General features: G+C 37.4%; 2 protein-coding genes, 1 long non-coding RNA gene and 2 other non-coding genes across 7 annotated transcripts; all 5 read right to left on the bottom strand.

The window, feature by feature from the left end:
• Nucleotides 1–9005: 9005 nt before the first annotated feature.
• On the bottom strand, nucleotides 9006–9213 carry LOC115519645. Its single transcript, XR_003970621.1, has one exon. It is a non-coding gene; the product is annotated as a small nucleolar RNA U3 (small nucleolar RNA).
• A 111890-nt stretch (nucleotides 9214–121103) lies between these two features.
• Nucleotides 121104–261516, bottom strand: MUC19 (mucin 19, oligomeric). Its single transcript, XM_032593777.1, has 86 exons — nucleotides 261449–261516; nucleotides 261090–261364; nucleotides 234853–235017; nucleotides 233561–233731; nucleotides 232357–232542; nucleotides 232055–232222; nucleotides 231452–231601; nucleotides 231239–231361; nucleotides 229942–230124; nucleotides 229793–229840; nucleotides 227901–227951; nucleotides 226552–226611; nucleotides 225706–225934; nucleotides 224631–224745; nucleotides 224120–224180; nucleotides 223797–223894; nucleotides 221603–221813; nucleotides 220747–220869; nucleotides 219951–220074; nucleotides 217982–218117; nucleotides 216646–216738; nucleotides 215596–215680; nucleotides 215292–215429; nucleotides 214181–214330; nucleotides 211178–211272; nucleotides 210426–210552; nucleotides 208651–208897; nucleotides 206892–206944; nucleotides 206694–206794; nucleotides 206296–206447; nucleotides 205439–205577; nucleotides 204314–204418; nucleotides 204025–204219; nucleotides 202791–203030; nucleotides 202564–202720; nucleotides 201504–201629; nucleotides 200043–200184; nucleotides 199383–199414; nucleotides 185799–185837; nucleotides 184934–185029; nucleotides 182852–182947; nucleotides 182311–182409; nucleotides 180954–181019; nucleotides 164882–171916; nucleotides 164606–164761; nucleotides 156797–164488; nucleotides 156174–156248; nucleotides 155617–155670; nucleotides 153963–153998; nucleotides 152850–152903; nucleotides 152066–152119; nucleotides 151867–151920; nucleotides 150927–150980; nucleotides 150181–150234; nucleotides 149742–149795; nucleotides 149085–149129; nucleotides 148769–148822; nucleotides 148596–148646; nucleotides 146769–146813; nucleotides 146490–146543; nucleotides 146298–146342; nucleotides 145540–145593; nucleotides 144438–144491; nucleotides 142905–142958; nucleotides 142458–142493; nucleotides 142160–142213; nucleotides 141349–141396; nucleotides 141050–141100; nucleotides 140416–140469; nucleotides 140274–140327; nucleotides 139225–139278; nucleotides 137121–137174; nucleotides 136618–136671; nucleotides 135928–135981; nucleotides 135260–135313; nucleotides 134196–134249; nucleotides 133523–133573; nucleotides 133302–133349; nucleotides 131058–131087; nucleotides 126986–127017; nucleotides 126737–126899; nucleotides 126354–126391; nucleotides 124168–124278; nucleotides 122891–122930; nucleotides 122137–122245; nucleotides 121104–121463 (listed from the first exon to the last, which is right to left on the bottom strand). Exons 1-86 carry the CDS (start codon nucleotides 261514–261516, stop codon nucleotides 121280–121282), a joined length of 22773 nt encoding a protein of 7590 aa, XP_032449668.1. The 3' UTR covers nucleotides 121104–121279.
• On the bottom strand, nucleotides 138036–138142 carry LOC115519529. Its single transcript, XR_003970538.1, has one exon. It is a non-coding gene; the product is annotated as a U6 spliceosomal RNA (small nuclear RNA).
• LOC116738201 lies at nucleotides 196231–197699 on the bottom strand. Its single transcript, XR_004343877.1, has 3 exons — nucleotides 197514–197699; nucleotides 196706–196738; nucleotides 196231–196303 (listed from the first exon to the last, which is right to left on the bottom strand). It is a non-coding gene; the product is annotated as an uncharacterized LOC116738201 (long non-coding RNA).
• Nucleotides 261517–269298: 7782 nt separating the features above from the next.
• LRRK2 (leucine rich repeat kinase 2) lies at nucleotides 269299–408472 on the bottom strand. Of its 3 annotated transcripts, XM_030322197.1 has the most exons (52): nucleotides 408226–408472; nucleotides 407885–407970; nucleotides 402441–402550; nucleotides 399862–399950; nucleotides 396488–396622; nucleotides 393814–393948; nucleotides 390553–390684; nucleotides 388669–388788; nucleotides 387830–387969; nucleotides 387657–387736; nucleotides 386218–386324; nucleotides 381891–382020; nucleotides 379586–379710; nucleotides 377638–377712; nucleotides 373458–373570; nucleotides 366765–366909; nucleotides 366066–366205; nucleotides 361727–361855; nucleotides 361485–361655; nucleotides 355868–356126; nucleotides 352227–352415; nucleotides 344785–344903; nucleotides 344262–344331; nucleotides 343537–343754; nucleotides 341030–341280; nucleotides 340590–340738; nucleotides 337582–337675; nucleotides 334829–335015; nucleotides 333311–333492; nucleotides 330266–330495; nucleotides 329765–329892; nucleotides 327815–328033; nucleotides 324264–324465; nucleotides 323126–323214; nucleotides 317960–318147; nucleotides 316718–316872; nucleotides 315475–315621; nucleotides 315141–315332; nucleotides 313537–313683; nucleotides 309772–309872; nucleotides 306803–306993; nucleotides 300915–301075; nucleotides 290130–290300; nucleotides 288792–288892; nucleotides 282847–283041; nucleotides 281596–281789; nucleotides 279999–280071; nucleotides 279022–279206; nucleotides 275311–275463; nucleotides 273414–273622; nucleotides 271019–271090; nucleotides 269299–270178 (listed from the first exon to the last, which is right to left on the bottom strand). In XM_030322197.1, exons 1-52 carry the CDS (start codon nucleotides 408377–408379, stop codon nucleotides 270057–270059), a joined length of 7659 nt encoding a protein of 2552 aa, XP_030178057.1. In that variant the 5' UTR covers nucleotides 408380–408472; the 3' UTR covers nucleotides 269299–270056. The 3 variants fall into 3 exon arrangements, with proteins under 3 accessions (XP_030178057.1, XP_030178059.1, XP_030178060.1); XM_030322199.1 differs by lacking the exon at nucleotides 377638–377712; XM_030322200.1 differs by lacking the exon at nucleotides 407885–407970 and having other exon boundaries at nucleotides 408226–408308.
• Nucleotides 408473–412797: the final 4325 nt, after the last annotated feature.

Genomic DNA, 412797 nt, shown 5'->3' with positions numbered 1-412797 from the left:
CTGTGTTAGGTGCCAGGGAACTAAAGAAAAATAATACATTGAACAGGAAGCACTAAAGATAGTAAAATATTGTAGTAAGGAATATGTAATTTCCTTTTTTAATATTTTTAAGTTAATTTATTTATTTTGAGGGAGACAGAGAGAGCGCGAGCAGGGAAAGGGCAGAGAGAGAGAGAGAGAGAGAGAGAGAGAGAGAGTCCCAAGCAGGCTGCACAGGGTCAAGGCAGAGACTGAAGTGGGGCTGTAACTCACCGAACTGTGAGATCTTGACCTGAGCTGAAATCAAGAGTCTAACGCTTAACCAACTGAGCCACCCAGGTGCCCCAGGCATATGTATTTTCAGCACTAACTTCTTTCAATTCCTAAACCTAAATCATTTTGAGTAGCGATGAACTCTAGCAGAACTTCCCCTAAATTTAAGCAGAGAGGAGAAGGTGAAATATCAAGGAAAGAAACTGAACATTGGGTTTAGCACAAGAGTTGAAATTGGAAGTGAAAAGAATATTAAAGATCTCTGCTATCCTCATTCTTTCATTCCTTAATTCATTCCTTTCTTCAACAAATATTGCTATCACAAATATAGTAGTGAATAAGGTAGGCAAGCTCTCATGGAGCATATTTATTTTTTAAATATACAGTGTTACTCTGTATATTTACTGATATAATTACAGCTCTCTAGGTGTGCGTATGTGTGTGTGCACACACACAATTTGGGAACAGTATTAAAATAATTAAAATTTCTATCTGGGCATCAGGCACCTCTTATATTTTCAAATAAAACAAATTATCTCCAGGTTATTGCTTGTTATCTCAGAGAGCAACACCTCCCCCTCTGTTCCCGGAATAAGTATGTTCTTACGTATATGAATATATCAAAAGTATCTGCTACAGCACATTTTACATTTTTCAGATCACTTTCAGATAAACTCCGCCCCCCCCTTTTTTTTTCTTAAGTAAGCAGAAGTATCATTATCAGTTCCACTTCACAACTCAGGAAATGAAAGTAGCCAAGGAAATGTATTCCTTTGAAAGTAAAGGTAATTAAAAAATAGTTATGTATTTAATGCTTGGTATATAGGAGATAATATATACTTACAGATGAATATATGCTTTATGAAATGTGAGAGTTTGAAGAAGTTCAGAAACTATCAATTTCCACCATTAGTCTGTGAAGGAGACAATTATTATAATTTGCTCAGGGTATTGTACCTACTCAGAAGCAAATGTGAGTCTAGAACCCAGATCTTAGGGCGACTCCTTCATTATTTTTACCAGCATAACGAACAATAACTCTGTCTGGTATATCTTCCACCAGAGTTCTTGCCCTTTTTCCTCCCCGAACCACCCATCCTTTTGAAATTTTCAAAGAATTCTGACCCAACAGTGTACCCATCTTCCAGCATCTATAAAACTATATGAAAGGATGCCACTTTAAGTGGAAATTAAGCAGGACATAATAAGTAGTTGAGACTAAGTTTGCTTGTAAGTTTGGGGTCTGCCTCAGAAGACTGGGATCAGAATAATTGGGGCTGGCGTTCAGGTACAAAGAAAGCTGATGAAAATGGGTGGCTAGCTAGGCAGATTGCCTCCAGCACATACCGTCCCTAAAGTGAGGAAAAAGAGAACCGCAGAAACATCAGTCTGAATCCCCACTGACAGCCTGGGATAGAACCTATTTGCAAATCTCTATAAGAAACAGTAGGAACATTTTGCCTGGTTCTCTGGCTGGCTCTGATTCCCTAATCACTCGCAGAGTTCCACGGCACAATTTATTGGATATTACATTGCTAAACTTCCCTTGGCCCTGTTATTGAATTCTCCTGCCATCCATCCCCTCCTTCTTCCACCCGGCATTGGCCCTCTTTCTTGAAACATTCCAATTTCCTCCAACCAGTGATTAAATCTTGGTGAGAGGAAAGGAAACTATAGCAGCAGTACAGTGTTCCACAGCATGTATTCCTTTTCTTTCTCTTCTGCTCCACCCACCATTTCCTCACTCCGAAGCTTCCCAGAACAGTTGCTAGCATAGCCTGTTGTAGCAAAGAAGGGGGAGAATGAGAAAAAAGGGGCTTTTCCAATAGAAATTTCAAACTAAACACAGCAGAAAGACAGCAGAGGCTCTGCCCACTAGTATGAAGAGAGTCATGCTAAACCCAGTATGCAGCGTCTCAAAGAAGATCACATCAGCCCACTGACCTAGCTTTCACATAGCCAATAGGGAATGATTGCAAAGCGATGCACACACACGCGCAGCCACACACACACACACACACACACACACGCACACTGTACCATGTGGCTGGCAGAAGAGGCTGAGAAGATAGTTTTCAAATACTGCATACTGGAAATACAGTCCACAGCAGCAGCTTGCTACTTAGCCCCGGGCTACTGCAGTATTTTTGGAGATTAACAGTAAGATTAGAATTCCTTTTGTTTTGTCAATGACTGCTGTGCACCAAAAGGGCAGATTTATAGAAAGCCACATGCCGATATTTGCAAGGATATCTTCACACAGATTCTGTTGTTTCACAGGAGAATCCACTGTGTCTCCTTAAAAGTGCCCCATTTGCATAATAGGAACCAATGTGTGATATAACAAAAAGGCATGTTACCCCTTAGTCAGCCAATATGTCCTCCAATTTATTTCACCTCCTGAAACTCATGGGGAAGGACGATGCTCAATTCAATTGTTAAACTGTAGCTTGGTCTCTGTTATTCACGGAGAGTAAGCAGTCAGTTATTATTAGTGAACTCCACTGTCAACCTTAATTAACATGTCCTTTCCCTTCTCTCCTAACAGCCACTAACACTGAAAATTTCATTTACTGAGTATGTCCTTGAAATGATGCATACCTTCACATCTGGAGTGGACATGGAATGAGACAACAGAAGACCTTTGTTCCACTCTGAACTAGAAAATAGCTGAGAGGGTAGGGACAGAATATTCAGTTGCTATGCTATAATGTGTCACAGCAGAGTGATGCAAAACTATTTGCTAATAATATGGTATCAGCATCTTTATAAAAGGTCATCTACCCAAATATACCTCCTATCCCCCAAAACAACCAAAAGAAGCAAGGGGAAAGATACAGAGGAAAGGATTTTCCACTTCACCAAAATTTTCAAATTTATTGGACTAAAGTTGTTCATAAAATCCTTTTTTTGTGTGTGTTTAATATATATTGGATCTGTATTTATAATCCAATTATCATTTTCTTTTTTTTTCCGATTTTCATTTTCTATGTTGATAAATTATGCGGTTTTCCCCTTGTTAGTTTTCCAGTGTTTAGAAATATTGTTAATCATTTCAAATATTAATTTTGGCTTTTTAATTTTTCTGTAATGTGTATATGTCTTCTATTTTATTGATTTCCACTCTTATCTCCATTATTTCCTTCCTCTTACTTAGTTTTGCTTTGTTCCTTGTCTCTATTCTTGAAGTGGGAATTGATGCCACTAATATTTCAGCATTTCATCTTTTTTTAATATCGCCTTTAAGGCTACACTGTTTTCTCTAAGCACTGCTTTAGTGTATCTAACAAGTTTTACTATGTCTTATCTTTATTATCAGTCAGTTTAAATAATTTCTAATCTCTGCTTTTCTTCTTTAGTCCAATGATAATTTAGAAGTACATCATTTAATTGATAGCCACTTAAGGTTTTCTACTTATCTTTCTGTTTCAAAATCTCAATTTGATTTTATCTTTGTCAGAAAAATACTCCAAAAAGATTTCAACTTTTAGTGATATGTTGAGGCTTTGTTTATAATGCCAATTTTTGCATCTTTGGTACATGTCCCCTGTACTCAGATTTTAAGCTGACTCCTAAACTATATATACACAGGATAGATTCCAAACAGTATAGATAAAGTTTAAAGAATTGTAGTAGGATGAACAATGACCCCTGACTCTCTGGAACCTGTGAATGTTACCTTATATGGCAAAGTCTCTGCAGAAGTGATTAAGGATCTTGAGATCCTGAGATTATCCTGGATTATCCAACCAGGTCCTAAATGCGATCACATGTATCCTTGTAAGAGGCAAAGAGTGATTTTACTATACACAAAGCAGATGGTGATGTGAATGAAGACAGAGCCGAGAGAGATTTGAGGATGCTGGCCTTGAAAATTAGAGTGATGCAGCCATATGCCAAGGAACCCCCGCAGCCACCAGAATCTGGAGGAAGCAAGGAATGGATTCTCCCTAGAGCCACTGGAGGGAGTGTAGCCATGCTGGGCCACCTTGATTTTGGCCCAGTGATGCTAGTTTAGATATTTTGGATTCTACAGTGGTGAGAGAATATTATTTATTGTTTTAAGGCCTTTTGTGGATTTAAGTGAGAGGATAAATGCAATTGTTTTGTTGTGGTGGTAATTGGTTACAGCAGCCACAGGAAACTAGGATGAGAATTTAGCAAAGATTTCAACTGCACAGAGGAGAGAGAATTCAGAATTGGAGGATATCCTAGCTAACTGCCTTATAAACAAACAAAGAGGGTGGCTCAGTGTGTTGAGCATCTGATTTGGCTCAGTTCATGATATCACAGTTCATGAGTTTGAGACCCTCATCAGGCTCTCTGCTGTCCCTGCAAAGCCTGCTTCAGATCTTCTGTCCCCCACGCCTCTCTGTGCCTCCCCCGCTCATGCTGCCTCTCAAAAATAAATAAAACATAAACAAAAAAATGAAACATATTTATGCTCTTCAAAAAGACACAACAGAATCCAAAAATCACTAAATGTATAATCGTGGGGCACCTGGGTAGCCCAGTTGGTTAAGTATACGACACAGGTCATGATCTCCAGGTTTCATGAGTTCAACCCCCGCGTCGTGCTCTGCACTGACAGTGTGGAGCCTACTTGGGATTCTCTCTCTCTCCCTCTCTCTCTGCCCCTCCCCCACTCGCACTGTCTCTCTCTCAAAATAAATAAATAAACATAAAAAAATTGTTTAATGTCTCATCACAATTTCCAGGATATAATCTAAAATTACTATACCTACCTGCCTCCCCCTGCCACTGCCTGCCTCTGAAAAAGAAAAACAAAACCAAAAACAAAACAAAAAAAAAAACAAAAAAAAGTGAGATTCATACTTCAGAGTAAAGGCAGATATTACAGTTAGGAGACTAGGATTTTAAAACTGCTATTATAGTTATGCTCAAGGGCAAAAAGGAAAATTTGTCCATGATGGGTATTTTCCCAAATAAATTATATACACACAAATCTTCATCCTATAATGTTTCCTGGATGACTGAACACAATTTAATAAATCATACGTGCTCATTATATAAATGTATGACAAACTAGAAGAGATAATAGTTGGAAAGAAATCTACCCAGAAATTAGCAAATTATTGTGTGATATTATTAATTTACTACTTAATTTCTGTTCTTCAATTATTCAAAATCATATCAAACTCAAAATGTCCAAAACTGAAATAATTACCTTGTTATAAGTTACAAAGGAACATTATGAAAACAGAACCTTAATATATCTGAGAGAGAAAAAGGAAATAGAGATGATATCTAGGTATATTGTTATAGGAAGAATTGTCAGTATCTAGAACTGAAGACTATGTTCCTAGTTAGAAAAAAGTGTGAAAGATATAATGTAAAATAGCAAGGCATGCTCAATAATTGAGATTTGATTATGATTAAAGCATAAACATAAAGAGGACGAAAAACAGATTGGAAACTACATTGGCCTTATTGCTATTCCTTATATGAGATACACTCTAATCATAGGGCTTTTATACTTGCTGGCCTCCCTTCCTGAAATACTCTTCCTCAATTCCAGCGTGAACTCTTTTTCAGATTTTTATTAAAATGTTATCTTCTCAATCAACCTCCCCCTGATCATCTCACTTAAAATCAATATGCCCCCACCTCAGAACTCCCATTTCCTTAACTTCCTCCATATTTCTCCATGATGCTTTTCATCAGCTACTGTGCTACATAATTTTTGTACTCATTTGATTTCTTGACTGTCTTATAGAACATGGCCACCTTATCTTCCCTTTAGAATTTAAGCTCCACTGTGGTTTAAACTGACTCTTTTGTTCACTTCTGTGTGCTTACTTATCATCACATGCCTGTCCATGGGGCATGATAGGTACTCGATAAATCTTTGTTGCCTGTGAAAAAGAACCCCCAGAAGGAGCACCCATAATGCCATGCTTTTTGCTTGACTCTGTCTTCACACTTGTTCTCTCAACCTGGGATCTATTCTTCCCTCCTCCCTACCTGCTTGCAGCCAGGTGAACTCTTGTTTATCCTCCAAAACACTGTTAGCTGGTATTTATTTTGTGAAACTCAAATTCTTCTCTTATAACAACATACAGTCACGGCCACTTCTGCACTTCTACACTTTACACATAAATTTATCATTCTATTACATTTTATTGTATGAATTTGTTGGTATATCTCTCTTCATTACAAATAAAAAGCAATGAAAAGAATATATCACTTTTTACCTTAATGGGGTATAAACTTGAAGCTTCATTATGAAGAAATATGGCAATTTGCTGATAAAAACATGGAAAATTATAAATCCATCTGGACAACTAGAGAATATGTAAAATTCAAATTTTGGGACTCTGAATTCTTGCTTGTTTCTGAAGAAAAGGGGTCAGAAATGCCATTCCATTAGTCCTGCCCTTCCTTTGGGTGTTCAGTAACAGTAGGAGGAACATGTAGCACAAACAGCACATAAGGAAAACAGAGTACAGTTTAAGAATGAAGTATTACCTACTGCCAATAAGTCTGAGCTTTCTGCTGCTATCCAATTATCAAATTGGAAGCACTACTTAAAAGAAAGTTTACTTTAACCTTTATGTGGACATAGTCATTCATTTTTCCAAAAATCTGTACCATTTGACATTGCAATAAAATTGGCTCGAAGCCTGGATTCCTCTCCAGCTGGTTGCCTACCTGAAGAAAGTTGATATATATTTTTTTAAATGTATGTCAATCATGTACACATGACTAGGAACTGCTCACCCCCCCTTTCCAGTTGACCTGAATACCTAAATATTTTCTATGCTGTTACTGCTGTTTACAACTTTATTAGTCAATCTAGGTTAACTGGGTAGTTCTTTTTTTTTTATTTTTTTAATGTTTATTTATTTTTGACAGAGAGAGACATAGCATGAGTGGGGGAGGGGCAGAGAGAGAGGGAAACACAGACTCTGAAGCAGGCTCCAGGCCCTGAGCTGTCAGCAGCACAGAGCCCAACGCTGGGCTCGAACTCACAGACCGCAAGATCATGACCTGAGCCAAAGTCGGACGCTCAATGGACTGAGCCATCCAGGCGCCCCTAAGTGGGTAGTTCTTATACTCCCAAGAAGTCCTCTGTTGAGCAGCAAATTTCTAGAATGAACTCAAAGAAATAGGACATAGGGCAGGTTGTCTACAAAAGGAAAAAGAGTGGTTCATTTAGAGTGTAGGCTTGAAAATGATAGGAAAGCCTGGAGTTTTTCATGTGTTGCACAATTCTTTGGAAAGGATGCTTGCAGAGGTCAACAGAATTGAAAGGAAAATCCAAGGTTGTGGACAGAGGATTACTCCATTCTGGGATGGCCTCTCACTCTGAGTCCCCTCCTGTCATAGTCCTTCCCACATTTAAAATTCCATAATGGCCTCGCATTGCAATTTTGAATGTCCAACTCTTTTTCCATTACAAATGGTCTGGCTCCTGCCTACCTCTCTGACTTTATCTCAAACCACTCAGCTCTTTGCTCACTATGCCCCAGTCCACATTGGCCTTGATTGACCTCGAATGCCAAACTCAGTGCTGTTCCTTTTTTCTAAAAGGTTCTTCTCTTGGTTCTTCTGTGATGAGATTTCTATGATTTTTCAAGCCTCATCTTACCTGTTACTTCTCAGAGAAGACTTGGTGATGACGTGACTGGGCATGTTACAGCAGTAGCAACTGCCCCTGGGCCATCAGCTGAATCCTGACGATTCAGGATCCTGAATCCTGACGACACGGTGAAATTCAACTGTAAATGTGAGCAGGTGCAACAGAAGAAAATGGAAACTTCCCACTGATCCCCTGTTTAGCTTTTTCTCATTCCTCCTTTCTCCTTCTGTGACCACGCTACAGTGTATCAGCAACAAATGCTGCAACATTAAATGCCAATTTGTTTAGATTCTTTTCCCAACATTCAATCAGATGATCAGTTCCAAAATGTAGAAGTCATCCTCCATTCTCCCCTTTCCCTCACTAACTGATTTAACTTATTTAATAACTTCTTTTTTAAAAAAACATTTATTTATTTTTGAGAGAATCCAAGTGGGAGAGGGGCAGAGTGAGAGGGGGACAGAGGATCCAAGGCAGGCTCTGCACTGACAGCGCATAGCCTGACACGAACTCAGGAATCATGAGATCATGACATGAGCCGAAGTTTGACACTAAACCAACTGAGCCACCAAGGTGCCCCTCATTTGATTAATATCCATTAACCATCCTCCGGATCATATTCTAATGTATCACAGTGCTGCCACTCCGACTGAAGCTACCATTCCCTTCTTCTACGACTAGTGCAGTAACCCGATCATTGGTCTCTCACCTTCCATTCCCAGCTATTTGTCAAATCATCCAGAGTAGTCATTTAAAAACAGGAATCAGGGGCGCCTGGGTGGTGCAGTCGGTTAAGCGTCCGACTTCAGCCAGGTCACGATCTCGCGGTCCGGGAGTTCGAGCCCCGCGTCGGGCTCTGGGCTGATGGCTCAGAGCCTGGAGCCTGTTTCCGATTCTGTGTCTCCCTCTCTCTCTGCCCCTCCCCCGTTCATGCTCTGTCTCTCTCTGTCCCAAAAATAAATAAACGTTGAAAAAAAAAAATTTAAAAACAGGAATCAGTTTAGATCACGTGCCCATCAGATACTTTGCAGAGACCTTGCATTAGAGTGTGAATGTCCAACTTTCCCATTATAAACGGTCTGGTTCCCCCCTATTTCTCTGGCCTCATCTCAAACCAAACTCAGTTTGTTGTTCCTTTCTTTCTTTCTTTTCCACCCAGACTGCATCCTCTCCCTCTTATTCCCACGGAGGACAACAACAATCATCAATGGCAATAGACGGTGGCAGGAACAACACCTACAGCCAACTTCACGCTCAGGAGAGAACACTGCACCCCCCCCCCCATGGTTTCAGGCACTCTACATTCAGAGAAACTTCTCTAGTAACAAACTATAGAAATGATCCCTGCTTTTTTTCTAATACTCCTCTCCTGGTTCTCCATATGATTGGCTTTCTATGGTTTTTCAAGTCTAATCTTAAGTGTCACCTCTCACAAAAGACTCCTGTAACACTCCCAACATGTATCCCCTAATTCAGATTCTCTGTCATATCACACTATTATTTTTTCCTTCATAGCACTTCACTGTGAGAAATAATATTTGGTATTTAAATGTTTGTCTGTGTATCTTCTTTCTCTCCCTGTAGAATGTAGGCTCCATGAGGACAAGAACGTTGGCTGTCTTATTCACTACTATCTTCCCAGGGCTAGCATGGTCCATGGCACATGGTATGTGCTCAACAGATATTTTCTACTAATTAATAAAAAATGTGACACGTGATTCTTTTTTTTTAATATCCATGACAGGCCATATACATTTTTTTAACTTTTGATAGACAGAGCATGAATGGGGGAGGGGCAGAAAGAGCAGGAGACACAGAATCCGAAGCAGGCTCCAGGCTCTGAGCCGTCAGCACAGAGCCCGACGTGAGGCTGGAACCCGCAAACCGCGAGATCACGATCGAAGCCGAAGTCGGACGCTCAACCGACTGGGCCACTCAGGCACCCCTATCACAAGCCATACAAAGGATCAGCGAACACTGTTGGTGAGCACTCGCAGAGTCCAGACTGACAGCACCCTCTGGATACAATGTCTTGTAGAGTTGTCCATCTGGACTCTCCGGAGCAGGCTGCCTGGTTTTACTTCTTGGGAAGTTGGTGGGCTCCTGAGAATCAGTACCCCATTGATACAGTACATCGAAGAAAATCTTTCTGACATTTTTCTATGAAACAACTCCAGTGTTTCACTTCCTAGTGGTGGTCATTTCCTAATCCCTTCAAATAATTGAAAGAGCCCCATAATTTCTGGGTATGTATCCAAACTTTCAGGCCCCTACACAGACTAAATTTCCCTAAAGTTAGAGTCAACATAAGCTTCACACCAAAGGGAAGAAAGGAAAAGCTGGAAAGCTACTCAATTAAACCATAAACAGACCAGATTTAGCAGCATGACCACAAGATTGAGTAGAGGGAGACCAACATCTAAGAAGGCCCAGCGTGCATACAACTAGAGTTTCAGAAGAAAAGAAAAGCAGTCTAACATTATTTCTGTTATCAATTTATAAAAAATATTTCTTGAGGGGCCCCTGGGTGGCTCAGTTTCTTAAGCATCCAGCTTCTGCTCAGGTCATGATCTTGCGGTTCGTGAATTCGAGCCCTGTGTCAGGCTCTCTGCTGTCAGCACAGAACCCACTTCAGATCCTCTGGCTCCCTCTTTCTCCGCCCCTCCCCCACTGGCTCTCTCTCTCCCTCTCTCTCAAAAATAAATACACATTTAAAAGAATTTTCTTGAAACATACTAACCTTTTCAGAGAAAGATGCATTCCTAGGAGAATAAAACGATATTGGCATGCTACAAAGAAATGGAAATTTTCAGAAGAATGTAAACCTGGGAGGCTTGTCTCACTAGGACAGTACATATGGAGACTTAGCTATGTATTTTCTAATATAGTTTCAATTTGGAAACACCTGTATAGGTAAAATTTCATGTATGGAGGATAACAGTGATTGCCTGAATGTCAATTTCTTCACGACTTACCCCCAAAACATCAGAGCAACAGAAAGGCGTATAAAGCCACATGTGACAATAGTATCCTTTAATAAGATTTTGATACACCGAAAGAAGTAACTTTTAATTCAGTCATCTTGTCCATTGGATGTTCAGAAATAGAGAAAAGTAAAATTTCATACATAGCTATTGAAAGAAAAAAATACAAACTGTGAATCAAAGATTTCAGTCGAGAAAATTCTCCTCAAATACACACACAGACACACACACACACACACACACACGTACACACAACTGGAGAAAACTGCAACACAACACTTGAATCTGAATTTTAAGTCCTTAAATGAGAATTTAAAGGTATTTTTTAAAAAAATAAGGATCAAAAATTTAAAAATTAAAAACAGAAATGGTTTCCCAAATAACAACAACAAAATACTCACAGAAGGAAAACAAGAGCTTAGTTAGCTCAAAAAAGGAATTTAACAAAGAGATAAACCATTTTTTTTTCTTTTTTTTTTTTGCCCATTTATTTTTTTTATATATATGAAATTTATTGACAAATTGGTTTCCATACAACACCCAGTGCTCATCCCAAAAGGTGCCCTCCTCAATACCCATCACCCACCCTCTCCTCCCTCCCACCCCCCATCAACCCTCAGTTTGTTCTCAGTTTTTAACAGTCTCTTATGCTTTGGCTCTCTCCCACTCTAACGTCCTTTTTTTTTTTTTTTTCCTTCCCCTCCCCCATGGGTTCCCGTTAAGTTTCTCAGGATCCACATAAGAGTGAAACCATATGGTATCTGTCTTTCTCTGTATGGCTTATTTCACTTAGCATCACACTCTCCAGTTCCATCCACGTTGCTACAAAAGGCCATATTTCATTTTTTCTCATTGCCACGTAGTATTCCATTGTGTATATAAACCACAATTTCTTTAACCATTCATCTGAACATTGGGGTACAAGTGCCCCTATGCATCAGTACTCCTGTATCCCTTGGGTAAATTCCTAGCAGTGCTATTGCTGGGTCATAGGGTAGGTCTATTTTTAATTTTCTGAGGAACCTCCACACTGCTTTCCAGAGCGGCAGCACCAATTTGCATTCCCACCAACAGTGCAAGAGGGTTCCCGTTTCTCCACATCCTCTCCAGCATCTATAGTCTCCTGATTTGTTCATTTTGGCCACTCTGACTGGCGTGAGGTGATACCTGAGTGTGGTTTTGATTTGTATTTCCCTGATAAGGAGCGACGCTGAACATCTTTTCATGTGCCTGTTGGCCATCTGGATGTCTTCTTTAGAGAAGTGTCTATTCATGTTTTCTGCCCATTTCTTCACTGGGTTATTTGTTTTTCGGGTGTGGAGTTTGGTGAGCTCTTTATAGATTTTGGATACTAGCCCTTTGTCCGATATGTCATTTGCAAATATCTTTTCCCATTCCGTTGGTTGCCTTTTAGTTTTGTTGGTTGTTTCCTTTGCTGTGCAGAAGCTTTTTATCTTCATAAGGTCCCAGTAATTCACTTTTGCTTTTAATTCCCTTGCCTTTGGGGATGTGTCGAGTAAGAGATTGCTACGGCTGAGGTCAGAGAGGTCTTTTCCTGCTTTCTCCTCTAAGGTTTTGATGGTTTCCTGTCTCACATTTAGGTCCTTTATCCATTTTGGGTTTATTTTTGTAAATGGTGTGAGAAAGTGGTCTAGTTTCAACCTTCTGCATGTTGCTGTCCAGTTCTCCCAGCACCATTTGTTAAAGAGGCTGTCTTTTTTCCATTGGATGTTCTTTCCTGCTTTGTCAAAGATGAGTTGGCCATACGTTTGTGGGTCTAGTTCTGGGGTTTCTATTCTATTCCATTGGTCTGTGTGTCTGTTTTTGTGCCAATACCATGCTGTCTTGATGATGACAGCTTTGTAGTAGAGGCTAAAGTCTGGGATTGTGATGCCTCCTGCTTTGGTCTTCTTCTTCAAAATTCCTTTGGCTATTCGGGGCCTTTTGTGGTTCCATATGAATTTTAGGATTGCTTGTTCTAGTTTCGAGAAGAATGCTGGTGCAATTTTGATTGGGATTGCATTGAATGTGTAGATAGCTTTGGGTAGTATTGACATTTTGACAATATTTATTTTTCCAATCCATGAGCAGGGAATGTCTTTCCATTTCTTTAAATCTTCTTCAATTACCTTCATAAGCTTTCTATAGTTTTCAGCATACAGATCCTTTACATCTTTGGTTAGATTTATTCCTAGGTATTTTATGCTTCTTGGTGCAATTGTGAATGGGATCATTTTCTTTATTTGTCTTTCTGTTGCTTCCTTGTTAGTGTATAAGAATGCAACTGATTTCTGTACATTGATTTTGTATCCTGCAACTTTGCTGAATTCATGTATCAGTTCTAGCAGACTTTTGGTGGAGTCTGTCGGATTTTCCATGTATAATATCATGTCATCTGCAAAAAGCGAAAGCTTGACTTCATCTTTGCCAATTTGGATGCCTTTGATTTCCTTTTGTTGTCTGATTGCTGATGCTAGAACTTCCAGCACTATGTTAAACAACAGCGGTGAGAGTGGGCATCCCTGTCGTGTTCCTGATCTCAGGGAAAAAGCTCTCAGTTTTTCCCCGTTGAGGATGATGTTAGCTGTGGGCTTTTCATAAATGGCTTTTATGATCTTTAAGTATGTTCCTTCTATCCCGACTTTCTCAAGGGTTTTTATTAAGAAAGGGTGCTGGATTTTGTCAAAGGCCTTTTCTGCATCGATTGACAGGATCATATGGTTCTTCTCTTTTTTTTTGTTAATGTGATGGATCACGTTGATTGATTTGCGAATGTTGAACCAGCCCTGCATCCCAGGAATGAATCCCACTTGATCATGGTGAATAATTCTTTGTATATGCTGTTGAATTCGATTTGCTAGTATCTTATTGAGAATTTTTGCATCCATATTCATCAGGGATATTGGCCTGTAGTTCTCTTTGTTTACTGGGTCTCTGTCTGGTTTAGGAATCAAAGTAATACTGGCTTCATAGAATGAGTCTGGAAGTTTTCCTTCCCTTTCTATTTCTTGGAATAGCTTGAGAAGGATAGGTATTATCTCTGCTTTAAACGTCTGGTAGAACTCCCCTGGGAAGCCATCTGGTCCTGGACTCTTATTTGTTGGGAGATTTTTGATAACCGATTCAATTTCTTCACTGGTTATGGGTCTGTTCAAGCTTTCTATTTCCTCCTGATTGAGTTTTGGAAGAGTGTGGGTGTTTAGGAATTTGTCCATTTCTTCCAGGTTGTCCAATTTGTTGGCATATAATTTTTCATAGTATTCCCTGATAATTGTTTGTATCTCTGAGGGATTGGTTGTAATAATTCCATTTTCATTCATGATTTTATCTATTTGGGTCATCTCCCTTTTCTTTTTGAGAAGCCTGGCTAGAGGTTTGTCAATTTTGTTTATTTTTTCAAAAAACCAACTCTTGGTTTCGTTGATCTGCTCTACAGTTTTTTTAGATTCTATATTGTTTATTTCTGCTCTGATCTTTATTATTTCTCTTCTTCTGCTGGGTTTAGGCTGCCTTTGCTGTTCTGCTTCTAGTTCCTTTAGGTGTGCTGTTAGATTTTGTATTTGGGATTTTTCTTGTTTCTTGAGATAGGCCTGGATTGCAATGTATTTTCCTCTCAGGACTGCCTTCGCTGCATCCCAAAGCGTTTGGATTGTTGTATTTTCATTTTCGTTTGTTTCCATATATTTTTTGATTTCTTCTCTAATTGCCTGGTTGACCCACTCATTCGTTAGTAGGGTGTTCTTTAACCTCCATGCTTTTGGGGGTTTTCCAGACTTTTTCCTGTGGTTGATTTCAAGCTTCATAGCATTGTGGTCTGAAAGTATGCATGGTATAATTTCAATTCTTGTAAACTTATGAAGGGCTGTTTTGTGACCCAGTATATGATCTATCTTGGAGAATGTTCCATGTGCACTCGAGAAGAAATTATATTCTGTTGCTTTGGGATGCAGAGTTCTAAATATATCTGTCAAGTCCATCTGATCCAATGTCTCATTCAGGGCCCTTGTTTCTTTATTGACCGTGTGTCTAGATGATCTATCCATTTCTGTAAGTGGGTGTTAAAGTCCCCTGCAATTACCACATTCTTATCAATAAGGTTGCTTCTGTTTATGAGTAATTGTTTTATATATTTGGGGGCTCCGGTATTCGGCGCATAGACATTTATAATTGTTAGCTCTTCCTGATGGATAGACCCTGTTACTATTATATAATGTCCTTCTTCATCTCTTGTTACAGCCTTTAATTTAAAGTCTAGTTTGTCTGATATAAGTATGGCTACTCCAGCTTTCTTTTGGCTTCCAGTAGCATGATAAATAGTTCTCCATCCCCTCACTCTGAATCTAAAGGTGTCCTCAGGTCTAAAATGAGTCTCTTGTAGACAGCAAATAGATGGGTCTTGTTTTTTTATCCATTCTGATACCCTATGTCTTTTGGTTGGCGCATTTAATCCGTTTACATTCAGTGTTATTATAGAAAGATACAGGTTTAGAATCATTGTGATGTCTGTATGTTTTATGCTTGTAGTGATGTCTCTGGTACTTTGTCTCACAGGGTCCCCCTTAGGATCTCTTGTAGGGCTGGTTTAGTGGTGACAAATTCCTTCAGTTTTTGTTTGTTTGGGAAGACCTTTATCTCTCCTTCTATTCTAAATGACAGACTTGCTGGATAAAGGATTCTCGGCTGCATATTTTTTCTGTCTAGCACACTGAAAATCTCGTGCCAATTCTTTCTGGCCTGCCAAGTTTCAAAAGAGAGATCAGTCACGAGTCTTATAGGTCTCCCTTTATATGTGAGGGCACGTTTACCCCTTGCTGCTTTCAGAATTTTCTCTTTATCCTTGTATTTTGCCAGTTTCACTATGATATGTCGTGCAGAAGATCGATTCAAGTTACGTCTGAAGGGAGTTCTCTGTGCCTCTTGGATTTCAATGCCTTTTTCCTTCCCCAGTTCAGGGAAGTTCTCAGCTATGATTTCTTCAAGTACCCCTTCAGCACCTTTCCCTCTCTCTTCCTCCTCTGGGATACCAATTATGCGTATATTATTTCTTTTTAGTGTATCACTTAGTTCTCTAATTTTCCCCTCATACTCCTGGATTTTTTTATCTCTCTTTTTCTCAGCTTCCTCTTTTTCCATAACTTTATCTTCTAGTTCACCTATTCTCTCCTCTGCCTCTTCCATCCGAGCCGTGGTGGTTTGCATTTTGTTTTGCATTTCATTTAAAGCGTTTTTCAGCTCCTCGTGACTGTTCCTTAGTCCCTTGATCTCTGTAGCAAGAGATTCTCTGCTGTCCTGTATGCTGTTTTCCAGCCCAGCGATTAATTTTATGACTATTATTCTAAATTCACTTTCTGTTATATTATTTAAATCCTTTTTGATCAGCTCATTAGCTGTTGTTATTTCCTGGAGATTCTTCTGAGGGGAATTCTTCCGCTTGGTCATTTTGGATAGTCCCTGGTGTGGTGAGGGCCTGCAGGGCACTTCCCCTGTGCTGTGGTGTATAACTGGAGTTGGTGGGCGGGGCCGCAGTCAGTCCTGTCTGCCCCCAGCCCACCGCTGGGGCCACAGTCAGACTGGTGTCTGCCTTCTCTTCCCCTCTCCTAGGGGCGGGATTCACTGTGGGGTGGCGTGGCCCGTCTGGGCTACTTGCACACTGCCAGGCTTGTGATGCTGGGGATCTGGCGTATTAGCTGGGGTGGGAAGGCAAGGTGCACGGCGGCAGGGGGGGCAGGCTTAGCTCGGTTCTGCTTAGGTGATCCACTTCAGGAGGGGCCCTGTGGCAGCCGGAGGGAGTCAGATCCGCTGCCGGAGGTTTGGCTCCGCAGAAGCACAGAGTTGGGTGTTTGCGCGGAGCGAGCAATTTCCCTGGCCGGAACCGGTTCCCTTTGGGATTTTGGCTGGGGGATGGGCGGGGGAGATGGCGCTGGCGAGCGCCTTTGTTCCCCGCCAAACTGAGCTCTGTCGTCCGGGGGCTCCGCAGCTCACCCTCCCTTTGTCCTCCAGCCTTCCCGCTTTCCGAGCAGAGCTGTTAACTTATGACCTCCCAGACGCTAAGTCGCGCTTGCTGTCGGAACACAGTCTGTCAGGCCCCTCCGCTTTTGCAAGCCGGACTCGGGGGCTCTGCTTGGCCGGCGAGTCGCCCCTCCACCCCGGCTCCCTCCCGCCAGTCCGTGGAGCGCGCACTGCCTCGCCGCCCTTCCTACCCTCTTCCGTGGGCCTCTTGTCTGCACTAGGGTCTGGTGACTCTGTTCTGCTAATCCTCTGGTGGTTTTCTGGGTTATTTAGGCAGGTGTAGGTGGAATCTAAGTGATCAGCAGGACGCGCGGTGAGCCCAGCGTCCTCCTACGCCGCCATCTTCCCAGAATCCCCCAAACCATTTTTTTAAAAAAAGAATAAATTACAAAGTGCTCAAGGATAATAAATTCACATGAAAATTTAATAAGGCCCATTGAAGAAAGGAAGAAAAACAATGAAGAAAATAAAATGAGGTGAAGAAATAAAAATGATTAAAGAGATGGTAAATGAAACAGAAGGCAATCTAGAAGGCCCAGCGTGCATACAACTAGAGTTTCAGAAGAAAAGAAAAGCAATCTAACAGCAGTAATATTTAAAACTGTAATCTAACAAAGCTTTCAAAACGCAACTAAATTTACATACTGAAAGGCCCCCTTGTGTACCTGGGAAAATGGACCCAGAACAATAAATTCTCAAAAGTATCTTAGTAAAACCATTAGTCTCTAAAAACAAAAACAAAATCATCAGGATTCCTGGACAAAAACATTAAATTATAAAAATAAAAAAAATACACTGGTGCCAGACTTTTCAAAAGCAAGGCTGCAGTGCAGCAGCATTTCAAAAAATCTAAAAGTGTGAGCCACAGATGTTATATCTAACCAAACACTCCTTCAAGTATCAAGCCTATAAAAAGACACAACTTTGAATCAGAAGGAACTCAAGTTACAGTGTAACCATGAGCTCTTCATGTGGCTTCTATAAGATGAGCTTACTGGAGAATAAACATGACTGGGAAGTTTCCCCAAAAGGAGAAAAGATGAGCACTTAATATACTTAAGTGCAGAACTAATGCAGGGTTCAGTGTAGGTTTAGGTACGTGAGGGAAAATAGTATGTAAACATCATCTATTCTGACAAAATAGAAGGAATGCAACTAATAAACAGAAGGAGAAACTAGAGAGGAAAAAGTGGAATAAGAGCATTGACTGGTGTAAATGTAAGAGACAGCAGGCAAAGAATACCATTTACATTTCACAAACAGCAGAGAGAAATATTAAGTAGGAAATAAGGTGATTAAAGGCATTATAAAGGGTATACATGAATGGGTATACATGAATAAAACATAAGACAAAACTCCCTCGATATCAAAAGAAATGTTAAACAAAGAAAGGAAGACTCAATAAATACAGAAAGAGGTGCAGTAAATACAATACACTAGACACAGCAATCATAAAATACTATTATAAAAGCGACATATTAATCATAACAATAAATATGAACAGGCTTCACTTATGTACTAAAGGAAAAGATTTTCCAGTTGGCTCATAGAGCAAACCCAACTCTCTGCTGTGTACAAGACGCACACTTAAAATGGTAACTGAAAAGTGTGGACCATTAAGGCCAAGGCAAAGACATACTAGGCAAATGGGAACAATAAGGAAGCAGGTTTGTGTTTCTGTTATCAAAGTAAAATTCAAACCAAAAAACATTACATGAGAACAAAAAAAAAAGGGCATTTTAAAATGCTAGAAGCCATAATTCACAATGAGGAAATAAAAGTTATAGCTATGCCCCAAATAATACAGTAAGCATTTAGTGAACACAAATCACAAAAGGCACAAGATGAAATAGAAACATTAAAACCAAGAGACTTTAACACATTATTTTTGGTTCAAGGCAAATCAAAATTTAAAACTTGGACCAGAGAAAATCTAAATAACATAATCCACAACATAGAATTTATAGGGATATATCAAACACCACACAGGAATATGTTTTCTTCTCAAATGCATGTGGAATGGAGCACCTGGATGGCTCAGTCGGTTAAGCATCCAACTTCGGCTCAGGTCATGATCTGATGGTTTGTGAGTTTAAGCCCCGCGTCGGGCTCTGTGCTGACAGTTCAGAGCCTGGAACCTGTTTCAGATTCTGTACGTGTGTCTCTCTCTGACCCTCCCCTGTTCACGCTCTGTCTCTGTCTCAAGAGTAAATAAACATTTAAAAAAAATTCAAATGCATGTGGAATATTCACAAAAATAAACCATATAAGAGATCACAAACCAAGCATCAGTAATTTCCGTATCAGAATCAATTACAACAACACTCTGATCACAATGCAAAACAACTTGAAATTAAAAGAAATTGCACATGGAAATAAAAAAAAAAAAACCTTCTCTTAAATAACTCTTGGGTGGAAGAGGAAATACAACCAAAAGTAACAAAATCTCTGAAAAAAGAAAAAACAATACATAGTAGAATCTGTGGGATATATTTAAAGTAATGATCAGGAGAAAATTCAGTCTTAAACATCTATATCACGGGTCAGAAAACTAAAGTCCCCGGGGCAGGTCTAGCTCAATGCCTGTTTTGTATGACTTGCAACAACAGCCAAGTTTATTTATTTATGCATATCTTATGGCTGCTTTTCACTACAACTACAGAGTTGGATAGTTGTGACAGAGATTATATAGCTCACAAAACCTACAATTTATAATATTTATAAGACCTTTACCAAAAAATGCTGATTCTCACTCCATAGCAATAGAAAGATAGATAAAAATTAAATAAATTAAATTCCCAACTTAAAAAAAATTCAAACAAAAATAAGGCAAAATAAGCATAATGAAGATTAATTACGTAGGGAACAGAAAAGAGTCTATTAAATTAAATCCAACTCCTACCTACTCTTAAAAAAATCAACAAAATAGACAAAATACTAGCTAAATGAATATGTTTTAAAAAGAAGAAGAAATTACATGGGAGACATAACTATTGATAGGAAGAAATGTATATTACATTATACATGTATATTATATTAACATGTATATTATATTATATATACATATGTAATATAAGATAATCAGAAACCAATTTTTCACACTTGCATAAAAATGGAAAACAGATAAAATTGATAATTAATAAATCACTAGGAAAGTAAAATTTGTCAAAATTGTCTGATAGACAATAGAATAATTTCCATAAAAGACATAGTGAAAGTTATCAAATTTAAAAAAAACAAAACAACAAATACAGAAATTTTGTGCCACACATATCAACAGGTAAAGGGATAATATAACTAGCATATAAAAAAGTATTTTTTTTAAATTTTTTTTTTCAACGTTTATTTATTTTTGGGACAGAGAGAGAGACAGAGCATGAACGGGGGAGGGCCAGAGAGAGAGGGAGACACAGAATGGGAAACAGGCTCCAGGCTCTGAGCCATCAGCCCAGAGCCTGACGCGGGGCTCGAACTCACGGACCGCAAGATCGTGACCTGGCTGAAGTCGGACGCTTAACCGACTGCGCCACCCAGGCGCCCCTAAAAAAGTATTTTTTAAGCTAGGTAAAAAAAAATTCTATAGAAAAAGTGACAAAAGACATGAATATAGATAAATTCACAAAAATCATGCAATCCTTAAACACATGGAATGGTGTCCAATTATTTATAATAAAGAGTTGTTTATAATGTTATTTATAATAAAGAGATTTATATTAGAATCTCACTAAGTTACCATTTCTCATGATAGATTGGTAAAAACTCAAAAGCTTAATAATGAACTCTGTTGGCAAAGCTAGGGGAAATAGACACTCCCATGCCTTGCTACTGGAGTGCAAGATTGTATAACTCTTCTGGAGAATTTGGCAATATCTAACAAAAATATATGCATTTATGTTCTGTACCAGAAATCCCACTTCTAGGAAGATATGTTTAAAACAGTATGAAGATATATGTCACACATTATTTGTAATGACAAAATATTGGAAACCATCTGGCATGCCTAGGTGAGTGGCTCAGTCGTTTAAACATCCAACTTCGGCTCAGGTCATTATCTCTCAGTTTCTAGGTTTGAGCCCCATGTCGGGCTGTGTGTTGACAGCTCAGAGCCTGGAGCCTGCTTCAGATTCTGTGTCTCCCTCTCTCTCTGCCCTCCCCCACTCGTGATCTGTCTCTCTTTCTATCAAAAATAAATTAAGAAAATGTTTTTAAATAAAAACAATTGCAAACCATCTAAATGCCCAGAGGGATTGGTCTACTAAAGTACATCCACATAGGGCAGACTACATGGCTGTAAAAAGGATGGGGAACACTTCTAAGAATAGATATGGGGTGATTTTTAGGATACATTAATTAAAAAAGCAAAGTGCGAATCAGTATATGATATACTCTATGTTTGCGTGTGGGCATATTGCTCACCTTTGAAAAAAGAAACAGGAAAGATGACAGAAAATGAAATTGGTTACTGGCAAGGAGTTCAGGGGAGCAGGAGCCGAGAAAGATACATGGCTGAGAGTAATATATGCCTGGTGTACATTTTGGTTTGGTAGTTTGGTTTTAGAAGCACATTAATATTCTCCACATTTAAATACTAAAATAAAAGAAAAAAAACTAAAACCTTATGTAATCAAAAACAAATGAACCCAAATGAATTATATAATCATACTGAAATGGTATGGGGAGACCTAACCAACATAACTTTTTTTTTTTATTTTTTTTCAACATTTATTTATTTTTTGGGACAGAGAGAGACAGAGCATGAACGGGGGAGGGGCAGAGAGAGAGGGAGACACAGAATCGGAAGCAGGCTCCAGGCTCTGAGCCATCAGCCCAGAGCCCGACGCGGGGCTCGAACTCACGGACCGCGAGATCGTGACCTGGCTGAAGTCGGACGCTTAACCGACTGCGCCACCCAGGCGCCCCCAACATAACTTTTAACAGAATACTTTATATATCCACAATCTGTATTTAAAAAAAGAAATAAAATCAAATATTAAAGGCATTTTAGTAAGTATATTTTTCATAACTGTATCAATTATTTTGTTTGTTAGGGTTCTGGTTTTATTGAGGTATAATTGCATCTAATATCATTTAGTTTCAGGTGCACAATATAATGACTCTATATTTATATACACTGCTAAATGATCACCACAATAAGTCTAGTTACCATCTGTCACCATATAAAATTACAAATTTTTTTTCTTGTGATGAAAACTTTTAAAATGTACTCTCTTGGCAACTTTCAAGTCTGTACTACATTATTACTGTTATAGTCACTCTACTGTACATTATATCTCCAGGACTTATTTATTTTATAATTGGACATTTGTACATCTTAACCCATTTCATCCATCCTCAAACTTCTTCTCTACTAGAAACCACTGTTCTGTTCTTTGTATTTATGAGTTTTGCTTTGTTTTATTTGTTCACTTATTTTGGTTTTTTTATTCCACAAGTTAGTGAAATCATGCAGTATTTTCTTTTTCTGATTTATTAGCATAATTCCATCAAGATCCATCCATGTTGTCAAACTGGCAAGATTTTATTTTTTTCAGGCTGAGTAGTATTCCATATTGTGTGTGTGTGTGTGTGTGTGTGTGTGTGTGTACCTCACATCTTCTTTACTCATTCATTGAGTAATGGTTATTTAAGTTGTTTCCATATCTTGGCTATTGTAAATAATGCTTTAGTGGGGGTGCATATATCTTTTCAAATTAGTGTTTTTGTTTCTCCAGATAAATATCTAGTACTGGAATTATTGGATTATAAGGCAGTTATATTTTTATTTTTTTAGGAAAGTCCATGCTGTTTTCCATAGTGGCTACACCAATTTACATTCCTACCAGCAGTGCACTAAGGTCCCCTTTACTCCATATCCTCCCCAACACTTCTCTTTTCTTTTCTTGTTTTCCTTTTATAATAGCCATTCTAATAGGTATGAAGTGGTATTGCATTGTGGTTTTCATTTGCATTCCCCTAATGATTAGTGATATTAAGCAACTTGTCTTGTGCCTGTTGGCCATCTCGATGTCTTCTTTTCAAAATGTCTGTTCAGGGGCGCCTGGGTGGCGCAGTCCGTTAAGCGTCCGACTTCAGCCAGGTCACGATCTCGCGGTCCCTGAGTTCGAGCCCCGCGTCAGGCTCTGGGCTGATGGCTGAGAGCCTGGAGCCTGCTTCGGATTCTGTGTCTCCCTCTCTCTCTGCCCCCCCCAACCCCGTTCATGCTCTGTCTCTCTCTGTCCCAAAAATAAATAAACGTTGAAAACCAAAAAAAAAAAAAAAAAAAAAAAAAAATGTGAATGTTATAAAAAAAATAAAAAAAAAAAAATAAAATGTCTATTCAGGTCCTTTGCCCATTTTTGATTGTTTGGTTTTTTGCTACTGAGTTGTATGCATCCCTTATATATTTTGGATATTAACTTTAAAAATTTTTTTAATGTTTATTTATTTTTGAGAGAGACAGAGACAGAATGTGAGTGGGTTAGGGGCAGAGAGAGCGGGAGCCACAGAATCCGAAGCAGGCTCCAGGCTCCGAGCTGTCAGCACAGAACCCAATGCGGGGCTCAAACTCACAAGCTGTGAGATCATGACCTGAGCCGAAGTCAGACGCTCAACTGACTGAGCCACCCAGGTGCCCCTATTAACATTTTATTAGGTATATAATTTATAGTATTTTCTCCCATTCAGTAGGTTGCTTTTTCATTTTGTCGATGGTTTTCTTTGCTGGACAAATGCTTTTTAGTTTGATGCAGTCTCATGTGTTTATTTTTGTTTTGTTGTCATTGTTGTTGTTGTTGCCTTTGCTTTTGTAGTTAGGTCCAAAAAATCATTGCCAAGACTGAAGTTAAGAAGTTCATTGCTTATGTTTTCTTCTAGGAGATTTATGGTTTCAAGGCATTCAAGCCTTCAATCCACTCTGAGTTAATTTTTGCGTATGTTATAAGATGATAGTCTAGTTTCATTCTTTTGTTTGTAGCTGTCCAATTTTCTCCGTACATTTATTGAAGAGCCTGTCCTTATCTTACTGTATATGCTTGCCTCCTCTGCAGTAAATGAACTGACCAAATATGTATGGGTTTGTTTCTGGGATCTCTATTCTGTTCCATTGATCAATGTGTTTTTATACTGATATTGTATGCTTTGATTACTATAGCTTTGCGGTATCATTTGAAATCAGAGGGCATAATGCCTCCAGCTTTGTTTTTCTCTCTCAATATTGCTTTGGCTATTCAGGGATTTTTGTGGTATCATACAAATTTTAAGATTGTTTGTTATATTTCTATGAGAAATACCACTGGAATTTTGGTAAGGACTGCATTGAATCTGTTATAACCATATCAATTCTGATTCTATCTCACATGTATTGTAGGATTGAGCAAATGAAAAAGTTGCTTAATATTGTTGAGAGTTAACATTGATACTGTGAAAGAAGGAAATGAAATATGGAATGGGAAAAAGGCAAAGGATGATCATGTGGTATACCATTGAAATAAAAAATGTCATTATAAATTTATGTTTTCTGTCGGTCCTAGAAGCAATGACACCTCTATGGCAACATAGAACAAGATGTAGCATATAGGAAACAAAGGATCAAACAGAAAAGAGAAATAAATATAGAGGACTTCTAGGGGTGGTGCAAAAGAAGGACAAGGAGGCCATGGAGCACCAGGGTGGTTCAGTTGGTTAATCGCCTGACTTAGGCTCAGGTCACAATAGAGCAGTTCATGAGTTCAAGCCCCACATCGGGCTCTGTGCTGACAGCTCGGAGCCTGGAGCCTGCTTCGGATTCTGTGGCTCCCTCTCTCTCTGCCCCTAATGCACTCTCACTCTGTCTCTCTCTCTCTCAAAAATAAATAAACATTAAAAAATTAAAAAAAAAAAAAAAGGACAAGGAAGCCAGCTGTGCAATAGGCTAAGGTAGAATTAAGTCCTCCTTGAAGTGGGACAACAGAGGATTCCAGATGCTCTTCCAAAAAATGTACTATATAAATATAATATAAAAATATATCATATGAATATAATATATCCATATACATGTGTCATAAATATACACAATATTTATTAATTACAGAGGGTGTGAATATATTCACCAAAGGAAATGTCATCATGGAACATAATAAGAGCTTCTACTTTGTAAAAAGTCTAGTTAAATGGTTTTACAAGAAAGGGAAGGAAAGAGTGCAGAAGGTTCAGAATGAAACATTAAGAGTGGTCAGTCTTCATCTTTAGATATTTTGAAAATGACATGTAGACAAGTCGATGTTTTGTAGAATAAACATACAACATGGTTGTGGCAATAAAGGCCAGAAAAAGTAATTACAAGAGTTAAAAATTTGGCCGTAGAAAAACAGAAATTGGGAGTAGGAAGAGTAGAGCAGGGGACATTTGCTATTTTTTGTAGTATTAATGACATTTCAAGAGTTTATATTCTTACTAGGAAATTGTTTATGAATTGGTGACATTTTTGAGGAGCTATGTTGCAGACTATCACAGAATGATCTGGTGGTCTCATTCTAGAACAATTCTCCTGGGATTATACCCTGGGTCATTTCTCTACCCTTTTCTCTGTTATGTCCCAAGACTTGCCCACCATCCTACTTGATTTGCTACCGCTTCACCACTGTGGATCAAGAAGTATACTTATAACTTTGTCCTCTCTGTTCTTGTCCTCGCTAAATAAACATACAACACTGGAAATTTCTTGGACCTATTCTGAGCAATAACTATAACAAAACAGTTGTGAGTTCAAGCCCCACGTTGGGTATGGAGGCTACCTAAAAAAAATTGCTCGTCTTAGTCTTAACCGCCATATAAATAAATGCACCTCATCCTGATGCTGAGTTTCACTGATTCTCTCTTTGCTTTCTTTCTTGGAGTCAGATCCATTTTTCTATTCCTTTTCAAGGGCAAAAGATATAAATTTTAGAAATTCAGGTCTCATAAAGTATACTACTTGTGAATCCTTATGAGGGGGAAAATACAAGATGTAAAGGTGGTCAAAAATGGATTAATACACATGAATTAAGAAAGGGAAAATCGGAGCTAAAACAAAGACTTTCAGGCAGGAGGGAGAGGTAGAGTGACTGGATACATTATCTGTTGTTTACAACCTCTGGAACTGCCTATGCTCCAAATCTGAAAGAGAAGGCAAAGAGAGACAGAAGAGGGAGGGAGGCCACTCCGGATCAGTAGGTAGCAGGTTAATAAGCAAGGGAACTTACCTGTGAGATGTGCTTTAGGCAGCCACAAGACAGATGGATCTCTGCCTCTGCCTGCTAGAATCTTAAAAGTTTATAAAGAGCCCTTGACTGGGTTAAGCCACATAATTTAGTTCAGATGGTCTCAACAACACATTGTTCTCTCGAGATTGTGTCCTTGTATAGCCAGGACACAGATGTGCAAGAGCACCTGGCTCTGGGGGTCCCAAACAGACCAGATTCAGCAACTCACCACTGACAAAATCCAAAGGCAGAGAGAACAGCGGTGTTGAAACAAGAAAGGAATTTCTTTCAGGGAGGCCAACACCGGGAAGACTGGACTAATGTCTCAAAGACTGTCTCCAAAGCGCCAAAAATTCTTCCAGGTCTATATAAAGAAACTGTAGACAAAGATCAGTGCAGATGGGAAATAAAAGTCAAGTGGATTATTGTCCTGGAATTAATCATGGGGTCTTGCTGGCTCAGGGCAGTCCTCTTTGCTTGAGAGGGTAGTTTCTCCCATCAAGGGATGCTTTGCTCACAGGGTCCCTTGCCTGAGTTAAGAGATATTTTAGGAAAAAGAACTTAAGTAGAAAGTTTGTGTTCAAAATGGTGGTAGTTGAAGTCCTTTTTCACTTGAAACTTACCCTAAAGTGGGAATGGTGGGCAGAATGTACTTTCCAAGGACAGGAAAAGGGGTAAGGAGCCTCTGATTGCCTGAGTCCAGGTTGAAGGTCAACTGGTGATCATATCCTCTTGATGACCTCCTCCACCATCACCCTAGGGACAGAACATTAGAAACTATAGAAATTGTAAGTATCAAAGTATAACTATAATCTGAAAAGACATCTTCACTTTTATAATTATTTTTATTTTTAATCATAATATTCCACCTATTTTAAAAAGCAGTTAGACATTTATGTGCCTCAAAAATATATCTGGGTAATAACTTTTTTAAAGCTGGAATAAGCTGTTATAAAATATCTGACAGTATATCTTATATACTGGCTGGCTGGGTCACTCAGTCTGGTAGGCGTCCAATTCTTGATTTTGGCTTGTGTCATGATCTCATGGTTTGTGAGGTCAAGCCCTGCGTGGGGCTCTGCACTGACAGCACAGAGCCTGCTTGAGATTCTCTTTCTCCCTCCCTCTCTGCACCTCTTCCCTGTCACATCCACACATGCTCTCTCTCTCTCTCTCAAAATAAACATTTTTTTAAAAAAAACCAATAAAGTAAAATACATGACAGTGAACAACAAAAGGTATCTAGAACAGAAACAAAAAAATAATAGGAACAAAAGTAGCAGATGTCAACAGCTTTAAACATTGATAATTAAATAAAATTGGTTGAAAGACAATTTTCAATGTACAGGCCACCACCAAAGGAGCAAAACAAGATGGGGGCTCGAGGGAGGATGGCGGCGTAGGAGGACGCTGGGCTCACCGCGCGTCCTGCTGATCACTTAGATTCCACCTACACCTGCCTAAATAACCCAGAAAACCACCAGAGGATTAGCAGAACGGAGTCTCCGGAGCCAAGCGCAGACGAGAGGCCCACGGAAGAGGGTAGGAAGGGCGGTGAGGCGGTGCAGGCTCCACGGACTGGCGGGAGGGAGCCAGGGCGGAGGGGCGGCTCGCCGGCCAAGCAGAGTCCCTGAGTCTGGCTTGCAAAAGCGGAGGGGCCTGACGGACTGTGTTCCGACAGCAAGCGCGACTTAGCGTCTGGGAGGTCATAAGTTAACAGCTCTGCTCGGAAAGCGGGAAGGCTGGAGGACAAAGGGAGGGAGAGCTGCTGAGCCCCCAACGACAGAGCTCAGTTTGGTGGGGAACAAAGGCGCTCGCCAGCGCCATCTCCCCCGCCCATCCCCCAGCCAAAATCCCAAAGGGAACCGGTTCCTGCCAGGGAAATTGCTCTCTCTGCACAAACACCCAACTCTGTGCTTCTGCAGAGCCAAACCTCCGGCAGCGGATCTGACTCCCTCCGGCTGCCACAGGGCCCCTCCTGAAGTGGATCACCCAAGGAGAAGCGAGCTAAGCCTGCCCCCCCTGCCGCCGTGCACCTTGCCTACCCACCCCGCTAATACGCCAGATCCCCAGCATCACAAGCCTGGCAGTGTGCAAGTAGCCCAGACGGGCCACGCCACCCCACAGTGAATCCCGCCCCTAGGAGAGGGGAAGAGAAGGCACACACCAGTCTGACTGTGGCCCCAGCGGTGGGCTGAGGGCAGACATCAGGTCTGACTGCGGCTCCGCCCACCAACTCCAGTTATACACCACAGCACAGGGGAAGTGCCCTGCAGGTCCTCACCACTCCAGGGACTATCCAAAATGACCAAGTGGAAGAATTCCCCTCAGAAGAATCTCCAGGAAATAACAACAGCTAATGAGCTGATCAAAAAGGATTTAAATAATATAACAGAAAGTGAATTTAGAATAATAGTCATAAAACTAATCGCTGGGCTTGAAAACAGTATACAGGACAGCAGAGAATCTCTTGCTACAGAGATCGAGGGACTAAGGAACAGTCATGAGGAGCTGAAAAACGCTTTAAATGAAATGCAAAACAAAATGGAAACCACCACGGCTCGGATTGAAGAGGCAGAGGAGAGAACAGGTGAACTAGAAAATAAAGTTATGGAAAAAGAGGAAGCTGAGAAAAAGAGAGATAAAAAAATCCAGGAGTATGAGGGGAAAATTAGAGAACTAAGTGATACACTAAAAAGAAATAATCTATGCATAATTGGTATCCCAGAGGAGGAAGAGAGAGGGAAAGGTGCTGAAGGGGTACTTGAAGAAATCATAGCTGAGAACTTCCCTGAACTGGGGAAGGAAAAAGGCATTGAAATCCAAGAGGCACAGAGAACTCCCTTCAGACGTAACTTGAATCGATCTTCTGCACGACATATCATAGTGAAACTGGCAAAATACAAGGATAAAGAGAAAATTCTGAAAGCAGCAAGGGGTAAACGTGCCCTCACATGTAAAGGGAGACCTATAAGACTCGTGACTGATCTCTCTTTTGAGACTTGGCAGGCCAGAAAGAATTGGCACGAGATTTTCAGTGTGCTAGACAGAAAAAATATGCAGCCGAGAATCCTTTATCCAGCAAGTCTGTCATTTAGAATAGAAGGAGAGATAAAGGTCTTCCCAAACAAACAAAAACTGAAGGAATTTGTCACCACTAAACCAGCCCTACAAGAGATCCTAAGGGGGATCCTGTGAGACAAAGTAACAGAGACATCACTACAAGCGTAAAACATACAGACATCACAATGACTCTAAACCCGTATCTTTCTATAATAACACTGAATGTAAACGGATTAAATGCGCCAACCAAAAGACATAGGGTATCAGAATGGATAAAAAAACAAGACCCATCTATTTGCTGTCTACAAGAGACTCATTTTAGACCTGAGGACACCTTTAGATTCAGAGTGAGGGGATGGAGAACTATTTATCATGCTACTGGAAGCCAAAAGAAAGCTGGAGTAGCCATACTTATATCAGACAAACTAGACTTTAAATTAAAGGCTGTAACAAGAGATGAAGAAGGACATTATATAATAGTAACAGGGTCTATCCATCAGGAAGAGCTAACAATTATAAATGTCTATGCGCCGAATACCGGAGCCCCCAAATATATAAAACAATTACTCATAAACAGAAGCAACCTTATTGATAAGAATGTGGTAATTGCAGGGGACTTTAACACCCACTTACAGAAATGGATAGATCATCTAGACACACGGTCAATAAAGAAACAAGGGCCCTGAATGAGACATTGGATCAGATGGACTTGACAGATATATTTAGAACTCTGCATCCCAAAGCAACAGAATATAATTTCTTCTCGAGTGCACATGGAACATTCTCCAAGATAGATCATATACTGGGTCACAAAACAGCCCTTCATAAGTTTACAAGAATTGAAATTATACCATGCATACTTTCAGACCACAATGCTATGAAGCTTGAAATCAACCACAGGAAAAAGTCTGGAAAACCCCCAAAAGCATGGAGGTTAAAGAACACCCTACTAACGAATGAGTGGGTCAACCAGGCAATTAGAGAAGAAATCAAAAAATATATGGAAACAAACGAAAATGAAAATACAACAATCCAAACGCTTTGGGATGCAGCGAAGGCAGTCCTGAGAGGAAAATACATTGCAATCCAGGCCTATCTCAAGAAACAAGAAAAATCCCAAATACAAAATCTAACAGCACACCTAAAGGAACTAGAAGCAGAACAGCAAAGGCAGCCTAAACCCAGCAGAAGAAGAGAAATAATAAAGATCAGAGCAGAAATAAACAATATAGAATCTAAAAAAACTGTAGAGCAGATCAACGAAACCAAGAGTTGGTTTTTTTGAAAAAATAAACAAAATTGACAAACCTCTAGCCAGGCTTCTCAAAAAGAAAAGGGAGATGACCCAAATAGATAAAATCATGAATGAAAATGGAATTATTACAACCAATCCCTCAGAGATACAAACAATTATCAGGGAATACTATGAAAAATTATATGCCAACAAATTGGACAACCTGGAAGAAATGGACAAATTCCTAAACACCCACACTCTTCCAAAACTCAATCAGGAGGAAATAGAAAGCTTGAACAGACCCATAACCAGTGAAGAAATTGAATCGGTTATCAAAAATCTCCCAACAAATAAGAGTCCAGGACCAGATGGCTTCCCAGGGGAGTTCTACCAGACGTTTAAAGCAGAGATAATACCTATCCTTCTCAAGCTATTCCAAGAAATAGAAAGGGAAGGAAAACTTCCAGACTCATTCTATGAAGCCAGTATTACTTTGATTCCTAAACCAGACAGAGACCCAGTAAACAAAGAGAACTACAGGCCAATATCCCTGATGAATATGGATGCAAAAATTCTCAATAAGATACTAGCAAATCGAATTCAACAGCATATACAAAGAATTATTCACCATGATCAAGTGGGATTCATTCCTGGGATGCAGGGCTGGTTCAACATTCGCAAATCAATCAACGTGATCCATCACATTAACAAAAAAAAAGAGAAGAACCATATGATCCTGTCAATCGATGCAGAAAAGGCCTTTGACAAAATCCAGCACCCTTTCTTAATAAAAACCCTTGAGAAAGTCGGGATAGAAGGAACATACTTAAAGATCATAAAAGCCATTTATGAAAAGCCCACAGCTAACATCATCCTCAACGGGGAAAAACTGAGAGCTTTTTCCCTGAGATCAGGAACACGACAGGGATGCCCACTCTCACCGCTGTTGTTTAACATAGTGCTGGAAGTTCTAGCATCAGCAATCAGACAACAAAAGGAAATCAAAGGCATCCAAATTGGCAAAGATGAAGTCAAGCTTTCGCTTTTTGCAGATGACATGATATTATACATGGAAAATCCGACAGACTCCACCAAAAGTCTGCTAGAACTGATACATGAATTCAGCAAAGTTGCAGGATACAAAATCAATGTACAGAAATCAGTTGCATTCTTATACACTAACAAGGAAGCAACAGAAAGACAAATAAAGAAAATGATCCCATTCACAATTGCACCAAGAAGCATAAAATACCTAGGAATAAATCTAACCAAAGATGTAAAGGATCTGTATGCTGAAAACTATAGAAAGCTTATGAAGGTAATTGAAGAAGATTTAAAGAAATGGAAAGACATTCCCTGCTCATGGATTGGAAAAATAAATATTGTCAAAATGTCAATACTACCCAAAGCTATCTACACATTCAATGCAATCCCAATCAAAATTGCACCAGCATTCTTCTCGAAACTAGAACAAGCAATCCTAAAATTCATATGGAACCACAAAAGGCCCCGAATAGCCAAAGGAATTTTGAAGAAGAAGACCAAAGCAGGAGGCATCACAATCCCAGACTTTAGCCTCTACTACAAAGCTGTCATCATCAAGACAGCATGGTATTGGCACAAAAACAGACACACAGACCAATGGAATAGAATAGAAACCCCAGAACTAGACCCACAAACGTATGGCCAACTCATCTTTGACAAAGCAGGAAAGAACATCCAATGGAAAAAAGACAGCCTCTTTAACAAATGGTGCTGGGAGAACTGGACAGCAACATGCAGAAGGTTGAAACTAGACCACTTTCTCACACCATTTACAAAAATAAACCCAAAATGGATAAAGGACCTAAATGTGAGACAGGAAACCATCAAAACCTTAGAGGAGAAAGCAGGAAAAGACCTCTCTGACCTCAGCCGTAGCAATCTCTTACTCGACACATCCCCAAAGGCAAGGGAATTAAAAGCAAAAGTGAATTACTGGGACCTTATGAAGATAAAAAGCTTCTGCACAGCAAAGGAAACAACCAACAAAACTAAAAGGCAACCAACGGAATGGGAAAAGATATTTGCAAATGACATATCGGACAAAGGGCTAGTATCCAAAATCTATAAAGAGCTCACCAAACTCCACACCCGAAAAACAAATAACCCAGTGAAGAAATGGGCAGAAAACATGAATAGACACTTCTCTAAAGAAGACATCCAGATGGCCAACAGGCACATGAAAAGATGTTCAGCGTCGCTCCTTATCAGGGAAATACAAATCAAAACCACACTCAGGTATCACCTCACGCCAGTCAGAGTGGCCAAAATGAACAAATCAGGAGACTATAGATGCTGGAGAGGATGTGGAGAAACGGGAACCCTCTTGCACTGTTGGTGGGAATGCAAATTGGTGCTGCCGCTCTGGAAAGCAGTGTGGAGGTTCCTCAGAAAATTAAAAATAGATCTACCCTATGACCCAGCAATAGCACTGCTAGGAATTTACCCAAGGGATACAGGAGTACTGATGCATAGGGGCACTTGTACCCCAATGTTCATAGCAGCACTCTCAACAATAGCCAAATTATGGAAAGAGCCTAAATGTCCATCAACTGATGAATGGATAAAGAAATTGTGGTTTATATACACAATGGAGTACTACGTGGCAATGAGAAAAATTAAATATGGCCTTTTGTAGCAACGTGGATGGAACTGGAGAGTGTGATGCTAAGTGAAATAAGCCATACAGAGAAAGACAGATACCATATGGTTTCACTCTTATGTGGATCCTGAGAAACTTAACAGGAACCCATGGGGGAGGGGAAGAAAAAAAAAGAGGTTAGAGTGGGAGAGAGCCAAAGCATAAGAGACTGTTAAAAACTGAGAACAAACTGAGGGTTGATGGGGGGTGGGAGGGAGGGGAGGGTGGGTGATGGGTATTGAGGAGGGCACCTTTTGGGATGAGCACTGGGTGTTGTATGGAAACCAATTTGTCAATAAATTTCATATATATAAAAAAAAACAAACAAGATGTATACTGTCTAAATCTTTAGGAGAAACTTCTAGGAAAAGAAGATAGACAAAAATAAATCTACAGCCCATTCATTAGACTTCCTTTTAACTTTGTCTTGTCTTGGAGGTACTGTGAAGCATTATTACTAAATAGTTAAGGCAAAACCTTCAGAAATAATAAAGTACAGCATAGCCAGGCAACTTGGAATAAAGGAACAACAAAGTTCTCAGATTCAACGAAGCTCCTTTTGAGTCAGGATTTCATTACAAATCTTTAAGATAGGCACCGTACCCTCATTTTTACAAATAAGGAGAGTGAAACTCAGAGAAAGCAAATAACTCATCCAAGGCCATAATTCTAATGAGCATCAGTGTTGTGATTCAAATCCAGATATTTGGACTCCAATTCCACCATCCTCTGAATTACTTCACATCACTTCACTACAACTTACTGGAGTTCAGCAGTGCTCAAGTTCAGCAAGTCAACAATCCTTTTCTCTTTCCTCTTTTGTTGTGCTGACTTTCCTGCTCTCATCATTTATGCAAAGAATCAAATCAACACAATAACATGTGCATTTTGCCTAAGTAAACAGGATGTTCCCAGTTACAAGATGGAGTAGCACAAATTTGTATTCTATCCAGCCTCAGGCATCAATCTCAACAGAAGTGAAAAGGAGGGCAACTCTAGCTGCTTCTGAATTTCCCTTACATTCTAGGAGCAGTGCCAAATGAAATCTTGCAGCTTATACTAAAAAAATCCAAAAACCCAAAAACAAACAAACAAAAAGAACCTTTGTGCATTCATTCTAGTAAGTAAGCACACACTCACAAACTCCTTTATTTGTAACAATCCCCAATGGTAGCCAAGTAATTTTCCATTTTATTCTTAAAACCCCAGTTACATAAATCTTGCATTATTTCCAAAACTATGAAAACTCAAGACAAATATTCACTCCCCTGTCAAAAGGTAAAGAAAAAAAATCTGTCAAATGGTCAGTACGTAGGGGTTTCTCCAGGTAGACTCCAAGTTTTTGTGTAGCCATTGGTTATGATGAGACAGGAAAAATGCTACTTTAATAGATTCACCACGCCCCTCCCTGCTGTCTAACCAACTAAACAACCTAAATAAAGAGCTGGGATATTGGACAAAATGGGTACCTGAAGAACTGAGGTACAGATTTTCTGTTGAGAACATGAATTCTTAACTCGAATGAGGAATTTAGACCAAAACAATTATATAGCATACACTTATTATACTGGGGAATTCGAAACCACCAAATTTACCACGAACTAACAAGGAAGGCAGACTAATGATAGTGAGGCCGTCCTGCTTTATTAATGCTTTTCCATTTGTGTGCCAAAGGTCTTACATTTTCAGAAAAATGCATGAATCTCTCATGCCATTTATTTATCCAACAAGATGGCAATGCAGATGATTCTTAAGTGTGTATGATCTAGGAAAAATAAAGACAATACTAACTAATTGAACACGTGTAAAAACCACACCTTTAAAACTTTATCTGCCTCTGTAACTTCTTTAGTGTTAAGGAGTCCTTTTTCTTTCTTTTCCTAAAAAACGGGGGCAAGAAAAGCAAACCTGTTCTCAGCTCTATTGCAGAAATGCTCACTGGTATAATGCCCTGTCCTTTTAAGTCTTCCCTCATGTTAGTAATTACCAAATCAGAGAGGCCATGAAATAATAATTTCAAAGACCAAATTCCAATTTTTATGTAGTACAAGATGTTCTCATACCAGTTAAATGTCTGATACATATATTTTAAAACACAGTGTATCCTAAATCCTAACATTTCTTACACCCCTAGTCCTAACTTCTCCTCCAGCCTGAGCTACAGTCAGTTCTGACTTGATAACTATCCCTGGCTGCCTGCCTCCCCTTGGCCATCTGCCATCGTTTCACCACTCAGCTGTAGAAAGAATGATACTTTTCCAGTGAAAATAGATCATGCCATCCCTATTCTCAAAAATCTCCTAATAGCTTTCCAGCTCCCAGAAGGAAAAACAAATTTTTTTTTCCCATGGTTTGAAAGACCTTAAGTTATCTGGCTGTGGCCTATCTCTAAGTGAATCCAAAGAGGAGGTGCACGTGACCAGACATAGGGTGCAGCTATAAAATGCTCCTAGCAAACAGGCCTATGGGAGAAATTAGGATTGTAATTTTGATAGCAAATTTGATTCTCTATAAGGAAGAAATAAGTAGTTTCCAAAAAAAGAGAAAAGAAAAAAAATAGAGTATTTCCAAGTAGAGACCAAAGCCTTTTACATACGTAAACTGAAATTAAGGCATGTTGAGTGTGTTGGTTAAAGAAAAACTGGTGGTTTTATTTGGAAATAACTACTTTGCAAAATTTCAATGTAAGCTTGCTTGGTCATACCAAGCTGAAAAAGAAAAAAAATTTCACTTTGTCATCATTGAAAGAGTTGAAGAGAGTAGTGGAATCCATTTTGCATTTACATCTTCTGTGGGTTTAATTTTTTAAAGTTTTAAATTGATTTAAAAGTTAATTATCCCTCAATAAAAAAATAAATACTTTTAACTAAAGGAGATTCCTCCAGAGAACTGTATATCAAAATATGGAAATTAAAATATTAAACAATTTCCAAATTTTTTTTTTAATTTTTTTTTTCAACGTTTATTTATTTTTGGGACAGAGAGAGACAGAGCATGAACGGGGGAGGGGCAGAGAGAGAGGGAGACACAGAATCGGAAGCAGGCTCCCGGCTCTGAGCCATCAGCCCAGAGCCCGATGCGGGGCTCGAACTCATGGACCGCGAGATCGTGACCTGGCTGAAGTCGGACGCTTAACCGACTGCGCCACCCAGGCGCCCCTCCAAATTTTTAAATATAGTTGGAATGTTGTTAAGAGTCCAATGAGCTCAACACTCAAACCTCTGCACAGTATCGGAATACTTTCTTTCAGAGCTTTGAACACATGGTTGTGTAATTTCTAGCTGAAAATTTCTAGTGATAAGGGACTTTTCATCTTAAGATTTCTTTGATCACAATTCTGATGAATGGAAAAGTTTTTACATTGTGTCAAAAGCCTCTTTATAATTTTCACTTACTGATTTTAGATTTGTCTTCTTGACTAATATAGAATAAATCTAATTTTCTATCTATGTATCGTTGCTCTATATATTTGATTACAATTGGCATTTCTTTTGCACACACTCTTCTACAGTCTAAACATTCCCAGATCTTTTAATGCTTCCTCACATTAGATGGTTTCCAGTCTTTTCACTGGATCACTTTCATTCTTTTGAAGAACCCATTGTTTCCAGATGTTTCCATTAAAATATTACATCAAGTACAGATCTTCCTCAGCTTATGATGGGGTTATGTCCCAACAAACCCACTGTAAGTTGAAAAAATTGTAAACTGAAAATGCATGTAATATGCCTAACCTACTGAATATCGTAGCTTAGCCTAGCCTACCTTAAACATGCTCAGAACACTTACATTATCTATAGTTGAGCAAAATCAGATAACACAAACTATTCTATAATAAAGTATTGAATATCTCACATAATTTGCTGAATACTGTACTGAAAGTGAAAAACAGAACAGTGGCATGGGTACAGAGTGGTTGTAAGTGTATTGGTTGTTTACTCTCACGATCACATGTCTGACCAGGAGCCATGGCTCACCCGCCCAACATCATGAATGAGTATCATACTGTCTATCCCTGGCCCAGGAAAAGATCCAAATTCAAAATTCAAAGTATAGCTCCTATTGAATGCATATTATTTTCACACCATCATAAATTCAAATAACTGTAAGCAGAACCATCTTAAGTTGGGGACCATCTGTACTAAACATCATACCCCAGATGTATCACGACCACTGAAAATGAAAATTATACTGCCTTTATTGGTGTATACAATATTAATAGTCATGAGATATTTATACCTCCAGTTTATCAAAACTCCCTTTCTTTTCCCATATAGACTTCTATGAAGCCAGGTACCCCCCACTTTATGCTTTATTTTTTAAAGTAAAAACCATTTTTTATTCAAATGCAAAACTTTAATCTTCCTTTATTATCACATTGTTAGTTGCAGTCTTTTGGACTGTTGAGTTCTTGGACAATTCTCTGGAATCTTGATTGTATTATAATCTTGATTGTATTACCTTTCTCTTCCAGTTTTGTTTAATTAACAGATTTGGCAAGATAGCTTATATCACTATGTTCTTGATACAATGTGAAATAGAAGAAGATCCCTTAAGGTATATCTTACTAGAATGAATATATTTGGAAACAATTGTTCATCTATTTTTAAAATTTTCCAATCTGTATTGTCATCCAATATACATTGTTCTGGGGATATCTGTCAACAATACCTTGAGACATTTTGTCAAAAATTTTGATGAAAGTAGTACACAGTAATATATGTAAATCTAATGACTTAGCAATCTATTTATCCCAACTCCCCCAAAAGAGTATCATTTGGGTTAATTTACATTTAGTGAAGCCATTTTCTAAGTAGATAACACTTTTCATTCTGTTATCACAAACCAATTGTTCTGAGTCCCCTGTTCATTTACTGGATGTCTTAATTAAGCCTAATTATTAGCAGAAGACTGTGTGTGTGTGTGTGTGTGTGTGTCTGTGCATAATTTTAATAATTATTAAAAATAATTATTTGAATCTATCCACACCATTTCAAACACCATGCTTTAACCCTGAAAGCTTGAATATACTTCTTGCTTTAAGAACTACTTCAGAGTCATTAATATAATTGACTCCACATTCCTGTGGGTAAAAAGATAATAAGACACCAAAAAGAGTTCTTTTTAGGTGCTTGGGCTGAATGGCTCTGTAGAGCAGTGCTGTAGCAAGTTTTTGACATCGATACAGACCACAAAGAATCATTACTAAGCAGAATCAATTTAACAAGCTTCACAGATGTATGCGTGAAATTTTTAGAAGTTTTCAAAGCAAGGTTTTAGTTTTACATGGAAAAAGTATGGTTTGAACAATAATTAAGATATTTTTAGACCTGGAAACTTCATTCTCTTATCATCTACTCCCACTTTTAGCATATAGTTTAAACAAAAGAAAAAAGACATTCTTTCTTTCCTGGTAAGTATCAGTTTGGCAATGACAGATTAGGTCAGGCTGCTTAGAAAAACATGCTTCAAAATCTTCTTAGTCATAATTGATCTGGTAATTGATTAGCATTCAGTACAAAATTGAACTCATCCGTACTGGTACCCACCATGCAGCAAGAGCAACATCCTTACCCAGAAAGAATCACATACCCTGAAAGGACCACCACTCGGCACAGGGAGAAGTCAACAGTGTTGTGAGGTAGGGGTGAGCGCTGACCTCGGGGATCCAGAAGCAGCAGCCAGAAGAGTAATGAGCCCTGCACTCAGGTGATAACCATTGGGCCATTGCCTTCCCTTCTAGCCATTATCTTGCCCCTCACCAGCATCCTTTTCACCGGACTTTGCAGGACGAGGTGAGAAAAGCCAACACAGGACCCACAGATTGGGAAGTCGATCACATAATCCTGGCTCCAGACTCCAAAGCCTAAGCCAAACACCCAGAGTACAACATCCCCAAAGCAGAGCTTTTTTGTCACCCTTTGATCCCTGCTGTGTCCCAACAGCCTAATCAGTGCCTGGCACAGAGGATGTGCTGATAAGTGTTGGTCGAATGTATCAGTTGGGATACCTTCATGCTATATTAATAAGCAAACAATAATATTCCACATTTACAATCTTCTTTATTTCCTCCTACTCTAATTTTCTTTTAGAAAATTAAATCATATTAAGTAATATTAGTAGCTAACATTTGTTGAGTGCTATGAGCCAAATATTGAAGCCCTGCACGCGAATTAAACTCTTCTACTTAAGCAAATTAAGGAGGCTTCCTGAGCTCTTTTCCACAGCATATTTCACAATCTAAATTTCATGCTCCGATGTTACTGCTCTGACCAAAAAACATCCTCCACTGGAAAGTCCTTCAACTTGCCCAACTTCGCATGTAGGGCCTAAACCAGTCACCCACAGATCTGGCAGAGCGGAGAGCTCTATCTCTAGCAAATGGCTCTCTTTATTGTATCACTATTGAGTGAGTCATATACAAATTCAGAGAAGGATCAAAGGAATGCCAACCAGAACAGATTTTGTTTGTAAGTATGTTGTTTATACATTTCAAGTTTTGAGTACATGAAATAGCCATCCAAGAGAATCACACTTGCTCAGGGTAAGTTCCAGACCTTTTAATGATTTATGCAAAGCAGACCATGATCTGGTCTCTGCCTTCTAATCAGTCTCATTCCCTGGCACTTTCCGGCACTTTCCATTCCTGCACACACCATGCTATTTCCTGTCCCCATGTCCCCTTAGCTGTTGTACTGCCAATTGCGCCCTAAGCTGGAGTTCTTGACAACCTCCCCAGACTTTAGCATGCTAATGTGTGCTTGGTACTCAGAAATTTCTATTGGATAAATAAGGGAATGGATAAAGAAGAATCAGTGCTGGAGAATGATGAACTTTTTCTTCTACTCTTGCTGGCATGAATGCTAACCACATTATTTACCAAATACGGTGTAATAAAAAAACCTCCTTCAGCTACCACATCGTTGTTTTTCATAACAAGTCTCCAGAGGCAGCTTGGAATCCCGTCTTCCTGACACTCTCTTAACTCTCCAAAGGCTAGATCAGTTAAACTGTTCAACATGAGAAGAGTTAGGAGCGAAAAGAAAGAATAGCAAATATGTTCCTAAGAACCCCATTCTCTCACACAGCCCAGATGTGGTTGGCTCTGTGTTTTCAGGGGCTCTAGACACTGCTCCGTCCAGCCACAAACCATATGTATGACACAAGAGAGGTAAAGGGCAGATTTCTCTTTCTTCCACTTCTAAGCATTTATCGCATTATTGCAATATATTTGCAAATACCAGGAAGAAACTTTAGTTTAGTAAACATTGTGAAACATCTGGAGTAGTTTTACCTTAATAACTTACATAAGCCCAGATAAACATTAAATGCAGACGCTTAAAGGTCAAACTACTTTTCCTCATGCAAAATTCATTAATAATAGCTGTATGACAAATTTCAAGAACCAGCTGTTAGTATGTCCATTTTTCCCCCAGACTCTTCATTATCTTCCTCCATTCTAACCTTAGCTTCTCCACACCAACCGATAGATTGACTTCCAAAGCACGTCACTCTCTGGTTCTAAAGCTTTTGGTAGAACACTATTATGAAATAATGTACCAGCATATCTGTGTGTTATTCAGAGGCCTCCAAGTCCAGTTCAACTTATCTTCCCAGTCTCACATTCCTCCTTTCATCCGCATGTACTGTTTTTCCAGTCAAATTATTTCCCTTGCTATTCCTAATTCTCTGCCCAGAATGGCTGTCTTCTGAACTGCCTAATCATTTCTGCCTTTCCTTATTACATGTATTATATGTTAGCATATTTAACAGTCCCTTGTGCATGCACGAGTATGTGTCTGTACACAATGTTGATAAACTGTTAAGTTTTTGAGGGCATTTCTTGTTTATATCTTCTACAATTCAGAACATTACAAATAGCATGTACTGAAAACATGCGCCTTGAAGAAAAAAGTAAATGATGGGGGCTCCTGGGTGGCTTAGTCGATTAAGTGACTGACTCTTGATTTCGGCTCAGTTCATGATCTCATGGTTTGTGAGTTCGAGGCCCGTGTTGGGCCCTGCTTGGGATTCTCTCTCTCCCTCTCTCTCTGTCTCTCTGCCCTTCCACTTCTGCTCTCTCTTTCTGTCAAAAATAAATAAATAAACTTTAAAAAGTAAATTATTACATTTCTCAGTAAAACCATCATTCAGTCTCACAGTTTCATCCACACATCAGGTGTCTTTCCACCGGTTGCTTGTTCTATACCCGTTAGTCAAAAGTTACAGAAACCTTGCTTGGCAGAAGAATCCCGTCTCTCTTGGAGAGTAGCGCCATTTTCTGCATTGCATCTTGACGGTGCTATTCTTTCAATTTAGTGTGAATACACCAACCCTCAGGAAAGGAAGCATTCTGGTCACACATTTTCATAATTATATCAACGTAGAACCATTACAAAATAATCTGACCGCTTGCAAACATAGATTCTGGCAATTCACTTTCTGCTCCACAGACTTCCAAATCATGGCAACTTTAGAAACGGCCTATAGAAAGGGTTGGAGATTCAACTGTGGCTCCTTAAATTCACAGTGATACATCTGCATATTTGAAAGTCAGGATCATTCTTAGAGAGGAACAAAGGTGTATTCATGAGAATGAGAGTACATTCCTCTCTCTTACACCCCCAGAGAGTCTTAAGTTTTATACTTTCATTTCCAAAATGCAATTTATTACCTTAAAATATATTTACTGACTTCTCCTCTTAAATAATATTTTCAGGACAAACTACTACTTTTGATATGAAAGCACAATTGATCTCTTCATGAAGATTGTATATGCGACTGAGTGTGGACTGGGAAACTCTTTGAGGAGGACTTTTAGATACGAAACTGTAAAGTCAATCCTATTCCAGAAAGGAGAATTTTTGTGTATAAAGTACTAAATGCTCTGCGTAATATCTCTTGAGTTTGTATGTCTGGACTTTGAGGTGGAAGGGCCCAGTGGAGAGGAACATGATCATGGAAAAGAAATCAGAGTGGCAACTTGCAGTGCCCTGGAAGAGGGGTATGGCACATGGATTCCAGCAACTTTTAGGTCTGCTATATGGTAGAAAAGGGAATGGTGGGATTTCCATGGGTCCCTTCCCTGGTATACATTGTAGCTTTTTCTGTTCTCAGGCCTTTGTGTAAAACTTTGTGAAACAGTAAGCTTTAAGGAATTATTGGATGGACGTGTTCTCACACTTACGAGAGCTTCAGGGTCCTGGAGGAATAATATTGACCTGGCAAGCAGTGATCTATATAGAGGCCAAGAGAAGCAGCCCGAATTGAAGACGCCAAGTGACATACAAGAAACATTTGTAGAACAAGAAAAATTCCTGAAAGTTACCAAGAAATATTGCACGGGGAGGAAACTTAATAAAAAAGACACTATTTCCTGTAAATCAAACAAGAGAGAGAAATGCAAACTTCTATTATTTGGGTACTGAAGAGAGAAGTGAGACAGAAGGCTGCAGAATTTAGGGATGTTAAATTCTTAAAAGACTCAGACATAAGCAGAATGATTCACAAAGTGTAAGAACTCCTGGTCAGTAAGACTTTATCATTAATGTTTATTTTCAGCAACTCTTCATTATTCAGAGAAATTCAGTTTGGCTCTAGAACCAAACCACATCTAATTAATGCTGCATCCGGTATATGTTTCCACTCCCCATTAGATAGAAACAGTAGTTCAAAGGAAAGCATATATGGCCAGCCAATAACCCCAAACCCCTTCTTCCGCAATATAGATATCTTTGCCTCCTACACTGGAAGAGAAACATCCCTTAATTAACTGTAAAAAGAAATATGTAAAAGTAGAAATAGTAAAAAATGTATATACTATAAATATTTGTACAAGAAATATAGAAGGTAATTCTATAATTATAATTTAAAAATTGGGCCACGGGTAAATGGTAAAATAATAGAAAAGGTCTGTATTTTATTTTCATTTTTAAGCCATAAAATATATTTTCAACAACTATACTGAAAATCCGTAATTCTGACATTTCTCTGACATCTTAAGATTAGCTAGTTTTAAACTAATATTCCATGTTGGGAGAGCATATTTTTACCTGCCAATTATGTAAAAGACAAAGAAAAGGTTATAGAGAATTCATCTTTTTTTTTTCTTTTTTAGAACGCATCCTTTACCTTTTAGTCTGATGTTATTCAATTATTGCTTTTTACTGATACATATTCTGGGGAAAAATAAATATTACAATGGCATACCGTCCCTTCTTTACTAGTATCTTTATCATCTGGTCATTCCTAGCATGTATAAAGAATTCATTTTTCTTTCCTCACATTAAAAAAATTCCCTCACATCAAATACCTGGCAGTTTTTCTGAGTTTTTATTGCCTATGTATGCAGTAGATATGTATTGTTTTTATCAATGCAGTTTTCTCTACTTTTTATTCTGTAATAGAATCCCTCATTCCTTTAGGGAACTCATTGTGGTCATGTGAATCTGGTTATTTCCCATGAATCATGGGGAAGGGAATATGATCCAGACTTGGTGAAGTCCCCCCATTTTCCTGGACATTCCGGCTGGTTCAGGAACAAGTACAAGGTTCAAGCCCATGCAAGCAGAATCTTCCCTGGAATATTTCTTCTAGAAATAAACCCATTGGGGTTGATAGGCTCCGGGTTTGCTAGGGATATGAAATGGGGCAAGCCATCTGACCTACCATGAAGCATGAATCTGTTCAAGAGATGAAGGTCAAGACAGAATACTAATATCTTCATTTAGCCCCTAGGTCTAGCTGTAACTACAACTTCAGTGCTTTCAGACTTCTTGGTACATGAACCAATATATGCCCTTTTGTGAGAAATCTATTTTTAGTTGGGTTTCTGTCATTAACACTGGAAGAACTCCTCACCAATAAACTGATTCCTGGATTGCATTCTCTGTGTCCCATCCACGTGCCAAGAATACTGTTACTTTAATACCCCCATTCCTGTGAGATTTGCTTTCCTAGACTACCTACCTATTAAATTTTGCCCCATGGCCACTTCTCTTTGTTGGACCTACACCCATTAGCTGCTCAATTTAATGGGCCATTCTTTCTCCAGAGCCAAGCCCTGGCCCACAGTAGATAATGCTAGACCATGAGCAACTCTAGCTGTGTCTGGAGATACAGTAGTATTCCTCACAGAACAGAATAACAGAGGCTAAACTCATTGAATTCTCTTGACTCCTAGATAGAACAACAACAACAGCAACAAAACCCCACAAATTTTTATTTTGTAACAATGTAAGCAAGTTACCCAGACATCTTGGATGTTTTTTTTTTCTTTTGCTTAAGTTCTTTAATATTTATAGCTTATTGTTCATTCTAAGAAAATACTTCCTCGCCAAACAAGCCAGATTAATCTTATTGTGACGTTCATTTCTTCATTCAACAATATTTATTGAAATTTACTCTAAGATGTATATTATTCTAGGCATGAGGGACTTATCAAAGAACAGGGCAATCTTCTTGCCCTCATGGGAAAGGAGACAGCTAATAACAAAAAATAAACAAAACAAATGAAGAAAGAACGGTATGATAAAGTATAGAGTGGAGGGGATACTTGTGAGGTGTGGATGCTTCTTAACACTGAGTCAGGGAGGCTTTTCTGATGGAGGCTACATGAGTGTAGGACCTAAAGAAAGTAAAAAAAGAAAAAAAAAAGGAGTCATGAAACTGGCAGCAGAAGAGCATTCCAGGTAGAAGAAAACTAGGTGCAGAACTCTTGACACTGCCTTTTACCAGAAAAGTAACAAAGCTGGTGTGGCTGAAGCAGAGTAAACAGTGAGGGAGAAGTGGCCAGAGACAAGGTAGAAAGGCTGGGTAGAGGAAGGAGGGCTTTGTAGTCACTGTAGTACTTTGTTACTCTGAATTGGGAAGTCATGGAACAGTATCGGTCAGTGTTGTAACAGGACCTGACCTTACATTTCTGAAAAGGTCATTCTAGCTGCTGTATAGTAATTAGATTGAATACTAAAACAGGTGTGGAAATAGACTAGTTAATACCTTATTACTATGATGCAAATAAGATTATGGTGGCTTGGACAGTGGTGATAATGGTAGAGTTTATAAGAAGTTGTGAGATTCCAGATATATTTTTAACGTAGATAAAGTAGGATTAACTAATACATTGAATGTCGTAGAAAGGGAATGGTGATGTTTTGTCCTAAGCAATGAAAAAATGAAATTGCTATTTACTGATATGGGGAAGCTTGCAGGGCTGGTGGGTTGGGGCAGGATATGGGAAATTAGCATTTGGTTTAGATATGTTAAGCTTGAGATGCATATTAGACATTTAAGTAGAAATGTCGAGTAGTTTGGTATATGAGTCCAGAGACACCAGACACTTGGGCTAGAGTTATAAATTTGAAATTGACAACATATTGAAAGCCATGAGATGAGATCACCTAAGAAGTGATGAAAGATGTCTGAGTACTGAGTGATGGAGCCCTCCAATTTAGAGTTATGAGAGATGAGTAGGAACCAGCAAAAGAAACTGTGAGGGTGTAGCTAATAAGGAAGAAGAGAGAGGAAATGGGGGGAGAGACAAGGGGAGAGAGATGGGGTGATGGGGGGAGACAGAGAGAGGGATTGATTGATTCTAGAAGCCACGTGAATTAAGTGAAAATGAGGAAATGTTCAACTCCATTAAATATTAGATGAGAACAGAGAATTGACCACTGTACTTGGCAACGAATAGGTCATTGGAGACCCCGAAAAGAGCTGTTTCAGTGAATTAAAAGCCTAATTGGCATGGGTTCAGAAAAAGATTAGAAGAGAGGAATAGAGACAGCAAACATAGACAACATTTTCAAAAAGTTTTACTGGAAAGGGGAATGGAAAATGGGACAGTAGCAAGAAAGTCATGGATTAGGGATATTACAGCTTATTGGTCTGATGTTGGGAAAGATCCAAAAACGGGGGGGAATTGATGATACCATGGGAAAGAGACTGGATGAATTAATGTTATTGAATTGGCATGAAAGGTTGGGATCCTGTGTCCAAATGAAGGGATTGACTTTAGATAGGATGGTGCATATGTCATCCATAGTGACAAGGGAAAAGTAAATTTACCAGTACATTTGTAGGGATGGCGTTGGGAAGATGTGAAATTTTTCCATCTGGTTTTCTCTATTTTCTGTGGAGGAAGAAAAGCCAACAGTTCAGATTGGAAAGGAGAAAGGATATACCGATGGTTGGAGGAGAGAAATGAAGGCATTAAATAGTCATATATTTCAGCAGATATATGAATATACTAAGAAAACATGGTGGAGTTGCTGGGTGATGTGGAGGGCTGTCTTGAGAATGAAGGTCAGGACAGTGGGGAAAATAGGGGGCAAGAGTATGTAAGAGAATAGTTAAGTCAATATATTCCAGCACAGTCATTAGGTACATATTGTTAACAATATCCCAGCTTTAGTGAGGCCCCCAGAGATTCAGCATAAATGCAGAAAGAAGGAAATCATATAAAATCCTGGACCTTGCTTTCAAAGAGATTGGGAGGAGGGCAGTGTGGCTCAAACCAGAAAACAAGGAGCTTAAGGTTAAAATGGAGCAAGAGGCAAATCCAGATACGTAACCAAAGTGCAATCAATAATGCAAAGATGCAAGAGACAGAGCAGGAATCAAAATGACCTTCAATAAAAGATGTGGGACAGGAAGAGGGTCTGGTTAATAACTGAGAGTGGAGCTTATGAGGGAAGACAGACCTAGAGAATGAAAGGAGAAATAGCAATATAGGAGACAATGGAAATCCTGAGGTGCAAAACCATTTCCTGGTCCAGGAATCTGGAGGTTAATTATAAAGGAGAGTCTCCACAATGATGTTCTTCCCTCTTAGTAGCTATACTATTCTCTATCTTAAAAGGGAGATCACTATTCTGACTCAGAAAACAGCAACCATCACAAAAGAATTCTCCATCCATATATTCTAATAATTTGATGGATGCCAGAGTCTCCTTGGATTGCCTGTCCTGATTCCTACATTGTGGATTCCACAGTTAAAACATACTGTACGTGGTTTGGAGCCAAAACATCGAAGTCCCTTTGGAGATTCAAGCTTTGAATGGAAAATGAGCATCTCTAGGACTTAAACCCACTTCACTGAGCAGTGATTAGTCATTTAAATGCAAGAAGATTAATCTTTATGATTTCCACAGGATGAATTATGAGAGCATGGAAAATGAATGAGCTTCACAGTAAAAATGAATTTGAATCCTAGCTTCAGTTTACTTGAATTTTTCATGGGTCTCAGTTTCTCCACATGTATAAATGGGGTAATAATATTTATCTAGAAGTTATTTTAAAGATTAGATCAGGTGATGTATATGAAAGCACCAATCATTGTGCCTAAAATAGTAAGCCCTCAGAAACCGGTTCATTTTCTTTGCTTTCTTCTTTCCTTTCCTCTTCTTCCTCCCTACCTCCTTTCCTCATTCTCAAATGGTTCTCTCCCTTTCCTCCTTTTCTCTCTTTCCTTTTTCAGGCACTAAATCCCATTACTATCAGGTGTTGACAGGGAACGTTTTATTTCAATATATTATCCTCCCGCTTCCGTGTATCAGTAGAAACTGTGATAAATTCATGCACTTATAGGAAACATAGGTCTGCTATTTGTCACAGAATCCTATTGCTTTAATTCTTATTTGTATTTGAAATTTCTTAACTACATGTATTTTATAGTATCTCTGCCCCTGAGATTTAGTATGACTTCCCAGAAAGTTCCCCATTGACCCTGTTCTTGTGAATGTTACCATGGATAGGGTGAAGTCAGAATATATTTCCTGCAATGTATCAGGCACTTTCTTTTAAAATAACAGAAACTTAGGGGGCCTGGACACTCTTAAGTGTCCGACTTCGGCTCAGGTCATGATCTCACAGTTTGGTTCATGACTTTGAGCCCTGCATCTGGCTCTCTGCTGTCGGCACAGAGCCCGCTTCCGATCCTCTATCTCCCTCTCTCTCTGCCCCTCCCTTGCTTGCACTCTCTCTCTCTCAAAAAATAAATAAACGTTAAAAAAAAAAGGGGAAAAAAAGAACAGAAACTTTCTGGAGTAATATGGTTATTACATTTTTGTATATTGTTTTATAAACCTAAGATCTTAAACATATAAAAATACCTCGTGTGGAAAAAGAAAATTCTGCCTTTAAGGAACTACTCTGAAAGTAAATTCAGCCTTCTCTTCCTCTCTACAAGACACATGTTATTTTTGCTTGAACAAAAAGTTCTTGAACTCTTAACAGCCACATCAGCTTTCTCCTCTGCCTGGCCTTCCATCATCTCAGAAACATCCCAAGGTTATGAAATTACCTCTCACAGTGGGGTGATAAATGGCTGCTGTTGTTGATTCCTGTCTAAATTGTCAATTTCTCTTCATTGATTATCTCCCAATTGTCTTTACTTAGTTTGATTCAAATAATTTCATTCAAGATTATGAACCATCTAAGACTTAGTGAAGTATTTTGTAATATTCTTTCCCATGGCTTAGGTAGATACGAAACAAAATATTCTAGGTGACTCTTGCCTTCTTCAAGGCATGAGTAAAATACAGCTTTGCAATTTCACAGATATTCCTAAGAAATTGTATTAACATTTTATCAAAATTATTATTGTAAATAATTCTTCTACAAAGAGTTGGTTTCTATAGCCATTTAGTCAAGGCATGGAAATACTGAGAATATAAAAAAACAGACATGAGAGACAGGGAAATGGGGAGCTATTGATCTATTGGGTATATAGTTTCAGTTATACAAGAGGAATCAGTTCTAGAGATCTGTCTGCTGTACAACACAGTGGCCATAGTTAACAATATGATATTGTGCACTTTAAAATTTGTTGGAAGTTAATCTCATATTAAGTGTTCTTACCCAGAACACACCCACAACCCCCCCAACACACACACACACACACACACACACACACACACAAAGGAACACAAGGAAATTTTTGGAGGTGATAGATATGTTTAGTACCTTCATTGTGCGATGGTACCATAGGTGTATGCATATGTCCAAACTCATCAAAATATATAAATTAAATATGTACAATCTTTGTACATCAATTTAAGAAAAGAAAGTAGACATTCAAAATTCAAAGGTCTGTACTGTTTTATGAGACACCATCAATTATTCAAATAAACTGTGAGGTGATATAGGAAAAAAATACAACATCAAATAGTGATAAATGAGCTTTTATAATATAGTTCTAAAAATGTATAAATAATCTAAACTATTATGGAAGAAGAAAAATTAACCTTCATTTTAGGAAATACTGTTTTAAGATCAAATCAGAATTAGCACTAGAGAGTATGAAATGCAAAGCTCCAGAATTCCAAGAGAAGGGTCTGGAGTAGGCAGAGGCCCTGCAATATTCCTAGAGGTCTCTATTAAAGGGCTCTGTCAGTGAAGAGAAGAAAAAGAAGGTGATTGGACAACAAGGGAATGAAACGCCAGAAGAAACTTTCTCCCATTTTCTTTTATGACAAAGGTGGGAATGGCTTGTGAAGCTAGTAATGGGATATCATTCTAAGAGTACAGACATGCTCATCCAGGCAAACTGCCCTCCTATAGAAGCCATATGGCTGTCTTTAGATTTTGATCATGTACAAGAAATATTAGCCCTGTCCAAGGTTTAGTCTTTGATGCCAGCCTTTCTTGGAATTTCATCCTTAGTTCTTCTCTGAAGTTTAAATTAGCCAGTCATTCTAGGAATGATTAAAATGTGTTAAAGCATGTTAAAATATGTTGTCTTCCAAAAAAACATTGATTTTCCTTTGGGAAAAGAGCAAATTAAAAAACCCCTTGTATAAATTCTAAGACCTTTACCTGCTAAGAAACATCACCATTTTCCCCAGAAACAGAAAGATCTTATATGCCATGTTGCTTCCGGTTTAAATCAACAACATTAAAAGCTGACAGCTCATGCCAATTTTTCTACCTTTAAGCATTCTGTTTAAAATAACTTTAAACAAGTAAGAATAACTGTAGGATTTTATGAAAGGTTTTGACATGCTATTCCCTAAGAAAGCAAACCTTGCCAAAAAGCCAAAGTTATTAAATTTGTGGAAGTCACATAAAATATTAGTTTTTGATGCCAACCTAGTGTGGATTTGTTTATCCAGTCAATCCATCAGGGAATTAAAATGAATCAGAAGCCTGGGGGAGGAGATGGACTGACATCAGGAAACCTGTCAGTGTTAATTCCCTGGAAGTCAGTGGAGGGAGCTTGGCAACAGGATTGCTTTCTCCATGTGTTCTTCAGTCCAGAAAGTCTCCTTGGCTCTGCAATGTTTCTCTCAGACATGGAAGAGAGAGTTAGACGTGTACATTCAGTGGTCCATCAACTTTAGGGAAATAGGTGATTTATTCTAGCTCAGATATGTGATCTTTATTGGCAAAGCATAGTAACACTTGGCCTTGTTTGAATGTTCTCTAATACCCAGGATTTAAAACTTGATTCTGCTTAAAACCTTTCCCAACCTAACCTCATTGAAAGTTCATGATTGCTTAGATATCATTACATATCTGGGATAAGCTTTATTTTTCAACCAAACATTGCAAACACCAAATAATCGCACAGTCAGCAGGTGTCATGAAGTCTGGAATTGTTAGGGCAACCAGCCATTTCTTTATACTATTTTTCTTTTGGCCTTCAAATTTATTTTAATGAAACTATGATTTAGTCCAGCATGAGTTTAAATGCCAGGATTTTAAAGTTCTTCATTGATTGTAAATTGTGTTTTATATTCTATGATAGTTCAGTTGCCAGATTTGGTTACATTTCATGGGGTAGTTCGGGTTAGGTACTGCCATTATAAAATTCATCCCTATTGTTTAGGTACTATGACTATGTCTCCCACCATCTGCTGAGGTACACATGATTTTACTCAAACAAGAGAAGCCATGGTATTTTCTCCCTATCCCCAGTACCTCAGTTTTTGCTTTTTAGAATGTTCTTATATAAATATATAAGTAAATATATTTGACTCAGTAATTACCAGTTTTTATAGTTTCAGGGACAGGAAACTCATGCTTCCAAAATGCAATGCCTGGCATGGATATCTTCTTTACTGGCCACTTAAAATTTCAGTAACTTTATTAGGTTATCAGCCCTCTATAAATACAAATGTGAAAACAGTATTTTTAACTAGCTACCTGCTAGCATAGATAACACCCTACACACTCACACACACACACACACACACACACACACACAGACATTCAGGTACACACTCCCTACATGAATAGCTGGTATCAGGTACTCTCCATTCTTGCTTTTATGTCCATGAGAAATTTGTGGGGACAAGGTTTACTCTGATAGAGAAAAGAGGATGGGGACTTAAATTAGAACATGGAAACCATGAGAGGGATAGTGAGGACTTTTTCTTTCCCCAGGCATTTGAGACTGGTTTTCAGCCCATGGAGAGTTAAAACCAAAGCTTATAGCACTTCTTAAAGATAAGTTGTGAGACTCGGAGCACAAAGAGAGCTTCTTTGGGGTCATGGGTAGAAATCATACTCAAGGCTGTGTCCGGACAACCACCGACCTCAGCTTCCACACCTGTCTCTGCAGAGAGCACTGCGCTGTTTAGATACCTGGATGCTGAAAGCTGTGGTAGTGTGCTGAGTCAGCATTCTTGGCATGGTTATTGGTGGTCTTTTGATTGACAATCCTGGCACACCGAGGCTTTTACAAAGGATTTGAGCCTGTTCATATTCTAGAGCCGAGGTTGGCAAACTTTTTCTGGAAAAGACCAGATGGTAAATATTTTTGGTTTTTATGCCACATGCTATCTCTGTCACATTGTGTCTCCTTTTCCCACCATCCTCTTTCTTGTCCTCCTTCTCCTCTTCTTCCCCCTCCCACCCTTCCTCCTCTTCCTTTTTAAGTAGACCCTTTAAAAAAAATTAAACACAGTTTTAGAGGCAGGCTGCACAAAAACAGGCCACGGTGAGATTTGATCAAGTCTGTAGTTTCCCAACCCCTCCGTGAAGGGTAGGTGCGAAGTGAACAAATGATCTTTAATGGTAGCACTTTATTTTCCAAAATACTCTAACTTCTGTTACCAACCATCTCCAAATACCATGACTTAACAAAATCAGTTACTTTTGACTCCCATCTAGGTACAATGTGGAGGTTGGTTGGGATGGAGCTAGTGGGAAGTGGATTGCCCTGTCCTGCATGGTCTTCCATGCACTCAGGTTCCTTCTGTCAAATGACCCTGTAACCTAGGCTTCCCTGTCTGGCTCACAGAGAAGGGGGGGGCAAGAGAAAGGGCACCTTGAAAGGGATTTTAGGGGTGAAGCTTATAAATGCTGTATATCACCGAACTCATCCTCATTGCCACACCTGTGAAGGGACTAGACCACGTAATGTAGCCGTGGCAGTGGGAATTAGAGGTGAATATGGATGTTAGAAACTACTAGCAATCTCTGGGAAGCAGCGACAAGTACGCTGACAGCAACAGTATCCAAGACTCTGAAAGTATGGGAGGTGGGAGTGAGGAGGGGAAGTAGGAATGGGTACAGAAAGGAGGGGAGTAAAGATAAATCACTACCTATGTAGCAATCTTAGAAGCTGAGTCTGTTTACATGCCATGTACAAGATATCACGGTGGAATTTGAAAAGATAGATACTGACATGATAGATAGTCAAATTGGATGTGTATTGAAATCAAACAGTTAGAGAGTAATATTCTCCAACTTGACAGTTTCCATCAGCAGCCTTTCCAATGCAGAATGGGAGTTGGGGTCAAGTTGAAATAAAAAATCTCTAATATTATTTCATTTTAATCAGGGCATTAATGAACGTTTAGATTTTTTTTAAAGATTTTATTTTTAAGTAATGTTTACGCCCAACATGGGGCTCACACTTACAACCCCAAGATCAGGAGTCACATACTCTTCCAACTGAGCCATAGTGCTTCTTCCATTGATCACACTCTGCATTGGCTAAGATATTTTGTTTAAGACATTTGTGTCATTACACATGAATATTTTAATTTTAGTCATCTTCTCAGTCAAGAGGAAATGACCTTTGTTTGACATTGTTTATTTTGTTGTAAATTGTACTTAAATAACTTCCATTAATACCACTGTGGGAAGTTCAGCAACTATAGCAGAAATTTACACTTATAAAACTATATTAAATTGGAATGCTCCATGTAAGCATTTGCTGGTAGTAGCAGCCATAAATCAATATAATTATCTAGAATGTTACTAGTTCCAGGTTCTTTTGAAGAAAAAAATAGTGTATTAGGCAATATTTTCACTGTGTTATGTGTATTTTCCTAAGATAGAAGTTACTGTTTTTGATTTTCAAGAGTCCAGAATATTTTTTTTTAATTTAAATGTTTTTAATGTTTATTTATTTTTGAGAGAAAGAGTGCAAGTGAGGGAGGGGTAGAGAGAGAGGGAGAGACAGAATCTGAAACAGGCTCCAGGCTCTGAGCTGTCAGCATGGAACCTGACGCAAGGCTTGAACTCACAAACTGTGAGATCAAGACCTGAGCCAAAGACTGATGTTTAACCGACTGAGCCACCCAGGCATCCCAAGAGCCCAGGATATTTTTCTAAGCTGACAAATCTCAGTGACTTCAAAAGACACTTTAAAATGAGTCCTTCTTTTCTCTAAGCCATTGTAATTATTGCGGTTACAAACTTGTCAAGAGAAGCACCATTGTTGTATTTGTAATAGTATAGATCATTTCAGTTCTCCCTAAATTGATTTATAGATCTAGTATTTGCACAATTAAATCCTCATCAGGTATGTAAAAGTTGACAAATTAATTATTTTTCTTTTGTTGCAAGTTTTTATTTAAATTCTAGTTAGTTAACATATAGTTTAATACTGGTTTCAGGAATATAACAAATTAATTCTAAAATTTACATGAAATTCCAAAGAAGTTAAAGAACACAAAACAATCTTGAAGAATATATGTAAAGAGCTTACAATTCCAGGTATCATGACTGATTGTAGAGCTACAGTAATTATGACAATGTGGTATTATACAAGGATGGTAAGTAGACACCAACGAAATAAAAGACAATCCAGAAGGAGACACATACACACAATCAATCTAATTTATGACAAAAGTGTCACTAACAATCAATAGGGAAATTATTTTTTCCTGATAAATGGTGCTGGATCCAATGGGCATGCATATGAAAAAAAAATATATTGACTTCCATGTTGCATTATGCACAATAATGAATTCACAGACTTAATTGTGAAACATAAATTTGTAAGTTTTTAGAAGAGAGCGTAGGCAAATAACTTTATGGCCTGAGGTATACGGATTTCTCTAAACAGAACATAAAACATCAGAAAAAGAAAGATTAATAAATTGTCCTTCATTAAAGTAGGAAGTTCTGTCATTAAAGGATACTGTAAGGGGCATCTGGGTGGCTCAGTCAGTTAAGCATCCAACTCTTGATTTCAGCTCAGGTCATGATCTCATGGTTCATGGGATCAAGCCCTGCATTGGGCTCCATAATGACAGTACAGAGCCAGCTTGGGATTCTCTCTCTCCCTCTCTCTCTGCCCCTCCCACACTCTGTCTCCCTCTCTCAAAATAAATAAAAATAAACATGAAAAAAAAAAAGATACTGTAGGAAAGTGAGCAGTGAGAAGAGGCAAAACTGAAGATAAACACCAGAAAACTGGTTATCTTGAGGGAGCACTCTCGCCTGTGGGGGAACATCAGAGAGCCATTGGGGGTGCTGGTAATATTCTCTATCTTGTTCTATTTGGCGGTTTCACACATGTAGACATATTAACACCAAACTAAAATTACAATTTGTGCATTTCATCGTACATAAATTCAACTTAAATAAAAAAAAATAAGAGTTCTTGGTTTTACATTTAATTTTATGACTTTATACACAGAAGTGCTTATGATTAAATCTCCATATTTGTTTTTAATTATCACCACCAAATATTGATTTTAATCCATCCTTTGTTGGGAGCACTTTCAAGTAGTTTTCCTGGCAAGAAATATGTTCTTAGCACTATATGATCTGAGACCTTGCATACTTAAGAATACCTCTCACTTAATTCACACAAATGTGAAAACAGGTCACTCAGGTCATAATCTGTTTAGCCAGTACTTACTAGTCAGGCCATGCCAGGCCAGTGCCAGCATCCCTCATGTTGGTCTGTTTCTGTGCCAGACTGATTGCTAAATGCATTATTTTGAATATACCTCTTTCCTTTTTTTTCCTTTTTTTTTTCTTTTGGCTTATAAATAACAAACTTATTTCTCACAGCTCTAGAAGTCTGTGGCCAGGGTGCCAGCGAGGTCAGGTTGTGGTGAGAGGCCTCTGCCACGTTGTAGACTGCTGACTTTCTGTTGTATCATCCCATGGCAGAAGGGATGAGAGATGAATTATCCCTCTTAAGGTTACTTTTTAAATTTTTAACCTTTTTTCTTTGGAAATGTAAATTTGGATAGGTCCTCTCTTTGTTGTTTTTGTTTCTGTTGCTGTTGCCTGGGATTTGGTGAGTACATGCAGTCCAAAACATGCAGGTTCTTCTTCAGCTCAGAAGAATTTTCTATAAAGTAATTGTTTATTATGTCCAGTTTCCTTTGGAATATTTCTTAGGTCCCACAGTGGTATTAATGGAAGTTATTTAAGTACAATTTACAACAAAATAAACAATGTCAAACAAAGGTCATTTCCTCTTGACTGAGAAGATGACTAAAATTAAAATATTCATGTGTAATGACACAAATGTCTTAAACAAAATATCTTAGCCAATGGGGAGTGTGATCAATGGAAGAAGCATTATGGCTCAGTTGGAAGAGTATGTGACTCCTGATCTTGGGGTTGTAAGTGTGAGCCCCATGTTGGGCGTAATTATTTCTGCAAATATCAAATATTTTATGTTCTCTTCTCCAATACTGATTTTTAAATTGTGATTGCTTTCGGTATTTCTATCCATACCTTTTCACTTCTGTCATTTCCTTTTATGTCCTTGCCTTTACTTCTACTCCCCAGGGGTTTTTACTATTCAATATCTGCTTCAGTCAGATGTCTTTTAACATGTTCTAGTATTCTGTTTTTCTTCTTCTTCTTCTTTTTCTTCTTCTGAGAGAGAGGTGCAAGTGAGCGAGGGGCAGAGAGAGAGGAGGGGGGAGACAGAGAGAATCCCAGGAGGGGCAGAGACAGAGAAAGATAGAATTGGGGCTTACCCGAAGCTGGGCTCATGTTTGCCTTAAGCGGGGCACGAGCTCACCCAATGTGGGATTCAAACTCATAAACCAAACCGTGAGATCATGACCTGAGCCACAGTTAGATGCTTAAGGACTGAGCCACCCAGGTGCCCTCTAATGTTCCACTTCGAATGGAAATGAATGTTCACAACTATACCTCTCAGCCATTAGTATTTTTAACTATATCTGTGAGTTATTTTCTCTTTACTACTTTGGAGAATGAGCCTAGCATCTGCTAAAAGACAAAGTAGACTATCTCTTGTACCACTTATAGCCCACTTGGCTACTCATAGCCTTCAGTACAAATGGAAAGAAAGCTTGATAATATCAACTGATGATACCTAACCATAATCCAGGCTGGTTTTGAGGAGTCTAATGTCAGCTCTTACACTTTCCTGGCAGGGATTTCAGACTAATTACCAATAGGTGCTGTTTACAGTGTTATTCCTGCTTTCTACTGAGGAAAAAAAAAATCCTTGGCAACCAAAATCCCAGAATGCACTTAGCCATTGCCCTGCTTCCCTGGTATGCTGCTCATTGCGATTTATGGTCTCTGAATGATACATAGAGATAAGCTAGGAACAGACAGCTTTCAGTTGCAGGAAACAACACACTTTAGAAACGTTTTAAGAAGACATTGGTTTAAAACATAGGAAATTGGGTGCTTACAAAAATCACTGAAGGAAAAGCAGGCTTTAGTGACTCTAAGATCAATACCATTGAACTGACCCACCAGGGAGCTACAATCTTTACCAAAAGGAGATTGGAGAGACAAGGAGAGCATCTCTGAAATTGTGATCCAAAGAATGGCTGTGACCCAGAGAATCAGAAGCCACTACCTCTGCCACTACTTCCTGGCAGCCACGAAGTGAGTGACTAGAAAACAAAATGCTGAGTTGGACCACAAATGTCCCTTGCATCTGCCTTTGTAAACCATGCTCTAAAAGGAGCTTGGCAGACTTCGGCTCCCCAGGCCAGGTTCAATCAGCAAACACAGCCAAACTCCTGTGTGTACAGTTTGTCCATGGCTTCACTCACCACAACAGCAGAGTTGAGTAGTTGCGACAGAGTTTGTGTGTGGCCTCTGGGCCCACAGAATGTAACAGATATATAGTCTGTCTCTCTAAAGAAAAAGTAATGCCAACCTCTACTCTAGAAGTCACTGGTTGGAATGCCATTTTAGAAAAACCCAACAAGTATACAATGCTGTCTGCCAGAAACAATACCCAACAAAACAGGAGAGTTCTGCCTTCCCTGCATTAGGCTGTTCCATCCAAAGGACACAACCCAATTCTTATCCTCAACCTTCAAGGGAATTTTATTTATTTACTTATTTATTTATTCATTTTTCAATGTTTATTTTATTTTTTGAGAAAGAGGGAGAGACAGGGCATGAGCAGGGGAGGGGCAGAGAGAGAAGGGAGACATCCGAAATAGGCTCCAGGCCCTGAGCTGTCAGCACAGAGCCTGACACAGGGCTCCAATTCATGAACCAGGAGATCATGACCTGAGCTGAAGTCAGAGACTTAACCAGCTGAGCCATCCAGGTGCCCCTTCAAGGGAGTTTTAAAAATGGACTTTTTATTTTCCGACTTTTGCATTGAAGGAGGCCACATCAGGAGAAAGCTGGAGGAAAATGTGTCATTTCACCATATCCACCAAATCCAACCTTTATGAAAATAATTTTTACACCCATTTCTCCTTATACTTCCAACAACAATGGCAACCTACAATACCCATTGTCATACAGATATAAATGCATTTACCCTCCCCTCAGGAAGGTAGAATCAGTCTCATCAAAGACTGTTTTCACCTCTAGATGATACTCATTCCTCTTCAATTCAACCCAAATGGCATCTTAAACATGCTGTCCCATTTTTCTTTTCATCTCTCTCTCTTCCAGGCTGAATACAGATGTGGAGGTGAGCTATATTTGACGTGATGGGTAGGGTCACCATTTAGGAATGGGACAAGAAGCAATGAAAAGAGTTCCAATCCCTGACAATGGCGCAAACTATCATCCAGCCTTAGACCACAGTCCAGACTAATATATGAGAGAGACATGACTTTTCTCTTAAGCCACCCTATTATGGATTGAGTTACCACAGTAGCAGCTTTGATTGTTCTCTTATCCATAAACCTAAAATTTTAATTAAAAATTGAACATCAATGATGTATCTTATATTAAAAAAAGTGACAGAAAGAAAAAGGAGAAAAATTAATTCGTAAGTTAAATACATACCTAACATAGACACAAAGAAATTATGTATTTCTAATAGTAGTCACAAGGCCTATGCCACATCATCTTGCTTTCATGCAACACTCGGCTGGTTACCTTTGCTTACTTTGCTTGATGGTTTATTTGTTTGGTCTGTAGGTTGATCCAAGTCCTCTCTTCTGAGATATCTGGCCTCTTCATGGTCTTGCCTGAATGACCATTTGGTCAGTATCATCTATTAAGTTTTACCACTAGATTGGCCAGTACAGGAGGCAACTCGGAGATCACTTGACCCCAACCACATTCCGCTTTGTTCTCATCGCAAGGCACTAACCCTATTTCCCTTTGGAAATTAGATAAATCACTAGAAAACAAAGTTATTCTAGCCTCACCCTGGTGGATGTTGCTTAATTTTATTTTGTTTTGCTTGTTGCAAGAAGAGTCTAAAATGCAACCATAATTCACTATGTCCCCTGTAGAAGCATTCTTCCCTTCAGTGACTTGACAAAAATATTGCCCCAAGCCTAGTATGATACCTATTTCTTAACCTCCTTCGGAGAAAAAAAAAAAAATTGGCATTTCTAATGAAATTGCTTAGGTATCATTGCATACTTGCCTAAGGAACTGTAATAAGCCTAAGATCTGTTCTGGCTACGAGCCACACTTTTCCGTAAATTGCACTAGAAAGAGATAAGCCTTTGAATTGGTCTGCTTAGGCCCCTTTCCTTGAACAACCCTGAAATAAAGTTTTGACAGGTTCACATAATTAAACTGTCAGAATAGATTTTTGTTTTTAAGTGGAAGAGGTTTTTTTGAAGGTGACATTGCTCCTGTAGGTTAGAACATCACTTTCATGCCCACTCCTTGGTTCCTCAACTCTTATATTATGGCTATGGGGGTGGGGGAGTATCCTTTACAATATTTCTTCTATTTTAAGTATTTGCATTCTGTTTGGTTCTGTTTTAGATTTTTGTGTCTCTGACATTGGCCTGCTTCTTAAAATGACTGCAAATCATAGTTTACCTGATACCGTGTTTTTCCTTCTTAACAGTACTTAAAGTAACGATGCTCCTTATAATCAAGGCCGGTTACAACATGAATCACTGCTTAAGATCATATAATGCATTCTTCTTAGCCTCACAAGGTACTATCTTCCCCAAAGTGCTAAAACTGAGGCTTCAATATGCTATTTTATTATTCTAAAAAGGCATCTCCTTTGGGGTAACAGGAAACATAGTGCAACCAGAAAATTCCTCAGGCTTCAGGACATTGTCCCACTTTTCCCACTAGAAAACAAGTCCATTGTGTGGAAACAACATTACAAGGAATCCTGAAGCTGTGAATGAGGTATTCAGTAAGACCATGGATAAGTGTCTGTTCTAGAGAGAACAAATCAATGTGACGTGGCTCAGAGTAATCAACCCGCCTGCAAATGTTTTCTGGTAACTCTGGGATAGCCAGCATATGATGTACAGCATTTAGAGGTACAAAACAGAGATTTGGGCAAGTGGGACACGTCACAGTACTATTAGCCAAATTAGCCTTGGTGAGGAGAAATCCATACATAAATGCCACCATGGCCATTTCGTCCCTGTCTGAATGCCTTGAATAAGCGCTGGACTGGCTGGGGGAGAGACTAAGAAAGATGCATAAATCTTACTCGTGGAATTATTTTTATGCTCCCACATTTGTGATTTATTGAACCAATTGACTTACAACACATTACAGATGTCACAATTATACTAAACTAATTTAGCAGTCTGTGGTTAACTGGTACAGTTTGCTGAGTATGTTCTGTAAAGGAAGGGAAATACCAAATCCCTGAGATAGTGGTTCCACTACAGTCTAGGAGACAAAGGAGATTCTGTTTCTCAGACATTTGAATCGGACTAATGAAAGAGAAAAGAACATTCTCCATCTGAATCACTGCCTCACTAGAAATACTCTAGTAAATATAAACTGCACTGTTTATAGTGTAGCTCTTAAGATAGTTCACAAATCATAACGCCCCTTTCCTGGGCTTCAAAGTTAGAGGGTTTGGTCTTTACATTTGTACATCTCCAGTATTGGGACTTTTCATCCTCAATATTTTCATTCTGAAGTTAACAATCTACTTCACCATTTCTGTATGCAATTCGAACACAGTACTTTAAGCCAGAACTTCAATACGGAGCACATACCACAAGCCCTATTGCAAACTGTTTTTGTGTTTTTGTCTTCCTCAGCAGGTTACAAAATAGCTCAGGGAGGGTTGGTTAAGGCCATGGGTGCCTCGGAGGGCGTGCAGATAAATCCTACACAATTTGTTGATACACAAAAACTTGTTTCCAGTTTAGTGACTCTGCTACTCTGTAGTCAAATGGTAATTATGACAACATTGGGATTTCTCTTACTAAGTGAGTGAAAACCTCTTTTACTAAGTTTAATTCTGTGGCAGCAAGATGCAAGTTTCTTTTATTTCTTTAATAACTAATTGCCAGGGAATTAAAATCCAACACTGTTTTTGGTAGCTTTTGGAGAAACTGAAGGGAAAAGAAGTCATGCTCTGTGTTGAAGGAATTATAAGCACTAGGAAACTGACACAAGAAGATAAGATGTCACAAAAGCTAAATCTGTATCACAGTCACAATGCTCAGGGGTGACCTTTCATGGAAGCCTTAATCCACTCCCCAGAACTATTTGTGTCTTCTTTTGACTTGATTTCTCTTGTTTTTGTGTTTGCTGCATATAATTAGCAATAAACTCTTTATCCTTTTCAGGTTGTCACTGTCCAATAAAATGAATGCATTTTGAATAAATTTCCTTTTTAAAAAACACTGCATAAAAAGTGATTTTTCACATTCTATAACTGTATCACTTAGTAACTTCCCAAACTGCTTTATAAATATGCTTCAGAACATCTATTCCATGGATTTTGTTAATAATATAAAAAACAATTTCCTATTTCGATCTCTCTAAATTTTTTTTTCATTTCATTTATTTACGTATTTATTTTTGAGAGAAAGAGAGAGAGACAGAGAGACAGACAGAGAGAGAAAGAGAGAAGACAGAAGCAGGGGACAGACAGAGAGAGAGGGAGACACAGAATCTGAAGCAGTCTCCAGGCTCCAAGTGCAGTGCAGAGCCCAATGTGGGGCTTGAACCCACGAGACGTGAGGTCATGACCTGAGCCAAAGTTAGATACTTAACTGACTGAGTCACCCAGGTACCCCTTAAATTTATTTTTCTTAACAACAACTTTATTGATGTATAATTAATGTACCATAAAATTCATTTTTAAGTATAAATTCATGATTTTTAGTGTATTCAGTATTTGTATAAGAGTAGCCACTTTACCGTCTGCAACTACGTGGATGGAACTGGAGGGTTAATTATGCTAAGTGAAATTAGTCAGAGAAAGACAAATACCATACGACTTTACTCATATGAGGACTTTAAGATACAAAACAGATGAACATAAGGGAAGGGAAACAAAAATAATATAAAAACAGGGAGGGGGACAAAACCTAAGAGACTCAAATATGGAGAACAAACAGAGGGTTACTGGAGGGGTTGTGGGAGGGGGGATGGGCTAAATGGGAAGGGGCATTAAGGAATCTACTCCTGAAATCATTGTTGCGCCATATGCTAATTTGGATTTAAATTAAAAAATAAAATAAAATAAATGATGTCTGCCAGGCTTCGCCACATCAGGTAACTCCAAAATAAAGTTACTATTTTTTCCATTTGGAATTAATGAGTATTAATTCTGTGAGGAGATATTTTAGTTCTAAATAAATATTTTATTCCTCATCAAAAACAAATAAAGTAGCCGTTTTATCCACGAAGCTTTGCTTTTAGCAAGACACTTACTTCATCCCAGATCAAAAGTAACAATTTCAAGAATGACTTTGTCACTATCTACCATGTGTTACCAGTGCCTCATTGTTTAATGGCAACGGGTCCCTCCCTACCTTTAAACCCAAATTTGATCAAATCTGCAATCCCACATTTCTATCCATGAGGGTGGATTGACCATACCACTTCCTGTATATGGTGCTTCCTGTGCTGTTATTCAGAATTCAGATGCAGGAAACAAGAATCACTCTACACTCTAGCTATCTAAAGCACAAAAAGTCAAATACCTAAAGGGAATGGGGTACTTGTAAGATCATTTGATCTCTTTTGTTGGGGTGGGAGGAGGGAGGATGAGCGTCAGAATTTTTATCTTCAATTTTGACTGTAACAATCATTTCTGTTGTGTTATGTTTATATTTTCGTTAAGAATAACCTTGATTCTTCGGTTTTCTCCTCTTCATCCTCTACATCTATCCTCCCCTAGCTTGTTATTTTAGTTCTTTGTTCTTTCCTCTGTATTCAATAAGTGCCATTCCAGTTTATCCCCAATATCAGTGGTTCTCTTTCCCAAGAGTCAATTTGGTACCTTACCTCCTTGCAAATATATTTTAAGTCATTCATTGATAGCAATTTGGGGTGTTTGTTTTGTTTATTTTGCATTTGTTTGTTTTGCAAACAGTCTTCATTTTTTTAAGCCATTGTTTTATCTCTTGGAGTTAACCTCTTTTATTGTGGCTATGTGTTCTTTTATGCTACTCAGAATGCCACAATGTTTTCTTGTAATAATTAGCGTCCTAGAATCTTTTTCTTTTTCATGTTAATGCTTGTTTTCTTAATGCTACAGCACTGGATCTTCTCAGAAATTCCATATTGACAGTATTTTTTTCCACTGAGCTTTTCAACAATAAATGTGGCCAAAGCTGTAGAGAACCATGGGGTGCCAGAAACAGAATATATAGACAAGTTTGGGTCAAGAACATAATCCATTTGGTCAAGAACTATACATCCATTGTATTGTAGTAACACATTTTCAGAAGATAAGCTCCATGCTGAATATTATATGCCTATTACATCTAAGGGGTCTTCAGAATCATAAAACTCAGATGTGCAAAAATTGAACTTTCTTTTGATTCTCCTTAATTGAACTTAAATTTAGCTCTCAAGCCTCCATTTTGTTTTTACTAAAGACAAATTGTAATCTGCCAGTTCTCTTTAAACTCAGTCTGTACTAACAGAGTTTTAATTCTGTTCATTGAAGAATATTTATTCCCTTTCCCTTCCCTTCTCCCCTGCAAGGAATAGTTGATTAGTTGATATCTATCCATTACCATTTTCTTCCCTAGTTTACCTTCACTGAGATATATAATCCATATTGTTCTAGAAAGTTTGATATTCATTCCCTCTGCTGTCAGCTGCTAATACCTGTGATACTGTCTTGTTCTCCACTTGCTAGGATAATGTACCTCACCCTACATATTCCTCATCACAGCGCCAAGGCATATGTAATGCCATCTGTACTTTCTCAGCCTTCCTCTGTATCATTTTCAACGGGACATAGAAATCATTCAGGTGCTCACGTATACTGTTCTTGGTCCTTGGAGAGAAGGAGGAAATGAGTAATAGCCTGTCATTCTATAACTGCCCTGCATCCATTCTTGTTCCATTATGACTAGGCACTCTGTGTTAATGTCCCCCCCTCCTAACAATTCTAATAAGAGGAAGAGGACAGGGCACCCCTGCTTTCCAATTGACAAACCCCTTTGAAAATATCTATCAAGACCAACCCAGACTTTGGCCTTGAGAGGGAGAAAGGCAAGATACCTTTCCTAAGTGCCCACATAGAAGAATGTTTCTTTTGCCGAATTTTAACCTTTTTCTCTCAGACCGTAAAGGACTTTTATTATCTATCTTCTGTGTCATGAAAGAGGAAGATGTATATAGTGGAAAGAACCAGAAACTGACTCATCTACTTCCTCTCCAGCCCATTACATTTTCTTCTGTTAAGTTTTACCTCGGGATTCTCAAAGCTTCTATTTTTATATTTACATATTTACTTTGGAAATTAAAATCATTTTTCTTTTTCCTGTATTTAGAGACCATTCTTCCTGGTACGTTGTTACTTAAGAAATCATTCAGAAATTTCTTTTTTTCCCTAAAATGTTTCATGTCCTCCCTTTTCAGAGGCAGTAGAAAGGCACTTAAGGCAATAAGGAGCAGTTGCTTCAATGGGTCGGTGGGTAGGTGGATGAATAAGAAATTGCATCTTTGTGAAAAATTAGAAGCTATAGCTCCAAATTTCATACCACTCCCCAAATATTCGTCTCATAGCCTTTCTTTTTTTTTTAATTTTTTAAATGTTTATTTATTTTTGAGAGACAGAGAGAGACAGAGTGTGAGTTGGGGAGGGGCAGAGAGAGAGAAAGACACAGAATCTGAAGAGGCTCCAGGCTCTGAGCTGTCAGCACAGAGCCTGATGCAGGGCTTGAACTCACAAGCCGTGAGATTATGACCTGAGCCGAAGTCGGGCACTTAACCTACTAAGCCACCCAGGTGCCCCTCATAGCCTTTCTTATGAGGTAGAAATATCCTCTTGTGTTCCCTTCCTGGTTTTCTAAGTGAATTAATGTAGTACATGCAGATAAAAATCTCCTGGATTCTTCAGGACTCCTGTCTAGCCAAACCTAAGCTGCTTCCCTTTACCTGAATGATGGGGGTGGAGAGAAAAGACCAAAAGAATAGCCTTCTGACAAAATTCAAAATAAGGATGAAACTGGCAAAGGAATGATTTTCTTTTTCTCTGGTTGATCAAGAATCTGAACTGCTAATGAAAAGATAGACCAGTGGGGAAGGATCATAGGTCTTGCAACCTTCTTTCAGATGGGTAGTTTTGCTTTCTTTCCCTTAGAGAAGAAAAGTGGGCAAATCACTCTATTTTTCTCACTCCAAATCCCATGAAATTTAAAATTAATGGAAATTGCTAAGGTTCCTGGAAGTCGATGATCTGTCATGCAATGGATTGCCTGCCGGCTTCCTCAAGATTCTACATGAGAAGTGTGGGTGTGAGGAGGCTGCATTAGAAACTGCCTGCCATTTTTAAGACTGGGAATTTTTTTTTTAATAATAATTATGCTCGGTGTAATTTGTTTATTGTTAAAGTCAAAATTCTGGAAACTACAACACAGCCAGTCTAAAATAACCTTACTGAGGTGAGCTTTTTTTTTTCTTTTCTTTCTTTCTTTCTTTCTTTCTTTCTTTCTTTCTTTGGTTTACTCTAATGGTCCTTTTTGTGCTCTCTAAATAGTAATCATCTAACCCTGTCTCTGCACCTGGAAGTAAAAGAATTCAGCATTATGTGAGGAAGAATGCTCGCCATGACCCAGTTCTATCCTTCACTGCATAACTTTCTCTCCTGAAAGCACTGATTGATTTCAAAGAGACTGCTGCAGAGAGATCGTCTGCAATGTGAAGAGAATTAGAATTGGACCCAAAGGTACAAGTGTAACTGGTGCTAAAAATAGCTCACACTTTAGAAAGTTGATTAACACCGAGAGAGAGAGAGAGAGAGAGAGAAGTTATTAAAATGTTCAATTATAATCTCTGCAGCTTGGTGATTCTATTTTTAATCTTTAAGTTATTATGTATGCAAAATGCAGAAGGGTGTGAACCCTACCAGGAACAGTAAAATAAAGAGTGGGAGCTGCAAATGCTTCCTTTAAGAAGCAGCCACAGAGTTTGATGACAGCAGGTATTATTATTACTGCAAATGTCTTGGTCCAATATATCCATCCCTATCAGGGCAAAAAAAATTCCTACAACTCATATTACTTAGGAATCCCAGGAATCCCAGAATTTCTTTTTAATATGAATTTTAGAAATTCCAAGGGCACCTGGGTGGCTCAGTCGGTTGAGCATCCCCTCTTGGTTTAGGCTCAGGTCATGATCTCACTGTTCGTGAGTTTGAGCCCCACAATGGGCTCTGTGCTGAGAGAAGCATGCTTGGGATTTTCTCTCTTTCTGTCTCTCTTTGCCCCTCCCCCACTCACTCTGTCTCTGTCTCTCTCAAAATAAATAAATAAAATTTTAAAAATTTTAGAAATTCCATATCCTAGATTTAATGTATGCTTACATTCATTCTTGACACTTACACATTCTTATACATTTATATGTATCCATTCTTATATACTTTTGACCACATTTAAAATAGAGTATCATTGTATTTCTAAATATTAATTGGTAATGTAAAAATCCATTTGCTCCTAGAATTAGCACAACCATCCGTCTATCTGATTGCTCAAACTAGAAGCTTCAAAGCCCCTCTTGATTCCTTCTCTCTCACTTCCCAAAGCCAAAAACCAGGTCCTGTCAATTTTGCCTCTTAAATAACACTCAAATCACCATACTTCTTTCCATTCCCATGGTTGTAGCTCCCATCCAATCTACTAAAATCTCTTGCCTAAACTATTATAAAAACCTCCCTACACTTTTCCAAACCTACTGTGTTCTCCTCTACCCAGTCTCTATTTTGCAATCAGAGTAATAGGTCAGAACTACATCTGGTTATTTATTCCCCTTCTTAAAAGCTTCTGATGATTTCTTCTCACTGTTGGGGAGAGTCCAGTATCCACACCAAGACTTTAGGAAAGGTTCCCAAACCAGCCCCTGCCAGCTCTCCACTTCATACATGCTCTTCTTCCCCTCACTGACTCTGTTCCAGCACAAGGGGCTTCTCATGGTTCCTCAAACTAATACATGCCATCCTCTAACTGAGGGGGTTTATGCATGCTCTTTCCTCTGCCTGGGATGCTTGTCTCTTTGGCCGGCTAACTTCTCATTCTCAGAATTATTCCCCAAAAGAACCTCTATTACATGTAAAGGCATGTTTTCCTAACGTCTTCATACCCTTCATCATACTATTAATTGTTCGTATAATGTCTCCTTACTTTGCTAGTGTGTATGACAGCAGTGACATGATGATTGTATTTCTTGGCACTCAGTGTAGTTCATGGCTTATTAAATAATTATTTCCTAGATGAATGACTAAAGTGCCATCTATAGTTATGAAATCCAGAAACTAAAAGAAGAGTGTCTTGCGGCCTGAAGGAAAATGAAAGGGAGAAAAGCTCTCAGGGGAAGTTACATTCACTACGGGGCTTGAAAAATAAGTAGGTCTTGTCAGGTAGAAAGAGCTGGTAGATTATTCCCAGAACTGGGACTAGCACAAGTGAAAGCACGGAAGTGAATGAAATGTTTAGGGCTTGGTGAGTTCTCCGTGACTAGAGTAGGTGAGGAAGAGGGAAATGATTGTAGCTACCCTAGCATTGGTAAAGCTAATTCAGGTTCAAGATGTTAAAAGCTTCTGTGCTACCCTAAGTAGTTCAGTTCTAAGAGGGGAGCAAAATGATCATAACAATTAATAAAATCACACAGGTGTTAGCATATTACTATTGACAGCATCTGATACAACACACATACCTTTTCTCATTTTCTTTGACTAAAATTGGTGTCAAGTGAATTAATTCATCTTCACATAGAAAACATTTATATCATACCAGTCATCTCATATATATTGTTATGTTTATTCTATGATTCTTAGAGAAAAAATAATTTTCTAGAAAGAGAAAACCTATCATTTTAATTCAATACATTTGCAACTGAGATTTTTTTTCTTTTCTGAAGATATTCCTTTATACAATGGAATTTTCCCATTGATTCTACAAATAAGCAGTGTTTAAAATAAAGAAATATAAATACCACATGGGTAAGTGCATTAATGCTTTAAATATATCTAGAAAACAATATTTTAATATCCTTAATGGGGGCAAAATTAATAGGTAGCCATGCAAGAAGAAACAACTCTTTGCTGCCATCTGATGGCAGCCCATTTTGCCACCGGACTGTCTCTTTTGGTCCCACTTCAAGCCCCTGTGAAGATAATAGGCCAGCTTAACCAAAAAGCAGTCTGTTGAGAACCCAAGAGAATTTGTTCCAATGGACATAAGGCTTCTCTGACTGTCATAGTTATTAAAATGTTCAGTGGTTCCATTTCTTCTTTAACAGTTAGCAGGTAAAATGTCAGTAACATTAATATAAGAGATAAAGCAGATTCCTTTGAGTTAAGGCAGGGCTAACAAGGAATCCTGGAGGAGCTCTTCTTCTTGAATGTTGTCAGCCCAGTACTCCCTGGAAACCGCCCCTAACCAGAGAAGCCTCTCTTGTTCCATCTTCTCAAATGGTTTCTTGGTACAAACAAATGAGGCTTTTGAGCATTAACCAATTCATTCATTTAAAAAGTGTTGACATACTTTGGTGAACAATGTAGACATGGAACTTACATGGTAGTAAGGATAACATGGGATAAAAGGAAATAGACAATTAACAGTGGAAAAGTATAATAACAGTTTTGAAGGAAACGAGGGTCCACTGGAATATCAGATGAGAATGCACATTAGGAAAAGCGATCAGGGATAGACCTCATAAGGATATAACAGTGAAGTTGAGACCTAAAGGAAGAAAATGAGCTAATCATGTAGAAATGTGGGATAAGTGCATTCTAGACATAGAAAATAGCACGTGTGAAAGGCAGGAGATAAGACAGAGCTTGGAACATTCAGTACGTAGAAGATGTTAGACGGGTGTGGTGGGTGGGAAGATCAATGAAAGATGAAGCTAGACCTGGACAATGCAAAGTCTTTAGGCCACTGAAAGGACTTCAGATTTTATTCTGAATTCAGTGAAAAAAACATAACATAAAGATGTTATTTGAATCCATGATAACTGAAAATACCACCAAGGGAGCATATAATACCACCATGAATCCATGAAAACTGAAAATACCACGAAGGGAGTGTGAAAGAGGACAAGACAAGGCAGGACTGGAGGAATCACATCCTGTTATGTGTCCTTCACACTAGTTTTCCTTCTCTCGATCCACTAACTGGGACTGCTATGTATCCAACCCATGCTTTTTTAAAAGTCTCCATCTCTGTAACAAACTGTAATCTCTGTCTCATCCTATAGGTTTGACCTTCAGCCTGCTTCTGTCTAAGGATTTATCAGTAGCCATTTCAGGTGAATTAGACGTTCCATCTGTGGGCCCTGGTTCCTGGTTACTTTTGCAGTCATAGCCTTGAATCTGGGTAACTGTCCACTCTGGCCTTTGGTCAGGAACTTAAGTCTACTACGATAGATTGGATGACCTAAAGATTTCTGTGAAGGAATGGTATCATGAAAAATCTTCATGAAAGGGGCACCTGGGAGGCTCAGTCAGTTAAGCATCCTACTCTTGGTTTTGCCTCAGGTCATGATCTCCAGTTCGTGAGGCCGAGCCCCACTTTGGGCACTGTGTGGACAGCACAGAGCCTGCTTGGGATTCGCTCTCTCCCCCTGTCTCTGCCTTTCCCCTGCTCGTGCTCTTTTTCTCAAAATAAATAAATAAATATTTTTAAAAATCTTCATGAAGATTTCTCAGGTTCTTTTCATAGAAGTCTATTCATTTTAGAAGTGGAAACTTGCTAGTAAAAAGAAATTACTTGGATGGAATTACTGATTTCTGCTCTTTATTTTTATTGCTCCAATTCATGCCATTTTACCATGTTGGTATATATCTATATATCTTCTCTGAAAATTAATATATCACTTACTCTGAAAGCAAATGTAATTTCATCTTAACACTAGAATGGATTTTAAAAAGGATAGAAATAAAGCTCTTTGTTCTAGAGTCCACATAGATATTTTTTTTCATGTACACAGTTTGCCACAGAAAATGACTTCTCAAATTAATGTTCTTTAAAATTCTGTAATGATTTATTTTGTGAGAGAGAGAGTGCACATGCATGAGCAGGGGAAGAGCAGAGAGAAAGGGAGAGAGAGAATTCCAAGCAGTCCCCATGAGGCAGTGCAGAACCTGATGTGGGGCTTGAACTCACATATCATGAGATCATGACCTGAACCAAAATCAAGAGTAGGACACTTAACCCACTGAGTCAGCCAGGTACCCTCAAATTATTATTCTAGGAGTTCTAAAACATTCATTTTACACTTTCAATTGAATAATTGTTATTGGAGATTGCAAAGAAATTGTCTTCCTGTTGTATTCCAATCAGCAATAAAGAGGAGAGGGTCAAATTTAAATGTCCGTTGAGTTTGCTATCCCCATGATTTTAAACAAAAGAATAATTCCTTTCTGGAACCCTTTACTCCCACGCTGGGGTGGTGGCACATCTGGTCTTAGCCTTCGTTCTCTTCTGACTGAGCCTTATCATTTGAAATGATCAAGCAATTTTAACCAGATAATAACTTTTCCTTTTAAATCACATTTGCATGCTACTTAAGTTTCTCTTCTACCCAAATGAATACTGATAAGTTGGCTTAAAACATTCTGTTTTCAAGTAGGCAAACAAATCTTTGCAATTGACGAAGAGCTGAAAGTCAGAATGACTAACATGCACTAAAAGAAAAGCCATGAAAGGATTTCAAAGACTCTCTTCTTTCCTGGCTTTAGGAAATGTTAGAGTGCAAGTACTGTGTTGTTTTGTTTTGTTTTTCAAATTCAAAGCTTGTTTATTATTTCAGGAAAAAATCCTATAAATAATAAATATAAATTTAAAAAACCCACTAACTTCTTTTGACCACAGTATAAGTGAATGACATAGAAATTGGAAGAATGACACAACAATCTGATGTTAGGGCATGGAAAGCAGGTGTGTATGGCCATGCAATCCACACAGGTTTGGAATCAAGATGCACTTCTGTGGGGCTGCACATCCTTGGGCATCCCAATTAATCTTTCTAAGCCTAGGAATACATCTGTTAAGTGGGGAAAGAAAACTTACATGTGGTTCTTGTGAGTATTGGAGATACTGAGTATAAAACATCTGGCATATAATAGACATCCCATAAATGGTGTGATACTGATGATTTCCTGGTTGGCATATGTGGGTAAAATGAGCTGAGGATCAATCCAAAGATGTGTCTCTCTACCTTACAAAGGCAGTCTTTTCATGATTGTGTTTTGTGCTGCAACATAAGAAAGATTTACTACCAATTCACTTTAAACCAGTAAGACATGACCCAATTTCCTAAAGCCAGATGGCAAAGCTACTTCCGGTGGGGCAGATGGGCCTATTGACTTTCAGTCCCATGAAAACATCAGGCTTGGAAGATACCCTGGGATCCAGTTAATGCACCAAGAAGATAGAGGAATGCCTTTGACATTGGCCTGGGTATCAGGGAAGCAAAAAACTATCAGAAAGACATGTGCGGTTTTAGACACTCACACAGTATTTGGGGCATGAAATAGAGTATTCAGAGGAAGCCAAGTTGCTTTCATTGGTACTTGGGATATTCAAGAAGCTTCATCAACTAACCCTCTTTGTATGAGATTGCGGCAATGCTTCTGAGTACCAGATGTGCTTGCCCTGAAAGGAAATGGAAAAACTGGACACATTCATATTCATTAATTAGGTAATATCAAAGCTAATTTATAAAGGCAGTTATTTGCTGGACGCACATGGGCAACAAATATCAAAGAGAAATATCACTGCAATGGGAAACATACCAGAAAATATTTGCCTTTGAAACAAACGAAAATTATATTGACAATAATAACAACCCCAAATCCAACGCCATGCATAGACAAGTATCTATTTATCATACAGTATATTGAAATTCCAAGAGATGTTCTTACCTTTTTAAGAACTTTGGCTCTAAAATAGAAGACTGATTTGAGTCAGTAAAGGAAAGAACTTTCTGATAGTCAGATATCTCTAGAAATAGAATTAATTCCTTAAGAAGTGTGAGTTTCCCACCTCTGGAACTCAAATGTGCCTAATGCAATATAGAGGGAATTAGAATAAGCTCTCTGTGGATGGCTAAAGCATATGACCTTATTGGTAAGTTCAACCCTTGATTTATCTCTCTTTATATAAATCACACTTCATAGCTGTATTGTTTTAAAGCATCACCAAAAAATAGGTATTATTTCCACTCTTTTCAGTATAAAAAATGAGATGGATGGGGATGGGATTAGAACCCAGGGCCGAATTCAATCATGCTTTTTCCACTACATGATGACCCTCTGGTCTTGTTTATACACAAATTAACATGTAACCCTCATGTATATATATACCTATTTACAAATTAATCTCTTAGGCATACTATAGCTGAGTAATCATTAAATACAAAATTCAGTATGCATTGCATCCATGCTGGATACTGCCATTTCCCTACCCAATACACATTCTTCCTTCATTTGTTAGTCACAGTCAAAACCCCAACTTTATTTAGGGTAGAAATAATTACCTCTCTGTGTTTCTTGGCAGTTAGGTAAGACCAGACAACCCCATTCAGGCCCAAGGTTATATAAATGGAAATATATTTTGTTAGGGTTTTGGGGAAAGCAACATTTCCCCCCTTTAAAATGCTTTCCATTTTATATTTGCATTATGAAAATAATGCAATGTTATAGAATAGAGATGTGGGAAAATAAGTACATCTATAGTTGACCTTATACAGATAATCATTGGTAATTCTTGATATATAATCTGTTAGTGCTTTGTACACACTTGTATAGACTCTTAAAATAATGTTATTTTTAAAGAGTACAAAGTATATACACTTCTCAGTTATTGCTTCTTTACTTAATATATTTGCTATGGTCTGAATATGTATGTTCCCCCAAATTGATATGTTGAAATCCTAACCCCAAGGTGGGGTGGGGCCCTTGGAAATGGGGCCCTTGTGAAGTGATTGGGTCATGAGGGTGTGCCCCTTGTGATTGGGATTAGTCCTCTTATAAAAGAGACCTCAGAAAACAAGCTTGTCCTTCCCTCCATGTGAGCCAGACTCTCACCGGACACTGGGTCTGCAGGCACCTGATCTTAGACTTCCCTTACTCTAAAACTATGAGAAATAAATCTCCATTGTTTATAAACTATCCAGTTTATGGCATTTTATTATAGCAAACCAAAGGGACTAAGACAATATTATAATCACCTTCTGATGCCATTAATGATTGTTATACAAGTTTATATTCATGACTCTAACATATGCCTTTGTATGACCATGGACACTCACGACCATGACAATGAGAGTCTCATGTTGAGGATGGGAAAGCAGGAAGCTAAAAGAACTTTAGCCTTGATGACTGCTTTCAGTCAGCACACCAACCATGGAACACTGACTTCTGGACTCCTTTTCACATGAGAAAAACATGCCTACCCCTAAAGTAGGATGTTATATCTGTGTGTGATTTTGAGGTCTCTCCGTAAGTTGAACAGAAAATAAGTCATTGAAGCTTACAAAGAGGAGTTATTGATCCTCTAGTGATGTGGAAGTTTGTTTATTTACAAGTTACAAACAACTCAGTAGATGTGATAAAGACAATAGAATTAGTAATGTTATTATATATATGGGATATGTATATATGTGATAGAATATAATACATTGTACATATGTGTATATATTGTATATAATACAATATAACAGAAGAAACCCTCAGTGCTCAACATATCAATTAATTTTGCTGAAAATAATGTTATACTTCTCAAGCATATTTTCTATTCCTTAAAAAGAAATAAGCCCATAGAGATCACAGATTTCAAAAAAGCACTGTTTGGTGTATATCCTATGAAGAAGTTTAGGCCAGAACAACTCATCAATATCAATAACAGAATAATTTTTAAATGTGATAATGTATTATCAATTTAAAAAGGTTATATTCAGTTTGACAGACTGTTCACAAAGTAAGGAGAGGTATAAATGAGTTTAGAGAAGTGATATTAGCAAAGCTTCAACACAACCTCCCTGTTGCCACTAGCATGCAGATTCTTGCTATAAAAGGAAGAACAAAAAAGGACAGCAAAGCATTCTAAAGAGATGCCATTCGAATGACTTTAGAGTTGTAGTGAGCTAAATTGGAAGAAAAAATGTGGGATTCAATCAAAGAGTTAATAGGTAAGTTCAATCATATTAAATGGAAACAAGGGTTGATCTATGAAAGAATTAGGCAAATGGCCACTTGAAAATGGTGGACTCATATATGAAAAGCAATATGTCTGAAGGCTGTGAACATGAACCTTCATATCAAAAAGCATAAAAAAGTCTCATTAACTCCTCTACATAACAGCTCCCATTCATATACCCTCATCTTAATTCTCAGACTGATAAGCAATGTATCAATAACTTTAGTCTTCCTGAGACTGAAAAAATGTTCAACCAAGCTGGTGGGTTCACTATCTTTTCAACTCTGGGAGGATTTACAGTTAAATTTAGAAATGATGAGATAAATAAAACCGATAAAAAGAACATTTTAAATTTGAATAAGGGAGTAACTTGAATTTTTATTAATTTTAATGATTTTAAGCAGAAAGTCATAAAGAATTTGATTTAGTTTGTAAACAGAATTTAAATCATTACAAAAACTTGATTTGATGTATTTGTAAGCTTAATTATTTTTTTAGATCTGTGAGAGTTTTTCATTTTTAAAATATTTTTCTCAGAATTTTTAATTTGTCCTACAGAATATTTGAAAATCTTAAATAGGTATCAAGTATATACTTTGTAGCATCTTTACTAAGTGTGGTAGGCAGAATAATGACCTCCAAAGATGTCTGCATCTTGGAAACTATAAATATGTTACATGGCAAAAGAGGCTTTGCAAATGTGATAAATTTAAGGATCCTGAGATGGAAAATTATCATATATTGTCTTGGTGTGCCCAATGTGATCACAAGGGTTTTTATAGATAAAATAGGAGCAGAAGTCAAAGAAGGGTTGTGACTATGGAGGCAGAAGTCAGTGATATGGGACCATGAGCCAAAGAATGTAGGCAGCCTCCAGAATCAAGCAAAGTCAAAGAAACAGGTTTTCCCCAAGAGCCTCTAGAAAGAAAGTAGCCCTATTTTCTATTATTACTATAACAATTACCACAAATTTAGTGATTTAAGGAAACAAATTTTTTATCTTAGAGTTCTAGAGGTCAGAAGTCCAAAATAGGTTTTGAAGTACTAAAATCAAGATGTTGACAGGGTTGTGTCCCTTCTGGAAGCTCGAAGGGAGAATCTGTTCCCTTGCTAGTGGTTTCTTACAGGGATAATCCCATGTCTTTCATTTCTCTAGTTTCTAAAGACTATCAGCATTCCCTGGCTCTTGGCCTTTCTCCATCTTCAAATCCAGAAACATAACATCTTCAAATCTTTCCAACTCTAACATTACTGCGTCCTCTTATAAATACTATCGTGATTACACTGGGCCCATCCAGATAATCCAGAATAATCTGCCCATTTCAAGATTGTTAACTTAATGACCTATACAAAATTCTTTTGCCATATGAGGTAACATATTCACAAACTTTGAGTATTAAGACATGGACATCTTGGGAGACCATTATTCAGCTACCAAATTTCCCGTTATACACCCCAATGCAACCATTTATCTACTTTCTATTTCTATGGATTTGCTTTTTTTTTTTTTTTTTTTTTTTTTACATTTCACGTAAGTCAATCAAACAATATGTGGTCTTCGTATGTGGCTTCTTTCACCTAACATAATGTTTGGAGGGTCATTCATGCTGTAACATCTCTCTTTTTTGTTACTGAATAGCATTCTGTTGTATGGATCCACCACATTTTGTTTACCACTCACTGGTTGATAAATATTTGGGTTGTTTCCACATATTGGCTATTATAAACAAACTGCTATGATCATTTACATAGAAGCCTTTGTGTGGGCATGTTTTCATTTTGGTTGGATAAGTACCTAGAAGTAAAATTGCTTGCAGCACCTGGGTGGCTCAGTTGGTTAAGTATCTGACTTGTGCTCAAGTCATGATCTCACATGTTGTGAGTTTGAGCCCAGCATCAGGCTGTGTGCTGACAGCTCAGAACCTGGAGCCTGCTTCAGATTCTGAGTCTTCCTCTCTCTGCCCCTCCCCCACTTGAGCTTTCTCTCTCAAAATAAATAAACTTTAAAAAAAAGATGTGGGGCACCTCGGTGGCTCAGTTGGTTAAGCGTCTGTCTTCGGCTCAGGTCACAATCTCAGGGCCCGTGAGTTCAAACCCCATGTCACCTACTGTGTGGACAGCTTAGAGCCTAGAGCCTGCTTCAGATTCTGTGTCTCCCTCTCTCTCTGCCCACCCCCGATTGCAGTCTGCCTCTCTCTCTCAAAAATAAGTAAACATTAAAAAGTGTTAAAAAAAAAGATGTAAAATAAAAAAGTTGAACTACTGGGTTACATGGTAAATTTATACTTAATTTTTTAAAGAAACTGACAAATTGTTTTCTAAAGAGACTTCACCATTTTACATTTCTACCAACAATGGACGAGGCTTCAAGTTTCTCTGTATTTCACCAATACGTGTTATTGTCTTCATGATTATCATCATTATTATGGATGTGAAGTAATATCCCAATGCAGTTTTAATTTGCATTTCCCTAATGACTAATTGTGCTAAGCATCTTTCCATGTGTTTACCCATAAATCTTTTCTGGTAAAATATCTATTCAAATCTTTTGATAATTTTTTAATTTGGGTCACTTCTCTTCTTACGATTTTGAATTACAAAAATCGTTTATGGTTTTGGATACAAGTCATTTGCTAAATACATGTTTTACAAAGATTTATTCCTTTCTGTGTCTTTTCATTTTGAAAATGGCATCTTTTTGAGCACAAAGTTTTAAATATATTGTCTTTTTTAATCACTTGTGCCTGGCATCACTCTTAAGAAATTTTGGCCTAACCCAATATTATGAAGATTTACTTTGATGTTTTCTTCTAAGAGTTTAGAGTTTTAGCTGGTGAGGTTAGGTCTGACCCATTTTGAGGTAATTTTTGTGTAGTGTATGATGATGTAAGGGTCGAAATTTATATTTTTGCATATGAAAAATCAATTTTGTCAGCATTTTCTGGTGAAAAGACTATTTTTCCCCCAATGAATTGCTTTACTACCTATATCAGAATTCAATTGGTGATATATATGAGGGTTCATTTCTGGATTCTCAACTCTCTTTCATTGATCTATTTGTCTATCTTTACCACATTGTCTTCATTACTGCGGCTTTGTAATAGTTTTTGAAATTGGGTAGTGTAAGTCTTCCAACTTTGTTCTGTTTCAGGAACTTTTTCTCTTCGTTAGAAATTTTAGACTTGGCTTGTAAATTTTAGCAGAAAGAGTCGGTTGGGATTTTTGCTAAGCTTTACTGTATTTTGCTAAACTTTACTGTCGATTATCTTGGGAAGATTTGTTATCTTCATAATGTTTAGTCTTCTGACCCATGAATATGGACTATCTCTTAATTTACTTAGATATTATTTAATGTCTTTCAGTGGTATTTTGTAGTTTCTTTCACAAAGTTTTATAGCTCAAATATGTTTTATTCATAAAAGCAGTATGAAATGCTCCAGGAAACTTAATTAATTAAATTAGTAAATGAAATTACTTGTTTAAGGGAACAAGTAATTCTGTTCAGTTTTTCAAGTATTCTGTTCAGTTTTTTTTAACTAAAGTATATTAACATGCAATGTTATATTATTTGCATAATTTTTATATAGTTTCAGGTGTATAACGTATTGATTCAACAATATCATACATTACTCAGTGCTTGCCACAATAAATGTAGTCACTATATAATGTTATTACAATATTGTTGACTGTATTCCATATGCTGTACTTTCCATCTCTCTAGCTTATTTATTTAATAACTGGAAGTTTGTACCACTTAAACTCATTTTTATATTTCACCCATCTTCCTTACCCACCTTCCTTCTGGCAGACACCAGTTTGTTCCCTGGATTTAAGAGTCTGATTTGGGGCACTTGGGTGGCTCAATCAGCTAAGTGTCTGACTCTTGATTTCAGCCCTGGCCATGATCTCACAGTTCGTGAGTTCAAGCCCCACATCAGGCTCTGCACTGAAAGTGCAGATTCTCTCTCTCTCTCTCTCTCTCTCTCTCTCTTCCCCCCTCACTGGCTGTGTGCTGTCTCTCAAAATAAATAAACTTCAAAATATCTGTTTTTTTGGTGTGTATTCTAATTTTAGTCATGCACTAATTCAAGAAAAACTGGAAGGAAATATTCTCATTTTGCTAGATCTATAAATATCATAATGAGATTTGTAAGTAGAACTTCAAGGCATATGGAAAATTATGTTATTTTATTCTAACTTTAATAAATTAAATATTGATCTAAATCCTGATAACTTTAAATAGTCCTTTCTGTGAACAAAAGCTCTGCTAACTTGTTTTTTGTTTTTTTTTAAAGAAATCACATTGATCCTATTAACCAAAACTACTTCTGAGACTTCCTTTTTGAGAGTTTAACATCTTCTTGTAATACCATCTGTTAGTATAAAAAATGAATTTAGGCAAGGCGCCTGATCTCAACTCAGGGACTCAGGTCATGATCTCACGGTTCATGAGTTCAAGCCCCACGTCAGACTCTGCACTGAGAGCATGGAGCCTTCTTGGGATTTTTCTGTCTCCCTGTCTCTCTGCACCTCCCCCCCTCATACTCTTTCTGTGTCTCAAAATAAATTGTAAAAAAAGCCCTCAGATTTTCTGATACTTAAATATTTTTAAAAAGAGAAAAACATTAACCATGGAGAGGTTCAGTGACATGCCTAATGTGTTTAGAAAACGAGTGGCAACCTTCTCTGGGAAAAAATATCCCTTTCATATCAGAGATGTTTTTGGCAAAACTAGTTTCATAAATTTAACATCTGTGGGAAATGATATTCTATCTTTGGTGTGCTTAGGATCAGACAGATGATGATCAGATATTAAGAAATGGTAATAATAATGTGCTCAAAGGGAAGCAATTATGTAAAATACAATGTGGGATTATAGAAGATTCTAAGCTATTATCTTACCCTTAGAAGTATGAATTTAGTTTGAATTTTAAAAAGAGTAGTGTGTATTAAGGGAATATGCAGATATAAAAATCTTTAATACCAGATGAAATTATTTCCCCTATAAGGGGGAAATGTAATGTACACCAGATGCTTGCACTATTTAAGACACCTGATCAAATTTATATTCCTTGTGATTAAAAGAGTGTTTTGATTGCACTGATTCTCACTGCTGCCACAATCCCTCCAGGAATCCTGGAGGTGAATTTGAGTGATGATGTTTTCCATTTCATCATTTTCCTGCTAGGCTTCCCCTACTACAACATCCACAAGCACTCTCAAAGCCCCAAATTAAAATGAATCATTTAAATTAATTATTCAGCTTCTTCATCTATTCAGCGTTTCTTTTTGGCTGATTTGTGCATCTATAGGTGAGTGATAACAAATTATAAGCTTCAGGGTAAAGCTTCACATTTGTCATAATTTGCTTAGGACAAAAAGCCAGACATGAATACTGAATAGTTAGAATTAAAGGGATAGAATACCTCACAATTTACCTTCAATAAATTTAATAAACCATAATGAGATTAATAGCTTTAATAAACTAACACACACACACACACACACACACACACACTTAATGGATCATCGTTTTAGAAAGATAGCATTTGGCAAAATTTGACCAAACACTTTGCCAACTATATCCTTGACTTTTCCAGATTCTAGTTTGGAAGTATAATTATGAATGTAATTTCAAAGCAAACATTGATTATTTTAACATAATCCATGGGAACAAAAGGCACAGCATAAGGAATATAGTCAGATATTATAATAGTGTGGCATGGTGACAGGTGTCAGCTATAATTGTAGTGAGCCTAGCATAATGTATAGAGAAACTGAATCACTATATTGTACACCTGAAACTAATGTAGTATTGTGTGCCAATTATACTCAAATAAAAATTAATCATTTGGGGGCACCTGGGTGGCTCGTTTGGTTAAGCGACCAACTCCTGATTTCAGCTCAGATCATGATCTCACAGTTCATGAGTTTAAGCCCAGCATCAGCCTCTGCACTGAGAGTGCAGAACCTGCTTGAGATTCTCTCTCTCCCTGCCCCCCCCCCCCGCCTATGCTCACTTTCACTCTCTCTCAAAAAAAAAATAATAAACATATTTAAAAATGAAAGAAAAAATAACCATTGTAACAATAGTACATTTGTTTTCCTGACTTGGAAAGCAAGGAGGCAGTGGTATGGGGCAGGGCAGTATCAGAGATAGAAATGGACTCTCTACTCTCATAAAAACAATCATGCCAGAATACAATTATTCTTTTACCTTCTTTTTCTTTCCTACTACCAATACTAGTGCATTAGTCATCTTTGAATTCCTGCCACACAGCAGAAAATTGGCATGTAGTAACCTCTCAATACCTGTAGAATGAACATAAAATGAAATTCTAGTACTTTATCATGAGAAAACTATGCAGCTTTAGGTAAATCAATTCATTTTTACCTGTAAATTACCAGGAAATTTGAGAAGATTGTTCCCTAAGTTCCCTGTAAGCTGAAGAATTCTCTAAAGGCACATTTATATGTCCTTGAATTGTGCCCTACAACAGATATTTTCATGATGTTATTATTATTTGTATTTTACAGGAATTTTAACTTTTTTATCAGATTATGCCATGGATACAGATTAAATCGGCAGTCTAGCTCTGAAACTAATTTGTTTTGTAATATCATGCAAGACCATTATATGTCTATGTGTCAGGAGCGATTGTCTGTACGATACGGTTGGTGATAGCTGCCATTTTCTTTAATGTAACATTTTGTTGAAAAGCTCTTTGAAGACCAGCAAAGAACACTATTATGGGCAACTGAAAATTAATAGTATAGAAGACTTTCCCAGGGATTTCTTTAAAATATCCATGGATGAATAATCAAAATGGTTTTGAAATAAAAAGAGGACATAAAAGAAACATAAAAACATGCTTTATTCCTTGTTTTGATATGGGTCATTTTAATGAAATTGTTGTCACTAATATACTGTTGAGCTATCCAGGGAAACCCATAATTATCCTAAAGTATACTTAATTCATAATAGAAACTCCATAACTGAACAGCAAGGTTAAAAATTTCCTGAGTTAAGTCAGATACTGCTAGTAAAAACATCCCCCAGATTTAGAGAGAAATTTGGCCTACCCAGGCTGCTTCTAATCTGTACCTTCTCCTTAATTATCCTGCCTAGAAAAAACGTGTTTCTTACATGCACTTATCTGCATGCTACTCACAAAGACCATCACATTATCCCAACTCAGCAGTAATAAATAAATAAATCAGTAACTGTGTAGAGCCCTGAAACACATTCACTGATTTGCAGACGAGCCCTGGTTGTTGAAGAAGTTAGTTATATTTTTAAGACTTACTAGAGCTAATGATCAGTTATTGAGCAAAAACTAGAGATTGCTTTCCTTAGTATTATGTACCATACTCTTTTTTAAAGATACTAATAAGTTAAACAAAAACATAGAAGTAAATAAATACTATGGAGCGTGTCAGTTAAGAGAGTAGGCTCTGAAATCAGACTAAATTTAAATCTCAGTTTGGCCAGCCTCCCATCCTAATGACCTCAAGCAAGCTACTTAATATCACTTTTCCTATTTCTCCATCTGTAAAATGGAGGTGATAAGAATGTACTACCTTGTAGAGTTGTTGTAAGGATTAGATAAGCTTCTATATATAAAATATCCTTAGGATAGTGCTTGGCTCAGAGCAAGTATTCTACATAAATAAAAGTTGATATTGTTGGCATTATTATTGATTTAAGTCCTTAAAAAGACACTGCTATGGACTGAAAGTTTGTGTCAACCCCCACCACCAAAAATTTATATGTTGAAGCCCTAAACCCCAGCGTGATGGTATTTGGAGAGGGCCTTGGGGAAGTAATTAGACTTAGATGAGATCTTGAGGATGGAGTCCCCGTGATTGGATTAGTGTCTTTGTAAGAAGACGAAGAGTCCAGGGCCTTCATTCTCTAGGCCATGTGAAGATATAGCAAAAAGGTAGATGTTTGCAAACCAGGAAGAGTGTCCTCACTCTACATAAAATCTGCTAGCAGCCTGATCTTGGACTTCCTATCCTCCAGAACTGCGACAAATAAATGTTTGTTGTTTAAGCTCCCCCCCCCCAACCAATGTATGGATATTTCCAAACTAACAGAAACATTGGAAATGAGGAACAGGAAATAATATGAAATTTCAAAATTAATGAAGTAATTAAATTAATTTGTATGTGATTTAAAAGGTTAGCATAATTTGAGCCTGGTGAAAATTGCCAATATCTTAAGAATAGTTATTTCTGCTTCTGAGACATGTGTGTAAAACAGATTTGGGGTCCTCTGCAGTAATATATCTTTTAACAAAGTAGATCAATTCTTTTTTTTTTTAATGATTATTTATTTTTGAGAGAGAGGGGAGGGGAGGGAAGGAGCAGAGACAGAGGGAGACACCGAATCCAAAGCAGGCTCAAGGCTCTGAGCTGTCAGCACAGAGCTCAAAGCAGGGCTCGAACTCACTGACTGTGAGATCATGACCCGAGCTGAATTCAGATGCTTAACCGACTGAGCCACCCAGGTGCCCCAAAGTAGATCAATTCTAATGACATTCTAATGTCTGACCTTTTGCTTCCAAGAGTAGAAATAACATCTCACCAGAGACTAGGTTAGCAAAAATTAAAGTGAAAGTTGTAGTTTTCAGAAGAAAGCATTTTTTTCCTTTCTTTATGCAATTTTTAAAACTTTGACACATGCTTAGAGCCAGTTTTTAGGATATGTTGTGTCTATTTTTTTCTAGAGAAACATAAATTTATGAGGGAAAAATATTCACATATCTGAGATGATTTTTAAGTCCTCTATTTTTAATTAAGAAAACATCAGCTCTACTATAAATAATTGCTATACCTGGAATCCAGCAGCACATTTTCAGATTCCACGACCGAAAACCCACTATCGCTCTGGGGCACCTGGGTGGCTTAGTCAGTTAGGCATCTGACTTGATTTTGGCTCTAGTCATGATCTCACGGTTAGTGAGTTCGAGCCTCCCATTGTGCTCTATGCTGACAGTGAGGAACCTGCTTTGGATCCTCTCTCTCCCCCTGTCTCTCCCCTGCTTGCTCTCTCTCTCAAAATAAATAAATAAACTTCAAACAAGCAAATAAATACATAAATAAATAAAACCAAACTATCTCTCTAAGATCAGCCAGGGTGGATAGGCCAAACCTAGTTTTATATACTCTGCTTTATAACTCCTTGAATGACTTGGAAGTAGAACTCAGGGAAGCTAATTCGGCGTCCTATGCTTGTCAAGCTGTTTTCTAGACAGTGTAGCCTTTTTCCATCAGTGAGAAGTAGCAGGTGGTGATTACCAATAAGCCATTGCACCAAAGGCTATGATGGGACACATTACGATAATTTCCAAGTTTTAAAGCAACTCATTGAACTCATTTGCTACAAAAGGAAAAATAAGAAGTATTAAAGAGGAGGATTGAAGTGTTAAAAATTTATCACGTTTAATATTCCTACCACCCTGTGTTCTCGTATATCTCTGAGGATACTTTACTCAAATTAGGTGATTTTAATAAAGCAAATGACATCTTGTCAGTAAAAGTAATATTTTTATGAATATTTATATAGTTTCCAGTGGAACCCTTTGTTCATTTTAGGAGATTTAATGGCCCTTATGACTAATTAGTTCCTTTCTTGGAAACTTCCTTCTATGAGAAAACATCAGTTTCCTCTAGTAGGCTGAAATAAAGTCATTTTTTAATTTCTTCAAGGGGATTTGACAAAATTAGACATCTTAAAAAATAATTAACCTCAAATTTTAGTATATATTTAACCTTTTAAAACTTCTTTCAGATTTTGCCATATTTTAAATGTTTGCTTCTAATAACATTTCTTTTTTTTTTTTTTTTTTAATTTTTTTTTTTTAACGTTTATTTACTTTTGAGACAGAGAGAGACAGAGCACGAACGGGGGAGGGTCAGAGAGAGGGAGACACAGAATCCGAAACAGGCTCCAGGCTCTGAGCTGTCAGCACAGAGCCCGATGCGGGGCTCGAACCCACGGACCGTGAGATCATGACCTGAGCTGAAGTTGGCTGCTTAACCGACTGAGCCACCCAGGCGCCCCCTAATAACATTTCTTTAAACCAATGCTATTAAGTCTGCTGGGAATTCCAGAGACTGAACAATGGTAAAAGAATTATAAAGAGACAACAAAAAGTCAAATGAAATTGAGATTATCCATGATTGAGTCATCTACCTTTTTGGATAATCTGAGTCAGTTTCAGACTTTTTTCACCACTATGTTCAAGTTGTTCTTTGATTACCATAACATAGTACCTGATTACCATCAATATGAGGCATGGCGGGTACATATGTAGGTATACCAAATGCCCATTACTCTGTGTCCAAGAGTAAATTCCCACACCAATCATAAGTCATTTTGGGGATATCTGTAATTTGTTATGTTTACTCCCAAGTGAGTGAGAATTATACATATTTAATATATGGTAAGTGTTCTCTTTTTTTCAATTTAGATTTATACTTTAATGGGGGTGGTTATAAGGATGATTCAGATTTATTATATGTTTTTTAGTCACTCTGTGAAAAAGGGAGATGGCTGAGTTGATGTCTCAAACTTCTTTTCATTACCACTGTTGTGTTGTTAATAACCATTGGCATAAATGTTGGTTCCTAATGTAGAAATAGAGAAATAGTGATCAAGCCACATTCTAGCAATTGGTTTAACAAAGACACTGAGGATGTATGGTCTAAAGACATATGGTAGAAACTCAGGCTTTCCTCCTCTCTCCTGAGTCACTTCATCTGGGCTCTCTTTGCTTATTGGCTTCTTTGCTTACTGGTGTGCCCCAATGATCCAAGCCAAAATTTCTCTAGCTAGACTCAGTCTGCAGGTGATCCTCTCCAGGGCCATGGTTCCAAAGATTATCTATAGTGCACAAATGACATGCATTTTCACATGCATGTCCAGTACGAACTATCCCCTGATCATCAGCCTCAGATACCCAACTCATTCTGTGGTATCTCCACTTGGTTGTTAAATAGGCATCTTAAAGTTAACATAGGCAAAATGCTTCCCCCCAAATTCTTCCTCTCTCAGTATTTCCCATCTCAGAAAATTGGTACTACCCAATTATTCAGAATCAAAACCCTAGAGTCATCCTTCTGTCTTCTCTATCTCATCCTTTCCACTCCTTATCTTCTCAGTGCTACTGCCACAGCCGCTGCCAACACCATCTTTTGCCTGAACCACTGCAAAATTCAAATGACCACTCTCCCTACTGTCTCTTTTGTAGTCCTTACACTACAATCCACACTATAAGGATTACTAGTAACCCTTTAAAATTTTTAATTTGGTCACGTCAGTCTCTTGCTCTCAAACCCCTTTTGGTTTTCCATAACACTTAGAAAAAAATCCAGTGTCCCCCCCATGGTGGTCAAAGTCCCATATGATCTGATTCTCTGTCATGTTCCTCTCATTCACTTCCCTAGACACCCTCGCCCCTTTAAAAACTATCAACCAGGGGCTCCTGGGTTGCTCAGTCAGTTGGGCGTCTGACTTTAGCTCAGGTCGTGATCTCACGGTTTGTGAGTTCAAGCCCCGTGTCAGGCTCTGTGCTGACAGCTTGGAGCCTGAAGCCTGCTTCCGGTTCTGCCTCCCTTTGTCTCTGTCCCTCCCCTGCTCGTACTCTGTCTCTCTCTATATTTAAGTAAATAAGCATTTAAAATAAACAAACAAATAAATAAATAAATAAATAATAAAAACCATCGACCATATTCCCAACTCACTATTAGAACTCGTTTTCATTGCCTAGAATATTTTTCAGCTATAAAATTTTCACCTTTATGTATTCATGAAACATGTTTTCTTATTCTCCTCATGCCTATATTCAACAATCAGTTTCTAAGAGAGCCTTCATTGAAAGCCCTATCTAAAATAGCTCCTTCCCCCTCCCTCCCAACTCTGTTCATCCTTGCTTTTTCTTTATTATCTGTCTTCTTTGTCATATCCAAAGGGAGAAGTTGACAAAGAAGACAGATCATGTACATAGCATATAGAAAGGAAGGAGAGGCACCTGGGTGACTCAGTTGGTTAAGCGTCTGACTTCGGCTCAAATCATGATCTCATGGTTGGTGAGTTCAAGCCCTGTATCAGACTCCATGCTTACAGTGTGGAGCCTGCTTGAGATTCTCTCTCTCTGCCCCTCCCCAACTCATGTGTTCTCTCTCTCTCTTAAAATAAATAAGTAAACTCAAAAAAAAAAAAAAGATGCTACTTTCCTTCCCAGCTTTACTAATTAGAAGGAAGATGACGAGGAGGAGGTGGAGGAGGAGGAAAGGAGGAACATGTACAGAAATTGGTAAGCTAAAGCAGGTACTTTTCAGAAGCAGAGGCTTGGCCAGTGGTTTCAAGTTTCACAGTTGTCCTGGCAGGAGTATTTGATGACAGGAAATACTACTTCAACACACCTCTATTCATTTGTTTTGGTACTATCTTCCCCAAGCAGTGGTTGTATTACGGTTTCTCATGAAAACTGCTTGTGCTGAGAGACAGTTAATCTCATGAAGTTTGATGATGAATGAGGGTAAGTTAATAAGTCCTATTCCACTAGCCGAAATCATAGTGCGTTTTTAGAATCTATCGCATGAAGGACCCAGCTGAGTAAAGTCTTTAAAAGGCCTTGATGAACCTAACACATGTAAATGATCACAGCATTTCCCATGAAGAATGTCATACATTCCATTGTTAAGACGTGAAACAGAAATAGGAGAAAGTCCAAATGCATAAATAAAAGATTTGCTTAGTATTAATGGTCCAACCTATTCACATCCATGGGTCTCTTCTTGTCAATAAGCTGTAACTTAAAATGCTGGACTATTGCTAGAGTTCTGAGGAGCCAAGCTGGGGCTGGAAAGGCTGAGAATGGAGATATGGAAGGTGGAAGTAAGGGTAGTCTTGACACAGGCTTCCAGGAGTAAAACTTAAATTGTATCCTTGACCTGAATCTGAAGTGGCTGTGGAAGGTACAGGGAAACAAGAAAGAAGTAAAAATCTAAACAGAAGCATTAAGAGAGGAGGCCTGGCACAGAACATGAAAATGTTTCTTCAGTCATAAGAGAGAATCTGCAAATCCCTCTTATGGGGCGCTGCACACTTTTCGCGTGAATCGTAAGACAACTTGGGGGCACTGATAGCTTCTTATACCTCTTAATAAAGATGAAATTTTTTAGACTTATAAAAATGTTTATTTATTTATTTTTAAGAGAGAGAGAGAGAGAGAGAGCATAAACTGGAGAGGGGCAGACAGAGAGGGAGACACAGAATCTGAAGCAGGCTCCAGGCTCTGAGCTGTCAGCACAGAGCCTGATGCGGGGTTTGAACTCACAAACCATGAGATCATGACCTGAGCTGAAGCTGGACGCTTAACCGACTGAGCCACCCAGGAGCCCCAAACCCATAGACTTTTGAAACCAATTTTGAATTAAGAATCATGGCATAAATCTGATCATCTTAGAAATATTTTAAGGGAGTATATACTCTACTTTTCACACAATGTTTATATAATATAATAGTTGTTGTCAGCTTTAAATATTATTTTTCTCCCCAGTTTAATAAGAAAAATCTACAAAAACCCTGTAGCTAACATCATACTTAGGGGTAGGAAACTTGAAGCTTTTCCACTAAGATTAGGGAAAAAAGCTTGGATGTTCTCCCCTCACACTCGTTTTCAACATCATACTGAAAATTCTAGCTAATGCAGTAAAACAAGAGAAGGAAATTAGCAGTATACAGATAAGGAAGGGAGAAATAAAACTGACTTTGTTTGCAGAAGACATCAATGTCTGTGTAGAAAACTTTAAAAAGTCAACAACAAAACCCCCCTTAAACTAATAAGCAATTATAGCAAGGTTGCAAGATATCATCATGCAAGTCAATAGCTTTCCTATATACCGGCATTGAACAAGTGGGATTTGAAATTAAAAACATATCATTTATGGTAGCACCCCAAATAAGAAATATTTAGGGATAAATCTAACAAAACATGTATAAGATTTATATGAGAATAACAAAATTCTGGTGAAAAAAAAATTAAGAAGATCTAAATAAATGGGAAGATATTCCATGTTTATGGATGGGAACACTCATATTGTCAAGGTGTCATTTCTTCCCAACTAGATCTATAGATTTAACACAATCTAAGTCAAAATCCCAGAAGGGTGTTGTGAATATCAATAAACTGATTCTAATGTTTATATGTACAAGCAAAAGGACACAATAGCCAACACGATATTGAAGGAAAAGAACAAAGTCAGAGGAATGTCACTACCCAACATCAAGAATTGCCATGAAGTCGGGGCGCCTGGGTGGCGCAGTCGGTTAAGCGTCCGACTTCAGCCAGGTCACGATCTCGCGGTCCGTGAGTTCGAGCCCCGCGTCGGGCTCTGGACTGATGGCTCAGAGCCTGGAGACTGTTTCCGATTCTGTGTCTCCCTCTCTCTCTGCCCCTCCCCCGTTCATGCTCTGTCTCTCTCTGTCCCAAAAATAAATAAAAAACCTTGAAAAAAAAAAAAAAAGAATTGCCATGAAGCGACAGTTATCAAGACATTGTGATATTGGTGAAAGAATAGATAGGTCAATTGGACAGAATAGAGAACCCTGAAATAGATCCACATAAATATAGTCACTGATCTTTGAGAAAGGAACAAAGGCAATACAAATGAGGAAAGATAGCCTTTTTAAACAATGCAAAGACACACAGGGAGCTTAAATGCATATTACTGAAAAAACTAGACATCCACATGCAAAAAGGACATAGAGATACAGATCTTATGCCCTTTCCAAAAATTAATTCAAAACAGATCACAGAACTAAATGTAAAATGTTACACTAAGAAATTCATACACAATAACAGAGAAGAAAAGCTAGATGACCTTGAACAAGGTGATGACTTTTTAGATAGAACACCAAGACTTTTTAGATAGAACACAATCTATGAAAGAAATAATTGATATACCAGACTCATTAAATTAAAACTTGTGGGGGTGCTTGGGTGGCTCAGTCGGTTAAGCATCCGACTTCAGCTCAGGTCATGATCTTGCAGTCCATGAGTTTGAGCCCCACGTCAGGCTCTGTGCTGACAGCTGAGTCTGGAGCCTGTTTCGGATTCTGTGTCTCCCTCTCTCTCTGACCCTCCCCCATCCATGCTATGTCTCTCTCTGTCTCAAAAATAAATAAACGTTTAAAAAATAAATTAATAAACTAAATAAATTAAAACTTGTGTTCTATGAAAGACAATGACAAGAGAATGAGAAGACAAGCCACAGACTAGAAGAAAATATTTGTGAAAGATGGAGCTAATAAAGTATTCATCTAAAATATACAAAGAACTCTTAAAAATAAAACAAACAAGCCAATTAGAAAATGAGCAAAATAGGGGCACCTGGGTGGCTCAGTTGGTTAAGCGTCCAACTTCGGCTCAGGTCATGATCTCGTGGTCTGTGAGTTGGAGCCGTGCATCGGGCTCTGTGCTGACAGATCAGAGCCTAGAGCCTGCTTCAGATTCTGTGTCTCCCTCTCTCTCTACCCACCCCCCCCCCCGGCTCGTACTCTGTTTCTCTCTCTCTCTCTCAAAAATAAACATTAAAAAAATTTTTTTTAATGAGTAAAATATTTAAAACAGACACCTCATCAAAGAAGATACACAGATGGAAAATAAGCATAAGAAAGGATGCTCCATATCACATGTCATCAGGGAAAGGCAAATTAAAAACAATGAGATACAATTACACACCTGTTAAAATGGCCAATACTGGAACACTGGCAACACCAAATGCTGACAAGGATATGGAGCAACAGGAACTCTTTCATTGTTGATTGGAACACAAAATGGTATACCCACTTTAGAAAACAGCTTGTCAGTTTCCTACAATACTCAGCATACTCATACCATACAATCCAGCGTTCATTCTTCTTGGTATTTACCCAAAGAATTGAAAATGTATGTCTATGCAAAACCTTGAATACAGATGTTCATAGCAGCTTTATTCATAATTGCCAAAACTTGGAAGCAACCATGATGCCCTTCAGTAGGTGAATGAGTAAACAAACTGTGGTACATCTAGACAATTAATAATATCAAATACTAAAAAGAAACGAGCTATCAAACAATGCAAAGACACAAAGGGAGCTTAAATGCGTATTACCAAGTGAAAGAAGTCAATCTGACAAGGCTAAACAGTGTATGATTCCAACTATATGACATTTTGGAAAAGGTGAAACTGCAGAGACAGTGTAAAAAAATTGTGATTTTAGGGGGCTAGTGGGGCGGTCCTAGTAGAGCATAGAGGATTTTTAGGGCAGTAAAACTACTCTCCAGATGCTATAATGGGGCGGGGTGTGTGGGGGGGTGTATATGTTGTTATACATTTGTCCAAGCCTATAGAATGTACAACACCAAGAGTGAACGTAATATGAACTGTGGACTTAGGGTGATAACGCTATGTCAGTATATGGTAGTTTCACAGAGGTACCACTATGCTGTAGAATGTTGATAGTGAGAGAGACTGGGGGGTGGGGAGCAGGGCAAACAGGAGGTATGGAATGCTCTTTCTGTTCAATTTTGCTAAGAACCTAAAACGCTCTAAAAAATAAAGTACATTTAAAAGGGGCACAAAGAAATGCTTTTCCCAATATTTATAAATTGCCATTTAAAACACATCCTCACTCCTAGTTAATTCCTTATTAGTCAGATGAAACCCTCTTTTCTTAGTAAGTGCATCCCATTTATGTTCTTTCTTCCATAGCAATATATAGATTCCTTCTTAGGTCCTTGAAGGTATTATTTAGTTTGGCATACCCCAATGATATTTTTTGGCTTCAGCCAAAAATTAAATTAAACGATAAATTAAGTCTTAGGTCTCAATTCTTTATCTCTCCTTATATTTATGTCTTTTTGACATAACTTTGAAATTCAACTCACAAAAGGTAAATATACTTCCTACCTCTTGAGTTCGGACATGGCCATGTAGTCTACTCTGGGCAGTGAGTTAGCCGACTTGATGCAGGTTGTGTGCTCTGGTGGCCGGGCATGCTACTGCCATGCATCTGTCTTCACCATGAGAGGAGGCTGAGAGACACAACCAGAAAAGCCACCTTCTGACAGGCAATGTGAAACTAAGTTACTTCAGCTGACCTGCAAACTTGTGAGTTAGCAACTACTTTCATTGTTGCTTGCCGCAGAAATTTTGAATTTGTGGGATGCCTGAGTGGCTCAGCTGGTTAGGCCTCTTGATTTCTGCTCAGGTCATGATCTCACAGTCTCTCAGTCTCACAGATCTCTCTCTCTCTCTCTCTGCCTTGCCCCCTACTTGTGTGCTCTCTCTCTCTCTTCAAATAAATAAATATTAAGAAAAGAAAATGAAAACTCTTTAAAAAAGAAGCTTTAAATTTGTTGTGAAGCAATATTACACTGACCAAAAACTGACTCCTCTTCTCTCTCAAGTCCTTTGCAATCCCATCTCCATCTGTTTTTATAATACATAAAATATTCAGCTCATTCATTCATTCATTCATATATCTAAAATTCTTTTTTTTTTATGAAATTTATTGACAAATTGGTTTCCATACAACACCCAGTGCTCATCCCAAAAGGTGCCCTCCTCAATACCCATCACCCACCCTCCCCTCCCTCCCACCCCCCATCAACCCTCAGTTTGTTCTCAGTTTTTAACAGTCTCTTATGCTTTGGCTCTCTCCCACTCTAACCTCTTTTTTTTTTTTCCTTCCCCTCCCCCATGGGTTTCTGTTAAGTTTCTCAGGATCCACATAAGAGTGAAACCATATGGTATCTGTCTTTCTCTGTATGGCTTATTTCACTTAGCATTACACTCTCCAGTTCCATCCACGTTGCTACAAAGGGCCATATTTCATTTTTTCTCATTGCCACGTAGTATTCCATTGTGTATATAAACCACAATTTCTTTATCCATTCATCAGTTGATGGACATTTAGGCTCTTTCCATAATTTGGCTATTGTTGAGAGTGCTGCTATGAACATTGGGGTACAAGTGCCCCTATGCATCAGTACTCCTGTATCCCTTGGATAAATTCCTAGCAGTGCTATTGCTGGGTCATAGGGTAGGTCTATTTTTAATTTTCTGAGGAACCTCCACACTGCTTTCCAGAGCGGCTGCACCAATTTGCATTCCCACCAACAGTGCAAGAGGGTTCCCGTTTCTCCACATCCTCTCCAGCATCTATAGTCTCCTGATTTGTTCATTTGGGCCACTCTGACTGGCGTGAGGTGATACCTGAGTGTGGTTTTGATTTGTATTTCCCTGATAAGGAGCGACGCTGAACATCTTTTCATGTGCCTGTTGGCCATCTGGATGTCTTCTTTAGAGAAGTGTCTATTCATGTTTTCTGCCCATTTCTTCACTGGGTTATTTGTTTTTCGGGTGTGGAGTTTGGTGAGCTCTTTATAGATTTTAGATACTAGCCCTTTGTCAGATATGTCATTTGCAAATATCTTTTCCCATTCCGTTGGTTGCCTTTTAGTTTTGTTGGTTGTTTCCTTTGCTGTGCAGAAGCTTTTTATCTTCATAAGGTCCCAGTAATTCACTTTTGCTTTTAATTCCCTTGCCTTTGGGGATGTGTCGAGGAAGAGATTGCTACGGCTGAGGTCAGAGAGGTCTTTTCCTGCTTTCTCCTCTAAGGTTTTGATGGTTTCCTGTCTCACATTTAGGTCCTTTATCCATTTTGAGTTTATTTTTGTAAATGGTGTGAGAAAGTGGTCTAGTTTCAACCTTCTGCATGTTGCTGTCCAGTTCTCCCAGCACCATTTGTTAAAGAGGCTGTCTTTTTTCCATTGGATGTTCTTTCCTGCTTTGTCAAAGATGAGTTGGCCATACGTTTGTGGGTCTAGTTCTGGGGTTTCTATTCTATTCCATTGGTCTGTGTGTCTGTTTTTGTGCCAATACCATGCTGTCTTGATGATGACAGCTTTGTAGTAGAGGCTAAAGTCTGGGATTGTGATGCCTCCTGCTTTGGTCTTCTTCTTCAAAATTCCTTTGGCTATTCGGGGCCTTTTGTGGTTCCATATGAATTTTAGGATTGCTTGTTCTAGTTTCGAGAAGAATGCTGGTGCAATTTTGATTGGGATTGCATTGAATGTGTAGATAGCTTTGGGTAGTATTGACATTTTGACAATATTTATTTTTCCAATCCATGAGCAGGGAATGTCTTTCCATTTCTTTAAGTCTTCTTCAATTACCTTCATAAGCTTTCTATAGTTTTCAGCATACAGATCCTTTACATCTTTGGTTAGATTTATTCCTAGGTATTTTATGCTTCTTGGTGCAATTGTGAATGGGATCATTTTCTTTATTTGTCTTTCTGTTGCTTCCTTATTAGTGTATAAGAATGCAACTGATTTCTGTACATTGATTTTGTATCCTGCAACTTTGCTGAATTCATGTATCAGTTCTAGCAGACTTTTGGTGGAGTCTGTCGGATTTTCCATGTATAATATCATGTCATCTGCAAAAAGCGAAAGCTTGACTTCATCTTTGCCAATTTGGATGCCTTTGATTTCCTTTTGTTGTCTGATTGCTGATGCTAGAACTTCCAGCACTATGTTAAACAACAGCGGTGAGAGTGGGCATCCCTGTCGTGTTCCTGATCTCAGGGAAAAAGCTCTCAGTTTTTCCCCGTTGAGGATGATGTTAGCTGTGGGCTTTTCATAAATGGCTTTTATGATCTTTAAGTATGTTCCTTCTATCCCGACTTTCTCAAGGGTTTTTATTAAGAAAGGGTGCTGGATTTTGTCAAAGGCCTTTTCTGCATCGATTGACAGGATCATATGGTTCTTCTCTTTTTTTTTGTTAATGTGATGTATCACGTTGATTTATTTGCGAATGTTGAACCAGCCCTGCATCCCAGGAATGAATCCCACCTGACCATGGTGAATAATTCTTTTTATATGCTGTTGAATTCGATTTGCTAGTATCTTATTGAGAATTTTTGCATCCATATTCATCAGGGATATTGGCCTGTAGTTCTCTTTTTTTACTGGGTCTCTGTCTGGTTTAGGAATCAAAGTAATACTGGCTTCATAGAATGAGTCTGGAAGTTTTCCTTCCGTTTCTATTTCTTGGAATAGCTTGAGAAAGATAGGTATTATCTCTGCTTTAAATGTCTGGTAGAACTCCCCTGGGAAGCCATCTGGTCCTGGACTCTTATTTGTTGGGAGATTTTTGATAACCGATTCAATTTCTTCGCTGGTTATGGGTCTGTTCAAGCTTTCTATTTCCTCCTGATTGAGTTTTGGAAGAGTGTGGGTGTTCAGGAATGTGTCCATTTCTTCCAGGTTGTCCAATTTGTTGGCATATAATTTTTCATAGTATTCCCTGATAATTGTTTGTATCTCTGAGGGATTGGTTGTAATAATTCCATTTTCATTCATGATTTTATCTATTTGGGTCATCTCCCTTTTCTTTTTGAGAAGCCTGGCTAGAGGTTTGTCAATTTTGTTTATTTTTTCAAAAAACCAACTCTTGGTTTCGTTGATCTGCTCTACAGTTTTTTTTAGATTCTATATTGTTTATTTCTGCTCTGATCTTTATTATTTCTCTTCTTCTGCTGGGTTTAGGCTGCCTTTGCTGTTCTGCTTCTATTTCCTTTAGGTGTGCTGTTAGATTTTGTATTTGGGATTTTTCTTGTTTCTTGAGATAGGCCTGGATTGCAATGTATTTTCCTCTCAGGACTGCCTTCGCTGCGTCCCAAAGCGTTTGGATTGTTGTATTTTCATTTTCGTTTGTTTCCATATATTTTTTGATTTCTTCTCTAATTGCCTGGTTGACCCACTCATTCGTTAGTAGGGTATTCTTTAACCTCCACGCTTTTGGAGGTTTTCCAGACTTTTTCCTGTGGTTGATTTCAAGCTTCATAGCATTGTGGTCTGAAAGTATGCATGGTATAATTTCAATTCTTGTAAACTTATGAAGGGCTGTTTTGTGACCCAGTATATGATCTATCTTGGAGAATGTTCCATGTGCACTCGAGAAGAAAGTATATTCTGTTGCTTTGGGATGCAGAGTTCTAAATATATCTGTCAAGTCCATCTGATCCAATGTCTCATTCAGGGCCCTTGTTTCTTTATTGACTGTGTGTCTAGATGATCTATCCATTTCTGTAAGTGGGGTGTTAAAGTCCCCTGCAATTACCACATTCTTATCAATAAGGTTGCTTCTGTTTATGAGTAATTGTTTTATATACTTGGGGGCTCTGGTATTCGGCGCATAGACATTTATAATTGTTACCTCTTCCTGATGGATAGACCCTGTAACTATTATATAATGTCCTTCTTCATCTCTTGTTACAGCCTTTAATTTAAAGTCTAGTTTGTCTGATATAAGTATGGCTACTCCAGCTTTCTTTTGGCTTCCAGTAGCATGATAAATAGTTCTCCATCCCCTCACTCTCAATCTAAAGGTGTCCTCAGGTCTAAAATGAGTCTCTTGTAGACAGCAAATAGATGGGTCTTGTTTTTTTATCCATTCTGATACCCTATGTCTTTTGGTTGGCGCATTTAATCCGTTTACATTCAGTGTTATTATAGAAAGATACGGGTTTAGAGTCATTGTGATGTCTGTATGTTTTATGCTTGTAGTGATGTCTCTGGTACTTTGTCTCACAGGGTCCCCCTTAGGATCTCTTGTAGGGCTGGTTTAGTGGTGACAAATTCCTTCAGTTTTTGTTTGTTTGGGAAGACCTTTATCTCTCCTTCTATTCTAAATGACAGACTTGCTGGATAAAGGATTCTCGGCTGCATATTTTTGCTGTCTAGCACACTGAAAATCTCGTGCCAATTCTTTCTGGCCTGCCAAGTTTCAAAAGAGAGATCAGTCACGAGTCTTATAGGTCTCCCTTTATATGTGAGGGCATGTTTACCCCTTGCTGCTTTCAGAATTTTCTCTTTATCCTTGTATTTTGCCAGTTTCACTATGATATGTCGTGCAGAAGATCGATTCAAGTTACATCTGAAGGGAGTTCTCTGTGCCTCTTGGATTTCAATGCCTTTTTCCTTCCCCAGTTCAGGGAAGTTCTCAGCTATGATTTCTTCAAGTACCCCTTCAGCACCTTTCCCTCTCTCTTCCTCCTCTGGAATACCAATTATGCGTATATTATTTCTTTTTAGTGTATCACTTAGTTCTCTAATTTTCCCCTCATACTCCTGGATTTTTTTATCTCTCTTTTTCTCAGCTTCCTCTTTTTCCATAACTTTATCTTCTAGTTCACCTATTCTCTCCTCTGCCTCTTCCATCCGAGCTGTGGTGGTTTCCATTTTGTTTTGCATTTCATTTAAAGCGTTTTTCAGCTCCTCGTGACTGTTCCTTAGTCCCTTGATCTCTGTAGCAAGAGATTCTCTGCTGTCCTGTATACTGTTTTCAAGCCCAGCGATTAATTTTATGACTATTATTCTAAATTCACTTTCTATTATATTATTTAAATCCTTTTTGATCAGCTCATTAGCTGTTGTTATTTCCTGGAGATTCTTCTGAGGGGAATTCTTCCGCTTGGTCATTTTGGATAGTCCCTGGTGTGGTGAGGACCTGCAGGGCACTTCCCCAGTGCTGTGGTGTATAACTGGAGTTGGTGGGCGGGGCCGCAGTCAGTCCTGATGTCTGCCCCCAGCCCACCGCTGGGGCCACAGTCAGACTGGTGTGTGCCTTCTCTTCCCCTCTCCTAGGGGCGGGATTCACTGTGGGGTGGCGTGGCCCGTCTGGGCTACTTGCACACTGCCAGGCTTGTGATGCTGGGGATCTGGCATATTAGCTGGGGTGGGAAGGCAAGGTGCACGGCGGGAGGGGGGGCAGGCTTAGCTCGCTTCTCCTTAGGTGATCCACTTCAGGAGGGGCCCTGTGGCAGCCGGAGGGAGTCAGATCCGCTGCTGGAGGTTTGGCTCCCTAGAAGCACAGAGTTGGGTGTTTGCGCGGAGCGAGCAATTTCCCTGGCCGGAACCGGTTCCCTTTGGGATTTTGGCTGGGGGATGGGCGGGGGAGATGGCGCTGGCGAGCGCCTTTGTTCCCCGCCAAACTGAGCTCTGTCGTCCGGGGGCTCCGCAGCTCACCCTCCCTTTGTCCTCCAGCCTTCCCGCTTTCCGAGCAGAGCTGTTAACTCATGACCTCCCAGACGCTAAGTCGCGCTTGCTGTCGGAACACAGTCCGTCAGGCCCCTCCGCTTTTGCAAGCCGGACTCGGGGGCTCTGCTTGGCTGGCGAGCCGCCCCTCTGCCCCGGCTCCCTCCCGCCAGTCCGTGGAGCGCGCACCGCCTCGCCGCCCTTCCTACCCTCTTCCGTGGGCCTCTCGTCGGCACTTGGGTCCGGTGACTCCGTTCTGCTAATCCTCTGGCGGTTTTCTGGGTTATTTAGGCAGGTGTAGGTGGAATCTAAGTGATCAGGAGGACGCGCGGTGAGCCCAGCGTCCTCCTATGCCGCCATCTTCCTGCGCCTCCCACCCATATATCTAAAATTCTTATTGAGTTTCTACTCTGCCAGGTATTGTATGATTCAGATATTGGTTAAAAATGCATCTAAGCGTATATATCAACTATATATATATATATATAGGTGCACATAAGTATGAATATGTGTGATGTGTGTATATACAAATTTATGGCACATACATACCATACACACATATATGTGTCCACACACATATAAACACATCTACTTGTATAATTTCATATTGTTAATATTACCACAAACAGTGCTTTAAAACAACACAAATGCATCATCCTACATTTCTGGAGCTCAAAAGTACAAGATGAGTCTCCCTGGGATGTCTTTCTTTCTAGGAGAGAATCTATTTTCTTGCTCTTTCCAGCTTCTGGTGGCTTCTTGCTTTCCTCAACTCCTAGTCCTTGTCCACCATCTTCAAAGTCAGTGATGTAGAGCTGAAAACTTCTCTCACTGCAATCTCTCTGGTTCTATCCGGACTCCATGCTTTCTCTTACAAGTAGAATCACCTGTGATTACCTTGACCCACTCAGATAATTGAAGATAAACTTTCCATATCAAGATCAGTTGATTAGCAACCTTAATCCATCTAAAACCTTAATTCTCCTTTTCCATAAAACCTGACACATCCACAGATTCTAAAGAGTAGGGTGTTGACATCTTTGGTTGGGGTGAGGGAGGATGACTTTATTTTGATTACCACATAACTCCACCATGAATCCACATGTGTTGTCATATTTCTTCTCTATATCTTCTTGGAATTCTCTGAGAGTCAGAATAAAAGTTTTAAAACATTTTTTAAAAAGGACATAAAGCCCCATATTAAATCCTTAGGATCAGATGTATTTTGGAATTCAGAATTGTTACAATTTAAAGGTAATTACAAAGATTACAAAGATTCAGTGGTATCTGAAGCATTATTCTATGTTTAAGCACATTAATCTTCAGGAAATGTATGAGTATTCACTCCAAGTGGGATAAATTAAGAGTATAAATAACCTCATGTCAGCTGAGGTCAAGTTTCATTACTAAATAAGTTCAGCTCAGGTCAGAATTTTGTTGCCATAGGACCTATGGAAAAAATTGATTTTTGTACTTTTGGTATTAGAAAAATGCAGGCAGCATGTGTATGCATAAAATGTAATAGGAAATGCAAAAATATTAATAGTTGATTTCAGCTTATTTAATATTTTCTGTGCATTCCCAAATTTCTACAGAGATTAGTTATCCTGTCTTTAATATATTTTTATTTCTATAGAATCTACAAAAACTTTTACTCCATAGAAAAATTTATAACTAAATAAATTTTTATAATATGAACACTTTGTGTAACCAGCATTCCAGATCAAGGAACAAAACATTCCTGGAAGTCCAGAAGCTCCCTTGTGCCCTCTTTTGGTCATTCCCCTAACACTACCACCTGAGGGTAACTACTCTGTTTTCATCATAGATATGTTTTACCTGTTTTTGATCTTTAAAAAAATGGAATCATAAAGTATATATTTTTTTGTATATGGTTTATTTGCTTTAATATTATTAAATATTATTTTGTGTAAAATTTAGTTGCAAGATTTTTTTTGTGTGTCTTTGCCTCGTATAATACTCCATTTTGTGACTGAATACAGTTTACTTGTTCATTTGAATGTTGATGTGTTTGAGGTGTTTCCATTTGGGGGTTATCAGATTTAGTGCTGCTATGAAAATTCTTGGTAAATATACGTGCACATTTCCATTGGGTATATAACTAGGAGTGGAATTACTGGACCCTAGGGTTGGTTGCAAATGTTCAGCTGTAGTGGATACTGCCAAGCAGCTCTCCAAAAATTTTCATATTCGTGTGTTATTTGGATAATAAGGGGGGAAAAGTAAAATTTTGAAATAAGAGAAAAAGTTCTGATTTCTCAGAAAAAGCACTTGGATTATACCATCAGGGATGTATGTGTCTTGTCTGGCTTAGTCACCAACTCTGTGACTTTGGGCAGGTCGTCTACCCTCTCAGGGTACCCCTGACTTCGGATCCTCTGTCTCCCTCTCTTTCTGTCCCTCCCCTGCTCATGCTCCCTCTCTCTCAAGAATAAATAAACATTAAAAAAAATAAAGTAGATCTGCCTCCACATCCACCAAAACAGAGAAACTCTTAAATGGGTGGAGGGAACAGTGGCAGTTGCTGAAAGTAGCATTCACAAAGTGGGAACTAAAAATGATTTGTGGTATTTGGACACTTGACGTTCATTAATTTTGGAAAAAACAGAATCAGTCTGAAATCATATTATCTGAAACTGTGAGTTCCCAAAATGCTTAAAAATACATATGTGCAGCCCCTACCTCAATCCCAGTAAATTTGAATTTTAACAGTCTTATTATTAGGCACCAAGAAAGTACCTATTTGTGCACTCACATTTGGGAAGTATCAGTATATTCTAGAACATTAAGAAGGATGAAAGGGAATGATAATAAAATAGCTTCAAGGGAATATACAGTCAAGACTTTTCATTTTATTTTACTTACTCATCCATTCAGTCTTTCATTTATTTATCCATAAATATGTAATCAGCACCCAATTATGTGGTTGGCACAGTACTTGGTGCCAGAGACATAATCTCATAAATAAATAAATAAATACATACATACATACATACATAAAAGAATCCAGCTCTAGAAGCTTGGCGTTTAATGTGGGGCAGATGGACACATAACAGTACATCCGGGAAAGGTTTCTGGAGTGTTGTAAAAGAACTTTGCACAGGATATATGAGGCATCATAAGAACATAAGAGGGCCCTTTTACCGGGAAAGGAAAGGAAACAAGAGGCGTTCTTGGAGAGAAATGGCTGTGGAGCTGGAAAGGTAGAATGGACTAAAGTAGAGAGGTAGTGTTCTAATCAAAACTTATCAATGGGTATAGGGGGTGCATGGTGGCTCAGTCGGTTTGGCATCGGACTCTGATTTCCGCTCATGTCATGGTCTCACGTCCTGGGATAGAGCCCCATGTCAGACTCTGTGCTCAATTGCAGAGCCTGCTTGGGATTCTCTCTTCCTCTCTCTCTGCCCATCCCCCAGTCATTCTCTCTCTGTCTATCTCTGTCTCTCTCTCTCTCTCTCTCTCTCTCTCAATAAATGAATAACTAAAAGAAAAAGCTAATCAGTGGGATAAAATTTCAGTTAAGCAAGATGAATAAGTTCTAGGAACCTGTTGTACAATATTGTGTCCGTAGTCAATAATATTGTGTTGTACACTTAAGATTTATGAGGGTAGATCTCATGTTTAGTGTTCTTAACACAATATTTAAAACAACAACAACTTCTGGTTAAGAAGTACAGAAACCCACTCCAATTACCTCAAGTTGAAAAGGAATTCAGGGGCACCTGGGTGGCTTAGTCAAATAAGTGTCTGACTTCAGCTCAGGCCATGGTCTCACAGTTTGTGAGTTCGAGCCCCACGTCAGGCTCTGAGCTAACAGCTCAGCGCCTAGAGCCTGCTTCAGATTCTGTGTCTCCCTCTTTCTCTGCCCCTCTGTCACTCATGCTCTGTCTCACTCTCCAAAATAAATAAACATTAAAAAATTTAAAAAAAGTAAAAGAGAAGGAATTCAGTAGAAAAGATATGGAAGGAAACCAGTTTGTCTCACTCTGCAGAAATCAACAGTGTGGCCTCTTGAAAATGGCACATTTATGTTTTTGTTCTCTCTGACACTTTCTCGAAGGCAGCAAGTTTCTCAGTTCTGCTTCTTTCCATTCTTTACACTTGTCTTCTTCAAGAATTAGTTTATCCCCCACCATTATTTCAGTTTGCATGTGGCTGTGGCTCGCTGGCATCAGTTACACCCAGTTTTGTATGATCTTTCCACTCCCTATGACCATCACTGGTTTTGTCCCTCCCAGTATCTGTTTTCGTACAAACCCTCAGTATCCCAAATCCAAATTCCTGGGGAAGAGATCCTGGGAAAGAGAATCCGATTGGCCCTGGATCTATCAGTTACCCTTCCTGATACAGTCAGCTATGCTCAGATGGAGCGGGATCTTTAGACATACAGGATTTTTCTTTTCCAGGAGTTACATATTCTCATGAGAAGCTTGTTGAACAGGCAGGCAATGCTAGACAAGTTGGTATTTATCATATGCGCAAAGTAGGAAAGAAAAAAATAAATGACAGAGAGAGGACATAGAAGGGCATAATCAAGAAAATGTCAGCACTTCACTAGATTATTTTATAACAAAGAATGCTTGAGTATTTAGGGTAACTAGGAAATAGGAAGAAAAAGACAGAGAAGGAAAGTATTGGTCTAACCCTTCACATACTGTGACTAGAGAAGAGTATCTAGCATAAAGTATCTCTTCGTGAAAGGGCAGCCACCAAAAGAAGTAAGTGAATGAATTTGCACCAAAAAGAAGAATAAAGATGTAGAAGAGAACATTGAGAGTGAAATCATTTGTATATCCTACACTAATTTTTCAGTTATTGCATGTAGTTTCTGAGAACTACCTGTGGATTTCACTCATTAAAATGCCAAATGCAAGGGCATCCGGGTGGTTCAGTCAATTGAGCGAGTGTCAGACTCTTGATTTGGACTCAGGTCATGATCCCAGGGTCGTGGGATCAAGCCCCACATTGGGCTCCACACTGAGTATGAAACCTGCTTAAGATTCTCTCTCTCTCTCTCTCTCTCTCACTCTCCTTCTGCCCCTCTCCCCCTCCTAGGCACTCTCTCTTTCACTCTCTCTCAAAAAAATTAAAGTTAAAAAAATTGTTTTTAAACATTGCTAAATGTGGTGTTCAGAAAGGTTTTATTTTTTTCTATACTACTATCATCACTTAATTTGACCCTGGATTAAAAATTACCACTGCTGTTCACTAATTTGCTATTAGTGTCTATGTTTTGTTAGTTTTTAATTAAACAAAATAGGTTTCTGGTAACAGGAAGGGAGACCTTTGCAGAAATACACATCAGATATTTTAGAAAATGTTGACAAAGTTCTGAAGGTGCAAACCACAGGGGAATTCCTTTTTCTTAGTCCTGCCATGGCAATAGACAAAGGTTTCAGTAGTACCGCATACATTAGTCGCCAGGTCAATGTGAAATAAATTAACCTGCCACATTCTTGCTCCAGAGAATTCTTTAGGCTGTCCAAGTGGTAGATAAAACAGTTTCTAAAGTCCTTCAAATGTACATTTGCTGGTCTTCTGTCCTTTTATAAAACTAAATGTTATAAAAGGAAGACCTATTTGCCTATGTTTGGTTTCCATTCCTTTAAATGTCTCTATTTGAAGATTGAAAATAATATAAATTTAAGTAAAAGCACCGGGGAGCAATTGTTGTATTATTTTTACAAATGAATTCATCCCTCTGTCATGTTTTGACTGTTTACATCACGTTTGATTACCCAGTCATTCAAGGTTTAGATCTAAGATGAGCTTGGATCCTACTTTACTTTAGACTCTAGGTTATTACTGTGTTCACTTAGTCCTTGAAATCCATTCTCCTTAGCAAAAGGTTCCTGAGTGTCGATTATTTTAATTGCCTTTATTATGCAAACATTTTCTCCCTTTCCAAGTTCATCTAAATTAGAAAATGAATTCTTGGCCCACTCTTCAGGTAAGATATTAAACAGTTTTTTAATCATGTTTTATAATTGGTCAAAGTCAGAAAATAAAATAATCCTTATAAATGCAGGACTTGGGAGATCTAAATTTTTTATTTTTACTTATAGACTTGTATAATAATCTGTCCTTGGGGAGAGGATATCAGTTTTTATGCCCCACTGCCCTTATTCCACATTTCTCCATGACACAGATCATGTCTAGTCCAGATTGGCTGTGTCTGGTTAAATTATGAACACAGCTGGATTACTGATTTAAAGATCAAAATTCTAGCTCTCTAATCACATGGTTGGTTCTTTCAGGAACCAGCCCCACTTTAGGTGTTTTCCAAAAGTCACCTCATTAAACTAACAACAGAAGCCTCTGCTGCTCTCAAGGTTTAGGAAATTCCAAGAGTTTGGGGAGCTCTGTGCCATGAATGGGGTCCAAAACCAAATATATATTTTATTATAAATCACAATATCACACAAGATCCTAGGTATGGCTTTTTAAAGACTATGGATGAGTAGGGCAGGGATCTTGACCTCCCAAATTCTAGCTTTGGCTCCTAATTGGATCTTTCCACTGTCGGACCCTTAGTGTAACCACAGTGTTCTCCGACTCCTGGTTGGGTCCTCCTGAATGGTTTACTAAAGACTTCAGGCACACAACAGTAGTTTAGGCATCTCTTCAAAAAATTCTAAAGTAATAGAGAAATAAGTTTCTCCACCAAATAGGTATAGCTTAAATATCATATGGAACTATCAGAATTAGAGTGATTTGACCATGTTGACTGACAAAACTAGTAAGTTAGTGTGATTAAAACAAAGAAAACCAATTCTTCTACATAAAGTGCCTACACTATTATTATGTTATGCCATAAGGAGATTAACTTCCAATGTATTATAAATGTTAAAAAATAGCCTACTGGCTATTCCAAAGGAAGTGTTTGAACTTCCACCTTGTCACATGTCACATTCTTCTTCAATATCGTGGTGAGGAAGGAATCAACAAGACATAAAGTAGCTTTCCTATTGAGAGTATCTACCAAATTACAGTAATGTCACCCTCGAGTGCTCAAATTGTATGCCCCAAACCCTATAAGCAGACTGTACATTTTTGTTGTATGTAAATGAGTTGGACATGCACATTATGATGGCAACGTCAGACAATGAAACTTGCAAGATGGCACTAAAAATAGGTCTCATTTTTACTAAAATATGCAAGAACTTTTGACATGTGGATGTATAAGAGAGCATGGACAGGGCTCTAAACCGCAGCAGACAGTGCTAAAGAATGATCAAGGCAATGGTGTGACAAGCTGATGTTCCACACACACTGTGAACTGTTGTCACACTGTGAGAGTAAATGTTCTGTAAATGCCATGGACTTGTTTCATGCCATTGTGTCATGTCTTTTTATCCCTTGAAGTTTGCAAAAGCAATTGTAACATTTGAAAGTATGAAATGAATAAAATATTGAGAACTCAGTATAACTTTACTATAAAAAGAAGAAACCAAAGTCTAGGTATTTCTCTGAAATATAAATACATTTTGTTTCAAGCCTTTGTGTAGTCAAAGCCCAACATTATCCCCTTTGTGCCTCATTGTCTCTAAAGAGCCCTTTTTGCCAAATTCCATCCAACATGTGACATAGGAAATACCCAGGAGTAAAACCTATTTTTAACACTGTGAAAATTTTAAAGCAAATCAGAGATGTCATATCATCCCACCAGTAAATATTCAGATATTTATATCTAACAGATAATGATTAAAAAGGAAAGTAGAAACTATCATCACAGTACCATCATAGCAACCAATGGAATTAACATCAATTCTTTCATACCATTTACTACACAATCTATGCTGTTTTCCCTGTCTCAAAATTGTCTTGTTATGATTGATTTATTCAAATCAGGACCCAAGCCATATCCATGCATTGCATCTAATTCATGTGATTCATAAGCCCTTTCTAATATAACATTTCTTCCTCCTTTATACTTCTATTTGCTGAAGAAACTGGGTCATTCTTCCTTGTTTTGACAGTATATCTTCACAGTATCGCTGAGCATGATTTCTATAATTGGTATTTAGATTTAGAGGCTTGACTGGATTCAGGTTTAATACCGTTAAAATTAAAGACAAAATGGAGGTCACACTTGAAAAATTCCCTGAGCAGACAAAACCATTTAAGCGAGGTAAACAAAACTAAATCTAGCTTATTTCATGAACATAAGTGAAACTTAGGTTATTTCCTGTAACTGACTCTGATAATCATAAAAGAAACCTAAATCATCTTTTAAAAATGGAATGAGATAATCACTTTTAACCAATTCCCTCCCATCTCGAACCCCCTGCCCCCTGTAATAACCAACCATTGTAATTTCCTCATTTGGGGCACCTGAGTGGCTCAGTAGACTTTGAGCCATCAGACTTTGGCTCAGGTCATGATCTCGTAGCTCTTGAGTTTGAGCCCTGCGTCCGACGCTGTGCTGACAGCTTAGAGCCTGGAGCCTACTTCAGATTTTGTGGCTCTCTGCCCCTCCCCTACTTGTTCTCTCTCTCTCTCTCTCTCTCTCTCTCTCTCTCTCTCTCTCAAAAATAAATAAACATTTTTAAAAGATCTTCATTTTTACTTTATAAGCCATCCTTGTAATATCATTCCCATAGCTTTTTATGAGTTTTAAATTTGAATTCTTTTAGGGGCGCCTGGGTGGCGCAGTCGGTTAAGCGTCCGACTTCAGCCAGGTCACGATCTCGCGGTCCGTGAGTTCGAGCCCCGCATCGGGCTCTGGGCTGGCGGCTCAGAGCCTGGAGCCTGTTTCGGATTCTGTGTCTCCCTCTCTCTCTGCCCCTCCCCCGTTCATGCTCTGTCTCTCTCTGTCCCAAAAATAAATAAACGTTGAAAAAAAAAAAATTTAAAATTTGAATTCTTTTAATTAAAAAATTAAATTTTAAATTTAAAGCTCCCAGTTTAAATTTGAAAGCTCCCAGTTTGTGAGTTGTTCTTATATACACAATAAACTCTTAATAAATACTATTTATTGAATTGGGGGCTTTAATCTCACTATTTCTGAATTTTTGACAGTACTTTCAGCTAGAATAGCTTATAATTAGTGCCATTTCTGTCTATTTCAGGGCCAACCATAATGTCTGACTTCTCCAAATGTTAGTGATATTACTGACAAAACATGGACCAGGAGGTTTTAGCCTTTGTAAAACAATCCTAATCTTTTACATAATGGTTTAAGCAGCCACTGATGATCATTGCCTAGATTTGCTCTGTCATTAGGAGTTACAAAATAGTTACCTTTGAAGTCCATCCTTCCTCCTACATGTATTAGTTTCTATAAAAAAGAAATTTCACTCATAATTTATTCAGTTATTTTATATAGACATACTAGAGTGGCTAGATAAATATTTGATTCTTTCCCTTTAACAATTTTTAGAAAAACCAATTGATATTTAGCAACAATGTGAAGGTGGCTAGAGAGTTCTGTTTTTTTAAATACCATTATAAACCCATGTTTTAAAAATCTGTTTAGCATGTTTCAATGCATTTGAATAATTACAGTTTTGATGCTCAAAATGATTTATCTTTAGCCAGAGTGAGCCCTTTCAAGCTGTCTTCTGTGTCTTTTTGACACAATCTCAAGAGTTTTTAGAGGAAGAGCCAAGATTGCAAAACAGCATGGAAGTTTTTTGTGTGTCTCACATCCATGAAATACAGCCAGACCAACACTAAACCATCCTACACACCTAGAAAACTGATCTGAGGATCAACACAACAATCTGCACAACCTGAACCACAGAATTCAGCAGGTATGTGGTGCAGGGGGGTGAACTGGGGGAGAGAGAAGCTGCGGAGGGCAGGGACCCACTTTTGTGGGAGGAGAGGATGGAGATGGGGGGTGGGGTGGGGGGAGAATACGGGAAAAGCACCCTCCACAAAAGCAGCTGGAGAGAAAGTGGAAAAGTGGAAACAACTGCAGGGACTGAACTAAAAAAGGGAGAAATGAGAAAGGAGAAAGGAGAGGGTTTAAATTCCATTAAGAGTATAAACAGGGGGAGTTCAGAGTCGGAAACTCCACAGCTCAATAACTGTCAGTGCTCTGGTGGAAAGGGAAAATCCCCAGGAGCATAGTGGAGTCTAGGGTTCTTCAGGCCACAAGGGGAGAGACGGTTTCTCTGCTGGGAGGACACCTGACAGAGGCTGTGTGGGTCCCCCAAAGGCAAAGCCCCAGTGGACTCGGGAGAACAACCACATTCTCTGGTGCTGGAACAAAGTTGTTAAGGGTGAAGCCTGGTGCCAGATGTGTGTTGTAATTTTCCATAATCCCTGAAACGCTGCTGCTACACTATCTTGCAAACTTTTTCTGGGGTGGGCTGGCACCTGATTGCGGTCTCTGGGCATCAGCAGCACAGTCCCACAAATGTTCCTGAGTGTGGTTGGCACCCAGCCATTGCTTGGTGAGATCCTCCAACAGAGGGTAGAATGGGTCAAAACCGCAGTCCCTCAGAAGTAAGGGGTCGGGAAAAACTGCCGGATCTCAGACAAAACTCAGGAGGAAGGTGCTGCCTGTGGCTTGGTAATGGACTGTGTAAAAGTGGGGAGTGGACAGAAACTGAAGACAGAGGATGGGTATGCAATTGCTGATCAGAGAGAACGGAGTTCCGATACTAGAGACTGGGTAGCTGGGTGATGCCATTTTCACCAGTCCCACACATGCGCATGTGCACGTAGTGCCACAACAATCTACCCCAGTAAGCTAAGCAGCACTATCTAGTGGAGAACAGAGCCGTTACACTAAGCCCCACCCAACGGGGCCAACCTCGCTCTTCAGAACACCTGCTTAGTTTATGGACTATAAAGTGCTTCATAGTTTGACTTCTAGGGGACAACAAAGTAATTTCAGTTGTATTCCAGTCTGTTTGCTGATCCATCTATTCAATGTCTTTATTTTTTCTTTTCTCTTTTTCGTTTCTTTTTTTATTGAATACAGAAAGAGAAAGCATTCATTTTTATTTTCAATTTTTATTAAAAATATTTTTCTTTAATTTTTTTCTACTATATTTTTCACTTTTGTGTAAATTTTTTCAAATTCTATTTTACTTTCATCATTTTATTTTAGTCTACTTCAGTGTATTCATTTTTTCAAATTTTCAAACTATTTCCTTTTTTTTCTTTCCCCTTTTTTCTCTAATCTATCAAGACCATTTCAACACCCAAACCAATACACACCTAGGATCTGCATCATTTATTTGATTTGTGTGTGTGTGTGTGTGTGTTTGTTTTTAATATTTTTAATTTTAACATATTTTAAATTTTAATATTTTTTAAAATTTTAATTATTTACCCCATTAATTCTTCTCCCTTCAAAATGACAAAATGAAGGAATTCACCCCCGAAGAAAGAGCAGGAAGAAATGACAGGGACTTAACTAACACAGATACAAGCAAGATGTCTGGACCAGAACTTAGAATCACAATAATAAGAATACTAGCTGGAGTCTAAAAAAGATTAGAATCTCTTTCTGCAGAGATAGAAGTAAAAGCTAATCAGGATGAAATAAAAAATGCTATAACTGAGCTGCAATCTCAAATGGATGCCATGGTGGCAAGGATGGATGAGGCAGAACAGAGAATCAGTGATATAGAGGACAAACTTATGGAGAATAATGAGCAGAAAAAAAGAGGGAGACTAAGACAAAAGAGCCTAATTTAAGAATTAAAGAAATCAGTGACATTAAAAAGGAACATCAGAAGCATAAGGGTCCCCGAAGAGGAAGAGAGAGAAATAGGCATAGAAGGTTTATGTGAGCAAATGATAGCGCAAAACTTTCCTAACCTGGGGAAAGACACAGACATCAAAATTCAGGAAGCACAGAGGACTCCCATTAGATTCAACAAAAACCGACCATCAACAAGGCATATCATAGTCAAATTCACAAAATACTCAGGAAAGAAGAGAATCATGAAAGTGGCAAGGGAAAAAAAGTCCCTAATCTACAAGCAAGACAGATTATGGTTGTAGCAGACCTATCCAGAAACTTGGCAGGTCAGAAAAGAGTGTCAGGATATATGCAATGTGCTGAATCAGAAAAAGAGGCAGCCAAGAACTCTTTATCCAGCAAGGCTGTCATTCAAAATAGAAGGAGAAATAAAAAGTTTCCAAGACAAACAAAAATTAAAGAGTTTGTGACCACTAAACCAGCGCTGCAAAAAAATTTAAGGGGGACTCTCTGAGGAGAGAAAAGATGAAAGCAAAAAACAAATAAATAAAGACCAAAATCAACAAAGACTAGAAATGACCAGAGACCACCAGAAGCATCAACTCTACATCAACATAATGGCAATAAATTCATATCTTTCAGTACTCACTCTAAATGTCAGTGGGCTAAATGCTCCAGCCAAAAGACATAGGGTAACAGAATGGATAAGAAAGCAAGATCCATCTATATGCTGTTTACAAGAGACCCACTTTAGACCTAAAGACATCTTCAGATTGAAAGTAAGGGGATAGAGAACCATCTACATGTTAATGGTCAACAAAAGAAAGCCAGAGTAGCCATACTTATATCTAGACTTTTTTTTTTAATTTTTTTTAACGTTTTATTTATTCTTGAGACAGAGAGAGACAGAGCACGAATGGGGGAGGGGCAGAGAGAGAGGGAGACACAGAATCGGAAGCAGGCTCCAGGCTCTGAGCCATCAGCCCAGAGCCCGACGCGGGGCTCGAACTCACGGACCGCGAGATCGTGACCTGGCTGAAGTCGGACGCTTAACCGACTGAGCCACCCAGGCGCCCCTAGACTTTAAAATAAAGACTGTATCAAGAGATGACAAAGGGCATTATACCAGCATTAAGGGATCTATCCACCAAAAAGACCTAACAATTGTAAATATTTATACACCAAATGTGGAACACCCGAATATATAGATCAGTCAAACACAAACATAAAGAAATTAATTTATAGTAATACCATAACAGTAGGGGACCTCAACACCCCACTCACAGCAATGGACAGATCATCTAATCAAAAATCCAACAAGGAAGCAATGGCTTTGAATGACACACTGGACCAGATGGACTTAACAGATATATTTAGAACATTTCATCCTAAAGCAGCAGAATACACATTCTTCTCCAGTGCACATGGAACATTCTCCAGAATAGACCACATACTGGGACACAAACCAGCCCTCAACAACTACAAATAGATTAAGATCATACCATGCATATTTTAAGACCACAATGCTATGAAACTCGAAATCAACCACAAGAAAAAATTTGGAAAGGTAACAAATACTTGGAGACTAAAGAACATCCTACTAAAGAATGAATGGGCTAACCAAGAAGTTAAAGAGGAAGTTAAAAAGTTCATAGAAGCCAATGAAAATGATAACACCACAACCCAAAACCTCTGGGACGCAGGAAAGGTGGTCATAAGAGGAAAGTACACAGCAATCATGGCCTTCCTTAAGAAGGAAGAAAGATCTCAGATACACAACCTAACCTTACACCTTAAAGAACTGGAAAAAGAACAACAAATAAAACCCAAAGCCAGCAGAAGACAGGAGATAATAAAGATAAGAGCAGAAATTAATGCTATCTAAAGAAAAAAATAGAACAGATCAATGAAACCAGAAGCTGGTTCTTTGAAAGAATGAACAAAATTGATAAACCACTGGCCAGTTTGATCAAAAAGAAAAAGGAAAGGACCCAAATAAATAAAATCAAGAATGAAAGAGGAGAGATCACAACCAACAGAGCAGTAATAAAAACAATAAGAGAATATTATGAGCAATTATATGCCAATAAAATGGGAAACCTGGAAGAAATGAACAAATTCCTAGAAACATATACACTATGAAAACTGAAACAGGAAGAAATAGAAAATTTGAACAGACCCTAACCAGTAAAGAAATCGAATTAGTAATCAAAAATCTTCCAAACAACAAGAGTCCAGAGCCAGATGGCTTTCCGGGGGAATTCCAGCAAACATTTAAGAGTTAACACCTATTCTCTTGAAGCTGCTCCAAAAAATAGAAATGGAAGGAAATCTTCCAAACTCTTTCTATGAAGCCAGCATTACCTTGATTCCAAAACCAGACACAGACCCCACTAAACAGGAGAACTATAGACCCATTTCCCTGATGAACATGGATGCAAAAATCCTCAACAAGATATTAGCCAACCGGATCCAACAATACATTAAAAGAATTATTCACTACAACCAAATCTACATTTAAAAATGAGGTTCCTGGGATACATGGCTGGTTCAATATCCATAAAACAATTAACATGATTCATCACATCAATAAAAGAAAGAACAAGAATCATATAATCCTCTCAATAGATGCAGAGAAAGAATTTCACAAAATACAGCATCCTTTCTTGCTAAAAACCCTCAAGAAAGTAGGGATAGAAGTATCATACCTTGAGATCATAAAAGCCATATAAGAAAGACCCAATGCTAATATCATCCTCAATGGGGAAAAACTGAGAACTTTCCTCCTAAGGTCAGGAACAAGACAGGGATGTCTACTCTTGCCACTGTTATTCAACATAGTATTAGAAGTCAGCCTCTGTAATCAGACAACACAAAGAAATAAATGGCATCCAAATCAGCCAGAAGGAGATCAAAATTTCACTTTTCGCAGATGACATGAAACTCTATATGGAAAATGCAAAAGATTCCACCAAAAAACTGCTAGAACTGATTCATGACCTCAGCAAAGTGGCAAGATATAAAATCGATGCACAGAAATCAGTTGCATTTCTATACACCAATAATGAAGCGACAGAAAGAGAAAGCAAGGAATCGATCCCAGTTACAATTGCACCAAAAACAATAAAATACCTAGGAATAAATCTAACCAAAGGGGTAAAAAAAATCTATACACTGAAAACTATAGAAAGCTTATGAAAGAAATTGAAGAGGACACAAAAAAATGGAAGATTCCATGCTCCTGGATAGGAAGAACAAATATTGTTAAAATGTTGATACTACCCAAAGCAATCTACATATTCAATGCAATCCCAATGGAAATAATACCAGCATTCTTCACAGAGCTAGAACAAACAATCCTAAAATTTGTATGGAACCAGAAAAGACCCCCAAGAGCCAAAGCAATCTTGAAAAAGAAAACCAAAGCATGAGGCATCACAATCCTGGACTTCAAGCTATACTACAAAGCTGTAATCATCAAGACAGTATGGTAGTGGCACAAAAAGAGACACTCATATCAATGGAACAGAATAGAGAACCCAGAAATGGACCCACAAACGCATGGCCAACTAATCTTTGACAAAGCAGGAAAGAATATCCAATAGAATAAAGACAGTCTCTTCAGCACGTGGTGCTGGGAAAACTGGACAGCGACATGCAGAAGAATGAACCTGGACCACTTTCTTACACCTTACACAAAAATAAACTCAAAATGGATTAAAGACCTAAATGTAATACAGGAAGCCATCAACATCCTCGAGGAGAAAGCAGGTTAAAACCTCTTTGACCTTGGCCACAGCTACTTCTTACTCAACACGTCTTTGGAGGTAAGGGAAACAAAAGCAAAAATGAACTATTGGGACCTCATCAAAATAAAAAGCTTTTGCCCAGCAAAGGAAACAATCAGCAAAACTAAAAGGCAATGGGAGATGGAATGGGAGAAGATATTTGCAAACGACATATCAGATAAAGGGTTAGTGTCCAAAATCTATAAAGAACTTATCCAACTCAACACCCAAAAAATAAATAATCCAGTGAAGAAATGGGCAAAAGACATGAATAGACACTTCTCCAAAGAAGACATCTGGATAGCTAACCAACACACGAAAAAATGCTCAACATCACTCATCATCAGGGAAATATAAATCAAAACCACAATGAGATACCACATTACACCTGTCAGAATGGCTAACATTAACAACTCAGGCAACAACAGATGTTGGCAAGGATGCAGAGAAAGAGAATCTCTTTTGCATTGCTGGTGGTAATGGAAGCTGGTGCAGCCACTCTAGAAAACAGTATGGAGGTTCCTCAAAAAATTAAAAATAGAACTACTTTATGACCCATCAATTGCACTACAAGGTATTTATCCAAGGGATACAGGGATGCTGTTTTGAAGGGACACATGCACCCCAATGTTTATAGCAGAACTGTCAACCATAGCCAAAGTATGGAAAGAGCCCAAGTGTGCATCGATGGATGAATTGATAAAGAAGGTGTGGTATATATATACAATGGAGTATTACTCGCAATCAAAAAGAATGAAATCTTGCCATTTGCAACTACGTGGATGGAACTAGAGGGTATTATGCTAAGCGAAATTAGTCAGAGAAAGACAAATATCATATGACTTCACTCATATGAGGACTTTAAGACACAGAACAGATAAACATAAGGAAGGGAAGCAAAAATAATATAAAAACGGAGGGGGACAAAACATAAGAGACTCTTAAATATGAAGAATAAACAGAGGGTTACTGGAGGGGTTGTGGGAGTGGGGGATGGGCTAAATGGTTAAAGGGCATTAAGGAATATACTCCTGAAATCATTGTTGCTCTATATGCTAACTAATTTGGATGTAAATTAAAAAAAAATAAATTAAAAAAAAGAGTTTTTGATGGTTTCCTTGATTTCAGAGATGACAAGGTATCTCAGATTCATCTTACACATTCCCGATAAGGAATCAGCCATTTTTCTAAGGGGCCCTGGTTCCTTTTAGAGGGAATTGGTGTTTGAAGATAAAAATTGTGCATTGGGGTGCTCTTTTTTTTACTAGTTAGTAATTGCCTCTAGATAGCTGGCAATTAGTGGATAATACTAAGAAACATACACATTTTTAGAATGAGAAAAATACTTTCAGGGTTTATAAAACTGATGCTTCCAATTAAAATGAAAATAATATGAGGTTTTGCCTAACTTATTTATATCATGTATCTCTTAAACTATTATCTCTTAATCTTGCCATGAGATCTAGGTTTTTCTGTAGCAACGTAATCGTGAGAGAGACCAGTTATTTCCTATATACTTAAGAATGTCGCCTCCACTCCGTTTTTCTCAATTTCTCTATTTGAAGGTTGAAATAAAATTGGGGTGCCTGGGTGGCTCAGTCAGTTAAGTGTCCGACTTCAGCTCAGGTCTGATCTCTCGGTTCATGGGTTCTGGCCCCACGTTGAGCTCTGTACTGACAGCATGGAGCAGCAAGGATCCTGGAGCCTGTTTCAGATTCTGTGCCTCCCTCTCTCTCTGCCTCTCCCCCACTTGCACTCTCTCTTTCTCTCTCTCTCAAAAATAAATAAACATTAAAAAAATTTTAAATAAGTAATATGGAAGTCAGTTCATAGAAGTATCATGGGATTGCTTTGCAGTGTTGAGGAAAGGCAGAATAATAACACTGATTGAAGACATGGTTTTGCGAGGCAATGTTGTAGCAGATGTTTATATATCACACATATTTCTCATTCCAGCCTTAAACAAACCTATGAAGTAAATATTTTTATTAGTCCCATTTTGCAAATGAGAATCCTTGGACTTAAAAAGAAGTTAAATAATCCAGTAGGATGGCTATAATAAAAAAAGATAATTAACAAGTGCTAACAAGGATGTACAGAAACATTGCTGGTGGAAGTGTAGAATGGTGCCACCACTTTGGAAAATGACAGATCCTCAAAAGGTTAACATAGAGCTACGATATGACCCAGCAATTCCAGTCTGAGATTTATACCTAAGAGAATTAAAAATATATGTCCACATAAAAACTTACACATGAAGGTTCCTAGTAGCATTGCTCATAATAAGCAAAAAACCCAAAATAACAACTCAAAATATCCATGAATGGATAAACTAAAAGTCATATAGGATAATAATAGAATATAATTCAGCCATATAAAGGAATGAAATACTGACATATGCTACAACCCAGATGAACTGGGTTCTTCTAATAAACGGAAGGCCACATATTGTTTGACTCCATTCGTACAAAATGTCCAGAACTGGCAAAGCCATAGGAACAGAATGCGGATTAGTTAGTGGTTACCAGGGGCTGGAGGAAATGGGGAGTGGCTGCTAATGGCATGGAGTTTCTTTTTGGAGTGATACAAATGTTCTGGAATTATGCAGTCATGATCATTGTACAACTTTGTGAGTATACTAAAAACTGCTGAGTTGTACAATTTAAAAGGGGGAATTTTATGGTATATGAGTTATATCTCAATAAAGCTGTTATTTAAAAATGAGGTTAGGAATTTATGTAGCATTACAAAATTGGAACAGGGTAAGCCAATACTTGAACCAAAACAATCTAGCTCTAGAACCTGCATTTTTAATGGCTCTATTTTCTATATCTCTAGTGAGAAGAAATATACTAGCTGGTTTCATTTTATTTATCATCCACTTGCCCCAAGGTAGAATTTAGTCCATGTCTAATGGCCAGACTCAAGACTTCCATGAATAGTTTTCTCAAAACAGAGATTTTGATAATAATTAATCAGTTATCATTAATTATTATCATAGGCAAGAACCTGGATGATATATATTTCATTGGAGATAGAAGCTAAATAGTGTTCATTAACTTCCTACCATTGATTCTTCTTATTCTCTCACACCCCACATCCAACCTATCACAAATCTTCGCTTTGTCTTCAGAAAATATCCAGAATCTGACCTCTTCTCACTGCTGCCACCAATGTCACCTTCATCCAGGCCACCATTATCTTTTGCCAAGACATCGCAGCAGCTTCTTAACTGGCCTTGCTGTCCCTTTGTTCCTATCTAGTATATGTACTCTGCACAGTAGCCATAATGTTATGTTAAAAATGAAGATCATCAGATTCCTCCTTTGCCTCTTCTCAAAGTCCTTTGCTCTCAGTATAAAATCCAAAAGCTTTCCTAATCCTCCAAAATCTGTTAACATCTCTGACCTCATCTACTCATGTTCTTCTTTTCTTATAGTACCCAGATATTTTAGTTTCATGTCTTAAACAATCATCTGATCGTACCTCAGTAACTTTGCACTTACTGTGCAAGGAACACATTACCTTCTAAGTAGCTGTTGCCCTAGAAATCCACATGATCCCCTCACTACATTAACATCTCCTCTCATATTCCACCTTAACAGAGAGGTCTTTCCCAAATGTCTTGCCTAAATGATATGCTCTCTAACCTCTTGCCCTGCATTGTTTTTTTAATAGCACTTATCACCACCTGACATATATTTGTTTATTGTTTTCTCCACGCACCACTCCTGAACAAGTCAGGATCTTAAAGAGATGCTTGTACTTTCATGTTCTTTGAAGCATTATCCACAATAGCCAAGATATGGAAACAACTTAAATGCTAACTGACAAAGAAATCAATAAGCACATGTGATATATACATATAATGTAATATTACTCAGCTTAAAAAAGAAAGGAGATTTTGCCATTTGTCACATGGTTGGACCTGAAGGACATTATGCTAAGTGAAATAAGCCAGACACACAAAGGCAAACAATTTATAATCTCACTTATAGGTAGAATCTAAAATAGACAAACCTATAGAAGCAGAGAGTAGAATGGTAGTTGCTAGGAACTGAAGGGAGGGGAAAAATAGGGACTAACGGCCAAACGGCATAAGGCTTCAGTTATGCAAGATAAATATATTCTGGAGACCTACTATATAGCACAGTGCCTATAGCTAACAATCATATATACTTAATATTTACTAAAAAAGTACATCTTATGTTGTATTCTTACCACAATGAATAAATAAATAAATAACAATAAAGGAGTCAGGAGGAAACTTCAGAACGTGATGGATATATTCATTACCTTCATGGTGGTGATGGTTTCATATGTGTATACTTTTCCACAAATTCATTGAGTTGCACACATTAAATATGTATAGTATTTAAACATTTTCAGCTTTGCTGAGGTATAAATAACAAATAAAATTATAAGATGTAAACATGATAATTTTGTATATGTATACATTATGAAAGGATCCTCCCTCATCAATTTAATTAACACATCCATCTGCTTCATACTTACCTTTTAGAACATTTAAGTTCTAATCCCTTAACACATTTCAATAATACAATACAGTGTTATCAATTATAGCCACTAAGCTATACACTAAATCCTCAGATCTAACTCATAACTGAAAGTTTGTACCCATTTACCAACCTCTGTCTATTTCCCCAATTACCCATTCCTGATAGTCATTTTCTACCTTGTTTCTATTAGTTCCAGATGTTTTCTGGTTTTTTTTTTAGATTCCACATAGAAGTGCGTTATATTTCTTTGTCTGGCTAATTTATCTTAGCATAATGCCCTCAAGTTTCAACCATGTTGCCACAAATGGCAGGATTTCTTCTTCTTTTTTAAGGCTGAATAATATTTTATATTTTATTGAATACATATACCACGTTTTCGTTATTCATCTGTCAAAAGACACTTTGATTGTTTCAAAATCTAGGCTATTGTGAATAATGTTGGAATGAACATGGGAGTCTTTTGGAGCAAGGCCACACCACCTTTTGGAGCAACTATTCTATTTTCAACAAGAACTAGCTTTTTACTGGCTTCTGGCAATAACAGGTAACCATGAACCAAAGCAACTCATTCTGGACTGGGGATTATCTTGTTTATACAGCCATGAAGTTAGGCATTTCCAGCAGTAATCTATTATCCATCAGAAATCATGTATACAGAGTGGAAACCCTACCCCCATTAAGACTTCAAAGGCAAAACTCCGATCCATGGATGGTTTTTTAATGTTTGCAAATATAGTTCCACCTATCTAGCTGCCACCTTTCTTTGAATTTGTGTGTTTTGCTTGAAGGGGTAACTTGAGACCAGTTGACACAAAAGAATAAAACTCAAGGCCAGATTACCAATGACCCAGTATCAGTGAAAAGTGAGCTATGTAACATTATAGTGTGTCTCAGCCATGGTCAAAGAAGACAACTGGAAAGGAAATTTCTCATTGGCCATTGTGCTTGCTAGAAGTTTGGCTTGAGGACAGTCCTTTTTTTCTTATATAACCTGTTATTGGTTTTGATTTTCCTCTCATGTCTAATAGGCCTCAGAAAGTACTGTTACCCACGGGCTTACTGAATACTTTATTTACTACCATAAAATGCTGCACAGCCCTTCTTCTAACCAAGTAATTTATTTCAAAATGAAAAACATCAGGGATTTTATACTTCCTTATTATTCATGGATAGTAGACGTTGAAAGATTGGCCTATTGAGAATTCCACCCGAACATCAGCTGAGGGACACTGCTACATAATTTGGTGTACTGATTGCAGGAGGTGATATATTGGCTGATCCATAAGTCAACATTTACATTCTCTTCCATTTGCTGAAACTCCCTCCTAGCCATTTGAGTCTTTTGTGACTCTAGAGCAGCCTTTCTAAGCAGAAAGGCTATCATCATATTGTCTCAAATGATCAATTCTGACCATCAGGAGAAAAATAGAGCTACCGCCACACGGTAAGGTCTGGAATGTAAGTGCGCTGCTGTCTCTATGTTTTATCATTCCCTGAGGTAAAAGGCATTGAGAAACTACAACTTCATGCAATTGGATTTTCAAGGACTCAAATCCCTCATAATTTTTCCGACTGACAAACTCTGCTACAGACTACAAAGAAGAACTAGCTGGAATGAGTGACAGACATGAAGGAAAGTTAAGAGCCTTGGGACTAACTATAGAAGTGACACTTGTAATATACACCTGTATTTAGCTATTGTTCATCTTTTGTTGGTAGGTACTACCAGTGATATACTAATATACCAACTTTCTTTCCCCATCATTGGGCATAGTGTTTAATGATGGTTAAATTTACCGTCAGTCCAGTTTACATAGAAAGGTGAGTAGTACATAAAAGGTTTATGATAAATTAGGTTGGGGAGGTGTTAACAACTGTACATTTTTTATTAAGGTAATTAATGTTGTGGGGCACCGGGGTGGCTCAGTTGATTAAGCCTCTGACTTTGGCTCAGGTCATGATCTCACAGTTCAAGAGTTCGAGCCGCACGTCAGGCTCTATGCTGACAGCTTGGAGCCTGGAGCCTCCTTCAGATTCTGTGTCTCCCTCTCTCTCTGTTCCTCCCCTGCTTGTGCTCTGTCTCACTCTCTCAAAAATAAACATTAAAAAAAATGATAAAAAATAATAAAAATTAATGTTGTGCAAGGCACATTTAGAAATATATGTATAGGAAGAAGGATATGTGTGTGGGCAGCAAAGTGTGTAGAATGTACTGAAGATGATAGTCATGACATTACGAAACCTCAACTTCTTCTAGCTAACTACCTCAATGGTATATAAATACAAAGACAGAAGTGGGTTAGGGGGAATGACACTTAGTTCAGTTTTAGTCTTGTCGAGTTTGTTCTATCTATAAACCATCCAGCTAGAGGTGTGGATTCAGAGCTGTATCAATGTGTCTGTAATTCAGAGAAGAGCTGAGGGCAGGAGACATAGACTGGAAATCCTCCTCTGTGTATAAACACAAGTACTTGTGTTGATGAAATCATCCAAGGGGCATGAATAGAAGAGAACAGGAACATGATGAAACTTTGGAGAATTGAAATTTGAAGGACTGGCAAAAGTGAGGGCAAGTCAAGAGCCTTGGGAGCTCCACAAATGTAGGAGCACTATTAAAACTGATGTCACAGTGGGGCACCTAGCTGGCTTAGTAGGAATAGTGTGCAACTCTTGATCTCAGCATAGTGAGTTTGAGCCCCACATTGGGTGGAGAGATGACTTAAAAATAAAATCTTTAAAAAAATGATGTCACAAAAACGAGAAAAATGTTTTAAGTGGGAAAGAGTGATGGGTGTGTGGGTAGGTCAATAGGATAAGCGTCTGACTTGGGCTCAGGTCAGGATCTCGCAGTTCATGAGTTCAAGCCCTGTCTCGGGATCTATGCTGACAGCTCAGAGCCTGGATCCTGCTTTAGATTCTGTGTCTCCTTTTCTCTTCCTCTTCCCCACTCGTGCTTTGTTTCTCACTTTATCAAAAATACATAAACATAGGGGCGCCTGGGTGGCGCAGTCGGTTAAGCGTCCGACTTCAGCCAGGTCACGATCTCGCGGTCCGTGAGTTCGAGCCCCACGTCGGGCTCTGGGCTGATGGCTCAGAGCCTGGAGCCTGTTTCCGATTCTGTGTCTCGCTCTCTCTCTGCCCCTCCCCCGTTCATGCTCTGTCTCTCTCTGTCCCAAAAATAAATAAACGTTGGAAAAAAAAAATTTAAAAAAAAAAATACATAAACATAAAAAAAAAAACTTAAAAAAAAGTGAAAATAGCATCAGACCCTACTTTTTTATTTATTTATTTTTGAGAGAGACAGAAACAAAGTGTGAGCGGGGGAGGGGCAGAGAGAGAGGGAGTCACAGAATCTAAAGCAGGCTCCAGGCTCCAAGCTGTCAGGGCTTGAACTCATGAACCGTTAGATCATGACCTGAGCCAAAGTTGGACACTTAGCTGACAGAGCCACCCAGGCGTCCCAATATCAGACCCTACTTAAAGAATTTTGAGGCTGCTGGTGTCCTAAGCAGAGAAGTTGTCATAGAATGAAAGGTGCGATGTAATTGGCATAGAAAAGTGGGGGAAGGGAACAAAAACATAGTTTCAATAAGTTTAACTGTGAAGGGAAAGGACGAAATAGGATAATGGCTTCATGAGATAAAGAGTAGAAGAAAAACATTTTGGAGAGGCATGATATGACTCAGTTTCTCATTGAGTTGTAGCATTCTTATTATTATCAATAAAAACATACGCTCATGAATTGCTTGAAAACTTGTATTTATTTTTCACATCCAGTCAACAAGAGAACAAAATGCCTCAGAATGAGAATTCACACTTTGAGTGAAATACAAATGTTTAGTTATTCTATTTTAGTGATTTTTGTGCATTTATAAAATAAATACCTGGCCTGTTATACGTGGAAAGGTGATACTGGTGTTAACTGACTGTTGGGAGTGTAGACTGTTTGCACATATCTAAGCAAGAACATGCCGTGATGTGCCTATATCTGTAAGGTATTGTACTGCCATTAGGACAGTCAAGAAAAATTTCCCGGAATTCGTACTTATCTTCTTGGCAGCAAAGACATGAATTTGCCAGCTGAAAGATATGATAATTGTACCTAAAGGAAAAGAATATTTAGCAATAAATATTTTTGGGATATCTTCTGAAACAAATTGACATCAATGCTCAAATTATAATTGTCTAAGCGATTTAGCAATCCTTCCAACCAATTTCTTCTTTACCTATACTTTGCATTTCCCTCTCACCATGAACTTCTGATGTGGATCAGTGATAAGTGGTATGTAAGACAAAAGAAATCCAAAACGGAAATTTATAATCTTATAATTAGAATGTTATGGTGAAAAAATATAAACATATTTTTAAATATACGACTTCATACCAAATTATTATTTTCTATATATTAATCTACACATGAAAGTGTTCATGAACAAAAAACAATATATATTATGTCTAAAATGCAAGTGACAGTTTAAAAACACATTTTTAAGCAAGACTATCTGCTTAAGTACTATCAGTAATTACTGTGTGAAAATAAATACATTTGCTATGAATGTATTAGTTTTGATTTATTTAGAAGGCTACTTTAAAACCATTCATTACTGTTGAAAATGTTTATTTTATTTCTAAGATCTTAATGTCTTAGATATTTGTTTCATCAGGTTTTGATCATTAGCTCTCACGTAAAAAATGTTCCATGTAATTTTTAAAACTTAATTTCCTCCACAATGTTACAAAATTAATGCACAGTACACATTCAAAGAAACACTCACCTGACAGTGTTCTTACATTCCCCTACACATCTTGCCATCTCAAGTTTTTTCTGGCAACCACGGTACTTAACAGTCACATTCACAAGTGAAGATCTACAATTAGTATTACCTAAAACAAAATGATAATAGAACCAGAAATGAGGTTTAACATTAGCAATTGCTAAGTCTCAGTTTTCTGAACCTTTAGTGGAGAATCATAACAAAAAATACTTCATAGTGTTGTTGAAGGGTTTAACTACTTCAGCACCCAGCACAAGGTACCTGGTTAGTATTCAATAATTATGTTTAATAAATGTTATCTTTTCATTAGTGCTATCATTATTATCATAGGAGAAAGAGGAGGGAGGGAACAAGGAGGAAGGGAGGAGAGAAGGGGGGAAGGGAAGATGGAGCTGAATGGATTGTTTCTGACATCCATTTCTCATTGTTGACCATTCTTATTATCTAATGTATCGGTTTACAACACAACCTGCTTATATTAGAGAGCAAACTATATTTTTTTTCATGAGAATCAAATTTCTTCCTTGTAAACACCATTGTTTTTTACTGGGAAGAATGTTTCAACCAACACGAAAAAGTATAATACATAACGTAGAGATATCAATTGTTAGTTTCTGCATAAAGGTTAGATGACCTGTTATGTTAAAAACACAGGAGACTTTCTATTCATGATCTGACATTTTGTTTTAAAGAAACACTAAATTTTTGTCAACTGTTGACACTTCCTCTACATGTGGAACCTAATGTTACTTACATGTATAGCAACATTTGTTTGAATCATAGACTCTGTCTTCCTATAGGGGTAAGAGAAATAGAAAAAAGACTTAAAAACATAAGTATTATTTTATAAATAATATAACATTACTGAACTTACTGAAATTACAAAGGGGAAAATGGAACAGATAAATATGCTGATGTCAGATCCAGGAAGCATGGATGAGAGAGCATAATAATAAAAATGAGTCTGAATATTTACACTAAAAATTTTCAACCGTAGGGAGAAAGGGAAAAAGATATCTAAAATGAAGTCTTCTTTAAAATAACATGCAAGAGGGGCGCCTGGGTGGCGCAGTCGGTTAAGCGTCCGACTTCAGCCAGGTCACGATCTCGCGGTCCGTGAGTTCGAGCCCCGCGTCAGGCTCTGGGCTGATGGCTCGGAGCCTGGAGCCTGTTTCCGATTCTGTGTCTCCCTCTCTCTCTGCCCCTCCCCCGTTCATGCTCTGTCTCTCTCTGTCCCAAAAATAAATAAACGTTGAAAAAAAAAATAAAAAAAAATAAATAAAATAAAATAACATGCAAGAAAGTAAAAAAATAATCCTCCCTTATGTTAATTGAAAAATACTTTCATACTGATATTACTACTAGACACTGTAAGTTTCTTACAGACAGGATTTTAACCTTACACGTTAAAACTCAATAAATGTTTAAATCCAACATTGGAGTACTGAAATCAAACTTTAAACTATATTATCACTTATATCTTCAGAAAGAAAAATTACTTAAGTTTGAACTGGTGAGCATTTATTATTAACTAATTTAATTAAGACTTAAGCTTAAAACTTAGCATTTACTAATACAAAATCCTCACCATATGGTGGGGGACAGTAAAAATGAAGACTGTGGCATAAAGAAAGAGCTGAAAAGTACACTTCAATGTGATTTTATGAAAACTTTGTATTTTTATAAGAAATGATTAACCCGAATCCATGAGCCTTAAAAAAAAAACAAGGTTGGTGTGTTTTGGGTTTTTTTTTTTTTTTTGGTTTGTTTAAAAGTAGCAAAATGCTTTCTAAAGTAACATACTTCTTCTAGAATAGCACTAGATTAAGCTTCACGGAGCCTGCAAATATAACTTTGATATGAAAAATATACTTGGCAATAAAAGTTGTGAAACAGATCTGGAATGGAATCCATAAGAAATTTATGTCTGTTGGCCAGACAGACTTTTCCAAATGAGAAAGAAGACAGATTGTGTTTATATTTAACATAAGAAGTGGATGTTGTTGATCATTACTTAAGAAGATAACTTACTTCTGCACACCAGGTCTGCTTTGGGCAGTCCTGGACCACTGCGATGAAACCAGTGCTATGGCAGGAGTAGGAGATGCATGGATTGCTGGGGTCATCAAATGAAGCACCAATCTGGGAGGCAGAGAGGAAGAAAGAAGAAAGGAGTTATTCATCTTGATTTCTTGTTGAGGTTGAAAATAAAAATCTGTAAAAAAAAAAATTCAGATTCAGATTGTTAAGTGAATTTCCAGAGGTACCTTCAGTCACTAATTAATATTTAAGAAAAGTGAGTTAAAAGCTGTCTACTTCGGGGGCGCCTGGGTGGCACAGTCGGTTAAGCGTCCGACTTCAGCCAGGTCACGATCTCATGGTCCGTGAGTTCGAGCCCCGCGTCGGGCTCTGGGCTGATGGCTCAGAGCCTGGAGCCTGTTTCCGATTCTGTGTCTCCCTCTCTCTGCCCCTCCCCTGTTCATGCTCTGTCTCTCTCTGTCCCAAAAATAAATAAACGTTGGAAAAAAAAAATTAAAAAAAAAAAAAAAAAAAAAAAAAAAAAAAAAAAAGCTGTCTACTTCGATGAATAAATCAATATGCCTCCTTGAGAGCACAGATTGTGAGTCAAGATTCTGAATCCTCAAGTGAAAATTCACATATTCTATTCACCTACTCAGTCACTGTATTATATTTTAAAAATATTTTCAAGAAAGGTTATATTATGATAACAGGAAATCAACCAATTGTTATGCTCTAAATTTCAGGGCAAAGAAGTAATCTAAGTAGAAAAATTGGCACAAAATAGTTTTATCAGATTACTACAAATGATAAATGATAACAAATGATATATCCCACGAGACATCCTACCTCTACTTCTGCTTGTATACTTGTAAAGTTCTCTGGATTGCTTTAAAAATAATTTATGTTTGAAATTCAAATGCCAGTTTGGGAAATTATATTTATTTCAAACTGCAAAATGAACTTTCAGATAAACTGGAATTTTATTATTTCAACTATTTTACATACAAATGGTTAGAGGTAAAACTTTTCCTTTGTTCTTTAAACATCATCATATTTTATGTTTAAAAACTTGCATAGATTCTATGGGGCACCTAGATGGCTCAGTTGGTTAAGCATCTGAATCTTGATCTCAACTCAGGTTACGATCTCATGGTTTGTGAGTTCAAGCCCTGCATTGGGCTCTGAGCTGACAGTCCGGAGCCTGTTTGTGATTCTGTCTCTCCCTCTTTCTGCCTCCCTTCCACGCCACTCTACTCACTCTCTCTCTCTCAAAATAAAAATAAAATGGGGTACCTGGGTGTCTCAGTCTGTTAAGCATCCAATCTTGATTTGGGCTCTGGTCATGATCTCATGGTTCATGAGCTCGAGCCTCATATCAGGCTCCATGCTGATGCCATAGAACCTGTTTGGTATTCTCTCTCTCTTCTTTCTCTCTGCCCCTCCCTCCTCACACTGTCTCTCTTTCAAACCAAATAAATAAACATTTAAAATAAATAAATAAACTAAGAAAAAAAACTAGAATAGATTCTCAAATCACATTACCTTTGGAAACCAAAAATTAAGAAACCAAGACAGAAATGTGAACATGATAAATAAGTTAAAACACTCATCAGCTCTGTTTTATATATTTCTTAACATACCACATAGATTTTATGCTAGACTCTTAATATTTAGTATCACCAGCTCAAAAGGCTTATCAATTTGAGAACCATGTGGGTTTTATGGCTTCCTGGTACCTTTTTTAAAAAGTTAAATTACTTTCCAAAATGCCAAATCACTTGTCAAAATCTAGCCCTGAATATACGTGTTGTTATATTCACATAACGGGGTTCCAGTCTTTTGGGGTTTTTCATTTGATCTCTGACAGGTTGGCCATCTGATATTTCTGGCTATAATTACAGTTTAACTCTGTTCATTGATTTGAATGTCACAGAGTGTGCCTTCTCCATCTGGTCAGACCCCTGGGAAATTTTATTTAGAAGTTAGGTAGTTAATGATCAAGTACATTTTCCTCCTTTGAAGCGAGCCATGCTGAGTGTTACATTTGATGCTCCTTTTGAAGTGAATATAGGGGGGGAAAATGAACAGATTCTGCTCCACCATTACCAATGATTTTTTCAAATTATAAACTGAAAAAGCCTACATTTATTCATAATTATATAAATAAAAATATTTTAAAGTAAAAACAGCCTTACCTTATACTCAGTATTGTTAAATAAGCACGTTCTTGGTTCTGAAAAATAAATATATTATTTTACCCTAAAATAAACATTATAATTCTGTTTTTATTTATAAACCAGAAATTGCATATGGAATCATATTTATCAACCAATTAAAATGTTTCTTCCCACAACACCATCATCTCCCTTTAATAAACTCATTATATTCATAATTATTAATTCTAGGTTTCCCCCACTCCAAAGATAGTGAGTTTTAAGAGATCAAGTATGATTCTATTTTATTTATCACACTCCTCTAGCATGGAGTTTAACACATATTAGAAGCTCAATGAATATCTCTTGAATATGTGAATAAGTAAACAACTATTCAATTCAAATAATGTATTGTGAATACACACCACAGTATCCAATTTCACAGCAGGAATCATCAGCTTTGAACTTTACAAGCCTCTCTCCAGTTTTGCATGTGGGTGCAGAAGGGCACTCCTTGGGTTTACAGTCTACAGCCTTTGCATCAGTACAGGTGCATTTGTGGCAATTGGCAGTCCATATATCTCCAGGCTACAGACACAAACCAAGTTCAGACTTCTATTCAGATACAGGAATGACAGCAATTGGATTAAAGTAGAGACAAAGTGTGTACTTACAGATTTCTCTTCTCCCAGCGGACCATGACAAACTGTTAACATGAGATGATAAAAGGTAATTAAATTTGGCAAAATAGAACCATCTGTTATACATAGATAACCACCAGGTGGCCAATACAGAAAAACAGAATTATGGAGAATTGTATGGTGCTTTCAGGTGGGTAAATCACATCCACCTACTTTGAGCAAACTGTCTCTAATGAGTATAGATATTTCCTACTTTACAATCCCAGCACAGGTTAATTATTAATTTCTGCTGGCAGTGGTCAATAAATCTTATGACTGTTGTTTTACTTACTGTTTTACAGTCTGACTTCTGCTTCCATACCCTGCAAGTCACCAAGACTTTGTAATTACCAGTCCCTAAGGCCCTTTATCAGTTTTTCAAGTTCCCTACAATTGCTGACATTTTTAACTCTCACCTTCTTGAAAATGTTCTCCTCCCTTCAAATTCAACACTCTGAAATTCCTTTCTTTATTAGCAACTTTTTCTCTTCCTTCTCATTGTCTCTGTCCTTTCCTGGTACTTTTCTTCTATCTCCAGTATCCACTGTAATGTCAAGTGGATGACTCTCAAACTTGTAGCTCCAGTACAGACATCTCTTCTAAACTATGGGCCCAGGTTTCCCTTGGCCTAATAAATAGCATTGCAGACCTAATAAATGGCATTATTGAGACCCTCAAACTCAATAAGCACAAAACAGATTATATCATCTTGCCCCTAAAACCAGTTTCTCATCTAAACTGACTTCTTCCTATTGAGAACCAAAGTATTCTTTCAATTATTTGAGCTTAAAACTTAGGAGTCATTTTGATTCCTTCCATTTCATCACTTGGCACCCAATTGACTGCAAAATTCTGTATCTTCATCTTTACTTCATTCCCTTCATTTCCTGGTTGTACTTGCTACAGTACTACTCCAGGATGTTGTTATCTTTAATCTAGCATATGTGGGCTTTTCCAGGGGTAACTCTGACTCAGATTTCTTCCTGATCCAATCAATTCTCTATACCACATGTAGAACAGTTTTTCTAATGCCTAGTTTTCACCTCATCTTTGCCTTGGTTAAAAACTTTGGATGGCCCCTAATAGACTTATAAAATAAATACCTAATTTCAGCATTCTAGCTTCTGAGGTCTGCCACAATGTGGCTCCAATCTATCTTCCCAACTTAGTCTATTCTCTCATTTACATGCCCTGGACTAGCCTACATGTTTCTCTCAAATTCCAATTCTGTAGTGAAATACCTAAAGATTCCTCCAAAGTATACAATATATGTAATATATACATGACAGATAATATGTGCTCTCTATATAATACATATTTCAAGTCTTTTTTTGTGAAATTTATTTTCAGCCTTATATGAAAACTGTTTTTCTTTAAAAAATATCCCTTCTTCCACTATATCCTAAGGTTAGAGAATGATTTTCTTTTTGGGGAGGGGGCGGGTAACTTCTGTCACTTTCTAAAAAGCACATCACATTGGCTGGAGAACAGTGGGGACTCAAAATCCTCTAAAATTATCGAATTTTGGTTAACTTTAATTTCCCTTACTCCTCAAAAAATCTGGAATTATCTGGTTTAAAAAAATACTATTTTTTAAACAATTTTTTGATGACAATTTTTTGATGAAGCTATCATATAATTAAATAAAACACTTTATTTAGTAAGTAAACTCTATTTTGAGTAAGTAACAAGAGGTATTTGTTTGGTTTGGCTGCATTAGTCTGTGGATGAGAAAACAGACTACCATTTGCTATGTATTTGGTGAATAAAAGCTAAATTCCTCCATTTCCAGTTTTCCTATTCTTTTTTTTTTTTTTATGAAATTTATTGACAAATTGGTTTCCATACAACACCCAGTGCTCATCCCAAAAGGTGCCCTCCTCAATACCCATCACCCACCCTCCCCTCCCTCCCACCCCCCATCAACCCTCAGTTTGTTCTCAGTTTTTAACAGTCTCTTATGCTTTGGCTCTCTCCCACTCTAACCTCTTTTTTTTTTTTTTTTCCTTCCCCTCCCCCATGAGTTCCTGTTAAGTTTCTCAGGATCCACATAAGAGTGAAACCATATGGTATCTGTCTTTCTCTGTATGGCTTATTTCACTTAGCATTACACTCTCCAGTTCCATCCACGTTGCTACAAAGGGCCATATTTCATTTTTTCTCATTGCCACATAGTATTCCATTGTGTATATAAACCACAATTTCTTTATCCATTCATCAGTTGATGGACATTTAGGCTCTTTCCATAATTTGGCTATTGTTGAGAGTGCTGCTATGAACATTGGGGTACAAGTGCCCCTATGCATCAGTACTCCTGTATCCCTTGGATAAATTCCTAGCAGTGCTATTGCTGGGTCATAGGGTAGGTCTATTTTTAATTTTCTGAGGAACCTCCACACTGCTTTCCAGAGCGGCTGCACCAATTTGCATTCCCACCAACAGTGCAAGAGGGTTCCCGTTTCTCCACATCCTCTCCAGCATCTATAGTCTCCTGATTTGTTCATTTTGGCCACTCTGACTGGCGTGAGGTGATACCTGAGTGTGGTTTTGATTTGTATTTCCCTGATAAGGAGCGACGCTGAACATCTTTTCATGTGCCTGTTGGCCATCTGGATGTCTTCTTTAGAGAAGTGTCTATTCATGTTTTCTGCCCATTTCTTCACTGGGTTATTTGTTTTTCGGGTGTGGAGTTTGGTGAGCTCTTTATAGATTTTAGATACTAGCCCTTTGTCCGATATGTCATTTGCAAATATCTTTTCCCATTCTGTTGGTTGCCTTTTAGTTTTGTTGGTTGTTTCCTTTGCTGTGCAGAAGCTTTTTATCTTCATAAGGTCCCAGTAATTCACTTTTGCTTTTAATTCCCTTGCCTTTGGGGATGTGTCGAGGAAGAGATTGCTACGGCTGAGGTCAGAGAGGTCTTTTCCTGCTTTCTCCTCTAAGGTTTTGATGGTTTCCTGTCTCACATTTAGGTCCTTTATCCATTTTGAGTTTATTTTTGTAAATGGTGTGAGAAAGTGGTCTAGTTTCAACCTTCTGCATGTTGCTGTCCAGTTCTCCCAGCACCATTTGTTAAAGAGGCTGTCTTTTTTCCATTGGATGTTCTTTCCTGCTTTGTCAAAGATGAGTTGGCCATACGTTTGTGGGTCTAGTTCTGGGGTTTCTATTCTATTCCATTGGTCTGTGTGTCTGTTTTTGTGCCAATACCATGCTGTCTTGATGATGACAGCTTTGTAGTAGAGGCTAAAGTCTGGGATTGTGATGCCTCCTGCTTTGGTCTTCTTCTTCAAAATTCCTTTGGCTATTCGGGGCCTTTTGTGGTTCCATATGAATTTTAGGATTGCTTGTTCTAATTTTGAGAAGAATGCTGGTGCAATTTTGATTGGGATTGCATTGAATGTGTAGATAGCTTTGGGTAGTATTGACATTTTGACAATATTTATTTTTCCAATCCATGAGCAGGGAATGTCTTTCCATTTCTTTAAGTCTTCTTCAATTACCTTCATAAGCTTTCTATAGTTTTCAGCATACAGATCCTTTACATCTTTGGTTAGATTTATTCCTAGGTATTTTATGCTTCTTGGTGCAATTGTGAATGGGATCATTTTCTTTATTTGTCTTTCTGTTGCTTCATTGTTAGTGTATAAGAATGCAACTGATTTCTGGACATTGATTTTGTATCCTGCAACTTTGCTGAATTCATGTATCAGTTCTAGCAGACTTTTGGTGGTCCAGTTTTCCTATTCTAAAACATTTCCACAGCTAGCAACTTTCATAGGCATGACCTCTGATATTTGATTTACAAGAAGAACCATTAATGTAGAATGGTTGATTTTCAAGTAGAAGTATTCTTGTTTTTTTAAGTTTGTTTATTTATTTTGAGAGAGAGCGAATGCATGCAGCAGAGGGGCAGAAAGAGGGAGAGAGAATCCCAAACAGGTTCCACACTGTCAGTGCAGAGCCCAATGCAGGGCTTGAACTCACGAACCATGAGATCATTGCCCAAGCTGAAGTCAGAGGCTTTACTGACTCAGCCATTCAGGTGCCCCTTGAGTGGAAGTATTCTTACCTGGAGGTGGTGGAAGTGATGCTGGACATCCTGTGTGGAAACAGGCACCTCATGTTAGCCTCTAAAGTTATTGAAATTGTTTCGGGGTAAAATAGTTATCTAATAACTGAAAATAATTGGCTACATTGCTAGTCTTACAGACTTATTTCTGTCTACCTTCCTGTGGGGAATAAGTTAGGCATTCCCTGAGCCTGCACTGATGGGTTAACAAGGCATAAAGAATTACAAAGCCATAGGATGCTCGCCCACACCCAAGTTTGGGTAAACAAGATTAGGTAAATAGGTATAGAGAGGGCAGGGCAGAGGCCCCAATATGGAACAAAGGTATATGAGGTAAACAAGATTAGGTATTCAGGGCAGAAACACCCCCCAACTTAGTACTATAGCAGAAAGCTGCTTTCACAGGAAGGAAGGAACAAAATAGGTAAACAGGTAAATAGGGCAAAGGGGAAGTTGCCCAGAGCGGAGCTAATTAACAAAAGAAAGGCTGACCCTGAGGTTGAGTGCTCTGTCTTTCTTGTCCCCTAGACCAGTTTAGTTAAACAGAGGTGGTGCCTCACCTCTGCTGTAAACAACCTTCTGCCTGACCTCCTGGCACCAGGATTTTGTTTTGTATTAACCCAAACCCCTAACCCCGCATATTTTCAAAACCCCCTTTCCCTCATGTCCATGAGTTAATGTTGACAGTTTCATTATCCCTTTGTGCATGTCCATCACCATGTTTGTAAGCCTTCCAATCCTAATGAAAATAGATCAAGGACCCTTAATTGGGGCTCTCGTCTTCTCCCGGACATTAGTCATCTCCCACATTTTAATCCTGTGTCCCATTTTCTTGCTAGACAAGAAAGAACTCAAGACCCAGAGTCTATGACACTTTCCTTTTCTGCTCCTCATGGCATTTCAAATTGCACCTTAGAGAAAAATCCCTTTGGACCTCAAATTTGAATGGGAGGGGAAAATGGGAGCCTAGAGGAGAAATGAGAAAATATCAAGGTAAACTACTCCTTGATTTTTTTTGGCAGACACCTCCTATTAAAAGGACAGTAAAATATGCATTCAAAAAGGAAAAGGATAATTCAAGTATAGGAAAATGTGTTATTAGTAATCTAGTTTTAATCCTTTAAGAACTTTTATCCTCTTTTTAACTTCCTGAAATATTTCAATCTTATTCCATCTCCACCTGCACCAGATGGCGTAAGCTGGCCATATGTTTCTTTTTAAGTCTTCACATATCACATATTTTGGTCAACCCAACAATTCACTCAAAAAGTTCAAATTGTATTTCCAAACTTCTAAAAAATCAAATTAATATTTTAATTCTACCCACCAAGCAAAAGTCCAGCCTAGAATATTTGAAAGAACTTAAAATTGTTACATGTTGAGGTAAAGGGGCCACAACAACCAATAGGGGCAGAAGAAACAGAAAGAAAATTAGTTAAAGATGTGGGAGCTTGGGGATCAAATGTCTCTTTTAACTGAGGGAGTCTAAACTAATCCCCAATTATAAATGCTTAACAGATTAGCAGAAAACGGCAACCAGAGAGAGAAATGCCCTATTAGGGATAAATACAGCAGAAAATCTTCCCTGGTCAGAATTCCAAGGGTTCATTGAAGACATTTGTAAGAGGAGCCATAAAGAACAATCTCCTAATCTCCACATTGCTGTCAGAGTCAATTCTCTAAAACATCTTTCTGATCATCTCATTCTCTTGACAAAATCCTTAAGGGGATCCCATTTAGTATATGGATAAAGTCTCATTTAAATTTAGAAATAGGTTTTTCTTGAACTTGCTTCTACTTTCCAATCTCCTTTATCCCCTGAACCTCATACATTCATGACCGATACCTGGCTGATTCCTGAACTCATTCATGATATCACATGTCTCTGTCTTCTCATGGCTGGTTGGCAGGAATTCCCTCTTCACCCCAGCCAATATTAAACTCAGTCATCTCCTTTCTGATGCCTTCACTCAACATTACCAACTAATAAGCAGAAATTAATATTCTATTCTCACTATACAACTGGGAACATAATGATTATACATGTTTGGGGGTTAGCTTTAAATATACTGTAATGATAGTATCTGTGCCCATAATAATCTACCTACAAATACACAAAAGTAATAAAACAGCAAGGACTTTATTTTATTGATATTTTTGCTATTAGCTTCTGCTACAAGTCTAACATATATAAAGAAATATTAGTTAGATAAGTAAAGAAATTGGGATTTTCCCCATACTGACCTGTTTTATTTTCAGTTTCTTGGTCTCTTGTTGTGACTAGAGTGGTTTCTAAAGAGAAATAAACTAATGGTGTTGTCATTTTATTTATTAGGATAACACGTATGCATATCAAGTCTCTCTCTCTGTGTATATGCACAAATGACAGTGCAAAGTCATGCTCAAAGGAAGCTTTGTGTGAAATAAACAAGTCATTCCAGCACAGTTGGGTCATTTCATTTTACCTGGGTAGGATACTTTGGGTCTTGTGATTTTAGTTGACATGGAGGTGGAGCCTGCAAAAGGAAATACAAAAAAATTTCAAGAATAGCACATTTCATAATCCCATTCCCAGAGATTTCAAGCTCCATAATTAAGTCTTCAGATGAGGAATTTTGGTGAAAGCCTAAACAATAAAAACAAAAACAAAAACAATCCTAGATTATATATATATATATATGTATATATACATACATGCATATACACATACATATACATATATATATACACACATATATGTGTGTGTGTGTGTGTGTGTGTGTGTGTGTATATATATATATATATATATATATATATATATATATATATATAAATGAACTTCAAAGTCATGTTCCAAAACTTTGGGAAAATCTTCCTGGCCTTTCTCTCCTGTTTCATCTAGCTTTCCTCTCCCCAAACCCAACTCCTCATATATAATCATAGGTGCACTGGTCATTGAGGAATTTGTACTGCCAGCAGTCACCTGTTTGCATTCTAGTTCCAGAGGTTTCCTTGACTCCAATGGAAGCAGTGGCTGCTAAGGGAGTTACAAAAGCAGTAAGTATAGGGGACTGGAGAAGCTAGACTTTGTCTTCAGATAAGCTGGTCTGTCTTCTGATGTGTCACCAAGAAATGTTCATTTATTATTATTTTACTTACCTGTGGTAGAATTTCCAGGAGCAGTGGTCGTTTCAAATGCTTCCCTGGAGGTACCTAAAATAAAGACAGGAAGAGCAATGCGCTTTTTCTTGTCTCAGAAGAAAATGTCCTAAGACATGTCTACATGAGACAAGAGTTTTGAGCACCTAGCATGTACCAATGCATCTACTAATGCTAGGACATCCTCCTGCAATTGAAACATAAGAGGCCCCTATCTTAGAAACTCCTTGATCACAGAAATGAATTGAATATTTTCCCATGACTCAGGTAAATTTCACACTTACAGGTCTCCTTCTCTAAATGATACAAATTTTTTTCACATCTAATTCTTTTACTTCCTATAACTTTGTTTCTTGGTTCTCTTCTATTAGTTTTTCGGACAGTGAAGTTACGAGAGTAAAAAAAAAAAAAAATGAGAAAACATCTGTGTTGCTCAAGATGGCCTAAACATTCCCCTCAGCTTGAATAAATTTATAGACGTATCTTCCTGATTAAAGGGCCCTGGACTCTCTTTTCTTAGAGCATTTACTTTAGAAAATTTGTGGCTATAAATTCTTTCTCTGTCCTCTTGAGATACAAATCTTTCCCTAGTCTCTGGACAGTTTTACAACCCAAGAATGTCTTCCCCAAAGACCTTGGAGCCACCTCTTTGAAATACAATCACTGAGAATAACAGTAACCCTATCTCTTTGTCTCTATGGGAAGTTGGAGCCTAACTTTATTCTATAAGCACCAATTAGCAAACTTAGGTGGCTTAATCGTATAGACCAGCCTCCCCTCCAGTACTTTTCCCACTAGCTCACCCCAGCCCTTAAAATATCCCCTGGATTTTATTTCAGAAAAGAGGAGGTAAAACTCACTGCTATTGCAATGGGCTTTACAATAATTACAATAATCTTAAATAAAGTCTTCATTGCCATTTAAATTCCATCTGGTGCAATTTTTCTTTTCGAATTCAAGTCTGGCATTCATTCATAGAGATAAATATTGGTTATCTGAAACACTTAGGTGTGAAAGAGAAGAATGTCAAGGATATAAACTTCATTTGAAGTCATTTCCATTACCTTGGGTGGGACTTTCTGGGACACCAGTAATTCTACTTGATGCCACACTAGTACCTACGAAGGCAAATGAAAAACATTTCATATCAGACACACCTCCTATGGCCATCCCCAAAAATTAACAGTGAGAAGAGAAAGTAAGCCGGGTGAAAGTCTGGGTCAATACTGCATCCAGCCCATAGATTCCCCTTGTGAATTACAAAACACACCCTTTTTGGGCAGATGTGGCCTCATAGATTTATGTCTTTTTAGAGGAATGTTGGCTGGATTTCAGCATCTATTCCTCCTTTTAGCATTGTGTCCTGTGTACCTACCTATACAAACTTACCTGGGTGCTCTGGTCTGAGTCCAGAAACTCAGAGCAAGAAGATAACAATGGCTGAAAAAAGTACATTCCTAATGAGATTCTGCCCCATTTCCTGGCCCTTTATTTTTACTCTCGACATTCCCCTACACGGAAGCAAAGCTTTAGGAGTCTTTAATGAGAATTCAATAGATTTGAATCACTGACTCTTACTTATTTACATTCCAACTCCAGTGGTCGCCCCTAAGAGAGGCAAACAAGAATGAGGTCAGGACTGCTCTGTTGATGTTGCAACAGTTAATTCTAGAGAAAGGATATTATTTTTTTTTAACTTAGATACTCTGCCACTTACTAAATATTTACTAACCTGTATTGGAGCTTCCAGGAATAACTGTTGTGCCAGAGGCTACCCCAGTGGTACCTGCAATAAGAAGGAAGGATGAGCCTCACAAACCCTTTCTCACCCTAAGAAAAGTGTAAAATTGGCAAGTGCTCCTATTTCTCTGAAGCAACAGAAAACAATTTAAAACAATTTTTCTTGTATCATGTGTTAAACCTGACATGTTTTCTAATGCACTTTCTCATGATTGAAATGTTCAAAGAAAATATAAGAGGAAAAGCTACAATTGTGTCAAAAATCTTATTTCTCTAGATCCAGAATCATCTAGAATCTTATTAGTAAAGGAGAGAATGTCTGTCTTATATTCACATGGTTTACTTCCAGTGACTTAACTCTTTGACTCTCCAGTGGAAGAAAACCAGTGAAAAACAACTGCATCTATACATATCTTGGCTGGTGGTGACTTTCACTAATTCTGGAGTATTGCCTGGCAAAACAAAGGGGGTAAAGTTTCTTAAAAAAAAAGGTGTGTCTAGAGAATTACATCTATGGTTATGTTTCCTAGGAAAACTCAGGGAACTAACCTAATTTGACCCTATGAGCTATTATTAAAGGAAAAGGAACCACTTCCAGTGATGTTCATTTTCATTCACAATCTGTGTATAGTGAGCTCAAATGAAAAAAACCATGGAGAATCCAAAATCCAGTAAAATTCACCTGATGAAATTCTTGCTTCCATAGTTCCAACACCTTCTTTAAAAGTTGTGGTTTCTGTAAGAGCAAAGAAGAAAAAAATTGAGAAGATTAAGAATTTGAAAATATGAGAATATACGGCAGTGTGCAATTTTGTCCATAGGCCCTTAAAGGGGAATTCCTTTTATTTCCTGATTGACCTGCTTGGAAACTTGCAGGTGATGATATATTTACAGAGCCTGTCCCAGTGGTAGCTGGGATGTGAGAGAGAAGAAAGAGACAGTAATGTGAGCACTGTCTTTCTTATTGGATGGGGATGATCATTTAGGAAAAATTCATGTGTTTCTGTGAAACAACATATTCCTTCTCTAGGACTCCTTGCTCCCAAAAGTAAAATAAACATTTTTTCTTGCTCTGTTTTATCCCCTATGGTAAACTCCATTCTTCTACGATCCCTGTTTTCTGGAATTAGTATCATGGAGATAGGTTCCTTCCCCGTTTCACCTTTTTCACTTCCCCATGCTTACCTATTTTTCTTCCAGTAGACTGGCTCCCTGGAATTAGCTTGGTGACTCCTGAAGCTTAAAAAATGAAAAGAATTAAGAATCTTGACATTTTAATTATTTCAAAAACAGTTCTCCCTTCCTATTTCAAAGTTTTATATCTATTAGGTCAGGCCCTCTGAAAAATGAATCTTACTAAAAATTACATATGTTGTCTGAAAATTCTGTTTGCTCCTGTTTGATCTGGGATTCTGAATCCCCAGATTAGAAGCAGAACAGTCTCCTGAGTCACATCCCAGGACTCCAGCACTCTGTCTTATAGACTTGACTTAATCCATACTGGCTGAGTCCAAACTATCCCCTTTTCCAGGCTCCTCTGCCTTTACAAAGCCCTTTTTTTGTAACACCTTTTAAATTTACTTTGAATATGTGTTTTTGTTTTAACTGTTTAAATTTCAGTATAGTTGACACAGTTTCATTAGTCTCACGTGTACAACAGTGATTCAACAACAAGTCTATCCATCATGCTGTGCTCACCACCAGTGTTGCTACAATCCATCACCATACAACACTGACACAATACAATTAACTATATTCCATATGCCGTCCCTTTTATCCTCATGACATATTCACTCCATAGCTGGAAGCTTGTTATCTCTCACTCCCCTTCCCGCATCTTTGCCCACCCTTTGAAGCCAGGGTATCATGTTTTAACTTCTTGGTCTTCTGACTATGTGTGTTTACCCTAAATAAACTCACCAGCATCCACCACTTAAATATCATTTGTAAGCAATCGGCTGACAAATGTGTATCTTCAATGTAGACCTCTCTTCTGTACTCTAGTTGCACTTAACACTTCTCCTGAGCATACTACTGAATACCTCAGAGCATTTTATTTTATTTTTTTAATTTTATTTACTTGTTTGTTTGTTTGTTTATTTAAATATGGAATGCATCTTGAATTTGCGTGTCATTCTTGCACAAGGGCCATGCTAATCTTCTCTGTATCGTTCCAATTTTAGTATATGTGCTGCTGACGCGAACACCTCAGAGCATTTTAAATTCAAACTGCCCAAATTTGTCCTCACTATATCTTCTATCAGTTATCAATTTTTTTTCCTCCTCCAGTATATTCCCAAATTTGGGGATGGCACTTCCATCCGTCTACCTAAGCATCCAAACTATGAGCTAGATTCACCCAAAACATCCTTCTCTCCTTCACCTCTCCATCGCATCATAATAAATGCCAACTTGCCAACATATTGCACATTCTTTGTGACCTCCATTTTCCGACATGATTGCCTCTGTAATCTGTCTGTAATCATGTCTTACCTCCAACAGTCTCAAACTGGATGACATACCTCCAACACTTGCTTTCTTACTCCCCTTTAAATCATGCCTAACTTATGCCTAGTTAATCTTCCAAAAAAGTAAATCTATGCATGAAAGTCAATCTATCCAAAAACCTTTCAATTTCTCCTTATTGTCAATGGAATCACAATTTAATTTTTTTCATAACTGAATCCTATAATATCATGGAATACAAAACTTATGGGTGATATCCTTTTTTTCTCCCTTTTCAGGACATTTCTGTCACAACTTTGACAACCAGAAATTTTGACAAACCTCCCAACATCTGCTCTTGCGATGGTTTCCCAATATCTGAGTTGTATTCCACAAGTTTAGATTATTATAATTTCCATTTTATACTCCCATGCTTTTTAATAAATGTTTCTTTCCTTGATCATTTTCATTGAGTAGACAAAAAATATTAATGTAAGATTTTTAAAAATGCCCTAAATTTATTTTAGTCATCTTAATTTACTTGGGTTGGAAACTTTTGAGTAACCTGTGATTTCACCTATGACCATAGTACCTATAAAGACAAGTAGGAAAATATTTTACCAAAAAGACTCCTGTTTTCATTAAGAAATGTACCACTAAGAAACTACATCCTAATAAATGTGCATATGATGAAGTCTGTAGTCCAGGAGATTCTAGTACATTAAGATCACAACCCCAATTATCTCATAAGTCTTCAAATTAAAAGTTTTATCATCTCCTGTCACTACCAATATCCTATGAGTAATCAGTGAAATCTCAACAATTCTGCAATGCCATGACTGACCTGTTTGAATTACATGCACAGTGGTGTCACGGCTTAGTCCCAGAGTTGTAGCCCCTGTGAATAAACAAAAATTTAAGGTGATTTTAAACAATTTTGAAATCTGGAAAAAAGTTGTATGTTACGAAAGTAGAAGACATACTCTCAAAGAAGATGGCTTTTGACTGAGATACTAATAAAGAGTATTAGTCTCTTTGTAACTTTGACTAACTCATGTTGGCATTTCCAGAAATAAGTGTGGTGAAAGACAACCCTGGCGGAATTTGAAATGGACATGAAAATGAGATTTAAAAGAATGAGAAAGATACTGTGAAATTGAGAGAGAGAGAGAGAGAGAGAGAGAGAGAGAGAGACCATAGTAATACTTTTTATGCCCTTAAAATATCATGGACAAGATAAATTCACATGTTTCTAATAAGCAATAAAGGGGTTTCGTTATGCACAGAGAAGCAAACACCATGCACTCCCACAGACTCTTTCATTTCTCCAAACCAATATATGGTAAAGTTTCATTCTGGAGCCCTTTGTTCTCTGTGGTTTAATGCTTTTTGTAATAGCGTTTTTCCTCTGCTCATTTGTTTTCCCTCCTGTGACTTGGCTTCCTGATGCTTCAGTGGGGATTCAGGTGTGTGAAGGAGCATGTAATTTTTTTTTTTTAATTTGTTGAGACCTTAGTTATGAGGAAAACCTGAGAAGAAAGGGTTTTATGTGCAAGATAAGTCTAAGACTGATGAATTAAATCCTACTAACCAGGACTAGAATTTTCTGGACCCCTGGAAACTTCAGCTGACTCTGAAGTAGTATCTGCTAAGGCAAGATGGATAAAGAATTGAGAGTAATATATCATTCTTAGCTTCATAAAATATAAAAGGCTGGTGTATAGAGAAAATCAATTTGAAGAACAAAGTCCACGTCTGATTGACCTAACATATGGTCTCTTCAAATGGAATACAAAACCCTATCTTAGCTGGTCTGCTCACTCATTCATCATCTAACACAAACTTAAACATAAAACTGTTGAGAACACAAAAGGTTGAAAGCAAACCACTCACTAGTGGCCATTCCAAATACAGTGGTAGCTTCAAATTCTGTAGAAGTTGTAGCCTCTGAGAGGAAATAGGAGAAAGCAATATGAAATGCAGAAATTTGGCTAAAGTTCATAGAAGCAGGTTTCCTCAACTTTTCACAACTTACTTGTGTTGGAACTCCCAAGTGCGATGGTTGTAACTGTGGTTATCCCAGTGGTAACTGAAAGCACAAAAGGAGATAATCGATGTATTAATTCCTTTTTACTTAAAATTAAGATTTAGTTTAGAAGACATTGATGGGTTCCTCTAATCAACTAAAAGGTTTAGATCAGGAACTTCCTTGTCTTAAGTGATATATCAATAATGGTTTCTATTATACCATTTTATTACAAGTCTACAAAATATAAGACAATTCACATGGGATAAAGAGTTAACACCGTGACAATTTGTACTCAGAGAGAGATTAAGGTAAGGTAGAATAGAATTCCCTCTAAGTTCATTACAGTCACTGTGATTGACTTTAAGACACAGAGAAAAATATTATTTGACTGCTCATACTCATTTATTTTAATTCCACCCTTGGTGTTTCCACCACCTCCAAAAGAAGTTGTGGTCCCTAAGTGAAAGGAAGAAAGGAGAAGGAAAGTAAATTCAGAAGGATCATATAAATGAGAAATGGTGGTTTCCCAGGGAATGGTAGGGAAAGTGTGTGATTGGGAGGAGATGTTGAAGCAGGAGGCAGGGGAGTGAGTTTTCCATTACTGAAGCTCGTCACATTCCCTGTTAGGTTATTGATTTACCTGTGTTGGAACTTCCAGATGCTGTTGTGCCAGTGATTACACCTGTAGTGCCTGCAGTAGAAAAGAGAAAGACAGAATCCAAATGGTGATGCATTTACCTTTCTGAGAAGAGCATGGCCAACCGGACTGTCTGTGACTGGAAAGTAGCAGATCTTTTTTGAGCTATCCTGTCAAGATGAAGTTCATTCTCTATTTTTAAATTCAGGGCCACAATAAACATGTTGGCTTACGGTCCAACTTTGATGACTAGCTTCCCTAGGATTAAATATCAGGAGTCTCCAGGCCTTTCCAAAGCTTACCTGTTTTACTTCCAGGGCTTGGTGTCTCAGATGCACCAGTGGTAGCTCCTGATGACAAGAATAGAAACAATATTTGTGTAAATGTATTTATTTGTATTCAATGAAATAACATCTGAAATCCAAAATTTGCTAGACCTAAACTTCCAGTTATTTCTGTCATCTTTGCTTCCCTAAATAGAACTACATGGACATACTGCCTCCAACTGATACTGGAGTAATATCTTCAATATCAAAAAGGGACCTTTCTGAACTCCCCTTATGGTAATAAGAATTACCATATAAGGTTTGCCCCCAGAAGAAATGAAATCATTTTCATAAATATAAACTTCCTCTAACAAATGTCCCCAAGAAAAGGCAAAGACAGAATAAATCATCAGGAACTCAAGAATTGCCAAATCCTGGGGCACCCGAGTGGTTCAGTGGGTTAAGCGTCTGGCTCTTGATTTTGGCTCAGGTTCTGATCTCAAGGTAGGGAGATTGAGCCCCGTGTCGGGCTCAGCATGGAGCATGGAGCTTGCCTGGGATTCTCTCCTCCCTCCCTTCTCTCTCTCTCTCTGACCCTCCCCCACTCATGCCCATGCTTTCTCACTCACACTCTCTCTCTGTCTCAAAATAAATAAATATATTGTTAAAAAGGAGTTACCAATTCCACTTTCACTGGTTATACTTCCTTGTAATGGAAGTTGTAGCTTCTGACAGTGAAAAGAAAGTAGTGATGGCTAATGGAAAGTCATAAAAAAGAATCACATGCTATTCCTCCAGAGCTAGTCCCAAGAAAGAAATTATAGCACATCCTTCCTTGTTGGCTTACCTGTGTTGGAAATTCTGGGTGAGATGGTACTTTCTGGGGTCACTCCAGTAGTACCTGAAAGCAAAATGGAATGATATGATCACGTGAACTTTACTCCTATAAGAAAAGCATATTATAGAAAAGGGCGGGGAAGCTACACAACTTCTTTATTATTCAAAAAAGATTATTTTTGGCAATAGCTTGTTTCAGAGTTGTTTTGTGCACTTTCTAATGTTTCATTCCCAAAATAGTGGTGGGAGAGCACAATGCGGGATAGTGGTGGAGAGTCTCAAGACAAAGGTATTTTTCCTTTATTTACCTGTTTGAATGCCAGGGACTTGGCTACTGGATCCCCCTAGAAGAAGAAACAACAGGATTGATCACCAATTAAATTTACGTTTGGGTGAAGTACTGATGTTATAGAAATTTTAATGTTCTAGAAATGTTTAGACATGTGACAAAGAAATCTAGTGATATAATGTAGTAGTAATATAGTATCATGATTAAGAGGTTAGACTTCTGAACCAGACTGCCTGAGTTGAAGCCTGTTTGTTTGCTGTATGACGTTGGGCAAGTTGATTAATATCTCTAAGCCATGTTTTCTCATCTGTGAAAATGATAGTACCTCAGTTTGGGGAAAGGTTTAAAATAATAGCAAGAAGGGTGTAGGATAATGCCTGGCACATACTTAGAGCTTGAAACTGTTAATTGTTATTGCTGCGCTTGTATGTGAAAAGTGGCAAGGTTAGGAAGCTTATGAACTCACCTGTATTAATTTCAACTCCTGTGCTTCCACTGCCTCCAGGGGGTGTTGTAGCTTCTAAGACAGAGGAAAGGTAGAAAAAATGTGAGGTGAAGAGGATTTAATGTTTTTTTTTAAATATAATTTATTGTCAAATTAGCTTACATAAAACACCCAGTGCTCATCCCAACAAGTGCCCTTCTCAATGCCCATCACCCACTTTCCCCTCTCCCCCACCCTCCATCATCCCTCAGTTCTCTGTATTTAAGAGTCTCTTATGGTTTGCCTCCCTCCCTCTCTATTTGTAACTGTTTTTTTCCCCTTCCCTTCCCCCATGGTCTTCTGTTAAGTTTCTCAAGATCCACATATGAGTGAAAACATATGTTATCTGTCTTTCTCTGACTGACTTATTTTGAGGATTTAGTGTTCTGAGGCAAGTTAATTATGTACTTTTCTGGGCCACTGTACCATGAGAGATACTTTACTACTAGAAGTTTTCCTGTGGAAGACTCTCTTCAGCTGGCTGGCTCACCTGTATTTGAACTCCCTGGTGCAAGTGTAGTGCCAGAAGATACCCTAGGGGTACCTACAACAAGAAGGGTGGCTTTTCCGCTCATGGAGTTGGGGGTGGGAATTCTGCTTATCTTGTGGGCCTTTTCAACTGGTGATAAATTATTTCTGTTCTCTTATGCATAGTTTTATTCCCAAATCAAATAAAGATAGAAATTTCTCAACAGAGAAGTCCCCTTTTCTGAGATTTAATGGCAGAAAAACAAGGGTTATTCATATTCTGCCTCTTGTTCTTCTGATCCGCTTCCCACTGGAGCCACCTAATGTGCTTCCAGTTCCTTTATTTATGGATACTTCTGTAGTAGCTCCTATGAGAATGAAAATTTTTAAAACTTAAGCATGAAGATAGATAGTTACTGGGATAACCACTGCACATTTCAGTTACTTCTATGCTCAAAGAAGAACATAATGAATAGAGATAAATTTTCTGTGTTCGTTGTGGCCTTTTGTTTACCTGAAATAAAACGCTCTGCCACCATCTTTCCATCAGCTAATATCATGGTGATACTTAAGATGACAAATAGAAAAAGAAAACTCCCTAGACAATTATCACTTTCACCCTCATATTCAGGGAGGTATATATGGAGGCTGGACCATGAAAATGAAGATATTTCAAAAATCTGCCCCAACTGATTCAAAATCAAGTAAAAAAGGAAAACACTGTTGATCTTAGATGTAAGTTCCTTAAAAGCCCCTCCTCAAGAAATTATCCTACTAAGAAACAAAAAAGTAATTTATAATCAACCAAAGTCCCCCCTGCCACACAAACACACCTACACCCACACACACTAATTTCCATCTGTTTCCTAACGGACTCTAGTAGTAGTATGGCTTCTAGAAGAAAAAAAAGAAGAAACAGATAAAAGTTGGGTATTTAGGAAGAAAAGAAAATATGGTGCGGTGCTCTTACATGAGAAGATCCATGTGAAACACATTTTTTCACCTTATTTTTAGGAAAGATGCTTTCTTCCCAGCTTGTTAACCTACCAGTATGGGAACGTCCAGGTACAACAGTTGTACTCGAGGCCACACCAATGGTACCTGAAATAAGAATGTCATGGGATCATCACAGAGAATGTTCTGCATTGAGGCAATCTGAGTATAAAGTTAAGTGTATGTTTCCAGGGCCATATCTTCAGTTATATTACACATGGACAACTCCAGGAAGGACCATTCATAGAGACTATTTTGTCCATATGGAAGCTCTGTGAGCATGCCTTTCTGCTCCTGGATTGAATCGTGTAATTTTTCCCATGTATCAATTATTTCATTCATTCAAAAATATTTATTGAGACTGTTGAACACTAGAAATTCACCAATAAATAAAATAAATGAAGACTTTTTTTTTCCCTTAAGAAGTCTATCTTCTAGTGGGCTTACTTAGCAAATATTACACTATTTTCAACTGGGAACAGAAGAGTTTTTCATCATGTTTACCTGTTTTACTTTTAGCGACTTGATTGATACTCCAGAGGTAGTTCTTAATGGTTGAAAGTAGGAAAAATATTTTGAGTATGTTATCACTTTAATCAACCTCCGAGGCAACCAGTCATTAAGCAACTTAGAGTTTAAAGTTCAAGATAAAAAGTCAAATGGGAGGCAAAAAATTTCTACTTTCATTTTAGTCATCTACTTGCCTGAGATAGAAGCTTTTGGGACAGTGTTGACTCCTGCTGATTCTGCAATAACATCAATCATGTCCAGTGGGTTAATCTTCCAGGAAATTACTACTACCACCACCCTATTCAGAAATCCACACCACATGGCCAGGCACTGGAAAAGCGTTGTCCAGAAACCAGCAGAGGAGTCTGAATCAATAGCACCATTGGCCTGGGTGTGCGATGGAGGACCTGCCCTTCCTGTATAACAATCTTTCTGATTCAGAGGCAAACTAATGATCGTAATCAATGGCAATGCTAACATCTGGCACTCCTAATTCTCATTGATTTCATCACAGGGTCTCTGATGCTTTCTAAGGAAGCTTTGGCCTCTGGAAACAAAAAATTAGGAAAGTAGAAAGTATGTTTGGGGTGACTATTTCTGCTTGATGTTAGACAAGGAATGATTGCCTCTGAATACATTCACTTACCAACACTGGATCTTCCAGATTTAATAGTTGTGCCAGAGACTACTCCACTGGTACCTAGAATCGCAAAAGGGAAGGGATTGATATGTTATTTCCTTTACATTAAAAGAAAAGCTAAGAAGAAAAATGTTACAAGCTTCTTTTAATTCATAGAAGGCTTATTCTAGGGTTCCTCATATATCTTTTCACAAGAACATTTCTTTCCAAAAGAAAAAAAAAAGCTGTTTCACATTATAATTCTCATTCTGAATATTGGTAAATATCAGGGAGATATTCACATTTTCTCATGCTTACATGTTTGAATGTCAGAGATCTGGCTACCTGGTATGGTAGTCTGGACTCCTGAGGAGGAGAAAAGAGATGGGGGTGGGGAGAGATATTCTGCCTTATATAAACTTAGGGATGATTAGGGTAAACCATTAACACACTGGAATTTGGAGGTTTAGATAAAGACTTCCATAGGTCAGAAATCATTCTGTGTTTATTTCAGCCAATTTAAATTACTAGAAGGAATTCACAAAAAAGGGAAAACTTTCTGGTGCTATTTGCAATACCAGTGGAGAAATACCATCATATCTTCAGACTTAGAGCAATGAAACTCAGTGCTGGAATTTATAGATTTTCAAAAAGATTTTTATCCCTACGATTAAACCTATTTTGACTCACTTGCAATACCCCTAAATTAAATGCAAACTCTCCAAAGGAAAGCCGAGACAGTCCTAAATCTGTTGACCCCCAAATCATGGGCTCTTCATGCTCACCTGTTTGGGCTCCAGTTCCAGTCATTTCTGTGGAAGTTGTGGCCTCTGAAGAAAGAAATAGGAGAATGATGAAATCTGGGAATTTGAAATATTGGGAAAATATATTGTGCTATTTCTTTATTATAACAGCCCTGAAAGCGAGATCATGACATCTGAGATTAAATAAGCGAAATTTCTTCCTTGTTAACCTACCTGTGTTAGAACTTCCAGATGTAATGGTTGTTCCAGACAATTCTCCAGTGGTACCTAAATTGCAAAAAGGTAAACAGAGTAGTAGAGCATTTCACACTCCCAGTTCATCTTAGAATCATTAATGTGGCCCTAAAGCACTGAAGCTCCTTCCTGAAGACTATAAATAAAATTGAAAATGAACAACTTCACAGCACTGTATTTCTCAGGTCAAACTGGGATGGATGTGTTGCTATGGATTTCCCTTTCACTATGGGAAGCAGGTCTTTATATCACCCTTACCTGCCTCACTTCCAGGAACATATCCACCTGTTGTGCCAGAGGTGCCTAAGGATGGAATTAAGCATGGTTTTAATTTTTATAAGTAGTAACCTTTGATGTAACTTGGAGCATTTTCATAATCAGTTGTCTTTATGAAGCTTTCTAGTGAAAAAGGATAGAAAATAAATAATAAGCATCATGTATACGAGAGAGATGATAGGAAGTGGCAAGCCCTGGGGAGAAGGTAAACTGGGTAAGGAGGATTAGGAGGATTGGGGGTTAGGATATATTCAATATGCACTCATACCTTTCTTCAGAAAAACAAAACAAATAAACAACAACAACAACAAACACCTCTGTGAGTCAGAACATAGAGGACAGCCTAGGCTTGTAATTCCCAAGCTGAATAACTTGAATATACTCTCATTGGTATACTACAATATTGTTAGAGGAGGTCATTGAAAGGACATGAATGTCAATTGACCTATGAGCTGGACTCTGGAAATGGGAGTATGGGATGTATGTTCTGCCTACATTTCCACAGCTGGAGCCATTTTCAAGGAAGCAACCTTGAGAGAGAAATGTGTCATTGAGATCATCTGGATGGTATAGAGTGACTGAACCCACTTAAGATTTCCACATAAGCTTTCAAGATTCTGGTGGTGGGTGCAGAGATCTACTCATCTTGTGGCCACCCAGGACAAGGCTCGGAGGTAAGTTCCCTTATTACACCTGCCACCTACCAATCCAGACTGGCCTGCTTCTTTCTTCCGTTCTCTTCACTGTTTGTGTGCAGGGCCAGGCTCAGACTTTACCTGGGAAGCTCCCTAGTTTTGCAAACCAACAAATAGGGCCACAGGGAAAATGTAGGACCCTTTCTCACACTCCCTCCCATTTTCATGCTTAACCCAAACAGAGAAATAATGAGAGACAGGCCTCCACTGAAAAGCTCACAGCCTGGCAGTACTCCTTGGGTGATCTCGCTCCTTCCTGTGAAAGTTGTGGCTTCTAACAGAAGAAAAAGGAAAAAGAAAATGTAAAGGCTAGGGACACATGGGTGGCTCAGTCGGTTAAGCATCAGATTTGGCTCCGGTCATGATATGGTTGGGAGTTCAAGCCCCACCTCAGGCTCTGTGCAGACAGCTCAGAGCCTGGAGTCTGCTTTGGATTCTGTATCTCCCTCTCTCTGCTCCTCCCACACATGACCTCCTTCCCCCTCTCTTTCTCTCTCTCTCTCTCTATCTGTCTCACACACACACACACACACACACACACAAATAAATAAATAAACATTAAAAAAAAGTAAAGACTTGGAGTGTGCACAGGACATTCAGGTATAATACGTCCTAGGTATACATCCTGTGTATAACTGTCAGGTAATGGACCCCATAATGCCCTGATGAAGGCTCCTTAGAGTACAAAGAGGAAAAATTAAAGTGTTTGAACAGAATTTATTGATGTCAAATATTGAACAACTGCTAAATTTTTCACCAGTCTGCTAAATATGGAACATCCAAAGAGTTTTGATATATATTTTCCTATTCTTTTTTTAATTTTTTTTAATGTTTATTTATGTTTTAGAGAGAGACAGAGCATAAGTGGTGGGGTGGTGGTGGTGGTGGCAGAGAGAAGGAGACACAGAATCTGAAGCCAGCTCCAGTCTCTGAGCTGTCAGCAGAGAGTCTGATGCAAGGCTCAAACTCACGAACCGTGAGATCGTGACCTGAGCCGAAGTTAGATGCTTAACCGACTGAGCTATCCAGGCACCCCAAGAGCTTTGATATATTTCAGTCAGGACCTTTTACTGAAGTTATTAGAAAGTACCATTAGTGCCTTAACAGCGCTCACCTGTGATGATCCTCATTCTTGTTCCACTTTCTCCCACAGAAGTTGTGGCTTCTGAGAGAAGAAAACAGGAGTTGAATGGAAACTATTTAAGGACCACAGAAAGGAGCATGTAGAGGAGACATCTAATTTGTGGGAGGACATGTGGAAGATTCCCTGTTGTCTTGTTGCCTCACCTGTAATAGAACTGCCAGGGGCAACAGTTGTACCAGGGGCTACCCCAGTGGTGCCTGAAACACAAAGGTCTGAAGTCATCACAGTGATTCATGTTTATCTCCTGAATACCTGTCTCTAGAGGTAAATCTGGATGCATCTCATATCAAGGGGCCCTTTCACTGCTTCTTGATGAAAGTGAGAATCATATACCTTTCCTGTGACCTGCTTTCATTAAGAAAGCAATCAAAATAATAATTTTTTCAAGTTGAGGCAACCTCCTCAAACATCCCATGATTTCAAAACCGAGAATAAGGTGGCTTTCTTCCAAGTGTTCACCTGTCACACTCCCAGTTGTTTGGCCTCCCGGTACTGCAGTGGTGCCTACCGTAAGAAGAAACAAAAAAAAAAAATGAATTTGCCAAGGAAAATTCTGAGCATCAATACTGTTTCTTTGAATAAGAAAATCTTTATATAGGACAGGCCTATTTAGGAGTTCACATCATTTTCACTTCTTCCCAGGTGTATAATACTCCTCAGCTCCCCCTGACATCTTAATGATATATAAGCCATCACAGGAGAAACCTATCATACGGTTTACATCACCAGCACATCTTTAAAAAATAGCCACTGTGAGGCTAGATGCTGGTGTTAAGAGCTCTTCCATATATTAAATATGTGAAATCTAAGAAAATGCTGAAAATAAATACAAACTACTCTGTAGGAGAGCACACCTCCCAACAGGTGACTTCAGGGAGAGCCATAATTCACACTAAACCCCCAACTGTAAGCTAATTATTCTCACTGCATCTGGATCCAGTTCCAGAAGTACCACTGCCTTCTGTTAAAGTTGTGGCCTCTGAGGGAAGAAAATGATGAACGATGAGGTCTGAGGATTTGGGGTATTAGGGAAAGAATTATGTTGATATTTTTCAGAGCAGGTCTACTCACTATATTATGAGGTTAAATATGGAGATTTATTTCTTATTAACCTACCTGTGTGGGAACTTCCAGATATAATAGTTATCCCAGAGAATTCCTCTGTAAAACCTAAAAGAAGAAAAATAAAGGGATCAACACAGCATTATCTCCCTGATCAATATGGCGTTGAACCACTGGAAGACCTTTCCTGAGGATCTTTGTTTCTGAAGGAAATGAACCATCAATTACTTCCCACAATTTCTTTTCCTGACCCACCTACTAATCCTTGTTCTACTGGAGTTGCCTTTCCATACATCCCACTGAAAGCAGAAGGAGACCTTATGTCACCCTCCCAGTTTCTCTTCCAGCCCCTGGACTCCCAGGAGTGAGAGGTGACTAAAAGAATAAAAAGGCAGATGATCAATTATTTGAGGTGTTTGGGTAGTCAGATGTTTAAAATAGCACTCCTTAACTCTAATACTCTCATATGATGAGTTTATTTAGTCCATTATACCTGGCTTGGAACTCTGTGAACTTCTACTAGCTCCAGGTGAAATCATGGTGGTACCTATTAAAGCAAATAGAGTGAAGCTTTAAAGTAAGTATACGTTTTATCATTACTCTAGTATTTATAGACATCTCTTATGTGCAATATTGTTTTTGGCCCTTGAATGTATCAGTGAGCAGGATATTCAAAGATCCCTCCCTTGATGCAGCTTATATTCTAGCAACTGGAAACCATCAGTGAACAATCAACAGGACAAATAACACAGTGTGACAGATACTAGGAAGTGGTATGGGAAAACAGCAAACTATGTAAAAGCTCTGGGGCTTTGGAAGGCAGGGGTTGACCAGCATGTTGCCTTCATCTTTGCTATCCAAAGACTAGCTCTGCAGCACTGGGCATCTGGAAATCCATATGGAGATATCTTGAGGCTATGGAATTTCTAAGCAGGCCCAGGTGTGTGACTCTTGGCATGTTATGTTTCCCAGATGAAATGCAAGGCCCTTTCCCAGGTCAGGTGTTCATTGTAGCCACACAAACAGATTTGATAAAACCCCCAAAGCCTCACACTAAAACAGCTCATTTCCTAGAAGTTCTGTTTGGGTGGTCCCACTTCCTCCTGTGGAATTTGTGGCCTCTGATAGGGAAAAGGAAGGAAGGAAGGAGTAAAGACTAGGGTGTGGGAAAGTACACACTGTGCTGTTGTCAGAATCTATCATCCAATGGCCCAATTTTGCATGTATTTTCAGACTTACCTGTGCTGTAATTTCCAGGTTCCACAGTTTTCTCACGGACTATGCCAGTAGTACCTAAAACAAAAAAGGGGCAGCACTCAGTTCAATTGCTTGTCCACTATGGGATTTAAATAGGAATCTAAAGTTTCCATATAGCAGTAAACTATAACCCCGAGACTTTGAATTCCAAGAACTAATTCATGTATACCCCGTGTAATATTTCTTTCTACAATAATTTTACTGAGAAAGTTGTCGACTATCATGTCCCTTTCTTTGGGAGGAGAAATAGGAAGTTTCCCTCCACATTACCTGTCCATCTGTCATTAGTTTGACTTCATGATGGTCTACTGAAGGTTCTTGTAAGCTCAGGAGATAAGGAGGTAATGTAATGACTGTCCTGTCCTTTTTTCTGAATTTGCTTAATATAACATATATAAATAGTGTAGATTTTTTTCAGAAGACTGTTTTTTATATCAATTCTTAGCATTTTATTTTTTTTAATATGAAATGTATTGTCAAATTGGTTTCCATACAACACCCGGTGCTCATCCCAACAGGTGCCCTCCTCAATACTCATTACCCACCCTGTCCTCCCTCCCACCCCCATCAACCCTCAGATTATTCTCAGTTTTTAAGAGTCTCTTATGGTTTGGCTCTCTCCCTCTCTAACTTTTCTTTTCCTTTCCCTACCCCATGGTCTTCTGTTAAGTTTCTCAGGATCCACATAAGAGTGAAAACATATGGTATCTGTCTTTCTCTGTATGACTTATTTCACTTAGCATAACACTCCCCAGTTCCATCCACATTGCTACAAATGGCCATATTTCATTCTTTCTCATTGCCAAGTAGTATTCCATTGTGTATATAAGCCACAATTTCTTTATTCATTCATCAGTTGGTGCTCAGAAGACTGTTTTAAGAAGTTATTATGAAGTGCAGGTATTAGATAAGCAGCACTCACCTGTGGCTATTCCAACTCTGGTTGTTTCATTTTCTCCTAGGAAAGTTGTGGCCTCTGATGGAGAGGAGGAAAGAGTTAATTGGAGAATATTTAGGGTCATGGAAAAGATAGATGGTACTCCTGCAAAGACTAATACCAGAGGAAACATCTAACTTATGGGAGGACATGTGGAAAGTTCCCTACCATCTTGTTGACTCACCTGTGTTAGAATTTCCAGGGACAACAGTTATGCCAGGGGCTACCCTAGTGGTGCCTGAAACAAAGGAACAGCAGTGCTCATGTTTCTTTCCTAAAAACATGCCTCTAAAAGTAACCCAAGTATATCTTCTTTATATCTAACTGGCTCACTCTCTGGCCCTTCTCTGATGATGAACCCTATGTATTTTCTTTTCACCATTTTATTACCAAAGCCAGAGTCACAATGTTGTCAACCTAAGATAACTTTTCCAGAATTCTATGTCTCGTCACGCTCACCTGTTTTACTCTCAGTGACTTGACTTGCTGATGCTACAGTGGTACCTGCTGTGGAGTGGCAACAGAAGGTACGAGTGTGCTCAGAACCCCAGACATTGGGAAAATATCTCACTCTTCATTGCTTTCTTGTGAAAAGCAAACATCTATCTATATAGGGCAGACATGTCTCCAGGGTCCATGTAGCTCTTCTCCATTTCTCCACAATAGAAAGTTTTCTTACCCTTCCCTCTTCAAATGCTTATAAGGTTTATAATTCCACAGGAAATAATTCTCAGAATAATTAGTACAATCATCCCATCTTCAGGGATTACAGCTAAGATGGTGGACTCTGTTATTAGTAGCTTTTCAGGAAAAAAAAAAGTTCAAAACTGAAAAAGAATTAGTTGGCCAAATGTGCAATATTAATAAGGTAAATATGGACTGCTCCCCAGAAACCCTCTCTCTCTCTAGGCTCTCCTACAAATGCCATAATCAGTGGTAACAAGAAGACAGGAACTGGTCTCTCTCACCTGTTCTTAATCCACCTCCACTGGTGCCAACACTTTCTGTGGAAGTTGTGACCTCTTGAGGGAGGAAACGGAACAGTAAGTTCTGGGTGTTTGGGTGGTTGGAAAGAGATATTTTGTATTATTTAATCACCACAATCCTACAAAAAGCTTCATGTCCAGAGTGTCCAAACAGATGGCTTTCTTATTATTTCAACTTTAACCTGTCTTGGAAATGCCTGTTTTAACAGATTTCTCTGGCAGTAGGCACTGAGTGGCTCACTGAGTGATACATGTTGAATGGTCCTTAATCAACAAAGGGAGAATCTAATGGATCAAGTGGATAAGTATTGAAATCAAACACTTCATCAGATAAGGACGACAAAGGAATTTTATATCAGTGAATGAAATAAGACAAAAATGCCTGTCTTCAAGGAGCTAACATTTGAACGTATGTACTGAAAGAATGTAAATGAGAGCAATTGAGAAAAAGTGAGATGTTCTAAAGATTAAACTTCTTTTAAAACTGTTAAGTCTAAAAAGAGATACCAGGATGCAATAAAAGCTAAAAATTTTCATGGAAAGGATAGGTGATAAATAACGCTAATAAGCTGAGAAAAAAAGCTGCCTTTTTTTAATAAGGGGCATATTTCAGAGTTATTTTCATTTATGTGATTGATTTTGCACATTTGTACACAACTGGTGTAGAATTTAACTATTATGTAAGGGAATCAATATGACTTTGTTATGATTTAAGAAGGCATAAGAATAGAAAAATCAAAAGCCCTATGCTACCAGAATCTAATTTGAAGTTCATGTTTTATTAATCTGATAAAATTGAGATTTCTATTATATTCTCTAGTCTAGTTACTGCAATACCAATTTTTTCCAAATGCACATTTATAATTTCATATTTTCTCACCTGTTACTACAAGCTATTTTGACGTCACTAAAACTTAAACTATATTTATAAATGCACATTTTTAATTTTTCATGAAAAGATTAATTTATATTAGATTATAATTTGGGAAGAATATCACAGTCTCTTATATATTTTTCAGTGTCCAAATGGAAAACATAAAAATGCTGAAGCCACATACTACAGAGCATATTTTTGTCATTTTAATGTTGACTTACCTACAATTAATACTGGTGGAATTCTCTTATCTGAGCCTAAAAAAGGAAAGATTAAATTCATGTTTCCATTAAAGAATATACTTGAATTCCATTTTAAAAAATCCCTTTGGTGCTTCAACTGCCATCATATATAATTTTTTATTAAAAAACAGAGGTATGGTATTTTCATAGAGGCTGATCTTAGAAATTGAAGTCAGAGTGCAAGATCACTTGGGAGAGAAGCTGCGAAGTACTCTGTAAGGAATCACCTATGAATTACAAATTATCAAACTGAAAGCAAAACCATTGCCTTTTTCCCAAGTAAAATATTTACACAAATATAATTCTTGTTTGCTGCCATTTAATTAAAGATTAAGGTCTTGAATTTGGAAAATGCAAAAGTACTATTGTCAATAACAATAAAGTACATACTATGTCCAATAGTCACATCCTAGTAGCCATGATATTAATTTATAATATAATTATGGTGTTCAATATATAATTTGAAACATTTCAATTTATTTACATTTACATAGCCATAGATTGAATAAAGAATAATTATAAATTTAGTCTGATTCAAATTATTGAACTATTTTCTAGTGACTAGTTTGTAAAATAAATTTATATAAGCCATCTTTGTAAAAGTAATTAGAATAAGTGTAGCATAATACTTTACAAGAAAAAAAGCATAAACAATCTTTTCCTTAAATAATGGACAATTTCATCATGAACAGCTAGGTTCGGTGAGATAACCTACAAACAGAAATAATGCCTTTCTCAAGTACTATGATATATTACTAGTCCAAAAATTTAAATACTAATGTACTATAGTCTTTAATACATTTTCATTCATTTATTGTTAAGAAAAATAATTGCCCTATAAGTTGGAATGATTGTAAAAAGAAATGAAGTGATAAAGTTTTTATTTATAAAGCAATAGTATTATAGGTTTTGCCAATGTTTTAGAATTGACAAATGCCACAGTTTGTCATTATATATAAAATTTTAAACCCCTTTTTAGTACCTGCTGCTGTAGCTTGGAAATGGAGAAAATTTAAGCTTTATAAATATTAAAAGCAAGGTCTTATTGATGGATCATCAAAGACCATTTTATATTTGCCTTACAGGAGGATGGACATTGTGGGTAGGAGCACAGTCTTTGGAGTCAGTGTAGAATGGATAAAAATATTGGCTCCAATATTTGATTTGCTGTAGAATATGAACAAATTTAGGTCGTATCTTTTTTTTTAACATTTATTTATTTTTTTATTAACATTTATTTATTTATTTATTTTTTAACAGAGAGAGACAGAGCATGAATGGGGGAGGGTCAGAGAGAGAGGGAGACACAGAATCTGAAGCAGGCTCCAGGCTCTGAGCAGTCAGCACAGAGCCCGACGCGGGGCTCAAACTCACGGACCTCGAGATCATGACCTGAGCCGAAATCCGACGCTTAACCGACTGAGCCACCCAGGCGCCCCTAGGTAGTATCCTTTCTAAGTTCCCCATGAGTAAAACGAGATAACAAAATTTATTCTAATAGTTAAATGAGAGAATATATTTAAGGACACTATAATTATGTAACTGGAATTATTACTAACTATTTTGCCATTTTTAATTAGCCAATAAGCATGAAAAGCGTAAAAAAAAAATCTGACATCCCCTGCTTACTTACCAGTAGTGGAACTTTCTGGTGCAATTGTTGAGCCAGGGGCAGCTTCTGTGAAACCTGAAATTAAAATGAAAAGTAATGGGTCGCCTGTGTAACCCAGTCAGTTAAGCAGCTGACTCTTGATTTTGGCTCAGGTCATGATCTCACGATTGGTGAGTTCAAGCTCCTAGTCTGGCTCTGAGCTGACAGCACAGCGTCTGCTTGGGATTCTTTCTCTCCCTCTCTCTGCCCCTCCCCTGCTTATGATCACCTGTGCTCTCTCTCTCTCAAAAATAAATAAACATTTTAAAAATTAAAAAAACCCAGAAAGTCATGAGCAGTGTTCTTATTTTATGGGGACACTACCTGGACATTTAACAATGTAACTACTTTGAGTTCAGGTGTTACAGTTCCAGTACCTGGTGTAAACACACCTAACAAAATATAAGGTCCTAAATGCCAGATGACTTGGATCTGATTTTCTGATTTCTACTCAAAATACACTAATATTCATCATTAGATTTATCAGGAAACCTTATTTTGTGTTACAACCTGGGCCAACACCTTCCCTTCCCACTCGCCTGATTTTCCAGGTGTGGTTAAACTGGTTATGCTTTCACCTGATTCGGTTTCTCCATATGGTTCTTCAGTTGTACCTGATTAATGAGATAATTGGAAATTATCTTTATGTGTTTCATTTTAGGAAAAACAAACCTACCACTATTTAAGTATATTTAAAATTTAGATGTTAATACTAAACCTAGAATATCTCTTAATCTTTTCTCCAAATATTTGGTGCTTGATTAATATAACAAACTCATTATCATGATGAGTCTAAGCTATACTTGCATTGGAATACCAGCAGATACCCAGGTAAGCCTTGACTGCTTGTTTCCCAGCAGTGGTGGTTATAGAGCCTGATGCTCCAGCTGTGCTTCCCCTGTCTGAACCTGTTGTAGCTCCCACTGACACTCTGGTTGCACATGGTCAAAAATAAAAGTAGGAGGGATAAAAACATAAACTTCTTAAGAAGTCTGTGGACTCACTTCAAAACAATAATGTTCTACAAAGCTCCCATTTTTAGTAAACAAGTTGAGTTCTAAATATTGTAATTCTGACAAATGTATATAGTTCAAAAGTAGAAATCTGAACAAAATTAAAATTGCTTACAATAAATGGTCTATTTTCAGTGAACTTGACTTGCCTTCAGATGTGGTAACCTCATTCCTTAACATCCCAGTGGTTATCCCAGTTGATGATCCACTTGTCCCTGATCCTTCTGGTGATGGTCCAGTTGTCCCTGAAACTTCATGTGATGGTCCAGTTGTTCCTGATGCTCCAGATGATGGTTGAGTTGTCCCTAAACCTAAAATAGCTGATCTAGTTGTCCTTGATTCTCCATTTGATGGTCCAGCTGTCACTGATCCTCCAGCTGGTGATGCAGTTGTCCTGGATCTTTCAGATGCTGGGATAGCTGTATCTGAAACTAAAACAAGTAGTCCAGTTGCTCCTGCTCCTCTAGATGATATTCCAGTTGTCCCTGGTGCTCCAGCTGATGGTCCAGTTGTCTCTGAACCTACAACAGATGGGGCAGTTGTACCTGATCCTCCAGATGATGATCCTGTGGTCACTGAACCTTCAGCTGATGGTCCAGTCCTCTGTGATGCTACAGATGGTCCAGTTATCCCTGAATTTACAACAGGTGGTCCAATTGTCTCTGCTCTTTCAGGTAATCTTACAGTTGTCCCTGATCCTTTAGTTGATGGTCTAATTGTCCTTGAATCACTGACTGATGATATAGCTGATCCTAATATTTCAATTGATTCAGTGGTCTGTAATCCTGATGATCCAGTTTTGGCTGATCCTTTGGTCGATGGCCCCATTGTTCCTGGTTCTATAGCTGGTGGTACAGTTGTCCCTAATCCTTCAGATGATTGTGGAGTTGTCCCTGAACCTAAAATAGATGGTCCTGTTGTTCCTGATCCTCCAACAGATGGCTGAGTGGTCTCTGCTGCCCCAAATCCTTGTACAGTTGTTCCTGCTTCTTCAATTAATTGTCCAGTTGTCTGTGATTCTCCTATGGATGGTCCAGTAGTCTCAGACCTTACAACAGAGGTTTCAGTTGTTTCTGATAATCTAGAAAATATTCCAGTTGTCCTTGATCCTTCAGCTGAAGGTCCACTTGTTCCTAACTCATGTAATGTTCCAGATGTCCCTGTAAATCCTGCTGATGGCAAAGATGTTCCTGATTCTACAACAGATGGTCCAGTTGTCCCAAATCCACCCATTGATTGTCCAGTTGTCTTTGATATACCTACTGATAATATAGTTGTTCCTAATAGTTCAGATGGTGGTCCAGTGATGGATATATCTCCAGATGATGATCCACTTGTCCCAATCACTCCATGTGATGGTTCAGTTGTGCCTGAACCTATAACGGATGGTCTAGTTTCCCTTGATTCTTCAGATGATGGCAGGGTTGTCCCTGAACCAAAACTTGATGATCCTGTCATTCCTGACAATCCAGTAGATGGTCTTGAGGTCTCTGATCCTAGGGCTGATTGTACAGTTGTCTTTGATTCTTCAGTTGATTGTTCAGTTGTCCATGATCCTACTATAGATGTTGCAGTAGTCTCTAACATTGCAACAGAGGTTTTGGTTGTTTCTGATACTCCAGCTAATGATACAGTTGTCCTTGATCTGCTAGCTGATAGTCCTGTGGTCCCTGATCCTCTAGCTGCTGTTTCAGTTGTCCCTGATACTAAAACTGGTGGTCCAGTTGATTCTGTCAATCCTGGTGCTGATGAAGGTATTCCTAATCCTACAACAGATGGTGCAGTTGTCCCTGATCCTCCAGTAGATGGTTGACTTGTCCTTGATATTCCAACAGAAGATCTAGTTGTTCTGAATACTTCAGTTGATGATCCAGTGGACCCAGATTCCCAGGATGACAGTCCACTTGTGACTGATCCTGTAGCAGATACTCCAGTAGAGCCCGACTTTACCAATGAAGGTCTAGTTGACCTTAATTTTTCAGAAGATGGTAAAGTCATCCCTGAACCTAAAATAGATTGTCTTGTAGTTTCTGATACTCCATGGAATAGTCCTGTAGTCCCTGACCCTCCAGATTCTAGACCTGTTGCCCCTGCTTCCTCAGCAGATTGTCCAGTTGTCTGTGTTCCTCCTATGGATGTACTCATAGTTGCTGAACTTACAACAAAGATTTCAGTTGTTTCTGATCTTCCAGAAAATGATTCAGTTGTCCCTGATCCTTTAGCTGATGGTCCAGTTGTTGCTAAACCAGCTGATGGTCCAGGTGTCCCTGTCAATCTTGACGGGAGAGATGTTCCTAATCCTACAGCAGATAGTCCAGTTGTCTCTAACCCACCAGATGATAGTCCAGTTGTCCTAGATATACCAGGTGATGATCTAGTTGTTCCTAATTCTCCAGCTGATGGTCCAATTGTCCCTTTCACTTCAGATGATGGTCCAGTTATACCTGTCACTCCAGATGATGCCCCAGTTGTCCCTGAACCTACAACAGGCAGTCTAGTTGTCCCTGAAACCAAAACAGATTGTCCTGTTGTTTCTGATCCTTCATGGAATTGTCCTGTGGTCCCTGAACCTCCAGCTATTGGTCCTGTTGTCCCAGCTTCTTCAACAGATTTTCCAGTTGTCTGGATTCCTCCTATGTAGGGACCACTAGTACCTGAACTTATAATAGAGATTGATGTTGTTTCTGATCTTCCAGAAAATGATCCAGTTGTCCCTGCTCCTTCAGCTGATGGCCCAGTTGTTCCTAACCCATGTGACGGGCTAGATGTCCCTACCAATCCTACTGATGATACAGATGCTCCTGACTCTACAACAGATGGTCCTGCTGTCATCCCAGATCCACCCATTGATAATCCAGTTGTTTCTGATATACCAGCTGATGAACTAGTTGTTACTAATTCCTCAGCTGATGGTCCAGTTATTCCTGTCATTCCAGATAATGGTCCAGTTATGCTTTCCACTCTAGATGATGGCACAGTTGTCCCTGAACCTACAAAAAATCTTCCAATTGTTCCTGACCCTCCTCGAAATGGTCCTGTTGTCCTTGCTTCTTTAGCTGACAGCCCAGTTGTCTGGATTCCTCCATTGTAGAGACCACTAGTACCTGAATTTACAGTAGAGGTTGCTGTTGTTTCTGATCTTCCAGTGAATGATCCAGTTGGCTCTGGACCAGACATCCCTGTCAATCCTATTGATGGTACAGATGTTCCTGATTCTACAAAAAATGGTCCTCTTGTCATTCTAGATCCACTTGTTGATGGTCCAGTTGTCTCTGATATACCAGCTGATGATCTGATTGTTCCTAATACTTCAGATGATGGTCCAGTGGAATCAGATACTCCAGATGACAGTCCAGTTGTGGCTGATCCAGTAGCTGATACTCCAGTTGTGCCTGTCTTTACCAACGAAGATCTAGTTGTCCTTATTTCTTTAAAAGATGGTAAGGTCATCCCTGAACCTAAAGTAGATTGTTTTGTTGTTCCTGATCGACCATGGAATGGTCCTGTGGTCCCTGATTCTCCAGCTGCTTGTTCTGTTGTCCCTCCTTCTTTGGCTGACAGTCCAGTTGTCTGTGATCCTCCTGTAAATGGACCAATAGTCACTGAACTTACAACAGAGGTGGAAGTTGTTTCTGATATTCCAGAATATACTCCAGTTATCCCTGATCCTTCAGCTGATGATCCAGTTGTTGCTAATCCAGGTGATGGACCAGAGGTCCCTGTCAATCCTACTGATGGTACAGATATGGCTGATCCTACAAAAGATGGTCTTGTTGTCACCCCAGATCCACTCATTAATGCCCCAGTGTTCTCCGATATACCGGCTAATGATATACTTGTTCCCAATTCCATAGTTGATGGTCCAGTTATTCCTGTCACTCCAGATGATGGTACAGTTGTTCCTGAACTGACAACAGATTTTCTTGTTGTTTCTGAACCTAAAACAGAATGTACTGTTGTTCCTGATAATCCATGGAGCAGTCCTGTGGTCCCTGAAGCTCCACCAGCTTGTCCTGTTATCCCAGTTTCCTCAGCAGGTAGTCCAGTTGTATGAGATCCTCTTGTGGACAGACCAGTAATCCCTGCACTAAAAACAGAGGTTTCAGTTGTTTCTGATATTCCAGCCAATGACTCAGTTGTCCTCGATACTACAGATGATTGTCCAGTTTTTGCGAATGCAGGTGATGGACCATAGGTCCCTGTCAATCCTGTTGATGGTACAGATGTTCCTGATCCAACAACAGACATTCCAGTTGTCCCTGAACCTCCAGAAAATAGACCAGTTGTACTTGATATATGAGTTGATGATCTAGTTTTACCAATTACTTCAGATGATCGTTCAGTGGACTCAGATACTCCAGATGACAGTGCAGTTGTAGCTGATCCTGTAGCCAGTACTCCAGTTGTGCTGGACTTTACCAATGAAGGTCTCGTAGTCCTTATTTCTTTAGAAGTTGGTAAGGTTGTCCCTGAACCTAAAACAGGTTGTCTTGTTGTTCCTGATCGTCCATGGAATGGTCCTGTGGTCCCTGATCTTCCAGCTGCTTGTTCTGTTGTCCCTGCTTCTTTGGCTGACAGTCCAGTTGTCTGTGATGCTCCTGTGGATGGACTGGTAGTGTCTGAACTTACAATGGAGGTCACAGTGGTTTCTGATCTTCCAGCCAATGACGCAGTTGTCCTCGATCCTACAGATGACTGTCCAGTTGTTGCAAACCCAGGTGATGGACCAGAGGTGCCTGTCAATCCTGCTGATGGGGCAGATGTTCCTGATCCTACAACAGATGGTCCAGTTTTCCCTGACCCACCAGATAATAAGCCAGCTGTACTTGATATACGAGTTGATGATCTAGTTGTTCTGAATACTTCAGATGATGGCTCAGTGGACTCAGATACACCAAGTGACTGTCCAATCGTGGCTGATCCTGTAGCTGATATTCCAGTGGTGCTGGACTTTACCAATGAAGGTCTAGTTGTCCTTATTTCTTCAGATGATGGCCCAGTCATCCATGAACTTAAAACGGATTGTCCTGTTGTTCCTGAACGTCCATGGAATGGTCCTGTGGTCCCTGATCCCCCAGCTGCTTCTTCTGTTGTCCCTGCTTCTTTGGCTGACAGTGCAGTTGTCTGTGATCCTCCTGTGGATGGACTGGTAGTGCCTGAACGTACAATGGAGGTTGCAGTGGTTTCTGGTCTTCCAGCCAATGACTCAGTTGTCCTCAATCCTACAGATGACAGTCCAGTTGTTGCAAACCCAGGTGATGGACCAGAGGTCCCTGTCAATCCTCCTGATGGGACAGATGTTCCTGGTCCTACAACAGATGGTCCAATTGTCCCTGAACCTCCAGGCAATGTTCCAGTTGTGCTTGATATACGAGTTGATGATCTAGTTGTTCTGAATGCTTCAGATGATGGTTGAGTAGACTCAGATACTCCAGATGACAGTGCAGTTGTGGCTGATCTTGAAGCCAATACTCCAGTTGTGCCTGACTTTACCAATGAAGGTCTCGTTGTCCTTATATCTTTAGAAGTTGGTAAGGTCGTCCCTGAAACTAAAACAGGTTGTCTTGTTGCTCCAGTTCGTCCATGGAATGGTCCTGTGGTTCCTGCTACCTCAGCTGCTTGTTCTGTTGTCCCTGCTTCTTTGGCTGACAGTCCAGTTGTCTGTGATCCTCCTGTGGATAGACTAGTAGTGCCTGAACTTCCAATGAAGGTTGCACTGGTTACTGGTCTTCCAGACAATGACTCAGTTGTCCTCGATCCTACAGATGATTGTCCAGTTGTTGCAAACCCAGGTGATTGACCAGAGGTCCCTGTCAATCCTGCTGATGGGACAGATGTTCCTGGTCCTACAACAGATGGTCCAGCTGTCCCTGAACCTCCAGAATACAGTCCAGTTGAACTTGATATACCAGTTGATGATCTAGTTGTTCTGAATACTTCAGATGATGGCTCAGGGGACTCAGATACTCCAGATGACTGTCCAGTTGTGGCTGATCCTGTAGCTGATATTCCAGTGGTGCTGGACTTTACCAATGAAGATCTGGTTGTCCTTATTTCTTCAGATGATGGCCCAGTCGTCCAGGAACTTAAAACAGATTGTCCTGTTGTTCCTGATCGTCCATGGAATGGTCCTGTGGTCACTGATCTTCCAGCTGCTTGTTCTGTTGTCCCTGCTTCTTTGGCTGACAGTCCAGTTGTCTGTGATCCTCCTGTGGATGGACTTGTAGTGCCTAACGTTACAATGGGGGTTGCAGTGGTTTCTGATCTTCCAGCCAATGACTCAGTTGTCCTCGATCCTACAGATGACTGTCTAGTTGTTGCAAACCCAGGTGATGGACCAGAGGTGCCTGTCAATCCTGCTGATGGGACAGATGTTCCTGGTCCTACAACAGATGGTCCAGTTGTGCCTGACCCACCAGAAAATAGGGCAGGTGTGCCTGATTTTTGAGTGGATGATCTAGTTGTTCTGAATACTTCAGATGATGGCTCAGGGGACTCAGATACTCCAGATGACTGTCCAGTTGTGGCTGATCCTGCAGCTGATATTCCAGTGGTGCTGGACTTTACCAATGAAGGTCTAGTTGTCCTTAATTCTTCAGATGATGGCCCAGTCGTCCATGAACTTAAAACAGATTGTCCTGTTGTTCCTGATCGTCCATGAAATGGTCCTGTGGTCCCTGATCCCCCAGCTGCTTGTTCTGTTGTCCCTGCTTCTTTGGCTGACAGTGCAGTTGTCTGTGATCCTCCTGTGGATGGACTGGTAGTGCCTGAACTTACAATGGAGGTCACAGTGGTTTCTGGTCCTTCAGCCAATGACTCAGTTGTCCTCGATCCTACAGATGACTGTCCAGTTGTTGCAAACCCAGGTGATGGACCAGAGGACTCTGTCAATCCTGCTGATGGGACAGATGTTCCTGGTCCTACAACAGATGGTCCAATTGTCCCTGAACCTCCAGGCAATGTTCCAGTTGTGCTTGATTTTTGAGTGGATGATCTAGTTGTTCTGAATACTTCAGATGATGGCTCAGGGGACTCAGATACTTCAAATGACTGTCCAGTTGTGGCTGATCCTGCAGCTGATATTCCAGTGGTGCTGGACTTTACCAATGAAGGTCTAGTTGTCCTTAATTCTTCAGATGATGGCCCAGTCGCCCATGAACTTAAAACAGATTGTCCTGTTGTTCCTGATCGTCCATGAAATGGTCCTGTGGTCCCTGATCCCCCAGCTGCTTGTTCTGTTGTCCCTGCTTCTTTGGCTGACAGTGCAGTTGTCTGTGATCCTCCTGTGGATGGACTGGTAGTGCCTGAACTTACAATGGAGGTCACAGTGGTTTCTGGTCCTTCAGCCAATGACTCAGTTGTCCTCGATCCTACAGATGACTGTCCAGTTGTTGCAAACCCAGGTGATGGACCAGAGGTGCCTGTCAATCCTGCTGATGGGGCAGATGTTCCTGGTCCTACAACAGATGGTCCAATTGTCCCTGAACCTCCAGGCAATGTTCCAGTTGTGCTTGATTTTCGAGTTGATGATCTAGTTGTTCTGAATACGTCAGATAATGGCTCAGTGGACTCAGATACTCCAGATGACTGTCCAGTTGTGGCTGATCCTGTGGCCAATACTCCAGTTGTGCCTGACTTTACCAACAAAGGTCTCGTTGTCCTTATTTCTTTAGAAGTTGATAAGGTTGACCCTGAATGTAAAACAGGTTTTCTTGTTGTTCCTGATCGTCCATGGAATGGTCCTGTGGTCCCTGATCTTCCAGCTGCTTGTTCTGTTGTTCCTGTTTCTTTGGCTGACAGTCCAGTTGTCTGTGATCCTCCTGTGGATGTACTTGTAGTGCCTGAAGTTACAATGGGGGTTGCAGTGGTTTCTGATCTTCCAGCCAATGACGCAGTTGTCCTCGATCCTACAGATGACTGTCCAGTTGTTGCAAACCCAGGTGATTGACCAGAGGTGCCTGTCAATCCTGCTGATGGGGCAGATGTTCCTGATCCTACAAAAGATGGTCCAGTTGTCCCTGACCCACCAGACAATAGTCCAGTTGTGCTTGATGTATGACTTGATGATCTAGTTGTTCTGGATACTTCAGATGATGGCTCAGGGGACTCAGATACTCCAGATGACTGTCCAGTTGTGGTTGATCCTGTTGATGATATTCCAGTGGTGCTGGACTTTACAAATGAAGGTCTAGTTGTCCTTAATTCTTCAGATGATGGCCCAGTCGTCCTGGAACTTAAAACGGATTGTCCTGTTGTTCCTGAACGTCCATGGAATGGTCCTGTGGTCCCTGATATTCCAGCTGCTTGTTCTGTTGTCCCTGCTTCTTTGGCTGACAGTGCAGTTGTCTGTGATCCTCCTGTGGATGGACTGGTAGTGCCTGAACGTACAATGGAGGTCGCAGTGGTTTCTGATCTTCCAGCCAATGACTCAGTTGTCCTCGATCCTACAGATGACTGTCCAGTTGTTGCGAACCCAGGTGATGGACCAGAGGTGCCTGTCAATCCTGCTGATGGGACAGATGTTCCTGGTCCTACAACAGATGGTCCAGTTGTGCCTGACCCACCAGAAAATAGGGCAGGTGTGCCTGATTTTTGAGTGGATGATCTAGTTGTTCTGAATACTTCAGATGATGGCTCAGGGGACTCAGATACTTCAAATGACTGTCCAGTTGTGGCTGATCCTGCAGCTGATATTCCAGTGGTGCTGGACTTTACCAATGAAGGTCTAGTTGTCCTTAATTCTTCAGATGATGGCCCAGTCGCCCATGAACTTAAAACAGATTGTCCTGTTGTTCCTGATCGTCCATGAAATGGTCCTGTGGTCCCTGATCCCCCAGCTGCTTGTTCTGTTGTCCCTGCTTCTTTGGCTGACAGTGCAGTTGTCTGTGATCCTCCTGTGGATGGACTGGTAGTGCCTGAACTTACAATGGAGGTCACAGTGGTTTCTGGTCCTTCAGCCAATGACTCAGTTGTCCTCGATCCTACAGATGACTGTCCAGTTGTTGCAAACCCAGGTGATGGACCAGAGGACTCTGTCAATCCTGCTGATGGGGCAGATGTTCCTGGTCCTACAACAGATGGTCCAATTGTCCCTGAACCTCCAGGCAATGTTCCAGTTGTGCTTGATTTTCGAGTTGATGATCTAGTTGTTCTGAATACGTCAGATAATGGCTCAGTGGACTCAGATACTCCAGATGACTGTCCAGTTGTGGCTGATCCTGTGGCCAATACTCCAGTTGTGCCTGACTTTACCAACAAAGGTCTCGTTGTCCTTATTTCTTTAGAAGTTGATAAGGTTGACCCTGAATGTAAAACAGGTTTTCTTGTTGTTCCTGATCGTCCATGGAATGGTCCTGTGGTCCCTGATCTTCCAGCTGCTTGTTCTGTTGTTCCTGTTTCTTTGGCTGACAGTCCAGTTGTCTGTGATCCTCCTGTGGATGTACTTGTAGTGCCTGAAGTTACAATGGGGGTTGCAGTGGTTTCTGATCTTCCAGCCAATGACGCAGTTGTCCTCGATCCTACAGATGACTGTCCAGTTGTTGCAAACCCAGGTGATTGACCAGAGGTGCCTGTCAATCCTGCTGATGGGGCAGATGTTCCTGATCCTACAAAAGATGGTCCAGTTGTCCCTGACCCACCAGACAATAGTCCAGTTGTGCTTGATGTATGACTTGATGATCTAGTTGTTCTGGATACTTCAGATGATGGCTCAGGGGACTCAGATACTCCAGATGACTGTCCAGTTGTGGTTGATCCTGTTGATGATATTCCAGTGGTGCTGGACTTTACAAATGAAGGTCTAGTTGTCCTTAATTCTTCAGATGATGGCCCAGTCGTCCATGAACTTAAAACGGATTGTCCTGTTGTTCCTGAACGTCCATGGAATGGTCCTGTGGTCCCTGATATTCCAGCTGCTTGTTCTGTTGTCCCTGCTTCTTTGGCTGACAGTGCAGTTGTCTGTGATCCTCCTGTGGATGGACTGGTAGTGCCTGAACGTACAATGGAGGTCGCAGTGGTTTCTGATCTTCCAGCCAATGACTCAGTTGTCCTCGATCCTACAGATGACTGTCCAGTTGTTGCGAACCCAGGTGATGGACCAGAGGTGCCTGTCAATCCTGCTGATGGGACAGATGTTCCTGGTCCTACAACAGATGGTCCAGTTGTGCCTGACCCACCAGAAAATAGGGCAGGTGTGCCTGATTTTTGAGTGGATGATCTAGTTGTTCTGAATACTTCAGATGATGGCTCAGGGGACTCAGATACTCCAGATGACTGTCCAGTTGTGGCTGATCCTGCAGCTGATATTCCAGTGGTGCTGGACTTTACCAATGAAGGTCTAGTTGTCCTTAATTCTTCAGATGATGGCCCAGTCGCCCATGAACTTAAAACAGATTGTCCTGTTGTTCCTGATCGTCCATGAAATGGTCCTGTGGTCCCTGATCCCCCAGCTGCTTGTTCTGTTGTCCCTGCTTCTTTGGCTGACAGTGCAGTTGTCTGTGATCCTCCTGTGGATGGACTGGTAGTGCCTGAACTTACAATGGAGGTCACAGTGGTTTCTGGTCCTTCAGCCAATGACTCAGTTGTCCTCGATCCTACAGATGACTGTCCAGTTGTTGCAAACCCAGGTGATGGACCAGAGGACTCTGTCAATCCTGCTGATGGGGCAGATGTTCCTGGTCCTACAACAGATGGTCCAATTGTCCCTGAACCTCCAGGCAATGTTCCAGTTGTGCTTGATTTTCGAGTTGATGATCTAGTTGTTCTGAATACGTCAGATAATGGCTCAGTGGACTCAGATACTCCAGATGACTGTCCAGTTGTGGCTGATCCTGTGGCCAATACTCCAGTTGTGCCTGACTTTACCAACAAAGGTCTCGTTGTCCTTATTTCTTTAGAAGTTGATAAGGTTGACCCTGAATGTAAAACAGGTTTTCTTGTTGTTCCTGATCGTCCATGGAATGGTCCTGTGGTCCCTGATCTTCCAGCTGCTTGTTCTGTTGTTCCTGTTTCTTTGGCTGACAATCCAGTTGTCTGTGATCCTCCTGTGGATAGACTAGTAGTGCCTGAACTTCCAATGAAGGTTGCACTGGTTACTGGTCTTCCAGACAATGACTCAGTTGTCCTCGATCCTACAGATGACAGTCCAGTTGTTGCAAACCCAGGTGATTGACCAGAGGTGCCTGTCAATCCTGCTGATGGGGCAGATGTTCCTGATCCTACAACAGATGGTCCAGTTGTCCCTGACCCACCAGACAATAGTCCAGTTGTGCTTGATGTATGAGTTGATGATCTAGTTGTTCTGGATACTTCAGATGATGGCTCAGGGGACTCAGATACTCCAGATGACTGTCCAGTTGTGGTTGATCCTGTTGATGATATTCCAGTGGTCCTGGACTTTACCAATGAAGGTCTAGTTGTCCTTAATTCTTCAGATGATGGCCCAGTCGTCCATGAACTTAAAACGGATTGTCCTGTTGTTCCTGAATGTCCATGGAATGGTCCTGTGGTCCCTGATCCCCCAGCTGCTTGTTCTGTTGTCCCTGCCTCTTTGGCTGACAGTGCAGTTGTCTGTGATCCTCCTGTGGCTGGACTGGTAGTGCCTGAACGTACAATGGAGGTTGCAGTGGTTTCTGATCTTCCAGCCAATGACTCAGTTGTCCTCGATCCTACAGATGACTGTCTAGTTGTTGCGAACCCAGGTGATGGACCAGAGGTCCCTGTCAATCCTGCTGATGGGACAGATGTTCCTGGTCCTACAACAGATGGTCCAGTTATCCCTGACCCACCAGACAATGGTCCAGTTGTGCTTGATATACGAGTTGATGATCTAGTTCTTCTGGATACTTCAGTGGACTCAGATACTCTAGATGACTGTCCAGTTGTGGCTGATCCTGCAGCTGATATTCCAGTGGTGCTGGACTTAATCAATGAAGGTCTAGTTGTCCTTAATTCTTCAGATGATGGCCCAGTCGTCCATGAACTTAAAACGGATTGTCCTGTTGTTCCTGAACGTCCATGGAATGGTCCTGTGGTCCCTGATATTCCAGCTGCTTGTTCTGTTGTTCTTGCTTCTTTGGCTGACAATCCAGTTGTCTGTGAGCCTCCTGTGGATGGACTGGTAGTGCCTGAACTTACAATGGAGGTTGCAGTGGTTTCTGATCTTCCAGCCAATGACTCAGTTGACCTCGATCCTACAGATGACTGTCCAGTTGTTGCAAACCCAGATGATGGACCAGAGGTCCCTGTCAATCCTGCTGATGGTACAGATGTTCCTGATCCTACAACAGATGGTCCAGTTGTCCCTGACCCACCAGACAATAGTCCAGTTGTGCTTGATATACCAGCTGATGATCCAGTTGTTCCTAATTCTCCAGCTGGTGGTCCAATTTTCCCTGTCACTCTAGTAGATTGTCCAGGTATACCCATCACTCCAGATGATATTCCACTTGTTCCTGAACTTACAACTGATGGTCTAGTTGTCTCTGAACCTAAAACAGATTGTTCCATTGTTCCTGATACTCCAGGGAATGGTTCTGTGGTCCCTGATCCCCCAGATGTTGGTCCTATAGTCCTTGCCTCTTCAGGTGATAGTACAGTTGTATGGATTCCTCCTATGTAGGGACCACTAGTTCCTCTACTTACAATAGCAGTTGCCGTTCCTCCTGAATTCCCAGCAAATGATCCAGTTGTTTCTGCTCCTTCAGCTGATGGCCCAGTTGTTACTAACCCAGGTGATGGGCCAGATATCTTTGTCCAACCTACTGATGGTACAGATGTTTCTGACCCTACAACAGATGGTCCTTCTGTCATCCCAGATCTACCCGTTGATAGTCTAGTTGTTTCTGATATACCAGCTGGTGATCTAGTTGTCCCCAATACGTCAGCTGATGGTCCAGTGGTGTCTGAATCTCCAGATGATGATCCCATGGTCTCTGTGTGTCCAGGTAATGGTCTGGTTGTCTCTGAACCTAAAACAGATGGTCTAGTGGTCCCTGATTCTTCAGATAATGGGTGAATTGTCCTTGAAACAAAAACAGATGACACTGATATTCCTGATCCTCCAATGAATTGCCCTGTCATCCCTGATCCTCTAGCTTCTTGCCCAGTTGTTCCTGAATCTTTAGTTGACCATCCCATTGTCTGTGATCCTCTTACAGGTGTTTCAGTAATCCCTAATGTTATAACAAAGGTTTTTGTTGTTTCTGATCCTTCAGCTAATGTTCCAGTTTCTCCTGATGCTCCAGCTGACAGTGTTGTGGTCCCTGATCCTCTAGCTGCTGTTCCAGTTATCTCTGGTCCTCCAACCGATGATCCAGTTGACCCTGTCAATCTTGTAGATGATGTAGATTTTACTAATCCTGCAATAGGTGCTGTAGTTGTTTGTGATACTTTCGTTGATGGTACAGTTGTTCCTAACCCAAATGATGATCCAGATGTCCCTGTTAATCCTACTGATGTTACTGATGTTCCTGATTCTGTTCCTGAACGTCCAGTTATCCCTGACCTTCCAGTTGATGGTCCAATTGTCCTTGACATACCAGATGATGATCTAGTTGTTCCTAATTCTCCAGATGATGGTCCCATTGTCCTTTTCACTCCAGATGATGCTCTGGTTGTCCCTGAACCTACAAAAAATAGTCTACTTGAAGGTATAGTTGTTCCTGGACCTACAACAGATGGTCTGGTTGTCCCTGAACCTAAAACAGATTGTCCTGTTTTTCCTGATCCTCCATGGAATGGTCCTGTGGTCCCTGAACCTCCAGCTGTTGGTCCTGTTGTCCCAGCTTCTTCAGCAGATTGTCCAGTTGTCTGTGATTTTACTGTGTAGGGACCAGCAGTCCCTGAAATTACAACAGGGGTTACTGTTGTTCCTGAATTTCCAGCAAATGATCCAGTTGTCCCTGCTCCTTTAGTTGATGGCCCAGTTATTCCTAACCCATGTGATAGGCCAGATGTCCCAGTCAATCCTACTGATGATACAGCTGTTCCTGATTCTACAAAAAATGGTCCTGTTGCCATCCCAGATCCAACTGTTGATGGTCCAGTTGTCTCTGATATACCAGCTGATGATCTTGTTGTTCCTAATGCTTCAGATGATGGTTCAGTGGACTCAGATACTCCAGATGACAGTCCACTTGTGGCTGATCCTGGAGTCAATACTGCAGTTGTACCTGACTTTACCAATGAAGGTCTAGTTGTCCTTATTTCTTTAGAAGTTGCTAAGGTCATCCCTGAACTTAGAACAGATTGTCTTGTTGTCCCTGATCGTCCATGGAATGGTCCTGTGGTCCCTGATATTCCAGCTGCTTGTTCTGTTGTCCCTGCTTCTTTGGCTGACAGTCCAGTTGTCTGTGATCCTCCTGTGGATGGACTGGTAGTGCCTGAACTTACAATGGAGGTCACACTGGTTTCTGATCTTCCAGCCAATGACTCAGTTGTCCTCGATCCTACAGATGATTGTCCAGTTATTGCAAACCAAGGTGATAGACCAGAGGTCCCTGTCAATCCTGCTGATGGTACAGATGTTCCTGATCCTACAACAGATGGCCCAGTTGTCCCTGACCCACCAGACAATAGTCCAGTTGTGCTTGATATACCAGATGCTGATTTAGTTGTTCCTAATACTTCAGCTGTTGGTCCTGTAGTATCTGAATCTCCAGATGATGATTTAGTTGTTCTTGTCACTCCAGATGATGTTCCAGTTGTCCCTGAACCTAAAACAGATGTAGTTGTTCCTAATCCTTCAGATGTTTGAGTTGTCCCTAAACCCAGAACAGGTGTTTCTGTTTTTTCTGATTCTTCAGTGGATGGTCCTGTAGTCCCTGATCCTCCAGCTGCTAGTTCACTTGTCTGTGCTTCTTCACCTGATCGTCCAGTTGTCTGTGATCCTCCTATGGATGGTCCAGTATTTCCTGACTTTGGAACAGAGCTTTCAGTTGTTCGTGATACTCCAGCAAATAATGTAGCTGTCCCTGATCCTTCAGCTGATGGTCCAGGTGTTGTTAACCCAAGTGATGGTTCAGTTGCTCCTGTCAATCCTTCTGATGGTACAGATGTTCTTGAAACTACAACATATGGTTCAGTTGTCTCTGATCCTTTAACTGATGATCTTGTTGTTGCTGATCCTCCCAGTAATGGTCCTGTTTTCCCTGTCACTACAGATGACAATACAGTTGTCCCTGATTCTTCAGCTGATATTCTAGTTGTCCCTGATCTTCCCTCAGATGGCCCAGTTGTTCCTCCTCCTTCAACATAATGTCCAGTTGTTCCTGTAAAAATAAATAGTAAAAATACAATTTTGTTTTTAAGATATATCGTGGGATTTTTGTTGTTGTTGTTGTTAAACTAGGAGCTTTCTCCACTATAGCTTTCAAGCATCTTCATGGGCACCACCAGATTTCATACCTTTTATTCTACAGTGTAACTTCTTCCTGTGTATTCATCTAGCAGTACTTTACTGGGTATCTTGTGTGGTATTGTATAAGTTCTCAGAAACATATAAATATTACTCATTTTACCATTGGAACTACCCTATGGCATATATAGTACTACTTTCCCTTTTGATAGAGTAGAAACTAAAGCAAATATAGTCGAAATAGCTTTTCAAAAATGATGTAGCTAGTAATTAGAGAATTCTCAGTTTCATGAAGCATTCCTAGTTGAATGGAAGAGACATACAGACATATAAATTAAATTATATCCAAACAAAGAAATCCACACACAAGAAAAGTGTCAAAGCACTAACATAAAGTGAGGTAATACTGAGCAACTGGGACTCTATTTTAGACTGCTTGGATAACAGGCCTCTCTGAAAAAATGTCTTTTATTTTGAGATATGACAAAAAAGCAGAAAACTATGTGAAACTCTAGGGAAATAGAATTCAGGCAGTGGGAACAGCTAGGGCAAAAGCCATAAGGCTGAAATGAACTATTTGTGCTAGAAAAGCAGAAGTAGAAGGTGAATGTATTTGGAAAATTGGAGGTTACAGGGAGGACATGCCAACAACTTGGCATCACCCAGAATACTCTGATATGAGACCCTCATATCAAGAATTCCACCAAGGGAACAGATGAGGTTGGAAACCTTGGATTTGTTGAGACATGGATCTACACAGTAGTGTGTGTGTATGGTGCCTATTTACATCAAAGCTTCATTACTTGGGCATAGCAGCAAATAACCTACTGCCTACCATATCTTCAATCCTTCTGGAAGGTTCTCTTTCATAGAACCTGTTGTTTTATTTTGTTAATAAAAGTAAAGCCTCTGAATCCTTTACCAGATTGGGAACTCTTATTCATCATTTCACATAGTCACCAGATATCCACCAGATATTTATTAAGTCAGGCACTAAGCTAGGCACTGGGAATGCAAATGTAAACTAGCATAGGCAAGGTAACAAGACCTTTCTCTAGTTTTGATAGTAATTCACCATTGTACTAGACAGTGGCTGTCTAGTAACGGAAAATGACTGGATGAAGATTCAATCATCTAGGCCCTGTTTTAGCCTCCAAACATATTCACCTATGACTAAAGTAAACACATTGATTTTTTTATTTATAAAATTTGAATAATCACTAATATATTGTCAATTGCACTAGGTGGTTATATGATTCGAGTAAGTGAATATATGTGAAAACACTTTGTCCATCTTATACTTAGTATAATTTTATGTGATTATCATTTTTATTTTTTGCTAAAACAGGTTAAGATGACTTACAAATGATATTATACGATGGTAAATGACTACCTCATATCTTTATTTCATTGAATAAGTTGTACTTAATATATCCAGTAAAAAAGTATAAAAAGTTTTATTTTACTAATTAAATTTTTAAGCACTTTTTTTTCCTATTTCATGAGAAATATTTACCAGTCCCCTTTCCTTCTCTCTTTCTTTTTTTCTCTCTGGTCCATATCTTTGATCCTTTGAAACAATTTAAATATTATGAAACACAAACATTGTTTAGTAAGGTGTGGCTATACCCATTGCATATTGCATACCCTCATTGTATATTTTCCTGTAAGGTGAGTTTTGAGCAAATGAGGTATGTAGAGTCATGTTCTATTTGCAAATTCTAGAAAAGAAGAATTTTTTAAACCAAAGTGTAGAGATTTTAAGGAGCAAACTATTTGCTGAATGTTTAGACAATTCAGAAGGCAATGTTACTGAATATTCTTAGAAAAGGGAAAGCTGTTCATCAAGGTTCTAGATCATTTTTCTATTCAATAATGAACTTATAAAGAAATATATTAATATTTTAAATCATGACTTTTTTAATACTAAAGAACCATGACATTTTTCTAATACTAAAGATAGCAGGTTTTTGAAAATAGATTGCAAAAAGAAAAATTCTAACTTGAACTTGAACATCCCTGTTGATGGCTGAGAATCATTTAATATCCAGAAGCCTATTATTCAACAAAGAAAAGAATTTATTGAACTCTCAAATATTTCTGTTATGGGAAAATCATATTATCAATCAATGAAATGCAAAAATACTATTATTTAGTACTTTTATATTTGTATTTGTTTGTTGTGTGATTTTTTTGTAGAGCTACTCAAACCTTAGATGAAGAAATGTAACTAACTGGATGAGGAAACATCCCTAACTCAAAAACAACATTTAAGGACCAAATATAAGATGAAATGTTAGATGGTTACTATTACATTTTTAATTAACTCAGTTATAGTTGTATCAGGGAACATTCCAGTGATTTCTGCATTGGCCATGCATTCCAGTGATTTCTGCATTGGCCACATCAGATTCAAAATGCTGCATTAGTCTTGTTTAGTAACGGGGAACACCTGAACTGTCAGATCACTGTCACACTGTCATGTGCTGTTCTGAAAACCCAACAGTGCACAAATACTGAACAACAAAAAATTTAATGGCAATCTTTCTAGTACCACCAGATGTTCCAGTTGTACCTGCTATAAAGGAAAAATGGATTGGGTTCATTCCCAGAATATCTTAAGCTATGAGATAACCAAATCTGAGTTAAATGAACTTCCAACAAAAGATTACCAAAATATCTGTTTTTCTACATCAATGATATTACCCTTTATACATTTCCAAAGATATGCTTTGACATACATTTATTTATTTTTTCACTGGATTCTCATCACAATCCCACTCAATAGATTACATTCCCATTTTTTACTGTTAAGAAAACTGAAGTTACAGATGTTAAGTGATTCATTCACTTAATTGCATGAATTGCATGATACTGGTTCTAGGAAAAGTATTGACATTTGAATACTGCTCAGGCAGGTTGTTTATTCGGGATTTTTTTTTCTTCCCATCTGAAATGGTTATTGAAAATTTATCAAAAAGGGGCGCCTGGGTGGCGCAGTCGGTTAAGCGTCCGACTTCAGCCAGGTCACGATCTCACGGTCCGTGAGTTCGAGCCCCGCGTCGGGCTCTGGGCTGATGGCTCGGAGCCTGGAGCCTGTTTCCGATTCTGTGTCTCCCTCTCTCTCTGCCCCTCCCCCGTTCATGCTCTGTCTCTCTCTGTCCCAAAAATAAATAAAAAAACGTTGAAAAAAAAATTTAAAAAAAGAAAATTTATCAAATGTATTTTTAGCCTGAATGTAGATGGTTTTTTTTATTTCTCTTAGCTCTATTAGTATGAACCATAAATATATATAATTTTTTTTGAGAGAGAGAGAGCAGGGGAGGAACAGAGAGAGAGAGAGAGAGAGAGAGAGAGAGAGAATCCCAAGCAGGCTCCGCACTGTCAGCACAGAGCCTAACATGGGGCTTGAACTCAGGGGTTCAAACACATGAACAGTGAGATCATGGCCTGAGCCAAAATCAAGAATTGGATTGTTAACCAAGTGAGCCACCCAGGTGGCCCTATTGTGAACTATATCAGTGGACTTCCTAATTTTGAAAAAATTGTCACCAAAACTTAATAGAAACTATTTTTAAACATTATTTTAGTGTGCTTTTGGATTTCAATTTCAGCCATTTGTCATTTGCTATGCACTCTTAAATTGCTCCCTTTTTTTTTTTTTTCTGCTTTTTGCTTCTTTATTTCTATTTTGATAGGTTCTATTTTCACAGTAACACTTTTATATAATCCCATTAGCACACTCCCAATTTTCTTTCAGGTAGTATCTATTGTTTCTCAACAAATAATAATAATTATTATTATTATTATAATATATATTATATTTTATATATATATTTATATATATATTTTATATATATATTTATATTATATATATATTATTATAAGTATAAGTATATACTTATCATTATATAATAATTATTATTAATATAAGTATTATTATTTCTTCTTCCCTTTTCTTCTTCTGTGCTTTCCACTTTAAATACCATTTTCTTTCTTAATTATTCATTGTTTTTACTTCTTTGATAAGTGTGAATTTCTCTTATCTGGCTCATGGGCTTTAAATAATTTGACTACTATCTAATCAATAAGATTATCGCATCTTCCTTCTTATTCCTATCTATTTATTAATATGATATTTTTAGTTGGTTAAATATATAACATTTATGTATTTTTCTTCAGCCTTTCTTTCAACTTTTGTTCTAATTTTAGAGCTATAGTTAAAAATAGTGCCCTATATAGGGGCACCTGGGTGGCTCAGTTGGTTAAGCAACTGGCTCTTGGTTTCAGCTCATGATCTCATGGTTTGTGAGTTTGAGCCCTGTGTCAGATTCCTGGCTCTGTGCTGACAGTGAGGAGCTTGCTTGGAATTCTCTCTCTCCCTCTCTCTCTCTCTCTCCCCTTCCCCCATTAGTGTTCTCTCTCTCTCTCTCTCAAAATAAGTAAACTTCACACTTCTTTTTTTTTTTTTTAACTTTTGTTTACTTTTGAGAGACAGAGCACAAGCAGTGGAGGGCAGAGAGGGAGACACAGAATCCGAAGCAGGCTCCAGGCTCTGAGCTGTCAGCACAGACCCAACAAGGGGCCTGAACTCACAAACAGCAGATCATGACCTGAGCCGAAGTCGAATGCTTAACCAACTGAGCCACCCAGGTGCCCCAATAAATAAACTTTAAAAGGAAATAGTGCTATAACTTTTGGTCATTTTCAAAGCATCTCTTTGTTGCTTAATGCACTCACTCTACAGTGATTTTATTATGAAGGGCTCCATGGGGGCGCCTGGGTGGCGCAGTTGGTTAAGCGTACGACTTCAGCCAGGTCACGATCTCGCGGTCCGTGAGTTCGAGCCCCGCGTCGGGCTCTGGGCTGATGGCTCAGAGCCTGGAGCCTGTTTCCGATTCTGTGTCTCCCTCTCTCTCTGCCCCTCCCCCGTTCATGCTCTGTCTCTGTCCCAAAAATAAATAAAATTTAAAAAAAAAAAAAAAAAGGGCTCCATGGATGTATATTTCTCTGAATTCCTTCATGTTTTCAAGTATTTCCCGATAGCTTGATACTTGAATTACATTTAGCTCGATTTAAAAACACTTAGCCTACATTTCTCTTCCTTGAGTTTCTTAATGATCCTACTTTATCTCACTAAGCCTGATACCAACCTGAATTTCTTTCATTTTATTTTTTTTAAAATTTTTTTCCAACGTTTATTTTGGGGACAGAGAGAGACAGAGCATGAACGGGGGAGGGGCAGAGAGAGAGGGAGACACAGAATCGGAAACAGGCTCCAGGCTCTGAGCCATCAGCCCAGAGCCTGACGCGGGGCTCGAACTCATGGACCACGAGATCGTGACCTGGCTGAAGTCAGACGCTTAACCGACTACGCCACCCAGGCACCCCTGAATTTCTTTCATTTTAAAAGACTTTTTCTTTTTGCCTCGAGGTCCAGAGACTGTATCTTTCAAATCTGACACTTTTCTAAAATAACTCACCAAATTGACCATTCAGGATTAATTCTTCCTGATATATGGAAGATCCTTTCAACATGTAAATTTAGGATTTCCCTTTTAATTACGGGACACTTGTCCTGACTTACAGTTTTACACATTGTTTCATTGTTTTTTCTTCTCCAGAAACTGAAATATATATATCATATATATTTATATGTTGGATATATATATATCATATATATATATATGTTGGATATTTTTGTCTAGTTCCTGCAACTATGTCTTTCTCTGATCCACTTTATTATTTTTTTAAGTCTGAAATATTTTGGGGGATCTTTCCAATTCTGTCTTCTGCCTCTCCTGCTATGATTTCAATGTCATGTATATTCTCTTTTGGGTAGCTGGTAACTTTGTCCTTATTTTTAAGATAATTTTTTTCCAATATTACTCCTGAGTTTTCATTAGTTCCAATTTAACTTCTTCCTACTGTTTATCTATTTTTACCCTCAAGTTTCATAATTTATAGTTCTGAGACCTATATCTGCAGTTTATTTCTTAATTTAAATTCTGTTTCCTCTGTTTCATGACTAGATTTTTAGAATTTGCTTGCTGTTGCTGAAAATTGTTCAAAATATATATGAATGAATAGCTTTATATAGATATTAGCATTTTCTTTTTCTTTTTCATGTTTTTTTGTATTGGATTTTCTTGAAACAATGATGGCAGGAGACCTATGGAGTAGGGACAGAGAGGCTTTTGCAATGGCTCACCAGATTTTGCAGATCAGGAGCTTCGTCTTAGGTTGTTTATGGTGAAGGGAAGCTTCTTTTTTATTTATTTTTTAAAGTTTATTTATTTATTTTGAGAGAAAGAGAGAGAGAGAGAGAGAGAGAGAGAGAATCCCAAGCAGGCTCCATGCTGTCAGTGCAGAGCCTGATGTGGGGCTTCAACTAATGAACCATGAGATCATGACCTGAGCCAAAATGAAGAGCTGGATGTTCAACCCAGGCACCCCAAGAAACTTCTTTTTAAGTGGCTTCTTTCCTTTGTCTGTCTTCTAATTCTTAATTACTATCCTGTTTTCTTGAGGTTCTCGGCTTTAAATATTTCTCTCTTTTTTCTTTGACACCCAGGCCACAAGGATTCTTCTACCTTCCAGTGCCCTTCCCTTGCCTTCACACAGTCTAGTGCCTTCTCATGGTTCTATGACTGCCAGTCCTCATTCCATGAACTCTCCAATCTTATTTCTTTCAACTCCACATCCACAAGAGCTCTGACTTGTGAGGTCTCAGATCTTCTCTCAGTAGTCTCCATTCAGGGTACGGCCCTTTCCCTCCAGGGATAAATCCTAGTTGATGCTATCTATGTTCTTCCACTATTAAGCACTTCTTTATATTCCCCTTTCTTCTTGGATGCCCTGACCTGAATCTCAGCTCCACTATGAGCCCCAGAGTCATCTTTCCCAGTCATTGAAGTCTTAGTCTCCTCTCTCCTTCTAACCACTCTAGGTATGGGCTCTGTGATATTTATGGTTTGTAGAAGGAAGTGTGTGTAGATCTAATGTATGCAGCCAACATTTTCCTGACTCCTTTTTCCCCATTGGGTCTTTGAGTTTAAATGCTACTCAATTCTAAGACCATAAAAGCAAATTAAAAACCAGGTTAGTCCAAATCACACCCTGCTGAGGAAGGTATGGTTGAACACAGCTGGAAAGTCAGGACCAGCGTTGTCTGCTTTCCCAGGACTCGGAGTTCTAGTGCCTGCTTCCCCAGGGGTGTTGTCACCTCCGGTTCTGGAAGTGGCTTTAGGCAATACCCTAGGCATGGCTTAATTTTACAATAGAAAGAAGAATTAGGTAATTAAAATATGAAATTGATCATCTTTTGAGGATGGCTTATATAAGGACAAACGAAAATTTAAAACAAAAGGTGAAAGTAAGGAAAGAGACTTTCCCTTTCCTTTGCTTAGAACAAATTGGTAATTTTAGGTTTTTTTTCTCTTTGAAATGTGTGCAAATCTTCAAAACATCTAAATAGGCCTAATAACCTCGGTCATTCTAGGTCTTTCTCAAGGACCTGGGGGCTCTTTGAAATGTAAACATCAAGGGAGATAGTACCCTTATCTCCCTCTAGTTATAAAACTTCCTCTTGTCAAGTGGCTCAGTGGGTAAGTGTCAGACTTTGGCTCAGGTCATGATCTCAGTTCTTGGGTTTGAAGCCAGTCTGGGGCTCTGTGCTGACAGCTTGGAGCCTTCTTCAGATTCTGTGCCTCCCTCTCTCTTTGCCCCTCCTTTGCTGGTGCTCTCTTTCTCTCTCTCAAATAAACTCAAAAATAAATAAACATTAAAAAAAAACAAAACCTTCCTCCTTCAAGACTGGAGTTTATTTTCTCCTGTATAAAATCAACTAACCAGGGGCGCCTGGGTGGCGCAGTCGGTTAAGCGTCCGACTTCAGCCAGGTCACGATCTCGCGGTCCGTGAGTTCGAGCCCCGCGTCGGGCTCTGGGCTGATGGCTCAGAGCCTGGAGCCTGTTTCCGATTCTGTGTCTCCCTCTCTCTCTGCCCCTCCCCCGTTCATGCTCTGTCTCTCTCTGTCCCAAAAATAAATAAACGTTGAAAAAAAAAAAATTTAAAATCAACTAACCAAATTGTCATCCCAACTACTAAGTGAATTTAAGATGAACTATGTATAATAAATGGGGTTTTAAGGTCCTCTTACTTCAAAACTAGTAATAATTTTTCTTGAGAATATGTATGTAAAGGGTTGTCTGCTTGGTGAGACTCCTTTCTGTTTTTACAATCTCTTAGTAAATTGTCTGTAATTTGCATCATTTTCTAGGTTAAGGCTCATTCAATTATAAAACTGTTTTCTTTCTCTACTACCTTTATGGACTAGGTCTCTCGGCTGAGAGAAGATTTTGTTTTCAAACATATTACCGCAACAACTGAAAAATGACTGTTGTTATTCCCATGAAATTGAATATATCCCTAAAATTCCACCCAGCTCACTTATGTTTTGAGTTTTTGCTTGTTAAAGTGTATAGATATAGTACACTGATCATAATATCATATAATGTTCAAACTAGAATAATCCTGTTGTTTTTAACCCTATCTAATCAGTTCTCTTACTAGAATTTCCTCTTGAGTTCCCACTCCAATGTTTGTCACTGAACATTTCCTTGATATTGACTGTTTTCTGTCTTACATGGTATTTGCCTTTGCATGTATATAAATATTCATTTCTCCTGCTCAAAAAACAAGTTCTAAGAAAACAAGTACATTGCTATTCTCCTGTGTTCTCTGGAGCATCGGTCTGATGCTCTGTGTAACATCAGTTTGATGTTACACACACAACAAATAGCTCTTGATTTATTTCTGATCTTCTTCAGTTTTGACATTACACAAATAATGATAATTAAATTCTTCAGGAAGCTTTGTCTCTGTAAAAATCGTAAGTAAAGAAATCACATTTCTCTTGTCTGGATTCATTCTGATTATGTTCATTCAGTACCTGAGGCTCGGGAAGTGTTTTCACCAACAGTTCCAGTGGTGGCTGCATTTTCCCCTTCAGTTGTTCCTAATTGAGAAGAACAATGGTGCTCAGTCCACAGTGGGGTTGCCAGATTTAGCAAATGATAACACAAGACATCCAGTTAAATTGGAATTCCAGATAAACAACAATCATCCCAATGGGACATACTTATAACAAAGTATTCTTTATTTATGTGAAATTCAAATTTAAATGACATCCTGTGTTTTCATCTGGAAATTCTAGTCTTCATCGATGGTTGTAATGAAAATGCCCAAGCTACTCATATTCATTTGTCCTAAAATAACAGCCATTAAAACTATAGCCATTGTTGGAAACCAATTTGTCAATAAATTTCATAAAAAAAAAAAAAACTATAGCCATTGCTAAATTCATTTAAATGTGTCATAAAAACTTGAGGTCTCAGCTAAGCTCATGATGGAGCACCACCAAAATGCCCAGGTGAGCCTGTGCCTTGTCTGCTGAATTCCCAGCTGGGCTGCAATCAGTGAAAGGTCATCTAGTTGTGATGCCATCACCAGTTCCAGTGGTAGTTCCAACAGGTTCTCCTGTTACACTTGATAAACACAGTACTGGGACAGCATGTACATTACTGTAGCTTTAATCTAGTACTTTGGCATTTTTGAAGGGAAGATTTGGAGAAACCAGAAAAAAAAATATCATACTGAAAACTTAATTCTTTTTATACCATTCAACATCCTTCTTGGGCATTCGATTAACCAAAACAAGTTAAATCAGCAGGGTTCTGACAAAAGACTCTTCTGTTTTGTTTGGGGGATTTTGTTTTGTTTTGTTTTTACAAAAACCATGGTCTCTGAATGACATTCTCTACTCACCTAACTTGCCTTCAGATTGTGTCACTTCACTACTTGGGGGTCTAGTTGTATCACTAGCTGATGATCCGGTAGTCCCTTTCAAAATAAAAACTAAATATGAATCATGATCTTTGGTGAAGCAGAACAGATTGTGCTGTTCTCTGCTTTCAAAATACTTTTCATATATTTGTTTACATATTGTTTCATATATTTGTTCATTTCTCTACTCAGTTCTAATTTGTAGCCAAGATTGGAAACCATGACCCTAATCCCACTCCAGACTCACAGTTTCAGAAGTCCTCAAGCAGGAATCTAGCAGTTTAAAATATATCATGTTTTGCTCTATATCACATCTGAGCTGATGTTGGAGAAACACTGCCATTAAGCTCATAAAAACAGGGATACTGAATACGTGCAGTAATAATTAAAACTAATCACTCAGAAGCCACTGGCAGCTTCCCTAAGGTCAGTAAGAAGATGCTTTAGACCTTGCACTTCCATACCTGGTCTGCCTCCCACAGATGAGCCTGGGGCAGTTGTGTCTCCATTTGTGTTCTCACGCCCAGGTGCTGTTGTGAAGCCCTCTGAAACCTCTGGGGTCCCTGACACAACAGTGGGGAAAGGGGTTTACTTCTCGAGTTGCAGGATTCTATATATCACTCTTTTCTGATAGGACAGTATTGAGGTTTCCAAGACAAAAGAATCTTAAAGGACTCCTAGGATTTCTGCAGCTAGATATCTAATATCAGCCTAATATCATATAGAGCTTAATCTTTTTTTAAGGTTATTTATTTTGAGAGAAAGAGACAGTGTGGGAGGAGCAGAGAGAGAGGAAGAGAGAGAGAATCCCAAGCAGGCTCCGCGAGGGCATCTTGGAGCCCGATGCGAGTCTTGAACTCAAAAACTGTGAGACTGTGATCTGATGTGAAGTCAGATGCTTAACCGACTGAGCCACCCAGGTGCCCCACATAGAGCTTAATCTTTAGTTCAACCTGTGGTATATTCAGTGTATTTAATAGGCGCTAAAATGTGTATCTGACTTGCCTGGTTTCCCTGGGCTTGTGGCCCCTGTGCTTGGTTCCCTGGGTGTGCTGTCTTCACCTCCTCTTGCTGGTGCAGTAGGGCTGCCTGTTGTTCCTCCTGATAAAATACAGCAGTTTCAGAAATACACTAGACCTAAATCAACTCATTTAATCTTATAGAAATCCTCCAGAGCTGGCAGTATTATCATTCCCACTGACGACGTGGTGAAGTGAAGTGCTCCGGGCCACCCAGTTATTTGGCAACAGATCCAGGAGCCAAACCCAGGCAGTCTCACCCTGGAGTTGATACTCCAAATGTACTTCTCAAATCAACTGTGGTAAGAGAGCGATTTTGTAAAATTTCCAATCTGCCTTATTTTGGGAGGAGGAAGGGGGAGAATGCCATAAAAGTGAAGAAATGAAAATTTAAAAAGTGAAACCAAAGAAAACATAAAATTTTATTCAACACATACGAAATCACTGTGTCAAACTGCTGCTCAATTCTTACCACATCATGGACCAGTAAAACAAACAGTTCTGGATGGCATACCTTTGTGGACCAAACTTGAAGCAGCCCTGCTCAAAACCATTGTACAGATTGTCTGATCCCCAAAAGAGATAGCTGATTGACACATCATCATGACCCAGTAATTCTGATTCAAATTTTTGGAAATATAAACTAGATGGTCATTACCCTAAGAGTTCAGTAAATTCACTGATCTAACTGGAATCGACCAGTTTCTTGACTTGTGCTACTGTACATTATATCTTTTAATATGTTATTTTTATGTAAACTGTAATTTATTATAATATTTAAAACAAAAATTTTAAATCAAGAAATCTGCTAGAGGAAAACAAATGTAGGAAAATAAAACCAGGCCATGGATTCATTAATAAATATGTAAAGCGAAGTCCCATTGCATATACTAAAGAAATGATTTTTAATGGTATGTAAAGGAGTTTTGATTTATCCTAAAAGCAATCAGAACAATTGTCAAATGACCTGAAGACAGTTGAATTTTTGGAAGTTCATTCTGGCGTGGTATTGACTAAAGAGTAAATTGGGACAGAAGTGGGCAAAGAGTGGAAATGTTCTCAACTTTGATATGCATCAGTTGCTTAAAGGGCTTGTTAATATGGTTTGCTGGGCTTCACTTCAAAAGCTTCTGAATCAAAGCAGATGGGCCTGAAAATCTGCATTTCTAAAAAATTCCCAGGAGACACTGAGGCTGTTGGTCTTGGAACCACACTTTGAACACCTGTGTTAGAGGAAGATGAGCCGTGTGGACAACTGCAGGTATTAAGTGGAAACTGTTTAACACCTGAGCAAAAAGCAGAGGCAAATGTGACTCAGAGGAATTTTAAGAGGTGTTTGAAATTACTGATTGATTAAGGGACCGGCTTGTTTGTCTTTAATTAAAATCATCTATGCTTACAAAATGTCAATAATATTTTATTCTTGAAACCAACAATAGTTAAAATTTAGTCAATGATGCACAATGATAAGCATATTCTCACTGGCTTTTCTTGGATGCATGCTCTTATGCACAGATCACAAAACTGTGGGGCCATTACAGAGGAGGATAAGAGTTCTGGGTTCTAATCCTGCCTCTGCCAGTTTTGAGACCTTTTATTATTTTCTTCTTTCTGGGCATAAAAATACCTAATGGTGTTAATGTGAATTAAATTACATATTTTCCATTTGAGAATAACTCAGAAGTTTTAGTGTGCCATATAAATATTATTGAATATATAAATGCAATATAAAGTGCAAGTGGGGGATAGGCAAAGAGAGAGAGAGAGAGAGAGAGAGACAGAATCACAAATAGGATCTGCCCTGTCAGCACAGAGCCCAGTGTGGGGCTCCATGGTATAAACGGTGAGATTAGGAACTGAGGCAAAAATCAAGAGTTGGATGCTTAACTGACTGAGCCACCCAGGCACCCCCTAAAGTTCTACATTTTAATTATGCATAAAAAATACCTAAGGCTGATATTATACCTAACTCAGATATCTTTATTTTATACAATATTGTCCTGAGAAGCATTGCCTGAAACCAGTTGCTTAGCTGTGGATGGTATACCTTGTTCTGAATTCAGTTTACCTGCCATGTGCCCAGGACTGGTGGGGGCGGGGTACACTACAGTCATGCCTGCAGTGCCAGCACTGACGGTCACGGGAACGGGAGTTCCAATAACACCTGCGAAAAACATAAAATGAGCTTCTCATGTCAAGTATACTTGGATTTTGTTTCCAATGGGTGGGTGATTTAATGATTCAGTCAGTTCCCACTCCAGAAAATGAAAGTGTGAATCCAATGACTTTTTGTCCAGAGTTCCCTAAGATTTTGTTCTGCTATAATTTCCTCAAAGATTTTGGTTTAGTTTTTACTATTTTGTTGTTGTTATTGCTTTTTTTTTTTACAGTTATGTTCTAGGCATCTTAAATTGGGTCATGCTAAGTCTTCATATATTTGTCTCAATGAGGTTGCTTTCAAATAAATGGAATCTTAAGCTCTAATCACACTGTCACTCAGGGATAATAACAATGATGAAATATCATGAAAGAGCTAATTGCTACTTTTATACTTAGAACGCCTAAAAGAGCAAAATACATCGTTAGATATGCACATGTTTTCTCTTATCCTATATATTACTTTTTAAAATTTTGAGCTTGATGTTATTTATTTCTGTTATACTCTACTAATAGTTACTGATAAGGAAAAAAAATAAAACTGGAAACCATATTATAGCCAGCCAATATAAACTGGTCAAAAAAAAAAAAAAAGATAAATTCAGGCTTTTTAAAGAATTTTAAATCAGTGGGAAAAGCTTAATAAATTACTTGTTCGCAACGTTTTGTCAAAAGCAAAACTCTCATATAAATTCTTTCTTAAAAACCCAAAGTTACTAATAATTTTCCCTGTTAGATTTTTTTTCACATATAAAACCGGGAATTAATATACTAACCTGTAGTAAAAGGTTCACTCAGAAGAGTTAGAGTTGTCCCTGATAAGAAAAAGAGAAATGATGTAAATTTGTCTGACCTCAAGGGAAAATACTGGAAAGATTGCTGGATTGTTAGTTTTCAATATGTAGTAGTTTGTAATATATTTAGCACTGAGAGTTAATAATAAAATTTGATTTCAGTTTTAAAATAATGATATCATGGGGCGCCTGGGTGGCTCAGTTGGTTAAGCGTCCGACTTCGGCTCAGGTCATGATCTCACGGTCTGTGAGTTCGAACCCCGTGTCAGGCTCTGTGCTGACAGCTCAGAGGCTGGAGCCTGCTTCAGATTCTGTGTCTCCCTCTCTCTGACCCTCCCCTGTTCATGCTCTGTCTCTCTCTGTCTCAAAAATAAAAAAAGTCAAAATTAAATAATGATATCATAATGTACTTTACAATGCATATGTGTATGTGTGAAGGGGCATGGATATGCATGTGTATACTATACACACATATGCTGAATTCCAAATGCAAGGTAAATGCAATAAATGTATACCAATAATGACAAAGTTAATTCTGTGTTAGCAGAAGCTAATGTTGAAGTTAATGACTTCTTTTACTCTATTTCTGGTGGTCAGTGCCTTCCATAGTTGTCTACCGAGTCTATATTTGGAGTAGTGGGAAGAAGAAATATTTTTTAGGATTTGTTTTTATAATTTTATATAGTAGGTTTATGGAGATAAATTTGTAGTTACCAGTAAACTCCTGAAGGAAGAGGCCATATTTTTACTTCGCCTTCCCAGTGCCTGCCCCTCCAACCATTCCTGCCAGGAATACATTAGCAGTTTATTAACTGTTTATTGCCAGGGGTGCGGTGTACTCAAAATTAAGCCTTTGTTAATTTCTGGTTTTCATAAATAGCAAAATCAGCTATTTTCTGTATTTTCATCTTAGTCTCTATTGAAAAGCCCTGCAAATCTATTATTTATATGGAAATTCACACTTTACAATATTATAGTATTTTGCAACTTACAAAAGAAGAAGGAAAAGCGTCTCACACAACCTCTCTATTTGATCCTCATTCTTTGTTCAGCCACCATGGCTGCTTTCCAGCGTCTCATACCTGCTATTTGCAGTTCCCTGGCCTTGGAACACAGTTCCTTATTCTTCTCCGAGTTAAACCTTCACTGGTCAGTTCTCAACTCATCTTTTCCTCAGCCTTTCCTGACCATCTTGACTTGTTCAAATCTCTTCTCCACCTAACTCACCCCCATTTTAAGCACTTCATAGCTCTTGTCATTGACGGAAATTTCCATTTGTATTTGTAATTGCTTGATTGATATCCATCTTTCTCACTAGACTATAGGTTTTATGAACACAGGGATTGTATCTATTTTAACTCATCTTTATATCTCTAATGATAGCAGTGCCTAGCACCTAATAGGTGATTGGTAAGTATTTGATAATAGAAGGAAAGAAGGAAAAATATTATGCTTATTCTGCATATAAAGAATTGGGCTCAGAAAAGCTATGTGATTTGTACAAGATAGATGCTAGTCAGTGACAACGCTGGGACTAAATCCAAGTCATCCAGTACCTAGGACTATAACCCAAATGACTTTTTATATAATATAAAAATATTACGTATAAAATATCTATGTATAAAAATATCTATGTATACTGGGGCGCCTGGGTGGCGCAGTTGGTTAAGCGTACGACTTCAGCCAGGTCACGATCTCGCGGTCCGTGAGTTCGAGCCCCGCGTCGGGCTCTGGGCTGATGGCTCGGAGCCTGGAGCCTGTTTCCGATTCTGTGTCTCCCTCTCTCTCTGCCCCTCCCCTGTTCATGCTCTGTCTCTCTCTGTCTCAAAAATAAATAAACATTTAAAAAAAAATATCTATGTATAATGAACTACCACTTATAGTTTTTTTTAATTATCCATTCATTATATCAATGGAAATGTTATAAGTTAGACTAGAAATATATAATATCACATCAAATAAATAATAAAATGTCCTTTCTTGATTACTTCAAAAATGGATATTATAAATGTGTTAAGTAGTTTGAGAGAAGGTTTATGTGAGAATTCTCAAAATTAGTGTCAAGCTTTAGTTGAGAAGAATTTTTAAATCAGTGTCAAGAAGACCACCAACAGACCAATTCAGATCTTATCTTTTCTCATGGATGAACACATTAATTGGACATTGAATTAAAATGCCTTGCTGATCTGGATGCAAGGATCACATAGAAGGACTATTGTTCCATGGCCCACAGAGACTATCAAGATTATAATGATGCAGCAGGATACATCGTGATACTTCAAAAGAATATGTTGCAGGTTTCATTTCCCAGTATAGATGTAACCTTTAGGGAACTGCAGTGATTCCAGTTTGAGCTCTTTCAAATTGAGCACAGTAACATTTAATTAAAAGCAGCATTATCACATGGAACAGAATCAAAATCTTCTCCACGGTTTCCACATTTGAATATTCTCTGATCAAATGGAGTCAAGGGGAACACAGTGGCTCACCATAGATGGCAGAGCACAGACTGCAAATATTTTTAGCGTACGAAGGAGAAAACACATTTATAGGCCTTTCCTCGCGATTGGTATGGCTAACATGGCAACAGGCTCCGAAGTGGATCTCCAGGACCCATCTTAAATCAGGGCCAGAAGATTTATCTAAAGTAGTCACAGATTGGAGTACATACCAGTTGGGCTACTATATATAATATAGCAGTTATTTCCCCCCACAAATAAACTTTGGAAGATATGTCTAAAATTGTTGATATAGTGATAAAAATATGGATAAGTTTTTACTAACATGAATAGAGAAGAATCCACTTTTCTTCATGGGTTAATGACCAAAACTGATAAAGCATTACTGTTCTCATTAATTTTGGCATCCATAACCACAGCAATTACAGTTAATATTTTCCTTCACTTACAAATGAACACATATGCTTAAAGGACTTGATATTGTGAATTACTATGTATCAGCTGCTTTGTTGCCAAGAGGTAACTGCTCATAAGAGCTGCCAAAATATTGATAGCTCTGTGCATTATGAACTAATAATCCACTCCAAAAATTTTCAAAGTGATTGTGTTGATTTATTTTTACCTCATAAGCTTAATTAAAAAATAATTTAATTTACCTTGTTTATTTTCCACTACATAATAGACTGAATAATTAAAATAAAATCTTGCAATTAATTTTCCAGCTACTACTAAGATTTTCTGATTAAAGAATCATTTTAATTTTTATAAAAGTATTATTTTGCCATTTTCCCTGAGTGGATTCCATTTTGCTTAATATTAACTTCTGAAAGATAAGCTTAAGGAGTATCCATAATACTTCCCTAATAAACAACAATTCTGGTACTTCAAAGCTTGCAGTTTTTCTAAAATATGGTATTTCTGAAAAAAATAACCCAGGTTTTGATCCAGAAAGTAGTTGGGTTTCTGATTATAAAAAATACTAAACTCCTTTGCTAAAATCTAAGTTCATTTACACAATAAATTATTCTTTATAAAAATGTTAATAGTAACTGGTCACCTGGGTGGCTCAGTCAGTTGAGTGTCTGACTCTTGGTTTTGGCTCAGGTCAGGAGCTCACAGTTTGTGAGTGAGAGCCCCACATCAGGCTCTGCGCTAACAGTGCAGAGCCTGCTTGGAATTCTCTCTCTCCCTCTCTTTGCCTATCCCCTACTTGCTTTCTCTGTTTCTCTCTCAAAATAAATAAACTTAAAAAAAAACTTAGTAATAATAGAGTTGATTTTACTAGGTCTTACTGTGTATTATTCTAAGCTGCACCATTACATTTACTCTTTACTCAAGTCCTGTAATAAAGATATTATATCCTTCCCACTTAATAAATGAGAAAACTAATGTTCAGAGTGTTTGAAGATTTAAACTAGGGTCATACAGCTAGTAAGTAGAACAGAAGAGATTCAAATTCTTATTTTTCTGCTTCTACTTCCCACTACACTGAGGTGACTCTCTATAATATCCCAATGTAATTATTTTCTTTCTATGATGGATACTATTTTAGAATAAGCTCCTTATGCAAATTAGTTGTAACACTCTAAGATTTTAACTTTTCGAGAAAGTAAAAAAAAATTCATTTTAAGATATCAAATCATTATGTCACAAAACCCACTTTTTAATTATATGAACCAATATCCCATATGGTCAATGAGCTTTTTTATAGTTTAATAGAAAATTACTACATAAATCATAAATTTTAACACAACTACCAAATTGAAATTGGAATCTGAAATTATATGCAACTATTTCAATAACTAATTTATATTAAATTCAATTTTATTCTCTTTCTTAAATACACAGCAGCATTAGGACTGGAATCTAGAAAAAGATGTCCTGAATTTTAATCCTCTCTGTGCTTCTTATTAGCAGACAACCTTGGACACATAACTTAAACTTCTTGTGCTTCCATTTCCTCATTTGTAAATTGGGGAAAATAATGGCACTTACTTCACAGAGTTTTCTGTATCAAATGAGATAATATGTGTCAAATACTTAGAAAACTGCTCAGTAAATGTTAGCTCTGTGTCAAGATCTGTCAATTTCAACAGGAAAAAAAACCATAATTGCATAATATTTCTTCTAAAACTAACATACTTATTGGAATGGTTGGCTAGGCATCTCTCAGGATATTTTAACCCTTTGAAAGCATTTACTGTATAGAAAAAAAAATAGATATATAATGCATGGAGAAAAGCTTAAGCTTTGCAAATTGCTTCCCTTGTGATTTTAAAGTTTTCTTCAATGTTTTTCTAAATTAATTAAAAGTACACTTCACTCCTATGCTATTTAACTCAAAGAAATGTGCAACAGTATAATCATACCATAACTTCTATACAAGATGCTTGAATATAAAATCAAATAAATCATCAATCCCTCTCCTGAGGACCTAGTCACTTCTCTTACCTGGCCTTCCATCCACTTGAGAAATGTCATTTAAATTTATGGAAAGAAACTTTAAAATAATTTGTTTAATCTTTTCAAGTTATAGATTAAAAAATAATAATGGTCAGTAAAAAGTACTTGATTCAGGGAAGTATTTCATCTAGTACTTGATCAAAATTACTTCACCCACTGAACAAGACAATGGCCAACAGCTGCCCTTCTGCCCAGTCTCTTTTAAAAAATAAATCTTGGGACAGATATCATATGTTTTTGCTCATATGTGGATCTTGAGAAACTTAACAGAAGGCCATGGGGGAAGGGGAGGGGGAAAAAAAGTTACAGAGAGGGAGGGAGGCAAACCACAAGAGACTCTTAATTACAGAGAACAAATTGAGGGTGGATGGGGGGGTGGGGAGAGGGAAAATGGGTGATGGACATTTAGGAGGGCACTTGTTGGGATGAGCACTGGGTGTTGTATGTAAGCCAATTTGACAATAAATTATATTCAAAAAAATAAAATAAATCTTGGGGTGCCTGGGTGGCTCAGTCAGTTAAGTGTCTGACTTTGGCTCACTCAGGTCACGATCTTGCAGTTTGTGAGCTCGAGCCCTGCATCGGGTGCTCTGCTGTCAGTGAGGAGCCTGCTTCAGATCCTCTGTCTCCCTCTCTCAAAAATAAATGAACACTTAAAAAATCAATCAATCAATTGTGGGGCACCTGGGTGGCTCAGTTGGTTAAGCATCCGACTTTGGCTCAGGTCATGATCTCAGGTCATGAGTTCAAGACCCACATTGGACTCTCAGCTGTCAGTGTGGCACCTGCTTTGGAACCTCTATTTCCCTCTCTCTCTGCCCCTCCTCCACTTGTGTGCAAGCACACACGCTCTCTCTCAAAAATAAATAAACATTAAAAAAGATAAAAATAAGCCTTACCTATGTGTTCAAGAAATATAGGTTTTTATACCTATAAATTTTATAACTGTAAATTGAAATCTTAAGACAAAGTAGAAAATAAAAGTAGAAAAGCTTTGACTAAATTAAATCAACCCATGAATCACATTGGTTCAATTCAAACATACTAACATATTATCCAAAATGAAACTACACTTAGAACACTGAGACTATAAACCAAAATTCTGGGTGAAATGGGTTCCCATATCTAAGAATGAAATCCCTCTACCTACTTCCGAGAGTTCATTAAGAGACAGTACCTATTCAAAATGATGTGTCTTCCTAGCTATAATATCTGGAAAATGTTAAACGTTTACTTTTAAGTAGCTATTTAAATATTTTAGTTGATGTATACTATATTTAGAAAGTAACAAGAAACTTTGCCAGTGATGAGGACGAAACCCTTATTTCAGCACCCATTTTCTCATCACTGATCAAGCAGTTCACCCCTAGAAAGCTGAAAAACAAAAAATGATTATGTAGCTATGGATTCATCCCAGTTTGTCAAATGCTGTTCAACTTTTAAACCATGGACGTCAGTAAAAGAAGTGGAATGTAGCTTTCAAGTCTACAATTTGTAAGGCAACTACTCCACAAAAAGAATGTATTTCTTTTAAAAGTGTTCAAAAGGCAAACACTATAAGCGGTTTTATTTTTACTATATTATGATGCTTATTGGATGAATTTAGAAAAAACAAGTTTAAAAAGGAAACATATGTTGGTATGTCTTAAAATGTAATGTCTTATTCTTACATGGAAAATGAAAAACAACATCACCAGGCTTGGCTTTTTTTTTGTTTTCCTTTTAGAACTTCAAAATAAAATGCCCAGTAAACATATGACTAGTATTTTCTAAGATTGTTCTGATTGACATCCTCACTTCATACAGATTGTTATGATTCCTGAGTTGGGGGTAAATGGACATGTGGTCTCTTATGGTTGTTAAAATTCAGAAACTTCCATTTTATTCTGAATATTTTGTACCCAGTCCAGGAGTCTATAGCACATGCTGAGGTAGACAATTTATGATTGTCCAGTTAATCGAATCCACCAAGATGAATGAGAGGTATGAGCCAAGCCTACCAGTCACAGCTTTTTTGGGGAAACTAAATAAGTTATTACTTGAGTAACTTCTAAATTCCTCTTGATATAAATGATATAGGCATAGTCTCAGAAAAGATATGGGACAGTGAATGAGAAGCTAAAATTTAAATCAAGTTTTACCACTACCATTCATTTAAAATTGAGATTTAATTAATAATCAAAATTTTGTCTGCCTCAGTTCATCTGGGAAAAAAGCATTTGCAGATTTATTCCAGCAACAAGATAAGCTATACATACATTATTAACGAATGCTGAAAATGTCTCAATAATTTGATAACTTGATAAGCAATGTTTTCTGTGTATTGGGATTATTTGACTAAATTTATTTAAAACACATACAATTTGTGGCACAATTGGACAATTTTAACATAAAAAATTGTTTTTGTCTCCTGATTTTAGAATAATGTTGGGGCGACCTTAATGATTTATGTCTTTGAAATGATAATTTCTGATAATAATTTCTGTATTTCATGGATAATAAGGAAAAGAAAAACAATGCCAGTTTCTCTCTGTATCACACCAGAAAATTCCTTTTCTTCTGATCTTTATAACTCTGGAAAAATTATGTAAGCTCTTTGTATCTCATTCCCTGCAAAATGATGAAGACAGAGGGGTCCACAGAATATTACTTACTCAGGCAATTGTTGAGATTTAATGAGATAATGAATGAATAAGTGTATCTAATCACTAGAATACAGTAAACCCTCCTTTAAAGTTGTTATTACCAAAGGAAATAATCATCAAAACTAAAAGGCAACCAATAGAGTGGGAGAAGATATTTGAAAATGACATATCAGATAAAGGGTTAGTATCCAAAATCTATAAAGAACTTATCCAACTCAACACCCAAAAAACAAATAATCCAGTGAAGAAATGGACAAAAGACATGAATAGACACTTCTCCAAAGAAGACATCCAGATGGCCAACCGACACATGAAAAAATGCTCAACATCACTCATCATCAGGGAAATAAAATCAAAACCACAAGGAGATATCACCTCACACCTGTCAGAATGGCTAAGCAACAACAGATATTGGCAAAAGATATTGGAGAAAGAGGATTTCTTTTGCACTGCTGGTGGGAATGCAAACTGGTGCAGCCACTCTGGAAAACAGTATGCAGGTTCCTCAAATATTAAAAATAGATCTACTCTATGACCCAGCAATTGCACTCCTAGGTATTTACCCAAGGAATACAGGTGTGCTCTTTCGAATGGGCACATGCACCCCAACGTTTATAGCAGCACTATCAACAATAGCCAAAGTATGGAAAGAGCCCAAATATCCATCGATGGATGAATGAATAAAGAAGATGTGGTATATACATACAATGGAGTATTACTCGGCAATCAAAAATAATGAAATCTTGCCATTTGCAGCTACATGGATGGAACTAGAGGGTATTTTGCTAAGCAAAATTAGTCAGTCAAAGAAAGACAAATATCATATGACTTCACTCATATGAGGACTATAAGATACAAAACATATGAACATAAGGGAAGGGAAGCAAAAATGATATAAAAACAGAGAGGGGGACAAAACATAAGAGACTCTTAAATATGGAGAACAAACAGAGGGTTGCTAGAGGGGTTGAATAAGGGGCACTAAGGAATCTACTCCTGAAATCATTGCTGCACTATATGCTAACTAACATGGATGTAAATTAAAAAATAAATAAATAGTTTTTAAAAAGTTGTTATTAGCTATATCTTACAAAATAGTACTAAAGTGGCATTTTAGTAAATTATTAATATTATATTTCTGGAACATGAAATACCTGCTAGAAATTCAATGAAATGAAATAAAACACTAGGATTTGGGAAGGCTAAGCATAAATAATAATTAATACCTCATGAATTCTGGGGGGAAAAATCAGCCAGGTAATCTCTCCTATAATTCAACTATACATTAGCTTTATGATTTTTTAAATACTATGGTGAACATAATTAATGAAATTTTTGTAGTGTTTTAAGGTTAATTAAACATTTTACATCTACAATTTCATCCGTTGCTCACAAAAACTACTTCAGTAATCTATTCATGACCTGCTGTTTTATATAAAAATTTGCTTGCTATAATACAAAGTGTCGACAAAATGAAATTTCCATAATATTATGTTCAAAACTGAATTCTTGGGGATATAAAAACAATGAAAGGAAATACATGTATAAACTAAACAAAAATCAAGCCAGTTTTCATATTTCTGAGTACCTACTGTGATATAGGATGCAGATAACATCTTTACATTGAAATAGTTATCAAAATTGCTTATGACGCATGCACAACTGTACAATGCATCAAATCCATAGTCAAGAGTAGTTCTATTTCTTTAAATGGTCACAATATTCAAAAGTTTTAATAGCTGAACAAATGATTTTAACTAAAAGAGAGCTATATAAAATGAAATTAATCTTCATGGAAACAGAAGTGGGATGAGAATTAGAAGTTTAGTCATTGCTAATGACTGAAATAATACATGGCGAGAAAAATTTTCTGCAGTATAAGAAACAACATAGAAGGACTTTGGGCATGGAATTTTTACTATGTCTTGGGAAATACACTTACACTTGTAGAATAGAGAAAAATACTTCTAAAACCTGTCAGTCTTTCCAAGACTTACACTGAGCAAGTCAGTAGTGCTTAGTGTTGCTAATAACATGCAACATGAGAGAGAGTTTGACAAAAATTAAACATGTTAGTTTAGGCATTTTTAATGATATTCCATACTATGATGGGCTGATACTTAAGAAGTATATTTGCCCTTTGAATATAAGAAATATATTAATTACCAAATAAATCAGACACTGCTGATAATTACAAAATACCCAAAATTATAGTTGTAATTCTATATCATGATATAAAATTATAATCCAAAAGTAGTCTTGATTTTGCAGTGTACATTTGCATTTTATAGAAAGAAGATTAGCTGCAATGAATGAATGTATAAACTGTAAGAGTTTCAATACAATAATAGCTAACCAATAGTCTAACCTTCACCAGAAATTCTGTTGCCCCCCACCGCCCTAAAAAAATACCTGAATTATAAATTTGGGACGGGGAAAAAGAAGAGTCATTCATTTATTCTACAAATATTTAATGAATGATAACTATTACACAGCTTGGAACTAGGTGCATTTGGGAATACAGGTAGGGCAAAACATGGTCTGAGACTTTAAGGATGTAAACTAGACTTATCATGGTGATCATTTTGCAATATATATAAATACCAAGTTGCTATGAGGTACACCGGCAACTAATATAATGGTATGTGTCAATTTTACCTCAAAACATATCATGCATGTAAATATATATCCATTTTTTTAATAGAGAAAGTAATAAATAATAGGAGAAAGTGAAAGTATTCAGGTGGGGAAGAAAAAGTCCTAAATATAAACAAGTGGGTATATTGATTAAAATAGGCTTTAAGTTAAAAAAATGTTTAATATATGTAAAAAAAACCCCTGCATTGTCATTTTACAAGTTTTCTGATTCACCCACCTGTTGTTTCGCTGCTTGATGTTGTAATCACTGGAATGGAAGCTGCTGAATTAGAGAAAACAATGGAAAATAATTAGTTTTGCACAGAGGGAACATTATGCTTCTGAGAACATCTATGGTCATGTATAAAATGGGTCAACTTGAAATTAATGTTTCAAAGAAATTTAATCATATAGGTGGATAGATGTTAAAGTATAAAATTAAAGCTTTCAAATCCATAGACCACAAGTAAAATGTCAAGAAAACATCATTTTGCATAACATTTTTTCCAAGGTCTTCCTCTAAAGCATTCTTAAAAACAAACAAAACAAAAGTCCCCATAAAATGTCATTAGAAAGATATAATAGTGCAAAAAGAAGTTTTGTTTTTTGGGTTTTTTGTTTTGTTTTGTTTTGTTTTTTTGTAAATGCCCTCTTGATTAAGTTGTGGGTGAAGATTATGGCTTACCTGCACCTGAGCTCCTGGTCACCAATGTTATTGCTATACAAAGAAGGAGGCAAATATTTGGAAATGTATGTTAAAATTGTGTTAAAAGACAAAATTAAAAGTATTTATTTAGAGATGTGTTTACATATATGTCTAATGCAAATAAATGATTAAATGTAACAGTTAAATGTATTAATCAGATGTCCACACATTTCAAAACACTTTTTGTAGTCTTTAGGCTATTGCTTTACTACAAATCATTCAATTAACATTGAGATTCTTTGATATTAGTAAAGGATAAGTTGTAAATCATTTTTAAAGACTTTAACATAGAATGTAGTAGAATTTTCTTCACTTTCTCCAAACTAGTACGGAGAATGTTCTCTTTAGGATGCATAATCTCTGAATAGGGAAGATGCTCTTCACTAATATTACAACTGGATGTAGACCCTGCTATCTGGCATTTAGGAAATAAATAGAGAATGACAAATTTGAAAAAAGGGCCAAATTGCCGCATTGCAAATTCACTTTGCTGCTGATTTAGAAGCTAAAAGGCAGGGGCACCTGGGTGGCTTGGTCGGTTAAGCGTCCGACTTCGGCTCAGGTCATGATCTCACAGTCCGTGAGTTCAAGCCCCGAGTCGGGCTCTGTGCTGACAGCTCAGAGCCTGGAGCCTGTTTCAGATTCTGTGTCTCCCTCTCTCTCTGCCCCTCCCCTGTTCATGCTCTGTCTCTCTCTGTCTCAAAAATAAATAAACGTTAAAAAAAAAAAAATTTAAAAAAAAAAAAAAAGAAGCTAAAAGGCAAACTTTTTTTTTTTTTTTTTTTACCTGCTTCGGTGCTTAATATGGAGGTAGCTGTTGTAGCTGAAACTGTGTAGGGAAGAAATTATTGAGGAAAAGTAAATTACTTGGATAATTTTACCAGGAAATTTAGTTTAAAAAATCACTTACCATAAACTAAGTGAAAATTTCTAAACCTGTGTTCAGAGGTTAAGTGACAAAATAATCTCTCATTTAAATTTAAAAAAAAAATCAACACAAATAATTCTATATATTTATTGTATGTCCCCCCCAAAAAAATAATTTTTTCTGTTTTTATCATTTAACCAAAATCTCACAGGAATTTTATAAGGCCTATTTAAGGACCAAGAAATAAATTTCAGAACCCTGACGTGGGATACCTTAGCTGTAAGTAAGTGAGCAATAATAACTAAAAATTTAAATAGCATTTTACAGACAATAACACAACTTTAAATATAGTATCAAAATATAAGGCTTCCAATTTACTTCACAATCTCTTCACTGATATCTCTGAATATCGGTCTACAGGAAATAAAATTCCCCCTGCATCACACAGAACAGGAATACGGTTAAGTGCACTGCAGCAACTCTAACTATGCTTATATTGCCAGTAAGTTGCAAGTCCCAAAGCTAAAATTAGACTGCATTCTGTCAGCGCTCTTCCTGAGTGGACGTGACTGAAACGTCCTTGGAGCTTACAGCCGATATAAGAGTTAAGAAAAAGAAAGTAACTTTTTATTTCTATATTTTTAAATTACCTCCCGATGTAATCATGATTTTAAAATTTTACTCCATGGGAGACCACATTTAACTCATTTTCATTCCACGTGTTCCAATTATTATCTAAAAATGTCAAGCTTTGGATGATATTTAACTAATAAGCATACATTACCTAATATATGTTCTAATCATATTCCTAGCTGAATACACTAGAGTAAAATGAAATAACATTTTGACAGATTTTCTAGTAACTGTTCATTCTAATTTGAAATTTTTGTATCAGATTTACCACCATATTTTTCACTGGCATAGACTGATGTGAAACTGTAAAGGATTATCCACAAAAAGAAATCAGAGCTACACATTGAAAACCATGATGATTTGGGGCACCTGGGTGGCTCAGGTGGTTAAGCGTCAGATTTCAGCTCAGGTCACGATTCATGGTTCACGAGTCCGAGCCCTGTGTCGGGCTCTGTGCTGACAGCTCAGAGCCTGGAGCCTGCTTAGCATTACGTGTCTCCCTCTCTCGCTCTCGCTCTCTCAAAAATAATAAACATTTTAAAACTTTTTTAAAAAAGAAAACCATGATGATTTTACCTGTGAATGTTGAATTTGTAGGAGCAGTTTCTGAAATAAACATAAGTTACTATTATTGAGAAGAATGAAAAAGGGTGAAAAAGTCTAAAATCTCAAATTGCCAATGAATTATTTGTATCTTGTTTATTTTACTCCCTGCAATTTCTAATACAAACCAGGGAGCAGCTCATATATTTTTTTAAAGCTTATTGAGATTCATCTTTAAGATTTGTTGCTCATGAGTGATCCCTCAATTATTTAATTCTATCTTATCTAATCCTGACCTTTCAGCTCCATCCCTTCATGAACCTGTTTTGAGTGATGTCTTACTGCCTTAATTCCCAGAGCCTACAGATAGGCAGGGGCTTCCATGCAGCAGGAGGACTACCTACTTGCTAGTTGTTGGAAATGCCTTGGCAGCATTGGTTTTGAAATGACACAACATGAACAAATACACAGCAATGGAATTGTCCAAACCACTGAGGGAGGAGCAGTTTAAGCCTTAAGTACCTACCCCTTTTTCTGTTGATGATCTGAAAGGATCCCAAACCCCGTACCTTGTCTTCCCTAATTCAATTAGAATAAAATGCAAAGACTCACCACTGCACTCCAACTCTCCTGCGATGCAATAGCTGAAAGTTAAATTAAAAAAAAAAATAAGGTTGAAATTTTGACTCCTACTGGCATACGCCTCCCGAATTTGAAACAAAAAATAGTCTAACCATGAGAATCGAAACAATACCAAATAAGGGAACAATAAATAATCATTTCCCCAAAGGACATTTATTTTTTGGTGTACTGTACCATTATTCCTAATCATTTCACTGCAGTGTTCTTGACACCTAAAAAAATGCTTTGCAGTCAAGCTGTACAGTTAGTTCTTACATTTTCAGCTTTAAACCTGACATCTTGGCCATGCTGCTCTTGTAGAGACTTCTCCTGTTTGCTTCCATGTCACTGTCTGAAGCCTGTAAACATGATCTTGCATTTATAGAATTAAAACTTTCTTTTTACCTAAAATTACCAGTGACATTTTCTGTTCCTGTTTTCCTCATTATAAGATTTAACAAGCCATTTGTTGACATATGGGTTTACTGAAAATATGAAATAACTAGCATTACTGACAAGGAATTGAACCTAATGCTAGCCTTATCATTTAGAAATAGGAAAGCTAAAAATTATACATGTATACTTAATTTTTTTTAAAAATGAAAATGCAAGGAACAGAATTGCTTCTTAGAAAGTTAATAGAGAATGTACCATGTTCTTCCACAGTTATCCTGAATCACTCCACCTGCTGGTATGATATCATTATAGAAGCAGCTGCACTCAGATAAACTGACGCATTTCATGGTGTTCTCATCCAGATAAGGAGCGCTATCTGGGCACTTAGCATAACATCCTGTATGAAAGATGACCCATGGTTCATTTCTGTTTACAGAAACTTGTCACATTGCATTATATATTTGTAAAGTTACTTAAATGCCTACATGAACTGAAGTAGATAATAGCAAAATGACATCATACTCTTAATAAAAACATATAAATTATACAGGATTCAGATCTTCTTGCAATGGAATATCAACCTAAGAACTGAGAACTTATACATTTTCACTGATTTATTTTTCTAAAATGTTTCCTGAAGTATTTTAAAATAATTTGCAACTTTAATGATGGTATGATGTTGAATGTAATACAACACTTTGATAAATACATATCTTGAAAAGTGAATGCCAATTCTAAATATCTATTTTTTGTAAGGATAGATGAAGATCCAGGTGTCATAATAAAATGAGCTGAAAAGATCCCAGAGACTGGGATCTAACACAGAGGTGACTCTGGGAAGTTACTGCATCTTCTTATTTTCTTGCCACTTCTTCCTTTCCAAGATATGAAATGCTAAGAACAAAGTGCTGATGACGTGTGGGATATAGTTAATTGGACTATATAATACGTTGCATTCTGAAACTACAGTCTCAACAAACTATATTGTCTAATGAAAGGTATAAAAATTGACAATGGGACCGAAGCACTGCATTCTCCCCACTGCTTGTCTGTCTTATTAAACAGAGAATATATGTCTAGAGGAAATGTTTCATTTTTTATGTTTATTTATTTTTGAGGATAGAGAGACAGAGAGAGAGCATGAGCGAGGGAGGGACAGAGAGAGAGAGAGAGAGAGAGGGAGAGAGAGAGAGACTCATTATCTGAAGCAGGCTCCGGGCTCTGAGCTGTCACCCGAGAGCCCAATGCAGGGCTCCAACCCACAAACCGTGAGATCATGACCTGAGCCAAAGTTGGCCACTCAACCGACTGAGCCACCCAAGGGCCCCTACAGAAAATGTTTCTTATGTAGAAATATTAATGTCATAACAAGTATAAATGCCTATTCGTTAAAGTACAGAATGTGAGGACCGGGGTGGCTCAGTCGGTTAAGCATCTGACTCTTGATTTCAGCTCTGGTCGTGATTTCGTGGTTTGCGAGATGGAGCCCTGTGTAAGGCTCTACAGGAACAGTACCAAGCCAGGCTGGGATTCTTTGTCTCCCTCTCTCTCCCCTCACCATCAAAAATAAATAAATAAACATCAAGTAAATGAATGAATGAATATATAAATAAATAGTAAAACGTAAGATTCTGAATTGGCAGAAATAACATTTTCAGTATTCAAATATCAATATAATTCTCACTACTTCATGGATATTACTAAAGTTTACCTTACCTTCTAAAAGTGCAGAAAATTTCTGGCCAATAACTTGATCTTTGCAAGTTTTTGCAGTCACTGTACCACAAGGTTCATAGTGCCAACTGCATTCCCCAGGGGCATTGTAATAATCACAGTAGACAGCTGTAATTTAATTGTATCAAATTACTTCCATCTATTATGTAACAATTTTCACCTTTCCCTTTCCAAAGCATTTTTGAATGATATTAACAAATAAACAGACCTAGCGTATATCATTCTATCTTATCAGGTTCCTTTGGCTTTATCCAAATTGCCCGATAAGCCAAAATAGCTCACAAAAAATGGAGGGGGAGCATATAGGATCAAAACAGCACTTTCCTTTGACACCTCACAAAGTTGGTTTGGGGTAGAAAAGTAAACACTGATTTTCCCATTTTAAGATATTTTAGCTCATAGTCTAGATTCATAGTTTTACTGTTCAAGACTAAATTGCAAAAATAAATCTCTAGGAAAAGGAGGCTCCTTTAATATGTAAATAACAGTTCCTGAATGAGGTAACTAAAGATTTCAATGTAACACTTTGCATAATAAAGAATAAAAAGTGGATTCAATGTCAATATTTCTCATCTGTCATATTTTCTCTCATAATACTTTCCATTAGAAGGGAAAGAGCTGATTTCTACTAAAATTATCACATTCCATATATATCAATATATGTATCAAGACTAGGGCTCTATAAACGTTTTTAAGATAATGTGTAAGGACTTGAACCCAAAGTAGATGAGGTAAATGTTCAAGGATATATGGCTACACCAAGTTAGGTAAACAATTCATTGTTCATCTAAGTATGAATAAGAGATACTTTCCATCAGTATTTAATTTCTCCCCTGTTATAAGAACTTCAGAAACTCCAACTGAATTTGATGAACTTTTAAAAATAGGGATTTTTCCCCTCATAAACATATTAACATGTTTTGAAAACCTTCTAGGCACAAGAGTATGTATTTTATAGAAAATATGGAAAGAAGATTGATCACCTAACCAAACAATGCTATCTAATTACCTTTTATAAGAACAACACATGGACTTCACTTACGGCAGAGCTCTGGTTTTCTCCACCTGACACAGACTCCAACCGCACTGCACGCCTCTGCGTACATAGCCACAGCTGTGCAGAATCCCAGGTACTTCCCCTCCATGTCACATGCACAGGCTTCTTCAATGCATGCATCATAGTAGGCATTGGGGTCCACCTAGAGAACACGGCCCATGAGTCTCTGGGAGCAAAGCCTGTGCAGGTCCCTGCTCTCAGAGCCATACTACCTTGCTGTGGCAGTCTCTGAAGGTGCTGTCCCGGATGATCTCACATTTCCGCACAGCCCAGGCCTTACAGTACGGGTTTGAGTCACACGGGAAAGCTTGAGCTACTGTGTCTGAACATTCTTGACTGGTTTTCCAGCTATTTCCAAATTCCAGTGCTCCAGCAGCTACTGATGAATATCGTGTTGTGAAATCATCCTTGAGATCACCATTGTTATTTCCACAAAGACCACATACTTTGCCCTGTAGAGATCCGAAAGGGAAGTTAACAAGTAGGTTGTAGTAGGGATATAGATATATGAAGAGATGAGATCAGAAGGGAAAATTAACAAGTGAGATGCACTATGGTGGTGTACAGAGACAGATACGTAAAGATGTTATGATCATTTATAGTATCATAGATCTACTTTATTTATTTTATTTTATTCTTATTTTGTATTTTATTTTATTTTTGAAGAGAGAGCATGTGACAGGGGGAAGGGCACAGGGAGAGGGAGAGACACTCTTAAGCAGGCTCCAACTCAGCATAGAGTCCATGCGGGGCTCGATCTCATGACCATGAGATCATGACCTGAGCCAAAATCAAGAGTCAGACACTCAAGCCACTGATTTGCCCAGGTGCCCCCCCCTTTTTTTTTAAGTAGGCTCCATACCCAACATGTTGTTTAAACTCACAACCCTGAAATCAACAGTTGACATGCTCTGCTGACCGAGTCAGCCAGGTGCCCCCACCATAAATCCATTTTAAATTCCAAATTTTAGAAGGAAATTAAAATCTGTGGATAAGATCCTGGTACTGTTTAACCCAAGATATCCTATATCACAAAATGATCTAGTATCAAATAAGATAAATGCATTAAGAATTATTAAAAAATAATTATATTCACTAGCTTCAAATCATACGTGAGTAAACTCTTAGGCTCTTAGAATTTTTGTTCTAAGAAATATATTTAATTCTATATATTCACCAGCTACCTTAAAATTGTATTATGCAATAATCTCAAGTAACCAAATATGATTAAACTAGAATGCTTCAGGTTTATTGCATTTAGTTTTCACCAGGTCTTATCATCTTTGATTACATTTCTTATTTCATCATAAGGTTGAACGGTTGTGGAAGGCTTATTCTATGAAAGAAACTACCACTCTCTCACTTTCCACTGATGAATTGTCTCTACTTCTCAGAAACAGAAATTATTTTGTTTCCCCGGTAATCACTTATTAGTGATATACATACATTCCAGTGTGGATCCAGTATAACAGAAACTCTTGTATTCTTGTCCCAAATTATGGTTATTCCATTTAAAAATTTCAGAATCAAGTACAGGCCAACAGTATGTACAGAATATGTATTTCCATTGATTTCACATTCCTTGCTTTCTGTAGTTTTGGCTGCTGTTACTTTCCCATCATGCAGAACAACATTCTGATCCTATAAATTAAAAGACAGACTTATGATAACATCAGTTTTATCTGGCCACTCATAAAACGAGAGAAAAAATATTTAAAGAGAAACAGTACCATACCTGAAAAGCAACTATGATTTTTCTGGAGCACGTAAGCCCATTTTCACAGCATGGGACGCTTTCAGTTAAGAGACGGAATGTGCCATTTTCACGACCACAATAATCCTTTAAAAGTAAATTATCATAATACTTTATAAATATCAGGGACGTGGAACTCAATTACAATATTTGCATCAGACAAAGAATTCTTAGACAGTGATACCTTAAACTCAATAAATTACCATATGCTGTGTTATGGAATGTCCAGAAGACAATAATTTAACTGCATATATGGAGAGGTAGCCCTCCCTGGCTGAATCCAACCTAGTTAATTTGCTTTCACTCGGTCCTTTTGTAATATTTTATAAAAGTTTAGAACTATAACACATTACATAAGTATTTAAATTATATAACATGGCTTATAATCATTGATTTATTTCTAGGCTCTGTACATAACTAGATAAAGTTGTTTATTTCCCCTCACCGATTTTTATGAAATTTTCATAACATAAAACAATATAAATTTAAAGCATAAAACAATCCAAATTTCAGGAAATTAGATATTACTTAGGAAGCAGCTTAGCAGCATGTAACAAGTGTGAACTCTGGAATCACACAGATCTGGTTTTGAATACGACATTTTCTACTTAGTTCATGTTGCTTAACCTCGCTAAGCCTCAATTTCTTCATCTGCATCATAGGAATAATAATTGCAGTGATTATTTGTAATCAATTTGCTTTGGCAAAGAAGCACTCATAAAGTGGTAACTGTCGTTGCTGATAGCGCTGTTGTTAAATATCTAGCATTCATTGAGCACTTAGTATGTGCTCCAATATTTGCCCAAATTTGGTTTCAAGGGAGCTGTTTCCATCCCCATTTTATAGATAAGGGAACGGAGACACAGAGGGATTAAGGAATGTGCCCAAAGTCACACATCAGAGAAAGGGTAGAGCCAAGGTTGAAATCTAGACCTACCGCCTCCCAAGTCAGCATGATACTGTTATATTGTACTGTCTTTGAGAAAGACTTAAGGGGCCATTTGTTTAAATTTCACATTTTGAGAATAAAATTCTCCAGAGAGCATCTGCAGATAAATAATAATTATTAAGTATAGAAGAATTGTGATCAAACACACTAGTAATTACCTCAAGAAATGAATACTGGCAGAGACCATCAAAGCTGTAACTTTTTCCATCAAAAGTTCTAACATGACCTTCCCCATAGATATGGCAGGTGGTTTGACATTCATTGTGTGTACAGCTCCAAGACCCTTTTATGCAAGTACTAAAAGAAAAAAAAAATGATAGAGTGAGGTAATTATATTATGCCAAGATTCACATTCTCACACTGTTTTTGTAAAGAAGCACAAAACCTTGTTTTATATTGACTTAAATTTGGCAGTTGTCTTCATTATATCATGTTAACCATAGAAAATGCCAAATAAAGGTTCTATTTCATAAAATATAGCCTAGGGAATACAGTCAATAATATTGTAATAACTTTGTATGGCAACAGATGGTAACAACACTTATTGTGGTGAGCGCTAGATAATGTATACAATTGTTGAATCACAAGGCTGTACACCTAAAACTAATAAAATATTATATGTCAACAATACTTCAATAAAAAATAAAATTATAGTTTCTATTTAAAAAATAGCATTTTAACTATATTTGATCATTATTCTTCAAATATCTCAAAGTATGACTTCTTTCCTATAAAATAAGGGCAGACTATACTTTCTAATATCCAAAACATATGAAATAGTCTTTTATTTTTTAAGGTTTTAATTTAAAGTTGATTTATTTCAAGAGAGACAGAGAAAGAGGCAAAGAGAGAGGGACAAAGAGAGAATTCGAAGCAGACTCTACACTGTCAGCACAGAACCCAAGCAGAACTTGAACCCACAAAATGCAAGATCATGACCTGAGCCAAAACCAAGAGTTGTCGCTTAACCAACTGAGCCACCCAGGTACCCCTATAGTAATTCTTTATTATGCACCATTTGTTGCAGCCAACCGAGGTAACGCTTCCCTGGTCATACTCCTGTCCACCAAAAGAACATGGGCAGTCTTCAGGAAAGACACAGTTTCCTTTAGAATTTCGAACCATGCCAATTGGACAATAGCACCCACGTTTGCAAGGCAAGTTCTCCTATAGGAACAAATATAAAATATACATCATCAGGTGCTGCTGTAACATGTCACATTATCATTATCAACATCCATTTACCATGCATAAATATATACCAAGTATCCATTTAGAGCCAACATTTGACAAGTCAAAATAACACACAATAAATATGACCTTCGAATTCTTTTTCACTGATGTTTTGGTTGGCTTCTATCCTGACACAATGAAAAGTTTCAAAAAGTTTAACTGCAAAGCCATGTTCCTTACATCAAAACTAGGTATGTTCCGAGTGCTACAGGTACTGTCAACTCTTCTCTGTGCCTTCGGGTCCCTGCAGTCAACAAATTCAGTCCCTCCGGAACAATTCTCTGCAGGATAAATGAAGTTGTTAATCAAGGGCCTCTTGATGTGCTTGGTTTAACCCAAGTAGATATTTTAAGATTAAATTATGATTTCAACACTTACGTAGGGTTAAATCAATGGGAGTCTGGCAAAGAAGAATTCCATCCCGACAGACACTGGAAATAGAAGAAAATTATACATTTAAACATCAAACTTCAATGACAACTTCTTAATACACTGTTAGAGAAACTTTTACCCCTCATTCACAAGTTTTATCCAAGTAGATGGATGAGACACACTGCCCAGAAATAACACGCACCCAGTTATAACATGCAGCCTTGTGCATATTATAGGAATATACAAGCAAGGTTCTATGGGTATCAGAGAACACATGAAAAGGATGGCTGTATCTTGATGGATGAATTAGATCCAACAGATAACTGCTCATAAGATACAAAGTTGTGATGCAGGAAACAACAAGGTATGTTCCAATGACTTGTTTGGATAGAAAGCAGTAAGTAGGATAGGGAGAAGTGGTAAAAGCAAGGCAGGGCCAGATTTTGGATGGTCTTAAATGACGTGCAAGCTTACGTCTATTCTTCGGGCAACTGTCACCATTAAAGCTCCTGAGCAGGTAAGTGGCACAATCAGAATAATGCTTCACGTTAGTCATAGAGGTAGTGCAAGAAATATGAGACACAGAGACAGGGCAAAGAGCAGCCAACTTAACCATCATGGTAGTGATGGGGATCTGAAATAGGGTAATGATAAAGGGAACCATAATTTGGAGGCGGTAGCCCAGGTTTCACTAAAAAGGTAATCTACCTACTGATTCCTCAACATCTACAGAGAAAAGTATCATGATCAAACCCCAACCAAATGTCTTGTGTGCTGTAATAGAAAGAGGTTTTTACCTATGCTTTCCTTTTAAATGGCCAAGAAAAATCATCCATTTCTAAATGACAGTTTCATGGAACCAAAGAAAAGAGAGAAGGTGTATCCAAAATTTCTTGGAATGGCTACTTCATTTTTACAGTTACATTGTTAAGAATTGCTACCTCTGCCTATGGAATTAAAGATACAGATAAATTACTTTGCCCAAAACTGCAGAATCACAATCTCCTTAGCCATTACAAGAAGTCACAATTCTTCAACTTCTCCTACTGCCCAGGAACTTAGTTCAAATTCTTGAGTACAGCCTGGCCACAGTCTACTTTTCCAGCCCAATCCTTTCCAGCCCAACAAGAACCTACATGCGCAATACTTTCAAGCATTTCCTATGTTAGTGTGTTCTGTTTACGCTATTGGAAATCTCTCTTCCTACCCCAATTTTGTCTGGAAAAAGTTTCAAATCCTAGTAAAACTCAAGTGCTAGTCTCCTCTGAAAAGTTCTTCTTATCTGCTCAGGCACTAACTGACTCTTTCTGCTACCATATTATAGTATACAAACCTTGCAAAAGCGAGCACTCTGCTCATTCTGTGAGACAAAGGCAATGTTCCTTCATCTTTGTAATTCTAGCCCTCAGCACAAGGCCTGGAAAATGGCAAATATCTATTTAATAAGTGTTTGTTGAATGGTGAATGCTGAGAGACAACTAGAAAACATCGTTTGAATATAAAATCATTTTTGCATCCTCTGTATGTAGGGCATGCTAGAATGTTTTTATATTGGTATTTGAAATCAAACAAAAGTAGAATAAATCAGTTAGAGCCATTATGATGCCGTGAGCACATCAGGTTAAAGGGAGCAATAACTAACTTTAATAAATACAAATTTTAAAATGTGGTATGTCTAAAGAAGACTTTAGGAGACATCTATTTCTCTGGAAAGGACAGTCCCCTGATTTCAAAGTCATAACAAGTATATATGCAATTTCCATACCATTTATTGTCATCAATATGGATGAGTTTGCCTGGTTGTATGACCTCGTCATTTAGGTAGCAGTCACACTGAGATTTTGGAACACAATTCTCTTCATTATTATGGTACATTCCATCAGGGCAAGTGCACCCATCAACTGGAACATCTTCTACATCACAGCTCCTATCTCTCTCTGACAATGATCGACAAGAACTATTGCAGGCTTTTACATTGTACTTGAAAACCAGGCCACTTGGGCAAGAGTGATCTGTTGGTATAGGAATAAAAAATATTAAATATGTATGCATCCAGGAAAAGTAGCAATTCTATTTCATCTTGATGTTTACAGATATCATAGTGAATTATTCACAATTGAGGTTATGAATAGTCAAGAAAAAGTTACTTGCTGTTCACTGGTATTTTTCATTCTTTTTTTATTGGCAGTCAATATTGAGTCCCTACTATATGTTTACATATTCCGCTGGGGATAAAACCCATAAACAAGATAGGAAATACACTGTTATCATGTGACTTATATTTCTGGGGAAAGGACAATTGTGGCACGTGCTATAAAGAAGCAAGATGGGAAGCTCTAAGTATGTACAACTGGGAACTTGCAGTCCATGTAGAGCATGAAAGCTTCCTAGAGAAAGGTAATTCTATGCCTGGGGAACAGCCTACATCAGAAGACAGGGAAATTCTGTCAAAGAGCAAGAAGAATAGAAGGTATAAGCCCAGACATAAAATCAGTAATTAGAACTTGCAGGGCCCTCTTAGTTTGCTCTTTAGCCTTAGAGCAATGAGAAGCCATTGACTCATTTTAGACTGAAATATCAAATGATCAGGTTAGTTTTTTTTTTTTTTTAACATTTATTTATTTTTTAAGAGACAGAGAGAGACAGAGCATGAGCAGGGGAGGTGCAGAGAGAGGGAGACACAGAATCTGAAGCAGGCTCCCGGCTCTGAGCTGTCAGCACACAGCCCAACGCGGGCTCAAACTCATGAACCGTGAGATCATAACCTGAGCCGAAGTTGGTCGCTTAACCGACTGAGCCACCCAGGCGCTCCGATCAGGTTAGTTTTAGTTGGTTTTACTTTAAAGATTATCCTGACTTCTTTGTAGAAAAAGTGGATATTAAAGGAAGCAATTGAAATAACCCAGGAGAGAGAAAAAAAAAAAAGAGGTTTTTTTGTTTTTTTTTTTGAAGTAGGTTGGTGGCCATAGAGATGGAGAGATGTGAATGTATTTGAGAGAAATTTTGGAGGTGAACTTGACAGACCTTTGATGGGAAATGAGCTATGAGGTATTGTGATCTACAAGACATGTATTTCTATAAAGTTTTCTTTTTTTGGGTAAGCCATGTATTTTTCTGAAGTCATATTCAAATACTACAATAAATATGTTAAAAAAATGCAAGATTCAATAAATATGATAGTTGAACTCCTAATTTAGTTATTTTTATTTTCTTAAAAATGTCACTAATATTTAACACTTCAAAATGTAGTAGGAGTTGGAATATTAAATTTCAGCATATAATAACTGAACAGAAACCCATGTTAATATATAAATATGTATATATTCTGTTCTTATTTAAATCAAGATCAAAGACTCAAGAAGTAAAACTGCATGGATAACTCAAACATATTTAAAAAAAAAAACAGGAAATCATCTTTGAAAGAACCAAGTACAAGTTTATAAATACATGTTTCTAAACTACACACACACACACACACACACACACACACACTATAGTAAAAGTGAGAAGGGAGTCATCTAAAGCCCCTGTCCTGCTTACCACATAATCCAGTTCTCCATTCCACTATGTATGTTTCTTTCTCAGCACACGCTTTTACATAGTTGCCTAAAATCGTGCACAAACAATCTTCACTGTTGTCACAAGTGCAAGTGTATTTTTTGCATTCCTTTAAGGTAAGAAATAAATGCATATTACTTTATGAAAATGTTCACAAGAACAGGTAAACTGGGTATCTTAATTCAGTTTATAACCACTCCTCTTCCTTGAAAATAATCTGTCTTGAACTTTGGGAAATACTTCCTTTTGAAATATACAAAGTAGTAAATCAATTATTAACTAAGTTTTCCACAAACTTAGAAAACTCAGAAAGAGGAACTTATTCAAGATTTTTCTCATTCCAGGGGTGCTTGGGTGGCTCAGTAGGTTAAGTGTCCAACTTCAGCTCAGTTCATGAGCTCATTGTTCGTGGGTTCGAGCCCCACGTCGTTCTCTGTGCTGACAACTCAGGGCCTGTTTCCCTATCTCTCTGCATTCCCCAGCTCACGCTCTGTCTCTCTCTCTCTCAAAAAAATAAATAAACATTAAAAAAAAGATTTTTCTCATTCCAACTTATTTGCCAGTACTGTTTTTTTAAATCAGTATATCTAACAACTGAATAATGTTAAGTTTAAAGCTATGTCTTAATGTACTGACAGTGCCTGTTATTTGAAAAATTTTAATGTCTACAGGCTTCTATTGATATTATCAGAATAGTTTGCAAAAAGAGCTGTTAATCTTAGACCCTCACATACCTCATGATATAGTTTAGGATTCACAATTGGATGGCAGGAAGCAAAAGGCCCACTTGAATCAAGAAGAATTCCACAGTGCTTTTCAGCATATCTTTCTGGAAGAAATTTAATGCACTCAAAATTAGTATCAGTAATGTCATAATTTTTAATTGAAAATGTGATTGTGTTTTTAAAGTGTTTTTGTGGGGCACCTGGGTGGCTCAGTTGGTTAAGGGCTTAACTCTTGATTCTGCTTCAGGTCATGATCTCAGGATCATGAGATAGAGCCCCATATCAGGCTCTGAGCAGAGCATGGAGCCTGCTTGGGATTCTCTCTCTCCCTTGCTCTCTGCCCCTCGCTGCACCCCCAACCCCCAGCCACCACAAAATAAATAAACTTTAAAAAGTTAAACAGTAAAATGTTTTTGCTAGAACATATCTAACTTATTATCAATATATACAAAAATAGCATGATATAACCAGAAACACCTTAAACTAAGAGGCAAAATCTTTCTTTTTTTAAATTGAAGTACAAACACACAATATTACACTAGTTTTAGGTGTACAACATAGGGATTAGACAACTCTATACATTATGCTGCATTCACAAGTGTGGTTACCATCTGTCACCATACGATGCTATTCCAATACCAATACCACTGACTATATTCCCTATGCTGTTCCTTTCAACCCAATGACTTACTTATTCCATAACTGGAATAAGTGGAAAAATCTTTATTAGCTTCATATATTTGTACTAAATCAGTTAACCTGTTTGCAAAATGCAATTTCTACCAAAAAAAATGGGACTAAGGGAACCAGATTATTTATTCAGGTACATAGCAAGTGGGTAAATGAAATCATCACACCAGCACCACCTCGCCCTGTTGCCACAATAATCATGTCAGTTTTAGGACAAGCAGTATCAACAATTCAAACACACATTTTATTTTTTACGGGCTGAATTGATATTTGGTTGCTTCGTAAATCACTTCTTGTATTAAATTAACAGAAAATGAAGTTCACAAAAATAACATCTGAGTAACAAATGCTTTGCTCAATGATTTGCAAATACTTAAAGATGATGTCAGTGACTAGAAGAAGGATTGCTAATTTTTTTAACCATCTTTCAATTGGCTTTTAAAAGTTACTGTCACCAGGATGCAATAAAGAAGCTGACTAAATCTATTAAGAGGACATTGAGGCCAATTGTTTCTAGGTGTGCCTGGGTGGCTCTGTCAGTTAAGCATCTGACTTTGATCTCATGATTTGTGAGTTTGAGTCTGGAGCCTGCTTTGGATTCTGTGTCCCTCTGTCTCTCTCTGCTCCTCCCCTGCTTGTGCTCTCGCTCTCTCTCATAAATAAATAAATAAACATTTAAAAAATAAATAAAAATAAAAGGACATTGAGGCCAATTATTCCTAAAATTTGACAAACTTGTAACCAGGTATTACCATTTTTATGTTAATATTACTAACAGCTTATTACAGCATAGTTTTATTTTCTGTATTTTATTTTAAGTTAAATATAAAAGATTGAAAATAGAAATAGTTAATTTATATAGCTCTCAAAAGTGTTAATATAGTCTCCTTAACAAAAATTGGCTTGGGTTCTTATGAGATATACATTTGTTTTCATTTATTCTCATTTTAATTATTTTCATTGCAACACCTGCAAAACAAAATAACATGAAAATTGAACCTTCAAATGCATATTACCATGTGGATGTTAATGCTTCTATCAACCCCTTTCATTAGTCAAAACAAGTAGATGAAACTTTCAAAAGAAATTGCTTTGTAATTTTTAAATACTGTCAAAAGCTGATCAGACATTTGCTTCAAATATGGAGATTAATTTAGAGACAACTGATTAACATATAAACAATATATTTTAACTTACTTTCCATTGAATTCCATTATTTATGAAAGAAGTAACATAAAGTATTTGTTAAAATCAACAACACTAAGTATGGGAACAATCAGAGGAAGTCTTTGATTCAAAATACTTGGATTATCAGAAACAGACCGATAAATACAGAGGACAAACTGATGTTTGCCAGAGGGGAAGGAGATTGGGGGATGGGCAAAATGGGTGAAGGGGAATGGGAGATACAGACTTGTAGTTATGGAATGCATAAGTCCCAGGGATAAAAGGTACAGTATAGGGGATGTAATCCATTGTGTTGTAATGACATGGTATGGTGACAGACATTAGCTACACTTGTGGTAAGCATGACATATTGTATAGACTCGTAGAATCACAATGCTGTACACCTGAAATCAACGTAACATTGGGTGTCACCTGTACTTCAATAAAAATATTTTAATTAAATAAATAAAAATAAAATACTTGGGTGACAGATTCATCTTTAACCCTTATTAAGTACACTCTATCTGGAGTCTATTACCAACATCAACCTTAATGGAGATAATAACTACATCCGTGCTCTTCATGAGTGTTTGTGGGAATAAATGGAACCAATATTTATGGAAATCTTCGGTAAGCTAAAACATGAGCTGAATCCTACAAGTGTAAAGTTTTCCTCGTAAGATCTGTATTTGGGGGTTGGTATAATTAACAGACATGATAGCAGTAGTTAGGAGATGTGGATCTAGCTACAGCTCTATTGTTAAGTAGCTGAGCAATTTGGGGGAGTCTCATTATTTCAAACAATGATCATTTCCATGCCTAAAATAAAGGGTAAGAATAATAAATGAAATGATCTGTAAAATTTCCTCTAACCCTACTATTCTATAGCTATGAAGAAAACTGTCAAAGAAGGAAAAGAATGCGTATAGAAAAAGACAAATATGTTGATCCCCCTCCCCAATGAAAGATGTGTTTTCTAGTTGCGCTCTCAGCCAGCCAGACTGTTTCTCCACTGTTCCCTGTAAAACAGGTACAGTAAAACAAGCACTAGCTAAAAGCAGGATTATCTGAGAGTCTCATATTATTAACAGAATAAGTATACAATTCCTAGTACCAAATATTTAATCACAGAGTTTAATGTTCAATTACCAATACCTTTTTCTATACTGATGCACGAAGTGGGGTTTCCTTTAGGACAGGGCATCATTTCCCAAGAATCAGCAAATGCCTGAGACGTTTTCTCCAATATATTCTGACTTGACATGAAATCATCCTCTGCTCTGTTGTTGTAGGAACCACAGAGTCCTGTATAGAGCACAGAACAAATTTTAACATTTCCTCACCTACTCACCTTTTTGGATTCATAGTCTCACCTCATATTCAGTTCTTCACTCAAATCAAAACACATAGAAGCTACCTGAGCATGTATGTCTTGGTTAGTCTTTACACATACAAGCAAAATTCGTGACACTTCAGATTAATATCCCATTTTATTCAAATACCAGGAGCACTGAGACACTATTTTCCATAAATATTGTGTGTTTCCTGTTTGTCACTATAGCTTACTTAACCTCCTCTGACAAGGTGGGGGGAAACATGCTTACAAATAGGATGTTTGGGACTGCACATTTTCCGTTGTAGTGTGGAGAGTTGAATCATGTTGAGGGCCATATGCATTTGATCTGGATCCAGGGATTACGTTTTTTTCCCTACGTATAAATAAGTCACCTTTTCAAGTAAAGACATGGTGCAAAAGCTTAGACTTTTGAAATTAGTAGCTGTGGGATTTGCCACTGTTTTGTTTTATCTGACATCCATGACACTATGGGGGAGCTGATTTCTATGACAGAAAATAGCAGTGAAAGATAAGAACATGTGATCTATCAGCAGGAAGACAAATTGTAATGTAGTTTGTGTTTGAAACTTGATATTCAAAAGATGTCTAAGTATAATATTTTCATCTTCTACAGGCAAAAGCTCTGGTAATCTACATTAGCAAAGTGATATATATCCTATATTATCAAACCTGACTTTAAAACACCTTAATTTAAAAACCTTAAATTTGTGGAAAACCATTTAGGAATAGATTTTGTAATAAATAAAACCATCTTTACTGTAAGTTGAAACTGTTTTACTGCAATATTGAAAGGAAGATTAAGTAAAAATGCTTTATGCATAATGTCATTAATTGAGAAACAATTGAAAATTAAAATAAGTGACAGTAACATTAGAACCTTGGAAATAAAAACATATCCAGGAGACTTACCTACAGTGTCTGTGAATTGGTTGGGTGGCATGGAAACATATAATTGCATCACAGGAACAATCTGTATCTGCATCTTTACATGAAAGTTTGTTTCTACTTGAAGGTATGAGGAAGATGCTTTGAAGATCTGCATTTGGTCTGTTAAAATAATTATTAACATTAAGAGTAATAATTTAAATAGTGAACAATTTTTAATTCATTAAAATGGTTTTATATTTTCATGTGTTAAAAAACACACATTTGATATCCTTAAAAATTGAATAAGTGAATGCATCTTACATTTAAGTGGATTTATTAAACTTACCTGAATAATAATAACCTTGATTTCTAATCTTATCATTTGTGACTGTTCCATCTCTATTGAATATATATTTGTCAACTGAAACAGACTGATATTTAAAACAATTGTTAGTTCATGTTAATTTGTAATACTAATTCATTTTAATGCAATATATGCACCTTCATTTTTATGCCATAAAGTGTTTAATTTTACTAGATTAATTTTATCTTATTATTTTAATATTAAATAAAATACAAATAAAATAATACTATATTTTTATTATATATAATTACTATGATGATGATAAATAAATAATAATTATCATTTACTAATAATAAAAACAGATACAGAGTGCTAACGGGGGAGGGACAGAGAGATAGGGAGACACAGAATCTGAAGAAGGCTCCAGGCTCTGAGCTGTTAGCACAGAGCCTGACGCAGGTCTTGAACCCATGAACAGGGAGATCATGACCTCAGCCGAAGTTGGATGCTGAACCGACTGAGCCACCCAGGCACTCCTTAAATTAATTTTTAATATCTAAAATATAGAACATTTTGTAAGCACTCCTCATATGTTTTTTCATTGCTTCTTATACCAATTCTTGGAGACGTATTGTAAAGGAATTTCCATCCCTAATCTGTAGATGAGGAAACTGAAACTCAAGAAGATAACTTACATTTCTAAATGTCAGAAGCCTTCTAAGTACCAAAGGCAAGTCTCAATGTCCTCCCTCACCATTTAGGCCTATTTCCTTTTACAATGTCACTTCCAAATACATGAAATTCTAAACAAATATAATTGCCTTTTAAATGGCCCACAGAGTTTAATAATTTAATAAGCACATAAGTTGATCTATAATTAGTGCATTAGTTGTATACGTATGATAACTTTTATGTACTTAAGGATCCTTAGAAGTATCTACCTCTTCCAGGGACATTATCAATTTTCTGTACAATATCACTTGTTATTTCAATTTACAGAGTAAAGCCTCTCTTCTACCACAAAAATTCTGAATTTGTGAAGTAATTGATTTTATTTTGCTCTGGATAAACTTTAGGGAGTGGACTACTTACCGAATTCAAGAGGAGTGTAACACTATTTAAGCACGTTCCTGACTGACCATTTGGACAGGGACGAAGTTCAACGCTAACAGACCAATCTTTATCCTGTTAAAAAACGCATTTCATTGATATATTTATTAAATGTCATTGATTATATGCTATTACTGCATGATTCATTCACAATGCATGTTTGCATTTAAAACATGTACAATTCCTACATATAATCTGTCTGCTCTGAAAGTAAAACCTCGTTCAGTCCATGGTAAGTGTAGAAATGGCCACTTTACAGAAGGTCCAAGTATCTTCCATAAACTATATCTGATTGGTAGGGTAGTATAGTCTGATTGGTGGGTTTTCATAGTCCTCAATTTTTTCTTTTATCTTTACTTTTTGTCATCTCCTCCAAGGGAATGTGCTGCATTGCAGAGACGAATAGGAATTAGAGATGACATAGCTTGTTTATTCTCTGGACAATCCACAATGTCTGTTTAAACCCAATGTGAAAGGTATTTAATTTGTAAAACCAAAATATAAGTCATGTCAAACATTGACTTCCAGTTCTCTCTGCACGATCTAGGAATCTAATATAGGAGAAGCAAATATTCCACATATTTTGGTGTTATTTCCCTTTCAGTTTGCCCGTCCCCCACACTCGCAGATTATGTGAGGAGCATAAAAGGAAGAAAGATTTGGAAAATGGTCTTTTAGTAGCCAGGACAGAATTTTTCAGACTACTGGACTTGAGCCATCCCTCTCACTTTAGGAGTCACAAATTCTGCTCATCTTGGTTCCTTACCAAAAGATTAAACAAAATTATATTTTCAGGCTGGCTATAGGCACAAGATACAAGATGGAATTCCCCTTTTACTGAAATCCAGATTACTTAAAATTTTAGTACTGAACAGGATTTAAAAGTCAGGATAGCTTCTATCATACTAGTGATATTATATTATAAAAACTAAAAATAAATGTAAAGGGGTAACTATGAAAAAGGAAGATGTTTCATGGAACATAAAAGATAGTTTCAATTGAGGCACTAGTGAAAACATGCAAAGAAAAGTAGAAGAAAATATTTTTCCAGTGTACTTAGAAAATTATTAGTGATGAAGGGAATTTTGGAGTTTGTTGGTTTGTTTAGCAAGGAATTTCTAAGAAGTGCAGGTAATACTTATGGTCAATGTCAACATGTGACAGAAAACAGATACCAAAATATGTAACAAATAATTGAAGGGCTGCTTGTTATTTATTTTTTAAATAGTAATTTGAAGTGAAGATTGTGTTTTAAATTGGATGAAAAACAGCTTGGCACGTGCATCAGTTTTCTCAACTGTTCCAGGCTATTACATACGTGGATGGCCAAGAAATGACAGTTTCCAGGATGGTTATATTTAACACCATCAAAGGTGGTGATTGAACTTCCTTCCACCTTACATCTTCCAGGACATAATGCTTCAGTGCAAGACCACTTTGCTTCTTGGCATGTGCTGGTAAAATGCAATGGTTACATTAAAGGTCATCAGCTGTGTTTTCTCTATGGCCAAAATAAATATCCCAACATAAAAAATCAAAATTTAAACTAAGACATTTACTTAAGTTTTATTAGACCATCTTTTTTGTTTTAAGTTTTTAAGTAATCTCTACAACCCAACATGGGGTTCGAACTCATGACCCCAAGATCAAGAGTCACATGTCTTTAAACAGAGCCAGCCAGGAGCCCCTATTAGACCACCTTTGTTTCCCACTCAACATCTCAACTCTGATCAAACGTCTCATTGATGGTGGCATCCTGTTTTTTTAAAAGACTTGAGGGGCGCCTGGGTGGCGCAGTCGGTTAAGCGTCCGACTTCAGCCAGGTCACGATCTCGCGGTCCGTGAGTTCGAGCCCCGCGTCAGGCTCTGGGCTGATGGCTCAGAGCCTGGAGCCTGTTTCCGATTCTGTGTCTCCCTCTCTCTCTGCCCTTCCCTTGTTCATGCTCCGTCTCTCTCTGTCCCCAAAAAATAAATAAATGTTGAAAAAAAAATTTAACAAAAAATAAATAAATAAATAAAAGACTTGAATGCCATGGACTAAAATAATAGCTTCGTCCTGAACTAAACATATAAAAACTTTTAAACTGGATTTCAGGTTTGTTTAAATGGAACCCATTTCACTATTAGTACTAAGACACCTGCTAAATGCCACACTGTAGACCTGCAGTGTTCAATATAGCATAGAGACATATAGCTATTGATTACTTGAAAGTGACTCATCCAGATTGAGATCTGCTGTAAATGTAAAATACACACAGACTTCTAAGACTTAATCTGAAAAACAGATTGTAAAATCTCTCATTCACTTTGCATACTAATTTCATTTTTAAATGATAATACTGTATTTTGGGTATATAAAATACAGAATTAAAATTCATTCTACCTCTTTCTTTTTGCTTTTTAAAAAATGCATCAACTAAAAAGTGTTAAATTATATATGTGGGTCATATTTGTGACTCACGTGATATTTCTCCTGGATAGCACTGTCATAGATATTCAATAAATCATAGCTATTGTTATATACAATTATTACTAATGCATTATGACCACACTAACAAGAACATTTCTCATTTATAAAGAACATATTATAATATCAATAATAGATTAGCTTTCATTGAATCAGATTATTTCCCTACAAGGGCATAATACATTTCTAGAAAAGTCCTCTGGACTTCTGCACAAATTTGGAGTTTCAGAGAAAAGTTGTAATGAGGAATGGGGAACTCTCTCTGATCAACATATTGCTGCTGAACTCAAATAGTCCACACTAATTTTTGGCACATTAAAATTCACTCATTAAATATATCCATAAATATTATAAATATATATAATACATAAATAAAAATATATACATAAAGATTAAATATGCCTTCACCAATGTAGCCTCATAAAAATTATTCGAAAAGTATTAGATTGTTTCTGATTATACATTTTATTAAATATTCTTGGCATTTTGCACAATTATTGTTTCCTTGTTGTAACCATACTCTTATATTATTCTTTGCTCTATATTTGCAACCACTAATTGGCTTACTATTTGAAACACTACTTCAGTTAGTGAAAAGCATTACCTTTTAAAGATACATAGAAAGCGTATACATTTTATTTTAAAAACACACTAAACTTTCCTTAAAAGATAAAAGGCAAATATGAACACAGAAAATAAAGTGAGGTTGCATTTTATTTCTGGAAAGTTTATTTTAAGTACTTAGGAATTATTTAAAATTGATTAAACTATTAGTATTATTTTGCTATTAATAAAATGTGGGCAAAAAACATGCACCTACCACTGAGAACCACAAGGACCATCTCGTACTTCTCCTGACTGATAGATCTTTCCATTTGATTCACAGGGACATTTAGCCTTTAATACACATCTCCCTTTTTCTCCAATATCATCCAATAGGTAACCTGGAATAAATATATTATATTAATCTCAGAATTATATAAACATCAGTAAATTCTCAAGCAGTGAATTGTGAAATCACTCTTGAGCCAGTTCTTTTTTTTTTAATAATTTTTTTAAGTGTATATTTGTTTTTAAGACAGGGAGAGACAGAGCATGAGTGGAGGAGGGCGGAGAGAGGGAAACACAGAATCCGAGGCAGGCTCCGAGCTCTGAGCCGTCAGCACAGAGCTCAGTGCAAGACTCAGGGCTCAAACCCACAACTGTGGGATTATGACCTGAACCTAAGTCTGACGCTTAACTGACTGAGCCACCCAGGTGCTCCTGAACTAGTTCCTTCAAGTGTAAACATGCACTTGAAATGGTAAGTTCCATTTAAGCAATTACTCCAGTTTGAGAACTGACAAGAGTATAATTTTCTGAGCCATAGAGTATTTCTAATGAGCCCAATATAAGACTAGAGGATGATCTGTGGAGCACCATGGCCCTTAGGTACCATAGACATAGACATACACATTAACTTTGTAAGTCTCTCTCTTGCCCTCTTCTGCAGTTTGCTAGAAGGATGGATTACGAATAGATGATTTCATTAAATATCTAGTTAGAAATAAGACCCACCATACTAGAAGCACTGTTTTCAGTTGTTTCAGTGTAAACACTCTCATAGGGTGTATTACCTTCTGGGCAGGTGCAGCCACTCACACATTCACTGTCTTGAAAAGGAGCCACATTAGAACAAGTTGCAGGGTTTGAGGGACCACATTCTTTGTAGATATGTTTTTCTGGGCATCTAGGTTTTTCTAGAGAAATATAGATATAGGTATACATGGAAATTAGAGGGAAATGAATGTGATAAATAGATAATACTTTAATGGGGATCTTTTCAAATGAGCTTCTTTGAGTCTAATGTTCAAGATATGAGTCAGTCTTTAAAAATATTCAGCACAACTAAATTGTGCCAATTTTTCATGCATTATTTTATGATTCAATATTTAATCTGGAGAAAAAATAAAAAAACAAAGACAAAAATTAGGAGGAAATGTACTTATATATATATATATATCATTGCATCTTACTTTGGAATTGATATTCTACTCATATTTTAACTTCTAAGGATTTAGCTAAACATAGGTTGAAAGTATATTTATATTTGTGTGAAACTCATCTCTATGTTTTATTAATTTTTTGAAAGGAAATCATAGTACTAATCAATATACTTTTGATAACTTTTCCACTTACTATTTTCAATTTTTACAGAATTTCTCATTTTTCCCAGTAACTTTTACTAATTGTAAAGACTATAAATTTCCTAACTGAGATCTTAACACAAAGCAGCACAACTTATGGCAAGTCACTTCACCAATACAGGTCTCAGTTTCCTCACAAGTACCTGTGAGAGATAGGACTCTAACATCTCTAAGATCCCTTTCAGGGCTTACAGTCATTTGAAAAGATTACTTTGAAATATAGCTCAATTTTAATGTGCTATAGACACTTTCTGGCTTGGAATCTGCAATACAGTTTAAAACCTACCGCAAACCACATCAGAATCATCTCGCCAGGATACGTAGGGGCCGGGACCATCTGAGGCACAGAGGCGGGACAATTCTGTGTAAGTGTCACACGTAGAATTTTTGTCTCTATTTTGGCAGTACTCATCAATGCAGATCATTCTGTAGTCATTGGATAAAGTGGTGACCTTTCTACATTTCTCAAAGTAAGTTCCAATAATTTTGTCACAGTGCTACAAAATAAAGCATGAAGTTTTACTGAAACATAAAAAAAATGGACAATCAAATAAACATTTAGGAAAAGATAAATTCAGATATGTTTGATTCTGCATGATAACCTGTAGCTTTGGCAGGAAGAGTTGTTGACTGCTGGTTGAAATGGAGAGTTTTAAAGTATTATACTCAGTACAGTGACTCCTAAAAGAACACTTCACTTCTGGCATTTTGGATTGTTGTACAACAGCTTCAAAAATTGTTGTACCTACACTCAACCAAAACTTCTCTAAAGGTGACATGAAGTTTACAACTTGAGAAAATGGAAGGGTGAGAAAAAATAAAAATTGTTGATGCCAGAGAGTGGGATGGTAAATGACTGACACCACAATAGACAGAAGGGACATTGGCCCTTTATCTATTAATCTTCTTATATTTGATGAGCAACCATGGCAGTAAAATAGAGTGAATGTGTGCTTTCTTAGTGGGGGCCATGTGAGTTGTCTCCAGAGACAACATATTTGTTCTCATGTTGGTTAAGAAAGTAAACACATATATTATTGAAACCAAAAACATTTAAATGTCTACATTTTTTAACTACCACATAGCTGTTTTCCTCCCCCGTTCATGCTCTGTCTCTCTCTGTCCCAAAAATAAATAAACGTTGAAAAAAAAATTAAAAAAAAAAAAAAGGGGCGCCTGGGTGGCACAGTCGGCTAAGCGTCCGACTTCAGCCAGGTCACGATCTCGCGGTCCGTGAGTTCGAGCCCCGCGTCGGGCTCTGGGCTGATGGCTCAGAGCCTGGAGCCTGTTTCCGATTCTGTGTCTCCCTCTCTCTCTGCCCCTCCCCCGTTCATGCTCTGTCTCTCTCTGTCCCAAAAATAAATAAACGTTGAAAAAAAAATTAAAAAAAAAAAACAAAACTGAGAACAAACTGAGGGTTGATGGGGGGTGGGAGGGAGGGGAGGGTGGGTGATGAGTATTGAGGAGGGTATCTTTTGGGATGAGCACTGGGTGTTGTATGGAAACCAATTTGACAATAAACTTCATATATTGAAAAAAAAACAAAAAACAAAAAACAAAAAAACAAAAATAAACATTAAAAAATTTAAAAAAAATAAATGAAAGGTAATAAATGAATACTACAAAGAAGAAAATATTAAAAAAAAATACAACCTATCCTAAACAACAATAACACAACAACAACAGGGGGCACCCGGGTTGCTCTGCCATTTAAATGTCTGACTCTTGATTTCAGCTCAGGTCATGATCTCGCATTTGTGAGATGGAGTCCTATGTCCTCTAGCTTTACACTGGGTGTGGAGCCTGCTTAAGATTCTCTCTCCCTCTCCTTCTGCCCGCCCCCTCACATACGTGCACACATGTGTGCACATGTGCTCTCTCAATAAATAGATTATAGATAGATAGATAGATAGATAGATAGATAGATAGATAGACAGACGGATGCAACCTATCAAATTCAATGTGACAGAACTACAAAAGTGCAGAAAATTCAGAGAGGGCTATTTTTAAGTATTGTAGTCAAAATAATTACATATAACTCTTTCAAAAAGAAAGCAAAGTATACAAAGTATGACAATTCAGATTGGCTATCTGGGGCAAAAGTAAGGGAGAACAGAAAGTAGTTTTTAGGGACACAGGACATGGATTTCCATAGCATAAGAGCCCATCAATATCCATCAGCAGACTTAATGGAGAGGTGAAGCATGTCAGTTTACAGACAAACTAAAACTCTGTGCAAAGAAAATCAGAATTGTTACACTAATATATAGTAAATATCATAATGTTTTAGGAAAAAACTTATTTTAGCATCTACAGCTAAACTAAAGCTGAGAAATAGACTATAAGGACATTAGAGAAAAAGTAGTTGCACAATTCCAAGAATAAGGCATGAATGCTTAGAAGAGGATGTTGGGTATCTAAATTGAAACAAAGGGAAATAGTGCTGAAATTTGCTGCTAGGTGAAATATAAATCTCTTACCTGCATGCCATCTTCACAAACATCATAGCTTTTACTAACAGCTTTGGGACAATCACCAGGAATTTTACTATTGGCAATGTGTTCATTGATATCATCTCCTGAAAATGAAAACAATGCTTAGTTCAAGAGATTCATTATGTACATATACATTATTTTCAAGCTAAATATAGCTAAGTTGACAACATAAATTTTGTTTTATTTTAATGATTTCTTATTCTTTAGACAAATGCAAATTTCTGTTGGATTTATCCAAATGTGAGTAATTATTTTCTAATTTTCTTTCAGGAAACAATTTTCTTAGACCTAATTCATTGAAATCTTACCTGGAGTGCTGTTGAAGTTACCACAGAGACCACAAGTTGGATATTTCTTGTGAAGAGTAAGCTTTTAAAAAAAATTACATGTACATGTTTATAAAATATTGAAAATACCTCAAAATGTAATTTACCCAAACCAAAGGACAGTGTCTATTCATTTTCAATTCTATCTAAGCTGGTTACTTAGGAAGTACTATAGGACGTTTTTTAAATGACCAGGATCTAGAAGTTGGAAATTTCCTGACTCCATCTCTTACTAACTATGTGTCTTTGGGTAGATAATTTAACTTTTATTAGTCTGAATTTCCTGAGTTCTATCACCTATAAAATAAGATTAATAACAGTATGTACTTCAATGTATTTTAAATATTAAATAAGATAATGCTTAGCACGTGAATAATATATAGAGATTTCTCAGTAAACGTTAGCTCTTATTTTCCTTATAATGTATTCTTTTCATAACTGAAAGCAAAGAACAAAAGGCCCAAGAATGTAAGAAAATCAGAGACAGACTTACTGAGAGTTTATTTTTGTCCCACATTAAAGACATGATTCCTCTGCGGCTATTCAGGACATTATGTTCTCCATATTTTTTAATGTGTATCAATTTATTGTTATATGGTATCTGTACACTGAAAAGTTTAAAGCACAAGTACACATAAGGGTAAGAATAGTATATGTTTTTCTAATAATTCATGTTCTATATTTAGTATCACAAATATAATACTGGCTAGTAAATATTGCAGCTTTGTTTTTCCTACCATTTCAGAAGAGACAAAATGGCTTTGTTTTTCCAATTTTTGAAAGACTTTTAAAGAAAATGAATAAATCTTTGGGGCTTTGGAGAAATTAAAAAGAAGAAACTGGTGCAGTGTAAGGAATAAATGATCAAATAATTTGAAATGTTCACAAGTAGAATATCATGTCTCAACTCCTTATCCTGAAAACTATTCAAATATTACACCCTTCCAAATATGAATTGCTACTTCTAAAAACAATGACCTAAATTTAATCTATTGAAAAATCTCATATTTTTAACAACAAACATACAAATGAAAATTGAAATACTCTATTAACAGATGTGTTGAATATGCATGTTGTCCCAAATCTAAGTACTCAAAATAGTCAAACAACAAAACTAGTTGTTTGTCCCCACCATGTTATAGGAATAAATATAGTATCTTACAATTCCACATATAACAAAATCTTCTGTCAGACTCCTGTCCAAGAATTTAATATAATGAATATGAGCACCAAAATAGGAAAAGAGTATCGTCTTTTCCTAGTCAAACTTTTCTCTATTTGCTCAGGTTACTGTAAATCTTTTTAATGTTCATTTACTTTTGAGAGAGATAAACCGAGAGTGAGCAGAGGTAGTGCAGAAAGAGAGTGAGACATAGAATCAGAAGCAGGCTCCAGGCTCTGAGCTGTCAGCACACAGCCTGATGCGGGGCTTGAACCCAGGAACCAGGAGATCATGACCTGAGCTGAAGTCAGATGCCTAGCCACCTGAGCCACCCAGGCACCCCTCTTTTTGCTCAGGATAGCTTAAGTCATTCTATAGTATTTTTCCATAACACTGTCGCATTTACCTTTCTTCATTAACTAGGATGATATCACCAAAAATAGAGACGTCATTAGTGTCAATTTTAACTATTATTTTTTCAATATCACTATTATTGTTTCTTTTGATCTCAATATTGAAATCTTCTCCGGATTCCACGCAATGACGGCAGAAGGTGTATGCGCATGACGAGTCAAAGGAAAAGATGCGGCCATTGAAAGCTTTATATGCTCCTTTGCCCCAAGTAGAAGCTTCGCCTACAAAACATTTAGAGTAGAATATTCATAGTTCTGTGTTTTTTTTAAGTGTTTGTATACCAAGATAAAACATTACTGAAAGTTTCTGCTCTCCCCAGCCACCACCTTAAATAAGAACTTTTCTTTCTCACACAGAGCAAAAACACACTAAAAGCAGTGCCTGAATCCTTGGGAATACACAAAGGTTGCTGTTCTGTCTCGAACAAAACATGAAGGAAAACATCTTGTTTCCTATGGGAAAGGGAAATTGTCTCTACTTGTGGGGAGGTATATATGATCGGAGTTGTGGTCTGTTTGCCTGTTTATTTTGCTTTTTGTAGAAATAGTCTTTCTAATGTTATACGAGTTGGTTACCATATGTCAATTAAGTATAAAGAATATTGTTTCTCTATGTACATACGTATGTATGTTATATACGTTCATGTATATGTGTTATGTATATATGTGTGTATATGTATCTTTGAGGAAAATAGTATGAATGTGATGTCATTCAAACATAAAATGATAAAATGGATAGGTGACGGGCAAATGTTTACAACTAGTTTCAAAATATTGGTTAGGTACTGGCTGGCTTGGACATAAAAATATGGGTAGAAATCAAAGTACTTTTTACTTACCAATAATTGTATTTGTTTCTGAGTATTTCGGAGTTGCTTCTGGAATATGGGATCCTTTTTCTATTTAACATAATGCATAGATTATTTAAATTTAAAAACATACATTGATTCTAAATATACAGAATATTTGGGTTTCTACGTAGGAATTTAGAAGCTGATATTGAAGGCCATCAGTGGGTTTCTTTATCCTGATCATATAATTTGATTTTGTGAGAACTGTGATTTGCCACCGTCATGTACATGATGATCTCTGAATTGTACCATATTTTTGGTACAATTAGCCATAGTATTTTCAGAAATCATTATGAGCTTATTCATTTTGAGTCATGTACAATTACTAACATATGCTATATCCCTTACAGAACTATATTTTCAACTTCATAAACAGAACATTGCTAGCATACTTTCACTGGGAGTCACTAGCTAAACATGCCCAAGGTAGATTTTACTAAATCAGTCTACTGTGTAATACTAATAATTCAATTATCTATATATGAAGAGAACTTCATTCTACTGATCAAAGGGGAAATTCATATACCTTGAAACCTTCCCCTGATTATTTTTAATGCATTGACCCTTGTATGTAACCAAGTAAATTTATATGAAATCTTAGAGCAGTTAAGCAAGCAGAATAGAAAAGCAACAACAACACAAGTGAATATTTTGATAGAACTATAAAATATTTTTCACGTGTTATTTATTGTGTATCTTGAGGCCACTTGCCTTTACTACAGTTGTCTTTTCTTAGGTAATATAATATACCATAATATCTTTATAAATTATTTTTAAAGCCATTTAAGAATAGTGTATCTAAAATGACAAAGGAGAGGGGCGCCTGGGTGGCGCAGTCGGTTAAGCGTCCGACTTCAGCCAGGTCACGATCTCGCGGTCCGTGAGTTCGAGCCCCGCGTCAGGCTCTGGGCTGATGGCTCAGAGCCTGGAGCCTGTTTCCGATTCTGTGTCTCCCTCTCTCTCTGCCCCTCCCCCGTTCATGCTCTGTCTCTCTCTGTCCCAAAAATAAATAAACGTTGAAAAAAAATTTTTTTTAAATGACAAAGGAGAAGTTGTATTATGCTTTATTTAGGTTCCCTTAAAGTATAATTTAATCTACCTTATTAATGAAATTATTTAAAATATGCAGTTGGTGATTTAAACTTTAGTACTCAAAGAGAAGCATTTAGAAGCTCACTTCAACATGGAAAACACATAATAATATCATGTCCTAGTAAATCAATAATCCACAGAACACTTAAATTTCAGAATTATGTATATATGTATAAACACACAGATACATACACATACATCATATATATGCATTGTTAAGCACTGGAAGTCATAAGTCAAACTACCTGGTGTAGTGAGTGGTGCAGAGGTACTGTGGTCGGCTGGGCTTGTGACACCTATTTTAATACGAAATAGTTAGTCTGTATATACATACTACTTGGTAAAATATGAAAAAAAAATGTTTTTAAAATCTGATGGATAAACCATGGATCCAAGTTCAGCAATACTAATGCTAGCAGATTTAGAACAATGTGAAGCTGTATATATATATATATATATATATATATATATATATAATGCATATATATACATATAATGCATATATATATATGTATATAATCATATAATGCATATATATACATATAATGCATATATATATATGTATATAATCAACTTAACAACCTGTGGGAGTAACGAAATTAAATGCCTTGCCACCAAATGAAATGATCAAATTAACTTACTCCAGATCAATTGCCTTAAAATGTGTTTAGGAAAAGAGAAAGGTTTGCATAAACAGGGTCCAGGGTCTCCTATCCCAGTTTCAGTCACACTCCCACTTTGAATTGCTTTACATTTGGAAAATCTAGCTACCATTTTAAGATGTCAACTGAACAAAGGATTCTGCACTCACAGAAACTGGAAGTCTGAAAACAACTGATCTAGTTGAACTGGGAGTTCATCTCAACATGTCTAATATTAAGACAATAATGCCAACAGATCCAGAACTTGCCACTTCAAAGCCACTAGATTTACTGCTATTAGATACACTACCGGAAAGAACACTAATTAAAACAAGTCTGTCTCATTTGAAAAACATGAAAGCAGTCAAAAGTTGGTATCCAAACAGCAGAGAAGTCTCAGATTGGTAACCACTCCACAATAGAAAGAGGAGAGACAACTACTTCTTAATACATTTTTCAGGAACACATCCTAAACTGGAATACCTGAGCTAATGGCAGCAGATCTAGGGGTTAAAAATTCATTGTCTCTTAAACCATTTTACTAACTGGTTTTAAACAAGGTCAATGGCAATAAATAATCAGTGATCTCAAATTTCTCAGTTCCACTGAAGTGTTGACCTCAAAACTGATGTCCAAAGATTAAGAACAATCCAAAAGTGAATTATTATTTCTTTATTACTAAGCCTTTTCTGAACAGATTCATTGATAGTCAATCCTGACTGAGGTCAGCCATTACTACACTAAGTATATCTCTTGCTAACTAGACTTTACCTTTTAAAAACATATCAATCCCAAAGTTGATTTCTATGTATGAATCCTGAATATCTTTCAGATCACTTAAGTCGTTAGAAGTGAATCTACTGCCCACAGTTCTGAGATCACTTAGTCTAGTGGCACCCAAGACTTTCCAATGGAAGAATCAAAATAGTCCCCATATCACAATAAATATTACCACAAATTCTTAGACTGTTCACTCTAATGCTTCCATTAAGAAATATTAAATTTTGAGATGTTCAAAAAGGATGGAATTTGTTTACTCTTATCAGAAATAAACTTGCAAAATAATTTAAAGTCCAGATCCAGAGCACAAAGATCAAACCCAACAAATCACCTCTTCACATATGTGACTCCAAATCAATTTTGCATAAAGGCAACAAAAACAACTCCACATAAATATAATCACAGCCACAAAATTCATTCCACATTCTACAAAAAATATTAAATGATTTTTTTTCCTGATCACATCTAAATACAGTTTATCATTTCAGGATTTTGTCTTGCTTTTTATATCATTATCGATGTTTATGATTTTCATTGTTATTTTATAACATATGTTAGAATCCTGACTCTCTAAACGCCAGACATAAATCCCAATTCTCGGCCATGGGAACCAGACCCAATAACATCCGTTCCAGTATCACAGGTACCTGTGCCACTAACGCCAGTTTCACCAAATTCATTTGGTCCAGAAGTACCAACACCAAGTCCAGCTGCACCCTTCCTTCCTCCACCACTTCCAGAACCAGAAGACCAAGTATTTTCTCCTAATGGAAAATCAATTAATTGATTAAAAGTGTGATTAAAAGAAATGAAGAAGGAAGAAACTAATTTGTATTTCTTGGGAACAGAGTCCAGGTGAAGATACCTGTGCCACTGACATCAGATCCAGGACTCAAGTATCCAGCCCCCACTATTCCACTGCCACTCTCTCCATTCCTACCAATTCCACTGATTCCAAATCCCTGCTGATCAGATGACCCCAAATTGAATCCTGAGTCTTCAGAGATACCACTAGAATATTCATCCCCATTTCTGGCATTTGAGTCACCTGCTGAATACAAAATGATGGTCATGAGAATTATTTTTTATGCATACCATGATTCAGAATTTTTCTCTGCACAGAAATTAACCATAAATACCTAGAGCCCTGGAACTATAGCCTCCAGTACCTCCTAATCTTTTTTTTTTTTTTTAATTTTTTTTCAACGTTTATTTATTTTTGGGACAGAGAGAGACAGAGCATGAACGGGGGAGGGGCAGAGAGAGAGGGAGACACAGAATCGGAAACAGGCTCCAGGCTCTGAGCCATCAGCCCAGAGCCTGACGCGGGGCTCGAACTCACGGACCGCGAGATCGTGACCTGGCTGAAGTCGGACGCTTAACCGACTGCGCCACCCAGGCGCCCCCAGTACCTCCTAATCTATTTCCATCCAAGTCTGTACCACCATGGCCATTGGATTTGAAAAAGAATCTCCAAAACGAAATTGAGTTTCACCTTTCCTTTCTCCATTTTCAAAATTAGACAACCAAGTCCTTCCCTCTATTGGAAAATTCTTAGTGTTACTTAGCGCCTGGGTGGCTCAGTTGGTTAAGCGTCCGACTTCGGCTCAGGTCATGATCTCGCGGTCCATGAGTTCGAGGCCCGCGTCGGGCTCTGGGCTGACAGCTCAGAGCCTGGAGCCTGTTTCGGATTCTGTGTCTCCCTCTCTCTCTGACCCTCCCCCGTTCATGCTCTGTCTCTCTCTGTCTCAAAAATAAATAAACATTAAAAAAAATTAAAAATGATCAAAAAATTGAAACCCATTTCAGTTTCCCCAAGAGTCCAGGTTAGGAGAATGCCCAAGTTGTGGGCATTGGACCTGAGATTCAAGGATCCAGACAAAACACACATGGTGCTGCTCATTCTGTCAATCCCCTGCCTCCAAATTCCTTTTTACCAAATACCCACATACCAAATCCTGAATATTCAAACTTTTCACCAGCATGCTCACCACCACTTCTTGCACTGGTACTTCTACCAGAATATTAAAAGTTTGTCAACAGGTTATATTTAATAATTATAAATTATTAAATTCATTAATTATAAATTTTATAATTGAGAAGTTTTTAAGCAAAAAATTAACTGTCAGCATTCATACCACTAAAATTAGATTCTCTAGTACCTTTTATTACATTTTCACTAAGGCCAATGTCATCAAATCGATTTGAACCAGAATCTCCAAAATCAAATTTAGCTTCACGTTTCCTTTCTCCATGTTTCAAATCAGAGGATGAGGACTTTTCCACTAACAGAGAAATAAAAATGTTATAAAATAATAGATGAAAGGCTGAAATCAATTTAGATTTCACCTGAGCAAAGTCCAAGATTAGACTACCTGAGCCACTGACATCAGATTCCCTGCTGCTCTTACTCCAGTGAGATCCTCTGCTTCCAAATCCCTTTTGACCAAACTTCTCAAAACCATATCTCAAATTTTCTGATATGCCATCAAAAAGACTATCTCTAATTCTTGCACTGATGCCACCTGCAGAATGTAAAATGATTGTTGTCAGAACATTTTCCAATAAATTTTATGATTCAAATATTGCTTATGCACAGAAATTAAACATCAACACCTAAAACATGGAACTATATTCATCATTATATTTTACCCCATTTTCACTAAGGCCAATGTCACCACAGCAATTTGAACCAGAATCTCCAAAACCAAAATCAGTTCCAAATATCTTTCCCTCAAGTCCAAAATCAAAACACCCAGGCCTTCCCACTAATAGAAAATTCAAAATAATATCAAAATAAAAGAATGACTGTTTGAAATCCAATTGGATTTCTCAGGAACAGAGACTGAGTGGAATACTCGAGCTATCAGCATTTCTTAAACCAGTATCACCTCCAGAATATAAAATGACGTCACAGAGTACATTGAAAACATTTCATGATTCAGAAATTTTTATGCATAAAAATGAGATATCAATACCTAGATCATTGGAAATGGGTCCTCCAGAACTACCCACTTGATTTCCTTCAATTTTTATTTTGCTATTAATGCCACTGCCACCAAATGAACTCGAACCAGAAGCTCCAAAACCAAATGCATTATCGCCCTTCCTTTTTCCAAGTTCCCAACCAAAAGACCCGGTTCCAACTGACAGAAAAATTAAAATGTTATTAAAAATTAATTTTACATAATTAGTTGATTGTTAAATATTTAAAAAGTGTATTTTGAAACAAGTAGTTAATTAATTTTAAATTTTCTGGAATGAGTCTTAGTTGGAATACCTGGGCTATGGGCATCAAATCCAAAACCTATTGATTCACCCCCAGCAGATCGTCTGTTGCTCATTTCACTCCAGTCAGCTCTACCAATGTCCAATCCCTTTTGATCAGATGTCCCCAAACCAAATCCCAAATTCCCAGAGACACTGCTACTAAATCCATCCCTATGTCTTGTGTTGGTGTTATCTGCTGAAATGAAAAAAAAAAAAAAAAAAAGATTGTTACCAGATAATAATTAAATACAACTTATGACTCTACTTTTTATTCACAAAACCTAAATAGTAATACTTAGATCACTGGAACTTGATTTTCCAGTTCCCTATTCATTTTTATGAATGTTCTCTATTTCATTTTTTAGCAAAGTCTTTTTTGTTCAAAACCACTGACACCCACTCCACATGAGCCAGAATTACCAAGACCACATACAAATTCGCCCTTCTTTCCACCACCAAGACCAAAATCAAAAGGCAAGTGTAAAACTCAACAGTTGTCACGAGCAAAACCAAAGGATGTAAATTATTTATTTTTTTCTTAAAGGTCTGGATCAGAATTCCTGAGTACTGATATAAGAGCCAAAACCCATGGATTTACCAACAAACTCCTTTCTATTCTTCCGTTTTCCACCAATTACCACATCTTTTAAGATAAATTTCTCTGACACAAAAATAGCTAGATTTAATGTACTTTATTGGCCCTAACTTCTTCCACCAACTGTAATCTCCAAAATATAAAATGCTATTTATTCACACTTTTGTAAATTTTTTTTTTCCTGGCATTCTTTTTCAAGAAACTAGTTAAAATAGGAGTGCTGAAACTTCAGAAGTTAGCATCACAAAAGTATGGAAACATGTGACCAAAATTTTTCTGTTCCTTATGACAAAACTTGGGAACAAGAGAGCTTAAGTGGCTTTCCCAAAGTCCACAGAAGATTAGCAGGAAAGACTGGGGATAGAAACTGGATCTCTCCCTACCAGATTCAAGCTCCTTCATAAAAGCATTAAATCTAATTGTCTCTTCATTAAAATGTTTAAGTTGCTGATTTCTGTTAAAGATAATACAGATCCTTTAAGAATCAAACAGAATTTAAAAATCATTTCCATGAGTTCCTCTAATATTAAAATCTGTAATGGTCAAAAGAAACACCCTGCTTTGCTAATTGATTGACTTTTTCTGTCAAAAGCAGAAACTAAGAAACAACTTAGAATACCTGTTTCACTGGGAGCAGAATTAGAGTCAGCTAATCCACTTACTGCATTCACATCAAATCCACTTTGGCCAGATGGACCCCTACCAATGTCATTTTGATTTGAAGCAGTGCCACCAAATTCAATACCACCAGAGATACCATTGGCAAAACCACTTGCTGAACGGGTTTTCTCTACCACACAAAAATACAATCATTATCAGAGAAAAGTTGCATTCATTCATAATGTACAACAAATTAATCTATATACATTACTTGAACTAGGCCTTCATTATAGGTTCAAAAATATCCCTCCCCTCTATACAACTTTCCATATATAATTCCACAAAGTGTAATCAGGGGTATGCGTGACAACCAATTTACCATGAGGTTTGAGAATTCCATAAGAAAACTGAAGCATTGAGGCCATTTAAGAAAATCTCACTGTGTTCTGTAGAACATGAGCAAACAATTAACACCTCGGTATTGTAAACAAGAGCAAATATATCTGCATTAACTTATAGGTCATACTGAATTTGTCAGTCCCAAGACAGGTGACTGGACAGACAGGAAACTTCTACCTTTCCTGAAATATTTCAACTGCACCCTTGCACCCAAAGCTGTTTCTCCCTTTTCAGTTATCATCACTCGGACTCAAATTTCAATATAAATATTGAAGTTATTTTCCTCATTGGATCTCTTTCTTTTCTGGTTGTTTGTTTGTTTGTTTGTTTGTTTACAGGTATGAACTATAGAGATTTCAGGGGCTAGGAAAGTAAAGTAAAAGTTGGCCAATTGGGAGAAGTATGTAGAAGCAGAGAGAACATGTCTCATCTATAGAAAGTTAATTTTTTCTCAAACAAAACAAAATTGCAGTCTATAAAATGTTTAGAAACTCTGTTTTATAGTATTATTCAGACAAGTGAGTACGTAATTTAAAGAGAGAATCATGGTATTGAAAATAAACTGTGGTTGGAGACCAAACCATGTGTAGTGAAACCTTACACTAAATTTGGGTCCCAGAAGTATCTTAATTAATTTAAACAATATAAAAATGATTTATAATTATAATAATAGCACCAAGTAGAAAAGTAGCATAAGAAAATTAAACCTATCAGGAAAAAAATGTAACTTAATATAAACATCTTGGCCAAAATTCTCTAAAGACAGAATTCATCAGTCTCATTGGCCCTGAAATTAGTTTTTTTATATTCTCCACTATTAATATTAAGGCATGTGCTGCAAATAATACAAAAGGTTGTCCTAAATGAAAAAAAGCACTTGTTTCCTAGGTAAGCATTTTTCTCTAACAGTACCTGCTGGAGTGTCTTTTAACACTAAACTATCAGTATCTCGATGTTTTCTCCACCAATCTTCAGCCCTTTCGCGAGCATTAAATCCAAGGTCAAGGAGTGAACCAACAAGAGATTTCTTTCTTCTGTTTGGGTCAGCAAAGTTCAAATTACTGAACAAAAAGCCACCTAATGTGAATAACAGAAGATCATGTTTGAAAACTGTATTGCTAGCACAAGAAGGTGATTTGATTGTGACGCTTTGAAAGCCATATGTTTTTTCCTCATTTTTCTGGCAGTCCTTGGAGTTACATACACTGCTTATTGACTTCATTGCCATAACCATATCTTTTTGTCATGGTTCTAAGACTTCAACAAAGAGAGATAAATAGAGCTGTGAAGATTTCACTGTTGTGTGCTAGACATTCTTCTCACAGACAGGGCAGACACCTCTCCAGCTGTTTTCCTAGCCATTGCTAGGCCCCGAGTTCCAGTGTCCCACCTTCCCCCATCAAAATTGTCTATTTTGTTGAAACCACGCTGTCCTTGGCTTAGTAACAGCTGGTAAAGTTAAGATACATACCTAATTCTCTTTTCTGTTTTTCTGCAAAGAAAAAAAGGTGAAAGTATTTATTTATAAATTATAGCGTTCACTTCCTTCAGGTATCAACTTAAATGCCATCTCAATGAGGTATACTCTGACAATTTAAAGTTGCCACCCCCATTCTAACGCTCCCAATTATCATTGTATTACTTTAATTTATTCCAGAGATTTTATCACCTTGTAATATACCGTGTTTACTACTTATGTTTATTACTTATTGACTGTCTCCTTCATCTAGATTTTAAGCTCTATGAACTCAAGGTTTTTTGCCTGTTTTCATCACTAAGGTATCCCAGGTGTCTAGATTCTGAATCTTAATATCTAAATATCTTAGTTTGATGCCAAAGCAGAGAGAAATAAGGCAGCATTCAGTCGTGGGAAACCTATAGGCTTTTGAATCAAACCCATCTGGACTCCCAGACCTGCCATCAGAATGGCCTTTGACAATGTCTCTCTTAGACTCAAGCAAGAGGGGTTCCTACTTGGAACCACTCAAGTCTCACTCTGACCTTCTTCATGCCATGGTTCTCCTTGGAGGGCAAAGAATAAAGGCAGAGGGGTCAGGAACACCTGGTGGCTTAGTCAGCTAAGCGACCAACTCTGGCTCAGGTCATGATCTCATGCCTCATGAGTTCAAACCCCGCATTGGGCTCTCTGCTGTCAGTGCAGAGCCCGCTTCAGTTCCTGACTCCCTCTCTCCCTGCCTCTCCCCAGCTCACGCTTTCTCTCTCAAAAATAAATTTAAAAAAACAAAAGGGGGACAAAAGAGCAGAGGGGTCAAGATACACCAACCCAGAGCCTGTGCCCTCCTCCGTCCCTCACTGTAGACCCTACTAAGTCCCCAGAGCCCTATAGTCCCAAGCCTGTTCTCAGGATCTTCATAAGCATCCTTCCCAAGACCATTCCCCTAAGGTGAGACCACACTGCAGTGACAAGAACCTCTAGGCCTGGGGGGAATGATCAGGGAGTGCCTGTTTGCAGAAGAAATAGATTGTGCTGAAACATGCAGGCAAAGGTATCTCTCTGTGTAGGACAAAGCCAGAAATGGAAAGAGCAGGGAGATGGACACATTGGCAAGGCCACTACCCACTTGGCTCCTGCATGGAATCCAGTGATCTGAAAACTCTGCAATTATAATCAGGCCTTCTAAGTGGTGACAAAGTTCTAAGTGGTGACTAAGTTTTGTCAAGTTGGAAGAAAAAAAAAAACATTTTATTTTAAATTTTGTTCCTTTATTTATGCATGTGCTATTCTTGCTCCTAGCTATGCCCCTGGATACATTTAATACTTATGAAACAAAGTTTCTTTGTCTGTTAAATGGAGACTACATAATAAATGATAATAAGTACTCAATATGGAGCTAGGGTGCCTGGGTCAGTTAAGCACCCAACTTTGGTTCAGTTGGCTCTGGTCATGATCTCACGGTTTGTGGGTTCGAGCCCCACATGGGGCTCTCTGCTGACAGCTCAGAGCTTGGAACCTGCTTCAGATTCTGTGTCTCCCTCTCTCTCTCTGGCCTCCCCCACTCAGGCTCTGTCTCTCTCTCTCTCAAAAATAAACTTGTAAAAAAAAAATAAGTACTCGATAGAGACCGTATCTTTTAATGTATTTTATTCTACTCAACAAACATCACATCAAACTCATGTAGAATTTTTATTTAATTTATTAAATCATGATAAATATTCACTATACTTATACCTCTCCTGAGTTCAACCCCATAGGTATATTAGATCTTTCATTTTATTAAACCAATGTTTCCACTGAACTTATTCATTCTATTGTTGAAATGAATGGCTTGGTATCTTAGCCAGTGGGCCATGTTTGTTTCTACTAACTTATTTGTCCCTTTTTTATATACAAAACTTACTCAGAAATACATTGTCATAGGGGTGACTAGCAGTAACGGTTAGTGTGTGTTTTGTATGTACCACATCTTAGACATGTAACAGTACCTTCTGTATCTTATCTCTTTAATCCTCACAGCCTCCTGTAAGGGTGATACTATTATCATTTCCTCACTTGTAGATGAGAAAACTGATATTTAAGAGGTTTCATGACTTGTCTAAGATCACAAGGTAAAATCTGCCAAGAAATCCTTTTTTCTTATGCAAACTGTATAATGCCATTACCCCATTTAAAGATAGATTGCTTATACAATGCTTAAAGATAAATAAAATGTTTACCTCATAGCTCAAAGATAGGTACAATTTATTCATTTATATTGCATACATTTTGCACAAATTTTTGGAAGAGTTAACTTACACTTCAGACCACAACATGAAATAGAAAAAAGAAATAGATATAATTCTGTTCCTCTACCTTCATTCTATGGAGAAAAACTGCTGGATGACAGAGGTGAATATGGATGAACTACAGAGAAGGGGAGATTTTTTTTTAATTTTTTTTTAACATTTATTTTTGAGACAGAGAGAGACAGAGAATGAACAGGGAAGAGGCGGAGAGAGAGGGAGACACAGAATCTGAAACAGGCTCCAGGCTCTGAGGTGTCGGCACAGAGCCCGACGCGGGGCTCGAACTCACGGACCATAAGATCATGACCTGAGCCGAAGTCGGACGCTTAACCGCCCAAGCCACCCAGGCCCCCCAAGAAGGGGAGATTTTTAAAAGGAATGGCAACAAACAAGTTACATTGTCTGAAACCAGTAAAATCTAAAAATATCAAAAAACAAAGTCCTATACTGCCTTATGGATACTTTTCTCAAATATGTGAATCTTTGTCTCATTAAGGAATAAAGACTGTGGGGGATAACATTGCTCTGGAGTTTGACCGGTTTTATGTTGGTTGGTAGAGTGGCTGGTTGAAGCATCTTTGCTTGGCATTTTTATTCATCCAATGCAGCTCTAGCCTCAAAGATCCTCAAGTCCCTCCCAAATAATACCCAGACTTGCAATGTTCCCTGAAAGACACAGGAAAAAACTCAATTGCTAATAATTTCAGAAGATTCTCAGAGAAGTATAGAATTCCAAGTTCTCCCTCTCTTCATTCAAACTTCTTGAATAAGGACTTTCAGAAGAATGCTCAAGACTATTCTAATTAACATTCAGATTTTGTACGCTTGGAAGTAGATAAACTCTTGTTCTATCATTATAGTGAAACCTAATGAACCGTCCATAGTTACGATGAGGTGATTTTGAGGTCTCTGAGACAACTGACCTGCTACTTATTCTCAGTTTGCCTTTACCTCAAAGAACACATTTTCCAATTGCATTTTATTGTATTTAGGTTGTAGAAAGACACAGAGATCTAAAATATCACATAATAAAAACATATAAAAGTAATCTTGGGCTATTTTGATTGGTATATATGTTAGACCAGAATCAAATTCAATCTATATTGACATTAGCAAAAATCCTTTTGTTCGATTTAAGAAAAAAACATAAATGCAGTCTTGATTTGTTGCAGCCAATTTTTCATATTGGTGGATAGGGAAACAAAATAATGGGTAATATTCAATGTTATTCAATGTTCTGAAGGAATCTGTAGTACCACTAATAGGACTAGGATCAATTTTAATTAAAACAATTCACTAAGAAATTAATCCTGTAATACAAAGTACTTATTTAAGGAAAGTAAATCCTTAAATCTAGATCCACATTTCACTTACGGGTTTAAAAATTTTCTATTTTAAATGTCACCACCTTTATGAGATTAATTATTAAAATATCTGGCCCAGATTCTATAAAAACACACTAGAGTATGTTTGTTTGTAACAAGGAATATTTCATTTTAAATGTTTTAGTGTTTTTTTCAGAGGAGATCTATCTTCCCTCGAAATAAAAGCAGTCACTTTATTGTTGTTTAGTATAAACAGTATAAGGGAAAAAAAGCAATTTACCTGATGTGCTTTCAGGTATTTTTCCATCTGGAGAAAAAAAAGGAGAATTGCTGTCATTAGTAGTTTCTCTGACAGATTTGCCAACAGAAAGTGAATTTTGATTACAGCCATTTCTTGTCCTTGGGAAGTGTTCCCACAGATATTCTCACTGAATTCAATACTCAGGCATGAATATAGTAATTATCCATTGACCCTGGTGTATTTACACCCCTCCAGAACACCCCCATAAAGGGCAAAGTCTCCACTGGTCCCCCAGCCGGTTTAAAATACAGCCTAGATGGAGGAATCAGAGCATAGCAAAAACAAACAAACAAACAAACAAAAAAAAAAAACAATAATTCTGGGATGGCTGAAAAGGTGTAAAGCATTAATTACTATTCTGTTGTGAAAGTCAGAAGTTTTAGTTAAGAGATTTTTTCAAAAATACTCGATATAACTAACCAGTTAATTTGAATAAAATTCTACAATTTCTATTGCACCACTGAATATAAAAGTCATGTACATGCTACTTACAAATGATTTCTTATCATCAAGGTGAATTTTCTTCATATTTAAGTAAATGGCATGCAAATTTGCAAGCTTGTCAAGTTATAGTATAACTGAGTCAAAAACTCACAATAAGAGTGAGTATAATGAATGACAATTTACATAGAAGTACACATATTATGTTATATTTAAAGATAAACCTATTTTCATCATATACATAAAAGCACTGGTTTCCCAGAGATTTTTTTCAAAAATTATGTGAAATAAAACATTTAACAATGGTGGAGTGCTTGGGTGGCTCAGTTGGTTAAGCATTGGACTTCAGCTCGGGTCATGATCTCACGGTTCATGGGTTCAAGCCCTGCAGTGGGCATCTGCTGTCAGCACGGAGCTTGCTTCAGATCCTCTGTCTCCCTCTTTCTCTGCCCCTCCCCTGCTCATTCTCTCTCTCTGTCTCTGTCTCTCTCAAATATAAAAAAAAATTTAACAATGGCAATAGAATTTTGCATAAATTCACATTCAAGAAACCTCAAAAAAAAAACACATTTTTTGTATAACATTTTAATTTTGGTACTTAATGGATTGTAGATTTTTTTTATGTTTCTCCATGCTCTATAATCTTCAAAAATTTCCTAAAACCAAACTGCCTACATCATTCAAACAAGATAGACTTGCAGAAATTGGACTGTCCTAGAAAATCCAGGACTTATGGTCAGCAAACCTATGCCAGAAACAAAGGCATAAATTAAGTCAAACCAGAAACAGAGCCAGTTATAAGATAAAGAGTTTCCCACATGTTCTGATAAATTGTTGCCAAAACCAAGTTGTATGTAATTACACATACAACTACATATACACATATTTAGCCAAAGGCTATGAAGAAATGGTCTGGAGATACTTAATATAAATCCTTTGAAAGAAAATTGTACAATAACATTCTCCATATAAGTTAAATACCTGGAAAATTCTAATTATTTAAAATGTAGTTTGTAGTCCAAAAGTCATTCCCAAATCCTCTTGCAATAAATAGAGGTGTTACAAAACCCATGCATGAACTTTACCCATCAGAAAGAAATCCCATGGGCCCCACTCAGCACACTTTCTCTTAAAACAGATGCAAGACTAATGAGCTTGGGGTGCCTGAGCGGCTCAGGACTCTTGATTTTGATGCAGGTCATGATCTCACCATTCTTGGGAACAGCCCCACATCAGGTCCACACTGACAGTGCAGCACCTGCTTGAGATTCTTTCTCCCCCTCTCTGCCCCTCTCCTGCTCGTGTTCTGTCTCTCTCTCAAAATAAATAAATAAACATTAAAAAAAAAAAAGACTAATGAGCTTGAATCAACGGTATTATCATCCCAACAGACTGAAAGCAAGGAATAAAAATTGGAACTGGGCATAAAAAACAGACATCATAACCCTATCAAGACACAGAATTAATGGGGTGCCTGGGTGTCGCAATCGGTTAAGCATCAGACTTCAGTTCAGGGTATGGTCTAATGGCTTGTGGGTTCAAGCCTCATGTGGGGCTCTGTGCTGACAGCTCAGATCCTGGAGCCTGCTTCAGATTCTGTGTCTCCCTCTTTTTCTGCCCCTCCCTTGGTCTCTCTCTCTCTCTCTCTAAGATAAATAAACATTTAAAAAAAAAGATAGAGAGTTAAATGTTCAATAGAAATGAGAAGACAGAAAGGCAAACCAAAAGCATATACTTAGAAACCATCTTTAGGGTAGGGCCCAACTATCTTCCACACAGCATTAGATCCGAAGGGCATCACTGCATGATATATAATGTGATAATTGGCATTCACTTTTATGTCTCCCCAAAAAGATAGGCTGTGTTCAGAAGTTCCTTGTATTCTTGGGTAAAAAGATAGAGTATCTGCAGTTCATTTCTGAAATTTTACTTTGCAAAAAGTTGGTTATTTTCATATGGAAAATTCTTGTATGCAGAATGAACACTATAAACATTCCCAAATTATATTTCTAATTCAAAACAAGTATGATCTAATTACCTGTTTCATTACAGCTACTGTTCTCAGTATTGTGAATACCCAACAAAAATCATAGACCAAAATCCTATCCGTGAGGAGTTTACAATCATGTGAGATAAATGAGTAAGGAGTCATAGTATTTCATTCCCAAATCAAGTTTATACAAAACACATTGATTTCTGATTTCTATGATGGCAAGAATGTAAACTGGTTCATCTATTAGAGTAAATGGTATGGAGGTTTTCAAAAAATAAAAATACAATGACCATACGACCCAGAAATTCCACTTCTGGGTAAATATCCAAAAGGAAATGAAATCACTATCTCAAGGAAGTATCGACACTGCCATGTTAATTCCAACATCATTGATAATAGCCAACAACCTAAGTGTCCATCGACAGACAAATGGCTAAAGAAAGTGTTGCATATATACACATGGAATACTATTCAACCATAATAAAAGAAAATTCTGCCATTTGGGACAACATGGATGGACCTTAAGACATTATGCTAAGGGAAAAAGTCAGACAAAGAAAGACAAATACTGTATAATCTCATTTGTATGTGGAATCTAAAAACATTGAACTCACAGAAACAAAGTAAAATGGTGTCTTCCAGGGATTGGGGGTTGGGACAAATGGGGTGATGTTTATCAAAGGGTGCAAACTTCTAGTTCTAAGATGAATAGGTTCTGGGGATCTAATTAATAGCTCTTTAACTGTAGTTAGTAATACTGTATTGTATACTTGACAGTTGCTAAGAGAGTAGATCTTAAAAATTCTCACCACACATATGGTAAGGGTGTTGAATAACTGTATTGTGGTAATCATTTTACAATGTACACATGTATCAAATCATGTTGTATATCTTAAACTTATGAAGTGTTATATTTCAATTGTATCTCAATAAACCTGTAAAAAAAAATCCCTATGTTCCAAAAGAAGCAGGCTCAGAATACACCTTGATGTCTCAAAGTAAAGATAAATTTCTGGAAGATACAGACCTGATTCTTGTCTGTAAAATAGGGCTTCTCCATCTATTAAAAAAAGAAGAAGAAAAAGTATTAATAATTAGGTCATTTTATACTTCTCCATACCATATTTTTTATAAGAAAATAATATTCTTCTTGTTTCCATTATTTTAAGTTCAATCCAAGCAATCTACTTTTTATATCTGAAAATTATTATTTTTCAGCATTAATTTATTATTTTGGAGCTTTCTTATGTAAATGTAGGTAATTTATTTACCTATCAACATACTTAAAAATCTAAGTTTTCAATGTCAACTCACTGGAAAAACATATGGCCAAATAAATTAAAACCACAAATTTATATTAGTCAGTATTTTATATCTTTTTCACATTATCAAAGCCTTTTACTGCTGTTAATCTGAAGTATATTTTCTGATTGAAATTTCACCTGATTTGATTTTGCCCTAAATATTTCTGGTTAGTGTCTTCACAAGCAGTGAACTGGACAAAAGACGAAAAAAAAAAAAAAAAGAAAAGGAGAAAAGAACAAGAAAGAAAAAGTAATTATATAGATTTTACTCTACTGAGAAAACAGGATAATGCAGGAAAAATAATACTCGGTCAGGGTGCCTGTGTGGCTCAGTGAGTTAAACATCCAACCCTTGATTTCAGCTTCGGTCATGATCTCACAGTTCATGGGTTCAAGCCCAACATCTGGTTCTGTACTGACAGCACAGAGCCTGCTTGGGATTCTCTGTTTCCGTCTTTCTCTGCCTCTCCCCTGCTTGCACTCTCTCACTCTCTTTCTCAAAAATAAATAAATAGGGGCGCCTGGGTGGTTCAGTTGGTTGAGTCTCCGACTTTTGATTTCCATTCAGGTCATGATCTCATGGTTCCTGAGTTCAAGCCCCATGTCAAGTCCTGCATTGGGCTCTGTGCTGGCGTTGGGAGACTGCTTGGGATTCTCTCTCTCTCTCTCTCTCTCTCTCTCTCAATCTCTCTGTCCGTCTCCTTCTGCTCCTCCCCACATTCTCACTGTCTCTTGCTCTCTCTCAAAATAAGTAAACTTAAAAAATATAAAAACAAATAAACATTAAAAAATAATACTTGATTATACATATCTATTTCATGTCAGTTCTATATTTCATATCACTAAAGTTTTTTTCCACTTAGCCAGGGTACTGTTTTATTTTGTTTTGTTTTGTTTTTTCCTTTTCTTAGTAGAGTTATGGTTAAACAATGTAATTTTTTCTTTTGATTGAACACATAATGCCTCCCAAATATCTGCCTTTACCAACTTCCGCTCCTGAAGCCTTTACCATTCTATAATGTAAAGAAAATAAAGGGAGTCTGTTTGGACTATGGAGCTGATTGACTAAGGAACAAAAATTCATTTCAACTAAGGCACCTGGAATTTCTGCAGAACGTTTCCCAGGTATGTTTCTTACATCTCAACATGGCTTTATTAATACATATAATCTCTTGTTTTTGTTTAAAAAAAAAAAACAACAACAACAACCAGAGTGCCTGGGTGGCTCATGAGATTGAGCCCCAGGACAGGCTTTGCACTGACAGTGCAGAGCCTGCTTGGGATTCTCTTTCCCTTCCTTTCTACAACCTTCCCCACTCACGCACATGCTCGCTCTCTCTTTCAAAATAAATAAATAAACATTAAAAAAAAATCACCAATCTATGGAAATCCTATTTAAGTACTTGTAATCATTCTTTTTTTTTTTTTTTTTTTTTAACGTTTATTTATTTTTGGGACAGAGAGAGACAGAGCATGAACGGGGGAGGGGCAGAGAGAGAGGGAGACACAGAATCAGAAACAGGCTCCAGGCTCCGAGCCATCAGCCCAGAGCCTGATGCGGGGCTCGAACTCACGGACCGCGAGATCGTGACCTGGCTGAAGTCGGACGCCTAACCGACTGCGCCACCCAGGCGCCCCGTATTTGTAATCATTCTTAAAGCCACCATAGATATTTAAGAATTTATTTTAGAAATTCTTTCCAATTCTCCGGTGAACTTAATATACTTCACTAAATACTTTTAAAACATTTTTTGTGATACAATATCATTTAATAAATGCTTTGAAAATAATGTGTTTTGTGCATTGTTATTTAAGAAATAAACACATTTATGCAAAGTAGAAGCAAAGAATATAACAAACTGCTATATAAGATTATGAAAGTCACCATTACTTGAATAGTCATTTTCTAATGGTCCATCAGATGATTTCCCAGGTAGTTGGATTAAGGATAAAAATATTTTCTCTTAATCACAACAAATAATCATAGTCCTCCACATTCTAGCTTCTCATAGAAAAGTAAATAGTACTCTACTCGCAAATTTAAAAAATAGGTTTTAAATTTAGATACAGAATGAATTTTCTCCCTTTTACCGAACTTTTTTCCTTATGTTCAGATCTTGTTGCTTTTCTTCTCTGTTTATAAATAGAAATAAAGAGCAAGAAATACATTTGTTTCTAAAGATTTTTTTCCATTTTGCTCAATTTTTAATTAACAAAATTAATGATGTCCTACTTTTCAATTAATTTTAGAAATTAATTAACTGACTTTGTGAAATATCCAGAAAAGTTGTTAGTTTAAGAAATATTTTCCCTACAAAAAAAAATTTTGTGACAAACCAGCCTTTTAATTGGTGATTTGTAAAAGTTGCAATTACCTGTGTGGGTCTTTAGTCTAAATGCGGATTTTAAGTTCAAGATAGAGTCGTCAAAAGATAAACTGTGATAAGATAAATACCAAAAGTAATACCATGTGCATCTAGAGTAACCTATTCATTAATATTTCCTTAAAATAAACTCATTAAGCCTGAGTAGGATGAAAATCTAGTTTTCTTATTATCCTACTATCCTTACCATTATCCTACTGAGGTAAAGGAAAATTTTATGATAGAGAAAAAGTTTGACACTAAACATTTAAGCAAATGTATAAATGGGTCTATCAAATTTGAAATGATTATTTAAATTAGTCCCTTACCTTTGCAGAAGACGCAAAGGGCCACAACCAAATACAAAAAAATCAACTTCATGGTGGTGATTTGGGACCTAGAAATGGGGACCAGTCATCGTGAAGAACCAAATCTGTAAGGGACCCTGTAACCCTAGGTTTTATACCCACTATTACCTCTGTCTCTCGTCATGGGCTAGGTGTGGTAAAGTTAGTGATGATAGAGCAAAGATAAATATAATAGCATGCCAACGATGAAATCCGTTTCAAGTCAGTTTAGTGTCTTCTTTCTGTGACATCTTCTATATTGGATCAGGTCCAGCTCATGACAAACCCAGACCATGCCTTCTTGCAACCCTTGTGCAAACAGCAAAGGCAGGAACAAAAAGCTCTAGGATTAAAAACCAAATATGCCAATGGTATACGTTTGTCTGTACCCTATTAATCATTGTAAAAGTCTTAATACCTCAAGAAACTCAAATAGTGTGATTCAATATTGTAATATTATCTCTCCGTTAACAACAAAATGTATTTTAAACATTAACCTACCTTGAAACAAAGAACTCTTTGCCTACCAATATATTATTAGGTATTTCCTTGCAGAAATATATAATTATCACATAGGTATAAGTATAGGAGTAGATATACTAAGACATACAATGCACTACTATTACTGTAATGCTTTATTACTCACAAGGACACATGATATTCCAATGATCTACATTTTTACCATGACCTTTATCATAAAGTATATAAATAACTAGAAGACATGAAAATGAGAACAAAAGAAAAAGAATGTTATAGAACAAAAATAAAATTAAATAGAAAATACCACCCATGAATTATACATGTAGATATTCTAGGGTAGGAGGAGGAAGTTCAAGTCATGGTCTTGAGGTCTAGTCCATGCTGAGCAGGGTAGAGATGACTGACCATCAAAGGTGGACCTGAAACATAGAAGGGCCAACTCCATAGCTTTGATGATGTCTCTGTTTCTCATCTGCTCTCAATCACCGTCAAGGAACGGTTTCAGTACATTTGTGGGGAACATAGCATAATGTATAAACTTGTCAAATTACTAAGTTGTAAACATGAAACTAATGTAACATTGTGTGTCCACTATCCTCAAATAAAATTAAAAAAAGAAAAGGATTTCAGTAGCCAAAGGGAAAACAATTCTCAGTTAATCTCTCCAGAAAAGCAGAAAAATCCCAGGAAAAGGGGAAAACTATGGATAAGCATCCCTTTCCTTCCCCTTTATCCACTCATTCTCAACTAACCTGAAGGAAATAAATGAGCCCTGCATTCTCAGGGGGCTTTACCAATATAGAGTGAATGCTTTTATTCATGTGTTTCCTGTCCTCATCAAATCTTAGTCTACTAAGTGATCCCTTAAGTCATTTTGAAACAGGACAGAATTCAACAGGTTTAAATATTTTAAATGCGTTCTCCTGTTTAAGGTAATGCATTTACTGAAGGCCATGCATTTTTTAATCTGACATCAGTGCAGTATCAGAGTTTTCTTCATGGGGCAGGGATTTGAGGGTGGGCAAACAATAGACATAGGAGTGCTGTGGAGAGGACGCACTCCAAGAACAGAAGAGAAGGTAACAGGTTGGAGGGGCTAAAGACCGACTTCGCTGACTTTGTCCAAACCCCAGCTCTGACCGTTTAAATACTCTGCAGATAAAGACTGTGTATTGAAGATTTTTCTCCAACACAGAAAAAAAAAGCATAGTTAAGGGGCAACGTTTCCCTTTTGACATTTATGTATTTGTTGTTTAATCATACATGACTGCATTGTGAAGGAGATTTGGTCTTAGAGAGCCCATTTCTCAGATTATCATTATAACATTATTATTCTGCTATGTGTCAACAGTGGCCTACATAGACCAGAAGGGAATAAACTTACTTTGAGACTTTGGGGTAACTAAGAATACATGCAAGATGGGAACTTTTCCATAAACAGAGTTCAGCTGAAATGCTATGGAAGCTCGAAGGAAGGTGGCATTCTTTTAGCTTCTGAGAATCAGGGAAAATTCCATGGAGAGGGTAGTCTAAGGACTGAACTTGAGAAAAGTAGATAAAACCTGGACATGCAGAATCACGGAGGATTCCAAGTGGAACATGCATTATGAAAAAGTCAAATGCAATTTCAAGCATTCTAATGTCTTGTCACCCACTTCTCTTTCTAGGTCACTCATTCTAGTAGTGTGATTCCAAGAATCTGCTGGTTCTCCTGGGGCCTACAATCCATTGATCCTGCTTCATTGCATTTATCCTCACTCCTCGCAACAATTCAAGTACCCTCATACTTGGCTTACATTCTACAGGGAGTTATTATCATCATTCCCTTGCATGTGCTCTTAATTCCGTTGAATCCCCCCACCCCACCCCACCCTGTGCTTGCTTTCTTGGCAAAACCCCAACCATGGTTTAAATTAAACTCATTTCCTTTCCCTACCTAAACCATGCAGATGAACATGACAGTACAAAAATATAGTCATGCTAATTGTCTCTCTTAAATCTATTACCCCAAATGGGCCCTTAAGATAGTCAGGCACTTATATTTTCTAGTCTATTTGCTTTCACACTCTTCGTATTTTCTCTTCCCTTCTCTAATATCCAATGCCTCCTTTCCATCCTCCCTCTCAGTTAATGACTCTACTTCCAATTTTACTGAGCAAATATAAGCCATCAAAGGAGAAACTCTATAAACTCCCATCCCCAAGTATATCCATCTACTGGTGTCTGGACCCTGTTCTGCCTGCCTTCTCGTTCATACACAAGAAGTCTCTGTGCCAGCATGGAAGGTCAATGCTCCCATTTGCACACTGGATTCCCTCCAAAAACATTAATGCCAGTAATTTGTTCACCTCTGTCCACATCACTAAGGCTTCTTTTCTCTTTTGGATTAATTCCAACAGTATAAATACTTGCTGTTATTTGTTCTTACTAAGAAAAATAAATATAACAAAAAATTAACTTTATGGTATCTGAATTATATCTCGATGAAGCTATTTTTGAAAAAAAGTTGTTGAATTTACTTCCCTCCCTGCTCTTTTCCCATTTCTCTTCTCCCCTTAATCGTTTGACTTCACAAGAGTTACTGGTGTTCACTGACCCCAGTTCCTGATTTCTCATTCTCCCATGACCCATTAAGCTCTCACTCCATTATGGCACAAAAATAAAGAGCACAGGTGATCTTTTGTGAATCCAGTGGGGAGTAGTCAGTCTTCATTTTATTGACCTCTCAACATTTGATGCATGGTTGATCAATTCTTCCTTCTTAGAACACTTTGATTTCTGCAGTTTCCATGGTTTTCCTTCTTCCTTTGCTGCTCCCTCTCATTCTCCTCTGCTGAATCCTCCTCATTTCCAGCACTTCTGAACATGAAGGTTTGAGACTCAATTTTGGAGCTCTTCTTTTTCTCTAGACACTTCACTCTCTTGGTGATTGTACCCAACTTCTATGGATTTACATACCACTCAGATAGTCATGACCTCCGGGTTTATAAATCCAGCCCTGGACTATTCCCCTGCCTCCAGGCTTATTTTCCACATCTTCACCTGTGTGTCTAATAGGCAACTACACTTAATGTGCCCAGAATGAAACTCCAAACTCTCTCCTTCCACAAATTCCCTTCTCCCAGTGTCCTCTTTATCTTAGTTAATTGGGTTACCTCCCCCAAAATGTATAGCCATTCTTGAATTTTCATTTTCTTTCACCATCCCTCCCACGCACACCTATTGCACCAGAAAATCCTGTTGATTCTCAATTTAAAATACATCCAGACTAAAATCTCACCCACCTCCTCTCCTTCCCCTCATTCAGGCCACCAGCACCTCTGACCTAGATTACTACCGTGGACTTCCAGCTAGTTTCCATTTTATAATCTCAGAACATCAGCCAGCATGGTCCTGTGCAAACTGACTCATACTATGTATTCTTCTACTCAAAACCCTGCAGGGACCACCCCCCCTCACCAAATAAAACCAGCACTATGGTCTCCACGACCCTACTCCATCAGCCCCAATGCTGATCTCACCTCCTGCCTGCTTGCTCTCACTCTCTCTGTTCCAAACTGTGCTGTCACACTTTGCTCAGAGGCCTCTGTGCTGTCACTGTTGCTCACTAGGCAGTCCTACCTCAGAGTGTCTGCATTTGCTGTCTCTGCTCCCTGGAATACGCTCCCCTCAGGTATCCACAGAATGTGCTCTTTCACCTCATTAAAACTTGCATTTTAATGACATACTTTGCAAATAGCTAGTATCCACTTCTACATGCCGTAATTATTTTTCCACCAAAATAACCTTTTTTAGGGTTATGATTAAACTTTAACCTTAGTGAGTTAAAGCCTATCTATATATAAAAGTTCTTAAATATGGATAGTTTGCATATGTTTTAAACAGATGTCCAAAAAGATAGTTACATAACATAATTCTTTGGCACCATCAATGTTTTATACTATTAAAACTAAATATTTTAATTTCAAAACAAGTTAATGCTCTTTTAAATGTCTTCTAAGTCATTTATATGCCTATATAATTGCTAATTCTTCCCATAGATATCACTTCCTCATCTAAGTCTTTAAAAACCAGCTTTACATGGACACCTTCTCTGAATACTTTACAAACCTCACTGAACAGCACTTCTTCCCTCTAATCTCTTTTCTTTCTTGTTTTCTTTCTTTATTTCCTTTCTTTCCTTTTTTCCTTCTCTTTCTTTCCTTCTTTTCCTTTCTTTTTTCTGTTTCTTTCTTTCTTTTCTTTCTTTCTCTGAGAGAGAGGGGGAGAGAGCATAAGGGAGAAGCAGAGGAAGAGGGGGAGAGAATCTTAAGCAGCTTCCACACCCAGCAAGGAGCCCCATGAGGGGCTCAATCTCCCCACCATGAGATCATGACCTGTCCTCTACTCTCTGTTCTATTTTTCTACATAGCTTTTACCACCATCTAATGTATATTTTTAATTAATCTGTTTAATACATTTAATTATTGTCTGTCTTTAGAACTAGAATTTTTTAATGTTTATTTATTTATTTTTGAGAGGGGGCGGCGAGGGCAGAGAGAGAGAGAGAGAGAGAGGGAGACACAGAAACCAAAGCAGGCTCCAGACTCTGAGCTGTTGGCACAGAGTTCGATGTGGGGCTTGAATACACGGACCACGAGATCATGACCTGAGCTAAAGTCAGACGCTTAACTGACTGAGCCACCCCAGCTTGATCTAGAATTTAAATTCAATTAGGGCAGGGATTTTTATGTGTTTTGTTCGCTGCAGAGTCCCAGTGCCTAGAAAAGAGCTTGGAACATGCTAGGTACTCACTAAATATTGAATAAGTAATTTAAGGAATAACTTATTGTGGTCAAAAATAAAGATTACATTAAATAATAATGGCAATAATAATGATAAACACATTTTAGTATTGAAGCCCTTTATAAAGAGATTGAATTCAATATAATATATTGAGTTAGACATGCTACAGTAAAACTGGGGAAATACTGATAGTTAGGAAAAAGTTACCACTATTTGAAACTTCTAGTCCAGATTCACCCTCAATTATTTTAAGGGGAAAATGCTCTAACAGCAGTGCTTTGTTTCATTTCACCAGCTCAGTTGCCTGTAGTAAAATAAATAGTCCAAAGTCCTAGATCTTTTTCACTATCATGGTAATAACTACTGAAGAAATTGGGTTTATAGTTGTGAGAAGGTGGAGGCGGGACAGTAAAGTATCCTCCACCCTAAGAAACTACTTTAAGACCGAGAAGTGAAGCAAGCCACTTGGATACATTGACAGGGTCAGTCAGGGTGACTTACTGAAGTGGAAGCAGGCAACCCCAGCGTTGTGCAGCTATTCTCAGCCCAGTTTGGACCGTAATCCACAGTTTTTGTAAAGCAAGGGGCATTGGGATGAAGCCAACGGGTAGTTATCTAAAATGGGAACTCCCGTGCACAGGTCATCTCTATTAGTTATCTAAAGTGGTGTTTTCTGTGCGCCACTTTAGGGAAGATCAGAACAAGCCTTCCTTCACTCAGGTCAGGGCACACATTAATCTCCAAGGGGCCCGGAACACGTAGCCCCAGGGAGATCATTGTGAGGGCATGAACAAGATGGAGTCAGTGTGGTCTGCACTCCCAAAACCATGTCCCTGAAAGTCAAGAAGACAATAAAATGCCAATATACTAGATTCATATTGATTGCCTCTCCATGAGTTTTTTTTTAACGTTTTTTTAATATTTATTGACTTTTGAGAGAGAGACAGAGCATGAGCTGGGTAGGGGAAGACAGACAGAGAGAGAGAGAGAGAGAGAGAGAGAGACAGAATCCGAAGGAGGCTCCAGCCTCTGAGCTGTCAGCACAGAACCCATCATGGGGCTTGAACCCACAGACCAAGAGATCATGGCCTGAGCCAAAGTCGAATGCTTAACCGATAGAACCACACAGGCGCCCCAGTTTTATTTATTTTTGGGAGAGCGCAAGCTGGGGTGGGGCAGAGAGAGGGGGACAGAGGATCCTTCAGGCTCTGCGGTGACAGCTACAGACGACATTTTCTGGATTCTAGTGCTTCTGTTCTCCCCAAGCCACTCCTTTCAAGACTACACTGCAGGTTTTCTTTTTTGCCTTCTAAAATTTTAAAGTATCCATGATTGATATTACTATAAGAGAACAGTTTTAAAATGAATTAAAACTACCAACTTGGCAAATGTTGAAGAGGATTCTTAGAAAGAAATTAAGTTTTCCGGGAGGTTGGCTCATTTTAGTTAGTTAGCTAATATTTTTCATTAGTTAGCTTGTATTTTATAAGGAAATTAAACACTTTAACTCTTTTGTAACAACATACCCATCAGATAAAACCATCTAATAATATTAAAACATGTATTGCATAACAACTGTACATAGTGTAAAAGCATATCCACCAAAAAGAACAATAGTCAAATGTTTCCTTCTTGATTTAAAAGGATGTGGCTTAAGTGTCCGTACACTTAATGATATGCTGTCAAAGGAAAAGTCAACAGTTGAAAGAACAATAGCATCAGTATGGGCAAGACACCTTATTTTTTTTAACTAACAGTTGTACCAGAAGCAAATACAGAAAATGTTAAACAGCACTTATTTGGATTATGGGACAAGAAGTTCCTTACTTTCATATATATTATGGTCTGATATTATATTGGAAAGTTGAGTGTCTGGAAATTTGAAAATTGTTGTTATAAGGGAAGTTTCACACCAAGAAAAATAAAATACAATTAAATTCTTGAATAAATATTATTTAAATTAATATAATTATTTAACGTACATTGTGCTTAACATCAGATATTGATAATAAACAATTTTTCGGGGCGCCTGGGTGGCGCAGTCGGTTAAGCGTCCGACTTCAGCCAGGTCACGATCTCGCGGTCCGTGAGTTCGAGCCCCGCGTCAGGCTCTGGGCTGATGGCTCAGAGCCTGGAGCCTGCTTCCGATTCTGTGTCTCCCTCTCTCTCTGCCCCTCGCCCGTTCATGCTCTGTCTCTCTCTGTCCCAAAAATAAATAAACGTTGAAAAAAAAAACAAAACAAAACAATTTTTCATAGTAAATTACCGCCTTCAATTTAACACCTCAAAATTGTGTATAGTAATAGTTAGCAGGCAGACGAAACTGGTAATATCAGAACAGATTTTCTTTTTTATTTTTAATGTTTATTTATTTATTTTGAGGGAGGGACAGAGAGAGTGCATACGAGTGGGAGAGGGGCAGAGATGGAAAGGGAGAGAGAGAGTCCTAAGCAGGCTCTGCACTGGAGGTTTCCAATGTGGGTCTCGAACTCATCAACTGTTGAGATTATGACCTGAGCTGAAAAAAAAGACTTGGATGCTTAACTGAGCCACCCAGGTGCCCCAGAACAAATGTTCAAATATTGATAAGAGAGTAAAAAATTCTGTCAGGGTTCTGAGTAGGATATGATATTGGCACTGATACAGCTATAGCATCCGCTTTCCTGAGTAAAATTTTAAGAAGAATTTGGACACTGGCCTTCTCTTGATAAGGTGGTCCATAGTAAGTCATATTCCAAAGTTTTATTATCTGTGTTTTCTCTCTGCATTAGTATCACTGAAACGCCTTCCTGTGCTCAACCTAAAGCCCTATTTTTAAACATCACCCTATCATTTGTCCTGCACAATTACCCCCATGGTTATTATATCAATTCCTTCTTTCCAGCTTTCTTCTACTTCTTAACATTCATGGCTGTATTTTCATCCTCATTGTGCCTTCATAGTTACACATTCTTCTCTACCCACTTCAGTTAGCTTTTTATTCTATAAACTGTCTCTAAATGATCATCACATAATGGCTTCATCACCATGCTCATTTGCTTTATTCAGCCCAGATGGATCCTCAGGGACTATCCCCCCACTTTCAATTCCACTGATCATCTCCTTCTTTAAACTATCCATGTCTCTGTCTCTTTCTGTTGTTTCTGAATATGGATGTTTTCCAGAGCCTTTTTCCCCAATATGTTCTCTGCCATCTCATCCTCTCCCCCATTTTGAAATGATGGTGTTATGAGCTGAATTGTGTCCCCTCAAAAATTCAGATGTTGAAGTTCAATTCTATAGCACCTCAAAATGTAGCTATAGTTGGAGATAGGGTCTTTAAAGAGGCAATTAAAATAAAATGAGGTCATTGAAGTAGACTAACCCACTATCACTTGTGTTCTTATAAGAAGAGGAAATTTGAGGCGCTCCTTCATGGTTCAGTCGGTTAAGCGTCCGACTTCTCAGGTCAAGATCTCATGGTTCATGAGTTCGAGCCCTATGTCAGGCTCTGTGCTGACAGCTCAGAGCCCGGAACCTGATTCAGATTCTGTGTCTCCATCTCTCTCAGTCCCTCCCCCACTCACCCCTGTCTGTATCTCTCTCTTTCTTTCAAAAAAAAAAAATTTAAAAAAAAATAAGAAAAAAAAAGAAGAGGAAATTTGAACACAGACACATACACAGGAAAGATGGTCAGAGATACAAGGAGAGGATGACAATCTGCAAGCCAAATCTCCTGTCATACTTACAGTTTCCTGCACCCTATATATATTTTCACATTTGTTATTATCTCAGATTTTATGTTTCACTATTCACATATTTAAACTTTTAGCTGGTCTCCTGCTCTGAGGTGATCCTGAATCTTCTCTCTCATGTCTTATTTCTTGTAGCCTTTGTTTATTTGGACTGTATAATACTGCTTATTGTCTTTAAAAACTTATTTATATTAATTGGCTGATAGAATAAGTGTATATTCCTTCAGAGAAAATGCCAGTTTTCCTCTTCCAGGTGCCTAACACCACTGGTGGAACTACTTTCGGCAGCAAATCTTCTGATGTTTTTTGGAAACACATGTGATGTAAATCTGGTCTATAAATCTATTATGACTTCAGAGTTACAATGGCTCTGATTCTTTTATCACCACCTTGCTATGCTCAACATCAACACAATTTCACTTGGAGGGAAGGGCTGTAAACGTGTGGGGTGAGTAGGATCTGGTTTACCTGAGAGTTTACTTCTTTGGGGTTGCAGCTTTGAGGAATGAATCTTTAATTCGACTCCCACGTTTGGTAGATCCTCATTTATGTCTTCTGTCCCATATGCTCCATAAGTCCTACAAAACCTCATCCCAATCATACTGGAATGAACAAATGCATTCAAAGCAAATGGTGATGGATATATGTGTTTTATTACTTTAGAGATGTATAGTGACTTTGGTTATCTCCCATAGATGTTGCTCAATGCCACCCAGAACTGAAAGACACCTTTCCTCGTTGGCTGGGAGCTAGTCAACTTGTCTTGATCCCTTTCCTACATATGTCTCTGCTCAGAGTATTGTCATGCTCAAGTTCATTCTGCCCTCTCCAGGCATCCCACATAATGCCTGGTCTACGTGGGTATAAATTTCTTCATGAAGTTAACGGAGGTCCTGTCATGTGTGTGACACACCCAACTTCTTCCTCTGCCCCATCCTGCTTCCTTTCTACCCACCCCCCATCCATATGTGGACCCGTAAAGTACTCCCTGAAAAACTTCCTGCACAAATTCTTATATCAGAGTTGGCTTGCCAACCTGTGACACATTTTCACAGTTGACTTTTATCTTAATTACGTTCTGGTGAGAGAATAAACTTGTATGATCTCAGCCCTTTAAAATTAAATGATTAAATTAATGGCTTGTGAGCCAGTTTATGGTAAGTTTTTATAAATGTTCTTTGTGTGGTTGAAAAAAAACACATATGGTAAAGATATAGTTTGCAATATTCTTTTTATTTCCATCATGTCAAAATTGCTCATCGTGCTATTCAAATCTCTGTCCTGATTTGTTCTTCTGTCTAGTTGCTCTATCAATTACTGAGAGAAGTGTGTTAAAATTTCTCACTCTTATGTGTCTAGTTATTTTGTGCAGTTTTGCTAATTTTACTTTATTTGAAAATGTGTGATTATATAAATTCAAATGCATATTTTGCATATATATTTAAAAGTTACATCTTCAAAATGAATTAAACACTTTGTATCATGAAGTGATCCTCTTTACTTCTAGTAATGATATTTGCCTTAGTGTTTAGTTTGTCTATTAATATAGCTTCCTTGGTTTCATTTTGGTTACCATTTGTGTGTCTGTGTGTATTTCTATTATTTTATTTTCAACATTTATGTATTTTTTTTATTTTTAATGTTTATTTATTTTGAGAGTGGGAGAGAGTGAGAGAAAGAGAGAAAATGAGCGAGGGAGGGGCAGAGAAAGAGGGCAACACAGAATCTGAAGCAGGCTCCAGGCTCCAAGCTGTCAGCACAGAGCCCGACCCGGGTTTGAACTCATGAGCCGGGAGGTCATGACCCGAGCCAAAGTCAGACGCTTAATGGAATGAGCCATCCAGGTGCCCAACATTTATGTATTTTTAAAATTTAGTTGTATCTCATAGTGAACAGATGGATTTTTATTTCTTATCAAGTCTGAAAAATCTTTTCTTAATTGGATCACCAAGTATATTTACATTTAATGTAAAAACTGATATATTGGATTGTACACCTAGGTTATATTTTTTTTTGTCTGATTTTTTTTTAAGATTCCAGTTCACTCATTTCTTGCCTTCATTTGGATTGAAAAATATTTTATAATTTCTTTTTTTCTCCTCAACTAATTTGTAAATTACACATCCTGTCCTTATTCTTTTAGTGGTTACTCTAGAAAGGACAACACATATCTATTTATCAAAATATAAATCGAAATGCCTTTGCCATCTTCTTTGTCAATTCAAGGACTTTAAGACATTTTTAATTTAATCAATAGTTCGAGTGATTTTGTTCTTAAACTATGGATGATGAGAATTTGGATTGCAGCCCCAGGAAGGAGAACTCTTGGGCTGTCCCCCACAGTGGGAGATGATGGGGCGGTTCTATGCCTGCTTCCCACTTACATAGAGATGTAGCCCTTCAGTGTCCCTGCCTAATGGAAACAGCCGTCTGTTTGAGTCCTAAGTGTGGGTGTGTTGGGATATAGTCTCTGCCCTCCAATCCACTCAAAGCTGAGGCATCTGAAGCTCAAGTTCCCTAGGACCATGAAATGCTCCCCCCAAGGGAGGGGGACAGCTTTGGTGCTCTGCTTACATCGCTGTGTTCCTACCCTCACTGATAATTCCATACCATCTTGTCAGATCTTCCTTTTCATCTAAACTTTTTAGTTTTCAACAGGTGGACTTCTCCAAATCATTGCCATATTACTGGAAATGAAGCCAAGGTCAATTTGTTTTCATATTATTTTGATTCACACAAAATCAGTTTCTCCTAGCTGTCATTGAATAAAGGCAGAACAAATACTCAGTGTGTTAGTTGGATGGGATACCAAGTTACTACTTTCTCAGCTGCTGATACTTGCGATACACGATCCACAGGCCACAGTCTGTCACTTAAGCAACTCAACAGAATGAATAATCAGAATATTGTCTCCATCTACCAGCTGCAAACTTCAAAACTCACCTTCCTTCCATCAACAAATATAAAGCAGCTAAAAGTTCTTTTAGGTTTGAGGATAAGGAGGATCCGAGAATACGTTTTTCACAGCTATATGTGATAGTATTTTTTACTCGTTTACAATGAGGACATTGACACAAAAGAGATTGAACAGGACAGCCAGGATAACAATGAGCCCCAGAGCCCATGCTCCTCACTCCCCCAGTTTCATTAATTCTCATGCACAAAAGGGAAAAAAAAATTCTTCTCTCTATATAGACTTATAAGGGAGATTTTCCCATAAGTTTTTGACACACAGGCCTTCAACCAATGATTAAAGATTTAAGTTGAATATTTCTTCACTTTTTCCATAATGTGCAATCACGTTATAAAAATCTTCAGTCAGTATTTCAAATTGTCAATTTTCTTTCCTCCTATTCACATTACCTTGAAAGTGTAAAAATTATTTGAAGAAACAATTGAATAATTTATATTTTGATATTTAAAAAATAAGTCAATACCTGGAAAACCACTTTAATATACAGTGAATAACCTAAAAGGAGGTTGTAAAAAGTAAAATGTCATTATTCAGTGGATGAAGGACTACTTATTTCACTCTAACTGACACATACTAATCATCTTTATGGAAACACCAAACTGTATAAAATAATTGAGAGCATTTAATGAAAATGTGACTGAGTTGACTTAAAAGCTTAACATAATAGTTCACTTAGGATATTACTACATATTGCTACCACTTATGTTTACTTTTGAAATAAATATGTGTCAATGAAGACATTCTATTTTATGTAGCTAAAACTTGTATTTATCTTTGAAATAAAATCCCTCTTGCTAAATGAAGATACTCCCAGCCTTACTCAAGCATGCTTGACATAAAACTGAAATGATCTCATTTATTTTATAATTCCCTACTGCAAGAAGAAAGAACTGTCTAGAAATTATCAGCAATCTTTAGAAGGTTTTGAATGCCAATTTAATTTCCCATATGTAATTATGTGCCACAGACATTGTGCCAGTCAGTCATGTAGCTCAGACGTAGTAGATACGAAACAGATGAATAGCAAAACCCCATATTGTATGAGAAATCAGAGAGAGGTTATTGTAATGCGTAAAAGTTACATGGAAAAAGCAATTCTGTGCTAAGGCAGAATTTTTATCAGATGAACCTCAACCTCAATGTTTTCTTCTCCCAACCCTACACCCCTCAAAACAACAACAGGATCAATCTTACTCTCTTCTGATGCACAAAGCATTATCCAAGCAGCTACAGGCAATTCATGGGAGGAGAGAACATCACAAATCTTATCAATTGCACTGATCAACATAGTAGCAAATTACGTATGTTTGCAGTTAAAATCATGGATCGTGTTGCACTTATTGTGTTGATTGCAGACAAAGAATAAAAACCCTCATACAGCCCTTTGCAACTCTACTTTTGTTTTGATAAGAGGAAATCTCCTTGCTGTTACAAGCTAACATGTAACTCAGAACAGCGTAACAGAAAACTCTTCAATGGGTCTGCTTTAAAATTAGCTTTTCTGTGTGTGTGATCCTCCCAGATCCTCCACTCTGGCTGGGTGGACACATTCTCTATTTTCCCATAATACTTCCTTTTGTTTGTTTGTTTGTTTTAGTTTTTATTTAAATTCCAGTTAGCAAATGTAAAGAAACTAATATTAGTTTCAGGAGTGGAATTTAGTGATTCAACACTTAACACTGGGTGTTCATCACAAGTGCATGCCTTAACCCCCATTACCTTTTTAATCCCTCCCCCCACCCACGTCCCCTCTGTAACCATCAATTTGTTCTCTATAGTTAAGGGTCTGTTTCTTGGTTTCTCTCTCCTTTTTTTCTCTCCAATGATCATTTGTTTTGTCTCATAATCCTTCTAACACGGCATTTAACATGTTGGTTTGTATTTTCATAAATAAATGTGGATAATAACAGCCTCCTCTCAGTGGGGATGGATACATGTAACGAAGCCTCGATCACAGTGACACAGATAAGATAGTCCATGAAATGTGGTTTTCTGAGCCCTACTGCCATGGGACAGTGGATTCTCTGGAGGCCAAGCAGTAGCCCCCACGACCCAGATACTGATACTTGCTTCCCTCTCCCCACTCTTTGTCTTAGGCCGAGACTCCCCCAAGCAGAGACTCCCCAGTTACCCTGGAAACCAGGGGAAGAGAGAGGACAGCACAGAGGGAAAACCTATTGCTGATCACCAATCAGTGCATTCAGACTACAGGCCTGGCTCCCACTTGAAAACTAAGCTGTACTCCAAATACCTTCAAGAATTGGAAGAACCAACTACCTGTGTACTTTTAAACAGTCATATTCTGAATTGCTACTGGAAACAATGGCGTCAAGGCTAGGACACTGGGAAGATGCAGAATGAGGATTTCAATTTCTCCTGAGATGGCATAGTTTAAGAATTTACTATATTGCTGATGAGAAGCATTGGGTTCCCCAACATAGGTGTTAAGCTATCTACAGTGATGAATTACATAAAGATGCAAAGTCTGTTTTAGATTTTATCTACTCTCATCTGAACATCTGTACATTCACCTTTAATTTAGGAAAATTATCAAGATTTTTTCCTACTTTTGCTACTTTTCATTTTAAAGTAATTCACATATAATCAATAGTTCTTGCCAGAATTAGATTCCAGGGGCTCCCTTTTTAAACTTAAACTTTCCCCCAAAAAATATTTTCTAAATACTTATGGGGAGGAGCCAAGATGACGGAACAGCATGGAAGGTTTTTTTTGCATCTCACATCCATGAAATACAGCCCGATCATCACTAAACCATCCTGCACACCTAGAAAACTGATTTGAGGATTAACACAACAATCTGCACCACCTGAATCACAGAACTCAGCAGGTACATGGCACAGAGAAGTGAACTGGAGGAGAGAGAAGCCACAGAGTGCAGGGAGCCGTTTTTGCATGCTGAGAGAGGACAGACAGGGGGAGAATACGGGAAAAGCACTCCCCCCACTCCACCAAAAGCAGCTGGAGAGAAAGTAGAAAAGTGGAAATAGCCACAGGGACTGAACTAAAAAGGGAGAGGGGAGAAAGGAGAGAGTTTAAATTCCATTAAGACTCTATAAACAGGGGGAGTGCAGAGTCTGAAACTCCGCAGCTTAATACCTGGCGGTGCTCTGGTGGGAAGGGCGAATCCCCAGGAGCAGAGAGCAAGGTCTTCAGGCCACGCGTGGAGAGGCGGTTCCCCTGCTGGGAGGACATATGGTAGAGTCTGTGCAGCCCTAGGGGTCCCAGCAGACCCCATAAAACAACCACATTCGCTGGTGCTGGAACAAGGTTGTTAAGGGTGAAGCCTGGTGCCCGATGTGTGTTGCGATTTTCCATAATCCTGAAACGCTTCTGCTACACAAATGCGTGAACGTTTTCTGAGGCGGGCTGGCACTTAGCCGCAGTCTCTGGACATCGGCAGCAGCATGGTCCCCCAAATGTTCCTGAGTGCGGCCGGCACCCGGCCATTGCTCCATGGGACCCTCCCGCAGAGGGTCAGAAAGGGTCAAAACCACAGTCCCCTCACCCGAAGTGAGGGGTGGGGAAACACAGCTGCATCTGATATAAAAGGAGGGAGGTGCCGCCTGGCAATCTGACGGCTTGGTCACAAACAGTGTAAAAGCAGGTAGTAGACTGAAGCTGGAGACAAAGGATGGGTAGGCGATTGCTGATCGGGGAGACTAGAGCTCCCGTACTAGAGACTGACGCCATTTTCACCTCTCCCGCTCATGCGCATACACACCTACGAGCGCCACAATCCACCACAGTAAGCTAAGCAGCGCCATCTAGTGGGGAACGGAGCCGTTACACTAAGCCCGCCCAACTGGGCCAACCTCTATCCTCAAGAACACAGGTCTCCTCGCCTGCTTAGTTTACAGACTATCAAGTGTTTCATTGTTTGACTTCTAGGAGAAAACAATGTAATTTCAATCGTATTTCAGCCTGTTCACTAGCCCATCTATTCATTTTTTTTCTTTTTCATTTCTTTTTCTTGAATATAGAAAGAGAAAAAATTTTTATTTCAATTTTTATTAAAACTATTTTTTCTTTTTTATACTATATTTTTTACTTTTTTGCAAACTTTTCAAATTCTATTTTAATTCCATCATTTCATTCTATTTCATTGTATTCATTTTTTTCAAATTTTCAAACGTTTTCCTTTTTTTTTTTTCCCCCTTTTTTCCTCTAATCTATCAAGCCCCTTTCAACATCCAGACCAAAACACACCTAGGACCTAGCATTATTTATTTGATTTTTTTTTGTGGGTGTGTTGTTTTTAACTTTTTAATTTTAATTTCTTTTTAACCTTATTAATTCCTTTTCTGCCTTCAAAATGATGAATCGAAGGAATTCACCCCAAAAGAAAGAGCAGGAAGAAAAGACACCTAGGGACTTAATCAACACAGATACAAGCAAGATGTCTGAACTGGAATTTAAAATCACAATAATAAGAATACTAGCTGGGGTCAAAAATAGATTAGAATCTCTTACTGTGGAGATGAAATAAGTAAAAGCTACTCAGGATGAAATAAAAAATGTTATAACTGAGCTTCAATCTAGATAGATGCCACGGCAGCAAGGATGGATGAGGTAGAGCAGTGAATCACCTATGGAGGACAAATTCTGGAGAATAATGAAGCAGAAAAAAAGAGGGAGACTAAGCCAAAAGAGCCTGATTTAAGAATTAGAAAAATCAGTAACAAATACTTGGAGACTAAAGACCATCCTACTAAGGAATGAATGGGCTAACCAAGAAGTTATAGAGGAAATTAAAAAGGAACATCAGAATCATAGGGGTCCCAGAAGATGAAGAGAGAAAAAGGGGTAGAAGGGTTATGTGAGCAAATCATAGTGGAAAACTTTCCTATCCTGGGGAAAGACACAGATATCAAAATCCAGGAAGCACAGAGGACTCCCATTAGATTCAGCAAAACTGACCATCAGCAAGGCATATCATAGTCAAATTCACAAAATACTCACGCAAGGAAAGAATCATGAAGGCAGAAAGGAAAAAAATGTCCTTAACCTACAGGGGAAGACAGATCAGGTTTGCAGCAGACCTATCCATAGAAACTTGACAGGCCAGAAAGGAATGGCAGGATATATGCAATGTGCTGAATCAGAAAAATATGCAACCAAGAATTCTTTATCCAGCAAGCCTGTCATTCAAAATAGAAGCGGAGATGAAAAATTTCCCAAACAAAAAATAAAGTTCATGACCACTAAACCAGCCCTGCAAGAAATTTTAATGGGCACTCTCTGAGGGGAGAAAAAAAAGGAAAAAAAAATACCAAAAGCAACAAAGACTAGAAAGGACCAGAGAACACCACCAGAAACTCCAACTCTACAAGCAACATAATGGCAATAAATTCTTATCTTTCAGGACTCACTCTAAACATCAACGGACTCAATGCTCCAATCAAAAGACATAGGGTAACAGAATGGATAAGAAAACAAGATCCATGCTGTTTACAAGAGACCCACTTTAGACCTAAAGACACCTTCAGATTGAAACCAAGGGGATGGAGAACCATCCGACATGCTAATGGTCGACAAAAGAAAGCTGGAGTAGCCATACTTATATCAGACAATCTAGACTTTAAAATAAAGACTGTATCAAGAGATGAATAAGGATATTATATGATAATTAAGAGGTCTATCCACCAAGAAGACCTAACAATTGTAAACATTTATGTGCCAAATGTGGGACGCTCAAATATATAAATCAATTAATCACAAACATAAACTCATTGATGATAATACCATAATACTAGGGGACTTTAACACCCCACTTACAACAATATACAGATCATCTAAACAGAAAATAAACAAGGAAACAATGGCTTTGAATGAAACACTGGACCAGATGGACTTAACAGATATATTCAGAACATTTCATCCTAAAGCAGCAGAATGTATATTCTTTTCGAGTGCACATGGAACATTCTCCAGAATAGATCACATACTGGGACACAAATCAGCCCTCAACAAGTACAAAAAGATAGAGATCATACTGTGCATATTTTCAGACCACAACACTATGAAACTCAAAATCAACCACAAGAAAAAATTTGGAAAGGTAACAAATATTTGGAGACTAAGGAATCCTACTAAGGAATGAATGGGCTAACCAAGAAGTTATAGAGGAAATTAAAAAGTTCATGGAAGCCAATGAAAATGATAACACCACAGCTCAAAACCTCTGGGACGCAGGCAAGGTGGTAATAAGAGGAAAGTATATAGCAATCCAGGCCTTCCTAAAGAAGGAAGAAAGGTCTCAGATACACAACCTAACACTACACCTTAAAGAGCTGGAAAGAGAACAGCAAATAAAACCCAGGGCCAACAGAAGACAGGAAATAATAAAGATTAGAGCAGAAATCCATGTTATTGAAACAAACAAACAAACAGTAGAACAAATCAATGAAACCAAAAGCTGGTTCTTTGAAAGAATTAACAAAATTGATAAACCACTAACCAGTGTGATCAAAAAGAAAAAGGAAAGGACCCAAATAAATAAAATCAAGAATGAAAGAGGAGAGATCACAACCAACACAGAGAAACAATAACAATAAGAGTATAAGAACAATTATACACTAATAGTAATCTGGAAGAAATGGACAAATTCCTAGAAACATATAAACTACCAAAACTGAAACAGGAAGAAATAGAAAATTTGAACAGACCCACAACCAGTAAAGAAATTGAACTAGTTATCAAAAATCTCTCAAAAAACAAGAGTCCAGGGCCAGATGGCTTTCCAGGGGAATTCTACCAAACATTTAAGGAAGAGTTAACAACTATTCTTGAAGTTGTTCCAAAAAATAGAAACGGAAAGAAAATTTCCAAACTCTCTATGAAGCCAGCATTACCTTGATTCCAAAACCAGAGACCCCACTAAAAAGGAGTACTATAGATCCATTTCCCTGATGAACTTGGATGCAAAAATCCTCAACAAGATACTAGCCAACCGGATCCAACAATACATTAAAAAAATTATTCACCACAACCACGTGGGATTTATACCTGGGTTACAGGGCTGGTTCAATATCCACAAAACAATTAACATGATTCATCACATCAATAAAAGAAAGGACAAGGACCATATGATCCTTTCAATAGATGCAGAGAAAGAATTTCACAAAATACAGCATCCTTTCTTGCTAAAAACCCTCAAGAAAGTAGGGATAGAAGGATCATACCTTGAGATCATAAAAGCCATATATGAAAGACCCAATGCTAATATCATCCTCAATGGGGAAACACTGAGAGCTTTCCCCCTAAGGTCAGGAAAAACACAGGGATGTCTACTCATGCCACTGTTATTCCACATAGTATTGGAGGTCTCAGCCTCTGTAATCAGACAACACAAAGAAATAAAAGGCATCCAAATCAGCCAGGAGGAGGTCAAACTTTCACTCTTTGTAGATGACATGATACTCTACATGGAGAACCCAAAAGATTCCACCAAAAAACTGCTAGAACTGATTCATGAACTCAGCAAAGTGGCAGGATATAAAATCAATGCACAGAAATCGGTTGCATCCCTATACACCAAAAATGAAGCAATAGAAAGAGAAATCAAGGAATCAATCCCATTTACAATTGCACCAAAAACAATAAAATACCTAGGAATAAATCTAACCAAAGGGGTGAAAAATCTATACACTGAAAACTATAGAAAGCTTATGAAAGAAATTGAAGAAGACACAAAAAAATGGAAATATACTCCACGCTCCTGGATAGGAAGAACAAATATTGTTAAAATGTCGATATGACCCAAAGCAATCTACGTATTCAATACAATCCCTATCAAAATAACACCAGCATTCTTCACAGAGCTAGAACAAACAATCCTAAAATTTGTATGGAACCAGAAAAGACCCCCAAGAGCCAAAGCAATCTTGAAAAAGAAAACCAAAGCAGGAGGCATCACAATCCTGGACTTCAAGCTATACTACAAAGCTGCAGTCATCAAGACAGTATGGTACTGGCACAAAAACCGACAATCAGATCAATGGAACAGAATAGAGAACCCAGAAATGGACCCACAAACATATGGCCAACTAATCTTTGACAAAGCAGGAAAGAATATCCAATAGAATAAAGACAGTCTCTTCAGCATATGGTGCTGGGAAAACCGGACAGCGACATGCAGAAGAATGAACCTGGACCACTTTCTTCACCATACACAAAAATAAACTCAAAATGGATGAAAGACTTACTAAACGTAAGACAGGAAGCCATCAAAATCCTCGAGGAGAAAGCAGGTTAAAACCTCTTTGACCTTGGCCACAGCTACTTCTTACTCAACACGTCTCTGGAGGCAAGGGAAGCAAAAGCAAAAATGAACAATTGGGACCTCATCAAAACAAAAAGCTTTTTGCCCAGCGAAGGAAACAATCAGCAAAACTAAAAGGCACCTGACAGAATGGGAGAAGATATTTGCAAATGACATATCAGATAAAGGGTTAGTATCCAAAATCTATAAAGAACTTATCCAACTCAATACCCCAAAAAACAAATAGTCCAGTGAAGAAATGGGCAAAAGACATGAATAGACACTTCTCCAAAGAAGACATCCAGATGGCCAAATGACACATTAAAAAATGCTCAACATAACTCATCACCAGGGAAATATAAATCAAAACCACAATGAGATACCACCTCACACTGTTCAGAATGGCTAACATTAATAACTCAGGCAACAACAGATGTTGTTGATGTGGAGAAAGAGGATCTTCTTGGCATTGTTGGTGGGAATGCAAACTGGTGCAGCCACTCTGGAAAACAGTATGGAGGTTCCCCAAAAATTAAAAATAGAACTACCCTACAACCCATCAATTGCACTACAAGGTATTTATACAAGGGATACAGGTGTGCTGTTTCGAAGGGGCACATGCACCCCAATGTTTATATCAACACTATCAACAATAGCCAAAGTATGGAAAGAGCCCAAATGTCCATCGACAGATGAATGGATAAAGAAGATAGGGTGTGTATGTATATATATATACATATACATACACACAATGGAGTATTACTCGTCATTCAAAAAGAATGAAATCTTGCCATCTGCAACAACGTGGATGGAACTAGAGGGTTTTATGGTAGGTGCAATTAGTCAGAGAAAGACAAATATCATATGACTTCACTCATATGAGGACATTAAGATACAAAACAGATGAATATAAGGGAAGTGAAGCAAATCTGCACTGCAAAGGAATCAACAAAACTAAAAGGCAACCGACAGAATGTGAAAAGATATTTGCAAATGACATTATCGGATAAAGGGCTAGTATCCAAATGTATAAAGAACTCACAAAACTTCACACCCAAAAAACAAATAATCCAGTGAGGAAATGAGCACAAGACATGAATAGACAGTTTTCTAAAGAAGACATCCAGATGGCCAACCAACACATGAAAAGATGCTCAACGTCACTCCTCATCAGGGAAATACAAATCAAAACCATACTGAGATACCACCTCACTTGTTCAGAGTGGCTAAAATGAACAAGTCATGAGACTACAGATGCTGGCAAGGATGTGGAGAAACGGGAACCCTCTTGCACTATTGGTGGGAATGCAAACTGGTGCAGCTGCTCTGGAAAAGTCTGGAGGTTCCTCAAAAAATTAAAAATAGAACTACCCTATGACCCAGAAATACCACTGCTAGGAATTTACCCAAGGGGTACAAGAGTGCTGATGCATAGGGGCACGTGTACCCCAATGTTTATAGCAGCACTTTCTACAATAGCCAAATTATGGAAAGAGCCTAAGTTCCATCAACTGGTGAATGGATAAAGAAGATGTGGTTTATATATACAATGGAATACTACTTGGCAACGAGAAAGAATGAAATCTGGCCATTTGCAGCAACGTGGATGGAACTGGAAGGTACTATGCTAAGTGAAATAAGTCAGGCAGAGAAAGGAAGACACCATATGTTTTCACTCATATGTGGATCCTGAGAAACCTAACAGAAGACCATCAGGGAAGGGAAGGGGGGAAAAAAAGTTACAGAGAGGGAAGGAGGCAAACCATAAGAGACTCTTAAAAACTGAGAATAAACTGAAGGTTGATGGTGGGTGGGGGAGAGGGTAAAGTGGGTGATGGGCATGGAGGAGGGCACCTGTTGGGATGAGCACTGGGTGTTGTGTGGAAACCAATCTGACAATAAATTATATTAAAAAAAATAAAAAGGGAAGGGAAGCAAAAATAAAACAAAAACAGGGAGGGGGACAAAACATAAGAGACTCTTAAATACAGAGAACAAAATGAGGTTTGCTGGAGGGGTTGTGGGGGCATGGGCTACATGGGTAAGGGTCATTAAGGAAGACACTTGTTGGGATGAGCACTGGGTGTTATAAGCAGGGGATGAATTACTGGAATCTACTCCTGAAATCATTATTGCAGTATATGCTAACTAACTTGGATATAAATGAAAAACAAATAAATACATACATACAAACATACATATATACATACATACATACATACATAAAATGTAGAGATTGACAGAATGTCCTAAAAAAGATGATCCAATTAAAAAAAGACAAACGCTTATGTTTTTATAATGATAAGTAGCTCATTTGGGGGTTCTAATCAGGGAAAACTTAAAATGAGTCTGCCAATTTTTTTAATAAACTGTTCTAAAGTCATTTTTTGTTTCAGTACTCAAGAGGGAACAATTTTATTTTAAGAAAATTTTTATGAGAATTTGAAAATGGAATATATCAGGCCTATCAGGTTTTATTCTGGGATCCTAAAAACTATGTGTACTACAGGCAACTGAATAAATCCCCAAGAGAAAACTTTAGTTAGCATTTTTTAGATGTCCCATACACAGGCTAATAAAAAATTTCATATTAGACAGATACAGAGCTATATGTGAAAAATAAAACATTATCACAAAGTTTTAAAATTCTTAAACATGCTTTAAGAATATTTATTATTCCATTTAAATATAATGTTCATTTACGTATTTCTTCATAATTTTCTTGGTAAAAAAATTACAATACAAAGTAACAATGAGAAATATCACAGGAACAAACTCGTCCATTATTTTTAAAATCATCCTATAATACAACACTGGTGAGTTCTGAGAATATTAAATGGACAAGTTATCCTGTCATAGAGAATTGTTTGAATTTATGACTATTGGCGAGGGCCAATGGATTTACCAAAAAAGTTTTTCCTTAAGACATAAATGTCACTCAAATTGTTACCTAGACACTTGGCCCTGACACTCCTACTGTGGGAAGATATTCAAACAATTTAGGTATAATTTAGAAGACAAGGTTAGCAGGTATTTTTAGCTGTCATAACCTGAAACTCCTTTCTTCTTCATCAAAATAAAGAGTGTTATAAACTTGCCCCCACAGTCACAGTGGGAGTTGTGGAATTCTATAATTCTGGAAATAGGGTTTCTTCCTGAGTGATGCAGGATTTGCAGAATCACAAATTTAGGAAGAAGGTGGGTAGAAATGTTAGGGCGCAGGTTAGAAACAAGTAACCAGCGGTCTGGCTTACCACTGAAAATCCGAATTAAAACATAAAAAATATCACTTGAAAACTGAACACTGTATTCACACCAAGTATACAAATTTCAGGGTATCCACATTCAAAGATTGAACTGCACAACAGGAAAAGAGAGAGTGGCCGTGTCTTTACTGGGAATGAGAACAATATGTTATATTTCCTCATCAGCACTTTCCGTGACATTTTCTTTTAAACGGAGGGAAGATGCATGAAACGCATTGTTTGCATCAGCAACAAAGAGGATGCACATTCCAATGAAGGGATTTATTGGTGAAAATTCAGTTTACAAGCATGTATGAGACGTGCATTTAAAAGGAATTTAAGAAGGAATGTATTACATATGAACCAGTCCTAATATTACTATTTTACTTTGCAAAATACCTAGAAAGTAATCAAACAGCAGTCCCGTTTAAATGCAGAATGTTAAATAAAGTTTACTTTCGTTATGGATAAAAACAAAAAATTAATCACTTTGTAAATTTTGGTATGAGTCCTGCAATTTTGTACTTTTCAGCTTTCCTTTCATTACTTAACCCACAAAATTAATTAGGATGTGGGAAATACAATGTCATATTTTAAATAATTCTTTAAAACATTTCCAGTGAAATTATTTTTACACATATTTATATTTAAAATAAAATAAAATATATAAACATTCCTTCATATACACATGAGCTTTTTCAAAAAGTGGAAGTGTCCTTTTCATATGTAAACATTTTTAAAGAAATATTTACAGGAGAATAATTTTCGCATCCAAAGGCAAAGATCTCCAACATCCCTCTTATTCAACAGATATTCTTCTCATTTTTTCAGCTAATTCATTTCTTACTTCAATATGTTTTTCTAAATTTTGCACTTCATGTGGAAGGTTGATATCCCAAACAGACAAACAAGACTGTATCTCTACAAGGAAAAAAATGAAATAATGGTTCAAAGATCTGCCATAAGGCCTTTTTATTTTATTTTATTTTATTTTATTTTATTTTATTTCATTTTATTTCAATTTTGTTCATTTATATTTAGTTGTCTTATACAAACATATACATAAATACAGCTATAAAAATTTACTAAATCATTGCCATTCATAAGAAACTACATTTGGAAAATGTTTAAAGTGTATTACAGAAACAACTACATTTCAAAAAGAGTGTGAACTTTTAATAACCTGATGTTTCACTTTCTGAAAGAAATAGTTTTTTCAAACACTGTTCAAAATCGGAGCTCATATGGATATAGGTAAACTGTAAGGAAAAATAACCACGTTTAGTTTAAATTTGGGCTACTTCTCATTTTATAGTGGTTGATATTTCTACTTCATCTGAAAAAATACTACTCAACTACTAAAACTTAATTTTGAGGATTTATGTTTAAATTATTTACACTATAAAGAAGCTACAAATTTAAAATGCTTGAGGGGCGCCTGGGTGGCGCAGTCGGTTGAGCGTCCGACTTCAGCCAGGTCACGATCTCGCGGTCTGGGAGTTCGAGCCCCGCGTCAGGCTCTGGGCTGATGGCTCAGAGCCTGGAGCCTGTTTCCGATTCTTTGTCTCCCTCTCTCTCTGCCCCTCCCCCGTTCATGCTCTGTCTCTCTCTGTCCCAAAAATAAATAAACGTTGAAAAAAATTTTAAAATGCTTGAAGTATTATAGTATATATTTATTATAAATGTATAAAACACATAACATGTTATAATCATCAGTGTCATTGTACTGCGTTTGGAATACAGTATCTTATTAAACACTACCTTTTTGGTGTTGTGTGCCTTCAGTACTTTTCCGGATATACCCCAAAACCAGCATGACATTTTTGAGGCTTCCTTTAAAAAAAAATATATGAGTTGTCTGTTAAAACAATGTAATAAGATGAACTTTAAAAAGTCATTAGAAATTACCGTATAATTCTGCTTTTTAGGAGACACTTCAATTGTACTGAATAAAATGCTCCAAGATCAGCAATTATTTAACGTTGGAAAATTTGTGGCCCATTCCTTGCTATAATTTTTATTAATTGTGTTAATCTGAGAAAATAATTTAACTTTTGAAAAATGGGTCTAAAATTTATACACCCAGAGTTATAATATTAAATGATATGTGTGTGAAACTGCTTTGGCATTAGTCAAATGTGAATCATTTGGATACAAAGTTGGATGGATAAGGGGCGCCTGGGTGGCACAGTTGGTTAAGCGTCCGACTTCAGCCAGGTCACGATCTCGCAGTCCGTGAGTTCGAGCCCCGCGTCAGGCTCTGGGCTGATGGCTCAGAGCCTGGAGCCTGTTTCCGATTCTGTGTCTCCCTCTCTCTCTGCCCCTCCCCCATTCATGCTCTGTCTCTCTCTGTCCCAAAAATAAATAAACGTTGAAAAAAAAAATTTAAAAAAAACACACAAAAAAAACAAAGTTGGATGGATGATATACTGATACTCTGTCACAGAACCATACGTTCTTCTTAAGTCACTCACTACTCAACAAATATTTGTCATACGTCTTCTATACAGGAGGCAAGGCCCTGGGGAGTAAAGAAGTAAACAAACACATGCAGACTCAACCTACATGGAGTTTATTATATTCTAGTGAGGAGATTGACACTAATGAAAAAAAAAAATTGTGACCAGGATGGATGCTATGTAAGGGAGATGTTATGAGAAGTCCAAAGAGGGAAGTTTGACCTAATCAGTGTTCACTTCTGAAGGTTTTGACATATGAGCTACCATTTTGAAAAAAGAGTTAGTGTACCTTCTTGGCTTAATTAACTACAGAAATTAAATAAGCAAAGAATGAGCAGCACATGAAAAACATTGAGGCAGCGTGAAGCATGGTATCCCAGAGGGACTGAACATTCTCCAGATCAGAAAGCACTGGGAGCAATGTGATAAATGGCAGAGGCTACAAAGGTGAGATGAAGCCACATTGTACCTGCCGCACCTGTGGATTATGTTTAAATTTATCTTTACTTTAAAAATCAATTAAACCACTGAAATTCCACATAATTTCAGTAATGAACAATGATTTGGGTACAAAAGTACAGACAAATTAAAGGACTTAACAACCTTGGTAGAATAAAAGTAGAGAGACAACCCACTATTGTGAGATACAACGCTAGTATGCTGAGAGTCACCAATCACTCACAGCATCTAGTGTAACTCCTGTGCAATTTCAACATCCAGTCATAAAAAATGGGTGAGAGTAAGGAGTAACACTTGTCACTCCTTAATATATTCCTGTAAAAGGAAATGACCATTTGCTTCACCTGTCAAACACACTAGGACTTACTTACTAAAGTTATATAAACTCTCGCTTTGCAGAACCTAATCCCATGTTATTTTGGTGATCAACTTTGTATATATGTTAATACTATTCTCTAAGCCTAATAATTAGTTAAAAGAAAAAATGGAATGTATTTATGTAGAAAATATATTTCATGTGCTGTTATGATTTCTTCATACTTAAATAGAAAAGTAGGAGCAAGAAAAGACATAAAAGTCTGCATAAAACATCATGATTGTCAATACCTGCAGATTGTAGAGTTCGCCATATATTGTTACAAGCATATAAATTTGTTGATAGAATGAAAAACCAAATTTAAGAAGGGTAGGAAGTTTAAATTGGTTAAAATAAGCATTTGCTTTAATACCTTTGATTAAAAGGTTAAAAATACTCAGGGTGCCTGGGTGGCTCAGACAGTTAAGCCTATGACTCTTGATGTGGCTCAGGTCATGCATGATCTCACAGTTTGTGAGTGTGAGCATCCCACTGGGAATTTCTCTCTCTCTCTCTTGCTCTCTCTCTGCCCCTCCCCCACTCACTCTCTTTCTCTCTCTCTCTCAAAATAAATAAACATTACAAAAATATTTTTAAGTTAAAAATACTCAAAATTATCTATTTCCTCTTTTGCCTTAGATACAGAGAAAGTAGAACCGAGAATCGGTGCTCGGCTGCAATAATCTTCTCTAATGGGACTGAAAGCATCCATTCCCTCCATTTTTTAATGATCCTATTAAAATGTATCCCAGTTCTATGTTTCATGATGTGACCTTCTGAGACATGTCCAATGGCATTAGAGAGTGAGACTAAAATTAAAAATAAAAGCATATTTTTAAAGTCTTAGACAATATCACAAAAGATGGAAAGGAAGGAAACTTACCTAACTGTGCTGTCATCATGACTCTGACAGAATCACAAAAATTGTGAACTATACGTATAATTCGACGAGTTGAAAGATCAAGGAGTAAAACATGGCCTCCTCCAGTTCCTATCCAGAGGGCAGTGTTCTTCTGGAGGCAGAGAGTTTTCACTCTCCCAGAATAAGATATTTTGTGTTTTGATTCCACGTTTACTTTTACCATTTCCTCCCTAAAACCATAAAGTATGCATTAATAATTTTATCAACAATTAAGAGATAAAGCAGATGTCTACACATGCACACTATATATAGCATTTTAAATTATGAATACATAATAGTATACATTATATATCATTAAAATTCTACAAAACGAGTGTTGCTAAATACAGAACATCAAAGTGGCTTCTCTCCTTGAAACATAAATTATCAAAGATAACACAGCCCCTTCAAGAAATTCTAAAGTAAATAAAATGGATAAAATAAAGTGGCTCAGTTGGCTAAACGTCTGTCTCTTGATTTTGGCTCAGGTTTGCATCAGGCTCCACGCTGACAGAGTGGAGCCTGTTTGGGATTCTCTCCCTGCCTCTCTCTCTCTCTCTCTCTCCCTCTCTCTCTCTCTCTCTCTCTCTCTCTCAAAATAAGTACATAAACTTTAAAAATGGATATAATTTTTATAAATAATAAGCCTATATAACCCAGTGTAAAAGAAAAGAATAAATTTGCCCAATATAAATAGAAAAAGTTTCTTTCCATGAAGTCTAAAAGTTACAAAGGAAAATTAAATTTTAATCATTTACATGTAAAAGATATCAATACAAACCACTAAATGTTTCTCTGAGCCAATGAATAATTCTTGACAAAAATGAGGTGTCTGGAAATAAAACAGTTCTAATACTTTTAGGACTTCAGGAAGTAAGGGAACCTTTACCAGGCAGAACTGTCAGCACTTCCGAATGTCAATCTCCTTACCATCCAGAGAAAAATGAAAACATTCTGGGAAAGTCAACCTTGAAGTTTCATTTTATAGATACAGTGTGTAATCTAAATGTTCTCCAAAGAATAAAAAATCTATACGTAAAAACAAGATAAAACGGGCGCCTGGGTGGCTCAGTCGGTAAGCGTCCGACTTCAGCTCAGGTCATGATCTTGTGGTTGGTGAGTTCAGGCTCCGTGCTGACAGCTCAGAGCCTGGAGCCTGCTTCAGATTCTGTGTCTCCCTCTCTCTCTACCCCTCCCCAAATAAGGTTGAGTGGTCCCCCTTCCCACCAGCAGCACACAAAAGATGTGCGTGATTTAAAGTCTGAGATGTGCTGGATTAGACTAAGAACTGGTTGTCAGTCTGGTGTCTTGATCCTTTATCCTTAAGCAGTTCGTGCATTGGTCAGTCCAGTAGGTTTCCCCCATTTTTTAAATTGTTTCGTGACTTTGTCTTTAGAACAAAGTATCCTTGGACCTGTAGTCTAATTACAAGTAGTAAACTTTGATATTGTAACACTACTAAATGTACAGTCAGCAAGGAATCCAGTATGATCACTTCCAATAACATACTATTTTTTCATTGGTGAATATTTTTTTGTAATATCTTGAAGAAACCATATATATCATGTTCCTATTTTTTTTTTAGTTTTCCAAAATGAAACTACTTGCTAGATACCAAGAGATGGTGCTGAAAAGAATTAGCAATTTTGTTTCTGAGTTGTTTAGTGTTCTAGTTAGAGGTAGAAACAAAGTAAAATTAGCCATATTGCCTCTCTAAGTCTGAAGTATAAAAACGGCTCTAATAAGCACAAAATAAGAACCAATGACATTGTACCTATAGTGAACAATAATATGTTGTACACCTAAAAATTTGTTAAGAGGGTCAATTTCACACTGAGTTCTTTCCACAGTAAAATACAATTTAAAGAAAACAATTTACTTTAAAAAGTGCACACAGTCTATAAGTTCACAGAGTTTTTCAGTCTTCTTATCCCATACTTCCACAAATGGGCTATTTTTCTTAGCAACGTAGAGAGCCGTGTCCACCACCACTGCTATGATGTTGGAATCACTGAAAGCTGCATAAGAAAACCTAGAGGGACAAAAGAATGTCACTATTCTTCATTTCTTGCAAACAGATTGGCTAGCATAGGCCCTACCTTCATGGCAAACTTCTACTTAGCCTTTGATGTTTATTTAACTTAAATGTCAGCTCCTCTGGAATACTTCCCTGACCTATCAAAATATACCAGTCATTTCCTTTCCCGCACTGGTATACCTGTAACACTACAGACCTCATTAAGTATCAAATCGTATTCATTAATTAGTGTGTCCCTGACACTAGACTGCAAATGTGGTTTCTTAAGGACAAGGACCATGTCTTTTCAATATACCCACAATCCAGTAAAGAGTCACCATGGATAAGTACCTATCTATCTAGCAGATACAAGTGTAGATAGATAAGAACCTATCTAGAAAAAAATGCCTAGCTAACAAAGTAGGCAGTTTGTTAAGTAGACAGACAGAGGATGGATGGATGCAGAATGAACTAATAGAAGGAATGAACAACCAAGAAAAAGTAAAAATGGTTAAAGTTGCAATTCGACCAGATAAATGACATGAAAATGTCACACCGTTTAAAAGCCTTTAGTTTATTGTAGGGCAGGAAGATTTTTTTTTTCTTCCTCTTTCTTGTTCTGGCAAGGGAGGCAAAAATATGTGCTGCCAGAGAGCCACTACATTCTAGACAATTTCTTTCTGAGTTTTTTTTTTTGCTGTATATAACAGAAGACAGTTCAAACTAGTACAAATATTACATAACATTTTAGAATTTATAAAATACTTCTGTGCATTCTCTCATTTGATCCTCAATAACAATCTTATAAAATACTACAAACCTCCATGTCTGCAATGAGAGAAAGTTAACAAAGGCTAAATAACTTGCTCGAGGCCACATAACCAGCATGTCACAGAAGCAGGACTCGACAAGTCTCTGGAGGCCTGTGACTCCAGAGACCACATCATCTCTCACTACCCACCATGCCTCTGTCAGCGCGAACTGATGACAATGAGGAGGGTAATGAGGATGAAGCAGCATCTAATTAGCAATGCGGTATCTGCTTAGCCAGGGAGAGACGAAGGCAACAGGAGACACTTTTTGAGAAGAGAGCAAATACTTCCAAGTGTCTATGAAACCAGATCCTCGTCTCTTTCAGGTGATGAACAGCTTTGCAAGTGCCATGTTTATGGGTGTTCTCTCTAGTACAGCATTTATACTCCAAATCTTATGTGGAATTTTAGGGAGTTGATTCCCATGATCTCATAACATGCTCTATGAAATAAAAAAAAAATTGGGGGCCTTTCTTTTTAAATATTTTCAGGGTTTTTTTTTAGGTTGATTAAAGTGGAAATTACAGGGATGCCTGGGTGGCTCAGTTGGTTGGGCATCCAATGCTTGGTTTTAGCTCAGGTCATGATCTCACCATTGTGGGACTGGACTGAGCATGTAACCTGCTTAAGATTCTCTCCCTCTGCCCCTCCACAGCTTGTGTGCATTCTCCCTCTCTCTCTCTGTCTCTCAAAAAATTAAAATTAATTAAAAAAATAAATGAATAAAAACATGTTTTTTAAAAAAAGTGGAAATTACAGAATGAAAATGGATTTATCCATTTACCACACATTAGGAAACAAATCTGTGAATGAGAGAGAAAAACAAAAGTCCTTATCCATGAGAATTTACAATACATAGCAGTGTATCTGAACCCCAAAGACCTTTGAATCACATGAGAGCCTGAAAAGAAAAATACTGAAATCTGGGCCTCACCCATGATTAATTCATCTGATTTAATTGGTCTGGAGGTGAGTCCCAGGCATAATAGTATTTTCAGCTATCTCATGGTTTCTAAGTGGGGCCAATGCTGAGAACCAGTTAAGTTCAGTATTAAGAGAGCATTTTTGAAAATTCTTTTATAAAAATGTATGGTAGATGTTGTGAAGGGAAATAATAGCTGAACTGGAAGAACAAATCCAAGGCATCTAATCTGCACAGGAGGAATCAAAGACAACCCACTCAGAAGAAGCGACATTTGCATTAAAACGAGCAGGGAACATATTAGTCAGCCAGGAAAAAAGAAAATCACAGTCACAGGTTGGGGGTGAAAGGGAGCAGGCTGTCTTTGAGAACTGAGATGATTTCAGCTTGTCTAAAGCACAGGCAGCAAGGAGGCTGCAAAATACTAATCCAGAGAGGGAAGTAAGGACTAAATCCTACAGGGCCTGGTAGACTACCTTAAGAAATCTGAACTTCAAACAAAGGACAATGGGATGTGACTGAGGGTTTTAAGCAAGAGACTGACACCAGACTGAGTTGTGTTTTAGAAGAGCTCCTCTGTCTGCAATGTTGAGAACAGACTGAAGGAACACAATCAGAGTTTGAGAACTGGTTAAAAGACGCTGTTGTTAGTATGGTTATTGATGATGGATGGTAGCCTGGCCTGTGCAAGCAGTAGAAGGAAAGTGGGAAATGAAAGAATTTGAGTGTCAATTAGAAGAGTTAAATGGACAAAGGGAGTAAAAGATAAAGGAGTCCAGGATTACTCTCAAATTTAGGTTTTAGGTGATTAGATGGATATTGAGAAGCCAGGATATTCCCTGAGATGAGGATTTGTGACTCAAAGCTAATACTAATCACGAGTAGTATTTATTGAGAGCTTACCAAGTGCTGGGCATTATGTTAGCTCCTTATATTAATTTTCTTGTTTAGTCTTCCAAACATCCCTTTGAGGTACGATATATTACAATCCTCGGATTAGAGAAGACTGGATGTTTGAGTAGTTCTTGCCCAAGTTCACATAACCAACACACAGCAAAGCCAATATCTGAACTACAATTTATGCTGTTATCCACCAACCTACGCTGCTTCTCACTGAGGAATGTGGCTCTTATGAGAGCCAACTGCAATGATTTGGTTAAAACACAACTCTAAAAATTGAAAGAACAAATGGGGACAAGGTTTCTGTTTTATTTTTGCTTGAAAGTGGTATCACTAACTTTGCTGTAGAAAGGGTATGTGTATAATTACCGAATCTAGAGATGACTTTATTCCTGAGGTGCATGTTTCCTACAATCAATACTTAATGCAAGTTATCTAAAGCACATATGTAAAGCCCACAGATGAAGTAAAATACTGACTTTATTACCTTTCAAAGTTATGTTTAATTTGATACAGGGATAATGAAATTGTTAAAAATTGAGATTGACAAATACTACTAAGATCATCACGGCTTTTCATATTTTATCCCAAACGTGACTAGGCTGGGTGACATTTTTAATAGAAAAATTAATTACGCATTTTAAAAGATTTTTGCTTGGGTTACAACAACATTATTAATATGATTATAAATAATAAACATGGGGGCACCTGGGTGGCTCAGTTGGTTAAGCATCTGACTTTTGATTTCAGCACAGGTCATGATCGCAGGGTCATGAGATTGAGCCCCAAGTAGGGCTCCACGCTGGGTGTGAAGCCTGCTTAAGATTCTCTCTCTCCCTGCCCCTCCCCACTCTCTCTTTCTCTCTCTCTCTCTCAAAAAAAAAAAAGAATAAATATGAATAAAGTAGCAAATTAATTGTATAGATAGAAATAACTTACAGCTGATTTGTCTTTGTCTCAATGAGCTTCTGAATGGTGAAATCATCAGAAAATGAGAAAAGTTTTGTGCCACATCCTCCCCACATAATGTTTTTTTCAGTTGAATTCATGGATTCACTCAAACACATCAGTGGAGTACTGACATTTCCTATATTTAGTATCTTCAAAGGAGCGGCTCCTTTACACTTTGCCAAGAAGAGAAACACATTCAATAAACTGAGTAGCTGCAGAATGAAACACTGTAAAATTTGCTGTGCTTTCTAAAAGCTACTATTCCATTTTAAATGGCTAGAGATCTTAAGATAAAAATTCAGGATACATTTTTCAAAGGATTTATGAAAACAGTATTCAAATTCAAGTGGTATGCAAAAACATTATCCTTATAACCAATCTCTTTACTTTTCCATGCAAAAAATGTACAGCAAATAACCCAGGGGTTATACTCTACTTGTCTGTCTCTCATTAGTAATGTTTTTTGATAACAAGGAGTATAAAGGGTAGGATGTTGGATAAATAGATGGAACCACAAGATGAATGGATGGAAGGAGGAATAAATGCTTTATTGATAAATGAGAATCTGAAGAACAGAAAGTTAATTGATTTCCTCCAGGCTAAAGAAAAACTTGGCAAACCAGATTTAAAACTTAAGTTTTGTTTTCTTCCACAATATATTTATAAGGAATTATCACTTCATCTATATAAAAATAGAATTATTTTCATTCCTAACATTATAAATCAGATCTCATTTACCATTTTATCCTTAGTTCATTTATATAAAATGTACAGCCAGTCCACATACATTTATAGAGGTTCTATGGTATGCAAGATTTGATGGGAAAAAAAGGTGAAAAGAGTATTTGTATTTGTGATCTTTGCTCTTCTGGAGTTTATAATCACTTAGAAGGGGAGTGGGGATAAGCATACATAAAACAAAGAACTTAACATTTTTTTTGATGTAGAATGGATTCAACATTTACCTTAACAGTTTTATCTTCAAAAATTGCTAAATTGCCATCAGCAGTTCCCACCAGAAGAAAGTTTTTTTGCTTGCTAAAAGAAAAAAATGTCAAAATTGTTATAAAAAGAATGCTTATATTGACCAAGATGGCCATAACGTTCCCCCTAGGTTGACTAAACTTTAGACAGATTTCTTCATGACTCTATGGGCGCCTGACCTCCCTTTTTATAATTTGCTTATTTTTTTACAGCATTTACTTTAGAAAATTTACAACTGTAAATTCTTTCTCTGCACATTTGAGATGTAACTCCTCTCCCAGCCTGTCAGTTTTACAACCTAGATATGTCTTTCTCAAGGAACTGGGAGCCTTCCTTTTGAAATGTAATCATCAAGAAAGGCTGGACCCCAGGGCACCTGGGTGGCTCAGTCGGTTAAGTGTCTGACTTCAGCTCAAGTCATGATCTGAGTTCATGAGTTCGAGCCCCACATTGGGTTCTATGCTGACAGCTCAGAGCCTGGAGCCTGCTTCAGATTCTGTGTCTCCCTCTCTCTCTGCCCCTCCCCCATGAACACGCGGACGCACGTGCACTCTCTCTCTGACCCTCTCTCAAAAATAAATAAACATTAAAAAAATTAAAACAAAAAAAGAAAAGCAGAGCCCCACCTCACAGTCTCCATGGGAGGGTAGAAGCCTAACTTCAATGAGCAACAATTAGCAAAGACAGATCAGTTAATCACATGGAGCCTCCCACAATGACCTGCAGTACATTTCCACTAGCTCCATCAATATTAAAAACTCTCCCACCTTTTGTATCAGTAAAGTTGAGTTCAATCTCTGCCCCCTATTGGAATAATCTTAAATAAAGTCTTCCTTGCTGATTTAACACCATCTGATGAATGAATTTTTTCTCTGACAATACCCAAATAATTTCAACTCCAAAACTGCCAGTGGAGTTTATATTTCAGCTGCCAAAAACTTGAGTTTCACGGTTTTCTAATGTACTTATTTATTTTCCAGTATTGACTTAAACAGGAGAAATATATGGGGTATAATCTTAATGGCTCCTGGAAATCATCCTGCCCCAAGTATTATAACAATCAGCCTGTTACTCACATCTGAAATTCTGCCAGTTAGATAAATTCATTTGAAATGAGATCCCTGTAACCAAGAATGGTTGAGTCGTTTTCACCTATTAATAACTTACGAATTCATTTATTAGGTATTTTCCCAAATTGATAGTTAACTGACATGTTTTAAACCAATATGGAATAGGCTACTGATATTCAAAAAAAAGAATAAATGGAAAATTATCTCTGAAGAGGACTTACAAAGAAAAGTAACCTGATGTGAAGGGTGGTAATGAAATCGATCAGAGCTGCGGTAATACCAGCAGTAGGGCTGGTTGGCCTGAAGAAAAGGACTGACCTGTCTCATACTGCCTCAGCTTGATCTATAAGAATATCTTTGTGGCCTCCCACAATGCCCTTTAATATATGCATATTGATAGAAATATGTTAAAAATGAGCAGTCTTTGCTGAAGCAATCAAAGTTTTCCACACAATCAGTCATCTAAAAGGTATGGAACTTTCTCCAATGGTCAAATTCACTACCATACCTTTGCTTGGGAACGGAATTGCAATATAAGCAAGTTACAGAATCAGTCATCTTTTTAAGGGTATGTCTCTTTTTCCCATCTTCAGTACTGATGACCAGGAGCATGCCAGACTGTGTCCCACACACAATCCAGCTTTCCTTTTCAGCAGGAAGATGCACCAAAGCTAGGCACAGTATTCTGCTGTCAGTAACTTCCTGTTAAAAAAAAGGAAAAAAAAAAAAAAAAACAACACTCTAATGAACTTGATTCTGGCTCAAGTGACTAGAATTTGAATAGAATAAAAACATCGTTATCCATACACTGAACTCTTTTTACTCTCTTGCTCTTAATTTTAAAAACAATGCCGATTTTATTTAACTGCCAATAATAAACGAGTTAACTGGCAAACAACTTTGCCTATCTAAAATGTATCTAAAACTAAAATTAAAATTGAAAAATATTTTTCAGTATCCATATTTCTCACTCCACCAAAATAATGTGAGAGGATTGTTCAACCTTAAGAATAATGATTAGGCATAACATGTATTTTACACCAACAGCCACAATATTAGCTTATTTTTTAAGTCTAGAAATTTATCTTATCTCTGCTAATACAATTTGTTGACCCATCTTGTAGAGCAGTACCCGGATTTTCTCTTTCAGTCATGAGCACCAACCCCCAGCTGCTGTGAGTGCTGATTACTAACAGCTCAGAGTTGCACCCTCCACCACATAACTGCCCTCCACTGCTGGGAGCTGGCTTGGTCAGAAATGGCAGGCAGGCGTGGCCACACCCACCCTTGGGCAGACCGCAGCCAATGCCTGACTGCCATGTGGGAATGAAAGACTGGTGGCCTTGAGAGACCAATCTGTGTTGCTATCCACACCCCAGTCTCTCATGGCTGAAGACTGACAGCAGACTTCTTCAAAAACTACATTGTTGTGGAATTTCTTCCCTTATTCTATTGGCTTCCTTCACTTCCTTAAAAGTTACTCTCTCCTTACATCACTTGTACAAGACTCTTTTGTCTTAAACTCTGTTTCTAGGGATCCTGACCTGAGACAAACATATACTATGATTTTAAAACAAAACAAAGACTATTTAATGTTATGTAAATACTCTTGTTCCATCAGAAAACTAACCTAACAACACTCCTACATTGCTTTCATTTCACTTCTTTCTAAGTAACTTTTTAACTGATACATTCTTTAGCATAACCTGCAAAATAAATTTTCTAAAGTATTTGTAATTTAAAGAGTATTGTGATTTACCTCAGAAGTGTGTTTTTCCATATTTAAGTCAAGAAATGAGAGCTGTCCTTTGTCAGTGTGCCCACAGCCCAGCCAGATGCTTGCACTCTTGCTGTTATGATTTGTAGCAACCATGCATTCAACTATAAAGTTTTTAGGTATCGATATATGTCTCATCAGACAGATTAACTCAGCTGAATTCAAAATGTCAAAGACCTGAGAAAGTTTATAAACAACAAAACAATATGCATCAAGTTAACACATGTCCTCTTGAAAGATCATATTAGTGTGCACAACGTAGAACTGCATGTTATAACAAACTGTGATCTAATCCAAGCAACGAGATTAATAATCCAAACTACAGATAAAATTACATTAAAATAATACTTAGTTTTAGACTAAGCATAAAATATACTCTTTTGTATGTATGTTTTGTAACTTGAAAAAAGAGAAAATCCCAGAAGTGCCAACTGAACAGAAATGTAGTACAGACTGGAGCTATTCAACACTCAACTCTATACTGCAGAGCCACATCATGTTACAGATAAACACAGGCCACCAACAGAATAGACTTTCTGCCAGTTGCAGGGAAAAGAAATTTTGATCTTTGGTAATGAAATTCACAAATCAATTCTAGATTCTGTTTTCATGCTTTTCCTTGAAGCACTAAAGAACAAGAGAGACAGGGTGGGGGTGGGGAAGAGAACCGTAAGAAAACAGAACCAGGACTCGGGAGAGTGGCATTAGAGCCACGATACAGCCACTTGCCTTCCACTCATGAGATGCAGAGAAAGCTCCTTATTCTCTCAGTGTCTCATCTGACAAAGGTAAGGAGTTTACCCATCTTGTCTAATATATACTATATTTAAAGATTAAGTGGGTAGGTCAAAGTCAAATACTATCATATACTACAAAAAAAAGAAAAAAAAAAACAACAAGGTGAAGTATTGTTGAAAATAAAAGGAGAATAGAGTAGGGGCGCCTGGATGGCTCAACTGGTTACGTGTCTGACTCTTGGTTTTGGCTCAGGTCTGATCTCACAGTTTGGGGGTCAAGGTCCACCTCGGGCTCTGTGCTGATAGTGTGGAAACTGCATGGGATTCTTTCTCTCCCTCTCTCTCTCTGCTTGTCAGCCAGTCACACTCTCTCTCTCAAAATAAATGAATGAACTTAAAAAGGAGTAAAGAATAAAATAATAATTAAGCTATGGAAATTTTACTGTGAAAAACAAATTAAAAATACAAGAAGTCTATGTGATGAATACCAGTTATAACCAAAATTTAAAGACAAGTAGACATACAAATGGCCAGCTCTTACATGAAAAATTGCTCAACATCACTAATCATCAGAAATGCAAAACAAAACCACCACGAGATATCACTTCACACCTGTCAGAATGGCTACTATCAAAAAGACAAGAAAAAAGAAGGGCTGGCAAGGATGTGGAGAAAAAGGATTCCCTGTACACTGTTGGTGGGAATGGAAATTGCTGCAACCGCTATGGAAAACAGTATGCAATTTCTCAAAACATTATAAATAGAAAAACCATTCAACTTTTATTTCTGGGTATAAATTTAAAGCAAATGAAAGCATTTATGTTTACAGGATATCTGCACCCCCATGTTCACTGCAGCATGATTCACAATAGCCACAACATGGAAACAACCTAAGTGTCCATCAATGGATGAACGGATAAAGAAAATAAGATATATACGTATATGTATATATGTATGTGTGTACCTATACACACAATGGAATATTATTCAGCCATTAAATAAGAAGGGAATTTTGCCATTTGCAATAGCATGGATGGACCTTGAGGGTATAATGTTAAGCAAAATACATCAGACAGAAAAGGCAGATACTGTACTGTATCACTTATATAAGTGGGACCTAAAAAAGAATAAAATAAAATAAACAAAACAAAACAAAGCTTCCAGATACAGAAAATGGACTGGTGGTTGTGAAAGGCAGGGCATGGGAGTGGGTAAAATGGGTGAAGCGGGTCAAAAGGTACAAATTTCCGGTTATAAGACAGGGATGTAATGTATAGCATGGTGACTAATGTTAACAATATCACACAGAATATCTGAAAGTTGCTAAGAGAGTAGATCTTAAGAGTTATTAACATAAGAAAAAAATTATAACTTTGAGGTAAAGAATGTTAACTAAACTGACTGTGGTAATAATTTCAGAATACATACATGTATCAAATCGTCATGTTGTAAATCTAAAACTAACACAGTGTTTATGTCGATTATGTCTCAATAAAATTAGGAAGGGGAAGGTAGGGAAAGTAGCCAAGATAATGACATAATTCTTGATAAAATCAGCATATGTATTCAGCTATTTTTGAGTAGACATTTTAAAGCTGAACAAAAAATTTTCGGGGCGCCTGGGTGGCTCAGTCGGTTAAGCATCCAACTTCGGCTCAGGTCATGATCTCGCGCTCTGTGAGTTTGAGCCCTGCATCGGGCTCTGTGCTGACAGCTCAGAGCCTGGAGCCTGCTTTGGATTCTGTGTCTCCCTCTCTCTCTGGCCCTCCCCCAGTTCATGCTCTGTCTCTCTCTGTCTCAAAAATAAATAAACGTTAAAAAAATTAAAGTTGAACAAAAAATTTTCAATAAATTATGATACAAAATCAAGAGTCCACAACATAAAGAGAGCTCTTATTTTGATCTATTAAAATCTTTTTCAGTTTAAAACACAATAAGGGGGCGCCTGGATGGCTCAGTCGGTTAAGCATCCGACTTCAGCTCAGATCATGATCTTGCGGTCTGTGAGTTTGAGCCCCGCATTGGTCTCTGTGCGGACAGCTCAGAGCCTGGAGCCTGCTTCGCATTCTGTGTCTCCCTCTCTCCCTGTCCCTCCCCACTCATGCTCTATCTCTCTCTCTCTCAAAAATAAATAAACATTAAGACACAGTAAAAAATTTACTTCTGATAATATGGTGGGAAAGGTTATTTGGACAAACCACCCATCTAAAAGTAACTTAAAATGCTAAGGAAATTATTTTTTAATCTCTTAAAAATATTAAAGATCTGACAACATCATAGGACTTATCAGGACAAAATATTAGTGAAAGAATCCAATGAAAGACAGAGAGGTCAACTGAAACTTAAAGCCAGATATTTCCTTAAAGGCATTTGTCTATTGAAGGCAAAACTGATGTGTGGTTTCTGATATCTTATCAGTCCGCAAGAAAGAAGTTTAAATCTAGAGCATTCCCAAAGTGGAGTCCAATAAAAGCCTGTTCCCATAAATCTGGAACCCCAAAGGACTATATATTCAGAGTAAATGAGAACCAGAAATAAAGCCACCCCACGCTTCCACTTTCACTGGTATGAGGAAAGTTGCCTTTGACAAAGGGGGAGAAAGGAAAAGAACCCTGAGAAATTGTTATTCAAAAGCTTGTTCTCATGAACATTTGTAGACCAGATTCCCATCGCCTAGGTAGTTCAAAAAAAAAAAAAAAATCTCAAACCAGGAACTGAGTTTAAAGCAATTTGCAGCAAGAAAATTAAGAAAAAAAATGTGAAAGACCTGTATGCAAAATCATAAAACTTTATTGAAAGACAAGAAAACAGGGGCGCCTGGGTGGCGCAGTCGGTTAAGGGTCCGACTTCAGCCAGGTCACGATCTCGCGGTCTGTGAGTTCGAGCCCCGCGTCGGGCTCTGGGCTGATGGCTCAGAGCCTGGAGCCTGTTTCCGATTCTGTGTCTCCCTCTCTCTCTGCCCCTCCCCCGTTCATGCTGTGTCTCTCTCTGTCTCAAAAATAAATAAACGTTAAAAAAAAAAATTTTAAAAAAAAAAAAAAAGAAAGACAAGAAAACATAAATAGAAAGATAACCCACATTCAAGAATAGAAAAACTTAATGTAATGAAGATAAAATCCTCCCCAAATTGTCTGCAGATTCAATGCAAGGCCAATCCAAGTCACAATAGGGTTTTTCATAAAAGCTGACAAAGTGATTTTAAAATTTTTATAGAAAAACTAAATCCAAGAAAGCTAAAGCATTCCTAGAGAAGAAAAATAAGTAGAGAAACGAGATTTATAAAGTGACAGGAATTAACAGAGGATAGTATTAGAGGAAGAACATATAAGTTGACCAATGGAAGAGAACATCTGTGTGGATGTGTGAGTATCTGACATATTAAAGAGTGAAACTAGGGGGAAACAATCAACAGAAAAAAAAGGAAGAAACTATTTAATAAATAAAGCTGGAAAATTTAGTTATCCATATGGAAAAAAACTGGATCCAGATAAAAATTTCAATTCCTAATGGGTTCAGAACTTAAATGCCAAAAGCAAAACAGTTTTTTTTTTTCTTTTCAGAAAAAGAGCACATGAGCAGGGGAGAGGAGCAGAGGGAGAGACAGAGAATCCTAAGCAGGCACCACATTCAGCACAGAGCCTGACATAGGGCTCAGTCCCACAACACTAGGATCATGACCTGAGCCAAAATCAAGAGTTGGGATGCTTAACTGACTGAATCACCCAGGTGCCCCCAAAAGCAAAACTTTTAACCACTTCGAAGAAGCCATAGATAAATATTTGTGTGACTCTAGGAGAGATGAGGACATCTTAAAACAGGACCTCATAATGGTAATAACCATTAAAAGGGTTGTTAAATTTATCTGTATTAAAATTAAGAAATTCTATTCATCAAGAGGCACCCTACAGGAAATAAAAAGACAAACTACAAATTCAGAAAAGAAATTTGCAGTATATATAACCAACGAGGGATTAGTATTTCTTTTTTTTTCTTTTACTTATTTTATTTCTATGCAAATAATCCCATAGAAAAAATGGCAAAATAATGAACAGGTATTTCCCAGAAGGGTAAATACATATATAACCAATGAACATACAAAGACATGGTCATCCTTAGTAGTATTTAGGAAAATGTAAATCAATACATAAGACAGTATATTTGAAAAAATTAAGAACCCAGATAGCACTAAAATTTGGGGAGAATATATAGAGAAATGGCTACACTCACATCCAGGTAATAGAAGTGTTAAGCTGGTACGGCTTCTTCAGAAAATAATGCGGATATTCATATATTCTATGATTCTGCAATTCAACTCAGGTATATACCACAAAGCAACTCTCATACATTCTGCACTAGAAAAGTACAACCATAGTCTGGGGCGCCTGGGTGGCGCAGTCGGTTAAGCGTCCGACTTCAGCCAGGTCACGATCTCGCGGCCCGTGAGTTCGAGCCCCGCGTCGGGCTCTGGGCTGATGGCTCAGAGCCTGGAGCCTGCTTCCGATTCTGTGTCTCCCTCTCTCTCTGCCCCTCCCCCGGTCATGCTCTGTCTCTCTCTGTCCCAAAAATAAATAAACGTTGAAAAAAAAAAATTTAAAAAAAAAAAAAAAAAAAAAAAAAAAAAGAAAAGTACAACCATAGTCATAGCAGTACTGTTCATAATAACAAAAACCTGGAAACAATACCAATACCCAAAGATATGACCATGGGTACATATACTGTTGATCATTCAAACAGTGGAATGGAACAGCAGTGTAAATAATCAATGGGTACATTTAACAACCTCCATAAAGCTTACAAAATAAGGTTAGAAGAGCAACTGAAAATATCTTGGTACATGACATGATTACAATTCCATTTTAACTAGAAGATGAATACAGGAAACTAACCTGGATAGCAAACATAAGGAAAAGAAAAGCAGGGATTATCTCCAAAGTTAGAAAGTGACTACATCTCTAGGGAAAGGAGAGTGATACAATCAGGAAGAAGCATATGGGGGCTTCCAGGGTGTTGGCAATGCTCTTTATTTTGTGCCATGGGTGGTGGGGAATATAGGAGTTTTGCATTATGACTGTTTTAAACTGTATGTGTATGTTTACTTATATATCTGAATATATATGTGAAGATTATATATGTGTATACATATATTGATGTTCTGTATAAAATATTGATAAATTTTGACTATAATCATACCTGGGCAGAAGTAGGCCTTTCTTGAGGATTTTCTTTCAAACACTTTTTAATTAACTTCTCCACCATAGGCCATGGGGCACAACCATATTCTTTAACTGGATCTAAAACATTCAAAAACATATCATGCTAGAACATTAAACAAATCAGAACAACTATTTCATTTCCTTTCATTGTGTATGAGAGGCCCAGACCATGCAAAGAAATACTCTGATCTCCATAATTCTACATTTATTATGGATCTACTTATATCACAAACTTAAAGATAATTTTTCTAGCCTTATCTCTACTAGAGACATCAAAAAAGACTTCCTGATTTTTTATTATATAAAAAAAAGACACAAATACCAATTGAATAACAAATTTTCATTCCACACCTGCATTTCACAAATACTGTGAAAAAAATTTTGTGCATATAATAATTAGACTTCTGTGGAATTACTTTTAATTTTAATACTTAAATTTGGCAAGCATTTAATCCTCATATACCTACAGTCAGTTTGTGCACATTTCTTTTTTATAAGAGGTATGCCGTTCTTCTGGTTGGTATAAACCACAGACCTGGGAATTGTCACTGGAAAGATAACTGGTAAAATAAGGGTGATGATCTAGATTGTGTTGAAAGTTTATCCAAATAATAATAAATTTTCTTTTAGTGGGCATCTTTAAAGATCCCCCAAAAGGAGGTAGTTAAAGCTATATTCTCTGTACCTGGAACGTAGCATACACTCAAAAATATTCCTTAAGTGAAAGAAAAAAGCGGAAACTATGAAAAACAGCTACATACATTTAAAAGAGTATTTTGTAAGGGGAACTGAAGTAATAGTTAAGGAATGAATGACAACATCCTAGAATTTCTTAAAAACATGAGACAACCATTCAAAATGAGATCTGATCTCACTAAACAATCATTTACTAATTCTTATTAATATTTACTACTAAAAATTATTATTATAAATAATTCAACCTTCCATTGCTGCATATAAATTATCTCCCTCCGAGAACATGAAAACACTCCAGGCTAATGAGCACATAGTAACTCTTTATAAGAACAGAAATCACTCAGCATGGAGCTCCAACAGCAACTTCCTTTTCTGAATATTCTTCTAAATTTAATACCAAATACATTAATATGAATTTGGGGTATTTTTAAAAAGCCTGAAACTGCTATCTTTCTCATGTGATTTTTATTGTGTCACAGGAATTAAGAATATTCATGCGCTAAACAAAAAATCATCAGTTGTGAAATGAATTAAGTCTACAACCACAATTAAATAACTTGGAAAGAAAGCTGCTGATATTAAAAATAATAATCTTTATTGCACATAAAATAACACTTACCAGGTAATTTCCCTTGTATTGCCAGTTCATCAAACTCATTTGGAAACTTCAAACCCTCTGCTATTCTACCTCCAGTTGTCAAGATGTCATAGAGTAGTAAGCCAAATGAATAAACATCAGCCTGCTGGTTATAAATAACATTTCCTCTTGCAACTTCAGGTGCACGAAACCCTGAAAGGAAGCAGATATATTAATAAATATGCCCATCCTGTTGGGATGAGCACTGGGTGTTGTATGGAAACCAATCTGACAATAAACTTCATATTAAAAATATATATATATATGCTCAACACCCATACACCCAAGAAGGAATATTCTTAGGCATATATGCTGATGAAGAGTCAAGGAGATGAGCTCTATACCAGGCTATGTCCTCTTATAAGGAGACATGTAGCCAGTTAACAGCCCTGTGCTACATTTCACCTCAAGGTTGATCTTGAAAAATAATAAGGATAAACATCCAATAATGATTATTAAATCATGTTTCATAATTAAAGTAAGTCTAATAAGGGGAAAAAACCTATATCATTTTTCTGATTCCTAAAAATAACTATTCCCAGGAAAGTGTTGCAAACAAAGGAGGGGTCAGGAGGGACAAAGGAGGGGTCAGGAGGGACAAGATTTCTAGACTTCACTCCAAGTCACTTTAACCTGACTAAAATCCAATGCCCTCATTATTTCCAGGGCTTGTGATTCAGCTCTTCCTACCCAATGGAAAAATAAAAATTAAACCATGACTAAAAAACAAATAAAAGCCCTCTCTCTCAGGTGCTGGTTCATTACTGAAACTCTTTTAAAGGTAAATAAAACCTCTCATTTCACAATAGAAATAAATTGCTTTTAAATTCTTCAAAAAGGGGCGCCTGGGTGGCGCAGTCGGTTAAGCCTCCGACTTCAGCCAGGTCACGATCTCGCGGTCTGTGAGTTCGAGCCCCGTGTCAGGCTCTGGGCTGATGGCTCGGAGCCTGGAGCCTGTTTCCGATTCTGCGTCTCCCTCTCTCTCTGCCCCTCGCCCGTTCATGCTCTGTCTCTCTCTGTCCCAAAAATAAATAAACGTTGAAAAAAAAATTTTTAAATTCTTCAAAAAAAAAGAGTAATTTTAACATGATTCATAATAGTAAAAATATCAACAATTAATTAAATCCAACTATTTAGGGAAATTGGTTAAATGTGCACTATGCATTAACTTAAAAATCATTTTTAAGATGACACGTAGGACATAAATCCTAAAGGACAGAAATTTATCAAATATGTGAAAAAAATCAGCTGAGTTCATTTTCTTAGATATGATAATGGTATTGTGATTATGGAAACAAACATCCTTATTCTAAGGAAATACATGTCAGTATTTTTAGGCATGGCAACATGATGTCTGCAATTTAATTTCATGTCTCAAATTCATATACAAATAAAGTGAGAGAAAGAACAGTTTGGCATACAGTTAATAATCCATGTCAAGGGCATATAGGTATATATTGTACTATACTTTCAGCTTTTCTGTAGACTTAAATATTTTCAAAATAAACAGTTTGCAAATATATCTGAATGTAATAATGATTATTATCCATGTGCTAAAATTATGGGTAGCTTTTATTTACCCTTTTTTAATTTTTTATACTTCTAAATTTTCTATAATGAACATACAGGATTGTTACTGTAGTTTAAATATGTAGCCAGGGAAATAATGAATTTACAGCCTTCAAGAACTAAATGACTGAATTTGGAAAGAGTTCTGCTGGACAGAGAGTTCACCATCAAAAGATGAGAGGCCCAGCAGTCCTTCACCAGGCAGGAAGGACATGAAGAATCAGAAAGATGGGATGTCATCTTTGAGTTTGATAATCCCTATTGCACTAATCGTTAACATTCTCCAGGTAACATGTTGCCATGCTTGTTCATGCTCTCTCTTTCTACACACATACACTCACCATTTTCCCATATATATAATATATATATCGATCAATCTGTCAATCGACCAACTGATAGATATAATATGTATTTTCTTAGAATAAGGACATTTTCCTACATAGCCATAATTTCATACTCATACCCTAAACTCAAGAATTGTGTAAGTAATTAAGACAGTTCTTAAAAAGATCCCTAATAAACTATACCTGTGACATCATGTAAGCATAATGTAAAATATGAATACCCAATTCATATTCCTATAGCACCTTACAGATAATTTCCTAAGTATTTCATTAGCTATGCACAAAAATCACCTGTGGTGGGCAGATGAGGACTTTCCATTTTACAAATAACATAAAAATGTTATGTGTTTTCCTAAGGCCACAAAGATAATGAATGGTAAATTCAAGAGTACTTAAATGAGCTGCTCACACATTAGCTAGTTCATTAAGAATATTTATGCTTACCTTTCTAGAATGTGAAAGGGATTTTAGAGGTTAAAATAAATCTCATCCAATTATTTATTATTCATTCAACACATTTTTGGGGTATCTATTATAGCAAGGTACCATTCAAAGACTATTAAAACACTCACTATATTTTGTCTCTTGGTAAATTTGCTGTTAGAAACATTAGGATTTGGAATCATGGGACCTTAGAGTAGAAAAACTCAAGGGTCACTTAATCTACATTCTCATCCAAGGCACATCCTGTTGCAACAGTTTTTAGCCCTCTAGGCATCAATCCACAGATGTTAAAGCTGCACAGAGGGTTAGAATTTTTTTTCTTAGTGAGTCAGGGGATGCTAAGAAAGATAATTGCGAGGATATGGAAAGAAATATTGACTTCAACACGGAAATGATTTTAACCTTCTTATCTTATTCCTTTCAAAATAAATATCTTCATTGACACAATTCCCACTGGGAGAACATAATCCTTATTTATATATTCAGGAGATACCTCAATTACAATATAAGGCACTTCTAAATGCTGCTTGAAATTCACCTGATGAATTCACAGTATCTTTAGAGAATTTAAAAGTAATAAACAACTGCCTACAGTGGGACAGACCACCCCCATCATCCCTGTTCTTGGTGTAGCACCGATGAAACATATCAGGAAAATCAGAATCCAAAAGGTAAAAGAAACAAAAGTTCTGTACCTCAAAGATTCAAACCCTACATTGGCATATGCCATAAACAAGGTTGAAGGAAAAACCCTACACTTGAAAATACCTGCAATATAAGAGAGGCAAAGAGTACACACGACTAAAAGCAGATTGATGAATGGTAAGGACATCGACGAATGAATAAAGACACAAAATCATACAGAATGTGAAAGGAAAAATAGGTCCTATATAATAAAGATTACTTAGCCTCAAATGAAAAATAAGCAAATAAATACTTTAAAAATAAAAACATTAAACATAACAAAAACATAAAACATTTTCATTTTTGATTATGAATTTTATGAAGATTAAAAGGAGTAACAAACTCCAAATGGGAAATGAGAGCTCTAATTTGAGTATGAAGGGAATTTTAATTTACTAACTTTTCTAGGAGGCGATTAATGTTTCAAAATTCAAAATATGCACACCAGCAATACCATGCCTAGGAATTTAATTTTAAAAAATTAGTTTCATAAATGGACAGGGGCACCTGGGTGGCTCAGTTGGTTAAACGGCCAACCCTTGATTTTGGCTCGGGTCATGATCTCTCAGTTTGTGGGACAGAGCCCCATGTTGGCTCCATGCTGATGGTACACATCCTGCTTGGGATTCTCTCTTCCTCTCTCTCTCTCTGACTCTCCCCAGCTTGCATGTAATCACTCTGTCTCAAAATAAATAAACTTTAAAAAATTATTTCTTATAAATGGACAACTTAAATTTACAATTATGCCAATTAAAGCACTGTCAATATATCAAAAAGTCAGAAAAAAATTTAAATATACATCAAGATGTGGTTAAGTAAGTAAATACTGTGCATACTAGCAATGAAATGCGACGTGACTGCTAAAACTGATGTTTGACACAGAAAGATGTCCATGAAATATTAATTAGAAAAAGAAAACTAAAGCAGAATTTACAATACAGCTATTAAAAACTTAAGCACAATCGAATCTAGATACAGATATATCTCTATCTTATGAGAGTGGTAAGAATTATGTCTGCTAATTTATTAGAAACACGTATTTTGACCTCCTTAATAGCATTTTCTGCTTTCACCTCGTGCCCTTATGTTTTGTAAATCAAATATTACTTTAAAGTGACTTGGCCTGGGGCGCCTAGATGTCTCAGTCAGTTAAGTGTCAGACTCTTGGTTTCTGCTCAGGTCGTGATCTTGTGGTTTGTGAGTTTGAGCCCCGCAAAGGGCTCTAGACTGACAATGTGGAGCCTGTTTAGGATTTTCTCTCTCTCTCTCCCTCTCTCCCTCTGCCCCTCTCATGCTCTCTGTCAGAATAAATAAATAAAGTTTAAAAAAAAATAAAATGACTTGGCCTGAGATGCCTCATCATGGAGTCCTTCACCTCAAAACCAAAATGACTGGGAGGAAGGGGACTGAGAGTGTTAGGACCTAAGCTGCCAACATGATGTTTGATTATCAGTCTAAGCCATGCATTCTACATGTACCTTATCACCGAGGCGTCCCCTGGAACAGCAGCTGCAAGTACTTCCAAAGTTTTCACTTTACATTTAACTATGCTTGTCACCATAGTAGTAACAGGAAGAATGAACTTTCAGGCTATGCAATTTATTCACCACTGAATTTAATTTGGGAAGAAAATGAACACTTCTACTATCACCTGCCATTGAGAAAGGTTAGAAATAGGAACATCTCCTGCATCTTCACAAAGGGACCATACTGCCACATGATCTATGGTCTAATATTATGAATGACCTCTGATGCTCATGGACCATATCACCACACTGAAGGAATACCCTGTTTAGCATCAATGGCCCTCAAAGACTAGAAATGTCAAGTACTAACTGACATCCTAAATGTGCATTTGTTAAGTCAGGCTGTCCAAATAAGTCTTTTATTTAAGCATGTGTCACTTTTACCTCTAGCTAAGATGGAACAAGAGGGGCTAGATTTACCATTGTACATAAAACAATGAAATAACCAGACAAGATATATGAAACACTGGACACTAGGAGCACAGGAGAGTGATCCCTGAGAGACAGCGAACCAACAAGATGAGTCCTCTGATGGCCCTGCAGAGAGTTTCCAGCCCACAGCACAGGGAAGGGAAACAAAATCAGAGCCTGGTGCCCTCTAAGTTGAGAAGAAAGAGCAGAAAGTCGGGGAAAGCAAAGGCAGGTAGAATGTGCCAGGCATTGTACCAAACACTTTTTATGAATTTCTTCATATGAATTTAATTTTCACAGCAATCCCTTAAAATAGATACTGTTATTAGTTACTATTGTTTAACCAAGGAAAAAAGGTAATTTCTCTGGTCTCAGCTAGTAAGGGGTAGAGCAAGAATTCCAACTCAGTCTGACTTCACAGCCAGTGTTTAACAGATTCCAGACAGCCAAATAGTTCACAAAGTCATATCTATCTGTGCATCTCCAGAATCCACTATGGTGCCTAGAATGTGCACCATAGAGAAAGATTAATTGAAGGTAGCTGACATTACTTTTTAAAAATTTGGATATAAGTCCAAACTCCATTCATATTTATTTACTCTCTTAAATTTTTGTTTCTATCATAGGCGCATACTTTCAAAATCTAGAGCAAATACTTATCATCTTGTTAAAAGTTTTTCTATAAATAACATTTCCCCCCACTGTGAGACAGTACCAAAATTTCAGTTGCCCATTTTATCATCGATTCATGCTGGCATGATGCCGAGATGCAAACCTTTCGCTAACAAATAAGAATATTTTTCAATGACTTCCCCAAACTGAAAGATGCTATTATTTGGCATGATTTAAAAGGCCCTTCATGAGCTAGAAAAGTGTCATACTGGGCTGTATATCAGAAATATTTGCGTGCTCGAAACACTGAAGATGTTCTTGACCCTCATTCTAGACCAGTGGCTCTTGAACTTAAATGCACATTGGAATTACCTAGAGATATTTAATAATATCAATATCTGGGCTCCATCCCAGACTTCACAGAACTTAAATCAGAATCCCTGGCAATGAGGTCCTGAGATCCATATATTTGAAAATTCTCTAGGAGCTTCTAGGCTGTGGCCAGATTGAGAGTTCCACTCCATGCTTACTAAAATAGAATTGTAAATGATACAACCCCAGGAGATACATTCTTTAAGCTCTACATGTCATCAGTACACAGCCACAATTGAAAAACACTCAACTAAATAACCCCCCATACTCCATCTATTACTTAGACCATAAGAATTTCTTGTGCAGTTATCTGAATAAAACAAGTCATATTATACCTTAGTACCTTTTGCCTGGAATGCCTACTCCTGCTTTTTTATTATTTTTTTGTTTTATTTTCTCAAACTTCCTGCTTATCCTTAAGATATAATTCCAGAATCCCCTCCTCTATGAAGGAAGTCCTGACAACTTACAGCTCAGTTAATTACTTGTTCCTTTGTGCTCTTATCACTATACATTGATTGCCTACTGAAACTGACAAAATATGATTACTGGTTTGTGTAATCCTATTTGTCATGGCAAAATGTGTGCCTCCTGGAGGGTAAAATTCACATTTATTCACGCACATTCCCCCAAATTCACTACTAGAGCAATTGCTGACATAGAGCAACTACAATATGCCAAGCCCTGTTGTATGCTAGTTGTGTGGATTATTTCATTTCACCCTTAATACAACCCTATAAGGTAGGCATTACTTTTTCTCATCACAATTTTCTTAAGTGAAAACTGAGCCCCCAAAAGTAAACCTTGATCAGCACCACACAGCTATGAAGCAGTTGCACCAGTTTGGTATTTGGAAACCGTTCAATAAATTATTGCCAGATGCCTGAATAAATGAGTAAAGATTAAAGAAAATTTTCCCTGGGGAATTATCATAACAATTACAGTATCAAAATAATTGGGAAAATGTAATTCATTGTCTAAACACCATTTTTAGACAATTTTTAGACATTTTTTCAGATAAGCCTGCATTTTAACAAATGCAATGAGGAAATAAGGTAAAGATCCATAGATCAAACATCTAAGAAATTTATAAGTTAGGTCTGACTATATATCACATCATGCAGAGAAACATGTTTTCTTTCCTTTTTTACTTTCAGAGAAGTATGAGTAGAGCATGTTTCATAATCTCTCTCAGATAATAGTGTATAGCCAGAGAATAACATTGTTATTTGCCCAAAGACTACTGTATTTCCATGGATGCTGGCACGGTTGAAGCCATCATTCAGCCATCCACCTCAGTCAACAATGCAACTGTCACAGGACCCAGAATTGACTGGCACTCAAGACAGGATATGATATAAATACATCTATTTAACTGAGTTAAAGTTGATGCTCTCCAAGTTATTTACAGTTGAAAGTATCCATCCCATATTTACCTTTCACAATGTAAACAGACACTGTGTCAGTCCTTGCCAATAACTGAATTGTTTCTAACTTGCATTCCAACTCTGGCACTACCTGGCATGGGCTGTGCGCCTGGGTGGCATGCATTTGCTTCTTGTATGACCCTGTAGACATTTCTAATGGTTCCTAGGCTTCAGTTTCCTTATCTGTAAACCAGGAATAGTAATAGGACCTATGTCAGACAGTCAAAAGGATTAAATGAGATAATCAACCCACAGAAAAGTCTAAGCACAAGGCAGCACACTGTTCATACCACAAAAGGTCTGCTCCCATTCCCATCTTCTCTGAAACAACAGTAATGAACCCACACTCACATGCGTACTACAGAGTGAATGCACCACAGTAAGGGTAGTATAAACACACACACACACACACACACACACACACACACACACACACACACGTTTAACAAATACATGGTCTTTTGTTTCTCTAGAAGCTTCCAAGTTAAAAGTTACAACATTAAGAGGAAAAAACCATTAAAAAGAAAAGACAGGAGATAACTGAAATCATATGAAAGGGGATGATTTTCTGCTCAAACATAATTGCTTTGGGGAAGGAAAAGTCTGGTGATGGTGGTTAGCAGTGGTGACGGTTACTGTTATTTAAAATTTGAGGTCAAGTTTTGGGCTGAGACCATCAGAAGTTCTCTAACAATAATGAATTCAGTAATGTTAAAGAGAAGGTCTGGGATATAGCAAGAAAAAAATGCTTACAACGTATTAAGCAGCCCGGGGGAAAAGAGGACAGAAGAGAAGGGATCAGGCTTTAGGTTTTTCTGTCATGATCTTTCTCCATGTGTATGTTGTGACACATTGATATAGCAGATTAAAAGGATCAGTAACAAGTATCTGGCTTGTTGTGAAAAAGTAGTTGGATATTGAACTTTAGGCAAATTTTGACCAAAACCAGGAAGCCATGAGTCTGAACAGAGTTGAACTGAGCCCAGCCCACTGAGGGAGGTGGCAGGTTTGAGTTCCAGGTCATAGTCACCAGGGACCATACAGAACAACTGTCCAAGAAGATGAACAAGGTTTCAACAATAGGATTTCTACTCCATGAACACCATTACCGGATTAGGAGTTGGAGGGGGAACAAACTGCAGGCCCCAGGTGAATGGCTTGGCCCATTTTCATGTCACACAAGAGTAATGAACAGATCTCCTAAGAGAAGACCCCTCATCCTGTGCCCACATTTTCTAGGCAGGAATATGTAAGGCCTATGGAATTCCATCCCCCACGATTCTTCTTCCAAAACTATACTTGACAATGTCTGCTGTTCCTGATGGCCCCATCATTTTGCTTTATTTTGATTTTTTAGTAACTAAGATGAAGTATTTAAGCCTCTTTAAGTACGTGTTAGAGTTGCATGTAATCGAGGAGAGAGATTTAGGATTTAAAGCCAAATAGCTCTGGATTCATTTCTCACTTAGATTGAGTTCTTATCTTGACCACTTACTGCGTGACTTCCTACAAGTACAGAATCTTGCTCTGAGCCTCAGCTTCCTCATTTTACAGATGAGAAGATAAAAGCTAACTTTCAGCCTTGGCATGAGGCTAAGATATCATGTGTCTAACGTACTTGGCACTGAGCCTGGTACACAGCAGGTGCTCAAGAGATAATATTATTTTATTATTATTAAACCCAGTGACACATGCAGCCATATGTACTTTGAAAGGTTTATAGGAGGGCACACTCTACTTTCAATACATAGGTATGAAAAACAAAAGGGAGGATAGATATTTGAAGCAAAAATAAAACCAGGTATCAGAAGCTGGGGCCATCTGCTCATCTAAGTACATAAGGTGGGGGGGGGGTAGGAGGGAAGGGGGATGGTTAAAGAACAAACTAGTATTTTTGTCTACTTTCAGACATCCCCTATTATCTTCCATTTTAGGAATCTGTTTTAACTGAGCTACAATCATCAAGATGATGTAAAGTCACCTGTAACTTTATTTACAAATAATAAACAATACAAAATTCTCTGAAAATGGAGCTGTTCCCTCAAACATAAGTCAACCCCTCAATCTTCTATTCCCACTCAAACTAAAAGCCAAAACACAAGATGTCTGTACAGAGCACCTGTCCTATGACTATTTCTTACTAAACAGAACCTGAGACTTTGATGAATCAGAGACTAGAAGAAAGAGAATGGGAGTTGAGAAAGGAACAGGATTCCATGGAGTAGAAAGTAATGTGAAAGAACACGTCTAAACATTAAGCCCATGCAAACACAAGAACACAGAAAGTGGATTTTCACTGATAGAAAGTCAGGTAACAGAAGTAATAGGATTATTAGAACAGGCATGAAAAACAGGGGCTGTGGATGATCCTAAAAAGCAACATTCAAATCTAAGGCAAGAAAATGATGTCTTTGATTTTTGGAGATAATAGGTATAATGGCATCCAGAATGGGTACGTTTCACTTTACATAGTAACCATGACTCATCTTGCTATATAGGGCCAAAGACAGAAGCTGTTTTTAGGTATTGAAGTATTAACAACTAACAAATTTTGAAGAAAGAAAACTGAAGTGCAGGATTTAAAGGTTTAAACTCCTGTACCAATCTACCAAGAAAGAAAGAAAGAAAGAAAGAAAGAAAGAAAGAAAGAAAGAAAGAAAGAAAAAAGTATGCCTGTATCAAAAACAGTACAACTGAAAACCCTAGGCCCTAAGTCCCTATCTGAAACTCTTAGAGCCAGAAGTATTCAGAAACTCATACTTTTTCATATTTAAGAAAGTTAATAATAATGCATATAATTCCATAAACTCATTAAGATTGGGGCCAGCACCCTGTACTCAAATGTGCTCTTTTCTGCCATGAAACATACACATATTCACACTGAGAATACGTGTGAGAAATAAAGACTGTATTAAGCATCAAGTAGTTGGGGTCAGATTTTGCCACTAAATCAGTTATAAAAAAATTCTCTGGGTTTTCCAAGTTCTTTGGGTTTCAGAGTTACAAGAAATGGTTTGGGAATCTGAATTTAGTTTGTCTCCTAAAGGTAAATGTGAACAGTACCTAGATTGAAATGTTGCTGTTCCTTTTCACCACCTCTGGAGTATCAAAATGTTTTAAAAATCCAACTTTTAAAAATATAATTTGACATCAAACATTATCTACTTTCCCCCATGGCAAATTATATCAGTAGATCATTTCTCCCCTACAGAATACAATGATTAAAATCACTATGTACTGGCCACAGTTATTCACACAAGAAATATCTGTTCACTACATGATAAGACATGGCATTCTCTTGATTCTCCTGAACTTACAACTGAAGTCCCTGGTTATCCATCCTGAGGAAGGAATTACCAAGCAAACCTTGTCACGTACCTGGTGTGCCCTCTGATGTCTTTATCCCCATTCTACAGCAGTACTGAGCAATCCCATAGTCAGCAATCTTTGCGATGATGGCAGCATTGGGGTACAGGGTGAAGAGCAGCACATTGTGGGGCTTCAAGTCACGGTATATGATCATGGCTGAGTGGAGGTATCTGCCAGAAAACACACAGGCAGAGTCATTAAAATGTGATTATATTATTACAATTTTTGTCATGATTGCATTAAATATGTACCTACCTCTATTATCCAAAGCGTCAAAAATTCCGTGCTAAGTTTGACCCATCAAAGCAAAGAGATATCATAGAAGGGAATGAAAACATGCAAGCCAAATATTACAAAATGAGCTTGTGCTTTTAAAACCAAACAACAAACCAACAAAAAAACAGGTCAATCCTGATACGTGAGTGATTTAAACTTTAAGGCACAACCAGTTCAAGCAAAGTACCAGTTTTTGGTGAGTTTTCTTTTATACGCTTAATAATTACTGAAAAGGAATTCTGAATTCTCTCAAAGGTCATATGACTATTTTAATTAGTTTAAAATGTAAATATGTTAAATATGAGTTGATAGTATTTTGCTGTAACTCCCATTTACTTACTAGTTCTGATTTTGTTAAAACCATATAGAAGTTTATCTTAGCTTCTAAAATTCTCTCTATTCCATTTCTCTTTTGATATTTATTTTTCTCTGACTAAAATGTTTCCTAATTTGGGGGAAAGTATTTTCACCTTTTTCAATAATAACAAATCAACATAAGAAACTTTTCTAGCTATCCATATCATATTCTGTTCAAAGATGTAATTTACTTTAAATTTTTTTTTTCAACGTTTTTATTTATTTTTGGGACAGAGAGAGACAGAGCATGAACGGGGGAGGGGCAGAGAGAGAGGGAGACACAGAATCGGAAACAGGCTCCAGGCTCCGAGCCATCAGCCCAGAGCCTGACGCGGGGCTCGAACTCACGGACCGCGAGATCGTGACCTGGCTGAAGTCGGACGCTTAACCGACTGCGCCACCCAGGCGCCCCAAAGATGTAATTTACTTTAAACCCAATTCTACTATGAATTAAGGCTAACAAAGAACATTTTGGACCCAAAGTTGGAACCAGAGTTTGGACCCAGAGTAAAACAATGTCTTGGTGATATCGGATGATGTTAAAGTCATCTCCTTCAGAGACTGATCCAATCAAATATAAGTGCTAGAGTCGGACACTGCAGGTAAAGATTAAAAAACACAATGGAGTTTTAATATGAACCAGGTCATGTCTATTCTGGCAACACAGCAAGAGAGCTACTCCTGTGCTCCAACAAGTAAAGTAATTCCATCACCACCTTTCCTTACATATTCACAAAGTTCAGATTCCCCCGCACCCCCAGCTCAGTCTTCCCTGCTCCATGATGTCAAATTTGCTATAGCTCTCCACGTGATCTCCCAGGCAAATTATGACCTACCTTGAAAGGACAATTTTTTACAGAACTTAACAGAGGTAAATTTAACTCCTTTCTTTGTTGGCAGCTTTTGGTTTGGGTTCACACTGTATCAATAAATATTTACTCCATTACCTAATACGAATCACTGCTAGAGGGATTATGAGCAGAGTGGCAGCGATACTCTAAACTTTCCATTGCATGATGGCCTGAAGTGTATGTATCATTTAATTGCATCAGCTACTGCACAAGTTTCTTTCTCTTCCAGGATGTAGTCAGGACATTTGACGTTAGGCCTACTCATTTCGCTCTACATATTTTTGGCTGAAAAATAAGATAAACGTACTAATGAAGTTGACCTTAACAATAAGTAATGGACTCGAGAGAAAATTTACTAAGGGCTTACTGAAAGGCCATTAGCTACCCTTGCCCTGTTGAAGAGAAAAGCTGGGAGATTAAGAAGAAAAAAGTTAAAGCCAAGTCATGCATAATTGAATAGCATCCAAATCCTTCCTAATGCATGCCTCTTTCAGAATATTTATAGAACATAGACTCTCTCAGAATACTTCTCAAAGGTTAAAAAAATACTTAAACTTAATTTGAAATAATGTCTGTGGGAGGGAAAGATTAACTGGGTTAGTTAAAATGTTCAATTACAGAATTTAATCTTAAAAAGTACAGTTTTAATAGCTTCTAATACACTAGCAAAATAGCTTTTGATATATTAACAAGTGCAGATCTTGCCTTACTGAAAATAATTCAGCTGTAATTTATGCATTATGTGACAATGAACACTGTCAAATATTTTATTAAAATAAACTGGTCCAAACTCAGTTAGTCATTCTTTAATTGTGGTTATCATCCGGGTTGCTAAGAAACTCCTTTCTTTATAATTGAAAGTAAACTTTATCTCATCCTAAATAGAATTAGTCTAAAAAATGAGATGCATTCATTCACATAACAAATCTGTATTGGGTGTCTATGAGGGCCAGTCACTAGGGGATATAATAATATCCTTATATCTTATATAGCTCTTATATCCTTATATCTCCACTCCTGAGCAGTCACAATCTAGAAGGAGAGACAGGTTATCAAACAAGATTGCAGAACTGCAGTGGGTACCAAATGCTAGAAAAGCCAGAGAGAGAAAAAGAGAGCTAAAGATAGCAAAGCAGACTCTCCCACTAAACTGCAAGTTTTCAACCTTGATAAGATAATACACATAAGGTCTGCCTTTTCCTCTCCAGCACCTAACACAAAGCCCTGCATACAGCCAACCCAAGAAACTTGTGCCAGAGAGACCATCTATTCAGAGCTTCATCGTGGAGACCGTATGTGAGCAAATTCTACAGGAAAATCAATTCTCTAGGCAGACAAGTGTGTGAAAAGAGGAATGACAAATGAAAGAAAGACATGAATGTCCAGGAAAAGTCAAGACCCTCAGAATGATCAGAATGTAGAGTGAGGGCAGTGGAAAGGCAAGAGGCATAAACACAGAGTTCTGAGGCTCTGCCAAGTAGTTTGCATGTATTTCACAAAGAACTTGGAACTCCCAGGGAATTTCAAGCATAATTAGATTTTTATTTTAGCATAAATATTCTGATAATTCCCTGGAGGTACTGGACCGAGGCGGCAGTAGTGGCATAAAGATAAATGAAATGATAATGTGAAATAAATGAAAAAGATAATATGAAATAGTCAAAGACCTGGTGGCCTAATGGATACTTACTTTTGGGACGAGAGGGGTAGCCTAGATGTGACTACAGGGATTGCCGTCAGCAAGTGGAAGACACAAGGGAAAGAACAGATTCATGGCGGGAGGAAGTAGCAGAGAGAATAAACTCAATTTTGTAAATAATGAAACAAAGAAACTTATGGAAAATACAAGTGACCATATCTTCATAGGTAACTGAGAATTACGATAAATAGCTCTAGGGAGAAGACTGAATTAGGAATGAAAGCTAAGAGCGTAGGCAATACTGTAAGAGATAGAATATGTAATGTGAAAAAAGTTTCGTATATCTTTCTAAACAGCTCCATCATTTAAGGGACTCCAGAGGAGTGTGACATTATTGTCTCTTTCTACCTCTGTATTTACAGTTCTATGCTGAAATTTGAGGAAACAAACATTAATGCTCAGTTTTTAAAAATATACTTAGTGCTGGTAGAAGACTGAAAGCTACCGAAATCTACTAGCTTCTTGAGGCACAAGATCCAGAAAGCTGTCTTGGCATTAGGCTGAGAAGAAATCAGGTGAATTAAAGCAAAATATGCTGAGATTTCATTTACTTCATCAGAAACTGCAGGAGTTGTTAAAGTAGGTCTCAGAGAACCAGAATAAGCTACCTTAGAGGTGAGGTCTTTCACATGGTGGTGAATGAAAGATAGAAATTCATCATTTTATAAATAAGCATTCTGGGAATTATGTGCAAGAATTAGGGGAAAACTAAGATCTGGACTTAGGAAAGTGACTGATCCCGCTCTGAAATACACCAGACGTTGTTGCCTGTTATCTGGATTAATTTAACACATGGTTCCCCCTGGTGTTCAAAAGCAGATATACCAACCCAAATCCAAACCTCCGCAATACTGTTTCATTAATAATCTGTATGATTTTCGGCAGTTTCTGGAGTCTTTCCAAAAAGGAAAACCTATTTATTTTATGTGTCTTTTATAGTCTCTATACACTATTAAGTTGTATCTTCCTGGTTTGGTCTTATTTGTTTGTGAGCAGTGTTTCTTTGTGTTCCTTGCCATCTATTCCATTCACATTTCTGGACACTGCCTGAGAGGAATAGTCACCGTATTTCAGAAGGGAAGGAAGGGAAAGAAATTTGTATTCACTGTGTGGTTGTATGTGCCAGGTACTGTATTCTTCCCTCTCTCCTATCTCCATCTCTCGCCTACACATATTTACTGGGGGTTCACCATTCCAGGTGCCAGGGATATGAAGGTGAACAAGATGGCAAGTCCTATCACGGCCCTTAGATTTCCAGCAGCAGAGACAGATAATGAACAAACTCTTTAAATGAAAATATAAAGAACAGCAGGCAGTGATCAGTGCTACAGGTGCCAGAGAGACGTAAGGTGGACAGGGACATCCCCTCTGAGAGGAGACCTGAAAGAAATGAGAAGAGAGCCAAGAGGATATCTGGGGGGCAGGCTCTCCTGGTCCAGAGAAGAACTGGTATAAAGCCCCTGGCACATCCGAGAAACTTCAGAGAAGCAAGTGGCTGAGCACAGTGACTGAAGAGTGAGATAGGAGAGGGTTGATAACAGGACAAAGACTTGAGCCAACTTCCACATAGAAAAGCCCCGTGGCCACTGCCATGTGAAGAGGAATACGGGGCAAAGGTGAGAGCAAGTGGGCTGGTTAGACAAGGAGCCATGACGGCGGCTCAGACACTGCGGGTCGGCAGAGAGGCTGTGAGGAGTAGCTTCATGAAGATAGGTTTTGATGGCACTGCTGAAAGTATTTCAGAAAGTATTTGCTGAAGGATTAGGTGTGGAATGTGAGAGAGAGGAAGGAAGGAAGGACGACTCCAAGGTGAAATAAGTGTGTGACTGGAGACGGGGACAGTGGTGGAGAAGGAAATCCAGACTTTAATCTGGGATGTCTCCAATTATCACAAAGTCCTTGAAATGTCACGCACTGTATTAGTCACAGTTTACAGACTCTGACAGATGAGTTTTGGAGGTATAAAATCACAGGTATGTGTGTGGAGCCATGACTTCTCCTAGTCCCTCTGTCTCCCAAGACCGTGGCCCTTCTGCTCTTTGGTGTTGCCTCCCCAGCACTCTGTCGTGGTACCAGCTGGCTGCAGGATTGGGTATGCCTTGGACACAGAAAATCACTCCAGTCCCCTTCAGAAATATGGACCAATCTTTCCTTATTAGAATTGTCCATGATACCTGACACTTTCCTTGGCACTTTGAAATTTAACCTGTATTTTTATAGGGCAAGGAGGTCACTACAGTTCTAAGAATATGAGCTCTGGAACAGGTTTCCTGGGCCCAAATTCTTTTTTTTTTTTTTAATTTAATTTTATTTATTTTGAGAAAAAAAGAAAGTGCAAGTGGAGGAGGGGCAGAGAAAGAATTCCAAGCAGGCTCTGCACTGTCAGCGTAGAGTCCGATGCGGGGCCCGAACCCACGAACCATGAGATATGACCTGAGCCAAAATCAAGAATTGGACGCTTCACCGACTGAGCCACCCAGGTGCCCCCCAAATTCTACTCAACTAACTATGACGTTCTGCATGGTCTTCCTACTCTTATTTTATGGAATTACAAAATCTGTTCAGGGAAATGGTAGTTTTTTCCCTCAAGTTGTTTGTGAAATGTTACTGGGACATGATATTACTGGAAAGTGCTATTCTCCAAGCCCTGGGAGGAAGTTGAGGCTCACTCTTGTCACACGCAGAGTAGAAAACCACATGACCTAATTAATTACCTCAAGCCATCAGCCACATGGAGTGCAATCCTGTGCTGTAGGGTTCTGGTGAGACTGGCTTTGTCCTGCTGAAGCAAGCGGTCCAGTGAACCCTTGGAGGCTAACTCCATCACCAACATGCGAGGACGAATCCCAGCTGCCAGCAAAGATATTAAGCTGGGGTGGTGCAGGTGGCAAAGGACCACCAGCTCCTACAAAGGGAAAAAACCATTTAAGAGTACTATAGCCCCAGTACCTCCTTCCTTAAGTGTCTCAACACTTTGTGGTTTTCTCTGGGTAACTGGATTATAGCAAATGTTCCATTTCTTCTTTAATCTTTTTTGTATCTTCCACATATTCAGGAATAAATGACTGGTTTTAAAAACGTATTCCGAATGAAAATGTTAAGTTCTATCTTTCCTTATTGCTTTGCGTTTTTCAGAACATTTAATGCAGGGTCAGTACCCCTGCTGTGGTCACACAATCAGGTCACGTCAATCTTATCTAATGAATCCTAGTTAGCCACAGAGTCCTTCTCAGGCCAGGATTCTGAGCAGCTGCTACTAATCAACTGCAATGGGCATGTGAAGTACCACCTGCCTATCATTTCTGGTTTAATGACTAGAAAAGCTTACTGAGGGTATCTAAGCCCATGGGAATACATGGTAGCACTCCTCTTGAAACTTCTCTAATAACTTTCAGTTACTTTTGAATTAAAACCCTGTGTACTCACACAGCCTCCATGGCCTGACCTGATCTGGTCCCGGCCCATCTCTCAAAACCCATCTCCTTCTGTGTCTTCTCCTCTTCATGCGGCACCCTTCTGCCACACTGGTGTTCATTCAATTCACTGCACATGCCCAGCTCCTTCATTCCAGCCACTGGGCCTTTGCCCCTGCTGGTCTCTATGCTCTGAAACCCCCTCACCCTTCTGAAGGCTTCTCATCATTCTGATCTTAGCTCAAATACTCTTACTTTCTCAGAGTAACCTGCCTTGAACCACCCTCGCTAAAGCAATCCCCAGCTGCAAGAATCTCTCTCCAAAAAGTCAAAGATACCATTTTAGCTTGAACAGAGAGGTCTCCATTCTGATGTAATCCTCTCCCTAGACCACATCCTGTGAGACTTTACAATCTCCTTTATATGTGGTTTGTGAATTCCATATATACTTTATTCTGCATATTTCACTTTACTCTGAAGGCCTGATTTAGTTGAAATTTATAGTTCATGTGATATTAAATTGATTCATGTTATAAACTGTGATTTCTGTCTGCAGAACCTCTGCTTCTTAAAAACCAGCTTCAAAGATGGGGAGTATCAGTGCCAACTGCATTTGTCAGGAAAGTGGAGTGTGGAGAATTCTGCAAGCTGAAGAAGAAAGGCTGAATACCCTGAGCGGGGATTTTCCAAGAACAAAAGCTTCAGACTGCAATCATATTTCCTCAGTGGATAAAAACCTTTTTTTTTTTTTTTTTTTTTTTTTTTTTTTTGCCTCTGTCTGATTATCCCAGTTGGTTAAAACTGATGAGAACCAGTCAAGTTAGGTCCATTTTCTTTCATAGGCACAGACAGAAGCTGAATCCAAATTTTCCATCCTAGAAAAGCAGCTCACTGATTTCAAAGAGAAAGGAGCAGGAGACTGTAATAGATCAGCCCCAGTTCATGACCACTGGTAGAATGACCCTCAGAATGTGGCCCTGAACACTGCAGTGCTTTCCTTTTCTTTCTTTCTTTTTTTTTTTAAAGAAGCACATTATGTACGCTCTACTCTTACTATTTCTTCTATTATTTCCTTGGTTCCCCTAGCTGCCTACACACTACTCAGTCCTGTATACATTCTTAATGTTTTGATTTCCAACAGGGTTCCCTGAGCACACTGAGTAAAATTTGGAACATACATTGAAGACTAATGACCAAGGCTGAAAAATCAATTTATACAACCAATTGCCTACAGATTGAAAGAGACTGTGCCCAGATTTGGTTCATAGACTTGCTTCTATATATAAAATGTTTATTAACTTCTTTGTAAAGCCACAGTGTAGCTTTTAGTATTACTAATAAAATTACTCCAGGATATTTTACACAGACATGGAATTATTTTCATAATCCATAATTAATGTATTGTAACTGGTTTTGTTTTGTTTTTTTTAGTTTGCACATGTCATTTAGTTTTAGATTTCGGCACAAATTATTTTCTTTAAGTAAGAATGAATAGATTCAAAAACATAGTTGAGTTCTGGCATAAGATTACAGAGTTTGAATTGGATTTTACCACTCTTCTTACCCTCTCTCTCTCTCATTCCTAGTGTCAGGAAAGACTCAGAAAACAGAGTAAATCCTCATTGGTACTCAAAACCAGACAGGGTACTGGAATGACCACCGTTTGCTTTGCATCCAATATCCACTCACTTTTCTTTCCTCCTAAGGGTACTTTGATTTTTGCTGAGGCATTCAATCCTCACCCCAGTAGCCCATGAACTTAGGAAGAACTGACTCTAACCCCAGCCTCGGGAAAAGGTGAGAATATTCTAAGTAATAGCATTCACGTTACCATAGAGACTGATTGAGTAACACAGGCCTAAGTCCATCGGTGCAAAGCACTATCCTGGACATAAGTGCTTATGGAAAAAAGAACATGTGATATAAGTGAAGCCAAGAGAGATTTTTAAATGCGTATCGGATTTGGTTCCTTTGAAACACAGGACCTCAAAAGAGGTACCTTCTTTTCTTCTGTACTTGGGGGAGGTAACTGTGAAGCCTGGGACAAAAATTCTCAGAATACTGTCTTGTCTTTGTTTTTCAACAGGAGAAACAAAACAATCTCTTTTTTTTTTACTCCATAAAGAGGGACAAAAGTGGGATTTCATAACTAAACTCAGGTAGACTTTGGGGGGAAATGTGATCATTTTGCATTTTCATAAACACATGCAAAACCAGAGTTCCAGGAGGTTAACATGTCTGATTTAATGTAGTAATATTGGATTTCTTACTTGTCTTAACAATCTAAGTGATGTATGTTTATTGAAAATCTTCACAGCCACTTCTTCTCCTTCATAGGCTGCTCGATAAACAGATCCAAAACTGCCATCACCTTTTGAAAAGAAAAGTACAAAGCACTTATGTTAATCTGTCCAAGCAGAAAAGCTAGATAAATTATTTTGGTTGTGATAATATATGTTTTATACATGAAGAGAAATCTGACTCGTGTTTCATTGAATCAAGTCTCCTTTGATGCTTCCTCTTCCTTCTGCTACTGTGTGAACTACAATGCACCTGAAGATTGTGTTTCAACCTTCTCGTCTTCCATCTACACACTCCCCACGCAATTATGTCACCGACTCCCTAACTCCATCAATTCCGATACATTGAGTGTTTCCACATCTTAACTTACAGCCACAAGCCACTTCTGAGCTCTATCCTACATTTACAACTTTGCATTGGAGACCACTGGCATGCCCTTCCAAATCTCAACCATGCTCCATCACAAGCCACATTCATTATCTTGTCTCCAAACTAGTTTTCATTCCATTTCACATATCTTATTTTAAAAAAAATTTTTTTGTGGTCATTATGGACTCAAAACCGAAAAATCATCTTAGCTCTTTGCCCCGTGCCCCCTTTCCATTTCCACTCCCTTGGTTCTTTCTGCCTAGACCATGGAGGCATCCTGAGTTCATTACCTCCAACTCAGTCTACCTCACCTGCAAAATCAATCTCCCTATAATTACACTTTGTGACACTTTTTTGTTCAAAACCAAATTATTCTATGCTGTCTGCCTAATAACATCCCAAATCAGGCACATATCCAACCTGTAGCTCCGAATTTCCCCTGAGGCTCTCTTCCTGCCCTACTGCTCATTCCCTAGGCTCCAGCCCAGTAGTGCTCTGGGTCTGGGCTGCAGGAGATACCTGAGGAGCTTCTAAAAATACCAATGTCTGAGTCCACCCTCAAAGATTCTGACCTAATTAATCACAGGAGTTACTGGTCATTAGGATTTTCTTTTAATTCCCTAGGTGATAGTAATGACCAACCAGCCAGGGTTGAGGACAACTGTCCTGGAAAACTGAAAGAGCCAAAATCTCCTCATCATGCTTGGTATCTTCAGGCTTCCATGCCCTTGTTATGCAGTTACTTAAAGAGCTCCGTTGCTCCATCATCTCAACTCTGTAGTGTTTATCAAGTCTATAAAGTACAATACATACTGAGATAGCAAGGCCTGAGAAATCAACCATGATCAGCTCCATGGGCTATTACTCTTCACTGACATACAGTATAGCCTTTGTACAATATTTGTGGTTCTCATACAGTGCTTTGAAATATAAGCACTTGATCGACATAAGTGAATGAACTCAGAAAAATCTACAAAGAAATAGAACCATGTTGAGACCTCTTATGTCTAAGTGGTGAAATTATGCATCTATGGGAAGCTTAGATATTTTATATTTTTTAAATATTTTTGTATTTGTATTAATTGTGTATTTTAATCTCTATGATAAGTATATGTAAGCATATATTATATGTTCAGAAACAATGCACATTAAAAATATATTCATAAAACAAGTCTATTAATATACATAAATCTATTAAGAGGTGTCATACAGGAACTGCTATGTCAGAAGGAAAATGTCAACTGAAGGCTTGAAATTCACTCCCATCCTACAAGGAAAATGAAAATGAATGACCTCTATCATATTACCCTAGCATACTACAAATAATGAATGGGGAGTCTCTGATTATAAAATGTTTTTATTTTTTTAATATTTTTTAATGTTTATTTTTGAGAGAGAGCACAAGAGCATGCGAGGGAAGGGCAGCGAGAGAGGGACACAGAGGATCGAGGCAGAGGCTCCATGCTGTCAGCACAGAGCCCAAAGTGGGGCTCAACCTCACAAACTGTGAGATCATGACCTGAGCCAAAGTGGGATGCTTAAGTGAGTCACTCAGGTGCCCCATAAAATGTTTTTGGAAGGATATATCTCATTTATTTACATCAGTGATTCTCAACTAGGGTGATGTTGCTCCCCTACCCCTACCCCCTATGTTTTTCAATGTCTAGAGATATTTTTGATTGTCACACCTGGGGAGGGGGCGGTGAGGAGATACCATTAACATCTAGTAGGTACAGGCTGAAGATGCTACTAAACATTCTACAATGCACAGGACTGCCCCCATAACAAAGAATTATTCAGTCTAAAATGGCAACAGTGCAGAGTTTGAGAAACCCTGATCTAGATTGTGAATGAACGTGAAATTTATGGGTCTATGGGGCATGAGACTAGAGAATGAGGAGTACTTATATAAGCACTTTACTTGCTGTGTAATTAATGAAATACAGAACACAGGTGCTTTTGAAGGTGGTCAAAAGGTACAAACTTCCAGTTATAAGATAAAAAAATACTGGGGATGGAATGTCCAGCATGACAACATGTTGAAAGTTGATAAGAGAGTTAGTTCATCTATGAGACCTCAACACAAATAACAAAAAAATATATTTGTTTCTTTTTCTTTTATTTTGCATCTAAATGGGATGACCAATTCTAACTAAATTCATTGTGGTAGTCATTTCATGATATATGTAAAGTCAAATCATTTGCTGTATACCTTAAACTTCCACAGTGCTGTATGTCAATTATATCAATAAAACTGAAAAAAAAAATCCCACAGGTGCTTCAAAACGAACTTTGTGAGCATTTCTACATATGCTGTGCAAAGGGTCCTATATATGAAACTCATCTTAATGCACTAATAAAATATATTTTGGGGAGCTTTGTCTGATGGCTTGAGACTCCTTCAGAGAAAGGGTATGTATGTGTGGTATTTACCTGCACCCTTTGAATCACAGGTCAAGTCTGGTGTTGGTTAAGATCTAGGATTTGGCATTGACTATTCAGCATTTGGTGTTAACCCACTACTACTAATATATTCATTTCCAGAGTTCCAAAACATTCATTCTAAAATTCTCTATGTAAAGAATAAAGGTACCAAGCAGTTTATTTACCTTTACATGTCATGTCCCAAACTTTAGACATTCTGTTAATAGTTTTAATGTATTGACAAATTTCAGGCATTCTCTGTGGAAATTTTATTAAAATGAAGTGTATACACAGACAACAACTAATATTCCACAAAGTAAAGCCAGAATTGTCCTCAAATAGTTTACATTAAATCAGTGCCCTTCCCAGTTCCCAATGACTCTCAAGAAGGCTTAGAACTTGAGTATGTCACCAAATTAATGCTTCTGAATTTTTAATCCCAAATTGTTTTATGAATATTTTTATGAGAATTCATGCCTGTCATCCTAAGGTACAAAACTGCTACTATGAGTACCTAGAGGTGTTCTTCCTTTACTTATTCTGTCTGAGACTGAAAAATGACTGCATTCCACAGCTGAAAATCTCCTTATCTCCCTCCCCCATTTCTGGCACTTAAAGCAAATGCAAGGATATATTTCACAAATGTGTGCTTTTATTGTAGCCCCATTCTTATCTCGAACCTAGTCTATTAGAATGTGTGCAAATCAAATTCTTTATGTGACACGTTACTTTAAAATATATCATTCCAATTATAACATTAATCATTATATCACTATAATGATAACATTATATCATTATAATGATAACATTATATCATTCCATTATAACAAATATATGAAGACACTAAAAACTATGATAATATAATTATATTTGAATATATTCTAGATTATAAGGAAAAATTATATCCTAGTTTTTATTCTCAAACCAACAAAAACAGTTACCTAAGAGGAATTCTGGAGCTTGCTCAAATTCCAATTCATCATTATTCAACATAATATTTCTAGGCAGGTCAGCCAAAATTAAGTCAGGAGCAATTTGAGATATAGGAATGGTGAGCCTTGGTTGCTCCGGATTGACTAGAAGGTCTCCTGAGAAGTACATAAAACATTTATTACAAGCAGACTTTGAAGGATGAACGTAAATGTGTGCTTTTGACTTACAAAAATAATCACATTTCCTACGATTTCTAATCACTCTCTTAGGTTATCTTACCAATCCTATTTTTCTCTAGAAACTTTGAGAAAGTTTTAAAGGTTTAATTAATACCTACCTACCTGGAATGTTAAAAACTCTTCCTAGGTTCACTCATTAGAAACTAGAGTTCAGAATTGCCTTAGACTATCTGACATAGATTAGGAAATAATCTATTCTCTTAACCACCTTCATGGGGGCACTTATTATATGGTTAACAAGTTGTAAGTTATTTCTATGTATCATCTATTTTATTTTTTATGCAAGTATAATTAATATAAAGTGTTATATTAGTCTCAGGCATATAATATAATGATTCAAAAATTCTTGACATTTCTCAGTGCTCATCATGATAAGTGTACTCTTAATTCCCTTTACCTATTTCACCCATCCCGCAACCCACCTGCCTTCTGGGAACCACCGGTTTGTTCTCTGTATGTAAGCATCTGGGGTTTTTGTGTCTCCTTTTTTTTCTTTGTTTGTTCATTTGTTCTATTTTTTAAGTTCCACATATGAGTGAAACCATATGGTATTTGTCTCTCTCTGTCTGACTTATTTCACTTAGCATTATACTCTCTAGGTTCATCCATGTTGTTGCAAATGGCAAGATTTCATTCTTTTTATGGCTGAGTAATATTCCTGTGTGTGTGTGTGTGTGTGTGCGCACGCGCACCACATCTTCTTTACAAAAACATCTATAGATGGACACTTGGGTTGCTCAACATCACTAATCATCAGGGAAATGCAAATCAAAACCACAATGAGTTATCACCTTACACCTGTCAGAATGACTACAATCAAAAACAAGAAATACCAAGTGTTGGCAGGGATGTGAAATTAAAGGAACCCTCAAGTGATGTTGGTAGGAATACCAATTGGTGCAGCCACTGAGGACAACAGTATGGAGGTTCCTCAAAAAGTTAAAAATAGAATTACCATGTGATTCTATTGATATTTACCCAAAGAAAATAAAAACACTGTTTTGAAAAGATATATGCACACCCATGTTTACTGCAGCATTATTTACAATAGCCAAATTATGGAAGCATGCATCATCTATTTTAATCCTCATTAACAATTCTATAAGGTAGGTTTTAGTATTCCCATTTCACAGATGAGATTATTTTGCTCAATGAGCCAGTATTCAAACTCTCAAACCAAAAATCTTCTGAATCTAGAACACAAAGGTCTTTTTGGTAACAAATACAATCCACCTTTCTCCACTATCTCCGTAATTGAATGCAGTATCCTCTAACTCATACCTTAGAGGTAAGAATTATTTTTACATTCATTACAAAATTCCACAAATACTAAAAGGATCACTTAAAAACATTTGAAATTGTATCAACACTACCTTCTTCTGCTTTCTTCATCAAGTCATCAAGCAAGATTTTCTGATGTTCTTCACCATCATTAAAACTATATAATGCCCATTTCTTCAACAGAGTTTCTCCTTCACCACAGATATCAATTTCCAGTAATCCAGGAAACCATTCTTCCATGAGAGAATCGATGTGGTCCACAACTTGGCCCAAAAGAATACAGCCTACATAATCCAAAAAAGATCTCATTAACACCCTACCCGAACCTCGTCATGTTGCAAAGCTAGAAAAGAGGATCTGTAAGTATAAAAAGAAAAGTTTAGATTTCTTTAGTGGTACAATTCAAAGTTGAATTAATTTCCTTACCTTTTCTACACGAAGGAACTGTAATTTTTAAGAAACTTTCTGGGTGATGGTCTAAAACTTCAGATCCTACCAGACAATAAGCTTCAGGAGACCAATTCAAGTAGATGCCTTGTCGCCAATACATTCTGTTTGGGCGAAGTGCTCGTTCTGAAAGAAGTTTAAATGGACCCAAATGAATCTATTAATCATCAACTATTCCATAAATTAAAGGGGCAGAAAAATCACTGCACATACCACATTTGACTAATAGAGTTATATTTGTTTGAAACAAAGTATTGGAATCATTAATGACACAAGTCCTCATCTGTATCTATTATACATGAAATTAAGTATTTTATCCTTAATTTTGCAATGAAATAAACAAAATGCCCAGTAGGTAACCTAAGAGGGATTTCAGGTTCATGATGTTAAGTAGTGTAATATGTATATTAATAGAAGATAAAGAATCATAAGTAAATTCTTACAACTTTTAAAAGGAGGTTGTTGGCCAGGCTACAATAAAAGCTTCCTGAATGTTTCATTTCAATGCAATGTAACTACTTATATACTGATCAGTTGCAAGCAAGATAAGGCTTATTTCAGAATATAGTAGTACCTCCATAAAGCTGATTTTTAACCCCCCAAAATGGCATTTTTCCCTGTGGAGCACTAAGATCTCTCTTTCTTCTAGAAGGAAGCACTAGCATTATAAACACTCATTTTTATTCCCTTTTTTTTTTTTTTTTTTTTTTTTTTTGTAAATCCCTCAGGGATGGTGCAGCAGAACTATTATTGTTTCTACACCGAATGGTCTGAATGGCCACAACCTGTTACCTTGTTAAATAAAACTCCCTGGCTTTGCAGTGACAGTCATTTCTAGTTTTATTTTGTTCATTTGTATGTGTGTGTGTGTGTGTGTGTGTGTGTGTGTGTGTGTGTTTATATGCCATGACTCCTAGTAATCTCACTTTCTAAAATTGTTGCTCATGGTCTACTTGGGCTTGGAAAGCAAGACATTCATACTTGTTATAAATGTGTCTAAAATAAAAACAAATAGGCTTTGAGTGAGGACCTGAAAAATTTCCTTTTTGACAAACCACATGAACTTATATGAGCCTATCTGTCTTTATCTACTCTGAAGTCTTTTGAGCTTCTTTTCTGATTTTCAGTGGCCTTACAAATAAATAAACTCTGAAAATGACATATTAATTTTAATATGCTTTCCCCCTGTTTCTCAAATATTAAGTCTTCATTAAATACATACCTCTTCCTGAAAGCATGTAAGGTGAAATTTCAAGTAATCGATTGATTAACCTTGACCAAAATCCCATTGGAAAATAAGGCATTTCATATAGTCGAATGATAATTTCAGAGTTCTCACAATGAGGGAGCTCTATCACAGGCCTGTGGTCAGACAAACTAAAGAGAAAAGGACATCAACATTATACAGCTTCATAATACACCCAACCATGTTAACCAAAGTGCTTTATAACTTGAGAATCAATGAGTTGAAAAATAAATATTCTAGCTTATTGCACTTTTTTATAATGTTCTTTTGCTACATGTCCTTTCTTCTTCAAAAAATTCAATGGCTATTTAATCAATTCAAATGCATGCTCAGATGCGTGAAATTTTTTCAGTAATCCTCTTTAAACTAATAAATAAATTATTACAATTAGTCATGCAGAGACAAGTTTGAAGCGATTATATAAAACTTAAAAAATGCAAGTCCTAGAAAAAAAGTATATATGTATTTTTGGAATTGGATATCATGTAGCAATCAATACAATTTACACTTTTCAGTATCACATACCTTATAACATTTCCTACTAATAACATATAAAGCAGCCTTCTATAATAAAAGGTTAGAACCAAGGCCTCCACTGTGTTGCCGCTCCCACTGAAAATTCATTGCCATAAAATTTTTTTTTTCAACGTTTATTTTTTATTTTATTTTTGGGACAGAGAGAGACAGAGCATGAACAGGGGAGGGGCAGAGAGAGAGGAAGACACAGAATCGGAAACAGGCTCCAGGCTCCGAGCCATCAGCCCAGAGCCTGACGCGGGGCTCGAACTCACGGACCGCGAGATCGTGACCTGGCTGAAGTCGGACGCTTAACCGACTGCGCCACCCAGGCGCCCCATCATTGCCATAAATTCTTCTGGTGAAAACTCAGTATCTTCCCAGAACCTGTCTAATATAAATCTCTCAATGCTATGTAAGAACACACATGAACACACACAGAATAATCACTATTTACCTTTAAGTAATTTAAGCAGTGGTAAACCAAACTAATTATATACATAAAACAAGTTTCACTGTATCTTTAAAATGTCAAATGCAGTGTTTTCATTAAAAGTAAATTTTATACTTCAGTAGAATGTGTACACCCGAAGCAAAATAAAATTAGTACATTTATCATAAACAAAAGTTATTTTGACAGTTAAAATATATAACAGATGGTGAATTTCCACAAGGTAATTGAAATTTTAAGTTTAGGTTTACCTGCTTGGAACCAGCAAATATTCTTCTCCTATTGGCAGGGCAATCTGGAATTTTTCTAGGAGTTTAAAGTACTGTGACATGTAGTTCTTTGGAAACCTCTTTTTCTTTGAAAGAAATTTTTCCACATCTCTGCGTGAAATGATTCCCTTAGGATGTTTTGGATAGCCTTCCACTTTCACTGTCAAAATCTGAAAGATTTAAACTTGTAAATAATCACTCCAATTTATTTTCTGAAAAGTTCTGAATTTAAAGCATTTTGTGTCGCTTTGCTCAGTGAAAATGATCAGAACAATTTTAACATTGTCAAGTACAACATGGGACCTCATTTCTTTACTAGAAGCCCAGTGGGACAACCACTCCTCCACAGAAAATTTATTAAATTAAGGGAGTGAATTCAGATCAGATGTTATAGATATCCTCTGAAATCAATGAATCCTAAGCTTTCCTAGATCCAATTAACAGATCAATCCAACACCCCTCATCCTTATTATAGCCTCATCAATGATACATTCATAGGGAAATTATCTTCCAGACTGTTCTCACTACAGGTTTGCCACAGAAATGTTACTTTACGTTTATATAATAGGAAATGGTTTCTATCAATGGGAAGAGAGGCAGTATAGTACAGTTTTGTGGTCCTCAAACAAAGCAACTACAGAATTTTGCTGGACTCCACTCAGTCGGAAATAGGTCTGGGATAAAGCTTGAGAATCTGTTTAACAAGAAACTCAGATGACTCTAGTGTAGAGATCATACTTTGAGCTTTGATTATCATCATGAGTTAAAAGTAGAAATTCAGAAGAACCCAGGTCATATCCAGGCTCTACTACCATCTCTGTTACCTTGAGAAAGGTATATAACTTCCTTAAGCCACAATTTAAATGAGATAATAACAGTGACTGCTTCTTAGATTGCCATAACACTGAAATAAGGTAACATACGAAAGGCATGCAAAGTGCATATGACAATTTTTAGCATATAGTATGCCCTCATATGTCAGCCATTACTATCCACATATTCCTTGATGAATGAAATGAAATCACATTTCATTTAGCCAAACTAATTTTTAAAAGAGGCTTGTGCTTAATTTCTTTGGTAGATCTGCAACGTTCAAGGGCTACTTAAATAGGAGCAAACATTATGAACATTATCATGCAGTTGGGTGAAACACTAGATTGCAAAATCCTTAGGCCCAGGGACTTGTCTCACTCATCTCTATTTCTCTATTTGGTACATATAATGTTTATTGAATCAATGAATGCATGACTGACTGAACATAATGGTGTCTAATCACAATATATAATGGGTCATTAAAGAATACATTGCAGTTGGCACTTAACCGACTGAGCCACCCACGCGCCCCTGTTCTGGCATTCTTAAAGTTTCCTTGTCTCACAACTCACTCTCTATCCCTAACCATATTTTATATTTCTTTACAGCACTCTACCATCTGACACTGTAAGAGTTTAGTTGTTGGTTGTTTCCTTCAACTTGAATGTCAGCTTCATGAATGCAGGAAACTTGTTCCCTGCAGAACAATATCAGGAACATTGTAGTTGTCAAGTCAATATTGTTGGATGAGTAAATTCGGGTAGAATGAAGTTTGGAGCATTTTATCCTGGGGTTAGTTTTTTAGACACTGGAGTCAAACTACTTGGTTTGAAATCCTAATACTTCTTCCTGAATATGTAACTTTGGATAAATTATTTAACCTCTCTGTCCATCAATTTCTTCATCTTCAAAATGGGGACTAGTATAGTACCATTAAAATAGCTGTTCTGAGAATTCCAAGAGAAAATGTTTAAATTAGCACATAACTAACCCCTTGTATGTTAGCCATTATTGTATACTATTCTAATTTATTTTATTTAGACACATTGATTTTAAAATAGGTGGTTTGTGCTTGATTTTTTAGTAGATCTATGGTGTGCTGCCACTGTTTGTAGTAGATAGTTTACAAACATAGACACATCAATATCTTCTCATCTTCTACATGCATGGTGTTCAATCCTTTGAGAAATTAAATCCATTCATTCTCCTCCTCTTGGATCTGGACGGGCTTTGTGGTTACTCTGGTCACCAGTAGCAGAACTGATACTTTACCAGTTCTGGGCCTAAACTTTGTGAGTACTGGTCATATGAGGGGCCACACAGAGGAAGACCAACATACCAAAAATGTGAGTGTGGCATTTTTAGACTTTCCAGCCTTGCTCAATGAAGGAAGCCAAGTGAATGACCCTTGCCAATGCCATGTGGAGCAGAACCACCCAGCTGAGCACAGTCAATCCACAGAAAAGTGAGAAACAATAAAGTGTTGATGTTTTACCTGAAGTTTACTTGTTTACTCTAGTTTTGGGGTATCTTGTTTCATAGCAATAAAAAACTAAAACACTGCCTTAATTTTATCACCTTTCAAAGACCTAATATTCCTTCAGCCTAGTAACTTATAATGCTAACTTATGTGCTTATGCAAAAAAGAGAATTTTCCAGATTCCTCACGCAAGTTTTTATCAAGATTAAATTGCCATGCAAGCTTTTTAATGTTCCACCTGATTAACTCAATAAGTGTATTTCATATTTCTTTTATCATACATTTAAATGAGTTTTGTAAACTTCTCTGTGCAGTGATGGAAATGTCTTTAATAAGTTTAGTGACCTAATAGTCTGGGTCACAGAGAGGGTAGGAGGCTCATTAGAGCTTTTGCACCATGAAATGATTTCTGCCCTTCCTTTGATGATTCACGGAGGTGAATACCCCTATTTATTTTTGTTGATGGGTATCAGATAAGTCATTCTTGTTTTCATTTGATTATTTATAGCTTTCATTCTCTTCAAGTGTTCGTGAAAATGACATTATATTTTAATATATCAGCATAAATAAAAATATAGTACTTATAAAATTATTAAAAAATTCAAGTTAATATCATACTGACTCTTTAGATCTATCTCTCAATATAACTTTGGACTGTTCAAACTATTGACTTAATTTTCACTGAAATTATCATGTTTATAGTAAAACTATGCTGATAAGAGTTTCAACTTAATCACTCCATGAATCTTCAGGGATTTTATTGTGGTAATAGTGGAAGGCTGCTTTTGTTAGAAGATGGTGATTCTGAAACAAATCACTTCTTTATTCTACTGAAGAAGATACGCACACCCTAATACTACCCACATCTGTACAACTTTAAATATTCCCAATTCACAGGGAAACACATCATTTTGGGGGCAACTTTAGCCTTTCCTTGACTATATAGAGTTTAGTCATTTTCTGATATAGTGTGGCACACAGGACAATAAAATCTTCAGGGTATATTTAAAACTCCCTTTGCTATATCTGGGGCTCCTGGGTGGCCCAGTAGTTTAAGCATCCAACTTCGGCTCAGGTCATGATCTCATGGCTCGTGAGTTCCAGCCCCATGTCAGGCTCTGTGCTGACAGCTCAAAGCCTGAAGCCTGCTTCAGATTCTGTGTCTCCCTCTTTCTCTGCCCCTCCCCTGCTCATGCTCTGTCTCTCTCTCTCTCAAAAATAAACATTTAAAAAATAAAAAAAATTTTAAAAACTCCCTTGGCACCCACCTACACATATGTTTTATTTAGCCCCATACCTGACACACATTCTAAAACTACATGGATACATCTTTACAATTTTGAAAAAAAATTTTATTACCTAAAATAATATCCTTAAATTACTAAATAGGTCAAACATAAGATTAGCTAAGTTACTTCTCACTTACACTGAATTAGGGAAGCAATGTAGAAGATAATATTGTTATTATCCTTATTTTACAAGTGAAGAAACAAAGGCTTAAAATATTAAGAAATGTCACAGTGTTGGGATGGATATAGAAGAGATTTGAACACGGGTCATGCTGACTACAGAGCTTGTGCTCTGGACCAGTCAATGTTACCAGCTCCATTCTCATTTAGCAGATGAGTGGAAACACACTTTCCAGGGCATATGTTCAGAGGGATGAAAATTTACTTAAAAAATATCTACCAAAATTCGTATTACTGTCACATTACAATTGCCAACTGCAATACATTTCAATACGCTCTCAAGGTCCATGATGTAGGATTTAGGCCAAAATGAATTCCCTCTTCAAACTACCTGCCTTTTTTTTCTTTAGATAAAATTTAGGAACTATCATTCAAAATTATCTGAGGGAATTTAATGACTATTATGGTTTAATTAGAAGAGATGATTCTAATGTAAACAGACAGAATCATTTTAGGGTCTCAGGGAGTCACATGCAAAACTCTAAATTATGCCCACACTCAAAATAGTTGCCAGTGAATACATGTGCTGGAGACGGCCTCCCCAAGCTCTCTTCAGTTCATGATTAAGCTAGATGCAGCTGTTCTCAACCAGGGTGATTCTGCACCCCCACCGATGTTTGGCGATCTCTGGACACATTTATGCTTGTCATATTGGGTCAGTACTACTGGCACCTAGAGGGTAGAGACTAAAGATGCTGCTATCATCCTATAATGCACAACAAATAATTATCTGGCCCAAAATGTCAATATTGCCGACACTGAGAAACTCTGAGCTAGTGCATTCTGATTGAATGGCTTTCTGTGGCAAACCTGTAGAGATGGGTTATGCTAACTAATTAAGATAATCTCATTGGTAATTATCACTGGCAGAAGAAAAAATCTTTCCATATGAAATATAAATGGAGAAAAAACAGCCATAACCACCACCATCCAAAGTTTTCAAAACAATAAATGTTTACAACTTATAATCCACTCAAGAGTCAAAACTCCTCTCCATGTTGTCCAGTTAAAGGTTTTACATCCATAGACTCAATTTTCTTATGTATATTTGTCCCAAGGATTTTCACAAAGCTTCCATTCAACTGACTATATCAATAACCAAACTAAAGGGTCATAAGGATCTAGAAAAGCACTGTGGAACAGAGTGGTACAACATCTGTTTACAAGTTGGAAACAAAGACATTCAAGTGAACTCTCATACATTTTCCCTTCTTCCATGAAGCTCTTCTTTATGCAGTCTTCTACATGAACTGCTCTACAGTAGTCTACATTTATAGGATTTTCTACTTTAACTGAATACAAACTCTATAATGCTCAGTTCTCTGGGTGTCACTTGTTCCTCTCTTCAGTCATTGCCCTTATGCCACAAAAATACAAAATACCAACCTGTGCCATGACTTTACAAAGCCACTTGGGTTCCACAAAATATAAGTCACTTAACTGCAGCGCTGGGTCTTGAAAATGAAGAAGGACCCCTGTAGTAAAAATCAAACAGTGAAACATGGAATCCAGAAGATACAAATATCAAGGGACTTTGGAGAGAATCTAGTCCAACCTCCTCATTTTACAGATGAGGAAACGTCACCACTGTTGGCGGAAGAGCTGAGGTAGAACCTGAGCATCCCAGTTTCCAATCCCTAAAGTCCAAGTATTAGAAAGTATTTTTGGAACTACATAAAATGATCATATATAAGCATGTTTGAGATAACTGCATGCACTGTCTTTCATATATTTACCAATAATCAAAAATTCACAAAACGTTTTGGCTTTCTAAACATATTCTACAAGCCATCTTATTTTCTAATATAGGTAAGAAACATAGGATATTGCAGAAAGCTACTAGTTTAAGAATAATGGAGGGAAAGGAACAGATTATAATCCATGTGAAGGTAATTTTTCATACAACAGAATCTAGGGATTAAAAGCAGCTGTAGTCACTTACCCTAGTAATACAAATTAACTCACACGTTTTTAGCAGGGTTATACTGATCAAGTACACAAATAGCACAGAAGCCACTATAAGCATCTTTATCTGTGAGACCATGCTGACAATGAGTGATGCAACAGGCAAGATCTGCCATTCAATAGGTTTATTGTCTCAGGTAACCACTGATTCTCTAAGTGCCCAGTTAGACCATCCCAATAATACTTACCCTTTAGAGTATATAAATAAGTTCCACACACAGTAAATTCAATTGATACCATGAAAGGATATGGCTTGTGCTTGGGGTCCCAAAGCTCCTCAATAGTTAAGTCAATTTCTAGAACCCACATGTTTTAACTCCTACTCAGATACTTTTCCCACCACTGCCCTTAGATGGTTTCCTAAATGTTTTTTTCCTATGGCATGACATATGATTCAATGTCATTGCACATGATGACCTTTCAAAAGGAAAAAGTCAGTGGTCAAAGAATTTTGTAGATATTCTGTTAAATTTTGAATGCAAATTCTATACAAGGTTCAGATACATTTTTACAATGACTACAGTGGAGTTTTGAAAAAATATGTAACAAACATACTAACCTGATTCATTTAGGAAGTGAACCGCATGAGGAAGCTCATTTTCATCCAACTGTAGCTGATTTTCTTTTACGAGTTGTAATAATCGTTTCCGGTCGATTACAGGAAATTCAATTGGCACATTTTTACGTTCCGATAAAATGATTTTCTCAAGTTCTACATAGCAGTCTGGAATCAGCTGCCCAACGACAGGCTGATCTCGGATCTGTGTAATTACAAATGACAAGCTGTAAAAATCCATTTTATTCATCTGCCTGAAGGTGGTTGGTAAATTCAGTGCTAATAGTTGTTCAGAAAGTGATATATTATTCAAGTGTGATGTAAAACTATATAAGCTGTGAAGGATAAATAAAATGATATTAAAATAAGAAAAAATATAAACACAGAAGCCAATTTAGAAGTAACTATCAAACAAAATAGTATGGAAATATTTATCTAACTACCCAAAAAAATCCATGATATACTCCAGGATAAATCACTAATCATAAAGAAAGGATTTTTTATTTTCTAAGACATCAAACATATATGCAGTAGATATGCTACCATAATAAGTCAGGAAGTATTACAAGAGCTTTGGGGCCTTATTTATTAGATGAAAATATCCATGCCCCAAAGTAAAACATTAAATTTTGTGCTTGTTATTTGCAAAATGTACCTGATATGTGTATATTCCATGTCTCCCCAGGAGGAGACACGAAATCTCCTCACCCAAGAAATGCTTTTTCATGGAATTTTAAATTTGGGAAAATAATAAACCATCTACACGCCAACAATTTTGACATGAGAGGATGATTTTTGGTCTGTTACATTTACAATATAATCATTGTCTACTTACTTACATATACAAAATAACAACTTTTAAAGAATAGCTTTAAGATGATAGTTTCTATGATAAAACATCTTTTCCAATTTTTTCTTTTTTCCAGGAAAATCTAATTTTAAATAGAAATGCCACTGAAACAACAGTAACTAAAATGCCTCTGAAAACCACCAGGTGGCAAACTCTCCCCATTTCTCAACCCACGTATATATTCTTCTATATTCTTTTTACCTGAGAATTTCTACTTAATTTCTTAAACTTATTATGAACAGAAATTGGGTTTTATCACACACACATGCAAATTTAACTTGCTCTTTTTCTACTCCTAACTAGAACTTTAAGGGGCTTTATTTAAACAGTCATACTATTACTTACATATTCACCTCCAGTCATTCAGAACATTGTTTTCCTGTATCCAATGCCCTCCTAGTAAATTAAATACAATTTCACTAATCTTCACTTTTCATATTCACCTTCCTCATCATTCGTAAATTAAGATAAAATAGAAATTCATATTGAAGTTTGTGTTCTAACTCAAGAAAGAAAACCTACATATGGAAGTAAACGGGTTCTCACAGAAAGCAAATTACACAGCAAAGGGATGAACTTTTTATGGCTGAGTTACAGGGCCAGCAAAAGAACCCACTGCTAATGGGCTGGACAAGTTTGAAAGAGGCAATGTTGGCAATGAACTCTGTTTTGTCCTACTTCTCCTTTTAGCTTGATTATGAGGTCCCCAACAGCCAATAAAAAAAATTTATTTTAGAGTCTGCAAAGGCACGTGTTAATAAGGGCAAGACAGGGAAAGATTAGAGAAGAGCCAAGAGAGAAGGAGAAAATGAAAAACAAGTGAGAGGGCAAAAAGTGATCTCCAGTAAATTCAAAGCTGCTATTTGAATACAAGTTGAAGCATCTCAAGGAGGAAAGAATATTCTAGTTCTGGCAGGCTCATTGATTCTGGGTGATCCTGAAAAAGCCAGAATTCTACAAAGCAATCAAATGGATTTTCAAACCAAAATGACAGAATGGTGCAGCCATCAACAATATGCATCCATAGCAATATATGGCCATTTCTCAAAGCATTTCTTTTACCTCCTTGTATCAGCCTCAGTGATCAGTCATAAGCTCAGGAGGAAAACAGGTCTTGTTGATGGACAGTGATAAATTGCTTTACACTAAAGCAGTACTAGTCCAGCCAGCTGAACTAACCAGTTTATCCATACTTCAACTAAACTATCCATACTTTATCTATTTGTTGCAACTAAATTCAGGCTTTTTCAAAACAAACTCATTCTTGAAGAAGTCTTTTTAAAAATATGATATATGGTCCAACATAAATGATGAAAATAGGAACTATTAAAACATAATAAGTAAAAACAAAGTTCTGTATGTATAGGTACAGTCTCAGAAGGAAACCGCCTGCATAAAAAGAACATTTAATTGGATGTCTGAATTTTGTGTATTTGTTTCTTACAAGTCACAATACTTTCTAATCCTATGTCCAATTAGAGAGTAGGAAAATTTGCAAATAAATAACGTATCATTCTTCTTACATAAGATGCCACTACTGACCCACCATTAGTAAAACCTTTTAGTGATGGTGACAAATGTGTTGAAAGATACAAACATGCAAATTCTCCCCCTGGGCATCACAAAGACCAACACATTTATAAATGGCTCATTAGGTTTTAGATAGGAGCATAATCTGTGAAAATGGAACAGAACTAAGCTAACTGGCCAACACATTACAACCAGGGTGACTGTGTAATTTATCATCCAAATTGGAATGCTTTTGAGAATGTAGTAGGACACTATTAATTATGCTGGGAATGCCCAGTCTACACAGGACCCTAGTTATAAGCCATGGCCTTGATCATTAGTGCTAATGAACGAAACCACCAGGGACTAACAATGAAATTCACCATTGTGTTTGTCACATTGAACTATTTGAGGAATTTTCAGTGCATTTTATACCACAGTATCTGCAGAACTCAGGAAAGATTTCTTTTTCCTGCAAGTATTAAAAATAACGTTTCTCCTGGATAACCAACTTATTTGTGCTTTATGAACCCTGTGAATTACATTTGGCTTACCAGAACTTTGGAAATCAAAACATAATTTCTAAAATGGAAAACCCAGTTTATATGTACTAAAAATTGTTTAGGCATTGTTGAAAATCAAATTCATGACCTCGGCAACCACATCAAAGGCCATCTCACAACACTGAGGGGGAGATAAAAGGGTGGAATGGGTATTGTCACAGTGACAAGAGACAAAAGGAACAGCACATAGATCAAAATGCACCTAGAACAGGAACTCTGAAAGAGAAGAGCAAGTGAAACAACAAAGAACAACAGAGGGAAGATGATCCCAAGATCCCAATATTCATGTATATTCTTTGAATCACCACGACAAAAAGTGAGAAAAAGGGCATCAGAAACGTTCTCAGATTCTCTCAGAAACATTCTCTCAGTCTCCCAGACATTCTTAGTGTTTGTCCTTCAGGATCCTCTAATGATGTTTATTCTCATTTCTATGCATTTGAAATGAGATATGGCATAAGTAATTTTAAAACTGAAAGCGCTTTAATAATGCTAACAACTATGAAAAAAACCACAATTTTAAGATAGTTGTTCTTTTCTCAAGACTTCTGACATTTCTAAGCAGTTGCGTAGCATGAGAGTTAATAAATTATATTTACCCACCAGCCCACAATAGGTATTAACCACGTTACCTTGAAATTAAGACTCTCATTTATGATGGTTTTCCGAAGCTTTGCCAAAGCATCAGATTCCTCTGTGGCATTCACAAAGTGGTAATCTCTTATTGCAGGAAACCCTCGCTTGTTCAGCAGTTCCTTGGTGATTTTACTTATGCAGGCTTTGCGCTGCTTTTCATCGGAAACATCCAAATGTGTGCCAACAAGAATCACAGGGGAAGAAGAAGCACGGGCCTACAGGAAATGATACAAAATACTCTTGTGTTTGTTTTAAAATCAAGACTGCTTACAGTTCTATTCACATTCAGTTTTTATGAAATTTAGTTGAAAGGAAATGAAAAACTCAAACACGTCAAGAAGAAGAAAATGTCAACTGTCTTTCCTTCCTTAAACCTAGGGGGAAAAAATGTAACCTTAACAAAATTTTGAAGTCATTTTTATGCCCCTTCTTATTCCAATTTTTATCATTTTTTCAGGTGGCCTGTATAAGACTAGTGGTCTGTTTTTCTTTTCTTTTATGCCTTAAAATGGGTTATTCTCTAAGTGTACTTTGGACTTCTAAACCAAATAAGCATTTAATAAACGCAAGACCGTACCAAAGTGACATAATATGGTTTATATTTTCTCCTCCTTATCTGTAAAGTCAATCTCCTGAATTCATTTTAAACTCATCCAATTTGTAGTCTACATGAACAGGAAAAGAAGGCACTAAAGTATCACTGCCACTATTCACTTGGGCTAATTCTGACCAATACAAGGAAGTTAAAAAAAAATTACCAAAATTACAAAGTGAGCTTGTATGCAGCCAAAATATCTGCTAAAATGTCCTCACACAAACCTTTTTAAGTTGACTCACAGAAGAGCCCACTGAAGCTTCATTCAAAGAGCATCACTCCTACTTTATTTCAATACTAAGAACCAGTACTACATCAAGGAATAGCTAACAGCAAGACAGCAAGGGACAAAATGGAAAAATTACAAAAAGAGATTCCAAATATAAGAGCATATTAATAGGGTGCCATTTAAAAGTGTAAGATCTGAAGGACTTCCTACTAAATCGCCAATGAGGGCATAGCTAATGATTCATGGATTGCTTTTGTTTAGTGTAGTTTATTTTAAATTAGGGGGTTTGTCCTTCATTTAAGAAATAAAGTGATTGGGGTGCCTGGGTGGCTCAGCTGGTTAAGCATCCAGCTTTGGGTCACGTCATGATCTCACGGCTTGGGAGTCTGAGCCGCGCATTGGGCTCTGTGCTAACCACTCAGAGCCTGGCGCCTGCTTTGGATGCTGTGTCTCCCTCTCTCTCTGTCCCTCCCTCACTTTCTCTCTCTCTCTGTCTCTGTCAATCTCTCTCTCTCTCTCTCTCTCAAAAATAAACACTAAAAATTTTTTAAAAAGGAAATAAAATGATCAAAAACATTATATATATATATATATCCATTATATATGTGTGTGTGTATATATATATATATCCATTATATGTGTGTATATATATATATATATATATATAATGTATATATTTTCAATTTTTATAGCTTAAAAGGGTTTTAAGTATCTTTAACATTCATCAATATGGAACACACTATTTTCATGTCACAGCCTAATTACACTAAAAAGTCCCCAACTCAAAATTTTAGTGCTTCCTAGTTTTAAATTTGTTTAATGTTTTCTTACTTATTTTGAGAGAGAGGAGACAGAGAAAGAGAGTATGAGCAGAGGAGGGGCAGAGAGAGAATCCCAAGCATTGAGCTGAAATCAAGAGTCAGATGCTTAACCAACAGAGACAGCCAGGTGCCCCCAAATTTCAGTGCTTCCAACTTCATTTTTAAAAACTGAGGAGACTGTTTGAAGAACTGTTTGTCCAAAATAAATTACCTTACACATACAAAAATAAATGTTATTTTCTATTTTCAAACGATTAAAATAAATGTTACTTTCTATTTTCAAACGATTAGAACAGACGACCTTTATATTGAAGAGCCAAGGCTTCATGGCATCGACTTCAGCCTGCCCTTTGCTGAGGTCATAGACAGCCAGGTAGAGGGCCCGCTGGGTCATGAAGTGAGGATGAGTGCTGTAGAATTCCTCACGACCTAAATAAAGATTGGAGCCATTGTTTTAGGTGATAATATCACTATTTATCATACAAAGAGAGAGAGAGGAAAACAGCCAACAGACCATGTTTAGAAGACTATACTGGGTTTTTACTAGGGATTGACAAGCTTCAGCATATATGTCAGCTACCAAACCAAGTATTTAAGTTTTAGCTGGCTCCTATTGGTTCCTAACATTTCCCTCCATGGAATTCACCCTGGTGGCAAGGGTAAAATTAGAAGTAAATGGCTTTGGAATAATTCTGTAGAATCCACCAGGTCTCGTTGCAGTATTGGAACAAAATCTCGGCTTTTAAATCCCTGTCCTAAGTAAAAGATAAATGTGAATAAAATATTCTAGTTAAAGAAATACCTGCAAAATCCCACACATTTAGAATGAGGTCTTTCTTCCCTTTGCCTCTTATTTGGATAGGCCAGTCCTTCACATCTATACCAACTGTGGCGCTTTGCACCCCAGGATCTGATTTCTTGCTTTTCGTTAGTTGCTGCAATAAGGTGGTTTTACCACTCCCAGTATTTCCCACAATCATAAGCTTCATTCGGTTATAGGGCACAGCCTTTTTTAACCGCTGCTGAAGAAACCTGGTATTTGAAAGACAAAAGTAAAATAATAAGCTGCTTAACACTGTTACTTAAGATATAGGTGAATTCTTAGGTGTTGAAATTTTTAAAATACCAGACTGTTCTAAAATATAGTGCCAAACACTGCTTAGCTCATGGACCTAATAAGGGCACATGTCTTTCAACACACTGTTAGTGCATATATTTTGTGAGCGATGTTAATGTAGTTGATAATGACTGGTAGCATTATCAAAAAAAATGACCTGTTATACTATCACCAGAAATAATCAAAATATGTTTGCAACACTAATTAGAATGCTAATAATTATGAAGTAATTAGCATTGTGTGTATATATATGTACATATATATGTGTATACATATATATATATATGAATTTCTTTAAATAACACAGATAAAACCCTAAAAATTACAAGGTATAAAATTTTACAAAGCCCCTATGACAGAGAATGAAGATAGAGTATATATGCGTACTGTTATACTAAACTTTGATAGTGAGGTCTTACTGGATATATTATATGTGCCTGTGTGTGTGCGTGTATGTATATATACTGTATACATACTATATATTGTATATATAATGTATACATTCATATATATCATACATACATATATATAGTACAAATGGAAACTGAGAACATATTGGTTATATTATAAATTAATACATGTAAACTATTATACTATCAGCAGATAATATGTTGCTTTTTCTAACAATCTTAATGAAAAAAATAATTGAAACTAATTCGAAGTGGTGTAGGTAGCTAAGCAAACCACCTTTAAATTAATACTAGATTTTAAATGTTCTTAAAAATATGTTGTATATAGAAAGTCATATTTTTAACTATGTTGAAATGTTGCCACAGTTTAAATTTAAAGGAGCAAAACTGAGACACCTGGGTGGCTCAGTTGGTTGAATGTCCGACCTAGTCTCAGGTCATGATCTCATGGTCCATGAGTTCGAGCCCCATGTCGGGCTCTGTGCTGACAGCTCAAAGCCTGGAGCCTGCTTCGGATGCTGTGTCTCCCTCTCTCTCTGCCCCTCCCCTGCTTGTGCTCTCTCTCTGTCTCTCAAAAATGAATAAACATTAAAAACTAAAATTAAAGGAGCAAAATAAGTAATATGTCAATTTTAAGGAATATTGACTGATCCATTAGATCCAGAATCTAATAGGATTCTGACCAACATTCTCAAGGATCTGAACAAAAGGCATCATTACTTTTCATGATTTAATTCGATGCTTGAGAAAATACAACCTGACAGATCAGATATTGTGCCTGTTATTATTGAAATCATTTTCTCACATACAACTTACGCTGTTTTGTTTTTGTTTTTTAATTTTTTTAGTGTTTATATATTTTTGACAGAAAGAGACAGAGCATGAGCGGGGGAGGGGCAGAGAGAGAGGGAGACACAGAATCTGAAACAGGCTCCAGGCTCTGAGCTGTCAGCACAGAGCCCGACGCGGGGCTCGAACTCACCGACTGCGAGATCATGACCTGAGCCGAAGTCGGACGTTCAACCAACTGAGCCACCCAAGCGCCCCTCTGTTTTTATTATCAATAAGCAAGAATATCGATGGCCCAAATGTCTAGTAAGAAGTCAGCACACTTTGAAAAAGTCATCCTTCAAAAAAGGAAATGATGCCTACAATTTCTAAAGTACTCCAGTCTCCCCTACTCAAAATGTTAAACACATTTACAAGTAGATATAGTGGCTTCATCATACAGCATAATACACTAAAAAGTAGTTTTGCTAAATGTTTACCAAGAATTGAACCAATTTTAATTTGAACATCTATCCAGTTTCAGGAGAGAAAATCATGGGAAACAATCAGGTAGAATAAAAGGTAGTCATGTTTAGTTTAGCTAGTGACAAAGCCTTTCTTTGCAAATTAAATCAAGTCTAGGGGAACAGAAAACCAAAGCTTTCCTCATAAAAAGATAAAAAGTTAAATGTAATTTAAGAAAATTTAAGCATAAGAGAATTAAGTAAGTATGTAGTTCACTGGTAATTCAACAATGATCAATTATATTCCAGGCTTTGCGTTAGGTGACAAGAATCACACTATGAGTGAATGCAGCCATGGTCCCTGCCCTGCTGGATATTATAGTCAAGTCATGGATACAGAGAGGTGACAAATGAGCTGACGCCTGCAAGATAAATATAGATAGGAGTAATTTGATGGAAATGGGATTAAATAACTTTACAAGTAGGTAATAGTAAGAATGACACACTGAAGTGGTGACAGAGAGTAAGATACAGTCCATTACCAAAGATATTTGAAGTTCATAATGTGTGAAGACCACAAGCAGTGATGTCTGGAGAGCTTTGGTGGTTTCAAAAATGACCAGGGTTAGCAGGTTATTCACCCTCACAGGCAAAATTGAAGTTAGTAATTTTATATCATTTAAGTATCTATAATGCTTTAAGATATAACAGACACATGGTAACTATTCACTATATGAAATGCAGCTTGAGAAGTCATTATACTTTGCACTATTTCTTTAGAACATATATTTGTAACAAGAGACCAAATAGCCATAATTTCCTTTTAGAGTCCATTTGTAATGAAAAGCATGGATAAGAAGGGAAAGCCATTCTCTCCACATCAGCTTGGCTAGGAGAAAATGAAAAGCTCTTCATTGGCACCAAATGAACCCATTTATTAAATAAAAGGCAAATGACACATAGCATATTACCATGAAACAGTACTATGTATTATTTCCTAAATCATAACTATTATATCCATCGAAGTCACAGACTAAAAAACATCTGAAGCAAACTTAATTTTAAAAATGGAAATAAAATTATCTAACCTTATGATGTCTTTGGCTTTACATCCTATATGTTTAAAATCAAAATTAAGATGTAGTTCATCCAAAGGAAGATCCCATATTTTGCTTAATTTCCCCATTTCATTAGGAAAGGATCTCAGTTCCAGATTGTAACTGACATCAAAGGAGGTCAGGTTTTCAAGACAGCCAATCTCAGGAGGAATCTTAATGAGATAAAAAAAAAAAAAAGGGCAAATCCTGTTGGTAGGAAGGAAGAAATGTGTGTTGCCAAGAAACAAGGTGCTTACTAGGAAATGAGAAAGGCTCAGAGAGCCTATCTGCAACTTGAATAATCTCTCAGCAGAATCTGTCATAGTTGTCAATACAAATATATGCAAATATAAATGACTTACCCAAAACAATATATATCACTTATTTATAATCTTTAAAGACCCATTCTCCCTTGGTAAACATCTCCTCCTCACAACACTGAAAGTAAAGAAGTTTTTTATATTTATCTAAATCCAGTCATCTGTGACTTCAGTCTGTTCCTTTACACTATGTTCTTCGGTAAAACTATAAAGATCTAGTTATAAACTTACATACAACATAATGTTCTAAAAATATAACTAAATGTTTACACTTTAGGTAGTATCCTGGTAAGGGGTCTTTTCATTTTTTCCTCTTCCAAATTGTTAAGCAGTGTGCATTACTTTTACAACAGAAAACATTGATTTGCTGACAAAAAAAAAAAAAAAAACAAGTAGCAAAAAAATATTCACAGTTTCTTTTTTTTAATTTTTTTTTTAATGTTTATTTTTGAGAGAGAGACAGAGTGTGAGCAGGAGAGGGGCAGAGAGAGAGGGAGACACAGAATCTGAAGCAAGCTCCAGGCTCTGAGCTTTCAGCACAGAGCCCGATGCAGGGCTTGAACTCATGAACAGTGAGATAATGACCTGGACTGAAGTCGAACACTTGACTGAGCCACCCAGGTGCCCCCACAGTTTTTCTGAACTTAATTCTTTTTGGCTTTCATATACAAAAAAACTTGAAGTTGGCAAAAATATTTTTTTTTTCTCGGATGAATGGAAAAATCAGTTTTAGATTTACAACAGAGGCAATGGAGTGAAGCAAAGAAGGCTGACCCACTGGGGTAAAGGGCAGCATGATGGAGGCATGCACAAGTTTAAGAAAATAGGAAAGTCAGCTGAAAAACACATACTGCGTATGGCTCAGCAACAACTTGGGAAATATAGAGTATTTGTGAGTCTGTGATGAGATCAGAGATTTAGCGAAAAATAAAACACTTAGAGCATTACACATATTCATAATTAAATATATATATATATCCATATAATTCTTCAAAACTAGAACACAAAGTGATTTTTAAGAAAGTTAACCTACGCTAATATGCCCCTTTACTTCATGGTAGGATTGGATGTTATTCAAAGATAAGAAATATCAAACATATTTCAAAATGGCCAATCCGTGATGTTTTCAAATCACAAAAGCACATTATTAAATCGGCAATCATTTTAAACAAATAGGATGACCTCTTACCTCTTTCAGTTTATTATGAGCAAGATGCAGTTTCTCTACTCTTGACCACACATGTGCTTTTTCGCTCAAGTCCAAGACGCTGATCTGATTAAAACTGAACAAGAGTTCCCTTAAGTTCAAAGATTTCCAGTGTGCAGGACTCGGTAGATATTGAATATCATTGCTGCTCATATCTAAGGACCGTAAGCTAGAACAATACAATGTCAACATAAAAGCCAAATGAGTGCTTCCACAACACGTGAGATAATATCACAAGCAATTTTCACCAGAGAAACAACTTTAAAACTAACATTATTTATATTTAAGTATGCATGTGTTCTTGTGTGTTCATAGAGACATATATGGGCTAGAAAAAAGTATGTCTCACTAGGAACAACATTTAAATGAATAAGGACCATTAAAAAACAAAACTGAAGCACAATTTCCTTACTTCAGAACCATGAAAATGCCAATCTTAGAATGAAAGAACAAGTGTTTACCAATGTTTATGATGCATGAGAAATTATAATTAACAAAGGCAAAAATGGTCATTTCTATACAAGATTTATAAATATGCCTTCTATACAAGGGTTACAAATATGTAGCTCCCTGCTTCTCTTTTCAATTTCCCTCGTTACTGGGAGGATTCTTCAGAAGTTATGTCCTGGAGCTAATTAATAACATGCAGGGGCATAACCTTTTAACAGCTTGTCTCAGTATGATAAATATCTCCTGAACATGATGTCTTGCTTGTGGTAGGCCCAATGCAAATTGGTTGCTTTCATGCAGGAATACACTCCCCAAAGTTTGCAGGAAATGACAGAAAAACACATGTCACATATAAGCGTACATGTGTAGGAAGAATACACAGTCAGTGATGGTGATATATTTGACCATGTAAAGGTTGCCTGGACTTTTGCAGTTATATACTGACCCCTTTCATGCAGCATATCTGAACCATGATGAATTGGTTCTACCTAAGCTCACATAGTGGTACTACCTTCTACACCAAGATTCAGGTCTACACGTTTTTGCTCTCATTTTACAATTATCCTGGATTCTGCCCTAACTGTCTCATAAAGATGTGTGAAAATAAGAAAATTAATTGGACTGTTTTAGAGAAAAGATGTGAATATCTAACAAACCATACAACTTAGATAAAGCCAAGAATCACCAGACTGTTCAAAAGCAATCCTTTTTAGCCTCAATGGGAACTTAAGCTGGCCAACTGCATATTCTTTTGTTTCACAGAAAATTGTTTTAAAGAAATATATACAAAATGCTAGAAATGTATATCTGGAGATGTTGTCTAAAAGTATAGAGTAATTAAGGACCGAATAATATTTTTGTTATTTGGGAAGAAACCTTTATGGTAATATATCTACTAATTAACTTTCATAAATATTTGACTTTCAAACACATTTTCAGGAACATATGTTTTTTTTATTTTTATTTTTTAATGTTTATTTATTTTTGAGAGAGAGAGAGAGAGAGACAGAGCACGAGTGGCGGAGGGGCAGAGAGAGGGGGAGACACAGATCTGAAACAGGCTCCAGGTTCTGAGCTGTCAGCACAGAGCTTAACGCGGGGCTTGAACTCACAAACCATGAGATCACGACCAGAGCCAAAGTCAGACGCTCAACTGATTGAGCCACCCAGGCACCCCAGGAACATATTATGTTTAAAATATAAGACCGCCTGTATTCTAGAGGTGCCTGTATACATGAGTTAAGACTAGAAGGTTGAGCCACCAGAGTTTAAGAATTGTGACTTTAGGCAAGTTACTTCATCTCTTTAATAAAATAATATTTTCATTATAAAGTGGAGATAATAACAGCACCTATTTCCAGTTTTATTAGGACAATTAAAGGCAGCATCCACCATTGAGCACTTAAAACAGTGTCTAACACATTCTACGCCAGATTGAAATTAATTATTATATGTCTGTTTGACATCTTCTATGGCTAGATTATAACTAAGCATTATTTGCCTATACATTATTTGCCTATATATTATTTGCCTATACATTATTTGCCTATATATTTGCACATATACACTTATGGATTTGGTTTATAATATATACAACACAGTTATAATGGTATTTAAGATAACATAGGAAGCTTTCATTTTTTTAATGAAACTAACTAGAAACATCCCCAAATACCTAGAGCTATATAAATTCTCCTAATCCTCACCAAAAATGTCTTCGCCAAACATTTCCTTGCCTCCACAGTCTGGATGAGATCCTCCCCGAGGTACCCTTGTATAACCCTCAACTTTTCCTCACAGCATGTAGCTTAGTTATTGAATGCCTGTCTTCTGACCCTAATTACTTATTCCCTGAGGACAGAGACTGGGTTTGCTTTGCTCATTAGTGAGGGAACCACTCTTTCTCCAGTTTTTACTCAAACATAAGTATAATTTCAAAGTTAATAATATCTTAGTAGCATATCAACCTCTGAGAGCAAGCAAACTTTTAAAGTTAAAGTGATAGCCACTATAATCTCAATTGTTTGTAATGGTGCAAACATTAATTAACATTAAATTGTTTCAAAACAATAGCACCCCGATATAAAAGTTAAAGAAAACACAAATAGCAACTTGGGTGTTTTGCCTAGTAAAAAACAAACATTCATAGATTTAAGAACATTAAACTGAATAGCTTTAGAAATCAATTATGAATTATAAATCAATTGATATGCCTAAATCAAAACCATGTTTCTGAGGGCTTTGTTCCAGCTCATGTGGTTTTAAAATTAAAATAGCAAACTTACTGTGGAAGATTTAAAATTGCTTCAGGAACACATGTAAATCTGTTTTGGGACAATTTTAGGCTTGTCAGAGAAGAAGGCAAAAAAGGCACAGCAGCTAAAAGAAAATAAAAGTGAGATGGGGACATTTTAATCATTTTAACTAGATTTCCATTAGATTTGACATAAGAACAGCTACCAAGGACCTGTCACTTAATTCAATTTCCATTTTCATGCTGACTTTTAAAATAAGGTAATTTCCTTACTCCTAACACTGAACATTAAAATAATACACCATCCTCATAAGAATATTTTCATCTGAAATCTAAACAATTATCTGAACACAAATCTCTGCCCAACATCTGTACAGAGTAAAAATTATTAGAATATTCATTCCAAATTATGTGATATTATGTGTACATAAATTATAAATTAATTCATATTACTCAAGTAAATATAACACTTTGAAAACTAATACACAATACAACGTAAAGATAAAAATTATTTACAGTACCACCTAATAAAGAGTGTTCTATGCAACAACAGTGGATGTTACTTAAAAGTATTCTTTGATCATATGATCTTAGATTGGGGAAACATTTAAGTAAAATAAGGTGAAATATCTCAGCATCCTCAATATTCTCATATATTTTATGAACTTCCAGAAAGGAAATACAGTATGAAGTATAATAAATAAAACTCTGTGGACACAATTTTGGAAACTGAGCAAATCATTCAGCCTATTTTTTATCTGTAAAATAGTGCAGCTACACTAGATTAATTCTGAGATTCTTCAAATATCTAAAGCTCTATGGTTCTATGAAAGTGGCTTGAGAAATTACTTCTTAGCATTTTCAATGGGTTATATTTTCTCTAGTAAAATCTTCAAGAGTCAAAGTGTTCCAAAACACTGCTCGAAGCTGTTTTCCTGAGAGGCTGAAAAGGAACATGCTATTATTTTTTACCTATATCTGAAACGTATTTGTGGCAAAATAAATGATTCTCCTCTTAAGAATTAAGAGGTTCAGATGCTGTATGGAAAAGACACTCATAAAGTCAAAGGACTGAAACTGTATTTCACGTGGGATTATTTGTAATGGTTAGTGGTTCTGCTCAGATATCACCTTCCTAGGGCATCTTTCCAAATGAAAGACCCTAAAACTACACAGTTGTTGTAGTGCAAAGCGAACAGATTTTGAACTTGGTTATATTCAAGTTTCCACTACAACTAGTTAATTCATTCTACACCTCTATGTCACACAAAAATCTCAGTCGATCAGAGATCATACCTATCCTACCCTATAGGATTTTTATGAGATTCAGCTGAGATGACGTATGAATCAAGCCTCAGGTTTCTTGGGATGCTCTCCTTTCCAGATCCAACTTAAGTGTCAGAGACACAGAAACCTTTCCCTGTCTCCACAGTCTGGATATGAGCCTCCACTCCCCACCGAGGTACCCCAGTAGCATCCTCAACTTTTCCTCACAACACTTAGCTTAGTTACTGAATGCCTGTCTTCTGAACCTAACTACTTATTCCCTAAGGACAGAGACTGGGTTTTCTTTGCTCATTAGAGAGGGAGCCACTCTATCCCCCATTTTCAGGTCCATAGTAGGAAAATGGGCAATATTCAAGAGGCCTAGAAGAAGGGAGAAAGGAAGAAAATATTATACAAATTTACAGAGCTTTTATCATTACTAGCTTCTGAAAGTTCCAACAAAATAAAATATTTTAGGATACGTCAAATTGTATTCTGCTTTTAAGCAGTATTAAAAAGTATTTTACAGAGTCAGTCAGTATACATGGATGGGAAGGTGCACGTGGCCTCCTTTTATCTTCTTGAGGAAGATAAAATATGGGGAGTCCCCATATATTTCCATAAAAGTATTTTGTCCCTTAATACTAGAATGTTCAGATAGACTACAAATAAACATAATTCCCTGCTATCTCACATGCTAAGAGAAAATGGAGTATTCCCCAACTTTTAATAAAAGTGATGATCATATTCTGTATTACTAGAATATCTTCTAGTATCAGAGCAAGTGCTCAATGAATACACATTAACCTTACTAATTTGAAAACTGTTAACTGATTAATTTTATTTCTAAAAGAAATAATAACAGTAACTATATTTATAATCCAAAAAATTGAGTAAACCTCAGTTGGGCACTCAGTATTCTGGCTTCAACCAGTTCATGCAGCCATATGCATTTTTAGTTTTCCAGACTAAAATGAACCACAGTATAAAGGACTATCTGGGAGTCCAAGGAAATGTCATTTTAGTCTATGACAACAGCAATCTGCTGTAATTTTTTAAATTGAAAATTTTTTCAGTATTAAAAATTTTTATGTTTTAGAATTTAAAAATAAACTAGTTTTTAGGGTAGCTTCAGGTGTACAGAAGAATTGAGCAGAAAGTACGAAGAGTTCCCTTAAAGCCCTTCTCTCTTCACCATCACTCCCCCTCCCCACACACACACATTTTTATTCTTATGACTAATAACTTGCATAGCTTGGTGTATTTGTTATAATTGGTAAGCCAATATTAATACATTATTATTAACTAAAAGTCATCATTTACAATAAAGTTCACTCTTCATGTAGTATGTCCTCTAGGACAAATGTATGATGACACGTACCCACTTTACAGCGTCACACAGAATAGTTTCACTGTCCTAAAAATCCCACTCACCTCCTCATTCCTCTCTCCCTCCCTCCAAACTCCTGACCACCACTGGTTATTTTGCTGTCCCCACAGTTCTGTCTTATCCAAAATGTCATATAGTTGGAATCATATAGCATGTAGCCTCTTCAGATTGGCTTCTTTCATGCAGCAATATGCGTTTAAGTTTCTTCCACATTTTCATGGCTTGAAAACTCATTTTTTTTAACCACTGACCTGTTAACTTTATATCTGAAATTCCCCCATTACATTTAAATTGAAATGCCACGTTTATATCCCCACCTGAAATGTCCATGTATGACTCATCCTCTAATACTGGTTAAAAGGAGATTCCCACAGGATACTTACCAAGATAATTCATTCTGGCACTGAAACTCTCCACTTTAGGACACGCCTCAAGGAAATCTTCTGATAGGGATGTAATGTGGTTTTTACTAAGGTTTAAAATTTTCAGTTCCTTCAGGCTTAAGTGGGAACATATTCCTGATATTTTATTTCTAGTTATAAGAAACAAAATGAGGATTAAATTGCATAAATTCATATCCTTTGAAGAAAAAAATCAAAACAATTTGCCTTCAAAGAATAGCATCAAAGCAGACTGATTAAGTTTTAAATTAGTTGTAAAAATTTAAGTCAACTGATAGAAACTATAAGATTAATTCCCTCAGTCTCTTCTCATATTATGGTTTAAAACCCATTACTATAGAAATAATGTCAGCATAATTTGTCATTTTTATGAAACTTCAATGTAAGGCAACCCTTTTGTATTTAATGAGCCCCTTTCTTACCCTTCTAAAATGAGCTGTTCCAATTTCTCTACCACATCACCAAGGTTCTCAGGAAAACAAGACAGCTGATTATATGACAAGTTAAATTGCTTCAAGGTTGGGCACTTCACTGCAGGATCCAAAACTACTGAGGGGTTGATGTCGTTTCGAGAGATATCAAGGTTGGCAATACAATTCATTTTCAACAAGTAAGAGGGAAATGATGTAAATTTATTACTGTGCAAGTCCAAATGTGTCAAACACTTCAGGGTCTGGAAAGACAATATTTTAAAATTCTCTAACCATCTGAAAACAATCTGAAAAACTTCAAATTAGCTAATATTTCTGCCTTCCATACCGCTGGTAACTAGAACCATTAAGAATTTTCCAAAAACCTGAAAACACAATCCATAAGAGAGCCTCAGTATAATGACTAATCCAACCATCCCTGCTATTAAATGGGTAAAAACCAGGAAAACATAACAGGTAACTGTCAAAGCAATTCAGAAAAACAGGGTTAAGAGCTTATTTCAGTTTTGTTTTGTTTTTGCAAATTATTCCCGCAAAGAGTGAAATGGAAGCAGAATAAGCCTCAACAAATATTTGAATTAATTAATGAATAAACAGTATGACATAATCCTGGGAATACATTTTTAAATACTAGCTTTTAGAAACTGTTATACATTTTAATATAAATATGACTTAACCAAAAAAGTAGTCATTGTATACAGGTTTCATTTTAGGACTTCCTCTTTTTTATAAAACTTTTTGTTTCAAATCTCTATTTTCCATTTTTAAGCACTTTCTAATTTTACCATGACAATAAGAAACTTTCCATTTATATGTCAATGTTTTAAATCTTTGGTATGGATTGTCATCAAAGGGCTACAATATAAAAAATAATCTCTTCTCTCTGCTCTTCGTTATATACCAATATATTTATCCTCACAGAAATCTAGAGTTTGACATCATTATAAAGCTTATATTAATGGATCTTTGCCCCAGAAGTTGTTTCAAAATATCTGTCACTGTTTCAGATCCTACCAGATTATTCAAAAAAATGTATTTTTACATTATTCATTCCCAAATTTTAACCAGGAAATTTTTTGGCATAGACACCTACAAGCGGTGATTTTAAAAACTGCCATCTATTGGTGCCAATTTAAAATTTCCTTAAGAGATTCTGAGCTGGTCTGGTCTTTAAATACCCTGATGTTTTTCAACCTGTCATGCTCTTCTCAAATCCTCTTTTTTTTTTAGCTAAGCTATATTCTAGTCCTATTTTACTTACTCTGTAACTAATACTTATTGAAGGTGTACCAAATGTCAGTCATTAATTCCTTCATGAATCAATTCAATAATCATCTATTAAGGCTCTACTGTATGGAAGACATTATGAGGCACTGAGAACAGACATGAACAAGCCTGAAACAGTTCCTGTTCTCAGGAAGTTGACAATTTAGTGAAGAGAATATACCTTAGATCAAAATTTATAAGTGAATGAGCACTGGGGGAAAAACATGGATGCCATGGAAATGTAAATCGGGTGTGTAGCCAACCTGGTCTGGAGGGATGAAGAGGAGAAGAAAAGAAAAGGGTAAGGACCCTTGTGACTTGGTGGATTTAGACTGGTGAAGAGGGGGAGAAGGAGAGAGTGAACACATTTCAGACATGGGTTGCAAGAAGACTGTCCTCCCTTTCTCCAAATACACACACTGTAAAGGAAAGACACCACTTAAATATACTTAAAAAATGCAACGTTAATGTTGCTTTAAAAAGTCTCAAAATTATCGTAAGCTTTATAGGTGAGAAAAGGGAAGAAAAATACAGTTTTTTCATCAAACTTTGCAGTTCAGTCTAAGAATTCAGTTTAATAATTTAAATATTTTATTAAGATTATTTTAATTCATCAGTGTATCTTTGGCTCTTGTCTACAGTACATAAAAATGATGAACAAAGTCAATATTCAGAGGACTATTCTATTGGCAGATCATTCAATACTTTAATTTTTGAAAATAGGAACTCTGAGCAAAAAGAATCAACTTTTAAGTCTCATATAATTTTAAAACTCAATAAATGCCTTACGGATAGCTTAGCTGAGCCTCTGTATTTCTGCAGGTAAGGAAATGAAAGCTTAGAGCAGCCAAAGTAACACTTATTGTTAAACAGCTGGTAGCTAAGCCAGAGCCAGGGCCACTAAACCAGGTGTTAACAGTCTACCTACTTTAAACAGTTTAAGTTGTCTTCTAGAAGTAAATAACTGAAGGTATAGCCTTGATACATCCTACCATGTACACATGTATCATCAGGACAGAACCTAGCATTCCTTTTCATCAGGTCCCCATCCTCAAAGATGTTCTTGAACACCACATAGACTGATACTAATGTGACAACTACAAGAAAGGGGGAATTACTATCCAATGAAGCAGAAGCAGATCCTTCTTTGTAAAGATTTAACCATGCAAATTAGATCAAACTGCAAAAGCTCTTCAAATATCCTGAGAGTAATAAGGATAAATTAAATTTACTTCACACAATTGTTGTGGAAAGTTTGTGAGTCCATTCTGGTGAAGCTCCAGCTTTTCAAGATGCTCCAAATGACCACTTATACAGCATTTCTGGCTTAGGGCATCAATGTCTCTTAGTTCATTTGCTGAAAGGTCTAATGATGTAATATACTCTCTCTCAGAAGCCAGGGAAGAAATGCTGTCTGAATGCCTCATATGGGATTGAAGTTTTGATGACCCTTTTGTCAAAAACAAACAAACAATGGAAACATAAGCAAGTAATTTAAGTTCACTTGGTAAATATTTACTGATCACCTACTACTGTCAGGATCCCTTCCAGGCACTGGAGATTCAGTAGAAAACAAACTACAGAGCTTACATTCCAGTGGCAGAGGTGGACAATAAATAATACATATTTAATCAAATGGTATTAGTAGTGTAAAAAAAAAAAACAATAGACCTGCAGAAAGAGACGAAGAGTTGCATTGGTGATGGTACTATTTGCATTTCAGGAAAGTAGTAGAAAGGATAAAAGAGTCAGTCCTACATAGCATCGTAAAAGGTAAAGTTTTAAATCTATAACTGTATTTCATTTTTCTATAGTGTGTGATATCATTAGGTACACAGAATTTGAAGGTTATGTACGATGAAATTAACACCCAAAAAAATTGAACAGAGGAAATTTAACTAAGTACTGTATTCTCCTCAAAATATCTATTTATTTACGATTATTGTCAAATACTTACTGAGTGAGTCATCTGAAGACAATATTTTTCTTTTTCGCCTCAGTAAATCTTCATGATCGAAAATGGGTCCCTATTAAACAAATAGACATTTATAATAAAATCACTATCATTTCTTGCAGCGAAGAGAACAGTTTCCTATCTGGTTTCCTTAAGGATCACTGTAAGACTTCCAGCAAAAGTACTCAGAGGACCAAGCCACACCATAAGACAGAGAGACCTAGCCTGGGCTCCATAGATACGGAGCTCTGAAAAAAAAAAAAAAAAAAAAAAAAAAGATAAATCATTTTGAGGTGTACTTAGTACACATATGGTCCCAAAAGCTCAAGAAATGTACATTTAAAATGGTTTATACATATATGTATATGTATATATATATATATATATATATATATTCTGTACATAAAGTTTCCATATATTAGGGAATTGCTGTACCAGTAGCTCCTAGCTTTGACACATAATTTCAGTTATCAAGAGAATACCAATAACAAAACACACAACATAATCACAATTAATCATAACTTACCAATGAGTTGGAATGTCTCTGCAAATTTGGTGAGCAACGCTGTAAGGCACGATCTCGGTAAAATTCTCCCACACTAATTGAATTGGATTTTCTTTTCACAAGAAATGAGCCTTCACTTCCTATTTTTAAATGATAAAATAAAGGCAAATAAGAAATGCTGACTCAATCATAAGATGCTAGTATCATAGTACAATCATAAAAGATAACACATATATTCATTGATGGAAATTTCCCAATTCCCACTGTAACAATTTTACAATAGAAATAATAAACTATGTTGGCTTTTCATTTTCAAAATTCAGCTACATTTCTCTTCATCCATAAATATTTACTGAATGACTATCTTAGACCAGATACTGAATAAGTGCAGAACAAAGATAAGCAGGAAAAACAATCCATGCCTCATCTGAGTTCATAGTACAGTAGGAAAAGCCAACTAAAAAAATAGTTACATGCTATAATAAATACATGTATGTACAGGAAGCAAAGAGTGTTTACACAAAAATCTGATCAATGTTATTCTTCTTGGTTTCTTTGAAATGCTTTTAGCAAATTTTCAAATTTTATTTAAATATTGGGATCACACTAAATTATTTAATATTCAGCAATCTTGACAACATCTCTATTTAAATTTCATATTATATGGTTTCATTTATCAAATGACGTTAAAGTAAAATAATGAGTTTAGTTGTCAATATTCTGCTGAGATAGAGGAGAGGAGCACACTTCTCTTTTAAAAAATTTTATTTAAGGACACCTGGGTGACTCAGTCGGTTAAGTGTCTGACTTCAGCTCAGGTCATGATCTCACTGTGGGTTTGAGCCCCACATCTGGCTCTGTGCTGATAGCTCAGAGCCTGGAGCCTGCCTCAGAGTCTGTGTCTCCCTCTCTCTCTGTCCCTCCCCCACTCACGCTCTCTATCTCTCTCTCTCTCTCTTTCAAAAATAAATACACATTAAAAAGATGTTTTTAATGTAATGTGTATTTATTTATTTTGAGAAAGACAGAAAGATCGCAAGCGGGAGAAGGGCAGAAAGAGAGGAAGAATCCCAAACAGGCTCTGCGCTGTCAGCACAAAGTCTAACATGAGGCTCAAACTCATGAAACTGTGAGATCATGACCTGAGCCGAAATCAAGAATCAGGCGCCCAACCAACTGAGCCACCCAGGCACCCTGAGAAGAACTACTTTTAAAATTATGGATTTTCAGGACTCCTGGATTGCTCAGCTGGCTGAGTGACTCTTGATTTCTGCTCAGGTCGTGATCTCATGGTTGTAAATTCAGGCCCGCAGTGGTCTCCACACTGAACATGGAGACTGCTTGAGATTCACTCTCTCTCTCTCTCTCTCTCTCTCTCTCTTTCCTCTTCCCCTCCCTTGCTAGCACTCTCTCTCTCAAAAAAAAAAAAAAAGAAATTATTCATTTTCAACAAAATAAGAATCAATAAATATATTTTTAAGTACAAAAATATATTACTGAAAAATTATGAGATCATAAATCCTAGCACTCTATCTTATAAGCATAAAGAATGAATTTTAAGTTTCAAAACAAATTATAAAATCTACATATCCAAAAGTCAATTTTGTAATATTTATATAAATCTTAAAGTTGAAACAGATACTTCCTACTTGGTTCACTATTAAAATTTAATTTACCCTATAATTTTAATTATTTCATGCTTAAGGAACTTAATAAAATAGACTTCAAAGTTAATTACATTTTTGTATCTTATAATAATTACATTTTCATAATTATCCCACTTTATGTTTGTGAAAGTTCTATGAGCATATTGTTTATAGAAGCAACAAAGGCATTTTATAATTATTTTTATGTCAGCAATTCTAACATTTTTCTTTATTTAAATTTTTTTTTTTCAACGTTTATTTCATTTTTGGGACAGAGAGAGACAGAGCATGAACGGGGGAGGGGCAGAGAGAGAGGGACACAGAATCGGAAACAGGCTCCAGGCTCTGAGCCATCAGCCCAGAGCCTGACGCGGGGCTCGAACTCCCGGACCGCGAGATCGTGACCTGGCTGAAGTCGGACGCTTAACCGACTGCGCCACCCAGGCGCCCCCATTTTTCTTTATTTAAAAATACATAATGAGAATTCTTATTTCAGGCATGATGGAGTAACAGACAGCTAACCTGACAACTCTCCCCACAGACAACTAGAAACTTGGAAGAAATATTTTGAACAACTGATTTCAAACACTAGGCAACCAACAAAAGGTTCAGGATGGTGTGGTGCCTGAAAGAAGGGAAACAAATTATATAAGCCTTACGCTCACCCTGGCTTTCTGCCTGAAGACCATTAAGGGCCACAGGCACAGGGAAAAGGAATTTAAACAAAGCCCAATGGTTTTCCTGAGATGAAGAGGTGGAGATCAATGCTCATGGAGACTAACTAAGCTGGGAGTTCTGGGCAGAGTCTTGAAAAAAGAGCTTCAGTAATTAGCACAGGGGTTTCCAGCAGATTTGCACTATAAGAAATGTAAACAGGAGTTCTTCAAGAGGAAAAAAAGGATACTAGATGGATCATATGGAGGGTTTAAGTCACCAAAAAATTACAATCCTTAATTGTTGTGCATTCAATAACAAAGCTCCATAACACAGAAAGCATAAACAGATGGAATTAAAAGAAGAATTAACAAATCCATGGTTACAATTTCAACATATATTCATCAAATACAATAGAGAGAAAAATTAGTAAAGATATAGAAGACCTAAAAAATACTACCAATTTGACCTAATTGACCCCACAATAGCGGAATACACATTCTTTTAAGTGACACATAGAACATTCACCAACACAGACCAGACAGTAGTCCAAAAATCAAGTCTCAATAAATTAAAAAGACTATAAATCATTAGATTCTCTGACCACAACAAAGTTATATATGATATCAATAACAAGGGGATATTGGAAAAGTTTCCAAATATATGGAAAACAACACTCTCCTAAATAATCCATGACTCCAAAAAAATCACAAAGGAAATCAGAAAATTTTCAACACTGAATATAAACAGAACATACAAAAATTGTGGGATGCAGCTAACGTGGTCCCCAAAAGAATTTGTATTGGTCTTAAATTTTTATACTAGAAAATAACAAAAAGGTCTAAAAATCAGTGTTCTAAGCATCCACATTAAGAATCTTTAAAAAGAAGAGCCAAATCAAATGAAAATAAGTAAAATAAAGGAAACAAAGATTAAAGCAAAAATCAGTAAAAAAGAAAATGGACAAATGACAGAGAAGAATCAATGAAACAAAATGCGGATTCTTTGAAAACATCAATCAAATTAATAAACTTGAGCCAATGAACATACAAAGGGAAAGACACAAATTACCAATGTCAAGATTTAAAGGATTTTGAGGTCTAGTAGAAATTGTGTTCTGTTGATTGGGGGCGAGGGCTGGTCTGTGTGATTGCAAAGGTGTACTGCAACAGCCTTTTTATCTGGGAGCCCCTGTGTCATTCAAATATCTAACTCTGAGTTGTACAAAGTGTCACATTATACTATCTGTACATTGTGCTTTCTAGGCAGATCTATATTGTGTATTTTTTGGAAATTTTTATTTAATTTCTTGGAGATCACTGTGAATGGATCAAGAAATCCAGAATAGCCATTTTTTTTTTAAATATCCATTTAAAATCTGCTCATTTAAGTGGGACCATTAGCTTGTCACCAAGCAGAACTCTTTTAAAACAAATTTAAAACTACTTGTGGCCTATATATGTTTAATCCTGATTGAAGAGGAAGCTTCTAACTCAACACAGTAACCAGTTGTAAAACCCAGACCTTTATCAACACCAGGTAAAGAATTTCAGGACTCATTTACAGATAGACAATAAAGTCATGCAATTTGAAAAGCAGTGTTTCATTGTGAAAGAGCTCTCAAATTCCTTTTAAAGCTAATCTAATAAAAAAGATGTATAAATGTTCTTGAAAAAAAGAATTAAAGATCAGGTATCTCTTACAAAGGTTAACAGGACAGTAGGAGAATTATTATGAATGACATTAAATACAAGTTTGGCAACTTATGTAAAATGGACAAATTACTTGAAAGTTGAAAATTACAAAAACTGAAGCAAGAAGTAATAGAAAATCAAAATAACCATAAAGCTATTAAACTTATTAAATTTATGATAAAAATAGCCCCCCCCAAATAAATTTCCAAACCTACATAGCTTTACTGGTGAAGCCTATCAAACATTTAAGAAGGAAATAATACCTCTCTTATACAAAATTTTAAAGACAATGGTGGAGTTGGAAACACTTCCCAACTCATTTAAAAGAGGCTAGCATTACTCTCCTAATTATAAGAAAACATAAAACTACAGACCAATACTCCTCACAGATGCAAAATGCTTTAACAACATTTTAGACAATCAAATCCAATAATATATAAAAAAGGATAATGTATCATACCAGGTGAGATTTATCCCACAAATGCAAGTTTAGTTTAACATTAGAAAGTCAATCAACATAACTAGCCATATTAATAGAATAAAGGGGGGAAATATGCCCATTTCAACAGATGCAAAAAAGCATTTTCCAAAACCCATTAGTAATAAAAAGGCTCAGCAAACAATTAGTTGAAAGGAACTTCCTCTATTTGATGAGGCTATCTATGAAAAAAACTACAGATAATATCATACTTAATGATGAGAGACTGAATGCTTTCCCCTTAAATTTGGAAACCAGAAACAATGCCTACTCTGAACACTTCTATTCAACATAGTACTAGAAGTCCTAGTCAATGCAATAAGACAAGAAAAACAAAAAAGACATATAGATTAGAAAGGAAGAGATCTGTCTTTATTAGCAATTGGCCTTATTGTGAACATAGAAAACTGTGGAGTCAACAACAAGCTGTTAGAGACACACGTTAAACAAGTAAGTCCACAAAATACAATATTAATATACAAAGAAATCAACTGTATTTCTCTATGCCATCAGTGAATTATTGGAAATTGGAATTCAAATACAATACTATTTACAATACCATCAGAAAATATACAATAAAAAAAATTGGTTAGAGAAACTTAAAATAATAAATGAAAATATATACATTTATATGTCAAAAGACTCACATTAAGATATCAATTCTCCTAGATTTATTATAGATTTATCTGAAGAAATTATTCATATGTTAATTCTATATTATGTAATATTAATAGTATATAATTAATAGGGTAATTCTACATTAAATGTATGTATTTAATTCTAATAAAAACTCCAGCACAAAATTAATTTGTTGACTCAAAACATATATGGATATGCAACAAACCTAGAATAGTGAGAGCAATTTTGGAAAAAACAAACAAACAAAAAACACCAGAGGATTTACACTATCTGATTCAAGACCTACCATTAAGCTAAAGTAATCAAGGCAGTATTGCATCAGCATAAGGATGAAGACATAAATTAATCCCACAGAATAAAGAATGCAGAAATAGAACTATGCTTACATGGTCAATTAAGTTGGACAAAAATGCCATTAGTTCAATGAAGAAATATAGTGTTTTCACAAAATGATGTTTAAAAACTGGATATCCATATGTAAAAAAAAGTACTGTCAATCCTTCAGTGACATACATGAAAATTACTTAAAATGGATTATAGACTAAATGTAAAAGCTAAGGTTTTAACACTTCTATGAGGAAACACGGGAAAAATAGTCACAAATTTGGGATAGGAAATATTTCTTAAAAGGAATAAAACACACAAACCATAAAAGAAAAAACTCAAAACCTGTACTTTAGCTAAATTTAAAATCTATGCTCTTTAAAAAATAACATTAATAAAATGAAAGACAAACTATGACAGGGAGAAAATATTTGCAATTTATATATTGTCAAAGGAATTCTACCTAAATATGAAGAACTCTTTATGACATAAAGAACTCTTATAATACAATAGTAAGACAACAACCCAACTAAAAGTCAGCAAAAGTTCTGAAAAGATACTTTGCAAAAACAAATGTGAATTGTCAATAAAAACATGAAAATATTCTCAATATCTATAGTCATCAGGGAATGAAAATTAAGCCCAAATGAGTTAGGACTACACCTTCACTAGAACGGCTAAAATTAAAGTGCCTGATGATATCAAGCAGTATAGTATGACAAAGATGTACAGCAACTAGAGAGTTCATATTGCTGAAGGAAGTGTACATGGTGTAACTACTTTGGAAAACAACCAGACATAAAAGAGAACATACTGTATCATCCTATTCATATAAAACTTAAGAAAATAGGGGCGCCTGGGTGGCGCAGTCGGTTAAGCGTCCGACTTCAGCCAGGTCACGATCTCGCCGTCCGTGAGTTCGAGCCCCGCGTCAGGCTCTGGGCTGATGGCTCAGAGCCTGGAGCCTGTTTCCGATTCTGTGTCTCCCTCTCTCTCTGCCCCTCCCCCGTTCATGCTCTGTCTCTCTCTGTCCCAAAAATAAATAAAAACGTTGAAAAAAAAAAATTAAAAAAAAAAAAAAAAAAACTTAAGAAAATACTAATTTAATCTAGAGGGACAAAAAGATCAGTAGTTGCAGGGACCAAGGATTGGGGGATTTGTGAAAAGGCATAAAAGGAACTTTTATAGATGATAGAAATGTTGCATAATTTAATAGTGGTGATGATTGCATGGATGTACAAATTTTTCAAAACCCATGAAAACACACACTTAAAATGGGTGCATTTTATTTCATATTAATTATATATAAATAAAATTGGTTTTAAAAAATACTTGGGCCAAAAAAGAAAATATGCGGGCCAGAGATTTTGAGATTTGGGGAGAACTCTTACTGTTTGCCCTCTCAAATACCTTTATGGGTCACCCAAAGTTTTCAACCATACTGTTAATAAAAAAGCACTACACCCCATTTTTACCAAATTGCATAATGTTAAATATGTCCACCCTAGTTACTGTCATTAAATATATTGCCATGTCAATTATTTTAAGTTATTTCAGGGGAATTATAAAAATATTAAAATTACTTTATTTCCTCTAAAGGTAAAAACTTTTTAATGAAGCATTTCCTATTTGGCAAGCACTCTCCCAGACATTTTACATACATTTTTTCTAATGCTAGAAGATTTGCAACACTATCTTCAATAAGGGTGAGGAGGATACAAACCCACAAAAGGACCTTGTCAATGATGGAACATGGAATCCAATTCTAGTCTGATTTAGTGTTTTCGCTACATTAGTCACAATTAACTGATCATGGTTAATATTCTAATACTTTGGAAGTGCAGATACATTTTCTTGAGTCATTGCCTTAACTGGAATTAGTGAGCATTAACTATTTCCAATGATGAACACATGTTTCCTCAAGTTTTACAAATGAATTAAATCAGATTTTTGTCTCAGTTTCTACCGTTCAACACCAGTGCATAAATGTTTTAAAACATAAAGGGAATATTTCTTTGGAATACATACCTTCACTATCCAGGTCGTCACTTTGACCAAACACACTGTCTACACAAGAGTCTGGAATGAAGGTCCATTCATCAAATTTATCAAGAACTTCTTCAGGAAAATTCCCATCGCTGCCTGAGGCTGCTCCTTCTTCCACAACACTTTTCATCTGATATCTGAGCACCATTCTTGCTAGGGTGGATCCTATATCTACAATAAAAAGATACACCAGCAAGTTACAAATCAACAAACATAAACACAAATCATACCAAAGTTCTTTCCAGAGAAATTTTTATTCTTTCCAAAGTCACTTTGTAACCATGATATTGCATAAAAAGCAGGCAGTGAATTTAAATTTTTTAGAAATCATAAAAATTTACTCAAAGCTTTGGTGGAAGTGACAAAACTGAATATTTATGACACGAACTTGACCCGGGAAAGAGCCTGGGCTTTGAAGCCACACAGACCTGTGCTCAAATAACAGTAACAGCACTTGCAAGTTACATAAGCTCTCTGAGTGTTAGTTTCCTCACTTGGGAAATGGAGATGACAATGTAGGATTATGGAAAAGATTAAAGGAAATGGTGCAAATAAAATGTTTACTTAGCACAATGCTTAGAACACAGAAGATGCTCAATAAATGATACAGTTACTTTTTTATAAACTATTTGCTAAGTGATTCATTCTACTGGGAAATTTGGTGAAATTCAAAAGTTAACATCCTATTTTATTACATCTTATATTATGCTTTGTTATGAAGAAATTAGTTGGCAGAACTCCCATTGTGTTATGTACAGCCTGGAAAATCTCTTCAAATATTACTTCCATAGCTCACATGACTGACATGTATGAGACTCAGTCAAGTAGTACCTGAAAAATGTTTTGAAGCTATGAATTCAAAATGTTCTTTACTCAGACGAACCACTAATATAATTATGGTCAAGCCCTCCAATCAATCAATGACATGACTGTATTTTTTTAATTAGGTGAGACTTATCAAAGGTAAAAAACTTCATGTAGAACAAAGAGAATACAGTGGATAGGAAATCTCCCTTCTTCCCTCTCCAGTGTCCATCAGAAATCAGAGATTTAAGTAAACACGTTGCTGGCAGGAGACTGAAGTGATAGAACATGGGATCTAATCATATTTCATTAGTTTCCAAAGTCCCCAGAGGGAAACCAAGTAATGCATTTCTGGGGTTTTTCTTGTGACAGAGTCTTTTCATATTCAAACATTTATGACTACCATATCTCACCAACATCAGTATACTAAAAACACTGCTCTGTGCTTTTTTATTTTTATTTTTTTTTACTTAATAATGCACTCTCTATCTGACCATTTGGATTTGTTAGATGGTTTTTTCTCCAATGATTGCAAAGCATTCCACTGCATGAATGTCCCATGATTGATTCAAATACTTCCTTTTGAAGGATACTTAGAATTTTTCCCCTAATCTCTGGCTATTATAAACAATATTTTATTGTGCACCCTTGCACCCCTGCATCATGGATTCCTATCAGTATGTAGCTAGTCAAAAAAAAATGGATGTGCATTTAAAATATTAATGGATATTGCCAGATTGTCCTCAAAAGAGGATAATTTGAATTCATATCAATAATGTCTGAAATGCCTATTTCCACTTATGTTTATCCACACAATTACCAATTTCTTATTTTTGCCAATATTATGAATATTTAATTAGCCCTACTATGTGCAAAGTACTAGTTAGATGCTAAAGTTACAACACTGGAAAAAAATGACATTGACTTCATGATGCATATAATCTACCAAAAGGTAGATCATAAAAAGAAAAAATACAATTATATAATGTAATAAATGCTACTACAGGTAAGAAACAAGGTGCTACAGGAATATGGGGGATGATCTTCCACATAGATTTCATATGGGCAGGAATGTTTTCTTCTAAAAAGTGATTTGGGGCTGAAGCAAAAAAAAAAAAAAATAGAAATGAAGAGACAGACAAGTGGACAGAAGGTAAGGCAGGCAGGTAGCTAGATTAACACTGGAAGACACATGACACATTTAGACACATTTTATGACACATTTTAGAAACCGAGGGAAGGAGAGCCTGGGTGGCTCAGTCAGTTAAGCATCTGACCCTTGATATCAGCTCAGGTCTTGATCTCAGGGTCATGAGTTCAAGCCTCGTGTTGGGCTCTACACTGGACATGAAGCCTACTTTAAAAAAAAAAAAAAAAAAAAAAAAAGGAGAGAAACTTAGGGAAATTAGCCTGACTGGATCTTCTAGGGCCCACCAGAATGTTGGAAACCTGGAATTTGTAGAGGCACTAATAAGCATGGATGGATACCTTCTTCCAGCAGCATTTTCAGCAACCTTGGTGAAGGGAAGGGAAAAAGCAGACCACTGGACTGAACAGGAATAGGATATTGCCAGGTAAATGCACCAGAAAAATGACAGGAAAGCTAATATGTTGTTAACAAGAGAGTACTTAAGGTGAAGATCACTGTAGGGAAGGAAGCAGGCATGGAAGTTAACAGAGGGAAATAGGGAACTCAAACTTTAAGAACACATTTCGTGTGAGTGACTGACATCTGAAATGACAGAAATCTTAACAGAGGATGATGCTAACTTGTCATTAATATGTTTAATATGTACAAAACATATATTAACTCAAAAATTTCAAGAAAATACCTTTTTAGCTGAAATATTGAAAAACTGAAAACTAAATATGTTAATATGAAGATGCAAAGTATATATGAGTGGGGCATCTGGGTGGCTCAGTCAGTTAAACGTCCGACTTCAGCCCAGGTCATGATCTCATGGTTGATGAGTTCGAGCCCCGCGTCAAGCTCTGTGCTGACAGCTCAGAGCCTGCAGCCTGCTTCGGATTCTGTGTCTCCTCCTCTCTCTGCCCCTCCCCCACTTATACTCTGTCTCTTTCTGTCTCTCAAAAATAAATAAATGTAAAATTTTTTTTTCAAAGTATATATGTGTATAAGTTTCTGCATATACATTTTAATGCATATGTATATGTAAGCATATAAAAAATCTGGTAAAATCTACATTGATAAGGGACAAAATAGTCATTTTCTTTCTTATAGGTTTTATGTTTTCCTATTCTTAAAATGAGCATGGATTAGTTTTATAATAAAAAAATATATGTTTCTTTAAAAAGCAACTGCTCAGAAACATCCCACTGTCCCACTCTATCTTTATAAAACATTTGCTAGGAAACAAAGAATTAAATACAGTATCACTTTCAAGCATTTCATAACCAAAAAAAAAAAAAAAAAGATATCAACAACAACAACAAAAAAAAAGATACCCAAACCTTCACAATATTTTTGGCTTAAGTTGTACCAAATTGAAATAAACCTAATGAAAATATTAGTGACTTAAAAAAAAATACTAATAGGGGCGCCTGGGTGGCTCAGTTGGTTGAGCGTCCAACTTCGGCTCAGGTCATCTCACTGTCTGTGAGTTCAAGTCCCGCATCGGGCTCTGTGCTGACAGCTCAGAGACTGGAGCCTGTTTCAGATTCTGTGTCTCCCTCTCTCTCTGACCCTCCCCCGTTCATGCTCTCTCTTTCCGTCTAAAAATAAATAAACGTTAAAAAAAAATTTTTTTTAAATACTAATAAAAACCAGACTTGGACAAAATCGTCCTGCTAATACTCACTTGTTTCTTTTCTTAAATTAGATGTCCTATCTGGAAACAAAGGACCAAGCCATGAAGGTTCGATTTTTCCTATACAAAATCCTCCAAGGCAAATGCTATTATTGGCCAGATCCAGGGCGAGTCTCCGTAAGAGTAAGCTGATGATCTGGCTGTCACCTTTTCCAATGCTTATTGTCAGAGCTTTCCGGACATCCTGTTCACGGGAACCACCATTCAGTAACAGTTCCACCAATTTGGGACTGCTTGCTTTTTCACATACCTATTAAAGGAAAAAAGAAGGTGACCATATTAAAAGCCTGTATTTCTTCCTTTTGGTAGACATGTAAATTGAATTTGGTGTGATTTTTCTCTACATCCTCATTTAGATAGAAATAAAATAAAATAAGGCAAAACTCATCCTTGAAATAGATTAGGAAAATACAGTAAGGTTAGCACCACAAATATCAGAGTAGCAGAAGCCAAATAATCTGCCACATGAGTCAGGTACTATGAAAAAGGCACCATCATATGGAGAAAAAGCTCTTAACACCTGACTTAAGAAAGCTGAGGCTTCACCAATGATACACATTGCTTACACCTTCTGGGATTCCGTCTGCTCCTTCTAAGACATCTGGGAAACTAGTACCATACACAGTAAAGGCCACTGCCCTGCCTTCATTCATGATATAGAATATCTAAACGAGAATATGAACATCATAAAACTTGCAAATGCCACATACAAAGGCTTCTGGCTTTCCAGCACAAGACCCTGAATTTCCACAAAGAAATTTCCTATCTGTTTTCTACCTTCCCCTGAATACTGCTTTCAGAGCATGTGCTCAAGGTAGGTTCGCATGCTGGGTGCTACAAAAACTAGTGACCACAGTAAGCAGAGGGAAGGCTTAGCAACCTACAGCATACTGGCCTACACAGAAGCAGCTTCTAAAAGGTGAAGGAATGATGGTCTGCTAACAAGAAGATCAAAGTAATAAATAATAGAAATATTGTATGTCAGGAACTGTGCTAAATTCTGTATACACTTGATTTCTAATCCTTATTAAAAACCCTTTGTCAGGGGCGCCGGGTGGCTCAGTCAGTTTAGCATCTGACTTCGGCTCAGGTCATGATCTCACGGTTCATGGGTTTGAGCCCCATTTTGGACTCTGTGCTCACAGCTCAGCCTGGATCCTGCTTCAGATTCTGTGTCTCCCTCTTTCTCTGCTCTGTCTCTCTCTCAAAATAAACATTAAAAAAAAAGTCTATGTCATAAAAATTATTATCCCCGTTTTACAGATGAATATTTAGGAAAAGTATGTGATTTTTCCAAACCTATTAGAGGTAATCAACAAGAGACTTGGATTTCAAGTCAAGCCTGTGCTCCTTTCACTGCCCACAATTAAGGATTAATTTTTTTTCTTTTCTCTTCTTTTTTTCTTTTCTCCTTTCTTTTCTTTCTTTTCAAGACAAGACCCTAAGATTTAAGGTACCAGGTGAGGGGAAGGAGACTGGGGGAAATTCCTGAATTCTCTAGAATTAATGTATGTTCAAGAGATTTGAGGGGATCATTCTGTGGTTTCATGGCACCAACTCAATGCCCACCAGTCTCCAGGTTACCTACCTTCAACCCATTCTCCCCAGAGCCACTATCATACCTTTCTACTTTAGATATGAGCAGGTCACTGCCCGGAAATCTTCTAAACCCCTCTGCTCTAAGACATTCCCCCAAACACAACATGAGGTTTTTCTAAAACTTCATTACCTTCATTTATACTATTTCTATTGCCCTAAATATCTAATTCTACTCTGCATCCAGCAAAAAGATGTTCATTCCTCTTTTTTTTTTTTTTTGAGAGAGAGAGAGAGAGAGAGAGAGAGAGAGACAGCATGAGTGGGAGAGAAAGAATCTCAAGCAGGCTCCAGGCTCAGTGCAGAGCCCAATGCAGGGCTCAGTCCCATGACCCAGGGATCATTACCTGAGCCAAAACCAAGACGTGGATGCTCAACTCACTGAGCCACTCAGGCACCCCAAAAGATGTTCATTCTTGAAGGAACAGCTTCATAATCTCTTGTACGATAAGTCCTTGCTACTAAGCTCCCAAGCCACACACACTCTTCCTCCTCCAGACTCCTGTCCCATTTGCTTACACATAGCACGTAGCACACTAAACAAAAAACGCCTATCAGTTTTAAAACTAGAATGAAAGGCTTGGATGCTATTGCAATTCAATTTGTACCTCCATAGCCTAGTACAATGCCTAGGAAATATATTTCATTTAACTAACAAATCACTAATATCCTATTTAAAAGCCCACAGGAAATTTAAAAGGAGTGGGAGGAAGGAAGACGGAGGGACAGAGGGGCCAAAAAACACAATCACAAATGCCCTCTCTGTGGCCTAGCAAATTTTTTATGTCTAAATTGGCACTTACTGCCTACCTCATATTAAAATGATTTACACTTTATCCTCTCTCCTTTCCCAATACACACTTAGAAAGAAACCATCCAGAAACAGAAAAACCCTTGTATATTCTTTACTACTTATCTAGCACTGTGCCCTCCACCTAGAAATTGCTCAATACACTTTTAAAGAGTATTTTCCTTGAGGGCCCAAAAGATCCCAGCTGACTTTAGCTACATGGGGATGAAGCCAGAGATGTATAAGAAAGTGTATCAGAAAAAAGACAAGTTTGGGGCGCCTGGGTGGCACAGTCGGTTAAGCGTCCGACTTCAGCCAGGTCACGATCTCGCGGTCCGGGAGTTCGAGCCCCGCGTCAGGCTCTGGGCTGATGGCTCAGAGCCTGGAGCCTGTTTCCGATTCTGTGTCTCCCTCTCTCTCTGCCCCTCCCCCGTTCATGCTCTGTCTCTCTCTGTCCGAAAAATAAATAAACGTTGAAAAAAAAATTTTTTTTTAAATAAAAAAAAATAATAATAAAAATAAAAAAAGAAAAAAAAGAAAAAAGACAAGTTGGTTGAGTGTCCAAGTCTTGGTTTCAGCTCAGGTCATGAGCTCATGGTTCATGAGTTTAAGCCCCATGTCAGGCTCTGTGCTGACAGCTTGGAGCCTGCGTGGGATCCTCTGTCTCCCTGCTCATGCTCTGTCTCTCTCCCAAGATAAATAAACTTTTAAAAACTGTATAATTTACTATCTTTTGCAATCTTCTCTCTCATCTTCAAATTTATCAATAATGCAGCCCATGATCAAAACCAAATATTTTAGACTAGCCTTTGAGAATCAGTGAGCAACTCTCCCTACTCCCCTCCCTATCACCACCACTACCAAGAATCTATGGTATAGACGAGATTAAAGCATGCATTTGGGAAGCCGACTTTCCACTACTTACCAGGAGAGTGTCCTTAGGCAAGTTACTTAACCTCTCTGTGCCTCAATTCCTTCCCTGTAAAATGGGAATAATACTAGAACCCACTTCTAAGGTTGTTGCAAGGGTTAAATTGTGTAAAGGACTCAGAGCAGTGCCCAGGTGGTAATGAATACCACAACAGTTTGTTATTACTTTTATTCAGACTTCATCACAGTTGTTCTTCCTACCATGATCTGATGGTTTTCATCTTTGGATCTCTATCCATGTATTTTCATGCCCAGTATCAGTCTTCCATATTCTTCTATATGAATCATGTATATTACATCATTAAATTCTCCTCAGAAAGCCTAACAAGATTAACTCCATCTTTGCTCCGAATAGTCCTTAATTAGACAGCATTGGTACATAAATAGTGATTACCTCATTTTACACTGGTATCTAAAATAATGTATGTTCAATCTATCCACAAAATTTAATCAATATTTTTTAGAGGCAAATAATCTCTGACAAGTATGATAAATTCTTTAAATTTAACATACCCATGGATGCAAAGATCTGATTTTGCTTAAATATATATAAATAAGTGCTTAAATCCAAAAGAATGCAAGAAGAAGAATAAAATAAAAAGCTCCTATACAAAGATTTAGGTAAATTGAGAGAAGAGCAGGAAGCATTTCCTGTCAGAGATTTAAAATTATTACACTCGGGTGCTTTGGGTACGCTATTTCCCTAAGAAAAATTTAAAGGGGAAATTTCTTTTCAGTTCCTTGGCATATTCCAGTAATATTAGTGCAAAGATGTGCAGATCACACAAAAGATACACAATAAAAATGCATTATATTATTGGGGGAAATAATTTAATTACTTTTAATAATAGAGAAGCAATTATTTTTAAGGTGGATTTCTTAAATGAAATTTGACTAAATGTAAGTAATTTGATTATTTATTTGGTCTTAATGTACACATTAACTGTGCATGAAAATAAGTTACAGGTTCAGTTCCTTTTTATGTAGAGTACTAATTAGTACTAACTTAATTTACAGTTGACAAATTGAATTGAATCCATAGGCAAGTGGGAAATTAAATAAAGTAAGGCTTTTAAAGTAAATTACTGGAAAATACAGTACTCTGTTGGTTATTTAATAATGTACATTAAGTCACTGCATAATTGCTTTGTTAGAAATATTATTAATTTCTAGAAAATATACATGGTGCTACCCAAATGCTATGATAAACTGAAATTTATGCAATGACAACCCTGAAATAACATGTAACGCACTTTAATAAATACTTACTAAACTCACACTGTATGTAAAGCAATGAGTTAGTTATTCTAAATGACATAAAGATGAACACTGTACATTTCCACTTTCATACAGCTAACAAAATATAAAAGATATATTGTGTATATCACATATATTGTCATGGACTCAACAGAAGTAAATCTTTTATTTTGTATGGAGGTCAGGGGTGCAGGGAGGGCTTTATTGAGGAAAGGGCATTTGGGTTGGATTTTGAAGGTAAAGTAGAACATTTAGATAGAGGTGCTTGCCCAGTGCATGAGTGAAGGGAGGGAAGGAAGGCAGGACCACAGTGCTACACAACCAAGGGGGTGGTCAATGGCAGGGGATGTCAACGTGAACAGTGTCCCCAAGGGGGTGTAGGACACCGCCTGCATGGCCACATGCAGTACAACTGAGGAGAGAATTTGCTATCAGAGAAACTGAAAACAGAGAGAAAACGGTTGAAAGATTACCAAACCGAACCGTATGTTGTGTGGAGTGTGCCTGGAAAAGAATTTGGACAGAGATGCATTGTAGGAGACACATTTGGAAAGTTATTAACAATATAACAAAGTAGGTAAACAAGTAAAATGAAGGATTATATTGGGGCGCCTGGGTGGCTCAGTTGGTTAAGCGGCCGACTTCGGCTCAGGTCATGATCTCTCGTGAGTTCGAGCCCCGCATCGGGCTCTGGGCTGATGGCTCAGAGCCTGGAGCCTGTTTCAGATTCTGTGTCTCCCTCTCTCTCTCTCTGACCCTCCCCCGTTCATGCTCTGTCTCTCTCTGTCTCAAAAATAAATAAACGTTAAAAAAAATAATAAAAAATTAAAAAAAAATGAAGGATTATACCGGATATGCCTAAAGGACCCTATTACCTCTGAAATTCTGTGAATCTAAATTCCTACTACAAATCACAAGCAATTGTGAAACAAAATGGTGAATTCTGCAGTAAAGAATAACAGGATGTAAGCAAGAGCTGTACAATGGTAGAGTCAAATAACAGAGAAAGACCAAAGTTAGGCCTTGAATATTTACCTGACAAATTAAAGAAGTTGCCTCCTTTGTTCGATTGGCGTCTGCTCCCAACAGAAGCAAGCATTCAACCATGATACTGTTATTCTGATCACATGCTTTCTCTAACATCACGCTTTTTAACTCATCGTCCATAGCTAATTTTGCAAAGCACTTGCAACAAAGGTTTAGAAACTAAAAAGAATGGAAACGAGGATTAGAGTGAGCTAAATCCATTAACAGCATACAGGTGAGAAACACTGTACCTGTTGATCCTTTTGTTCCATGATACTGGAAGACATCTGATGGAATATCACCGAATCAAAGGAATGATGCACCAGCAGGTTGGAAAAAGACACTGACAATTCCAGTATTGTTAAGATTGTCTGAAATCCCTGAAAGTGGGACCAAAATAATAACATAAGCAATTCTGGGCCAAAAGAATAAAAAATAAATAGTATAAAACAGATAATTTGTATGTGATAACTAACTAGATAATATTTATTGGGTTTGTACTTAAAAGCTATAAATCTTGGAACATTCCCATAAGCAAACCTTGCTCTCTCATTACTAAGAAATAGAGCAGGCACACAGAGAATAAAATGCAAGCTAACAAGCCATTGTCTAGCAAGGCAGAAAAAATCCCTAATGAATTAAAAATAAGCCATACTCACAGGATGAAAGCAAGATATTAATTAATATTAGAAGAGCTGAATCAGCAGAGCAACATACCCAAATCAGCCAGCAAAGTGTATTTCTTATTACAAGACTACAGATTAGGTTTTCTAGATAGCCTAGCATTTCGCTAACATTTTGGTGCCTTCTTGTGAAATTTCAGCTGCAAAAGATGAATATGAGCTCCTAGATTTCATTCATGTTGAATGTAGTTGAGAAAAGCTCTAAAGGCAGTCTGAGGTTTACACCTCTGTAGCAAATTATTTATAAAGAACTAGTCAGTCTCACATCATTACTTTTCAGAACCACCTCAAGCATATTCCTAAGAGTTGTCTGGGCTCTCCACACATGAGAGAGTTTCAGGAAAGAATGAGCTTTGGAATTTACTATTATTTAGCTTGGGTAAACTCATCAAAGACCAATTTAACCTGAAAATTTTTTATTATCTTTCAATATAATATGTTAATGAAATTGTCTAATAGTTACTATTTTGTGGTTTTAAGATGCTGGATTTCGACAAATACTAACATTCGATAAGAGAATAGTCTTAATTTTTGCAGGTCTGAGGGACATGTGGTCCACCCACCACTAGACTAGAGGTCCCTGCAAATTCAAATGAATGCACCAGAAAAGCAAGTAATACAAATGTGCAGAAGGCACATAATTCAAAATAAAAACTTATAAACACTGAACTGACCAAATAAAATATGTTGACAGGCCAAATTTAGTCGACTGGTCAATAGTTGAAAACCTCTACTACAGAGATCCTAACATTTACACCTTTATGTATTAATACTGAGTAAACTGAGAGCTCTATAGCTGTACAGATTTATCTCTTTTTTATAGGATTACTTTTAATCAGTTCTGGCTTGGCTTTAGTCATCCTTGCCTGAGGCACATTATAAAAATCAGATTTATATAGCACATTGTCGTTTTTAATCTAAGAATGCTGCATGTTCAGCACTTTATAATTAAAAACTTTACATACATTATCTCATTTACTAGTAATGTCTGCGACAAGGTTATAGCCTGGATTTTTTTTTTATTCCTGGTCATTTCTGCCATTTATGAAAACATTTGTTGAGGGTGGTTTATGAAAGCTGCAAATTCCATTACCAAAACAAAACAAAACAAACGAACAAACAAAAAAACACAACCAAAGCAGAAACTCTTAAAGAGACTACTTGTTTTGCTAACATTAAAAAAATTTTTTTTTAACTCAAAGCAAAGTGGATATGGAAGGAACCTACCTCAACATAATAAAAGCTATATATGACAAACCCACAGCTAACATCATACTTAATGGTGAAAAGCTGAAAGCTTTTCCTCTAAGATCAGGACAAGGATGCCCACTTTCACCACTTTTATTCAACATAGTATTAAAAATCCTAGTCACCACAATTAGACAAGAAAAAGAAATAAAAGGCATCCAAGTTAGAAAGGAAGAATTTAAGCTGTCATTACTTGCAGATCATTTGATATTATACATAGAAAACCCTAAAGACACCACCAGAAAACCATTAGAACTAATAAATGAATTCAGTAAAGTTGTAGGACACAAATTAAAATACACAAATTGATTATATGTCTAGACACTAATTATGAGTTATCAGAAAGAGTAATTAAGAAATGAATCCTGGGGCGCCTGGGTGGCGCAGTCGGTTGGGCGTCCGACTTCAGCCAGGTCACGATCTCGCGGTCCGTGAGTTCGAGCCCCGCGTCGGGCTATGGGCTGATGGCTCAGAGCCTGGAGCCTGTTTCCGATTCTTTGTCTCCCTCTCTCTCTGCCCCTCCCCCGTTAATGCTCTGTCTCTCTCTGTCCCAAAAAATAAATAAACGTTGAAAAAAAAAATTAAAAAAAAAAAAAAGAAATGAATCCTATTTATATTTATATCAAAAAGAATAAGACACTTAAAAATAAATTTAACCAAAAAGAAAGACCTTTGCACTGAAAACTATAAAACGCTGATGAAAGAAATTGAAGTAAACACAAATAAATGGAAAGATACCCCATACTCATAGAATGGAATAATCGATATTGTCAAAATATCCATACTGGCCTAAGCAATCTACACCTTTAATGCATTCCCCATGAAAATACCAATGGCATTTTTCACAGAACTAGAACAAAGAACTCTAAAATTTGTATAGAACCACAGAAGACCTTGAATAGCCAAAGCAGTCTTGAGATAGAAAAATTAAGTTGAAGGTATCACACTCCCTGACTTCAAACTATACTACAAATCATACATCCAATATGGGGTTAATGTCCAAAATATATAAAGAACTTATAGAACTTAAAACCAAAAAGACAAACAACCCAATTAAAACATGAGCAGAGGACTTGAATAGACATCTTTCCAAAGAAGACAGACATGTGGTCAATGTCTGTTGATGCTGATCTGCTCAACATCACTAATTATCAGGGAAACACAAATCAAAACTATAATGAGAAATCACCTCAAACCTATCAGATTGGCTATTATCAAAAAGACAAAAAATAAAATGTTGTTAAATATGCAGAGAAATGTGAACCCTTGTACACTGTTGACGAGAATGTAAATTAGGGTGGCCACTATAGAGAACAGTAGGGAGGTTCCTCAAAATATTAAAGATACCCATATCATATGACCCAGCAATTCCACTCTTGGGTATTTACCCGAAGAAAATAAAAACATCAATTCAAAGAGATATATGCATCCCTATGTTCATTTCTGCATTATTTATAATAGCCAATATGAGAACCTAAGTGTCCATTGATGGACAAATGTATCGATAAAGAAGATGGGGTACACACGTATACACAAAATTGAACACTACTCAAACATAAAAGGAATGAAATCTTGCCATTTACAACAACATAGATGGACCTAGAGGGTATTATGCTAAGTGGAACAAGTCAAACAGAGAAAGACAAATACCATATGATTTCACTTATACATGGAATCTAAAAACCAAAACAAATGAACAAAAAATGCAAAACAGAAACAGACTCATAGATAAAAGGGAAAAACTGTCAGTATCATAGTGGGGAGGGGTTGGGGGCAGGTGAAATAGGTCAAGGGGATTAAGAGGTACACACTTCCAGTAATAAAATAAATAAGTCATGGGGATATAACATATAGCATGGTGAATATAGTCAATAATTTTGTAGTAACTTTATATGATGATAAATGGTAACTATATTTAAATTGGAGATCATTTTGTAATATATAAAAATATCAAATCACTATGCAAAATTAATAGGATAATGTATGTCAGGGCGCCGGGGTGGCTCAGTCAGTTGAGCACCTGACTTCGGCTCAGGTCATGATCTCTCCCTCTCAAAAATAAATAAACATTAACAAAAAAATAGGATATTGTATGTCAATTATATTTCGATAAAAATAAATAAATATGTGATAGGAAAAAAATCTGAGCCAATTTCTTTCTTAATCTCCCCTAAGCCAACATCTTTCATTCTTAATAAGGAACACTTATTATATATCACATGTGAAATGTTGTTTGATGAAAAATACTTAAAATATTTTACTGCAAGAAAAACAAATATCAAGGAGAAAAACTACTAGAGGTAAGCATCCCATAATAAAACATTGAGAATGACAAACCTTGAAAAATTATAACTTCTATTTACCTAAAATCTAAACAAGTAAAGCTCAGCTGGCTAGACTTTCTCTAGCACATTCTCTGCCCTTTCATGAAAAAGACAAATGGCAAATAAATATGCTGATTTTAGAGATTTAATAATGAATCACAGGATCTCTGCAATTCAATCCAATTCTCTTCACCTATAATTAAAATACTACAAAATGATAAATAGGTTTCAATTAACTAGACTATCTCCATTAATGCAAAGTGGGAATTGTACCAGCTGCTCTGAAAGAGAAATCTTTACAAGATCCCAAATTCCTTTCAAGATAATGCACATACTTTAATCTGTACTTCAGCCATATCCTTAAATCGTTGTAAACTGGAAACCAGAATTTTTGCCAGCAGATGCCCAGTTCCTATGCATAAATTCTTCTTTGTAATCAAGCATCCTATAAGACCTAAACCCAGACATTGAATTTCTAGAAAAATAAAAGAAAAAAATAATAAAATTAGTGGTTTTAAATCTCAAAACTAAAGAAAAAATTTGAAGACACCCAGCCAATAGCTAAAGGCTTATACAAAATCTATCCTAAATCCTGGGGTGCCTGGCTCAGTCAGTTAAGCATCCAACTGTTGATTTTGGCTCAGGTCATGATCTCACCCACAAGATCGAACCCTGCATAAGGCTCTGCACTGACTCTGCACTGACAGCAGGGAGCCTGCTTGGGATGCTCTCTGCCCCTCACCCGCTCGCCCCCCCCCTGCCGTTCCAAAATAAATAAATAAACATTAAAAAAAAATCTATCCTAAGAGTGCCTGGGTGGCTCAGTCGGTTAAGCATCCAACTTCAGCTCAGGTCATGACCTTGTGGTCCATGGGTTCGAGCCCTGAGTCAGGCTCTGTGCTGACAGCTTGAATCCTGGAGCCTGCTTTGGATTCTGTGTCTCCCTCTCTCTCTGTCTGTCTCTCTCTCTCAAAAATAAATAAATAAAACCATTAAAAAATCTATCCTAAATCCTGACTTCAAATGGTACCAACCTTGGTCATCTGGATACATCTGAAGTGTGTGAAGTACCGAATCAATAGCACCTTCCAGGGATAATACTTGTAATGCATCAGGAAAATGTGCTAAGGAAGAAATTACTTTCAATCCACATTTCTGAATCCCAGGATTTCCAATGAACTGAAATCAAAACACAATTGATATTTGCTATTTAAAATGAATTATTAATACTTACTTCAGTTAAAGCCAGCTACAGACTGACAAAATACAAACTAGTCCAAATAAAGATTATTACCTTTGATTTTGCCTTACATTACTAATTACTTTTTAATTATGATTAAGGATAAGAGCTACCATTTTAATACTGAGTACCTCTTCTGTGCCACACAGCATGCTTAGTACTTTACATGCATTTTCTTTTCACACGAATCTAAAGTCCATACTAATATCACTCCCAATAGCAGATGAGTTTACTGGGGGTTAGAGAGGTTGCATATTCCTAAAGTCACACAGATTGTACATTGCTGAGATGAGACCAAATCAGGGATGTTGGAGCCCTTCGCCTGTATACTGTGTATTTAGCCAGTAAAATGCAATGCTGACACTCACCTACAGAAAATACTAATCGAGAATCTACCCTTTAAGTGTTTTATATGTCATGTCTCATTTATTACCCCTCAACAGCCTCATGTGATAGATTCACCAAATTTCAAAGATATGGGAACATGAAGAGCTCAAATCACAAAGCTAGTATGTGTCAGGTCTAGGACTTTAATATAAATGTGTCTCCCTTAAAAACTCAGGAGCCAAAAACAAAAACAAAAACAAAAAACAACAACAAAAAAAAACAAAAAAAGAAGAAGAGGAAGAAGAAAAAGAAAAGAAAGCACAGGAGGTTAATCGCTACCTCTTCCAACTTTTTAATCTCAACTCTTCCAGATGATTTGACATCATTTACAGGTATCCTAATACAGGCCACTTCTTTTTCCAAACTATCCTACTTATTAACTAAGAAGAAACAGTCAATACACTTCCCAACCATGGACAATCACAGTTACACCTTCTCTCTTAAAAGCCCGTGACATATAGCTAACTCTTATATGGGATGGGCCATCTCTGCTTTTCCATAATGTTTTCCATGATATGAAAGCCCACCTAATAGCTTTCCTTTCAAAAATTACAATGCTATCCTTCACAGCACTTTTGTTTACACAGACACTGGTTTCATGGTATCTCTACTCCAAATGTGTGATTGGCACTACTGTGGGTATGCACCACGGAGCTGAGAGCTTCAAGTCAGATCTCAAGCTCTCTTACAGCTTTTTCAACCAAAACCATCTACCCTCCAACCTTTCTCACTTCCATACTGTCAACGAACAGACTTTCATTCCTTTCCAATCTAGTCCTCCAATGCCTCTCAATTGTCCTTATTCAGCATCTTTTTTTCTTTATAAGGTATGAGGAGAAGCATCATTTTGTCATCCTGTGCCTTTCTCTTCCACCCTAATTGCTCAGCTTGGACATCAGTTCACCTATCATTTCAACAACACACTCATATCCTTGCCCCGCTTCATACTCTTTCCTGTCATTGTTTCCATCTTACCAACTCTCTGGGTAGCAATTTGGAGCCAGTTAAATTTAGGTTTAAATTCTGCCTCTTTTCACTTAATAGTTCCATTAAAAATTAATGAAATAACATTTACTCAGAAGTGGTATTTACTCAGAAGGTATTATTCAAGAAATGAAAAGAAATTTGAAGTAGTTCAAAGTGAAGCTGGAGGGATGGCTCATGTCTGTCTCTGCCTCCTCACCTTAAACTGATCCTAAAAATCGAGGGTTGTTATGAGGATGAAATGAGATGACTCACTGTCTGTGCAACAAACCCTGAGTGATGGCCACGGTTCAGGCCTTGGGCTAACCACCCTCCTCATAGATGAAAAACTTCTAACAGGAGACAGAATGTCCCTTAATTGGCCTTCCATTCCATCAAGCTACCATTTCTCCTCCATTTCTAAGCTTATTAATAGAAACATCTACACCCACTATCTCCACATTCTCCCTACCCCTTAATTTCATATAATCAGACTTCTGTCCTTACCACTCTGAATTAAAACCATTCAAAGAAAAAAGTCCTTTAACAACCAAACTGCTGCTTTTTCCTCCCTTAATTTCCATGACATGGTACACCCCTAATTATTCTCAAACTTTAAAACCATTCATTTGCCCATCTCCTTTACAATCTCTTCTTTCAATGTCAAACTTTGTCCAAAGTTCTTTTCTTAAAACCCTTCTATTTATGGATGGGACTTCGTACACTAAGATGGTTCATGTCACCGTAACAACAATAGCAACAACCACAACAATAATGCCAAAATCTATGCAGCACTCGCTATGTGCCAGAGATCCTTTTAAGCGCTTCTTATATATTAACCCATGTAATCCTCACAATAACCCTATAATGTAGAAACACCATGATTAGCCCTATGTCATTGATGAAAAAAATTGAGACTTGGAATCCTTTAAGCAGATAACTCAGAGCACAAGTTTAAAGTCTCTTAAGCTCTAAGCCCGCATTACTCTACGCTTGACGCTAGTATCTTAAACTCGGATGTTCAAAGCTAAAAGTTTATTAACTTATCAGGAAAGCAGAAAAAGGAAAATGTTAGATTTTAGACTGTCTGAACTTTCTGTGTGATGAACAGTACCACAATTCCTACTTCCTAGGCAGGGCCAGCCTCCTGCGTACGCACCTGCACAGCCATAGTTCTCTGTGCTTCCAAGGGCCCCACACTCGGTATAATGCTCTGCTACCACCGTCTTGAAATTCTTAGTTTTTAAGCAAGGAGTCCTGCATTTTCATTTTGTTCTGAGCCCCACAAATCAGGTAGCCAGTCCTAACCTCAAAATGCATCATAGGCTTATTTTTTTACGCTAAAAATTAAATCAAAAAGATATTTATAAAGCATACATATTTGTTCTTAATACCATCCCTCTAACAAGTTTCTACTCAACTATTGGTTCTGCTACCTTAAACTCCTCTAATCTTGAACTATTTATTTCAGGTACAGTTGGATGATGACTAACGACTCCCTTACATCAGGAAACCTGTGATTGGTCCATGCAAAGAGAATGACAGCTTCACATTACTACATACGATGGAGCGCAGATAAACTGTTGGATAATTTAAAATAGTGGTATTTGACTTCTGACCGATTCATAAATCTGAAAATATTTATACAGGGGCACCTGGGTGGCTCAGTCAGTTAGGCTCCCAACTCTTGATTTCAGCTCAGGTCATGATCTCACAGTTCGTGAGACCAAGCCCCACACTGTCAGCCCAGAGCCTGCTTGGGATTCTCTCTTTCTCTCCCTCTCTCTCTCGGCCTCTCGCCCCCCACCAAATAAACTTATAAAAGTATGTTACATGTATATATTTGTATTTACAAGCCTACAGTAGTCTTTTCTTTCAGTTATCAAATATTCTGTCTTGAAAATAGTGATATAATGTATTGCTGTTCAAATGGAAATTAAAATCAGTTTACTAGTTTATACTTAGCAATGTTATCCGAATGAAATTTTGGGAAATGCCAGTGGAAGGACACATAGAGATGTTAAACAGAAACATCTTATTGCCTATGCCCCACAATTTTCCAAGTTTTTAAGAAAATACATAAATAATTAAAATGGTTTCCTCAATGAGCTAACTAGCCAGCTCAAGTCACCTGGTTCAAAAATAGTCTCTTTCCTAGCTGCCAGCTACGTCAACTGCAATTCAAGAAAACTTCCCAGAAAAAATAAAAATATGGAATGTATAGCTAAAAAGAAGACACCGTAGTCCAGGGCTAAAATTAAGATACAACGTAATAAAATATCTGGATTTCAAGAAAAAGAATCCTTTGGTATCCAGGTGAAAATATCACTCATTTTAAAGAGAGAAAAAAAAAATCAAGCTGGTTTTAGACTTTTCCCCTAAAACATTCAGCACTAAAGACAGTGAAATGCCTACAAGTTTTTAAAGAAAATAAACCCCAATATTTTACACCCAACCAAACTGTTTTTTCAAGAGTTCAAATATAAAGCATTTGAACAACAGATTTGAACTTCAGTCTGAATGTTACTGGAGTTTTATATATATCCAAACATAAATTCACTTTAATAAATACTTTCCAGGGCACCTGGGTGGCTTAGTCGGTTAAGTGTCCAACTTCAGCTCAGGTCATGATCTCCTCCTTCATGGGTTCCAGCCCCACACTGGGCTCTCTGCTGTCAGTGCAAAGCCTGCTTCGGATCCTCTGCCCCCCTCTCCCTCCCTCCGCCCCTCCCCTGCTCTTGCTCTCTCTCTTTCTCAAAAGTAAAAAAATAAAAACATTAGGGGCGCCTGGGTGGCGCAGTCGGTTAAGCGTCCGACTTCAGCCAGGTCACGATCTCGCGGTCTGTGAGTTCGAGCCCCGCGTCGGGCTCTGGGCTGATGGCTCGGAGCCTGGAGCCTGTTTCCGATTCTGTGTCTCCCTCTCTCTCTGCCCCTCCCCCGTTCATGCTCTGTCTCTCTCTGTCCCAAAAAAATAAATAAAAACCGTTGAAAAAAAAAATTTAAAAAAAAAAAATAAAAAAAAATAAAAACATTAAAACATTAAAAAAATAAAAACAGGGGCGCCTGGGTGGCGCAGTCGGTTAAGCGTCCGACCTCAGCCAGGTCACGATCTCGCGGTCCGTGAGTTCGAGCCCCGCGTCAGGCTCTGGGCTGACGGCTCAGAGCCTGGAGCCTGTTTCCGATTCTGTGTCTCCCTCTCTCTCTCTGCCTCTCCCCCATTCATGCTCTGTCTCTCTCTGTCCCAAAAATAAATAAACGTTGAAAAAAAAAATTAAAAAAAAAAATAAAAACAAATAAGTAAATAAATACTCTTAATAGTCTTTGCATTGTTGAATCTCAAATTCTATCTAATTGGGAATTCTGCTTTCCAAGAATAGACTTACTTTTAAAGGTGATTCGTTTCAGGTGTCTGCAGTATTTGGGCCCAAAATCTCTGATGCTTTGTAACATTTATTCAGAGTGAGACAGGCAATCACAGAATTTTAGAGCTAAAGAAATACTTATATTCCTCTTTTAGAGTATTTTTTTCCTCAAAAGTGGTGAGGAATCAGGGGAATAACTTTTAGGAATTAAAAACAGGGGAGGTTTTTAAAACTAAAACACTGTCACTTCTATTTCCCCCTGACCTTAACTCCCTGCCTCCAAATGACAGTCGCTGTTTAGTGAGATGCCTTGTCATTGCTCAGCTGTTGAAATGGCGCAACACATAGGGGAGGCAGTGGTAGGCTTCTCAACCACTGCTTCTGGAACTAGCAAGCAAAAGAAAGGAAGACCTGGGAGCTGAGTGCTTTTCTTGGCATCACGGTATTTACTGACAGGGTGGGGTCTCCTGATCGCTGACTCCTTCTACTATATCACACTTATAGTCAATAACTTTAGAAAAGATGGGCTACAGTTACCTGTAAAGTTGTTCTGGTACCTCTTGCTTCTCACCAACATATACCATGAATAAAATTAACCACCCCCTCCTCTACACGCCTATTGTCCATAAAGCCAGTATAGTTCGTAAGTCCCAATGCAGAACATGTGGTTTACGCATGGCTGTTGTTGTTATTCCCCTCACCCAACTGTGAGATCCAAGACTGAAGGGCACAAATCATGTTCATTTTTGTCTTCCCAGTGCCTAACACAGTTCCTTCCACATACTTGTTTTCATCAAATATTTCTGGAATTGAATTCAAGCCATTATACTGCTATACTCAAAAATCATACTAAGGTTTCAGTACAAATGACTCAAATATATCATAGACAATTACATTATAAAGTTCAGTTTAAATTGAATTGTTAAAGGAGATCTCTCTACAGGCTATTCTGATTTATGACATTTTTCAAAGTATACTAAATCACAAGGAATCATTTCCATTAATCACCTTGACTGCTCTCTTCCTCTCATGAAAACATTAACTCTAATCATTCTTTACATCTTTACTCTTGTATCTTTTATAAAGACCAATTCATCTTACATTAAGCCTCCAAACCATCTTAATTCCATCAATTCCTTTTGCATTTCACAATGTAAATTTAATTCCCTGCTTTTTTCATACTTAGTATGATTGTTGATTATAGTAATTATATTATTGCAAATGTAGATAGATATGTAAATATATGTAATACATGTAAATGCATACAGATATGTAAATATCTAAAAATGGGCAGAAACAATGCACACCGAACCATTTCAGAGGTTATCTCTGAGGAGACCAATGAAAGGGAGCCCAGGCAATCGAAGAAGCTTTTAATGTTGTGCCCTGTGTCTTCATGGACTGAACCTTTCAGACCAGAAAAGACCCAAAAGAAAGACAACAGCAGCCACAGTTCCTGACATCACTCATGAGGCTTAGCTTAACATCTAGCTCTTTAGTTCTCTCTCTGATTGAGTAGACTGGAGTGGATTTATGTTACCAGCAATCTAAAGAACCTGTCCACGTGTGTGGTCAATAGTACACTCCCCTCAGCTGGAATGGTACATCTCTTCACACCTTGCATCCCTGTTGGCATCTTACATCTCCACCCACATAACTTCCTACTATCATAGTAAACAGAAGATGGAAAACTGAAACTGAAACAGCCCTTCTATTTCTCCAAATCCCATAGTCCAGGGAATGGTATAAAGACAGAAAACTTATATTGTACATACCCTGTTCAACGCTGCTAGGACCAGTTTGTGAATATCATTCCTGAAACACTGTTTTTTAACCATATGTAGCTTATGTTGATATTCTGTATCTTCCTTGGACTGTTCTGGCATGCCTAAATAAGCAAACAAATAAATAATAAGTTTCTCATAAAGATTTAGGCTGAGCAGATTGTCCCTTCCTAGAAGTGATCATAATTAACCTAACAATACATACACATGTTGTACTATTTTCTAATGCATAGTTCCTTATCAAAGAAATAACCCTTATCTTTACAGAAATTATAAAAAGTTTATCATTGAACGTAAAGTAGATGCAACGTGTGTGGGTGTTTACTGAATTTAAAGTAGCAAGAGCTACTACCTGGAGAGGTTTTCTAGAGCAAACAATACTTTTTTTGTATGAATACTCTGTATTCATACAAGATTTTTATGCAACAATGGACAGTTTGAGAAAAGTTCAGTTATTTGGGCTACAACATAAAAAGGTCAGATATGAAATGCAGACATAAAAGAACAGCTGGAACGACAGTGAAAAGAAAAAAGATTTCAGTTTCAGCGTTATGGTGGTAAAGAGCATGTACTTTTGTTAAAAGTCCTCTAAGGCTGTATAATAGTATTAAGTTACTCACAGGAAACATATTCCTTATTAAGCTACATGGTAATTAAACTATCCTAAAACTGTTAAAAAATAAGAAGTCAAAAAATAGTGGTTACATAATTGATACTACATACTACAATTATTATGAATGGATGATGTTTCCAAAACCTATGCCTATAGAAATAATTATTAATAAGCAGTTCTTTATATAATCTTTCACTTTAATAATCTGTATTAACAAGGGGCACCTGGGTGGCTCAGTCAGTTAAGCGTCAGACTTCGGCCCAGGTCATGATCTCATGCTTCTTGAGTTCCAGCTCCACATCAGGCTCTGTGCTGATAGCCTGGAGCCTGGAGCCTGCTTTCGATTCTGTGTCTCCCTCTCTCTCTACCCCTCCCCTGTGCTCGTTCTCTCTTAAAAATAAACATTAAAAAATATTTTTTAAATTATTTTTATTAACACAAACTATTAACTGGCTGCATATATAGCTTTCCATTTACCTAACAACAACAAAAAAAACTGAAATGCTAACTACATGCCAGAGTTGTTGCTACATGTTGGGAATAACACAATGAATAACAAAGGCTGGGTGGATCTCCACCCTCCTGGAGCTTTCAGTCCTCATTTTAGAATATATTCAGACAGGTTCAGACATTCACTTCAGCTGTAAGACCTTAGGCAAGTCGCTTAAACTTTCTCTGCCTTATTTTCAGTAACCAAGCCCACGTTAATTTCTGAAACGGCCGATTACATCGCAAGCAGATGTAACCGCTAAGAGGAGGCCTGTTGAGTAATAAAAACTTTATCACATGTAATAAGTCTTAATAAACATCCTTCTTACATTAAGACCAAATGAACATTACCATAAATTTCATCTCTGGTCTTTGTTATATCACTTGAGTTTCTACTATCCATAAAGGATATAATTTCCTCTCCATGTAACAGTCCTTTAAATTGTACATACTGCAAAATTTTGAGGGCAGGATTCATAACCTAATCATCTCCAGATCACCAAGAGTCCCAAGCATAGTGTTATAGATCTGTTATTCAATGTATGCTTGTTGCACAAATGTATACATAAAAGTGCCTACTCAGGAGTCAGGCTGCATAGGTTGAATACCTGACTCCATTATACAAGTTGTGACCTTAAAATCTCTACTTCTCATGCTTGTTTCATCATCTGTAAAATGGCACACACACAAAAACAGGTATCTGCATCATGGGTTGCTATGAGAATTTTAAAAATTCATACACATAAAGCACTTCAAACAATGCCTGACACATTTTAATTCTTCATGTTTTTCAGCATACTGTTACTAACTACAAACGAATGGGGTGTTTTACAGTTTTCATAGCATCCTAAGCCATCTCCTGATTAAACAAATTCAGTTTCTCTTTATGTTCTTTCACATGTGGTTTTATACTCATAATCACCTTCCTCTATATAATTCCCAATTTGCATAAGTCCTTTCTTAAAGAATTTTACATTATTCCTTCTAGATCTGACACCAAGTCAAGAAAAATAACCAACGCAATATTTTATTAAAATAGCTGTCTTATCATTTTATTAAAGCCACAGAGTCAGGCACCTGGGTGGCTCAGTCCATTGAGCATCTGACTTCAGCTCAGGTCATGATCTCGTGGTTTGTGGGTTCAAGCCCTGTGCTGGGCTCTGTGCTGACAGCTCAGAGCCTGGAGCCTGCTTCGGATTCTGTGTCTCCCTCTTTCTCTGTCCCTCCCCCGCTCACACTCTGTGTCTCAGAAATAAATAAACATTAAAAAAATGTAAAAAAAAAAAATTTAGACTTCCATTTTAAGCTCACTCCACACTGATAAAAAAATAAAATGAAGAGAGAAATTATATCAACTCTGATCTTGTACCTCTGAAGGGTAATAGGTAAAGTTGCTAAAAGTTCTGTTTTTGCACATATGCTTTGTACTATTTCATTCAAAGAGACAGTTGAAGGTCTACTCTCATCCTGGTTTGTGTTAGTAGCTGAAATAGAACAGGAAGACCTAGTTTCTGCCTTTCTCAAGCCCAATGCTTAGCTTTAGAACACATATGTAAATAAACTATTATAGTGGTTAACAAAATAGAGGTGTGTGCAAATAATAAAAGGGAAAGAAGAAGTAATGACCAAAAGAAATGAAGTCAGGTGCCCAAGATTTGTAGAAACTATAAGGAGTTTGCGTAGAGTAAAGTGAAGTTTACTTCATCTTAAAAAATGAAGAAACTGGAGGGACTCCTGGGTGGCTCAGTCAGTTAAGCATCCATGATCTTGTGGTGTGTGAGTTTGAGCCCCACCCCAGGCTCTGTGCTGACAGCTCAGAGCCTGGAGCCTGCTTCGGATTCTGTGTCTCCCTCTCTTTCTCTGCCCTCCCCTGCTCGTGCTCTGCCTCTCTTTCTCTCAAAAATAAGTAAACATTAAAAAAACAAATCTTACAAAGCTACCAGGTCAATCACTTCAGTAACTTATTGTTCCAAAAAAGAGGAAAAATTGAAAACTACTACATTGAAAGAAGTTTAAGAAACCTAACAGCCCATATGCAATATGTGGGCCTGAACTGGACACTGAATTATATAAATTTGCTATAACACACACCTTTGTTACAATTAAGACAATCTGAATATGGGCTAGTTAATAAATGAACTGAGATATTATAGGCACCTACCTCAACTTAACATGCTCAAACCAGAATCATATTCAACCTCAAAACTACTGGGGTACTGATACTATAGTTAACTCATTGATACATAGAATGGTTAAGATACAGTATAGCAAATTACGGTGTAGTATGGTATAGTAATACGGTATGGGAGCATAGAATAAAATAGATAACAATAAAGAAATGTATTTATATAATGATATGTTTATAAATGTGTCAACAAATATGTATTTCTACACATGAGATACAACCCTAAAATTATAAAATTATTTCCAAGGGTACCCATTAATAGATCTAAACATCATTATAAGAAAATCACTTAATTGACCTTTTAAATACATAAGTTCACATATCTAATGATTATTGCTATCAATGTGGCTTCAGAGTCAATTCTAAAAACAATAAAAAAATTATCTTCAAAAAATGTTTTAATGTTTATTTATTTTTGAGAGAGAGAAAGATAGAGTGTGAGTGGGGCAGGGCAGAGAGAGAGGGAGACACAGAATGGAAGCAGGGTCCAGGCTCTGAGCTGTCAGCACAGAGCCTGAGGCGGGGCTCAAACTCATGAACTGTGAGATCGTGACCTGAGCCGAAGTCGGACGCTTAACCAACTGAGCCACCCAGGCGACCCCAGTACGATTTTTTAAAATATTTATTTATTTTTGAGGGGGGGGGGGTGAGTGGGGGAGGGGCAGAGAGCGAGGGAGACACAGAATCTGAAGGAGGCTCCAGGCTCCGAGCTGTCAGCACAGAGCCTGATGTGGGGCTCGAACTCACAGACTGCAAGATCATGACATAGGCCAAAGTTGGACACTTAACTGACAGCCTTGAAGGCACCCCCAAAACTTGTTTCTTAGCCAAAATAATATTATTTTATTAACTAACAGATTTGGTTCTGAAAGTCTTCTGCTTACCTTTAAAATTTAAAAGATTAAGGCTGGCACCTTTAAGGATGATCAAAATGGTTGTTTCGTTTTGTTTTTTACAATCTACAAAGTTCAAAAAAAATTGTAATAATATTTTCAAGCAAAATTATGTCTGTTAAATTATACCTTAAAAGTTGCATGACAACTATGAATAGCACATCATGATTCAATTCAAAATCTACTAATTGAACAGCTATTTTAGTTCAATATGCCAGGAGATTAAAAACAACAACAATAACGACGACGACTGAAGAAAGCCCCCTCCTTGAAAAAATGTATATTCTTGTACCGAGTATGCTTTTATTCTTAGAAACATAAAATACGATTATGATTAAAGATAGTGGTAGATTTATGAGGATTTCATTTAAAAACAGTGCGTACAAAAAAAAAAAAAAACCAAAAAAAAAAAAACCTGGGCTGTAAAAGAATAGGAATTTTACAGAGCAACAAAAAGTAATTACGTCCCCGATATTCAGCAGTCGGAAAGTCCTATCAAACGTATGTCCTCACTGTCTCTCAGACCCACCGTCTCCCCTGCTTCCATCGCTGGCCCCCACCATGTCTCACCTGACCATCATGGCCTCCAACGCAATCTCCCTGGAGGAGGCTTTCTCCCTGCCAATCATCCTCCACAGCACAGCGCTTTCACTATAAACTGCAGACTTGTTCATGACACTAAAGTTTTTGAACACCTTTAATAAATCTGAACTGACTTCTGTTCAAAAAAGCCACACACTTGCTCAGTGCTGTGGTCAGGCCCTTAACCTCAGGCCTCCGCCAGTCCTTCCACATTCATCCACAGGCACTGATCTCCTCACACCTTACTCACCCAAGACCATGTGCACTCTGTCCTTCTGCCTGAAGGGTCCCGCCTAACCTTCCTACCTGGTCAGCTTCACACACCCTTCAACTTCAAATATCTCAATCTTGACCTACTTCTTTGATTAAATTACTTGTGCCTCCACCAATATTCTCACAGCCTTTTATACTATGGCAGTAACAGCTCTGCTCATACTGTCTGGTAATTATCTATTTACATATCCATCTACCTCTAAGCTCCAATAATAGAACCGTAATGCCTTCTTCATTCATTTTTCATCATTGGGCAGCCATCACAATATTTAGAACAAAGGAGGTTCTTAATAAATATATACGGAATGAATGGAGGAGCAGTTGTTTTAAATGGGCTTTGGGGGTGCCTGGGTGGCTCAGTCAGTTAAGTGTCTCACCGGCTCAGGTCATGATCTCACCATTCATGAGTTCAAGCCCTGCGTCGGGTTCTGTGCTGACAGCTTGGAGCCTGGAGCCTGCTTCAGATTCTGTCTCCATCTCTCTGCCCCTCCCCTGCTCACATTCTATCTCTCTCTCTCTCAAATATAAAACATAAAATAAATTAAAATAAATAAATACAAAATAAACAGGCTTGGAAGGACAAGTGAGGTCACAACAGATGTAAGCAGGGGGTAAAGGGGAGAGAACAGAAGCTACTGAGGTTAATAAATAAAAGCCACACGGTTATATTTGAGAAAGATTCATTCAACCACAGAGTAAAAGAAGGACCGGAAAGAGGCAAAAGAGAAAGTGTGAAAATTACTTAGCTATGTTTATAGTTCAGACAAGAAACAAAACAAAACTTGGATGGCAACAGAAATAGAAAAAATTATCAGAGGTTGACACTCTCCTTGGAAGCAAAGTTCTATACTTTATATTATAGTGGTTGCGGGTATAAATAAATTATCCAATTTTCTTATAAATTAATCTGACCCTTCCACATCACCATTTTTCCTCTCTTTTTACTTTTGGATTAGTGGGAAGATTTGCTTTTGGTTGAGAAAAGCTGGTCCTTTCATTTTTGCCTAGAAGGTTGGTATTTCAGAAAAAGTCAAAAAAATCCATTGAAATTGCCATCTCTTCCCATATCCATTATGTGACTTACCTGGAACTATAAAATGTAAAATAGCTCGAAGTGCCTCCAGCTGCACTGATAATGATGCCTCATGATATCTCATAACTGTTATTATTTTGGGGGCCACTACTACCATTGTATCCATGGAAGCATTACTGGAAATATAAGATTGAAACGCTTATTAAAAGTACAACCTTATTCCATTGTACAAACACACCCAGTTGAAACAAGTACAGGAAAACAGAACCATTCTATTTTACCAGAAAAGGCGATATGGAAATGCATTTGCATTCAGTAATATGAGCACACCTATTTTAATTATTATTTAATTAACCCCTGACCTCAAGAAGTGGAATTCCTAATAACCTGGGAATTCTTTTATTTAGTTTCACAAGACACAGCTCCCTTCTGATCTGCACATGGGTCACTGGCAACAGCCCTGAAAAAGTAGGTGTTATTACCTGCATTTTCCAGATGAAGAGTTTAGGCTGACAGAGGTGACGTATCAAGGTCCTGTAACTAGAATGTGACAGAGCCAGGACTGGAACACAAAAACTGTCAGAGCTCCAAGGTCAGGGATCTTTAGAGCATACCAACCTGCCTCTTCCAAATTAACACCACTGGACTCCCTGTATGGTATTCTTAATTAGTTTCATTTGCCTTGAAGTCTTAAGTTTCTCTAAGGTATTTTGGCTATTCTTTCTCTTCCATATGAAGAAATGCCACTGGATTAGATCTCAGTAGGTACTACAAACTGTAAAACAGGCAGGCCTTGCTTTGCACAGTGCCATGTTAACTGAAACCTGTACATTACTCCAACCAAGCCCTCACTTCGCGTGGTTCTGTGCTCACGGTAAGCTTCTCTTGTTTGGTCATCCCACTTCATTCACTCTCCTCTAACCACTGTGCCCTTACTCATCCCTGCCACTGCATTATCACACAGTATTTATTGTAACTGTCTCTTTACACATCAGTCTCCCCAACTAGACAGTGGGTTTTTTAGTGGCACGCCCACTGTCATAGTTATCTTTGAATCCCCAGGACTAACTAAAACTGTATATTTTACCTATGAGGAAACAGCCAGAAGCATTAATTGCACATAAACTACAGAATCTTAAAGGGTAGATTATTCTATGGTGTTTTTGTCTCATTTATAAAGGTTTGCACACTTCCGGAACCATAAAAATCATCATTGGAGATCAACTTTGCATTCAAATATTCAATAGCAACATTTAAATAAAATATGACTCAAAGATATGATATATATAAACATAAATAAATTAGCTGGATGGATGTTAAAAACAACATAACCTTATTCCTTAAAAGCCTACCAATGTGCTACATACATTTTACCATGCTATTTGCATTTCATTTATTCATATTTAAGAACAGTATTAATAATAATAGCTGTGATTTATTGAGTGCTTACAATGTATAGGCACTATCTTAACTTTGTAAGAAGTAAGTGATTTAATATTTACATTATAAACTTACAACTGATGAGGTTATTACTATTTATCCCTCTTTACCAAAGAGGAACCTGATGTTTAGACATCAAATGGCTGGCTCAAATTAGTGGGAAAGCCAGGACACAAAATCATTTTCTACTGCAACATTTGTGCTAATTATTTTTTCTTTTACACATTACAGTTTCCTAGACAGCTTATTTTTTTGTTTGAGATTCACACAGATTAGGCCAAAGTTACTTCACATTCTTTGGCCTAATAAAATGCAAAAAGGCACTGAGCGTATCCTGCAGTAGGCACCTTCTGTACATAATTCAGTTTTAGCCTTTTAAACAGGTTTTTCTTAAGCCCCCCCCCCCCACTCACCACTCTACCCCCCAACCCTGCCCTATCGTCCACCCCCAGATCTGATCCTGTTGTGCCTCTAACCAGCCATGGAATCTTAACATCTTTGGACTTCCCAGCTAAGGAATGAGAGCAGGAAGAGAAGACCAGGTTAATTCAAATGAAAGAATCGCAATAAATATTTGTTGTGAAAAAAAACAGAAGCCATATTCTGATTTTATCTCATGCCTTTCATACACAATAATTTGAAAAACTGATTGTACAACTGCCATTTTCCAAAATGTGGTCAGCACCAAGCACAAAGTACAAAAGCCAATTCAACATGTTTCTACCATCTCTGCCATCCCTTTCCACAGTCAGATAAAATAAGTCTACAGTATTGGTGATATAAGATTATATTCCACAATGTTTCAATCTGCAAATGTCTTATGCTTTTCTTTTACCTCTTAGAAATATGCTTGAAACATTGATATATTCCTGGCCCAACCTTATATATTCTGCATAAGCTCATGAATCTGTATTACCTTCCTTCAAAAAGATGATTTAGCATTTTACAGCCGCTTTCTGCAACCTCAGGAGAATGTATATGCTTCTGCATTAACTCCAATACATTCAGGTATATTCCTTTTGACAAGAGGATTTTTCTGAAATTAACTATAAAATGTTTTTAACGTTACTCATAGAAATAAAAGCACACTTTCATAATTCTGCAGTAGACACAAAATGCTAAGATAGTCCAAATTCACAGAAAAGTACAGGTAGAATTTATATTTCATTGCAACTTAGAGATCATTAATGTTTATCTTTCAAATGTGCACCATTTTCAATTTTTCACACTTATTCACAATTTCAGTTGAGGTTTTGATTTTTAAAGTTTTATTCATAGACAAGACTGGTTCCAATATAATCCTATCCATGTGAAAGGAGTGTTTTTGCAGGAAAATATTTTAAAATAATGCCCTCCAAAATAAGAATGAAAGTTACATTTCATTCTAATATTTATAACAGTGTCACAAAATAACCGCACTTACACAGACTTACTAGGCACGTTAGACACTAGTGAGCTGGGAATAAGTTATAGGTGCATGCAGGTACTGACCATCCACTCAAACCTTGCGGGGGCAGGGGGAGTACGGTGGGACAGGGGCTGGAACCATGTCAGGCTGCCTTCAGCCTTGAGCTACCTTCTCCATTCATCCCAGCGAACTGTACAAACATTATTTATAGGTACACCATCATGTGCAAAGGGACGGAAAGCACTGACAAAATTATTACATAATTTCACAAAGCAATGCCAAAGCTTAATAAATATGCTTTACAACTGATTTTATACTCTATGTGGGAAGATAACTATATCCCAGCAATAATGATTACAGAATAATTTTTCTTTGTTATAAACTTCCTTCACTAAATGCACATTATCTTATACTGTCTATTTAAGTATAAACTGTCTTGAAGACTCTGTATAAATATCATTCCAACATTACACACTGCAGGTCAACACTCTGAAAGTGGCAGGAAATGAAACTTAGATTAAGTACCACAGAGGGTCCCGACTTCAGATGGCTCGACCAACGATTTTTCGACCTTTGTGATGGTGTGAAAGTGATACACGTTTAGTAGAATCCATACTTCAAATTTTGAATTTTGATCTTTTCTCAGGCAGAGTACAATACTCTTTCTTAATGCTGGGGAGTGGCCGCAAGCCACAAAATAACAAGAGTAAACAACCGATGCACTTACACTCTACCTCTCATCCTGTTTTTCACTTTCAGTACAGCATTCAGTAAATTACGTGAAACATTCAACACTTTGTTATAAAACAGGCTTCACGTTAGATGATTTTGCCCAACTACAGGCCAACATAAGTCTTCTGAGCACATTTCAGTTCAGCAAAGCTAAACTGTAACGATCAGTAGGTTAGGTATATTAAATGCATTTTCAACTTTCAACATTTTCTACTTATGACAGGTTTATTGGACAAAACCCCATCATCATAAGTCAAGAAAGATGTGTATTTTGAAAATGAGTTATCAACCTCAAATTGGGAAAGGAAGAAATGATAGAAAATCGGGAAAAGTCAGAAATAAGTGGAATTGATATACACATTCTACAATACTGCCAAAATCTGAAAAATTCATACCTTTTAAAGACACCCAGAATAACACACACTAAAATATGATAAGTTGGGTTATTTTGCTTGGTCATGTCAGAAGGTTCAATAACCCCTCCTAAAGTGGCTAACTTCTAACCAAGAGGATACTTTTAAAAGATGGAAGTCCCTCTACACCAGAAGCGCTCGCACTGCAGAGAAACTTGGAATCACTCAGAAGGCTTGCTGAAAAACAGATTGCTGGGTCTAACCCCAGAGGTTGTGATTCAGCAGGTCTGAACAGGGCCCTAGAATTTACATTTTTAACAAGTTTCCCGGAGATGTTACCGGTCCAGGCACCATACTGTCCTAGACATTCACCTAACCTTTGACTTAAAAATTGAGAACAGAAATTTCATCAAACACTGGACCTAATAGAAATTACATCATGCAGTGATTTCAGAGTTCACAGAACATTTTAGACACCTTATCTCCTTTACCTTATATCTACATAAAGTCCTGACCTCTTCTGCTCCATTTTAGTAATAAATTATCTGCTTTAAAAGGCCAATAATAATATGTAACTTCCTGCAGCTCTTTATCCAAAATTCACCTTCCTCCCTGGCTGCCTCGCCACCATTTTAACTCCTCTGACCCCTCACACACATCCTTCTTCTCTGATTCATTTTCTTCTTTCGTAGCTACCTCACACATATGTTATTTAATCTTATTATCTGTCTTCCCCACTAGAGTTGAAGCTCCCTGAACCTGGGAGTATCCTATATATATGATAATCCAAATGCCTAGGTCACTGTCTAGCAGGAGCTCAATAAATATTAACTTAATTCATTAAGTAGATAATTAATTAATTGAGGGAAATGTCACACAAGATGTTCAAGCTTTGGCCTGGGTAACGTCATGGCAGAAACCAGTTCTGCCTGCCGGTCCTGTTGTTTTTCAAGGAAACCCATTCCAACCCTGCATACTCCATGTTTCCAAGTGTCTTTCAATGAGAAGTTGCCCACAGAGGTTGGTGACCAAGCTGCTCAAGGTCTTAATACTCTCCTAAGGCAGAACTCCAAGATTAATACAAGGGATCTGAGTACAGTTTACCTAGCAGGTGGCCAAGAACAAAGAAGTAAGGAACAAGGAAGAGCAGGGCACTGATTCTGATCAAAATCAAGGCTGACTCCCCATGTAACTAATCCTCAGACACTGGTCGTTTTGTTGGCATATCAAAGATTTCCACAGGGCAAAGAACAACAGCACCAGCACAACATTTGTATATGGCCAAATCCTCTCCTCGATGTGCCACACAAAAGCAACCAAGTGAGGCTCTGGTCCTCATTTTCAGGAGGGAGATCCCAATCCAGGTCTCTGCACAGTAGAAGATGGGAGATTTAAGGGCAGCAATTCCCTTTCCTAACACTCCTGCTCTGACTTACTATCCTAGAGGGCAACCCCTATCTCTCTGTGAGGGCTCTTCCCAGCTCAAGTTTTTTTATTAAAGTGCCACCTGAGGGGCACCTGGGTGGCTCAGTCTGTTAAGCGTCTGACTTAGGCTCAGGTCATGATCTCACAGTTTGTGGGTTCAAGCCCTGCATCAGTCTCTGTGCTGACAAGCGCAGAGCCTGGAGCCTATTTTGGATTCTGGGTCTCCCTCTCTCTCTGACCCTCTCCCGCTCTCTCTCTCTCTCTCTCTCAAAAATAAAAACATTTATAAATAAATAAATAAATAAATAAATAAAATGCCACCTGAGAGGTAAAGTGAGAAAGAAGGAAAAGGAAGAATAAATTATTTTCCTCTTGATTCGACTTAAATAACAGCATTGAGAAACATGCATGGACTGGTTTGTTGATTCCCTTCATTTCTATGGAGGTTCTCTACTAACAGGTGGTGCAAACACTGGTCTCTGCTTTGGGCTTTCAGTGTTTTTCTCTATTTTGCTCCCTCTAAAAATATTCTGAAAGAGCTGCCAAGTCCAAATGCCTTTATGATGAGTTTTCTCCCAAGATTTTCTGGCAGGATTTCCTGTTCATGGGAGCCTGGAATCTGAACATCCAGAGCCTCAATTTTAAACCTCAGAGTCTTTCCAAAGGTATAACAGCCATTTTTCTCTCCCTAATAACAGAACGCTTACATGTAAAGGACAATTTTAACAGATTTTACCATGGTGACTATCTCTCTACGCATTGCATTATCTAGAAAGTTTTCTTTAAAAAAAAAATAACAGGAACAGTACATGAAAGAAAATGGAAAAAAGTGACCATTTGGTGTTTATTATAGGTACCAAAAAAAAAAAAATCCCACTCAACACAAAGTAAAAGTCTATCAATGAGAAAATGGTTCATAAAACAGAGTATAGGTGTATGTGGGAAGCTACACTGCTATTAAAAATGATAATACAAAATTTTACATTTATCAACACAAAAAAGAAAACATATACAACCTGCTTATAAAATTATTAATATTATCCCATTTCTGCAAACATAGAAAATATACAATATATTGTATATGTTGTATATATGTATGTTGTACATATATACAATACATGTTATGTGTGACTACACACATAGAAATTCAGGAAAAAAAATCAAAAAAATGTTTTTTTTCTTCTTTATCTTTTTACCTATATATCAATACATCTACATATCAGGTAAATATCTACTTATGTGAATTTTTCGTAATGTATTACCTTTACAAGTTTAAAACAATACAAAATGCATTTCCTTTTATTCAAAAATGATGTACCCCTTACCATTTTGTTCTAACAGAGTGGACAACGCATTTGCAGAGGCCTGGAAGACTTCTTTCGATGAAGAATGCATCAGCATGGAGAGCATCACTTCCCTATGAGCTGGGAACCTTTCACAAATTCAATCACAATATTAACGGGAACCTTTTGAATAATTAGTTCAAATATTCCCTTATCATTATCTACTCTAACAACAAACAAGGCCTTTAAACAGGATTTCATGTCACCTCCACTTTAACAAGTCACTTTGTGAATTACAGGTAAACAGTTTTTACATTTAAAAGGTAGTTCAAATCCACTAAATACTAATAAATTAGTATTTCTCTGTTCCTTCAAAGTTGATAAGCAGTAAAGGGGGAAAAAGATTCAGCAAATATATAAAGAGGTGTTAAGAGTAAAAAGATAAAGTGAGAAAAAGAATGGAAACAAGAAAAAAATAAAAATCATAAAGAAACAGCATGAGTTTTAAAAGTGTAGAGCATAATATATATTCTTTTAATAATATATTTTAAAGGTTTCCTATGGATATTAAGGAAATCAGTGTGCTATGAGCTGAAATTTATAAACTGCAACAAGAACTTAATCTTAAAAAGATTGCTCAAAGTGGATTAGGATGCTGGTTTAACATACAGTTTCCTAAAGTATTACTGTTGCCTTTTAAAATGGAGACATATAATTAAATAGCATTTGTGTCATTAATTCTCTCCCGACGGGCAACGGACCCATATGCATCCAGGTTTTCAGGATTTGAGATGTACGCTATCACTACTTAAGTTTCCAAGAAAAGTCATTCAAAAGTTCTTAAAGCAGGAGCATACCCAGGGCAAACATCACACATATAAGCATTGCCATAAAGCACAGAGCCTTGCGGCCATGAAACAACTCTGATACACACCAAACTCCTGTTTACAGTTTGTATCTTTGAGAGAGAGGGCTGGTCTTAGGAGGCTTGAATGGCACTCCCATAGAAAGCCTCCTCCAGAGCTGACAGCTACAAATAAGCCTCTAAAGAGAAGACACATCAACACTGCAACATCAAGTAGGGAATCAACTTGGAGGCTTCTGACCACACTGAACTCCTGATATCGACAACCTGCTGGCTAGTCACTGCAACAGAGAAGGTCACAGATGGCTCTGCAATCTCTGTCACCTGAGATTAATTAATACAGCATTTTTAATGATCAGCTAGAAAACTGAAAGGTTCTTTCTCAATGACTCATAATTTCTGAATGATGCTTGATTCCAAATCGCTGGGTAATAATTCTCAATCACACTAGGGATCAAAATATTATGGATGCACCACTATTCTGTGGCAACACTTGAAACATATATGCCTACATCAAAAATATTTCTAAAAATAAAAGTTACAATTACGGTATTTTATATGGATTGATTAAAAATGTAACTGAAATTCTCTATCATGTAAAATCAAAACTACTGACTGGCCATCTTCGTCTCCGATCTTCTCATGGAGACTGTTTTGGTACATGAGGAGATTGTTTAGGGCCCAGCATGCAGCTTCCTGGATCAGGGGAGAAAAAAGAAACCTGTCAAAATATAAATTACTGAACAAGCACAATTCTGAGTAACTATAATATTTACAAAAGTGTCCGACCTGCACGTGCTTGTTCTTTCTATGCCACGTCAACGCTTTGTAACAGGCTTCCAACCAAAACAATTTTTCTTCTTCCTCATCATCATTCTCCTGATTTTCATTCTTTTCCTCTAAATCTTGATTTAGGAAAATGGTCTCAGCTTGAAAAAATTTAAGTATATGACTTACTTACAGTCTGAATGACCAACTTGAAGTCCCTATTTTGAAACATTATGAACGAAGTGAGGTATTCCTTAGTAGTGGTCTTGATTCATTACAAAGACTTTAAAAAATACATTACACACCTCATAATAATGCTATTCCAGTTAGTCAAATGATCAAATGAGGAAGAGGACACGAAACAAAACTAACAGACTAGAGGAAGATGAACTGAGATTAGCTGCCTGCTAACAAAGCTAAATCAAGGATGTAATTACTCATGTATGAAGAGGAAAGGTGTACTAATCACAACTGTTAGTTCCCTTGAAAGTATCTTCTATGAGAAAACAAACTACAGGGGCGCCTGGGTGGCTCAGTCAGTTAAGCATCTAACTCTTGATTTTGGCTCAGGTCATGATCCCAAGGTGCATGAGATCAAACCCCGCATCTGCCTCTGCATTGGCAGCAGGGAGCCTGCTTGGGATTCTCTCCCTCTCTCTGTCCTTCCTCCTCCTCTCTCTCCCTTACAATAAATAAACTCAACAAAATTTTTTAAAAGAAAAGAAATTACATAAGGACAGAAAAGGCATTTAATGCTTCCTTCCCTACATATGACTGTCTCGATAATGTTGTCTTGTTATAAGGTTCCCATTCAAGATCAAATGCCCCATAACAATTTCTTGTTTAGTAAAGTTACTTACTGAGGAGTGCTAAACAGCTGAGCGCTGCAATTTGTAACGTGGCGTTCTCTGAATACCGCCGCACAGCTTTCACCACAAACTCATGTACATCGTTTAATACAAGAATATTAAAAAAATTACCTAAAAGGTAAGTGAGATTTTAGCTGAATTGTCATCCGCGAAACCTAAATTACTTTGAATTGTATAACAGTATTTAAATCAACAAATTTGAGTAGTAAATATTTTTAATGACATTAAAATATACGTAATTTAAGTAGCTTAGTATAATTGCATAAAGTTTTGAAAATTTATTTCATGTAGTCATTCAGTTATCTTAGACAACGGAACTGACCAGGCAAAAATAATGATATGTTTGGGTTACATTAATTTTTTTGTTCTTTGACGCCTTCTCCTGTCATCCCATAAAACAATGGTATGTTATGCATGGCACTACAATATTCATTGTACAAAATAGCTTAATTTTGTAAAGATGGAGAAAAACTCCCTCCCTCGTCATTAAATGCTTTTGCTGAACTCTTCTTTCGCTTAAAGGAATACTGCTCAGAAAAGCCACTGGCACACGTCGTTACTTGATTTTGTCTGCGATGATTTTAGAAAAAAAGAGTAAGAGAACACTTCACCACTTCTAAACTAAACCAGAAAGAAATCTCACACCTTTTTACACTCATTCTTCTGAAATCAACACACAATCCAAAAATCTAAGTCATTATGAGGAAGGAATTTTTAAATGATATTCCAGAAGTACGTGCCTCCTTCCATTTAAGCTTATTTCTAACTCTACAACAGTCACCAGTTTCCTTCCAGAAATAAGAAAGAAACTCCTATTTAGCTGTAAGTCTAATTAAATAATCCCTAGGACACAAAGCCAGAATTGGAAAAGATCATATATCTGAAAAGCCTAAAGCCCACACTAAATATCAATCAACAGCTTCAATATCAAAAGGCAGCTTAATCAGGTATAACTCTTCTTTCAACACCTTCTTATGTTCTTACCTCTTTCACATCCACCCACTAAGCAGACATACCCCCCCCCCCCCCCGCGCTTAGTGATATCTAGTCTTGGAAAGTCATTTCAAAAGATTCTCCTCTACTTTTACCAACTTCTCTAAACCTGCATTGTCCCTTCACCTTGTCTTCCCTGCCACACCACTGCCAACAACCGCTCTACCATCCACCAACTCTATGACTCTGGGCAAATACCAGGGAGTCTGGCCTTATCTTACTTTCAGACAGTTTACATGAAAATACATAGTAAATTACATAAGGCCTTTATGTGCATTAAACCCATAATAAGGTTACATAATTTGACAAAATGCTAAATATTTATTCGTTGACTTTGGGTTTTTTAATTATGAAGAGAAAGTTAAGCTTCTTTTGAAACAGTAACAGGGGCAATAAATTCTCTAGTCATTAAATGGAACAAATAATCTGTTAACAGATGAATAAGAAAGAAAGGTATCCTTATCTGAAGATCAAGTTGATGGCTTTTTAATACTGGATAGTGTTAACTCTATAGGGAAAGCAGGGAGAAGAAGAAGCCCAGGGGACCTTCACCAGCATTGGTAATGTACTAATACTTCAGATGGGTGGGGCATTCCTCTGCATTGTGCTTCACGTTTTCTACATGTTATGCTTATTCTTTTGTATGGATCAGCTATATACATAGTTATACTTTAAATATAGCACACACGCATGTGCTCTCTCTCGCTCTCTCAAAAAATAAAGAAAAATTCTAAGCATGGCAGGATAGTTTGCTACTTTACAATACTTCCATCCAGTATATGTCAATATGCTACTTATCCAACATACAACCTCCGTATGTATGGTATATACACTTACATCATATAAACCGTGACAACAAATTAACCAAGAATTAGAACTCACCTAAGGTAAGCCTATGGAGCAAGCAGCAACTCACTTCTTGAATTTTTTCATTGTCAGGGAATGCTTTCATGGCTTCTACCACAATATTGTAACACCTCACGTTGCCACTCATGAGGACTTCAACATTACTGCCTAAATTTAAAGAAATAATAATTACCCACAAGGTAGTAATTTCCCACTTGAAATATACATACAAAAACACCCTATACATTTTGCAAATCTATGGCAGGATAATGGCTCTATTTCCAAATTTAAGTACCATGTTCTGTCAATACTGTTCTGTCAGTGTTCTCTCAATAGCTGTAAAAAATACCATGTTCATTGCTAATATAATAGGATTTAAGACTCTTCTCTAGAATTAAGGGAAAATTGATTTACTCCTGTTTCTAGGCTTAAAAACTTAAACTATAGGGATAATTGAGAGTGTTTTTATGTAAGTCTAAAAACGTAATGTCTTGGCCAAAAGTTTTCAAATAAATGAATGTGGGGCCTTTCCCTAATGAGGCACTACTCCTTTGGATAATGGCTTTCACATTGTTCCTCTCCCTTTAACCAACAGAAAGAAAATCAAAATCATGTCACATAATAGAACAGCCAAGTCAGCTATGACTTATTTCCTATTTCAGAAAGGCAGCAGAGCAGCCAGTGTACCAGGAAACGAAATCAAGCTTCCTGAAGGCTCTGAGATAGATGGAGAAAAGAATGGGGGACTCAGGGGATGTGTAACTAAGAGACAAACACGGGTGAACCAGAAAGGAAGGAAAGAATCTACTGGGAAAGGTAGGTAGCCAACAGAAAGAGTGAGTGTGTGAACTATATTTAATAATGTTGACTATTATTAAAACAAACAGAAAAGGTGTTTACAGAACATTTTTCTGCCTTTTTTGGCATAACCAAACCAACCGTTTTTCAAAAAATATGTTTTTAGTGTTTAATTGTATTTTAAAGAGCATTGAAAACATGTTGTAATAAAAAGAAATGGCTTCTGAAAATAATTATTTGCTTTACTCAGAATATGAGACATGATTTGCTCTAAGACCCAAAGGCAAACATCTTTCAGTTAGAATCAGTGTTTACAGACTGATGAATGGATAAAGAAGATGTGGTATGTATATATATAATGGAATGTTACTCAGCATCAAAAAGAATGAAATCTTGCCATTTCCAACAACATGGATGGAGCTACAGTGTATTATGCTAAGCGAAATAAGTCAAAGAAAGACAAATATCATATGATTTCACTTATAGGTGGAATTTAAGAAACAAAATAGATGAACACAGGGAAAGGGAAGGAAAAATAAAATAAAAACAGAGAGGGAGGAAAACCATAAGAGACTCTCAAATACAGAGAACAAACTGAGGGCTGCTAGAGGGGACGTTTGTGAGCGGATGGGCTAAATGGGTGATGGGCATTAAGAGGGCACTTGCTGTGATGAGCACTGGGTATGATATGTAAGTGATGATTCACTAAATTCTCCTGAAACCATTACTACACTGCATATTAACTAACTTGGATTTAAATAGAAAAAAATACAAAAAGAAGATTCAGTGTTTGAAACATTTCATTTTTCTTATTTTTAGATGCCTCCTTTGACCTTTGTGTGATGAATCGACACATTTTTCACTGCAGTTATGTCAGACGTGGGTGGAAAACAATGAATTTCAAAGCAGCCAGCCCAAAACAAATAAATTTTACTTGTTTTACAAACAAGTAAAATGAGAAACATATTCAGTTTGTTGACAGTGGATGGCTCAGAAATTTTAAAGTATGTCCATCCTCAACTGTAATGCAACTCCATCTACTTTCAAATGTTTAATTTCCTACGGAAAAGAAAATGATGGATTTTATAACAATCATGAAGAAAGAGCATTACTTCATAAAGGGATTGGGTTTTTACTGAAAACTCAGCAGATATCAGAAGATATCCATGTCTGAAACCATGTATGTGTATTATACATAACACATTACAGTGCACATGTATGAAATACAAATTATGTAATAAATACTAACAAACGTTTTCACACTTATTACATACCAGGTACTATTCCGTATTTTCGAACTCATTTCACCATTTAATCCTCACAACTTCACATGTGTGAAGATGAAAGCATCACTAGATAAATGCACGTGTACCTCCTGTATGAACCGGCACAGGCGATACATGAATAGTGACAAAATGCTCACGTGCACTTACAAAAGTAACAGAATCTGAAGCATTATTCCAGCCCATTGACAATCACTAGTAGCATACACAGCAAATTAATTTCTTCTTATTTGTACTTATTTTGTGATAAAAGTGCCTAGATTTCAAAGCATCAAGAAAACGCTCAACAAGCATCACTATAAAGTTCAAACTCCTTCCTGTGGCTTTTCAAGCCCTTCAAGATCTGCTTGTGTCTCTAGCCTCATCCACTGACTCTTATCAAGCCCTGCCCCTGCTTCCATTAAATGACACACAAGCAGACACCCTCTGCTCAGCGCTGGGCATGCATATGCACACACATATGCACACACACGCACTCTTAAGTGCACAAGTTTCCTAAGCTACTTCTACCCTCTTGCTCTCTCTTCCTCCAGGATCTTGACACAGGATGTTCACTGCTTGGGACACTCTGCCTACACCTTCCACTTCACCTCAGACATCCCTACACACAAAGCTCTCCTCAAAGACCTCCTCAAAGTCTCTACCAAGAGATCCTGCCTCCCTTCTTTTTCTCTCATAACGCCAGCCACTTGTGCCAACACTTGCCTTACAATACACTGTAATCACCTACATACTTATCCATATCTGGCATGGTACACCATGGGTTCTGAGAAGGCAAGAAATATGTCTATATTTTCTGCTACTGTTTCCCAGCACAGGAACCAGCTGCAGGAGAGTATCAATAAATAAAAATTAACCAAATGAATAAAGAAATGGGTTTTGTATCTACAAGTTTCTACAAAATAAAAAAAAAAAAATTAATGGACTTAGAAAGGGGGTGCCTGGGTGGCTCAGTCAATGAAACATCCAACTCCTGATTTCAGCTCAGCTCAGGATCTCACAGTTCTTGAGATCAAGCCCCACATCGGGCTCTGTGCTGACAGTGCAGAGCCTGCTTGGGATTCTCTCTCTCTCTCCTTCTCTCTCTCCCCCTCCCTAGCTTGCTCTGTCTCTCTCTGTCTCTGTCAAAAAATAAACATAAAAAAATGGACTCAGAAAGGAGGTAAACTGTAATTTTTCATATAGAAAAAAGAAATCATGCACATGGGGTACTTACAAGGAATTGCTAGGGAGTGTAAACAGTGCACTACATGAAGCACAATTTCCTCTTCATCTTTAAAATTTTTTAATGCATTTAGCAAGATCATATAATCTTTATTCTCAACAAATTCAGTCAGCTGCTCCTCTGAAACTAGAAAAATAAAGACAAAATACTGAAAAGCTTAAAGTTTACTTACTCAAAAACATAATATTCATATCAATCATGAGATACAGTAAATACAACAGACATAATTTTAAAATACATATTTCAGCAAAATCCTTCCTAAGAATTTCATAATGGGAAAAAAAAGCTACTGAGATTAAAATAATTTTTTTGACCTATATTAGTTACTCCATATTTTAAAATGCAGAAGTGTTAGTGACCAAACAATTCTATAAAAAAACAAAATTATTTATAATTGCATTTGGGAGATTATAGAGAAAACTGACCAAGGACTAATAAAGATGGCCTACTGGAGGGGCACCTGGGTGACTCAGTTGGTTAAGCATCCAACTCTTGGTTTCAGCTCAGGTTTCGTGAGTTTGAGTCTCGAATCAGGCTCTATGCTGACAACACGGAGACTGCTTGGGATTCTCTCTCTTCCTCTCTCTCTGCCCTTCCCCTGCTCTCTCTCTTTCCCAAAATAAATAAATAAACTTAAACAATAAAAAAAAATATTTTTAAATGGCCTACTGGAAGCGAACATATCACAATACTTCAAAGGAGTGGTTAATGGTACACTGTTGAAAGGCAGCTCAGCTAAATCCATCAGTCCAAGAGGGGTGAACTTTGGCAAATGACAACTACGTAGACTTCAAAATACTCTATCTAAATGGCCTTGATTTCATCAGAATTATCATTAATTTTCATAATGAAAATAGTTTGATCAAGCCAATGAGTTCCATTTGGAGTCATTTTATTGGGTGGGTAACTCAAAAACATGTATAAAAGTCTGGTTTATCTAGCCTGAGAATTGTGCTGACAAAAATGTTGGAAAACTCAGCACTCTTCAGGATCAACCTTACTTTTTTTATTTTTCAACTTGATACCAACGGTACATGTAAAATGATATGATATTGGTTAGGTTCTAATAAATGAGTATCATGGAACTTTCTCATTTTATGGTACAGTTTCCACAGTCTACTCTCAAATTTTGAAAATTCACTTCACAGGTGCCAATACATCCAGAGAACTTGATTTCCTGGGAAATTCAGAAATTTTTCTACTCCATATTTATAATCATAACAGTGTCAGCACTGATGATATTTCTATTGAATAAGGGCTTCCTTTTAACATTCCCTGGTCCTTCTCCATATATTCTGGATGGGTCCCACAATGCTGGGGAGAGAATGATGTTAGCCCTTCTTCCATGAATGAGACCATGCCCTTAAACTACAACACAGAAGGTTACAGGCCTTGCAAGACTCAATCTGCTTGGTTCTCTTCAAAAGCTTAGTTCCAAGATACAACATTTATAGAAGATATCCCAAAAGATGTTCCTCGATTCCCCACTCACAGTAAACTGTCTTCTCCACCAAGCCTAATCTTCAGAGAGCTGGGTTCCAGGACCATGCTGTTTTATTAATAGAATCTCTCTCACTGAAATACACTTTGTACTCCTTATAAAATGTGTGTACTTTATCATCTCATCCAGGGAAAGCCAAGGGAGTATTTCCTCAGGTCTCCCATAACACTGATCACTTCTCCTGATAAATGGGTTTATTTTTATCTCAAGTAACTTTGTAATGGACGATGTTTAACTCTTTGCCCCATAGGAGGCAGAGAGCCAGATTTCTGCAAGTATACAGGACCTGAAGTAACTAGTAAATTTAACCAGGCTTTATATTGTTTCCCCTTCATACATTTCCTCATCCATTTTTCTCTCCTTTATTATAAATAACTATAAGCTGTTTAAAGTCCTTCTGGAACGAGACAGGGAATTAAATAGCTCCATTTCTGGAGCTGCCAGAAACTAAAATGGCAAACTGACAAGAGACACAGAACCCACATAAGTTATTCTTATCCTAAACCTCCAGCACTGTTGGTTCTCCTAATGATGCAGAACATGCTCAGAAAATTGGTGGTAAATTGAACTGCAGTGGTGCTGACTAGCTGTGTGCCCGTGGGCACATTGCTCATGTCACCTCTCCAATCCATTTCCTCACCAAGCCGATGGAAGGACTACTGGTCCCAACCAAGTCCAAAATTACACAATAATCTCTGTTATCAATCTTAGTGCCATGCCATAAAATACCTATTTGTCTTTTTCCTAAGAGGTACTTTGTAAACCTCTTGGTTCTTTATACTGAGCCTCTAGCAATTTCTAAAACCCCTGGTGATGACTCAACACCATAAATCCGAATTTAATCTATGCTTTGGCTTCACAGTTTTATTTTTTCTTTCTTAACTCCTACGCATCCGGTTTGCAAAGAGAATCTTATGCCTTGTTAAGCAATGGAAGACAGTCTACTACAATGGCATAATTTATAACCTATGAATAAAATTCATTCCACAAAACAAGCAATGTTTCTTAATTAACTCCATTATGTATCCTAGACTGACAGTTCCCACTTCTTAATAAAGAATAAAATTTTACATACCTTATTATCGTAATTACATTTTACTTTTCCCATAATAAACCCTTGCTTCTTCTATAAATATAAAAATAGATTTTGACATTTTTAAATACCTCTTTCAAACAGCACACGTAAAGCTTTGCATCCAAGTTTTTGGACTTCGTCATTGGCTGAAAATGTGCGCATGGCATCAAAAATTAACAAGAAAATGTCAGTCTCTTCATCCAATATCAGCAAAGTGATTTTACCTATTTGGAAAAAAAAAAAAAAAAAACATGTCCCAGATAAATAGCTGCTTTAACATTTAATGTGTTGGTTTTTACACGATGACTAGAGTCTGTGGACTCTTCTTTTTGATAAACCACTTAATTCCCCCAGATGTTAGACCTATCAAGCTCTATGATCTTTCTAAGTAAAATAAATTCTCAGTACACTTTACTATAATTCTATGATTCCTAGTCAATACCTGTAGGCAAGACTTCTTTCCCTCAACTCCTGAAACACATTTCTATCTGCCTTTTAGACAACATCATTTGACTATTCCATGGGCACCCCCATATCTAGCCTGCTCCTGCTCCGTATCATCTTCGGTGATACGATCACCCAAGTTACCCAAGAGAGAAACTACCAACTCATCTTCCTTCTTCCATCCTCCCTCTCTCTTCTTACAGTCTACCTAAGCAAAGTAGGTAATTGGTCTACCAAAATTGGTCTACCTACCAATCAACTCATTACCAAGTCCTTCAAGTCTTTCTTCTAACTATCTTAAAAATTCCCTTTGAAGTAGCCCCCCCTTCCTATTGTATCCAGGACCTCATCATCTCTCATTTGAAATGCAAACCCAATTGTTTAATGCTTTGCTAGGCTGAAATCCCTCCCTAACTGGCTTATGCCCTGCACTGTATTTCTAAAACACAAATGTGATCCCATAAATCCCATGCTAAAATCTTCTAAGGTCTTTTCATACTGTTCAGCCTGACAAACAAGACCCTTTACAAACTCACTTCATGAACCTCATCAGCCCCACTCATTCTATGCATTGCCTCAACCCCACACATGCTAAAGTCTTCTGCTTACCACTAAACACTTTCTTGGATATCTCTTTGCATTTGCACCTGCTGCATTGAATGCCCTTGCCCCTTCCCACACCAAACATATTCCTGCCATAATTCAAGAGATAACCACACACAGCACCCATCCTGTTAATAAACAAGTACCAGAATAGGAGTGTTAGTAGTAGTAAACACACGTCTGGCACATCACATGTCATCCACGGGTTAAAGCAGATCACTCTAACGACACATGTAAACCTACCACGACTCCATAAGGTAGGTGCAATCCCCATGTTAGAGATAAGAAGACTAAAGCACAGAAAGGTTAAGTGACCCAAAGTGACTCTGTTCAAGGTCCAACAACTAATAAGAAGCAGAGTTGGATTCCTTAGGCAATTTATGTCCATACTCCTAAGTCCTTTGAATGGGTTTGGCCACTCTCTTCTTCTCTAATGTTCCTGCAGTGGTTTCTGTCCTTTCCCTGTTGTAAGACTTTTCTCATTAAATTGAAATGATGTCTTATACTACTTTTTTTATGTCTTTGCCTGTCCTGTCCAATTCAGTAGCCACTAAGCACATGTGGCTTTTTAAACTAAAATTTAAATTAATTAAAAATAGATTAAATTAAAATTTAGTTTCCTACGTTTCAAGTGTTCGATAGCACGTATGGCTACTTGCCATGATACTGAAAGGTGCAACATTTCCTTCATTGCAAAAAGTTATATTAGACTCTGGTGCTGGACTGTGAACTTCTACACTGTAAGAAGGTTGCCTCATCTGCCTTAGAATTCTCTGATAGGAAGCACAACTGTAAGTGCCCAACAGCTACTAAATCAATTAACTAATAAGCCAAACAATAAAAACAATCCATAAGTTAACCTCGGATAAGTATCTGAAATGAACTTTAAAACACATTAAAAATGGTCTTACAGTGCAAAATTCTACATGTCATATGGAAAATACTAACGTAACCAGTCTTTTCAAGACCCATGTAAAATTTTCTAATTGTCTGCACATTGCTGACTTCAATATATTCCAGTGTTGGGAGATTTTTCAAATTCATAAACTCTTAGTTTCCTGTCCATTGCAAAAGGAAAACAAACAAAAAAGAAAAAAAGGCTCCCAAGGATGGGTTTAAAATAAATCATGGTTAAGACTAGCTGGCACATCCCACTGTATATTGTAATAAAAGGCTGTGTTGAGGACCTTCTGGCCTCTCCGACCCCTCTCCTCTCATACTCTGAACTTCACCCTCCTTCTTCCTCTTTCTCCCATCTTGTCCTCATTACTTAACAGGGCCAGTGAGGGCATTTAAAATCTTTCCATCCAACAGGTTCAACCCTTATGCTTAGCATGATAGGTATCTTCCTGGGTATTTGCATGCTACTCTCTCGACCTAAAGCACCCTCCACCACTTTGAGGGGGAAAACCCCTCCCTATCACCATGATTAGCTCCCCTGTGAGCAACCTTTCTTGTCAGAACCTTATATAATAGCAAGTGTCCATCACAGCAATGATCACAACTATTGCACTGAACCAAGATTCTTTGTTTTCAGGTACATAATCCTCCAAGCAGAAGTGTCCTCAAGGAAAGAACCTGATATGTGGACTCAGACCCTGTTTCTACTAGTTATTGGCTGAGGCAACCTCTTTGTGTTTAAATGTCCCTCACTAGAAAACTGAGATCAATACCTATCTCAAGAGACATTCTGAGGATTATGTTTGTAAAAGCATGTGAAGTATTTTACATATGAAGCCCGGCATCTAACATGCATTCAAGAAGTAATGTTGTGTAGTTTTAAAATATTACTATTATGTCATACCCTAGAATATACAGAAAACATATAAGAAATACAATGAAGAAAGGTAATAATGACAAGGTCATGTTTAGCCAACAAGCTAATGGGAATGTGACGCGTAGGGCCAGGTTGGGGAGCAAAGCTGGGGACAGAAATTAGGTTTGGGAAAAACACATAAGGTGATGCTGAAAGCCAAAGATATTGGGTGGGATTTTTGAGGGAAAAAGTATATGCAAAAGAGATAAGATGAGAAAACAGGAACAGAAAGAATTTTGGAAGTCAGATATTTAGGTTATATTCTTATTCTTTAAAAAGACATTTGGCAAATCGTTTAAAATACTTCTTTAGGGGCGCCTGGGTGGCGCAGTCGGTTAAGCGTCCGACTTCAGCCAGGTCACGATCTCGCGGTCCGTGAGTTCGAGCCCCGCGTCAGGCTCTGGGCTGATGGCTCGGAGCCTGGAGCCTGTTTCCGATTCTGTGTCTCCCTCTCTATCTGCCCCTCCCCCGTTCATGCTCTGTCTCTCTCTGTCCCAAAATAAATAATAAAAAACGTTGAAAAAAAAAATTTAAAAAAAAAAAAATAAAATACTTCTTTAATTTGAGTCACCATTAAAAATATACATGTGTATATATTACCTGAAGTTAGGAGGAGATCTAAGGCCTTTAGTCCAACTGTTAACAGGTTTACACTGGCATTATGAACTGTTAGCATTTTAAGAATCAGTCTGTAATTAAAAACAGAAATGAAGATAAGAGCGAATTATCATATCTAGATGTTTGCTTTTTCAGATATTGTGTTTCAGTCACCTATATTTTCATTCATCTCATTGTATTTCATTCCCTACATTGAATCTTGTGTAGTTTTACTTCCATTAAAACTGAGCCAGACTTATAACAATTAAGAGGGCAATATTATGAGTCTCAATAAAGAAGTGATGCCTTTTTCCTATGAATATTCAAATTCAATTATTAATTACTTTTACTCAACTCCATATCCAAAGTATCACAAAGAATTATATACATCAAGAGATGAAGCTCATTTTTATGTGATATAAACTTGCGAATTACCTGTCATGCATGTTGATATATTAAAATATACAGAGGTGTAATAAAGATGTTAGTTTGTACAGATAATTAACAATCCACATGAATAATTAAATCATTCATTTTTACTAATTTTGAAAGAGGAATTAATAATATTTTATCATAGTGAACTCAGTATTACTCAACAATATTCAATTAGTTCAAATTCATTAAATTTCTCCCTGAGCTAATCATTTCTAAAATATACAATTTTTAGTCTATCTCTACCTACTACTATTTAGCTTTACATCATTAGAAGAAGACAGAGCCTGGTGACATTCACCAGTTGGCAAGGTGAGAAATTGAGACACTCTGTCCCTCTATTCCCTGTCAATTCTCTTCCAACCCGCATTGCCCTGCAAGCCCCTGCACCACACCCCCACGCCTGACTTCATCTCTACACCAGATTTCTTCTTTGGTACTATAAGCCTTTGGTGGAGAAAAGTCCTTGAATATGGGGAGATTATGTTTTACAATAAAGTTTGCTGGGAATGATCTAATATGCTCCACTACAGAAAGCAGTGTGTCTACCTTGTTCACACTACTTCAGGCCTAAAGTAGGAGTGAATAAATGATGAATGGAGGGTAACTGAATAAATGAATGAATGAGTCAATGAGACTCCCTATAGGAATGTTCATGTAATTTAATTTGAACAGTCGGTTTGTACTGGAATATGACTAGATAAGTTTTCTAAAACTCCCTAAATTATAGATTGCTAATCTTTGGGGATTTTGTAAATTCTCAACCAAACCAAGGGACATGTAACATTTCAGTTACTAATTACAGTTAAATTTTATATAATTCCATATTAAATGCCATATACTTTATTTTTTTTTAATTTTTTTAACGTTTATTTATTTTTGAGACAAAGAGAGACAAAGCATGAATGAGGAAGGGGCAGAGAGAGAGGGAGACACAGAATCGGAAGCAGCCTCCAGGCTTCGAGCCGTCAGCCCAGAGCCTGATGCGGGGCTTGAACTCACAGACCGCGAGATCGTGACCTGAGCTGAAGTCGGACCCTTAACCGACTGAGCCACCCAGGCGCCCCAAATGCCATATACTTTAGAACTGACTCTTAGAATCTCAGAAATTGGTTTGGAGATGATTAGCATACAGTAAATGTGAATATGTCCTTTTCAAAACACTCTTTAGATCCTGGAAACTGAAGAACAACAACACATAAAACATCAAAGATGGAAAAACAAGCACAGATAGGGTCACCTATGAACAAACAGCTCTGATCTGTTTAGATTTGCAGCAATGGTTGATACTAACAAACAATACAAAGATGTTACATTTGTTTTGCATAAAAAAAAAACGTTTTTTACAAGCTATTATGTCATTGAAAGCAATCGGTATTCACTTCTCTGTGGTAAAGAAAAGTCACATTAGTTACCCGGAACACCTAAGGTTAATGCCAGAAGACAATTTTTAAATGTCAAGGAAAAAAGCTATCCAAAAGGGATTTTCCTGGAAACACTTTTATCTTCAGAAAATTTTTTCTTAACTAATTATGGCTAAAGAAGTGATCTCATCCATGAAGTCATTGTGTTGCAAATTGCCGTAACCAACATAGCTGGTAAAACAGCTATCAAGATTTGGCTGCAGATGTGCTAAAAGGTAATTTCCTCTTTTTTCTTCATTTTGAAAGCTGTGGTTTAAGCTCATAAATATAGATGTACGAATATAGAGGAAGGTACTTTTTAAAGACAGTAAAGCATAAACTTTAAAATTACTATTTACAGAACTTTTCAGTACCCTTCATTTTTTTAACAACTAGTGGCTTATATCAGTTCTACAATTAAAAATTAAAATACTTCTCGGTTTGAGTTCATAAGTAGTCATCAAAAATCTAAAACTTAATCAACTGCATAACTGCATCATTACATTATTAAAATAGTAATAGCACCTAAATTCTACCTCAAATACTGGCTTTCTAATTCAATTAGAGAACATACTCCTGAGTCGAAAGCTCTCTATAAATGTAAGCCATTGGTTCAGAAAAAATACCCACATTTTAAAGGATTTTACCAGATTGGCTTGGATTACAAATATATGATATATAAAAGGTGGGGTTGTCATATGTACAGGTAAATAACAAAGTTTGTTTTTACACATCTGTCATACTTACTGGTGGATCCCAAGTACTTCCCAATCACGTCCAACATCCTGCGGTCCCATTAAGCTTTGCATTGTATTTGGACAGATTTCTATCAATTTGCATAGAAGTGACCAACCCACCTGAAAGCAAGAAAATCAAATATTCACATCTTTTAAACATGCTAATGGAACAGATTCATTCTAAGTGGAATAGGTGACTACAATATTTTTAAATAATTATTTTAAAACAAAATGATATCCTAAAATGCTTACTGAGGAAAGCAAGCCATATAATTAAAATACATTTTTCTCCAAATATCATACCAAAAGTGCATACAAAAAAATAGTAAAGCGTTTCTGAATGATGAAGGAAATAGACTGTCTATTATCTAAATAAAAAGAAATGAAATGAAACACAAAAAGTAGTTTCAGAGGACATACCAAGATTATGGAAGTACAAGATTTTCAAGTCACATCTACCTGACAGTTGGTGGTAGGAAAAAAATGAAGTGGTTGAAATGGAGGATTAGAGGAAGTTGGAGATTTGATAGCAAAGTAAGTTATTAGGAAAGACTGCCCGCACAGGTAGGGTAGCTAGAATAATTAGCAGAGAAGTAGAACTGTCTGATGGCAAGCCAATGTCTGTTACAGGAAGAAGAGAAAGGTGCTGTAAGAAAGACAGGAGGTAGAATTTATCAATGGATCCCTCTAGGTTTCTTTAGAATATCTAAATATGAGTTGATGAGATGTCGGCATCAGAAATGCCCCTAGACTTTTTCACATTTCCAAGTGAAATATGACCTTACTGATGTATTTTAAATATGTCTTCTTTCAGTACGTTCACATGATACCAACTTGAATAAGCTGCTCTTTACTTCTGGAAAAATACAATTTTTTTTAAATACAACTTTTTTTAAAATGGGGTATTTGAATTTCAAACAAGAGATTAAATTTAACTCATTCCGCTCTATAGTCCTTTCTAAATTTAAGGAATCCTCCATTCTTTCTCCTATACTACAGAACTAGATTTGATATAGTCAGAAAAAAGAAAACCCAAATAGAAAATGCATAAATATGTAGCCTCTAGAGATTTATGAAAAAGTGTCTAAGTATGATGTGTGATAAATGCCGATATTATATGAATCCTGACAGTGGGATTCACTGTTGGGCAGAATTACCCAGAGAACAATACAAAATAGGAAAGGTAGGACTTGAGCCAGATTTCAAAGGAATTAGAAACCTGGGCATTCAAAAAGGGAAATGGAAGCCTCTGAAACTGATAAGCTGTAGGGAGAGTAAGGTGCTGAATGGTAAAGATAGGGCTGCGGGAGGGCTCTTGCTAGACAAAACCGGATGCATAAACGAACCCAAGTGATGCAGAGCTCAATAACAGCATGAGAATTTCTGCGCATCCAATGAGGGATAATGGCACAAGTTTGTTGTTTACAGGAATAAACAAGGTATATTTCCTAAAATAAAAATGATTCCACAAGATCTCTTTACAACATTATTTCTTAATGTTTTCTGAATTAAGCATGGATTGCTTTACTCTGCCATTACATCCTTTTACATAATGTCAAATTGCTTGAAAAGGCAGCAATTTCTGACAGCTATTTTTACCTATATTTAAGTAGGACATCCTCCTCCATGTAAGCTGAAGAGACATTGACAATCCAGCTGTCATAGAAACTGGCTATTTTTGTGCTTGCGTAAAACACACTGAGAATTTTTCCCAAGTATTTAAGAAAATAACATTCGGAACAGCTTCCAGTGGAAAATAAATCACAAATCACATAGAATGCACTACTCACTTCTGTACCTGCATGACTGGCTCAAGGAGAAAACCTGTTTTGTTTTGGCTGGTGAATAAGGAGCATCAGTAATTGCTTTGCAAAAAGACTGAGGCAACTGAACCTCTAGGATTAAAGAGAATCATTGGCAGCAGAGCAGAGGTAACAGGTGACCCATTAACCTACTCAATTAAAAGCTTATCTTCCAGAGAGAAGGTTCCTATCCCATGCAGTTACAATACAATTATATTGGTAGTTTCACTTATTGTAATTATTCCGTAAATTCCAGCATCCAATTAATGCACAATGGCAAAGAATCTAGGGGTTAAAGGCAATTTTAGTCACTCTCATTTATTTTGCTCCCTTACTTCAAACGTTGAAACTGTGGATAAACACAAGTAACGTAAAATTAAGGAGCACAGAGAAATGATGAGATGCCTGTCAGAAAAAGGAAAATACAAGACAGCTAGCCTAACTACTAATTCCCTAAAGACTGTCATTTATTAAGGGGCATTAATAAAATATATAAAAGACCTTGAAAATGCAAATTTGGAATCTGGAATATCATGTTAAATGAACTCTGGAAACAAACTTTTTTTTTTAATTTTTTTAATATTTACTTATGTTTGAGAGACAGACAGAGCCTATGTGGAGGAGGGGCAGAGAGAGAGGGGGAGACACAGAATCTGAAGCAGGCTCCAGGCTCCAAGCTGTCAGCACAGAGCCCGATGCAGGGCTTGAACTCTCGAGCTATGAGATCATGACCTGAACCAAAGTCAGACACTTAATCAACTGAGTCACCCAGGTGCCCCTGGAAACATACTTTAATATTTACTTTTGAATTCACCTTACCTTCTTAAATTCATCATTCAGTAAGTTTCAATTCCGCACTTCCAACTAATTCAACGTAGAAAGCATTAAAGAATATCTGTACTAATTATGCCACAAATATGAAGAAATTTGAAACAAAAAAAACCCACTTCCTTTTAAGTGGGGTATTAAAATATCAGTAGAGAGGGGCGCCTGGGTGGCTCAGTTAAGGGTCCAATCTCACGCAGGTGAGAAGTCATGATCTCAGGGTCTGTGAGTTCAAGCCTTGCGTCGGGCTCTGTGCTGACAACTCAGCCTGCTTCAGATTCTGTGTGTGTGTGTCCCTCTCTCTGCCCCTCCCCTGCTTGCTCTCTCTCTCTCTCTCTCTCAAAAATAAATAAACATAGGGGCGCCTGGGTGGCGCAGTCGGTTAAGCGTCCGACTTCAGCCAGGTCACGATCTCGCGGTCCGTGAGTTCGAGCCCCGCGTCGGGCTCTGGGCTGATGGCTCAGAGCCTGGAGCCTGTTTCCGATTCTGTGTCTCCCTCTCTCTCTCTGCCCCTCCCCCGTTCATGCTCTGTCTCTCTCTGTCCCAAAAATAAATAAACGTTGAAAAAAAAAAAATTTAAAAATAAATAAACATAAAAAAATGTTTAAATATCAGTAGAAAGACCTGTTTTTACATCTCTTTCATAAGACCCATGATAATTAAAATTGATAATGTAATAGTGCCCGGCTTGGCCACGGTATTTGCAGCAAACCACTGTGTTTCTTACTTGCACAAAAAGCTTGTGAATTCAGCAGCTAGTGGACTACAAGGTGGAAAGTGAATCTGAAGATATATGAAGACTTGAGTCCTGGCTCTGTCATTAGCTTTGTGATCCTAACTGAGCTACTTAACTCTGAGGTAAAAGTGGCCAGTGAGATTTCTGAAAGGACACGGAGATTCCAGTGAGAATCAAATGATGTCAAATACATAACGCATTTTGCATACTGATACACGTATGGCGCTAAAACTAATAATTTCATTCCATTAAATACCAAATCAAAAGACAATTCCTTATTTCCTTGCATCCTTTGTCTCTGGTACCCACTGGGCAAGGATATCAAGTGATATTCATAATACTCCAGACAAACATGTCCAGGCTTGGGCAGCTTCTAAAACAAAGAATGAAATGGTGCGTATGTTCCAGCTTCCCCTGGATTCTCAAGTTTAGCACTGTCTCCTCTGCACCCTGCAGACCAAGCCCTCCCAGGGCCCTGAGGATTCTGAGTTTCACCCAACAAGGGGACTCTCTCTATCGAGCATGGAATCCAAGGAAGACAGGCTGCCAGACAAGGCACTTTTGAACACCAAAGCAGAGGCAAGTAAGAAGGGATGATGTGGGTGGAGAGCAATGTGACTCATATTTCATGGGCAAAATTCAGACACTGGGTGCTAAATGGAACATTGTCTTTATCATGCCTCCATCTTTTCATGATGTTGTCTGCTAACAACTGAAAATCAATAGTCAGATGGGAAATATTTCAGTTGAAGAAAAATTAAAATAACCATTTATCCCAGGGAGAAATATCCTCACAGAATGGGGCGTCTGGGTTAAGCAGTCGACTTGAGCTCAGGTCATGATCCTGGGGTCTGTGGGTTCAGGCGTCGCATCAGGCTCAGTGACAGCTCAGAGCCTGGACCCGCTTCGGATTCTGTGTCTCCCTCTCTTTTTACCCCTCACGCTCTTTCTCGCTTTCTCTCTTTCAAAATAATAAACATTAAAAAATATTTTAAAAAATAAATAAAGATAAAGGAAGGTAGGTGTATGGTTCATCCAAACCAGACAAAGCTGGATACAGAGATGAACATAAAAGATGAAGGTAGATAGACACAGATTTGGAGATCTCCAGATAATTTCTTACTTCTGTTTAACCTCTTCGGTATTAAAAAACATGGGGCGCCTGGGTGGCGCAGTCGGTTAAGCGTCCGACTTCAGCCAGGTCACGATCTCGCGGTCCGTGAGTTCGAGCCCCGCGTCAGGCTCTGGGCTGATGGCTCAGAGCCTGGAGCCTGTTTCGGATTCTGTGTCTCCCTCTCTCTGACCCTCCCCCGTTCATGCTCTGTCTCTCTCTGTCCCAAGAAAATAAATAAAAACGTTGAAAAAAAATTTTTTTAAATAAATCAATAAAATAAAATAAAAAACACTGGCTTTCCGACTACACGTACTTCACAGATTTCAAAGTTCAAATCTCTTTCCCTCTAGCACCCATGCAGCAGCATGCAAATGACAAAGCTGCTTTCAGTTCTCTAAATCTCAAAATCTACAAAGGAAGTTAATACATTAGGCAATAATTTGTTTTGACTGTAAATCATCCTTAACTATCACCTCAGGACCCCCTTTTTTTTAACATATTTGAGGCATTTAGCAAATTTGCCAGTTATGTCTTTTTATTAATTTAACTATTACTAAACTTTCTTACTGTTACTTATTCTCCTTTCCCAAACTATTCACTCTTGTGTCATCTCTAAGACATGCTGTACATTGGTAAAGATTCTTGGAATAATTTGATTAAATGCTGATGAACTCATCCAGTCAATAACAGAACTAAATCTCAACCCATTAGTATTTCCTGCCCACCACCAACCATGTTCTGTAGGTCTGTGGTATAAATTCATCTCTACAAAACCATTAGGGGGCATTCAGTGGGCCCTTTCGCACCATTAACATTTGATAACGATTTGACAACCCTTCCTTCTTAAAGTCACAGTCAGTGGTCTGTCAAGCCAAATGTCAGAAATAACCCAGCACTTCTGGGCACATAATATTGACAGAAACACATCTATTTCCAAAGAGAAGGGGGAATGGGCAACATGAAAACAGTTCCTTTACCTGCTGCACACTAGCGACTCTCATATACAAGTCCAAGACGATCAACACAGGCACGTGGGCATTTTTGCCTTGAAATAACTTGGAGGCTGGAAAAGAAGGGGGTAAGGGAAAAGAAGCAAAGTGAGGATTCACGCACCCCCTTTTGGGTCGGAAACAAAAGTGGGCGCAAGACCTTCCTGGTATTCTCAGCCCCTTTCTTGCCCTAAGGAGTAGACAGCGTTTGTGGCTTCTCAAGAGTCCAGGTCTGTGCAGCTCCAAAGCGCGAGAGAGAAAGTTTGCAAAAGAGGCAGCGCGGGGGTGGGGGATGGGGGGAAGCAAACAGTTTGCTTGCAGATGATTACCGTGGTCCGCGTACGTGAACACCAGCAAATCCTCCAGAATTTGGACCAGGGTCTCTATCTGTTTTCCTTCCTGGACATTGTTTAGCCTGACTATCAACTTCTTCAGAGTTTCCTCGTCCTCCTCCTCGCACCCCTGACAGCTACCACTGGCCATGATGCACCCTGCTCCAAGCCGACCGTCCCTCCCGCACGAAGGCCGGCGGCCCGGGCAAGGCGCAGGGGCGCCGCGGCGGCTCTCGGGGACGAGCGCAGTTCACGGCCCGCAGCCAGCGCTCCCCGCCGGCCCCATCCGCACCCGCGCCCGCCTGTTTATGAGGAAGGCGGCGGCTCCCCGCCCAGCTCTGCCCTCCCTCTCTGCAGCCCTCCTCCTCGGCTTCCTCCTCCCCCACCCAGGCCCCAAACACGAGCTCAGGGGCCTGCGCGAGGCTCGGCCGGGGTACGGCGCCCGGCAGAACCGCGGCGGGCGTGCGGGTCGCCGCCTGAGCGGGGCCCCGCCGGGGGACCGCGGCCCCGGCCCCCGCGCGGGCCGAGACCCGAGACCCGACCCCCGACCCCCGGAGGGCGCCGCCTCCCGGCACCGGATCCCGCTCGCCGTGGCGGCGCAGCCAGGAGTCGCGGAGGAAGAAACTGACTCAGCGCGCTCGGCGGCCTCCCAGGCCCGGAGCCCCGCAGCCGCGGCGGGAGGAGGCGCGCGGTCTGCAGCCCGGCGGGCGACCCGCCCCACCCCGACCGCCTGAGCTCCTTCTGCCCCTCGGAGGATCTGGAAACTAGAAAAAAAGGAAAATGAAAGCCTCCGCCTATCTCAGATCTAAGAATAGAAATCTGGGCGTTGGGAAAGGAGGACACCGCCCAGTTGGCCCCTTTTAGGAAAACATGTTCCCCCTATAGGGAGATGAGTAATTCTCTACCTCCCCCCCTCCCAGGGATGGAGAGAGATTTTTGCAATCAAAACGAGCCCAACTGAAGACTTTTTTCTATGGTTGTTGTGGCTTTTTGTAGGGAAGGAAATAATCACACACACACATTTATCTAAGCTCTGTTGGCTTAGTAAGTAAGCTCTGTTGGCTTAAGTAAGTCCACTAAACTTTTCAGGAAAATTTCAGTTCGCACTCTGTAGGGTCTTCGTAAACAGGGCACTCCAAAGTAATCAGTCCTCAGCACTATTAAAACTAAAGAGAAACACTGGGGAAATGAAAATAAAAACAGAAAACCAGAAAGGGTGAAACATACAACCCTATACATTGTTCCGTTGGTACTGAAAAAAACTTAGTAGTGTCTGTAACCCTAAAGTAGAAAAAGAAAAAATAAAAAGTACCAAAGTAAAGTGTTTTTCAGGAGGAGAAACCTAAGCAAGAAAGCAAGAGCCGGTGTCGACAAGGCTAGACAAAGATGAACTACTGCCTTCAGATGATCTGTCCTGGGGGTCATTCACAGAAGTTAGCTCTGCAGCTTTAGATGGTTTCTTTTGCTTTAGTTGCCTTGTCCTGATGACAATTCTGAAACGGATAAGAGGACTACTTATCCTTCTTGTACTAATGAGGACATTGAGATTTAGAGTTGATAAGATAAGACTATTGTAAGAGTCGCACTCACGGATAGGAAGCTGAGAGCCTTGACCCAGGTAGTTCTCTTAATGCCAAGCTGAAGGTTCTTTACACTCTACCCCTTTAATCAAAATGAGCTAGGTTTCCTAATATGTTAGTAAATTTGCAAATTCTAATTCAATCTCAATATTGTGAATATGCTATGTTGTCATAAAAACTTTTTTATCTTTCACAGACACATGCTAAAATTTCAGTTCAAATGAGAGAACCGCTAGGATTTGCTTCAGAGTAATCCAGGAGTGAAGAAAGGGGTGATATAGATTGAGGTAGAGATGAAATAATACTAACTTTTGAATTGACAGTTGTTGAACATAGGTGGTGGGTTCATGTGGTCTATGGCACTATTTACTCTGTATAAATTTTCCACAATGACAACAAAACAAAAAACTCTCAACATTGTTATCTTTATCTTACCTGCATTACATCCTTTTCTAATTGGTTTCTGAACTTGTTTCAACTTCTGACTAACGGATCAATATCTCCAACCATTCCTAAAAATTCTCCCTTCCATGCCTTCCTCCCCTTTCCTCTGATTCTGTTTCTCCTCCACAGTCTGCTGGATATTTTCTTGCAAAAAATCAAAAACTACCTCCCTTCCAAAGAAAAATAAATCTAAATAAAAAAGTGTCTCCTCTTGTCCGCAATTCTTTCATCCACCTCTTGACTATTGAATATTGTGTGTTACCCAGATTGTCGGAGAGGTAATACAGAAACATAAATTCTCTGCTGCAAGCATTCTGTCAAACTACTGCAGTGGTCAGGTAAAGTATCTGCTTAGCTTTCAAAAATGTTAAATTGATTAACTAAAATCCCAAGACACATTAACTCTGCAGATAGTTAATAGGACTGAAAAGGAAGGCTACAGGCAAAAATTCTTGATAGGGGTGGTGTTCAGTGGAGAATAAAATGGTGCTGGAATATTTGGCTAACTTCCTGGGAAGAAAAAAATGAAATACATGGCTAATTACAGCAAACACTAAAACAAATTTCACGTGGATAAAAATGTTAAATGAAAATTATTTTAAAGAGAAAATATAGATAATAGTTATTTAATCAAAATTTTATGGGGAAACATAAAAGCTAAGAAAAAAAGCACAAAAGATTAGTATATGTGACTCCTTAAGAACTTAAATTTTCTACTGTCAAGGAAAAAAAAATAGGAGTAAAAAGCAAAGGATAAACTTAAAAAAGGGGACAATACATATAAAAAAAAAACCAATTAGACTTAATCTTTTAAAAGTTCTTACAAATCACTGGGGGAGGGGGTGGCAGTGGGAGGAGGAAAGACACTCCACAGATATCCCAGGAAAAAAAATGGGTTAAAGATCTGACCAGGACGTTCACTATGAATGGACAATAAAAAAACTATGTTCATAACTATACAAAAAATTGTATTCCTCAACATTAGTAACATACAATGATACAATGTAATCCTCTGTGTATGTGTGTACAATAACAATAGTGAGAAAGTAAGAGAACTTGAGAATAGATCTAACATTTTTTAAATCACTTATGAAGAGGGGCACCTGGCTGGCTCAGTCCGTTGAGCTTCTGACTTCGGCTTGGGTCTTGATCTCACAGCTCCTGGGTTCGAGCCCCGCGTGGGGCTCTGTGCTAACAGCTCAGAGCCTGGAGCCTGCTTCGGATTCTGTGTCTCCCTTTCTCTCTCTGCCCCTCCCCCACTAGCGCGTGCGTTCTCCTCTCTCAAGAATAAATAAACATAAAAAAATAATAATAAATAAATCCTTATGAAGAAATTATTAAACTATGTTAAAAGGCATTAATAAGGGATAAATAGATGGACCATGTCAATTAATGAGAAGATTAAATATCAAAAGGATGGTAGTTCTCCACAAGGTAATAAAAACAATGCAAGTCTAATGAAAATCTCAGCAAAAAAAAAAAAATGTTATAGATTTAAACAAGAATGAAGGACCTAGAATATCCAAGACACTTTTGAAGAAGGACAAAGTGAGAGAATTGCTCAATTAAACATTGAGTCAGGACCTCCATTGCCTTTTGTTAATTTTCCAGAGGAAAAAAAGTACCAGTGATTGGGTGGGATATGGAGCAACCAGAATACTTACACAGAACTGGTAGGGGTGTAAATCAGGACAATCACTTTGGAAACCAATATGACAGTATCTAGTAAAGCTGAAGATGTGTGCATCCTATGACCCAGCACTTTCTCTCCACAGATATCCCATGGGGACACTCACATATGCGCAAGGGAAGTTGTATAAAAATGTTCAGTGCAACGGTGCCTGGGTGGCTCAGTCAGCTGAGCATCTGACTTCAGCTAAGGGTATGATCTTGCTGTCCGTGAGTTCAAGCCCCACATTAGGCTCTGTGTTGACAGCTCTGAACCTGGAGCCAGCTTCAGATTCTGTGTCTCACTCTCTCTCTGCCCCTCCCCTTCTTACTCTCTCTTTCTCTCTCTCTGTCTCTTTTTCTTTCTCTCTCAGAAATAAATAAACATTAAAAAAATTTTTTTAAAAGACTAAAAAAATGTTCAGTGCAACATTTTTGCTTATAATGAAAATGAAAACCACTTGAATGCCCCATCAACACTTATATTGCATATATTTATATAACAGACTTATATAAACCTGTGAAAATTATTGAAGTAGAGCTCCATGTATCAACATGACTAAATAGCACAAAGTATAATACTAGGCTTTTATAAAAGTTACAGTAGGATACATATTCTACTATGATATCAATACTCTAATGTTATAAAACATGCAAAGTTGCATCTACTTTAGGGATATATACATATGTAGTAACAGTACAAAAATTATACATGGGAATAATAAATTCTAGCTAGTGGTTATCTCTGGGGAAAGGAAAGTAGAAACACATCCAAGAAGAATTGGAAGCTACAATTATGTCTGTAACCTTTTTCTCTTAAGCTTATTATTGGGTACATGAATGTTCATTATATAATTATCTATACTCTATATTTCTA

Source organism: Lynx canadensis, chromosome B4 (genome assembly GCF_007474595.2).
Source record: "Lynx canadensis isolate LIC74 chromosome B4, mLynCan4.pri.v2, whole genome shotgun sequence".
In the NCBI taxonomy this organism is placed as follows: domain Eukaryota; kingdom Metazoa; phylum Chordata; class Mammalia; order Carnivora; family Felidae; genus Lynx; species Lynx canadensis.
This window is presented reverse-complemented; position numbering and strand designations above follow the sequence as displayed.

Coding starts and splice junctions, on each gene's coding strand:
- MUC19 (XM_032593777.1), bottom strand. CDS start 261,516: ATGGCGCTGCTTAGCTTACTGTGGTGGATTGTGGCGCTCGTAGGTGTG. Junction 204,220..204,313: donor AAATCATAGTTGCTTTTCAG/GTATGGTACTGT, acceptor TTTAATTTATAG/GATCAGAATGTTGTTCTGCA. Junction 133,350..133,522: donor ACCCAAAGTATCCTACCCAG/GTAAAATGAAAT, acceptor ATTTCTCTTTAG/AAACCACTCTAGTCACAACA.
- LRRK2 (XM_030322197.1), bottom strand. CDS start 408,379: ATGGCCAGTGGTAGCTGTCAGGGGTGCGAGGAGGAGGACGAGGAAACT. Junction 366,206..366,764: donor GATGTATCCAGATGACCAAG/GTTGGTACCATT, acceptor TTATTTTTCTAG/AAATTCAATGTCTGGGTTTA. Junction 361,856..366,065: donor TGGCTGAAGTACAGATTAAA/GTATGTGCATTA, acceptor TCCCACTTTCAG/GGATTTCAGACAATCTTAAC.